Source organism: Thamnophis sirtalis, unplaced genomic scaffold (assembly GCF_051295495.1).
Source record: "Thamnophis sirtalis isolate CommonGarterSnake01/CBP01778 unplaced genomic scaffold, rThaSir2_p1.2 scaffold_11, whole genome shotgun sequence".
NCBI lineage: Eukaryota > Metazoa > Chordata > Lepidosauria > Squamata > Natricidae > Thamnophis > Thamnophis sirtalis.
In genome coordinates this window covers 64484878-65061593 of record NW_028261391.1, presented here as the reverse complement: position 1 = coordinate 65061593, position 576716 = coordinate 64484878, and the positions used below count along the sequence as shown (strand labels likewise).

Sequence of the window (576716 nt, the reverse complement as noted above, 5' to 3'; positions counted from 1 at the left end):
ACAGGGAGGAAGATATTCTCTAATAAGAAAAGCACTATCCCTTGGGGGTATCACACATTTCTAATGTAATATTATAATAAGGTACTTGTATTGGCATTAAAATGTAGATTAGAAATTCATGTTACCTTTTGCTGCATGGAATTCCCTGCAGTCTTCCAGTCCTTACCTCAAAGAACAAAATCTTAGTATCCCAATAGTGGCCTTTTTTTAAAAACTTTCCAATTTCAGCATCCATTTAAAATCAATCAGTTTCCTAAATAAGGTCAATAGTTCATTGACAAATCTTATTAAGGACATAATATTATATAAGGCGAGAGAAAATAAATATGTGAGAGAAGGGGGAAGGAAGCCATGTGCTTTCAAAAACCTGGAAATGAAAATAATGAAATCAAATTTGTTTATTTTGCTTAAATCTGTACTATTGGTCTGATTATTTTTTCCAATATAAAATTCAGAGTCTGCTCAATATGGTGTAAGTGAAATTAATTAAGGAGAAAAAAAAGCACAAAGGAACCATGACATGAACAAGCAAGCAAATTTTCTTATATCTCCATGTTTCAGTAGCCAGGGTATGTTTGTAAGGGTTCACCGACAAATGCGCGCTAGTCAAATGCGCGCCGACAAAACCGTGGTGACAAAATCGTGACGTCAAAATTGTGCGCCATCAACAAACAACATACTAGGACGCGAAAAGAACCTTATAACCCATCCACCCTAACCCTAACCTAACCCTAACCCTAATCGCGCTTTTGACGTTGCGGTTTTGTCGCCGCGCATTTGACTAGCGCGCATTTGTCGGGTGACGGTTTGTAAGTGAGCCTCTCAAGTAGTTTCCCTGATTCACCTTCCCCTACCATTTTACAAAATCCTATGATTTCATGAGATACTGACTCTACAAGTTCAAAATTTGTGGCACGCTTTAGATGGAGGTATAGAAAACACTTTCTTCTAGTCCGATCCGAGAAGAAAAAAGCAGTATCCCAAAGGTGTTTTTTCAAGAGGCAACTGGACTTTCTGGTTTTTCTTTGAAGACGTTTCACTTCTCATCCAAGAAGCTTCTTCAACTTCTTTGGGACCACCAGGACTTGGATGACTGAGAATCTCCAAGGACAAAAAAAAAAGTATTTATTATCTTTTCTTAGAATTAACTGGATTCTTGCAACGTCATGGGGCTGCAATAGAAATTGAGCAAAAAAAAACCTTATATTCTTTTTTTTATAACCATAAGATTGTAAAGTGTGTTTTAAAAACGGGGAAAGCAATTAAACAGACCTTTTCAGTAGTCAGAAATCAGTTTAACACAGAAGTCAAACAACACTTTCCATTAAAATTAATGCTTTATTTCCATTAATCGCAGTGCAGCAGGTCAAGATTTCATCTATTCTTCTTGCAGCATTGTATAAGTTTTGTGAAAATATTTTTGAACATTGTTTATATTTAAATATAAACAGATGAAGATGAGATTAGTAGCAACAGAAACTGATAACTAAAATATTACTAAAATATTAATATTAAAATATTAATAAGCCTGTAACCCTAATATTTATCAGACACTAATAATAGCAATAGCAATAGCAGTTAGACTTATATACCGCTTCATAGGGCTTTCAGCCCTCTCTAAGCGGTTTACAGAGTCAGCATATCGCCCCCACAATCTGGGTCCTCATTTCACTCAGGCTGAGTCAACCTTGAGCCGGTGAGATTAGAACCGCTGAACTGCAGATAACACTCAGCTGAAGTGGCCTGCAGTACTGCACCCTAACCACTGCGCCACCTCGGCTCGACAACAGAACTATTGAATAGCAATACATAAAACTGAATACCCATTCATGAGACAGGGTGTTACAAAAACACAAAAACAACTTTTATTTGTTCCACTATCTGAAGTAGAGATGAAACATATAATTTTAAAAATGGCAAGTAATAAAATCCCGGGTTCTCTACTGAGAAGTATAAAACATTTATAGATCTTTGTATGCCAAATCTTTGTCATGTATATGAAGAGATATTTAACATCATCGGTCTTTAATCAGACTTATATTATAGTTATACCAAAAGCAGGTAAAGGTCACATTCAGTGTGCTAATTATTGTCCAATCTCATTGATTAATGTTGATACAAATTTTTAACAGCAGTTGTTATAAAATAAATTACAGCAGGTGATATTGTTTGTTATTAAGAATCAAGCAGCAGATAACATTAGGTTAGTCATAGAATTAATCGGCTTGAATAAAAATAAAGATCAATTTGTAATGTTATCATTAGGCCTTGAAAAAGTCTTTGACAAAATATATAAACAGTAAATGTTCGCAGTACTAAATTGATTTGGATTTCCTTTGGCATTCATAAAATGAATTAATATATTACATGAATCTGCCAATCTAAAGTAAACATTAATGGTATTTTTTCTCCTATTTTTCCACTATTCAGAGAAACTAGACAATGATGTCCACTTTCCCCCTGAATTTTTAATATCTGCATGGAGCCCTCATCTTGTGCTATTGTGCGACAGAGAGACCTACTGAGTAATACATAATACATAAATAATTCAGTTGAACAGTAGTATTATAGCAGTGGTTGGTTGCAGGCCGTACGCCCCGGTATGAGCATACCGGAGCCTGCCCGGAGCACTAGGTACCGCTCAGGGGTGGGTTTCTCGCCCCGTTCCAACCGGTTCGCATCTGTGCGATGCTCCAGCTGCTCCTGGAGGATCGTGCAGGCGCTGTATGCATCCTGCGCATGCGTGGAAGCGCAGAACTCGTCAAAACCGGGTAAGGAGCGTGGGCGGGCGTGTGGGCCAGTCGCCGTTCCCGGAAGTTACTTACTTCCGGGTTCGCCGACCAACCGGTTCGCAGGGACCGCCGCGAACTGGTTGAAACCCACCCCTGTTCCATGCACAGCATGTACAGCGCCTGCGTGACGCTCCACTGAGCAGCTGGAGCATCGCGGAGGGTTGCAGAGGCGTCGCTGGATGGCAAGACGTGCATGCGTGCTTGCGTGCATATGCTGCACCCGTCCATCTGGACGCTGCTGGGCCCGTTCCAACCGTACCACTTGGAACGGGATCCTGAATCCACCACTGTACTATAGTATAAACTACAGTATACAACAAACATTAAGTATTGAAATAACAGTTTGTGCTGTAAGAAGGCATTGCTTTGCCATAAACTCAGTTGTATTTTCCCATGAGAATGTCTCCGTACACTGAATTAGCTTGTTGTTCTTAGCCTTTTTAGCCTATATCTCCAATTCCATATCAGATGTAACTGGGGTAGCTGTTTGTGAAAATAACTATTATTTTGCTCCCCCCACCCCCAAGAAGTATGGGAAAGTCTAATCATTGTTTTGTCAAGTTTCTTTGCAGATCCCATTCTAACATCTCAGATTTGCTAGAGGTGGAGGGGAGATCTTTCCGGCAAAATGCTCCTCAATTCTTGGTTGTTTTGCTGAGTTCAAGGGTGGGAGAGTTCCTGGGCTGCTACCTTAGCGTTTATTTCTTTTTCCCATGTCTTATCAGTCCCCAGCAATCAGAAATAGATTATTTCTAAGAGCCGAGGTGGCGCAGTGGTTAGGGTGCAGCACTGCAGGCCACTTCAGCTGACTGTTATCTGCAGTTCAGCGGTTCTAATCTCACCAGCTCAAGGTTGACTCAGCCTTCCATCCTTCCGAGGTGGGTGAAATGAGGACCCAGACTGTGGGGGCAATATGCTGACTCTGTAAACCACTTAGAGAGAGCTGGAAGCCCTATGAAGCGGTATATAAGTCTAACTGCTATAGCTCTTATTGCTTTCTGGGTTTTTTAATGGAAGTTTCTGCTACAGCCTTTGCCTTCCTCTTGAGACCAAAATTGACTCTTGAAAATTGACTTTCTTGAAAGTGGCTTTTGGCCGCCCTGCTGTTATGTCCGGCATAGAGGCGTCCCAGGACGCCTCTATGTATTAGATTTTTACAACCCCTAGTAAGCCCCAATTATGGGAGGAAGCTAACTGCTTCCATCATCTGTCAATCGGCTCATCACAAGAGTCCATCATGACAGAAACCCAATATTTTTACTGTTGCCTTTGTTGTATTTGTGTTTTTTTATTTGTGCTGATAAATAAATAAAGGGAGACTAGTATAGATCTATTTCAAGCTATTTAGCTTGGTTCAAATCCCAGTAAGGGTATGGCTAGCTGATGAGAGCTAAATAGCTTGAAATAGATCTATACTAGTCTCCCTTTATTTATCAGCACAAATAAACACACACACACACACACACACACACACACACACACACACACACACATATATAAATTAATATATATAATATAATTAATATAATAGTAATTATATATATTAATAATTAATAATGTAATAATTAATAATATAACATTAATTAATTATATATATATTATTAATTATATATATAATTATATATTTATCAGCACAAATATAACACAAATATAACAAAAAATATTGGGTTTCTGTCGTGATGGACTCTTGTGACGAGGCGATTGACAGATAATGGAAGCAGTTAGCTTCCTCCCATAATTGGGGCATACCAGGGGTTGTGACACTAAATATATTGTGTGTGTGTGCGTGCGTGCGTGCGTACGTACATACATACATACATACATACATACATACATACATACATACATACATACATATATATATATATATATATATATATATATATATATATATATATATTTGTATTTGGGCATATTTGGGCATACCGGGGGTTGTAAAAATCTTATATATTCAGGACGTTTCCCATGTAAGATTGAGCATATCTTGGCAACGTTTCGACAAGGTCCCACTCACCATCTTCAGGCTGGTGACTTTGTGCACAAAGCATATATGTTTGAGGTAGCCCTTTATCAAGTTTTGTATGGAACAAAAGCAGTAGATTCCAATGAAGCCCAGAACTTTATCATAAGGCATCCCTTTTGCTTGTCTGCAAACTATACCCATCTGTTGTGGCCCGGCAGGAGCCGTTGGAACTGCCACCAGACTTCGACAGCGAAGGGCCCTATGAGTCGGCCCTGGAGCATCCTGGACAGGATTCCGACTCCGAGGAGGGCGCAGAGAGACTGGTTGGCCACCAGGTGGCGCCTGAGCCTTGGATCAGTGGGGCGGAGACAAGAGAGAGTGATCCAGAAACCAACAGTGAGTTGTTCCGGGATGCACGCCGTCGAAGGGCTACTCGGCGTCAAGAGCAACTACGTAATTACAGGAGGTGATTACGCTCAGCTGATGCTCATTAAGCTCCTCTCCAGACTATAAAAGAGACTGCTTGTGCAACGCCCTTCTTGCAGAAGTCAACGCTTGGACTAAAGAGAAACGAACTTGGATTGCTGCCAGAGTTAGTCTGAATTGCTGCCAAGGTTTGTCGGACTTGCTACCAAGGTCCTTATCTGTTTGTTTATTTGGCTTTCAGCCATCGAGAGTCTGATCTTGTTATTAAAGGACATTCCATTTTACGCTTGTCTCGGCTTTCGTTACTGGACGGAGGAGGGGATCAAAACACCTATCAACATGTCTTCACTTTTTAAAATAAAACAATGTGTAGTGGGGAAAAGACCTTGTTAAAAATGCTTTAGAAGTGAGTAGTTTCATAGAATGTTTGTTCACAAATGCATGTAATTAAAACTATAAGCCTAAAACAATTCCTTTGTGAATTAACTGTTTCTCCTCACATTCTGTCATATTTAATTTTGTTGCATTATAGAAACCACCCCTACTGACAAAAGTGGGGGGGGGATGCATTTGCCTCAGCTCTGTATGAAAATGAAAACTAATTGTGATTCTGTAATTAAGTTTTTAACAAAACCCCACCACCACATAAAGACAATTCCACAAAGGGTGCATTGAAGCTGAATTGAAAAGTTAATTCAGAGTGAAATGGATGAAGTTATATTAATCATTAGGTGTTAGTAAAGAAAATATTTAACAAATATTGCATTTCTTTAGAAACAGTGTTAAGGATATCTAAATAAGTTAATATCAATTAAATATTCTAGCAATATCTATTCCACTGTATGAAGTGAAATATGTTAAAGAAGTTGAATGCTTATAACATAAATCACCAGCAGGCAGAAGGAAGTTTCAGCCTAATGTTTTTGAATGTAATAACAATATTCTGCTAGTCTTCAAAATTTCAGAAAAGGAAGACTCACTATATCACTACAAAATGCAACTTAGTTGGGCTCTTTACAAAGGCAACAGTAAAAATATTGGCTTTCTGTCTGGATGGTCTCTTGTGATGAGCCGATAGACAGAGAAAGGAAGCAGTATGCCTCCTCCCATATTTGGGCATACCAGGGGTTGTAACTCTAATTATATACCTACTCCCTGGCTCAGCTGATAAAGGAGGAGAACCTTGTGACTTAGTGGTTAACACAACTGCCTAATATGTAATACAGCACAGGTTCTAATCCCAGTAAGGGTATGGCTAGCTGATGAGAGCTAAATAGCTTGAAATAGATCTATACTAGTCTCACTTTATTTATTACCAAAAATTTGCAATGAATTCATATGCAATGAAGACCAGGATAGCAATAGTATTGATAGTATTGATGCTTTTGAACTGAGAAGACTCCCAAGAATGTCATGGACAAGGAAGCAAACTGATGGATCTTTGACTAAATCAACGCAGATTTCTTACTGGAGGCATAAATCAACAGGCTTTGGACATGTTATGCAAAACTTAATTTTTTTAAAGAAGGCTCTAATGCTGGGAAAAAATGGAAGGAACTAAAGGAGGATGAGCAAGGTGGATGGACTGTTCAACCATTATGGGTGCACTATTAGAAGCCCTGAAAGAAAAAGATTGAGACAGATTGTCATTGGGAAAATCTTTGTGGTCACTAGGAGTCAACACTGACTTGATGACCAACAATGTATGCATATATATTCTGTTTTTATGCCTTGTTTGCTGGCCAGCCTTCCTTGATTAATAGCAATAGCACTCAGACTAATATACAGCTTCACAGTGCTTTACAGCCTTCTCAAAGCAGTTTACATGGTCAGCATGTTGGCCCCAACAATCTGGGTCCTCATTTTACCAACCTCAGATGGATAGAAGGCTGAGTCAACCTTAAACCGGTCAGCATCGAACTCCTGGAGTGAGCTGTGAGTTAGCATGCAGTAATGCATTCCAACTACTGCGCCATGGATAGACAATCATATAAATTTGCAGAATAATTAAATGAACTATATTTCTTATTTTGAAGCACCGTCCTCTGTAAGTTCTGCATTTCTGCTTCTATCTTCTGTTGGTGTTGAAGTAAAGCTTCCACCATCTGCCTGAGGAGACATAGCAGTTGCCCATGGATGTGTTATTATTGCTGGGGTTGTCTGCTTCCTGGGAGCAATGAGACTGGTGAAATTAGTGTCAGGCACAAGCAAAGAACAGCTCCCAGACAGGATCAAATAGATTTTTTAATTTTTGATCACTAGTTTAAAGAATCTCATCAGACTGCCTTGGGAAACAAGGAAACAGATATAGCAATAGCACTTAGACTTGTATACCGCTTTGTTGTAGGAAATGACGGGACACACAAGCCAGCTCTTTAGAGAAGGAAAAGTTTTTATTTGCGCAGGTTCAAAGCAAAGAATAAATGGCCTGAACTCCGAGTGAAATTCAGGAACTTCCTTATATAGTTTATCACTTCCAGCCAAAGCATCTGTTAGTTTTGGAAACACCCCTCAAGATTTGCCCTTGAGTTACAGCAATATTACGTCTACAGGAAGTCATAATACATGGGTCAGCCAACGGACATACATAGCTCGTATTTTGAGGAACTAACAATATATGTCTACCAAACAAATTAACAGCCAAGCAAGCAGATGGGCTAAAATAGATGCTTTACTTCAGCATATTTCATGTGCAGACTTCCTTCTAACTTGTGTCTAACCACACTATGTCCTAAAAGCAAACCTTGCAATTTCTATTTGAACAGTTAAAGCTTAATATCATGAAACCCTAGTTTGGTTCAGGTTTGAGGCCTACTTCGGTTCGGCCTGCCACCTTAGCTTCCCAGTGCTTTTACAGTCTCTCTAAGCGGTTTTACAGAGTCAGCATATTGCCCACAACAATCTGGGTCCTCATTTTACCCCCCTCGGAAGGATGGAAGGCTGAGTCAACAATGAGCCTGATGAGATTTGAACTGCCAAATTGCAGTCAATCAGCAGAAGTAGCCTGCAGTACAGAGGTGGGTTCCTACCAGTTCGCACCTATTCGGTAGAACCGGTTCGTCAAATCTACCGAACCGGTTAGAAGAGGTTCCACCAGTGGACCCGGAAAGCAGGCCACACCTACAGAAAAGGTTCCAAAATTTTTTGAAGCCCACCACTGGTCCTTGGATATGATTATTCTACACTATCATGCTCATATGTATAAAACTCAGTGCCTCTGTGAAAGGTAAGGATGACTACTGCGTTTGTGGTGCAATCAGAACATTGCGTGTGTTGAAGTTGTTTTAACGCAAACCAAAGATGCCTTTTAGAAAACAAGTTTACATCCTATTCTTATGCATGCCAGTGCTGTGTGTGAGGTAATTTAAGGTGGTTCTGACAAGTGTCGTCGGCATCTTCATATCCGGTCACATGGGCAGCAAGCCACTCCCATCCGGTCACATGGGTGGCAAGCCACTCCCACAAAGGAGGCCACACCCACACAGTAGGTTCGAACAATTTTTGAAACCCACCACTGCTGCAGTACTGCATTCTAACCACTTCCCCACCGTGCTTCAGTGACCTAAAACCTAAGAGTTGACCTCAAACATTTCCTCCCCTTCTGAATGGACTCTAAAATATCTTAGATTATAGAAAGGAGCAGAAACGTATGAAAAAGATTTTCAGTACTACTGGATACCTGGGGTATATAACAAGCAGTATATTGTGTTGTTGTAGTTAGACTGCTGTTGAAAATGGTTTGGAAACTGTGGGCATGTGTGGTTCAGCACATTTAGAACAATTTGCTCTATTTATCAGTTTGTTTCCAGGAGCCTGTCGGAAGAACAGAATTGGGAGTGCTTTGGAAACCGACAGATGCTTCCTTGCATGGAAAAAGGAGCATAATTCTAAGATACTGTATTAGCCTGTGCTTTATTTCAGGAAATCATTTTTCCTCAGGGCTTGATTAGCCCTCAATTAGCTCTGCTATCTTTTGGGCAACCGAGATTCATGTTAAGCTAAAGAAATCTTTCTGATGTGTAGAAAGGGAGAAATCTCTCTGAATGGCAAAAAGCGTAGAAGTGCTAGAAGCAAAACAATAAATCTTCAATGAGCGGAAAGGAATCAGATGGACTAACCAACATGGAGGAAGGGAACCATGCATTTAATCTCATTTGGGGTGGGGGGGAGACTATCAATTTGCCTGTACTTATTTCAAGGAAGATTGGGGGTTGCTTTTTAAAATATTTTTTCTATACTTCTTCTTTTCTTTTCTTTTTCTTTTTTCATGCTTTCTTTTTGGCAAGTTGCATTTCTTTCCCTTTCTTCCAATTTCAATTCATGTTATCTTTTGATTCTGTAAAACTTTCTAATAAAAACATTTTTTTAAAAAAAATACAACGTTGTAAGCATTGCAGTGGTGGGTTTCAAAAATTGTTCGAACCTACTCTGTGGGTGTGGCCTTCTTTGTGGGAGTGGCTTGCTGCCCATGTGACCAGATGGGAGTGGCTTGCCGCCCATGTGACCGGATATGAAGATGCTGACGACACTTGTCAGAACCACCTTAAATTACCTCACACACAGCACTGGCATGCATAAGAATAGGATGTCAACTTGTTTTTTAAAAGGCATCTTTGGTTTGCGTTAAAACAACTTCATCACACGCAATGTTCTGATTGCACCACAAACGCAGTAGTCATCCTTACCTTTCACAGAGGCACTGAGTTTTATAAATATGAGCATGATAGTGTAGAATAATCATATCCAAGGACCAGTGGTGGGTTTCAAAAAATTTTGGAACCTCTTCTGTAGGTGTGGCCTGCTTTCCGGGTCCACTGGTGGATTTGACGAACCGGTTCTACCGAATAGGTGCAAACTGGTTCTACCGAATAGGTGCAAACTGATAGGAACCCACCTCTGAAGCATTGTGATATTCTACATTTTCTTCAGTAATGTATATCTATTCCATAAAACATCCATCAAATGCATAGTGATAACCAATTGTCCCATTATCACAGAATTTCTAGGTATACTCTATGGAGAAGCCAGGTGGTCTGAGACATTGACTCAGAAGTCTGTCTGTCTGCCTGTGGATGGATACAGGTAGTTTTCAACTTGGAAGCTGGAGAGAACCAGCTGAATACCATCTCTGATCTTATCTCATAATGATTCTATATAGATTTATTTTGGTCTGCCAACACTAGGCAGTTTTGTAATAATGACAGAAGTAGTTTGACAGTTTAAAATATTTCATTATCTTGTAATGTGATGCTTGGAAATCAGTCAGCTGGGGTGAAGGAGGATATATTGTATCCTGAATTGTTCCCTGACTGTCCCATTGAGAAAGATATTACTTAGTCAATCCTCAATCTCAATAGTACAGAAGAGTCACAAAGTAGTTCTTGATCATTAATTGAAAAATGTTCCCTTTATTCACAAGTCTATTTTTATCTGGGCTTACCTCAATCACAGAGCTATATTTAATATTTTTATGATTATGAAATTAATTAATCTTGTCTAAGATACTATTTCTGCATATATTGTTCTTTTAGTTTTATCCAAAGTTATGATTAAAAGGAAAGAAGAAACGCATGATTAATTCTGGGAGCAGCTGCCCCAACAGATTTTCAGAGCACCAAATTGAGGAAAACTGGTATAAAATTTTACAATATTTCCTAACCATTGGAACTCTGATTCTAATCACAACTGAAAGAACCTTTTTGTACCCATCAGATAAAACATCCTCATCCAAGCTTTTCTCTTTATTTTTTATTTTTTGTATTCCTGCCACTAATTTCCTCTCCACAGCAAAAAGGAATGTGTGCAATTTTAATCTGTACCTCTATGAATGTTAGGCTATATTTAATATATATTGAATTCATGTGAATTGACTAGACTTAAGGGTGGATGGCAATGTACTGTACAAAGGAAAAATAATTAACTGATTAGTTGAAGGGATAGGCAGATATAAGACTTCTGGTGAGACTTCTCGTGAGAGTGCATTTTCTGAATTTATCTAGGCAAAGTTGGAACAGAATCTTTCTTCTTGCAACCAACTCGAGGTGGTGTTCTTATTCTCTAAGCAGTCGTAAGGGAACTGTTCAGTGGTGGGTTTCAAAAATTGTTGGAACCTACTCTGTGGGTGTGGCCTCCTTTGTGGGTGTGGCTAGCCACCCATGTGAGCGGATGGGAGTGGCTTGCCGCCCATGTGACCGGATATGAAATTATGAATTAGTACTTAGGTCGGTCCAAGTAGCTATTCAGAAACTCTGGCATTGAAGCACGCAAGTCTTAAAGCTGTCAAGTTACAAGATCCTTGCCAGTGGTGGGTTTCAAAAAAATTTGGAACCTCTTCTGTAGGTGTGGCCTGCTTTCCGGGTCCACTGGTGGAACCTCTTCTAACCGGTCCGGTAGATTTGACGAACCGGTTCTACCGAACCAGTGCGAACCAGTAGGAACCCACCTCTGGAACTGTTTAATGGTTGGCAAAGGATGTCAAATCCACCAGATTGCTGCAACAACTAAATGACAGAATATTAATGACTGAGTTTTTCTTTTTTCTAATTTGTAAAAGAAAAAAGGAATGAATACGTTGATTTGATATGGCTATGCTATAACTGTGAAGAAACATATTTATTCTTTTTCTACAAAACCTTTCTGTCCTCTCTCCTAATAGCTTATTTCCCTTCGCCTAGTTAGGACATTAAAGTTTCTATCACGGGGCTTGATTCTCAGGATTTCACCCACTGACTTATTTGAAGTCCATTCTAATCTGTCTTGTTTCATTTAGATTCTTAAAAACAGCAGCATTCAATAGGCACTTTTCTTGCAAATTCTGTCGGTATATGTTATGTTATGTGTTTTTTTCCCCCCATTGTGACTGACAGCTTGCATGCATTTACCACACAATTCGTTTTTTCTCTCCAAACATCTGAATTATATGTATTAGCTGAAAGGCAGCCAAAACAGCTGAAAGGACTCTTTGTCTCCAAACTAATATTGTATCAATATAAACCGAGTACAGCACCCAAACAACTGTATATTAAACCTCCCCCCCCCAAACATCTTGACTATTCAGGCCTGCATAGGCGTATGTATAACACATCTCGATAAGAGCACAAAGAAAATGTCTATTTTTGTTAACGTCAGCCATCTAATGTAACTGCTCAATCAATTGTTCAGGATACATAAAAATATACCTAAAGAAGGAAAATTATTAATACCGTAGGAAGTGTTGTGATAGAACTGTTGGCTTATCCTGAACACCCTGCTCAAATCTAAAAATTTAGACAGGAGTTAAAACTATCAAATTGCTTCATATCCCCATATCTCATTAAGTTCAGAATAAATTAAAGATAAAAGGGGAAACAATGTTGTTACACAGCCCATTATAAAGTGCCACAGTGGTGGTTAAAATAAGCATAATTACTCTTACATTATTTCAGTTTTCTAGCAACACAGGAAAATAATTAATACTTTATTTTCCGTGGTGTGCCTTTACTTAACCTGTCTGTCACAATTGCAACCCATAATAAGTCTGTGGATATATTAGCGCAAGAAGAATAAAGTGTATTTTCTTATTCTCAGCCTATCATGAAAGAGCCAGGATGAAATTGGGCTGAACCCAAACATCCATTTTAAAAATCCAAAGGAAATACTAATGCAGACAACATGATTCATGAGAGAACTAAGGTTGTTGCTTTGAAATTAATTCACTCTCTCTCTCCCCCCATTGTCCTTTCAAAATAGAAGATTAAAACTTGTATGCCAATGTTGACTATGTTTAATTTTTCAATTGTTTCTTTGATGTAACAGATAGAAAGGTTTGCACCTGTGAAGTAAAAAGGCTTTGAACAGATTGCAAACATTCTGCAAACACTTCATCAGGAATTTTAGTTGTCAGCCTCCCCTAACACAAGGGAGCCTTGATGATATCTTTGTGCGCTTTTGACTCCTTTTGATTAATAAATGCAAACAAATTTCTCTCCATAGCCTCTATTCCAATCTATGCATGACAATTAGAGACAACCTCTGGTGAGGGAGGCACCGGAGTCTGTTCCCTCTTCTTCTGCTACAGAATAAATACTTGATGTTTAATGCTTTTTGACAATTAGAGAATGAAAGCTTTTGTAGCTGGGCACCCGGCTTCTGCTCATTAGTCTGTTTTCAGCAATGTAGAATCCATGTTTTCTGTAATATTAATTCTTGTTAAGGAGAAGAATTCTTCCTTTCGGAGCTCTGGGTCCCATTAGTGATATCTGTATGAAATATGATTGCCTTCCTACATAGTAGAATATACAGAAATGTTTTCATTAACTCATATATGGGGGTATAAAATTGCAAAAACCACACATAGGTATTTCCTAGGCAGTGGTAGTTCTTGATTGTTGTATGGACCTATGTACCCCAAACCCATTGGCTTTGTTGATGGAGCTCAGGCGGATATAGATTCCTGTTCTGACCCCCCCTTCTCCGTCCAGCAACGAAAGCCGAAACCAACGTAAATGAGAAGATTTCTTTTAATCAGTCCAGACTCTCGTTGGCTGCAAGCCACATAAACAAAGAGATAAGCACTCTGGCAGAAAGTCCTACAAAACTTGGCAGCAATGCAAACAAACTCTGGCAGCAATCCAGCCTGCCAAGTTCGTTTCTTGTTAGTCCTTAACGTGAACGTTGACTTCTGCAAAAGGACGTGGCACAAGCAGTCTCTTTTATAATCAGGAGAGGATCTTAATAAGCATCAGCTGAGCGTAATCATCTCCTATAATTACGCAGTTGTTCTTGCCGCCGAGTAGCCCTTCGACGGCGTGCATCCTGAAACAACTCACAGGTGTTTTCCAGATCACTCCCTCTTGTCTCCTCCGCACTGATCCAAGGCTTCGGTGCCACCTGGTGACCAACCTGTCTCTCCTCGCCCTGCTCGGAGTCGGCACCCTGTCCAGGGTCCTCCACCTCCTCCAGGTCCGACTCATAAGACCCCTCGCTGTCGGAGTCTGGCAGCAGCTCCAACGGCTCCTGCCGGGCCACAACAGATTCCCATCCAAATTCCATTACCCAGAAGGACAGAACAAGGTAAGTTTTTCTCCTTCTAGTTCTGCCTGAAGAGGGCATGTAAACAAGCAAACCAATGATGAGTAAAACAAACAACAACAACAGAGTGAGGAATAGATATTCTTCTCAAATTCAACTTCAAAAAATGGTGAGAATCTCTGATCCTTGCCATGTGTCAGGTAAGAGATCTTATGCAGCTTTATTAGATTGCACTGGAGTGTTGTCAAGTTCAGAAATACACAATCAACTATGTAGGAAGGACTGTCGTTCTCTTTCTTAAATACATATTTATATGTATATCAAAGCTGGGTTCCTACCAGTTCGCACCTATTCGGTAGAACTGGTTCGTCAAATCTACCAAACCGGTTAGAAGAGGTTCCACCAGTGGACCCGGAAAGCAGGCCACACCTACAGAAGAGGTTCGAAAAATTTTTGAAACCCACCACTGGTCCTTGGATATGATTATTCTACACTCTCATGCTCCTATTTATAAAACTCAGTGCCTCTGTGAAAGGTAAGGATGACTACTGCGTTTGTGGTGCAATCAGAACATTGCGTGTGTTGAAGTTGTTTTAACGCAAACCAAAGATGCCTTTTAAAGAACAAGTTTACATCCTATTCTTATGCATGCCAGTGCTGTGTGTGAGGTAATTTAAGGTGGTTCTGACAAGTGTCGTTGGCCTCTTCATATCTGGTCACATGGGCGGCAAGCCACTCCCATCCAGTCACATGGGAGGCAAGCCACTCCCACAAAGAAGGCCACACCCACAGAGTAGGTTCGAACAATTTTTGAAACCCATCACTGATGTATATGTATATTTATATTAAATATGTATATTTCCATGATATTTATTCATGGATAAGTGAATGGATCTCCCCAACTAAGGCAGTGTTAGATAATAAAGGCAAAAGAAATCTAATGACAAATCCCTTGATTTCTTAACATATTTTCATAGTATGTTGCAGCTCATCTGGAATTCAGAGAACCTGATTAAATATTTTATGCCATCTGATTGTGACAGAAGGAGAGCCAGTTTGATGTCATGGTTAAATTCACCAGACCAAAAACCAGGAGACCATGCATTGTAGGTCTGGGAACAAAGCTAGTGGAATGAATTTGTGCCAGCCACTGTCTTTCGGCACTAGGAAGAAGGCAATGGCAAACCTCCTCTGAAAAACTTACCAAGAAAACGGCAGGAATTAGTCCAGGCAATTTCCTGGAGTCAAATACTGACAAAAAGACACAAATAACAGTTGTGATCAAGTACATTTAGCAACTGATCATCACACCTCAACCGAACTGAGTCTTAACCTAAAGGACAAGACTATGTTGCCTCCTGAAATCATTCTCTTCCTCCTGATTTTAAGCTCATGGTAATCTAGCTGTCCAGACATATTTCTGCTACTGCTCATCTCCAGAATTGGGAAATATGCTGCCATGGAAGTATATAAATAGCAATAGCAGTAGCAGTTAGACTTACATACCGCTTCATAGGGCTTTCAGCCCTCTCTAAGCGGTTTACAGAGTCAGCATATCGCCCCCAACAATCCGGGTCCTCATTTTACCCACCTCGGAAGGATGGAAGGCTGAGTCAACCTTGAGCCGGTGAGATTAGAATCGCTGAACTGCAGATAACAGTCAGCTGAAGTGGCCTGCAGTACTGCACCCTAACCACTGCGCCACCTCGGCTCTCAATAAAATGATGAAGGGAAATGATTCAGACAGTGCAAGTTACCATCAGCTAAGAATTGACATATGATAATTTGTAGAAGGGACAAGTGGACTTGTCACCTACAAGGACAGCAGTTTTAAGAATGAATCCTTCCTATGTGCTACTGTAAATGCAGGGAAATGGTATTAGGGTTGATTTTACCAGCTTGGTAGTAGTGGGAGAGAGGAAAAAAACCTAAATATGGGGCAGCAATGCTTTGTACAATGTTATGTATGCTTGGCGTGAGATTTAGGCAGCAGAGATGGCTACTACTCTTAGGAAGGTCAAAAGCAGTGGGGTGACCAATACATTAACAAGCAGAGTGTTTTGAAATGCAACTAGTGATTGCTGGTGGAGAAGATTAATAGGATGGCATCAGGTGTGGAGACTACCTCTCCCTGCCATGCTCCAGCTGTTGGGAAATCTATAATCTCCCCTCTCCCCAGCAGGTGTCAATAGAGGATTTCTTCCCAATGACCAGGGCTTCAGAGGAAAGGTTTCCCTCAAGTTTGAAGGAAAAGCACAATAAGTTCTCCCGTGCCTGCTAGCTAAAAGTTTCCCGATTAATGCCATTTGCATCTGGAAACCAAGCAGGTAAATATCAGATTTGACGCCATGTCACATTTGGTCCGAACTTCCTTTCCAGAGTTAAAATTCTGTTTTTAAACTCACCCGCTTTCAGATTCCTTTTCATTTCATTTCCTCTTAGTAAGATGCCATCAATGGGTGCTCCCCTTTAGCTGAACTGGATTTTTCCTTTCTGACAAGTAAATCTTTTTTACCCAGGGCGCACACTCAGTAGGATGAATCTGTCAGGAGAGCAAGCATTCCCATTTGATGGCTCAGTGATTCATTTGGTGTTGTAGCCAGATGCAGTGATTCTACCCCCTTTTTTTATATATATTAGCTGGCAGCTTCCCTTCAACTGATTCACCGGAGTGACTAGAATTGCTTTTGTCTGCTCTCTGCTGAAGAAAAGCGTTGTCTCCGGTAAAACACATTTCTGATATCTTTCCACCTAAGCGTAAACAATATTTATATGAGTCAGTATGTCTGTAATTTATTTATCCATTAAATTACACAATCTGTATTAAGATTCACAATCATACACCGTGGGACATTGCAAACCCTCTGGGACCCCTCCCTGTCACTTCTGTAAGTTTTTATGCGCTTTCCTTCAAATGTAGTGATTTGAATTTCTGCCTTTGTCTACACAATGCATTCAGAGCGACAGAGACATATAGACACAAGATCACACACACACACACACTCATTCATGCACACACAGAGATACAAATACACACACACACATGCATACATTTGAAAATGACAACCTTGGCATCCGAAAGTGAACTTTGTCGTGTTCTAAAAATGACAGCTTATATCATTCAAATTTACTGGTGATGTGTTTCCTTTTTTAAAAAAAAAAAGAAATCTGGTAATGAAGTTGTAAATGCAGCATTTCTTTCATTACCTATTCATTAAAGATATGACATGAAAACAGAGTTACCATGGAAATAGCACAGTGAATTCTAAGTACATAATAAGAATTTCATTGTTTACAGTACTGCAGAGATAACCGACGGGGTTATTGTAGCTGGTCAAAGTCTTATTTAGCCTCACAAATGCATGGAAAGAGGGTGAAGGTTGTGGATCTGGTCCTTGACTAAGTTCATGAGCATAAGCAACATCTCTTCAACATCATCAATGTAACAGAAATCTCTGATGAAAGGATCAAATGTATTTGGAGCTTCATGTCTTCAAGTATTAGTTTGTCCTGATATTCAAGCATTCAAGAAAAAGTCAATTCCCGCATATTAATAGCAATAGCAATAGCAGTTAGACTTATATACCGCTTCATAGGGCTTTCAGCCCTCTCTAAGCGGTTTACAGAGTCAGCATATCGCCCCCACAGTCTGGGTCCTCATTTTACCCACCTCGGAAGGATGGAAGGCTGAGTCAACCCTGAGCCAGTGAGATTTGAACCGCTGAACTGCTGAACTAGCAGTCAGCTGAAGTGGCTGCAGTACAGCACTTTAACCACTGCGCCACCTTGGCTCTTAACCAGTACCACCATTGCACATCCAAGTTGTGTGCAATGAGTATCTTTAGGAATTAGCACACACACATGTACTTTATAAAGCCACATAAATGGAAACAATACACTTTGTGCAAATGCACAAATGTTATGATTTAATATTAGGAAGATGTGGAAATTCAGAAGACTATTGTTATTTCAAGGAGTTTAATGACATATTTTGATTTCTCCATCATATTAATAGAAGTCTAGAACAGGGCTATCAAACTGGTGGCCCATGGACTGCATCAGTGGTGGGTTTCAAAAATTTTGGGAACCTCTTCTGTAGGTGTGGCCTGCTTTCTGGGTCCACTGGTGGAACTTCTTCTAACTGGTTCGGTAGATTTGACGAACTGGTTCTACCGAATAGGTGCGAACTGGTAGGAACCCATCTCTGGATTGCATGCATCACGCACAGGCCACACCCAGCTCTATGAAGGGAAAAATACCTGTGGTCTAGAAGTTTAACCTGCTTGCTTTTTTTACTCTTGTTTACTGATTAAAGGAGAAGTGGGGGGAGAGATCTTTACATAGTTACAAACTTGTGAAAAATCTCAAGACTTTTGATTCTCATCCCGAAGTCCCATCTGGGATGGGACTTTGGAATGGGATTCCCATCCAGTCAAGGTCAGATCTTAGTTGCGTGACCTTAATAGGGCCATGAAGTCATGGTGCCAGGTTTTGATAAAAGCCTTGGGTTGGTTAGCAATAGCAATAGCAGTTAGACTTATCTACCGCTTCATAGGGCTTTCAACCCTCTCTAAGCGGTTTACAGAGTCAGCATATTGCCCCCAACAACAATCCGGGTCCTCATTTTACCCACCTCGGAAGGATGAAAGGCTGAGTCAACCCTGAGCCGGTGAGATTTGAACAGCCGAACTGCAGAACTGCAGTCAGCTGAAGTAGCCTGCAGTGCTGCCTTTAACCACTGCGCCACCTCGGCTCTGGTGTCAAATTAAGGCACAGAAATCTATTAGCATGCAATCATAAGCAATAGAGAAAAATAAGAGGACCCCCCAATTTTGCTCAAGCATCCTCCGAAAGGCTATGGGAGCATCCATGGATGCAATATCACTCCCATTCTGCAGTACTGCTACTCCTTCCAAATGGTCAAAGTAACCAGATGATATTGAGTGGCAGTTGAATACTCCAGTGTGACTCAAGAATGCTCTACAGTGTTAACTTCAAACTCCTCAAAGTATAACATTATTGCCATCCTCTAAAAAATAGGTAATCCTTCTCAAGATACAAAGGAATGAGAGATAATAAAGTGGCCTAAGTATGCATTGGGATGAGAATACCAGGACAAGTAGAGAATCAATTTGACAAAATATATTGGGCATAAACCACATAAAATAAGGAAGAACCTTTGTCATGTTCCTTGATTTCAGATGGAATAGCTTCAATGCCTAAAGGTCATAACACTTCTGCCATTGTGCCATATCTAACGATGGATGGATGGATGGATGGATGGATGGATGGATGGATGGATGGATGGATGGAGGGAGGGAGGGAGGGAGGGAGGGATGAATTTTCTTTAATTTAAAGTGCCATCAGAAGCTTCATTTTAAAAAAAACTATTGGACCACTAGTGTTGCTTCTGAAGACATAAAATTGTATTGCCAGAAATCCAAGCGTTCATATATCACAACTGATCACAGCCATGTTCTCTTCCTCCTATTAACCCTAGGAATCTGTTGTGTTTTCTTTTTTTCCCCCAAAGGTTTTATTTCTTTTAAAACACAAATAATTCATCATTCGTCAATCATTAAAACATTGAAGTACAATTTTTTTTGTCTTTGTGCCCCTCCCTCCCTCCACCCCCCTACCCCCCCCTCCTCCTCCCCCCGGCTTCCCAGAACCCGTACACGGTATGGATTTTTAACAAACACAATCTAAAGTCTATTGAAAAAAAGAAAAAGAAATAAAGAAATTAATGACATTCTACATTGAGCTTAGCTTCTTCTTGCTGAACTAACTTTAAACAATTTAAATCATTTCTGATCTTAAGCATAGGCTAACTGGAATTTCTTGGCCCCGTATTTATTTTGTATATAGTCAATCCATTTTTTCCAGTCTCGTTTATATCTCTCATTTGAGTGATCTTTAAGATATGCCGATATTTTAGCCATCTCGGCTAAGTTTGTGACTTTCAATGTCCATTCTTGAATAGTAGGCAAGTCTTCCTTCTTCCAGTATTGCGCCACCAACAGTCTTGCTGCCGTTATTAGGTGCAGAATCAAGTTAGTCTCTACCACTGTAAAGTCAGTACCTATACCTAGTAAAAATAACTGAGGAGTAAACTTTATCCTTCTTTTAAAGATATTTTGCATAACCCACCATATTTTTATCCAGAATGGAATCTGTTGTGTTTTCAAATGCCCAAAGGAATTATAGCAACCTACAAAGAATTACAATACTGCTCACAAGTAAATTTGAGAGTGTACTCTAATAGCCTTGGAATTTATTACTATTCCAAAGCCTCTATTCTTTGTGGCAAAAAGCCGTAGGAATCAACTGTTCTTTCAGATGTCCAAAGGAAAGTGTTGAATTACTGAGCAAAGTACCACAAAAGATTGCAGGAGCCCTAATATTGCGTATAGGTTAATGCAATCTTACCAGCAATCCTCCCCAATAATCTTCCCTCATTGAATGAAACCATGGGAATAAATTGCACTTCCAAGGGATAATAGAACTGAATAAGAGTGAGAACGACTGCTCTAGAAAAAAATGCACAGCTGTGTAGAAAAGGCACAATATTTCTCTTAGATATGTGCAGGTACATTGATCTATTTTAGGTGCATAGATATAAAGAATAATATATGGATATGATTTATTTGTCCTTACAAATGATCTTTCAGATGAATTGAAAGAATAATAAAGGAGAACAGGAAAAAAAAACATTTTGGGGGACAATGTCTATTCAATCAGGACACTGATATCAGTATCCCTTTGTCAAGAAGCTACAGAAAAGAGCTGATCTTTGAACAGAAATGCATTTTGTTGAATAAAAAATCTCAGTTTGGCTCCACGCATTCCGAGATTTTGATATTTTTGTCAATGGTGTACATTGGAATCATTTGCCATTTCTATTGATCATAAGAATATATTGTTAGGAGTGGTAGAGGGGGAAGGGAAGTAGGGTAGAGGGGAATGATGGAGGGAAGAAGGGAAGTTGGAGGGGGGGGTGAAAGAAAGGGTGTATGGAGGGTCGAAGAGGTACATTGGGTTTCTATTTTGGGGGGTATTATCGACAATAGCAATAGCAATAGCAGTTAGACTTATATACCGCTTCATAGGGCTTTCAGCCCTCTCTAAGCGGTTTACAGAGTCAGCATATTGCCCCCAACAACAATCCGGGTCCTCATTTTACCCACCTCGGAAGGATGGAAGGCTGAGTCAACCTTGAGCCGGTGAGATTTGAACAGCCGAACTGCAGAACTGCAGTCAGCTGAAGTAGCCTGCAGTGCTGCATTTAACCACTGCGCCACTGTGTTTATTGTTTAATGTTATATGGCCCCGGTTATGCACAGTATATATGTGACTGTACGAAAATGAAATGGAAAATAAAAACACATTTAAAACAAAAAAAAGAGAATATATTGTTATGAGAAGATGGTTTATATAACTACAGGAGCCTTAAAGTTCTCCATAGGTATATCAGAAGTTTGAAAATCATTACTCATTCATAACAAGGGCAATTCCTTCCAAATAGCCATAAAATCAATTACTATATGAATGTGTACAAGAAACAGAAGGTTTTAATATTGCAATAGCAATGCACTTATCATCCTAAGAATCTGTCACGCTCAACCATTGCCAGATAGTTCCACACACCCCCAGCCCCCAGTAATAATACATACTAATTTGTCTTCCAAATGACTGAGAATATGCATTGGATAGAAGCCTCACAATTATTGGCTGGAAAGCTATTATTGATCATGGGAACAAGAGATGTATTTCTGCTATTCTCAACATATTGATAACGTTGTCTCTTTACAGCACTTACTGTTGTTTCTGAGACAATCCACTGTGTTTTCAAATCAATGTAGCAGTGTATTGGATTGAGAACAGTAGACCAAAAGAAATGGAAGGGAAGGTATCAAAATTCTGTACCCAGAGCACCAATTCATATCTTGTTCTTTCAAGAATTTTCTAGGAATTGCTGCTGTCAGTCAGTGTTGAATCTTAGTGACCACATAGGTAGATTTTCTCCATGATGATCTGTTCCTAATCATTTGTGTAAAATGATATAGGGTTTCCTGCCTAAGCAGGGGGTTGGATTAGAAGACTTCCAAGGTCCCTTCCAACTCTGTTTTTCTATTCTATTCTATAACCTGGTCCTTCAGGCCTTGCAGTGGTGCACTTACTGGCATTATAAGCAAGTCTGTCTACCTTTTTTTTCTAGTTTCTTGGAATACATAAAGTATGCTATCTGCAGTTCGGCGGTTCAAATCTCACCGGCTCAAGGTTGACTCAGCCTTCCATCCTTCCGAGGTGGGTAAAATGAGGACCCAGACTGTGGGGGCGATATGCTGACTCTGTAAACCGCTTAGAGAGGGCTGAAAGCCCTATGAAGCAGTATATAAGTCTAACTGCTATTGCCATGTCTAATGCAGAGGTGGGTTTCTGCCAGTTAGCCCCATATCGAGTGAAACGGTAGTGTTGGTGGCGGGAGGCTCTGGCCACCTGCCCAGATGCTTCTGCGCATATGCAGAAGCTTCTGTGCTTGCGCAAAAGCGTTGCGTGCTCGCGCACACATGAGCAAACCGGTAATAAAATAAATTGAAACCCACCAATGGTCTAACGCTTCTGAAGTGACTATCTTAATTAATCACTGACAGACATATAGCCTCAAATATCGTAGTACAGTTCAATGCTTTGGCATTTTCATATTCTGCGATAAGATGGTCCATTTCTTCCCATTGACATTAGGAATGAAATAGAATAACCGAGTTGGAAGGGACCTTGGGGGTCTTCTAGTCCAACCCCCTGCTTAGGCAGGAAACCCTACACCACTTCAGACAAAGTGTTATCCAACATCTTCTTAAAAACTCCCCGTGTTGGAACATTCACAACTTCTGGAGGCAAGTTGTTCCACTGATTAATTATTCTCACTGTCAGGAAATTTCTCCTTAGTTTTAAGTTGCTCTCTCCTTGATTAGTTTCCACCCATAGAGTCTTGTCCTACTCTCAGATGCTTTGGAGAATAGTTTGACTCCCTCTTCTTTGTGGCATCCCCTGAGATATTGGAACACTGCTATCGTGTCTCCCCTAATCCTTCTTTTCATTAAACTAGACATACCCAGTTCCTGCAACCGTTCTTCTTCATATGTTTTAGCCTCCAGGCCCCTAAATCATCTTTGTTGCTCTTCTCTGCACTGTTTCTAGGGAGGAGATGTCAGGATATTTAGGAATGCTGCACAGGTGATAAGGGAATAATATACCATAACAGTATAGCATCCTTGACATGTCAAACACACAGTCGTGTAGATGTCTGAGGTGAGGAAAACGTAAAGTATAAAAAATTAAAATAATGTCTTTAGATCATGAAACACTTGGGAAAGACTCCAAGTACTGAATTATACATATGAAGACTTTCCCGCTGCAAAATGTTCTTGGAAAAGATTAAGGTGAGGCTGGGAGAAGCTGACAAGATGTGTAAAGGTATTACTTTGCTCTCTCTTTGAATACGGTTTACCCTTTATGTACGTGCCACAGGAAACGATCTAACAACACTCAAAACTAGTGCACAAATATCTAGCAATATCTGAAGTCTCTTAAAGTCTCCTGTGACCATACCACCAGTTTCACTATCCATTTAATACACCAATTCAGTTTGGCCTTTCAGATGATTATCCAGTTTGACTGAAATGAAAAAAATTAAATTGCTTTCCTTCGTGAATTTTTTTAAAAACCAAGCCTTAGATCTATACTTTCCTGGTATTATTGTTGATTTCCACTATATCAATTAAGTTTTCTCTGTTGGTAAAGTGTCTCTTGAGAATAAGTCCTCATCATCTTGTGTCTCTGCTCTCTGAAGGATAAAGTTAACAATACTTCCTGGAAGTATTGTTAACTTTATCCTTCAGAGATAAAGCAATCATGCCTGGCAGATATTGTTTCTCAAGAGATTTTAGAATAATTAAAGATTAATTATCTTTACTTCAGGAGGCCTGAATTTATTTCCTTCTTCCACAATAGAATTTCAGTTAAAATCACTACACTCGATCTACCTTAAGTAGTTACTACTTGGAGTCAGTTTATCAGTTTATGTCAATTGTATATTAATCTTTAAAGTCTTCTGAATCAATGTGTATATTTGAATTCAGAATTTTCTAGATTTTTTCATGTCCACCCAACATGATAAAGTGTTTTTCTTATTGGTCTCATTTCACTTGCATAACCTTGAGTTTCTCTTCTGCATTTCTAGTAGCCTAGAAGAGGCTTCTACATAAGTAACAAACATGTGTCACAAGTAACAGTGATGGAAGAATGAGGACTTGGATGTAATGATATCAATGCAAAAATCCTGCCCTTATATACTTGCCTCCTAACGTCAGATGCAAGTACGTAAGTCACTTATATGGACATGAGGTGTCCATATAAAAATAATTTTATATGGTCAGTTATCAGGACAGATAGTGATTTTTTGATTCTTTTTTTTAAAAGAGTTTTTATTGAAGAAAAACACACGAAAAAAATCACCTTTCATTACATCTTGTAGAAAGCGTATCCATTGGTTACAGGTACATTTCGTGCGTTTCTACCACAATCACATATATTTCATTCAGTTTAAATTATACAATTTAGAATTTATATATTTTACTATCACTATACCACCATTTTCATTTAATTAGGGTTTTGAGGACACAGCCACCTACTGGCATTTTTTTTCCAGTCTCAATGAATCTGCCATAACTTTACATCTTTATAACATATTCTAAAAGAAAGCCGGTTAAAAGGATATCTAACATTCCCTCTCCCTGTTCCCCCACAAACTCACAGATTAATGCTTCTGTCCATTTTACTTTCACTAATACAACACACCTACTTGTATCATTAATTATTATCCATTAACATTTCTTGGTTATTATTGTAGTTAGCTACAAATTATTTACTATTTTTCTCACCTCTCCTCTCCACAGGCCCAAAAGAGATTTACCTTTATAAACATCTCTAAACAGAAATTTATTGATCGGTGTTAACAAAATAACCATTTAAAATCTAAGACAATTTAAAAAATGTTGACATTTCTAGTTAATAACCACCAAAAGTATGCATTAACATTTCCTTCTTGTTATTAGAGTTAAAAGAAGAAGAAGAAAAACGTACAATAAAAAGTATAATAGAAGATGAGTATATTGTTGCCAAATATTTATGATTTATGTTGCTGAGTATTTATGGAGGACCGTGAAGCTACTAATACTTGAAGCATTCATATATCATGGTGGGAATTTTGCTAGGTCATATGATGCTTTGGTTTTCATTTTAATCTATTCTGATGGCCATTATGATAATTGCTGTCTCCATTCCAAAAGAGCAACTTCTTTTAAGACTATTAACATTGATATTTAGTTGGTAATTATGTTGGTATTAATTAATGTACTTCAGACACGTTGGGCAACATGTTGGAGGCCTTGCCATTTCCTGTCTGACTTGGATTTCCATTTCAATGTCTTCCTATGAACAACCACTGCTGTAGAATGGGTGCTATTTAGATGAAAAGAGGCCCTAGGCTATTCCACTTATAAGGCCCTTTCACCTCCCATTTTAAGTTTGTAAATTACATGAGAGACAATAAAATACATCATTACTGTGTGATATATCAATATATATCAATGTATATAGCTGACCTCCCGACGGAGGGCGGCTCTGCTCCGCGGCAAAGGCAGCGAGGCCAGCCGCCTCCCCTGCTGCGCTCAGCTGCCTGGCTCGGCCCCCTCGCCCTCACCTGCCTGGCCGCTGGTGGGCCCCGCGTCGACGGGGCGGCTACTGGGAGCGGCCGTGCCTCTCGCCCGACCGCCAGTGCCAGGAACGTGGGCGGGCTCCCCAACTGCCGCAGCGCTGGAACGATCTTAACCAATACATTTTTATGTTTGTTTATTAGTCATATGTGTAGAATTTTTCCTTATTTTCGGTTCAGTGTTTTAGTATTCACTGTTTTTAGAATAGTGTAATTTTAATTTTGCTAACAATTTGAATGTAGGCCCCTCTTGATCTTGAGGCCCTAGGCTGAAGCCTAGTTAGCCTATAGGAAAATCCGGCCCTGGTGCTAGGTCAGTAGTCAACTTGCCTGATGTGGCAAGTTTACTTCTTGTTTTGTGTTTCTACCATTTACCACCCATTATGGATGCTATTACTCCTCTCAGTAACATATGAGAAGTTTCGTAATGGTGGAAGAAACGAAGATCCCCCACTGTTTCTTGAAAAGAAGGATAAGCACTTGTCTAAGAAACTGGGAAACAGAACAGAAAGAAATAAGAAGAAATCAGGGGAGCAACCTAAAGGCTATAAAGCATCATTTCTCCTGGTAAGCCTATTTCACTCTAAGGCAGTGTAATTCAATTGGTGATAAGTGATGCAAATACAAGGAATGGTTGTAATGTTATTTTTTCAACACTATTGTAACTGCAACCAGTTGCTAAATCAGGAAGTTGCTAAATGAGATCTACCGGTATAAGTAGTTCAAAACCAATGGTAAAGACTTAAACCACACTAAAATTAATATCAGTATTACAGACAGAGGTGGGTTCCTACCAGTTCGCACCTATTCGGTAGAACCGGTTCGTCAAATCTACCGAACCGGTTAGAAGAGGTTCCACCAGTGGACCCGGAAAGCAGGTCACACCTACAGAAGAGGTTCCAAACTTTTTTGAAATCCACCACTGGTCCTTGGATATGATTATTCTACACTGCCATGCTCATATTTATAAAACCCAGTGCCTCTGTGAAAGGTAAGGATGACTACTGCGTTTGTGGTGCAATCAGAACATTGCGTGTGTTGAAGTTGTTTTAACGCAAATCAAAGATGCCTTTTAAAAAACAAGTTTACATCCTATTCTTATGCATGCCAGTGCTGTGTGTGAGGTAATTTAAGGTGGTTCTGGCAAGTGTCATTGGCATCTTCATATCCGGTCACATGGGCGGCAAGCCACTCCCATCCGGTCACATGGGCGGCAAGCCACTCCCACAAAGGAGGCCACACCCACAGAGTAGGTTCGAACAATTTTTGAAACCCACCACTGATTACAGATCACACTATATGCTGTCAATCATTTACTTATGTGATTAAACTGTTGTCGTCCCACCCTCTTGTATTAAATAATGCAAAAGCAATTCAGCTTTTGGCACTTGGAATATTAGGTTCAACAGCTTGTGGGAAACCCTTGCTATATTATTATTTTTTAAACAACCCCTGTGCCGGTGTAGAATTATCACACAGAACATGTTCCAAGTAACGGTTTTGCCACTTAAGAAAGAGCCACCTCCCACGTGTGTGCAAACCCATACAGACGGTGATATCTCCCATTCTTCACAGCAATAAGTAATTTGTAATTTTGTAATTTTAATAGATTTGTATGCTGCCCAATCCCGAAGGACTCCGTGCGGCTTACATAAAAGCAATTAAAAAATTAAAAAATTAAAAAACACAGAAGCAATACAGTTTAAAACAGAAAAACACAACATGCACTCAGTTATAATGGGGCTGAAGTTCAGTCAAGCTCAACAGCCCCAGGCCTGCCGAAACAGCCAGGTCTTAACAGACTTACGGAAGGCCAGGAGAGTGGGGAGGGTCCGGATCTCAGGGGGTAGATCGTTCCAAAGGGCCGGGGCAGCAACAGAGAAGGCCCTCCCCCGGGGAGCCGCCAGACAGCATTGTGTGGATGATGGTACCTGGAGAAGCCCCCCCCCCCCCGGTGCGATCTTATTGGGCGCTAGGAGGTATGTTGCAGGAGGCGGTCACGGAGATATCCAAGTCCTAGGCCATATAGGGCTTTAAAGGTAATAACCAGCACTTTGAAGTGTGTCTGGAGACCGATGGGAAGCCAGTGAAAAAAATAATCACAAGGAAACAAATGTTAAGAAGACTATCGAGTCCCTTCAATCAGGATGCTATTATAATAAAATATTTTTACTGCTGCAAGTTTAATAGCCAAAACTGAACCTCATATTCTATATACAGAATATGGGAACTGCAAGATAGATGCATAGTTTGAAATTGGTGCAGGTGTGAAAAGAAATAGTACAATGGAAATGTGCAGTTGGCATCTTAGGGCCATGCAATTAGCAGCATGATAAGGAATAAACAGCTTCCTGTTGTTTAAGTAAAATAAGCTGATTGAATAGCAGATAAATATTTAGACTAGGCATGATCAATATATTTTCTGTCTTTTTTAAACACATGATATGTTAGGATAACAGACTAGCCAGGTTAAATCCATTTGTGTACAACAGGAATGTTTCATTTGTAACAAAACCCATGTAGAAAAGCTTGGTAGAGACAAAAGTATTGATCCAAGAAAGATTGCTGCATTTAAGTCTATACAGTATTGGAAGATAATGAAATCTTATTTGCCTGCTTCGCAGCTTCAGCGCTATTACTGATCACTGTATTGGCTCATTCTGAGATTATACCTTTAGTAACATAACTATTTCTCAACTAGTTATTGCCAATTATTATGATTCTTACACTGTTTCTCTATATCCACATTACAGATAGTCCTTGACTTAAAACCACAATTAAGTCCAAAATTTATGTTGCTAAGCGAGCCAATTGTTAAGTGAATTCTGCTCTATTTTATGACCTTTCTTGCCACAGTTGTTAAGTGAATCACTGCAGTCATTAAGTTAGCAACACTGTTCTTAAGTGAATCTGGCTTCCCTATTGGCTTTGCTTATCAGAAAGTGATCACATGACCTTGGAACAATGCAACCATCATAAATTTCAAGAGCCGAGGTGGCACAGTGGTTAGGGTGCAGTACTGCAGGCCACTTCAGCTGACTGCTAGTTCAGCAGTTCAGCGGTTCAAATCTCACCGGCTCACGGTTGACTCAGCCTTCCATCCTTCCGAGGTGGGTAAAATGAGGACCCAGATTGTGGGGGTGATATGCTGACTCTGTAAACCGCTTAGAGAGGGCTGAAAGCCCTATGAAGCGGTATATAAGTCTAACTGCTATTGCTATTGCTAACTGCTATATCTATATGCTATATGAGTCAATTGCCAAGCACCTGAATTTTGATCATGTGACCATGAGGATGTTGCAATCATCCTGTGAAAATCAGTCATAAATCACTTTTTTCAGTGCTGTTATAACTTTGAACGATTACCTGTATTCCTACCGCCATGGGCTCTTTTACAGGGAGTCAAAGAATCCTTTTAAATAGTTGATCAGAAGTTCAATTTTGCCATAAATGGTGGATTTAGCACTCTTTCAGAGGTCCATGACAAAAATAAGTGGGCTTTATGTAGAGTGATTGCCAAGCTTGGTGCTCTATTTCCTTGTTTGCCACATGAAACCTATGATGGAACATTTGGAATTTCTGATGCCAGCAAAAAAGAAATTTAAATTTGAAAATGATTTTTTTTAAGGATAGATGCAGTCGAACCTGTAATGTTGTGTTTTACTCATACTGTTTATGACGAACAATGGCAAGTGTGAATGAAACAAACAAAATGTTAAAAAGTTGTGATATTTATGTACACTTACCAAGCAAATCTAGTTTATATTAAAATAACCAAATGTCTTTACAAGGCATATCGCAACTTTTGAGAACTCCTAATGTTTAGAGATTGAAAGTTGAAAAAATTGACACGCCCTAGAAAAGATGGCTTGAGTACTTCAAGAACATTGAAAAGCGTTCGGAAACTGCAGCTAGTCCAGAATGCGGCCGCCCGAGCGACGTTGGGTGCACCGAGGTACACCCACGTTACACCTGTCCTCCGCAAGCTGCACTGGCTACCAATGGGTCTCCGGACGCAATTCAAGGTGTTGGTTATTACCTTTAAAGCCCTACATGGCTTAGGGCCAGCGTACCTTCGAGACCGCCTACTGCCACATACCTCCCAGCGGCCAGTAAGATCCCACAGATTGGGACTCCTTCAGATGCCGTCAGCCAGACAGTGTCGGCTGGCGGGGCCCCCGGAGGAGAGCCTTCTCTGTGGCTGCTCCGACTCTTTGGAATCAGCTACCCCCAGAGATCCGCCTACTGCCACATACCTCCCAGCGGCCAGTAAGATCCCACAGATTGGGACTCCTTCAGATGCCGTCAGCCAGACAGTGTCGGCTGGCGGGGCCCCCGGAGGAGAGCCTTCTCTGTGGCTGCTCCGACTCTTTGGAATCAGCTACCCCCAGAGATCCGCCTACTGCCACATACCTCCCAGCGGCCAGTAAGATCCCACAGATTGGGACTCCTTCAGATGCCGTCAGCCAGACAGTGTCGGCTGGCGGGGCCCCCGGAGGAGAGCCTTCTCTGTGGCTGCTCCGACTCTTTGGAATCAGCTCCCCCAAGAGATCTGGACCATGCCCACTCTCATGGCCTTCAGGAAAGCTGTAAAAACCTGGCTGTTCCAGCAGGCCTGGGGCTGTTGAGGTCCAGCCCCGATTAGAATGAATGTATGTGGGGTGTTGCGATTTTAAACCGTTGTTTTTTTCCCCGTTATGTGTTCGTTGTGTGTCTTTTCCCCCCTCTTTTTTGTAAGCCGCCCGGAGTCCTTCGGGATTGGGCGGCATATAAATTTTATAAATAAATAAATAAATAAATAAATAAATAAATAAATAAATAAATAAATAAATAAATAAATAAATAAATAAATAAATAAATAAATAAATAAACAAATAATAAATAAATAAATAAATAAATTGCATCCTGTTGCTGATTCATGATTGTGACCCATAATATCTTCCTCAAATACTATTTACTTGTTTGATGATCTCGTTTGTCTGAGGAAAAAGTTAAAACTTGTATGTTTTAACCATAATAGCTAAACATTCTTGCCCTGGGTTATAATGAGTTGAACTGTTAAGAATCACATCTGCTTCCAACTGGTCATGTCACCAACTTGGTTTCACCATCTTGCTGAGATTTCTTGGTCATACTATACTAATGATTCGAATATGATGGAAAGTAGATAAATGGCTTCTGGAAAGGATGGGAGTATGTGTGTATGTATGAGAGTGTGTGTGTGTGTGTGTGTGTTTATTGTAACACTATTCAACTTTGCTTGCAAATTTGTGTGCTTTTGTTATTTTTATTTCTGGTATAAAAATGCAGATGGCAAATGTGACTGGCTAAGCTTAGGCTGATCTTAAATAATAAGTGTCCCTATTTTCATTATAAGCATAAAGTTCCTGAGAAATAATATCAATATTTTTATTTTAGTAACTACATCTGTGAAGAGCATACTTAAAGATATATTTGATTGCTTAGGTTTTAACAGTCACAAAATTTTATTATTGGGCATCTTAACTTAGTACATTGAAGCCTGCGTTTTATATCTTATTATCTGCTCTTTCATCCTTGTTCAATCATGAATTTTAAGATAATATATAAATAAAACAACTGAACCATTTTTGCGGTGAAATATGTTGTCAATCTGTCTTCCTTGAGTGCTGTTTTTGACTGGCAACAACCGAAATAGTTATTCTGTGTGTGATGTCTTGAGATTTTGTTTGTTATGAGCACATAATCCTTAGGCATCCTTTCACCGAGGCTTATTTCTATTGATAGTCTTTTCTCCCACACTTGTTGCCATGTCAGATTCACTTCAGTAAGCAAACACATCTGAGCACTCTTCATTGTCTTGCCCTTGGGCAAAATGGTCATGCGAAGAATCACTGAGATTGATCTCAAGTCGTATGTGATGATAGCTTGCTTAAGATGACTGCTTGTTATTTCACTTATTCAACCCCACAGCCTTGAACTCTTATGTGGAAACAAACCTCTGGTTGCTGTCAAAGGATCTTTGGGAGAAATCTTTTGCTGCAGAATAGCAGGGAAGATATTAAAGTGCGGTTTAATGGACAGCTTATTCAAACATACGTGAGCACACAAAACACAGGAGAAGGATAACATTACGGTAATGTCTTGAAAATTGAGGATCTGTGGTGGTAGAGGTAATAAAATATACTCACACGTACACAAATCTGTATTTGTTTGTTTGATAGACATAATCAACATTTATTTTTAAAAATAATTCCATGTTATTGTTCTTGAATTGCTGAATTCAATATCAGAGCTGGATCTGAAGTAGAATTTTTGCAGGAGAGCTATTTCTCCAGTGAAACATGTCTTTTAACGCTCTCCTTCAAAATGTATGTATGGCAATAAGTTCCAATATATTGGGGAGGTACTATATATCCAAACTGAGTTTGTGAGTGCTTTTGTCAGGTGCGACTTCATTTGATAATCAGGAAAGAAACCACTCAACTCCATTTGTTTGAAATCAAGTGTACTTTTACTAATTACAAATGAATAGTAGAGAAGCGAAGCTGAATCTGGTTAATTAGGAGCGAAAGCAAAGAATATCATGTATACTTCAATCCCCGCCTCTTGGCACCCCAGTCCATAGTCCAATTATAATTCACCCAACTGTCAGGTGGGAGATATCTTCAAAAAACATCGCCAGGATGGAATGCTGGACAGTTGGCGGGAAACTCCCTTCCTCCACATGCGCAATGAGATGGCCAGGTCAGCGTCTAGAATCTTCCTCCAGCACATAACGATTCCCTTCCCAAATACCATGCCGCCCCCTCCCCGTTTCAATGGCAGCCGAAGCAGCAGCAAAGCAGAGGCTGACAGCTTTCTTATATAGCCAAGGTTGTTTGTGTGAGTGTCTTTCAAAAGGAGCATAATGGAGACTGCCTATTAAGGTCACAAGTCATGGTTGTCATTAAGCAAAGTGCCCACATGATCACCTTTCTTTTAACAACTCCCATCCCTGCTTTCGTTGATGTGGTTGTTAAACAGAGCATGGGATGCCTTAGGTGTGGGGGAGGCCCTGAGAGGCTCACACTGCGGTACCTCCCTAACTCACAAGTAGCCTGCCCTAGGCATGCCACCCTCTGAAGCATTCTATCAGTGGTGGGTTTCAAAAATTGTTCGAACCTACTCTGTGGGTGTGGCCTCCTTTGTGGGAGTGGCTTGCTGCCCATGTGACCGGATGGGAGTGGCTTGCCACCCATGTGACCAGATATGAAGATGCCGACGACACTTGTCAGAACCACCTTAAATTACCTCACACCCAGCACTGGCATGCATAAGAATATGATGTCAACTTGTTTTTTAAAAGGCATTTTGGTTTGCGTTAAAACAACTTCAACACACGCAATGTTCTGATTGCACCACAAACGCAGTAGTCATCCTTACCTTTCACAGAGGCACTGAGTTTTATAAATATGAGCATGATAGTGTAGAATAATCATATCCAAGGACCAGTGGTGGGTTTCAAAAAATTTTGGAACCTCTTCTGTAGGTGTGGCCTGCTTTCTGGGTCCACTGGTGGAACCTCTTCTAACCGGTTCGGTAGATTTGACGAACCAGTTCTACCGAATAGGTGTGAACTGGTAGGAACCCATCTCTGCATCTTATGCTCTCTTCTCACTCTTTGGAGTCTCCACAGACCTTCAGCTTCTTCCCCACCTCACTGGATTCTCACAGGCCTTGGTCCTGCATCCCACCCGACTTGGTCCTGCAGCTTCATCCTCACTTCTCATCACTGATTGGTCATTTATCATTTACTGGAGGTCTTCTTCTAGAAACAGTCTTCGTGTGGCATCAGTTTCTACACATAAAATTCTGCAAGGTACTGTCCCAGAAGCGGGGGATGATTGCAATGACCCAGTTAGGCAGGATGGAGAAGAGATAGTTGGGGGGCACTGCAGTATCCGTGTGATCGGTGGTAAGGATGGACAGCTTGCCAAACACCTGAAGGTTGAGGTTTATTCGATTTATATGCTGCCGTTCTCCCAAGGACTCAGGGCGGCGTACAACATTAAAAGAAACACATACTACAAAAGTTAAAAAGAAATTAAATAAGATATCCCCAAACCCAATTAAAATTAACAATGACACATTTTTTTTAAAGAATTAAAATTAAAATTAACAATAATCAATACTTTGATTTGTTTTGTTCAGGCCAGGCTGGCTTGCTGGAAAAGCCAACTTTTTAGGGCGTGTCGGAAGGACCGGAGGTTGGGGATTATACGAAGCTCCGGGGGCAGCTCATTCCAGAGGGAAGGTGCTCCCACAGAGAAGGCTCTCCCCCTGGGGGTCACCAGTCGACACTGTCTGGCCGACGGCACCCTGAGGAGGCCAACTCTGTGGGATCGCACTGGATGCTGGGAGGCTACCGGTGGCAGTAGGTGGTCTCGCAGGTACCCTGGGCCTAAGCCATGGAGCACTTTAAAGGTCATAATTAGTACCTTGAATCGCACCCAGAGGACAACCGGCAACCAGTGCAGGCGGCCTAAAAGGGGTGTAACATGGGAGTACCTGGGTGCCCCCAAGACAACCCGCACAGCTGCATTCTGGACCAGTTGAAGCTTCTGGGTGCTCATCAAGGGCAGCCCCATGTAGAGAGCGTTACAGTAGTGCAGGCGAGAAAGGAGTTGTAAGTAGCTTTTTGGTGGTGCATTGAACTTTGAACAATTACTAAGTGACAGCTTGTAAATCAAGAACTACTTGTGCATAATCATAAAGATATAAATTAAGGTACCTAACCCCATTTGGTGCTTTTGGCAAAAGCTGTAGGGCTTTTTGTTAATGGAAGATCTTTAGATTCCTCATCTTTAAAAACAAGACTGGTCTAGCACTCCAAGTGTAACTGGGTAAATCAATCAATTGTAGGAAATTACAACAAAGTTACACTGGACCACATAATACCACTTGGAATGTTGCTCTGCCTGCCAAGTAATCCTTAAAGGTTCCTTTGAAGTAGAAAAGGGCCCTCCAGAGACAATTTTGCATTAGACATTGGAAGTAAACCTGGTTTTTCTTGAAAAAATGAACAGAAAATATAATATTCCAGACCAATAAAATCATGACAATTTGCAAGTAGTAACACCTGGTTATGTTTCAAGCATTGCATGTACATTTAGAATGTTTTGGTTGCAATTTTTATCAATAGCTTTATGGATTACCACAGTCTTACCAACCTGTTCAGGAGAAAAGATAAACTAAAGATTTCCCTGTCCAGTCATGTCCGACTTTAGGGGTCCATGCTCATCTTCGTTTCTTAGTCGAGGCAGCCAATCTAAAGAGCCTTCTGTGTTCATGTGGACAGCATGACTAGATGCCAAAGTGCAAGGAAGTCTTACCTTCCCACCGAGGCGGTACCTATTTATCTACTCACATTTGCAGGCTTTCAAACTGCTTGGTGGGCAAGAGTTCAGGAGAAAACAAATATAAATACTAATAGGTGGAAAATGAGAAATGGGAGCAAGGATCCTTATGGTGTTGCAGCAGATTGAGGTTTGTAATCTACTTACGAAAGACCAGGACTCGATACCACGAAGGTGAGAGAAACAGGTTTATTTGATGCATCGAGTTCAGCGTGTTCACACACCAAAATCTGAACTGCCTGGGCTCTGCCCAGGATGCTAATTTTAGGCCGTGTTCCACACTGTGCATTCTCAAGGCATTTCCATACATGAGACAAGCATGACATTTCGAAAAGGAGAAGTTCATTTGGAATGTTTCAGAGAAGTACATAGGAAAAATACAAAAAAGAGAAGTTCCTATAATGTCTTCAGCTGTCAGCAGTTTTTACCTCTGTTCTATCTCTCACCCACGCCTGGCTTCCTGTGCCCCTCCTTTACAGGGTCTTGCCACACTGTTCAGCCCTATTTTTAATACTTATGAGGAAGTTGGAGAGAAAGTTCACTCCAGCTAAAAGTCAACTTTGGAACTCCAGGGCACTAGAATGAAAAGCCAAGCTAATATGAATTTATAAGGTCCATTCTATTAAGACCACCTAACCTGGCCAGCCACTGGTGGGTTTACCTGTGCACCCCCTCCTGCGTCAATGGCACTTTAAATATTAATAAATTTGTTACAGCAGAAGCACTTACATATTAGATGTAGATGTAGTAGGTTACAGTTCATCAAACCTAAACCATAGTAAATGTGCTTATTTTCAAGGTGGCACAAATGTATCAGTTTCTGAGATGTTCACAGTGAACAGAAAGGATCCCTAGATTAGAATTCTAACTTTTGCCCAAAGTTTTCTCAAACTTTTTCAACCAGCACCTCTCCTATATATGTATGAAATCCATGCATGTGTGTCTACACAAATTGTTGGCATATTCCAGCAGTACTATAGGGTGCTCCTCATTTTTAGCATGTAATCCACAGTTTTCTCACACTTCTCTTAAAGGAATTAATGCAGTGCTTGGACAATAAGAGAAAGAGAGAAAGATGTCACTTTCCAGTAATAGTCTGAAAAGGAAGAAAGGAACTAAACAATAGTTCCACCTGAATTCAAACGCGGAAAGGAAACGGGGAAATGAAGGTGGCCAAGAAGCCTCCATTCCACCCTATGTGCAAGTAAGAGCCGAGGTGGCGCAGTGGTTAGAGTGCAGCACTGCAGGCCACTTCAGCTGACTGGTAAGCTGCAGTTCGGCAGTTCAAATCTCACCGGCTCAAGGTTGACTCAGCCTTCCATCCTTCCGAGGTGGGTGAAATGAGGACCCAGACTGTGGGGGCGATATGCTGACTCTGTAAACCGCTTAGAGAGGGCTGAAAGCCCTATGAAGCGGTATATAAGTCTAACTGCTATTGCTATAAGTGAAACACACTAACAAATTGTAAGTCATCCCAAAGACCTTGGCAAATTGGGTGGCTATATAAGTCTAGTGTGTTAAGTATATATAAACCCCTTCCTTCTGCTTTCTTCACATTTGCCCAAAAGAGATTAAAACGAATAAGGAAAAGCAAAAGTTAGTCTTTAGTTTTTAAGAAAGAGAAGTTTATTGAAGGAAAATACTCAAGAGAGGTAACAGAGCAAGATGGAGAAAAACTCAATAAGAGGATGATTTTTGTATCAAAATAGCAGCCAAAGTTAGGAACGGCAGCATAGAGGCAAAAAAGTAGAAATTCTGACTGACAGTAGGCAAGTAGATAAATATAGAAAAGAATAGACTGTATATTAGCTGATAAATACAATAAACACTATTCCTTGTCAAAATTTAATATCTAGCTCCTCTTACCATTTGTAGGACGGGCATGCTCCCAAAATCAAATAACAAGAAATTCAGGAAATGGAACATTTGATGAGTGGAGTGTCTTATAAACACTGTTGTGCCTCCTCTCTATCCCTTGGGTTTGATATCAGGAGCTGAAGATCACTCAAATCATTTTACCGCTTTCTGCTTAACAATCTATACTAGAAGAGCAAGTAGCTGCCTTTGGAATAAAATATAATGATACCAAATTCAGTAACTAATCATTTGAAGTCTCTTTGGAATGTCCAAAGTATTTGTCTGAATTTAACACTTAAAAATAGAGCTGATCACACCAGGAGTTCATTCTAAAAGGAGAACAACTGTCCAAGAAAACAAATATCTTTCTCTGTAATAATTTGATCACAGCAATTTCTACAATATATGCCGTATAAGCTACCATGCATGAACTGCAAAAATCCAAATAACCGTAGGATGGTAGCAAAGAGTTTTGTGACTTAAATTCTCTTTTATTAATGTCACCTAGTGATTGTTTCTAAATCTGTAGCTCTGGCTTTAGCTAGGAGAGACCATAGATGGCTATTGTGGCTTCTTCATATATTTTCAGTGGTGGGTTTCAAAAATTGTTGGAACCTACTCTGTGGGTGTGGCCTCCTTTATGGGAGTGGCTTGCCACCCATGTGACCGGATGGGAGTGGCTTGCTGCCCATGTGACCGGGTGGGAGTGGTTTGCTGCCCATGTGACCGGATGGGAGTGGCTTGCCACCCATGTGACCGGATATGAAATTATGAATTAGTACTTAGGTCGATCCAAGTAGCTATTCAGAAGTTAGTGGTTAGAAGCAATCGTAAAGCAAGATATGGAATTAAAACCAGAAATATTTTGTTGGCTATTTGAAAGGGAGTATAATATATATTTAATTTTACACATGTTAGCAGCTGCTGGAATTGTGTTTGCACAACAGTGGAAAAACAGAGATATGTAAATGAATAAATATTACAATGTGCAGGAATAAATAAATTGACAATTAAAATCAAGAAGGCTTTGAATACTTTTTCATGTGGGATTGGTTTCAGCAATTGCCAACTAACGGAAACAGAAATTAGAAATCCAAAAGTATGAAAGAAAACACGAATTATGTAAGGAAAGGTCCCTAAAATGTATAAGGAAATATTACTAGATCATTATTAATGTGTAGATAACTGCGGGACATTACACACCCACCAGCGGTGGGTTTCAAAAATTTTTGGAACCTCTTCTGTAGGTGTGGCCTGCTTTCTGGGTCCATTGGTGGAACCTCTTCTAACTGGTTCGGTAGATTTGACGAACCGGTTCTACCGAATAGATGCAAACTGGTTGGAACCCACCTCTGTATATTTTGTCTGTTTTCTTACATTTGTAATATGTTAGCTGCCTTGAAACTTTCCATTAATAAGGAATCAGACGTGCTCAGAGAATAAAGAAAGAAGAATGTAATTCATAACATCAATTCCGAGATGGGGGAGGTAGCAGATTTTAGCTTTCAAGAATAAGTGAATGTTTTAAAGGAATTTACTTCGCTTACTCTACTGCATGATTTGTTATCACCCCAAGTCTACAGTGCATTCTTTCTCATTTCCTTTCTAGTGTTTATTTTCCTTTATTGTACATGGTGAATGTCTTTGTGTTTTTAGCATCTGTTTAATCGTTCAACTTTTTGGTACTTTTTCTATGGATAAAATAGAAAAAATACATCTGGACTTTTACTTCTTGTTTACTTACTTAGGCATTCCTATGTTTTCTATGCAGAGTGTGATTTTAGAAAATATATTTTACGTTAGGTATGCGCCTTATATTTTTCTGTAGATGTTGCCCTCGATAGTAATAAAAATGAGTTTCCATAATTACACCCACTTTTGTTGCCTATTATTCACCTGAACTCATTCCCTGCCCATTGACAGCACAATTTTCCTAGTAACCTATGTTCACCTAATGCAAAACAGATGAATGTCCTAATGCTCGTCATTCAAGACAGCGACAAAGCTTCTGGGATCAAAACAGAGCAATAATCCTCTAAGTTATGCAGTACAACGAGAAAAGCATTGCATGCCCAACAATGAAATGTTGCCAAGAATTTTTAATAATTTTACTTTAGTTTGAAGGCCAATGCAGAACTATAAGAATGCTATTTAGAAAGAGAACAATTCAGACAGGGCCGGATTTTCCTATAGGCTAACTAGGCTTCAGCCGAGGGCCTCAAGATCAAGAGGGGCCTACATTCAAATTGTTAGCAAAATTAAAATTACACTATTCTAAAAACAGTGAACACTAAAACACTGAACCGAAAATAAGGAGAAATTCTACGCATAGGACTAATAAACAAACATAAAAATGTATTGGTTAAGATCGTTCCAGCGCCGTGGCAGTTGGGGAGCCCGCCCACGTTCCCGGCACTGGCGGTCGGGCGAGAGGCGTGGCCGCTCCCAGTAGCCGCCCCGTCGACGCGGAGCCCACCAGCGGCCAGGCAGGTGAGGACGAGTGGGCCGAGCCGGGCAGCTGAGCGCAGCAGGGGAGGCGGCTGGCCTCGCTGCCTTTGCCGCAGAGCAGAGCCGCCCTCCGTCGGGAGGCCAGCTATATATATTGATATATATTGATATATATCACAGTAATGATGTATTTTATTGTCTCTCATGTCATTTACAAACTTAAAAATGGGAGGTGAAAGGGCCTCATGTGGAATAGCCTAGGGCCTCTTTTCATCTAAATCCGGCCCTGAATTCAGATCTATGAAGATCTTCTAGGCTCTGGAAGCCTCGCTTAAATAGAACAGGAATTTTCTCCTAACTTAGGCATTGCCTGCTTTCCTGTGATTAAAGCTGTCTTCCAGTGCGCCAGTCCTTGGGATATTTCTCCAAACTCTCTGTGACTCCTGTGTTCTTCTTGCAAGGGATTGTTTCATGGAACTGGGGGGGGAGGGGGCTCCATCGTGAGCCCGTTAATTAGCTTTGAGAGCTCCTAGTCAGAATGGGAAAAGGCAGGGAAGGGTCACTCGCGCTCAGGGGTGGATTGGAGATTTGCCTTGGTTGAAACAAGGCATGACATAAATATTGTCTTAGGATCATAAAACTATTTTCCCAACCCATTTTAAAGAAGAATGATGGGCCGGGGGGGGGGGGAATCTTTGGTCTGTCACAGCCTGAAAATCTGAAACACAAGTAAACGATGACCTCATTTAAATCTTAATGGCTGGATGAGTCTCCAGCTCTATCAAAATCCCATAGTACGAGGCATGTTGAACTTTGTAAAATATTGATATACAATGAGGGGCCTGAAGCTGTTTGCATGTACTGCCAAAATGCCAGATTTCCTGAAAAAAAGTGTAGGGGGGTGTATGGAAGCTGTATTTCGTAAAGCACTTTTTGTTGAATCAGCCTCATAAAGGCAGCGTACAAAGACTTAGAAACAAACATTGTTCTTTATAAGGATTGCTTCGCAGGCCGCTTGAAAGTCCAGCTGGAAAGGAGAAAAAGCTGGAGAGGAAAGAAAGCAAATTAATCTTGGATGCAAAGCATTCATCCCAGAAGAAATCAAGGTTTTTTTTATTGACTGCACATTGTTGGCTATTAAAATGAATAGTGTGAATGAATGAACACATGTGCGCGTACCAGAAAGCTGGAGAAGTAGGAATTAATGTTTTTCAATTTTTCAAAACTAGCAGCGGCATCCTACAAAATGATATCGTGGATGGAATAGTATTGGCAGTGTTTTATACTTAGTTGTTGATCGAAGTACAGACCTATCCATCAACAAATGCTTCGTTTTTCCAATTTAAATTTAGACCCATATATTTTACAGATTATAAAGGCATCTTTAGGTGACCCCCCTCCAGTTGTAAAACTGTGATGCTATTGCAGTGTTCTCTGTAATTAAAGATTTTTTTAAAAAAACTTATTTAATGAAAGTAAAAATTTTCCCATCGTTATCAAGCAGAACGATTTCTTTTTTTTTTTTAAACTACAAAATTCAGCGAGTATTTTTAAAACAATTGATGTATTATTTTTAAGAGCCGAGGTGGCGCAGTGGTTAGGGTGCAGTACTGCAGGCCACTTCAGCTGACTGTTATCTGCAGTTCGGCTGTTCAAATCTCACCGGCTCAAGGTTGACTCAGCCTTCCATCCTTCCGAGGAGGGTGAAATGAGGACCCGGACTGTGGGGGCAATTTGCTGACTCAATTTGCTAAAAATCTGTAAACCGCTTAGAGAGGGCTGAAAGCCCTATGAAGCGGTATATAAGTCTAATAAATAAATAAATAAATAAATAAATAAATAAATAAATAAATAAATAAATAAATAAATAAATAAATAAATAAATAAATAAATAAATAAATAAATAAATAAATAAATAAATAAATAAATATTTTAGGTGTTCTGTAAGTAAAAAATTCAAACCGAATTGATCTCAAGTTACATGAACTTGGTGATATCCGCAAACTGGAATGAACAGTTTAGAATGTAGGAAAATTAATGGACATTGAAAGAACTTTCCTAGCAGGACTTCAGCACCCTAAAAACAAAATAGTGGAATTGTTTACGTCCACATTACGGGTAATTCTTGACTTACAACCATTCATTTAGTGAATTTGAATTTGAAAGTTTATTTATAGGCCGCCCTTTTCCCTGGGGGGACTCAGGGCGGCTTACAACTCATGGGGAAGGGGATACAAACAATGACACATAAGAACAATACATAATTAAAAAGAACACAACATTCATACCATTCGGGTGGGGGTGGGTTAAATCTTTAGCCCCAGGCCTGACGGGATAGCCAGATTTTAAGGGCTGTGTGGAAGGTCTGGAGGATGGTGAGGGTACGAATCTCCACGGGGAGATCGTTCCAAAGGGTCGGAGCTACTACCGAGAAGGCTCTCCTCCGCGTAGTTGCCAGTCGACACTGACTGGCAGATGGAACTCGGAGGAGGCCTAATCTGTGTGATCTAATTGGTCGCGAGGAGGTAATTGGCAGGAGGCGGTCTCTCAAGTATCCAGATCCACTACCATGACTGTTCAAAGTTACAATGGCACTGAAAAAAATGACTTATGCCATTTTTCACACTTATGACTGTTGCAGCATCCCTATGATCATGTGATCAAAATTCAGATACTTGTCCCTGATTTATATTTATGACAGTTACAATGTCCTGGGATTATTGTGAGGGTCCTTTTGTGAACTTCTCATGAGCAAAGTCAAGAGCCGAGGTGGCGCAGTGGTTAGGGTGCAGTACTGCAGGCCACTTCAGCTGACTGTTATCTGCAGTTCAGCGGTTCTAATCTCACTGGCTCAAGGTTGACTCAGCCTTCCATCCTTCTGAGGTGGGTGAAATGAGGACCCAGACTGTGGGGGGCAATATGCTGACTCTGTAAACCGCTTAGAGAGGGCTGAAAGCCCTATGAAGCGGTATATAAGTCTAACTGCTATTGCTATTGCTAATGGGGAAGCCACTTAAAAACAGTGTTAGTAACAACAACTGCAGAGATTCACTTAACAGCGGTGGCAGGAAAGGTTGTAAAATGGGGCAAAATTCACTTAAAAATTGATTCACTTAGCAACAGAAATTTTGAGCTCAATTTAGTCATAAGTCAAAGACTATCTGTATTTAACCATGCAATGTGCATTAAGAGTTTCATGTAAGGGAGAATTAATAGATCTGTCTAAAGCAGCGGTAGTCAACCTGGTCCCTACCGCCCACTAGTGGGCGTTCCAGCTTTCATGGTGGGCGGTACGGGTTTTGTCCGAGACTGAAGCACTTTCCTTTTTCAAATTTAATTGACTTCCCTACTTTATAAATCACCATTACTGTGGAACCGGTGGGCGGTTAGAAAATTTTACTACTAACAGAGATACAAAAGTGGGCAGTAGGTATAAAAATGTTGACTACCCCTGGTCTAAAGTTTATTCACTACCATACCGTCGGAAGATGCTATAATTAAAAAGACCTATGAATGTGCAGAAATGGACAGAATGACGGGTTGGCTGAGGGACAAAGGAGAAACGGAACATTATCTTAGCTGGAACTTATGGTATATGTGGGTGACAAGGAGAACAGCAGGGACTTAAAACGGGGAAAGTTAAATAGCAGTTGTTAACAATGGGAACTAAAAGTGAACATGGGTATTGTAATAGATCCCTGAATTTTGTAATGAGAAGATGTGGCTTAGAGACCTAACAATGAGGAAGGGAAAAAAAAGTTGGGCTGTGAATGACTGTCACCGCGGGGGGGTGGGGTTGTATGTTTAAAATTGTATTTGTATGTTTTACTCTTAAAAAATGTATAACTAATAAAGATTACTTTAAAAATAAAAGTTTATTCTTTGTGACCAAATGCCAAAGATTGCAGAGAAAAACAATAATATATCCTTTTTATTTGCCATCTCTGATTAGGGTCTACAAAATACCCTCTATTTTGCAGACTTCAGCATATTCGGTGTAATTTATTGTAGCTTCATGTGCATTTATTAACACGTAGCAAATATATTTTTATGCGAAGTAAGGCAAATGTTTAAAATGTCTGTATATTCTTTTCATTATATTCAGTTGGGTGTGCTTACTTCATGGAGCATAGATTTGAATTCTGTATTTTTTTAAAAGTCACCAAAGAAACATGTTAAACAGAGAGGCTACCCCAAATTAGAAGAAATATTGAGCAAGAGCCTTATTTGGAGTCATGCAGAAATTATGGTATATAAATATTTTGAATTCTAAAATATGTTACCTTCAAATACCTTTTTGTAATGACTTTTTGCCTACTTCCCATTTCCAGTATTTTCTCTTCATAACGCTTGATTTCTTTTGATGTACCTAGATTCTGCACTTAATAAAGTGAATTCTTGGGCTAATAATAATCTGTTCATCCTTAGACCATTTTGCCTATTACTGATAAACCTCAACAGCTGATATTACTCTCAATTTTTGACAAAAAGATGTAATAATTCTGACTTTCAGAACTCATCCATACAAGATATAGCTAGCTTTTGATAATTCATGCCTTCCTTTACTTGCACAGAGCATGGTATAAACATCCCCTTTAACCACTTTTTCCTATATTCCCTACATCTCATCCTTAAAATTATAACTGAAGCAGAGGTGGGTTCCTACCAGTTCGCACCTATTCGGTAGAACCAGTTCGTCAAATCTACCGAACCGGTTCTACTGGTGGAACCGGTTAGAAGAGGTTCCACCAGTGGACCCGGAAAGTAGGCCACACCTACAGAAGAGGTTCCAAACATTTTTGAAACCCACCACTAGTCCTTGGATATGATTATTCTACACTATCATGCTCATATTTATAAAACTCAGTGCCTCTGTGAAAGGTAAGGATGACTACTGCGTTTGTGGTGCAATCAGAACATTGCGTGTGTTGAAGTTGTTTTAACGCAAACCAAAGATGCCTTTTAAAAAACAAGTTTACATCCTATTCTTATGCATGCCAGTGCTGTGTGTGTGGTAATTTTAAGGTGGTTCTGACAAGTGTCGTCGGCATCTTCATATCCGGTCACATGGGTGGCAAGCCACTCCCATCCGGTCACATGGGCGGCAAGCCACTCCCACAAAGGAGGCCACGCCCACAGAGTAGGTTCGAACAATTTTTGAAACCCACCACTGATTGCAACCCTTTCCACATCCATGCTGTATATTATTCTTGGTAAGGAATTCTAGCTTGTATTCTTATGTCTGAGCTTTCTATAGGCTGTTCAGTTATGATCTCACTTTGTCACAGAAATGATCCTGGAGAAACTCTGCATAGATGGTTACAACACCACGTACAAAATAGGCTTTAAATCCAAGAAGCAAATAAATCTTTAGGAATAAACTGAGGCTGGTTCTGTCCTAATTCCCTGGCCATAGAGTGCAGGAGGGGATGGGGGGAAACGGAGCCATGCCTTCAAGATTCTGTCACTACACTATATCATTAACTATAAATGGTTCAATTCCAAGTTGTGGAGTTGGTTTCCTGATGTGGCCTATTTTGAAGGACTGGAGATGCTCTCTCTGTGTCTCTCAACAGACATCTGGTCTGTTAAGTTATTAAATTTCTCATTCCCTTCCCTTTTCACTCATGAATTCTTATCTGCCTTATTTCATTCTCCTAGTTCTGGTTGTTTTCTTTTGCATTTCTCTTCTCTATATTTTGTTAGCCTCCTTGGGCATGTTAATATACACAGGAAACAAAGAAACAAAATGAATTTGTTGAAATTGTGCCCAAGAGCAACAAAAACAGAAAGTGTTATCTTAGAAGTACATTTTGCAGAGATGAACCAGGCCGGGGGTGGGTGGTGGGTGGGGAGGGAATCCAGAAGAATCATCTCAAGCTTTTAAAAAAAAAAAAATTAAAAAAATGAAGCAAAGCTCAATGTTTGTGAAAATATGATCTTTTTTAGGACACAGGCTGGACCTGTAATTTGCAATCACATCTTATGCTAATGAACAGAGAGAGAGGCTAGGCATCTCATCAGTGAAACAACTTCTTTGTGCAGTTCTTCGTGCAAATATTTGGATTACTAAAGTGAATTTATGAAGCAATTACTTTTAATGCTGTAAGAGGAAATTAAGTACTCATTGATTCTTGATTTATAATCTGGAGCTAAGAGATCATGAAAAAACAAATATAACTTAATTAAATGTTCTTTGACTTAGCTACTATTGCAGGCCTCACTCATAAAGTAAGTAAAACAACTCATTCTTGGAACATAAACGTATATTGGTTCTTCTAGTTCAAATGGCAAATAATTTATTGGCTAAATATACTCACTAAAGTTAACCCAACTGAAAGATTTTATTCCCTTCCTCGTGGCCTCTGGCACTTAAAAGAAAAAAAATGAATGATATAATTTTAAGGAATTTGCAGTACAGGGAATGACAGGAGCCCTTGCTCTGTGAAAGAGTGAAAACAAAGAGTATTTCTTTTTTTTTGTTTTTCCTTTGAGAGCCAAAAGGAAATCTGAAGTAGAATATACTGTGAAAATAATGAACTTTAGAATTGTCTTCATTGCCTACGCATTTGTGATTATTCATTCTTGACACAGAACCCATTAACCTGAGAAAATTTAATTGAATCCTATAGTAACATTGCTATTTTTCCACCTTGAAGAGTAAATAAATTGAAAAGAAAAAAAAACAACAACTTCTGCTTCTAAAAGCTAACATTTCAACTGATGTATTTGACCAATTAAGTAGTCAGCGTGACTCCCTCTTTGTATTCCTGAAATAAGAGTGGTAGAAACAAAGAATTGATGAACAAAATATTACAGGCTGAATCAGAAGAGGTAAAATCCATTGTAAAGTGAGGTTTTTTAATAAGGCACACCATTTGTAGGCAATATTCAGTCAATCTTACATTAACCTTTGAGTCAATAATTGCATTTTATTTCTGCATGAATAAAAGTTGCATGCACAATGGTTTTGAACTCACTTGAACTTGGTGAGTTATCAGAGTTTCCCTTAGAGACAAGGGGTTTGAAGGGTTTGGTTCTCCACAATGATAGCAATAATGTTATAAATCTCAACATCATCTATTAAGCAATTTATGAGAGCACTGATGGAGGTTAAGAGAAGGAGCCTTGAATTGTGAAAGTATATTTCTTTACTAAAGAAAGGAAAGAGTATTCAATCTCGCTCTGTGGAATATTTGTCACTAGCTACATTTCAGCTTCTCTAGCCTTTAATTGAGTTACCCTCCTAGATTCATTATGAAAACATTAACTCTAGCTGGAATCCTGATAGAAGCTAGTCTGAGAGGTCTTCTGCCTAGCTACATTAAATTAATATCCACTGCTCCTTGAGCCAGCAGAAAAGCCTGTTAGTCTAAATTGTGCTGTCTCTCTTCTGCCACAGAAAAGGTGGCACCGTCTTTATTTATTTATTGTGTGCCAAGTTAGAGAAAGGGAATGATGCCTTTTTTGCCTAGCTTCATTTCCCCTTCGAACCAAGCATCACCTGTTGGGAACAAAAGCCACCATCAATCATCCTCCTTAATTGACTGAAGCATAGAATAAAGTTTAGTTTCTTGTCAAGTTGTCTGACAAGATGGCAGCTACTGAAGGGAGGTATGGGATGAAGCGTGGGAGAGTTTTCCTGATGGTCTTTGCAGAGACACGCCCAGGCTTTCTTTCACCAGCCAGACGACTGCATTTCCATACATGTTGTGGCCCGGCAGGAGCCGTTGGAGCTGCCGCCAGACTCCAGCGAGGGGTCTTATGAGTTGTCCCTGGAGGAGGTAGAGGACCCTGGACAGGGTTCCGACTCCGAGCAGGGCGAGGAGAGACTGGTTGGCCACCAGGTGGTGTCTGAGCCTTGGCTCAGTGGGGAGGAGACAAGAGTGAGTGATCCAGAAAACACCCGTGAGTTGTTCCGGGATGCACGCCATCAAAGGGCTACTTGGCATCAAGAACAATGACGTAAATACAAGAGGTGATTACGCTCAGCTGATGCTCATTAAGATCCTCTCCTAATTATAAAAGAGACTGCTTGTTGACTTTCTGCAGAAGTCAACGTTAAGGACTAACAAGAAACAAACTTGGCAGGCTGGATTGCTGCAGAGTTTGTTTGCATTGCTGCCAAGTGTTGTAGAACTTTCTGCCAGAGTGCTTATCTCTTTGTTTATGTGGCTTGCAGCCAATGAGAGTCCGGACTGATTAAAAGAAACCTTCTCATTTACGTTGGTTTCGGCTTTCATTCCTGGACGGAGGAGGGGGGTCAGAACACATACGTATCGTTATTTTCAAAGAACATGGGTAGGTAGGACAGGGTGGGTTTACAAAACAAAGCAAAAGGGAAGTGTTACTGCTTCATGCATTTCCCTTCCTCTATTGGTATTGCAGGGAATGATAGTTTTGGCGATAAGTGATCAGGATATCCAGTTCTGACCTTGCACCAAAGAATAGGCAGGAATGGCTGTGACAAACGTGGACACTAGACAGTGGACTTGTAGAATCCCACAATTCAGTGGTGGGTTTCAAAAATTGTTGGAACCTACTCTGTGGGTGTGGCCTCCTTTGTGGGAGTGGCTTGCCACCCATGTGACTGGATGGGAGTGGCTTGCCGCCCATGTGACTGGATGGGAGTGGCTTGCCGCCCACGTGACCGGATATGAAATTATGAATTTGTACTTAGGTCGGTCCAAGTAGCTATTCAGAAGTTAGTGGTTAGAAGCAATCGTAAAGCAAGATTTGGAATTAAAACCAGAAATATTTTGTTGGCTATTTGAAAGGGAGTATAATATATATTTAATTTTACACATGTTAGCAGCTGCTGGAATTGTGTTTGCACAACAGTGGAAAAACAGAGATATGTAAATGAATAAATATTACAATGTGCAGGAATAAATAAATTGACAATTAAAATCAAGAAGGCTTTGAACACTTTTTCACGTGGGATTGGTTTTAGCAATTGCCAACTAACGGAAACAGAAATTAGAAATCTAAAAGTATGAAAGAAAACATAAATCTTGTAAGGAAAGGTCCCAAAAATGTATAAGGAAATATTACTAGATCATTATTAATGCGTAGATAACTGCGGGACATTACATACCCACCAGTGGTGGGTTTCAAAAATTTTTGGAACCTCTTCTGTAGGTGTGGCCTGCTTTCCAGGTCCACTGGTGGAACCTCTTCTAACCGGTTCGGTAGATTTGACGAACCGGTTCTACCGGATAGGTGCGAGCTGGTAGGAACCCAACTCTGCCACAATTGAGATTTCACTGTGGATAAAAACAGTCACTATCACGTTGCACCTTACTTCCCCCCCACAGCCAGAAAGGAATGAGCAAAACGACACCACCAATGTGGACGTAAGTTATTGTGCTGCATTTCACAAGCAGCCATAGAAATTGCAGCTGAATGAAAGTAGTCAGGGGAGCATTGCCTAGTCAGGGCGAGAGTTGCAATCCTTTGGCACAAATTGTCAAAGACAATAAAAATAATAAAGGCCATAAAATACAACCATGCCTGTGATGCAAACAGAATTAGCAGTACAGACCAGAATCCACCTCTATAGTATTTTCCACCTGAAATCAACCATCTGTATGGTGCAGGGGTGGGTTTCAACCGGTTCGCGGCGGTCCCTGCAAACCGGTTGGTCGCCGAACCCGGAAGTAAGTAACTTCCAGGAACGGTGAAGGGCGCGCCCGCCCGCCCGCGGTCCTCACCCGGTTTTGACGAGTTCTGCGCTTCCACGCATGCGCAGGATGCATACAGCACCTGCGTGATCGTCCAGGAGCTAGTACGCATGCGTGCAGCGTGCGCGTGCACGAGGACGCCGCCGGCCCCGTTCCAACCGAACCGGTTGGAATGGGGCAAGAAACCCACCCCTGGTATGGTACTGAACTAACCTTCTTTTTAAAAAAATGATTTAGTTTTCTTTCAAAAGTGATAATCTCTGTTCATAAGGACCAGTGGGGGGTTTCAAAAAAATTTGGAACCTCTTCTGTAGGTGTGGCCTGCTTTCTGGGTCCACTGGTGGAACTTCTTCTAACCGGTTCGGTAGATTTGACGAACCGGTTCTACCGAGTAGGTGCGAACTGGTAGGAACCCACCTCTGATAAGGATGCTGTGTAAGCGTTGTGGAAAGTACAGGTAGTCCTTGACTTACAACAGTTCATTTAATCACCATTCAAGGTTACAGAGGCACTGAAAAAAGTGAATTATGGCCATTTTTCACCCTTATGACCGTTGCAGCAATCCCCATAGTCAAGTGATTAAAATTTAGAGGCTTGGCAACGGATTCATATTTATGACAGTTGCAGTGTTCTGGGGTCATGTGATCACCTTTTGCGATCTTCTGATAAGCAAAGTCGATGTGGGAGCCAGGTTCACATAAAAACCATGTCCCTAACTTACTGTATTTTTTGGAGTATAAGACCCCCCCCAAAAAAGAGCGTGGAAATGTTGTTGCGTCTTATACACCAAATGCAGCCATTTTTGGCCTTCCAAAGCCCTGCCCCCATATCCCATTTAGGTGAAAAATTGGCCTAGAAGCAGGGCTGGGGGAATGCCCCCCTTTTTTGTGAAAAATGGCCTGTTTTCTGCCCGTTTTTCACAAAAACAGAGGCATTTTTGTCTTCCCCCAGCCCTCCTGAAGTCTGCAGAATGCTCCTGGGGGCTGGGTGGGACAAAAACATTTTTTTCTTACTTACCTCTTTGAAATCTTGGTGCATCTTATACACCGGTGCGTCTTATAGTCTGAAAAATATGGTAACTTCGGTGATTCACTTAACAATTGCGGCAAGAAAGGTCACAAAATTCATTTAACAAATGTCTCACTTAGGAACAGACACTCCACTGTGGTCGACGACTACCTTTACTAGATGGGAAATTATGACGCAACTTTAAAGAGAGAGGGTAAAATATAAATGAATGTATAACTGCTGTCCAAAAGATCGGAAATCACTTTTTATAATCTTTTCTCTTTTTTCTTTTTCTTCCTTCCTTTTCTGTTCTTGTTTTCTTTCTTATTCAATATTTACTTTGTTTCCCCCTTTCCGCCCTATTATTCATATTGTTTTTATCTTGCTAACCTTTTCTTCAATGAAATTAGACTAAAAAAGGAAAGCACTAGGCATGCATTGCAGGAACACATCTCTGTTGTGTCACCAGACCAAACCAAAACATAGTTTGAGAGGGTTTCTCAGCAATCAGAAGATAGGGGCTTGTGCCGCACCCCTGCTTGCAATGGTCAATGGAGCATGCCAAGATACTTCCATAGCAAAATATAGTGTCAGCAGAAGCAAGAGTATGGGATTTGACAAAGAGTGTTATTTATTGAGATGGAAGGAAATTTATGCTCCCAAATCTATAAAGCGTAGATTTGAGATATGTGTTCTTTATTAAATTTTATAATGTCTCTCTTTTGTAAAAATGAGACGGCAGAGCAATAGATTTCTTCTTGATCTTGATGTAATAATAATCTGTCTACATGAACGTATCCTTTAAAAGAGAGCTTAAAGAAGAAATTAAATATGTATTAAAAGAGGGAAACATATGGGAACCAGGGACGTGCAGTCAGGGGAGGAAGGGGAGGCAGAGCCTCACCACTGTCATCATGAAAAGAAAAGAAATGTAAAAGGAAAAAGGCAAGAGCTGAGGTCAGGCTGAACTAGTTGCTGCCAGAGTCACCGTGTGGATGACTCTGCTTAGTGCTTAACTGTTTAAAAAAGCCTCTAAAAAGTTCCCTCTACAGGAGGCGGCAGGAGAATGACGTACCTCATCTAGTCTGGTGTTTTATGATCACTCGAGCAGAGTGAAGCAAGGTTAAAAGCCGAAAAATTCTTGACGCAGATGTGGCACGTCATTCTCTTGCCTCCTCCTATAGAGGGTGCTTTTTTGGAGGCTTTTTTAAACAGTTAAGCACTAAGCAGAGTCATCCATGGTGACTCTGGCAGCAACTAGCTCAGCCTGACCTCAGCTCTTGCCTTTTTCCTTTTACATTTTTTTCTTTTCATGATGGCAAGCAAGAGCAGAGTTGAAATCCTCTCTGAAACAGCTGGAAAAGGTACGTGTGGGTCGGAGGGAGGGGGAAGAATTCAAACTTCATTCTCCTGGTGCAACTTTGTCTGTCTGTGTGTGTGTGTGTATGTGTGTGTGTGTGTTTGAGAGGGGGGAGGGAGCATATTGAGACAGTTCTTTAGTTTATGCACTATGTAACACTCTAATACCATGCCTTTGGGTCTTCTGAAATTTTAATTATCCAATCATAAGCAAAAACAATGTTTTCAGTAGAATGAATTTCCACTTCTACTTACAACTGCCAGCCAAAATGCTGCTAGTGGTATTGCTAACATGGGCTGAGGAGGAAAACCTAAATTTTCTGAATCCTGGGGCAACTTTGTGTGTGTGTATGTGTGTGTGTGTGTGTGTGAGTGAGAGAGAGAGAGAGAGAGAGAGAAAGAGGGGGGAGGGAGGGAGAGAGGGAGGAAGGAGGGGAAGGGAGAAGAAAAAGAAAAAGAAAGAAGGAAACTTATTTAGCAAAGGAGAAAAACAAATGCTGTTGCTTTAAATCGGAACTGAGCATGCCTGACTGTGGAATTCTGGGAGTTGAAGTCCACAAGTCTAAAAAAATTGCTGCCTCACCAGCCATAAACCTCACCGCACATCACTGATGGGAACATTTTAAATGTGCAAATTCTGGTAGAAAAGTAGTGGGCAGTGAGGCCTGTTTTAAGGAATAAATGTTTGTTGAAAAAACATTTTCTTGATATGTTAGTGTACTCTCCTGCATTTTGCTCTACGGAAATGAGACTTGAATATGTCATAACAAATAATATGTCATACGGAAATAATAAAAGTAAATTGAACACTGAGGTTGGAGTATTTAAGTGGAAAAACAAGAGAGAAGGTACAGAAGCTGAATAAATGTGATTGGAATGCTAAGGTGAGAGATCAGTATTAAAAAGTCTGTTAAAGTTGGAGACAAAAAAAATCAGTGAAATTTTACAGTAATTAAAGAGAATAACCAACAATAACGATAATAAATTAAGCAGATACATTTGGTGCATAGCAAAAAAAAAACACCTCAGTAATACAGTTAAGTCAAACTCAGCAGAGAGCAGAAATATTGTGAAGGGTTTTAAGATTCTATATAGAGATTGGTGGAAGGATTTGCAATTGCTGATTGTTATAAGTAGGAAAGCTTAATAATAAGTGATTCCATTAATTTCAGATTGTAGCTTGCTGTCTCAGCACATACATCGCGGATTGTGGTAAGAAATATTATGATACCTGCAGTATTTGTAGTTCAGTGGTGGGTTTCAAAAAAAATTCGAACCTACTCTGTGGGTGTGGCCTCCTTTGTGGGAATGGCTTGCTGGCCATGTGACCTGGTGGGAGTGCCTTGCCGGCCATGTGTTTTCTCTCTCCCTCCTCCTCTCCCTCTCTCTCTCCCTCTCTCCTTCCTTTTGTCTCTCTCTGTCCCTTTTTCCTTTTTTCTTTCATCTCTCCCTTTTTCTTTCCTTTTTTCTTTTTTATTTCTTTCTTTCTTCCTTTCTTTCTCTCTCTCTCTCTGTGTGAGTCTCTGTGTGTGTGTGTGTGTGTGTGTTGGATTTCAAAATTATTTGGAACCTCTTCTGTAGGTGTGGCCTGCTTTCCGGGTCCACTGGTGGAACCTCTTCTAACCGGTTCGGTAGATTTGACGAACCGGTTCTACCGAACTGGTGCGAACTGGTAGGAACCCACCTCTGTTGTAGTTACTGCTGAGTTCAGGATAACAAATTACACCAATGTGAAAGACCTTTTATGTAGGTAATTAGGGATACCAATAAAATATCTAAGTATGAGAAAAGGAGCATCCACAAGCAAGTGATGATAAGATTTGAACTTTTTTATCTTTTTTTCTAGCAATTTTATTAAAAATTACAATAGCAAAGATAAAAACTAAAACAAAATAAAAAATAGTGTGTAAAAGGAAAGTATTTAGAAAATTAAAGAAAAATAAAAAATAAGAATACACTAAAAAAGAGAATATATAAAAAATATCTTCTCCCTTCACCACAACTACTATAAATAATTTTAATAACTTATCATCTTTTCTTTAAAACACAATAAATGTTTCATTTCATTTCATTTCCTTTATTTGTATGCCGCCCTTTTCCCTGGGGGGACTCAGGGCGGCTCACAATTCAAAAAGGGGGGGGGGAAGACAAACAGTATTCCAATATGGAAACAATACAACATATTAAAAGAGAGCACAACAGTCACACAATTCGGGTGGGGTTGGAATCTTAACCCCAGGCCAGCCGGGACAGCCAGATCTTCAAAGCAGCGCGGAAGGATTGGAGGGTGGTGAGGGTCCGAATCTCCACGGGGAGTTAGTTCCATGTTATTGTCATATCCTATCTTTTCTCTAAACAATTCCTTATAGCCTCGTTGTTTCAGTCCTTATCAACAAAAGTCCATTAAGTGTTACCAAAGATAATATATAAATATAAATCAACCAATTGTATATTGCTTTTACTTTTAACAATCTTGATTTTAGTCCCTTCAAATACATCCTAAAATTTTATTTTTTTAATCTTTTCTTATAAAATTCTTCAAAGCTTTAACAAGCTTCATTTGTAAATCCAATTTAGGAAAATTACCCAAGTCACTCTCTTGGCTTTTTATTTGTGTATCATTTAATTATTAAGATATAAGTTATTTGGTTTGTGTCAGGGGTGGGTTTCAACCGGTTCGCGGCCGTCCCCGCGAACCGGTTGGTCGGTGAACCCGGAAGTAAGTAACTTCCGGGAACGGCGAAGGCCCCACCCGCCCGCCCGCACTCCTTATCGGTCTTTGAAGGCTTCTGCGCTTCCACGAAGGCACATGGCACATACAGCGCCTGCGCGATTCTCCATGAGCAGCTGGATGGCACATACAGCCCCTGCGCGAGTCTCCGCGAGCATCTGGAGCATCATGCAGGCACTAAGACGCATGCGTGAACTGCGCGCGTGCATGAGGACGCCGCCGGCCCCATTCCAACCAAACTGGTTGGAACGGGATTAGCAACCCACCCCTGGTTTGTGTGTTCAGTGTAGCACCATTTTCCATGGTATTATTGTAGTATGTCATTTTTAAATTCGCTTTCTGATCAGTGTCAATCTTGTCAGCTAAAACTTGTCCCTGTTTCATAATATCTTTAAAACATAGTCTGTCCATAGAGGCAGACATTCTTAATTTTTTTTTCCAAAAATGTATTCCAATATATCCAATGTTAAAATATTTTCCTTCATTCTGTATTAGTAAATCAACTTAAAGTATTCTTCTTTAACTGTAATCATTAGTTCCTTTTGGTTCCCTCTAGTGTCCAAATATCAAAACCATACGCTATCATATTTTTAATGAAAATCCAAAACAAAAACATTTTCCCATAGGAAGGATTCTTACAATTAATTCCAAATTTTTATTTCAAGTCCATTTGTAACTTTCCAAAATTGAAGTTTTAATTACCCTTTTGCCGTTTATTCCAGAATAAAAATAAATACATTTAAACTTAAAACTTGTCTTTAAAGCTTCTTTCACTAAAGTCACTCAGCACTGTAAAACCTGTTGATGTGAAGAGTGTAATAGATGAAAAGCAGTTAGCAAGCAATTTCTGAAAGAAATTAGGAAAGGTTGTATATGAACCCAGAGACTTTTTGAATGTGTCAACCATAGCTAGTATCCAGTGCTTTAAATCTGCTAGAGACCATTGTCTTGTAATCTTTTCAAGATAAACAACTATATGGAGTACTTGCGGGCAATCTATATTTCTCTCTTTTTCCTGAATGGAATTACACTGGCTCTTCATGGGGCCAGTGTAATGCGCTCTACATGGGGCTGCCCCTGAAAAGTGTTCGGAGACTACAATTGGTCCAGAATGCAGCCGCGCAAGCGATATTGGGTGTAACAAGATACATCCATGTTACACCTATCCTCCACGAGCTGCACTGGCTTCCTATCGGTCTCCGAATGCACTTCAAGGTGCTGGTTATTACCTTTAAAGCCCTACATGGCCTAGCACCCGGATACCTACGAGACCGTCTTTTGCCACATACTTCCCAACAGCCAATAAGATCACACAGGGTGGGCCTTCTCCAGGTGCCGTCGACCAGACAATGTCGTCTGGTGGCTCCCCGGGGGAGGGCCTTCTCTGTAGCCGCTCCAACCCTATGGAACGATCCACCCTCAGAGATCCGGATCCTTCCCACTCTCACGGCATTCCAAAAGGCTACCAAAATCTGGCTATTCCGGCAGACCTGGGGCTGTTGACCTCATGAATGAGGTCTAGCCCCGTCTAGACTGAGTGCATGAAGTGTTTTTTTTTATCTGTTCTTTTTCTCTATTTTGTAATTTTTTATTCTTTTAGAGATGTATTTCTGTAAGCTGCCCGGAGTCCTTCGGGATTGGGCGGCCTATAAATTTATTAAATACTTTAAATACTTCATTCTGTTATCCTTGTCTAAAAGCTAAAGGCAGAACCAATTTCAGTTCACCATTTCTTCCCTGGAAGTCTAACTTTTTATCTATCTTTTTGAATATCAACATCCAAGACTTTTCACTTGCCTTTATCTGGGCTAATAATGTGTATAGCTGGGAGTAGTACTTATGCAACAATGTAAGATAAACCAACAACTCCCATAGACCGATCAGATCTCACAGGTTAGGTCTCCTCCGGATTTCATCCGCCAGCCAATGTCGCCCGGCGACCCCCCGGGGGAGAGCCTTCTCTGTTGCAGCTCCAGCCCTCTGGAATGATCTCCCTGTCGAGATCTGGACCCTTACGACCCTCCCGGCTTTCCGCAAAGCCACCAAGTCCTGGCTGCTCCAGCAGGCCGGGGGGGGGGGGCTGTGAAACATCCAGCCCCGTGGAAATTGTGAATGTTGTGGTTTTGTTTTTAAAGTGTTGTCTTTGTCTAGTCTTCCCCCTTCCCTTGTCTATTGTGAGCCACCTGGAGTCTTTTGGGAGTGGGCGGCATACAAGACAAATAAATACAATACAAATACAATACAACTCACCCCAGAATATTTTCTGGAGGTTTTTTTTTTTGGCCAGCATTTAAGTCAATGAAGTCTAAAAAGAGAGATGTAGCTAAGTTCCAATTGGGAGAAGATGTTCAAAATTGATCTAGGGACATTGCCTTCAGAAAATTGGACAGAATTGTTTCTAGGGTAAAAATATTCATGTGCGCACAAAAATACAAGCTACATAGCAGCAGGCCTAAGACATATGCATTGAACAATTGATTGCTGCAGGCACATAGTTATTACCTTTGTGGCTTGCATATTTGAAAATCTTGTTAGAGGCTTTTTGTAATCTTGACAAGAACTCACTTATTGGTGACTCCAGGAGGTAGATGGCTGGAAATGAATACCTAATATTATAGTCCTTGACTTGCTCAATGGGCTTATCGTTGATTTGCTAATTATAGGTCAGGGTAAAACATTTTAGTGAAGACTGCAAACTTTGTTTTAGCATAATTAATTTTTAAATCTTCTCTGGAACAGAAAGAGGGTATTGCTTCTAAGCATACTTTGGAAGTAACTTGAAGCTAGAATGGTTGAGCCCAGAATTGTGGCTGTAAATCACACCAGTCATTAATTTTGAATTGAATTGAATTTATTGCATTTATATGCCACCCTTTTCCCCGAAGGGGAAGCATGATTTGTGCCTGATTAAATGAATAGCAATAGCAATTAGACTTATATACCGCTTCATAGGGCTTTCAGCCCTCTCTAAGCGGTTTACAGAGTCAGCATAGAGATCAGCCATCCCAAAGAGATGGTGACTGGGAAGACAAGACCTTGCTTGTCACAGGGACACCTGTCTTTAAATATAAATGATTCTAGATAAAAACATGTTTAAATAATGGTAATCAAATGAGAATTGTGGTACAGGGATAGTAAAATACATAATTTTTCTTTCTTGACTTAAAATGTACAACTCGATTTGAATGAAGTATATGTAAGGGTTGTGGAAGAAATGCACGGAATATATTTGTAACCAATTGATACGCTTTCTACAAGATGTAACGAAAGGATTCTTTTTTTGTGTGTGTTTTTGTTTAACTAAAACAATTTTAAAAAATTCTCCAAAAAAAAGCAATCACATGACTGGGGGCGGGGGGAGCCATCGGACTTTGAATCCGGGATGTAAGGAGTCATGGGGGGGGGGGGGTCCATCATAACTGAATGTTTGGGACAATGTAGTTCAGGAATGGAAGGAGTGATGTCAGAAACAACAGTTCCATCAGAAAGAGATCCTCACCCTAATGCAGTGGTTCCCAAACTTGGCAACTTTAAGACTTGTGGACTTCAACTCCCAGAATTCTCCAGCCAGCAGAGCTCTGCTGGCTGGAGAATTCTGGGAGTTGAAGTCCACAAGTCTTAAAGTTGCCAAGTTTGGGAACCACTGCCCTAATGAAAAGGAATAATCCAGATTTATTTTGAAGGGATCACTATTAAATAAACATTACAGAAACTTTTGACTATCAAGTTTATTTATAGCTAGGAGGCATGAAAAGCCACATTAGTATGTTGAATTATATGAGTTCACTGCTGTTAGCTGACAGCATGTCAAATTATTTGCAAATATTTTCTGGAAGAGCAACCTTGAAGGATTCCAGCACTATTCAATGTAACCTTATCACAAGACCCAAACAAGGTCTCTGTATAATGCATGTTTAAGACCAAATGATCTCTGATCTTTAACCTCCCTCCTCCTACTGCCACCTAACAAGAATCCATTAATGCCGCCTTTGGCGATGAAATCCTCCCTTGTTATTGTTGTTGTTGTGAAATAGTCCTGGAAAAATAATGTGTGAATGATGTTTAACTGAGAGACTCTGCTCTGGGCAAGCATTTGTGAGTAGATTAGTCACATTTAAGTGAGTTTATCTCCTCCAGCCTGCAGTACCAAGCTTCTGCAAAAATTATGCAATCATTTTAACAAAGTGTTCTGTAATTGACATGAAAAAGGCAAAATAAAATAAAAATGAATTTCTCCAAGGAGTTTATCCGTTTTAACTAGAGCCCGTAAAGGAAAAATGAAGAGGAAGGGAGGGAATGCAGATACAAAATCTTCATGGAAATAACCATCTTTGTATGCTTTATGCTATTTGAAAGATCCCTTATGTGAATGTTGAATGTTGAATGCTGATTTTATTTACTGTATATACTCGAGTATAAGCCTAGTTTTTCAGCCCACTTTTTGGGCTGAAAAAAGCCGCCTCGGCTTATACTTGAGTCAGTGAAAAATTTGCCCAAAATGGAGGAGAAAAAGGGGCGGGGCCATGCCGCTGGGTGACGCTCGTGAATGGCCCGGCGCCCCTGTGAGTTTCCCCTCCCTCTGTGTCAGTTTGCCGTGCAGCGCGCACCGCACCATCCCCCCTCCTCACGTTCTAATGTAATGCAGGGCTGTCTTACGATTCCCCTTCCTCCCCCTCCTGCCGCTCTGCAACGATGTCCCACCTCCTCCTTGTTATGGCAAGCAGCCACATAGCGATGTCCCACCTCCTCTGGTACAGTGATCCAATGATAGGAATCACTGTGCCGTGTGCCATAGGAGGTGGGACATCGCTCCCGCGGCTGCACGGGACATCATCATCACAGCGGGACATCAGCATCATGAGGTGAGTGAAGTATTTCATTGAATACACCGCTAGTTTACTGTTTTTCTTTGAAATAAATATTCAAAAACATTATTGGTATCTATTTTTATTTTTGAAATTTACCGGTAGCTGCTGCATTTCCCACCCTAGGCTTATACTCGAGTATATTTTCCAGTTTTTTGTGGTAAAATTAGGTGCCTTGGCTTATATTCGGGTCGGCCTATACTCGAGTATATACGGTATATGCCGCCCTTTCCCCCCGAAGGGGACTCAGGGCGGCTCGCAACTCAAACCAGGGAAGGGGGGATACAGACAAAATTAAAAACGACACAAAACAATGCATAGTTTAAAACACACAACAGTCATACCATTCGAGGCGAGGGCAACGGTTCTTTAGCCCCAGGCCTGTGGAACGTTTTCTCAATTGAAGATTTGTTGAAGGATGATTTCCAACTTTTAACAGCCTGCTATAAGTTATCTGCAAAATATTCTGCTCCCTACCATATGAAACAGGAGATGCAGTGACTTTTTGTTGTTGTTGTTATGTGTAAAAAAGTTCAAGATGTGATTCTTTTTTCCCTTTTCTTCAAGCTGCGGCTTTTCCCCATTTTTAGTCCATATTGATGCAAGATTTTTGTTTCTGAGGTTAACGGGAGGTGGGGGGGAGCTGAGAACAAAATATGTCACTTTGGCAATGACAATTCATTTCCAACTTCCGTCCTGCATTCCAGCTTAAGCCTCAACAAATTACAGCCATAATTGTTTCCATTCTGCTTGCTATGGGATTCAAAAAGAGAGAGAAAGGAAGGCAGATATTAGTAAAATAGTTCCTCCTGATAGATTATATAACTCCCTATGATGGTCTGCAGTCAAAAATCTCCCTACTATTCAACATGAGGATACATACTGGAATCTGTTAGAATCCCAAATTGCATTAGCTAGCAATAACCCTTCTCCCCCCCCAAAAAAACACTAGTAGGTATTTCCCCTAGGAGGGAGACGTAAAACATAAGATTATGTTACTATTCCAGATGGCTTTGCAATAATAACGGGGAGAAGGGGAAGTAGTATTTCACCCTTAACGTGAGGCAACAGCCCGCTTCGATCATCCTAACCTACCCTATTACAAATTTCTCTGCCACTTACTTAGCAGAAATTTCTCTGCCACATACTTGGTATTTTGGTATAAAGATCCAGAGTTTTATCAGGAAAACTCTGTGGAGGAAGGGGGCTGCCTGCTTTTTGGGAGGGAAAGGCCTGGTCTCTTTTGTAGAATGTGTGTTTTGAATGCAAGCATTGGAAGGCAAGGAACAATAATTTGGAGATCAGCACACACATTCACAGACATGTCTACACGTCTGCATTCATACACGAGAAGGCTTCCTTTCCTTTAGCAATCAGAAAGTGAGAAATGAAACTGAAAGGTGTGAAGGGAAAGAGAGTAGTAAGTCAAACCTCTTTTGAAAAGAAGTTCTTCCTGCCAAAGTCTTTTTTTTTTTGTAAAGTTTAAACTAACCCAAACAGATATAAACCATTCAAGTGCTTCTGAAGAACCTAGCTGGGCTTAAGATTAATCTGTAAACGGGTATGTTGGTTAATAGCTAAATCTTATTATCTTATTTATTATTATAAATCTTATAAGTTCCTAGGGTGTTGCTGAATGAAAGTGCTAAACTACAGTCCTTGGTTCCAGCACAAGATGCTCTATCTCAGTGATAGCGGGTTCCACCACAAATGCGCGAACGACAAAAGTGCGCCTGACTAAACCGCGGTGACAAAACCACGCCGACAAAACCGCGATGACGAATGAGTGCTGAAGCGCGCTGACAACAGTGCGCCAACAGAAGCGCGCTGTAACCTAACCCTAAACCTAACCCTAAACCTAACCCTAAACCTAACCCTAAACCTAACCCTAAACCTAACCCTAAACCTAACCCTAAACCTAACCCTAAACCTAACCCTAAAACAAACCCCTAAACCTAACCCTAACCCTAACCCTAAACCTAACCCTAAACCTAACCCTAAACCTAACCCTAAACCTAACCCTAAACCTAACCCTAACCCTAACCCTAACCCTAACCCTAACCCTAACCCTAACCCTAACCCTAAACCTAACCCTAAACCTAACCCTAAACCTAACCCTAAACCTAACCCTAAACCTAACCCTAAACCTAACCCTGAACCTAACCCTAAACCTTACCTTAACTTAAATCGCGCTGTTGTCAGCGCACTGTTGTCGGCGCGCTTTTGACATCGTGGTTTCAGTGCTGCGGTTTTGTCGGCGCGGTTTTGTCGTTCGCGCATTTGTTGGGTCACGGTGATAGCGAACCTTTTTGGTACCAAGTGCTGAAAAGGAAGAGTGCGCTCACTCATCAGAGTCACAACCTGGAAGAGCAGCTGCCCAGGGGGCATGTGGATGCTGGAAAATGAACTTCTGGCTTCTTGCGTGCGCATGCACACTGGCGAGCTAGTCTTCCAGTTACTGACATGCATGCGGGCGCAATGATCAGCTGGCTGGTGCATGCTCAGGCCGGAAAACAGAAGACCAGCTCTTCCAGTTTCCGGCACTGTCGCATACATTTAGGCCAGCTGATCATCTTGCATGCATATGCGCCCGAAACCTGGAAGAGGGACAGTGACACCACGCATGCCAGGCAACATGGCTGTGCATGCCACTTTGGGCATGCATGCCATAGGTTCGCCATCATGGGACTATCTGCTTTCAAACGATATTGCAGTTTGCCATGGCACAATATTTCTCAACACCCAATGTTGTTGTTTGTTATGTTTGTTTATTTCATTTGTATGCTGCCCTTTTCCCCTGAGGGGGACTCAGGGCGGCTCACAACTCAAAACAAGGGAAGGGGGATACAAACAATTTGACAACAACACAAAACAATACATAATTTAAAAGCGCAACAATCATACCATTTGAGATAGGGGCACGGTTCTTTAGCCCCAGGCCTGTCGGAACAGCCAGGGTTTTAAGGGCTTTGCGGAAGGCCTGGAGGGTGGTGAGGGTGCGAATCTCCACGGGGAGCTCATTCCAGAGGGTCGGAGCAGCCACAGAGAAGGCTCTCCTCCGGGTAGTCGCCAGTCGACAATGGTTCTGTAGGCAGGGAATGCTTGTTTCAAGGTAGTTGCTTTCTTGGGAACTGACAGACCATGAAAAAGACGCTTGTTGGAAGTAAATAGACAATTCCAGCTGGTGTGATGCTAATTTTAGTCAATTTCTCATCCAATGGACTCCTGTTTGATTTAACTGGCTATTGTACATGTCAGAAGAATTGCAGGGAAAGAAAGACAGGATATAAGATCCATGCCCAGACAGATCAGTCTCAGGAACATTTTATACCGGAGTCAGAATGGTTGGGAAACAGAAATTGTAGGGGTCTGGAAAATCCAGCAAGTACCTTTCCCCCAGCTACAATTTGATTCCTTTTCAATACACCTCAATTAGGCAACATTTGCTCCACTGTGTCTAAAGCAGGGGTGGACAAACTATGGTTTCTTTACGAACCATGGACATCAATCCCCAGAATTCCTGACCCATGCTGGCTCAGGAATTCTGGGAGTTGAATTCCATGCGTCTTAAAGGGGCCATAGCTGCCCACCTGTGGTCTAAAGACAAGACTAGTCCTTGTGATTAAAGGTGTTTCCATGGTTTGATTCTAGTCCAAATCTGCAAGCTGGCCTTTCACCAGCTTAATTAAGATTTTCTTAGTTTGATGTTAATCTTTCATTTACTAGTATGTTGCTATATCAGGCATTCAAAGATATTAGAATATTGTTAATCTACCATTATATATAATGGTGCCGAGGTGGCGCAGTGGTTAGAGTGCTGTACTGCAGGCTACTTCAGCTGACTGCTAGTTCTGCAGTTCGGCTGTTCAAATCTCACCGGCTCAGGGTTGACTCAGCCTTCCATCCTTCCGAGGTGGGTAAAATGAGGACCCGGATTGTTGTTGGGGGCAATATGCTGACTCTGTAAACCGCTTAGAGAGGGCTGAAAGCCCTATGAAGCGGTATATAAGTCTAACTGCTATTGCTATTGCTATTGCTATTTTATTCTACCCTTTGGATATTATGTAGTGTTGAATATCATATACACATTACCTCTAGCTTTACGTATTAGATATTACACTGATTTTTTTTTTCATTTAAAAAAGTAAAGAGCTCAATACTGTAGAGAAAAAATGAATTTCATGTAGTGGAAGCATTTGTGAGTACATTTGTAGCATCATAAAATTAAAGTTTGTCTGGTGTAAAAGACAAGATCTATTGGAGCTATTTTTGCAAGGCAATAGGCACCACAGCAGTGAAACATATTTAATGACAGCACAAAATGACTTGAATATATAGATAACCTTGACAAACAAGTGTGAAACAGTAGGAGAGCCATAAAAATGTTCACTTTTTTATGTCTGCCATTCTGTCTTTTAGATACTATTGCATATGCTATCAATTACACGATATTTTTGGGATTGATGCCAACTGGTTTATAGAGTTTTGCAACTCCATTCCATTGCTAATGGAATCGTAGATGCGGTTCTTCTTACCAAGGAACCTATATGTAGCCTTCGCTTCCTTAGCTATGACTGGGAATGGGACAATCTGGCTTATTATATTAATTGATAATTGATCCACTATTTCTTTTTATGCAAAAGAAGAAGTCGCTTGACTTGATTTGAACACATTTTCCTTCCTTGTGGACTGCATGCAAGAGCTGAGGTGGCGCAGTGGTTAAATGCAGCGCTGCAGGCTACTTCAGCTGACTGCAGTTCTGCAGTTTGGCTGTTCAAATCTCACCGGCTCAAGGTTGACTCAGCCTTCCATCCTTCCGAGGTGGGTAAAATGAGGACCCGGATTGTTGTCGGGGGCAATATGCTGACTCTGTAAACTGCTTAGAGAAGGCTGAAAGCCCTATGAAGCGGTATATAAGTCTAACTGCTATTGCTATATGCAAGGATTTTATTTCTTTTGGGAATTACAGCATGTTTATTGCTTTCTCAGAGATTTGTGCATATTTCCCCCACTTTGTGTTTGCTTTCTCTGTCTATTTGAGAGATCTCAAACCAGTTTATTCCTATAAAAGCTGACACAGTTTTAGACATTTAGAAAAAGGGCAGATCTATTATGATATCCTTGATGAGATTATTCTGTTACTGATATTCAGTTTACCATCTTCAGAAAAGTATGAGTAGAACTATAGGACATTCCTATAAGTGTGTTGGCTAAAAAGTACTGGGCTATCCATATGACATATTGTGAAATGCAGATGTTTCAGATGTCAGCCAGCGCGCACAGCCCCCCCAGGAAAGTAGAAAAGTTCCATATATGTAAACATAACAATAGCAAAATTAAAAAGAGAGGTTCACGGCTAAGTACAGAGAAAACACCACTGCTGTTTAAGTTTGTAAAAACTCTATGCGTTGATGTCCCAAACGTGCTTTTTCAATAAGCAACTGGACTTTCTACGTTCTCTTTGAAGATGTTTCCTTCTCGTCCAAAAAGCTTGTTCAGCTCTGATTGGATGGTGGGGAATGGAAGATTTATACTCCTTGCAGACAGCTGGTTATTTGCATTCTTTTAGAGAGTCATTAAGGCAGAGGTGCCTTCCTACCAGTTCGGTAGAACCGGTTCGTCAAATCTACCGAACCAGTTAGAAGAGGTTCCACCAGTGGACCCGGAAAGCAGGCCACACCTACAGAAGAGGTTCCAAAAAATTTTGAAACCCACCCTCCACTTAGACACACAAACACACACACACACACACACACACACACACACACACACACACACAGAGTCACACAGAGAGAGAAAGAGAAAGAGAAAGAAAGGAAGAAAGAAAGAAAGAAAGAAAGAAGAAAAAGTGAGAGAGAGATGAAAGAAAAAAAGGAAAAGGGACAGAGAGACAAAAGGAAGGAAAGAGAGAGAGAAAGAGAGAGAGAGAGAGAGAGAGAGAGAGAGAGAGAGAGAGAGAACACATGGCTGGCGACTCCCACCAGGTCACATTTGAAACCCACCACTGCATTAAGGCCACCTGAAGGTTTATCTCTATCCTCAGGGTCACCTGAATGATGCAAATGTGTGTGGAGCCTTCTTGGAACTGTTGAAAGGACTGTGTTGCAGACTGGAGATGGATGGTGTCCTATCCCTCCCCCTCTATTAAAAGAGGGCTGTTCAATTTTGACATAGATGGACTCTTTGACACCTCTTCCAAACCAGCGGTCCTCTCTGTCCAAAATGTGGGAAGAGCCGAGGTGGCGCAGTGGTTAGGGTGCAGTACTGCAGGCCAGCTGACTGTTATCTGCAGTTCAGCGGTTCTAATATCACCGGCTCAAGGTTGACTCAGCCTTCCATCCTTCCGAGGTGGGTGAAATGAGGACCCAGACTGTGGGGGTGATATGCTGACTCTATAAACCGCTTAGAGAGGGCTGAAAGCCCTATGAAGGGGTATATAAGTCTAACTGCTATTGCTATTTACTGTCTTCAAAACAGTAAACAGTTTGTTCTCCTATCTTTTGCCATGTGTTTATGAAATGGTTGTTTTGTTTCCCCAATGTATGTATAGATCTTCACATTGTTCACTGCATTGTGCCACATATACCACATTGCTCCATTTGGGTGTTTGATCCATTATCCTATGTATTGATCTATACTAAAGGGCTGTGGAGGACCACAAAATGAGAATCAGCTTACCGTATGTAGTTCACTTTGCTTAGCTTCTATGTAGAAAACTGATTGTGTAATGGAGGTTTTGTGAAATTATGACTGAGAGTTTGTATCACAAGTTGTTAGGGAATAATCTTGAACTAAGATCAGTTTTTTTAAAAATCACATTTTTAATGCCCAGCTTGATAGTTTGTAGAGGGTTGCAGAGGAATAAATAAAATGGAAATAATGAAGACTGCCACAAGAAGCATGGACACCACTCAGCTTCTTAATCAGAGAGCAATTTCATCAGTGGTGGGTTTCAAAAATTGTTCGAACCTACTCTGTGGGTGTGGCCTCCTTTGTGGGAGTGGCTTGCTGCCCATGTGACCGGATGGGAGTGGCTTGCCGCCCATGTGACCGGATATGAAGATGCCCACGACGCTTGTCAGAACCACCTTAAATTACCTCACACACAGCACTGGCATCCATAAGAATAGGATGTAAACTTGTTTTTTAAAAGGCATCTTTGGTTTGCGTTAAAACAACTTCAACACACGCAATGTTCTGATTGCACCACAAACGCAGTAGTCATCCTTACCTTTCACAGAGGCACTGAGTTTTATAAATATCAGCATGATAGTGTAGAATAATCATATCCAAGGACCAGGGGTGGGTTTCAAAAAAATTTGGGACCTCTTCTGTAGGTGTGGCCTGCTTTCCGGGTCCACTGGTGGAACCTCTTCTAACCGGTCCGGTAGATTTGACAATCCAGTTCTACCGAATAGGTGCGAACTGGTAGGAACCCACCTCTGAATTTCATGTATCCCAATGTCATTTCTTTGTACCAGATTTCTTAAAGAATCCAGTACGACTTACATATTATTTTTTTTCCAGTTGGAACAATAGGAAGAAATTCTCTCTCTTCCTTCTTTTCCTTCTCAGGTGTGCTCACTAGGGATCATTCTTTTAAATTTCTTATTTACACACACGACACAGCATGTGACTGATGCTGTTAGCTTCATCTTTGTTTAATTGGCACCATTTTGAGTTGGCACAGCAACCAAAATAGATTTCTCACTGTATGTCTATGTAGCTAACGGTGGTCTGATGCAAACACTAGGGTGCCCCAGAAAGTTGGAGGAATGCTGAGGATAATATTCAATTAAACTGGTATGTTTTTTCACAGATATTTTGGTTACAGTTTTGTTTTCTTTAAATTCCACTCTATTGTAATTGGGTCTTCTGTGATGGGTGCTTATTTCCACTGCTCACAGAACAGCCTGATCCACCTTTTAATTTGCTAGCGCCCTTTGCAAACAAAGGAAGTTTAGGCTGCAAATCAAAATTAAATGTATTTAGATGCCACAGCCAAGGAGTTTTTGTTTTTATTTTCTATTGTTTCTCGGAATTTTTTTAAAATCGCAGATAGCCATGTGTATTTGAGAAGTCGTATGGATTACAGTACACACATTTCTGACAGTTTTTTTAAAATATATATATATATCATCATGATTACATTTGCTCAATAAGTTTTTTTTAAAAAAAAAAACTATCTCAAAATCCAAAATAAGCAAGCTGACTAATTTTATGGATGCTAATTGCATTCATTGCTATGCAAGCTTGGATAATGATAAGGGTAATCAAATCTCATGCTTCAGGGTATATGCTCATCACCTGTGCATTTCAGAAAGGCTCCCCCCCCTCCCCGACCCTTACATATAGAAGGAAGTAATTAACTAGATATCGAACAAATGGTGGGTTCCATTTATGGTTTGTCTCTATTTATTGTCTGCAATGCAGGAATCTGAAAAGAAGGATAATTGATTCCACTGAACAATGTGGGTTTTCCTTGATTCTTCTGGAGAACCCTATATGTGGTAGCATAAGTTTAAATCAGAATACATAATGTATTTCAGAACATACTGTAGAGCAGCATTTCCAACGGTAGGAAGTTAACTCTGCTAGAAAAATGAAATCTCCTGGGAAATATTGAAAAGGCAGAATATTATATTTTTCTGGAAAAGAAATAGAGAAACATGTTTTTTGGCCCGGAAACAGATTCACTCTTAATAGCTCCCATTTTTGTCAATGGGCCATTTAAAAAGCCTGAGCCATGCTATTCTACATAACAAAGATCTCCCCCTTTAGCTCCAGGGTGATAGGATTAAGGCATGATAGTATTAGCCCTTTACCCATCTCACCCCAGGGCACCTGGGAAGAACCAATGATCAACCAAACTTGGGCTCAAAGCATAGCCTTCAGAGTTTCCTCTGCATGGCCCCCATGGGAGTCTGACAACCAATCAGAATACAAGATCAGGGTCAAAGGCCAGAGAGGGCATAAAGCCAGGAACTATCAGCATCTCACTCTTTTTCCTTCTTCACCTCTTCTTCGCTGTGCTGGCTGGGGGATTCTGGGAATTGAAGTCCACAGGACTTAAAGTCGCCAAGGTTGAGAAACACTGATCTAGTGGATACTTAGAAACTAAATTGTGCAATATACGCATGCATACTTGATGCAGAATAAAGAAAACAGTAGCAAATATTCATCAATAAACTGGAGAGCTGAAGAGCTACCACACGGGGCTAATTTTTGTATTAATCTAAAAAAAAAAATATAGGACCATCTCCAAAAGCTGAGCAGATATAAGACAGCAGTCTGTGGAGATTTCCAGTCATCAGGTCATAGTTGTATCAACGGTGCTTTTTCAAAAAGGCAACGGGATTGTTTTTTGAGGAAGGCGTTTCGCGTCTTATCCAAGAAGATGAAGCTTCTTGAAAGAGAGATGAAACATTTTCCTGAAGGAAAAAAAAATGGAGTCCAGTTGTCTTTTGAAAAAGCATCTATAAGACATCAGGCCAGAGGTGGGTTCCTACCAGTTCGCACCTGTTCGGTAGAACCGGTTCGTCAAATCTACCGAACCGGTTAGAAGAGGTTCCACCAGTGGACTCGGAAAGCAGGACACACCTACAGAAGAGGTTCCAAAAATTTTTGAAACCCACCACTGGTCCTTGGATATGATTATTCTACACTATCATGCTCATATTTATAAAACTCAGTGCCTCTGTGAAAGGTAAGGATGACTACTGCGTTTGTGGTGCAATCAGAACATTGCGTGTGTTGACGTTGTTTTAACGCAAACCAAAGATGCCTTTTAAAAAACAAGTTTACATCATATTCTTATGCAGGCCAGTGCTGTGTGTGAGGTAATTTAAGGTGGTTCTGACAAGTGTCGTCGGCATCTTCATATCCGGTCACATGGGCGGCAAGCCACTCCCACCTGGTCACATGGGCAGCAAGCCACTCCCACAAAGGAGGCCACACCCACAGAGTAGGTTCGAACAATTTTTGAAACCCACCACTGCATCAGGCTTATGTATGAGAGGTCCTTGGTGCTCTGTGAGTTTGCTTGTTTTCTTGCAGACATTTCATTACCTAAACTAGGTGATATCATCAGTGCTAGTCTGTTTACGTGTGTCTAGAAAACAATTAGGATGTGCCTTAGTCCTCCTGCAGATTAGATGCTTCCTGCTAGCTAGACTTTTTTCAGGCTGATGAAAGTTGGCACTGCTTTAAGATCCACTTTAATGAATGGATTTCTTAAAGCAGCAATAACATTTTCTCAGGCGTCTTGAACTCTACAACATATTTGGAATTGTTGAATAACAGGAAAAAATGCTGTCTTGTGTGTGATCTGAAGCTTGCTTTCTGATATATATATATATATTTGGAGTGCCTCATAAAATGCTGTCACCATGGGGCAATAAAATCTATAATGTACAAATGCTAAGGAAGAGGAATTACAATTATATGCAAACCGGGTTATAAAATAGAATGAGCGATATAACTATTAAATTTATGTCTTGGACCAAAGCAGTGCAACTTTGTCCTATAATCCAATACAGTAATATTTTCGGCAATAGAATAATAAAAGCAGTGAAATAAATAAGCAACAATGGCAAACACTAAAAACATAGTTAAATATCATTGCATGTGAAAACCCAGTACAAAGAAAGAGAGTAATGCTGTTTAAAAGTATTAAATAAAAAAACATTTGGAAAAAGGGAAAATTCTTTTTGACAACTTTAGCAATAGCAATAGCAGTTAGACTTATATACCGCTTCATAGGGCTTTCAGCCCTCTCTAAGCGGTTTACAGAGTCAGCATATTGCCCACAACAACAATCCGGGTTCTCATTTTACCCACCTCGGAAGGATGGAAGGCTGAGTCAACCTTGAGCCGGTGAGATTTGAACCGCTGAACTGCAGATAGCAGTCAGCTGAAGTGGTTGCAGTACTGCACTCTAACCACTGCGTCACCTCGGCTCTGAACTTTGGTCTGAATGAGTTGTAAAGATTCCTCAATAATTAAGTAGTGTTTCACCTTGGATATCACCATGGGTATTTCTTCTTAATTACACATTTTATTTATTATTTGGTTTATTTGGAAAATAAATTTATTATTTGGTACAATCCAAGAACAAAATGGAAGCATTTGCATTGCAACATTGTGCGTGATATGCATTGGTCTATTTGCCACAGAAGTTATTTTGACCTTGTTGGATCTAATCAGTTAATCCAGTATGGCCTGATCACCACTTTCAGGAGAGAGGCACCACCCATCAACCTACAGCTTGGCTGGTTTGCTATCAATGGTATGTTTTTCAAAATGTGTTCAGCAGCGGTAGAATCCGAATGTACAAAAACATATGTTTTTCTATAGAATAGAATAGCACTTAGAGTTACATACCACTTTATGGTGCTTTAAAACCCTCTAAGCAATTCACCGAGTCAGCATAATGCCCCTAACAAGTTGGGGCCTCATTTTACCCACCTCGGAAGGATGAGTCAACCTTGAGTCTGGTGAGATTTGAACTGCCAAATTGCAGGCAGCCCGCAGGGAGCAGAAGTAGTCTGCAGTACTGCACTCTAACCACTGCACCACTTCAGCTCATAGAATAGAATAGAATAGAATAGAATAGAATAGAATAGAATAGAATAGAATAGAATAGAATAACATTTTTAAAAATGCCTTGTCCCTCCCCACTCAGTCAGAAATTCCTGTGTCAGAAAACATAAAATCTGCCCTTGAAACATTCAGAAGGGCCTTTCAAAATGAAATGGGACAAAAATGGTGTGTTAAAGTGTGCGCATTCATTTCATGCATGCAGGTATAGGAGGGCCATGGGAATGAAGACGTGGAAAGCCATGCTGATTTCAAATAATTTAAAAAGATGTTTTAAACATCTTTATGTTTATGTCTATAGTATGTTATATGCTTTTTATGATGGATATGATACTGTTGTCATTATAAAACAATAATAATTAAGCACGGTAGAAATACTGCGATTCGGAATTCTTATGAAAAAGATCTCCCTATCTTTAATTGCTCAAAAAAAAGAACTATGTTATTCGAATAAAATGTCTGTCCAATCAACACGCTATCAACTCTATTGAGAGCCGAGGTGGCGCAGTGGTTAGATATCCGGGTCCTAGGCCATGTAGGGCTTGATAACCAGCACTTTGAAGCGCGTTCGGAGACCGATAGGGAGCCAGTGCAGCTCGTGGAGGATAGGTGTAACATGGGTGTATCTCGGTACACCCGATATCGCTCGCGGCTGAACTGGGCCGAACCAGTAGGAACCCACCACTGATCTGATTACTCTGTAAGCAATGTGGTAACTTCCGGATATTTCTGAGTTTGTCCCTCTTTTGGAATCCAAATGCAAAGAGAACATTGGATGATGTACTTCTGCCTGCATCTGGTAGCTAGTCATTGTATTAACAGGACAGATGTTTTTATGATGGTATTGCTTGTGTGAACATGTTTAATATTGCTTCCCAATTACATCTGTATTGGCTCCCAGGGGCTTATTTCCTCAGGTAAATGACTCATGTTAGCATATGTTTGAGAGATCAAGGCTATCATCCTTCATGCTTTGTGTTATAGAAAACACCTGACAATATTGATCAAACAAAAGCTCTACAGTAACCACATAGGCAATATAATTCCAGAGTTGGTATATGAAACATTTCCCTCGTCTCTGTAGCAATTATTAATGAATAGAATAAAGCTGCAGGTGAGCAGAAAGAACCGCTGTTCTTTTCTGGTTTTCTTGCAATATCAGCAGTCCAGATTGTATACTAACACCATGTATCATACCTGGAAACACAGCAGTTGTTGATAGATAAGTATTTGTGAGAGGTATATTTAAAAATGAAAAACCAGCTATCTCTGATTCGGCAGACCTGGGAGCATTAAATACGGTATTCTTCTTTGTGAGATGAAATCGGGCGCTTATTGGGGATTTGATCATTTGAAAAGTTAAGAATCGTGCAGCCTCAGTGCTTTTGGAAAGAGGCTATGCTACATGCTTGTAATGTGATGGACAATATGCAATTCATTTCTGTGTTGTATATTCCCAAGTTAAATTGGTTAAAAATCCATACAGAGTTTTATAATCGTGCAATTTGTTGACTGTTCTGTTATAAGACACTTGTGTGTTATAACAGTCGTAATAGCAATAGCACTTAGACTTATATACCACTTCACAGTGTTTTATCGAACTCTCTGAGGTTTACAGGTCAGCGGTTCAAATCTCACCGGCTCAGGGTTGACTCAGCCTTCCATCCTTCCATCCATCCTTCCGAGGTGGGTAAAATGAGGACCCAGATTGTTGGAGGCAATATGCTGACTCTCTGTAAACCGCTTAGAGAGGCCTGAAAGGCCTATGAAGCGGTATATAAGTCTACTGCTATTGCTATTGCTATTACAAAATGTCAGCGTATTCCCCCCCCCCCAACAATCTGAGCTCTCATTTTACCAACCTCAGAAGGATGAAAGGATGAGTCAACTTAAGCTGGTCAGGATCGAACTGCTGGCAGTCGGCAGAATTAGAATTAGCCTGCAAAAATACTGCATTCTAAACACTGCCCTCAATGGCTCCTTTGTGGCACAGTGGTTAGAATGAAGTATTGCAGGCTAACTCTCATGTATATCTCATTTAAATATCAATTATTATTTGAAGCTGATATTTTCTAGAAGAACCAGAAATATTTCTTTCTTTCTTTCTTTCTTTCTTTCTTTCTTTCTTTCTTTCTTTCTTTCTTTCTTTCTTTCTTTCTTTCTTCTTCCTTTCCATAAAATCTATTTCTATCAGCAGCTAGCTCATCTGGATGTTTTGTGAAAGCTTGAAAGAGTACAGTAGTCAATATATTTTACCTATCCTCCTTGGCTTTGACATTCTTCTTTTCATGGACTCAATTGTGACCTTTTACAAAAATGCACATTTCGAAGAATCATCACATTCAACATGCTTAAACAAAGTCATTAAAACACCAACGTTTCTTCTCTCATTGTACAAGTTGTGAAGCTTGGCTAGTTTTAACCATTGTTGATCTTGTTGTGGCTTTGGGTGTTCTGGAAATACAGCCCACTTGGTTACTTTATATTGTTCAAACCTAGAGAAAGGGTTAATTCAGTAACCAAGATAAGTATGTTAGCTGTGGCTTGATATATACAAAAAAGAAATTGTGAAATCTTGGCCGGTGAAAGTATACGGAACCCTGCTATTTCTCTCTTCCCCAAGGCATCCATTTATGCATTAGACACTTTGAAGGAAATAAAAACACTGAGCATGTTTGAATGGAGAAGCTACACACCCAGGAAGAATTCAGCCAGAGTTGTGGAAAGCTGCATTTCCTCAAGGAAAATCTGTTGGGGATTGCATGGCACGTGAGTGAAACTAGAAATAAATAGGGATACAGGCAAATATCTTTTTCTCCCCTCTGTCTATTTGATACTTCTCTTTTACTTTTCCCCTCCTTTATAACATCCTTCCCTACTGTCTTCTATAATTTCTTGCTTTAGGCTTGCAAAATTTTCATTCCAGCATCAAGCATCTACTCCACTGTTTTTATGATTCAGTTACCACCTACCCGGATGCTGTTTCTCCTTTGTCAAAACGTCTTACCTGCCTTTCCGCATAACATACAGTTATGCCCTGAACTGTAATTTTTTGCGAACGTCTTTACCTACTAGTTAACTTTCATTAATTGATGCTGGGCAGTGACGTGCGGTGAGCTTTATGGCTGGTGAGGCAGCAATTTTTTTAGACTTGTGGACTTCAACTCCCAGAATTCCACAGCCAGGCATGCTCAGTTCCGATTTAAAGCGGCAGCATTTCCCCTCCCCCTTGCAAAATAAGTTTTCCCATTCTTTTTCTTCTCCCTCTCCCTCCTTCCTCCCTCTCTCTCCCCTCTCTCAAACAGACACACGCACACAGAGAATTTGGATCCCTCTCTCACTCACTCACTCACTCTCAAACAAACACAAACACAGAAGTTGGATTGGATATATCTTCCAACGGCTTGAAAGCAGCTCCTCTGCCATATCCTCCCCTTCCCCTGCTGCCTTCCAATCGGAGCCTTTGATTGCAGGTGAAGCCACGTTGCCTTTTCAAATTTGTAATCGGTGAAGCTGGGCTTATATAGTTTTACCCAGCTCTGTGTGTGTGTGTGTGTGTGTGTGTGTGTGTGTGTGTGTGTTTGAAAAGGCAACGTGGTTCTGCATGCAATCAAACTTTTTGAATTCTCCCCCCCTCCCCACACACGCACCTTTTTCAGTTGTTTCAGAGAAGATTTCAACTCTGCTTTTGCCTGGCCTCATGAAAAGAAAAAATTGTAAAAAAGAGAAAGGCCAGAGCTCTGAGTCAGACTGAGCTAGTTGCTCCCAGAGAACTCTAAAAAGCCTCTAAAAATGCCCTCTACAGGAGGTGAGAGAACCACGTGCCTCCTTTGCATAAGGAATTTTTCGCCTTTTAACCCTTGCTTAACTCTGCTCAAGTGATCATAAAGCTAGAGTAAAGGAGGCCCGTAGTTCTCTCGCCTCCCACTGCAGTTAAGCACTAAGCAGAGTCATCCACTGTGACTCTGTCAGCAACTACCTTGGCTTTTTTCCTTTTAATTATTTTTTTCTTTTCCTCATGACACTGGTGAGGCCCCGCCTCCCCTGCCTCCCCTGACTGCATGTCCCTGATGCTGGGTCATAAATTTCTAATTGTTGCATTTTCCTAAGTTTGAAATGTATACGTATCATTTTCAGTACATTTTCTATTGTGTTTTCCACCTCCATTTTAAATTTTCCCAAAGCAGGAAACAAAGATTTTTGTTCCTTTTACCTGATTTAACTACAGCAAACCTAAAAGGGAGGGATCAATTGTCAGAGGAAGGCAATGATCATATGCCATGCAAACATCACAGTAACACCAAATTTGCATTTTCTCTTTCAAGAAAGACTAGAAGTACTTCTCTGTCTTTAAAAAACATCACTAGGAGATAATTTTCTCTTCTCTTGCTTGTCCATGCCCTACCATTTGTATTAAATACTGTTTTTACAACACAATTGTAGCTACACATGTCAGGCCCAGAAAGGGCTTAGGTAAAGTGTAAATGAACTGTGGAAATAATTCAGACTTGTGTTTCTGGTGATCCAAAGAGTTGGCTCACCAACTCTCTTCCAATAATCAACCAAGATTCTTCTTTCACGCCATGTGCAAGAGTGTGGGTGCCACATTGACAAATACACAGACCATTATTATACAGAAATAATTACAAGAATTATATATCCACATATGCTAGATATTTTAATACCGCATTTATTCAAGAGTGAATCTTAATTTAAGCTGAACTCTCCATTCCAAAAGCCATAAAACTTCGTCTCTTCTCGGAAAATTTAAATGGGGCTTCCAAATAAATATAATATATTTTATTATTTTTGTATTTATTTAGTTGTCAAACAAAAATTACAAATTGTAATGGACAAAATGACAAAAAAATGTGATAGGGGATTATAGGCAGCTTCGTGCATTTACGCACAACCCCTTAGGAACCTCTTAAATATGGGATGAGGGCCACAGAAGTTAAGTTGGAATTAAAACCATGAAAGTTAGTAGCTGAGACAACTGAATCTGTCAAGATATTTGACAGCTCTGTTACAAACATGACTTTTTATAATAAAGTTTAAAGTGGTTTACATTAAGTTTAAAGAGGATGCAATACAATTAAAAAAACCCAAAAAATCATTTACAGGTAAGATATTACTATGTACAATTTTGTATACAATACCTAAATCTGGCCAAGAGTCACAGTTCTAAACTATCAAAAGCAAGAATTTCAACCCTGGTAGCATAATGCATTCTATTATGGACAAAAGAATGCAAAACCTTTCTTGCAAATTATTTCTGAACTCGCTCAATTGTATAAATGTCTGCTAGATGGTCAGGAATACAAACAGTTGAACAATATTCTAGGATGTTTGTAATGTATGTTTTGTAAGCTCTAGTGAGCAATACAGTATCCCCCCCCCCAAAAAATAACCCTTTGTTATGGCCTAGGACCTGGATATCTCTGTGACCGCCTCCTGTAACATACCTCCCAGCGCCCAATAAGATCTCACAGGGTGGGCCTTCTCCGGGTACCGTCGACTACACAATGTTGTCTGGCGGCTCCTCGGGGGAGGGCCTTCTCTGTAGCTGCCCCGGCCCTTTGGAACGATCTACCCCCTGAGATCTGGACCCCCCCACACACACTCTCTCGGCCTTCTGAAAGTCTGTTAAGACCTGGCTGTTCCGGCAGGCCTGGGGCTGCTGATCTCTGATTGAGCTTCAGCCCCGTTAAAATCGAGTGTATGTTGTGTCTTTTTTAATCCGCTCTGTTTTGTATTTTTTAAAATTCTTTTAATATTTTCTTGAACTGTTTTTATGTAAGCCGCCCGGAGTCCTTCGGGATTGGGCGGCATACAAATCCATTAAAATTGAAATTGAGTTGAAATTTGTTTAATTACATTCACAACTTTTAGTTGCTTTTTTAATACGTTGTATTTGTTTTCCAGAAAGATCTGCAATTTATAATAATCCACCCCAAAAAGAAAAATTAGGAAAGAAATCATCTTTTTTAAATACCAAAATATAAGGGATGTAAAAGGGTTTTTTGTTTGTTTTAAAATTATGTTTTTGGCAGGAAAAAAAATCTTTCTTTCACATAAATACACAACAGGTGTAGAGAAACACAACACACACAGCTTAGAGACTTCAAGTGGTCTTCTTGATGCCGCTCCCACTATTACTACAAGAAAAAAAATGAGGTTCTAAACATTCCCTATCCTTAAAAGTTTAAGGCAGTGGTTCTCAACCTGTGGGTCGGGACCCCTTTGGGGGTCGAATGACCCTTTCACAGGGGTCGCCTAAGACCATCAGAAAATACATATCTTCCAAAAAATACAGAAAACATAAAATAATTTTGTGGTTGGGGGTCACCACAACATGAGGAACTGTATTAAAGGGTCGCGGAATTAGGAACCACTGGTTTAAGGCATGTGAACCAAAGTTTACTAAAACTAAGATGTTTCATTACTCATCCAAGTAACTTCTTCAGTCAAAATGAACATTTTTGGTAGACAGAGTCAGAGAGTCATTAGAAAGAACCAACTCTTGCCACAAAGACTGCAGGGGTTTTCTCCCCAAAATGAAAAGCAATGTGTAAATGAAGATTCAATTATCAAGGATAAAAGTATCTTAAAAGGTTAAATCATGGCAACTGGACCAAAGTTTATTAAACCTTTAATAAACCTTAATAAACTTTGGTCCACTTGCCATGATTTAACCTTTTAAGATACTTTTGGCCTGGATCACAGAACAGAATAACAGAGTTGGAAGGGGCCTTGGAGGTCTTCTAGTCCAACCCCCTGCTTAAACAGGAAACCCTACATCACTTCAGGCAAATGGTTATCCAATATTCAATGTGATTGAATCTTCATCTACGTATTCCCTCTGTCCGTATTTTTATATCTGAAATCAGTCCCTCAATAAGTTTGTACACTTAATATAAGAAGTTAATGTCACATGAATAATATTGTTGAGGCCGACTTAATTTGAACCCTGCAGATAAAGATTTCCAACTTTGCAGAATTCCTACCATGGTGTGGCTGCAAAAATCTGATCAACCACTAATGGCAACATAATTAAGTGCTAATGAGTGACTTACAGCATTTTCTAGAATCAAGCAATCATTGCTATGACAAGTAAATCCTAATGAGGACAAGATTTTTGTAAATATCCAATACAGCAATAGTAGAAGAATTAGCAAATCACAGTAGCATAGCTGTTAACTCTACCAAGTTAAAACCTAAAGTAATTTTTGGCAATCATGTGTCTTCAAGATGTTTGAAATGATACCTGTGCCAAGTTTATATTTTTGGATTTTTTTTTCCTCTTGAACAAATAAAAAGGAGAGTTACAAATGGCAGATAAGATATATTCTATTAAAGATGGAGTAGTTACATAATAATAGAATCAACCCAAACACATTTCAGGTTGACGGAGGAAAATTAAGTCTGAAAAAATCTGTAAGGACAATTCTCCATGACTACAAAAAGTATCTCTGCTGTAAGGAATAGTGATATTTGAATTACATATTCTTAAAATATGTGTTTTACCCTGAAAAAAAATGAGTTTTGCAGCTAGATAGAGGGTTCACAAGTACTGGAGTCCTAAGGAATACATAAGAAACTATTTGATATACAGGACAGACATTTAATAGATTAATTGGGAAATTAAGACGTTGGAAGGTTGGAGAAAATCCACTCAGAATACTGTTGAAGGATTATGTTTGAACAGTTCACATTGTTTTGAGATTGCTACACTGTTCATCTTGGAAGAAAGGAATGAGAATTGTAATATAGAGCCGAGGTGGCGCAGTGGTTAGAGTGCAGCACTGCAGGCTACTTCAGCTGACTGCAGTTCTGCAGTTCGGCGGTTCAAATCTCACCGGCTCAAGGTTGACTCAGCCTTCCATCCTTCCGAGGTGGGTAAAATGAGGACCCGGATTGTTGGGGGCAATATGCTGACTCTTGGCATGAACTCCCCGCGGAGATTCGGACCCTCACCTCTCTCCAGGCCTTCCGGAAAGCCGTCAAAACCTGGCTGTGCCGGCAGGCCTGGGTTGATGAGTTCCCCTCCCCTCTCGACTTGTATGGCTGTATGACTCTTGTGTATTTTAATTACGTGTATTGTGTTTGCATCCCCTTTTCCCCTTTGAGTTGTTCGCCGCCCTGAGTCCCTCCCGGAGAAGGGCAGCATACAAATAAACTAAATCTTAATCTTAATCTTAATCTGTAAACCGCTTAGAGAGGGCTGAAAGCCCTATGAAGCGGTACATAAGTCTAACTGCTATTGCTATTGCTATTGCTATATATTTTGAAATGAGAAAGACAGTGTCCTCCAGGGATTTCAGAACTGGACTTTGAACTGGAAAGAGCCAAATTCGGCCCCCTCCTCACCATTTGATCTTGGGCCAATCAACCTAATCTATCAGATTATTGAGAAGATGGTGATAAAATCCATTTTTTACTATTAGCTTGAGCCCTGTGGGAAAAGGTGGAATATCAGCGTAATAAATAAAATTTTATAAATCCAGTTAGGGCTTTTCAAAGCATGGTGTAATTTTCAAAAGATCGGTTGGATAACATAAGTTATTATATTTTTCCTTGATTTGTTAAATATACACTATTATATGTGACCAGGGGATGAACAGACACATGCAATTATCATGATCAAACCTGATATCCCACTCACCTGTTGCTGTACAATGTTGCACCAATTATACTTCAGCAAAACCTTGGAGAGATATTGGCCTTATTCCTCAAGCATCCTATTGTTTTTGCATATATTTGAATAAGCACTGCGAAACATCTGTTACAATCATGTTTCATAAATGAAGGCTGTGCAGTGGTTTGGATTCAAAGGCAAAATGGTGCTTCAGAGATTACAGCCTGCAACCAATTAAACCAAATGTGTCCTTTTCTGGAATTGCACAGCAGCTTCCATTGGCAGTTGCGCAACCCTGCATAGAGTCACAACTGCTTTAAGAAGTTGCAGACAGATGTGAGAGTCCCCCCTTATATGCTATCGAGTCATCGTACACTCGCCATCCTTGCCCCATCCTTTTGGCTTTGTTCGATGGACTCTGGGGGCCTAGTATATCAATTCTTTTGACAAGATAATATCTGATTTAAAGGGTATAGTTCACAAAACTTTATGCCTTGGTAAATGTGCTTGCCATTAAGGTGCCACAATTATTTGTGTTGTTTTCCCATAAAGTAATGATGTTTGTAGGCATCCAGGGAGCAATACAAGTGAGAAGATGAAACAGCAGCAACAATACTTAAAATGTTAGTCTTGGAACTCTCCTTTTTTTTCCCCCAGAAGGATTAAAAAGATGGCAAATTTTGCCTTCAAATAGCCAGTGCCATCTGTAACCTCTCGTGGCCACATAGAATCTCTGGTATTTAACAAAGACAGAGAAATGTGTGGAATTAAGAAAAAGGCTCTGCTGTAAAAATGTTTCTTTTTTTAACCAGTGGTTGTCTGTATTATATCAGGATTTTGTATAGCTAATCATTGGGGGAATATAGTTGGCCAGCCACACCTACAGAATGCTGGAAAAAAAAGTCTGGGCTACCACTAAATATCTGGGGGAGAAATACAGAACACAAACTCTTTAGTCCCATATTGTGATCTACTGACAATCAGCAAGCTTTCAGAGACATTATCAGATAACATGTTCCTTGATACGCTACAAATGATCATACCATCCATGGTGAATGATGAAGCCACCAATGTTGTGCTGTTTATAATAGTTCGATGGTTGCTTCTGCTGGGGTGAAGCCTGAATATATTGGCTGGAATGATGGCGCTAATATTAGAATAACAGAGTTGGAAGGGACCTTGAAGGTCTTCTAGTCCAACCCTCTGCTTAGGCAGGAAACCCTACACCACTTCAGACAAATGGATATACAACATCTTTAAAACATCCAGCGTTGGAGCACTCACTTCAACTTCTGGAGGCAGGTCAGGGCCGGATTTCCCTATAGGCTAACTAGGCTTCAGCCGAGGGCCTCAAGATCAAGAGGGGCCTACATTCAAATTGTTAGCAAAATTAAAATTACACTATTCTAAAAACAGTGAACACTAAAGCACTGAACCGAAAATAAGGAGAAATTCTACGCATATGACTAATAAACAAACATAAAAATTTATTGGTTAAGATCGTTCCAGTGCCGCGGCAGTTGGGGAGCCCGCCCACGTTCCCAGCACCGGCGGTCGGGCAAGAGGCGCGGCCGCTCCCAGTAGCCGCCCGTCGACACGGAGCCCACCAGCGGCCAGGCAGGTGAGGGCGAGGGGGCCGAGCTGGGCAGCTGAGCGCAGCAGGGGAGGCGGCTGGCCTCGCTGCCTTTGCCGCAGAGCAGAGCCGCCCTCCGTCGGGAGGCCAGCTATATATATTGATATATATTGATATACATCACAGTAATGATGTATTTTATTGTCTCTCATGTAATTTACAAACTTAAAAATGGGAGGTGAAAGGGCCTCATAAGTGGAATAGCCTAGGGCCTCTTTTCATCTAAATCCGGCCCTGAGGCAGGTTATTCCATTGATTAATTGTTCTAACAGGAGATTTCTCCTTAGTTCTTGGTTGCTTCTCTCCTTGATTAGTTTCCACCCATTGCTTCTTGTCCTACCCTCAGGTGCTTTGGAGAATAGTTTGACTATGATATTAAATAATTCAATATTCCTTTGTAAAATTTCTAGATACCGTTAGTTCTGTTTTCTTATTTTCTCTGGAATAAATCCTCCCCGTCTCCCAAATCTGAGATCAGAAATACTGAGAGGGGAATCTCTTCAGTCATCCAGGTCATGGTTGTCCCAAAGGTGTTTTTTTTCCAAGAGGCAACTGGACTTTCTTAACAGAAAGAAACTGGCCTCTTGAAAAAAACACCTTTGGGGCATGAGAGGAGAATTTCCTGGGGATCATCTGTCGGCTGTGACCAGGGGGGGCCTTTGCCCAGGTTTGCCTGGTGCACCAATTGCAGCCCTACCTGGATCGGGAGGCACTTCACACAGTCACTCACACCCTTGTTACCTCGAGGCTTGACTACTGTGATGCGCTTTACATGGGGCTGCGTCTGAAAAGTGTTCGGAGACTACAACTAGTCCAGAATGCAGCCACGGGCGTGATATTGGGTGTACCAAGGTACACCCACATCACACCTATCCTCCGCGAGCTGCACTGGCTTCCCATTGGTCTCTGGATGCAATTCAAGGTGCTGGTTATCACCTTTAAAGCCCTACATGGCCTAGGACCCGGATACCTGCGGGACCGTCTTCTGCCACATACTTCCCAACGACTGATAAGATCGCACAGGGAGGGCCTTCTCCGGGTGCCGTCAGCCAGACAATGTCGGCTGGCAACTACCCGGGGGAGGGCCTTCTCTGTAGCCGCTCCGACCCTCTGGAATAAACTGTCCCCAGAGATCCGGACCCTACCCACTCTCATGGCCTTCCGTAAGGCTCTTAAGACCTGGCTATTCCGACAGGCCTCGGGCTGTTGAACTCATGTTTGAGTTCCAGCCCCGATTAGACTGGGTGTGTGTTGTGGTCTTTTTAACTATGTTTTGTGTTTTTTAACTTCTATTTTAATTGTATTGTTGTAAGCCGCCCGGAGTCCTCTGGGATTGGGCGGCCTATAAATTTATTAAACATAAACATTCAAACATTGTCCCAGGGCTGAAGGTAGGAGCTCAATCTTGGGTCCTTTCACATTGCTTGCTTCTAACATAATGTTGTTGAGACTCAGAGCCAACATTATGTAGCAGGTCTCATTATAACATGATTGTAACATGAGGTGGTGGTGTCCTAGACAGGGCAGGAGAAATCTGCAAAAGGGAAGTATTAGATCCTCATCTATAGCTACTATTTATTAACTCCTGTTCTTGCCGTGGTTGGGAATCAAATGTTGCTCTTCCTGCAAAATATCCTCACAAAGCAGCATCTACACCAGAAATGCCCAGATTTAAACATTTCTTTTTCTGTATACCTGAGGATGTTTAGATTGCTCTGCACACGCAGGGGAAGTTTACAAATCATCAGGTAGACCAAAACAACAAAAGGTTATGGGGCACCTTAAAGACAATGAAATGGAATATAGTTTAAGCTTTATAATATGTAATATTCAATCTGAATTTTGAAAAGGCAGCAGAGATACACACTTATTTTCTCCACACTACGTAGATAAACATGCTCTGACAGACAATTCAGCACTTCAAGAAACATGTTTCATATATTAGGTAGGCTACACCTGAATCCAGGGATGCAAGATGCCCATCATTTGGTTTTAGAAGTACCGTATATACTCAAGTATAAGCCAAGTTCTTCAGCCCACTTTTTGGGCTGAAAAAAGCCGCCTCGGCTTATACTCGAGTCAGTGAAAATTTTGCCCGAAATGGAGGAGAAAAAGGGGCGGGGCCATGCCGCTGGGTGATGCTCGTGAATGGCCCGGCGCCCTTGTGAGTTTCCCCTCCCTCTGTGTCAGTTTGCCGCGCAGCGCGCACCGCACCATCCTCCCTCCTCACGTTCTAATGTAATGCAGGGCTGTCTTACGATTCCCCTTCCTCCCCCTCCTGCCGCTCTGCAATGATGTCCCACCTCCTCCTTGTTATGGCAAGCAGCCACATAACGATGTCCCAGAGGTAGTTTACTGTTTTTCTTTGAAATAAATATTCAAAAACATTATTGGTATCTATTTTTATTTTTGAAATTTACCGGTAGCTGCTGCATTTCCCACCCTAGGCTTATACTCGAGTCAATAACTTTTCCAGTTTTTTGTGGTAAAATTAGGTGCCTCGGCTTATATTCGGGCCGACCTATACTCGAGTATATACGATAGGTCACAAACTCTTGTCGTGTGTATGCATCTCTTGTTTCTAGTTTATTATTGAAATTGGTCTGTTTTTCTGATACCAGGTTAATGAAAAGCTGTTTGAAAGGATCCTTAACCAGGGAAACTCAGATTTTTTTCCCCCCCACATGGTATTCAGCACTTTATAAAGATAAACCTCATATGTTAAAACCTAATTTATTTATTTTGTAGAGTTCCTACCTCACAAAGCTCCACTCCTTATTCCCATATCCCAAATTTAAACTGATTCAGAAGGCGATATCTACAATATAAGTTAAGGCAAACCTCATATACCTCACTGTTGACTAATTCATCCTTTAGAACCAAGTATGAGACATATATAAGTTATCAAATAAAGGGGAGAATTCATTTCTTCCTTCCTTACGCTAACATTGTTACTGTGGTCCCTTACTGCACTGCCAATCTACACAAAACGCCCTGACAGAAAAATTGTCATGAAAGTTAAACTAGACACGTCCAATTTTGTTACAGGATAATCTGTGCTAAAACATGTGCCAGCTTGAGTAACCTTCTCCGGCTCGTACTTTTGTTTTCTATTAAATGTCAGCTCTGATAGACTAGCTTGCTTATTGGAAAGGGCAAGTTTTTACTTCAATAAAAACAAACCTTGTTAAAAAGACAGGCCGTCCCTCAGTAATAAAACAAAAACAAAAAAAATAAACCCTTTACGATACATGAAATATTCACTCTTAATTGGCATGAGCACACTGTAAAGTTTTATTGGTAGTGGGAAGGCTAACCAGAGATTATTTGTTTTCAGAGGATTGTCAAGGTTATGAAACATTTTCAAGTACCAGAAGATGCATAAATGAAGCCTGCTTTCTGTGATAAGATAATATCCTCACGGTGTTGGGTTAAATATGCAGAAGCCTTTGGGATAGACACACAATATCTATACATCTATATCTATCTATTTAGATTTTACAACCCCCGGTATGCCCAAATATGGGAGGAAGATCACTACTTCCATTCTCTGTCCTTCGGCTCATCACAAGAGACCATCACGACAGAAACCCAATATTTTTTACTGTTGCCTTTATGTTACATTTGTTATATTTGTGCTGATAAATAAATAAAGGGAGACTAGTATAGATCTATTTCAAGCTATTTAGCTCTCATCAGCTAGCCATACCCTTGCTGGGAATCGAACCTGTGCTCTATTGCCTCTTAGGCAGATGTGTTAACCATTCCTTATCAGCCAGGCCAGGGTGAAAGGTATATATTTAAAGTCACAACCCCTGGTATGCCCAAATATGGGAGGAAGATCACACTTCCATTCTCTGTCCTTCGGCTCGTCACAAGAGACCATCCAGACAGAAACCCAATATTTTTTACTGTTGCCTTTATGTTACATTTGTTATATTTGTGCTGATAAATAAATAAAGGGAGACTAGTATAGATCTATTTCTAGCTATTTAGCTCTCATCAGCTAGCCATACCCTTACTGGGAATCGAGCCTTCGAGGCAATACAGCACAGGCTCGATTCCCAGTAAGGGTATGGCTAGCTGATGAGAGCTAAATAGCTTGAAATAGATCTATACTAGTCTCCCTTTATTTATTTATCAGCACAAATATAACATCTATATCTATCTATATATCTACAAGTTTTCACAATATTGTCTATGCATTAAAAGCCCCAGTCTCATCTGATATAAATTTGCTTAGTCTCCCTTGACAGTCTTGTAATTGTGTTAATTTACAACTTTTCAAAATGTGTTCTTTGCAAGCCCACACTTGCCGCGCAGAGAATATTATCTTCAGAAGTTAAGACACAAGGAATAGGAATCGATAATTTTCGGCAAATGTACGTTATTCCTCAGAATTTGCACTTGGCTCAAGGAGGGATCAAATGATTGGTTTTCTCTGTTGTAGATTTTAAAGATAACATTTAAAATAATATTATTGCAATATGCATTATTTATGAAATATCTAAGATGCTAAGTGATGTAAAATTAATGAATCAAAACTGCTCTGAGAAAAAAAAATACAAGATCATGTTCCTCTTCAGTTTTACTGGAAACATGAAAAATTCAGCATCACGAATAGCTACATTTTGTAGTTAAGGGCGACATTTAAGAAGATAGTGAACATGAGGGCTACGGTGAGTAAGGCAGTGTTGTTTCTTGAGAATAAGAATGTCAAGGTTCACTGGACAACGTTGGAATATTGCACTTCTGTTTTCAGTTTATTATCTACCTTATCAACTGAAAAGCAGACAACCCAGGTTCGAGACCCAAGCATTGCGCAATGCGATAAGTTCCCATCCTCGCTCTAGCGCCAATCTAGCAGTACAAAAGCACGCAAAACTGGATAGATGTATAGATTCTACTTCAGTGGGAAGGTAAAAGTGGTCTGTGATATCATGCTGGCCACAGGACTGTGGAAATGTCTTTTGACAGCATTACCTCAACAGAATGACTGTTGTGTTTTATTGTTATTATTTTGTTTATTCACGTATTGTGTTATATTGTCTTGCACTCCCCTTCCCATGAATTGTAAGCCGCCCTGAGTCCCCTCAGGGAAAAGGGCGGCCTATAAATAATAAACAATTCAATTCAATTCAATACCTCAACAGCCCTTGAAATGGAGATGAGCACCGTTCTCTATAGTCGGCAACGACTAGCTGACTAAAATCCAGAGGGAGGGAAGGAGGGAGGGAGAAAGGAAAAACTTCCATAAAACAAAGCATAGGAAAAGTTTCAGATTAACATCAAAACAAATATTAGATGAATAAGTATCTAAAAGCAGGTAAAAAATAATGCGGAAATAGTACATAACAGAATGCCCAGTTTAGAGTTTCTTAGCTAGATATTAAGTTGACTCAGAAAAATTAAGCAAAATTTAAATCCCAAACAGGATGAAAAATAAGAATTGAACAATCAGTGATATTCAAACCTTCAGATAGGTTTTAAAAAGAAAAAAAACTAAATGTAGCAATTCAGTGCTTAATATGAACCCCGTGAAGATACGTGGGAGATTAGTGATCACACATATGTATTATAGTTCATACTGTATGAGATCTAAAGCAATTTGTAGCAGTGGTGGGATTCAATTTTTTTTTTACTACCGGTTCTGTGGGCGTGGCTTGGTGGGCGCGGTGTGGCTTGGTGGGCGTGGCTTTAAAAATCCCCATTCCCTCCCAACTCCAGGGGAAAGTTACTGCAAAATCCCCATTCCCTCCCCATCAGCTGGGACTCGGAGGCAGAGAATAGATGGGGGCAGAGCCAGTCAGAGATAGTATTTACCAGTTCTCTGAACTACTCAAAATTTCCGCTACTGGTTCTCCAGAACTGGTCAGAACTTGCTGAATACCACCTCTGATTTGTACTCTAGATAGAATACATATCAGTTCTTATAATACTCTGATTACAGTAATCCAAATTGTTTTTATTTTAAAATGGGGGGGGGCAGACTGGCAGACGTGATGGTCTTATATGATCCATGTGTTCGAGATTATAAGAATGTTGTTGCCAAAGTTGTTAGAGCATTGTGAGTGTCTGTGTGTCTGTGTGTGTGTGTTAAGAAAAAGGATATGAATGGGTAACAAATGTGAAATTCACACAAGCTCAAAACCTGAGAGAAAATTTTTATAAGATGTTCTATCGATGGCATTTAGATCCTAAAAAGCTGGTTTCTATGTATCCGAATGTACAGCCTAAATGTTGGAGGTGTGGTTCTCTCGATGCTACATATTATCATATATGGTGGACCTGCCAAAAGGTTAAGGCATTCTGGATAAAATAGCAATAGCAATAGCAGTAGACTTATATACCGCTTCATAGGGCTTTCAGCCCTCTCTAAGCGGTTTACAGAGAGTCAGCATATTGCCCCCAACAATCTGGGTCCTCATTTTACCCACCTCGGAAGGATGGAAGGCTGAGTCAACCCTGAGCCGGTGAGATTTGAACCGCTGAACTGCTGATCTAGCAGTAGCCTGCAGTGCTGCATTTAACCACTGCGCCACCTCGGCTCTAAAAATATGGTGGATTATGCAAAATATCTTTAAAAGAAGGATAAAGTTTACTCCTCAGTTATTCTTACTAGGTATATGTACTGACTTTACAGTGATAGAGACTAACTTGATTCTGCACCTAATAACGGCAGCAAGATTGTTGGTGGCGCAATACTGGAGGAAGGAAGACTTGCCTACAACTCAAGAATGGACATTGAAAGTTACAAACTTAGCCGAGATGGCTAAAATATCGGCATATCTTAAAGATCACTCAAATGAGAGATATAAACGAGACTGGAAAAAATGGATTGACTATATACAAAATAAATATGGGACCAAGAAATTCCAGTTAGCCTATGCTTAAGATCAGAAATGATTTAAATTGTTTAAAGTTAGCTCAGCAAGAAGAAGCTAAGATCAATGTAGAGATGTCATTAATTTCTTTATCTCTTTTTTCTCGATAGATTTTAGACTGTGTTTGTTAAAAATCCACACCGTGTACGGGTTCTGGGAAGTCGGGGGGGAGGAGGGGGGTTGGGGGGGAGGGAGGGAGGGAGGGAGGGGTATACATTAGGCTAGACAAGAATTTGGTGGTAAACTAGAACTATTTTGACACACAAAAAAATGTACTTCGATGTCTTACTGATTGAGGAATGATGAAATGTTTGTTTTAAAAGAAATAAAACTTTTGAACCGATAAATAAAACAAAAGAAATGGGGAGATTCCAGGTCATGTAGGTAACACAAATTATCTCCGTCTTTATCTTCATACTCTTTGGGACCTTATCTATATAATTCAACTTCTGCAACCGTGAGAGATAAAAAGTAAGGATATTTGAAGACAATGATCCTCGGTGAAAATTACCAAGAAATAGAACTTGATAGAATAGTCACGGATAATGGTCTGATAAGAAAATGCCTATGACTTTGACTCTCTGACACAACGATCTAGCTTCCTCATTACATCATTATCTACCTGTCATGTTTCAAAAACGCTCCAGCACGAAGAGGATGTTAGGAGTAGATTAAAAATACATTGTAATTCTCATCTTTCACTTTCCTCTTTCTGAATTTTTTGAAAAAATAATGATGGTCTATCACCAGCTTTGCCTATTTATTACAGACGCCAAATTTGAAACATCCAAATACACATCATTATTTTGATCGGGACAATCTTCTTCTTCCATCAACCCTGCTACAGCATCAAAGATGTGATTACTCTCTGTAGATAATGCATCTTTTGTTGAGAATGGTGAGTGGTCTTATTCTTCATAAGCTGGTGACAATTCACTCTTTAAAGCTGCCTGTCTAGATTACTGAAAAGCTAACTATTTCGTTTCTTTTTGTGTATCTATTTTACTTTTCTTATACTGTATATACTCGAGTATAAGCCTAGTTTTTCAGCCCACTTTTTGGGCTGAAAAAAGCCGCCTCGGCTTATACTCGAGTCAGTGAAAAATTTGCCCGGAATGGAGGAGAAAAAGGGGCGGGGCCATGCCGCTGGGTGACACTCGTGAATGGCCCAGTGCCCCTGTGAGTTTTCCCTCCCTCTGTGTCAGTTTGCCGCACAGCGCGCACCGCACCATCCCCCCTCCTCACGTTCTAATGTAATGCAGGGCTGTCTTACGATTCCCCTTCCTCCCCCTCCTGCCGCTCTGCAACGATGTCCCACCTCCTCCTTGTTATGGCAAGCAGCCACATAGCGATGTCCCACCTCCTCTGGTACAATGATCCAATGATAGGAATCACTGTGCCGTGTGTCATAGGAGGCGGGACATCGCTCCCGCGGCTGCACGGGACATCATCATCACAGCGGGACATCAGCATCATGAGGTGAGTGAAGTATTTCATTGAATACACCGCTAGTTTACTGTTTTTCTTTGAAATAAATATTCAAAAACATTATTGGTATCTATTTTTATTTTTGAAATTTATCGGTAGCTGCTGCATTTCCCACCCTAGGCTTATACTCGAGTCAATAACTTTTCCAGTTTTTTGTGGTAAAATTAGGTGCCTCGGCTTATATTCGGGTCGGCCTATACTCGAGTATATACGGTATTTCCATCCCTTATCACATAAGGGTTCATTTAAAAAAAAACATTTTAATTAACTTGCTTAATTTAGAACCTGGCATTTGCCTGTATGGTGTCAAAGATCTTTCCTCTACATACTAGACCACACTAATATGTAAAATTGGACCAATGGCAGATTCAGACTGTATGTAATGGGTGTGGCATGGACACAACTTAACTTCCTGTGAACTGCACGTCTTCATGTGTGTTGTTTACATGACCTTTGAAATAGATATTTATCGTGTTTCTTCCCACAATCATATAGCAGTTCTGCTATAAGAACATAGATGCCATTTTAATTTTGCCAGTTTCAGCTGCAAATAGTTTAAGTGAAATTGTAATAGCAATAGCAGTTAGACTTATATACCGCTTCATAGGGCTTTCAGCCCTCTCTAAGCGGTTTACAGAGTCAGCATATTGCCCCCAACAACAATCCGGGTCCTCATTTTATCCACCTGGGAAGGATGGAAGGCTGAGTCAACCCTGAGCCGGTGAGATTTGAACAGCCGAACTGCAGAATTGCAGTCAGCTGAAGTAGCCTGCAGTGCTGCATTTAACCACTGCGCCACCTCGGCTCTATAAGTTCCTGAACTTATTGTACATTTATTAATATATTTATTTATTAATATATTTATTTATTAATATACTCATTTCCAAACCTTCCTCGTTCTTTTTTTTTCTTCATTTGGATTACAAAAGAAATACAAAAGAAAATAAAAGTTAGAAAACTGAGGGAAAGAGGTAGAAGGCTGCTGAGAGGAAAAGAAGGATAAAAACCTATTTCAGTGCAATAGAGTACAAAAAATTGAATTATAATCTCAAGATTTTGCTTTATATTTCACATCCTTTCGAAGCACTTTTATAATGACAAAATCTTTCTAATCAGCAAAATCTAAAATCAAAGTTTCATTTTTTTTTCAGTTTCAAGTGAAAAGTCCAGAAATAGTTTCCCAGTAGAGACAAAACTAGATAAATTATTCTCTTTCAATTAAAATAGCCACTTCTGCTTTCTCCTCCAATTCCTTTACCGTCAATTCTTCTGTAATGGGTATTAGTGTGTCTTTCCATCTTTGTACATATAATCTTCTTGTCATTGTCAATGTACAGGGCGGGGCATAACCTTTTCCTAGGGGGTCACAGCAACACTTGTAATAACAACACAAATAATTCATACACCATTCGAAAGCCCATCAAAAACTGAGTTTATTGACACGATTTAATAGTCAGTATGACCACCATTAGCCCTTCGAACAGCATTCAAACGAGGTGGATAAGAACACAACAAATCTTCAAACAGTTCCGTTCGATTTTCCAGATTTTTTAACACAGTTTCCAAATTCATTCTCAAAGTTTCAACCGAAACAAATTTAACATTTAATAGCTCATTCAATTCAGTTTTTTATGGGCTTTAAAATGAGGTGTCGCGGAAGTTGTAAACTGCTGTCGATCTTGCTGTGACCCCCTAGGAAAAGGTTATGCCCCGCCCTCTGGAAAATCTGGAAAATCGAACGGAACTGTTTGAAGATTTGTTGTGTTCTTATCCACCTCGTTTGAATGCTGTTCGAAGGGCTAATGGTGGTCATACTGACTATTAAATCGTGTCAATAAACTCAGTTTTTGATGGGCTTTCGAATGGTGTATGAATTATTTGTGTTGTTATTACAAGTGTTGCTGTGACCCCCTAGGAAAAGGTTATGCCCCGCCCTGTATACAGGAACAAAGTTCCAAATTTTCCTTTACGCTCTTTGTCCATCAAACCTAAAAAGAAAACTTCTGAATTCAATTTTATATTTATTTTAAGAATCTTCTGAAATTAAGATAAAAATCTGGTCCCAATATGTCTTTGCTTTATCACAGAGGTGCTAAAGTTGCTTTTCCAACATATATTTGAGATTCCTTTATACAGGAGTTTCTTTTTCTCTTCTTTTATAAGAAGCTGTATTATCTATAATTCAGGGTAAATTTCACTTCAGTAATCCATATAGTTTCCCAATTATCAATCATTATATTATAATGAAAATTCTTTGGCCATTGGATCATACAATAATTCTCATATTAATTTTGCAAATTTAATTTCAACAACAATTTATAAATCTTAGCAGTAACATGTTCATCATTAGCACACAATTCAATTTAAAATTCACTTTTTGTATAGTCAAAATCATGACTTTTCTTATCTAAGTTAAAGCTTTTTTTTTATTGTCGATATATCAACCAATGACAGCTTCCAGCTCGAATTCTTCTTTAAATTTCAAATTAGATTCATTTTGAATGAAACATAATACCTCACCAAACGTTTATAAGATTAGTCTTGCTATTATTGTTTTTATTTTTAAAAAAGCTTCTGGATATGATAATCAAAAAGGAGATAGCCTTGTTTTACATTTAGTCTAAACTCTTCAGATGGCACGCCTGTTGAAAGAAATGTCCTTCTGGGTTCGGCTCCAAGTGGGGAAAAAGACACTGGAGACATGGAGGCTGCTTGGAAAGATGGTTTATTGTTGGACAGGGCCACATGGCTTGAGCCCCGAACAGAAAAGGTGATCACATGCTTCAATGTTGGTGGAGAAGAAGAGAAGGGCTGAGGGAGGGGCTTGCTAGGCTTTTTATACCCTGTTTAGTCCCACCTCTCTGTTTCCTGTTCCTGTGTAAGAAATGTATTCTGATTGGTTGTCAGACTCCCATGGTGCCATGCAGGGGGCTACTCTCTAGGCTGTTTTGAATCCAGGTATGAGTTCTCAGATGCCATGTGGGGAGTTGAGTAATATCCCTTCCCCCTGCAGCTGCAGTGGGGAAGTCTTTATTATGTAAAGTGGGCTAGCCTGGCCTTCTCAATGGCCTATTGACAAAGTGTGGATGGGCAGGAAGCTACAGGCAACTATTCTGTCTTTTAAAGCATGTTTCTTTCTTTTCACCTCCAGAGAAATATTCTGCCTTTTCAATATTTCCTAGGATATTTCATTTTTCTGGCAGAGGGCTGGATGATAACTTCCCACACGCCCAACAAAACACTTCTTAAAATATCCATTCATTTTAGCTTTATCATACCACAGATAGGCATGCCATCCAAGTCTCAAGTCTTCCACAAACATTCTTCATTCTGAACTGATTGCTCAAATATCTGCCTTTGTTAATTGTAAATACCTGTCACAGACAGTCAAATTCATTATCTGGATAATTAGTAACATTATCCAAGGAATTGGTACTCCCAGTGAAAATGTTTCTGGCCTTGCTACAGTAAAAATACATATTCAGTCACTTGAATCTATCAACACATTCAAGGTAAATAATAATTGACGTTATTTGTTTTTTTTGTTTTTTAAATGACTGGCATTATTTGTTAAATGCGACTAGCTGAAAAAGGAAAGCCTTTCTGCGCAATCCAATCCTTTTATTCCTCTGCCCATAAAAATCAAGACACAATTCTTTACTTTTACCACCATCACCTGTTGTCATAGAAACTATTGGAACACATAAGTACTGCAAATGACTGCAACTTCATTGAATGGACAAGGATGGAGATGGGACCTGAAGGGAACACTTTAGTTTAAACAGGTGTGTTGATAATAATAGGGCTGATAAGAGGAATAATTCAAAACCACCCCAGTGTAGCATGAGCAGCACCCATTATTATGCTAACAATATACCAAAAGGCTATTTACTGGGCCTTGTGTCTGTTTCATGGCATTGTTTTCCACAAGATATGCAAATGTGTTTGAAAACAAGAACCTTGTTGTCATGGCGTGAATGAAACACCCTTCTCAAATTCTGCACTAATTTGACTAGGATCCCTAGGAAAAGGATGGGAAAATGTTCTGTGTTTACCATCCCTTAGATTTTTTAGATTGCTTTTATTTATAGGCCGCCCTTTTCCCTGAGGGGACTCAGGGCGGCTTACAACCTATAGGGAGGGGATACACGTAATGACATATACAGACAATACATAATTAAAAAATAGAAGCAACATTCATTCATCATTCGGGTGGGGACAGATCCTAATCTTTAACCCCAGGCCTGGCGGGATAGCCAGATCTTAAGGGCTGTGCGGAAGGTCTGGAGGTGAGGGTACGAATCTCCACGGGGAGGTCGTTCCAAAGGGTCGGAGCTACTACTGAAAAGGCTCTCCTCCGCGTAGTTGCCAGTCGGCACTGGCTGGCAGATGGAACTCGGAGGAGGCCTAATCTGTGGGATCTAATCGGTCGTGAAAAAACTAAGAGCATCACGTGCACATCGTCCTAATAAGTCTCTCAAAAGCTTTCATCATTCAGTGAGGATATCTGTAAAATTATGTCGTAGCATCTAGAAAAATTAACTGCGTTCTTCCAGCTTTACATCACTCTGCTGTTCTTCAGAATGAGAAGGTCACTTAAAATACATGGTATTATTTTTGTTCTTCACTCAAGTTGTAAAATGCCAGAAGAGCTTTGATTTGAAACTCGGGGGAAAAAAAAACAGTTATTCTTGCATCCTCTCTGTGGAATGCAGAAGCCTGGAACAGGTCCTTGGGATGTGTAAATGTCACTGAAATTTCGTTTTGAGAGAAACCATTGACACTCAGGTGACAGCAACTAGCATTTTGCTTCTGGTTCAGTACAAATTACAGACAACTTGACATTTGGGACCTCAGAATACAAAAGCAGATGGAAACCCTACATCATCAACTGGCTTTTTCATATTTACAAAACCAGTTTTGATTTAAGACAGCCTTTAGGGACAATTGGGGGGTGGGAATTGAGGGAAGGAAAGTGGAGGGGAGGGAGAGAAAGAAACAAGGGATTTGCAAAGTTTCTAATTCCTATTATTTTCCACTCTCTATTTAAAAACCAAAAAAGTGAGCAGTAATTTTCCCTGCAAGATATTAAACATAAATGCTATTGGCATATTCTTCAGTTGTTAGCGCACAGATTGTATTCTCTAAGCCTCTGTTACATAAAACATAATAGAAAGCTAAACAGTTCAAATAAGAAGAGATTGTAGCAGTTTTTCTGGTCTCTATTGATGTTGTTCGCTACAGATAAATTCCTACATTTGTTGTATGCTTTTATTTAAGACTTGGCCCTATTTGTCTGTTCTTGCACATGAAACAAGAGCATTTGGGGTACCTGTTTCAAGAGGTCCCCTAGTTTGATTCTTCATTTTGAATATTTTTAGTGAAATAAGATAGACAGTGAGCAACAATGTCTTTATCTGATCTGTTCCTCTCTCTCTCTCTCTCTTTCTCTTTCTCCCTCTCTTTTTTAACATAGCTCTAGGCTAATGGCAAGCATAACACCTTCAGTTCAGTTGCAAAAATAAACAAGATAGGAAGTTAAAGTAAAGACCTGTCATGCCCGGAGGCTGATGGTTAGAAGTGCAAATCAAGGGACACAGTTAACTGGGGAGTGTCAATAAATCCAAATGTGACAGGTACCCTGCTGCTTCTGGTGGAACTATTTTAAACCATTCTGTATCACAAAACACCTAAGATATAGACTGGATGGAACTATCTGAGATTTCCATAAACTGATGTTGTGATCTTGCTGGAGTGGCATGATTATCTTGAACATCTTCTGAAGCACTGAACAGTAGACAGAAAAAGAATTGCTTCGTTGTTTTCATTTCTGCTTGCCATATGACAGCCTTTTCCAAACTGGTGCCTTCAAGTATTTGGAGAGTACAGTTCTTAATATTCCCATCACTCATGCTAGCTGGGAATTTGGGAAACTGCAAAGTCAACAGATCTAATGGATGCTAGGCTGGGGAAAACTCTATGTTCTAATCAAAAGATATAATATCGTGGGATAGAAAGTTACGGAGCTGGGAGCACAACTTCACCAGAGCGGGGTTCCTACCAGTTCGCACCTATTCGGTAGAACCGGTTCGTCAAATCTACCGAACCGGTTAGAAGAGGTTCCACCAGTGGACCCGGAAAGCAGGCCACACCTACAGAAGAGGTTCCAAAATTTGTTGAAACCCACCACTGGTCCTTGGATATGATTATTCTACACTATCATGCTCCTATTTATAAAACTCAGTGCCTCTGTGAAAGGTAAGGATGACTACTGCGTTTGTGGTGCAATCAGAACATTGCGTGTGTTGAAGTTGTTTTAACGCAAACCAAAGATGCCTTTTCAAAAACAAGTTTACATCATATTCTTATGCATGCCAGTGCTGACATGCTCTTGGAAAAATGTACATAACTTCTGTGCAAAGCTGAAGCATGAATGTGTACAATAGGTCGGGCTAAAGTTAGCAGACATAATAAAAAAATTAAAAGTCTCTACATAGATTAATACACAATAATATACTTTCTCCTTAAACAAGGTCAATTAATCCTCCCAAAATTGTAACAAAGCGTTTCCCTCGAGTGCATGTTTTCTCTTTGAATAATGGTGAGGTTTGTTAAATGCCAACATCTTCTCTCGCAGATCATGACCTGCCTTAAGTCATCATGAGATGTTTCAGAGAGAGAGAGAAAATGAGCCTTTGCTTGGTATCTAACTAATGGAAAGAATTGTGTATAGTGCCCAATCAAAAAGGAACAGTTGTAATGATTAATGGCTTCAGCTGTCATGATATTAAACTATCATGTACACTGAAATGTGCCTTTTCTTTTCCTTTTTGCCAGGTGCAGTTTTACCTTGAAGAGTCCGTGTCCCTGTTTAGTTGTGATCCCTTTTGGAAAATAATTGGTGTGGTTTGATTGATAATGTGTATTCCTCCTTAAAGGAAGCACACTATTTTTCATAATCAGAACCTGAATGTGTAATGAGCATTCTGGCATTGCCTATAGCATCGGGTCTGTCAAACCGCGTTATTTCCATATTGATGCAAACTAAGATATTACACCCCCTCATTACATTGACATAGCATTTCTTTCAACAGTCAGCTTCCAATCATGCATTTCCTTGCAAACAAAATTACCTCTATCTTCTCTTTTCCTGCTAAATGAACTAGTGTTGGAAATGTACCCCTAACAAGCTCATCAACTAATTTTTTAGGAAATGTTTGAACCATTTTAACAGTCTCCAGGAAAGCAAGATGGAAAAAGTTGCTACCCAAATGGCAAACATAAAGAGAAATGAACAGGCAGCCACTTGGCTTAACATTAGCACACTTTATGCTTTATCAGAGTTACAATAGAATGTATTTTGCAAGCACCAAAAGGAAATATCTTTTTTATTTCTATAAGACAAACAGCCTCATTTAGAATGTACACACTCGAATAGATGACAACAGTGGGGAAAGTGTTTTTAAAAATGCCTTTTCTCTGCATCCTGCCTCTTGTGTTAGGAATCTCTTACATGGGACCAGCAAACAAATTTTTCAAATCAGGTTTTTAACTGCTACACACGGCAGAATCAGACTATGTTCCTGGTCAGGGTCATTCATTCATTCAAGCTGACTGAAAATTGAAATGTTTCAGAATCAACAAAGAACAATCCACTTAAATGCCAAGGCTTTACAATGAAGTGAGGAAGATGTATACTGACAAACTGATTTAAACACACTAAAAGATGGAGATAAAAACAAGAGGGACTTTCACAATTGCAAGGCCACTTAAAGAAATTAACATGCAGTGGGCTAAGCTTATTTTCCTGCAACGGTCACGCAGTTGACTAATGGAACTTGCTGCCACCAGAGAGTTGCATCCAATTAACCCCTCTTGCTGATGGAACGGTTTCTGTCAGCAAAATGAAGAGCAAGGGCATTTCCTTCCCAAAACAGGCAGGAAGTCACACCACTAGGAGACTCCATCCTTTAGAATTAGGACAGCCTCCCCTTCTCACATCACCCTCTTCAAAGTAAACCCCACCTCTTCAGTGGTTAAAGATATATTTCTCTAATGCAGTGCCCTAAAAGATCTCCTTTTCAGGGGAAACTGGAGCATTCTCCAAATCATATGCAGTTGGCCTATTTTATATCCCATCAAAAATGCTCCTTTTCAAAAGGCTGAATGTGGGTCTGCCCCATAGGCAGGGAGCTACTGTAAGTTTATGCATGTGGTGAGAGAGACTTTAGCTAGGATTCCCCCATTCTCTGCCCTTCTACCGCTAATCAGCACCCAGTTTGATTTTTCCACATGCACCTGGCAACCGAGAAATAAAATTTATTATTTAGCAATAGCAATAGCAGTAGACTTATATACCGCTTCATAGGCCTTACAGGCCTCTCTAAGCGGTTTACAGAGAGTCAGCATATTGCCCCCAACAATCTGGGTCCTCATTTTACCCACCTCGGAAGGATGGAAGGCTGAGTCAACCCTGAGCCGGTGAGATTTGAACCGCTGACCTGCTGATCTAGCAGTAGCCTGCAGTGCTGCATTTAACCACTGCGCCACCTTGGCTCATTTAAAAATGCATCTCAAACTTTATAGAGCACCTATTTACGTAGAAAGAAAACATTGTTATAAATGAATTAACAAACCATTTCTGTCTTATCCCCATGACATAAATATCTCTGGGAAACTTGTATTAAAAAAAATCATCATAAAAATAGAACGCATGATAATTATAAAATCAAGTGAATGTATCATATGTCAAGAAGCAAAACTCAAAGTGGTTCCTAAATTAATATCAGAAAGCTGTAAATAACATGAAGGTTTTTTTTTCCTCCAAAGATGTAAGGAATTAGAAGTAATATCATCAAAAAGAGTGCTGGAATAATATCAAACTATATTTTTGTGAAGATTTCTCCGAAACTGTCCTCTTTCCTTCTAGAGATAAAGGTTTAAATTAACTGAACTCCCCAATGCAGTGAGAAAAAAATCTGTTTATATCAATAAAGGCAGACTAAAACTATTCTTCATATTATTAACTCACAGATTTTAAATTATGGTTAATGAACAGGAAGCTTCATTCTCAGGTGCTCGGAACATAGATCATAGATTAGCTATTCAATATATCTCCGATGAATGTCTATGGAGATTGTCAATTATCCAGGTTACGGTTGTCCAAAAAGTGTTTGTTTTTTTTTCAAAAAGCAACTGGACAAAAATAAGATGTATTCCAAATGAAAGTAACCTCTTTTTCCACTGAATTCAAATATTCCAATAATTAAATCAGATTAAAATTTTGAATCATCTATTCAGCATTAAAATCCTCATCATGACCACCAACGCTTTATATTCTTAGAGCCTGGATATAACCAATTATATCAAATGTCAATCTTTGGTCAACAGTATTTTACATCTATGTTTACATCAGTTTGCTTCTGGGCCTGAGTCCCAATCTGCCCCAAGCTTGATACAAGTTCCCAAAACTCTTGAAACCAGGGGGCCCCATATGGTCAGTATATGATTGCATTTGTCTGAGCTCATCCTCAGGAGCCCACTGTCCTGAGGCAGAAGAAGCAGCTGGCAGATTTATAGAGGCAATACCTGTCTTGTGCATTTGTGAATGTTGATAATAAAATGTTGCCAAGCATGTACTGATGTGTGCAGAATATAACTTGCCACTTCCAGTACTAAACTTCCAATTAGATGGGCCTCAGTGAAGCTGCTGTACTGTATTTAATTATAGATTTCAGACTTCATAACGATCCTTAGCAGAATTAAGCGTGTGGATTCATGCTAGTGAAACTAGACTAAGCTTATATTTCATAAAACATACAATCTAACTGATTCGCATATGCTATTCACACATGTTATTCATTCTGGAATTTGGAATGCCATCCTAAGTTCATTAAAAGCAAAGAATTGGAGGTTTTTTAACAGTTTCTCCAGCACAGAAACACTTCCAGTGCTACTCATCACCTTTAAAGCCCAAATAACACAGGGCCAGGCTGTCGATGGGACTGCCTTTCCTGAAGGACATCTACCCATCCTACCATCAAATAGGACAGGCAGGCTATTAGTTCCTTCCTCTGAATATTGCTATGTGATGGGAGCTAGAAAGTGTGTCTTTTCTGAAGCAGCTCCTGCCTATGGAGGATTCTGCCCTGTGAAGTTTTGCAGGTCTTCATCCTCCTGGTTCACCGACAAATATGCGCACGACAAAAGCGCGCCGACAAAAGCGCGGCGAGAAAACCGCTACGTCAAAATCGCGCCCACAACAGCACGGCGACAACAGCGCGCCGACAAAAGCACACCTTCAACAAACAACACAAAAACAACGTACTATCCCTAACCCTAACCCTAACCCTAAACCTAAACCTAACCCTGAACCTAACCCTAATCACGCTTTTGTCGGCGCGCTGTTGTGGGCGGGCTTTTGTCGGCGCGCTGTTGTGGGCGTGCTGATGTGGGCGCGCTGTTGTGGGCAGGCTTTTGTCGACGCACTGTTGTGGGCGCGCTGATGTGGGTGCGATTTCAACATGGCAGTTTTCTCACCACGGTTTTATCAGCACGCTTTTGTCATGCGCGCATTTGTCAGGTCACGCATCCTCCTTGTTGTTAAGTCCCTAAGTCCTGTCCAATTCTTCATGACCCCATAGACCAGTGATGGCAAAACTTTTAGGTACTGAGTGCCCCAACCAGAACATGTGTGCACGTGCGTGCGCCAGAGCATCGGAAACCCAAAAAACAGCTGGCCAGTGCACATGCTGCCCAGCTGGTCTTCGGGTTTCTGGCATGTGCATCGGCCAGCTGGTGTTTGCGCACACAGGAGCACGCATGCCTGTTTTGGGCTGTTTTGGGGGGGCATTTTCTGGGCCATTTTTGGAGGCATTTTCCGACGCTTGCGAAGACCAGCACGCCGGAAGCCAGAAGAACAACTGGTGATGCCCACAGTGAGGGCTCTGCGTGCCACCTCTAGCACACATGCCATAGGTTTGCCATCACGACCATAGACCACGGCAACCAGGCTCTGCTGTCCTCCACTGTCTGCCAGAGTTTGCACAAATTCAAGATCATTGTGTCAATGACACTATCAAACCTCCTTTTGCCTTCAATCTTTTTCAACATCAGATCAATTTTCTAATGAGCCCTTCCTTCTATTTTGGTGGAAAAGGATTTGAGCTTCAGCTTCAATATCTGTCCTTCCAAAGAACAATCAGGATTGATTTGGTTAGGATGGATTTGATTTGATCTCTTTGCAATCCAATGAACTCTCAAAAAATCTTATCCAACATTATTCTTCTAGTCTTCCATAAAACTGTGAAGATCTGGCTTTTTGTCCTAAGCACTAAATAAGATTATGATTATAAATCAGAAGTTTGACTTGGCACCAGGTTTTTGTTGTTTTTAATGTGTTCGTTTTATAATTTTACCATGTTTTTAATGCTGTTTCAGCTTTTGACTGGGAGTTGGTTATAAAATGGGCAGTTATATAAATGATTTAAATAAATAAATAAATAAGCTCACCTGCTACGATTACAACTTCTTTGCAGCTGTAAAAATGTTGCAAAGTAGAACAGCTGCTGCCATAATAAGTAAAGAAGGTGAGTGGAAAATAGTACCGGTAACTGAAATAAGAAAAATTATAGGGAAACTAACAGATATCAAGAATCAGAAATAGTGGAATGAAGAAGAAGAAAACAAGGTAATTGAAATTCAAAGGGAGAGAAAGAGAGATGAGAAGTTAAGAATGTTAATAGCAACTGAATTGTTGAAAAATGTATGCATGTAACTATAAACCAAATTATGGAAAATATAGCTTTGACATGCTACATCTGAATCCTGGCTTGTCACATTCAAATTCCTGTTTCTGACTGACCACTTCTATGTGTACCAAACCAGTGGTGAAATTCAATTTTTTTTAACTACTGGTTTTGTGGGCGTGGCTTGGTGGGTGTGGCAGGAGAAGGATAATGCAAAATCTCCATTCCCACCCCACTATGGGGCCAGCCAGAGGTGGTATTTGTCAGTTCTCCGAACTACTCAAAATTTCCACTACCGGTTCCCTAGAACCTGTCAGAACCTGCTGAACTTCATCCCTGTACCAAACTCTGAATTAAAACTTGCTTCTCTGGTGAAGGACAGCAGAAATCCTAGTTCAGATTAGGATGAACTCTATGAATTCCTGATTACCAAATTCACAAAAACACAACTGCATAATGTACAATATATTATTTGCACATAGACAATCAATTATGGTTTTGCAGAGACAACAAAATTTGCATTCATACTTTAAAAAAAGGGAATTTTTAAAAAATATAATTGAAGATCTAATGTTACAGTTCTGTGGCACTATTGCATTTCACTATGCAGTAAGTATCTGGGTGAATGAGGGCATGAAAAACAAGTAGTGGTAATATCTGCACAATTCAAGTGGATAAGTAAACTAAATAACATATAGGGCGAACACTCTAAACTAGGGAAAAGCCCTGTTTTGAGGTCATTATGAAAAGACTGAAACACAACCATTTGAATCCTCCTCCTGAAATGCTAGTTTTTTCTCTTCTCTTTTGGGAATAATGGCCCTTTCACAATTTTAATAACTTCTATCCCGACATACACACATACATATGCACAATCTAAATTCTGACACCAGTCCTAGAGATTGCCTTTCTTGCTTCAGAGAGAAGCCATTATTCTTCCATACAAAACTAAGACTTTTATTTTAAACATCTACACCAAACATTTAAGTGGGGGCCGGTCATACTGCAGCATGTATGCAAGTGTCAGGCTGATTTTTCCCAAGCAGAGACTTTTCTCAAAAGACGAATGGACGTGATCTTTCTGAATCTGTTAATCTAATCATTGGAGAATGGGAAAGCTCTCTGTGTATGCTTGTTTTCTTGCTTGCCCAACCAGAGTTCCTTAACTTTATTATTTTAAGCCACTTGTCAGACTAAAGATACCAAGCTGATGTATATGCTGCCCTCATTAGCAGTGACCATATTTACAATCCAGTGGTGAGTTTCAAAAATTGTTCGAACCTACTCTGTGGGTGTGGCCTCCTTTGTGGGAGTGGCTTGCTGCCCGTGTGACCGAATGGGAGTGGCTTGATGCCCATGTGACCGGATATGAAGATGCCGACGACACTTGTCAGAACCACCTTAAATTACCTCACACACAGCACTGGCATGCATAAGAATAGAATGTAAACTTGTTTTTGAAAAGGCATCTTTGGTTTGCGTTAAAACAACTTCAACACACGCAATGTACTGATTGCACCACAAACGCAGTAGTCATCCTTACCTTTCACAGAGGCACTGAGTTTTATAAATAGGAGCATGATAATGTAGAATAATCATATCCAAGGACCAGTGGTGGGTTTCAAAAATTGTTCGAGCCTACTCTGTGGGTGTGGCCTCCTTTGTGGGAGTGGCTTGCCACCCATGTGACCGGATATGAAGATGTCGACGACACTTGTCAGAACCACCTTAAATTACCTCACACACAGCACTGGCCTGCATAAGAATCTGATGTAAACTTGTTTTTTAAAAGGCATCTTCGGTTTGCGTTAAAACAACTTCAACACACGCAATGTACTGATTGCACCACAAACGCAGTAGTCATCCTTACCTTTCACAGAGGCCCTGAGTTTTATAAATAGGAGCATGATAGACAATCACTGAACACCTGAAGGAGGCCAAAGAGACTAACAAGTTTGGTGAAGTTCAAGGATAGGGCAAGCATTTCAGGCTTATCTATGCAAATAGAATGCCTAACATATTTCAAGTGCTATTATCTTTGGTGTAGGAGGTACTTAGAACATCATTTCTAGTCAGTGCTTAGTATAATATAAACTAGTAAAATGCCCTTTTATAAGAAATCTGGGTGTAAAGCTTAAAGTATCAAGTTAAAATGAATAAATGTGATCTAGTCAAACTACAAATTCCAGGGAATATGATATCTAAAGTACTTCAGAGACACCCCCTAATTTAAATCATCCCTGGCCATAATCGCATGATGTTGTAAGCGTTGCATAACAGTTAATACACTGACACAGCAAATCCATGCAATCTTGGGTTATTACGTTCTCCTTTTAAAAAAAAATCAATATCCCAATAACATTTGTGCTAGCTGGAACGCAAGTTAAGAAATGGGAGGAAGCATCATTATTTCTCTAGGATTGATCATAAGAACATAGCCATGCTGGAACTGGCCAATGGCCAGCTTAGTCCAGCCCTTTGTTTCTCATAGAGGCCAATCATGTGTCTCTGAGGATGCTCACAGAATTGGTGGCATGTCCCTCTCCTGCCAGTGTTCCCCTGCCATTAACTTGGAAGTATATTATCCCTTCAACTCAGAAATTATTGGTCTTCAAGACCAATAACTGCAGAGATATGTCCCCCATAAATTTATCCAATCCCATTTTAATGCCATCCAGCTAATAGCACATCTTGTCATAATGAATGGCAAGGTTAATTATGAGATCTATGTAGAAGTACTTTTTTCCCCTCTTTTTTCCCCCAATAAGATTCATTAGAAAATATCTAGTCCTGACGTTTTGAGAGGGGAAGAAATTTCTCCCTGGCTACTTTCTTAAGGCCTAATATAAACTTTGACCATGTTGCCATGTTCAGTTCTCTTTTCACAAGTTGAAAAGTTTAAAATGTTCTAGCTTTTTCTTACAAGAAAAGTCTTTGAGCCTTCTGGTCATTTTGATTAACTTTTGATTGATTGATTTGATTTGATTTTATTATATTTATATGCTGCCCTTTTCCCCGCAGGGGACTCAGGGCGGCTCACAATTCAAATCAGGGAACGGGGGTACAGACAAAAAATAAAAGACGAAACATAACAATACATAATTTAAAAACACACAACAGTCATACCATTCGAGACAGGGGCAACAGCTCTTTAGCCCCAGGCCTGTCGGAACAGCCAGGTTTTAACGGCTTTGCGGAAGGCCTGGAGGGTGGTGAGGGTTCGAATCTCCACGGGGAGTTCGTTCCAGAGGGTCGGAGCAGCCACAGAGAAGGCTCTCCTCCGAGTAGTCGCCAGTCGGCACTGGCCGGCGGATGGAATTCGGAGGAGGCCTAGTCTGTGGGATCTAATCGGTCTAGTGGAGGTGATTGAACTATTTCATTTTTTAAAAAAATGTATCTACAACAAAAAATATATTTATATTCAAAAGAAATAATATTTGTAGAACTTTCTGAATTGTTCCAGCTTTATTGGTCCTTCTCCAGAATCGTCAAACATAGTAACTTGAATTATATGTGGTATTCTAGATATACGTTTGTATAATGACGTTATAACGATAGCAGTTCGTTTTCATTTTTTTTTTCTAATAATTTTTCTCTAGCATGCTACTTTCTTTTTCATAGTTGCCACACACTGAGTCAAAATCTTCATTGGGTGGGAGTCAGACTGGGTTCAGAATTCAGATTCCATAAAAGAATTAGGGCAGTTAGACTTGTCATAGTTTATATTTAAATTGAATAACCTTTTCAGTTTGTAGGATGAGCTCTTTCCGGAGTTCTTCAAATCATCTTTGGATTTTACTACTCTGAATAATTTAATACCTGCGAATTTGCCCAGCTCACAGCTTACCCTGCTTATCTCCTAGCTTATCTCAAGATCTCTAGAGATTCTATTTTTAATGTCCTTCCACAGAAAAACAATTGCGCATTTAAACCTACTTTTAGTTGTTTTGTTTCTTTTTAACGTATTAGTAATCCTTATAAGGATAATTTCTCTAATCTCTGCCTGTAAAGTTTAGCCAAGAGCCTTCAGTAAGAAACCTTGACTAAAAAAAATAGGAACATGTCATTTTCTTGGCAAGCGTAGTATGTAATAGTTTGTGTTATATATCCATCATCTTTTATTATTTTCCCTTTTTTTCCAGGCAAAAAGGTAGATAAAATAATCAAGGTGTGTCTGATAAAAGAAATATTTTATCTGTTCCACAATCAATCTGTTTGAATAACCAATGATATATTTTGGCTGGATTACTGCAACCCACTCTACATGGGGCTACCCTTGAAAAGTGTTCGGAGACTGCAATTAGTCCAGAATGCAGCTGGGTGAGCGATATTGGGTGTACCCAGATATACCCACGTTACACCTATCCTCCGCGAGCTGCACTGGCTACCTATTGGTCTCCGGACGCAATTCAAGGTGTTGGTTATTACCTTTAAAGCCCTACATGGCTTAGGGCCAGCATACCTGCGAGACCGCCTACTGCCACATTCCTCCCAATGGCCGGTGAGATCCCACAGGGTGGGCCTCCTTCAGATGCTGTCAGCCAGACAATGTCGGCTGGCGGCTCCCCGGAGGAGAGCCTTCTCTGTGGCTGCTCCAACCCTTTGGAACAAACTACCCCCAGAAATCCAGACCTCACCCACTCTCATGGCCTTCAGAAAAGCTGTCAAGACCTGGCTATTCCGGCAGGCCTGGGGCTGTTGACCTCATTGTTGAGGTCCAGCCCCGATTATAACGAATGTATGTGTGTAGTTTTTAATCTGTTTTTTATTTTCATTTTTTATTATTTCTTTTTTTTCTTTCGTTGTAAGCCGCCCGGAGTCCTCTGGGATTGGGCGGCCTATAAATCATATTAAACTTGAAACTTGAAACTTGAATTTTCAAGTTTCAGTATCATATTGTGCAAAAGTTTGGAAATGATTAGAAATACTGAACCTTGAAAATACATCATTATCAGAGGTTGGTTCCTACCAGTTCGCACCTATTCGGTAGAACCGGTTCGTCAAAATCTACCAAACCGGTTAGAGGAGGTTTCACCAGTGGATCCGGAAAGCAGGCCACACTTACAGGAGAGGTTCCAAAATTTTTTGAAACCCACCGCTGGTCCTTGGATATGATTATTCTACACTATCATGCTCATATTTATAAAACTCAGTGCCTCTGTGAAAGGTAAGGATGACTACTGCGTTTGTGGAGCAATCAGAACATTGCGTGTGTTGAAGTTGTTTTAACGCAAACCAAAGATGCCTTTTAAAAAACAAGTTTACATCATATTCTTATGCATGCCAGGGCTGTGTGTGAGGTAATTTAAGGTGGTTCTGAAAAGTGTCGTCAGCATCTTCATATCTGGTCACATGGGCGGCAAGCCACTCCCATTGGGTCACATGGGTGGTGAGCCACTTCCACAAAGGAGGCCACACCCACAGAGTAGGTTCGAACAATTTTTGAAACCCACCACTGATCATTATGCATGTCAGAAAGGACATTCTTCACTGAAAATGTTGATTCAATTTCAAAATTAGACAGAAATTTAATTTTGAAAGTTGAAGGATGACAAATCAAAGTATATGATATGTAGATCACCAGCCATGTAAGGTAGATCTCTAGAATTTATTGTAAACTTCTTTTCAGAGATTAGGGATCAGATTGTTAAAGAAAAAGTCTATCTCTAGAATTGTTTTGTTTGTATCTTTTCACAAAGAGATTGTGCAAAATAAAAAGGATCATTAAGCTTTAAATTAGATATTGAGAAAATCAACATATTTAGCTTTGGGTATACACAATATCACAGATAATGTTGTTACTTTTTTGTTTGTTTGTTTAAGGCAGAGAATGGGCCAAAGACTCTTCTGTCCTTAATTGTACTGTGGAAATAATGACTTTTGTTTCAAAAGCAGTACTTCAGGTAGAAGGTGTGCATTTCAATTTGCGTGCTGATGACTGCTATTAAATAACAAGTAGTAGGAGTTTCCCAAATGAACCTTTTTAGTTTTAGAATGGATATTTATCTTGAGGACCAGAAACTAACTATGACCTCAAAATAACCCTAATGTATATCTTCACTGGGTCCTCCAGATTTAAAAGGTATACATTAAAATACCGAATGCTTAAAAGGTGGACTTTTAATGATAATGAAAGTCTATTTATCTGCATATCTTAAGGACCACTCAAATGAGAGATATAAACGAGACTGGAAAAAATGGATTGATTATATACAAAATAAATACGGGACTAAGAAATTCCAGATAGCTTATGCTTAAGATTAGGAATGATTTATATTGTTTAAAGTTAGTTTAGCAAGGAGGAGCTAAGTTCAATGTAAAGATGTTATCAATTTCTTATTCTTTTTTCCAATATATTTTAGACTGTGTTTGTTAAAAATCTATACCGTGTACGGGTTCTGGGAAGTCGGGGGGGGGGTTGGGGGGGTTGGGGGGAGGGTGGGGGGAGGGATATATCAGGTTTGAGATTTTAATGTAATTTGACCCCACATGTATACTGTTTTTTCTTATATTTCCATTACTATTATTATTACTATTTTTTCTTTAAAACTAGGATATGTTAAGGATATTGGCATGTAGCGGAAATACACCAATGAGAGGAGGAGTGGGAAACAGAAGGGAAAAGAAAGATGGGAAGAGAAGGATAGGAGAGAGGGTAAGGGGGGAAGATGAGAAGGATAAGGAGGAGTGGATTGTAGAGAGAGGAGCAGTAGAAAGGAAGGGGAAGTAGAGTAGGAAAGGATGATGGAGGGAAGATAGAAAGTTGGAGAGTGGTAGAAGAAAGAGGTGTATGGAGAGCAGAAGAGCTATAATGGGTTTCCATTTTTCTGGGCATTGTTGACAAGAGGAACTGATGTAATTATTATTTAATACTATGTGATATGAGCTATGTTTAGTATACATGTGAGTGTGTGTTATGAAAATGGAAATGGAAATAAAAATATTACAAAAAAAAGAAAGCTTGTTTAAAAAGTTTTTAAGACTATAATTCTGTAGAGTAGCGGGGTCAAATTCAAGGCCCGCAGGCTGCGGATGCTTAAATCTGGGCCACAGGGCCACTCTGGAAAAGGGCAAAGGAACAGCCTGTGGTTCTTCTGCCAGCTGAAATGGAGCTCAGGATGCCCCCCCCCCAACTCCATTTTCGCTGGCATAGGGTTGCAGGAGGCATTGCAGCCTTAAACGGAGCTCAGGAGCCTGATTTGCTGACAGAGTGCTTACGCCACCATAGGCGCCCCCGACACAAGTGATGTTGAGCTGGCCTCACCCACCCCAGCCATGCCAACCCCAGCCCTTTGAGGTCAAACACTGTGAAGTACCCGTGGTTCGCTCATGAGGCCAATGTTGAGAAAAGACACGGACACGAGCTTTCTCGGGATGAGGCAACCCAGATTGGGGTCTGGGAACCCCTTTTATTGAAATAGGACAAAGGCAGGAGGAGCAATCAGCATGTAATTTAAGACAGCCTGTCAAACTACAATTGCTAATCTACTGCTCAGGGAAGGCACATCTAGAGTGAACTATCAGGATGTTATGCCTTTTAGGAATTTGTTTTTTCCTGTGTGGTTCAGCGTGGCTGCACATGCCCTGTTATGCACTGGGCCATGGGTGACCGCCACACCTACACAAGGAGTTATATGACAACAAAACACAACCCTGATACAGCCCTCAATGAAACCAAGTGTGACACCCCTGCTGTAGCGTTTATACTTACCGTATTTTTCAGAGTATAAGACATACCTTTTTCCCTCAAAAAAAGAGGGTGGAAATCAAACACTGAATACAGCATTTTTGGCCTACTGAAACCCTGCCCCCTTTGCAAAAATGGACATGCAGAGGGTTTGGGAGGCTTGCAAAGTGCTCCTGGGGGCTTGTGAGGGCAAAAATGAGCAAAACACAAGCTGTTTTTTCTCATTTTCGCCCCCCACAACCCTCAGGAGCACTCTACTAGCCTCCTAAAGCTCTGCATACCCTTTTTTTTTGTGCAAAAAACAAGGCATGCAGAAGGTTTGGGAGGCATGTAGAGTGCAAAAACTTTTTTTTAAAAAATTATCTCTTCCAAATCATGGTGCGTCTTATATTCTGGGGTGTCTTACAGTCCGAAAAAAACGTTATGTGGAAGAAAGTTCCACTGCACTCAATAGAACTATTCAAAATGTGTAGAATATAAAGTTGAATTTCACACCACTTATCTAGGTGTGAGCCCTCCTAAACTCAAGGAAATTCTTCCAAGGACATAGGATGTACAATTATCTTGTAAATGTCTATTTAAATTTCATATTTGCAAGTATCTCAGATTTAAAGAGCTATGATGCAAACATTAAAAGTATAGTGATCTTAATGTCTTCTTTGTTAACACATAATGGAGCTCCTCTTTCCCCCCAGTGAGGAACTGATCAACTATATCCAGAATAGTAATGTAACCTGAAAAATATTTTTTTTTTAAAAAAAGAACCATAACTGGAGAATGGTGTTACAATTTGAAAAAGAGAAGGACATGATAGAATTGGTTATGTAGATATAACAGAGGGGATTAGAACAAAATAGTTAAGGAGAGAAAGGGCTCAGTGGGGAAAAAACAGGATGGTAGCCAATACAGAAATTATAATCACATCCTATTTTCTATAAATATGCCTTCTCAAAACATCTTCTATGTTTTTTGTTTATTTGATGGGTTGTTCTTAGTTTTATAAATCATGTTTTTGTTTCTGTCACTTTTCTTTTCCTAGGAGTAGTTCTTTGGTGATCCTAGGTGTGTGTGTGTGTGCGCGCGCATGCAGAAGTGGGTTCCTACCAGTCGCACCTATTCGGTAGAACCGGTTCGTCAAATCTACCGAACCGGTTAGAAGAGGTTCCACCAGTGGACCCGGAAAGCAGGCCACACCTACAGAAGAGGTTCCAAGATTTTTTGAAACCCACCACTGGTCCTTGGATATGATTATTCTACACTATCATGCTCCTATTTATAAAACTCAGTGCCTCTGTGAAAGGTAAGGATGACTACTGCGTTTGTGGTGCAATCAGAACATTGCGTGTGTTGAAGTTGTTTCAACGCAAACCAAAGATGCCTTTTAAAAAACAAGTTTACATCATATTCTTATGCATGCCAGTGCTGTGTGTGAGGTAATTTAAGGTGGTTCTGACAAGTGTCGTCGGCATCTTCATATCCGGTCACATGGGCGGCAAGCCACTCCCATCCAGTCACATGGGCAGCAAGCCACTCCCATCTGGTCACATGGGCGGCAAGCCACTCCCACAAAGGAGGCCACACCCACAGAGTAAGTTCAAACAATTTTTGAAACCCACCACTGTGTGTGTGTGTGTGTGTTTTGGGGTTTTGTGATCCTAGGCGTAGGTTTTTCCTGTCTCCTGTTTGTTTTTTTTCTTTTGGCAATCTGATCTCCTGTTTTGGCCTGCAGTAGCTTTGTTGCTCCAATGATATCCAGGGCTGTTTCCTCACATCTTCCTCTACCCTTACTAATATTTCTAACTGCCTTACAGCTATTTCTGCTTCAATGATTTGTCATAATCGCAAACTCAGTATGCAGAAAGCAGAATTTATTGTATTGTCCCCTAAACCACTTTCACCTCCGTGCTCTCGTTCTCAAATGATAGCATTACTCTTCAGTCTTCTCAGCAAGGCAAAAGCTAAAATGTTATCTTTCTTTCCTTATCTTCTCCTTCTCTGTCTCAGCCTATTTTAGTACGCTAGCTGAAACCTGTCACTTCTCTGCCTGTTATATTAATTATAATCATTATTATTTAACCACCATCAGAAACAGTAATTCCATATTATTCCACTGAATATAATTACCTTTTGCAGACTGATCATCCCGTTCTGAGTACGAAAAGGCAGGTCTTCTATTTATTGACGAGGGTTCGAAAATTCAGCAAGCAGAAGGATGGGAATTGTTCTAGGTGTCCAAATAGCTTATTTAAACATCCCTTTCAGCCAAACTCATTCCTCCTCTGCCCTATTGGTTTTATTTGGTTTGTTCAAAGTTGACTCAGCCTTCCATCCTTCTGAAGTGGATAAAACGACTCAAATTGTTGGGAGCAATATGCTGACTCTGTAAACTGCTTAGAGAGGACTGTAAACGTGCTATGAAGCGCTATTAATATACATGACCCGTCAAAACCGCACTCGACTAAGCCACGCCCGATTAAACCGCGTCGCTGACGTCATCAACAGGGCGACAACAGCCAGCGCGGAGAAAGAAGGGCGCTTTAAATAGCGCTTTGAAAGCAAGCCGATTCAACTTAAGGTAAGGGTTAGGTTAGGGTTAGGTTTAGGTTTAGGGTTAGGTTAAGGGTTAGGGTTAGGGTTAGGTTAAGGGTTAGGATTAGGTTTAGGGTTAGGTTAAGGGTTAGGTTTAGGGTTAGGTTTAGGGTTAGGTTAAGGGTTAGGTTTAGGGTTAGGTTTAGGGTTAGGATTAGGGGGGTTAGGTTTAGGGGTTAATTTTAGGTTTAGGGTTTACAGCGTGCTTCTGTCTCCGCGCTGTTGTCGCCCTGTTGATGACGTCAGCGATGTGGTTTAGTCAGGCGCGGTTTAGTCGGGCGTGGTTTTGTGGTGGAACCATTAATATATATAATATATAAGTGCTAGTGCTAGTGCTAGTGCTAGTGCTATTCCTAAGATCAAGGTTTCCTAGTCTTGAAATGTGCTGGCCCTGGACAATCCTGGGAAGGTAGAGAGACTACCCAAAATTATACTTCTGTTCTGAACTTAAAGCCACTTTCTCCAATTTCAGAAGAATGAAATCAAGTGCCCTTTTGTTCTGCTGCTTAATTTTTTCCCCTTCATGCAAGCAACAAAATAAGCTGAGAAAGCACTTGAAAACAAGGATTGGATTCCAGCTTTAAACCAAACTTTAAAACCAACCTACCAAAAATTTCAATACCTCCTGAATTGCAAGAGTCCTATGCATTGCTCTATTGCTTCGTTCAATAATTGGCATTGCCTTTTTCTTGTTTCCACCCACAGAGATCAATCCAGAGAATTTTGTGCACAGAGATAGCGCACATGTTGCCTACTGTGCAAAAGGATATATATACACAATTAAATTACTTCAAGTGTGTGCATATATTTCATTTCCATTTGTGTTTAGTGTATCATGGAATGTCTTGAGTGACTGATTACAAATCACTTCTCTATAACTCACCTGTTTCTTTTTCTATTCTTGGATTTTTCTCTCTCCATTATTACCCATAATTGGATAACTTCTCTCAATTTTCCTGAAAGAAGACTGAAGATAGGATTTCTGTTTAACTTTAAATATCAACAATCAGACAGGATATTGCTGCATTTTAAAGTAAGACAATGACATTTAATAACTTTCATTTTTTCCCCTATGCGGGAGATTAATTTATGATCTGAGTCAATATTACTTTTAAAATCTTTTTCTTTACTCTCCTCCTTCCATGATGAAACCCAAAGATCATTTTATTTGGAATTTGGAATGTTATATCTTTCACTGTGTACATCAAGGTTAGAATTTTCTGCTCAATATCTAATTATCTTGTTTACAAATTTGTTTCAAATTAAACATCCAAAAACTATTAACTTCTTATATAACAAACTTATGCAGCTTTCTAAAAAATAATACAATGCATCTCTTTGTTTTCCATGAAAATATGTGAAGAGCCTACAAGGTGTGATTGTGAAAGCTATTTCTCACTAATTACTATTAGTCTCATCAACCCTCATTTAGGTAATACAAAGCCTATCTTTATTATAATTCTTATTCTATGACACTGGATAATTCTACATGAGACTACAGGAAAAATAAACTTCAGTCTATAATCTTAAATATATATTGGGGCATTATCATCTTTTGATGTTTCACATGTCATTTCTTTGGTTAATAGTAATATAGAAACAATCCTAAAGTTAATTTTTGACATTACAAGCTGCATGAGATGACATTTCTCTGCCATTTTCATATAGATACTTTTTAAATACGTTATTTGGGAACCTGGGTATTTTCTGTAGCAATGGGATTCTCTGGGCATGAAAATTACACTGTTGTGGGTATTGTTATTTAAATTTGCTTTAAAACATGTGGATGCTGCTCCTCATTACTGATATAATATATAAAGAGGAGAAAGAGGAGGAGGAGGAGGAAATCTGCCAAATAATTCCTTGTCTCCCTGTGCCAGATAGGCAATTGGATGGAGTTTAGCCTCTTCCATCTATATGGTTGGATCGAAAGAAGCAGCAACTCTTTTCCAACTGATGATCAGTTGTGATCAGCACCTTGGAGAGGAGATAGATTCTAATATCCAAGGCTTCGGTGTATCTAGAACAGTGTTTTTCAACCACTGTGCCGCGGCACACTAGTGTGCCGTGACATAGTGTAAGGTGTGCCGTGGGAAAAACACTTTATATATAGTCAATATAGGCACAGAGTTAAAAATTTTTAACATTTTCTAATGGTGGTGTGCCTCGTGATTTTTTTCATGAAAAAAGTGTGCCTTTGCACAAAAAAGGTTGAAAAACACTGATCTAGAATATGTTCCTTTGTTTTGGGTCCTCCAGATTTAAAAGGTATACATTAAAATACCAAATGCTTAAAAGGTGGACTGTGATAATGAAAGTCTATTTGTTTAAAAAGTTTTTAAGACTATAATTCTGTAGAGCAGTGGTAACTCTGTTCCAACTGATGATCAGTTGTGATCAGCACCTTGGAGAGGAGATAGATCCTAATATCCAAGGCTTCGGTGTATCTAGAATACGTTCCTTTGTTTTGGAAAAACAGTACAGGTAGTCCTTGACTTCCGACCACAATTGAGTCCAAAATTTATGTAGTTGAGAATTTGTTAAGTGAGTTTTGCTCCATTTTACAACATTTCTCGCTTTATATGTTAAGTGAATCACTGCAGTTGATAAGCTAGTAACCTGGTTGTTAAGTGAATCTGCCTTTCCCATTGGCTTTGCCTGTCAGAAGGTTGAAAAAAGTGATCATCTGACCCTGGGAAGCTGCAATGGTTATAAGTATGAACCAGTTGCCAAGCATCTGAATTCTGATCACATAATCATGGGAATGCTGCAAAGGTTGTAACTGTGAAAAATGGTTGTAAGTCACTTTTTAGTACTGTTGTAACTTTGAGCCGAGGTGGCCCAGTGGTTAAATGCAGCACTGCAGGCTACTTCAGCTGACTGCAGTTCTGCAGTTCGGCGGTTCTAATCTCACCGGCTCAGGGTTGACTCAGCCTTCCATCCTTTCGAGGTGGGTAAAATGAGGACCCAGATTGTTGGGGGCAATATGCTGACTCTGTAAATCGTTTAGAGAGGGCTGAAAACCCTATGAAGCGGTATATAAGTCTAACTGCTATTGCTATTGCTATTGAATGGTCACTAAATGAATTTGAGGACTACCTGTAATTAATCTGGTAGTTTGGTTGGTTGTTAGATATATAGGTAGACACACACACACCTGGACAGATACAGAGATAGGTAAAACACTAAATAGTTGGAAATTTAAAGAAAAGAAAGAGGGAGGATTAGTGTGCAGGGCTTACTATAAATTTGAAAAAAATATGTCTTGTTTACTAGTTATATCCCATCATGTATGTATATTCACCAATTTGACATGTCTATATCAAATTAGCAGCCAGGTATTGAGAGAATGTGAGAGGACCTGACGCTATATAGTAATTACCACGATAATCTAGAAGATACACGGTGTTTGGGTTTTACTTAGAATTTAATGATGGCAGTTCTTACATATTCAAATCAATAATAACATTCAAAATGTCTTCAATGAGATCAAATTTTCATGCAATTAATTTCTTCTGCTCCAAAGCTACAGGACATAGTTCTGTCTTTTATGTGTTCATTTGAATCTCTGAAGACAAAAATTGCTCTATGATCATTAATATGAAGCAAGCCATCTGGTGCTGATATTTTTTTTTCTCTTTGTTGGTTAAGGAAACAATCCTAATGTTGCAATTATTATAAGCATGATTTTTATTAGTTAATTTTCTTAAACAATCAAATGCAGAGAAGAGAATGAGATGTGGCATGACAGATTGTAGCTGTTGTATCTAGTGGGCCCCAAAGGCAGCAATTTATGTCTTAAAAATGCACTAATTATACATGTCTGTTACTGCCTGTAATGGCCCCCAAATGGTTAAGAATGGAGCATACTGACACCAAATATTGCTGCAAAAGTACTAATCATTAAAATGAAATGTAGATTGCTTTTTATGTTTGGCGCAGCGTTGTGCCACTTAACCGAACAGAATTATAAGGTGATGTTGATCCCCAGATGTAAAAGACGTTAAGTGTTTATAGACATTAAATGGAAACTGCCTGGGAAATGTCACAGCACTTCCTAGCGGCACTGTCCCAAAGCTTGCTTTGGTGTAACATCTCCTTGCCCACTTCTATGTTTTTCCATGCACACACATTTATGGAAAGTCTCTCTGCAGTTTTATGAGTGATGCTGAAGCCCATTTTATAATTTGGATGCAAGATTTGCATGCCTGATTTATTTCTGTCTTAGGGGATTAATTTGCAGACAGGGATGTTGAAATGGGCACCATTGTGGATCTTCTTATGATTTAGCAAGCAAACACCAGCATTGTCCTTAACTCAGCGATGGCCATATGAAATTATTCTTTTCCGTATTAAAGATATGATGGACCGTTTCTATTATTGATTGCAGCTGCTGATGGAATTGTTGAATAGACATTCTCTGGCAGGAATGCCCTGTGTCTATTGTTTAATATAGTCATCTGCCTGGTTTGTAGCCTAGTGGGAAAATTCTACCACTATTTGAACACCGCACTTTGTATAGGCAATCTGGAATATTGTATATGTAAGATAAAAAGTTTCAAAATTCATGACTTATTTTATTCAAAAAAAATATATGTTCACAAATCTTCAAATGTGCTTATGCAAATTGGTCCTGTGTGACTTCTAGTCCCCAGAATCTGTTAGAAAATGGTTACAGCTGTTATTGAGAGAAGGATTGTGGATGCTCTTTCAAAATGGTTGCCTTTGCAGACTTGGCTAATCATAAAAGAAATTTCTACCCTTTTAGCAGGGCCCACTCCTCAAAAATGACTGTAAGCATGCATCATTCTCTTTTTTAATGAAGGTCTATGTGGGAATTAAGATTAGGAGCCAAGGTGGCGCAGTGGTTAGGGTGCAGTACTGCAGGCCACTTCAGCTGACTGTTATCTGCAGTTCAGCGGTTCTAATCTCACCGGCTCAAGGTTGACTCAGCCTTCCATCCTTCCGAGGTGGGTGAAATGAGGACCCATGTAGGGGCAATATGCTGACTCTGCAAACCGCTTAGAGGGGGCTGAAAGCCCTATGAAGCGGTATATAAGTCTAACTGCTATTGCTATTGCTATTATACTAAAGTTGGGGTTTTGGTTTGTACTAGATTAACTTCCTCTTAAGAAAAAAAGATTCTTCCAGGATTCTACAGCAATATGTAGGATAAGAACCCAGGCTGGCATGCAGAGAATGCCATCAGCAACACTGATGATCACAGGGATGAATTTGGCATCCAGGGACTAAACAATCCCCGACATTTTCAGATACGACAAATGGTGAAACAGTATGTCAAACCCAATTTATTCTTCTTAATAATGGGAGTTTTCCCTACACCAAGGAGATAACAGCTTGAAAATATTGGCTAATGAAAGTAATTCTTTTGATCATTTAAAAGTCCTAGAAGGCAGGTTTCAAAATCGCCGTGTCATGTTGCTGTCATGTGACGTATCGCAACATTTTTTTTCCGGGGTAGGTGTGGACTGTGCATGATGCATCCGGGCCATGGGCCACCAGTTTGACACCCCTGCCTTAGAAAGTAGACCAGTAATTATAACCATATTATAGATATGAAGCGAGAAATAATCTGGTTCTGAAATGTTGCTTAATGGTATCCTTCAAGCTCATGGCTAAGTTAAAATTTAACACAAGTTTCTAAGTTCATGTTTTTAAAACTATGTTACATTAGCTCTTTCATTGTTTAGGATTATTTTTCTTACTTAGGACTTCCTTGCTTCAGGCAAACTCCACGTTTCTTTTATGCCCATGGCAACTTTGCACCTGTTCCAGTGGTGGGTCTCAAAAATTGTAGGAACCTACTCTGTGGGTGTGGACTCCTTTGTGGGAGTGGCTTGCCACCCATGTCACCGGATGGGAGTGGCTTGCTGCCAATGTGACCAGATGGGAGTGGCTTGCCGCCCATGTGACCTGATATGAAATTATGAATTAGTACTTAGGTCGGTCCAAGTAGCTATTCAGAAGTTAGTGGTTAGAAGCAATTGTAAAGCAAGATATGGAATTAAAACCAGAAATATTTTGTTGGCTATTTGAAAGGGAGTATAATATATATTTAATTTTACACATGTTAGCAGCTGCTGGAATTGTGTTTGCACAACAGTGGAAAAACAGAGATTATGTAAATGAATAAATATTACAATGTGCAGGAATAAATAAATTGACAATTAAAATCAAGAAGGCTTTGAATACTTTTTCACGTGGGATTGGTTTCAGCAATTGCCTAGTAACGGAAACAGAAATTAGAAATCCAAAAGTATGAAAGAAAACACCAATTATGTAAGGAAAGGTCCCTAAAATGTATAAGGAAATATTACTAGATCATTATTAATGCGTAGATAACTGCAGGACATTACACACCCACCAGTGGTGGGTTTCAAAAAATTTTGGAACCTCTTCTCTAGGTGTGGCCTACTTTCCGGGTCCACTGGTGGAACCTCTTCTAACCGGTTCGGTAGATTTGACGAACCAGTTCTACCGAATAGGTGCGAACAGGTAGGAACCCACCTCTGACCTGTTCCTAGGAAATATGTTATGGGCTTTTTTAAGAGGCTTATATAAGTAATCTCTCTTTTCCTTCTTGGAAAACTCAAATTGTAAAACTTCCAAGAATTTAGTATTCTGCCAGATTCTTTTCTGAACAGGAATTTCTAGACCTGAGGGGAAAAAAACACAAGGACCATAAGATGGCAGCAAAAATGATAGTTTTTGTATTTCAACTTTTGCCATCTAGTGCTCATCTGAACCTTTGCAATCCCATTCTGGCAGCCCAATCATTTCCTTCTGAACTTTTTTTTCTTATAAATAACTGTTTTCAAGAGAGGCAAGTTATGGAGATTAATGTATGTCAGTTCTATGCATGGCATAGAAGACCCGCCTTGACTGGTGAAATGTAGAAGAGCTACAACATTTTGATCTTTCATATTTATCCATTCTGCTCTTTCGACCATCTGAAAATAAGGGGGCAATATCTGAAGTTAGAGTTTCTCCCAAGATCAGCATTTTCTTTCTAATCCTGGAGGGGACATCCAAATAATTGTGGAAAATATCCTTCCATATATTATAGGATCTCAATCTTAAATATTGAAAGTATTAATACAGTTATTTCAGTGCTGGCTTAGAAAATTCTGGGTAGTTTCTTTTCTTATATACTGAGGTACAATAGCTAACTCGTGTACGTTAAGAGCCGAGGTGGCGCAGTGGTTAAATCAGCACTGCATCTACTTCAGCTGACTGCAGTTCGGCTGTTCAAATCTCACCGGCTCAGGGTTGACTCAGCCTTCCATCCTTCCGAGGTGGGTAAAATGAGGACCCGGATTGTTGTTGGGGGCAATATGCTGACTCTGTAAACCGCTTAGAGAGGGCTGAAAGCCCTATGAAGCGGTATATAAGTCTAACTGCTATTACTTCTAACTATTCTGACCTAATAAGAATTGTGATAGCTTTAAAGTTACATAATTTTGCCAAATCTACACAGAGCTAATCAAGTCAATATATAAATTATAGCCTACACAGTTTGATTTTGTGTTGATTTGGCTTGGGTCCCTCTTCTGTTAAAGTCACAAGTCCTTCCCTTATACTATCAAGCGATTTTTTGGCTAATGAACAAATAAAACATCTGTGTTTCCAATACTCCTTGTTAATAGAGCCGAGGTGGCTCAGTGGTTAGAGTGCAGCATTGCAGGCTATTTCAGCTGACTGCAGTTCTGCAGTTCAGCTGTTCAAATCTCACTGGCTCATGGTTGACTCAGCCTTCCATACTTCTGAGGTGGGTAAAATGAGGACCCAGATTGTTGGGGGCAATATGCTGACTCTGTAAACCGCTTAGAGAGGGCTGAAAGCCCTATGAAGCAGTATATAAATCTAACTGCTATTGCTATTGCTAACGTTTATATACAATTATTACAAATGACAAATGAGAACATTGCCTTGAAATAGGATGTCCATACATAGATGTGATGTGATGTGTGGGGGTGTAGTTCCCTTTTAAAAAAAACAACAGCCATAGAATATCCATTGTAATTTTAATTATATGCTCTTCTCATTTGCTAATTGTGAAACATTCACTATTACTTGTGTAAAGAAGATAATTGGCTTCCAAAAGATGAATGATAAACAAGGGTTTATAGAAAAGTGTTTTGGTTGAGAACAATATGGCTCATAAAAAGAATTTATTTTTATTTTAGTAAGTTTTAAGAAAAAAGGAAATAATAGATGTGTTTTCCAAGGCAAAAAAAAGCCTGTGGCTATTTGGCAAGAAATGACTGCAATTTAAAATTCATGTTCTATTAAGAAGTTCTGATTAAATTGTAAGGACCTTGGGAAAAGAAGGAATGATAAGCTAGTTGTGCCTTGACTGCACTGTAGTTTTGGGTTGGCTTGTCTCTTGGGAAGCTAACTTTACATAGTTACCCAAAGCGCTTTTGATTTTCCAAGTATGGGCAAGGTAAACACTAACATGAGCATGCATTAATTTCAAGATGTGAAGCATTGGCAATATCATTCATTCATTCATTCATTCATTCATTCATTCATTCATTCATTCATGTATTATATTTATATGCCGCCCTTTTCCCCCGAAGGGGACTCAGTGCGGCTAACAAATCAAATCAGGGAAGGGGGGGGGGGGGTACAGACAAAAAATAAAAAATAAAAACGATACATAACAATGCATAATTTAAAAACACACAACAGTCATACCATTCAAGACGGGGGCAACAGCTCTTTAGCCCCAGGCCTGTCGGAACAGCCGGGTTTTAACGGCTTTGAGGAAGGCCTGGAGGGTGGTGAGGGTTCGAATCTCCATGGGGAGTTCGTTCCAAAGGGTCGGAGCAGCCACAGAGAAGGCTCTCCTCCGGGTAGTCGCCAGTCGACACTGGCCGGCGGATGGAATTCGGAGGAGGCCTAATCTGTGGGATCTAATCGGTCTAGTGGAGGTGATTATCTGTGAATAATATTCTTATTTTGACATCTGCTGCTCTCCTCTTATGAGTATTGCTCCTTACATTAATGAAATTATCGAATGATTACAAATTGGAAAGAGACTCCTTCCACCTTCCAAGGAATTCAGTCAGACAGTGGAGTAGGATGCTATCAAAGGCAGAGAAGAGCCAAGATCAGTGGTGGGTTTCAGCCAGCTTGCACCTGTTTCGGAGAACCGGTTGTTAACTTTATAAGCAGTTCGGAGAACCGGTTGTTGGAAGAAAGCTAATTTTGTTTATTTCCACTTTACAGGACTAATCCTCTAAGGCAGTGGTCTCCAACCTTGGCAACTTTAAGACTTGTGGACTTCAACTCCCAGAGTATATATATGTGACACAATGCATACCTATTTCCCTGGCTCAGCTGATAAAGGAGGAGAACCTGTGGCTTAGTGGCTAACACATCTGCTTAATATGTAATACAGCACAGGTTCAAATCCCAATAACTCTCTGGGAGTTGAAGTCCACAGGTCTTAAAGTTGCCAAGGTTGGAGACCACTGCTCTAAGGAAGGCAGGAAGGAAACATTCTGGTGTTGTTTCTAGCCTAATCTTTATTGCCCTGCTTACAGAAACTGCCTCTCTGGTTAACCCTTATTACATTGTAACAGCTAATGTGAAGCCCCCATTGATGTGAGTGACTTTGAGTTGGCCAGACCCACATGGTCACATGACCACTGAGTCACCCCTACCCAGCTGATTATTAGGGCATAGAACTGGTCCTTAAATTATTTGAATCCCACCAAGCCAAGTTATAACTCTGATACCAAAGGGGTTGAGAATCACCCAACGTGCTTCAGTCAAAACTGTCCCATGAACCTCAAGGAGGTTTATATTAATGACGATACCTCGAATATTTAAAGTGTCTCTGCCTTTTAGAAAAGATTTTTCCCAACTTGGTAGTCTCCCAATGTCTTGAACTCTATCTCCCATCATCCCTGCATTTAATAAAGCTTACAAGAATTAAAGTCAAATGCCACAAGGGCTTCACCAGTTTGGGAAAAGTCTACCTTAGAACAAACAGCTTTAGACAAATTTAGAAAACTCATTTCCACTTTCTAACATTGCTGGATCTTCCTGTACCAATGGCCTACTAGCTGTGGAAGTTACAGTCATGATCCTCGGAGAGTCTACTTTTCAGAATACATTTTATGTGAAGTGCTGCAGATTTGACTCCTTGTTAAGAAATCAGTGCATCTGAAGCGATAAGCCAAGTTTGTAAAATAACTGAGTTTGGAATGAATAGGACAGATAATTAGTTACACAATAAAGTCCAAACAATATTGATGGAATCTCTCTCAAAATATGAAAGAAGGCAAAGAATTTGTTTCTTTGTTACGTTATCTAAGACTGAACAATAGAAAGAAATGATTTTGTTAGTAAAAATAAAACTGGTGGGGTTTTTTAAAACACAAGTACACATTTCACATTTCGTGTGTGTGTGTGTGTGTGTGTGTGTGTTCTTAGTTGTGTTAGAAGAAATCTCCATCTGGGTTCTGTAGGAAGTTACCACCCAGCCCTCTCCCAGAAAAATGAAATATCCTAGGAAATATTCAAATGGCAGAATATTTCTCTGGATGTGAAAAGGAAGAAACATGTTTAAAGAGAGAATAGCTCCCTGCAGCTTTCTGCTCCCACCCACTTAATGTCAATGGGCCATTAAGATGGCCAAGCTAGTCCCTTTACATAATAAAGAGTTCTCCCCTTCAGCTCCAGGGGATGGGATTAAGGCATGATAATATTGGCTCTTTACCCAACGTGCCACATGGCATCTCAGAACTCAACCAAACCTGGATTCAAAACGCAGCCTAGAGAGTTGCCCCTGCATGGCTCCATGGGAGTCTGACAACCAATCAGAATGCAAGCTCAAGATCAAAGGCCAGAGAGGGCATAAAACCAGGGACTCAGCATCTCAGCCCTTCCTTCTCTTCTTCTCCACCAACATTGAAGCATGTGATCCCCTTTTCTGTTCAGGGCTCAAGCCATGTGGCCCTGTCCACCATTAAAACCATCTTTCCAATCAGCCTCCATGTCTCCAGTGTCTTTTTCCCCACTTGGAGACGAACCCAGAAGGACATGTCTTCCAACAGTTCAATTCCAAAGCAGGGAGAAAGACACTGGAAACATGGAGGCTGCTTGGAAAGATGGTTCAATGGTGGACAGAACCACATGGTTTGAAATCCTGGGCAAAAGAATGGGTAGGATGTATGTATGTATGTATGTATTCTGATTGGTTGTCAGACTCACATGGGGCCATACAGGGGTAACTTTGTAACGTCTTGAGTCCCAAGCTTGGTTGACTCTTGCTGGGTGAGGTAATCTCCCCAGGTGCCATGTAGTGAGTTCTGTTGCTAGGTGGTACAGGGCTAATCCTATCTTTGTTGGATCTTGAGCAGTGGTGGGTTTCAAAAATTGTTCGAACCTACTATGTGGGTGTGGCCTCCTTTGTGGGAGTGGCTTGCCACCCATGTGACCGGATGGAAGTGGCTTTCCGCCCATGTGACCAGATATGAAGATGCCGACGACACTTGTCAGAACCACCTTAAATGACCTCACACACAGCACTGGCATGCATAAGAATAGGATATCAACTTGTTTTTCAAAAGGCATCTTTGGTTTGCGTTAAAACAACTTCAACACACGCAATGTTCTGATTGCACCACAAACACAGTAGTCATCCTTACCTTTCACAGAGGCACTGAGTTTTATAAATATGAGCATGATAGTGTAGAATAATCCTATCCAAGGACCAGTGGTGGGTTTCAAAAAATTTTGGAACCTCTTCTGTAGGTGTGGCCTGCTTTCCGGGTCCATTGGTGGAACCTCTTCTAACCAGTTCGGTAGATTTGACGAACTGGTTCTACCGAATAGGTGCGAACTGGTAGGAACCCACCCCTGATCTTGAGTGAGGATGTTTCCTTATGAATAGACCTAGCTATCTCTTTATCTCTTAAGTGCTGACATCTGCTGTGGGCTATTGAAGAGGATGGGGGCTATTAAGAGTGTATCTGCTTCCTGTCTAAAAAAAACCATGTTTCTCCATTTCTCATCCAGGGAAATATAATATTCTTCCTTTTTAATATTTCCTAGAATATTTCATTCTCCTAGGAGAAGGATGCGTGCTAACATCCCATAATTGAACACTGAGGACTCTGGCCCCCATCACCAATACACATTTTCAGGTTACTTTTGTATTTACTGTTTATTTGCTTTCTTTTGTATCTGCTTTTTGATGCAAAACAGAGTTTTTTTAGATGTTGACCTATAACTTCTAACATCCAGCAAGGTCAATTGTGCTGAAGCTGTAGCTCAGAAATATCTGGAAAACTATTGTTTCTCAAATCCTTTATAGAAAGAGGGAAGGAGATGGAGGGGGGGGGAAACAGGACAATAAACAGTGCCCTAAAGAATTGCTACTATATATGTAGTTCATTCTTTAGTAAATCTTTCTTCGAATAGGCCTCATAGTAACCCCTAGATGTTTTAAATGCTCGCTATCATAATCTCTTGCCTTTGACCAGGCTATATATAAAGAGATAATGAAATCCAAAATACCTGAAGGTCACCAAGGTGTATTTGTGCCTTAAAACATTTAATTTCAGATTGAATGTTCTCTATAACATGTTATGTTATTATTCATTTTTTGTTATTACAAAATTCTAACTATATATGTGTGCATCTCTCTCTCTCTCTCTCTCTCTCTCTTTCTCTGTCTCTCTGTCTCTCTCTCTCTCTGTCTCTCTCTCTCTGTCTCTCTCTCTGTCTCTCTGTGTGTGTGTGTGTGTGTGTGTGATCTGGGACATATAACCTAGTGGCTGTGTGTCAATGGGCATATTGATATTTGTGGGAAACACAATGCTGATCTCTACTTGGAATAAGTCATAATCAAAAATTCTTAATTTTCCTATCTGTAAAATGGTTATTATAATGATGTTGACATTCTTTTGACATTCTTCTGAACTCAAGACTACTATTAAAAAAAGTCACCCCATGTAAGCCCTCTGTAAGTTAACTGTCTGATTACCTTTAAGTTGAAATGGCTGGTGATATTCAACCTGGTTTGCAAACAATTCCCTTGCTTGTTTCATTATTCCCATTTTTCAGAAGGAAAGCTAGAACTGATCAATAGGGACATATCTGTCCTTGCCCAATAAGTTTCCAATTGATTAGGGATTCGGGCCCAGCTCATCAAAGACCAACAGTGCCATCCACTGGGCCTTGGTGACATTTATTAACATATGAAGTGGTCTGACACAAAGGGCATAAAAAGATGGAATTTACTAATAGATGGCTAGTTGACTCTAAAAAGAGAATTGGATTTCACTTGTCTGGAAGCACCTCACCCACTCACCCCAAATATATTGTCAAATAAAGAAAACTGGAGGAATGAAGTAATCACATTTGTCGGTGTGTTCTGTTGGAGAGCTATGAAGAGTGGAAGGGCTTGTTATGATATGGAAGGATCCGTTCACAAAGTCATTCCCAAGAGTTCTATAATTCAAAGTGCACAATAAAGCTCAGAAATGCAAAATAATAATCCCACAAGTGACAAATAGCTTTAATTGAGATCAATCAATAGGCTCCAAAAGTAGGTGTAAACTTGTGATTTCTCTAGAACTCTAGCAGGTGAACTGGTGCTAAAGGCAAGAGAAAGAAAGAAGCAGGTACATTAAAAACTCTGCCTGTTATTACAATAATTAAGTATATGGCTGATGGTTACTTTTTGAAACTGCAGATTAAATGAATTAGTCACTGGTAGATGTTGTAAATATGAAATTATTCCTGGGTCATGAAGCAAGATTTGAATGGCATGGTATCTGACAGTGGTGGGTTTCGAAAATTGTTCGAACCTACTCTGTGGGTGTGGTCTCCTTTGTGGGAGTGGCTTGCTGCCCATGTGACTGGATGGGAGTGGCTTGCCGCCCATGTGACCGGATATGAAGATGCCGACGACACTTGTCAGAACCACCTTAAATTACCTCACACACAGCACTGGCATGCATAAGAATAGGATGTAAACTTGTTTTTTAAAAGGCATCTTTGGGTTGCGTTAAAACAACTTCAACACACACAATGTTCTGATTGCACCACAAACGCAGTAGTCATCCTTACCTTTCACAGAGGCACTGAGTTTTATAAATATCAGCATGATAGCGTAGAATAATCATATCCAAGGACCAGTGGTGGGTTTCAAAAAGTTTTGGAACCTCTTCTGTAGGTGTGGCCTGCTTTCCGGGTCCATTGGTGGAACCTCTTCTAACCAGTTCGGTAGATTTGATGAACCGGTTCTACCGAATAGGTGCGAACTGGTAGGAACCCACCTCTGGTATCTGACATGTAAAACTCAGAGGGTAGAAGTATAGAAAAACATGACTATCTTTGCATTATCAAAGTGGAAAGCTGATTCTAGTTATATGCTGTTTAAAAAACAGCAGAAGCCACATTGTATAATATTATTTAATAATTGAGATGGAATATGTAGACCTCATCAGGTTATAGAAAATCAGGGAAGAATTCATTTTGGGCAACAATATATACAGTATTTTTCTCACTGCTGAATGGCATTTTGTTGGATGGTGGGCATTGTTCAAGTCTGTCAAGATCCTTCTGTGTTCAAATGTTGGATATTCCCTCCTGCTTGGTGTTGTTTGCAAATATGATGAGTTCTAAATAGTTTATGAAGATGTTGACGAGTACTGGGGCTAAGACAGAACCATGGGGTACCCCACTGGGGCTAAATCCCATTTGCTCCAAAATGTTTAAGGAGAGAAAGTCAACAAGGTATTAAAACTCAAATAAGTGCACAGGGCTGTTTAGTGAGTTTCCTTGCTCAGCCAGTGTCATATTGAGTTGTAAGTCTACAAATAAGTGAAGTTCAATTCATAGTATTATCTACATCAGTAATCAAAGCTGTTGGTCTCCAATTTACTTTCAAAGCACTTATGACAACTAGAGGCAGAATCTATCTCATTCACTAGTCCAGAGCAGGCAAGGCTGAATAATTTCAATCTACATTTCTATATTTGGGTGAGACTAAAGAACAAAATGTGGATAAAAATTATCCAATTTATCCCTTTAAAAATCAATCTCTCTAAAAAATTTCATTTGTGGGATATTTGTTTTCAAAAGGAGTACTGTAAACTGCAATGTTCTTAGGCACTCATTCTATTTCTTTTAATTTATCTCAAACTGAAATACATTAACCCAGAAATATCAGTCTGAACATTTCAGTGATCTTACTATCAGCCCCATCCCACGTAGACTCAAGACAGAATACAAGTTGTTTGTCCTCTAGGATGAATGGGACCGTGGCACGACAAAACCGCGGTCCACTAAAGCGCGCCCGATTAAAGCGCGTCGCTGACGTCATCAGCAGCGCAACAACAAGGACCACAGAGAAAAAAGGGCGCTTTAAAAAGCGCTTTTAAAGCAAGCCGATTCACGAAAAGGTAAGGGTTAGGTTTAGGTTTAGGGTTAGGGTTAGGGTTAGGGTTAGGTTTAGGGTTACGTTAAGCGTTAGGGTTAGGTTTAGGGTTAGATTAAGGGTTAGCGTTAGGTTTAGCGTTAGGTTAAGGGTTAGGGTTAGGGTTAGGGTTAGGTTTAGGGTTAGGTTAAGGGTTAGGTTTAGGGTTAGGTTTAGGGTTAGGTTTAGAGTTAGGTTTGGGGGGTTAGGTTTAGTTTTACGCGTTAATTTTACCTTTACCGCTCACAGCGTGCTTTTTTCGTCGCGCTGTGATGACATCAGGTACGCGGTTTCGTCGAGCGTGCTTTAGACGACCGTGGTTTTGTGGTGGAACCGAATGGGACTGCTGAGTTATTTTATGAGTATTTCAGCTGGTAGCATAAGGGGAATTGGGCTATGAACTTTAAGAAACCTAAGACACAAATAATTGGTGACATAATTATCTTGATGTTATAGAATGAATAGATGCTTCATACACACAAACATACATTCATTGTTATCAACTTTACAGAGATATAGCTTGCTAGATATCTTACAATTACAGCTTTTTAATACTAAAATAGAAACACACTCACTGAAAAATTAACATTACAATGAAATTTAGGGCAACTTACCAAAACATGCTTCAGAAATCTTACTCAATGACACATCAACTATTAAAACATGCAAAATGGTAACATTAAGATTACATCATTACACAATACTAAACCACAATCAGCAAAAAAAAATTTGCAGCTGGGAACCACACTTTTTAACTTTAAGTGGTGGTGAAAGACTATGATGGATCAGAATGTAATGCCACAATGACACTCCGCTAGGATTTGTAATCCTTCTCTTGGTTCCACCACAAAACCTCAGTAGACTAAAGCGCGTGTGACTAAAGTGCGGTGACAAAACCGCACCGTCAAAACCGCGTGACAACAGCGCGCCAACAACAGCGCGCCGACAGAAGCGCTGTAACATAACCCTAAAAATAACCCTAAACCTAACCGTAAACCTAACGCTAAACCTACCCTAAACCTACCCTAAACCTAACCCTAAACCTAACCCTAAACCTTACCTTAAGTTAAATCGCGCTTCTGTCGGTGCGCTGTTGTGGGCGCGCTTTTGACATAGCGGTTTTAGCGCCGCGGTGTTGTCGGTGCGCTTTAGTCTGCCGCGGTTATGTCGTGCCACGCCTTCTCTCAACTCTTTTGGAGAGAAAAAATTAACATTTTAAACATCCAGACAACCATTCATTCTTTAATTTCCCCCCTGGAAATAAACATGAAATTGAGCTTTGTTTATTGGCTGATATATCAGTGAATTTGAATGATGGGATCTCGAAGGTAACTTTGAAAGCCACAAAGTAGTATGCGAAGTATGTATCCATATATAATTCCTTTGTCACCATAATAATTCAATGTGCCTGTCTTTCATAATATTCAGTAGAGTGTAAGCATGGAGCTTTTCTTGTCAGATTACACAGAAATTAATAGCAGAAAGTAATAGTCAAATGCATCTAATTCAATGATTCACAGGAAAAATCTTTCATGATGAAATGTTTAATGAGTCTTATAATTCTGTATTCTTCTGCATTGCTTGTCTAACTTCCTGTGGAAGAACCAATCCATTATAATTAAATTATTGGTAAAAGCCAATATAAATTGGTTAAATAAAAGCAATATCTATATTGTAAAGTCTATAATGCAGCAGATGCATTAAAATTTACTATCTCATAACATTAGATTGGACGATTGTATTCCCAATACAGGATCTAATTGAGCTCTCTGGTATTCAAAGGCAGTGAATATTTAGCTTCCCTAAGCTGCTATAACTATACTAAACCCTGGACCCAAATTAAAACCCTGGACCCAAATTAAAACAAAAAGTAGTCATGACTTCCCACGATATATAACTAAGAGGACAGGAAAGAACAGAAAATCTGTAATACATTAAATTCCTTTGCTTCCTTCCAATTTTCTTTAACAGTCTGTAAACTAAAATATCTACACAAGATATTCAAAATAGTGGGTGGCCATAACATGAAATATGTATCCCCACATTCTAGTGATGTGATAACTGAATTATTTATTATAATCTGGTTATTTGGTTTTATGGAAAACTGGCTGTGCTCACATAAAATCCTACATCAGGATGTTTAAACCAGTTTGTTGAACAAGTATGCTTGTTCAGGCAAAAAAGTGATGCTACTATGGATGGGATAACTGATCACACAAGTTTTTTTTAATAGTTTACTCTTATGTACAAAGCAGGTCCAAACCATCAAATCTTGACTATTCATTACTAACTTTATTTAACATCTTAAATATATTTATTTATGGCCCTCACTTTGTTTCGACAACTTTAAATTTTCCTATCCCAGTCAGTATTTTGGAAGGTGAAGCCCAGCACATCTGGAGAAGGTTTGGTTTGTTTATCAGATGGATATTATGTCTTTTCTCCAGAAACGTGTTTGAATTCTTACACCGCCATCCTACTCTGGACTCAGAGAGACTAAATGATCCCAGGGCAGCCAGGGAGTTCCTAAATCTGAAGTCCATTACCACACCATATTAGTGAAGGTGGCCCTAATCAGAAGATAGTAGAAACTGTTTAACATTCAATAAGTTTGTTCTCAATACTATCAGAAATGTAACTATGCCATAGTCCAAACCAGTGGTGGGTTTCAAAAAATTTTGGAACCTACTATGTGGGTGTGGCCTCCTTTGTGGGAGTGGCTTGTCGGCCATGTGACCTGGTGGGAGTGGCTTGCCGGCCATGTGTTTTCTTTCTTTCTCTCTCTCTCTTTCTTTCCTTCCTTTTTTCTCCCTGTCTCTTTTTTCTTTTTTTCTTTCCTCTCTCGCTCACTCTTTTTCTTTTTTTCTTTTTTTCTTTATTTATTTCTTCCTTTCTTACTCTCTCTCTCTCTCTCTCTCTCTCTCTCTCTCTCTCTCTGTCTCTCTGTCAGTGTGTGTGTGTGTGTGTGTGTGTGTGTGTGTGTAGCAGTGGTGGGTTTCAAAAATTTTTGGAACCTCTTCTGTAGGTGTGGCCAGCTTTCCGGGTCCACTGGTGGAACCTCTTCTAACCGGTTCGGTAGATTTGATGAACCGGTTCTACCGAATAGGTGCGAACTGGTAGGAACCCACCTCTGGTCCAAACATTTGACAGAAGTTAGTAAATAAAAGAGAAAAGAAAATCAACCTAATCAGGAGAAAGTCAGATTTTTTGTTGTTGTTGTTATGTCTGGAGAGATTTCCAACTATAACAATGTATAGCTTTGAGCTTCTGACAGATGCTAATGAACTGTTGTTTACATGTTTGATTTACTGCCTAAACAAAGATAAGACATGCTCTTGAAAACACATTGAATACACAATCCAAACACATCCATTAAATCTGTCACAATAAACATGACAGCTTTCTTCTAACCTAACAACTGGCATGCCTCATTTACATATTAATGAGAAAACTGGGATCAGAAAGCACAAATTGCTTCTGTCTTGTGAAGGGGAAGTTACTGATCGACAGACAGCAGTGTACTCCCGAGCGTAAATACCACAAGTAAATACCTCTGCCATTTTAATAGATCTTACTTTTATTTGTGGAATCAAATCAATAGTTATTGAGTCATTGTTTCTGATACATTACAGAGGTAGATGCCAGAGTTATATTACCATCCCTAAGTATTGTATCCCTCTCTATTCACCCAGTCTATAAATATTTACACACACAGGATTTACCCAAGCAATTCACATGTACAAGAGATAAGTATTTTGTTACACCTTTTTAATTAGCTTTTAAATATCTTTGAAACTATTTTAAAAAATTGAGCAAATCTATAAAAAATATTCCTTCTACTAAAAAAAAAAAGCTAACAAATTCTTGAGAGAAGCAGAAAGTTGAATTGTTCAGCGTCTTGGCCTTGTTTTTTTTTAAGCTGTATCTGACTCTACAAATGTTGCTCCCTAAGGAAGTGCAGGGGAATTTTCTGAAGAGTAAAGCAATATTTTATGACGGTAACACAAGCACAAATCTATCTTATCTACTGTACAAATAATGAGCTGACTTTAGCCTAGGGAAAAGATCTTCAGCATAAGTGATGCTTATTGGGAAAAATACTGCAAATGTCACAATACAATATGATGAGCACTATAACTAAAATATTGTTCGACAGCCAAATTTACTCTCTGACTTCTATTGGCATAAATGTAAGTTGTACATGGGCGATGCCCAAATGAGTAGTGTTTGGAGGGGAAAGGATAAATTAGATTGTTAAAATTCTTGGTATCTGAAACTGAATTGTAGGCCCTACTGGGGCTTTTACAAGAGCTTGTTTCTGTACAGATTTACCCATGAACAATTTTTGTTTTACTCGCTGTGATTTACATACCCATTGGCTACAAATGCACACACCTCACCTCAAAGATGAGCAGTGTGTGGTTTACCAGAAGTTATTAATCCCTAACAGGCCTCCTGTGGGGTGATGGGAATTACATTCAGCAATATTTGGAGGGGCATGCAAAACCCAGAGATACTAACAACATATCCAGAGGAAAATCTTATTGCGCTCAATAGTTTATTTCTAAGTAGAATATATAGTCCAACTGAACTGTGGGAAGTTATCATCCAGCTCTCTCCCAGAAAAATGAAATATCCTAGGAAATATTGAAAAGGCAGAATATTTCTCTGGATATGAAAAGAAAGAAATATGTTTTAAAAGACAGAATAGTTGTCTGTAGCTTCCTGCCTATCCGCACAGTTAATGGGCCATTAAGAAGGCCAAGCTAGTCCCTTTTACATAATAAAGACTTCTCCACTGTAGCCCCAAGGGGGATGGGAGTAAAGGCATGAAAATATTGGCCCTTTACTCAACTGACCACATGGTATTTGAGAACTCAACTAAACCTGGATTCAAAACACAGCCCAGAGAGTTGCCCCTGCATGGCCCTATGGGAGTCTGACAACCAATCAGAATACATTTCTTACACAGGAACAGGAAACAGGAGAGGTGGGACTGAACAGGTTATAAAAAGCCTAGCAAGCCCCTCCTTCAGCCCTTCTCTTCTTCTCCACCAACACTGAAGCACGTGATCCCCTTTTCTGTTCAGGGCTCAAGCCATGTGGTCCTGTCCAACAATAAACCATCTTTCCAAGCAGCCTCTGTGTCTCCAGTGTCTTTTTCCCCACTTGGAGCCGAACCCAGAAGGACATTGCTTTCATCAGAACTCTTAAAATTATTAGCATAATCCAATATACACATCTATTCAAAAGTTCCATTAAACTCAACGAAGCTTATTCCCAGGAAAGTAGGAAAAGAGCTGTGGCTTGCAAGTACAATTACAGCAAGGCTTTTTGATTCTGAGTCAAATATATTCCACTCAAAACTATTCATAAAAAAAATCTAAGCTCTGATTTAGGGGGTATCTCACTCTTGGAAGTCTGTGGCTGTTAATTTATGCAGAATATTTCACGTGCCCACTGGTTTCTAGTTGCATTTAAAATCATCTTGCATTTTACTAAAAGGCATTAATATTTGATAGACTGAGTGAAACGTAACATAATGTTCCATTTAATAACTCAAAGCAATCACTTGAATTTAAAAGAATCGTTTCCCTTTTTTTTTCATTTTGCTCTTACACTACTCTGTTCAAACCAAATATAAACAAGCCTGCCCTTATTTATAAACTGACTAATTAAATGAGGCTTAATTGGCTCTGATTGATTAATCAATTAAATATTTAAGTCAATTAATATAGCAATTAAACTAATGATACAGCCCTAAAAATATCATAACAACAATGTTTTATATAAATTTTAAAATATAAGAATTACCGTAACTGATGGAACCTTGAAAAGTCTTGCCAACTTATGTAACTGAAAGAAGTGCTTAGTTATACCATTTTTACAATCCAAAAACTGTAGCTGTTATTGTTTCTTTTCCAACAGCTTCTCTTAGCCTTTCCTACAGACATGCAGAGGACAGCCTGTCAATTTGGGTATCACGAAACAGAAGCAGTATAGGAGACATATTCAGTTGCGTCCAAACTAATCCCTTTATTCAGCATCTCATTCTGCTCCAACATTGGAAATCTCCTGTGGAAGTTTACCAGTTTGGCTACAATGGGCCTTACCAACTAGTAACTAGAGAGTGGTGTTTGCTCACATTATACTAGTAGCTTGCCTGTCAGTGTTGGTGGGTTTCAAAAATTGTTCGAACCTACTCTGTGGGTGTGGCCTCCTTTGTGGGAGTGGCTTGCTGCCCATGTGACCGGATGGGAGTGGCTTGCCACCCATGTGACCGGAGATGAAGATGCCAACGACACTTGTCAGAACCACCTTAAATTACCTCACACACAGCACTGGCATGCATAAGAATATGATGTCAACTTGTTTTTTAAAAGGCATCTTTGGTTTGCGTTAAAACAACTTCAACACACGCAATGTTCTGATTGCACCACAAACGCAGTAGTCATCCTTACCTTTCACAGAGGCACTGAGTTTTATAAATATGAGCATGATAGTGTAGAATAATCATATCCAAGGACCAGTGGTGGGTTTCAAAAAAATTGGGAACTTCTTCTGTAGGTGTGGCCTGCTTTCCGGGTCCACTGGTGGAACCTCTTCTAACCGGTTCGGTAGATTTGACGAACCGGTTCTACCGAATAGGTGCGAATTGGTAGGAACCCACCTCTGGCTGGGAATGTCTTAGTGGTTTTTTAATTAGGCTATTGTTAACTGCTAGCTTGTTTCTATGCATTGGTATTTCCTTGATTGGACTTTTTTATTTTTTTGCTTCTTAATTGTTGGTCTAATGTTAATCTTAGTGTTAATCTCTGTTCATTTGGCTTTTGATTGAGGAATCCTTCTGGTATATTTTCCCCCCTTTTTTGCTTTTTGATTGTCTCTTTTGACAAGAAGAGTAAGAAGTTGTTTATGTCTATGTTCCTGTTGATGACGGATTTGTCCGAGTGCCAGGCTTCCAGGAATTCTCTAGTGGGTTTTTTTTGGATTTGGCTTGTCGTAGGGTGCTCACAATTTCCCCATTGAAACTATGGCCAAGTCTCTCCATGTCTTATGAAATATTCATCCTTAATGAAATGTTTGTCCAGGAGAACTTGATAGGGGGGAAAAACGGTTGCAAGCTAATCCCAGGTTAATTTCCCCAATGAATCAATAAAAATTAATAGCAGGCCTTACACCCAGTAGGACTTAACGACAATACTGTACTTACACCAGGGGTGGGTTTCAACCGGTTCGCGGCGGTCCCTGCGAACTGGTTGGTCGGCAAACCCGGAAGTAAGTAACTTCCGGGAACGGCGAAGGGCCCACCCACCTGCCCGCGCTCCTTACCCGGTTTTGACGAGTTCTGCACTTCCACGCATGCACAGGACGCATACAGCACCTGTGCGGTCCTCTGGGAGCAACTGGAGCATTGCACAGACGCTAGTACGCATGCGTGCACCGCGCGCGTGCACGAGGACGCCGCCGGCTCCGTTCCAACCGAACCGGTTGGAACGGGGCGAGAAACCCACCCCTGACTTACACACAGTATATATTATATGCAAATTCTATGCATTTGGATTTCAGGGTAGGAGTTGGTAATTTTTTGATCAATCGGGAATCACATTCCAAAGGGTGATGGGAAATTGGCCAGGGTACCGATGGCATCACTGAAGTGAGCAACACTGGAATTGAGGGAGGAGCCCAGGAGGGCAATACAAAAGTTTATTTTTCTGTTGCATCAGAATTGTTTTGCCGTGTTGAGGCCCTACTCTTTTCTGAATCTTTGGATAATTAAAAGGAACTGGAATATGCTCTTTGCAGATAAAATGACTTACTTCCATTATGCTTTCTGTTCCATGCTGAGAACAATTCAACCATGAAGAGGAAGGAAAGTTATGTATGAAACACTCTTAGAGTTACAGTTAAGGTTAGAGTTAGCCTTCTACTGCTGTGAAAAGCAAATTCAATTGAAAAATAACTGTAAAACAAGACACAAAAGCAGCAACCTCAAAAATAAAACACAGATTTCAAGATCGTGGGCAAGTTAAGCGTTCGCATTAAATGATACATCTAACGTTGTTTTGGATTATTGTTTGTTTTCAATGAAAGGGTTTCATTTTATAAAGTTGCAAAGCTCCATGATTATTTTATTCATGGTTTGAATTATATCAAATATGTAGAGACCTCATTAGAATTTACCACCAAATGGAAATTGCATGGAACAAAACTACTTAAGGCTTGGTTTCTCCGTTCCATGTCTGTCCTCTTTATGTTTTTTATTCCTTGTCAATAATATTATCATACCCTCGACCTTCTAAGTCGTTCGGTAACACTATTTGAGTCCCACCTTGATTTTATTGCTGTTCAATGAAGATTCCCAAAAGGGAGTGTCTCCTCTTTCCATCTGCTTCATTTGGGGATTGTATTCCCTTTCACTTTGCAAAGAGAAAAAGAAAATTAATTTCAGTGCAATGCAGACACTTTTTCCTGAGGAGAGGGACTCCAAAATGAGAAAGGAAGAACTTGCCCGAGCCATGCCCGGTGGTTCCTTTCCAGATTGAGATATTTGTTCTTAAAGCAATCGTGGTCATTGCCGTGATCCTTGTCATCCGAATAATGGCTAGGTCAGCTGCGTGATACATCTATAAGGCAACTTAATTTGAAACTGTCTTGTTTTAAAAATGATGGTTAAAGTATTCTACAGTTAAGGATCCAGCAAACTAAAAATGTCATTTTTGATAGTGAAAGCAATAGGCAAAAGATTATATTAAAATGTTTCCAAATTATTGAAATTGAAACATGAACATTGATGCCTGTTACTAATGAAATTGCAAAAGATGACTCTTCTGGAGGCATCTGGTGACCTATACGCTCAAAAGGGAAACACGGGATGAGACCATAATGTGACTCTATATGCAATGGTATATGCTGACATTGTAAACCACCCAGAGAATGATGTAAAATGCTATGGGGTGATATGCAAGACAAAACGCTATTGCTATTGCTATGTAGGGATAACCATGGGAGACAGGGGTGGAAGTGGATCAGAGGTGGGTTCCTACCAGTCCGCACCTATTCGGTAGAACCGGTTCGTCAAATCTACCGAACCGTTTAGAAGAGGTTCCACCAGTGGACCCGGAAAGCAGGCCACACCTACAGAAGAGGTTCCAAACATTTTTTGAAACCCACCGCTGGTCCTTGGATATGATTATTCTGCACTATCATGCTCATATTTATAAAACTCAGTGCCCCTGTGAAAGGTAAGGATGACCTGCGTTTGTGGCACAATCAGAACATTGCGCGTGTTGAAGTTGCTTTAATGCAAACCAAAGATGCCTTTTAAAAAACAAGTTTACATCCTATTCTTATGCATGCCAGTGCTGTGTGTGAGGTAATTTAAGGTGGTTCTGACAAGTGTCGTCGGCATCTTCATATCTGGTCACATGGGCGGCAAGCCACTCCCATCCGGTCACATGGGCGGCAAGCTACTCCCACAAAGGAGGCCACACCCACAGAATAGGTTCGAACAATTTTTGAAACCCACCACTGAAGTCGATGGGGAATGAGACACTATCTAGAAATGACCTCCCAAGCTTATCGGGCTACAAAAAGAGACAGTGAGAGATTTATATTTTCAGATTTGCAATATTCTATTAATATAGCCTTAAAATAAAGTAGAATTAGCTCATCTGGTCCATATTTCCTGTCTCCTCTACCTGGGAAGGCTGACACTAGCGTAAGTTCTTTGGTTCCATTTTTCCCCTCCTTGATTGAAATCATGGTTTACCTGACTGAGGTCTGGTTTGCTTTACTGCCTACATCGGAAGAATTTATATAGGATGGTTCAGTTGAAAATGAATTTGTCTTGTGACTAGTTTGACAAATGATCTTAAAAACTTCACAGCACACAAGATAGTGTACAAAATATTATTCTCTGATCAGAAAAAAAACACGTATTTCTCTGCTTATTAGAGACCACCAGGAGATCTTACTTGCATCAGAAGATGCTGATAGCCAATATCTGTTCTACAGGTAGACCTACAAAATCTTTCAGGCTCTTCATGTTGCTTCAGAATGTAATCCATGTTAAATTAATCTCATTCCTATTGGAGCAGTTTATAGCAATAGCAATAGCAGTTAGACTTATATACCGCTCCATAGGGCTTTCAGCCCTCTCTAAGCGGTTTACAGAGTCAGCATATTGCCCCCAACAACAATCCGGGTCCTCATTTTACCCACCTCGGAAGGATGGAAGGCTGAGTCAACCCTGAGCCGGTGAGATTTGAACAGCCGAACTGCAGAACTGCAGTCAGCTGAAGTAGCCTGCAGTGCTGCATTTAACCACTGCGCCACCTCGGCTCCCGACTACAAAACTTGGAGTGATATATATTGGTCAAACATTATAATTATCTACCTTGAGATTTTTTAAAAAACTCCTTCGTCCAGTTTTAACACACACAAAAAAAGTTCTACATTCTCTCCTTGCTTTGGTAGATATAATTCTTTTTTAATGAAAGCAAAAATGTCGTGGTGAGAAATCAGACCTTCAATAATGTATTTTGCCAAACCGTCCCTGGGTCTCTGTACATGAAAGAGCAGAGCTTTTAGAAATGTGTAAATGTGGAAAATTATTTTTATTACTAGTAAATTGGAAGAAAGAAAAGATGTAATCCTGGGAAGGAGAAAGAGCCAGATGGGAAGAAAACATCATCATTTCTGTTTCACTAAATGTGTTAATAAAACGTTACAGTTATTTTCAAGGAGGGAGGGTTTTTTTTTATGGCTATGCCAACAATAAGTGCATTTATGTTTCCATGCCCTACTTCTACATTATCCTTTATTTATGATTTGGAAACTTTATAAGTAGCAATTGTTATCCTTTTACAGCCTTTATGTTGTAGTTGTCTATTTGGAGGAAAGAAATCAAATTAAGGAAAATAAAAAAGGTTCTTTTCAGCTCCGGAAGCTGTGCTCAATGAATTGTAGCTCCTGTTTTTCTCAAATGCAAACTCACTGCTAAATATGTTAAGGGCTAGAAATTTAGAATTGTAGAAGTTCAGGGTAGGAGGAATATTCCTCACCACCCCCACCCCCCAGATGGTACAGTCCAGCACTGTGTACTAAAGATTAAATTTCGAAATTTTCATTTCAAAACAGAGGAACATTTTTCTGCCCGCCAGAGTGGATTCATGGTGGCCTGTCAACCAAGCAGCTCTCCATACCTTCAAAATTTTCAAAATGCCATCTATACGAAGATATCTTTCTCACAAAAGAAGAATATAACAAGTGTCCTGCTGGATCAGACCCAGGTGGGTTTCAAAAATTTTTCGAACCTACTCTGTGGGTGTGGCCTCCTTTGTGGGAGTGGCTTGCCGGCCATGTGATCTGGTGGGAGTGGCTTGCCGGCCATGTGTTCTCTCTCTCTCTCTCTCTCTCTCTCTCTCTCTCTCTCTCTCTCTCTCTCTCTCTCCCCTTTTGTCTCTCTGTCCCCTTTTCCTTTTTTTTCTTTCATCTCTCACTTTTTCTTTCTTTTTTCTTTTTTCTTTATTTCTTTCTTCATTCTTTCTCTTTCTTTCTCGGTGTGAGTCTCTCTGTGTGTGTGTGTGTGTGTGTGAGAATGGTGGGTTTCAAAAATTTTTGGAACCTCTTCTGAGCCAAGGTGGCGTGGTGGTTAAATGCAGCACTGCAGGCTGACTGCTAGATCAGCAGTTCAGCGGTTCAAATCTCACTGGCTCAGGGTTGACTCAGCCTTCCATCCTTCCGAGGTGGGTAAAATGAGGGCCCGGATTGTTGTTGGGGGCAATATGCTGACTCTGTAAAACCGCTTAGAGAGGGCCGAAAGCCCTATGAAGCGGTATATAAGTCCACTGTTATTGCTATTATTGCTGTAGGTGTGGCCTGCTTTCCGGGTCCACTGGTGGAACCTCTTCTAACCAGTTCGGTAGATTTGAAGAACCAGTTCTATCGAACTGGTGCGAACTGGTAGGAACCCCCCTCTGATATTACTTCATTGATGAGATACTTAAAATTCTCCCAGCAGGTTCGTATAAAAACTTATAGAAGATAGTTTCAAAAAATTTTGGAACCTCTTCTGTAGGTGTGGCCTGCTTTCCGGGTCCACTGGTGGAACCTCTTCTAACCGGTTCGGTAGATTTGACGAACCGGTTCTACCGAACTGGTGCGAACTGGTAGGAACCCACCTCTGATCAGACTCCTGGCTCCTCTGGTCTAGCATCCTGTTCTCACAGAAGCCAATCAAATGCAAAGAAGAATTCCTTGTATAAAATGAAGCCCAATAGTTTCCCCAGCAGTTAATCTTCAGAGGCAGTCACATTGCCACCAAAGTTCATAGTCATTGTACTTTAAGATCCTCTTATCCCGGGGGGTGTCAAACGCAAGGGCCATGGGCCGAATACAGCGGGACCACTCTGGAAATCATGAAGGACTGGCCTGCAGTGCCTCTGCCAGCAAAAATTGGCTCACAAGCTCCCTTTTAGACTGCAACAGCCTCCTGCAACCCTCTGCCAGCAAAAACAGAGCTTGAATTGGCCGTGTGCGGTCCTACGAGCTCTGTTTTCACTGGCAGATGGTTGCAGGAGGCCGTCGCTGCTGAAAATGGAGCTTGTGAGCCTGTTTTTGCCTGCAGAGTGCTTGGGCCACCACAGGTATCCTTGACATGAATGACATCGAGCTGGCAACACACGCACCCCACCTCTCCCCCAAGATCAAATACAGCCTGATGCGATCCTCAGTGAAATCGAGTTTGATACTCCTGACCAGGGGTGGGTTTCAGGCAGTTCGCGGTGGTCTCCGTGAACCGGTTGGTCGGCGAACCCGGAAGTAAGTAACTTCCGGGAACGCCGAAGAGTCCACCCGCCCGCCCGCGTTTCTTACCCGGTTTTGACGAGTTCTGCGCTTCCATGCATGCGCAGGATGCATACAGCGCCTGCGCGATCCTCCAGGAGCAGCTGGAGCATCGCACAGACGTTAGTACGCATGCGTGCACCGCGCGCGTGCACGAGGACGCCGCCAGCCCCGTTCCAACCGAACTGGTTGGAACGGGGCGAGAAACCCACCCCTGCACCACAGGTATCCTTGACATGAATGACATCGAGCTGGCCACACACACACCCCACCGCTCCCCCAACATCAAATACAGCCTGATGCGATCCTCAGTGAAATCGAGTTTGATACGCCTGACCTATCCATTTGAAGGAAAACAGTGAAAGTTAATTAGTCTCGTATATTTTTTTAGATTACAAATACACATTTCATAGGTGAGCACCACTCTCAAAAATGCTTTCCCACAATTTCCATCTAGACAGACGATGCTTAATGAAACATTCTCTAGCAGCGTTTCAGCGAGACCACTTCCCAAAAAACAGGTCAGGTTGGCCCAACTTCTTTTGAGTTGCAATCAAGAAATATTGTTTTCTGAATGCTAATGGAGTTATTTTCTTGTTTTGTTTTGAAGGATGAGTGCTTTTTTTTGCCTTCATTCTAATGTGACTTAATTCCATTACTGTTTTCAATTGTATATTTTTCTGAGGATGCTGTTGGAAAGAGATGTTCTGTATGTATGTGTGTATTAATGAATGATAAAGAGCATATATCATATTTTATTAAATACACAGAATAAAATAAATACCCCTAAATATTATCTAACTAATTGGACACAATTTTGTAATTAATCAAAAACATTTTATCTAATTAAAAACTAATCTCTATTAACCACTCACACATACATCCATGTTTTAGAACACATTCAAGTATTCCTTTGAAACACCTATTTCTATTAAAATCTCTGTTAAGAGACATAAAAAATCATCACAACAAAGAACTTCTAGTATATATGTATTACTAGGCAACATAATGTTAAATATATCTAAAACATTTTTTTATAGATATAGTATTTGGTTGATCTCCTGGCAAAAGGATGGCTACATCATGCTTCTCCAGATACATTTAGAATACATTGCCATCACTTCTAGCATACCATCTGTGACAGTATATAGAATATCGTAGATTTACTATCTCAACTGTCCTGGGATCGTTGTTTCTTTAAGAATTCTAATTATGCCCTCAAGATCATTCTTGGAGTAATAGTAATAGGTCTTCCCATTAGGCAGCATGCGTGACCCGTCAAAACTGCGCTAGACTAAACCACGCCCGATTAAACCGCGTCGCTGACATCATCAACAGGGCGACAACAGCCAGCGCGGAGAAAGAAGGGCGCTTTAAATAGCGCTTTGAAAGCAAGCCGATTCAACTTAAGGTAAGGGTTAGCTTTAGGGTTAGCTTTAGGGTTAGCTTTAGGGTTAGGTTAAGGGTTAGGGTTAGGTTTAGGGTTAGGTTAAGGGTTAGGATTAAGTTTAGGGTTAGGTTAAGGGTTAGGTTTAGGGTTAGGTTTAGGGTTAGGTTAAAGGTTAGGGTTAGGGTTAGGTTTAGGGGGGTTAGGTTTAGGGGGTTAGGTTTAGGGGGGTTAGGTTTAGGGTTAGGGGTTAATTTTAGGTTTAGGGTTTACAGCGTGCTTCTGTCTCCGCGCTGTTGTCACCCTGTTGATGACGTCAGTGACGCGGTTTAGTCGGGCGTGGTTTAGTCGAGCGCGGTTTTGTGGGTGAACCGGCATCATGTTCTTTTCCACCATTTTCAATCAGCTATGGTAGTTTCTGCTAGTTATAATAGGACATCAGCAACCTGCATTCTTGAAAGTTCTATGGAAGACCAAAAGTGAAATTCTGGCCACTGCTGAGATAAGAAGCAAAATGTTTCTCTTCTGGTATAGTGCTATAAAATAAATGATGACATAATTCAGACATGCTTCCTAGTAGATTCCCCCTTGCCCAAACCTTCCCTTTGAATTTCAATTATCTCAATCTGTCTTCCTGGCTTTCCCATATGAAATGAAACTACACTGGAAATGTACTTGGGATGACAGCGTCACCTTGCTACTTTAATATTTTCTAAGGCATGGGAATATATTTCCTGTTTTATTACGAGACTTTCTTATATTACATAACAATTCCTGCTCCATGGAAGGATGATTGTAATAGAAGACTTTTGAGATGGATTAGACTCCTTGGTGACACATCAGTGATTAATCAGCCTCAACAGGCATTTATTACTTTGTATACTATAGAGGAGGAGAGATTGACTCTTAAAAACACTTGACTCTTTTGGGATCATGCAATTACACAGTGGAGACCCCAAAACACGTGCAATTATTTTGAACTACTTCACCTGCAAGGAGCAATTGATTGTCAAGAGTCTCTTCTTTGTCTTGTCACACTGATTATCATTTTGGAGATAGCCCCCCTCCCAAAGGAAAACATTTCCAAAAATAGGCGACAGTTCTTATTTTAATATTTTAACGGAAGGTCCTCTGTGTTTTTAATGAGCCTCTGAGGAGCTTCCTCTTTCTTCCTCACATATTAACTGCATGCAATCGTATTTGCCAGTGAAGCAGCAAAAAATAAAAAAACTGCTCTTAAATCCTTTTGAATTACATGAATTACATCATGAAACATACAAGCAACAACTCTGGATGACAGATACAAAAGTGAGCATAATTTCTGCCTCCGTTTCTTTCTCTCATACATCTATCTATTTATCTATTTATCTATTTATCTATTTATCTATTTATCTATTTATCTATCTATCTATCTATCTTCTATCTATCTATCTGTATCTATCTATCTATCTATCTATCTATCTATCTATCTATCTATCATCTATCTATCTATCTCTATCTATCTTCTATCTATCTATCTATCTATCTCTATCTATCGATCTATCTATCTATCATCTATCTATCTATCTATCTATCTCTATCTATCTATCTATCTATCTATCTCTATCTATCGATCTATCTATCTATCATCTATCTATCTATCTATCTCTATCTATCTATCTATCTATCTATCTATCTATCATCTATCTATCTATCTCTATCTATCTTCTATCTATCTATCTATCTCTATCTATCGATCTATCTATCTATCATCTATCTATCTATCTATCTATCTATCTCTATCTATCTATCTATCTATCATCTATCTATCTATCTATCTTCTATCATCTATCTATCTATCTATCTCGATCTATCTTCTATCTATCTATCTATCTATCTATCTATCTATCTATCTATCTATCTATCTATCTATCATCTATCTATCTATTTATCTATCTATATCTATCTATCTATCTATCTATCTATCATCTATCTATATCTATCTATCTATCTATCTATCTATCTATCATCTATCTATCTATCTATCTATCTCTATCTATCTATCTATCATCTATCTATCTATCTATCATCTATCTCTATCTATCTATCTATCTATCTATCATCTATCTATCTATCTATCTATCTATCATCTATCTATCTTCTATCTATCTATCTATCTATCTATCTATCTATATCTATCTTCTATCTATCTATCTATCTATCTATCTATCATCTATCTATCTATCTATCTCTATCTATCTATCTCTATCTTCTATCTATCTATCTATCTATCTATCATCTATCTCTATCTATCTATCTCTATCTTCTATCTATCTATCTATCTATCTATCATCTATCTATCTATCTATCTATCTATCTATCTTCTATCTATCTATCTATCATCTATCTCTATCTATCTATCTATCATCTATCTATCTATCTATCTATCATCTATCTATCTTCTATCTATCTATCTATCTATCTATCTATCTATCTATCTATCTATATCTATCTTCTATCTATCTATCTATCTATCTATCATCTATCTATCTATCTATCTATCTCTATCTTCTATCTATCTATCTATCTATCATCTATCTATCTATCTATCTATCTATCTATCTACTATCTATCTCTCTCTCTATCTATCTATCTATCTATCTATCTATCTATCTATCCCAATCAGTCTTCTTTTCTCTCTTTCTCTCTCCCTCCCTCTTTTCCTCCCTCTCCTTCTTTTATGTCTACAGGGTTACTTTAAACTGGCTAAAGTATATTTACATACATAACAGGAGACTCTTGAAAGTGCTTGCAGACCATTCTTTCCTGGAAATTGGGAGATTCAGAAGTTGGTATGAAAATAGAGAGGAGGTGCACGGGAGAGACAAGGCAAGCCATTAGGATATAGTAGAAACAGGTTTCAGGTTTCGTTTTATTTATATGCCGCCCTATTCCCTGCGGGACTCAGGGCGACGAACAAACCCAAAGGGGAAAGGGGAACACAAAAGTACAAATACAAGCATTTAAAAATAGCCAAGAGCCACACAGATCGAGAGGGGAAGGGAACTCATCAACCCCTGGCCTGCCGACACAGCCAGGTTTTAACGGCTTTTCGGAAGGCCTGGAGAGAGGTGAGGGTCCGAATCTCTGCGGGGAGTTCGTTCCAAAGGTCCGGAGCCACCACAGAGAAGGCCCTCCCCTGGGTGGTAGCCAGGTGGCATTGGCTGGTAGATGGAACCCGGAGGAGGCCAACCCTGTGTAATCAACAGAACAAAAGACATACCTGGGCATTCTCCCAAATTTCAACTAGCCTTTTTGCCTCGCCCTCCCAACCGTCCAAGTGTGCCAGCCAGTCCACATTCTCTTCCCATGAAATCATATTCTCTATACTCCGGTTATTTGTTTAAGTAGTTTCAGTAGCAATAAATGTGCGTGGCAAATAACTACCCACCTAGGCAAACCAAGCTATTCATTTCTTGCTACTAATTTCATTGTGTTGATGCACAGGTCGCAGAGTAACCCCACATCTGAGTAGGTTGTTTCATAATTCATCCAGGGGTTGGGTTCCTACCGGCTCTGTTACTGGTTCACTTCGAATGCCCGCCAGCCACATATTGTGCGTGCATGCACAGTTCAGTGTAAATTGTTCTGTGCATGCACAAAGACTATAAAAAGTTAATAAAAACCATGCCTGCAATGTCAACAGAGACTAGGGAACTGGTTCCGGGATATAGCCATCCTGGGTTGTTGCCAGTTCTGCAGCCCAGGCCAAATTACCACTACGGGTTCACTCGAACCAGTGCGAACCGGTAGAAATCCACCTCTGAAATCATCCCCTTTGTCAGAAGAGTCCATAGGATTTCTTTGTCAAAATGATGGGTGTTGTTTTCTCATGTTTCGTCCCTTTCATACCTATGTGCAACATTACATCACGGCAGGGGTGGGTTTCTCGCCCCGTTCCAACCGGTTCGGTTGGAACGGGGCCGGCGGCATCCTCGTGCATGCGTGCAGCGCACATATGCGTACTAGCGTCTGTGGGATGCTCCAGCTGCTCCTGGAGGATCGCGCAGGCGCTGTATGCATCCTGCGCATGCATGGAAGCGTAGAACTCGTCAAAACCGGGTAAGGAACGAGGGCGGGCGGGTGTGCCCTTCGCCGTTCCCAGAAGTTACTTACTTCCGGGTTCGCCAAACAACCGGTTCGCGGGGACCGCCGCGAACCGGTTGAAACCCACCCCTGCATCACGGGGACAACATTGCACTGTGATGGTGCAGTACTGCTATCATCCTTCCACCTCCACTGATCCCTCTTTCTGTCATACTGTACAGAGTATTTCTGGATAGACATACATTTGGAAGATTGAAGATAGAAGGGAATGATCGTTTGAAGCACTCCTTCTATCTCGTGTCAGACTTTCCAATTTATTAATCTGAGCCATTGTTTTGATTCTTTCCCCGTCTTCCGCATGACCTGCTATTAATATGTAAAGAGTGTTACATTCTCATTAAAAATTTCTTAAGCATGTTCAATTGGGCTTAACATCCAAGCATACAATTAGGAACGAGAAAAAAAATATATGAATTGATTAAAATTCATATTGCATTGTTGGAAGGGTATGATAAAATTTGGTATTGCCGTTATAAGCATCTAGCAACTTCTTGCAACTTACACAAGACCCAGTGGTGGGTTTCAAAAATTGTTTGAACCTACTCTGTGGGTGTGGTATCCTTTGTGGGAGTGGCTTGCCGCCCCTGTGACAGGATGGGAGTGGCTTGCCCCCCATGTGACCGGATATGAAGATGCCGACGACACTTGTCAGAACCACCTTAAATTACCTCACACACAGCACTGGCATGCATAAGAATAGGATGTCAACTTGTTTTTTAAAAGGCATCTTTGGTTTGCGTTAAAACAACTTCAACACACGCAATGTTCTGATTGCGCCACAAACGCAGTAGTCATCCTTACCTTTCACAGAGGCACTGAGTTTTATAAATATGAGCAGGATAGTGTAGAATAATCATATCCAAGGACCAGTGGTGGGTTTCAAAAAATTTTGGAACCTCTTCTGTAGGTGTGGCCTGCTTTCCGGGTCCACTGGTGGAACCTCTTCTAACCGGTTCGGTAGATTTGACCAACCAGTTCTACCAAATATGTGCGAACTGGTAGGAACCCACCTCTGACAAGACAGCAGAAAGGCAGCAGTTAATGTACATCTTAAACTAGATCCATTAATGTCATATTATTAACTTCACACACGCGCTAAATTCTGTGTGGATGAATTATTGGAATAATAAGAGTTCCATATCATTCATTCGGCAATTAATCTTCTCAGGAAGAAATTTTCATTTAAAATGCTAGTAAAATATACGTAAAATATTAATCAGGGCTGTGGAGGGCGAAGTGCAGACCACTGGAAAAAATCCAAGGCAAATAAAAAATATGAGCACCCAGTCATTTCCAGTCCCTCAGAGAAGACTCTAATCAGCCATTTAAGTTGCACCTCAGTCAGGATGGTAGAGAAGGAAGAAAAATCTAATAAGGCTCCTTCAGTAGCAACAAGAAGATTCAGCAGGAAACGTGCAATGAAATGGGGAGAAAAATAAAATGACATTGCCCAAATTTATATGGCGCATGTTGTCTGGAGAAAAGATTATTTTAAAAACGGATAAGTAAAAGATGGCAGATATTAAAATGGCAAGAACATAAGCGTCTATGCTTATAATGGTTTGTGTTATATTAAAAGCATATTCCATCTGATACTGTGGAGGTTAAATATAGTTCATAGCAACTATCTCGGTTAAACTGTTTTTCCCTTATCTCTGTGAAATACCTTAAATATAATTTCCTGAGAAGTAACTGGAGCTTGCTATTATTTGCCAATTGACAGCATTTGTTTGGAGTTTTATAAGTAGGTATTATGAATACAGCCATGTGGGCAGCAATGTTTTCTTTTATTTGCTTCAACATGTTGCATTGTAAAGATACTTGTTTTCCATTAAAAAAAATAACCTTCTATCTGTAACAACTTGAGAATTACCATATTTTTCAGAGTATAAGACACACCTTTTCCCCCTCAAAAAAGAGGCTGAAAATCTGGGCGCATCTTATACACTGCATACAGCATTTTTGGCCTTCAAAACCCCATCCCCTTCACCAAAATGGCTGTGCATAGCGTCTAGGAAGCTTTTATAAGAGCCGAGGTAGCGCAGTGGTTAGGGTGCAGTACTGCAGGCCACTTCAGCTGACTGTTATCTGCAGTTCAGCGGTTCTAATCTCACCGGCTCAAGGTTGACTCAGCCTTCCATCCTTCCGAGGTGGGTAAAATGAGGACCCAGACTGTGGGGTGATATGCTGACTCTGTAAACCGCTTAGAGAGAGCTGAAAGCCCTATGAAGCAGTATATAAGTCTAACTGCTATTGCTAACTGCTATTTTAGAGAGCTCCTGGGGGCTGGGGAGGGCAGAAATGAGCAAAAAAATGGCCTGTTTTCATGAAAAACGGGCCGGTTTTTGCTCATTTTTGCCCCCCACCTCCCTAGGAGCACTCTGCAAGCTCCCTAAAGGCTATTCATGCCATTTTTGGCTGGGGAAATGGGCCCATTTTCACAAAAATCGGGCCATTTTTGAGAGGTTTGCAGAGTGCAAAAACTTTTTTTTAATTTTCCTCTTCAAAACCTTGGTGCGTCTTATACTCCAAAAAATATGGTAGTAGATAAGCCCCAAATCTTGTTTTCCCTTGAAAAGTTTTAGAACAATATATGCTAAAACATCATCTTCAGAGAAGATTGAATTACGTTAAATGGGGGTTTTTCCCAATAAAATAAAGTGTTAAAATAAATCCAACTAATAAAGATTTTATTGGGAGGAGGGTTCCCAATAAAGAGACAAGCTAAGTTGCTGGGATTTAAAAACAAACTTCAAAAGAAGTCAGTGGGAAAACCATTTCCATAGTGCCAGAAATGTATATGAATATGTCATGAAGTCGGCAAGAGTCAGACTCAAATTGAAGTAGACTTTCTATGTGCTTAATAGCAATAGCAATAGCAATAGCAGTTAGACTTATATACCGCTTCATAGGGCTTTCAGCCCTCTCTAAGCGGTTTACAGAGTCAGCATATCGCCCCCACAGTCTGGGTCCTCATTTCACCCACCTCGGAAGGATGGAAGGCTGAGTCAACCTTGAGCCGGTGAGATTAGAACCGCTGAACTGCAGATAACAGTCAGCTGAAGTGGCCTGCAGTACTGCACCCTAACCACTGCGCCACCTCGGCTTTAAAAAAAAGTATAACCCAATTAAATATTTGGTTGAATGGTTTGGTTGAAGCTCCTCATTGTACAAGGAGAAAAATTAAGATTGGAGCAGCAATGTAAATTTTAAGGTACAACACAGAGACACAAGGCCCTGGACAAGAAAAATATATGATAAGACTAGTGCCGATGAAAAACTGAGGAAAAGCTTATTATGTTGCAGTAATAGGGAAGAATCTTGGTATTCACAATCGACTAAGAGTAAGATTATCAGATGTCTGACAAAAAGAGGAAATGACCCATTTTTTTGTCCTCATATCCTCCATTTGGTAGACATTAAAATGAAATATTGTCCAGCTTTCTGAGTAGCTTGAGTATTATTTTACTTTGAACTATTTTCATAACAGTAATCATTAAAATGTTTGTGTATTGTGACCCTGTAAATTGTTGGTTTCTTTTTTTCCCCTGTTTCATCAACAGACTCAACTACCTAGATATATGTTATTTCATGCAGAGGTGGGTTCCTACCAGTTCGCACCTATTCGGTAGAACCAGTTCGTCAAATCTACGGAGCCGGTTAGAAGAGGTTCCACCAGTGGACCCGGAAAGCAGGCCACACCTACAGAAGAGGTTCCAATTTTTTTTGAAACCCACCACTGGTCCTTGGATATGATTATTCTACACTATCATGCTCCTATTTATAAAACTCAGTGCCTCTGTGAAAGGTAAGGATGACTACTGCGTTTGTGGTGCAACCAGAACATTGCGTGTGTTGAAGTTGTTTTAACGCAAACCAAAGATGCCTTTTGAAAAGCAAGTTTACATCCTATTCTTATGCATGCCAGTGCTGTGTGTGAGGTAATTTAAGGTGGTTCTAACAAGTGTCGTCGGCATCTTCATATCCGGCCACATGGGCGGCAAGCCACTCTCATCCGGTCACATGGGCGGCAAGCCACTCCCACAAAGGAGGCCACACCCACAGAGTAGGTTCGAACAATTTTTGAAACCCACCACTGATTTCATGTATTGTCTGATTCCAGCAATTTTCGCTTTGGATGGAGAGATTGGTCAGAGGGGTAGCATAGAAATTTGATAAATAAATAGACAGGTTTTTAATCCATCCCTTAATATCTATGTTCACTACGATCAGTAGCGTACACATCTCATATATTTCTATGGTGAAATGTGAAAAACATGTCATTGTTGATTCTATATTATTGTAAATTATGATTGAGAAAAACAGTTTGATGCTGGAAAAACTATGGTAGTTTCATGTATTTGTACATATAGGACACTAAATATATATTTCTGTTGGTTTTGTTAGAATTTTTGTGGTGGAGGTCTGGAGTATTAGTATAGTCTTCAGCGCCCGCCCCCCTTTCCAATTGTCTGTGTACTTCTTTCCCAGTTCAGATATATGGCAGCCCTAATTAAGACACAGTGTATGTTACTAAATACACTTTCATAAGAAAGGATGGAACCAGGCAAGGAGACAGTAACACTGCCTGGGCTCTGACATGCTCAGGGCAGAAAGTCCCCAGCTTTCTGGAAGATCTGTTATACAACTTTACTTGTAGGGAATCAACTTAACAACAGGTCTTCCTAGTCACAAGCCAAGCCACCGACATGAATCATAGTCTATAAATGCAATGGAAGTCAGAATATTGTCACTAGCTTGGATCACAGCCATATTAACATTTGTCTGTATTAGCCTGAGTGCCTGGTACAACAAGAACCGGATAGTTTGCAGACAAGGAAGTTGGAACCCTCATAAATTATCAGAAAGGGAACATTACTCATCATAGTTGAAGCACAGCTACAAAATTCCAGCTAACATCCTAGTAAAAATCTAGAGTTCCCATAATTACTTTTATTGCCCTGCTCTGAGCCCAAATACCTAGATAAAGGCATGCTCAACTATTTGCAGTGATCTTTTAAATCAGTCCTCAGCAAGAATAACTAGAATAATCTAGGGTGAGTGAAAAATGTTCATGGAACCATTTATTGAACCTGATCTAAGAATCTATCAGCCATGCTGATCCACATTTTACTTTTTGCAAAATGGCAAGCCTATGAGAGCCCTACGAGTATGCTCTTGATGAAATAACTCTCTTCCACAGTTAAATCCTAGCAACTAATATTCTAAGACATGTAGCCTTGGATACTGTTGGCAGTATAGTATACATTCATAGCCTACGTTAGCTGTCTACCATTTCAAAAGCCACAGAAGATTAGGACTATCGAACAGAGGGGATTCCACAGTTTAACTTCATAAAGAAGTAATTTCTTTGATCTGTCTTGCATATCTCATCATTCAGCTTTATTGGATTATCTCACATTTTAAGAATCTTTTCAAAAACAAAGAAAACCTAAAGTGGCCTTTTTAGAGAATAAGATCAGTAGCAAAATTGTTGGCTGCGGTTTCTATTAGGAATCCAAACCCAATGTGTTATTACTTGCCTAACCACTATAACAGGGACGGCCCACTTCTCTCCTTTCTTACCTTAAGAACATAACAATAGACTCTCATAATTGCAAAAGAGGAAATAACTCCTCACCATTTAGTTCAAACTTCTCAGGAAAAAAAGCATGCGTACCAGTGGTGGGTTTCAAATTTTTTGGAACCACTTCTGTAGGTGTGGCCTGCTTTGTGGGAGTGGTTTGCCGGCCATGTGACTGGGTGGGAGTGGCTTGGCAGTCATGTGACTGGGTGGGTGTGGCCAATGTAAAATGTGGTGAAACTCACTTAACAACGCTCTTGCTTAGCGAACAAAATGTTGGCTCAGGAACTCTGGCATTGAAGCATGCAAGTCTTAAAGCTGTCAAGTTACAAGACCCTTGCACCCTTAATCCTTTAGGGGAAAAACCCCCAGGGATGTTCAAACTTGATAGCTTTAAGACTTGTGGACTTCAACTCCCAGAATTCCTCCTCTCGCTCTTCATCTTGATGACGTGCGGACGGGTGGGGGGAGGGAGCTGGAACCGGTTCTAAACAGCACTGTAGATTTGTGGAACCTCTTCTATAGAAGAGGTTAGAACTGGCAGGAACCTATCCCTGATGCATACTGAACCCATTTTCTTGTCAGAATCTAGCCACTCTTGGGTTATGATTCAAATACTATCAGGAGTCAGAATAAACCCTGACGATGTTACCTAGAACCAGAGAACCAGTTCGCCTGAACCAGTCCGAACTGATAAAAACCCACCTCTGATTTGTAAGGATGAGTGTATGTGGACATATGATATCCCATACACATGCTTCATGCAGTGATCATATATACTTATAAATTTAAAGGTTTCTTGATTGTCCCATCAATTAGAGCTGAGGTGGCACAGTGGTTAGGGTGCAGTACTGCAGGCCACTTCAGCTGACTGTTATCTGCAGTTCAGCGGTTCAAATCTCACCGACTCAAGGTTGACTCAAGCTTCCATCCTTCCAAGGTGGGTGAAATGAGGACCCTGACTGTGGGGTCAATTTGCTGACTCTGTAAACCGCTTAGAGAGGGCTGAAAGCCCTATGAAGCGGTATATAAGTCTAACTGCTATTGCTAATTAGCATATTGTTGGGATACTCAATGTTCTGACTGGCTTGAGGGATTGAATCAAGATGAGAATGGATGAATCTGGCATATTCTGGCGAATCAAGAGTATTCCTCTTGAGCATCCTGCCTGTTTTGCTTTCTTAAGACAGCTACTTAGCTAGTTTTCCCAAATTATCTGTTTATGTATTTGTAAGCTTCAGTGAGCTGGTGGGTTTTCTTCCATGGAGATATGTAATCCTTTTTGAAATAAAGTCATCCTATATAGATTGTCACATAATACTATCAACAATGGTAGACAGAAAAGCAGTGTTGTAATTTCAAAATACTATTGATCTGAAGGTAGAATGCACAAGTGAGTTAAATTAGACTGGGATTTAACTAGATGCAAGTCACAATAAGAATTTCACATGTCCACCCCCCCATTCAATTCCAAGAGCCGAGGTGGCGCAGTGGTTAGGGTACAATACTGCAGGCCACTTCAATAGCAATAGCAGTAGACTTATATACCGTTTCATAGGCCTTTCAGGCCTCTCTAAGCGGTTTACAGAGAGTCAGCATATTGCCCCCAACAATCTGGGTCCTCATTTTACCCACCTCGGAAGGATGGAAGGCTGAGTCAACCCTGAGCCGGTGAGATTTGAACCGCTGACCTGCTGATCTAGCAGTAGCCTGCAGTGCTGCATTTAACCACTGCGCCACCTTGGCTCTTATACTGATACTCTCAACTGACTGTTTTCTGCAGTTCAGCGGTTCTAATCTTACCGGCTCAAGGTTGACTCAGCCTTCCATCCTTCCGAGGTGGCTGAAATGAGGACCCAGACTGTGGGGGTGATATGCTGACTCGGTAAACCGCTTAGAGAGGGCGGAAAGCCCTGTGAAGCGGTATATAAGTCTAACTGCTATTGCTATTGCTATTGCTTATTCCAATCACACTTGTTCTCAAAATATTCACTGTAGAAGAAAAAGCTATATAAATCGAAGACAAATGAAGCTCCTGATCTTGGTGTAACCAAGATAAATAACAGATCTACTCAGGTGTAGCAATTAACTACATCTATATCTGACTATAAGGAACTTGTCATTTTGAGTCCGACTAACTTGAAGCAACCTTGCCTGACCTTTCACATATGGAGACATAGGGAATTTTATTTCCATCGTATTTCCAGGATTTAAATGTAAAGTTTAAAGCCTTCGTTTATGAAACTCACCTTTTTCTTATCTTAACTTACTATGAGAAAGGTATTAATAGCTACTTGTTTATTATCTTGTCTCACAAACCCTGTTATTAAAAAAATACATCAGTTTTACACTGCAGACTCTTGGGAAACAATAATCCAGCTGTGGTATGAAAGCATACGTGTTTTAAAAATCCTCCTTAATAGTATATATTCCTTGTTTTTCATGGAGGAAAAAAACCCTTCGACTTCCTCAATAAACTAATCCTAAATTAATTTTTTTCCTCATTTTTCTCTGATAATAAAATTGTAAGATGTTACATTAAAAATAATCCCTGAAAGTGCTGGTATGAGTTCAGAGATCTTTATTATTTCTTGATTATTTTCTTAGTATTTGCTCTTGCTGCGAGGGTTCATGGCAGTCAGACTTAAGGGCTAAACTAAAGATATTGGAACGGAATGAGTTGGGCTAATTCTGTGGTCCTACCTGTATTGATTTAACAATTGCACAAGCAAAATTGGGTATAATGATGTCATTCTTCTGTATTATTACAGTGGACTTCATGCAGAAGAGTCCTTTATGAAATCTACACATGGAGATGAACATTCGATAGAGCTTGCGATGATGCTCTGTCGCTGATTTTTTTTATCTGTGAGGTTATTTCATACATGCAAAATGAAAACTATCCTCATATGGATCGTGATATGTGTAGCAAAGAAAATGTGTATTAAAAAATTCCAAATGATAGGCACATGTGGATCTCTTAAGTATGAAGGATGTGAATAATAAAACACCTTGCTACTCAAACTTTGATAAAATCTTCATCTTCCTCCCTACACAGCAGTGCTTCAAAGTGATGTGTTGCCCACACTTGGTTTTCGGTTTTGCTTTGTGTTAAACAAAGAACGTTTGACACCTCCAATCTCTCATATTGTATTCCACAATTACCAGGTTTTACGTTCTCAGTCACTTGCAAGAAGATTTGAAACATGCTGTTACTTACTCATTGTTTTCCCACCTGAAGTAGTTACTTTGCTATTATTCATGGGAACTAGCCTCATTGCATTTTGTATTTATTGACACGTTGGGATATTCTTCAAAATCAGCCTTGTATGGACTAATTATGGTGTAATTAAGACATGCATAATTATTATGGGATCTGGCTGACTTATACAATGTGCATTTTGGTTTCTTTCATCAACCGTCAACGGTGGTTGATGTAACAATTCAGTGTCAATGAACATCCTAAATTGCCCTTTCTGGATGAATGTAATCTCTCTCAATCTCACCTTGAAGCCTTGCTAGCAAAAGTCTAGAAAGTTTCCTTTAAGCTAAAAATCATATGCATATTTGAGTCCTAGTTTGTGATTACATATTACCTACAATAGGTTGGGAATAACTGATTATTAGGAGCAACTGATTTGTATTTTTATACATATCTAGAGGAAAGCATACGAAGTAGGCTTGGTGTAAAATGCAACAGTGTAGAAAAAAAACCAATGGAATGAAACTAGAATTGTCGATGAAGTTATTGAAAAGGATTTTTCTCTCTGTCTCTCAGTGTGTGTGTGTGTGTGTGTGTGTGTGTGTGTGGTGGGTTCCAGATACTGGTGCAACCAGTACGGTGCAACAGAGCCGGGCGTCCACCACGTGAACGTGCATAGCGCGCGCATGCATTCTTACCGCCCGCAATGATCCGCAATACTCCAGCTGCTCAGTGGAGGATCGCGCAGGCGCTGTTTGCGCCATGCGTGTGCGCAGGAAGCCCCGAACACTTCAAATACAAGTAAGGAGCACGGGCCTCTGGAACACCGTACGGCCCTCTGGAACACCGTACCGGAATGGTATCTGGTGCTCCCGGCAAGCACCAGTACGCCCGTACCGGGGCATGTGTGTGTGTGTGTGTGTGTGCGTATGTGTACACATATACATACTGCTCTAGTCTGTGAGGAGATTATATACCGTATATAATCATTCAGATGTATATATCTATTTCTATCTCTATCACACACACACACCCACCCACACACACACACACACACGATTATATATGGTATGTAATCTCCTCACAGACCAGTCCTCAGGTTTACCATCTGTACGCTAACATCTTTTACTGTCTGACCCTTAACATCTCTTTTTTCTTTCTTTCTTTTCTGAATTTTTTTGGCTAATTAGGTGACTCGATGGTCCCTGCGAGCCTGTCCTTTTGTGCAGAGTTTGTAATTAGAGGGCCTGTGCCGTTCTCTACTAATTGCAAGAATTGTGATTTTTAGATTAATGAGTTAATTGCTAATATCTGATTACAACATTCCCTTAAGATATATTATATAGAATAATGTGTAGGACACATGGCACTCAGAGAAAACTATAATAATTGTCTTAGAAGCTGCAAAGTACTTGGATAAATTAACATTATTTGCAAAGAAGCAAATTCAATATTGGATTTTTTTTTAAAAAAAAACAGGTGTTTATGTCCATTTTTGACTCTTATTTCACACAATAATATAATAACAAATCCCTGATATGACATCCATTCATTAATTAAAGGACAGTAGAAAAATCACACAATTAGAAATAGCATTTTCTCAATACAAAACACAACATATTTTACTATCCAATTGTATACACCAGTCCATTATTGGTATCCATTCAAAGTTCTTAAAACATTTTACTCTGGATTCTGAAATTATCTTCCATTCCACATGGATGCCTTTGTAAATTATCTGAGCCAATGGTCTTTATACATCCATGGGAAAGACACCACCAAGAGTTATTTAAATGTCTGCATTTGTTATGTGCCTTTATTTGGTATGTAAGAGAAGAAATGCATATTAAAGAGTATAGTATCCCGTATAACATGGCCCCTACTGCGTCGTGGCCTGTTCGGAACCGAGCCGCGCATGCGTGCAGCTCAACTTGTGCAAACGGCGGGCCAGCACACACACACTCAGCTCGACTTGCACAAGCGGTGGGCCTGTTTCTCTCTCCCCCCTCTACCAGACCACCAAGCTGAAAAGGTTGGGGACCACTGTTCTATAACTATTCTAGTCACTCTTAGCAATTTTCAAGGCAAACTTAGGTCTTCCTCCTTCTAGAATCTGAAACATTGTCTTAGATCTTATGTTAACCACACTAGGATAGTCACTCATGCTCTGGACCCTCTTGGCTCTGATGGCCTTGACTGGAATGAGTTGAAAATTGTAGGCACCTGCCAAGACATCACAAAGCATTACCTGCGCCTCACCTGTGCTCCAGACCCCTCCACTGTCCAGCCTCTCTCAGTGAGTAACCACCATTATATGTTACCTATACCAGGTAACTTAATTTAACAAAATTCATATGAACTTCAAAGCAAAACTAATTCCACTACCAAACAAAATTGGAGCTGGCATTTATTTTTAGCAAGTTCTTAGTAGACAATAGGACCTAAAATTCTAGGCCATCAGAAGAATTCTAAATTTGGGATGGGAGAACAAATTTGAACAAGACCATATAGATAACCCATGTTGAAATTGTTCAGTGCCCTTTATGATCTCTAATTTATTCCACTATTATTCTGGAATTATTATTTTTGTGCATTCAAAAACTTATATCTAATATTGTTTACTGATATGTAAATCCAGCGATGAACATCCCTTATCAAATATGTATTATATGTTTTGCCAATATAATGTACTAATTCATGTTATACCACAATTTAGAAGGACCTTAACATACAGGCAGAAGTGCTTGAATAAGAAAGGAACGCAGATTTGAAGACATGTCCATGCAATTAATGAATACCATACAAAGTAACGTTAGTTATTTGTTTGAAAAAGCTTTCATTGTTTTTGCAGAATCTAATTTTTTGTACCAAATTGCTCTTTTCTCATCAACTCTCACATCCTACTTTTGCATTTTTTATTTCCATAGTAATACTATTCCAACTATTTGAATGTTGCCATCTTAATGGACGTTTTTCCTTACCTGGAAAAATTGCTCCCTCCTATATAATAATTCAATCCAACTAAAAAAAGGCAGCATAATATTTTGTTCTCCATGCAGCTCTGTAAGTAGAATAGGTTCACTGATGAAAAAAAAAATATCCAGTGAAACTTACAGCTGAGACAGAATTTGGACTAAGGATTCTCAAACCCTACACAATGTACCATGCTGATTCTTTCCGGTGTTTTTTTTCTTTCTTTGTAGCTGGAAATATAGCAAATCTTGTATAATTAACTGAACAATCTTGATTGCCAAAATTTGCTGTATTTATAGAATATGTGAACTTCATGGATTTGCACCCAAAATAGACATGGACAGAAAGAGCAGAAAATGTTGCATACTCAGTAGTTCTATGATGACTTCTATGTGAATAGCAGGACGGCAGCTGCTAATCGGCTGATAACTGATAGTATAAGAGTGACCAGAAGTTGAAATGCCTCAGCAATTAGAAGAAGTAAGTGTTAGTTAGGACATTAGACAAGCAATTTAAATCCATTTTTGAAAGCTGTAAAGTAGGCCTGAACAATTGTGGCCATTAAAGACGGTCCTGTCTGGAATTTAGTTTATATTCCAACAACATCCCAAGCAGTGGTGGGTTTCAAAAATTGTTTGAACCTACTCTGTGGGTGTGGCCTCCTTTGTGGGAGTGGCTTGCCACCCATGTGATCGGATGGGAGTGGCTTGCCGCCCCTGTGACCGGATATGAAGATGCCGACGACACTTGTCAGAACCACCTTAAATTACCTCACACACAGCACTGGCATGCATAAGAATAGGATGTAAACTTGTTTTTGAAAAGGCATCTTTGGTTTGCGTTAAAACAACTTCAACACACGCAATGTTCTGATTGCACCACAAACGCAGTAGTCATCCTTACCTTTCACAGAGGCACTGAGTTTTATAAATATGAGCAGGATAGTGTAGAATAATCATATCCAAGGACCAGTGGTGGGTTTCAAAAAATTTTGGAACCTCTTCTGTAGGTGTGGCCTGCTTTCCGGGTCCACTGGTGGAACCTCTTCTAACCGGTTCGGTAGATTTGACGAACCGGTTCTACCGAATAGGTGCGAACTGGTAGGAACCCACCTCTGATCCCAAGACATAATACAGTACAGGGAAAAGTAAGTTCACTTGTATACAGTGAACTTATTATACAGCGAGAGCTTTCTCCAGTCCAATAGCCCTCCCAGGTTCATAGTGTCAAAATCTGGCAGCAAAATGGCAGTTTGTGTTTTTTTATGTATGCCTTAAAGTAGGTTATGATAGTTTTTCCCTCTACAGGAAACTCATGTACAAAAGAAGCAAAGCTTACACTGTGAGGATGTGATACTGTATTTGTTGCTTGTCTAATTCTAACCCTGGAGGTAATACTCTTCGGTCTCGCCAAAATGTATTAAAAAAGAATGAAAATTTCAGAACCTTTGATGATATCACCACATCACAGGTCTGCTATATCGTGACCCGTCAAATGCGCGCTCGACAAAAGCGCGCCGACAAAACTGCGGCGAGAAAACAGCGAGGATGAAATCGCGCCCACAGAAGCGCACCGATAAATGCGCGCCGACGAAAGCGCGATGAGGGTTAAGGTAAGAGTTAGGGTTAGGGTTAGGGTTAGGTTTAGGGTTATTACCTTGTTTTTGCGTTGTTGTTGTTGGCGTGCTTTCGTCAGCGCGCATTTATCGGCACACTTCTGTGGGCACGATTTCCTCCTCGCTGTTTTCTGGTAGCACTTTACAACTAACACATTTTATTAAAATACATAAGATTTTGTGAACTGCAGCTCATCTCATGAGATGCACAGAGTGGCTACACTGATGCAGGATTTAAACTGAAATGAAGTGGAGGGGAAGTTAGGGGAAGACAGGTTAGTTATGCATCTACAAGTCACATGTGTAAAAGAGAACAAATATTTCATCAATTAATAATTGTATTGTTTTAAAAAACCATGTTTTTTATTGACACCTTCTGAGATAGTCTCAAACTTTTTGATGACTGGAGTCTAGCAACATCTCACTTTTCCAAAACAGTTGTTCCGCGGTCTTCTATGGAATGTCCTAGGAGACTGAAATGTTCTGACATTATCTTGTCCTTGTTTTGAGTCCTGATGTCAAGCTTTTGTTCATTAATTTGTGTGTGTTTGTGAAGCAAAAAGAAACATGAAGCAAAAGTAACAAGAAACAATAGGACAATGGTGCCAAAATGGGGAACACACTCTGCTACACAACCAGGGGTTTACTTTACCCCTGCATTTTGCAGCAATAGCACCATCCACGTCCCAACAAGTAGACACGCAAGAGCCTTCACATGCTACATACGTGACATATGTCTTCATCTGCCAGCCAAGTCCTCTGGATTCTTTATGGGACAGCTTACAGAACAAGCTTTCATTCAAGGAGAATGAATGAAGAAGCATTCATTCAAATAATGTTAATACTCAAAATATTTCTGACATTGGCCAAAAGATTACATTCTCCCAAATCACTTACCTGAATTCATAACAGAGTGTTTAATTTGAGTCAGGGGTGGGTTTCAACCGGTTCGCGGTGGTGCCTGCGAACCGGTTGGTCTGCGAACCCGGAAGTAAGTAACTTCCGGGAACGGCGAAGGGCCCACCCGCCCACCCGCCCACCCGCGCTCCTTACCCGGTTTTGATGAGTTCTGCGCTTCCACGCATGCACAGGACGCATACAGCGCCTGCGTGATCCTCCAGGAGCAGCTGGAGCATCGCACAGACGCTAGTACGCATGCGTGTGCCACGCGCGTGCACGAGGACGCCGCCGGCCCCGTTCCAACCAAACCGGTTGGAACGGGGTGAGAAACCCACCCCTGATCTGAGTGTATCCATCAAATGACATAAATACTTTTTTTTAACAATAACCAGTTATTTCTCTACTGAGGCTGATCCCATCTTTAATAGCTTTTCAGGTTAGGAACTGTGAAATATATTTCTGTTTACCTTGTAAGTAAATCATAGTGTGAGCCTCTTCCTTTTAAAACATGTTATTTAAGTTTGAGTTTTATTACCTTGTTTTATGTTGCACTTGAACGTGTGATTTATTGAGTTAATTTACTTAAATGTTTGGAGGGCTGCTTGATGTACACATATAAATGTCATTAATACTATTAATGACTTACAAACATACAGTCCTCATGAAGTCTGATTGGAAGAATGCTTAAAATCTCCCTTCCGTTTATGCACAAAAACAGGCTGTGAAAAAGTTTACTAAGCTATAGATAGCTTAAACCAGTGTTTTTCAACCTTGGCAACTTGAAGATGTCCGGACTTCAACTCCCAGAATTCCCCAGCCAGCATTCGCTGGCTGGGGAATTCTGGGAGTTGAAGTCCGGACATCTTCAAGTTGCCAAGGTTGAAAAACACTGGCTTAAACCACTCCAGGAGACAGTAAATATTGACTTTATTTTTTAAAATAATCTTTTTATTAAAAGTTTTACCTACAATCTGTCTAAAACTTTAGAATCCATTTGATCTGTTTAAAATTTTCTACAGCGAGAACTTTGTCGTTCTTTGGCGGTTTATTTTGAATTCTTAAAGCTCATAATAAAGATAGTTTCATTTTCTCGTATTAAGAATTGAAAGTACTCAGTGTTGGGTTTTCAGCAGTCATTTTGAAAGTGCTTAATTTCTTTAAAACGGAATAGGACTGTGGTTAGTATGCGACCTTTGTGTCCTTTGATAGCTCCGACTGTGGCTAGAACAATAATGTTCTTGTGATCTCTAGGCTGGAATACTGCAATGGGCTCTACATGGGGTTGCCCTTGAAGTGCATCCGGCGACTACAGTTAGTCCAGAATGCAGCCGCGCGAGTGATAGTGGGCGCACCGCGGTTCGCCCACGTTACACCCGTCCTCCGTGAGCTGCACTGGCTACCTGTCGGTCTCCGGGTGCGCTTCAGGGTACTGATGACCACCTTTAAAGCACTCCATGGTAGTGGATCTGGGTACTTGAGAGACCGCCTTCTGCCGATTACCTCCCTTCGACCAATTAGATCGCACAGACTGGGCCTCCTCCGAATCCCATCTGCCAGTCAATGCCGACTGGCGACCACACGGAGGAGAGCCTTTTCTGTTGCAGCTCCGACCCTGTGGAACGATCTCCCCGTTGAGATCCGTACCCTCACCACCATCCAGACCTTCCGCGCAGCCCTCAAGATCTGGCTCTCCCAGCAGGCCTGGGGATAGGTTCCCAATTCACCCGCCCGAGTGTTTGATTGTTGAACGAAAGTTGTGTTTTATTACTTTTCTTTGTTCACATTTTGTTTGTTTTTGATACTGCACCCCCCTCCCTTGTGATTGTAAGCCGCCCTGAGTCCCCTCAGGGAAAAGGGCGGCCTATAAATTTTAATAAATGAAAATGAAAATGAAATGAAATGACAATCTTTTTCATCTCCTGGTTTTCTCATCCTTTGGAAACCACTGCTTTGCAGTCTCCTCATGAGGAGCAAGTCGGAAGCACAATGCGGGGAATGTCACATCCTTTCTTTCTCCATAGAGGATCGAAGGAAACAATATTCTCATGGGTTCCTCATTCTTAGCCACAATCATTGGATTTGCTTTCTGCAGGGCTGCCTTCAATCTGCAATTTCATTTCAGAAAGTCCACATTGGCTTCACTTTCACATATATCTACTTGGCTCGAAGCCACAAGGAAATCGGCAATCTCTTCTAATCTTAGAATACTTTTGATGTTGAGGTCCTAAACATGGTTGTCTTTCAGGCATCTATATTATGTTGGATTTATTTCCTCATGCTCTTCATTGTAGGTAATAAATTGGGGATATTAGTTAGATATTAGCGGAGCCAGGGTGGCGCAGTGGGTAGAGTGCAGTACTGCAGGCCACTTCAGCTGACTGCTATTTGCAGTTCGGCGGTTCAAATCTCACCGGCTCAAGGTTGACTCAGCCTTCCATCCTTCCGAGGTGGGTAAAATGAAGACCCAGATTGTGGGGGCGATATGCTGACTCTGTAAACCGCTTAGAGAGGGCTGAAAGCCCTATGAAGCGGTATATAAGTCTAACTGCTATTGCTATTGCTATAGTTACCGTATTTTTCGGACTATAAGATGCACCGGAGTCAGTGGTGACATTTAAATTTGTTTATTACCAGTTCTGTGGGCATGGCTTGGTGGGCATGGCAGGGCAAAGATACTGCAAAATCTCCATTCTCACCCAACTCTGGGGCCAGCCAGAAGTGGTATTTGCTGGTTCTCAGAACTACTCAAAATTTCTGCTACCGGTTCTCCAGAACCTGTCAGAACTTGCTGAATTTCACCCCTGACTGAAGCATAAGATTTTGAAGAGAAAAACAAGGGGACAAATAGTTTTTGGCCTCCATTTTTTGGGGGGCCATTTTTGGCAAAAAAGGTGTTGTGGAGGGGGGGTTTCAGGATGCCAAAAACAGAGCCGTATTTGGTCTATAAGACACACAGACATTGCCAACCATGTTTTGGGAGGGAGGAGTGCGTCTTATAGTCCGAAAAATACAGTAGTTACAATATTACATTTTAGGCAGATACAGCACAGGTTCTAATCCCAGTAAGGGTATGGCTAGCTGATGAGAGCTAAATAGCTTGAAATAGATCTATACTAGTCTCCCTTTATTTATTTATCAGTACAAATACAACACAAATGTAACAAAGGCAACAGTAAAAATATTGGGTTTCTGTCTGGATGGTCTCTTGTGACGAGCCGATAGACAGAGAATGGAAGCAGTAGACTTCCTCCCATATTTGGGCATACCAGGGGTTGTGACACTACATACATACATACATACATACATACATACATACATACATACATACATACATACAAGAATTGTAAAAATCATAGAATGTAATTAATATATTTGATAATTGCGTTCAATGTCTGAAAGAGAAGCAGTTGGAACAGCGTGCTGTGTAAACATGGCCAAATTGTGATACACATTCCTTAGGTACCAGTGCAAATGTTCGAACAGAAGGTGTTAAATACTGTATATCTCTGTTTTTTCCATTATTTGACAATGTCTTTAAGGAAAAGTATAGTTGATTCTTCTATGATTCTTCTCCTAAGCTGAGCTGCTGAAAAGCTGGACTTGAACGAAGTTCAAGTTTATCGACAGGGAGGGGTAGCAATAAATATATCTATTGGTTTAAGAACACCTGGTACAGTTATCCAAATGGTACTCCCATCAGACTTTAAACCAAATGGATCAACTCAAGGATTATCGGTGTAATTTATCTGGAAGCTTTAATGGAAAATATTTTAAGGGTGTGTAGTGTATTAAATATTAAGCCTGGTGACTTGATACCACGGAGAAAGATTACACCTATTGTGTGCACAAGTTTCACCAGCTTGTCTGGGCTTGTTCAAAAATAAAGACAAATAGGAAAAAAAAACACCCAGAGAGGACTGATACATTTTCATTGTGACCAGAGAACAAGAGTGATCAAAAGATCACTTTTTTCAGGTTTTAGCAAGCCCTTTTGCTTGCATTTGCAAATAAAGCAGTTATTTCCCAGCAAAGCTCATTTACGTGCTTGTAGAAAGGCGGAAGCAGAATAGAATAGAATTCTTTAATGGCCAAATGTGATTGGACACACAAGGAATTTGGTGCTTATGCTCTTAGTGTACATAAAAAGACAAGAGACATTCGTCAAGAACCATAAGGTACAACACTTGATAGATACAAGTAAGCAATCAGGAAACAATCAATATCAATATAAATCGTGAGGATACAAGCAACAAAGTTACAGTCGTGCAGTCATAAGTGGGAGGAGATGGGTGATAGGAACGATGAGAAGACTAATAGTAATAGTAATGCAGCCTTAGTAAATGGTTTCACAGTGGTGAGGGAATTATTTCTTTAGGAGAGTGATTGCATTCGGGGAAAAAACTGTTCTTGTGTCTAGTTGTCTTGGTGTGCAGTGCTCAATAGTGTCATTTTGAGGGTAGGAATTGAAACAATTTATGGGGGGAGGGAAGGCTGGGGGGGTTGAGGGAAAGGGGGGAGGGAGGGATGTATATTAGGCTTGACGAGGGGTGTTAGATTTTAAAGTAATATGATTGCACATGTATACTGTCTTCTCTTATTTTTTCTTTAAAACTAAGATGTGTTAAGTATATTGATATGGAAGCATAAATACCATCAACATAGAAAGGAGTTTGCTCAGAAGCTGAAATACACCAAGTGAATGAGAGGAAGAGTGGGAAACAGAGGAGAGAAGAAAGATAGGAAGAGAGGGATAGGAGAGAGGGTAAGGGGGGAAGATGAGAAGGATAAGGAGGAGTGGAATGAAGAGAGAGGAGAAGGAGAAAGGAAGGGGAAGTAGAGTAGAAAAGGATGATGGAGGGAAGAAAGGAGAGAGGCAGAAGAAAGAGGTGTATGGAGAGCAGAAGAGCTAATAATGGCTTTTTATCTTTCTGGGCGTTGATGACAAGAGGAACTGATGTAATTACTACTTAATACAATAGGATATTGGCTATGTAATAGTATACATGTGATTATATGTTTATGAAATTGAAAAATAAAAAAAGTATATTTTGAAACAATTTATGTCCAGGATATGAGGGATCTTTAAATATTTTTACGGCCCCAGTGTACAGGTCCTTAATGGAAGGAACGTTGGCAGTAAGTGTTTTTTCTGCAGTTCTAATTATCTTCTGAAGTCTGGGTCTGTCTTGTTGCGTTGCAGAACCAAACTAGACAGTTTTAGAGGTGCAGATGACAGACACAATAATTCCTCAGCAGCTCCTTAGACAGTTTGAGCTTCCTGAGTTGGTGCAGAAAGAACATTCTTTGTCGTGCTTTTTCGATGACGTTTTTGGATGTTAGGTGTCCATTTTAGGTCTTGAGATACAATAGAACCTAGAAATTTGAAGATCTCTACTGTTGATACGGTGTGGTCTTCCTGCCTCTTGTCAATGATTCAGTTGAGTAGGTTTTCAGTTTACATGCCTTTTTCTCCTCTTTCTTGAAAAGATTAGGTTTGCCAGCTAAGGAAGTTTGCAATTTGATCAACATCATGCACCTTTAAATTAATGTGAGTCATGTCTATTGAGATTCCCAATCATCCAGGTCATGGTTGTCCCAAAAGTGCTTTTTTAAAAAGGCAACTGGACTTTGTTTTTCTTTGAAGATGTTTCATTTGAAGACATTTCACTTCGCATCCAAGAAGCTTCTTCAGTTCTGATCAAGGTTCAAGGACCTTGAATGGTTCAAGGAAAAACAAAGAAAGTCCGGTTGCTGTTTGAAAAAACGCATCTGGGACAATAATGTAAGTCATTGAGATATAACCTAAATCTAGCTCTAATTCTACTCCTAAGCATAATATTTATATATATATTAATAGTGCCATAACAGAAAGATGTAATCCCTAGATTACATCTACGTTCTATGAGATGTGATGATGAAATAAATAATCCAGTAGATAGGTATTTTTCATTCTGAAAAAGTATATTCAATGCATTAGCATTTATTATGTAATTAGGACAGATCTGGTACTAGCTTTAAATGATTGAGGGTCAATAACTGAGGAGAACTTGCTTCCCACTAGCAATAATAGAATTTAAATTAGATATAATATGAAGCAGCACATCCATATAAACCTTTTACATCTTCAGCATCTATATTTATGCCTGCAAATGAGCTTATTTTAAGGAAGACAGCTTGTTCTTCACTAAGTTGAAAGTGACATTTTAAAAAGCAAACACCTTGCAGAACAATATGATGTAGAAAGAAAGTTTGAGATTGTTTTAGATCAGAAGTGTGGAACGATGGCTTTTTAATGACTTGTAGACTTCAATTTCTTGCTGGCTCAGGAATCCTGGAAGTTGAAGTCCAGAAGTCATAAAAGGACCATCATTCTCCTCTCCATTTTAGATGGAGAAGTAACATTCAGCAAACCGATTTACTATGAGAGTTTGTTCCAAGAACACCTTTAGGTGAAGAAGAACAGAGCATTTCTGAATTAAGATGCAAAATGGCTGACTAATAATAAGGGAGCGAACTCTACACAAATGGGTTTTTTCTTGGACAAGTGAAACAGAAATGCTCAACTAAAACAACATGTTTAGAAAACATTCAAAAAGTACCTGACAAGAACCAGCAAGCTCCTAAAATACAGACATTTTCTTAAAAGGTGACATTTGAAGAAAGAGGAGGAAAAAAAACAACCCTGAAATTATCTTTCAGCAGGAACACACTTGTGAGATAGTGAGAATACACTACAACATTATATTGAGGCTCCCACTGGCATTTTTAACAGAAGTTTATGCTCACTTAATGAAACCAGTGCTTTATCAACTCTAACAATTACAACCTCAGTCACTACAGATCTTAATCTAAAACTGGATTAGAATGCTAAGTGCCTGGGGTCTGTAAGTGGCCACAGTAGTTTAAAAAAAATTAAATAAATACTTCCGACAACACTTTTTTTTTAAATCCAAAGTGTTCCCCTACATTTCAAGTCTAAGTGACTTTCAGTGCTGGTATTTGTCTGACTTAAAGAGATATTTTGGAGCTTCAGTTCCTTCAACAAATCAAAGCCTCTAAAAGGTCAGAAATTTAAATAATTTATCAGTACTAGTTTCAGTGGTGGGTTGCAGCTTATTTTACTACCGTTTTGTTCATGTGCTCGTGTCAGAGGTGGGTTCCTACCAGTTCGCACCTATTCGGTAGAACTGGTTCGTCAAATCTACTGAACCGGTTAGAAGAGGTTCCACCAGTGGACCCGGAAAGCAGGCCACACCTACAGAAGAGGTTCCAAATTTTTTGAAACCCACCACTGGTCCTTGGATATGATTATTCTACACTATCATGCTCATATTTATAAAACTCAGTGCCTCTGTGAAAGGTAAGGATGACTACTGCGTTTGTGGTGCAATCAGAACATTGCGTGTGTTGAAGTTGTTTTAACGCAAACCAAAGATGCCTTTTAAAAAACAAGTTTACATCCTATTCTTATGCATGCCAGTGCTGTGTGTGAGGTAATTTAAGGTGGTTCTGACAAGTGTGGTCAACATCTTCATATCCGGTCACATGGGCGGCAAGCCACTCCCATCCGGTCACATGGGCGGCAAGCCACTCCCACAAAGGAGGCCACGCCCACAGAGTAGGTTCGAACAATTTTTGAAACCCACCACTGGCTCGTGTGCAGACACATCTGGGTGGAGCCTCCCGCCACCGCTACTACCGGTTCGCCCGATCCGGTCAGAACCGGAAGCAACCCACCTCTGTATGGTTTGCACATTGAGACTAGACTGAGAAAGAAAAAGAAACATTGACTTGCATTATGTTTGTTTTAATTATGCATAAATTCATTACAGCCTTTTAGTCAAAGCAGCACCCGCTTCACAGTCATTTTAACATGTCTTCATATATTCCATTGTTTGTTAACTCAGTGGGAATCCTCCTTAATCTGGTACACTATATTCCTTTTCTTTTCTTTTCTCCCCCACCCCCCACTTTGCAGAATGTGTTCAAAGATTCCTTGATGCAGATACTATGAAATAATTGTTAATTGCCAAATAATTCTGCATCCTGTACTTCCTTTCTCCTTGGTATTATGCTTCTGCCAATCTGGGTCAGGATTCCAAGTAACACCCCCAACAAAAGTGAAATTCCAAGGCAGCCATTTTCCTCAAAGTTATAGCAATAGCAATAGCAGTTAGACTTATATACCACTTCATAGGGCTTTCAGCCCCCTCTAAGCGGTTTACAGAGTCAGCATATTGCCCCCAACAATCCAGGTCCTCATTTTACCCACCTTGGAAGGATGGAAGGCTGAGTCAACCCTGAGCCGGTGAGATTTGAACCTCTGAACTGCTGAACTAGCAGTCAGCTGAAATGGCCTGCAGTACTGCACTCTACCCACTGCGCCACCTCAGCTCTTCCATTTTATTAGAGATGTCATATTGGCACCTCTGGGAAAACCTGAATCTGAAAGGCCTGCGGGTTTCCCTACCCAAATAAAAATCAAAGCCCCTTCCCCTACACCCATCACATGGCCCAATCATGTTCCCATCCCAACTTGAGTAGCTTCTCAGTCACGCCTCTCCAGGTGCAGGCTGAACGTCCTTGACTACCAGGGAAAATAATGTTATTGTGGCTATACTTCTCACCCTGTCTCCATCCACTCTCCCTCCCATTTCCCACAGCATGTCCATCCACCGAGTGTACCAGCCCTGAAGATCCAAAGTAAAAGATGGCCTCCAGGGCTGACAATCTACCTTGTACATATTAATGTCTTTATGACATTGGAAGTAGAAGCTGTTGTTTGACTTTGACTGCAATTCTGGAGTTATGTATATCAGCAGTTACTACTTCTGATATTCCTGTCTTATGCTCATGCCAGCTTAAGTACAAGCCCATTTAAGATAATCCTGCCCAGACTGAGACTTTTCAGCAACATTTCATAAGCTATTCAGTGCAGAGTGAGACTACTGCAACAGATAGTTGCTACAATAGATAGTTCCTGTTGCTCTGCCCTCCCACTATTCTGTACCAGGAAGCTTTCAATTTCATTTTCCTTTCAGTGGGTAGATTTTTTATGTTTAATATAGATTCACATACTATATACATAAGTGTTGTGGCCCGGCAGGAGCTGTTGGAGCTGCCACCGGACTCCGACGGCGAGGGGTCTTATGAGTCAGCTCTGGAGGAGGTGGAGGACTCTGGACAGGGTGCCGACTCCGAGCAGGGCGAGGAGAGACTGGTTGGCCACCAGGTGGCGCCAGAGCTTTGGATCAGAGGGAGTGATAAGGAAAACACTTGTGAGTTGTTTCGGGATGCACGCTGTCGAAGGGCTACTCAGTGGAAGGAACAACTGCTAATTATAGGAGATGATTGCGCTTAGCTGATGCTTATTAAGATCCTCTCCTGATTATAAAAGAGACTGCTTGTGCCACGCCCTTTTTGCAGGAGTCAATGTTCACGATTCAGAGAAACCAACTTGGAGAAGTGGTTTGCTGTGAGAGCTTGTTTGCATTGCTGCGTAGGTTTGTAGGACTTGTTGCCAGAGTGCTTATCTCTTTGTTTATTTTGGGCTTGCAGCCAATGAGAGTCTGGACTGATTAAAATATTCTTTTGTACGTTTGTTTGACTTTCGTTCCTGGATGGAGAAGGGGGGTCAGAACACATAAGTACACTGGGAGTAGCCCATGCTGGCAGAGGAAGCATGCTGCGCACCCCATCACTCAAGGAATTCCAGCTAGCAGGTTCAGGAGAAGGGCCTTCTCTGCTATGGCTCCAGCCCTTTAGAACATCTTACCCCCTGAGGTGAAACTGGTTCCTTCTCTTCTTTCCTTCCACAGGAGCTTGAAGACTGGCTCTGCCAGATGACTCAGGACTCCAATGGGGAACATCACATTGGAGGTGGTTATTGAATTAAAATAAATTCGATAAATAAATAAGGCACACACCCAAATTAAAATAGCAAAATGCAGATGTGTTCTGACCCCCCCCCCCGCTTCTCCGTTCAGGAACAAAAGCCAAAACAGACGTACAAAAGAATGTTTTAATCAGTCTTGTTGGCTGCAAGCCCCAAATAAACAAATAGATAAGCTCTCTGGCAGCAATTACTAAAAACCTAGACAATGCAAACAAGCTTCTCACAGCAAACCACTTATCCAAGTTGGTTTCTCTGAATCATGAACGAGAACGAGAACGTTGACTCCTGCAACCAGGGTGTGGCACAAACAGTCCCTTTTATGATCAGGAGAGGATCTTAATCAGCATCAGCTGCTCGTAATCACCTCCTGTAGTTACTCCGTTGTTCTTTCCTTCGAGTAGCCCTGCGCCTGCATGCATCCTGAAACAACTCCCAAATGTTTTCCTGAACATTCCCTTTGATCCAATGCTCTGCCGCCACCTGGTGGCCAACCAGTCTCTCCTCGCCCTGCTCGGATCGACACCCTGTCCAGGGTCCTCCACCTCCTCCAAAGCCGACTCATAAGACCCCTCGCTGTCGGAGTCTGGCGGCAGCTCCAACGGCTCCTGCCGGGCCACAACACAGATGTACGGAGACATATGTATTTTTCTTTCATTGAATATTTCGTTTTCTCCTCCTTTTTAAAATATGTCTAAATGAGAAATGAATTTAAGGCAACATCAGTTTCTGCCCTCCAGAAAGCCTTCTAGCAATGGAGCAACTGGACAATGCAGTGAAGCACAATCTCTCGTAGTCAATTTTCATGTACACCTCAATTTCCATGTGTATTTGGTGAGACTGACTGAATGCAAAAACTTCCCTTTGGCGATTTCTTGAGCCCTCTGCATTGTATTCCAAACCATGTGAGATTATTAATAGTACAATTCTAAGCAAGAAGAACAGTGAGTATACCATGAGTTAAAGGGGTGATTTTCAGCAATTTCCTAGGACACGTTACAATCTTGCCCAGCTGTTTTTTTTCTTCTTTCTGAAAAGAAGATCACTGCTGCAGTGAACTCCAAACAATTACATTACTGAGTTTTAAAATACCATTTGGGGTGCTCCTTCCGGCAGAAAATTCACTATTGAAGTTCCAGATATCCTGTTTTTGAGCCACTATTTTTTCCCCCTGTATATCGAAAATGTTTCTAAATCCGTTGCCTTCAACAAAAATAGTCCACAGTGAAGTGGCTCGTGTATTGTGCTAAGCCATGGTTTCCTTAATCATGATTTCCTGAATAATCTATAACGGGTTGGGATTTCACAAGATACTACATTATAAATTATGACTGAAACATTATATACAGCTAAAATAAGACCCACCACAGTTAAATTTGGTGTAATGTATGACACTAACAATCTGTATGCACCAGGGGTGGGTTTCAGGCGGTTCACGGCGGTCCCCGCGAATCGGTTGGTCGGCGAACCCGGAAGTAAGTAACTTCCGGGAACGCCGAAGGATCCACCCGCCCGCCCGCGTTTCTTACCCGGTTTTGACGAGTTCTGCGCTTCCACGCATGCGCAGAACGCATACAGTGCCTGCGCGATCCTCCAGGAGCAGCTGGAGCATCATACAGGCGCTAGTACGCATGCGTGCACTGCGCGCGTGCACGAGGACGCCGCCGGCCCCGTTCCAACCGAACTGGTTGGAACGGGGCGAGAAACCCACCCCTGGTATGCACATTCTGAGAAATCAGTAAATAAGATCTTTGCTTCCAGTTATTTTATTTGTGACTTGCTCAACAACCTGAGTGTGCCTAGGAGGCTGTGTAACTCAGTGGTGGGTTTCAAAAAATTTTCGAACCTACTCTGTGGGTGTGGCCTCCTTTGTGGGAGTGGCTTGCCGGCCATGTGACCTGGTGGGAGTGGCTTGCTGGCCATGTGTTTTCTTTCTTTCTTTCTTTCTTTCTTTCTTTCTCTCTCTCTCTTTCCTTTCTTTTGTATCTCTGTCCCTTTTTCCTTTTTTTCTTTCATCTCTCTCTCACTTTTTCTTTCTTTTTTCTTTCTTTCTTCCTTTCTTTCTCTTTCTGTGTGTGTGTGTGTGTGTGTGTGTGTGTCTGTGTGTCTGTATAACCACCCAAGAAGTACAATGTGGAATCTGTACAACACAGAAACAGTATTTATTATTTTATGAGTTATACAGGTCTAGTAAATGAGCAAAAACAATATGGAATAATAGTACCCGGAAATCTAAAGTAGAACAGAAAAAAAGAATAATAAAAGGTAGATAAAAATAGCATCATGAAGAATGCACTTTCTGGAGCACAAGAGTCCATTGTATCTGCTAGAAATGGTCACATGTATATTGAGGTTTCAGAAACCTCCTGTTAAGATATGTTATGAGCTTCACTTTCATTACATTTTAAATCAACATTTAGATTCTGTTACTTAGTACTATTAGATTTATTTTTCTTTCCAGGAGTTCAAGGTAATGTACAGGCAGTCCTCAACTTACAACAGTTCGTTTAGTGGCTGCTCAAAGTGACAACAGCACTGGAAAAAAGAGAGCTTATGACTTTTTTTCAGAGACTTATGACCTTTGCAACATCCCCCATGATCATGTGATCAAAATTCAGATGCTTAGCATCTGGTTCATACTTATGACCATTGCAGAGTCCTGGGGTCATGTGATCCCCCTTTTGTCCTGGGGTCATGTGATCCCCTTTTGTGACTTTCTGACAAGCAAAGTCAATGGGGGAGACAGATTTCCTAAGCAACTAGATTACTATCAACTGCAGTGGTTCAGTTAACAAGTGAAGGAAGAAAGGTCATAAAAAGGGGAAAACTTACTTAACAAATGTCTCACTTAACAATGGAACATTTTGGGCTCAATTGTGGTTGTAAGTCGAGGACTATCTGTACACAATTCCTGACTTCTGACCACAACTGGGCTCAACATTTCTGTTGCTAAACAAGACAGTTGTTAAGTACGTTGTGTCCCATTTGATGACCACAGTTGTAAAGCAAATTACTGCAGTTGTTAAGTGAATCATGTGGCCATTAAGTGAATCTTGCTTCCCCCATTGATTTCGCTGGTTGGAAGCCATTTGGGAAGGTTACAAATGGGATCACATGAGCACAGAGCACTGAAATGGTCATCAATACATGCGAGTCGCAAAGCGCCAAATTTTGATCCCATGTCCATGGGGATGCTGCAAAGATTGTAAGGGTGACCATTGGCCATAAGCCACTTTTTCCAGTGCTGTTTAACTTTGGATGGTCACTAAACAAGTGGTTGTGTTGTATGTCGAGGAACACCTGTATCATCATCCTTTTCTTCCATATTGGGTGAAAGATAGCAGCTAATCTAAAGTTACCCAATGAATGTTTTAATTAATTTCCGTTTCCAAGTAGGAGTTTGACCATGGATCTTCTTCGAAACAACACTCCAAATTGCATCAAGAATATATAAAAACACTGATAATAAAATATCTTAAAATAGAACAATCCCTGGTGTGATCTCATGCTATGTTTTTTAAACCATTTGAAGTCAAATTTGGAAGTCTAGATTCATTCTAAGCGTTCAAATTTTTAAAATATGAAAACTATTGGACTATTTTAGGGACTCTAATGTGATGGTGGAGCAGAGGTGGGTTCCTACCAGTTCGCACCTATTCGGTTGAACCGGTTCATCAAATCTACTGAACCGGTTAGAAGAGGTTCCACCAGTGGACCCAGAAAGCAGGCCACACCTACAGAAGAGGCTCCAAACATTTTTGAAACCCACCACTGGTCCTTGGATCTGATTATTCTGCACTATCATGCTCATATTTATAAAACTCAGTGCCTTTGTGAAAGGGAAGGATGACTACTGCGTTTATGGTGCAATCAGAACATTGCGTGTGTTGAAGTTGTTTTAACGCAAACCAAAGATGCCTTTTAAAAAACAAGTTTACATCCTATTCTTATGCATGCCAGTGCTGTGTGTGAGGTAATTTAAGGTGGTTCTGACAAGTGTCGTCGGCATCTTCATATCCGGTCACATGGGCGGCAAGCCACTCCCATCCGGTCACATGGGCGGCAAGCCACTCCCACAAAGGAGGCCACACCCACAGAGTAGGTTCGAACAATTTTTGAAACCCACCACTGTGGTGGAGGTTAAATAGTTATATTTTATTGTTTGAGAGATGCTCAAGGATCATTTCCCATTGTCTCCTCCTCCTCCTCCTCCTTTTTTGCCTTCCCTCTTGAAAAATGCAACTTCTCATAAGATTTATCAGCAGCCTTATTGGAATTTTCCAACTGCAGCTGCTAAGTTTTCTTGTTTTCAAGCTTGCTGAACAAGACTAAGGAAAAGCCTTATCTCCCAGAGGCAGGAGGATATATTTGGGAAACTATAATTGCATTACAATACAGAAAGAGAAAATGAACAGAATAGTTTTACTATGGCAAAGAGTGAGGTCAACAGACAGGACAGCTGAATTCTAGCAGGAAGATACGGATGGGCTGCTAATAGCTTTATAATCAACCCAACTTTATGCAGTTTTTGCAATTGTCCACAGGAATACCGTAGGTCCTGTCAAACTTCTCTCCTCTCCTCACCTAACACACTCCTAATAGAAGGTATGGATTTAGCTTTGTATTCCCTACTGGTGATATCTATCCCTTTAAATAACTCACAACCGTTTCCTCGGTGCTTTGAGGAGAGGCACTTTCTACACGGCTGCATACTGTTTTTAAAATGTGTGAGGTGCTAAAGTTCACCTGGCACATGTTAAATTCACAGTCTTTATCATGTGTTAACTGATACGGTTTATAAGCCATCCAAACACAGAATCACTTGCAGATTTACTGTTTTTTTTTTGTTTTTAAGTGCACAATATCAGTCTCTCTCGGTTTATGACACAAACACAACTCATTATTATAATTAGCACATTTTTCCAGTACCAGAGCTTGCACAAACAACTTTTGGTAAATGAGCGCATATTATATGTGAAACCTGAATGTAGGATCTCAGCTTAACATTGTTGTGCTGATCTCCTTCCCCCTCTCCTTCGCTCTGCTAATCTTACGCATGCATGATATCAAATATAATAAAGCTTAATTCATCTGCGCTGGTTAAGAAAAGTTAAGATTACAAATCTGTAATTAGTTGCCCATCGGATATGTTGTCAAAGTAGAACAAAGTCTGAGTGTTAAATTGCTACCTTTTTTTCTGGTCTCACATTCTGAGCCAAAACTTTCCCCTACTTCATTGGCTCAAGAGCAAGTATATGAATGGTCTTCTTTTCTCCAAGTACTCTAATCTATCACATTGCAGAAAAAAGTTAAGGGTATTCAGAGGGAATAGAGTTGCTTGTACATCCCTTTCAATGTTTCCTTTACCTGGCTTTGAGCAGAAGAAAGAGATAGTTGACAGAAAAATAGGCAAGTTTCAAAAGGCAAAGTGATTATCTACCTCGGGTGTCAAACTCACTGCATCATGTTGCCATCACGTATTACGTTTTCCCCCTTCGCGGAGCTGGGGTGGGCGTGGCGCCTCCGACCGGCTGCCAGTTTGACACCTCTGAATTTTGATGTCAATTGTTGATCAAGGAGTTAAAAATGTCTTAAAAGAAATGACTAACAAAAGCTAATACAGGTAATCCTCGGCTTACAATCGTTTAGCGATTGTTTGAAATGACAATGCCACTGAAAAAAAGCTTACGACCAGTTATCAGAGGTGGGTTCCTACCAGTTCGCACCTATTCGGTAGAACCGGTTCGTCAAATCTACCGAACCGGTTAGAAGAGGTTCCACCAGTAGACCCGGGTAGCAGGCCACACCTACAGAAGAGGTTCCAAAAAATTTTGAAACCCACCACTGGTCCTTGGATATGATTATTCTACACTATCATGCTCATATTTATAAAACTCAGTGCCTCTGTGAAAGGTAAGGATGACTACTGCGTTTGTGGTGCAATCAGAACATTGCGTGTGTTGAAGTTGTTTTAATGCAAACCAAAGATGCCTTTTAAAAAACAAGTTTACATCATATTCTTATGCAGGCCACTGCTGTGTGTGAGGTAATTTAAGGTGGTTCTGACAAGTGTCGTCGGCATCTTCATATCCGGTCACATGGGTGGCAAGCCACTCCCATCCGGTCACATGGGCAGCAAGCCACTCCCACAAAGGAGGCCATGCCCACAGAGGAGATTGGAACAATTTTTGAAACCCACCACTGCCAGTTATGATCGTTAGGGTCATGTAATCATCATTTGTAAGCTTCCCAACCGAAAAACAGTCAATAGGGGGAACCAGATTTGCTTAATGACCATGATTCACTTAACAACTGCAGTAACTGTAGCAAAAAGGTTGTAAAATGTGGCAGAGCTCACTGTTCTACTTGTATTTCACTTTTATTATTTTACAAATAACTCAAAGCAGTGAACATATCCAATACACCTCCCCTCTATTATGTTCTCAAAACAACAACACTGTGAGGTGGATTGAGCTGAGAAAGAATGACCCAGAAATACACTCAGGTGGACTCATGGCTAAGGCAGGACTTGAACTCATAGCCTTTGGCTTTCTACTCAATTAGCAACAACAGAGTATAGCCTTGAAAGCACACTAACCCATAAGTCGTGATTTTAAATGTATACTAGCAATATTAAATACCAAATAGTCACACCAACATCAAAAATCACACCAAACGCGGGATTGTATGTAACCATTCAAGAAACATTGTAAAATGTGTGCATATTGCCAGACTGGAACTAAATAAGCACCGTGACCCGACAAATGAGCGCACGACAAAAGCGCACCAACGAAACCGCAGTGCAAAAACTGCGATGTCATCAACGCGCCCACAACAGCGCACCGACAACAGCGCGCCGACAGAAGCGCGATTTAAGTTAAGGTAAGGGTTAGGTTCAGGGTTATGTTTAGGGTTAGGTTCAGGGTTATGTTTAGGGTTAGGTTTAGAGTGCGCTGTTGTCGGCGCGCTGTTGCTCTCATTCGTCGGTGCGATTTAGAACTCGCGGTTTTGTTGCCACGGTTTCATCGGGCACGCTTTTGTCTAGCGCGCATTTGTCGGGGAACCAATAAAGACTATAATGCTTCATATCAAGATTATAGTAAAATATTATATTTTTCTTCTATTTTTACATTTTAACAATTTAAATGGGGTACAACTGTGATCATATTTTTTTTTGCTCAAGACTGTTTCCATTATGAATGCTGCATGTACTCAGTAAGCAAATTAAGAGCAAGAGGGTATGTGAAGTGTCTTAACCATTGCCCATTTTAGAAAATACTCCATTTGTGTGTAACATAGCCATATTCAGTCCCTTGGTTATTTCTTGGAATAATATAAAATTAACCATAAAATATTCCTATGTTGGGTTTACCAGAGCTTATTTTGGCGTGTATATCTACTGCCCAATTCCCATCAAGAATGTTTAAACAATGGTCTTCCATTGCATTTATGATATACACCAGTGGTGGGTTTCAAACTTTTTTCAAACCTACTCTGTGGGTGGGGCCTCCTTTGTGGGAGTGGCTTGCCAGCCATGTGATCTGGTGGGAGTGGCTTGCCGGCCATGTGTTTTCTCTCACACTCTCTCTCTCTCTCCTTCCTTTTGTCTCTCTGTCCCTTTTTCCTTTTTTCCTTTCATCTCTCTCTCACTTTTTCTTTCTTTTTTCTTTTTTATTTCTTTCTTTCTTCCTTTCTTTCTCTTTCTCTCTCTGTGTGAGTCTGTCAGTCTGTCTGTGTTTGTGTGTGTTTGTCAGTGGTGGGTTTCAAAAAATTTTGGAGCCTCTTCTGCAGGTGTGGCCTGCTTTCCGGGTCCACTGGTGGAACCTCTTTTAACCGGTTCGGTAGATTTGACGAACCGGTTCTACCGAACTGGTGCGAACTGGTAGGAACCCACCTCTGATACACATATAGTCTGCTACAAACAGGCTGTAGCAGCTTCTATTCCAAAGTGTGTGTGTGTGATAGAGACCACAATTCAGTTCAATAGATAAGAAAGCCTCAGGCCTTAAGTCCAGAGCTCCACAATCAAGGAAACAAATAACTAAAAAACATACAACAGAATAGCTGCTCAGCTGGGCCTGCACTGATATGTTGGGATTCCCTGGTGAATAATGTTCCTTACTGCCTTTTTCCTATTGTTAAGATATAAGCAATTGGCCAAACAGATTTGTATGTGGCTACTAAAATTCATTCTAATCTCTAAAATCCTGTCATCTTTCTCAGGCAAAAAAAAAAAAGGCAGGACTATTAACTCCAAAGTGTAAAATTATTTCAATGTATTACTGGTGAAAAATCAGTAATAACTATCCCCAGCATCATTATGCTGCTTCAAAACGTTATTTCAGTAACGTCAAGCCAAACAACACATCTCCATCTTAAAACTAGGATGGAGGAGAAAAGTGATTATTTTCTGCCTCTTGGCTAGCTCATGGCTGAAAGAGGATTTGAGCCTGGGACTTCCCAATTTACTCTTGTTGTGGTTGGCCATCTGCAAGTTTACTCAACAGTAATGTCTATAGGGTTCACTAAGAAGTAAAGCTACATTTTAAATTATTATACTGATTCTAACTCTTTCTGTCCAATTCTGGAATGGAGACAAACAGTTTCAGGAGGTCTTTATATAGTTCTCCTAAGATCAAGAATTCAGAGATTCTAAATAATGTATTACATGTGTAACCAGTATACTTGCAATATACAATAATGTATCTTCCTCAAACACACACACACACACACACACACACACACACGCACACACACACACACACACACACACACACACACACACACACGAACACACAAGAAATGGAACCAAGATGGGAGCCAGAAGGGTCTCTAGTCTCTTTCCTTCTGAGAGTTCAACAAAATGGCACATAATGTCAGCTCTTACTACATTATCCAGAATTACTTCTGTCCTTGGCATTTCCATTAAGCTATCATTTATGATAGTGGAAATCCATCCTTCCCTCTAAGAAATAATAATAGTTTCCCTAAGTTGATTAATTAGAATAAGCAATGAAAAAAAATCTAATTACGGATGTGATGAATGGAATATTGTACACATCTGAAAGTATTTGCTTTACAGGACAGGGCGTTTCTTAATTTTTTTTAAGATCATGGAACAAGACAGGTAAATAGGTTAATTGTTTCTTTTTAAAAAATTAAATGTCGAAATAAAATGTTATAATAATGTGCTTCATTTTCTTGCACATTTCATATAAATTGTAGAAATTTGCTAAGGAAAATCTTAGTCAGCATAACCTTCAACCCATTTCAATATTTGATATGAGTGCAAAAAAATCTATTTTCACAATTACTGTATATGACAAAGGAAAATGAAATGAAATCTTTAATCATTTGCACTTAGGAGTTCATATTATCTATGAACTTTTATCTGAGTCTTTTTGTGAACTTTTTCTAATTGTTCCGGTGTGATATTTAAAGTGTGTGACATTTCCTTTTTTTTTCATGGATGGCAGGGTATACTCGTGTTACTGAAAGGAGATCCAAACTTCATGAAAAGCTCTTCTCCTAAATCTTGAAACCAGCTCAAAGAAAGCCTTCTTTAGGGAACACATGAATTCAAGAAACCACAGTAAAAACACACAGCCGCATGGAATATACACGCAGGCGGCTATATCTTCAATCTTACTTGAAAGTACTCAAATCTAGTAACTTTCAGGATCAGGATTAACGGTTTCAAAAGTCTACGCATTAAGGAGTTTTTTCATGAACTCTTCCATATTAACAAATTTATCTGGAAAGAAAAAGGACTGAAAATGTAGTGACAGACTTAACACAGGCAGATTTATAATAATAATAATAAAAAAGATTCCCTGGAACTGAACACTTTACATTTAAATTAGGTTTGGACTGATCATGAAACTCTTGATAAGAGTTTCTGGAAAATTGAAATTCAAATACTGATAGTAGTGGGAAATCTGGATTTTAAGTTTGCTCAGACACATATCTTCTTTCTTTCTTTTTTGACGAAACAGTGAGGAATACAGACGGCAAAGAAAGCTAGATTACATTGCAAAAAAGAAAAATAAAAGATAAGGCCACCACCTGCCCAGATCTTTGTGATAAAACTAAGAATGGTGTGGCTAACAGTCACCCTGGAAGCAATACAAGCTCAAACGTCAAATGAATATGTGTCTGGCTGTTCTCCCTATCTCACATTCGACATCTGAAAACCGCAGTTCAAATTTAGTGCTTGGTGGGGGTGTGCATGTCAGCGCCACTGTCTTTAAGATGTCATCGGAAGAGGGCTCAGCAGCCTGGTGGCCTTTATGCTGCAGCTCCGCAACATCCATTTCCAATTGCCAGCGCTCTGTATGGGGTGATGATGAATGTGCGATCTACTAATCACACATTAAAATAAACATGGTTCAGAGGAAATGACAGGGTGGTGCTGAAAGACTGCAAAGCTGCTGCAGGAACCCTCAGTTGGACAAAGCGAAGGCAGGGCTCGATGTGCCAACACGGTTCCTCCCACCCTCCCCCCAAATACTGGCGCATGGGAGGCGAAGTGCATAAATTTTCAGCAGTCCCCTCAAGGGACTACTTTCCAATAATTCAACCCACAACAAGTCCAAATCTGCAAAAACGTCTTGCTTTTAACTGGCCTGCAAAGCTGGCTTCTGGTAATGAGAATATTCAAACTGGATTATGTCCCAATTCCCCAATACTTGCCTACTGCATCCAGCTGGAACCATAGGACACTCTACAGCATGGTCTCAATACCCTGGAATTAAGGAAATCTGCAAAGCCCCATCCTTAATTTTCAGACTGGATGGGGGATACTGTGGATTGTGCTGCGATTTGCAAAGGCAAAATTCCTACCATCCTTCAAAGAAATAAAAGTGCCATTTTCAAGGGTTCTAAAGGTTTCTGATTATACTATTCCTTAGATTTAAGGGCCCCTGAAATAATCAGTCGCCCCAGGTTTCATTCTTGCACCCATTTATCTCAAAATGGACTCTCCTAAAAATGTAATTCAGATGCAAAGTAGCCAAAACACCACCGCCACCAAAATCCCTACACTTCAGGGTGCTTGCTTTTAAAAAGAGGTGTGACTTGATGCCAGGTGTACCCTAAGAAAATATGAAGGCGCATATTCTATCTGCATTGAGTGGATCATTTGAATTTTTTTTCTGGATATGTGAGGAGTGTTTCACCTGTTCTGGCCTCAGATCTCTGGAGAATTAAGGTTTTCTTGTGCAGTGGGATACGCATTAAAAAGGTGTCAAGGAATCACGGGGCCACAAGGTGAGATCTTTTTGAGGTAGGCTTCAATAAAACTCTGTCTGAATTTGAGGAAGGAGGAAAGTAGAGAAGGGAGGGAGGGAGAAAGGAAAGGGAAAGGAAGATGGAAGGGAGAGAAAAGGAAGGAGAGAGGGTAGGAAGGGAAAGAGGAAGAGTAGGAGCAAAGGAGAGGTAAGGGAAGAAGGAAGGGGAAGGAGAGGAGGAAGGAAGGAAGTAGAGAAGGGAGAGAGGGTGAAAAGAAAGAGGTAAGGAGATGAGGATGGAAAGGAGAGAAAGAGGAGGAGAGAGGGTAGGAAGGGGAAGAGGAAGACCAGGAGTAGGAGAAAGGTACAGGAAGAAGGGAAAGGAGAGGAGGAAGGAAGAAAGTAGAGAAGGGAGGGAGGGAGAAAGGAAAGGGAAAGGAAGATGGAAGGGAGAGAAAAGGAAGGAGAGGGTAGGAAGGGAAAGAGGAAGATCAGGAGCAAAGGAGAGGTAAGGGAAGAAGGAAGGGGAAGGAGAGGAGGAAGGAAGAAAGTAGAGAAGGGAGAGAGGGTGAAAAGAAAGAGGTAAGGAGAGGAGGATGGAAAGGAGAGAAAGAGGAGGAGAGAGGGTAGGAAGGGAAAGAGGAAGATCAGGAGCAAAGGAGAGGTAAGGGAAGAAGGAAGGGGAAGGAGAGGAGGAAGGAAGAAAGTAGAGAAGGGAGAGAGGGTGAAAAGAAAGAGGTAAGGAGAGGAGGATGGAAAGGAGAGAAAGAGGAGAGAGGGTAGGAAGGGGAAGGGGAAGAGGAAGAGCGGGAGTAGGAGAAAGTTACAGGAAGAAGGAAGGGAAAGGAGAGGAGGAAGGAAGAAAGTAGAGAAGGGAGGGAGGGTGAAAAGAAAAAGGTAAGGAGAGGAGGATGGAAAGGAGGATGAGAGAGGAGAAGAGGAAGAGCGGGAGTAGGAGAAAGGTACAGGAAGAAGGAAGGGAAAGGAGAGGAGGAAGGAAGAAAGTAGAGAAGGGAGGAAGGGAGAAAAGAAAGGGAAAATAAGGTGGTGTTACAACAGGAGGAAGGGATGATAAACAAAGCAACCCAAACTGTATATTATAACCTATTAAATGAAATAATAAATGTATAAGAATGATAAATGTTAAAACACTTGTAACCAAACGACATGCTATATGTGATGATGGGGTGTTTTTTTTTGGTGTTTTTTTTAATTGTTGTGGGTATGTGTTGTCTATGTTAACAAAAATAAAAAAAATTATTAAAAAAAAAAAACCTCTGTCTGAATACAGGACACTGAAAAACTGAAACTTCAAAACTGACCCGCAAGTCATTTTTCTGACTTCGGTGGGACTTACTTGCTTGCAATTTACAATTTCAAAGATGCTGAGCCCAGTCAAGCTACCTCTTCCATGGGCACCGGTCATACTAAATGGAACTTTACTTTTTTCTTTTCTTTTTACAAATTTCAGGCAACTCGGGACAAGAGCTGCCTATCTAGGAGACATCACGAAGCCGCCCCCCCCCCCCCACACCAGTCGCGCAGGGGAAGAAGACGCAGAGCAAAAAAGATCCAGCCATTCCACGTGTTTTGGACGGGTGGGAGAGGAAAGAAACCAGATGTGGAGAAGAACTGGATGCGTTTTTGGGGGCACCGGGCAGAGGTGCATCCCCAACTGCTGAGCCCATTTGGATCCTCCCCCCCCCACTCCCCCCACCCTCTGCTCCGCAAGAAGCCGCTATCTTGTCCTGACCGCGCAACTTTGGCGGCTGCGCTTTTCGCGCATCGCCAAAAAAATCCCTCTTTCTATTCCATCGACGTCGCTCCCTTCTTAAGTCCTGCCAACTTGGAGCCGCGAAAGTAGGGAGGGAGGGAGGGAGGGAGAGAGAGGTGGAGTGCAGCGCAAGAGACGCTCCTCCTTCCTCTTCTTCTCCCTCCCTCCCCCTTTCCCCCTCCCCTCCCCCTTTCCCCCTCTTTCTTTCTTGCTGCGCCTGGTTGTACTTTAGCTGATCCACTAATCCCCCCGAGAAAGCCTATTTGCAGCGGAGAGGATCTGTAGGGGGCGAGGCTGGTCCATGTGGGTTTGTGTCATTGGTTTGCAAAGAGGAGAGACCCCGCCTATTGCCCAAAAAGAAAAGAGAGGAGGGGGGCGGGAGGGAGAGAGAGAGACCCAGACCCTACCTCTCTCTCCTAGCTATTCAACACAACGGAGGAGGAGGAGGAGGAAGCGGAGGCTGGAGGAAGAATCACCCCCTCTCCCTCCCTTCCCTTATTTTGATGATTTGATTTTTGCTGGATCAGCACCAGCCACTTTTTTTTTTCCTGGAGGGGGGGTGGATTTTCCAAGTTGCTCTTACGTTGCCCCCCTCCACACACACACACACACACACACACACCCCTCCTCATCCATCCCCACTTGGAGTAGCGGCGGAAGCTTTTCTGGCCAAGGCGGCGAGGATTAAGTTTTTTGTGCGGTGCGCGCGCGCGCGGTTGTGTCTCTGTGTGTGTCATTTTTTAAGGTGGCTATTGCAAAAAAAGAAATCAAGCCAGAGCCCGCGGCGGCCACCGACCATCGATCAAGACCGGTGGGGGGAAAAGATGCAACGACGCTGAGAAGCCCAGGCGTCGGCTTTGGAGCCCAGGCCGGGCGGGGGCTGCTGCTGCTGCTGCTCCCGGTGGAGCCCACGAGCTGAACGGCGAGGTAAGGAGCGAGCGAGGCGGGCAAGCCAAAGACTCTTCGCCCCGGCGTGGGCTCGGTGCCTCTCCTTCCCTGGAAACGCGCGTGTGCCCGTCCTTAGGAAGTGCCCATGTGTTTTCGCTCCACTGCGCCATCCAGAGAAGGGGAAGCCGGCGCGGGTGGGGAGGGAAAGGACGGAGAAAGCGGGGAAGTGCGAGGACATCTTTGGCTACACATCTCCAACCTCCTACGGGGAAGCTCCGGGGAGACCTTTCCAAGTCGCCCCCGGGATGGTTCCCGAGCGGTCGTGTTTGTGTGCCTGTACGTATCTCCCTCTCTGTGTGTGTTTGTGTGTTTAATTCCACCCACACCCCTTTTCCATCTACTTGGCGCCGACCGTGCAAAAAAGGTGCGCGGGTTCGTGCAAAAACGCTTTCGGATCCAGCGCGCGCAGTTGATTGTGTGTGTGTGTGTGTGTGTGTGTGTGTTTGTAGGCGGGGGGGGGAAGAGAGTTGTGTGGGTTTGTGTGTGTGTGGTGGTGGGGGAGAGTGTTGTGTGTGTTTGTGTGTGTGTGTGCGCGTCCCGCCCTCCCACTTTTCGGTTACGATGCCCAATCCCACCCCTCCCTATATTATTTTTTGACACGGCTGGCGTTGGGTGGCGCTGGCCTTTAAAGGGGGGGGGGAGCCCGGCCAAAGGAAGCGAGTGAGTCTCCCTTGGGGGGGGGGCTTCCTCGCCCGTTCTTCCCAGACTCCCCCCCCCCCAAAAAGAGAGTGAGTGTGTGTTGTGTGTGTGAGAGAGAAATAAACCTTAAAGAGTATCTGAGCCTGTTTTGGTTGTTGCAAACAACAAACAGGCGGGGAGGGGGGCAGATCATAAGTTGCCTCTCTTCTTTTCCAACCCCCCCCCCAATTTAAAAAGAGGGGGGGGAAGAACCGAGCCCTCCTCTCTCTCTCTCTCTCTCTCCCTCCCTCCCCCGAGAGAAGAAGTGAGAGGCGTTAAACGAGGTGAAGTGGAAGCCTTTTGTTTTGCTGGGCTCCGCATTGTTTACTTAGGACGGAGTGTGATGGACAACATCTGCCAGCAGATTAGCAACCCGGGGCTTTTTTTTTTTGCAGCGCTGCCAAAGTCTCGGCCAAGACAACGGGGAAGGGGAAGGGAAGCCGGCAACAGGGACCGCACCTTCAGCTCGGAAAGTGCCTTGTTTTCCCACCCCCCGAGCCGACGGGGAAAGCTACTTCTCAAACCCCGGCGCGCTTCTGATTTCCCCCCCGCTTGTTAGTTTGCAAGCGAGCCGAAGAAAGTTTTTCCTTCTTCCTGCCGCTGGAAGTCGCCAAAGAAGCGATGGCAAAAGCGGGTGGGTGTGATCGGTGTGGTCTCCCCCGCTTCTTCCCCCAAACTCCTTCGGACTTGCAAAGGGAGCTTGCAAGGGAAGAGAGGAAAGCTTGTGATGGGGGGGAAAGGCTAGTAGTTAAAAAGCCCGGGGGGATCCGGGAGAAATCCGGAGACAAGGGGAAGCGGGGGGGTGGGGGTGAGGCTCGAACCGGGCCCCGCCGTCTGCGATTCGAGCCGTTTTCTCCCCTCCCCTCCCCTCTCCTGGGAACGCGTTCTTTTAAGAGCCCGGTTTTCATTGTGACGTTTGCAAAGTGGGCTTGCAGTGGGTTCATTTTATTCCTCCGCCTGGAAAAGCAAAAGTGTGCTTTGCAGTCAGAAAGGTGCATGAGATATATAGTTAGTTAAGATACCCATCTTGGGTTGCTTTTTTTTAAAACTTTTGCTCCTAGTCCAGAATCTTTATTTTTAAAAACGATCCCTCCCCCCTTCCCCGCGTCTTCTTTCCGAGTTGGAAATTTGCAATCAGGATCACAATATTGGAAATTTGCAATAGTAGTTGTAGTTGAGTTTATTTATAGGCCGCCCTTTTCCCTAAGGGGACTCAGGGCGGCTAACAACTTGTATGGGAAGGGAAGACATACAATGACATAAAGACACAATGTAAAATTAAAATCAAGCAACATTCATTCACAATCACAATATTGGAAATTTGCAATCACAATATTGGAAATTTGCAATCACAATCACAATATTGGAAATTTGCAATCACAATCACAATATTGGAAATTCGCAATCGCAATATTCCTAATAATTGCAGCGTTAATTATTGGGGTTGGGGAATTCGGGCTTGGAGTTCTTTATATTTGCACACACACCCCCTCTTTGCTCTTCTCCTCCCCCCACCCCCTTGTTGGAGCCCTCCCACTTGTTGGAGTAAATGGAAAATTGTGAAGTGCTGCCTTTTCAGGAATGAAATGGCTGATGGTCATTGAAATAGGTGTTGCCATCTACACGGATAAACATCGCGGAGTAAATCAGCTCCTTAGTAGCAACTCCGCTTAGATCCAGGATTTTTCCTATCACTCTGATATTGGCCAAGCAAAGAGTATTTTCCGAGAAGAATCTAAACGCTTTAACTGACTGACCCTTTTTTTTTTTGCTTGAATTGGGCTGCGATTTTGTGTGTCCCCCCTGCACAAAAACTCTGAATTATTGTTGCCAAATAATTCAAATAGAACCTCCCAAGTTGCATCCTTTTTGCAAAAGATACCAATCTGATTCCTATTTACCCTCTCGCTGTTTGCAAGGATTGAAATTCAGCATCTAAATAAAAGCATTAAAACCAACTACCTCTTTCCAAAATGTGTAAATAAAAAAGATGATAGTTTCACTGGAAGTGTAGGGTTTTTTTTGTTTTTGTTTTTGACCCAGACTGACAGGTGGCTGAGAAAGCCTAGCTTTGTTTTCAAGGGAAATGTGTTAGTGTTTTAAAAACAGAATTCAGGATTTAGTTAAGAATTTAAATTTGTCAGCACTGTCTTACAATCTGCATTATATAAAGAAGGAAGGTATTTTTTTGCAAATTTATTATTTTAAAACATCCTTGTGATTGCCTTTTAAAGTTGATGACAAACAATAAATATGCATAGCAGTCATGAAGGGACTCTCATTATGTACTCTCAAAAAAGTATAACATGGAAAAAATAAAATAAAGCAACAGTTAACTGGGTTTTCTGACTACCCTCTTTTTCTGCCCAGAAAGTTTGTGGGGTGATGTGATAGAAAACTTAGTAAGATTAAGTGTGAGACATTAAGTGTGAGATGTGATTTAGCCAATTAACTACACTTATATACTCTTTTATATTTTGTAATTGGCTATAAAACAGTGGGGAGAGAGATTAATTGGTATTGCTGTTGGGAAACATTTGAGAAAAATAGAAAGTAAAATGAACATTATTATGTAAGAATCAAGCAAACGTTTTCCATTGATGTTGGTGATGCAGGAAGTTTAATCTGTTGATTCCAAGCAGTGAAAGATTATTTCAGTAGATCTTGATGGTATATTTGTGCCAATAAACAGTGGTTCTTTAAAAAAACACAGTTTTTACAAATTGCACTTGTGAATTATTGTATTTAATAAGCCAATTGATATTTAGAATGTGCATTCAGAGTAGTCTGAAATAGCTTCAGTTGATTGTGGTTCAGGAATACAGATGTACGCTTGTATTTTTATGTTTTCCGCATCTTGTAATAGGCTACAGCAGATTTTCCAATGTTCAGTGCCGCTTCATTAATCAGAAAAGAATCTAATCTACGCTTCAACAATGGTCAAACACACTTTTAAAAAGCAATGCTGTAATGATTTTTGACTTTACATCAAATTACAATTTTTTTTAAAAAAATATGTAGGAGTTGTGTTCATTCTTGTATTGAGGTAGAATAGTGTTTGCTCAACACCTTATGAAATATATTACCAATAGTTCATAGTGCAGATTAGAATTTAAAGAAAGTAAAAAAAAAAATCTTAAAGAACTTAAAAGTTTCCGGGAACATAAGCTGGAAAATGATAAGGCACTTCTATCCTTAACTTTATCAAAAAGTTTTGTAAATAAGAGCAGTTTGATTGTGCAATCAGGAAGACATAGAAAATTGTTTACTACTTGCTATATACACGGAAGCTTCATTGAAAAGGCTACTTGTGAAGAGTGGACACAGTTGCTACAGTAAATCATTATGTTGGAATTCATATCCTTTTTGATACAGATCATTTGTGACTGATAGCATCCGGAGAAGGAAAAACTTGGGAGCAGGTTATGTGGCAGATAATTAGTTCATATGATGGAGTTTAAATATTTATAGGATGCTGTAGTTTCAAAAATGATTTTTTTTAAATTTTGAAACCAAGGATATAGTACTATATTCAGAAAATAATACAACTGTATACCGTATTAGATAACCTGGATATAAGTTCCAATTGGGATTAAATGCATCCTATAGTAACTGCAGCTGCTTTGGAAAGATTATTTACACATCACTTTCCATCCTGCTGATTGCTTTTTGAATTCTAAAATCTAGTTAACCTAACTACCACCCTTAGTCCAGAACTGGTGCCTACATCACATGAAGTTTTTAGCTGGCAATCAGCCTTAAATCATTGCATGAATTACTTTGGAGTTTATTTTTGATTAGTTACAAGCCTGCTTCTTGAGGTCTTTTTGGGTTATCTGGTGAACTCTGCGTATCTTTTTAAAAATAAATAAATAGAAGAGGAAAGTTCCCTGCATGGGAACTTTCTCTTGTTAATAAACAGCTATGTGGATGGTGACCTCGGGGTTAAAGGTTAGAAAGAAAAGGTTTCAGTAACAGCTTAGCTGTCACAGAGATTCTTTCTAACAAGTTTAAGGGAAGCTCTCTGAAATGCTCCTTTCTCCACGTCTCTTCATAAAACTATTAATCATAGCAGTTTGCTCCACCATATTTTAGACTGCAACTTTAAGAAATGCATATAGAAATCCGCCTGTTGTTTCTTGATCCTTGAAAGAGAACAAGCTACTGGTAACGGGGACAAACTCCGAAAGTATGACCATTCTAGAAAGAATGGAAAGTCAAAACTATGGATGGGTTTGATTTAAGGGGGTGATGGATTCTGGGCAGGGTCAGTTAAATGATTCCTGTGTCACTTTTGTATTCTAGTAAATCGGGTTTTTTTAAAATGAAATGAGAAACTAGATTCTTACAGAAACTTTGCAATCAACTTTTTGATTTGGACTTCCCCTTTGTGGTTTTAGTTGTATAGCCTTGCAGAACATAAATGGATCTCTTACCAGAGAGATCCATTCTTTCTTAATGTGTGAAATTCTAAGGAGGCTTACCAATCACTATATGTTAGCCCAGCAAGTTTTTTTTAGGGATCGTTTCTCTTTAGCTTCAATTGAATAACTTTTGGAAAGTGGCTTTTTATGAAGCCTGTAGTTCTAGAGCTACCACTCACTTCTATGAATCGCTGTTGAAAGCGAAGTAATACTTCTTGTCCTTGTGTGCTTCCTAAACGGGAGGGAAAAAAATTAAGAAAACTGTTCTGAAACTGTAGAAAGATGCCACTAGCACTTATTTTTAATGCTGTCAGTTCATCAGAGAGCTCTTGTTAATATAACATATGAATGTCTAGAATTCCAGTACTAAAACTTCTGTTAAAAACCATCAGCTTAAAATTGCCTTGTACTGAACTATGGATGTAGATGGATAACTGTTCACCCCTCTGGAACGAACTCCCCGTGGAGATTCGAACCCTCACCACCCTCCAGGCCTTCCGCAAAGCCCTTAAAACCTGGCTGTCCCGACAGGCCTGGGGCTAAAGAGCTGTTGCCCCCGTCTCGAATGGTATGACTCTTGTGTGCTTTTAAACTATGCATTGTTATGTTTCGTTTTTTTCTTAATTTTTTGTCTGTACCCCCCTTCCCTGATTTGAATTGTGAGCTGCCCTGAGTCCCCTTCGGGGGGAAAAGGGCGGCATATAAATATAATAAAATCCAAATCCAAATCTTAAGGTAGATGAAGATAAATTCAGACAGGGCACTGAAAACATCTTAGTTGCCTTTCTTAAAAAAATTGTTTGAATATATTGACTGATGGCATAAGGCGGGACGATATCATCAAATGTCTGGCAGACTTGCCATCACTGGTATGTCGAGAAGTTATCTTGTGCCCCAAATCTAATCGTAAGTTAAGATGTACCTTGATTCGTGTTGTTTCTGAGGTATTGCTGTTAAAAACCATGGAACTTCTGGTAAAAATGCAGTGGGTTCACTTCATATGCCATTGAAAAGACACGATGGATCAGATTTGGTTCTGACAAACGTAACTGACATTGTAAACTTGATTCCACATTACATAACTTTGGAAAACTTTGGAAAACTTTCAGGATGTTACTGATAGGCTTGTTTGAATTTAAAAAAAATAGGATAGATGTAGAGATGTTACTCCTATTCTTTTCTTTTCAATATATTTTAGGCTGTGTTTGTTAAAAATCTATACCGTGTACGGGTTCTGGGAAGTCGGGGGGGGGGAAGGATGTGGGGGGTTGTGGGAGGAGGGAGGGATATATATTAGGTTAGATAAGATGTGCTAGATCTCAATGTAATGTGACTTCACATGTATACTGTTCTTTTTTCACTTTTCTTTAAAAATAAGATAGGCCAAGAATATTGACATGTAGCGGAAATACACCAAGGAGAGGAGGAGTGAGAATGAAGAAAGATGGGTAGAGAGGGATGGGAGAGAGGGTGGGAGGGAAAGGTGAGAAGGAAGGGGGGAGAGTGGATGTGGAGAGAGGAGTGATAGAGGGAGAGGGGAAGTAGGGTAGAGGGGGATGATGGAGGATAGAAAGTTGGAGGGTGGTGGAAGAAAGGTGTATGGAGAGCGGAAGAGTTATATTGGGTTTATATTTTCTGGGGTATTGCTGACAAGAGGAATGGATGCAATTATTGTTTAATGCTGTATGGTTTTGGCTATGTACAGTATACATGTGAGCGTATGAAAATGTAAATGAAGATAAAAAAATTTGGAAAAAAAGTAGGATAGAATAGACTCTTGCTGTTCTGACTTTAATTTTCTTTTAATGCGCCAAGGCAGAAGTTGACAGAGTTGCTTCTTCTGGTTGCAAGAGAACTAAAAATCTCAGCAACTCAATCAACACAGCCAGGCTAAGGACACCCCCTTCCTGAAAACAACTGATTTTTCAAATAAATTGCTAGCATATAGCTTATATTTGCCTTTTGTCACCATGTATAACTGTCTTAATAATTTGTGGCTTCACATATAAAAGAGTAATAGCCAATGCTTTTTTTTGCTTTAACTTCTGAATAAATTCTTATTTATCATAGATAACTAGGCATCACAGTTTTGGCGGATTTTTCTAATGATGTCTTTCTGTCACATCTGCTTGCCAGTCTTAGATTCACATTGCCAGTGAAACCAAAATGGACCTGACTGAAAAAACTTTCTTTATTCTAGGTATCTATAAAGAGTTGGTTTATGGTGTTGAGGAAAATCCATTTTGTAAGTTGACCCTGGGTTGACTATTTATTGGAATTGTTTAAATTAAAGTCTCAATTCCTGCACTAAGTGGGAAGTTGGGCTTGATGATCTAAACCATTCTTATGACTCTCTGTCATTCAGTGAACTCTAGCCTTGATTCAGGAATCTTGCTGGGGCTCAGAAAGTTAGAATCATAATGGTATTGGTAGATTTTTAAAAAAATATTTTGGTTTTTTTTTAAATCTGGCTGTTAGCCTCTGTTTTGCTGCTTGTTTTTCAGCTGCCATTGAAACGGGGAAGGGGGGCATGGTATTTGGGTGTGGGAAATAATCTGTACAGGAGGACTGTTAATTGGGAGGAGTTCTCACCATCTACTGCGCATGTGGCAAGGAGGGGAGTTTCCCGCCAAGGCCAACTGTCCGGCATACCAACCTGATGATGATTTTTGAAGATGTCTCCCACCTGAAAGCTCTGGAGATACTGGATTGGACTATGGACTGGGGTTACCAAGGGAAGAAGAATGGGTCATGTATTGATATCTACTGCTTTGCGCGCGCTTTTGCTCAGATCCAGCTTTGCTTAGCTTCTATTTACTTATAATCAGTAAAAGTACTCTTAATTCTGCAAAATGGAGTTGAGTGGTTTCTTTCTTGGATATTAAATGAAGCAGCCTTGACACTGGCATTTTTCTCAGGAGATGTTGAAATAACAGCAGGGGAAGTTTTCCTTTTCAAAGACCGAACACCTCCAGAACTTCAAATGCATGTTAGCTTGGCTGCAGCACTGTCTAATAATTGTGGCTCTTTGCTTGCAGTAACATTATTATTTATTTATTAATCACATTTATATGGCTGCCGAGAGTCGTTTTTTGTGAGATGGGCAGCCATATTATTATGATTAATAAATAAGCAAATAAACATTATAGTTTAAATAGGCCCCCAAATCCCACTATGCTAAGCAAATATATGGAAAAGAGATCTATAAAGAATTGTGAATATAATGAGAAATATGATATGTTCAGATTCAATATTACTATGAACAACTCATAACTTTATTACATAAACCTGGTGTTTGTTTAAAAAAACAAGCCAGTGTAGTATTATGTTATATGTGTAGAAAAAAGACTAATCTACCTAATAAATTTATTTTTTAGCTGGTCTTTAATCTTTTCTGTTAAGCATTTTATTGTACTATGTAAGATCTATACCAGTTCAATGCTTTTTTTTTGGCTACTATAATTGAGGTTGTCCTTACTTATTTTTTCTTGGTAAAAGAATGAAAACTCTGAAATCTTCCATATTAAAATTACGTGGTTCGGCTTTTTCAGGTTGTTTACTTTTTCTTTCACCCTTCTTCTTCAGTTCTGTTAAATTGTCAACTTGTTTGAAGTTTTATTTTATTTATATGCCGCCCTATTCCCTAAAGGGACTCAGGCCGGCGAACAACTCAAACGGGAAGGGGCACATACAAATAGAAGACAGACATTTAAAATGACCAACAACCACACCTGTTGAGAGGGGAAGGGAGCTCATCAACCCCAGGCCTGCCGACATAGCCAGGTTTTAACGGCTTTTCGGAAAGCCAGGAGAGAGGTGTTGCATTAGATGGCTTTCCCTCCCTCTTCCAGAGCCTTTCTTGATTGTACCATTAAAACCACGGAGATTGAGATATGCAGTTTATTATATAAGTGGGTGCCTTATATGATTGCAACATTTTTTCTGGCATCCTCAAAAGACGAGAATTGTGGGGAAATCTTGGCCCACCCACTTTCGTGACACAGCTTTTGTCACTTATAGCAATAGCAGTTCGACTTATATACCGCTTCATGGGGCTTTCAGCCCTCTCTAAGCGGTTTACAGAGTCAGCATATCGCCCCCATAGTCTGGGTCCTCATTTCACCCACCTCGGAAGGATGGAAGGCTGAGTCAACCTTGAGCCGGTGAGATTAGAACCGCTGAACTGCAGATAACAGTCAGCTGAAGTGGCCTGCAGTACTGCACCCTAACCACTGCGCCATCTCGGCTCTATGAGGTGTCCTGTTGTATACTTCTGTCTTAGTGCAATATAATGAAAAGAGAAGTATGATATCTTCAGGAGAGCCAATTTGGTATAGTAGTTAAAGAACTCACATGTTGTGAGTTAATCACCTTTATAGAACATGACATTACACCTATCTCCGTGATCACCTCCTGCCGTCCAATAAGATCTCACAGGGTGGGCCTTCTCCGGGTGCCGATGACTATACAATGTCGTCTAGCGGCTCCTCGGGGGAGAGCCTTCTCTGTAGCTGCCCCGGCCCTATGGAACGATCTACCCCCTGAGATCCGGACCCTCCCCACTCTCTCGGCCTTCCGAAAGTCTATTAAGACCTGGCTGTTCCGGCAGGCCTGGGGCTGCTGATCCTTGATTGAGTTCCAGCCCCACTAAGATGGAGTGCATGTTGTGTTCTTTTAACTCGCTTTGTCTTGTATTTTAAATTCTTTTAACATTTTTTAAATTGTGTTTTTATGTAAGCCGCCCGGAGTCCTTCGGGATTGGGCGGCATACAAATCCATTAAAACCTTAAACCTTAAACCTAGCCAGGTTCACTTTCTTGTGTCTTGAGGAGGCATGGATACCTCCTCATATAAGTTATAACTCTATTAATATTGATAATGATTCTAATGTTTACTAATATTAATATTAAAATACCAACTTTAAACTACTATCATATCCATAACAAAATATTCACATTAGATATTTATAAAATTATAGTTTTTGTCGCTTAACAATCAACTCCGGATTTTTTTTTTAATTAGAAAACTATTTCTCAAATATTGTCTAATATATAAAAAATATAAGATCTTCTGAAATGGCAGTGATTATTGAAGTTTAAAATTATTTTACTGGGGTTGCAGACAGGAGAAAAACACAGGTTGTTCAGACATGTGAACCAATGCGGGAGTCTTCGCAAAATAGTCTCGTGTTAATTTCTGCACATTTTTCGTTGCTCACATTGTGACTTCTTACAGCAGCCATACCAGTTCCTTTCCCAAAGGATGAACATCCATCACATTACATTCTGGACACATAGTGACAAAAGGAAATAGCAAAGATTGCGCTCTGCATTATGGATGGTGTGCCTATATACATTGTCAAGCATTGCTGCTTGGAAGTTACTTGAAAAAGAGTTGAGCAAATTATGGGAAATGTGTATTTTCTCAGATGATAGTTCTGTGAATAAATTTTGTGCTGCCTGATTTAAACTTTTAAAATAAGCAGCATTTTGATTTGTCATTCAGTTTGGAAACTCTGTAGTACCAAGGGTAATCTTGTGAAAACACTACACTTGATTGAAAACACAAGTTTAAAATTGAGGTCACTTAACTGTAATAGAATGGTGTTCTAGCAGAGCAAAATTTTAAAGCATGTTTGCTCGTGAGTCACATTGTTCATATTGCTTTCTTAAGCCAAAAGAAGAGCTTTATCTCTGAAGGTCCTTGGTTTGGATTCTTTAGTGAATTCCTGCAACTGCAGAATTTGTTTTTTTGTGAATTTAGGATAGCTTGTTAAAGTTGGCATTCCTCTTACCTCATTGTACTTGTACTTGACGCCTCTTCACCCATCGTGGGCATAGGCGACTTCCATGGAAATTTGACGCCACTGTATTGGAATGGATACGGCGATCCATGGAAGCTGTTTCGGCTGGATATACCCAAGGGGGCGCCAGTCCCAAGGGTCAACAGAGCCCGATTGGTGGGAACGGGGGGCACCACGTGAAGGCCGGGTTGTCGTTTGATAGCTGAGAGGCTTTGCAATAAGCGTTGCAATGTATATTTTGCGCATCAGCTATCCTTGCCCAATGCACCAATACAGCCTGCTCATTAACTCATAGTTGGCATTCCTCTTACCTCATTTGCTGATGGACTTCTAGGAAGTGATTGTTATTCCCTTTGGCTTCTGGTTTTCAGATTGCTTATTAAAGAAGAATGCAGCATAACAATTTATGAATCAAGATATCCTAGTTTCAGGGTTCCTACAGAATTCCTCCATGGTATTTTCTAGCCTCGGTGCTGCTGCCTTATAATATGGAAGAGTTAACAATCTTGTAAAGTGCTAGTATTATTACGTTAAAGCTAGATAAGACGTGATTTTGGAGAAACTGCTATTATTCTTAAACTGCTGCAGTAAAAACAAGACAACTTAAAAAGTACGGTGAAGATTAATGACCTGTCCCTGAGAACTAGCTAACTTAGATGTAAAAAGAATTGAGTAAGGGATTTAAGAAGAAGCAATGATCAAGTCCAGCAAATCTTTGAATTTATTAGAAGAGGAAAAACATGCTTCCTTTCTCACTAGCAATCCATATTCCAGTTGCCATGACCACATCAGAAGGCACAAATGTCTTCTAGCTACCTCCAATTCTAGCATCTTGCTGTGCGACTAGTGAAATACAACACTATGTGTGTATGTTTGCACGTTGACATTAAAACAGCGTAAACTTTTTTTTTTAGTTTTGGCCCAGAGTGGTTTTAGAAAACAATTGAATTACGTACAGCAAAGTGCAAGCATTTAAAAAAAAAAAAATAGAAGCACATTTTTTAAAAAAAGAAACATGAATTACGTTATTACTGTAAGTAGTATTATCACTGATAATGCAATGTAATTATATTTTGGGTATATGTCAAATAAGCAAATAGATTTTAAATGAGGATGGGGGATTATCTCTTCAGAGGATTGAAGAAAAACATTACAGAATGCAAAACCAAATAAACCGTAAGAGATGCCAAATTGTGCTGTAGATGTTGTTATAAGTTGAAAAATTAGTGTTGTGCCAACACAATTGGCAATGTTCCTATTGAATATACTTAGAAGCCTTTCTTGGAGCTTTTCAAGAAAATAATCAGTGGTTATAATTTATCATGTCATTAAAATAAATGTTATTTAAATTCATGTAAGAACCCTATAGGGCAGTGATGGGCAACCTTTTTGGCGTGGTGTGTCAAAATCGGCAAAAAATCGAGCATAACTCGCGTTGTGTGTCACTTCGACAAAAACATAATTTTGCGCAATTTATAGTTGCTGCTAATGGCGCTCACAGTTCCCGTTGGCACTCCGCTGTTCCCTGCTGTGGTGCGGTCGTAACCGACAGTCCCAAGAGTAGACTCTCTGTGCTGGCCTGACTGGAGAGAGGCGCGCACTGTTCCCGCGCTCCTCTCCTGCGGGTCCTCCCTCGCCGCGCTGATGACGTGTGTGCGCACAGCACGCACGCCTTACCAGCAGCCCCTGCGCTCAGAAAGGGGCGGCGGCGATACAGTAAGTGAGTGTGGGTGGGGGAGATCACACGTCCCGCCCCCCCCCCCCGTTCCTCCAGCACAGATTCTTTCATCCTCGGCGGCCGTGCAGGAGCCGAGGATGAATCTCATGAAATCCTGTGCGTGTCACCCCAAATGGCTACGCGTGTCAGCACTGACACGCGTGTCATAGGTTCGCCATCACTGCTATAGGGGAATGAGAGAGCAGTGATAATCCGTACCATTTCTACTCCTAGACTGCTTCTGTTTTTCTTCACCATTTGAATTGTGAGAAATAATACAACCTGCTCTCACCTAGATAGGTGTTGGGAAATTCGATATTTTCAATCAAGGATCCATTTCAAAATTCAGATATTTAGTTTTGACCTCTATTTGATAGACGTACGACTGTTTGGATGTTCCATACACAGATTGTTCTGAACATGAAATCTGTCCAGTACCTTTATTTTGAATTTTTGATTAAAATCTATATTTAAAATCTTCATCCTGTTAAAATAAAGTTTTTAAAACCTTTTACCCGAAGCTGAAAGCAAATACCATGGGTAATGCTATCCAGAGAGTTCCAGATGAATTCTGAAGGAACCTTGAAACCAGGATATCTTGATTCATAATTGTTATGCTATGGCTCTTTTTTAATAAGCAACCTGAAAACCAGAAGCCAAAGGGAATAACAATCAATTCCTAGAAGTCCATCAGCAAATGAGGTAAGAGGAATGCCAACTATGAGTTAATGAGCAGGCTGTATCGGTGCATTGGCTGTCGTTTTCCTAAATTTGAAAAAAGTATGTTATATCTTTTGCAGAAATAGTACTTCAGTATCACATTATTCATCTTTTTTTTTTTGTTAGAAAGAATCCTTTCTTAATTTTGGAAAACATTCACTAACATTTTTATAATGCTTTCATTTGTATTACAACACGTAGTTGAAACTTTCAGCTTTCCAGATGTGATTGAATCATAGTTCATCATAACCTTCAATCAGCATGAAGGGAAGTATGGAGGATGTTAAAGATTGTGGCATAATAACCCTGACAGAAAGCGGTTTCTGAAGAAATTGGGTGGAAGTCTCCATATCTGGCAAGTCACTGATGACATCTAGAAATTAAAATCTGGCAATGAACGAGAAAAGTATCCATTATACGCTATTACAGAGTACAGTTATATGTGATACATACTTGTACAACATGCTGGCGACGTATAGCATTAAACTCTTCCTCTAAAGGGAAAGGTTTCTACCAATACCTAGATCTTGAGGACTTCTCCTGAAAAAGGTAGTCACAAAAATAAAGAAAAATAGTTTTTCTCCTAGGCGCTGCTTGGAGTGTCCAAGAACGGGTTAACTTCAGCTTGCTGCCCAAGGGCCGAGTTTAACCTTTTTGTAGCTCCGCCTCTTGCTCCCCTCAGAGCAGAGGTGGGTTCCTACCAGTTCGCACCTATTCGGTAGAACCGGTTCGTCAAATCTACCGAACCGGTTAGAAGAGGTTCCACCAGTGGACCCGGAAAGCAGGCCACACCTACAGAAGAGGTTCCAAACATTTTTTGAAACCCACCACTGGTCCTTGGATATGATTATTCTACACTATCATGCTCCTATTTATAAAACTCAGTGCCTCTGTGAAAGGTAAGGATGACTACTGCGTTTGTGGTGCAATCAGAACATTGCGTGTGTTGAAGTTGCTTTAACGCAAACCAATGATGCCTTTTAAGAAACAAGTTGACATCCTATTCTTATGCATGCCAGTGCTGTGTGTGAGGTAATTTAAGGTGGTTCTGACAAGTGTTGTCGGCATCTTAATATCCAGTCAAATGGGCGGCAAGCCACTCCCACAAAGGAGGCCACACCCACAGAGTAGGTTTGAACAATTTTTGAAACCCACCACTGCCTCAGAGGCTCAGTTTTAAAAAACTTAGTCGCCCTACAGGACACTTTTTGGGGAGATCCAGTCCTTGTGCAGCAAGCTGGTCCCCCTATTTAGTATAGTGTAGCTCCTAGATATTATTTCTGACTCTGACTCTGTAAACCGCTTAGAGAGGGCTGAAAGCCCTATGAAGCGGTATATAAGTCTAACTGCTATTGCTATTGCTATTATTGCAACAATTGAGACTATAATCACCAAAAATTGTAGTATTACATTTTAGTAGCATCCGATGTATAAGAAAAGAAAAATGCAAAACTTTTTCTCTATACCACAAATTACTAAAGAATGCTGGTTTTTGTGGGAGGGTACACAGATATTACTTATCGTACGTGATTGACCTCCTAGTCATGTTATTTACAGGGAACTACAGAACTATATTACAGGGTGATCATCTCTTAATGAGCAACTTATGCTACAATGGGTGGTGTAGAAGAACAATGAACAGAAGATGTTCTGCAATAACATCTATCCACTAGGAATTCATGAGTATTTAGTCTTTTGAAATTAAATTTACCATTATACTTGGCAGCTATCTCTGACAAGCATCATTCCCAGCCTGTCTTTAATTTGTTCGGTGCTATCTCTCTACTATTTCCATTTCTGTCCCATTCTCTTTTTTTATTAGCATGCTTTTTTAATATGCTAAAAAGTTGAGAATCCACTGCTTACAGTAATTTCAGAGTGCAGCGAATTTATTGCAAGTTTAGGCCATCTGGTAACCCTCTGGTCTATGAATCAGATCTGCTCCAATCAACAGTGGCGATGCCCCAGGGATTATATAGGACTGAGAGTTTGAATATATCCAATATCCAAAAAGTGCTATATGATGCATGACATCTTACCTGACCCATGTGTAATGTAGAGGTAGTTAGATAGGTTGGTGGATGAATGGATGGATAGTATTTATTTTAATCAATAACCAACAGTGTCTTATCCAACTTTTATCTCCATGTTTCAGAGACCTGTAATCAGGGCCGGATTTTCCTATAGGCTAACTAGGCTTCAGCCTCAAGATCAAGAGAGGCCTACATTCAAATTGTTAGCAAAATTAAAATTACACTATTCTAAAAACAGTGAACACTAAAGCACTGAACCGAAAACAAGGAGAAATTCTACGCATATGACTAATAAACAAATATAAAAATGTATTGGTTAAGATTGTTCCAGCGCCGTGGCAGTTGGGGAGCCCGCCCACGTTACCGGCACCGGCGGTTGGGCGAGAGGCGCGGCCGCTCCCAGTAGCCGCTCTGTCGACGCGGAGCCCACCAGCGGCCAGGCAGATGAGGGCGAGGGGGCCGAGCCAGGCAGCTGAGCGCAGCAGGGGAGGCGGCTGGCCTCGCTGCCTTTGGCGCAGAGCAGAGCCGCCCTCCGTCGGGAGGCCAGCTATATATATTAATATATATTGATATATGTCACAGTAATGATGTATTTTATTGTCTCTCATGTAATTTACAAACTTAAAAATGGGAGGTGAAAGGGCCTCATAAGTGGAATAGCCTAGGGCCTCTTTTCATCTAAATCCGGCCCTGCCTGTAATCCTCGCAGCTAAAGAAATGTTGCAGGGTCTGTGATGCCCAGTGGTTAACTGCAGTGTTGTGGTGCTTGTTAGACAGCGGGGCACATGACAATGGGGCACCAAGTTCCCTTGGTTCAGGTGACCCTTTATTTTGTATTTTTCTATTGTGATTCCTTCTCCCCCATGCCGTTCAGTAGCATAGTCAATATGCCTTATGTAAATTGATTACTGCAGGTTTTTCCTCGAGTCCCGCCTGTTTGATTGTTCAGGAAGATGGCTGTTAAGCCAATTCTCCTGTAAATTATGTTTGTAGCTCCTGCTTCATGGTTCTTCCATTGTTGATGTCCATATTCAGTTGCTGTTTCTATTTTACAAGCTAAGAGGGATATCTGTATCTTGGTTAGAATACATTTATTTCTGCTGTTTGCATTGTTCAATCCAGACGTCTTGCTGAAGGCAATTATTTGTGCTATCCAGTACAATCCTGAGCTTTTCACCTTTATTTCCCTTTACTGTGAAAGAATAGGCAAGATTTCCAGTTGCCGCTGTTGCAGTGTCCCTGCACCACTTCAGAGTTAAAGCAAATGAAGCATATGTGATAATGACTGCTAGAAAAAATAAGGAAGTGTATTATTTATAATAAAGAAAGAAGACCCATCCTGGTATCAGCTATCCTGTTGCTGTGTGTGTGTGTCTGTGTATGTGTGTGTGTGTGTGTGTGTGTGTATATATATATATATATAGATGATAGATAGATAGATGATAGATAGATGAGATAGATAGATAGATGAGATAAACTTATTTTCATGCAGGCTTAATCTCATGCCCGCGAGTACAAATGAGAAAGAAAATAATAAAATAAAGAAGTTTAAATGTAAGACAGGTTTAAATGTAAGACCGCCTGCTGACACATACCTCCCAGCGACCAGTAAGATCCCATAGATTGGGCCTCCTTCGGGTGCCGTTGGCCAAACAATGTCGGCTGGCGGGCCCTCGGAGGAGAGCCTTCTCGGTGGCTGCTCCGACTCTCTGGAACCAGCTCCCCCCGGAAACCCGGACCATACCCACTAATGGCCTTCAGGAAAGCCGTAAAAACTTGGCTGTTCCGGCAGGCCTGAAGCTGTTGACCTCACTGTTGAGGTCCAGGCCCGATAGAATGAATTTATGAGGGATGACTGTTGTTTTAAATTGTATTGTTTTTTATATTTTCTTTGTAAGCCGCCCGGAGTCCTTTGGGATTGGGCGGCATATAAAAGCTTTAGATAGATTAGATAGATAGATAGATAGATAGATAGATAGATAGATAGATAGATAGATAGATAGATAGATAGATAGATAGATAGATAGATGATAGATAGATAGATAGATAGATAGATGATAGATAGATAGATAGATGAGTGTCTTCTTGGCTTCATATCTAGCTAATGACAGATTCTGTACAGTTTGCTAGCAGCATATTTGTGAGAATCTGTATGACACACTTACACAGCCATTGAGAATCAAGGATTCAGCAGGATTGATGTGCTATTTTTACAGGCACATTTCCTTGGGCTTTGGAACAGGAATAGGAAATTCTATGTGTGGTACCTGGGCGTTTTTGGGCAGAGTGTAAATATCTCTGGAATCTGGACTTCAGTTTGTGCAACATTTCATGTCTGAATGTAGAAAGGCATATAGTCCTCAACTTACAATCACAATTGAGCCCAACATTGTTAAGTGAGACATTTGTTAAGTGAGTTTTGCCCCCATTTTTATAATCTTTCTTGCCTCAGTTGTTACGTGAATCACTGCAGTTGATTAGTTAGTAACTGATTATCAAGTGACACTGGTTTCCTCGTTGCCTTTGCTTGTGAGAAGATTGCAAAAGGAGATCACAGGATCTTGGGACACTGCAATAAATCATAAATAGGAATCAGTTGCCAAGCATCTGAATTTGAATCAGGTGATCATGGGGATGCTGAAAAGGTTGTAACTGTGAAAATTGGTTGTAAGACACATTTTCTAGTGCTGTCGTAACTTTGTATGCTCACTAAACAAACTGTTGTAAGTTGAGGACTAACACTTAATTCTTTGAAGATCCAATGGTGTATACTGTATGTAATTTGTACTGGAAATTTACATAGTATTTATATCTATGTTAAAAAGTTAAATTTTAACATTTTAAACATGTTAAACTGTTGTGGCCGGCAGGAGCCATTGGAGCTGCCGCCAGACTCCGACAGCGAGGGGTCTTATGAGTCGGCCCTGGAGGAGGTGGAGGACCCTGGACAGGGTGCCGACTCCGAGCAGGGTGAGGAGAGACTGGTTGGCCACCAGGTGGCGGCGGAGCCTTGGATCAGAGGGAGTGTTCAGGAAAACACTTGTGAGTTGTTTCGGGATGCACGCCGTCGAAGGGCTACTCGGCGGCAAGAACAACTGTGTAATGATAGGAGATGATTGCGCTTAGCTGATGCTGATTAAGATCTTCTCCTGATTATAAAAGAGACTGCTTGTGCCACGCCCTTTTGCAGAAGTCAACGTTCATGATTCAGAGAAACCAACTTGGAGAAGTGGTTTGCTGTGAGAGCTTTTTTGCATCGCCTAGGTTTGTAGTAATTGCTGCCCGAGTGCTTATCTCTTTGTTTATTTTGGGCTTGCAGCCAACGAGAGTCTGGACTGATTAAAAGTATTCTTATTTACGTTTGCTTTTGGCTTTCATTCCTGGACGGAGGATGGGGGTCAGAACATTAAACTAAATGTTAAATTTAGTTAGGTATGACCTGCTACACATTGTTGGTTGAACTCATGGAAGTGGGACTAGTGATGGTAGAGGCATAGTATTAAAACCAAAGATCAAACTCTGTGTGGCCCATGACTCAAGAGAAGCATTGCTTACCTGTTCTATAAATGGAACAATTACAAGTTCCGCCACGTTAGTACAGGTAGTCCTCAACTTAAGACCACGACTGAGCCCAAAATGCCTGTTGCTAAACAAGACAGTTGTTACGAGCGTTGCCCCATTTTACGACTTTTCTTGTTGCAGTTGTTAAGCGAATCACTGCAGTTTTTAAGTAAGTAACACGGCCGTTAAGTGAATCTGGCTTCCCCATCGACTTTGCTTGTCAAAAGGTCGCAAAAGATGGTCACGTGGCCCTGGAGACCACTGCAACCATCGTAAGTATGAACCAGCTGCCAAGCATCCAAATTTTGATCATGTTACCATGGAGATATGTGAAAAATGATCATGTGACTTTTTTGAATGCCGTTGTAACTTTGAACTGTTAAGTCGAAGACTTCCTGTATTTGCTGTTCTTCTTCTCTTTGCATGGAGGATATAAAATATAATTAGCAATAGCAATAGCAGTTAGACTTATATACCGCTTCATAGGGCTTTCAGCCCTCTCTAAGCGGTTTACAGAGTCAGCATATCGCCCCCACAGTCTGGGTCCTCATTTCACACACCTCGGAAGGGTGGAAGGCTGAGCCGGTGAGATTAGAACCGCTGAGTTGCAGATAACAGTCAGCTGAAGTGGCCTGCAGTACTGCACCCTAACCACTGCGCCACCTCGGCTCTATTTGGTAAATGTTCAAAGTTATAACAGCACTGAAAAAAGTCATGATCATTTCTCACATTTACATCAATGGCCGCATCCTCGGGGTCACCTGATCAAAATTTGGGCACTTGACAACTGCCATGTATTCATGACAGTTGCACTGTCCCGACATGATGTCTTCACTATTTGCAACCTTTCCAGATGACTTCTGAAAAAACAAGTCAATAGGGGAAGCCAGATTTGCTTAATGACCGCATGATTCATTTAATAACAGTAATTTGCTTAACAACCATGGCAACAATTGTTGTAAAATGAGGTGCGACTCACTTTAAGTGCCTTGCTTAGCAAAATTGGGCTCAATTCTGGTTGTAGGTTGCAGATTCCCTATACTGCAAGATACAGAACCGAGGTGGCACAGTGGTTAGGGTGCAGTACTGCAGGCCACTTCAGCTGACTGTTATCTGCAGTTCAGTGGTTCTAATCTCACCTGCTCAAGGTTAACTCAGCCTTCCATCCTTCCGAGGTTTTAGGATTTAGGATTTTATTAGTATTTATAGGCCGCCCTTTTCCCTGAGGGGACTCAGGGCGGCTTACATAAAATAAGGAAGGGAGGGTACAGACAATAGACGCAAACAATACATAGAAGTAAAATAGTAAGCAACATTCATTCATCATTCGGGTGGGGACAAATTAGCTTTATCCCCAGGCCTGACGGGCTCCCCAGGCCTGACGGGCTAGCCAGGTGGGTAAAATGAGGACCCGGATTGTTGTTGGGGGCAATATGCTGACTCTGTAAACCGCTTAGAGAGGGCTGAAAGTCCTATGAAGCGGTATATAAGTCTTAACTGCTATTGCTATTTCTAATTTATCTAATAATATCTAATAGCTAAATTACTAGGACTATTTTGTACATCTTGGCTGTAATGAGTTGTGGGTAAGATTCAGGCACCCTAGTCAGATGATAACAGAAAGTTATCAAAGCACTGAAAATAATATTTTTGATTTGCATTTTTGCCTCCTTAGCACTGTCTTCTTACATTAACTTTTTAATATATCTTCATTTCACTTTGTTAGCAATTTTCACCATGGAAACAAATAAACTAGAATACTACAACACCAGAATAACATCTCCATGGAATAATTTTAAGTATTCTGTTTGAGGTTTTCTGGAATATTAGTACAAATACCCAGATGAAAATGAAGGACGCTGTGTTAGATTATTGTACGCTGCAGAAAGTTTTGTTTATGGGTTTTTACTTACACAACATGTTTTAAGCAATTCCCCACAGTGATTTGTGCTGCAGTGATAATTTATAGTCTTTCAAATAAGGTGCGTAAATAAATAAACAATTCCAAGGTTTCAGATTTGAATAAAAGATGGGAAATAAGAGAAAAAGCTCTTTTACCTTTCTAGTTCATAAACCAATAAGAGAGATCTTTAATTTATGTTTTGCTCTGGGAAAAAAGATTGTTGTTTTAATGAAGACTATGAAAAAAATCAACCCACTGAGTTCTCATGTTGCTGAGAAACTGTTGAGTTCCGGTAACTCGATTGAGATGATAAACTGACAGTTATTCTTCCATCTGGGGTAAGGGTAGGGGGGCTCGCGGCTTAATTTTGTATCTCGCTATTCGTCTGTTTTCTCCTACAGATTCCTTTAAACTGGAATGGATAAAATCTTTTCAGCTATGGGGTGGTTGGAGATAAATATAAACAGTATAAGCAGAATAAAGTGCTAGGAAAGTTTTACGTAGAAACACTTAAGAGATCTTTGAGGAAGGAATACTTCAGGTTTTCTCTCTTGTGCAACGTTGGAAAATGGTTTTCTCCCCCCAATTAAGAAATTGAAGAGTTCTGTAAGACCAAAAAGGTCAGGACTGATTTGAATTAGCCTGAAATGGCTTCCTTGTGCTATTTGGACTTGGATTTAAATTTTGACATAGGTTAGTGTTGGTGAATGTTTTTGACAACAAGTGCTGAAAAGGGAGCGCACATGCGTGCTGGAAACCGGAAGAGCAGCCACCGGTGTGCATGGGTGCCAGAAACCAGATGACCAGTAAAAAGTTTCCTGGCAGGAGAACTTGGGGATAAATTACATCAAGTTTTTTTGATCTCAACTAGGCAATACTTTGATTTCATGTTCACTTTTAATAAGTTATTAGACATACATAGTATAGAGAGAGGCGACTCCATTAACCAATTCAGGTAGTTAGGATTTTGTTTGATGATAGCAATAGCAGTAGACTTATATACCGCTTCATAGGCCTTTCAGGCCTCTCTAAGCGGTTTACAGAGAGTCAGCATATTGCCCCCAACAATCTGGGTCCTCATTTTACCCACCTCGGAAGGATGGAAGGCTGAGTCAACCCTGAGCCGGTGAGATTTGAACCGCTGACCTGCTGATCTAGCAGTAGCCTGCAGTGCTGCATTTAACCACTGCGCCACCTTGGCTCTGATGATTTGCTTCAAGCACTGTAAATGATGAAATTGAAAGCACGTTGGATTGTCCTACGTAGGAAGAACTACTTGGTGTTCAGAGTTGGTAAAATTCACATTGGTTTCATCATATTTGAAAATTGTGAACACCTTTTTTGAGATCCCATATAGACCTAGGAATGATTTGATTTGACTTGATTTGATTTAATAAATTTATAGGCCGCCCAATCCCGAAGGACTCCGGGCGGCTTACAGAAAATAAAATTTAAAAAGTAAAGAGTTAAAAAACGGAGGAAAACAGATTAAAAGAAGCACATCATGCACCCAGTCTAATCGGGGCTGGACCTCGGTCATGAGGTCAACAGCCCCAGGCCTGCCGGAATAGCCAGATCTTGATAGCCTTTCGGAAGGCCATGAGAGTGGGTAGGGTCCGGATCTCTGGGGGTAGTTCATTCCATAGGGTCGGAGTGGCTACAGAGAAGGCCCTCCCCGGGAAGCCGCCAGCCGACATTGGCTGAAGGCACCTGGAGAAGGGCCACCCCGTGCGATCTTATCGGTCGTTGGGAGGTATGTGGCAGAAGACGGTCTCGTAGATATCGGGTCCTAGGCCATGTAGGGAATGAATATTGTCATCATTTTTATTCCCTGCTAAACCAAGTCACAATTTTTTGAGCTCTGTAAAAGCAAAACAAATTACTTCTGACAGAAATCAAGATTTTTTATTTATTTTTGTTTTGTGTTTTGTTTGAACTTGTGCAAGCAAACAACCTGTCAACCCCGAATTTGGATGGTGATCAGACATATGATGCAGTTTCTCAGAGAATAATGCACTGCTATTGTCAGCAAACAAAATAATCAAAACATAAAAGAGAGAGGGAGAGTGAATGAAAAGCTATCAAGTGTCTTGCAGAGATTACAAATAACCTTTTCATCTCTCTCTCTCTCTCTCTCCCCTCAAACATGAGAAATGGTCTTTCACCCACCTTCACTGTCTTATGGTCTTCATACATTTTGCTGAATTTTTTTTTTCATGACACACAGTACCAAGGGGTGGTAGGAGACAGAACGATGTCTTGATGACACATTTCACAGGGGATGTCGAAGATTCTTAGATTCTTTCAACTTTGATTGCTTTAATTTTTGTTGTCGTTTGTTTTTTGTCTCATTGGGATTTTAATGTTGTTACATCTTTTAGACCGTACCATGGGTGTTATAATTGTGATCATACCACAATAATAGGTAAAAGGAAATAATAACATCTTTTGGCAGAGAAGGATGCTAATTATTCAAATGCGTGACCCGACAAATGCGTGCCTAACAACAGCGCGCCGACAAAACCGCGGCGATAAAACAGCTCGTCCACAAAGGCGCGCCGACAAGAGCACCAACAGAAGCATGATTAGGGTTAGGTTTAAGGTTAGGTTTAGAGCGCACTTTTGTCGGTGTGCTGTTGTCGACGCGCTTCTGCGCTCATTCATTGGCATGATTTCAAACTCGCGGTTTTCTCGCCACGGTTTCGTCGGCACGCTTTTGTCAAGCGCGTATTTGTCGTTGAACCTTCAAATGAGGATGCCTACTGCATTGGGAATAAACCCAACCTTGTATGTCACTACCGTCCATTACTTGTGCTGGCAAAGGTTTGGGGAAATGGGGCAAGGCAGAAATAGGGAAGGACAACAATACAGTAATTGAATGCCGGAGAGTTTAGTCCAGCTAGTCCAGCTTGAAGAGCCAAGAGTCAAGAAGCAAAATAGCAATAGCAATAGCAATAGCAGTTAGACTTATATACCGCTTCATAGGGCTTTCAGCCCTCTCTAAGCGGTTTACAGAGTCAGCATATTGCCCCCAACAACAATCCGGGTCCTCATTTTAGCCACCTCGGAAGGATGGAAGGCTGAGTCAACCCTGAGCCGGTGAGATTTGAACAGCCGAACTGCAGAACTGCAGTCAGCTGAAGTACCTTGCAGTGCTGCATTTAACCACTGCGCCACCTCGGCTCTTCTAGGAAACCCATACAAGGAACATAAGTAGAAGGCTCTACTTATGAGTCATTGAGTCATTGGGAAGCTATGAGTCATTGGAAGCTATGTTTAAGTAAAGTAGATCCAAGGGAAAAGTGCAGTTCTGAGTTTTCCTAGGGTTAGGAATTTAATCTAATGAATAAATATGCAGTTAAATAAAAAGTGGTGTTTTTTGTACTTTTGTGGACTTAGTTATTTGCTTCCAGACATTTCATTACCCAACTAGATAACATCAGCATTAGGAGTATGGCCACATCTGCATGGGCAACGCAGGCTCTGCTGGAAGAGGTTTGCCGAGCCACCACCTGGGCCTCTCCGTCCCCATTTATCCGGAATGGGTAGACAGCTATGCATCAGTGAATACTGCCTTCGCCAGGCGGGTTTTGCAATGGCTTCACTCGAGCTAGGGGATTGATGACAACCCATCCATGAGGACAGGACAGGCTTTGGTATGTCCCATTCTTGGATGCCATCTCCACCAACAATGGAGAATGGGCGTTGGTCTTACTTGAGACACCCGTTCTCTGGGCAGTTGGAGACAGCTTCCAGACCCACCTTGTTGGAGGTTGGGTCCGACGTCACAGAGGAGAGACGCACTACTCATCACGTGTTAGTCAACGCCTTCGTCAAAAGCTGGAGGAGCTATCAGAGGGGGTGGGACATTGATGATTGCAGACTCAGTCCGATTGGATAACAGATGGAGTTAACCCATTACTGGATGCCATCTCCACCTGCTCAGAGAATGAGCATCTCGGATAAGACGAACGCCCATTCTCTTTCATAAATGACAAGCATTGGTATGAAAAGCTGAGTAGACGGCCTCTGCTTTGCTTTTTGAAGCAGCTTCCCGTCAGAGCTCCCATTGTGTTGGGATTGGGTTACTTCTTCGTGTGTTTCTGCTGATTTGAATGCTGACTCTATATCAAATACTAGATTGCCTTACCAATTCCTGAGGCTGGTGATGTGACTGGATGTGGCCAAGAAAAATTACATAACTGATAAAACATCTTAGCTTTTGTTACTTATTTTCTAGAGCAAAGCTCATGCTCTAGAAAGTTCTGAAGTGTTGGTGTGAGGTTTAGAAGTATTTTTTGAATATGCACAAAAAATAAGAATTAAATAATGAAAAGGATTAAACAGACTTTATTTATTTATTTATTTATTTATTTATTTATTTATTTATTTATTTATTTATTATTTATTTATAGCTTTTATATGCCGCCCAATCCCAAAGGACTCCGGGCGGCTTACAAAGAAAATATAAAAAACATAAAAACAATACAATTTTAAAACAACAGTCATCCTTCATAAATTCATTCTAGTCGGGGCCGGACCTCAACAGTGAGGTCAACAGCCCCAGGCCTGCCAGAACAGCCAAGTTTTTACGGCTTTCCTGAAGGCCATCAGAGCGGGTATGGTCCGGATTTCCGGGGGGAGCTGGTTCCAAAGAGTCGGAGCAGCCACCGAGAAGGCTCTCCTCCGACGGCCCGCCAGCCGACATTGTTTGGCCGACGGCACCCGAAGGAGGTAAGAGCCGAGGTGGCGCAGTGGTTAAATGCAGCACTGCAGTTCAGCAGTTTGGCTGTTCAAATCCCACCAGGCTCAAGGTTGACTCAGCCTTCCATCCTTCTGAGGTGGGTAAAATGAGGACCCAGATTGTTGTTGGGGGCAATATGCTGACTCTGTAAACCGCTTAGAGAGGGCTGAAAGCCCTATGAAGCGGTATATAAGCCTAACTATTGCTATTGCTTAATCTATGGGATCTTACTGGTCGCTGGGAGGTATGTGTCAGCAGGCGGTCTTACATTTAAACCTGTCTTACATTTAAACTTCTTTATTATTTTCTTTCTCATTTGTACTTGCGGGCATGAGATTAAGCCTGCATGAAAATAAGTCTGTAAACAATGGAATTTACAAGTCCAAAAGTATTGTTTAAATTTAAAATGAAATCTGCATGTAAATTATCAAATAAAATACATGGTAGGGCGTAATGAATCTTAAACCTGTTTTTTCCTCAAATCCAGCACAACGTAATAAATATGGATATAGTTGTATTCAGATTGAGAAATTGATTAGCTGCATTTTTAGGTGTGCAAGTCCCTACAAGCTTGTATACAGCTTGGTATGGATCTGCTGTAGTCAATTTGTTCTAAGATGATTATTGTTGGATGAAGTGACTTCTTTCAAAGAATGAGCATCTAAATAAGGAAAGGTCATAATCTGAATAAAAACAACAACATCATTATGTTGCCAGGTGGGGTTTAAAACTTCAAAGAAGAGGTTTGAACATTTTTGCTATATTAGCAATAGCAGTTAGACTTATATACCGCTTCATAGGGCTTGCAGCCCTCTCTAAGTGGTTTACAGAGTCAGCATATTGCCCCCACAGTCTGGGTCCTCATTTCACCCACCTCGGAAGGATGGAAGGCTGAGTCAACCTTGAGCCGGTGAGATTTGAACCGCTGAACTGCAGATAACCGTAAGCTGTAGCGGCCTTCAGTACTGCACCCTAACCACTGCGCCACCTCGGCTCTAATTGACTTTTCCTTAAAAGTAAAATAAGATGGATTTGCCATACATTCTTAAAGAAAATCTTTGAGGTTAGTAGGAGGTAAATTAAGCCGGGAGGAGAATTTGTTCCATCTGGGGAAATAATCATTTAGCCTTGCTTTGCTGTGATTTTTTGTTTTTGTTTTAATTGATACGATAGGAACTTTTGAAGTCATTGCTCTGACCTATAGTTAGTTCCCTTTCTCTTTGAGTGCATTAATTGAACAATCTTTTTTTACTTTTTCTTCTGCCATGTCCTACTCGTGTTAGATCATAAATATCACAATGAATTGGGCTTTCTTATCTTTAACTTACATTGACCTTTTGTTTTAATAGAAAGTAGATGAAATTTGTTCCCACTATTGTCTGGAGTAACCTTTCTCTAGAAACATGACCTTTCTTTCTTCTCCTGATACCTTATTTTTGCATCGTATATTCTCGGAGTCACCAACATTTCAAACTTGAAAATAGATCCTCCTTCAATTTCTCCAGTCAACTTTTTGATTTTTTTTGCCACCCAAAAAATGGAATGAACTCCCCGCAGGGATTCGGACCCCGTAGGGATTCGGACCCTCACCTCTCTCCAGGCCTTCTGAAAAGCCGTCAAAACCTGGCTTTGCCGGCAGGCCTGGGGTTGATGAGTTCCCCTCCCCTCTTGACTTGTGTGGTTGCGTGATTCTTGCTTATTTTAATTATCTGTATTCTGTTCTATGTTTCCCCTTTTCCCCTTTTGAGATGTTCGCCGCCCTGAATCCCTCCCGGAGAAGGGCGGCATACAAATAATAAAATTCAATTCAATTCAATTCAATTCAAAAATAAACTAGAAAGCAGACTAGATTGCTTTCTACAACACTATTTATCCTGTGTGTTAGTTTATTCTGCAGTAGTCCCATCATCCGTTAGTTACAGAACCAAATGAGGGTATTTTTAAAATTTCGTTTAAAGTTGCACTTAAAGAAATACATTTTTCTTATTAATGCAATTATATCAGAATTCTGAATTCATGAAAGAACTGAGATATTATAATTAGCCAATAAATATAAACCTAAGCAAGAACTGAATACTGTGGAAATCTCTCTAGATGTCACTATTCTTATTATTACTATTAGCCGAGGTGGCGCAGTGGTTAGAGTGCAGCACTGCAGGCTACTTCAACTGACTGCAGTTCTGCAGTTCGGCTGTTCAAATCTCACCGGCTCAAGTTGACTCAGCCTTCCATCCTTCCGATGTGGGTAAAATGAGGACCCGGATTGTTGTTGGGGGCAATATGCTGACTCTGTAAACCGCTTAGAGAGGGCTGAAAGCCCTATGAAGCGGTATATAAGTCTAACTGCTATTCTTATTTCCTCTGGGAGTCTGATGCTGTTTGCCATTTTGGGCTCTGTTATTTGGTTATGTTGACTATTTTGCTGTTAGTCTATTTAATCATAGATGGAAATTCTAAATGAAATAATGTTTTGAACATAACTCCATTATGGATCACTGACTAGCAAAATCAAGCCTTAAAAGTCACATTTAGATATCTAAGCAATCCAGGTAAATACTCGTAAAGAAATTTAACTTCAATATTGATTTTAGTTTTAAGATTCCAATAGAGGTTTTAATCAAAATATTCTCAACAAAGGTTCAAAAAAGGCAATGACCTCTTGGAAATAGCCCATAGTTATTAGTAAATACTCATATAGAGGCAACTGAGTTTCATTTTGGGGTCGCAATCTTAAATATATTTAAAGTTCAGAATGCCTAGATCCAACTAAGCAATCTGTTTGAATTATGTGCATTTTGTTGGCTCAAAATTACGTTTGTATCAGTTTTTATAAAGCATTCTGTAGGAAAACTAGTAATGGGAAGTATAAATCCCATACAAAATAGTTTGTATGCTTGCCGTGGTCCTCTAACCAGCTTAGCAATAGCAATAGCAGTTAGATTTATATACCGCTTCATAGAGCTTTCAGCCCTCTCTAAGCGGTTTACAGAGTCAGCATATCACCCCCAACAATCCGGGTCCTCATTTCACCCACCTCGGAAGGATGGAAGGCTGAGTCAACCTTGAGCTGGTGAGATTAGAACCGCTGAACTGCAGATAACAGTCAGCTGAAGTGGCCTGCAGTACTGCACCCTAACCACTGCGCCACCTCGGCTCTTAGCTTGCCTAAAGTGAGTTCATTTTCCTATTTCAGCCAGAATTGGACAGGCAGTAAACTCTGACAACATTTCAATACAACTTCCCAGAACAGTAGATGAACACTGTGCTAAGGAGTCCCTTTCCTTGAAATTTCAGTGATGTTGTCTTCTCGATATTCAGCTAAGTTTCTCCAAGCAAGCAATTGATGTTGGTTGTTATTGTTCTACGGGAAGAATAGCAATAGCAGTTAGACTTATATACCGCTTCATAGGGCTTTCAGCCCTCTCTAAGTGGTTTTCAGAGTCAGCATATCGCCCCCACAGTCTGGGTCCTCATTTCACCTACCTCGGAAGGATGGAAGGCTGAGTCAACCTTGAGCCGGTGAGATTAGAACCGCCGAACTGCAGATAACAGTCAGCTGAAGTGGCCTGCAGTACTGCACCCTAACCACTGCGCCACCTCGGCTCTAAGAAGACTATTGTATCAAGAGAAGTACCTATTCTATGTATATGTTCTGCTGCTTTATTCTTCTTGATGTTCATGCTTAACAAACAGGTGAATAGGGCTATGGATTTGTGTCATTTATCTATAAATTGCACAATATTCCAGATCTCTGGGAAAGCGTTCTGTGAAGTTTCAATAAACATTATAAAATGTGAGTGAGATTAGGGCGAATGTAACCTCTCTGCCGGCTCAGTCTGCTATTAAGGCTTCTATTAGTAATCTTTTGGAGATGATTAATATTTAACAGTATGTAGAACTGATGGTTTATTTTATGTCTTTCCATAGGGCGCTATGCAACACCTTTTAATTAGCTGGGAATTAACCCTTTTCACACATCCCAGTGAGTAATTATAGAGTACAAAGAGATTTCTCTTGAAATAATAGTTAACCTCTTACACTTTGTTATAGATTTAGTAGCAAACAAAGAGACTTTTAGATTCAGCAACAGACTTTTTGGCGTCCCTGGAATAATCCTGTATATGAAAATGATCTGTAGCCGTAATTTTATAGAAAGCAGTTCATGCAAAAAAGGCTTTCTTTAAATCCATTTTGATAGTTGTTACAGGTTGGTAAGTACACGCAGGTGATGAGGCAAGGAAATACTTCACATTCCCTCATTTGTTGTAAATCATCACTGCATGCTTAAAAGATCGAACTAAAGAGGGAATAAATTTTGAAATACAGTTCAGCAAGGTTATCATAACTGTCTTGGGGGTTGTAAGTTACAATCACTTAAAATGTACCATCTCCTTATATTTTATCATCCGAGTATTGCCTTATTAAATCTAGGTTGGTAGCTGGACTCTAGATGCTAATATTATGAACTGTATAGAAATGTTCACCAATAATATTGTGTCTGTTACAAGCAGTGCTAGCTTTTTCTTCGCAGTATTATGATTAATATAGTTTTCTAGATAAAGTCATTAAGTATAGCTCTGTAATTGATTTATATTAAGTGCAGTTAAAAATTTTGGCTATAAATTTCCAAGGATGCTGGAGAAAAACTGTAAAGGAACACCCACCTAGTCCTCATAATATAATTTCACATTAATTTCTAGGCAGAATTAACAGTACCGTATATACTCGAGTATAGGCCGGCCCGAATAGAAGCCGAGACACCTAATTTTACCACAAAAAACTGGAAAAGTTATTGACTCGAGTATAAGCCTAGGGTGGGAAATGCAGCAGCTACCGGTAAATTTCAAAAATAAAAATAGATACCAATAATGTTTTTGAATATTTATTTCAAAGAAAAACAGTAAACTAGCTCTGGGACATCGTTATGCGGCTGCTTGCCCTAACAAGGAGGAGGTGGGACATCGTTGCAGAGCGGCAGGAGGGGGAGGAAGGGGAATCGTAAGACAGCCCTGCATTACATTAGAACGTGAGGAGGGGGGATGGTGCGGTGCGCGCTGCACGGCAAACTGACACAGAGGGAGGGGAAACTCACAGGGGCGCCGGGCCATTCATGAGCCTCACCCAGCGGCATGGCCCCGCCCCTTTTTCTCCTCCATTTCGGGCAAATTTTTCACTGACTCGAGTATAAGCCGAGGCGGCTTTTTTCAGCCCAAAAAGTGGGCTGAAAAACTCGGCTTATACTCGAGTATATACGGTATGTTCTTTTCATGCAAGCCGTGTTTCATGAAGAAGCTGTGAGCGTAGCGCCTAGTTATCGTTGTACTTGAGAACTATTTTAAGTACAATAAGATATAATACAAGATGCTGTGACACTTCTTTTGAAATGATTTCTTTCAAAAGCGAGAAAGTGAAAAGGGCTAGGCTTAATCAATATAAATGTCAGTGGCATATTTTAATAAATTCTTGATTTAGCATGGACTGTTTTCAGCCACACATTTGCAGTGGAATCAACCATCTCCTTTCGAAGGTATGTGACATTTAAAAGATCTGTAAAGGAGATTGACTTGACAGCTTCAAATTGCATTTGAAAGAGTTTTTCTTTTTAAAACAGAACACGAATACTTCCTTTTCTAAATGTCATTGCAGAGACACAAACACATTTAATCAAGTTTATATTTAATTTATGCAAAGTACATTTTTCTCTTTATTCATATGAAAGAGAGAGGGAAAGAGAGGGAGAGGGAGGGAGAGAGAGAGAGAGAGTAGGGGACTGACTTTTAGCCATTTCAAAGGTTTAGAGTGGAGAAGCTCTCTCCTAGCTAGTTTTATTCTAAAAACTTGAAGTCATTTCATGCCATCAGCCATTCATCCCAAATTCAGGGAGACGTCCAAAATATCCAGTTAGAGATATTTCAACCTAAATACTTTAAATGCCACTTATAGCTTTTGTATGTCCTGTATCATTTGTGACATCCTCCGTGTGACAAACAGCTTAAGAAGGACAATGTGTCAGTGCACATTATACTTTGTGAGTGTGAAATTGTGGGTACAGTTGCATTTTGTTCTCTGATCTGTTTCTACTCAAGATATCCATGATTATTTACCAGTCCCCTTTCTGACTGAGGATTGAGATGTTTTCAAAACTTGTGAAAACAAAGAATACTAAGGTTCAGTTTTGGCCTGTTAGGGCAAAAGGATATGAGGATATAATCCTGATTTCATGTACGGGTAGTCTTCAACTTACGACCATAATTGAGCCCAAACTTTCTGTTGCTAAGTGAGATATTTGTTAAGTGAATTTTGTCCCATTTTATTACCTTTCTTGCCACATTTGTTAAGTTAATCGCTGGAATTGTAAAGTTAGTAACATGGTTGTTAAATGACTCTGATTTCCCCATTGACTTTGCTAGTCACAAAAGGTGACAGAGGGGGGTCACATAACCCTGGGATGCTGCAACCGTCATAAATATGAGTCAGGTGCCAAGCGGTTAAATTTGGAAGAGCCAAGGTGGCGCAGTGGTTAAATGCAGCACTGCAGGCTACTGCTAGATCAGCAGTTCAGCGGTTCAAATCTCACCGGCTCAGGGTTGACTCAGCCTTCCATCCTTCCGAGGTGGGTAAAATGAGGACCCAGATTGTTGGGGGCAATATGCTGACTCTCTGTAAACCGCTTAGAGAGGGCTGAAAGCCCTATGAAGCGGTATATAAGTCTACTACTATTGCTATTGCTATTGCTATTGATCTCATGACTGGGGATGCTGCAACGGTTGTAAGTCTAAAAAATGGTCATAAGTCATTTTTTTCCAGTGCAATTGTAACTTTGAATGGTCACTAAATTAACTATGGTAACTTGAGGACTACCTATATTATAAGGATCCAGGAGCCGAGGTGGCGCAGTGGTTAGGGTGCAGTACTGCAGGCCACATGTTCCCATCGGTCCTTTGCACAGGAGGTTCCTGAGGTTTTGCTACAAAGGACGCCATTTCCAGTAAAAGGCCCTTCCCTTTGGCCTCTTCTTAGCTCCCAGGACCTTCACCAAGCTTCTAGCAGCTGTCACCACAGACTTCAGGTGAAGACCCATGAGGATACAGTACTATCTGGACGACATCCTCATCCAGTCATCGTCCGCTCGGCAACTCCCCTGTTCGGGTACCACAAAAGGTCCTTTGCCCTTGCCTCAGGGACTCCTGTACACCTTTCCTCCAGTTCCCCTCATCCCGAGGGTTATCATGAAGGTGCTCATGGAGGAGGCCGTGATTCTATTTGTCACTCCCCAGTGGTCCAGATGCCCCTGATATGCGGATCTGGTCAGTCTTTCAGCGTCACAACCCTGGAGAATTCTCCCGGACACAGTTTCAGCCAGGGTCACTGGTTCATCCGGATCCCCCGTGGCTCCAGTTGGCTATTTGGCACTTGAAAGGGACATCTTGAGATGGGGTGAGTTCTCTGGGAGGGTCATCTCCCTATTCAGGCCTTCAGATGCCAGTCAACCAACAGGATTTACAGTGCAAACTGGATCACCTTCAGCAGGTGGTGTACCAGAGGACACATTGATCCACTTTCGGTGTCAATACCGCAGCTCCTGGACTTCCTCCAGGATGGGCTAGACAGGGGTTTGGCACCCAACACTCTCTGTCAGCAGACATCCACCTTGTCCACGATTTTGACAAGTGACAACAAACAGCCCATTTCTCAGCATCTGAGGCTGCACATTTTCCTGAAGGGCGCAGCAAACCTGAGACAGCCTGTTGTTCATTGTTACCCCATATGGGAACTTTCCATTGTCCTATAGACACCACCCTCGGCACCGTTTGTATCCCTGCACCCTGCCAGTTTTCATCTACTTACCCTTAAGGTAGCCTTCCTCATGGCAGTGACTTCGGCAAGCAGATTTTGGAGCTGGGAGCCCTGTCGATTCCGAAGGACCTGTGCATTTTCAGACCCAGTACGTCTAGTACTCTGTGTCTAGATCCATCATTCATCCTGAAGGTGAACTCATGGTTTCACATGGCTCAGGAGATTGTTTTGCCTGTGCGCTGTCCACCCCCTTGAAAAGCGGTGGCATAGTCTTCGGAGCAGGCCCTGGACCATTCAGCTTCCCATCCTTGAATCACTAAGCTTGGGTATATTCTATGCTTGAATTTTCCAAGCAGCGCACAGGAGAAAGACCATTGGCTCTACTTGAACGGTTGCTCTCTGTGCACTGCAAGAGAATCCAAGCCACCCTGTTTGACCTGGTCCAATTGCATCAGCGATTTCCACATTTTTGGGGTCTACACCTTCGTCAAAAGAACTGGAATTAGTTGAGCAGAGAAGGCGTGGACAAAGCTTTCTTCTCAGTCTCTAAGCAATTGGACAGATGTTAACCCATGCTTGGATTCTACTGCAGCGCACAGAGAACAACCGTTCAGGTAGGACCAACCATATTTTTAACTTTTGCAAGCAGTGTTCTGAATCTCTTTAACAGAAAAAGGTGGGCGTATATTTTACATACAATTATTATCACAAGTTTCATTTATTGTTAATGACTAAATGGCTAAGTTCAATTGTAAGCAATCCTTTGCAACCATTTTTTATCATAGCTTTTAAATCTATTGCTACCTGTCCTATACAAGTTACTCCAGTCAGTAATGTCCAACATTATGTTTAGTAATGAAAAAAAATCCTTCATAATGGAATTGCAGCCTTTGAGACTTGTCCTGGACCACCAAGAATTGATCTTATAATCATTAGAATTGTAGAACAATATTATTAAATATTATATTTAAAATACTTTATCCATCTTAGTCAAAATTTGATTTACTGACTATCTTTGCAGATGTAAGATTTTAAAATTGTCAAAAATTATTAATAGCTACTGTAGTCCTCCTATACTCATTTACAATTGAAATTAGTAGGATTTAAATATGAGTAAGGTGAGTGTGACTTATTCCTATAGATTCTGTTCATCTTTTTGAATGAGAAGGTATGTAATTTAGCCATATATTGACTCTGGCCATAGGTTTGATTCTAAAAGTTGACCAGTATTACCAGCTAAGAAGTGCAGGAGAAATTGGCCGATTTTCATGTATGAAGAATTGCTCAACATCCATGCGATGATTTAGCTTCTTCATCTGTCTTCTTGGGGTATCTTATTATAGTATGTTGTAATTGTGATTTATTTGTTTGATTTATTAGTCCAGAATGCAGCCGCGCGAGCGATTGTGGGTGCACCAAGGTACACCCACGTTACACCTATCCTCCGCGAGCTGCACTGGCTACCTATTAGTCTCCGAATCCGCTTCAAAGTGCTGGTCGCTACCTATAAAGCCCTACATGCATCGGATCTGGGTACCTGAGAGATCACCTCCTGCCGATTACCTCTCTCAGACCAATTAGATCGCACAGGTTGGGTCTCCTCCGGATTCCATCTGCCAGCCAATGTCGTGGCGACTCCCCAGGGGAGGGCCTTCTCTGTTGCAGCTCCGGCCCTCTGGAACGAGCTCCCTGTTGAGATCCAGACCCTTACTACCCTCCCGGCCTTCCGCAAAGCCATCAAGTCCTGGCTGTTCCAGCAGGCTGGGGGAAGCTGAGAAGCATCTACCTCCACGGAAATTGTGAATGTTGGTTTTGTTTTTAATATGTTGTCTTTGTCTCATTCCCCCCTTTCCCTTGTCTTTTGTGAACCGCCCAGAGTCTTCCGGGAGTGGGTGGCATACAAGACAAATAAATAAATAAATGTTGCAAATTAACCAGAGTTTAATAAAATAATATAGGCCAAACAATATCCAGGATTAACAACTATTGATAAGAAAGACAAAAAGTCTTTTTGAACTTGAAGAATAGAAGTGGAGAAGATAAGTCCTACAAATAGAATTAGACCGACTGTGGCAAAAGAAAGCAAAGATAGTACCAGTAGTGATAGGCGTCTTAGGTGCAATCCTAACACATCTAAAGCACCACATGAACTTCAACATCTTTGACAAAACCACCAGTCAATTTCAAAAGCCAGCTGTACTTGGAATAGCAATAGCAATAGCAGTTAGACTTATATACCGCTTCATAGGGCTTTCAGCCCTCTCTAAGCGGTTTACAGAGTCAGCATATTGCCCCCAACAACAATCCGGGTCCTCATTTTACCCACCTCGGAAGGATGGAAGGCTGAGTCAACCCTGAGCCGGTGAGATTTGAACAGCCGAACTGCAGAACTGCAGTCAGCTGAAGTAGCCTGCAGTGCTGCATTTAACCACTGCGCCATCTCGGCTCACCTCTTCTCACAATAGCTTTAATATAATTAAACAACTACACCTGCCTATCTCACGTCCTTGGGGAAGGAATCAAAATGTGGATCAAAATGCCAAATCCAACCCAAACATTTGATTGACTATGCAACAACAACATCATACGTTTGTGCGCTATATAATAAATGCAAATGGTTCTTTCTACTGTTTCAAATACAGCATTTTATTAGTAAACTGCTCCTCAAACAAAATAGTGCAGATTCAATCATTTATCCCAGAATTTCCACAAGCTAAACAAACCTTTTAAAAACATCCCTTGCATGAAATTTTATGGAATTCTTTACTCCTTGTGAATGTGGGAATACCTACATTCTTATTTTAGACAGTACATCTTAGGACAATGGATTTATGAATTTCTGCATGCTAATGGTTTGTTTTATCAATGCCACTGTTTTCCCCATAACTATTGATAATGAGTTAGTTTCAACTTGTTGAGTAGTTTTAAGTGAAACAGATTAGCGAACAATAAACAAACTAGATTTGACTGGACAATTTTTTTTTAAAGTAATTTAGGCTTCCTTTCTTTTGGCTACCAGTTCATCAAAGGGAATATTAATAGCGATTGAGAGCCGAGGTGGCGCAGTGGTTAGGGTGCAGTACTGCAGGCCACTTTAGCTGACTGTGATCTGCAGTTCAGCGGTTCAAATCTCACCGGCTCAAGGTCGACTCATCCTTCCATCCTTCCGAGGTGGGTGAAATGAGGACCCAGACTGCGGGGGCAAGTTGCTGACTCAATTTGCTAAAAAATTTGTAAACCGCTTAGAGAGGGCTGAGAGCCCTATGAAGCGGTATATAAGTCTAATTAATTAATTAATAAATAATTGTTAATATATAAAAAAAACCTGAGTATATTTATTCTACTTTTGTGGTAGAGTTTGATTACCTTGTGTAAGTTAACAGCTGAAAAACAAAAGAGAAAAGAGGTTCAAGCAGTACTTTGGATCATATCATGCGCCATAATACAAGCCAGCTGTCATATTTTAGAAAGATATCCTTAATCCAAAACTAATTTGGCAGGAGAGGTTTTCTGTCGCTATGATCTTTCATTGTGCTTCCAGTTGGCTTATATGCAGTTTTATGTAAAAAAAACAAGAAATTGTATTCCCCCCCCCAGAGTTGAATGACATAATTGTGTTGGATTCAAGCTTAGTCATGCGTGGGACAGGCCACTTCCAATGAATGGTATTGGCTAAGCATGAGACCAGCTTAAGACTCACAGATTTCAGTGGGTATATTTGGTCTATGTATGGATTCAATATGTTCTTAATGCATCAAGCTTAATACACAATGCATACATAATCATAACTGCAGGCTGTCTTTTAAAATGTAATTTGGCCTAATTTAAAACATTTATGACTTGTTCTTAAATTAGATCAAACTAGCATTCTTTTAAAATACTGTTTTTTTCTTAATTATTGCCAATTTAATAATGTTTGTAATTCAGTTTTAGGGCTTTTTCACTGTAACATTCTCTGTAAGCTTGCCTTGAAATTTTGCCTACATATTGATCAATTTACCTTTTAGGTCAATAAATACTTATTGAAAGTTTTGCTGCCATAGAATGTAGATTTATATTTATTATAGAGGGCTTCATTATTTCTGCTCATTTTCTGATTCATATTTTTTTTTCATCCCTTTTTGTCAGATTTCCTGTCTTGAATACTAAATATGTATTGGACCATTCTTTTCCTATCCTAATACGCATTAATTAATCAAAAGCAGTGTTGCATCCTTCACTGAGCTGCAACCAGATAATATGGCATAATATGTCTCATATTTTTTGAAATTCCAGAAATTAATTGGGAAGTAAGTTTGATGTCCTGATGGTCTTGTTTATTTGTTCAAACTTTTTATGCATTGCAAACCATGATGTTTTATTAATATATTGCAGTAGAAATGAACATCAACAAGAAAAAATATGCATATTATTTACCTTGCTAAAACTGTTTACCATTAACTGGGTGAAATAGTACATCCTAGGGCAACCTTTTTTGAACCACAGTTCAAATGGGCTAATTTACAGAATGTGTCCAAAATTTGAGATCCATGACTTTTTTTCCCATATTTTTTTTAATTTTCCATTTTCATAGCATATAATCACATGTATACTATTACATAGTCAATATCATGTTGTATTATTAAGTAATTACATCAATTCATCTTACCATCAACTACCAAAGGAAAAAAAAAGTTATTGGCTCTTCTGCTCTCCATACACCATATTTATACCTTATCCGACACTTTCTTCCCCCTCTCTCCTCCCCCTTTCTACATCCTTTCTTCCCTCCATCATTTTCTACTCTACTTCCCCTTCCTTTCTCCTACTCTCTCCCCTTACCACTCCTCCTTATACACCTCATCTTCTCCCCCTTATCCTCTCTCCTGTCCCTCTCTTCCTATCTTTCTTCTCTCCTCTGCTTCCCACTCTTCTTCTAATTCACTTGGTGTATTTCAGCTTCTGAGCAAACTCCCTTTTGTGTTGATGGGAGATCCATGACTCTTGAGGGAATGAAATTGGGGAAAGTTGTGCCTCTTTTAGTGCTCCTGGCTACTGAGGGACCTTTCCAGTCACATGATCCTTATTTTCAGTGTTCCATGACAGTTTCCCAGCCAGTCTCAGAATCCTTTGGTCCCTCCCCTATCCAGCAGCAATTACCTACCTGCTAGGAAGGGAAGGTGATTTCTGATGCTTCCTAGATTCTTATAAGGAAACTAAATTGGGAATCCAAAGTCTCTCCTCATCCCTCTGCTTTTTTGCCTACTATTTCTCTGCTTAGGTTAGGAAATATATCTAAGGGGATGACCCAACAGGGCACGTGCTGTCTATTATTGTCTAAATTTGCAGGTTCTCATGAGCTAATTTATTGACCTCTCTTGCTGCCAATTTCCTTTTTCTTTCCTTTTCTTATCTTCAGATATAATTGCACTTTAGCATACCGTATTTTTCGGACTATGAGACGCACCGGAATATAAGACGCAGCAAGATTTTGAAGAGATGAATTTAAAAAAATGTTTTTGCCTTCCCCAGCCCCCCCCCCCCCCAGGAGCACTCTGCAGGCCTCCCAAATCCTCCGCATGCCCTATTTTTTGCAAAAGACCTGAAGAATGCTTCTGGGGGCTTCGGAGGGCAAAAATGAGCAAAAAATGACACTTTTTTTGCAAAACAATAGGGCGTGTAGAGAGTTTGGAAGGCCTGCAGAGTGCTCCTGGGGGCTTGGGAGGGCAAAACACTCCTGTTTTTGTGGAAAACGGGGCTGTTTTCACTCGTTTTTGCCCTCCCCAGCCCCCAGCAGCACTTTGCAGTCCTCCCAAACCCTCTGCGCGTCCATTTTTGTGAAAAATGGGGCAGGGTTTTGGGAGGTCAAAATGCTGTATTCAGTGTATAAGATGCACCCCGATTTTCACCCCCTTTTTTTTTTACATAATATTTTTATTTCCATTTCATTCTATGCAATCACATGTTTACTGTGCATAACAGGGGCATATAACATTGAGTAATAGACACAGCCCTCGCTTATATAGAAAATGCCCCCTACAATACAAACCCAATATACCACCTCGGCCCACCATACACCCTCTTTCAACCCCCTCCAACTTTCATTCTTCCTTCTCACATACCCCTCTACACCTACTTCCCCCTCCCCCTCTATCTATCCCTAACCCTATCACTCCCTCTCTTAATCCATTCCCTCCCTTCCCTCTCCTCCTCCTCACTCTCACACTCTCCACCCTCCTTCTTCTTTCACTCAGCTCCTCCCTTCGGTATACTTCTATTACCTTCCAATATATTCGGTTTGTTCTGTTTTAACACTAACATTAAAAAGCCACAGTATACAGGTGCAGTCATATACTTTAGAATTTAACACTTATTATATTTCCCCCCTCCCCCCCTCCCCCTAGATCCCCACCTCCCTTCCCTCCCCCCCGACTTCCCAGAGCCCGTACACGGTATAACTTTTTGACAATCACAGTCTAAAATATCTCTACATTGAACTCAGCTTGATTTTCACCCTCTTTTGAGGGGGAAAAGGTGCATTTTATACTCCGAAAAATACGGTACTTGTTATGTCTCTTAGCTTTTTCAAGAAAATGTTTTTTTTTAAACAAACTCAGTGTATTATTCCTAGCACTTTCTCCATACCTTGTATATTTTTTAAAACAAATTTGGATTATAATTGGAAAGAGTTGAAATTTCCAAGGTTGGTCCTTTGTTTTTGGAGAAGTTGGAACATCTCATTTTTCCACCCTTTATACTCCTCTTCCTTTTTCCAAATTAGGGCAACTCATCTTTCTCACTATCCTAGCCACTTATTTCCCACAATGTCCCTGGTTTTCTCTGCTTCCAACCCACCCATTTCTTCTGCTACCTTCAACAGCTACAGTACACTCTGCTGTTAACTCAATGCTGTTTGCTTATTTAGTCAGTCTTCCCATTGCTAACTTGGCAGCATCCTGCCTGTCCGCCAGCTGACAAAAATCCTGCCCCAACCCAGGATCTACAACCGTCCTTTGCCTACTGTGTCTCTCAACCTTCCCTCCCAAAGGGAAGATGCGGTGAAGGGTTGTGATTAAAAAAGAGTGCAATGAGAAGCGTACATGTCTGTTATTTAAGAGCGTGACTGACAAATGCGCGCACAACAAAAGCGCGCTGACAAAATCGTGGTGAGAAAGCCACAACATCGAAATAGCGTCCACAACAGGGCGCCGACAAAACCGCGCCGACAAAAGTGCGATTAGGGTTAAGGTAAGGGTTAGGGTTAAGGTTATTACCTTGTTTTTGCATTGTTTGTTGATGGCACCCTTTCGACATCGCGGCTTTCTCGCCACGCTTTTGTCGTGCGCGCATTTGTCGGTGAACCATTTGAGAGGGATGGGTGAATATAAATGAATATATGTGTCTGTCAGATTTATGTCCTGTGAAATCCAATTTCAAATTTCCATTTGACCATAGTGATCACCGACTTGTTCAATATCATATTTTTCTACTTTCAGCTATTTTTCGGGGTTATTTGGGGATAAAATAAGGATATATCGCTTGGTAAAATGGTTTGAATTTTCAAAGGGAAGATATAAACGTTTAAATGCATGAATGATTTGTTTAATACAGTGCACTGGCAAAACAGCCACCTTATTTATTACTATGGCCCTGTTGTTTTTTCTAACTCACTGGACCATTGAAAAGAAGTGACGTAAAGGGCCTTTTGACTGTGTTGATCCGCAGGATAACAAAACAGGTGTGTTAGGAGAAGGTTGGGGGGTGGGGAGGAAGATTGACACTGAAAATGGGCCATATCTGTCCGGAGGTTACAGAGAAAATATTCCAGAAGAATTTATTTCATTGCATTTGCCTAGTAGAGACAATTTTGCAAGTAGCTCATAATACTGATCACTGCCCCATTCTGAGTCATTCCTACTTCCTGGTCACCTGATCCCGATGAGATTATATGCACTGCAGCTTATCTCACACATCCCAGAGTAAACATACACACAAATAGGCAGTGCTTGGTTAATGATAGTAGGTGGGAACAGAAACTCTGATTAACACAATAATAAAATGTCACATGCTGCAGAGACTTATGATGGCAGTTCCAGGAATTGCAGTTGTTAGATACATCCTGCCTGGTTATTGGGCACAGCATCACGTGACGGCCATTTACAACCTCTTGTTGACTTCACTTTTTGGAAGTTGGCAGTGAAGGTGACAAATGACCATCTCATCACTGTGGAATACTGTGATCATCACAAATGTAAACTGGTTGCCAAGTGCCTAATCATGATCACATAGCTAGGGGTGTGTATGTGTATGCTGGGACAGCCTCAACTTTGAGAACCAACCATAAATCTTTCATTGAATGCCATTGTAACAGTGGCTCAGTGTATAGTCATTAACAAGGGACTACCTGTAGATGGAACTCAAGAGACAAACAGAAATTAGCAATAGCAATAGCAGTTAGACTTATATACCGCTTCATTGGGCTTTCAGCCCTCTCTAAGCGGTTTACAGAGTGAGCATATTGCCCCCAACAACAATCCGGGTCCTCATTTCACCCACCTCGGAAGGATGGAAGGCTGAGTCAACCCTGAGCCGGTGAGATTTGAATAGCCGAACGGCAGAACTGCAGTCAACTGAAGTAGCCTGCAGTGCTGCATTTAACCACTGCGCCACCTCGGCTCTTAATTGAGAAATACACAATGCCTTATTTTTTTTTTACACAGAATATAGATGCCCCTTTTAGGACTGGTGATAAAGATCTGTGAAGAATTGCAGAAGCCATGGTCTTCAGTGATTTTTTTATATCCTCTTCTTTGAAAGGACAAATAATGATAAACATTTCGTGACCCGTCAAAACCGCGCTCGACTAAACCGTGCCCGATTAAACCGCGTCGCTGACATCATCAACAGGGCGACAACAGCCAGCACGGAGAAAGAAGGGCGCTTTAAATAGCGCTTTGAAAGCAAGCCGATTACTGTCTCCCGCTGTTGTCGCCCTGTTGATGACGTCAGCGATGCAGTTTAGTCGGGCGCGGTTTAGTCGAGCGCGGTTTTGTGGGTGAACCAAACATTTTCCTAAAGTTATCAACAGTGTGTTAACGCCATATGACAGAGTTCCCCAACCTTTCCGGCTTTGTGGACTGGTGGGGAGGAAGAGGGGATAATTCTCTGCAAATGGTGGGCACATGCGCCACCCTCTTATGCAAATGGAATGCGTTCTCCACTGTTCGTGCAAGTGGGGATGCACATTCACGCACTCACCCGCTGCTTCCACAGCTCGGTTCTAAACAGCTCACCACCTAGGAATTGGGGATCCCCGCCGTATGATATTGTAGAAATTTGATATAGTTTAAATGTAAAAAAACGAGAAAAAATATTTGAATTCACTGTGTAACTTCCGAGGGAGCATTGTATCTGAAAAGGATGAGTGTAACTCATAACTATATTTCTGCCGAAGCAGATTTCCAACAGTATTGCTCGGGTTCTTGTGTTGTTATGCCCTTTTGCTAATTTCCTTTGCCTTTAATTTTCTTTTCTACAGCCCTTCACTACCAACTGTTTATGACATTTTGTCTCCTAATCGAGTTTGTACATTATATGAGTATAGTTAGTTTGAGCTTTTGCTGTAAGAGGTTACTACACCACTGATACATTGTACAGCATTGAAATAAAGATGGATAAGTAATTCATTACACTCTCTTAATTAAGTTCTGAAATCTGGGTTTTGCACACAGATAGCACGTGTATAGGAGCTTAAACCTTTAAGCAGAAATGGAATCAATAAATGCTGCCTGAAGCCTTTGGTATATTGGTGGAGTTATTGGCATAGGAATCCAAACAAGGATAAAACTCTGGATGTTAATTGGCAGAATTTTGGCAGATTTAACACTCATCAGTATGTCCAAGTTCTGATGCTAAAACGTGTCCAAAATTCTTAATGTGTTCCCAATTGTTCCATTGAGGTTAAATTACTTAAAATATATACAAGTCTGATTAAAAGCAGAACAATTGCTTTAAAATGAATTTCTGGAAAGTCCTGCTCGAGTAATCTTTGGAAGTAATAATACTACAAAACTTGCTGTGACTCAGTACTTTATAAATGACTTATAAAGTGACACAACTTTATAAAAGTAATATAATAAAGTCCATATTGTGAGAGAGGTCTCGGAGGAAAAGATAAATTCTAAAAGATGTGTGTAGGGGAACTCTTGTTTTGTGTTCTAAATTAGCATTTTCTTTTCCAAGAATAAAATATCCAAGTATCTGTAGCTTTGACATCTCCCTTGGGAAAAACCAGTCCAAAATATTTTCACATTTAAAAGTAGTGAAGGCGGAAAATATTATCACCTGTTAAAATATCTGTAAATAATTAACGCAAACATATTTTAATTCTAATCTAAAATACACTTGTAGAATTGAAACAGCTACATGATTTTCGGCTTCTATGTGGGTTTGAAAGAGCAAAAAAGTTGTGGATAACAAAGTGTCTTCTTTTATATGTGTTGTACTTCTTTTTGCATTGTGCCTGGTTTATAGTAATAGCATAGCATAGTATAGATTTTATTTATTTATTTATTATTAAAATTTATATGCCGCCCAATCCCGAAGGACTCCGGGCGGCTTACAAAAGAAGAAAGAGAAAGAAAAAAAATAAGAAAAAAAATAAGAAAAAAGTTTAAAATCACAACACATTCGTTCTAGTCGGGGCTGGACCTCAACAATGAGGTCAACAGCCCCAGGCCTGCCGGAACAGCCAGGTCTTCACAGCTTTCCTGAAGGCCATGAGAGTGGGTAAGGTCCGGATCTCTGGGGGTAGCTGATTCCAAAGGGTCGGAGCAGCCACAGAGAAGGCTCTCCTCCGGGGTCCCGCCAGCCGACACTGTCTGGCTGACGGTATCTGAAGGAGGCCCAATCTGTGGGATCTTACCGGCCGTTGGGAGGTATGTGGCAGTAGGCGGTCTCGCAGGTACGCTGGCCCTAAGCCATGTAGGGCTTTAAAGGTAATAACCAACACCTTGAATTGCGTCCGGAGACCAATTGGTAGCCAGTGCAGCTCGCGGAGGACAGGTGTACACCCAGTATCGCTCGCGCGGCTGCATTCTGGACTAGCTGCAGTCTCTGAACGCTTTTCAAGAGTAGCCCCATGTAGATAGATAAAACTTCGTAGTTTTGTAGTTTTATTGACATTTATAGGCTGCCCTTTTCCCCGAGGGGACTCAGGGCGGCTTACAATCAATGGGAAGGGAGTGTAAGACAAAACACAAGAAAGAAAAAAATGTGAATAAAAAAAATAAACCGATAAAACACAACGTTCATTCAGCATTCGGGTGGGGCGAGGTTCGGATCTTATCCCCAGGCCTGACGGGATAGCCAGATCTTGAGGGCTGTGCGGAAGGTCTGGACGGTGGTGAGGGTACGAATCTCCACGGGGAGATCGTTCCAAAGCGTCGGAGCTGCAACTGAGAAGGCTCTCCTCCACGTAGTCGCCAGTCGGCACTGACTGGTGGATAGAATTCGGAGGAGGCCTACTCTATGCGATCTGATGGGACGGAGGGAGGCAATTGTATATCAGTTTGACATTTCACATTGATTGAGATATTCATTGTGAGATACCGAGATATAGTTCTGAAAGTGAATAATCAGTAGATTAGTACTGGTGGATTAGTATTTCACTTGATTGCCTCATTTCTCAGGCAGTGTCAAATAGTAATACAACTTTATAGAGGAACCTTCATTATGATATGGCAAGAAAAGGTTCCTGATCTATCAGCCCATTAATTCATTCATCTCATCCCATCCCATTCCATTTATTCATCCACCCACCCATCCATCCATCTTGCTGCTTGAGGCATAGCACATCTGAGCAGCTTTCTATTCTACAGGCACTAATATAATTGAAGCAGTAGACAATAGTGCCAGTATAAATTACTCAGACACCAAAAGACAGCTTGAACATATGTAAACATTCACCCTCCAGGAGGGAACAGCTAGTTTATCAGATTATGAAAGCATACTAAAACGGACACTTCACCAAATTCCAGAAAAGAAAGATGCTGTTTTAGAGAAGGGAGGGATGTGTATGAAGGACTAGTCCCATGATTCCTGCAGGTAGTATTCCTTAAACCTTAGGATCTGGAAGAGAAAGTAGTATGTAGTTACCCACATCCTGAACTGTGTAGACGGGTGGGGTTCGGACCAGTTCGGGCGCACTGGTTGGTATGATTTTGCGCAGTTCAACCAATCAACCACTGGCTAGCCCTGCCCACTTTGCACTGCCCTGACCTATATATTATCTTCCCTTCGCCGTACGGTCCAGACCGACCAGCTAATCTCTGTCCCTCGCCTGCTCTGCTCACCAAAGGTAAGCATGCCACCCACTCGCCCTTCACCTCAGGTTGGGGCTCAGGGACATACCATTCCCCAGCTCTGGCCTTGCCCCGGAGCCACCACCCACTTGCCTCCTGCCTTGGCCGGGTTGGGGAACGCACCATTCCCCAGCTCCAACTTTGATCTGGAACCTCCGCCCGCTCGCTGCCCACCTCGGCCGGGTTGGGAAATACGCCATTTCCTGGCTCCAACCTTGCCCTGGGCCTCCACCTGCATGCTGTTGCCCCCCTCTGGCTTCAAACTACCGGCGGTTCTTACCTAAAGCGCTGCAGCGGAGATCTTGCAGCTGTCCCTTGCTCGGTTGCTTGCTGAGACTTTCCATGTGGTCTCCGGGTCAGCAGCTCTCCGCCATGTTGAATGCTGCTTTTCTGTGCTGCGCACTTCCTGGAGGGGACTTAGAGGAAAGCAGCGGCTCACAGCTGCTAAATTGCACAAGAGACGCGCTCTCTCCCATCAAGAGCAGCAGCGGAGAGAAGCAGCTGTTGCGCCAGAGAGCAAAGATGGAATGGAGCAGGCCCTGAAAGGCTGCTCAGTCAATCCTCGCCATGTGGCAGAAGTCGCTCATGTGCGGAAGCCATGTGCGTGCGCATGCATGCACGCTCACATTTTCTGCGAAGCGGTTGTTAAGTGGGTTGAAACCCACCACTGTGTCTTTAAAGATGCCAATACCAACAGCTTGAATTGCACTTGGAACTAAATCCATAAGTTATATTCCATTTGGGTAGTGATGTATCAGAACCAGTGCTGAATGGCTGTACGAGCTATATGTAAAGATCAAATGATACATTAAATTTCTGGTCATAAATATAGCACCATTCTATTTATTATCTTTTTAAGGATCACATTTTGTAGGGGATGATAAATTGTACTATTTCCACAGATCGTGCCAATAATTACATTTTACAAATTCCTGTGGACTAAGTCCATCACATTCTTTTTTCCGCCTGTGGCGCTAGGGTTATTCATGATTAGAAATTATACTTTATGAGTTTTATGTGCCTTGAGGAACATGTGGAACACAGTGTGAGAATCACGATTGACCAAAAAAAAACCCTAGGAATCAAGTCTTTTATTTGGCAATTGCTGTTTGGTTATCTCTAAAAATGCTATTACTCTTCAGAGGAGCTATTGGAAAGTTCACACCCTTAAGTTTGTCAACAATAGAAAGGAAAGAATTGTTTTGTTTTGTTTTTTAATAATTTTTATTTCTCATATATACATTCACAATTATATGATCTCATAACTGTTATTAATAATATGTATTTGTAACAATTTTTCTCCCCTACAGTTGACAATATAATTGAAATTGCTTACTTACCATCCCATAAACCCATCTTATTTTACAACAATCCTACTTCTTCTTCCTTCCTTCCCTCCTTCCTTCCCTCCTTTCTTCTCTCCTTCCTTCCCTCCTTCCTTCCCTCCCTCCTTCCCCCTTCCCTCCCTCCTTTCTTCTCTCTTTCTCTCCTTCCCTCCTTCCTTCCCTCCTTTCTTCTCTCTTCTCCTTCCTTTCCTCCTTCCTTCCCCCCTTCCTTCTCTCCTTCATTCCCTCCTTCCTTCCCACCTTTCTTCTCTCCTTCTCTCCTTCATTCCCTCCTTCCTTCCCTCCTTTCTTCTCTCCTTCTCTTGTATACCAGATTACAATTGAAGCTGTTCATTCTGATACTTCATTCCTAAAAAGAAAAAGTTTCAAGTTGCAAATCTGTCCTAATACAGTAGTATAATTAAACCTTCGTTCAAAGAAAAACTTTACTAAACCAGACCAAGGCTTTCCTTATTCTTGTACTTACCGACTCCTGACTTAAACTAGATTTACTAGCTCATACATTAGTAAATACCTATAGTCCATTTTTAGAACAGTGCTGTAGGTTAGTAGGTTAGTAGCTTTATGGATGTAGATTTTAAAATTTGCATTCTGTTACGCACCTAAAGATCCTGCTGCCCATTGTGTGTTTTTAGACTAAATTCAGGTAGTCCTTGACTTAAGACCACAATTTAGCCCAAAATTTCTGTTGCTAAGTGAGACAGATTAATGACGTGTGCCCCATTTTATGATTTTTCTTGCCACGATTGTTGAGTGAATCCAGAGGTGGGTTCCTACCAGTTTGCACCTATTCGGTAGAACCGGTTCGTCAAATCTACCGAACGGGTTAGAAGAGGTTCCACCAGTGGACCCGGAAAGCAGGCCACACCTACAGAAGATGTTCCAAAAAATTTTGAAACCCACCACTGGTCCTTGGATATGATTATTCTACACTATCTTGCTCCTATTTATAAAACTCAGTGCCTCTGTGAAAGGGAAGGATGACTACTGCGTTTGTGGTGCAATCAGAACATTGCGTGTGTTGAAGTTGTTTTAACGCAAACCAAAGATGCCTTTTAAAAAAACAAGTTTACATCCTATTCTTATGCATGCCAGTGCTGTGTGTGAGGTAATTTAAGGTGGTTCTGACAAGTGTCGTCGGCATCTTCATATCCGGTCACATGGGAAGCAAGCCACTCCCATCTGGTCACATGGGTGGCAAGCCACTCCCACAAAGGAGGCCACACACACAGAGTAGGTTCGAACAATTTTTGAAACCCACCACTGAGTGAATCACTACAGTTGAGTTAGCAATACTTCTTGTTAAATGAATCCGGCTTCTCCATTGAGTATGCTTGTCAGAAGGTCGCAAATGATGATCACATGATCCCAGGACCCTGCAATGGTCATAAATATAAACCTGTTCCTAAGCATCCAAATTTTGATGATGTGACTGTGGGGATGCTGCAACAATCATAAGGTGAAAAAGGGTCACAACTCACTTTTTTTTCCAGTGCTATTGTCATTACAAATTGAGAACTACCTCTACCTGGTTCCACCACAAAACCGTGTCCAACTAAACCGCGTCGCTGATGTCATCAAAAGGGTGACAACAGCGCGGAGACAGAAGCACGCCGTAAACCCTAAACCTAAAATTAACCCCTAAACCTAAACCTAACCCCCCTAAACCTAATCCTAACCCTAACCCTTAACCTAACCCTAAAGCTAACCCTTACCTTAAGTTGAATCGGCTTGCTTTCAAAGCGCTATTTAAAGCACCCTTCTTTCTCCGCGCAGGCTGTTGTCACCCTGTTGATGACGTCAGCGACACAGTTTAATTGGGCATGGTTTAGTCGAGTGCGGTTTTGACGGGTCACGCCTCTACCTATCATGGACAGTCATCAGGGCTTACGTTGTTCGAAGCCTCAAACATCTGGGGAAGCAAACAATCCACTCCAGGATAAAAATATTTAGGAATTATATTTTCTTCAATTTAAGAAATATTTTTGAGAGTGCCAGTTGTGTATTACTTGGGAAGAGAGTATTTTCCAGATGGCTTACAAAACAGTTCTGCTGTCATCAGCAGTGGAAATGCAGGAGAGATGATAGGTGAAATTATAGTGTCTAAACTCAAGAGTTGTAGGAAAGCTTCACAGAACATAATTGAAAAGGATGAATTATTTAACATCATAACTAGAAAATCCAGGAGGATTTGTTCCTTTTATAGCCAAAGCGTCCCTTACTAAGAGAAGAAGCGAAAATCTTGATGTTAAAGCTACCCTCTTGGCAAAGATAAAGAAATTAACATTTTAACAATGCCTATTGGATTTAACAATGTTCTTTTTTACCTTTAGACTGCTTTAAATGATAAAAACTTAACAAGAGCCCTGGAGCATCAGGCAAAAAGCTTTCTGATTTAGCAGCTTGTATCAGATTTTAAAATTCACGAATAGGACATGAAGTGATTCTTCTGAAGTTGGTCCTCAGTAAATGTTATGTAACACACATTGCCTTTGTTTTAGGCAATAGTAAAGATCAATCAAGATTAGTAACCATTTATAAATGTATTTTCCATGACGATAATATGAAAGTCCTTTTAAAATGTCTGTGGATGATCCAAGGATGTGAAAATGTAAACGTACTACAGGTGAGTTGGTACTTTAGAATAGATTACTAAACAATAGGCTTTGAAACATGCTTTGTGGTTTTCTGGCTTCTTTATTTGTGTCAGTGTGATTAGTCAGGCGAAGTAATTTTGCAAGATGAATTGCTTGCCATTTTGATTGTTGTTTCATTAGGTCATAAGCTCGAGCGTTGTTTATTTGCTTCCTATCCTTTAATCTGCCTTTCTTATTTTTTTTATTTATGGTTGTCAAATCCAGTAAGGGCTTTGTAGGAATTGATGGGAAAGGATGCTGTGCTCTAATGTCAAAGCAAGTGGCTACTATTCTTCAAAAAATACTATTATCGTCTAAATCAATCCACTGTAGAATGGAAGCATCTTTCATTGAAGGTTATGGTTACTGGTACAGTGCATGTTGATAGATACGTTTCAAGTTTCCAGAGTGAACTGAGAGTGAACTTTTGTGCCCAAGGAAGGGGATATTGTAGTCTAGCACCTTGACCATTACACGAAAATAAGGGAATGGGGGAGAGAGAGAGAGAGAGAGAGACAGAGACACAGAGAGAGAGAGAGAGACAGAGAGAGACGCTTAAACTGAGGAGGTGAGAGAAGAGGCAGAGGGAGAGGCAGGCTTAAACTTTTTTTCTACCATGATTTTGCAAACTGAAGGCAGTCCTTTTCCATATGGCTCACTGACAAAAGGGTGACCGACAAAAGCGGTCCCGACTAAACCGTGATGACAAAACCGCGAGTTCTAAACTGCGCTGACGAATGAGTGCTGAAGCGCGCCGACAACAGCGCGCCGATAGAAGCGCGCTGTAAACCTAACCCTGAACATAACCCTAAACCTAACCCTAAAATCAACACTGAACCTAACCCTTACCTTAAGTTAAATCGCGCTTCTGTCGGCGCGCTGTTGTGGGCGCGCTGTTGTGGGCATGTTGATGACATCACGGTTTTGTTGCCGCGGTTTCGTCGGCGGGCTTTAGTCGAGCGTGCATTTATTGGGTCACGTTTCCATATGACCCTGAAGAAATGGTTCATGCCTAGTTTTATATAGAGCCATTGGTTTTTATAAATAGCATGTTCACCTTAATGATTTTACCTGTGAGCAGATGTCATGCCTAATGATGTCTTTTTTATTTATTTCTGGTTCTGGTTCTTGGAAGTCCATTTGAACATTTTGCTATATAACTTTGTTGAAATGTTGTTATATATTAATTTTAAAGAAACTTCTTAATATAAAGCAGATGGGTATGGAAAATTTGCCATGATTGTGTAGATCTTGATTGTTTCAGTTTTTACCTTTAAGCATACGTTTGGAAAGCTTTCAATCTTTATGACTTTCATAAAACTATAATCTGTAAAACATTTCAAAATCCAAAATAGCATGGAAAAGCAGCTGAGAGTCATAGACCAGTACAGGTCAGAAGGATATTTTATCCCAGTAGTAGTTAGAAACCTCTGCCCTCCACATTTTTACAACTTCTTGCTGTTGGCTATGCTACTGGAAAGGCTGATAGATATAGAAGTCCAGCACATCTGGAGCTTACTAGGAAATATACAGCTGCTGAAATTAATGAAATTGAAAGATGGTGATAGAACTAGGTCATCTATGTAATACACAATCCAAATTCCAGTCTGTAATTTGGTTCCTGGAAAGTACCCAATTGTTTAAATAAGCATGTTAAATATAATTTTAAAATGGCATCTAAAAATCATTTTTTAAAACTTTCTACAGAATGCTTTGTTGCATTTGTTAATGGGTATGGAGGTGTTTCTTTAATGAGAGGAGAACCATCTCTCTACATTAGGATTGGCACCGGGGCCAGAATCTTTCCACTTCAGCTAATACTTGCCATATTGAGTGTTGTCCCTGGCAAGGATTAATACCTTCCCTTAACTTCTTTGTTTACTGGAAGCAGAGGTGGGTTCCTACCAGTTTGCACCTATTCGGTAGAACCGGTTCATCAAATCTACCGAACCGTTTAGAAGAGGTTCCACCAGTGGACCCGGAAAGCAGGCCACACCTACAGAAGAGGTTCCAAAAGTTTTTGAAACCCACCACTGGTCCTTGGATATGATTATTCTACACTATCATGCTCATATTTATAAAACTCAGGGCCTCTGTGAAAGGTAAGGATGACTACTGCATTTGTGGTGCAACCAGAACATTGCGTGTGTTGAAGTTGTTTTAATGCAAACCAAAGATGCCTTTTAAAAAACAAGTTTACATCCTATTCTTATGCATGCCAGTGCTGTGTGTGAGGTAATTTAAGGTGGTTCTGACAAGTGTCGTCGGCATCTTCATATCCAGTCACATGGGCGGCAAGCCACTCCCACAAAGGAGGCCACACCCACAGAGTAGGTTCGAACAATTTTTGAAACCCACCACTGATTGGAAGGGAACCTCAGAAGCTAACATGGCCCTTCAGCTGGGAGACATTAGGTGTGCCACAGTTGTTCTGTTAAACTATTATCTGAGTTGGGTCTTAAACATTTATTTGTCTACTTGTACTCTTGCTTTGGCTAATTGTTCACTATAATTGCAACTTCTTACAAGCAATTGCTAACCTCTTTTATTGTTAAATTACTCTGGAAGATCAGAAAAGGAGAAAATGCTCTTTCTTGCTTGTAAGCAGAAATATCTAGAACAGTGCCCCCCCCCCAAAAAAAAACATTTTGGCCAGCAGGGACTAGTTCCGTGGAGAAAGGTTTTTTCATGGTTTGGAGAGGTGTGGTTTTGTATGCTGCCTGCATCCCCTGGATGGGGTTTCACTTGTTTGCGAGGTCCCGTAGCTGGCATGGTGTGCCCCAGTGCCGATTCATGGACCGGGGGATCGGGGACCCCTTCTTTAGAAAGATAGCAGAATCTTGTGCTTTTGCTTTTACTGTCCAGAACACGCCATCAAAATTTTTCATCTGTCCCGAATCTCATATTGTAGTGAAGAATAATGACTTTAGCACAATTTTGTGAATTCTACTTTTATTGTTTTTGCCTCTCGTATTCATAAGCATGTTTTGTATATGGATGTTGCTTTTTATTATAGCTGGTCTATGAATCTAATAATGCATACTGCTATTTTTATACTGTGGCAAGGGTAATTTTCTGGGTGTTTGCATCTCCCCATAAAATGCTTTTCCATTCGTGAAGGAAACATAATTTTGGAGGGAAATTATATGAAGCCTCTAAAGATACCTTTCTTCAAATCCTACTCTTTACAGATGAGCAAAAAGGATGAAATGTAAGTTTATTATAGTTTAGTTTAGTTTAGTTTAGTTTATTTGTCTTGTATGCCGCCCACGCCCGAAGGACTCCGGGAGGCTCACAATAAACAAGGGAAGGGGGATAAATAGACAAAAACAACACTGTAAAATAGACAACATTCACAATTTCCATGGGTCTGGATGTTTCACAAGCCCCCCCAGCCTGCTGGAGCAGCCAGGACTTGGTGGCTTTGTGGAAGGCCAGGAGGGTAGTAAGGGTCCGGATCTCCACGGGGAGATCGTTCCAAAGGGCTGGAGCTGCAACAGAGAAGGCTCTCCCCCGGGGAGTCGCCAGCCAACATTGGCTGGCAGATGGAATCCGGAGGAGACCTAACCTGTGAGATCTGATCGGTCTATGGGAGGTAATCGGCAGGAGGCGGTCTCTCAGGTACCCAGGTCTGATGCCATGTAGGGCTTTATAGGTAATGACCAGCACCTTGAAGCGGGTCCGGAGACTAATGGGTAGCCAGTGCAGCTCGCGGAGGATAGGTGTGACGTGGGTGTACCAAGGTGCACCCACAATCGCTCGCGAGGCTGCGTTCTGGACTAACTGAAGTCTTCGAACACTCTTCAAGGGCAGCCTCATGTAGAGCGTGTTACAGTATAGTACTGTATTATCATGTAATCAGAATCATAGGATGCCAGTAACTCTATTTGCGTATCAAAACTCTGGTTGCTTTGAGAGTGTGCAGGGTTTAGAAAACATAGCAATAGCACTTACACTTGTATACTGGTTCACAGGGCTTTACAGCCCTCTGGAAGCCGTTTACAAAGTCAGCATATTGCCCCCAACAATCTGGGTCCTCATTTTACTGACCTCAGAAGGATGGAAAGCTGAGTCAATCTTGAGCCAGTCAGGATCGAACTGCTGGCAATCAGCAGAATTAGCCTGCAATACTGCATTCTAACCACTCTGCCATCACGGCTCTAACATAAGCTTGATGTTATGTTGAATTGGTGCATCGGTATGTTGCAAAACCAGATGGTGATATTTGAGCCAGAAGGAAAATCTGGTAGGGATATTCACAAATATGAGTTCTGTTGCACTTGGGGTCTGTTTTATATCTTTTTTTTTTTTTGAGTAAAATGCAATAACATTACTAGTCTGATCTAGGATGAAGATTTATTTTATCCCTTGAGTATAAAATCATATAGCTGAAGTTCTGTAACAGAGTTTATTAAAGATTGTGATCTGGGAGATAAACTTGGCAGACATTCACGAATCTGATCATCACCCATCTGGTTGTATTCCAAAAGTCACATTTTTTGTGGTGTTAGTGTTTCCATATCACCTGGAGAGTAGTTAACACTGTTGTAATTTGTAGCATACCATTTTAGACATTAAAAAGAAATCTCCAGCCTTTTGGGATACAAGAAACAACTTATTTCCATAAAGTAACATACTCCATTAGAAAAATAATCTTGATTATTTCAATAGAATGTATGCAACATATGTTCTTCCTGGCTCGTACAACATTTTTAATTTATAGTAAAGTAAATTATAGTAGAGCTATTCAACTCATACCTACTATTCATCGTAATTTTACTGAAAGCTATTTTCAGAATTCTTAATTAGAAAGCCAACAACTAATTTTATTTTTAAAATGTTCATTAGTTCTATTAATTATTTCTATCTCACAAAATAGCATAGATCTTTAATTATGTACAATGTGCATAGCATTCTTAGTGTCAAAAAATTAATGTCTCAGGAAACCATAATGAAAAAAGTACAACTTTTTGTTTTTATGCTGTTCTCTGCTGATTTAAAATGGCTATGTTTTTTCAATCATTTCCTTTTTTTTTGAGAAGAAAGGGAAATTGCAATATTGAGATTTGACGGGAGTGTGTGTGTGTGTGCATATGAAGGAAGAGGAGGTAAAAGGAGAAAGAAAGAAGGATTGACCTATAACTGCAACAAGAGTTCAAGTATAATATGAAATTGTTTTATTGTGAAATGTTCGTTTAAATCAGTGTGTGTGTTTTCAGTTAAGATTTTCCTTTTTTTCTGGTGGAAAATGCTGTTTGGAATTTGTAGTTTTCTCTCCAAGAAAATATGACAGTAACTACAAGTTACTGTAGTCCTCACTTAATGATCTCAGCTGGGGCTGACAACTCCATTACTAAATAATGTGGTCATTAAGTAAAACAACATTACAATGTCAGTTACCATGTGGTGTGATATTACCATGATTTGCAAGTTACTGCTGGCTTCCCCATTGACTTTGCTTGTCAGAACCTAGCTATAAAGGTAACAAACAAACAGATGAACATGGGACAGGCTCATGTGAACAGAAAAGGTGGGACTCATTCCAAAGCTCTATGGACAGAGGCACACCCACTGATTTCATGGGCGGAGACACATGTGATCTTGATCATAGCGGACCACATTTCTGGGAATGCCAATCACCAGGCGGATTGGCTCAGTCAAGCCAAACAGTGGACCATGGGAAGTGGCAGCTCCATCCGGACATCTTTCAACGCATCTGTCGCAGATTCGGAATGCCAGTAATTGACCTCTTTGCGAACCTGATGAATACACAACTGCCAAGATTCATGACCAGATATCAGTTGCTAGGGGCTGAGGACAAGGACGCTTTGAGATGCAGCTGGCCGTCGGGCCTCTTATACACTTCTCCCCCCCTTCCCCTTCCTCCAGGGACCATCAGGAAGGTAGTGTCAGAGGGGGCAGAGATAATCTTATAGCGACTGGCCCAGGAGACCGTGGTACGCGGATCTGATCCAACTGTCAGTGTCTCCACCTTGGAGAATTCCCAGGGAGGAGACCTGTCTGTGCCAGGGGTATTGAGGCACCCGGAGCCTCAATGGCTAAAATTAACTGCCTGGCACTTGAAAGGGATACTTTAAGTAGAGCCAAAGTTTCTGATAAGTCATCTCCACCTTGGAGGCATCCAGGAGACCGTCGACCACCAGAATATATAATGCCACGTGGTCGGCGTTTGTCAAGTGGTGTGAAGCGGCATCCATTGTTCCAGAGGATGCCTCGATGCCTCAGGTTTTAGATTTTTTGCAAGACGGTTTAGACAGGAGCCTGGCCCACAATACGTTGTGATGCCAAACGACTGTGTTTTCTACTATTCTACCAGGAGAAGGTCAGGTTCCCCTGTCGCACCTTCCTTTAGTTAGAAGATTTTTAAAAAGGGCAGCTAATCTTGCTCCTCCTGTTGTACACAGGCTCCCTACATGGGATTTACCTTTAGTCTTACAGGCGATGACAGGGCCTCCCTTTGAACCCATTTGTGTAGTCTCTCTTCAGTTCCTGACACTGAAAATGACATTCCTAATAGCTAGAGGCCGAGGTGGCGCAGTGGTTAGAGTGCAGCACTGCAGGCTACTTCAGCTGACTGCTAGTTTGGCAGTTCGGCTGTTCAAATCTCACCGGCTCAGGGTTGACTCAGCCTTCCATCCTTCCGAGGTGGGTGAAATGAGGACCCGGATTGTTGTTGGGGGCAATATGCTGACTCTGTAAACCGCTTAGAGAGGGCTGAATGCCCTATGAAGCAGTATATGGGTCTAACTGCTATTGCTATTGCTATTACATCGGCTAGACACATTTCGGAGCTAGGGGCTCTTCTCGTAATGACTTATGTGTTTTCCATCAGGACAGGGTAACCTTATGGTTAGATCCTGCTTTCCTACCCAAAATTAATACTCCCTTTCACAGGGCACAGGAGGTAGTTTTGTCTAATTTTTGTCCTGATCCTTCTCCCGCTAGGGAACATCTATGGTACAGGCTGGATGTCCGTACGGCACTGAGGATTTATCTCAAGCGAACGGCTTTGTTTCGTAATTCAGAAGCTCTTCTGGTGTCTTTTCAACCACCCACTCAGGGAGCTAGGGTAACCTCAAACACAATTCAAATGGTTGCTAATCAAAGCTCACACTCCTTAGTAAAAGCTACATTTGTTTAAGTTTAATGTTGTCTAACGCACTTAAGTATAAAATGCTTTACCTAGTTTTATCTGGCTACTTTGGTCAAAGAATTAATTGCCTGCCTTGTGAGTTTTAGATGTTCAATAGTTGCTTAGTAGGGGCAGCTAAGAAACATGTTTATTTATTTGGTAACAGTGGGGAAGACCACTGAAAGAAGGGGTGCAGATAGCTAGTTTGTTCCTTTTATATAGGCTACAATTTGTACAAACTACTGTTTGTGGTCACAGACATTAAAAATAGTGATTTTATTAGACTCGTGGAACTGAGATTTGAAGTGGATTTTCCCATTTCATGATGCATTATCAAATATTGCATTCTATAGAAATAGTGATTTTACCAACTCCTGTGGAACTGTAATTCAAATTGGATATCTCATTTCATGACACATATTCAAAACTTTATTCTATTGGCATTCATTGGGGATGGGGGTGGGAAGAGACCTTCCTCTAGGCCCCCTCATTTGTGGGCTGCCACAAATCCTACATAGAGCTGCATGAAATCTTCAGCTGGTTTAGCAATAGCAATAGCAGTTAGACTTATATACCGCTTCATACGGCTTTCAGCCCTCTCTAAGCGGTTTACAGAATCAGCATATTGCCCCCAATAATCCGGGTCCTCATTTTACCCACCTCGGAAGGAGGGAAGTCTGAGTCAACCCTGAGCCAGTGAGATTTGAACAGCCGAACTGCTGAACTAGCAGTCAGCTGAAGTAGCCTGCAGTACTGCACTCTAACCACTGTGCCACCTCGTTTAGGATTTGGTATCCTCAGTATATTGATGATACTCAGGTATACTTTTTGATCTCAGCTAGCTAAATGAAGCTGTTGCAGTTGTGTCCCAATGCTATAGAAAGTATAGTTTGGATGGGGAAGAGAAGTATCTTTAACTCGCTCATATCACCTGGATTTTACGCTGCAGTAACCTTCTGAACCAGAACTTCATTTTTGCTCTTGAGCTTCAGTGCTGTGTCAGTTTGAAATAGTACCACTAATATAGTTAATATTGCACTTCTGCACCTAGGCACGCATGCACACACATACAAAACACATATATTTTGTTATATATGTAAGTGCTGGTGAATAGTGCTGTACTCTATATTGCATTTTCAGGAGAGAGTAGAGTTTTTATTGAACAACAGGATTGAATTCTTAACTGTGTAATTAATTTTAGTAGCAAGTTAAACTGCCTAGTATTAATGGACAGTTGTATCCATTAATCAGGGGTATAGTAGATTAACAGTTGCCAGGATTTATGCTAATGGGGGTAACCTACCTAGATTTGTGAGCTGCACTTAGGTTTCCATATTTTTCTGAACCATTAAGTAATACTTCTTTTTGTACTTAGAGGTGTCCTGACAATTTCTGTATGTCTGTATTTGAAAAGGAAAAAAAAATGGAACATGATAGATTCCAATGCATCATTGACTTCTTTTTTTACGTGACCCGACAAAAGGGTGAACGACAAAACCGTGCCCGACTAAACCGCGTTGCTAAAACCGCAATGTCATCAACGCGCCGACAACAGCGTGGCGACAACAGCGCGGAGACAGAAGGTCGATTTCAGTCGGCAGAGGGGCGATTTAAGTTAAGGTAAGGGTTAGGGTTAGGGTTAGGTTTAGCGTTACGTTTAGCGTTAGGTTTAGGGTTAGGTTTAGCGTTACGTTTAGGGTTAGGGTTAGGTTTAGCGTTAGGTTTAGGGTTAGGTTTAGAGTTAGGTTTAGTTTTGCAGTGCGCTTCTGTCGCTGCACTGTTGTTGGCGCGATTCAGCGCTCATTCGTCAGAGCGCTTTGGAACACGCGGTTTTATCACCGCGGTTTAGTCGGGCGCGGTTTTGTCGTTCGCCCTTTTGTCGGTGAGCCCTTTTTTTACAAGGGTAAATTTTCTTACTTAGACTTAATTGCCAAGCTGCTGTTTGGAGCAAATCTCACAAATTATCTGATGACAAAAATTCTTCTGTGTTGAATAACAAGTAGCACCTAGTTTTCGGAATAGATGCGGTCTCTAAACTTGTTGCTCTGTTCAGCAGTTAAAATGTGGAAGTAAGAGGTAAACTACATGAAGGAAGCAAAGTAATAGACCTAAGGACCCTCTATTTTTCAAATAACTTGCTGAATGTACTGCCAAAGGCATATAAGTTTTAGAAATTGCAGTGGGAAAAGGTGATTAGTTCGATAGTTTTGTTCGGGGTCATGTTTTCTGCTGGAATCTGAGGGGGAAAATACTAGACACAATGCCTGGAAGATTTTTTAGAAATAGAATGGATATTTTTCAGAGGTTACATAGCTGAATTATAGAATACCTATAATGTACACTCTAGTTGTGGATTGCTGTAGATTGTCGAAAGGCCCCAGGAAGCTCATCAAGGTATATAATGGCTAGATTTTTATAGATTGTTCTTCAATTAATCACATTTGATACCTTCATTTATCAAAAAACAAATATATGTAATTAAGTTTGAAGGGAGAAAACTCATTTCAGAATGGCATTTTCTACTGTCACTTACATATCTCAGGATGAATTAAACTAATGGACAGCACCAGCCAAAATGAAGCTAATACCATTCTGTCTGTCAAGGAATAATAATTTAAAACCAACGTGTCAAGTACCATTGTGAATCTTAGCAAGGCAAGAAAAAAATAATAATACACCAAAGTGAAAAGAAAGGAAACAACATAAATTACGATCATTCCTCAACACGTGGATTCTGTTAGGCTGTGTGTAAATTTATGAAGTGGTGGAATACTGGAAATTCTTTTAGTATTCGCTATTGTGAATGAAATGCTTGATCATTTCATTCACAAATATAATGTTTATAAGTGTATCAATAAATAGAATAAATGATGCCCAGATCCTCTTTTTGCTAATAGTCTTTTTCAGAAATTTAGAGAGAAAGGAATACTGCAAGCTATTATGGCACCAGTGCCATCCTCCTTGAACTCCAGGTTTTGAAATAGATATCTGCAAAGTTGTATTATTACACTATCATGAATACCACATTTTTGGAGTATAAGACACACTCCCCCCCCCTAAAAAAGGGTGAAAATTTGAGAGGATAAGTGGAGGCCAAAGGGTGGGGGCTGGTGGGTGGGCGGTCTTATACACCAAATGTAGCCCCACCCACCCACCAGCCCCCACCCTTTGGCCTCCACTTGTCCTCTCAAACGGTGCTTTTGGAGGCTGCAACTCAGCCTTTCAAATGCAGCTTTTGGGAGCTGCAAACTCAGCTTATCAAAAAGAGATTTGGGAGGGTGAAAAAGCAAGGTGTAGAGTCCAAAATGGCAACTACCAAAACAGAACAGCCGCTGCCTTGTTGGACTGGCAGTTCCCCTGCTGTACTTCACTGAAGCGCCCTGCAATGATCAGCTGCAGTTTTGAAGCTGAGTATCTGCCCCAACGAGGCACGCTCGAGTGTAGTGAGTGCATGTGCACGTGTGTTCCCAACCAGAAAACCCGTTGCTAAAGTTCACCTCTGGGAACAGCTGATTGAGGCTGATCCACCCGCCAATCAGCTGCTCGTGCTGAATCAGGCTAATGTGCTGAAACAGACCAGACTAAGGACACTAGCCAGATGAATACCGATGGATCAGTGGTGGGTTTCAAAAATTGTTTGAACCTACTCTGTGGGTGTGGCCTCCTTTGTTGGAGTGGCTTGCCACCCATGTGACCGGATGGGTGTGGCTTGCCGCCCATGTGACCGGATATGAAGATGCCGACGACACTTGTCAGAACCACCTTAAATTACCTCACACACAGCACTGACATGCATAAGAATAGGATGTAAACTTGTTTTTTAAAAGGCATCTTTGGTTTGCGTTAAAACAACTTCAACACACGCAATGTTCTGATTGCACCACAAACGCAGTAGTCATCCTTACCTTTCAAAGAGGCACTGAGTTTTATAAATATGAGCATGATAGTGTAGAATAATCATATCCAAGGACCAGTGGTGGGTTTCAAAAAATTTTGGGACCTCTTCTGTAGGTGTGGCCTGCTTTCCGGGTCCACTGGTGGAACCTCTTCTAACCGGTTCAGTAGATTTGACGAACCGGTTCTACCGAATAGGTGCGAACTGGTAGGAACCCACCTCTGCGATGGATGCTGGTAGGCTGAGGCAGAATTTTTTTTTCTTCTTTTCCTAAAGTACATCTTATACTCCTGAGCGTCTTATACTCCAAAAAATACGGTAAGTCAGAGTGGGAGATTAATTATGGTTGTGCTAGAATAGCTCCACATAACTATTATTTTAAATCTATGGAGCCTGAACAATCTGTGTACATGCTATCTTTCCCTCCAATGTTTTATATACTTTTTCTGTTTTTATAATTTTTTTACTTGGTTCTTACTTCTGCCCTGAGACCCTTTGAGTCTATACTTGGTTGTTTAGTGAGTGGCTGTATCTTTCTAAAAGACATGGCGCTACAATTTCTAAAAGTTCTAACTGGTGAACGGTAAGGGATACTGTAAACTGTAGTCCAGCAACAAGATGCTTATTAAAAAAGGTCTAATCTACAGATATATAAAACACCTTTCTTCTATAGTGCAGGTTAAATCTATTTAGTATATTTTATATAGCATTATATTTTAAATTACATTTTCCCCTTGGTCTTTACAATGGTCTTTACAGACACAGCAGTGTGCACAATTATTGTGGAAGTGTAACTTCAGCTGTATCTGGAACCGTTTTCTAGTAATATTGTCCACTCTTGGTGTATTTGTTGCATAGCCCACAATATTTAATGATCACCTTACTTTTTTCTCAGATAGTTTTGTAATTCTCATTGTCATTTTTTTCCCTACCACCAACTCGCTGTAATTTTCAGAAGACAATTGAAGGAGAGGAAGTCAACCTTTAGACAGACTGTTTTAGCTCATTTGCATTACAGACAAGCTGTTCACTGTAGAGGGTATTCCAATCAAGTTATTGATCTTGTGGAACGATTATAACTACTTCAAGGAGCTGAAATCCTAAAGAGGAGGTGCAATGCTGCTGTTTTCTGGAAAACATGACTTGGAAAATGGGTTATGTCGTTCCTATTCTTACCACAGAGTGCAAGTAAATGTAACGTTCTCTGGACTTTTTTTCATGCATACATTTCATTACCACTGTAGAAACATCAGTGCTTGACATAGGGAAATGAGATTTGTTGGATGTTTAAATATAGTTACTCGCCCTCTCAGCCTCGGTTAAGATTGGTAATGGTTAAGGTTTAATGGATTTGTATGCCGCCCAATCCCGAAGGACTCTGGGCGGCTTACATAAAAACAATTTAAAAATATTTAAAAGAATTTAAAATACAAGACAAAGCGAAATTAAAAGAACACAACATGCGCTCAATCTTAGTGGGGCTGGAGCTCAGTCAAAGATCAGCAGCCCCAGGCCTGCTGGAACAGCCAGGTCTTAATAGACTTTCGGAAGGCCGAGAGAGTGGGGAGGGTCCGGATCTCTGGGGGTAGATCGTTCCATAGGGCCGGGGCAGCTACAGAGAAGGCTCTCCCCCGAGGAGCTGCCAGACGACATTGTGTAGTCGATGGTACCCGGAGAAGGCCCATCCTGTGAGATCTTATTGTGGCTAGATCCTTTTTAATGAAATGGTGGGGATATTAGTTGCTATACTATATGTAACATATCTAAGATTGAAATTATATAAGAATATGATTGCATATATAAGTTTGTGTGTGTGTGTGTTTGTGTGTGTTTGTGGTGTAAATTTTACATAAAATATCTATAACATATATACCGTATTTTTTGGAGTACAAGACACACTTTTTCCCCTCTAAAAGAGGGTGAACATTTGGGTGTGTCTTATACACCGAATGTTGCCCTGTCCACCCACCGGACCCCACCCTTTGGCTCTGCCTCCCAGCAATTTGCCTCCTTGCACTGGGCTCTGGGAGGTATGTGGCAGGAGGCGGTCATGGAGTAATAATGTGTTGATTTGAGATTTCTTTAATTGACATGCTGTTAGCTGGTGCTTATTGTGGTGCTTATAGTTGTTGATTCCTGCTTATCTGAATATTGGTTAAGAGATGTGAGGTAAAGGTAGATGTGCTGTTTGACCCTTTTGAATGGCTTGTTTGTTTATTTAATAGATTTTCATCATGCTTTTATTACTTTATAAGTAACTCAAGGCTGTGAACATACCTCGTACTCCTTTCACCTCCTGTTTTCCACATAACAACAAACCGTGGGTCATCAAGACTGAATGTATCCCCCTCCCCTTTTTTCTTTTCTTTTACCGTCTGTCCCCTTCTGTCTCCCAAGGCCATTCCCACATACCACTACAATATATCTGTTGGTGGATTTGTCAGAGTGTCAAGCTCCTAGAATTTACTTTTTTCATTTCTTTGTTTGGTCTAAAATTTCTACAATCTCCTGGTAAAAATTGTGATTGAACTTTTTTGTGTGAAAATTAAAGAATCTCTGTCATGTCTTTTGATATTCCTGGATGCATTTTGTTAATGTTCTACCTGTTCTACATAGTGGTTTTTGCAATATGATTCCTCTTTTGGTTTCCTTTTTTTAAGCTGTTCTTTGGCTTTGCTCAGGGATGTTGTTGAATTTGGGCTGCATTGATGCCAAAAGCTGTTGATGGTTTCTAAGATGTTTTTGATATATGAAATAAAGATAATTATATCTTTCATAGATTATGACTATTGTGCTGTAGCCCATTTTGTGGCTAGATCCTTTTTAATGAAATGGTGGGGATATTTGTTGCTATACTATATGTAACATATATAAGATTGAAATTATATAAGAATATGATTGCATATATAAGTTTGTGTTTGTGTGTGTTTGTGCGAGCGATTGTGGGTGCACCTCGGTACTCCCACGTTACACCTATCCTCCGTGAGCTGCACTGGTTACCGATCAGTCTCCGGATACACTTCAAGGTGCTAGTCGTAACGTATAAAGCCCTTCATGGTATTGGATCTGGGTACTTGAGAGACCGCCTGCTGCCAATTACCTCCAACAGACCCATTAGATCTCACAGGGTTGGCCTCCTCCGGGTGCCATCTATCAGCCAATGCCACCTGGCTATTACCCGGGGGAGGGCCTTCTCTGTGGCCGCTCCGGCCCTCTGGAATGAACTGCCCGCAGGGATTCGGACCCTTACCTTTCTCCAGGCCTTCCGAAAAGCCGTCAAAACCTGGCTTTGCCGGCAGGCCTGGGGGTGATGAGTTCCCTCCCCTCTCGACATGTATGGTTGTGCAACTGTTGTTTACTTTTACTATTTGTATTTTGTTTTTTTATGTTCCCCTTTTTCCACCTTGAATTGTTCACCGCCCTGAGTCCTCCCGGAGAAGGGCGGCATACAAATAATAAAATTCTATTCTATTTTGTTCTATATAAAATATCTATAACATATATACCGTATTTTTCGGAGTACACGACACACTTTTTCCCCTCTAAAAGAGGGTGAACATTTGGGTGTGTCTTATACACCGAATGTTGCCCCGTCCACCCACCGGACCCCACCCTTTGGCTTTGCCTCCCAGCAATTTGCCTCCTTGCAGCAAACAACCTGTTTCAATTTCAGCATAGCCTGATTAGCACAAGCAGCTGATTGTTGGTTGGATCAGCCTCCCGACCATCAGATGTTTCAGCTGCAGGGATTGCCATTGCCTATGGCCGCCTCTGTGCACCTGATTTTCGCCCTCCGCTCATTCCGATCCCCGTCGCATGGAACGGGCAGAAAATGAGGCCTGTGGAGGCCGCAAACAGGGCATGCGGAGGCTGAAAACGGCATGGGGACTCTGAAAATGGGGCGCACAGAGGGGGAAATAGGCTATGGCAATCCCTGCAGTCTGAAACAGCTGATCGTCGGGAGGCTGATCCAACCGATAGCCAGCTGCTTGTGCTAATCAGGCTGTGCTGAAACTGAGACGAGCTGTTTGCTCTAAGAAGGCAAATTGCTGGGAGGCAGAGGCAGATTTTTTTTCCTTGTTTTCTTCTCCAAAAGCTAGATGCGTCTTATACTTCGGAGCATCTTTTACTCTGAAAAATACAGTAATTTTATACATAAGTTTATATAATAATTTCTGCTTTCTGAAGTTCTTCAGTAGGCTTGCTTGTTTGAAGAGGTTTTTACAGAGCCTCTTTGTGTGTTAATGGGTTGTTACTGTAGCTATAGAGTACTTGTTCAGTCTGGTTCACCCACAAATGCATGAACGACAAAAGCGCACCTGACTAAACCACGGTGACAAAACCGCGAGTTCTAAAGCGCGCCGACGAATGAGCGCTGAAGCGCGCCGACAACAGCACGCCGACAGAAGTGCACTGTAACCCTAAACCTAACCCTAAACCTAACCCTTACCTTAACTTAAATCGCGCTTCTGTCGGCGCGCTGTTGTCGGCGCGTTGATGACATCGCGGTTTTAGCGCCGTGGTTTTGTCGGCGCACTTTTGTCATGCGCGTATTTGTCGGATCACGGTTCAGTCTGGGGTCCATTGTAATAGGTTTGTAGTTAGCTGTTGTTTTCTCTGTGGATGAGAATGTAGATTGTTGTCTTTTTCGCTTGTGAATTTGATTCCATCAAATCTTTTGCTGGTTGTCTTGTGTGTGTGTTCTTTTTATGATTCTGGTGAAATGGCATCAGCACAACAGAACTGTATTTTGTATACATGTGTGGAAATGCCACCTTTAAAATTTCAGAAAAAAGAGAACAGTAATCAGAAAACCTTTTAAATGGTAATATAATCACCTCCAATAAATGATCTAATTAATTATTAAGATTAAATACCAAAATAGACAAAAACATAATAAAAACCCAAGCAAATAAATTCTTAACATGCTAAATTGATACAAATCACCTAAACATATCACATTTATATTTAATAACAAATTATCAAATTACACATAATTATTTGTCTATTCTGGTAAATTAATATGAAACGTATGCCAAATTGAAACATATTGTGTCATTTTTTTATTAGTATTTAAAATAGCTTTTTCAGAACTTGATATGTTATATATTTTTGGAAACTAGTTTTTTTATAACTGGAGTAGGAGCACTTTCCCAGTCTCTCAATATAATTCACTTGGCTGAATTCACCCAATATAACAGGAATTAAATGGTCAGATTCCATGATTTTGGATTGCAATTCAAAATAAATGCACATTGTTAACATGAAAACAGTTATCCATACATCTTATATATGTTATGTTTGTTAACAAATATACCAAAAAGAAAACATCATCATCATCAATTGATCTTTGATTTTCTGGAGAAATAGTGATGAACCTGAAGATCCCCACTCATTAGTGGTCCAATTCTTAGAAGAGAGTTGAGTATTCTCTCTACAGTAGTAGCAATAGCAATAGGAATAGCAGTTAGACTTATATACCGCTTCATAGGGCTTTCAGCCCTCTCTAAGCGGTTTACAGAGTCAGCATATTGCCCCCAACAATCCAGGTCCTCATTTTACCCACCTCGGAAGGATGGAAGGCTGAGTCAACCTTGAACCGGTGAGATTTGAACAGCCGAAGTGCAGAACTGCAGTCAGCTGAAGTAGCCTGCAGTGCTGCATTTAACCACTGCGCCACCTCGGCTAGTAATAGTAGTAGCAGCAGCAGCCACGGAACCTTCTAGTCCACAACATACGCATGGGTGTATTTTTTTCAACAACACCTTCCCTTTCTTTATGCATTTGCTCTTTCCTTTTTCTCCCATCTTTTCTCTCTCTTTTCTTACAATTAAAACTTTTTAAATTAGTTTATCAAAGTGTAAAATACAAAGAAAAAATGGAAAAGTAAGAAGAGAGGAAGGGGAAAAGAGAGGGTAAAGTGTAAAGGAAGAAAAAAGGCACCAACTTCTGACTCTCTGACACAGTCAAACATTACATTCAACTTTTTGCTTTTACTGAGCAATGTGTACAAGCCATTTCTATAACAATAAGCATGTCTAATTTACAAAAACAAAATCAAAGTTTCAATTTTTTTTTCTTGTTGCAAACACAAAATGAAGCAATTTTAAACTAGAGACAAAATTAAATATAATGTCTTATTTGGATAAAAGAAACATTTGAACCATATCAGCTTCCCTTGCTGTGGGGAGTAATATATCATTCTTCTATTTTCAAATCTAGTCCATAGTATTATTCCATAATATTTTACCAACTTTAAAATATTGTTCAGCATTACTTTAAAAGACCGACATATCTGTATGTATGTATGTATCAGGGGTGGGTTTCAACCAGTTCGCGGAGGTCCCTGCGAACCGGTTGGTCGGCGAACCCGAAGTAAGTAACTTCCGGGAACGGCGAAGGGCCCACCCGCCCGCCTGCGCTCCTTACCGGTCTTTGAAGGCTTCTGCGCTTCCACGCAGGCGCATGGCACTGACAGCGCCTGCGCGATTCTCCGCGAGCAGCTGGATGGCACATACAGTGCCTGCGTGATTCTCCGCGAGCAGCTGGATGGCACATACAATGCTTGCGCGATTCTCTGCGAGCAGCTGGATGGCACATACAGCTCCTACGTGATTCTCCGCGAGCAGCTGGAGCATCGCGCAGGCGCTAAGATGCATGCGTGAACTGCGCGCGTGCACGAGGACACCGCCAGCCCCATTCCAACCGAACCGGTTGGAACGGGATTAGCAATCCACCACTGGTATGTATGTATGTATGTATGTATGTATGTATGTATGTATGTATGTATGTATACATTAGTTTATACATCTCTCTCTTTTCTATACAGGTAGTCCTTGGTTTATGACAGCAATTTGGACTAGAATTGTTGTTTCTAAGCTACATGGTTTTAAAGAGTAATGTCAGGAATTTGCATTACTTAGTGATGGCAATTTCAGCCATCCCAATTTGCTGTTGTTAAGTGAGGAAACCATGCAGGCCATTAAGTGAGGACCTCACATGACCACAACTTCTGACTTCCTGCCAGCTTCCCTATTGACTTAACTTGTTGGAAACTGGCAGGGAAAATTAGAAATTGTGAATGTGTGACTGCAAGTCGCTGCAAATGTTGTAATTATGAGCTGGGTGGCAATCACATCTCCATGGGAACACTGCAACAGGCAGAACTACGACGACCTGCTGTATGTTTGTCCGGCATTTTGAGCCATCACTGAATATATGGTCATAACCTAAAGACAATTTGTAATTGTTAGTGTGTTTGAGTACGCTGTCAAATGAAGCTAAAATCACACATAACAACTTAGTTCCCCCTCCCCGCCCCCAAGATTTCTGGGGGAAGAAGGAATAAGAAGAAATGGATGACTCTTTAAAAAAAAACATTAATGGTTCTGAATTAATTTATTCTTGTTGTTATTTTACAGTGGAGCTTACATTCTATTCTCTCACAAGATATAGGGGATCCTTCTGGATTGCTAAAACCGGATTAGTAATCCAGCTGCAGCCCCAACATTGTTGGGCTATGACCAGTTCTAACATTTATCTCTAAGCATCTTACATCTCTTTGAGAGACCGCCTCTAAGCATCACATGAGCCAAGGTGGCGCAGTGGTTAAATGCAGCACTGCAGGCTACTGCTAGATCAGCAGTTCAGCGGTTCAAATCTCACCGGCTCAGGGTTGACTCAGCCTTCCATCCTTCCGAGGTGGGTAAAATGAGGACCCAGATTGTTGGGGGCAATATGCTGACTCTCTGTAAACCGCTTAGAGAGGGCTGAAAGCCCTATGAAGCGGTATATAAGTCTACTGCTATTGCTATTGCTATCTACTTGAGAAACCGCCTTCTGCCAATTACCTCCTCACGACCGATTAGATCCCACAGATTAGGCGTCCTCCGGATTCCATCAGCTAGCCAGTGTCGTTTGTCGACCCCCCAGGGGAGGGCCTTCTCTGTGGCTGCTCCGGCCCTCTGGAACGATCTCCCCGTGGAGATCCGGACCCTCGCCACCCTTCAGACTTTCCGCAGAGCCGTTAAAACCTGGCTGTTCCGGCAGGCCTGGGGTTGATGAGTTCCCAGCCCCACTCGAATTGTTGCGGCTGTTGATGAGTTTTTAATCTGTTTGTATTTGTCTGTCTTTTCGTTTTTTGTATTTCCCCTTTCCCCTATTTAGTTTGTTAGCCGCCCTGAGTCCCCTTGGGGAATAGGGCGGCATACAAGTTCAATAAAACTAATTAAAAAAAAAACTAAACTAATAAACTTTGAAAACAAGAGTCTAGCAATGCAAAGTAATATCATCCCAATTACCGTATTTTCACGACCATAAGCCGCACTGAAAATCCTAAAATTTGACAAAAAACCGGCAGTGCGGCTTATAACCCGGTGCGCTTTATGTATGGAAAAAGATCGAAAATCTCTCCCTCCCGATTTTACGCTCAAACTTGAAGTCCCTTGGGTAAGGTGACCAGTGTACATAAAGAAAAATAAAATAGTAAGATAGTGGGATCCTTCCCCATCAAGCTCAGAAAACAGCGATCCCACGATCTGTCCCACACCTCCTCTTTCCCTAAGAGGTGGTGGGGTGGGAAATCCTTGCCCATCAAGCTTAGAAAACAGCGATCCCACGATCTGTCCCACACCTCCTCTTTCCCTAAGAGGTGGTGGGGTGGGAAATCCTTGCCCATCAAGCTTAGAAAACAGCGATCCCACGATCTGTCCCACACCTCCTCTTTCCCTAAGAGGTGGTGGGGTGGGAAATCCTTGCCCATCAAGCTTAGAAAACAGCGATCCCACGATCTGTCCCACACCTCCTCTTTCCCTAAGAGGTGGTGGGGTGGGAAATCCTTGCCCATCAAGCTCAGAAAACAGCGATCCCACGATCTGTCCCACACCTCCTCTTTCCCTAAGAGGTGGTGGGGTGGGAAATCCTTGCCCATCAAGCTTAGAAAACAGCGATCCCACGATCTGTCCCACACCTCCTCTTTCCCTAAGAGGTGGTGGGGTGGGAAATCCTTGCCCATCAAGCTCAGAAAACAGCGATCCCACGATCTGTCCCACACCTCCTCTTTCCCTAAGAGGTGGTGGGGTGGGAAATCCTTGCCCATCAAGCTTAGAAAACAGCGATCCCACGATCTGTCCCACACCTCCTCTTTCCCTAAGAGGTGGTGGGGTGGGAAATCCTTGCCCATCAAGCTCAGAAAACAGGGATCCCACGATCTGTCCCACACCTCCTCTTTTTCCCTCTCTCCCCAGGCGGATTTTGCAGTATCCTACCCCTGGAGTGGGGAGGAAATGTGGATTTCATAGTATCCTTCCCCTGGAGTGGGGAGGGAATGGGGATTTCATAGTATCCTTCCCCTGGAGTGGGGAGGGAATGGGGATTTCATAGTATCCTTCCCCTGGAGTGAGGAGGGAATGGGGATTTCATAGTATCCTTCCCCTGGAGTGAGGAGGGAATGGGGATTTCATAGTATCCTACCCCTGGAGTGAGGAGGGAATGGGGATTTCATAGTATCCTTCCCCTGGAGTGAGGAGGGAATGGGGATTTCATAGTATCCTACCCCTGGAGTGAGGAGGGAATGGGGATTTCATAGTATCCTACCCCTGGAGTGAGGAGGGAATGGGGATTTCATAGTATCCTACCCCTGGAGTGGGGAGGGAATGGGGATTTCAAAGCATTTTAAACTATACCTTATAACCTTCCAAATGGAATAATAATAATATAAGAATGGCAAAGAAAAAGAATAATTATGCTTTATATTTTTACTGTCATTTATTATCTTACAGGCAGACAGGTTAGGAAACGAAATGAACGAGTGGCCAGCCAGGCTAGGAAACGGAATGCAGGCAGTGGGGGAAACGAAATGAATGAGTGGCCAGTCTAGGAAACGGAATGCAGGCAGGGAGGGAAACGAAATGAACGAGTGGCCAGCCAGGCTAGGAAACGGAATGCAGGCAGTGGGGGAAACGAAATGAATGAGTGGCCAGTCTAGGAAACCGAATGCAGGCAGGGAGGGAAACGAAATGAACGAGTGGCCAGCCAGGCTAGGAAACGGAATGCAGGCAGTGGGGGGAAATGTTGCAAAAAAAAGTGCGGCTTATAACCCGGTGCGCTTTATATGTGGAAAAAGTTTGAAAAACTAACGTTAATTGATACTGCGGCTTTTAATCCGGTGCGGCTTTTGGTCGTGAAAATACGGTACTTGGAAAACTACAATATATGTACACACATGGTTACAAGATTATTGGATTTGCTTTGGATAGTTTTGGAATTGTCTTTTAATTAGTAGCTTATCCAGCCAGCCAAATTAGTTAGTTTAGATATCCAGATGCCTATAACCATGGATTTCAGATAATAGCTAGCTCATTTTGGGAAGCCTTTAAATGTGAAATAAGAATTAAGGAAGTAGTATATACCACAGGATATTTACTTGTAATGATAAACTTACATTGAAATATTTCAAGTTGCTAACTGCTTGGAGTTTAGACGTATTACCTCTGTTTTAGAGTACAAAAAAAGTTGGGAAAGATATTTGATAGGAGCTTGGTGATGAGAAGGAAATGTTGTTGTTTTTTTTTAAATGATGCCTTTAAAGTAACTCATAAAAGCAGAGCAAGCTGTGTTGGTGGTGTTGATTATCGCAATGCTGGGATTGTGATTGAGTAATGGACCATCAAGTGGATGCCCTTAACAAAATCTTTGAGAAGTAGTTATTCTGCTGCGCATCTCTCAACGTTTAAATCTGTTTGCTTTAAAGTAGAAAAACGGCATTAGACAGTCACAAGTTTTGCATCCATTAAAAACATGTCTTCACTGCTTTTGCTTTGACAGCCTTAAATGAGAGCTCTCTGGAAGAATGGGTCTACTTTAATTCCACTGAATAGAAATTGATTTGCAGCTTCAGAAAACCTGGCAATATTGCTGACAGGACATTGTTCTCAGTTTGCTTCCATTACAGCTCAATTTGTATCAGATTCTGTTCCCACTCCATTGTATTTAAACCTGTTCTGCAAGTTTAAATTTAGTGGATGCTTGTATTCGTATAATAACATTATCCTGTGAATGGACTTTACAATGGATTATTCTACTTGAGAGACCGCCTGCTGCCAATTACCTCCAACAGACCTATTAGATCCCACAGAGTAGGCCTCCTCCGAATCCCATCTACCGGCCAATGCCGATTGGCTACCCACCCGGAGGAGGGCCTTCTCTGTGGCTGCTCCGGCCCTCTGGAACGAGCTCCCCGTGGAGATTCGGACCCTCACCACCCTTCCCTTCCGCAAAGCCCTTAAAACCTGGCTGTTCTGACAGGCCTGGGGTTGACGAGTTCCCATCCCCGCTCGAACTGTGTGGCTATTGATTGTTTTTAAATTCTTTTTGTAGTTGCTTATTTGTTGTTTTTCCCCTTGTCTGTATTCCCTCCCTTTGATTTGTTAGCCGCCCTGAGTCCCTCCGGGAATAGGGCGGCATATAAATGCAATAAAATCAAAATCAAATCAAATATTCTCAGGACAAGAAAACTTGCAGTATTGCAGACCGTTTTCCATGTCTGCCTTCTCACTTGGATCGTAACATGTGCCACCAGGAAGTCGGTTGGATGAAATGCCATTCCTTTGCTGAAATCGGTCCTATTATATTTGTAAATTTATTACAAATGTGTGTAAGTAATTTGGCAGTAGCGATACAGATTCCGTAAATGTGTGTGATATAGTTAGAACAGCAAATAAACACCATCTAAGTAAATAAAATACAATCTGCTTGAATTCCCAAAGTATGGATGAACCTGTTTGAAATGCGGTAGAACCCAAAATGAAACATTAACTTATCTGGATCAATGAGATGACAGCCAAGGACACCTTACTACATGTGTTGCATCAGTTCTTCAAAAAATACAATCTGGTTTGCTTCTTATGTGAAGAAATCTTTGACATGTTTGGACGACTTTGGCTTTATTGTCATTTATAGAAAATGTATCTCTAGAAATAGTTTTTCCATCATTTCTAATAATAATATCTGGTTACCAATAGAAGTAAGCAGTGGTGGGTTTCAAAAATTGTTTGAACCTACTCTGTGGGTGTGGCCTCCTTTGTGGGAATGGCTTGCTGCCCATGTGACCGGATGGGAGTGGCTTGCTGCCCATGTGACCGGATATGAAGATGCCAACGACACTTGTCAGAACCACCTTAAATTACCTCACACACAGCACTGGCATGCATAAGAATAGGATGTAAACTTGTTTTTTAAAAGGCATCTTTGGTTTGTGTTAAAACAACTTCAACACACGCAATGTTCTGATTGCACCACAAACGCAGTAGTCATCCTTACCTTTCACAGAGGCACTAAGTTTTATAAATATGAGCATGATAGTGTAGAATAATCATATCCAAGGACCAGTGGTGGGTTTCAAATTTTTTTGGAAGCTCTTCTGTAGGTGTGGCCTGCTTTCCGGGTCCACTGGTGGAACCTCTTCTAACCGGTTCGGTAGATTTGACGAACCGGTTCTACTGAATAGGTGCGAACTGGTAGGAACCCACCTCTGCACTGCTGGGACAACTATGACCTGGCTGACTGAGAATCTCCATAGATGTCAAGAAATTATATTCCTCACTTTTAAAATTACTATGAACTTTCCCTGGAAACTGCGTATTTGTTTGTATTAGTTAAGTAGAGTTCCATGTCTGTGTATTGCAAGTAAGAGGGAATTGGATGTGTGGCATCATTGGCAAATATATTTCATGTCCTCGTTTTGTGTGTATGTGTGTGTGTGTGTGTGTGTGCATGTGTAAGTATGTTCTTACTCTGCACTAATCCTCAAGCAGCCAAAGAAATGACATTTATGCATATTTTATAATGTGATTTCTGTTGGCATATGGAGAAAACAAATCAATTTCTCAGCAGCACACTGTTTAAAAGAAACAGCAACAACCTGTGGGATAAGTTGCAGAAGCTGTTAAAATTAATTATAAATGGCATAAGATATAATGTTAGGCAGAGGGAAATGTGCCTAATGTGTAAAGAATATTAAACCTTGGTGCATAAAAGAATTGTCTGATTAGTTAAAAATTTATGACTTTTATAAATGTCATAATATATTGAAACAATGTACTGTAAAGAGATCTTATTTTTTGTTTGGATACTCCTTAACGGTTTCATACCTTGCATCAAATATTTGCAGGCATTTTCCTTCGTGGAGGTTTTTTTTAAATAAATGTGTGTACATATGCTAATTTTCCAAAGTGAGCAGCAAATACCTCCAGTGAGTAGCAAAATTGGCCAGCTCTGATAGTTTGAACTGTTTGAAATAGGGATCTATGAGGTTGAAAGTATGTAGCTGTTGTGAACTCATCGTTTTTCATCTGCTACTTTCTAGATATGGAAATCTTGAACCAGGTGGATTAATTTTTAGGAGAAAGAGTTTACATGGTCCAGGATTACATGGCTGCACAGGCTACAAAAACAGCCAATGAGTGAACATTTCTGTCATCCTCATTTAGAGTTTAGAGTTTTATTGAACACTTATAGGCCGCCCTTTTCCCTGAGGGGACTCAGGGCGGCTTACAATAATGAGGGGGGGGGAGTGCAAGACAAGACATAAAAGAAAATGTGAGTAAAAAATAATTAACAATAAAAACATTCACTGGGTGAAAACATTCACTCAGCATTCGGGCGGGGAGAGAGTAAAGTCCTATCCCCAGGCCTGACGGGATAGCCATATCTTGAGGGCCGTGCGGAAGGCCTGGACGGTGGTGAGGGTGCGGATCTCCACGGGGAGATTGTTCCATAGCGTCGGAGCTGCAACTGAAAAGGCTCTCCTCCGCGTAGTCACCAGTCGGCACTGACTGGCGGATGGAATTCGGAGGAGGCCTACCCTGTGCGATCTGATGGGACGCAGGGAGGTAATTGGCAGAAGGCGGTCTCTCAAATAGCCAGATCCACTACCATGGAGCGCTTTGTGGATGGTAAGTAGGACCTTGAAGTGCACCCGGAGATCAACAGGTAGCCAGCGCAGCTCACGGAGGATCGGTGTTATGTGGGAGAACCGCGGTGCGCCCACGATCACTCGCGCGGCCGCATTCTGGACTAGCTGAAGTCGCCGGATGCTCTTCAAGGGCAGCCCCATGTAGAGCACATTTAGCCAGACAAGGGAACAATACTCTGATATATTCTAGCGTCATACAGCTCCCTTATTGCCCAAAGAAGTGCGGCGGCCATTTTTGAAGCCATTTTCACGTGCTTTGAATTCCGGCCATTACTGCTTGCCGCACTTTTCCCTCCTAGCCAGCATATCACTGTGGGGAAGTTCTTAGCCTTTGTTCAGGTTTCCGGCAAGGCTTCCTTCCCCAAGAAGACTTAAACAGGTGGCTTAGGAGAGCTTTGGCCCTCGGGTCATACTCCTATCCGGAGGACACATCTGCGAGGCACGCAGCACCTGTCAATTCACGCCGGTGCCAAGCCTACTGTTTGCATTGTTGACACCAGCTGAGGACACCATGGCTGAGAGAGGCAAAAGGGCGCCAGAGGAGCATCCAGACCCCTCGTTGAAATGCAGTAGGCCAGACTCCCCTGAGGTGGAGGAGGGCAATAAGAGCACCAAAGGGAAGGGGATTCCTAACTCCAGAGGTGGCAAGGCCTTATCCAAGGCTGAGGTCTTTCTTATTACTATTACTTCGGCCAGGAGGGTGTTGGAGCTGGCAGCTCTCTTGATCCGTGAGGATTTGTGTATCTTTTATGCCGACTGTATCACCCTCCGTTTAGATCTGGCCTTTCTGCCGAAAATTAACTCAGTGTTCCACAGAAGTCAAGAGGTGGTAATATGGATTTATGAAAATTATTTTCTCTAACTCCAATTGGGCACTAAAGGGGACAACTGGGAAATACTTTCTTTTTTGCAATCTTATGCCATATTGTCGGGTGGGTTTCAACTGGTTCTCAGCGGTCCCCATGAACCGGTTGGTTGGCGAACCCGGAAGTAAGTAACTTCCGGGAACGGTGAAGGGCCCGCCCGCGCTTCTTACTGGTCTTTGAAGGCTTCTGCGCTTCCACGCAGGCGTATGGCACATACAGCCCCTGCGCGATTCTCTGCGAGCAGCTGGATGGCACATACAGCGCCTGCGCGAGTTTCCGTGAGCAGCTGGAGCATCGCGCAGGCGCTAAGACGCATGTGCGAACTGCGCACGTGCACGAGGACGCCGCCGGCTCCGTTCCAACCGAACCGGTTGGAACGGGATTAGCAACCCACCACTGCATATTGTATAGGCTGTTGTGTAAGAAGCTGTTGGGTAAAAGTAGTATCTATTACTGTTCAGGTTGCAGACTAGATTTTAACAAGGAATTTTTTAAATGTAACCCTCTTTCAATAAAGACTTTCTTTGTGGGATACACAGATGTGATTGGCATATTTCAGGAACAGCAAAATCTGACAGCAAAGGTATCAGCACAAACACTCTTAAAAAGATTTAATTTATAGCAAATGAGTTGTAAGTATATTATAAAATTGAAAATAGGAGTGGGCAGGAAGAATTGCCGTGAAGTTAGTATCAAAAATTATTGCCTGTGGAGTAAATCTCTGGAAAAGTTCCTCTCAGGTAATACGGATGCTGCTTTCTCTTCCCCCAACATAGACTTTGTGTATATGCAGCCACGATTTAAACAAGTATGTTTCGGAATCACACCTCCATCTTCTGCCTGCTGCACTTGGCAGTATGTGAGATCTAATTATATGCCTTGTGATGGCATCCGTCATTCTCAGGGGATTTTACATTTCCTGTTTAGACACTCAGGTTTATGAATGTAATTGTTTGGTACGAACATCATCAACGTATTAAGGGCTGCAACATTTGAAAAAGTCTTAGATCATAATATTTCAATAATTCTAACATTAGAAGTCTTGAAATATAAGAAGCCATGGAGATTGACAGATTTGTTACAACAACGTGTGCAAAAACATGCTTTGAGCTCAGGGAAGTATTAAGAAGAGATTCAGACTGTCTTCTCCCTGACTCATGGGCATAAGAGGAAGGAAAAGGTAAAAAACAATCAGAATAGAGCTGGAGAGGACCATGGAGGTCTTCTAGTTCAATCCCCTCAAGCAGGAGACCCTATATCATTTCAGACAGGTGACTCTCCTGTCTTGTCTTAAAAACCTTCAGTGATGAAGCACCTACAATTTCTAAAGACAAACTGTTCCACTAGATACTTGTCCTCACCATTAGGAAGTTTCTCCTTAATTCCAGCAATCTTTGCTGTAGTTCCTCAGTTCACATTAATGATGAGTAGGGCTTATTATCTATAAGAAATGTGCTTATGTTTTGCGTGACCCGACAAATGCGCGGCGACAAAATCGTGCTGACAAAATCGTGCCCGCCATCAACAAACAACATAATGGGATGTGAAAACAACATTATAAAGGGTTAGGGTAAGGGTTAGGGTTATAACGCGTCCCATTATGTTGTTTGTTGATGGCGGGCACGGTTTTAATATTAAATGTTTTTATTTTTCATTTTCATACAGTCACATATATACTGTGCATAGCCGGGGCCATACAACATTAAACAATAATCACAGCAATTCCTCTTGTCAACAATACCCCCCAAAATAGAAACCCAATATACCTCTTCCACTCTCCATACACCTCTTTCTTCCGCCCCCCTCCAACTTTCTATCTTCCCTCCATCATTCCCCTCTACCCTACTTCCCCTCCCCCTCTACCACTCCTCTCTCCCAGTCTACTCCCTCCCTTCCTTCTCACCTGCCCTCCCATCCTCTCTCCCGGATGGCAGGCACGGTTTTGTCGGGCGCACATTTGTTGGTGAACCATGTTTTGTTGCCTTTCTTAGCTCACATTAAAAAAAAATACTCCCCTATTTATTTATTTTGTCCTCCCTGTTTCTTTTTTCTTCTCTTTTTAACTAAAGTTACTGGAAGCAAATATTTGATTTATAAGAATTATGGAGAATTTTTTAAAAAAAATTATTAAAAGCCTCTTTTGTTCCTTCCATCTGTTCAGTCTTAAATAGTTTTTAAAACTTTAGAAGTATTGTTATATTTTTTTCACATGCATATTCTTTTAACGTTCAAACTTATTAAATTATAGTACCCCATTTCATCTTACAAGCAAAAGTAATTTGGATCATTTTGAATGAGTTGTAAATTAAGCATGTTATGCTTTGTACTACTTATTAAAGTCGTATGGTAATATGATCATAACGTATAGCAAAAATTTGGGCTTACAATCATAATGTTATGATTCGATACATATGAAAATGCTTGAAGAAAATAGCACTCCACATTTTTGGAGACAGTTATTTCTGACTTTTCTATGATATAACAATTAAGTCTGGATTGTCATTTGTATATATTGAAGTCTACGATGTTCTTTATTTTTCATGTGTTTGCATTCTAGTCTAGGTTCAGCGTTTTCTCTTGAGAAAATAAACTTGCCTCAAATCATCTTAGGTTTTTAAAAAATATTTCAGTCAACCAAGAGGCTTATTAAATATTGAAGGCCAGCAATCTACTTTTTTAATTCACAAAAAGGTCACTTAAGTGGGTAAATATGAATACTCCTATATATCTATTGCGCACACGTTAATTTTCCGTCCTGCACTGGTTGGGGAAAATTTTCATGTCTGTCAGGCTTGGAACGCAACTACCCACCCTTCACCATTCGACATAGAAGCCGAGGTGGCGCAGTGGTTAGAGTGCAGTACTGCAGGCCACTTTAGCTGACTGCTATCTGCAGTTCAGCGGTTCAAATCTCACCGGCTCAAGGTTGACTCAGCCTTCCATCCTTCCGAGGTGGGCGAAATGAGGACCCAGACTGTTGGGGGCGATATGCTGACTCTGTAAACCGCTTAGAGAGGGCTGAAAGCCCTATGAAGCGGTATATAAGTCTAACTGCTATTGCTATTGCTACTACTATACTAAAAACAACTTTGTTTTGTTTACATTGTTGAATCACCCTAGATATGTTAACATTTGATTGGTCAGTTTTCAAACAAAAGAAAATCTAAGTAAGAGAGATGGATGGATGGATTAATTCTGGTGTGGGTGTGCTTAAAAAAAAACATTCTCTTATGTTGATTTGCACTGGATTTGAGTGAACTGCATGTACAAATCAACACAACTTCTATGCCAGCACATTGACATGCTTTCTCATCTTGGTTCAGTGGCAAATAGTAAGTAACCTGACCAGAGACAAATGAAATGTGGAAAAGTCGAACTGTGGGCATTAATTTGTTGAGAATAACCCTTCTTAAAACAGCTGTATCCTCAATTCAGGTATTAGGAAATAAGGTTTATATCTTGGAAATTCAGCAGAGACAATTGTCTTTTTGTGCTAACATGATTAATTGCCTCACAAATTCAAGAACGTCTGTGTCTTATAAGCCATTTTCAAAAAGACAATTGTACTATATACTTTTTAATTTCATTCTTCTCTGCCTTGTAGTTTACTCTGCCCTCCCAACCAAATTCACAATACTTTATGGCATAATAAATGTCTTTATTTTTCAAAGTTTCTTCTGTGTTTTCTCATATTTATAGCAGATGACAAATTTAGCAGATGATAAATTGTACTTTGTTTTCATCAGACTATTTTGTTGCAGTGTTAATGTTAGGTGTACAAGAAAAACTATAAATTAAAGTATGCGCATGTCACTCCACTAACAATACTTTTTAATTGTGTATTCTCCTGAGTTACTTAAGTTTGTTCACTAAGGAACCATTCAGAAGCATTCTTTTCATGTTTAAATCATTGCTAAATAAATGTTCAGGATTTTAATCTTAGGTTATATGCAATTTAGTTGCGAATTTTTGAAATCATATGGCAGTTTTCCAATTAATTAGAAATGCAGAGCATCAGATAATATTGGGACATAAATTGCATTATTGTAGTTTGATCGTTAATAAATCAATATGATGAAAATGCCATAATAACATTCTCTTCTCATTTCCCCATAATATTTCCAATAAAGCATTTCCCTATTTTAAAACATGTCTTATTTTAGCATAGCGTTTATTATTCCAAGGCTTTTGCATGTGACAAAATATTAAAGATATCTTTATCCCTAGCCAGATACTCAATTCAATAAGGTGTAGTTTTGTGAATTCAGTGATTGACAGCCATATCTTAGGCAAAGGGAGAGCATAAATTTAAACATTTAAAATTACACCCATTTTGTCTAGCTAAGCTTGCTAGCTTCTTAGAGCTGAGGTGGCCCAGTGGTTAGAGTGCAGTACTGCAGCCACTTCAGCTGACTGTTAGCTGCAGTTCGGCGGTTCAAATCTTACCGGCTCAGGGTTGACTCAGCCTTCCATCCTTCCGAGGTGGGTGAAATGAGGACCCAGACTGTGGGGGCGATATGCTGACTCTGTAAACCGCTTAGAGAGGGCTGAAAGCCCTATGAAGCGGTATATAAGTCTAACTGCTATTCTGCTGATAGACAGCTAAAACTATGCGCCTTCAATGTAGATCTCTACTGCCCAACTGTTTTAAAAAATAGCTGGGAAGTCCAGATAGCATCTTAAAATTGGGATAGTCTGGTCAAGCCTGGATGTGTACTAAGCTTATTCAGGTGTTTTACATAGGTGTGCTTAATACAAATTGACAGAGAGTGTCTGAGATTATCTGAAGTAACATTTAAACTGGTATAGAACCACTATATTGCACTCAATTTACCCATAGGGTTTAAGACACTTCTATGAAGTTGGCTTAAAGTCCAATTTTCATTGATATTCCAAATCAGAATTTGATTATAATACCTAGGTTTCAACTTAATAATTATCTTTTTATATTCTAATCTGGAGTATACATCTATGCACACGTGACAGGAAATCTTCATTGCAACGTGGATTCCTTGTATATACAACATTTTGGGTGTAACAGTTTTGCTAATATATTGCTTCTGTTTAGGCTGGATTTTGGTATAAGGGGTTAAAAATTCTGCTTCACACCTTTGGGAGGGATACAATAATAATTAAAACAGACAATAAAAACAGATACAAATAAAAAAAAATCACTGATAAATTTTTTTAAAAACAAATATGCCAACTTTGATTGAAGGGGGGATAAAAATGCCCCTTTCAACAATGGAGCGATCTGAACAATTTTCAGTTTCCTGGGAACCCCAGATCTGGCAGCATATGAAAAATCAGAAGGGGTGGGGCCAATCTAATTTCATAGGGAAGTGTGTTCTGGAAAGTGGGCACAACAGAGAAGGAACATCTCCTGGGAGTCACCAGATGTAGGTCCTTCAACAATGATGTCTGCGGCATGACTTTTTTGTGAGATCTAAGAAGAAGGTTGATGTAATTGGGAAGAGACAGTCCAGAGGTAGGTTCCAATCAGTTCGCATCTATTCGGTAGAACCAGTTCGTCAAATCTACTGAACCGGTTAGAAGAGATTCCACCAGTGGACCCGGAAAGCAGGCCACACCTACAGAAGAGGTTCCGAAATTTTTTGAAACCCACCACTGGTCCTTAGATATGATTATTTTACACTATCATGCTCATATTTATAAAACTCAGTGCCTCTGTGAAAGGTAAGGATGACTACTGTGTTTGTGGCGCAATCAGAACATTGCGTGTGTTGAAGTTGTTTTAACGCAAACCAAAGATGCATTTTAAAAAACAAGTTTACATCATATTCTTATGCATGCCAGTGCTGTGTGTGAGGTGATTTAAGGTGGTTCTGACAAGTGTCGTCGGCATCTTCATAACTGGTCACATGGGCGGCAAGCCACTACCATCCGGTCACATGGGTGGCAAGCCTCTCCCACAAAGGAGGCCACACCCACAGAGTAGGTCCGAACAATTTTTGAAACCCACCACTGAGTCCCTCAGATAGTCCAATCCCATGCAATGTTTAATATGTCTGAGCCTAGAAGACAGTAGTTGAAATTATGAGCCAAGTTTGGTGGTAAATTCTAGGCTCTTTGCTTGCTACACTAACTTTTTTTTTTAACCCAATAAGCAAACTTTTAAATGGTGGATTGCCAAAACAAATTATGCAGTTTCCTTAAAACATAAGACAGGGTTTGATATTTTCCCAAATCTATTTTAAAACTTAGATGTTAGATACCATTTCCTTCCAGTCCCATAGTTTTGCATAATGCTTAAATACATCTTACTGAATTATGACATTTTGATTGACTAGCATTGTATTCTAAAAATACAACTACAATGTCAGTGATGCACAAATTGCTCCCTTTTGTTCTTTGGTCTGGTCAGTAGCTGAGAGTACATGTGGCATCTTTATTTAGTCTGTAAAAGGTATAAAGGTTAGAAGAACCCATGTGATAAGGGCATTTCAGATGAAAGCTTATTAGGTTCAGGTCACTGAATTGGTCACTGCACATTATGACAAATTTAAAAATGCAGATTTGTTACAACATATGCTAATGAAATTTCTCTCTGAATAATGGCTGGAATTATGAGCCCGGATGATTTGCAAAACTTGTATAAATGCAATTTTTTTAAAAAGATTAGTTTGATACAGAATGCTGAAATATCACACTATTTTTATTAATTAATGTTCCTCCCTATAAATAATCTGTAGGAAAAAGGAATCTGCATTTTGACTGTAAAACTGGGTGATAAAATGACAAGTTGAAATGTCCAGTACATTTTTAAAATCCTTGATTAGATTTCAAATCTAATTTTGTATAGAAGATGGAAAATGATATCTCTTTACCCTGAGGCTACCCACTTTTTATACATCAAAACATTCAATTTAAATGCAGATTTTTGATTTGCTCATTGGCATAGTGAGTAAGGCAAATGATGAGCAATTCAAGAAATCTATATCTTTTTAATATAAAATATACTTCATGTGTCCTATTGAGGTCAGGTGTTGCAATATCTAAATATTATGAATTTAGTAATCTGATCTGATGAGCCCAGAAGAGCAATTAGCAGAATTGAAAGTTCTATTCAAATGTTAAAAATTAAAAAAGGAATACAAAGAAAAGAAAACAGTGATAGAAATATTTGTTGTCCTGTATTGATGAGAGCTACTGTACAATCAGTAAAAAGATGTTTATTTACTACAGCTCCAGGACTGGGCTGTGGGATTACAATTGCTGCTATAACTGAAATCCACGATTTACATAGTCATGCTTTGTGATAAAGCAGATTATGAGATTTTACATTGTACAAATTTCTTTTGAAGAAAACATTGAAGGGGCAAATGGGGATTGATTTTCTTGGGGAACTGAAATGTCTACCCATTGGTGACAAATTATTCATGCCTATAATCCAATTTTTGTGTCTGTGAATTCCTGTGAAGTTGCAATCACAGTTAAATTGAAGTCTCCCAAATACTGATTAGGGAAAAAATGCTTGAATTTGACACTCATGGTAACAAAATCAATATCTGCAAAATTTTGTCATGTTTTCGCAATTGGTGTTTTTATACAAGCAAAATGTACCCAATAATGACATCTCAGGCATGAAAAGGACACACACCTTTTTAGAAATTAAATTTGGTTATGTGAATGTAATTGGCTGGTCTTAAGAGTGTATACTTTGCTTACTGCAAAAGCATTTATTAAAATGGGACTTTCTCAAATTACTGTTTATAAGGGGCCGAGGTGGCGCAGTGGTTAGAGTGCAGTACTGCAACCACTTCAGCTGACTGCTATCTGCAGTTCGGCGGTTCAAATCTCACCGGCTCAAGGTTGACTCAGCCTTCCATCCTTCCGAGGTGGGTGAAATGAGGACCCAGACTGTGGGGGCGATATGCTGACTCTCTAAACCGCTTAGAGAGGGCTGAAAGCCCTATGAAGCGGTACATAAGTCTAACTGCTATTGCTATTGCTATAAAATTGTTGCTTACAACTTATTTTAACAAAACCTTCCATTTGCTGTTTTTGGTATTCCATTTATTTGGAACGACCCGACTGATTGTTAGGGCTTGTTCCCTAATAATTGTATTTGGGGTTACCATTAAAATATTATTTTATTTGTTAATAAAGGGGGCGTCATCACTTTATCAGCTGGGAATTTTAAATGTCAAAGTCCCAATGCATCCAGAGGGCATCTGGTTTGGAAAATTGCCTTACTTGCTAGTCTGAGAATAAGTATCATTTAACTCAATGAGCTTCATCACTGAGGTAATTGTAGTAAGGTTAAATGTGGTCCTGCAGTAGATATCTCCTGCTTTTAAGCCAGGGTTCCAACAGGGAAAGCCATTGTGGAAATGTTTCTATCTAGTATTTGGACGGTAATGCCTGAAAATGCTTCCTACAGAATCCATTTAAAAACGTATACAGGTAGTCCTCAACTTACAACCGTTAATTTGGTCACTGTTCGAAGCTACGACGACAATGAAAAAAGTGACTTATTACAATTTTTCACTTTGTGACCATTTCAGTATCCCCAAGGTCATGTGATCAAAATTCAAACACTCGGCATCTCATTCATATTTATGACGGTTACGGTGTCCGGGGGTCGTGTAATCTTCTTTTGCAACCTTCTGACCAAGTCATTAGGGAAACCAATGTGTTACTAACTTAACATCTGTAGTAATTCACTTAACAACTGTGTAAAATGGAGTAAAACTCATTTGACAAATGTCTCACTTAGCACAGAATTTTTGGACTCATTTGGGATCATAAGTTAAGGACTACCTGTTCATCAAAGAAGGAAAAATGCAAGTATAGGGCAGATGGAGACAAATACTGAAGCAAGTAGTTGCAAATTTCCTAAGTCTTCAAGTTTGAAAATATTGCTAAAAAGCTATTTTGGAAAATGGTTGATAAGGCTTTGTTGTTCTTTTCTAGCTTTTCTTTTTGAATTAATTTCCAAGTTATAAAACTTGCATGATGCTGAGCATATTCTGATTTTCATTTAATTTTGTTCAGATAAATTATTATATCAGTAATTCCCAGGAGGCCTGTAGATTGCATTGTGAATGCCGATGGATTAGATACAGATTACTGATTAACAAGGTACATATCCTTTCACTACAGCTTGTGAAACGCTCTGTGACAGCTTCTCGTATGACAGCAATAGCATTCATTTCAGTTTTAGTGACCTCCTTATCTTAAAATAAATGAGCAAAATGTATTAATCAAGATTTCTAAAACAGCTTCCCGATGTTATTGTTTCTTACTCTGACTGAATTATTGAGGAGATGTTTTGATTCAGATGATTGATTTGTTTGAATGATGCTTGCAGTGGTAGGCTGAATAATTTAAAGTTCTGATTGTGTGCCATTTCGACATGCAATATAATTTTTTTGTTTCTGTTGAGGATTGCTCTGCTGTCTTCCACTCCAACGTGATATCCAGGGCAATAATAGATTCTTCCCTTGGTGATTACTAGACCTATGGTTCCACTTGTGTTTCCAATGTATTGTTTTTAAAAAATCATCTCGCTTCTAGCATCATCTTTATTTTCATGAATGCCCTTGGGCTGCCAGTGTTCCTCTATCTGCATTATATCTGTAAGTTCAAGGATGCTATCGAATGTCTTGGTTCCTTTTTGAAATTTGAAAACTGAGGATAATAAGAACAGCACTTGAAAGGATATTATGGACATCAAAATTAACCTTTTCACAAACATTCCCTAGATACTGTTTGGTATAAATAAACATTTATGAATCCGTTACTTTTTATTTATGTTATGTTGTCATGCAATCATCCATCATTCAATTTTCTTTCCAAAGTAATCTGTTTTTAAATCCGCACAAACCCTACATGTTAATAAATAAACTGATTTCTCTATGTTGGGTACTCTCAAATAAAGTTGTTAAAAGATGCCTGTCTTCTTAAGTCTTGAATATATTTTTAACATTGTAAATCAATTTGAATGTTCTTCTAGGAATTCTATGACTAAATGTGCTTAAAAGGCGAATAAGATACTACTGAAAAATCTCTCGCAGGAATTACACTTGAAGCGTGAGAATCGTAATCTTCTAAATGCTTAATAAGGAGCTACTGTTGTAATTTTATTCTAATAATTATTTACCTCTTTTTTTTTAAAAAAAAGGAGCAAATGTTGGAATAGGTTTACCTACTTCTTTAACTACTTCCACAATTGTGCAAAGCTCCCATTAAACATGTTATCAGATGATTTTAGTACGGCCAAAATTAATACTGGAAATACTACACACATAATGGGGAGTCAGCAGGTTCCTACCCTACTATCTCATTAAATTTTCAGGCAAAAGCTGCAAAAATTAATTGGAGGCGTGTAATAGTTTAGAATGTGAGTGTGCTTATGGTAATATAAATTACACGAAGAGAAGACAGTTTTATATACTGTGAGAGGGAAAACTGGTTTACTTTAATGAGAAGAGATAGAAATGTGAAGCTATTTTTTCATTACAGATGCACTTCTAAACTGTTTGGACTTCCTTGATGAATAGAGTTAATTCTCTGCTACAGTTCCAATAATTCATGTTGCACAGCTTAATGACTTTTAGATAAAAACAGGATTGAAATGTTAATTTCTATGAAGAAATTGAAGTACTCTCGTATATCAGCCTTTTTTTTTTCTATTAAACTACTAGTTAATTTCACTAAACAGGTCTCTGGAGATATTTCATGCTACATCAAGCTTTGCATTTCCTTCTTTTGATTAAAACTTAGTTTGCTTTTGGACATAGGTTACCAAAGTTGTTGTTTGCAATCTATTTATTTATTTATCGATCATATTTTTAAACAGTCCATCTCCCTCAGAGAGGGGTTTCAAGTATTATATTATGATATGATATGATATGATATGATAGAAGTTTTTCATTCTGGTGTATTAGAAACTTTTCTTCATTGTAGATAGAATTTGGTCAGGTTCCTGATCGTAATTGTGCAGTTTATTTAAAATATGATGAGCTGTATCCAGCAATGCCTTTCTATGAACAGAGGCATGGTTTATAACTTCTGCAATAGATAGCAAATGAAAAATAAAATAAAAACCAAAGATGATTTTGAGAAGATATTGATAAAGTTAAAATCTAAATCTTGGACCAAGATTAGATTTGAAACACAGATTCAGATTTGGCATGCGCCTAGGTATGCCACTGTCCGGGAACATCTAAAACCAGTGGCCTGCAACTTTTGGGGGACCAGATACCGGTTGAGAGCCGAGGTGGCGCAGTGGTTAAATGCAGCACTGTAGGCTGCTTCAGCTGACTGCAGTTCTGTAGTTCGGCTGTTCAAATCTCACCGGCTCAGGGTTGACTCAGCCTCCCATCCTTCCGAGGTGGGTAAAATGAGGACCCGGATTGTTGTTGGGGGCAATATGCTGACTCTGTAAACCGCTTAGAGGGGGCTGAAAGCCCTATGAAGCGGTATATAAGTCTAACTGCTATTGCTACTGCTTTGACGATAGTTTTTCTATGGACTGGAGGTGTGTGATTTCATGTCCTGCCTGGATCCCATTTCTGTGTGGATGGTGCTTTGCTTGCTTGCACACCTGTTACTTGGTGGACGGCAGACCAGAGGTGGTATTCTGCTGGTTCAGACTGGCTCGCCCGAACTGGTAGAGGAAATCACGGTGGCTCCGTTCACCTGCCCCAGCTATATGGCATCCCATTTACAAACATTTTTTAGCGAAAGCGCATGCACAGAAGGGGCAGCTCTGCGTGCTCCCATTTGCGAACTGGTAGGGAAGGTAAGTGCTGCAGACCAGTGTCAGTGCGCGTCCCACGAGTTGGAGACCCCTCCCTTAAATCATTTGTACCTTATCTTGAAATGGTACATTAGTTGCAGATGGCTGCTGTGCCTCCCCAGGAAAGATCAGTTTTGTTAACATGTTCCCAATGGCCATGACTCTAAACAGTGGTGGGTTTCAAAAATTGTTGGAACCTACTCTGTGGGTGTGGCCTCCTTTGTGGGAGTGGTTTGTCACCTATGTGATCGGATGGGAGTGGCTTGCTGCCCGTGTGACCGGATGGGAGTGGCTTGCCGCCTATGTGACTGGATATGAAATTATGAATTAGTACTTAGGTCGGTCCAAGTAGCTATTCAGAAGTTAGTGGCTAGAAGCAATTGTAAAGCAAGATATGGAATTAAAACTAGAAATATTTTGTTGGCTATTTGAAAGGGATTATAATATATATTTAATTTTACACATGTTAGCAGCTGCTGGAATTGTGTTTGCACAACAGTGGAAAAACAGAGATATGTAAATGAATAAATATTACAATGTGCAGCAATAAATAAATTGACAATTAAAATCAAGAAGGCTTTGAATACTTTTTCATGTGGGATTGGTTTTAGCAATTGACAATTAACGGAAACAGAAATTAGAAATCCAAAAGTATGAAAGAAAACACCAATTATGTAAGGAAAGGTCCCTAAAATGTATAAGGAAATATTACTAGATCATTATTAATGCGTAGATAACTGCGGGACATTACACACCCACCAGTGGTGGGTTTCAAAAAAATTTGGAACCTCTTCTGTAGGTGTGGCCTGCTTTCCGGGTCCACTGGTGGAACCTCTTCCCGTAGATTTGACGAACCGGTTCTATCGAATAGGTGCGAACTGGTAGGAACCCACCTTTGCTCTGGCATGGCCTTGGGCTGGTCACCCTCTCCACTCTAAAATGGTAAGTTGGGGAAATGGAGTTAGAATAACAAAGAAATTTAAAAGAGACAAATTCAAAAGTTTTTCACTTGAGAAAAATAGGGTCGCCGTTCCCCCCCCCCCCCCCCCCCGGAAAGGGAATCTGAAAACAGATGTCCTCCTGATTTCAGTCGGGAATTTTGTTAAAAAATACTTTACTCTTGGGCATTGGCTCCGGTGTTCAAATAATGTATCAGATATTTGTTTGGATTGTGGGTGGTGGCTGAGCACTTGTGTTGTTGACTACAGACAGGCCAGAACAGAAATCTTGTTTTGTCAAGAGAAAGTCTTGATACTGTTGCTGGATATATATATATATATATATTTCCTGATGTTTCATTTTTGAAATTCGTGTACAGCAAGGTTGTGCTTTTGGCTTTAAGGAATAAGAAGTTGTAAAAACGGAAGCAAAGGGACAATGTTTCATTGAACCAATTTCTGGCATATATGACAGTTGCTGAGAGCTCTTCATTAAGTGGTATTAAGAAGTGTAGCTGACATCTAGAAGTATTTGGTGAGCTAACAATTCATTTTCCCTAAGTGCTTTGCTCATCTTATCGTGAGTGAGAGAGAGAGAGAGTGTGTGTGTATGTGTAAGAATCCTTGATTAACCAATCATTAAAATGTTGTGAGCACTCTTATCACAGTACCTATGCTCCTTAGCTATTACTTGTAACAAGTTGATGGATTCACCAGTGTGAAATTTGCTTTTTTCTTTTTTCTAGATAAAGGATTTTGAGTTGGAGGATGTGGGTGCATGTGCGCTTATGTTTGTAAGTGTGTGTCTGTGCGTGTCTTGATTTGAGATCCAAGATTTAGATTTATTAACATTTGTATGCCGCCCACTCCCTTGGGACTCTGGGCGGCTTACAGACAGGACAAGAAACATATATTAAAAAATTTAAAATAAGGATACAAGTATTAAAAATTTCAGCAACATGCATACAGTTGGAGTGGGGCTGGATACTAATCAACAGTCCCAGGCCTGCCGGAACAGCCAGGTCTTAGTGGCTTTACGGAAGGCCGGAAGAGTGCTGAGGGTCCGGATTTCTACGGGTAGATCGTTCCATAGGGCCGGAGCAGCTACAGAGAAGGCCCTCCCCCGGGGACCCGCCAACCCACATTGACCGGCCGACGGCACCCAGAGGAGGCCCAATCTGTGTGATCTTATTGGTCGTTGGGAGTTGAATGGCAGGAGGCGGTCTCTCAGGTAGCCAGGTCCTAAACCATGTAGGGCTTTAAAAGTAACGACTAGCACCTTGAAGGGCGTCCGGAAACCAATGGGGAACCAGTGTAGCTCGCGGAGGATAGGTGTAACATGGGTGTATCTAGGTACACCCAATATCGCTCGAGCAGATATTTCTTTAACATTGGGCTTAAAAGATAAAATATAACCTCCAATTGGGTTTGAATGAAATCATCTATTCTGGAGTCTGTTTTTCTTGATACATTCTTACATGGCTGTTCTGATAATGGTTATTATTGAAAATCAGTTGCCCAAACTATAAATAGTTTAAAATATTACATTATGTAGTGAATGAAGCAGGGCTGTTTCTCAGCTGGACCATCTCTGAAGCAGCACAAATTGCTTCTCAAAAGATTACTTCCTTAGAATGTTTCCCCAAATGACTAGATTCGTCAGAAAAATAATAATAATAAAGCATTTTGGAGTCCTCCGAATGTTCTGCTTGCATCAAGTTTTACTTTAAATCTTTTGTATAGATACAAAAATAGGAAAAAGGCAAGGACGTTTAAAAGCTGAAATTGAAAAACAAGAAGAGGGAAATGTACCAATTGAAGCGAAGAGATTGTCTATTCAGTCATTTAAGTTGTTAAGCTGTGATAGCTCAATGCGATGTATAAAATTAGAGACTGGATATCCATTTGAAAAGCTGATAAATAATAGAAGAGTTCTATTGATGATTTTTAGTTTAAAAATAGAGGGCATGCCACGGGCTGCCTACCCCTGAAATAGAAAGCCCTAATATCTCCGGATATAGATTGCTTCAGATAGTGAATTGATAAAATAAAAGGCCACTACTGACATTTCTAAAACTGTCTAATTGGGCATAGCAGAAATACTAGATCAGATAATGCTAGATTAGATAATCATTTTTCTACTCTAGCTAAAACATTAATGCTCTACTGATCTAACGTCTATATTTTTATCTAGGTTTAAACAGTGTCATAACATTTCTTACATGTTTTTTTTAACAAAACAGGAGGAAAAAAAGATATAGCATATATGGACAGAGGAACAAGTGCCTCTTACAATAACCAGCCTGACCTCCGCAGAACTATTTAGCTCAGTTAAAATGCCATGTCAAAGGCACTCACAGCTCACTGGCGGGGAGAGAGAGGGGAGAAAGGATGCGGTTTTTAGAGACACAAAGGATTATCATAAAGGAGCAAAAATAAAACAGGAGAACTAAATCTAATCCATGCTTATGTGCGCCCATCACTGCCATTAAATCTCTCTAAAAGAAAGGAAGTAAGGGAACTAAAATTGATCACACACACACACCCATCACGTCCTCCAGCTTTTCTGCGAGCAGCATATTTTTGTTTCCACGTTTTGCTTCTATTCTTGCGAAATGAAGTTGACAAATTGATTGTGAATACAGGTGTCTGCCCATTTCTCTGTCTGAATGTAGTTTCTCTGTGTGTTGTTGGGTAACACATACATGACAAAGCTGTAAATGATGCAATGCAACAAAGCTCTTGTCTTAGATTGGGAGAAAACTCCAGATTGTCCTGTCAAAACAATAAATATTTTTAAGTGCGGAGTGGCTTTTTAACTATACTTTGTGCTTGAACAGACAAATCAAAGCAGATAACCAGCTGCAGAGAATGCAATTAACAGGAAAGGAAGGATGTTTATGTTATTGGTTGGTTTTGCTTATTTCAAAAGCCATTTGTTATGTATAGTCACTGGTTAATTGCCAGAGTGAGCTTTGTAAATATATTACTATAGATACCCAATTGTGTTCACCTTTCCCATAAAGTTTCCAAGTCGTGTTCATACTTCATATTTGACAGATTTCTCCTGCATACCAGTGGCGGGTTTCAACATTTTTTCGAACCTACTCTGTGGGTGTGGCCTCCTTTGTGGGAGTGGCTTGCCGGCCATGTGACCTGGTGGGAGTGGCTTGCTGGCCATGTGTTTTCTCTCTCTCTCTGTCTCTCTCTTTGTCTCTCTCTCCCCTTTTGTCTCTCTGTCCCTTTTTCCTTTTTTTCTTTCATCTCTCACTTTTTCTTTCTTTTTTTCTTTTTTCTTTATTTCTTTATTTCTTTCTTCCTTTCTTTTTCTTTCTCTGTGTGAGTCTGTCTGTCTGTCTGTCTGTCTCTGTGTGTGTGTGTGTGTGTGTGTGTGTGTGTGTGTGTGTGCGCGTGTCCGTGGTGGGTTTCAAAATTTTTTGGAACCTCTTCTGTAGGTGTGGCCTGCTTTCTGGTGGAACCTCTTCTAACCGGTTCGGTAGATTTGACGAACCGGTTCTACCGAACTGGTGCGAACCGGAAGGAACCCACTTCTGAGGGGTTCACTTAACAACTGTGCCAAGAAGGGTCGTAAGAAACTCACTTAACCAATGTTTCATTTAGCAACATAAATTTTGGGCTCAATTGTAGTCATAACTCAAGGACTACCTGTAACTGTTTCCAAATGTTGGCTTATTCTGGTAGCCTGTAGCACATCCTCGCTTTCAATTTTGTGCCATGTCCTTTTAGCTAATGGTTTGCATTAACTGTTCTCCAAGTCCAGATTGGGAATGGCAGGTGCCAGAGCCTTTGACAGTTTTGCCCCAAAGCAAAAAAATTCTCTGCCCAGTGACATTTGATCAGGAAATTCCACATCAGGCAAAAAGCATTTCTGTTTTCTTTAGTCTTCCAGTTGGCAAGGCAGAGCTTCGACGTGTGCGTGGCTGATGTGGAAGAGACTGTTGTACGTTGCAGCCCTTGGATGTTTGTCAAGAAAGTCACTTTCTCCGTGGATACTTTCTCAAATTGTATGGTTTTATTATCTGATTTCAGGCTTACACCGAGGGTTTCGTGTATGACGTCCAGGAGGCAATTATTTTAACCCGTGTTGCTTCCCAGCGTGGAAAATCTGCTTAAAACGGACCTTGCTAAAATCATTGTAGCATATACAAAGAGGTTATTAAAATGCATTCTAGAAATAGAAAATAGCATTAAAGGAGACATTTTTGGCTTTGTGGCGTTCTTCAAACTCACGGCTGAGATGTCTCATTTAATCTCATTTCCAATTTTCAGCCTTGAATTTTATTAACCCCTTTGCTCCCACCTTTTTCGGGATCCCACGTGAATGAGTTAGAACCCCTCATGCAGGGAAAAAGCTGCTGCTTTGATAAGTTAAACAGTTAAAATTATTTTTAAATTAAGTTGCCCCTTCGATTGCTCTTAAACTAAAAACTCCTCCGTTTTCATTTCTTAAATTTTATTGTATCATGGAGGCAAATTTGCACCCACGTCTTTTGGCTCTCTCTGTGTGTGTGCCTATGTGTGTTTGTGTGTCTTAGAAATTGTCAGTGGAACACCAGCCCCCATAGCTGATTAGTGAAACCTGAAGAAATCAGAAAGTTGCCATGATTTAATATACTTCCCTTTTCCGCCTGTTGAAATTGACTAGCCTCCAGTAGGCTGTCTTTAATGAATTTATATAATGCCAACAATTGTTTCCTAATCCTTGCCTCATTCATATTCAAAGAAAGAAATGTGCCCCCATCCTGATTTACTTTGTCAGTAAGCAAGATGTTTCAAATCTACAATAAATGAAGCATGAGTGAAATACGTACAAAGGCAATGGAACTCTCACAGCCCAGTAATCTGTCAATCATGCGGTTTGCTTTATTCTAGAATGCTTATTTGGTTATCAAGTGAACCAGCGTTCCAGGTTTTGAATGTTAAAACATCAGTTTTTCAAACTGGGTGACAAAGGACGGTTTTTAGGAGAATTCTTGCTTATCCTGAGTTTTCTGGGAGATTAAATCTTTCCTAAATTTCTTTTATGCTATCCACTGGGCTCCTTTATTAAAACATTTTAAGGTTTGCCAATTTTTATCTTGAATCCATTTATTTTCTGCAGTGCTCCAACTGCAGGTGAATGTTCTGGTTGTTTTGAGATAGTAGCATCACTCAGGCGGAACTAATTACTTAATAAGTGAGGCACTTTTTATTTGTTTCATTTTTAAAATAATGACAAGTTCATTGGATATTTTGCCTGCTGGATTGATGGTTCCATGAACACAGGCTACTGATAGGTTCCCACTTTCCCATCTCAAATTACATATGAACATCTAAAATGCAAAATCCTTGAGAATTATACCTTGACTTCAGCTTGCTAGCAAAGTCAGGTTGCTATGTTATTTTAGACAAACATACAGTTTCTTCGTTCATTTACTAAAATGCAAGAGAATCCTTTTTTTAAAAAAATTGCATACACCTTACAGAATTTAAATAGGTTTTTTTTTAAATGTCTGACTTTGCCCGGATTTTTTTCAATATTTTATTTTATTTAAATCAATGTATCTAGCTGCTCATTTCACATACGTAACTGTAGGCGACTTAAAATAAAAATCAATATGCTTAGTGAAAAGGCAGTTTTATTAAAACTCAAGTCATATTAGTTTGATACAGTTGATTACAAAAATGATGTAGCACTCAGGAAACAAATTGAATTTTAAATGTAAGGTAGGCATAGATTTCTAATTGTATTATCCCTCCAGCATCTCAGTTATTTAAGTCTACTTTGCTTGTTACTTGGGATTCAAACTGAAGATTCAAACTGAAGAGGGATATTACACGCGCACAGACTTCCGTCTATGCCTAGATTACCTCTTACTTAAGAAAATTTACCATGTTTAGCAGCAGTGACTGAAAGACAGTGTCATTGTGTGCACACAATGCGAAATGCTTTCAGAGAGTGTGGTGCAGTGTGAGAAACTCCAAAATTGAGAAAGTTGTTGCATCTGCTGGTGAGTTCCTAGACAGAACCATGCATTTTCTTTGCAAAAATTTCAGAATGGTTTGCTACATCTTTCTTCCTACGGCTGATGCAAAGTGATTGGCACAAGGTTACCCAGCTGGTTTTTTGCATTGAAGGCAAGACTTGAACTCATGGTCTCATCTGTTTCCAGCTGATGCCTTATCTACTACATCAAACTGGCTCTCTTTGACTAATATAAATGAATGGCAACATTTGGATATATTTACAGATTTGATTTCTCTCACTTGGGAGAGAAGCTTCTATCTTACTGCTTGTATTGCTTGCAGTAGCTATTTTCAGTTTAATAAACAGATATCCTAATGCCCTTAAGAAACAAATCCAGAACACACCTGAAAGATATTCTTTGCTTAAGTCTCCTTAAGTTTACAAAATCATACGGGGATTTCCAGATTTTTCCTACGTCTTCATCAGATATGATGGAAATAAAAGAGAAAGGGGAAGAGACACAAAAGAATAAAAAAATATGTATATTCAAGAAATGGGATGTGCTTTTGAACTCAATTCCAAAATGGATTGAGTTTGAGTTTGAGTTTCATTTTATTTATATGCCGCCCTATTCCCGGAGGGACTCAGGGCGGCGCACAAACCCAAGGAGGGGAAGGGAAAAACACAAAAAACTACAAAAGTACAGGGCATTTAAAAACAATCAACAGCCACACGATTGGAGACGGGAAGGGAACTCATCGACCCCAGGCCTGCCGACACAGCCAGGTTTTAACGGCTTTTCGGAAGGCCTGGAGAGAGGTGAGGGTCCGAATCTCCGCGGGGAGTTCGTTCCAAAGGGCCGGAGCCGCCACAGATTGTGAGAGGCAACTGATGAAGCTATCCAAATTAAACCCTTGCTTCTTCCAGGTTGTTTAATCTAGTGGATTTAATCTGTCGAAGATTAAAAATACTAAAACTACTGTATTTTTTTTCGTGCATTGGAAAGAAGCCAAGAAATGCAAGACCTGGAACAGGTGTATATTGTATACTTTTACAATTTTTACCTTGTTTGGTGTAAGCGAGTTACTCACGAGCCATACTGACTTAACTTCAGTTCGTGGCAGTGATGGATTTATGATAAAACGGTACACAGTAAACCCTTAAAAAGGAGAGAGAAGATCAAATGACAAAGTGGAATTATCATATTAAAGTATTGGCACCCATGAAGCATGTCTGGTATAGACCTTTCATAAATTGTCACATAGTGATATTTAACATCCATTTCATACAAGAGGACAAAAGAATGGGAGTTTCTAGTGCAAGAGATCCTTTTGGTGCTTTAAGTGTGTTTTGACAGTTGACAAAGTCCCCCCCCCCCCAGCAATAAATAACCTACTATTAATGTTACTTCACAGTTCTCTTTTTTTTAAAGAGGTGACTTGATGTTTCTTTGGCATATATAAGAGGAGAATTAAGTTAACCAGTGAATGCATAATAAATGCAGGATTATTTAAAAATTACAGTAATAAGCATTTTCTCCCGGTGAAATAGATCAAGTTCCACTTCCTACAGTTTCACCTGACTCAGTGGAAAAAATGTCCGTGAAGAAAACGGGGAAATGTTAACCTGCAGAGGAACCAGTAAAATGGATTATTGTGGTTTATTGGACTTTTGTAAAGAGTTAAGTCTATTCTGATGACAGCTGATAGATCTATCAGAAGCAGAATTCTCAATGTGTGGCTATAAGAAACAGAGAACCCTTGATAATTGTCCCAAAGCCTATTTCTGTGACTTTGAATGAAGTGCAAAGTAAGAGCTATTTTTTTTCTCTGATGTTGGTGATGTTTGGAAGGAACTAAGAGTAGCCTTGAAAGGAGAAATAGACAAATGAAACAAGCTCTTTCTCCAGCCTGTTTTCTTGGCAGTATTGTCAATATTCAGTATCAAGGACATTCCTTAACTCCTGAGGAAGAGGAGCATCCTAAGACATCAGCATTCACCAGCGATCCTTCTATAACATCAGTTGTAATCTGTTTCAGGGGAAAGGTTCAGAAAAGATTCTGTTCAGAAAGTGTCTTTGCTACTGATGTTTCAAGAAAACACTCACTGGTGAGCTGATGGAAGTCACTGGAACTATTTATATACTTTTATTTGTTATTGTGTTGAACTTGCATCCTGCTTTTCCGGCAGGAGCTCAGGGTAAACCTTTTTAAAATTATTCTCTGATTTTCTCCCTCCCTACTTTTTATTCATTTCATTTCATTTTGTTGAGTTTGTATGCTGCCCTATTCCCGAGAGAGTCAGGGCGGCTAACAATAAAAAAGGGAGGGGATACAAAAAAATAAAACCAAAACAACAATTTAAAATTTTGCAACAGCCGTAACCTCGAATGGGGCTCGATAGTTCAACAGCCCCAGGCCTGCCGGAACAGCCAGGTCTTAACTACTTTGCAGAAGGCTGGAAGGATAGTAAGGGTCCGGATCTCCACGGGGAGATCATTCCAGAGGGCCGGAGCAGCCACAGAGAAGGCCCTCCCCCGAGGAGTCGCCAGCCGACATTGGCCGGCAGATGGAATTCGGAGGAGGCCTAGTCTGTGGGATCTAATAGGTCTTTAGGAGGTAACTGGCAGGACGCGATCTCTCAAGTACCCGATACCATGTAGGGCTTTAAAAGTAACGACTAACACCTTGAAGTGTGTCCGGAGACCAATGGGCAGCCAGTGCAGCTCGCGGAGGATAGGTGTAACGTGGGTGTACCGAGGTGCATCCACAATCGCTCGTGCATTCTGGACAAGCTGAAGTCTTCGAACACTCTTCAAGGGCAGCCCCATGTAGAGCGCGTTACAGTAGTTACAAATAAATCAAAGCGGGGATCATACACAATACACCTTGCTCCTTCAATTTTCCCCACAATACACCCTGTGAGATACGTTGGGCGGAGAGTGACTGGTCCAAAGTCACCGAGTATGCTCTGTAGCTGAGGATGAACTGCTCTGACTTAAAATACCACACCAAATGTGGTTGACTCATGAAAGTAGTCCAGTTTTCAATCTCAGTCCTTTTGTTGTTTTAGCTTTCCAGTTCTATTGACCAGAGTATGTAATTAATACAAAAAAGGGCATTCATTTTTAATGAAAATTAGTTTTAGAAACCTGACTAAATGATTTCTTTAAATGGTAAATCTACATCTCTGAGTAATGAAAAATGCATAGGTTACACAATCTGCAAGATACGCATTTTTAATAGAAATGAAGATTCCACTAAATTAATCTTCCTGATTAGTCATTTCAATTGATTAGGTTTGAATCAAAACCATCCTTTAATGCATCTCTGATTTTGTCTCAGTATGAAAGCAGGTGTATTGATTGACACAATGAATGGATTTTTATTTATTTTTTTAATTTTATAGGCAATACAGATTCAAATTATCCCGTGAAATTTGGTCCTGGTGATGTGACAACTCTATTGAAATGACTTGCTGGCGTTGCTTATACTCTTCGTTTTTCTGGTAAGGTAGGAATTGTATGAAATTCTAATATTGTACTGACGTTTTCCGCAATCTGGTTCCCATTCATATTTCTTGTGACTCAGCCTCCATATTTACTTCACCTCCGGGTGCCATCTACCAGCCAATGCCACCTGGCTATTACCCGGGGGAGGGCCTTCTCTGTGGCAGCTCCGGCCCTTTGGAATGAACTCCCCGCAGGGATTCGGACCTTCACCTCTCTCCAGGCCTTCCGAAAAGCCGTCAAAACCTGGCTTTGCCGGCAGACCTGGGGGTGATGAGTTCTCTCCCCTCTTGACATGTATGGTTGTGCAACTGTTGCCTACTTTTATTATTTGTATTTTGTCTTTTATGTTCCCCCTTTTTTCCCCCCTTGAATTGTTCGCCGCCCTGAGTCCTCCCGGAGAAGGGCGGCATACAAATAATCAAATACAAATACAAATACAAATATTTCTCGTGACTCAGCAGAGTACCAACATGTAGTTGATGAAATTACTGCAGCTCTTCTGATGCCACTTTGCATTGTTTTATGGAAAGAAGTAGGAGGCTATACATTTCATGCTATAGTTTCTTATATCTATTTGGAATTCTCTTGCTTAAGCTAGAAACGGTGTTCTGTTCTTGTATTGCTTTAGGAATTGCAATTTGCCAAGTACGAAGTTGCCCTATGTTTAAATATGGCATTTCTGTTTTTATTCGCTTTTTGTTTCCCATTTGATCAGGACATTGTCCTTTCATTTTGAAACTGATGACAGTGATGATGGTCCTAGAGAGGGTAATATCCTTCATTACAGAAAATACATTGATCTGGTTTGAGCAAAGTGCTTAACTCAATTAGAGCTACCAGTTTTGCTGCCAAGTAATTATCTATCAAATTATGCTTAAACCGGATCGCTAAAATGCTCTCTACTTAGAGCTTTCATGGAAGGGTCCTTGGAAACAAAAAAAACCCCTGTATTAAATGCAGCATAAGAATTGCTAGTAGGCACACTTTGTTTCTGAGCATTGTCTGAAATGTGAGCAATTATTTAAAAGCCACAATGATCTAAATTTGCGGTTTCTGTCCTTATTATCCTGCTTCTGTTTTAAGGATCTGGAGGAGAAAATACTGGGATTGGAACCTGTGCTGTATTGCATCTTAGGCAGATGTGTTAACCATTAGGCCACAGAGTTCCTCTCCTTATCAGCTGAGCCAGGGAAAAAGGTATATATTTAAAGTCACAATCCCTGGTATGCCCAAATATGGGAGGAAGTTCACTGCTTCCATTCTCTGTCCATCGGCTCGTCATAAAGAGACCAGCCAGACAGAAACCCAATATTTTTACTGTTGCCTTTGTTACATTTGTGTTGTATTTGTGCTGATAAATAAATAAAGGGAGACTAGTATAGATCTATTTCAAGCTATTTAGCTCTCATCAGCTAGCCATACCCTTACTGGGATTGGAACCTGTGCTGTATTGCATCTTAGGCAGATGTGTTAACCATTAGGCCACAGAGTTCCTCTCCTTATCAGCTGAGCCAGGGAGAAAAGTATATATTTAAAGTCACAACCCCTGGTATGCCCAAATATGGGAGGAACTTAAATATATAAATATATACCTTTCTCCCTGGCTCAGCTGATAAGGAGAGGAACTCTGTGGCCTAATGGTTAACACATCTGCCTAAGATGCAATACAGCACAGGTTCCAATCCCAGTAAGGGTATGGCTAGCTGATGAGAGCTAAATAGCTTGAAATAGATCTATACTAGTCTCCCTTTATTTATTTATCAGCACAGATAAAATACATACATACATACATACATACATACATACATACATACATATATATATATATATATACCAACTCTACTTGACAGAACAAGAGAAAGGGCGTTCTCAGTGGGTTCACCTAAATTAAGGTATTTGCTAATCCAAGTAGCTAAGATGGTGCTCTTTTTAATAGTCATTTTACTATTTAACATAAAGATCTCCTTGAGACCCAATTGAATGCAATGGTTAAGGCAGGGATGTCAATTCAGCCCACAGGGTGCTTAGATACGGCGTGTGGGGCTGTCCTGGAAATAGCGAAGGACTGGCCCGTGGTGCCTTTGCCAGCAAAATCGAAGCTCAGGAGGGATGCGGGCAACCCTTGCGAGGTCCGATTTATAGCAATAGCAATAGCAGTAGACTTATATACCGCTTCATAGGGCTTTCAGCCCTCTCTAAGCGGTTTACAGAGAGTCAGCATATTGCCCCCAACAATCTGGGTCCTCATTTTACCCACCTCGGAAGGATGGAAGGCTGAGTCAACCCTGAGCCGGTGAGATTTGAACCGCTGAACTGCTGATCTAGCAGTAGCCTGCAGTGCTGCATTTAACCACTGCGCCACCTTGGCTCTTTTCCTGACAGAGGATTGCAGGAGGCAATTGTAGCCAGAAATGGAGTTCAGCAACCCGTTTTCGCTGGCAGAGTACTCGGGCCACCACAGACACCCCCAACATGAGTGATGTTTAGTTGGCCCTGCCCACCACCCTGGCCCTCCAGGTCAAACACAATCCTGATGCCCGCAATGAAATTGAGTTTGATAACCCTGGGTAATCGGGATAGAAATCAGGAGAGTTCTAGTCCCACCTTAAGCATAAAGCCAGCTGGGTAAACTTAGGCCACTCTGTCACTCAGCCATAGGAAGCAGACAATGGCGTAAACCACTTCTGAAATCTTGCCAAGGAAACTGCAGGGACTTGTCTAGGGAAGTCAGAAGTCAGGAATCAACACTGACTTCAAAGCATAAAAAATTCCCCCCCCCCTCCATAATGAGGAAGGTGCTTGTGAGGAAATGTCAATATTATTTGATGATTTATTTTAGCCGCTCTACGTATCTGCTTGTTTCAGCGGGGATTTTTTTTCTTTAACAAACTTTTATTTTTAATTCTTGTTGGCCGTCCTTGTAAGACTCAGAAAGCAGGATACAGAGTTTTATTTATCTCCATTTAAGAAAATGGTTTGGGGACGCTCTAAAAAACCAAATCTTATTTTGGAAGGAAGCCAAGATATTTGCAGGAATCCCAGCTTTCACAAAGTAGGTTTAAGTGCAGGCAAAAGACCAGAATTAGGAGAGTAATCTCAGTTAAGAGCAACTAGGTTTTTTTAAAAAAAAAATAATTTACTGGACAACCCTATGCCCTGTAGGCTCATCATTTCAGAGATATTTCCTTTCTGCACTGTCTTTTGATTTCAGTTATTCTGTTTAAGATATCTTGCTTTAGAAGGTTTTGCCCTATGGTGCATCACCCAGTTATAGGTTATAGGAGAGAGAAAGAGAGAGAGAGAAAGTAATTTTGCACAATGATACAACATCTGATCAGAATTCGATGTTATGTAGGTTGCTATTTTATTTCCTCATAAAGGCTAGTATACAAAATGTGAGCATTATCTTATTTTTTTAATCATCTATGTTAAGGTTTTGGGGACGCGGTGACTCAGTGGGTAAGACGCTGAGCTGGTCAGTCAGGAAGGTCGGCAGTTCGGTGGTTCGAATCCCTAGCGTTGCGCAATGGAGTGAGCTCACATTACTTGTCCCAGCTTCTGCCAACCTAGCAGTTCGAAAGCATGTAAATCTGCAAGTAGAAAAATAGGAGCCACCTTTGGTGGGTAGGTTACAGCGTTCCATGCACCTTCAGAATTTAGTAATGCCGGCCACGTGATCATAGAGACGTCTTCAGCTTTGAAACGCTTGGCTCTTCAGCTTTGAAACAGAGATGAGCACGCCCCCTGGAGTTGATAATGATTAACACATATATATGAGGGGAATCTTTACCTATTAAGGCTTTGCAACAGGCATTCCCAATGTCCTAAACAGACTCAAGAAGGTTAGGAAAGTAGATAGATTGCCAAGAATTGAGAAGCCATGCAATTAAGGAGGTTTCCATTTAACAAAAACCAAAAATCCCATTCTTTAGATAAGTAGTCCCAAGATTTGAATTCTGAATTTCTTCTGTCCATCTTCGCAAGTCAGCAGTTGCTTGGCTACCTGTAACATGTTTGTATGTATGTATGTATTGTGTCACAACCCCTGGTATGCCCAAATATGGGAGGGAGCATACTGCTTCCCTTTTCTGTCTTTCAGCTCACCCTAGGAGCCATCCAGGCAGAAAACCATTTTTTTATGTTGCCTTTGTTACATTTGTTTTGCATTTCTGCTGATAAATAAATAAAGGGAGACTAGTATAGATCTATTTCAAGCTATTTAGCTCTCATCAGCTAGCCATCAATATATATATACACACACACAATGCTTCAACAATGGAAACATACAAACAAAAATGTTTTCCTTGAGAGATTCAGGATAACCACAATTCCAAATAAGTTGCTAGGTGTGTTTTTCCCCCCTAAAGATTAAATAGAGTGTTGTTATGAAGTTCCAGCAGCACTATTTTATTATCACCTTTTAGAGTCTAACATTACTGTAATTGCGCAGAGATATTCTTTTGTGGGAAATTGGCTGATGACCTTGATTTCTTCCCCCCCCCCCTTTTTTCTATACAATTTGTGGATGCCCTGAACAGAGATTTCTCTGGTTACTTGGCAGCATTTACTTGTTGATACTGTTTGCAGCACATAGCTATAGAATCTCTGTTGCATTTCAGGGGTGGGTTTAATAAATTAATTTGTAGGGGTGTGTTCGCATTGCCAGGACCACTTTCCCCCTCCTCATGTCCAGAGATTTGAGATGCATAAAAACTAATGCAACTGCATATCTGCTTCCATTCCATTCCCCTTTTCTTTGAAAACTATATTTGTATCATAATTTCATAAGGTGATGCCCACAAGGCATACGTGTCATGAATTTCTTTCTAGATACCAGATAGACATTGCAGTACAGTGGTCCTGTGATTTGACATCTTTTTCTTACCAAAAACCCTTTCAATGGACCTCATTTTGTGGGTTCACCGACAAATGCATGCACGACAAAAGCGTGGCGAGAAAACCGCTACGTCAAAATCGCACCCACAACAGCGCGATGACAACAGCACGACGACAAAAGCGCGCCTTCAACAAACAATGTGAAAACAACGTACTATCCCTAACCCTAACCCTTACCTTAACCCTAATCGTGCTTTTGTCGGTGCGCTGTTGTCGGCGCGCTGTTGTGGGCGCGATTTCGACACAGCGGTTTTGTCGGCGCGCTGTTGTCATGCACGCATTTGTCGGGTCACGGTGTACTTTCTAGAGAGATTATTGTACCTTTTGAATGTGATGTCTGATGCATTTAATCGGCTAGAGTAGGCATGCATCAGGCATCACATTCAAGAGATGCAGGAATCTCTCTAGAAAGTATGCAAAATGAGGTCCAAATGAAATGCAGAAAAGGTCTTTCCCTTAAATTTTGCCATTTAACGGGACTTAGGAAGCATACCTTTTATCAGGATTCCAAATAGCATCCAGAAATAAATCAGAGTCCAAGGCAAAGTATTGCTCAAAGTTAGCAATAGCAATAGCAGTTAGACTTATATACCGCTTCATAGGGCTTTCAGCCCTCTCTAAGCGGTTTACAGAGTCAGCATATCGCCCCCACAGTCTGGGTCCTCATTTCACCCACCTCGGAAGGATGGAAGGCTGAGTCAACCTTGAGCCGGTGAGATTTGAACCGCTGAACTGCAGATAGCAGTCAGCTGAAGTGGCCTGCAGTACTGCACCCTAACCACTGCACCACCTCGGCTCCTCAAAGTTCCAATGTATTAAGAGAGCCATGTTGGCACCTCTGGGAAAACCCAAATTTGAAAGCTTCCCGGTTTCCCCCACCTAGTTGAAAGTTCAAGATCTTGCCCCCACACCCACAAGTCCATCACATGGTCCAATCTTCCACTGCTGTGCTGCCAGATCCACCCATCCAGTTCCGGTTCAGGTGCAGAGGTGCAAAGACAAAGGATGACCTTGGCTTTCTAGAAAGAATTTTGTTATGGCTACATTGCCTCTCACTCCTACAATCCCCCTTCTCATTTTCCCACAATAGAAAATGCATAGTAGAATAATCGAAAGTGTGGCAGCCAAATAGCAATAGCAGTTAGACTTATATACCGCTTCATAGGGCTTTCAGCCCTCTCTAAGCGGTTTACAGAGTCAGCATATTGCCCCCAACAACAATCCGGGTCCTCATTTTACCCACCTCGGAAGGATGGAAGGCTGAGTCAACCTTGAGCCAGTGAGATTTGAACCACTGAACTGCAGCTTAGCAGTCAGCTGAAGTGGCTGCAGTACTGCCCTCTAACCACTGCGCCACCTCGGCTCGCCAAAGATCCAAAGGAAAAGATGGCTGCAGACCTGACACCTGTTCCATGGCAGCCCCTGTCCTATGAAAATACTCCTTCTCTTGAGATCTGACTGAACCCTATCATTTAACCTTCTGGAAAACAGTGAAGAGTTGGATTTCCCCCAGGCATCAGGGGTGTGTGTGTGGGAAGCTGGGGTTAAAAGAGAATGTTGTGATTTATATCTAGGAAGTTTTGTTATGGCACCAAGCTCTTCCCACTTCTGTTTTCATTATTGTACATTGCCCAGGGTTCTAGTTTTAAGATGGGATGCTGTACAAGTGTTTCAATAAACAAATGTATGCGGTGTGCCACCTTTTTAAGTGCACCAAATTTATTTATTTATTTATTTATTTATTTATTTATTAGACTTATATACCGCTTCATAGGGCTTTCAGCCCTCTAAGCGGTTTACAAATTTTTTTAGCAAATTGAGTCAGCAACTTGCCCCCACAGTCCGGGTCCTCATTTCACCCACCTCGGTGAAATAGCAGTTAGACTTATATACCGCTTCATAGGGCTTTCAGCCCTCTCTAAGTGGTTTACAGAGTCAGCATATCGCCCCCAACAATCCGGGTCCTCATTTCACCCACCTCGGAAAGATGGAAGGCTGAGTCGACCTTGAGCCGGTGAGATTTGAACCGCCGAACTGCAGATCACAGTCAGCTAAAGTGGCTTGCACTACTGCACCCTAACCACTGCGCCACCTCGGCTCTTAATATTGCTGTGTTCAGGAAAGACTAATATTGGTTCTTGTCTTTTCAAGGTTTCACTAATGGTTTTGGGCTTCCATTTTAGTGGTTTTCCAAATAGGTTGTAGCTGTTACAAAATTCATTTCTGAGTTACCCAAATGATAGTACCTGCATTTGAACTTGTTCTACGAGAATAGTGGCAATCTCTGGAGACGTTCTTGATACAAATATTTCTTCAACATTTGTTTATGTCTCTGCCCATAGTGGGATTTTCTCATTCAAAGTATAGTCCTTCTCATTTTTTGCTGTCAAATGGCATTCACTTCTTAGACATTATGTCAGAAAACTTAGAGTATTGATAAAATGTATGGTATGGTGGGCAAGAGGGGCTTATGTCCAAATCTCTTAAGTTCTGAAAAGGCATTCATCAAATTTATGTATAAAATTGCTACTCAAATCAAATACATTAAGAATACAGTACTACTACGGTGAAGCTTTAAAAATTAGTTGCCTGGCAGTAAAAATAATACTTAGTTCAGCACCAGTGGTGGGTTTCAAATTTTTTTCGAACCTACTCTGTGGGTGTGGCCTCCTTTGTGGGAGTGGCTTGCCGGCCATGTGACCTGGTGGGAGTGGCTTGCCGGCCATGTGTTCTCTCTCTCTCTCTCTCTCTCTCTCTCTCTCTCTCTCTCTCTCTCTCTCTACCCCTCCTTCCTTTTGTCTCTCTGTTCCTTTTTTCTTTCATCTCTCACTTTTTTTTTCTTTTTTTCTTTATTTATTTCTTCCTTTCTTTTTCTTTCTCAGTGTGAGTCTGTGTGTTTGTGTGTGTGTGTGTGTGTGTGTTTGTGTGTGTGTCCGTCCGTGGTGGGTTTCAAAATTTTTTGGAACCTCTTCTGTAGATGTGGCCTGTTTTCTGGTGGAACCTCTTCTAACCGGTTCGGTAGATTTGACGAACCGGTTCTACCGAACTGGTGCGAACTGGTAGGAACCCACCTCTGTTCAGCAGGATCAAAGGACATGGTCTAGTATAAGACAGATAACTAACTCCTGTTTTAGATGTGTATCCAGGCAACAGCACATATGCAACACACATACTACTCACAGTCAATACCTGCAGTTTATGTTGAAAATTACAAGTCCAGTTAGCATTCTTTTTGGTGTGGATGTGATTTTCCCATTGTGACTCAAGCAGGCTCTTTCCCACCTTTGCATATGTCCCAAGGTGTGTATGTGTGTTATTCAGTGTGATATTTGGCAGGCCAGACTGCAAGGCAGGGAAATATAGTAGTACAGAAAAAGCAGATGTCCCCTGGTCAGGTTTCCAATTGCAGAGACCCCAAAAGAAATTTTTTTGGAAAGTTGTGCAAGTTTTCTTGCTGCTCCGTGCAATAGGGACCAGGGATTTCTCTTGGCAACATATCCAGAGTTTATATTTAAGGAGGCATCAGCTTTCCATAGTGCCCCTGCCTGCATCTAGCAAACCAAAAACAAGCTAGTAGTTAAACCTGTTTTTCTAATGAGCCATATGAAATTATAAAGGCATGGTCTAGGTTCCACCATTGTATAAATGGGATTTCATGGGAAAGGACTTTAAGGGAAACAAAAGCTGAGTTCTGTCTGTTCCAGCTTCTCAGCATGGGGTCAATTTAATCAGATGTTTTAGGGCAGGGGTCTCCAAACTTGGCAACTTTAAGACCTGTGGACTACAACTCCCGGAATTTGCCCAGACAGCATGACAAGCTGAGGAAATCTGGGAATTGAAGTCCACATGTCTTCAACTCGTCAAGTTTGGAGACCTTGTTTTAGGTCAAGTTTTCCCAACTTTAAGATGCATGGACTTCCAACTTTCCAATTTGGCTGGGGAATTCTGAAAATTGAAGTCCATGTGCCTTCAAGTTGCCAAAAGTAGGAAACCCTGCTTTCGTGTGTATTGTGTCATACCAAAAATTAGAAACTTGCCACTTATTTTTTGGGTTTGTTTTGGGTTTTCTTAGCCTTTCTCCCCACACCTTATACTTGGGGAAACACAAATGATCCAAACATTTGTGCTCGCGAGCCCATATTTAGCAGTTTCCGTGCTATTCTGTAGAGCAAGCTGTGTTGATGGCAGAGGAATTTCCAGCTCCTCCAGCAAGCCTGCAAATTGTGCACTAGCTAATAAATGTCCTTGCCCCTGCTGTGACTTATGTGGGATCCTGTAGTATTTTTATTACAAGGGTGATCCCTCTTTTTGGTAGCACGCAGTGCTACAGCTGGGACACCAAGGAGAATCTCGCTTTGTGAAGATGAACGGAGAATATGTTCCTCAGAACTACTATGCTTAATGAGGCTAAGGTTCTGGTATTAGGAGATGTTAATGAGCTGGAGCATATAAACTAACTGCAGGAGAAATCCTTTTAATAGTAGCAACATCCAAAGAAAGAAAGGAAAAAAAAATATTGGAAGTTGATTCATGACTTCCTGCATTTGAAACAGGGCAATTAGCCAAATAAATTTATCATGATTCCATTTGTCATGGTTACACCACAAAACCGCGTTCGACTAAAGGGCGCTCGACAAAACCGCGTAGCTGACGTCATCACAGCGCGACAACAGCGTGGAAAAAAAAGCACGCTGTAAACGCTAAACCTAAAATTAACACCTAAACCTAAACCTAACCCCCCTAAACCTAACCCTTAACCTAACCCTAAACCTAACCCTTAACCTAACGCTTAACCTAACGCTTAACCTAATCCTAATCCTAACCCTTAACCTAAACCTAACCCTAACCCTTAACCTAACCCTAAACCTAACCCTTACCTTAACTTGAATCGGCTTGCTTTCAAAGGGCTATTTAAAGCGCCCTTCTTTCTCCGCGCTCGCTGTTGTCGCCCTGCTGATGATGTCAGCAACGCGGTTTAATTGGACGCGCTTTAGTCGAGCGCTGTTTTGTCGTGCCACAATTTGTCATAGACTTATATACCGCTTCACAGTACTTTACAGCCCTCTCTAAGTGGTTTACAGAATCAGCATATTGCCCCCAACAATCTGGGTCCTCATGATGCTGTTGATTTTTTAAAAAAAGGTTTCCATCAGGGAGATGGACTTATGCTCTAGAATAAATGCCTATAAATCTAGATTTATACCTGTGTTCCAAATAATCTGACTTGACACTGAACATTTCATGATTTTAAGTAGAAATATGCCACTGCTAGTTTTTTTAACCTTGTATCATGACTACCTATTTAAAATTATTATTTGTATGCATACCCATTTCCAATGATTTTATCCAGTTAAATTTTACTCTAAATCTTTACCGGAAAATTATGCCCTGAATTAGGCATTGTTGAATTATTTGAAAGTTCAGTTTTTGCACTGTTTTTCTTTTTCAGGGCAGAAAAAAATTAATTTCATTTTAAAGGGGCTGCCCAATAGTATTCCCTTTCTTGACCATTCCTAACCATGGCTGCATTCATATAATGCTGTATGTAACTCCTCTAACTTCTGATAGAATAGAATCAGTCAATTTTAAAGATCCAGAGATTGTAAGCCAAAGATGCTTGACCCTAGCAATTAATTAAAGTAGCTGTAATTCAAAATATAATTCTACATGTTATTAAATTAAACTGCTTTGTGGTGTGGAAAGCAATATAGGGTGGAGCCTGTTATCTATGATCTATCAGCAGTTTTGCATATCTGTGAGTGGTTTAAGAGATCAGGCTGTGACCCGTCAAAACCGCGCTCGACTAAGCCGCGCCCGATTAAACCGTGTCGCTGAGGTCATCAGCAGGGCAACAACAGCCAGCGCAGAGAAAGAAGGGCGGTTTAAATAGCGCTTTGAAAGCAAGCCGATTCAACTTAAGGTAAGGGTTAGGTTTAGGGTTAGGTTTAGGGTTAGGTTAAGGGCTAGGGTTAGGTTAAGGGTTAGGTTTAGGGTAAGGTTAAGGGTTAGGATTAGGTTTAGGGTTAGGTTAAGGGTTAGGTTTAGGGTTAGGTTAAGGGTTAGGTTTAGGATTTGGTTTAGGGGGGTTAGGTTTAGGGGTTAATTTTAGGTTTAGGGTTTACAGTGTGCTTCTGTCTCCGCGCTGTTGTTGCCCTTTTGATGACGTCAGCGACGCGGTTTAGTCGGACGCGGTTTAGTCGAGTGCGGTTTTGTGGTGGAACCGATCAGGCTAATGTACGTATCAAAGCTCCCATGTATCTTTGACTTGAGCCTTAATGCTTTTACTTTATTGTGTCCATATGTTAAGTATATTTTTAATGATAAGGCTGAGATTGCCTATTTGGTATTTGGTATTTGGTCCTGCTTGATTAGTTATGGCTGATTTTATCAAATTAGTCTCGTTGCAAGGCTCCATCATATTATATCCTTGTGGGTGTTGCTTGTATTTTGGGGCGAGGGAGGCGGGTCTCATATTGCCTTCTCCAGGAGTACCTGGCTTTCACATTTCAGTGTAGGATCCTCTTAATCATGTTGCTGAACAGAGGTGCTGCCTGCAGATCACGTGTCTGTGTTCTGATGACTGTGGTGCCTGTAGCTGAAATTATTACCTTCTTTATGAAACAGGTGTTAACTGGCATCTTTCCTTCATAGTAATAGCAATAGCAGTTAGACTTATATACCGCTTCATAGGGCTTTCAGCCTTCTCTAAGCGGTTTACAGGGTCAGCATATCGCCCCCACAGTCTGGGTCCTCATTTCACCCACCTCGGAAGGATGGAAGGCTGAGTCAACCTTGAGCCGGTGAGATTTGAACCGCTGAACTGCAGATAACAGTCAGCTGAAGTGGCCTGCAGTACTGCACCCTAACCACTGCGCCACCTCGGCTCCTTTTTGTCAGGATAGATGATTTGACTTTCCTTCCATTGGCTATTATCTTCAGGGACTAAGGTGTAGCTCTTTTTGCCATCAACAGCTGTTGGAGTCTGACTCTGGGTAAACTCTGTGACCTGACAAATGCGTGCCCGACAAATGCGCGCCAACAAAACCATGCCGCAATGAAACAAACATCATAGTGGGATGCGAAAACAACGTTAGGGGTTAAGGTTAGGATTATAACGTTGTTTTCGCATCCCACTGTGTTTGTTTAGTCGCCGAGCAGTTTCGTCAGTGCGGTTTTGTCGGTGCGCATTTGTCGGTGAACCGGGAAACTCTCTAGTAAATGACAACTCAGTTCAGATAGTTAGAGTGAGAAAAAGAGGGTGAAGATAACCCCTCCCTAATAGTTCCCAGAATACTGGCTTCATGTACACAGTAAGTACTGTAGTTTGGCAAAATTGTGTCTATAGACCTGGAACAATAAGGAAATCTACTTGGAAGGTTCACTACATGCACTTCTTGGTTTTTAGGGTCTGACACTATGACATAATTGGCTTTCCCTAGTCAAGTTGGCATTGTACGACAGTTCTACTGATTTGTTACCAAAGTGGTATTTGTGTCCACTACATTGTTGGAAAATAATAAAGTGCTGAATTACTTTAGCTCATACTGCAGATTGCAAATTTTATATCCCATTTAACAGAGCTTGCCATTCTAGAGGTCTCTAGAGCTTTGGAGGCTCTGCTTAAAAGCATTTTAAATAGTCATTGGGTGGTATAATGATTGAATCTCTCTTCTGTGCTATTAATATATCTAGAAATCTGGATTGGATATCAATTTTTGTACTGAATTACTGGCAGGTAGCCACATCAACTGAAATATGAGTGGTCACCTGTGTTAAAGGCTTCTTTGACGGCAATGTAATTCAGGTTCCTATTCCACTTCTGCATAAAGTAGGTGGATATTTTTGATTCTTATAAAGGCTCTGTTATCCTCTGTTGCTTGCGGTACCAGTTAGCATTTCTTAGTTTCCCAATTGCTCATAGGTCTCTTGGATCTAAAGTTGTGTGACCCAACAAATGCGCGCACGCCAAAAGCGTGCCAACAAAACCGCGGCGTTGAAATCGCGCCCACAACAGCGCGCCGACAAAAGCGCGATTAGAGTTAAGGTTAGGGTTATTACGTTGTTTTCGCGTTGTTTGTTGAAGGCGCGCCTTTGTCGGCGTGCTGTTGTGGGCGCAATTTCGACGTCGCGGTTTTCTCACCGCGCTTTTGTCGTGCGCGCATTTGTCGGTGAACCCTAAAGTTGTATCCGCATCCTTAGCTTTGTCAAAAGTGAGATGCCACCTTTGGCATCCTAGCCACAGAAGCATTTTGGGGTCCAACCCTTCTTTGAGGTTCAGTTGCAGAGCTACTTTGCAGCCCTGTTTGTATCACTCCAGAAATCCTTGTGGCATCTCTGTTGTTGATTTTCCTCCTTACCAGGAGCGAGAGGAAGTGAAGCCACATTGGAGGAAGAGACCGCTTGGCAAAAGATACTCATTTGGTTTTGGCAGGGAGAGGAAAGGGGGAGGGGGGGGCAGAAGGATAATCTTAAAATGATAAATTCTGAGAAAAAGTTGGTTGTGTCATAGCTTTTGTGCAGGACAAGCACTCCTGTTCTTGACAGCCTTATTGTTCTCGGAACCGTACTTCTTTCTGAGAGAATTAATGTACTTTGAAAAGAGCCCGGGTGCTTGTTCAAAATGTCTCCGGATGACAAATTTAGCCCACATGGGAGAAAACATTTACAGATAGTTTGACCAGAGGACTGGCCTCAGTATCTCCTCAGCAGAAAAAAACACCGAGAAAGAAGGTAAATAAATAAAAAGAAAACAGGATGTATACATCTGAAGCGTTCTTTTCTTGTAGCCTCATTATCATGCTTAACTTGGCTACTGAATGGGTCGATTTTTTTGAGTTCACACAGTATAATGTAAACTGACCCAATGAGTTGGATCCAAGTCAAAAAAAAACAACCCGTTAATAACCTCCAAACTTAAGTTTGTCATTAAAATGCTTAGCAGTTAGACAGATTCAGCCTCTAGGCATTTAGTATACCAGGGTGGGACAAATGGCGAATGTGTATGTTGCAACATCACAACCTGAATTCCATACCTTCGGTGCAAAAGCTTGCATTGCGATATCACAACACATTTTGCGATTTGGCAAAACTTTGGAATTGTTGCCGTGGTCTGTGCCTCCAAATCCTTATTGGATCTTCTCAAGGTGTGTTAATTGTTGTTGCACTCTTTTAATTCACGAGAAGCTTGGATTATAAATTGGGGATCAAATAAATTACATTGATTTTGCATGAATAGCTTAATACTTTGCAAATAATACTTTAAATAAAATGGAAAGCAAAACTTTCTTCGAACGATCACTGTATATAATTCAGTATACAATCAGCTCTGTTTCCCAATTGTGGTTCTACAGTGTGCCTGATTATATTTAAACTGTATTTTTAATTATTCTGTGGTTCAGTTTTGCAGACACTTTATTTTGATTTTATTACTGTCAAAAACTGTAGCAATGTGATGGAAAAAAATGATCTAACAAAATTATAATTACAATTCTACAGATAACTTACACAATATGCTATTATATACAATGTAAGGAATGTATTTTTAAAGTACTAACAATGCAGCATACAGTAGCTTTTCAACTACTGTTAAGAAATGGAGCCTAAGGAGGCGAACAGCAGAGAAAAAGTACGCAACATTTTAACTAAAACATTACAAAGTAGAATTAATATCATAATTATCGATGCAAAAGTTTGAATGTAAGAATCTTTTGTCAGTTTTAACGCTTGTTGCACTGAATTATTATGAATGGAAAATGATTATGTTTAAAATGTATTGACACATGTAAAACAATTAAACTATGGTTCTATTTTATTGTAAGATTTTTAAATTTTCTACTAAAATGTCAAATAGTAGCAGTAATCAGGTTGGTTAATTTTGCCTGGGAAAATGTTTAATTTCAGTTTCTAAATGTTTGTATGTGTGTGTATATACTCTGTGTGTGTGAGAGAGAAGGAGGGAGGGACCATAAAACAACCTATATAATTATTTTAACAAATATGTAATAAACATGCAGATACAGAGAATTTAATACAAATGAAAGTCCTCTGCATCTTGAAAATCTTAGTTGCCAGATCTGTATCATCCAGTTCTAGCATTGTTCTTTATTTTTTGTGACCCACTTCTGATGATGGATTCAAGGATAAAGATCGTGTTTAATTTGGAATTCCTTTACCTTAGCAGTGAATTTTATTTCTTAAGCACCAACCGTTCCTGCTTAGGTTGCCGTTGTGACTCAGCAGAAGTTGCTGTGAGTTGAGTCGGGATGCAGGAATATTGCTCCAGCTGTTGCTCGTTAGTGTGGTCTTCTGGAGATAAAAGGAATGATGGTGCCACGCCCTGGTTGCAGAAGTCAACGTTCGTTCGTGGTTTGTCGTTCATCGGTCGTGGTTTGTTTGTGAGTGGCACTTGGATAAGTGATTTGCTTTCTGTAACCCTGATTTCAAGAGACACTTGGATAAGTGATTTGCTTTCTTTCTGTAAACCTGGTTTTGCTGTAAGAGCTCTTTGTTTTTGCATTCTGCTGCATAACCTTTTTGCCAGAGACATTATTTATGTTTATTTTGGGCTCGCAGCCAGCCTGAGCCAAGGACTGATAAAGTTATTTCCTTTTAAGTCTGTCTGACTGTCGTCTGTGAACAAGCGAAGAAGGGGGGTCAGAACAGGTAGCTAAATAATTTTATTTGTTCACAAGTGCCTACCAGGCTGGAGATTGGAAGTCCATGAATTCTAGTCCCATCTTAGACATGAAGCCACCTGGGCGGCCTTGGGCCAGCCAAACACTCTCAGCCATTAGGGAAGAGGCAAATGAAACCTTTCCCCAAAACCCTTTAGGAATTTGTCCAGGAAGTCACCAGTCAAGACTTGACACAAAAGTACAAACAAATCCTTCCAAGGAAGTATATCCAGCTTTCCTAAATCTGAAATCTTGTGGAATAAATTACAGAGGGCAGTCTAGGCAGTCGTGAGGAATCAACCCTGACTCGAAGACACCAACCGCCCCCCATCTACCTTTAAACTTGGACACTAATGTGTTGTGGCCCGGCAGGAGCCGTTGGAGCTGCCGCCAGACTCCGACAGCGAGGAGTCTTATGAGTCGGCCCTGGAGGAGGTGGAGGACCCTGCACAGGGTTCCGACTCTGAGCAGGGCGCAGAGAGATTGGTTGGCCACCTGGTGGCTCCTGAGCCTTGGATCAGTGGGGAGGAGATAAGAATGAGTGATCCAGAAAATACCTGTAAGTTGTTCCGGGATGCACGCCTTTGAAGGGCTACTCGGCGTCAAGAACAACGGTATAATTACAAGAGGTGATTACGCTCAACTGATGCTCATTAAGATCCTCTCCCGATTATAAAAGAGACTGCTTGTGCCACTCCCTTCTTGCAGAAGTCAACGTTAGGGACTAACAAGAAACAAACTTGGCAGGCTGGATTGCTGCCAGAGTTTGTTTGCATTGCTGCCAAGTTTTGTAGGACTTGCTGCCAGAGTGCTTATCTCTTTGTTTATGTGGCTTGCCGCCAACGAGAGTCTGGACTGATTAAAAGAAACATTCTCATTTACGTTGGTTTCGGTTTTCGTTCCTGGACGGAGGAGGTGGGGGTCAGAACACTAATGTATGACCTAATAAATATATAGGAAAAAGTTTGGAATGTGTTCTTCTGTTCCCCAAGAAAAATTCTATTCCACTCCCCCATCCGGCCCAAGCAATTTGTAGGTTAAAAAGCATCACTTGTAGGATATTTTTCAAAGGTATCAGTTGAAGGTACAATCTAAAAACAAGCTTTTGTTTGAAAAGAAAATCTGGATTAAGATTCTCGTCACGAGGAGATAAGTGACTTTAATCTCGGTTTTTTGCTACAAACAGGGACTAGGTTGAGGAACTCCATATCTGCTATTGATTATTTTTAAAATGCGTAATATAATGACTGCTTATAAAAATGTTTCCTTATTGAGTTTGTTTCCTAGGCAAAAGATTCTTAATTTAGGCATTTGGGACCGAGCCTCCAGTTATGTAAAAGATGAATATTTCCTGTCAGTTGTGGGACTTGTAGGTAATAGCTCTTATCCAGTTCGACCTGACCAAGATTGACGTAATAATGCTGTAGGAAAATAATGCCGAGCAGAAGCTAAGCCATGGGGAGAGGGAAATGTATTTGGCAAAGACGGTGAGGATTCCTGTTGTAAAATAACGTGGCAGATGGTACTCAGTTCAAAACTCCAGGGTGGTTCCTGCTTGGGGCTGTGTATGTTGCAAGGGACAACTCTGAGTGAAATACTTCATTTAGATATTAGCTGTTTTGTTTTATCATTTATTATACAGTGATGTGTAGGCCAATTAACATGTTACATTTTAGTTTGGGGAATGCCATTGCTATCTTCGGTTTGATGATATGCACTGTCAAGCTGCAGCACAGGAGTCTGGCATATGCCATCCTCAAACAAGCACACTGAGTGTATTGCAGGCACACATTTACACTGCTTTCATGATTACCTAGCAGTTGAAGCAACAAATTGTGACCTAAAATTAATACGTTTTTCAACAGAGAGGTTAGAAAGCTGAATTAGGTAGCGTTATATGCTTTGCATTGTGCCATCATCCCAGTTTTAACTAGGCAGAATGATGTAGCCACCCTTTATTATATATAGAAATATCAAGAATTGTCTGAAATGTGCCTATGGAGATTCTCAGTCAGCCAGGTCATGGTTGTCCCAAAGCAGAGGTGGGTTCCTACCAGGTTCGCACCAGTTCGGTAGAACCGGTTCGTCAAATCTACCGAACCGGTTAGAAGAGGTTTCACCAGTGGACCCGGAAAGCAGGCCACACCTACAGAAGAGGTTCCAAAAAATTTTGAAACCCACCACTGACACACACACACACACACACACACAGAGAGAGAGAGAGACTCACACAGAGAGAGAAAGAGAAAGAAAGGAAGAAAGAAAGAAAGAAAGAAAAGAAAAAAAGAAAGAAAAAGTGAGAGAGAGATGAAAGAACAAAAGGAAAAAGGGACAGAGAGACAAAAGGAAGGAAAGAAAGAGAGAGAGAGAGAACACATGGCCGGCAAGCCACTCCCACCAGGTCACATGGCCAGCAAGCCACTCCCACAAAGGAGGCCACACCCACAGAGTAGGTTCGAAAAAAAATTGAAACCCACCACTGTCCCAAAGGTACTTTTTAAAAAGAAAACTGGACTGTCTTTGTTTTTCCTTGAAGACATTTCGCTTTTCATCCAGGAAGTGAAAGAGAACTGAAGAAGATTCTTGGATGAGAAGCAAAATGTCTTTAAAAGAAAAAAAAAATAAGAAAGTTCAGTTGCCTTTTGAAAAAAACCCTTTGGGATGCCTGAAATATGTTTCCCTTCGTTTTTGTTTTTTTGTTTATCTATAGATGTAATTCCTTTCTCCACTCTGCTGACGAAAGGAATATGCAGTGCTTGTAGTTCATATTGAGTTATTATAATAGTTTGCAGTTTCTTCTACTACTGGCTGTTTCTTTGGTGAAACTACCCAAATCTTAATTTTATTTTCAAGAAAAGCAGATGATCTTAACCTGTTTTGACTGAACTGATGACATGCAGTTGGTTAAAGTGGTTGCGGGTAGTGTTGGCAGATAAGAGAATACCGTATTTTCACCCATATAACCCGCCCACGCAAATAACCCGCCCACGCAAATAACCCGCGGGTTTTCCGGATCGTGTAAAATATTTTCCGTATACCCCGCCCACGCATATAACCCGCGACGAGTAAGAGAGAAGGGAAACAGCTGAGATGGGGGGGAAGAAACGGAGAAACAAGCCTGCGCAAGCTGGGGAAGAGGAAAGGAACGGAGGAGAAGGAAACAGCTGAGATCGGGGTGGGGGAAGAAACGGAGAAACAAGCCTGCGCAAGCCTCCGATCGTGTAAAATATCTTCCGTATACCCCGCCCACGCATATAACCCGCAGGGGGGCGCTGTGCATGTAAAAACCGCATATAACCCGCGGGTTATATGGGTGAAAATACGGTAATCACGGTTGTTTATTTTATATTTCTGTTTCTCTAAATTAGTCTTTTTAGGATACTTATCCCATATTTGTTATGTAAAATGAGATGAGCACGTACAAGAGTTGTGAGGAGGTTGTTGGCAACTGATCTTTTCCTGGATTAAGAGACTGCACAGTGCCAAATTGGATGGGGAACAGGTTCAGGGTAACAACATCCTATAAATAGCAATAGCAATAGCAGTTAGACTTATATACCGCTTCATAGGGCTTTCAGCCCTCTCTAAGCGGTTTACAGAGTCAGCATATCGCCCCCAACAACAATCCGGGTCCTCATTTTACCCACCTCGGAAGGATGGAAGGCTGAGTCAACCCTGAGCCGGTGAGATTTGAACAGCCGAACTGCAGAACTGCGGTCAGCTGAAGTAGCCTGCAGTGCTGCATTTAACCACTGCGCCACCTCGGCTCAGAACAATTTATGAGTTAGGACCTCGGCTCGGTTAAAGGATTGAGCTAGTTTGGATTTCACTTTCTTGTCTTTGGGCTTATGCCTGACAACATGCCTATATTTACGAATCTGCCCAGACAGCTGAATTGTAGGTATCTTGCAGGGATGTGCAGTCAGGGGAGGCGGGGCCTCACCGCTGTCATCATGAAAAGAAAAATATGTAAAAGGAAAAAGGCTGAGGTAGTTGCTGCCAGAGTCACAGTGGATGACTCTGCTTAGTGCTTAACTGTTTAAAAAAGCCTCTTTAAAAAGTGCCCTCTGCAGGAGGAGGCGGGAGAACCACGTGCCTCATTTAGTCTGACTTTATGATCACAGAGTTAAGCAAGGGTTAAAAGCCGAAAAATTCCTTATGTAGATGAGGCACGTGGTTCTCTCACCTCCTCCTCTAGAGGGCGTTTTTTAGAGGCTTTTTTAAACAGTTAAGCAGAGTCATCCATTGGGGACTCTGGCAGCAGCTAACCCAGCCTGACCTCAGCAGCTCTTGCCTTTTTCCTTTTACATTTTTTACATTTTCATCATGGCAGGCAAGAGCAGAGTTGAAATCCTCTGAAACAGCTGGAAAAGGTATGTGGGTCAGAGGGAGGGGGAGGAATTCGAAATTAATGTAATTTGTAAGTAATTGTATTGTAAGTTTAAGGTTTTAAGGTTTAAGGTTTATTACAATTTATAGGCCGCCCTTTTCCCTGAGGGGACTCAGGGCGGCTTACATAGGATCAGGGGAGGGAAATACAAACAATGACATAGACAAACATAGAGTAAAATAATAACCAACATTCATTCATCATTCGGGAGGGGCGATTATCTTTGTCCCCAGGCCTGACGGGCTAGCCAGGTCTTAAGGGCTATGCGGAAGGCCTGGACGGTGGTGAGGGTACGAATCTCCACGGGGAGCTCGTTCCAAAGGGTCGGAGCTACTACAGAAAAGGCTCTCCTTGTAGTTGCCAGCCGGCACTGGCTGGCAGATGGAATTCGGAGGAGGCCCAATCTGTGAGATCTAATTGGTCGCAGGGAGGTAATTGGCAGAAGGCGGTCTCTCAAGTAAGTAATTTGTGTGTGTCTGTGTGTGTTTTACCTGCCTCTGCTGGCACATGGGCTGGCCCTTATTTTTATGTTTCGGAACCATTCCCATAAATAAACACATTTATTGGGCAGTAGGAAATCCCTCATCTGGGAAGTGTCTGAGTTGAATTTGGCAACCCACAACTGTTAAAGCGAGGAGGCTGACCATTCAGCAGGCATGTTTATAATCATTTTCCGTTTCCTGTCTAAGGGGAACCACTTTAAGTGTGGGGTGTCTTCATTAATATAATCTGCCCCTTTCTCCTTCTGATGCTGTTTTGTAGGAGAGGGGAGAAAGATGGGTTCTCCCTTGGTGTGGTAGAACCCTTCCAAAAGCCCCGGCGCTGTGTCCGCCATAGAGGCGTCCCGCATCTATGGCGGACACAGCAGCGGGGTGTCCAAAAGCCCCCGCGCTGTGTCCGCCATAGAGGCATCCCACATCTATGGCGGACACAGCAGCGGGGTGTCCGAAAGCTCCGGCGCTGTGTCCGCCATAGATGCAGGATATCTCTCTCGGACACAGTGGCGGGTGTCCGAACGCCCTACCACTGTGTCCGACATAGGGCTTTTGCCCGCTTGCCTCACCAGTCATAAACCTCACCGCACGTCGCTGGTATCTTGTCATTTTATCAGAACAACTGTTAACAATTACGGTAGACGGGCCCATTTAGTGTTTACCATTAACCTGCTTGGCAGATGTTGCGCTAAGTCAGTGTTAACCCAGTCCTAAGGATTTAGCTGGATGTTGGAAATTTATGTACAAAATACCTATTGTGGGAAATACCAATTTTGGACAGTTTTTTTACATTAATACCTGAGCTTGACTTTCCAGAATATTTGTTCTGTGTGTTTTGCTTCTATTGATTTGTGAGTTCTTGCAGTCTTGTTTGTATCCCAAAAGTTACAGGTGGATTGTTAGAGCTGCCTGTAATGAATAAAATTTACTGTTGTTGACTTGTATGGATGCATGACCTAGAAAATTGTTAACTGGTCTGTAAAACTTTAACAAGTAATTTGGGAAGGTTTGCATCTTAAATGATCCCAGAATCCCTCCAAATTATCCGCCCTTCCTCCCAGCATTTCAATACAGTTCTCTTCCTGCCTCATAAAATAATTTATGCAAAGCACAACCAGTTTAAGAATTGTTGTAATAATAAGCAAGGTGATTTGTTACGTTTACTATTCTTTAAACTCCCCTTAGCACTGAGCTTTGGTACATAAGCACATTAATGCCTTAAAGTTAGGCTACAATAGATGTCTCTGGGATGTTAATCTAACACCCGGTAAGAGCTAGCAGATTGAATCCTTCTAAATTGTTTTAAATTTTGCAAACTATTCCCTGGAATAATTAATTACAGAATTATAGATTTGAGGAATACTGAAAATGCATAGAGATCTTAAAATATCTAACTGTCTATGAAAAAAACCATTGCCAGATGCACTTGGAGATCCAGTGAGAAAAGTTTAGTTAAAAATATTTTAATAGCTTAATAAATCTATCTCTTATTGGGATTTGTTAAAACTGAACAATTGAAAAGTCATTAAAATTAAAATGAAACATAGTTTTTAAGTCATAGTTATACACAGCTTGTATAATGTTTTAGCTAAGATACACCAGGATTTCTAATCTGATATCACAGGAAAAATCACAGATGAAAGAAAGGTCAATTTTTTCTTTTTTTTTTCCTTTCTTTTTTTAATAAACTTGAAGTTTATTGAAATGAAATACTTCCTTCTTGTGGTTGTGGAAGCCTTTGATAGAAGAATTTTCTACTAGAGATTTAGTAGGGTTTTTTTGTAATTCAGTAAAGACAAACCTGTGAGTTAATTCTGTTTTGATCAAATCGGAAGATAAAATATTTTTTTAATTTTACCCCTTGACTTGGTACAGTAGAAGATTTTTGAAATGTAGCATTCCAACCAGGGGTGGGTTTCAACCGGTTTGCGGCGGTCCCTGCGAACCGGTTGGTCGGCGAACCCGGAAGTAAGTAACGTCCGGGAACGGCGAAGGGCACACCCGCCCGCGGTCCTTACCCGGTTTTGACGAGTTCTGTGCTTCTACGCATGCGCAGGACGCATACAGTGCCTGCGCGATCCTCCAGGAGCAGCTGGAGCGTCACGCAGACGCTAGTACGCATGCGTCCACCGCGCATGCACGAGGACGCCGCCGGCCCCGTTCCAACCGAACCAGTTGGAACGGGGCGAGAAACCCACCCCTGATTCCAACTAATATTTCTGTTACTTAGTTCATGAAGGATAAGATGATTGCACAAAGGATTTGCCTAAAGGAGTTTTCGCAGGAAAACACCTGCCATCTAGGCGGAGAGAGCATCCAGGAATGGGTTGACTTCTTCTGCAAGCTAATTGGACTGAGTCTGTCGAAGCTTCTAAGTCACTCCTCTGTTGATAGGGCTTTTCCGTTTTTCGACTCAGTAGTCAGCTTGGGCAGACGTATCAAAATTCCCTCCTTTTGGAATTCCTGGATCAACTATCGTTTAATATAAAATCGGACTTTTCAACTGTAAGTAAGCGTCTCTGACTCCCAGTAGCTTGGTAGAGTCGTGGTGCCTCCTTTGGAGGCATGAACTTCGGTTCTGAGAGTTAAAACAAGCCTCAGAGACTCACGCCATTTTTAAACTGTCACAAGTGACAGAGGGCCATAGCTTGAACCGCTGGGTCCTCATTTCACCCACCTCGGAAGGATGGAAGGCTGAGTCAACCTTGAGCCGGTGAGATTAGAACCGCTGAACTGCAGATAACAGTCAGCTGAAGTGGCCTGCAGTACTGCACCCTAACCACTGCGCCACCTCGGCTCTTACACTTATAAAAATCATTTAGTCCCTTCTGTGCAATGTTATCTTCTTCTATTTATATATGAATGTACTATATACTTAGATATGCATTGTATTAATGCTGTGCGTTTTAAACAGTGTAACTTAAGTCTTAGATGGCAAAAGAGCTTTTCCACAGAAATTGCTGGATAGAATCCTTGGAAGTCGTACATAGAGGATTTGTATTTCTGCTTGCTTATTACTTTCTTTTGTTTAAGTTTAGCAATATCAATAGCATGGCTTAGATAATAAATTCATTTTTTTCTTTTGTCTGCCACTTTGGAAAAAGTAACTCACTGGACGGAAAAACACCCAGACAGGCTATTTGCTGATTAAGATCTGTGGCAAAAACAAAACAAAACAAAATTAAGTACAATAATGGTAAATGCATGACATAATCAAAACAGAAAGAAATGGAAAATATTAGTCTTTTTTTTCTAGCTTTATGCTGTAGTACAGTGATTTTTACTTCTACTATTTTAAGAGCCTCTTTTTAAGCATCACTAAATATGCTCAAGCTAGCCACCCCCTCAGTAAATACCAACCTACTCTGATTTCAAGCCGTCTGAAAAGATTAAGAGCTAGCTAATTCCCATGTTAGTTTTGGGTATGATAAATTCACTCCAAGTCATTTTTCCACCCGATTGATATTCGGGCTCTCTATGATAAACACCAAGCACATTGTGAATGCACATGCGAATTATGTTTAGATTACACAGAACGGACACGACCAAATTACCAATATGATGATTTTAGCAAGTTCAAACTAAACTCTTTTTGGCTCTTAAAGATTGGTAAATGCCATTCATTGGCTCTGTATTACAATTCCGCCACATTTTGCTAATGAAATCCAGTTGTCAGGAAGCAGCTTTTCTTAAATACATCTTGAAATATTAAATATAACTGAAGTTTTGATTTAGAAAACACTGTTTTGTTTTTTTGTAGGAGAAGTGTTAAATGCAAAGAATGTCAAGTTGCAACTATGAAAGGGGAAACTAGAGATTCAGAATAATTGTTTTATGACTGGATTAGGATTGGAGATAAAGCTATTTTCCTTACTTTTGGGAAGATTTTGCATTTTTACTCCCTTGGGCTTGTCGTCTCCACTACAAGCATATATTTTTATTCAGCATTAACTTCAACAGAAGCTACAATAATAAACATAATGAATGGGATCTTATTTTCTTGATGTTTTTGGCAAGATTATGCAAGTTTTCTGGAGGATCCCTCCTTTATTTCTGAAACAATGGTAACTTTGAAACTTGAGAGATGTAAAAAAGAAAGCGGAAATGACTAATTTATGACATACTGATGTTTTGGGGACAAACCTATAGTTAGATTTAAAAACACAGTAAAGTGCAGGCAAAACCTGGACAATTTTTATTGTACACTTATGTTGCCAGCTTTCTCAAAGAAACCAACAACTCCTAAATGTAAGGGTGATTAATTTTAGGGTATATAATTAAATCTACTTTAAATGGGGCTAATTTCTCTAGGTAGCTCTTGGTATTTGCCCCTGGCTGACTTAATGTACTTGGTTTGATTTTGGTGTGTGTTGCCATTACATATTTACCGTATTTTTCTGTCTATAAGATGCACTCCCCCCTCCTCCCCAAGGTGGGTGGAAATGTCTGTGTGACCGAATGTTGCTGAAGGCCCACTGGCCCCCATCCTTCAGTTGTTTTCTGCCTCCGCATGCTCCATTTTCGATCTCCATGGTGAGATCGCTGCCACCGTCTAGAACAGGCAAAAAATAGGGCATGCAGAGGCCAAAAATAGCAATAGCAATAGCAATAGAAGTTAGACTTATATACCGCTTCATAGGGCTTTCAGCCCTCTCTAAGCGGTTTACAGAGTCAGCCTATTGCCCCCAACAACAATCCGGGTCCTCATTTTACCCACCTCGGAAGGATGGAAGGCTGAGTCAACCCTGAGCCGGTGAGATTTGAACAGCTGAACTGCAGAACTGCAGTCAGCTGAAGTAGCCTGCAGTGTTGCATTTAACCACTGCGCCACCTCGGCTCTTTAGAATGGGGTGCGCAGAGGCAGCGATAGGCGGCAGCAATGGAACAGCTGATCAGCAGTATTCCGGGGGGTTGATCCAACCGCCAATCAGCTGCTCACGCTAAGTTAAGCTGTGATAATGTGCTGAAGCTGACCTGCTGTTTGCTACAAGGATGCTAGCCAGATGAATACCGGTGGATGCTGGGAGACAGAGGCAGATTTTTTTCCCTTGTTTTCCTCCCCAAAATCTAGGTGGGTCTTATGGTGTGGAGCGCCTTACAGTGCGTCAGTGGCTAAGACACTGAGCTTGTCGATCAGAAAGACCGGTGGTTCGAATCCCTAGTAAGGTTTCCTGTGTGAACAGGGGATTGGACTAGACAACCTCCAAGGTCCCTTCCAACTCTGTTACTATTTATTGTATATTTATATAGCCACCCATCTCAAGGTTTTGTGACCCCAGGCAGGATTCAATAAAAACAACAAAAAACTAACAAAAAAAACAGCAATTAAAACACAATTAACCCAATCAATACTTAGGGACAAATCACTTGTAACTCACCAGGTACCCATCTGATTTTACTTTCCTCATTATTTAAAAAAAACAGGTGTGCTATAAAAGAAAATACCATTTCCCCCCAATATCTTTGAGTTCCCATACACAGTATCATCATTCTTAGAAAGTAAAAACAAAGGCTTGGGTAGTGCTTGATAATTTGATTTGAGAAAAAAAGACAGAAATCAACTAAAGTGAAAAAGAAGGTGGGATGCAACCAATTCTACCAGTTTTCCTTTTGGCAAATATATGCTTTATTATTCCTAATTTCAGCCTCGTTAACAGTTTTGTGAGAGCACCCATTTTCATGCCCTCAGAAGTTTAAATGTGCCCTCTGGTCCCCTAAAATTGGACAACCGTGACTGAAATTAAACGAAGGTTAATGAATTTAATAAATACTGTAGCTGTTAACATTTCATATTAGCACAGGAACTTTAGAGTGCATTGAATCGAGCTTTCACTCCTGCTGAAATGCATAGCAACCCATCCAGGGGTTTCTAAGATATGACTGTTGCATTTGGTAAGATTAGAAATGTAGGTATATGTACTGAATTTACAGCGGTAGAGACTAACTTGGTTCTGCACCTAATAACGGCAGCAAGACTGTTGGTGGCGCAATACTGGAAGAAGGAAGACTTGCCTACAACTCAAGAGTGGACATTGAAAGTCACAAACCTAGCCGAGATGGCTAAAATATCGGCATATCTTAAAGACCACTCAAATGAGAGATATAAACGAGACTGGAAAAAATGGATTGACTATATACAAAACAAATACGGGACTAAGAAATTACAGATAGCCTATGCTTAAGATCAGGAATAATCTAAACTGCTTAAAGTTAGTGCAACAGAAAGAAGCTGAGTTCAACGCAGGGATGTTATTAACTTCTTTTTTTTATTTCCTTTGTCTTAATATCTTTTAGACTGTATTAGTTAAAAACCTATACCGTGTACGGGTTCTGGGAAGTCGGGGGGGGGAAGGGAGGGGGGGCTGTTAGGGGGGAGGGGGGATATATAGTATGTGTTAGATTTTATAGTAACGCGATTGCACTTGTATACTGTTGCTCTTTAATTTCACTGTAAAAATAGGACAAGCTGAATATACTAATAGATAGTAGAAATACACCGAAGGGAGGAGTAGAGGGTTAGAAGAAAGAGGGGTAGAGAGGGTGGGAGAGAGGACAGGAGGGAGGGTGAGAAGGAAGGGAGGGAGTGTACTGGGAGAGAGGAGTGATAGAGGGGGAGGGGAAGTAGGGTAGAGGGGGAATGTTGGAGGGAAGAAAGAAAGTTGGAGGGGGGGTGAAAGAAAGGGTGTATGGAGGGTCGAAGTGGTACATTGGGTTTGTATTTTGGGGGATATTGTTGACAAGAGGAATGGCTGTGTTTATTGTTTAATGTTATATGGCCCCGGTTATGCATAGTATATATGTGACTGTACGAAATGAAAATGGAAAAAATAAAATAAAAACACATTTACAATCTAGAAATGTAAATGCTGATGTGCCCAGAAAGTTAGATTCTTCAGTGACTCCTGCAGTCTATTATTTTGTTTACTGTGAGATTTCCATGGAGGTCTCCTGAAATACTTTATCATTTCATAACGAAGCCCGTCTGCCATGAATAATTCATAATTTTATATGAATTTACTCCCGTAACCTGCTCCTCTGTGGGTTCAATAGCGCTTACTCTCATAAAGCTGGGAATAGCAGCGCAGCCTTGACTTTTCAAAAGGATAACATTGCCCTACCTTTTTCACAGGATTTTTTACCAGGACCCAGAAAATATTAGCCTCTGCTGCTTGCTCTCCTGACTTTTCAAACTATTTGCCTGTCTTAACACAAGCACACCACATCCGTGAGGAAGAGAACAGCTTCTTTGTCTGGAAGTCTCTCCCTCTCACTTAAGCTACTTGTAAGGCTAAAACATTGCTCTGAGCACTTCAGAAGTCAGGCACATGTAGCAGAAATGTAATGAATAGAGAGAGTTTGACTTCATTCTGTGAGTAAACAGTAGATGGCGTTTCTTTTGATCAAGGTCTTTGTTTATTTAGAATGTCTTAATACTGAGGAATTAATAAACCCTCCAATATCCATAAAAGTGCCAGGTTTACAAAATGCGGCCATAATTCAGGTGAAATAATTAAGGCATCCCTGGATTTGTTTCATCCCTGGGTTGACACATTGGAGAGAGCTTCATTTGGTAGGAATCAGCAGTTTTATGTGGCAATTAATTTTAACTTCAATGGGAAAGCTAAAGTACTCAAATTGTACCCTTGGTTTCTACACAGAGGTGGAAGTAGCCTAATATTTATTATTAAGACTGCAGGGCTATGAAGTAGCACGCGTAGTAGAATGAAATGAAGCTTTTAAGATTTTATCCAAAGCTGATTTAGTTTATGGTATAATCGGCTAGTTAAACCATATTGCAGGCTTTCAGTCGCCTTTAAAATAAATCACATTAGTTACTGTGAAAAACCTCACCTCTTGATTACAGCACATTATTTTACTTTCTCTCAATTTTGCTGTATGAATAATGCATGTATGTATTTCTATGGGTAATTAATTCTGGTGGAAATACACAAAATGGAGTTCGAGGTATTAACCTAACTTAAGTTTCCCAATTAACTAATTTTAATATTTAACTAGATAGAATCTAGAGGGATAGATTTCTTTCTAATTCTTATTCTCTCTTGTATAGATTTCTGCTAATTTTTAGAAGTGTTCAGTCTACCTTAATCTCAATAATTTAGTAATCTCCAAATACAGTACATAGTATTTCAACTCCAGTGCTGATTGATAAGATGGTTGAGCATGGCTGGAGAATTGTGTTATTCTGTTAATTCTGGGAGTTGAAGTCCACAAGTCTTAAAATTACTAAGGTTGAGAAACACTGGTCTAGTGGAAGAAGATGATTCAACCCTAATAATAAAGTAATACATAAACATTCTTGGCCAGGACAGAGGGCCCAAAATAAATCCCTGAATCCTGGGCGATTCAGAGAAATTTTCTAAGAAACCCTCAAACTATGAACGTGTAAGGCATAAATGTTGTTTTTCTGTTCATAGCAGATAGATTGAAAAGTGGTTCACCGACAAATGCGCGTTCTACAAAACCGCGGGGAGAAAAGTACGAGTTCAAAATTGCGCCGAAGAATGAGCACAGAAGCGCGCCAACAAGAGCGTGCTGACAGAAGCGCGCTCTAAACCTAACCCTAAATGTAACCCTAAACGTAACCCTAAACCTAACCCTAACCTAACCCTAAACCTAACCCTTACCCTAACCCTTACTTTAACCGTAATGGCGCTTCTGTCGGTGCGCCTTTGTGGGTGTGCTGTCGACATGGCAGTTTTATCGCCGCGGTTTTGATGGTGCGCTGCTGTCGGGTCACGTTGCAAAGTTGTCTCTAACGTTTCTTGTTTCTTTCAGTTCCAAATGGGTTTCCCTCTATTGAAGGAACCCTTGATTAATTGATTAATGAAATTTATATGCAAGAGACGTGTATATATTTGTATTTGTAGCAAGAGCCATGGTGGTGCAGTGGTCAGAATGCAGTACTGTTTGCTAATTCTGCTACTGCCAGCAGTTTGATTCTCACCAGCTCAAGGTTGACTTATCCTTCCATCCCAAGAGAGGGCAATTTGATGACTCTGAAAACCGCTTAGAGAGAGCTGTAAAGCACTATGAAGCGGTATATAAGGCTAAGCACTATTGCTACCTGACTCTCAATGACTCTGGGTGGCTCACAACTACTAAACTAAGAGAGATAAATTAAATACTAAAAGATGGTGAGAATGCACGAAGAGTCTAGTCTTCAGTTCTCTTGGAAACAATAGCTGGGCGGGGGCTGTCAGATCTCTGGGAGGGAGCATTCCAGAGAGTAAATGCTCCAATAGAAAAGATATACTGATAGATTGTTTAATTGAAAAGGCTTAGAACAAATCAACCTTACAGGATTGCAATGGCCAAGCAGATCCTATGGGAAGCAGGCAATCCCTCAAGTAAATGGGCCTTATAACATATAAGGCTGTAAAAAACTAGTACCTTGAGTTGAGTTTGAATGCCCTTCAGCCATGTCTATCTGAAGCTAGTGATCTTCAGGCATAACTCTGTGTAAAACATATTGCAGTAGTGAAGCAGTGAGGTGACAAGGACATGGGTGATTGCTTTTTTTTAAAAAAACCTTGATATAGGACAGGGTGAATAGACCTTAAGCACACTTCATAGGATAGCTTAAGAAGCAGTCTCTCCTCTAACCAACACCCACTGAAGCAGCCCACAGAGAGGAAGAGAACCACAGTAAAATGGTAACCCCCAATTCCCAACTCATGAAACTGCCTCAGTAGCAGAGGTGGGTTCCTACCTGTTCGCGCCAGTTCGGTAGAACCGGTTCGTCAAATCTACCGAATATATTGACTCTGTAAACTGTAAGAGCCGAGGTGGCGCAGTGGTTAGGGTGCAGTACTGCAGGCCACTTCAGCTGACTGTTATCTGCAGTTCAGCGGTTCAAATCTCACCGGCTCAAGGTTAACTCAGCCTTCCATCCTTCCAAGGTGGGTAAAATGAGGACCCAGACTGTGGGGGCGATATGCTGACTCTGTAAACCGCTTAGAGAGGGCTGAAAGCCCTATGAAGCGGTATATAAGTCTAACTGCTATGGCTATGGCTATGCTTGGAGAGGGCTGTGAAATGATATATAAAATCTAAGTGCTATTGCTATTTGCAGAAATTTCAAGAATGCTACTTAGTTCTGTTTACCTGGAAATAAGCCCTACTAACCTACAATATAAAAGTTATTTATATTGTAATTATTTTTTTCAACCATTATACTCAATCCCTTCAACATTACAGATCTTCATAAAATCAGTCATTTGGTTAATGCTATTGTTCCTGAAAAGGGGGCCCAAAATGGATCTGTCATATTTTGGGTATCTTAGTCAAGTTTATTTTGTTACTAAAAGAATGTAAAAAGAGAATCTCAGTATAAAAAGAGAAAAAAGTTTCTTGCTTTCTGTGAATGCAATTTCATTTTTCATTTCCATTTTTCAATACCACAGGATTAGAGAGCATTGTACAGGTATTCCTCGACTTAGGAACAGTTCATTTAGTAACCATTCAAAGTTATAACAGCACTGAACAAGTGCTGTTATGACCGTTCTTCACAATTAAAACCATTGCAGTATTCCCATGATCACAATTCAGACATTTGGCGGTTCCACCACAAAACCTCGGTAGACAAAAGTGCGGTCGACGAAAGCGCGTATGTGACGTCATCACAGCGCGACGAAAAAGATCGAAAAATGTAAAAATAAAGCGAAAACCTTACCCTAACCCCCCCAAACCTAACCCTAAACCTAACCCTTAACCTAACGAAAAACCTAACGCTAACCCTTAACCTAACGCTAAATGTAACACTAATGCTCTAAACCTAACCCTTAACCTAACCCTAAACCTAAACCTAACCCTTACCTTTATGTGAATCGGCTTGCTGTAATTTAATTTTTATTTCAATTTTTCGATCTTTTTCGTCGCGCTGTGATGACGTCACATACGCGATTTCGTCGACCGCGCTTTTGTGGAACGCGGTTTTGACGGGTCACGCATTTGGCAACTGGTTCATATTTATAACAGTTGCAGTGTCCTGGGGTCATGTGATCAGCTTTTATGACTTTCTGACAAGCAAAGTTAATGGGGAAGCCAGATTCACTTAAACGTGTTACTCACTTAAAAATTGCAGTGGTTCCAGTGGTAGGTTTCAAAAAAATTCTGTAGGTGTGGCCTGCTTTCCGGGTCCACTGGTGGAACCTCTTCTAAGCGGTTCGGTAGATTTGACGAACCGGTTCTACCGAATAGGTGCAAACTGGTAGGAACCCACCTCTGGTTTTATCCAAGGACCTTTCAACTTAACCTCCTATCGTGTGATTATTAGCACATTTATATAGTCTGCCTTGGAGAGCTTGGAGGGAGGCAGAGAGAGAGGTTTCTTTAGGAAATTGCCTGACATTAAATATCAAACTTTGTGATTAGACTATTTGGGTGTCCGTCAATAACTTTTAAAGGGGTTTGTTCCTTCTCTCTTTTGAATATTCTCCACAGTTTAGTAAATGTTTCAGTTTGTCTGTATATCAATTTATCACAATCTTTTAATGAAGATAATTAAGATAAGGATAACAGGCATCGATTATTATTAGTTGCTTTACATAGAAGAATAAGCTGAAAACTGGTATGAATCAAGTTAGGCTTTCCTCTGCCTTTGTTGCCCTAAAAGCTCCATCTCCTACAATGGAAACCAGTCACCGCCTAAAAGATTACTTCTGCTGATGGTGGTGTCTGCAAAATGTTGTCAGATTTCAGTAAAAACTAGGCTAAATCTTGCCCCAGAGCAACAACTCCAGCTGTAGGTTTCCAAGCAACTTGGTGAATTGGTTCGGTTACAAAAGGCTTTTAAAAAAACACTCCATCTGGTTTCCAGTCCAAGACGCGGCCACCCCAAAGAATGATCTAATTCGGCTGCATTTAAACTTGGAATCTTTTCATTGCTTGCTTCAGAGCAGGAAATCAAATAATAGCCTTTAGGAGCAATGAGATCCACATGCTGGTTTAATTGCACGTCGAGTACATTTCTTGCTTATATTTCAACATATGTATAGTATGATGATGACAAAAGATTTGAGGGCACCACTCTCCTTCCCTGAATTGTACTAAATTGTGGTGAAGGGATGGGGGTAAGCTAGTGTCTGAGTATTATTATACTTTCACATCCGATTTGACATGTGTTGTGCCTAATGTATACTCCCAGGCAGACAAAATTGTGGCTTTGTTTCTTTTTCCTTACCAGATGTAAAGTCTGTGAACCTTTCAAAGGAGAGCACATCCTTGTTTGTTGTTCAAATTCTGAACTGGGTGTATTTTTTTTTTCAGATAAATCTCCAGGGGCCACTTGGTTGCGTTTCAAGATGTGCCTATGCCTGTCTTTCTTTGAAACTCAAGAGCAAACAGCTCGCTAGAAATGAACCTGGAGCCTTCCAGATGATTTGGACTATAACTGCCATACTGAAGTTGGATGTGATTTGTAATGCAGCACATCTGGAGGGCATCAGTTTCAGGGACTCTTGACGGAAAAACAGAGGGGGGAAAAAGACATACTCTGCAGAAACATCTTTCAGAATAGATCTTTTTAAAAAGTGAAGTGTCCCTCCCTCTTGTCTCCATATGTGGAAAAGGAAGTTACAGAAGTTTGTTTCTAGATCTTATTGAGTACCGGTTAAGAAATTTTAAAAAAATTGTGCAGACACTGTAGTTATAGTTTATAGTTTTATTGATTTGTATGCCGCCCACTCCCGAAGGACTCCGGGCGGCTTACAATAAAACAAGGGAGGGGAATAATACACAAACAACATTAAAATATACAACAGTCACAATCTCCGGGGGGCTGAATATTACGAGAGCCCCCCGGCCTGCTGGAGCAGCCAGGACTTCACAGCTTTGCGGAAGGCCGGGAGGGTAGTAAGGGTCCGGATCTCCACGGGGAGATCGTTCCAGAGGGCTGGTGCTGCAACAGAGAAGGCTCTCCCCCGGGGAGTCGCCAGCCGACATTGGCTGGCAGATGGAATCCGGAGGAGACCTAACCTGTGTGATCGAATCGGTCTATGGGAGATGATCGGCAGGAGGCGGTCTCTCAGGTACCCTGGTCCGATGCCATGAAGGGCTTAATAGGTAGTTAGTAATTCTGAGTAATGGCACATGCTACTTAATATGCAGTGCCAGGGTTTAAATAGGTTCACCGACAAATGCATGCACGACAAAAGCGCACCGACAACACGGCGAGAAAACAGCGAGGTTGAAATCGCAACCACAACACGCTGACAAAAGCGTGCCATCAACAAACAACGCGAAAACAAGGTAGTAACCCTAACCACAACCCTAAACCTAACCCTAACCCTTACCTTAACCCTAATCGCGCTTTTGTCGGCGCGCTGTTGTGGGCGTGATTTCGACCTTGCTGTTTTCTCGCCACGCTTTTGTCGGCGCGCTTTTGTCGTGCGCGCATTAGTCAGGTCACAGTTTAGGTTTAAATAATCTAGTGGGCCAGGGCTTTCAGAGCACTGGGTATTAAACGGTTAATGATATTTGAATAGCATTTTGATAAAAGGAATCTTGTCAGATAATTTGCCCAGTAGATCAATATTGTCAGGTGAATTACTTTACAAGAAAAGTCTTACTCTTTAAAGCAAATATTTTTTTAAAAAAAAATAATGCTTACTAGGAGGTAAGTCATTGCCATTTCCTGTATATGAAGCTACATATTTGTAGTTTTACATCATGGTTTCCTGTGGGAGCTGTCGTTCAAGTTACAGGAAGTGTGAATTGTCCCAGAGCCATCTACATTCCACAGTTTTTAATTTTGTCAGTCTAATAATAATAAAGAATCAATCCTCCCTCTCTCCCCTCCTCCCTCTCACACACATACACAAATTTGAAAAATACTGGAAATGTTTGAAAAGCAATTGTTTTGCAAAAAAATCACACCAGTCTCTGACACTGGTATTTTATCATCAAAACAAGACAGACAGTTTCAGTCTTCGCGGTGTCTTCTGATTTTCCAAACGAAGCGCCTGTGTTTCCTAACAGAGCTTTCCTGTTATTGATAACAGAGATGATAATATATTTTTTTCTATCCTGATTTGGATGAGAGTACCAATCTACTGTCACATGGAAGGGTAATAAGTGACAGCTTATTGTTAGTTGATGTGTAACGGGTTAAGATAGAACCCAAAGATGATGATTTGTGTATAACTGCCAAGTAGATAATATGAAAGCTATTCAGAAGATTAGATATAATTGACAAAGTGGAAGACAGTTAAATATTAGTTGTTTTGTGAGCCAAGTGAAGTGGCCCTATGGTAGAAGAATGTTCTTCCTCTGATATGGCTAGGAGTTAATCAGGGAAGTGGCACAGGAAGGGGTGCAATTGTAAGGTGTTTGGCATTGAGCCGAGGTGGCGCAGTGGTTAAATGCAGCACTGCAGGCTACTTCAGCTGACTGCAGTTCTGCAGTTCGGCTGTTCAAGTCTCACCGGCTCAAGAGCCAAGATGGCGCAGTGGTTAGGGTGCAGTACTGCAGGCCACTTCAGCTGACTGTTATCTGCAGTTCAGCGGTTCTAATCTCACCGGCTCAAGGTTGACTCAGCCTTCCATCCTTCCGAGGTGGGTAAAATGAGGACCCAGACTGTGGGGGCGATATGCTGACTCTGTAAACCGCTTAGAGAGGGCTGAAAGCCCTATGAAGCGGTATATAAGTCTAACTGCTATTGCTATTGCTATTGCTATTGCTATTGCTATTGCTCAGGGTTGACTCAGCCTTCCATCCTTCCGAGGTGGGAAAAATGAGGACCCGGATTGTTGTTGGGGGCAATATGCTGACTCTGTAAACCGCTTAGAGAGGGTTGAAAGCCCTATGAAGCGGTATATAAGTCTAACTGCTATTGCTATTGCTATTACTACTTGAAAGGCAATTGGAATATTTTTATAAGTTTCACTAAGACATACGTTCTTGCGAGAAATGTAAAGCTTAACCAGTAAGGACAAACTATAGAGTGTTCATTTCCTGCTGACCTTATAACTCAAACAGATGTTTTCTCTTACAAGAACTATTAGTCCATGTGTGATGTTTCCATTTTCATTGTCCATAAATTTTGAAACCAGTTTAACCCCTTAGAGCCGTGATTTTCTAGCATGGAATCGTAATTGCAATATCCTCATTTGTGCAACATGGTTTTTGTGTCTTTCTTTCCTTTCTGCACACTGTTTTTGTGTGTGTGTGTGTATCCGTAAACATTGTCTTGCAAAGAAATATTTACTGCAGTTCTTTTTTCCCCCCTCTTATTATTATTAATTTAGTTTTGGCTGAATTTTTTTTCCTCCTTAGTCTTTCAACCTCCACAGGGGACAACAGATGTTTCCTCTGACAAGCTCTCTGAGAAACTTTTGTTAGGTATTTTTCCTCTTGGGAAGTTACTTTATTTTCCACTACACATTCAAAATGAGTACATGAACATACATAGATGTGCATGCAGAATGGCTGATAAAACAAGCATAGAACTTTCCTCTTGCTGTGTGCATGTTTGAAGAGAGTAATTTTGTTTAGGCTTGTATAGATACTTGGCCCTGATAGACAGAAATTTCAAAATAATCAAACATTATTAGACATTACTGATAATTTCTTTTACCTGGAATGAAAGAGGTGCGTGGTCAAACACCAAGAATGAAAAAAACATTTGAATGCCTTTCAATATAAGGTTTTGACAGTGATGTACAGAGTTAGATTTTCATTTTACGCTGACTTATGGCAGATTTCATGAAACGTTCTGAAATTACTATTTCAGGCATGAAAAGGGGGATGTGGAAGATGTACATTCAGAAGAATAGAAGCAATATTTTTCCTCCGTAGATACTATTTTTTGAAGGCAGTGTCTAAATTACACATTCTGTTAAAGAATTCCATGTTTGTGATTTAGCATAATGTGTGAATGTAGCCATTGTGGTTTATGCGAAGTAACTTTTGCAAAATACGCAAAATCTTATCAGCCGTCATGGGTTAACATGAAGCATCGGTTGAGCCAATTTAATGATTGTATATTTGTATGTTAAATATTGTACTACTAAGAATTTTTCTTGTGGTAGCTAAATGTAGAAAAAAAGAGGACAGCTTGTTAAATTACTTGAATTCATTTCAGCCCTTCGCAGCCTTCTGCGAAGAGCCAAGGTGGCGCAGTGGTTAAATGCAGCACTGCAGGCTACTGCTAGATCAGCAGTTCAGCGGTTCAAATCTCACCGGCTCAGGGTTGACTCAGCCTTCCATCCTTCCGAGGTGGGTAAAATGAGGACCCAGATTGTTGGGGGCAATATGCTGACTCTCTGTAAACCGCTTAGAGAGGGCTGAAAGCCCTATGAAGCGGTATATAAGTCTACTGCTATTGCTATTGCTATTTTCTTTTTATGTATAAATAGTTTGTCTGACATTAGTCCTGTCTGAGAGTTGTTATTTTAGCAATTGCTAATTGCTGGGACCAAATGAGGAATAATTCCACACAATGTATATCTGGATATCTGAAAACAATTGGCTACGAAATCTGAGCTTTTCACATTGAAGATATTTTAAATGCTGATACTAATATTTGAAAAGATCTGATTTGGTCAAGTCAATCGTTTCCAGGCCAAATATAAAAGGTTCCTTTTGATTATCCCTACGTAGCTTGGGGCCTGTTTTTATCTGGGTCATCTTTTATTACCAGATGAGTTTGTGTGGGGAATTGAGTTAACAAAAGACTGCCTTATTTTCCTATATAATTTGTTTGGTACACAGGATTAAGCATTCTCCTATGTTGAAGCAAGTGTGTGAAATACATGCTTAGGAATTTTATTTTGAGTTTTAACAGTGAGTTACAGAATTTTAGGTGGCTTAGCCTTAATTCAGAATCTGCGATCACCAAAATAAGCTTCTGACTTTATCCTCAACATATTTTTTTGTACGATGGTGGTCAAAACTAGTCGCAGTATTCCAGTGGTGGGTTGCAGGCAGTACGCCCTGGTACAGGCGTACTGGAGCCTGCCCGGAACACCGGGTACCGTTCTGGTACAGTGCTCCGGAGGGCCCGCCCGTCCGCCCGAACTCCTTACCTGTCCTTTAAAGCCTTCGGCGCTTCCGCATATGGCATGTACAGCGCCTTGCGCGATGCTCCGCCGAGCAGCTGGAGCATGACAGAGGCTTGCGGAAGCATTGCTGGCAGGTACGACGCATGCACACGCCACATATGTCCCATGTGAGCAACACCGGGCCCGTTCCAACCATACTGGTTGGAATGGGATCCAGAACCCACCACTGCAGTATTCCAGGTGTGATCTTAGCAGTGCAGTTATCTGCAAGAAGTATAAATCCTTCCATTTCCCCACCATCCAGTCACAGCTGAAGAAGTTTCTTGGATAAGAAGCGAAACATCTTCAAAGAAACATCAGAAAGTCCAGTTACCTCTTGAAAAAAAGCACCTTTGGGGCAACCATGACCTAGATGACTGAGAATCTCCATAGACATTTAGCAGTGTGGTATAAAGCAGTACTAACATTTCACATGATCTTGATATTATCATTATATTGCAGTAGGACTGTGTTGGCTTTTTGGGCAGCTGCAGTACACTGCGTGCTCATAAATGAATGGTTGTCCACTAGATCCCTCTCTCAGTTATTGCTGTTGAGCAAGGCACCACCTATTCTATAGCTGTACATTTGGTTTTTCTTCAGTAAAATGTGTTTTTATTTTCCATTTTTCATTTTCATACAGTCACATATATACTGTGCATAACCGGGGCCATACAACATTAAACAATAAACACAGCAATTCCTCTTGTCAACAATACCCCCCAAAATAGAAACCCGATATACCTCTTCGACCCTCCATACACCTCTTTCTTCCACCCCCCTCCAACTTTCTATCTTCCCTCCATCATTCCCCTCTACCCTACTTCCCCTCTCCCTCTACCACTCCTCTCTCCCAGTCCACTCCCTCCCTTCCTTCTCACCCTCCCTCCCGTCCTCTCTCCTGCCCTCTCTACCCCTCTTTCTTCTATCCCACTACTCCTCCCTTTGGTGTATTTCTACTATATGTCAATATATTCAGCTTGTCCTATTTTTACAGTGAAATTAAAGAGAAACAGTATACATGTGAAATCGCATTACATTGAAATCTAACACATACTATATATCCACCCTCCCCCCACCCTCCCCCCTAACACCCCACTTCCCTTTCCCCCCCCCCGACTTCCCAGAGCCCGTACATTTGGTTTTTCTTGTCTAAGGGTAAAACCTTGCTTTTCACTGAATTGCATTTGTTGGAAAGGGTCCAGTGTTCAGGTTTGTCAGGATCTTTCAGATCATCTGAGTGTGTCTTCTAAAGTAATGGCTATTCCTCCCATCGTGCATCTTTGAAACTCACCCTGAGGTCATAATATGTTAAAATTTTCCACTTTCTGTAATTCCGTTTCCCCTCCTCCATAAACCTATTGGTATAAGCAGAATTGAAACACCTAAGGGAATTATGTTAAGTTTGTGTTAATAAGCCGGAATTTCTCTCCCCCCTCCCCCCCCCTCTCTCTCTCTCCCTCCCTCCCTCTCCCTCTCTGGGTACTTGAGAGACCGCCTTCTGCCAGTTACCTCCCACAGACCCGTTAGATCGCACAGGGTCGGCCTCCTCCGGGTTCCGTCTACCAGCCAATGCCATCTGGCTATGACCCGGGGGAGGGCCTTCTCTGTTGCAGCTCCGGCCCTCTGGAATGAACTCCCTGCGGAGATTCGGACCCTCACCCCTCTCCAGGCCTTCCGGAAAGCCGTCAAAACCTGGCTGTGCCGGCAGGCCTGGGGTTGATGAGTTCCCCTCCCCTCTCGACTTGTATGGCTGTATGACTCTTGTGTATTTTAATTATATGTATTGTGTTTGTATCCCCTTTCCCCTTTTGAGTTGTTCGCTGCCCTGAGTCCCTCCCGGAGAAAGGCGGCATACAAATAAATAAAATCTGAATCCCCCCCCCCCCCTCTCTCTGTTCCAATGCTAAAACAAAATTAGCTTCCTTCAAGCCATCGATATATAAGTGACCTGCATGATGTAAGCTGAATAGTTGTCCTGGTACATACACATGAATAAACAATTAATCCTGTTTTAAATATACTTTTAGAAGAAAGCATGCAGTTGTTTAATCTTTCCAGCTGCTACGAGGAAATTGTTTTTTGAATTAGGGCATAAATTATATTCCCAAAGCCTTATTAGGGTAATGTCTTTATTAGGTCAACTGGAGGTCACAAAATACAATGTGCTTTCCAATTCTCAGAAATCTCCAGCGGTCTAGATGGTACGTAAACTAAGCCAAAAAGGAAAAAGAGAGATGGGTAAAAGGTGATTCTTTAAACCATGATTTTTTTTTTCCTAATTAGTGTTCTGAGGTTAAATGTTGGGGCAAAAGTGAAAAAATTCAGATCAGTTTGTATTATGTACTATAAATGCAAATGGAACTCCCCCATAAGATGAAGGTGTTTTTTTAAAGAAAAAAACTAAACCAAGAGCTTCCTCCATAGACAAAGACACACATATATATATATATATATATATATATATATATATATATATATATATATATATATATATATATATATATATATATATATATATATATATATATATATATATATATATATATATATATATATATATATATATATATATATATATATATATATATATATATATATATATATATATATATATATATATATATATATATATATAAATCTAATAGATACCTTTCACCCTGGCTTGGCTGATAACGGATAAGAGCCTGTGGCCTAATGGCTAAGATGTCTACCTAGTATGTAATATAGCCCAGGTTCGAATCCCAGTAAGGGTATGGCTAGCTGATGAGAGCTAAATAGCTTGAAATAGATCTATACTAGTCTCCCTTTATTTATTTATCAGCACAACACAAATATAACAAAGGCAACAGTAAAAATATTGGGTTTCTGTTGTGATGGACTCTTGTGATGAGCCGAAGGACAGAGAATGGAAGTAGTGATCTTCCTCCCATATTTGGGCATACCGGGGGTTGTAAAAATCTAATAAAAATCATATATATATATATGTGTGTTTGTGTGTGTGTGTGTGTATATGTGTATATATATATATATATATATATATATACACACACACACACATACACACACACGTTATATTTGTGCTGATAAATAAATAAAGGGAGACTAGTATAGATCTATTTCAAGCTATTTAGCTCTCATCAGCTACCCATACCCTTACTGGGATTCGAACCTGAGCTGTATTGCATCTTAGGCAGATGTGTTAACCACTAAGCCACAGAATTCGACTCCTTATCAGCTGAGCCGGGGTGATAGGTATCTATTTAGAGTTACAACCCCCGGTATGCCCAAACAAATATATATATGCATACAAACCCCACACACACAGTGTACAGTTTTCCCTAAATCCAACTACTTGAGGAAACTTCCATAGTTTCTTTCAGTTAAGATGTTAAAAGAAGTGAGCAAAATCCCCACCCTTGTGAAGACTCATGGAAGTTATATTTATTGTACTCTCATCTCATATAGGTGTGACTCCTAAGACTCATGAAAATACCTTCATTAAGGGTTACCACAAAAAATAACTTAATCTCAGGGGTTGCCACAAAGAAGAGGGAGTCAAGCTATTCTCCAAAGCATCTGAGGGTAGAACAAGAAGCAGTGGGTGGAAACTAATCAAGGAGAGAAGCAACCTAGAAGTAGAAATTTCCTGACAATTAATCAGTGGAACAACTTGCCTCCAGAAGTTGTAAATGTTCCAACACTCGAAGTATTTAAGAAAATATTAGATAACCATTTGTCTGAAGTGGTGTAGGGTTTCCTGTCTAAGCAGGGAATTGGACTAGAAGACCTCCAAGGTCCCTTCCAACTCTGTTATTCTATATTCTAGTAATATTTTTTATCACTGTGTGTGCGCTGTGGTTTAGATCCAAAGTCAAAGGAGTGTTTAATTTCCACCCAGTTGAAAAAAGCTGAATCTTTTCCTCAGCTTGTATGATAACTGTACAGTGCCAAGAAAAGGTTTTACAAAATAAATAAATAAAAGATACATTTTACATCTTTTTTTGTGTGAGTATACTTTTTTATTTTCCATTTTCATAACATACAATCACATGTATACTATTACATAGCCAGTATCCTATTATATTAAGTAGCAATTACATCAGTTCCTCTTGTCATCCACACCCAAAAAGATAAAAACCCATTATTAGCTCTTCTCCTCTCCATACACCTCTTTCTTCTACCTCTCTCCTACCTCCTTTCTTCCCTCCAGCATCCTTTCCTACTCTACTTCCCTTTCCTTTCTCCTTCTCCTCTCTCTTCATTCCACTCCTCCTTATCCTCCTCATCTTCCCCCCTTACTCTCTCTTCTATCCCTCTCTTCCTATCTTTCTTCTCCCTTCTGTTTCCCACTCTTCTTCTCATTGGTGTATTTCCGCTTCTGAGCAAACTCCATTCTATGTTGATGGTATTTAAGCTTCCATATCAATATACTTAACATATCCTAGTTTTAAAGAAAAAAATAAGAGAAGACAGTATACATGTGCAATCATATTACATTAAAATCTAACACCCCTTGTCAAATCTCCCTCCCTCCCCCCAACCCCCCCCCAGCCTTCTACTTTTTACATCTTGAAGGCATCAAAGCGGTGTGAGAAGGTGCTTTTGAGCAAGTGTGAGCATTTCCTCCTTAACGCAAATGCTTACTTTATTGATATCGTGAATAAAAGACCCTTTAATAAATTGATTCCTGGTCCTTGCCTAAGAAAAATCATATTGATGAGGTATAATGTATAGTACATACTTTTTTTTTGCTTGGGAATCAGGATTAATTTTTTGTCCCTTCTTCCTTGTGCATTTAGCTTCCTCTTAGAAAGAATGTGCTACCATTGTGACACATGCATTCTGAGTTGCTCCAAATATAAAATATTAGACAATTGTAATACAGAGATAGGCAACCAGACCCATTGGAGAGAATACAGATTGGAACTTCATAAAAATGGTCCTCGTTTAGCAGTGCTAATTTGAATACAGAGCCGAGGTGGCGCAGTGGTTAAATGCAGCACTGCAGGCTACTTCAGCTGACTGCAGTTCTGCAGTTCGGCTGTTCAAATCTCACCGGCTCAGGGTTGACTCATCCTTCCATCCTTCCGAGGTGGGTAAAATGAGGACCCGGATTGTTGTTGGGGGCAATACGCTGACTCTGTAAACTGCTTAGAGAGGGCTGAAAGCCCTATGAAGCGGTATATAAATCTAACTGCTATTGCTATTGCTAATTTGAAATGACGTGTCTATAAGAAAAAAAAAACCACTATGTTGTTTATGATGGCAATGCTGGTAGTCCCAGTTACTGTCAATAGTGAGAACTGCATGGAACATTAAGCAAGGACATCAAGTGGCTCTGACTTCCTGCTGGCTTCCACATTGACTTTGCTTATGGGAAACCAGCAGGGAAGGCTTCAAATCATGTGACTATTGATGCCACAATGGCTGTTGAATTATGAGGTTTGTTGTAATGAACACTAATTCAATGCTATCGTACAATATGTTTGAACGATCACTAAACGGATGGTTGTTAAACAAGGACCATCTAAAATCTTTATCACTTTAGTTCTTATAGGGGCCATAATCCAAAACATCTGGAAAACACATGTTGCTAATCATCCTAGTTGCATTTAAAAACAGAATTTTGACTGATCTGAAGTAAGATGATTGATTGTAAAGACAGTGTAGAACTACACAGTATTTGTGAACTTAATACTTGGAAAATGGAAGGAGATTCCTGAAGGGCTTTATACATACTATATGCAACTGATGCCAATAATCCGGGAACTTCTAGTAAAAATTTGGAGTCCAAAGTAACCCTACATTAGACATAGATCAACAGGAAAGTTTATTTCTTGTATAGATATACCTTAATTGCTGTTCTAGATTCCTAGATTTAAAAAAAACACTGTGCAGTATGCAACTTTCCCTACCGCAAGGATCCTAAAGTTGTTGGATTCCATATTGTATCACCTGACACGGCTCATTCTGTCTAAGAATGATGGAACTGTTCTCTAACACGTCTTAGGGTTTCTTTGAAGGACAAAAGTAGCTATGGTATGAAGGCATGGGTGCAGTGGTGGGTTTCAAAAATTGTTCGAACCTACTCTGTGGGTGTGGCCTCCTTTGTGGGAGTGGCTTGCCACCCATGTGACCGGATGGGAGTGGCTTGCCGCCCATGTGACCGGATATGAAGATGCCGACCACACTTGTCAGAACCACCTTAAATTACCTCACACACAGCACTGGCATGCATAAGAATAGGATGTCAACTTGTTTTTTAAAAGGCATCTTTGGTTTGCGTTAAAACAACTTCAACACATGCAATGTTCTGATTGCACCACAAACGCAGTAGTCATCCTTACCTTTCACAGAGGCACCGAGTTTTATAAATAGGAGCATGATAGTGTAGAATAATCATATCCAAGGACCAGTGGTGGGTTTCAAAAAATGTTTGAAACCTCTTCTGTAGGTGTGGCCTGCTTTCTGGGTCCACTGGTGGAACCTCTTCTAACCAGTTTGGTAGATTTGTGTTTAAATTTGTGTTTTAGACGAACCGGTTCTACCGAATAGGTGCAAACTGGTAGGAACCCACCTCTGCATGGGTGCTAGAAAAAATAGGATCCCAGAGTTGTTTCTGTAAAACAGTGAATATTATTGTAGATTGGTAGGTTTTATTTAATAGATCTTATTTAGACTGTAATAAAGGATTTGTGAATGGATAGTGAATCGATTTTGAAGATCACTGTTAAGTAAAGACTGTGAGAATCAACGCCTGATTCTACATCAACTGTCTATAATAGCTTTCATTTTCCCATTGCAATGTTATATAATTTTGCCTGATTATTTAAAAGTTATATATGCATTTTTATCATACTAATTTAAAAATAACATTAAAATGAGCACGACAGGTAATCATCTCATGACCCGAGAGTATATTAAAATATTAATGTCTTACATTGGAACTAATCAGTTTCCAACTGAAAGGTAAAAATCATGTTTTTAATCTTGTTAAAAAGAACCTTTATATAAACATAGAGTGTTTTTTTAAGAAATGCCTTTCAAATAGCTCGGTGTTTCTTAAACTTTTCTCTCTCTCAGGATCCCTTTCCACTTTTAAAAATTATGGAGAGTTTTGTTTGTAAGGGATATATTTATTTTTAACCTTACTAAAAATTAAAATTAATGTATTCACTGCCACTACTCCTTCTCACAATTGTTTTAAGGGATTTAAATCCTGTGCAATATTTTAATATAGACTGGCAAATAATTTTGATATTTTTTTTTCAGACCCCTGAAAATCTGGAGAACCTCCTGGGATCGTGGGACCACTTTAAGAAACACTGCTAGGAGTAACTGTTGAGACTGGATGTTGAATTTGTAAGTGAATACCATCAGATGTTGCTTCTGTTAAAACCAGACTTTTTTTGGAAGTTCAGTGGGTTGACCCACACCAAACTCAACTCGGCAGATAAGGGGTAGCGTAGCTGTATCAACATAACTGAAACAGAAGTTTATTATAAGATTAATTCCGCTGATTACCTGTTAACTCCTTATGCAAAGTTTCTGAGCAACCACATGTATAGGATTCAGTGGCTCTTCAGAGATATCTCTGCAGCAAAGCAATTTTGTGCTTGTCAACAGGGCAATGAATGTTATGCTTATATTCAGTGAGACTTAACTTGAAGTTTAAAATGTTTAAAAGGGAACAAATCCTGGTAAACTCTTTTTTAACGAGTTAATATTTTATTCTAAGGCATAATGTGGTTGTTTGGTTTTGGCTTAGCGAATTATAGGTAATTGTGGTTTTTGAGAACCTTAGTTTAAAGTTGAGATGTTTGCATGAAGATACAGAGAACTGTGATTTGCCTCATAAATTAAGCAGCCAAATTGCATTGTGAAGTCAGACAAAGAATCTGCTTTTTATTAACTGGGGAATTATTCTGGGAGTTTCAAAACGGACCCTCATCTCTGAAGGCCAGTGGTGGGTTCCTACCGGTTGGTACCGGTTCGGCTGAACTGGTCATGGTTTGGCAGCCTGGGTCGCTTCTACCACGCCCCTGAACTGGTTCTCCAAACGGCGCCAATTTTTATTGCACTGCGCATGTGCACACAGTGGCCATGAACAAACCGGCAGTGGTGACTACAGGAACCCACCGATGCTGAAGGCCCTATCTAACCTATCAGCCTGAGAAGACCAGTAAGTTGATGCCTGTTTCTTTTGTGGCAGATTAGAAGAATGTGCTGTTACATTAGGGGTTTCTGTAGTGGGATATGTCTTTTTATTCTCTTTTGTTGTTTATTATTTCCTGTTTACTACGCTGTTTCCAAGCACATTTTGAGACAAACTTTGGTTTGTTTCCTCTCATTGTAGAAGCAGTCGATTCACACTTAGCAGAGAAATGCAATATTTCTGCTGATATAGTTTTCAGGATGGCGGGTGTATAAATGCTGTTATTTTTGCTGTGTTTCTGTGCAGGAAGATGGATGGGACCAGTGGTGGGTTTCAAAAAATTTTCGAACCTACTCTGTGAGTGTGGCCTCCTTTGTGGGAGTGGCTTGCCGGCCATGTGACCTGGTGGGCGTGGCTTACCGGCCATGTGTTCTCTCTCTCTCTCTCTCTCTCTCTCTCTCTCTCTCTCTCTCTCCTTCCTTTTGTCTCTCTGTCCCTTTTTCCTTTTTTTCTTTCATCTCTCACTTTTTCTTTCTTTTTTCTTTTTTTTATTTCTTTCTTTCTTCCTTTCTTTCTCTTTCTCTCTCTGTGTGAGTCTGTGTGTGTGAGTGAGTGGTGGGTTTCAAAAACTTTTGGAACCTCTTCTGTAGGTGTGGCCTGCTTTCCGGGTCCATTGGTGGAACCTCTTCTAACCGGTTCGGTAGATTTTTTTTGTGTGTGTGTGTGATTTGTATATTTTATTTTCATTTTCATACACTCACATGTATACCCCATACAGTATTAAACAGTAATTGCATCAATTCCTCTTGTCGACAATGCCCCAGAAAATAAAAGCCCAATATACCTCTTCCATCCTCCATACACCTCTTTCTTCCACCACCCTCCAACTTTCTATCTTCCCTCCATCATCCCCCTCTACCCTACTTCCCATCGCTCTCTACCACTCCTCTCTCCAGATCCGCTCCCCCCCTTCCCTTTCGCCTCCCCCCCCTCTCTCCCATCCCTCTCTACCCATCTTTCTTCTTTCCTACTCCTCCTCCCCTCAGTGTATTTCCACTATATGTTAATGTATTTGGCTTATCCTATTTTTAAAGAAAAATTAGAGAAAAACAGTATACGGTTCGGTAGATTTGACGAACCGGTTCTACCGAACTGGTGCGAACTGGTAGGAACCCACCTCTGGATGGGGACAGACAACTGGATTTTGTCGTATCTTGAGCTAGTCCCCCTTCCCCCAGCCAAACAGCTAATCGGCGTGATTGCCATTTGTCTGTTCTATGGTTGTGCATGTTCATCTTGGGAGTTGGCCCGTTGAGAAGATTATGTTTCTGTGTGTAAAAACAAGACAGCTCTTTTTTTAAAAAAAAAAACATCAACCAGGCCACCAATTGTCACAACTACACTTGCAATATAGATGACAGCAAGCACAACCAGATAAAATATTTTTCTAAAAAGAAAGAAAAAAAAAATGCAGACACATGTTCATGGACTTTGAAGAGAAGAAAAGATGTCGTGAGCCCTACACTCTTTTGGAAAAGACAGATTTGTGACAGTCCGCTTTTGTTGAAGACGCAGAAAGAAAAGTTTTCTTAGACGTATAGAAAGAAAAAGCACACAGCGGGGCACCAGTCAGAATTCTAGTAATAGCAGCAGGGAAGAAGTGGCAGGACTGCTTTAAGCCTGATTTCATTAAATAGATGGGAGATGTCAAAGATACGTGAGTGACGAACCCCAAAGGTATTTTGTGTTGGAAGGAGGGAAATTAAAAGGATTAAACCAGAGAGAAAGAATGAGAGGCAGAAAGGCTGTCACTGCTTAGCTATAGTTTCTTTTTGATACTTAAAAGGTTGGTTTGCTAATACTTAGAAGAGCCCCAGGAGGCCTAGGTTAATAAATATATGTGCAGACAGATTCAGATTCCTTCTTAAAATCTCTCTCAAAGAGTTGGAGGACAAGTTTAGGAAATGTATATTTGTTCTGCAAACGTGTGGGCCTGTGTAGTGCATTGTTAACAGTTGTTTTTTTGGGGGGAAAAGGGATTTTGGTAAAAGATAAGGTTCTCATTCAAAAGTTTTATTTCTTTTAAGGCAAACATTTCATCATTCCTCAATCAGTAAGACATCGAAGTAAAATTTCTTGTATATCAAAATAATTCTAGTTTACCACCAAATTCTTGTCTAGCCTAATATATACCCCTCCCTCCCTCCACCCTCTCCCTCAACCCCCCTCCACCTTTCCCCCCGCCCCCGACTTCCCAGAACCCGTACACGGTATGGGTTTCTAACAAACACAGTCTAAAATCTATTGAGAAAAAAAATAAATTAAAAAAAATTATTTAAAAAAAATTAATAACATTCTACATTGACCTTAGCTTCTTCTTGCTGAACCAACTTTAAACAATTTAAATCATTTCTGATCTTAAGCATAGGCTAACTGGAATTTCTTGGTCCCATATTTATTTTGTATATAGTCAATCCAAGGTGGCGCAGTGGTTAAATGCAGCACTGCAGGCTACTGCTAGATCAGCAGGTCAGCGGTTCAAATCTCACCGGCTCAGGGTTGACTCAGCCTTCCATCCTTCCGAGGTGGGTAAAATGAGGACCCGGATTGTTGGGGGCAATATGCTGACTCTCTGTAAACCGCTTAGAGAGGCCTGAAAGGCCTATGAAGCGGTATATAAGTCTACTGCTATTGCTATTGCTATTGCTATTGCTATTTTTTCCAGTCTCGTTTATATCTCTCATTTGAGTGATTTTTATGCCGATATTTTAGTCATCTCGGCTAAGTTTGTAACTTTCAATGTCCATTCTTGAGTTGTAGGCAAGTCTTCCTTCTTCCAGTATTGCGCCACCAACAGTCTTGCTGCCGTTGTTAGATGCAGAATCAAGTTAGTCTCTACCACTGTAAAGTCAGTACCTATACCTAGTAAAAATAACTGAGGAGTAAACTTTATCCTTCTTTCAAAGATATTTTGCATAATCCACCATATTTTTATCCAAAATGCCTTAACCTTTTGGCAGGTCCAAAGATGTGGCTCTCTTGATGCTACATATTTTCATATATGGTGGACCTGCCAAAAGATAAGGTTACTTTGAAGCTTCTCCCCGATCCTTATTGTACATAATATTTTCGGTACAGTTTTGCAAAATGATGGCTCTTTTCACATTTGGTTCCTAAATGTCTTTTTTTTTTCCTTTTTGGCCCTTTTTAAAGCAGCCTTCCCAATCCGATGGCCACTAAATACACTGGGTTAGAATTTACTATGATCTCTCAGCCAAGCAATGGCCAGGTTGTGTTATATTTGCTTTCTCTCCTGTAGTTGCAGCAAGCAACATTTTTTTTAAAAATGAATATAGTCGCTCATGCAGAAAAATATCAGGCTGCATTGATAACTTTAATTATGAAGTCCCTATTTTTCCTCAAGTGCCGGCTCCTTTGCAACAGAAGCATAGAAGGCCAGACCCGTAATAGTCTGTTATACCAGTGATCCATGGAATAATGCATCCCCGAGTAGTAACCATTAACTTCCATAGTGCATTGATTTGCGCATTAAAGGGACCCCTCGTAGGTATTTTCTAAAGAAAACTATAACTGCTCTATAGGAGCCGTCATACTTCATTGCTTCAGTAATCTGTGTATTTTGCAGTATGGAGATACACTAGGCTTTTGGCACACAATGAAATGTTATGGCTGCAGATGCGTTGTTCATAGGTTTAGGTTAATAATCTCTGAGCTGTTAGAATCCCAAAATAGTCCTGATATGTGGAGCTTAAAATGTCCCTGTGCAAAAAACGTGCATACTATAGCTGCCCTATTCAGCCATAAGGTTGTATTGATTATGTATTTAAGAGGTATGTGTCAGAAAGATTGACCTTTTTAACTGGGTATTCCTCCTTCCTAAATAAAGTAAGTAACATATACTTGTGGTTTAAACACACACACACACACACACACACCAGTGGTGGGTTTCAAAAATTGTTTGAACCTACTCTGTGGGTGTGGCCTCCTTTGTGGGAGTGGCTTGCCACCCATGTGACCGAATGGGAGTGGCTTGCCACCCATGTGACCAGATATGAAGATGCCGACGACACTTGTCAGAACCACCTTAAATTACCTCACACACAGCACTGGCATGCATAAGAATAGGATGTAAACTTGTTTTTTAAAAGGCATCTTTGGTTTGCGTTAAAACAACGTCAACACACGCAATGTTCTGATTGCACCACAAACGCAGTAGTCATCCTGACCTTTCACAGAGGCACTGAGTTTTATAAATATGAGCATGATAGTGTAGAATAATCATATCCAAGGACCAATGGTGGGTTTCAAAATTCTTTGGAACCTCTTCTGTAGTTGTGGCCTGCTTTCCGGATCCACTGGTGGAACCTCTTCTAACCGGTTCGATAGATTTGACGAACCGGTTCTACCGAATAGGTGCGAACTGGTAGGATCCCACCTCTGACAGACACACACACACACACACACACACACACACACACACAGGATCGCCAGTAATGTTTGCCCAGTAATTTTCAAATATAAGAGAAATGGAAGTTTTCTGATCTGTAGATCTCATAGAAATGTAACATATTAAACCGAGAGGCTCAGTTTTCAAGAGTGTTTTCAAGAGCCAGTTTGGTCTAGTGATTAAGGCACTTGACATGGAAGCAGTTGTGTAACTGTGGGCCAGTCACTCTCTGCCCAGGTTGTTGTTGTGGGGAAAACTGGAGGAGAAATGAGTATGACATATGACCATAATTCAGCCTCAACTTCCATTGCTAAACGAGACAATTGTTAAGTGGGTTTTACCCCATTTTACAACCTTTCTTGCCACAGTTGTTAAGTACACTACTGTTGTTAAGTTAGTGACATGATTGTTAAAGAGCCGAGGTGGCGCAGTGGTTAGGGTGCAGTACTGCAGGCCACTTCAGCTGACTGTTATCTGCAGTTCAGCGGTTCTAATCTCACCGGCTCAAGGTTGACTCAGCCTTCCATCCTTCCGAGGTGGGTGAAAGGAGGACCCAGACTGTGGGGGCGATATGCTGACTCTGTAAACCACTTAGAGAGGGCTGAAAGCCCTATGAAGCGGTATATAAGTCTAACTGCTATTGCTATTGCTATTAAATGAATCTGGCTTCCCCATTGACTTTGCTTGTCAGAAGATTGCAAAAGGTGATCACATAAGCCCAGGACAATGTCATAAATACATGCCAGGTGCCAAGTGCCGGAATTTCACACGACCATGTGAAATTACAACAACAGTAAGTGTGAAAAATATCACTTTTTCGGTGCCGTTGTAACTTCAAACGATCGTTAAACAAGTAGCTGTAAGTCAAGAACCACCCGTATTATATATGTTCGCCACCTTGAATTATTTAAAGGCAGGGTAAAAATTGTAAAGGAAAAAAAAAGGCTTTCCTGATCTGAAATACTATATGGTCATTAAAAGACAAAACAAAATTTAAATAGATTATATCCTGAGTGTCAGGTGCTGCTTCATTTAATAATCAGGAAAGAAACCACTCAACTCCATTTGTTTGAAATTAAGTGTACTTTTACTAATTACAAATGAATAGTAGCAAAGTTAAGCTGAGTCTGGTTAATTAGGCGCGAAAGCAAAGAATATCATGTATAGTTCAATCCCCTCCCCTTGGCACCCCAGTCCATAGTCCAATTATAATTCACCCAACTATCAGGTGGGAGATATCTTCAAAAGACATCACCAGGATGGAATGCTGGACAGTTAACCTTGGCGGGAAACTCCCTTCCTCCACATGCGCAATGCGTGACCCGACAAATGCACGAACGACAAGCGCGCCAACAAAACTGCGGCGCTAAAACCGTGATGTCAAAAGTGCGCCGACAACAGCGCGCCGACAAAACCACGCCGACAGAAGCGCGATTTAAGTTAAGGTAAGGGTTAGGTTTAGGGTTTGGTTTAGGGTTAGGGTTACAGCGTACTTCTGTCGGCACGCTGTTGTTGGCGCGCTTCAGCGCTCATTCGTCAGCGCGGTTTTGTCACCGCGGTTTAGTCAGGCGTGCTTTTGTCATTCGCGCATTTGTGGTAGAACCGCGCAATGAGATGGTCAGGCCAGCGTCTAGAATCTTCCTCCAGCACATAATGATTCCCCTCCCAAATACCATGCCCCCCCCTCCCCGTTTCAATGGCAGCCGAAGCAGCAGCAAAGCAGAGGCTGAAACTGAGCAATTCTATTTACCTCAGTGGTCTTTCAATCCTTTTTGAGTAAGCTGTTGAGCTTCAGGGATATCTTCAACCTCATTGTTGAACGAAGGCAAATTTACTATATGCAAAAGAGAAATACTGTCTTCCTTAAACATGCAGAGGAATATTCTAAAGTCAAAATACACTAAATTGTATTCTGTACTGTAGCAAAACGGAGTTGTGTTATCTCACATTTGAATGCATGCACGACTGGGGTATTTATTTATTTCCTATGTATTTATGTAACAAAAAGACTCAGAATGGCTAATGCTCAATTTGGATTCATTTCAAAATTTGAACGCGTGTTATGGGGTAGTGCTTTCAAATAAGTATTGTGATGGCTGTAGTTATTTACCAAAAAAAACATACTGCTGAGAATGTTCCTTACTGAATCATTTGCCTCCTGGAATGCTTTTTTGTACCTCAACTGAACTTCTGGTTTTGTTAGGCAATTTATCTCTAACTTTATTAGGCCCACTCCTTAATATTAAAAAAAAAAATGTGTTAGGAGAGTGTCATGTCCAGAAATAGTTTTATAAATAAAGATTATGTCTGAAGCTATTTCTTTGCTTTGCTAAATTTGATGGCTTCTCATGTCATGTTTGGAATGAACAAAAAGTCAATAAAATAGAATAACGTCAGATGCCATTTAAGGTATTTGAGGGGCCAGATGTAATATACTTTGTGACCCGTCCAAACCGCGTTCCACAAAAGCGCGGTCGACGAAAGCGCGTATGTGACGTCATCACAGCGCGACGAAAAAGATCGAAAAATTGAAATAAAAATTAAATTACAGCAAGCCGATTCACATAAAGGTAAGGGTTAGGGTTAGGGTTAGGTTAAGGGTTAGGGTTAGGTTTAGAGCGTTAGCGTTACGTTTAGCGTTAGGTTAAGGGTTAGCGTTAGGTTTTTCTTTACGTTCAGGGTTAGGTTTAGGGTTAGGTTTAGGGTTAGGTTTGGGGGGGTTAGGGTAAGGTTTTAGCTTTATTTTTACATTTTTCGATCTTTTTCGTCGCGCTGTGATGACGTCACATACGCGCTTTCGTCGACCACGCTTTTGTCTACTGCGGTTTTGTGGTGGAACCATATACTTCACCTAAAGCTTCTGAACCTGCAACCCAAAACCTTTTCCTACAAGTGGTAGATTAAATGAAAACTGATTCTAACAATTGCTTCTTGCAAAGAGAATGTACCACTTCTTCCTTCAAGAGAGATAGAACTCCCCTCCCCCCCCCAAAAAAGGATAAATTTACTACTATATGAATAAAGCACATAACAACGTGTTAGGAGGCTTTGGCCAATCAGGAAATACCGTATTTTCACGACTATAAGCCGCACTGAAAATCCTAAAATTTGATCAAAAACCGGCAGTGCGGCTTATAACCCGGTGCGCTTTATGTGTGAAAAAAGATCGAAAATCTCTCCCTCCCGACGCTCAAACTTGAAGCTCGCAAGCATGCACACGTCCCTCGGGTCTCTCCCTTCAACCTCGCTACTTTCTGAGTCGGAGCAGAGAGCCACCCAGCTCCCAGCCCCTATAGACTGGGCTGTTCAATTCCCTCACCCAAATACCATGCCCTCCCTCCCCGTTTCAATGGCAGCCGAAAAGCAAGCAGCAAAATAGAGGCTGACAAGAATAGTCCGACCAAAAGAAGGATGGCAAAGTCTTCCATTTTCATTTGCCTGCATAATATATTTCATATTATGAGATAACACCTGGTTATTTCAGGTTATCTCTCTGCAAGAAGCAATTGTTAGTCCCTGGTTTCATCCAATCTTTCATTCCCTTCTAGGAAAAGTTGTTGAGTTGGCACCTTCCGAAGTTTTGGGTGAAGTATATTTCAGATCCAAATCAAATACTACAATGCAGAAGAAATTGTAGCGCTGCTGAAAACACACTGGATCAACAATTGTTTTTTTTTCATTGGTAAAGCAGATACGATTAGTAAGGGATGTTTCTTTTTTGTTTCTTGCATGAACAGTTGAAGCCTATATACTTAATATACTTAACAATCGGATAATAATAGTCTAAGATCAGTAGGTTAATGAGTATATAATTTATTTATAAATACATTTATAGCACTGACAATTACTGCTTTTGGGTTGACACACCGAATCTGTCATCTAGTAATGATAATGAACTCAGGTTGTCTTCAAGTATATTTTTTCCAATATGTCAGATAGTGTTCAACTGGGAATTAGAAAAAGAATTAGGCCTAAAAGAAATCTGGCTGGAGATTGTTCTTATTAGGCAACCAGTTTTTGGCTTGTGACGCCGCTGTCAAATGTGAAGAAGCCATCAAGTCCTACTTGTATTATTATGATACTATTTTATTGTTTCTTACAAATTGCCAATCTTATTGACATTGGTAATAGTGAAAAACCAAGATTGGTAGTAGCATTGAGAAGGAGACATCCTGGGCCACACAGTTTATCATTCAGGAAGCACCCTAAGATCCTGGAGCCATAGTGACCTAGTGATTAGAATGCAGTATTGCAGGCTGACTCTGTTCATTGCCAGGAGTTCGATCCTGACTGGCTCAAGGTTGACTCATCCTTTCAAGGTCAGTAAAATGAGGACCCGCATTGATTGGGGCAATATGTTGATTCTCGAAACCACTTAGAGAGGGTTGTAAAGCATTGTGAAGCGGTATATAAATCTAAGTGCTATTGCAATTGCTATCCTGGCAGAAAAAGAAACCCATCCACAGGGGTGGAAACCCATCCACAGGGGTGGGTTTCAACCGGTTCGCGGCGGTCCCCACAAACCGGTTGGTCGGCAAACCCAGAAATAACTTACTTCCGGGAACGGCGAAGCGCCCGCCCGCCCGCGCTCCTTACCGGTCTTTGAAGGCTTCTGCTATTGCAATTGCTATCCTGGCAGAAAAAGAAATTTTGGAGCTTATTTAGAGCTTCATCCACAGGGGTGGGTTTCAACCGGTTCGCGGCGGTCCCCACAAACCGGTTGGTCGGCAAACCCAGAAATAAGTAACTTCCGGGAACGGCGAAGGGCCCGCCCGCCCGCCCGCGCTCCTTACCGGTCTTTGAAGGCTTCTGCGCTTCCACGCAGGCTCATGGCACATACAGTGCCTGCGCGATTTTCCGCGAGCAGCTGGATGGTACATACAGCTCCTGCGCGCTTCTCCGCGAGCAGCTGGAGCATCGCGCAGGCGCTAAGACGCATGCGTGAACTGCGTGTGTGCACGAGGATGTCGCTGGCCCCGTTCCAACCGAACCGGTTGGAACGGGATTAGCAACCCACCACTGTTCATCCAGATCAGGGGTGGGTTTCTCGCCCCGTTCCAACCGGTTCGGTTGGAACGGGGCCGGCGGCGTCCTCGTGCACGCGCACAGCGCACGGATGCGTACTAGCGTCTGTGCGATGCTCCAGCTGCTCCTGGAGGATCGTGCAGGCGCTGTATGCGTCCTGCGCATGCGTGGAAGCGCAGAACTCGTCAAAACCGGGTAAGGAACGCGGGCGGGCGGGGGGGCCCTTCGCCGTTCCCGGAAGTTACTTACTTCCGGGTTCGCCGACCAACTTGTTCGCGGGGACCGCCACGAACCGGTTGAAACCCACCCCTGATCCAGATGTCTGTATATAAACGTGAGAGAGAAAGAGATAAATACATTCTTTCCTTCAACAGGAGATATTATCCTGTAAACCATTTCATACCTAGGAGAAGTGAATGGATGAGCCTTTAGTCCTCTCCAGCTGCATCTTAAGACAAATTGACTCTGGGTTTGGTATACATTAATAATGAGAGAGAACTGTCTGAATGTAAGTGGCCATGGCTTATCTTTTTGACAGTTCGAAAGTTCAGCTTTCCTTTCCTCATCACTGAAAGCGCGATAAAAGAGCTCTGACCTTCATTTCAGGAAGCAGATAATAGTGCCATGACATTGTTTACAGTTTTTTTCCACGGTTAATCATTTTTGAAAAAATTAAAAATTTAATGTGCTGTTTTTTGAGATTAACAATGAATGGGCTTTAATAGCATTTGGAGGTTGGGAAGAAAGCCACTTGGAACATTGTGCCTCTTGCCTTAGAGGCGTTTTGTTGGAATCTTTTTATATCTCATGGCTATTTCCTCTTGTCCTTGTTCTTCCACCCTTCTGTTGTTGTTTTTTTTTGTTTTAAATGCATAGCATATGGATGTTGAGGACTGACAATTAATAAATAAAAGTTGATGGAAATTCCTTTCTTCCTCCCCTTCCTCTTTTCCCCAAGCTTGCAAATATACAGTATCTCGTGTAAACTGTCTTAGTCCACCCACACTATAGTATTAAATGCCCTCTAATGGTCAAAGAGGCACATGACTATATATGGTTAATATGGTTATTCTTATTTAATGGCATCTCCTATGGCTCCAGTAAATTTTTGCAGAAAACACTTTCAAAGTGAAGAGAGAGGCTTGATACATTTTCAAGACAGATTTGGACTTTCGAGATGTTTAATGAAAGACAAACAGTTATTTTCGATTTGGGCATCTTTGGAATACATGTACCTAGCACCTTTGTTTTGAGGGTTATTATTAGGATTTAAATATATTAAAACTCTAATTAATTTCTGGAAACAATCAGGAAGTTATAGAATGGATTGTCCAATAAGATTTCCCCTTTTTTCCTATGTTAAATTCACTTTTTGGAGAAACCTAACTTTAAAATCAGAAAAAAATGTTGATTTGGGAAAATTGAAAGGAAGCAGCTATTGGTTTTGGATTAGCTGATTGATGGTGATGATGATGATGATTTTTTTAACACACTGTGTTATGAAATAAATATCAGAGGTAACCTAATGGCTGTATTTGCAATTACAACATTGTATAGACTAAAAACATTCTCAGCTTCTGAGGCACTCAAGAGTGATGTTTGTAAGTTGTGACTACCTGTGTTATATTTGATTTGCGATTGAGATTGTTAACATTAATCCATATATTTTGACTCGGTCAACAAACCATGATAATGCAATAGCTTAGTGTGATATGTGAATCCATCTCTATTAGTATTTAAGAAGATGTTGGATAGCCATTTGTCTGAAACGGTGTAGGGTTTCCTACCTAGGCAGGGGGTTGGACTAGAAGACCTCCAAGGTCCCTTCCAACTCTGCTTATTGTATTGTATTGTATAGTATATGTGCATGTGTGATAGAAAGGGGGGAACTAACAGCAAGCAAAAAAAATTTAATTCCCAATCTTTCACAATTTTTGCAAGTTTTCATAGTATGATCCATTGTTGTATACCAAGTCCTCTCTCTCTCACACACACACACACACACACAGAGACAGACAGACAGACAGACAGACAGACAGACAGACAGACAGACAGACAGACACACCCTTTATTGATGATTAAAGATTCCAGGTGAGTTTTCTGTGACTTTAGAGCTTTTGCAAAGGTCATATTGAATACTTTTGTACAATTTATTGTTATAGCTAATATTCGGCTCATCAATTAACATGTTAATTTTTGTGGAAAGTAGAAATCATGTGGCAACGGTTACAAAAACCTGTAAGCCCAGGAAATTAAGAAAACATTAGGAAAAAACTCAAACTCTCTATGCCTTTTAATTTTCTGTCATCATAGAGGGGGGAAAAAAACAAGGATTCAAAATTAGTGACCAGCTATCTCAATAGAGTAGAATTCTGATCATTCTTGAAGCATCTTGTCTGACCTAACCTGCCTCTAAGGACTTACAATAAAGTAATATAAATCCATTAGGTCTTTTACGCTATTTCTGTAGGTGCTTTAAATGACCTTAACAGCGACATTTGTTTAATGGAAAAACTAATTTGTCATCGCTGGATTTTACTTTTTTCTTATTTCCTGTCATATTTCATAACAATCCCTAGGTATATTATTTTTAGGGTGGATTGATTTACATTTAGCTTTCAAACTAGATAGAATAATTCATTCACAAAGCACTAAATAAATACAAGCTTTCAAAGATGAGATATTGCATAGTTCCTTGTTTCTTTTTTCTTTTCTCCTTAAAACCTGGGGATAATCAGTCCTCCTCATGAGTGAAAGATGAAAACACGCAATTTGGTTTCTAAACTGACTACCTAATTGTGCTTCCTGCGTTGTTATATAAATATCACAATGTGCTTATGTTTTATTATAATTTATAAGAGATTAGCCAATATATCACATCTGGGACATCCGGTTGCAATGTTCTGTAACTTTTTGATGATGCTTTAGTGGTCATCTGGATTGGCAGCTTGTTCTTTTAATTTGAAAACAGATGTTCCAGCTTAAGTGCCGTAGTCCGTAGGATGTTTCATTCACTTGTGTGTTTCAGCTGTGACCTTGTGTCAAAGAACCTTCCAAGATATTGTTCATCTCTGTGCTGGAGTTCAGTAAAAAGAACAGGTTTTTATTTCCAGCCAAGAGAAAGTATGGTTATTATTAAAATACGTTACTGATGTTTAACCTTTAGCATTTTTGCTTCCTCCAACAGAGTGCAGGAACTGACTTACTACTTCTTTTCTCCCTTGTAGTTTTCATCTTTGATTCTTAACAATATTACTTCCCCCGTCATTCTAGCCGCGGCCTTTTTTCCCCAGCGTCTTTGTTATTCCGCGACCACCTCTGTGAAAAATGAAAACTAATGGTTGTGATTCGCGAGACTCAGAGGGAAGTTCCTGGCAGTTTATTTTCAGCTGAGAAATATTGAAAAATTGCCTTGTTTTTTCCCCCTCCTGCACCAGGTCTTAGGTTCGACCATTTCTTTGGAGCTAAAAGCCAGCCTGAGAATGAAGTTGTCATATCTTGATTGTACTGAAAAAGCCCTCTTAATGAGAGAGTCGTTTCCTGCCATGTTGAATTTCTGGTTTCTGGGTCTTTTTTTGTATCGCGGAGTGAGAGATGCCGAATTGTTTGTCCCTCGAGGCAATCCCAGTCATCCATGATAAGTGCTGGCACACAACTAAATATAGTCTATAGAGCATATGTTGAGCAACAAAGAATTTCAGGATAAATATGTAGTGGATGTTTTTATTCACTTTGTATAAACACTCCAATCTAGTTTTGTTTTACGGCATACTGTTTACCTGTGAAACAGCATTCATGTCTTAATTGCTGAAAGTTGTTCACAATCCTAGCTATAATGAATTCTATTTTCTAACACCACCTCAAAAAGCTGCCGCATAGGCTCTGTTCTTTCATATAATTCTTCACAGCATATTAAATGAATGTTTTTGTTTGTTATCGTGAACTAATTTCTGTGGTCTGTGGTTTGGTTGGGATCTTATCTCCTTGGGTTCCTCCCAGCTTCTTTGAAACAATTTTTGTGGTCGGTTGCTTTGAAACAACTTTTGTGAAACCATCGTATGCTTTCCAGTCTTAATTCTAGAACATTATCTTTGTATTACAGTATATTCCTTCACTAGCTAAAATACTAGACAATTCAGAATCACTTTTATATTTACTTTTTAATATCTACCCAACTGATACAACTCCTTGAAATGTTGCACATTTTTTACTTCTATATTACAGAACTTGGTAAGACTTGACTGCTTTGTTTTTTAGTTTTATTTCTGTTTCTTTGTGGTCTTTGTTTTATTATTTATTTAAGTGTTATTTTGGATCATTGGCTGTAATAAAACACAGTATTTCTACAGCTTAAGCATATTCACTGGAAAGAACCTAGACTTTCCACAAAGGTTTCTGCCAATGCTTATGCTATGGAGATGGAGGAAGATGAAAGCAGATGTAAATAAATTATAGGTCTGTACATAATATCAGATGCACATCTGCATGAATATTATAAGCCATAAAACAAGAGCTGGAAATCAGGCAAAAGTTTGTAAATTAACCAACAAATTTTATAAACAACAAAGCTATATTAAATCAAGTAGAACCTATCACTACTTATAACTGCTTAATCTTAAATCCCAAAATACACTAAAAGTTTGAAACCACTCAGGAAAAAATAGTAGACTAGGCCCACAGAAATTGAGATAAAAGCAACTCATTATATTTTGGTTTGAGGTTGCCAAAAAATTTCCCTGTTTTCAGCAATAGCAATAGCAATAGCAGTTAGACTTATATACCGCTTCATAGGGCTTTCAGCCCTCTCTAAGCAGCTTACAGAGTCAGCATATCGCCCCCCACAGTCTGGGTCCTCATTTCACCCACCTCGGAAGGATGGAAGGCTGAGTCAACCTTGAGCCGGTGAGATTTGAACCGCTGAACTGCAGATAAGTCAGCTGAAGTGGCCTTGCAGTACTGCACCCTAACCACTGCGCCACCTCGGCTCTTATCTGTCAGTGTCAAAATGACAAATTTATCAAGAAAAAGTCCCATATAAACTATGGGATTACATTTATGGTAAATTACATTTTGTGTTGTCTTTCACTTACATTAGCTAGTGTCTAAAAACCCTGGTGGTGCAGTGGTTAGAATGCAGTACTGCAGGCTAAATTTGCTGATGGCCGACTGACAGCAGTTTGGCTGTTCGATTCTCACCGGCTCAAGGTTGACTCAGCCGTCCATCCTTCTGAGGTTGGTAAAATGAGGACCCAGATTGTTTGGAGCAATATGCTGACTCTGTAAACTGCTTGGAGAGGGCTGTGAAATGATATATAAAATGTAAGTGCTATTGCTATTTGCAGAAGTTTCAAGAATGCTACTTAGTTCTGTTTACCTGGAAATAAGCCCTACTAACCTACAATATAAAAGTTATTTATATTGTAATTATTTTTTTCAACCATTATACTCAATCCCTTCAACGTTACAGATCTTCATAAAATCAGTCATTTGGTTAATGCTATTGTTCCTGAAAAGGGGCCCCAAATGGATCTGTCATATTTTGGGTATCTTAGTAAAGTTTATTTTGTTACTAAAAGAATGTAAAAAGAGAATCTCAATATAAAAAGAGAAAAAAGTTTCTTGCTTTCTGTGAATGCAATTTCATTTTTCGTTTCCATTTTTCAATACCACAGGATTAGAGAGCATTGTACAGGTAGTCCTTGACTTAGCAAAAGTTCATTTAGTAACCATTCGAAGTTACAACAGCACTGAACAAGTGCTGTTATGAGCGTTCTTCACAATTAAAACCATTGCAGCATTCCCATGATCACAATTCAGACATTTGGCAACTGGTTCATATTTATAACAATTGCAGTGTCCCATGTGATCAGCTTTTATGACTTTCTGACAAGCAAAGTCAATGGGGAAGCCAACGGTGTTACTCACTTAAAAATTGCAGTGGTTCCAGTGGTGGGTTTCAAAAAAATTTGGAACCTCTTCTGTAGGTGTGGCCAACTTTCATTATCAACCTATATCTTTCCAGTAACAAAAAATCTTATCTTTCTTGCCAATTGTGGTGTAAGTCTTCTTTTTATCTCCTTTATAAGGTTTTTAAAGACTTCTCTCCGCACTTTGAATTCACTGTTTAGGATTTATATCCAAGTTACTTTTGCCAATACCATAGCATGTATATATTGTTAAACAATGTCCATTAACATTTTCTTGTTGTTATTATAATCGGCTAAAAATCATTTACTATTTATGTCCCATCTCCTCTCATCAGAGCCCACCCCCCCAAAAAAACCTTACACCTTTATAACAAGATGTAAATGAAAATTTGTTAATAAAATTTATATGTCTTTTTCCAAAGTTACAATTTATATAGAAATTTCTTTTACTAAATTGCCAATACATGTATATATCATTACACTGTATCCATTATCATTTCATTATTATTATTTATGGTTAATTAATTATTAGCGAGTAAACATTTAATAACAATCTAAAACAATCTGAGAATTACAAAATTCCTACTTATTAATCACCAAAATCAATTTTTGATTCATTTTTTGATTATCAACTTTCATTGTCAACAACTATATGTGGATGGCTAAGGGCGTGTATTGCAAAACCATACCATCTACAGGCCACACCAGTACCTGTTCAAATCACTACTCACTCTACCAGGAATGCAGCCACTACCACAAAATCAAGCACATCATATAGGAATAAATAGCATTAGATTTACGAAATAGATGTATCAATAAAAGGATTTGCTTCAGATAAGAAATAAATAACAATCATACCCATTTTGCTGTTTGTGTACTGCTCCCTTGGAGAGCAAATTGATCCTTTGAATTGGTTACTTATTCTCTTACTAATTAGCTATTAATCTAATCATTCATGTATTAGCCCCACATCATAAATTTTTTATCTTTCTAACATTTCTTTCTGATGTATGTATTTGTAAAGTATTACTGGGACTATTGTCGGCCTCCCAAAGTTGAATTTGCTATGCTCTGTCAATCTTGTACCACTTTCTTTCTTCTTAATCACTCTTGTTAATCTTCTGGGACTCCTTCAGCTAAGAATCTCACCCTGTATTGAAATAGAATATGTGATTCACTGTCTTACTACATGCATGTAGCAATAGTACTTAAACTTATATACTGCTTTACAGTGCTTTACAGCTCTCTCTAAGCAATTTACAGTGTCAGCATTGGTATGTATGTATGTATTTATGTATCAGTGGTGGGGTTCAAAAATTGTTCGAACCTATTCTGTGGGTATGGTCCCCTTTGTGGGAGTGGCTTGCTGCCCATGAGACTGGATATGAAGATGTCGACGACACTTGTCAGAACCACCTTAAATTACCTCACACACAGCACTGGCATGCATAAGAATATGATGTAAACTTGTTTTTTAAAAGGCATCTTTGGTTTGCGTTAAAACAACTTCAACACACGCAATGTTGTGATTGCACCACAAACGCAGTAGTCATCCTTACCTTTCACAGAGGCACTGAGTTTTATAAATATGAGCATGATAGTGTAGAATAATCATATCCAAGGACCAGTGATGGGTTTAAAAAAAAAATGGAACCTCTTCTGTAGGTGTGGCCTGCTTTCCGGGTCCACTGGTGGAACCTCTTCTAACCGGTTCGGTAGATTTGACGAACCGGTTCTACCGAAAAGGTGCGAACTGGTAGGAACCCACCTCTGGTATGTATATACACACACACACACACACAAAGAGAGAGAGAGAACACATATTGTAAGGCAATATAGTAACCAAGGCTGTTTCAATAAAAGGCATAATCTAAACTGGAGGAGAACCATCTGGATCTACAAGAGAACAAGCAATCTAAAAATAAGAAAGCAAAATTAATCAGTAAATGTTGATCAAGTTCTTCAAGTAGATTCTGTGACATCCCGTGGTACATTAATTTATATTTAATTTATATTTTTTGAAGATAATTTAAGTGCATTCCATAACCCCTTACAGAGGATATGTTAATCTCCTACATTATGTTGGAGGTGATTTAACAGTGTATGCTTTTGAACAAAAACAGTGCCATACCTGTACAAAAACTTGATGAATGTTTTGGGTAAATATAAGAGTCCGTGAATTGTTTTAGTGCTTCTTTTGAACCTCAGTTTAAAATGTCTTTATTCTTTCAGCCGTGGTAGGCACAAAGCCTAGAGTTGTTAAAATAAATGGGCAAAAGTAATTTAAAACACGGATGTTTTATTTATTTATTGTCTTGTTTATTTAGATACTTTGGTTTATATGCTACTCCCACCACAAAGACTAAACAAGTAAGGAAAAAACTCATAAGAAAGACAGAAACTGTTAAAACAGAGATAATGATTGGAGGGGGGGGGGATTGCCATGAATTACAATTGGAAGAGTTTATCGTTTGAACAACATCTGGGCCCCTCTTCTTTAGAATTACAAGTGCATTTACAAAGAACATATGTTACCAAGAAATATATTAGTTGTGTTGGTAGAAAGACTTTTTTTCCCTCTTCAATCTATTATCCTTTTTTTTTGTGTTCTTTGTTTTCTGTAATGGCCAATAGATGGTTAATATATATTTCTAAAAAGTCATTGAAATACATTTTAGCAATGAGTTTTTTAAACTTCTTTTTATATTGTCGTGATTAAGTAATTTTTATGTGAAATAAATAAATAGCTACTTGTCTAGGGTAATGTCCAAGCACTTTCAGAAAATTTACATTTTGAAAGACACTGCCGGGGACTAGCAAGGATATGCAATTACTGTATGTAAATCACTTCATTTGTTTCTTAATCTTGCCAAAGACAGAAGAATTACAGTTTCCCTCCCATGTGTATCCTTCTTCGCAGTCAAATACTTGTACTGAAACTGCATGTCCATTTTGATTTCTCTCTGTGCTTTTAATGGTCTTTAGTACATTTACTAGTATTACTTTTGAGTTATTTTCAGATGGGTATTTAATGTAAAATTCTCTTAGATGAAGGGTTATGTGTCTGTATCTGTTTATGCGGCTTGATGAGTATTTTTTTTTAAAAAAAATTACAGTGTACTTTTATGAGCCCGTTGCATTTTTAGCAGGCTTTAAATCACATGTTCATTATTGCATGGTCTAATCATGGACCTGTCAAACAGATGCAGTTCTACGCTTGAAAATGGTCCATAATCTACAGCAGGATGCAGATGCCATGAGTTAAATGGTTACGTTTCTTAAAACACTGTACTGGATACCCACAACTCAGCCAGGTCCAGTTCAAGATTCAAGATTTAATACATTTATATGCCGCCCAATCCCGAAGGACTCCGGTCGGCTTACATACAACAATTCTAAAAGAATACTAAAAAATTTAAAATAGAGAGAGAACAAATTAAAAAGACACATCATGCACTCAACCTTAGTGGGGCTAGACCTCGTTCATGAGGTCAACAGCCCCAGGCCTGCCGGAATAGCCAGGTCTTAGTAGACTTTCGGAAGGCCGAGAGAGTGGGGAGGGTACGGATCTCTGGGGTTAAATCATTCCATAGGGCCGGGGCAGCTACAGAGAAGGCCCTCCCCCGAGGAGCCACCAGACGACATTGTCTAGTCGACGGCACCCGGAGAAGGCCCATCCTGTGAGATCTTATCGGACGCTGGGAGGTATGTGGCAGAAGACGGTCTCGTAGATATCCAGGTCCTGTAGGGCTTTAAAGGTGATAACCAGCACCTTGAAGCGCGTTCGGAGACCGATGGGGAGCCAGTGCAGCTCGCGGAGGATGGGTGTAACATGGGTGTATCTCGGTACACCCAGTATCGCTCGCGCGGCTGCATTCTGGACCAATTGTAGTCTCCGAACACTCTTCAGGGGCAATTCGTCATAATCATTCAAAATTGTTGATATTAGCTTATAAAATTCAAGATAATTGATAGCCAGTGAAAATTTCAGCTCCACCATTCTAGTGTCTTTTTTAATAGGAATATATATTGCTGATGTCTCCTTTTTATTAAACTGTTCCGGAAGTTCATGGTTTTTGCAATATGCTGCTTTATGTTTGTTTGTTTTGAGACAAAAAGTGTCCATTCCTCTCCCCCCCTCCCAAAAAAAAGGATTAGTCTGGCATTGGAAATGGTGCTACTTACCACCCATAAAGCCCTTCATGGTAGTGGATCTGCGTACTTGAGAGACCGCCTCCTGCCAATTACCTCCTTGCGACCTATTAGATCGCACAGATTAGGCCTCCTCCGAGTTCCATCTGCCAGTCAGTGTCGACTGGCAACTACGCGGAGGAGAGCCTTTTCAGTAGTAGCTCCGACCCTTTGGAACGATCTCCCCGTGGAGATTCGTACCCTCACCACCCTCCAGACCTTCCGCACAGCCCTCAAGACCTGGCTATCCCGTCAGGCCTGGGGATAAAGATTGTAATCTGTCCCCACCCGAATGATGAATGTTGTGTTTTATTTATTTATTTATTTTTTACTTGCACTGTTTTCATGTTTATTGTTTTATTGTCTTGTATCCCCCTATAAATTGTAAGCCGCCCTGAGTCCCCTCAGGGAAAAGGGCGGCCTATAAATAATAAACGAAACGAAACGAAATGTTATTAAATTATATTTTTGTGAAAATGTCATGGATGTTTTTATTGAATTTTTAAGTGCTCAGTGATGTAATGAATATTTTATATATTTTATATCCCCTTGAATGTTTCCTTGAAATTTCCTTCGGCACATATTTGGCTTCACTAGGAATACAATACAATACAATAGCAGAGTTGGAAGGGACTTTGGAGGTCTTCTAGTCCAACCCCCTGCCTAGGCAGGAAACCCTATACCATTTCAGACAAATGGCTATCCAACATCTTCTTAAAGACTTCCAGTGTTGGGGCATTCACAACTTCTGGAGGCAACTTCTGTTCCACTGATTAATTGTTCTAACTGTCAGGAAATTTCTCCTCAGTTCTAAGTTGCTTTTCTCCTTGATTAATTTTCACCCATTGCTTCTTGGTCTACCCTCAGGTGCCTTGGAGAATAGTTTGACTCCCTCTGGCAACCCCTGAGATATTGGAACACTGCTATCGTGTCTCCCCTAGTCCTTCTTCTCATTAAACTAGACATACCCAGTTCCTGCAACCGTTCTTCATATGTTTTAGTCTCCAGTCCCCTAATCATCTTTGTTGCTCTTCTCTGCACTCTTTCTAGAGTCTCCACATCTTTTTTACATCATGGCGACCAAAACTGAATGCAGTATTCGAAGTGTGGCCTTACCAAGGCATTATAAAGTGGTATTAACATTTCATGTGATCTTGATTCTATCCCTCTGTTTATGTAGTCTAGAACTATGTTGGCTTTTTCGGCAGCTGCTGCACACTGCTGGCTCATATTTAAATGGTTGTCCACTAGGACTCCAAGATCCCTCTCACAGTTACTACTGTTGAGCAAGGTACCACCTATACTGTACCTGTGCATTACGTTTTTGTCGCCTAAACGTAGAACCTTACTCTTTTCACCATTGAATTTCATTTTATTAGATAGTCCTCAATGTTCAGGTTTGTCAAGATCCTTCTGTATCTTAAGCCTGTCTTCTGGAGTGTTGGCTATTTCTGCCAGCTTGGTGTCATCTGCAAATTTGATGAGTTCCCCATTTATTCTCTCATCCAAATCATTGATAAAGATGTTGAAGAATACTGGGCCTAAAACAGAGCCTTGGGGTTCTCCACTGCATACTTCCCTCCATGTAGATGCAGTTCCATTGAGGACTACATGTTGAGTGCGGTTGGTCAATCAGTTACGAATCCATCTGGTGATGATGCTGTCTAACCCACATTTTTGATGATGATTAGAATGATGATAGACTAAATTAATTTGAGTTGTAGTTGCGGATGGGACTTCCCTCACTTGCCTGGCCCGGTTCCTAGCAGATCACAGACCGATTCCAGTGCACAGACCGGGAGTTGGAAACCCCTGATGTAGACCATGTCCACATATTGGGTGGATGAATGGATAGATCAGTTAGATTGGGCTGGATATAATTCCCAGAAATTACATCACCAGCAACACAGCAAAGTTTCTGGTGCCTGAAAGTACTGTCTTATAATAAGAATAACAAGATAACATTTATTGTCACTTTTCTATGTGTACAATGACATACATTAAAATGAAATTCCAATGGAAGTTTCTCAAAAGAAGGAATAAATACTGTATATCCATACACATATTCTATATATGTGTATGTTTACACACACACACATTAATCACAGTCCATTTTTATACATAATAGAAAAAAGAATCTTGAGAGTTAAGAAGTTGATTCTACATGGTTCAAAGTTATTAGCAGTTAGCAATAGCAATAGCAGTTAGACTTATATACCGCTTCATAGGGCTTTCAGCCCTCTCTAAGCGGTTTACAGAGTCAGCATATTGCCCCCAACAACAATCCGGGTCCTCATTTTACCCACCTCGGAAGGATGGAAGGCTGAGTCAACCCTGAGCCGGTGAGATTTGAACCGCCGAACTGCAGATAGCAGTCAGCTGAAGTGGCCCGCAGTACTGCACTCTACCCACTGCGCCACCTCGGCTCTGTTTGCTATTACAGTTTATTATTAAACCATGTTGGGTTTTGTGCTTTAAAGGGAAAAGTGCATTGTACCATGTGAAATAGTCGGTTTTTTCCATAGTTCGTAAAAATATTTGTGTCTTTTCCTATGATCAGAGGACTGCCTTCTACAACTACTGGAAGTCTTTGGAGTAAGCAGATGCAGATGTGCCCCTTACACAGCAAAACACTTCCTTTGTTTTCAAATCAAAGCCTCCACTCGTCCTGCAATAACATAGTTATACTTTGGGATTTAATAATTTAGAAAGAACTGATGCAGTGGTGGGTTTCAAAAATTGTTCGAACCTACTCTGTGGGTGTGGCCTCTTTTGTGGGAGTGGCTTGCCACCCATGTGACCGGATGGGAGTGGCTTGCCGCCCATGTGACCAGATATGAAGATGCCGACGACACTTGTCAGAACCACCTTAAATTACCTCACACACAGCACTGGCATGCATAAGAATAGGATGTAAACTTGTTTTTTAAAAGGCATCTTTGGTTTGCGTTAAAACAACTTCAACACACGCAATGTTCTGATTGCACCACAAACGCAGTAGTCATCCTTACCTTTCACAGAGGCACTGAGTTTTATAAATATGAGCATGATAGTGTAGAATAATCGTATCCAAGGACCAGTGGTGGGTTTCATAAAATTTTGGAACCTCTTCTGTGAGTGTGGCCTGCTTTCCGGGTCCACTGGTGGAACCTCTTCTAACTGGTTCGGTAGATTTGACGAACCGGTTCTACCGAATAGGTGCGAAATGGTAGGAACCCACCTCTGAACTATGTAGCCCTTTGCCTGATCAGACAGTAGAGAAATACAAGTTGAGTCTACCCTGTGCTGAGCAAAGGCAAGAAATTCAGACATAGGTCGTGATCGTGACCCGACAAATCTGCGCCCGAAAAAAGCGCGCCTACAAAAGCACGGTTAGGGTTAGGGATATAACGTCGTTTTCACGTCCCACTATGTCGTTTGTTGATAGCATGCTTTTGTGGTCGCGGTTTTGTCGCCGCGCATTTGTCGGGCGCGCATTTGCCGGTGAACCAGTCGTGCTGATGGTAAAACTGAATACATCCTTCCTTTTCTTGTTCTAGTTCAGAGGTATTGGAAAAAGAACTACAAGTATGCAGTCACATTGGTTGCTAATCCTAGTCAATTACTGGAGGCCAGAAGCAATCTTTCTTCATGTAGTTGTTGATCTCCCTTTAATGAGCACTAAAGAGAAGTGAGTAGAGATGGTGGCTCTTGTAATGACAGTGATAAGTACATAGCACTGCTCCTGGCCATGACGTTGACTAGTGGTTTTCTTTGGACTGAGACAAATGCATGTTTCATTGAATTATATTACTCCGATGTGGCGAGAAACTTTTTTTCCTTTTCATCGCCAAAGAAGCACTTCGGTGTAGGGCAGTACATTACTCCGGTGTAAGTAGAAATTTGGTTTTCTTTTTAGCTGATGCAACACAGTCTCCATTGGGATGTGTGACTTAATTGTATTGCGTTACTCTAGTGTGAGGAGAAAGTTGACTTTATTTTAATTAGAATGACAGTCATCAAGATGCAATTGCGGGTTTTTGCTAAAATGTTTTATCAATTTTTTTGCTCTTGATGAAATGTTTAATTAATGTTTTATTATATCAAGAGGAATGGTGGTTAGCAGAATCAATTGCAATTTTGTTACTTAAAAATTATAATCGATAAATACAACATCATTCTGTCGTTTTTGCAAATAAGTGACGGTTGTTGTCTTTTTCTTATTGGATCCCACATGGTTTGATAGTGTAAACTGGCAGAATTTAAGGAAGAAAAAGCTTTAAAATAACTACTTAAGTACCCCTAGTTTTCACAGTAAGCTTTGAAGAACAAAATTAGTTTTTTGTACCTAGTCTAAGGCTGCTTCCAGGTGCAAAATGCTTGTACTTTAGTGTTATCAATCAAAAAAAAATTGAAACTTTTTTGTCTTTTGGGAAATTTTCTCTGGGGGAAAAAAAGGAAAAAAGCAAAGAAATTAAGTGAAACGTGAACATTACAAGTGGAAGAAGATGTCAAAATTCTTATAGTATTTAGAGAACAATACATGGAGAATAAATGATAAGAAACTTTTGCGGAAGCATAGCTTCAATCTGATCCAGAGGAATATCCACCTGTCCTTTTTCTATTGGCTTCCTGTCAGGTGCGACTTCATTTAATAATCAGGAAAGAAACCACTCAACTCCATTTGTTTGAAATCAAGTGTACTTTTACTAAGTATAAACGAACAGTAGCAAAGCTAAGCTGAATCTGGTTAATTAGGCGCGAAAGCAAAGAATATCATGTATACTTCAATCCCCGCCTCTTGGCACCCCAGTCCATAGTCCAATTATAATTCACCCAACTGTCAGGTGGGAGATACCTTCAAAAAACATCACCAGGATGGAATGCCGGACAGTTAACCTTGGCGGGAAACTCCCTTCCTCCACATGCGCAATGAGATGGTCAGGTCAGCGTCTAGAATCTTCCTCCAGTACATAATGATTCCCTTCCCAAATACCATGCCCCCCCTCCCCGTTTCAATGCAGCAGCAAAGCAGAGACTGACACTTCCTCTGCGTCAGAAAAACGTTAAAATTAAACTGAGAAATCTGGAGCACCATCAACGAATGGCAGGATCAAAAAAGTTAAGATGACACTTGCTCCGTTTGTACGCATGCATGTAGCACATCTATGCTTTATGTGCTAATAGCTGCTGTTTTTATTTTTGGCCCTACTACCTGCCCGCCTTTTGGAGAAGAATCGATCACAGAAAATTCTCTCCATTTATTTATGTAGCATCCTCGTTTGCTATGAACGCAAGGGGATCCCTTCCCATTTTGTGAGAAATAATATCATGAGCTTTCAGTTTTTAAAAGCTTATGGCTTAGAATACAGAGGGTTTTTTGTCCTTTTAAAATGTGGGATTAATTATTAATGAGAATGGGATTCATGCTTTTAGAATCTTCACATTTTGAGTGAAAAATCAATTAATTATTACTATAAATCTCTGTGATTATGCTGCCATTCTATTGCTGGGAAATTGGACATTTAGTACCAGGAAATTGTCCATCCCATTTCAGTCAGAATTCAGTTCTTGGTGTTTTTTTTTAATACTATCAATGTGATGCATAATTGATAACCATCTGTAATAATAACAATATTCTCCATGAAATTGTAATCCTGGTAAGTAGTAGATTCATAATAGTCGGATTCCTCCCCTCCCATAAATGGGATTGTATTGCATTTGTTAACTATTAATAGTATATTGTTTCTGGAAGTCTGAAGTTATTTTTTTTCTTCTCCTGAGATGTTGTGCTAAAGAAAACAATGAAGATTGTGGCTGCTAGGGAGTGTGCTTTTTGACTTCTGAAAAACACAATGATTATATTCTGTCCTTGGTAGCATTTTTAAGCCTTCTTGCTTGCATTATTAAAAGCAGCAAAAAATACTATTCTGAAAATGCCAATATATAATGACCAAGTCACACAAAAAATCATATCCCTGAATATGAATACAATCCCTGCTAACATCAAAATATACCAGTGACTCAGAAGCCATCAGATAAAAATATAGGCTGGATTAAATGTTTTATTTTACACAGAGTCGCACACCACCTTTATTATTTTTTATAAATAACACAAGGCAGCGAACGTGTCAGTGAAAACACTTTAGCCCTCCTATTTTTTACACAACAACCACCTTGTAAGGTGGTTGGGCTGAGACAAAGTGGCTGGCCCATCTGGCTTTCATGACTAAGGCGGAATTAGAACTTACAGTTAGCAATAGCAATAGCAGTTAGACTTATATACCGCTTCATAGGGCTTTCAGCCCTCTCTAAGCGGTTTACAGAGTCAGCATATCGCCCCCACAGTCTGGGTCCTCATTTCACCCACCTCGGAAGGATGGAAGGCTGAGTCAACCTTGAGCCGGTGAGATTAGAACCGCTGAACTGCAGATAACAGTCAGCTGAAGTGGCCTGCAGTACTGCACCCTAACCACTGCGCCACCTTGCCTGCTTTCTAGCCTGGTGTCTAAATTGATTGTGATGCATTGAACATTAACAGATGTAGATGAATTTCTTCCGTATGATTGGTGGGAAAATATATGAAATACCCTCCTCACTGCAGTCATTTGGAGCCTATCTTTCATCAAAGATGCAATGGAATTGTTTATCTGACAATATTAGTTGACTTAGTTACAGTGTAGAACACAAAAGACACACCTCTCAGAACCTGGCTACCTGAGAGACCGCCTCCTGCCACTTACCTCCCAACGACCAACAAGATCGCACAGATTGGGCCTCCTCTGGGTGCCGTGGACCGGACAATGCCAGCTGGCGACCCCCCCGGGGGAGGGCCTTCTCTGTAGCTGCGCCAGCCCTGTGGAACGATCTACCCGTAGAGATCCGGACCCTTACCACTCTCCCGGCCTTCCGTAAAGCCACCAAGACCTGGTTGTTCCGGCAGGCCTGGGGCTGTTGATTAATATCCAGCCCCACTTAGACGGAATGCATGATGTGGAATTTTAATAATTGTACCTTTTATTTTTAATTTTTAAATGTTTCTTTTTACCCTGCCTGTAAGCTGCCCAGAGTCCCAAGGGAGTGGGCAGCATACAAATCTTATTAAACTAAACTAAACATATCTCATCTAGCTTACTTTTTAAATCAGGAAAGGAGATTTTTCCTTTAACTTCTACATAACTTTATGTAGGACTTTTACATAATCCAATGCCACATGCAGTACACTTGTGCTTTATTTTTTAATATGTATCACACATTATAGGTAGAACAGTGAGCCATGGTATCCATCAGAAATACTGTACTAGTGTTTCTTTTCTTCCAATATTTAGTTATTTTTAATCAATAATATTTGATGCCTGCTAGTGATGCTTAGTTCCCACTGGAATGTGAAACTCTCTTAATGTGTGCATAATAATTTGTAAGGTTACCTTTAATCCTAGTGCGTCTTTGCTAAGAAATTAAGTTTGCTATGAATTGAATTGTGAATTACAAATGTTTTGATATTCAAATAAGGGAAGTTTGCCAAGCATTTAGGAGGTGTTATGTATGTGGGAATGACCTTGGAAGATAGGCTGAAGAGTTGCTACCAAGGGAACAGTGATGGGATTTAGCTGGGTCGCACCGATTCAGGCAAACCAGTAGTTGGAAGGACCCGCTGGCCCAGCCCACCCCAACCTGCCCCTCCCCGGAGTCTGCACACATCCCGTTTTGGATGGCGGGTAAGTGCAGGGGTAGCACGGAGGGCTGGGAGGCCAAAAATCGGGCTTTCCAGAAGTCCAAATGTAGGCCTGTTTCCAGCTTATGGAGGGCCTCTGGAGCCTGGGGAAGGTGAAAACTCTCACTGGCCACTGTGGTGCAGGATGCCGAGTAGGCCACGTCCACCATGGCCAGGCCCACCCGCCAGAGAACCAGTTACTAACATTTTAGAATCCCACCACTTTTAGGGAATGATCAGAAGGGAGAGACGGCATAGCCCACAGCTGAATAGAAGGCAGACCAAGAGGCTCAGGAGAGACCTTACCTAGGTTCTCGGGCTCTGACAGCAAGAGAATTATATTTTCAGACTTGCAAGATGAATGTCAACCTTACCAGATAGACTAGATAAGAAACACAACCAGCAAGGCTAATTCTACTTTATTGTAAAGCTACATAAACAGAATCTTGCCAGGCTAAAAGTACAGTTCTCCCGCCATCAATTTTATAGCCTGAGAAATTAGGAAGACTCCTTCTCCTGAACCACCCTATGCAGCTGTGGGTTACGCAATCTCTTATCTGACCGCTGGCTTGGCAGCATTTCTTCCACTCGTTTCCCAAGGTCATTTCTTACATATCATTACAGAAGACAACAAAGAGCAAGATGCAAGTAATAGCAATAGCAGTTAGACTTATATACCGCTTCATAGGGCTTTCAGCCCTCTCTAAGCGGTTTACAGAGTCAGCATATTGCCCCCAACAACAATCCGGGTCCTCATTTTACCCACCTCGGAAGGATGGAAGGCTGAGTCAACCCTGAGCCGGTGAGATTTGAACAGCCGAACTGCAGAACTGCAGTCAGCTGAAGTAGCCTGCAGTGCTGCATTTAACCACTGCGCCACCTCGGCTCTTTTGGAAGGAAGGAATGCTCAGTAAATTGCTTTTCAGCCTTATAAACTAGAATCAGGCATTTGTTTTCTAAAAATTCTTTTAAAAATCCTTTTCAGTTCTGAGTTCAAAGAATTTTGGGTTTTGGTGATAACACCTTTTTTTCTCTGGAGCTGAAATTAGAGAAGAGACTTATTTCTGCAAAATGACTGCTTGCCAATCTTTTTGCAAGTATTAATTTAAAAACCCTAAATACTTTTGTAATATAAATATCTAATTCGGTGATCAGGTACTGTATCAAATATGCAATTGCTGTATACACAACATTTAGGTCACATTTCTCTTGCTACTACTTTCTCATCTTGGAAGATATATGTTTTCACTGAATCACAGGTAAGATAGTTTTACCTAGTGAAATGTTAATGTGCTTGATATAGGATTGCTTGAAATCTGATGTTGGTCCAAGGCCTTTTTTTTTGTTTGTTGTTTTAACTTTTCCAACTTGCCTGGTATAACCTTCCCAATTTCCATTACCATCCCTACCAAAAAAGGTAGACATGTACACGGAAGTTAGCTAAGATTGCCCCTGGCGTATAATAAAGTATGATGTTAATTTAGAATATCCTTTGAATATTGTTAGACCCAAGGTGAAGGGAGCAGCAAACAACTGTAATACATAAACGTGACCCGACAAAAGCGCGCCCGAGAACAGCGCGCCGGCAAAACCGCGGCGATAAAACCGCGACATCGATAGCGTACCCACAAATGTGCGCCGACAAAAGAGCGCCGACAGAAGCTCCATTACGGTTAAGGTAAGGGTCGGTGAACCGGTTAAGTTAAGGGTTAGGGTAAGGTTTAGGGTTAGGTTCAGGGTTAGGTTTAGGGTTAGGTTCAGGGTTAGGTTTAGGGTTACCTTTAGGGTTAGGTTTAGAGCGCGCTTCTGTCGGCGCGCTGTTGTCAGCGCGCTTCTGTGTTTATTCTTCGGCACGATTTCAAACTCGCGCTTTTGTCCCTGCGGTTTTGTCAGCGCGCTTGTGTCGGTGAACCATACATAAATATTTTTGTGTTCATGATATTAACATTTATTGTAGCTGCCCAAAGCCAGTGGACTTTAAATCCCTCTATATGATTGAAATACTTTTCAGAAATTGCATTCAAAAGTCTTAAGAAACTTGTGTTGTGCATTTGAGTTTCTTCAAAAATATATCAAGAAAATACTTAACAAGTATAAAAGGATATGAACTGGAAGCTACAAGAAAATAGAACAAAAGATAGCTCACTCCCCAGGCTACTTGGGAATTATTATTTTTTTAAATTTTTAAATGATCTAAAATATATGTTAATGAATTATTAAGTGGGAAAACACATTCAGTGTTCTGATAACTTGATCAAGGCTATAAAGATTATCTAGTTTCACATCCCTCCGTGCGGATTGTAATTTTAACTATGTAAGATGGAATGTGGTTAAACATTTTCAAAGTTGAACTCAGCTGGTGACTTCAATCATGATGATGATGGTATCCTTTGTCAAGTCCGACTCTTGGCAATTCTACAGGCCAGGTCTGTCCACATCTTCCAATCTTGCACTCTTTCTTTAAGTTTTTCTCTGCTCCTCACTTTGACAGTGAGCAGCCACTAAGTTCTTACAGTCTAGGTTTTTTTTTGTCTGTTATAGGGTTTCTGAGCCGAGGTGGCGCAGTGGTTAGGGTGCAGTACTGCAGGCCACTTCAGCTGACTGTTATCTGCAGTTCAGCGGTTCTAATCTCACCGGCTCAAGGTTGACTCAGCCTTCCATCCTTCCGAGGTGGGTAAAATGAGGACCCGGATTGTTGGGGGCAATATGCTGACTCTGTAAACTGCTTAGAGAGGGCTGAAAGCCCTATGAAGCGGTATATAAATCTAACTGCTATTGCTATTGCTATTCTGGTTTGAGCAGGGGGTTGGAATAGAAGATCTCCAAAGTCCCTTCCAACTACGTTGTTCTGTTTTACTGCTAACTCTTCCAAATATAATTGCTTTCTGTATTGAATTCTCCTGCATGGCATTAACTGAGATGCAGTTTCGTGATATTTGCCTTGTTAGGGGCATCTGGTGTTATGCACTCCAGTACTTGTTAGTCACTTTGCTGTCCAAGGAGGTGACATGATTACTATGTTTATCAAGCTATCTTGTCACCAGTAGAGAAGTGTTCTGCCATAACTTAAGCTTATTTTTTTTTTTAAAAAAAAGAAATACTGCTTTGTCTAGCCAACATGATAGTGCCTGCAGTTTCTCATCCATGAGCCGAGGTGGGCGCAGTGGTTAGGGTGCAGTACTGCAGGCCACTTCAGCTGACTGTTATCTGCAGTTCAGCGGTTCTAATCTCACCGGCTCAAGGTTGACTCAGCCTTCCATCCTTCCGAGGTGGGTGAAATGAGGACCCAGACTGTGGGGGCGATATGCTGACTCTGTAAACCGCTTAGAGAGGGCTGAAAGCCCTATGAAGCGGTATATAAGTCTAACTGCTATTGCTATTAACCAGGTCCAACACTATACACCTTCAGATCCTAGAAAGGTTCTACATGTTGCCATCTGTAGTTACATACAGCCACTTGTAATTAACTGACTAGGTCACAGCCACACGTCTCAATAAGACTTCAGTATAAAAATTACCTTACAAAGAAGTGTGTATTTTGGTAGCAAAAGTGCTTATATTCAATTGGTTATCTAGATGCTATGAATAGAAGCAAGAAGAAGAAAAGAGGCCGCCTTTTATCTGTTTTGTCTCTTTAATATTCAGGAGTTTAGGACCCGTGTTCAGTTGTGTGTGGTTTTTTTTCCCAAATGAAATCTTTCATAAGAGAAGTCAAACCTTTATATATATAGGAAGATGTAACTGTTACAGTAATTCTGCTTCTTTCAAAAAGTTAAGTCCTGTACCTCTTTGCATTTCATTGGGTTCACTACTGAGTAGGTGGCTGATGGATTATGTATGTGCATATGTGAGGTTCTTGTTCCCGATTCATTTCTCTCTGTCCATGTGGCAATGCATTTTGTAAAACAGATATGTTTACTAGCGCTGTACCTTCATTAATGATCAGCAATCTAAAACACTAGCCAAGCATTAATTCCAAATTCCATCTTTTAGATACATAAAATCCAAAACCATAGAGAGAGAGAGAGTGTATTACAGGTCATATTTTGAGACTATATGGGTATGTATGGGTAGTAATTATGCAAATTCCAATGAAGGAACCAAAAGTCCCAAACAATTCAATTTCTAGTTACGTAACTCAAGGGCTAAAAGCACTGAAGATACATCACATAAATAGAAGGGTTCACCGACAAATGCGCGCTCGACTAAAGCGCGCCGACGAAACTGCGGTGAGAAAACTGCGAGTTCGAAAGCGCACCGACGAATGAGCGCAGAAGCGCGCCGACAACAGAGCGCTGACAAAAGCACACTCTAAACCTAACCCTTACCCTAACCCTTACCCTAACCCTTACCTTAACCCTAATCATGCTTTTGTCGGCGCGCCTTTGTGGGCGCGCTGTCGATGTCGCTGTTTTATCGGCGCGCTGTTGTCGGGCGCGCATTTGTCGGGTCACGAAATAGAAGTAGCCCCTGAAGACGTTTTCAGTGTAGATTTATTGTTTTATCAAGGGCCAACAATCTACAACTCTGTTCTTGTTTCAGGATTCAAAGTGGCGTAATGCACTTGGACTACTGTGAATTTCCATAAGTTCTCGTGGGATTGCTTTATCCTTTGATTCAGAAAGTAGTGCAAAACTAAAACACAGTAGCGCAATGGCACTTGTGGACAAACATAAAGTCAAGAGACAGCGATTGGACAGAATTTGTGAAGGTAAGCCTTGATGTAACCCTTTGTTTCTAATTAAATATTCATAACATCCACAGAATATTTTCCACTCATTAAGTTATGTTGAACTTGGTAGAAAGTAAGTGCAGCAATCATGGCTTTATTAAACAACAACACGAACAGAGTGCTTCATCCCAGTTACATCTTTGCATCTAATAACTGCATTTAGTTAGTGTAATTAATGTATGCTCTCTCGCTCTCTCCCATGCACGCACATTTTTTATCTGAAAAGAAGACAATCCTGAATTTAAGATGACAAATCTCAAAAAGGAAGAGTAGACAGAGACATATTATAACAATGGACAAATATTCTGGACTTTGCCCAGCTTTCTCACTTTTTTATTGCACTGTTGCAGCTCTAATTCTACCAGATCCCTTTCTCAAATATTTTTTTCTCAAATATTTATTTTATTTCTTAAAAAAAAAAGCACAAATATTTCATCATTTGTCAATCATTAAGACATTGAAGTACAATTTTTTGTGTGTGTGCCCCTCCCTCCCTCCACCCCCCCCAACCCCCTCCTCCTTCCCCCCCCCCGACTTCCCAGAACCCGTACACAGTATGGATTTTTAACTAACACAGTCTAAAATCTATTGAGAAAAAGGAAATAAAGAAATTAATGACATTCTGCATTGGCCTTAGCTTCTTCTTACTGAACTAACTTTTAACAGTTTAAATCATTTCTGATCTTAAGCATTGGAATTTCTTGGTCCCGTATTTATTTTGTATATAGTCAATCCATTTTTTCCAGTCTCGTTTATATCTCTCATTTGAATGATCTTTAAGATATGCAGATCCCTTTCAATAGATGCGTCTGTGATAAACTTATGTAGCCAAATGTAAATATCTTTTAGAAACCATTCTCTAAAAAAGGGCAGGGCTAGGATAGAATAATACATTTATATTAATTGAATTAATGGGATGATTAAACTTAATTGCCTGTAAAATAAGGTACTTCATTTATAAAATTTATTGACACTTGAGTTGAATGTACCAGCCATTTCTTCTCATGAACAGATTACTCCTCCACACAGGAGTAATGCGGTACGCACACTTTCTTTGTCAAGTAGAAATAACAATGGCCAAAGAAAGAACAACAAAGATGGATTTGGACTAACGAGGGTGGTATGCCTGCCCAGAAGGGATAGAAAGAGGCAGTAAAAGGACATGCTATATAGAGATGAGCAACAGAAGGCTCTACCTGAAGAGAGAAAGAAGGAGAAGTCCTACTTAGGAATCACAGACTGCAGAAATATCTGTAGCGTGACCCGACAAATGTGCGCTAGTCAAATGCGCGCCGACAAAACCGCGACGTCAAAAGCCCGGTTAGGGTTAGGGTGGATGGGTTATAAGGTTCTTTTCGCGTCCCAGTATTGTTTGTTGATGGCACGCGATTTTGACATCACGGTTTTGTCGGCGCGCATTTAACTGGAACGAATTTGTCGGTGAACCATCTGTAGAGATTTTAGGGCATGGAATAATGAAATGAGCATTTTGCCATTAGGAGGCAAGCGCCACCTTTGTTGTATATGTGTTGCAATGTTGCATGCATGTACAAAAAGGATGGACCTTGCATTGTGACAATGCAGTGCGCATTTAGATATCTTGACCAAAGCATTAGATACTGCGGATACCTCTGCACAAGGACTATATTCGCGGGATAAGCAGCCTGTCAACAATTAGTGACTGAACTTCAGGATAATCTTCAAAACTATTCATGATTTTTAGCAGCAGTGTCTTTGGCCATATGTCAATATCTCTGTCAATAGCTAATGTCTCTCAATATCCATTATCTCTTTTTCTTACACCTTCCTCTGTTCATTTCACAGATGATTATTTGGGGAGCAATCTCTCATTTGCCTTTGGGTAAAGAGGCTAAGTAATTTTTTGCAAAGACTAGCAAGCAATACCTGGGAAAAACATTGTACTTGTTTTGTCCAGTGTTAATTTTAGCATGACTCCAGGGATAAGCTAATAACTGCATTTGGTTTAGCCTTCTGAAATTCTGAATCTCTTTACATGGATTGGTTTGAAAGCACAGAGCTCCAACTCTCAATTCCACAGTTACAATAGTGACTCAGTAATCCATGGCATTTGAGAATCTCTGTCTGCCTTAAATGCTCGAAATCTTACTATGTTATCAAACTTGCAATATATTGTCCTACGTGACCCGTCAAAACCGCGCTCGACTAAGCCGCGTCCGATTAAACCACGTCGCTGACGTCATCAACAGGGCGACAACAGCCAGTGCGGAGAAATAAGGGCGCTTTAAATAGCTCTTTGAAAGCAAGCCGATTCAACTTAAGGTAAGGGTTAGGTTTAGGGTTAGGTTAAGGGTTAGGGTTAGGTTTAGGGTTAGGTTAAGGGTTAGGATTAGGTTTAGGGTTAGGTTAAGGGTTAGGATTAGGGTTAGGGTTAGGTTTAGGGTTAGGTTAAGGGTTAGGTTTAGGGTTAGGTTTAGGATTAGGTTTAGGGGGGTTAGGTTTAGGTTTAGGGGTTAATTTTAGGTTTAGGGTTTACAGCGTGCTTCTGTCTCCACGCTGTTGTCGCCCTTTTGATGACGTCAGCGACGCGGTTTAGTCGAGCGCGGTTTTGTGGTGGAACCATTGGCCTATATCCCCCAGAGATGTCAAGAAAGAACACTAAATTTCATCACAAAGGAATCATTTAAATATTTAATATTTCATATATATTTAGGTACCATATCGTTGTCTCATGAAGATAATTTGGGATGGGTTTTTTTTTCCCCATTCACTGGCGCTACTACAAATGGATATTATCCCCTCAGGATTCAGGACTTATGAATATAGGGTTCAAATCCCAAAGAGTACAGTAGGACATGTGTTGTTGATTTTATACAAAAAATGTTTCCATTGTGCATTCAGATGTTTATGCTGCTTTTCACTACAGCTGTTTATTTATTTATTAAATTAAATAATAAATGTTTTCCACCATATGCCATATCTGGTCTTAAAAGGATAGAGTGGCTGCTTATTCTTTCTTTCACCCCTTCATTTCGTTTAACTAGCTCCTCCCCTTTTTCAGTTATGTGATTTTGGGGCACTCACACAGTTAGGAACAGCAAGAACAAGAATGAAAATAAAACAAAATAAAACCGTATTGAATCAAGATTACAGATTATCTCATTGTACATACGTAGCCAATCTCATTGTACCCATGTTGTACACTGACCATAAAGGTTTGAATTTGAATTAAAACCATAAATAAGCAGCAGCAAAATTGCAACTTGCATATTACAAGTGATGCGGGCTACACCCAGATGCCCAGGCATAATATCAAAACCCTGACCTCAGAACCTTTTGAAAGGCCAGCGGATACTCTTCCTTACCCCCATCAGGTGATATCCTTTAATACAGTGTTTCTCAACCTTGGCTACTTGAAGATGTCTGGACTTCAACTCCCAGAATTCCCCAGCCAGCAAATGCTGGCTGGGGAATTCTGGGAGTTGAAGTCCAGACATCTTCAAGTAGCCAAGGTTGAGAAACACTGCTTTAATATATAGAATCCATAACATGTCTCTTCTGCTGGACCTCATGGGATGGGCAGATGTAACCAAGGAGATGCAATCCCTCAAATAACCCAGTCCATGTCTTGTATGACTTTATACGCCATTACCAACATCTCGAATTGATCTCAGAAGCAGAGTGGCAAGCAGTGCAGCTTGTAGAGCAAGGGCATAACAAAGAGTGCGCATAATTGCCCACACCGCTGCATTTTCCACTAGTTGCAACTCTTCAAGGACATCCTCAAGTACTGTGTGTTACAATAATCAATTTGTGAACTGACCAAGGCATTCAGTGTCTTAATATCTCAAGATTCCAGTTGAAGTTTTTCTGGTATGTTTTTGCCAAAGGGAATTGAAGGTTGATGAGTTCCCCTCCCCTCTCGACTTGTATGGCTGTATGACTCTTGTGTATTTTAATTCTGTGTATTGTGTTTGTATCCCCTTTTCCCTTTTCGAGTTGTTCGCCGCTCTGAGTCCCTCCCGGAGAAGGGCGGCATACAAATAAACTAAATCTAATCTAATCTAATTCTTGTTCCCCTTCCTGTAGACTCTAAACATAATCTCCTCCCATTGCTTTTAAAAGTTATGAATTGTACAACCATCAAAATGGAGTGAAGTGAAGGATTATTTCTCACATGTGGGCCACTTCATTGACACCAATATGACTGGGGAAGCGATAAAGGGAAATACAGCTCAAACTCATAGCAAGGGTGTGTGTTGGGTTGAGAAACGGGGGGAGTGGGGGTCTTTGTTTCATCATGTAACACAGAAAAATGTAAAAGTCATTGCATCTGTCAGTTTAATTAACCCAGTCAAAAGTGAGTTAATCTTCTCCAGAGCAGAGTGAAAGTATGCATCCTTTGTAATCTCTTCCAAAAGAAATGCTGACAACTGCCAGAACTGTGTGGCGCACGAGAGAAAAGAAAAAAATCTCTTCTCATCAAAATGCCATAAATATGCAGGTGTAGTGGTCTATCTCATTTCTAAAGCAGACTTTGAACCTGACTTAAAAGGATTCTATCAGGCAGCTTTAGATTTTTCAAAAGCCACCCTTCCAGTTTGAAGTTCGCTATCAGATGTGGTTGCTAAGTATACAAGAAACTTACAAGGATCAGAGGACAACCCTACTAACAGAACATTAGCTACAATTGAAGTTTGGATTATTTTATTCTGAACAATAGATTTTCGAGTCTTTCCCTCTCGTGGGTTTTGTTTTTTTTTCAATTACAAAAATACTTCTTCTCTGTCCTATAATGGTGCTGTTTACATAAAGCCAGAGAAACATTTGTTGTTTGCCAACTACATTTGCAATTTGAATTTCTAAACGCATTTGCTGCCTGTCATATACCATCCAACATGCTTTTACAACGGCTATTAAAATATGGCAATGGCAGATGATGATTACATGCAGTTAATAAGTACTTTAAGGGTGTTTTTTCTCTCTAGCTAAGGTTCATGGGATTTCCCATTCATCTCAAGCATTTCTGCGGGCTGATTTTCTCAAATGGTGATGACTCCTTAACTATAGAAAGATAAGGATTTTTTTAAAACATGTAATGTATATCTGAATGATTTAAAGTATGATGTAGAATAATGATAATGGGGGAGATAAGAAAAACACTCATCATTGAGTTATTTCTAAATATTAGAGTGGGTTACAAGAAGTTACTATAGTAAATCTGTGTATCTTATACAGTACTTAATGTTCCGCTTTTAATATTCAGTATATTTCACACTATGCCAGGAGAAAAAATGTCTGTTTGCTTTTGTATTATTGCAAGACTCAGAATACATATCATAAAACAATTTCCACAGAGGACTTGGTAATAATCTGGGAGATAGGATCGGTATTTAGTCTAACAGCTAAAGCCAAAATGTGATAACCAATGACTTTGTTGCTTAGTGTTCCTACCCTATTCACTTTATTTGACATAGAAAAGAAAACATGATTTTTGCTATGCATGGAAAGTACTATAATAATTATTACTTACTTGTACTTGACGCCTCTTCACCCATCGTGGGTATAGGCGACTTCCATGGAAATTTGACGCCACTGTTTTCGGTCCTGTGCTAGGGTTGTCAGGTGGTGCGGCCAGTCGCTATTATATACTTTTAGCGAGAAGGGCCTGCTTCCCTGTTTGTAGCAATGTTTGCACATTGAGGCAACCGATATTGTTTAGCCCTAAAAAGGGCTGATTGGAATGGATACGGCGATCCATGGAAGCTGTTTCGGCTGGATATACCCAAGGGGGGCGCCAGTCCCAAGGGTCGACAGAGCCCGATTGGTGGGAACGGGGGGCACCACGTGAAGGCCGGGTTGTCGTTTGATAGCTGAGAGGCTTTGCAATAAGCGTTGCAATGTATATTTTGCGCATCAGCTATCCTTGCCCACCCTAATAATTATTAAGATTTAAATAATGGAATAAGCAAGTAGAGTAATTCGTTGTTCTTGTAAAAAATAGGGCTTGCCGAAGAAGTTACATGGATTCCTTTTATTGATTTATTTTTTCAAGTAATGGAGGCAAACTGGGGATAAAGTGAGTTTCTGCTAAAGTATTGCCATTTAGAAGGCTGTAAATGATCATAAATAGGTTATAAAATGATCATAAATTCTGCTTGATCTGACCAAATTTAATCACATTGATCATTCTGGCCAATCATAGCTGTATGTTATTAGTTTCCATCCATGGAAGAAAGAATAGAAGATTACCTATTTCCATGCAAACTCTTGTGATTGTAATACTGTGACTTTTGGCCACTGCTCTCGAATTAACTCTAGATTTTTTTCTAGATTATCTCTGGATCCTAAGTAGAAAAAAATGTAGATAGTATCAGGAAGTAGCACTATGGAGTTATAGCTGTCCTCTGCTACGCAAAGTAATTTCTATGAGAATGAGGGCCATAGCAGCTAACCAGAGGTGGGTTCCTACCAGTTTGCACCTATTCGGTAGAACCGGTTCGTCAAATCTACCGAACCGGTTAGAAGAGGTTCCACCAGTGGACCCGGAAAGCAGGCCACACCTACAGAAGAGGTTCCAAAATTCTTTGAAACCCACCACTGGTCCTTGGATATGATTATTCTACACTATCAAGCTCATATTTATAAAACTCAGTGCCTCTGTGAAAGGTAAGGATGACTACTGCGTTTGTGGTGCAATCAGAACATTGCGTGTGTTGAAGTTGTTTTAACGCAAATCAAAGATGCCTTTTAAAAAACAAGTTTACATCCTATTCTTATGCATGCCAGTGCTGTGTGTGAGGTAATTTAAGGTGGTTCTGACAAGTGTCGTCGGCATCTTCATATCCGGTCACATGGGCAGCAAGCCACTCCCATCCGGTCACATGGGTGGCAAGCCACTCCCACAAAGGAGGCCACACCCACAGAGTAGGTTCGAACAATTTTTGAAACCCACCACTGCAGCTAACTCACTAATAGTTAAGCCATTTATACTCTGTTCCTGGCTGAGATATCCCTGAACACCGAACAGCTGAGGAAATGTCTTTCTTCTATAAGTTTTCAGTTCTAGAACCCATGTCCTTGGGTTCTAGAACTGAGAACTTATGTTATAGAAGAAAAACGTGGTTGAGCTCTCAAATTTTTCTTTTAGTCAGGAAGAAAGTGAAATGGTCCCCATTGGCTTTTGATTGTACACCCAGTAAGATACAATTTCAGTCCTGCTCAAAGATTGTGGCAACACTAAGACACCAGCTTCACCAGTTGGAGCTTACTGGGAACAGTTCAGCTAGGACTTACCCTGGAATTATAAAGAATTCCAAGGAACAGATTCCTTCAATCCATTTCTGGATGTAAAAATAGATAAGGGCAATTGCATAATTTTCCAAGTCAGCCGATATCACTTAGATGCCATCATAAGTAAATCACATCAGAATAGTTCTTAAAAGAATTATCTGGTTTATTCTTCATACTCAAGAAGAATAAGAAGTGAAGGGCAGTGTTGAAGCTCAAGGTGAAAACAAGTTAATTAAACAATAAAGATCCAAGATGGGGAGATCCTGAAACTAATGGGTGAAGCTATTTTGCCAGATAATATATGGTATGAGGCAGGGGTGGGTTTCTCGCCCCGTTCCAACCGGTTCGGTTGGAACGGGGCCGGCGGCGTCCTTGCGCACGTGGCGCACGCATGCGTACTAGCGTCTTTGTGATGCTCCAGCTGCTCCTGGAGGATCGCGCAGGCGCTGTATGCATCCTGCGCATGCGTGGAAGCGCAGAACTCGTCAAAACTGGATAAGGAGCGTGGGCGCGCGGGTGGGCCCTTCGCCGTTTCCGGAAGTTACTTACTTCCGGGTTCGCCGACCAACCGGTTCGCAGGGACCGCCGCGAACCGGTTGAAACCCACCCCTGGTATGAGGAGTCCTTCTGGAAACCTGCCTTCATTTTCCCACCTCAACAGTGCACTAAAGATTTCTAAGGTGGCTTATAACACCAGTTTCATGGCTTTTCACTTTGATCTTGGCTTCACATGCTTCTAACTAGTGAACTGATCCAAAACCAATGATGTAAATCATGGGTTGTCAACCTGGTCCCTACCGCCCACTAGTGGGCATTTTGGGATTCCAGGTAGGCGGTAGGGACTTCGGAGGTTAAAACCTCCTTTTGAGTGAGTGGACAAGCGCGAGCGCACACATCAATAAACCAATGTGCGCATGCACGCAAACAAGCAAACACGTGGGAAGAGGAAGGGGAGGAGTGGAAACTGATAGCAGGGACAGGCAGATAAGTTTTGTTATCTTATGAAATAAAGCGGAGCAGAGCAGTTGCAAAATAGGAGAAAGAAAAGTTATAGGCAGGAGAGAATGGTTGTTGTCTAATAATAATAAGTGGGCTAACTAGCTCAGCCTTACTTTTGTACATTGCCCTAAGGAAGGTAAAAAAAAAAGGAGATAAAAAGGAAAAGATCAAAAAAAATTAACAAAAAAAGGGAAGAAAAATAGAGAAAAGGGGATAAAATAAAGGAGGAGAGTAAGCAGTGTTTAGTCTGGCTCATAAATTAAGTTTTGTTATCTTATAAAATAAAAGAAAGAAATAAGTAAAGGAAGAAGGAGGAGAAAATAAAAAAAGGGAAAAAGAGATCCTTGATATAGTGAAATACTATAAGAAAGGTAAAGAAGAAGAAGGCAGGAAAAGGAATTTTGTTTTGATGGTGACACTTAATAAAAATTGGCACCTAATACAGCATTGTTTTTGGTGTTTGTAATAAAAGGGAGAAGAGGAGTGGAAAAAGCACTGTGTGGAGTGCAGATCAAAACGTAAGAGTAAAAGTAGTTGTTAAATTGTGAAACAAATTTAGAACCCATGTCTGAAAAAAAAGAAATATGCTCATGTTCCGCACTTGCGCAAAAACTGGTGGGCAGTAAGGAAATTTTTCCATCAAGAAAGATCCATTAGTGGGCGGTAAGTAGAAAAAGGTTGACTACCACTGATGTAAATGCATGCCACCTGGACAACCATTTAATCAGAGCCTCCTCAGTTCAGAGCGTTATATAGTATACCACAAACAACGCGACACTTTCATGATCACATTCTCACAGTGAATTGGACCATGGGTTCAATCTCTCCATTCAAATGAATACTAAAAAGCAGGGATTATGAACAGCATTGAGACTTAAACGCTTTTTTTGGGGGGGGGGGCAAAATGTCAAATGCCTATGATTTAGATTAGTATGAAAGAAATCCTAAAGAGAGTGTTCCTAATATTTCCGAAAGTGGCACACATCCTCGGGATGATATTTATGTCCATAAATCAAGGACTCCATGGACTTAACTTTTTTTTACAGCCCCGGAAATTTTCTTCACTTCATAGATAATCACATTGTCTATAGAATTCCCAAGTATAAATCAAAAGTAACTGAAAGTCTGAACTGGTGGCTGATAACACAAACACAGTGTAGGTAAATATTTCCCAAGTATTTCACAGATTTCAGCCTGTCAGGCTAGGAAGCACAATTTCAGAACATATATCTACAAGATTTCTGATATAAGTTCATGCTCCATATTTGACTAAGAGCAGGGGTGGGTTTCAACCGGTTCGCAGCGGTCCCTGCGAACCGGTTGGTCGCCGAACCTGGGAATGGCGAAGGGCGCACCCGCCTGCCCGCGGTCCTTACCCGGTTTTGACGAGTTCTGCGCTTCCACGCATGCGCAGGACGCATACAACGCCTGCGCGATCGTCCAGGAGCAGCTGGAGCATCGCGCAGACTCTAGTACGCATGCGTGCACCGTGCGCATGCACGAGGACGCCGCCGGCCCCGTTCCAACTGAACCGGTTGGAACGGGGCGAGAAACCCACCCCTGACTAAGAGCAACTAAATGTATTAGAATGCAACAGGAAGAGATAGCATATTCAGATGGACATAAACAGAATATTGACAGGAGTATGCATAAATTTATAGTGTACTCTTGTTCTGGGACTTCAAATAGAATCTGCTTGTCTTATGAATTGCGGTGTAATCTGTCTCTCATTGATTTGATGGAGTAAACCAAGGACTCGTTTAGAATATGTAGCTTGATTGGCTGAGCCAACAGCACTTATTTTGGAAGTAGATTGAACTGGATGATTTGTTGCCAATTATAATCATTTTTTTAAAAAAAATAAGTTAGCTTTATTTTTAAATTCACTGTATTGAAAAGACAACATTGTTTGGAAAAACGGGAGTACTTAAAACAAAATAAAAACAGATTTAGAGATGATTAATACATTTTGTCAGGGTATTTGATATTCATTCATTTAACAATTATTATTAAAATTTAGATAAATGTGAGAATGGATTGTTTTTGTAGAATGGAGTAGCTGAAAAAGTTATGTAGATTACTTGTATTGATTCTACTATTATTTCAAGTAGTGAAAACAAACTTTCAGGATGAAGTGAGTTTCTGCCAAAGTATTGCCATTTAGAAAGAATATTCCATAAATAATAATTAGAGAGCACTCTGCTGAAACTCTTCAAATTTAATCAGAAGCCTTAAATTACCCTCCCACTTTGGCCACTGTAGCAAATCATAACTGTATTTTATTAGTTTCCATCCATTGCATCTTTATTGTAATTATATGAAAGATACATTAAAATTTAATTAGTGATTTGTCTGTCGCAATAGCACTATTTTGTAATTTTATTGTAGATCAGCTTTAAATGTGTGTACACTAATCTAGCCAGAATAAAGTTAAGTTAAGTTTAATAAACTTATATGCCGCCCAATCCCAAAGGACTCCGGGCGGCTTACATAAAAGACAATTTAAAAAGTACTAAAAAGTTTAAAAAGTAAAGAAAACAAAGTAGGTTAAAACACAACACACTCAACCGTAGTGGGGCTGGACCTCATTCAAGAGGTCAACAGGCCCAGGCCTTCCGGAAAAGCCAGGTCTTAATAGACTTTTTGAAGGCCGTGAGAGTGGGGAGGGTCCGGATCTCTGGGGGTAGATCGTTCCATAGGGCCGGAGCAGCTACAGAGAAGGCTCTCCCCCGAGGAGCCGCCAAACGACATTGTCTAGTTGACGGCACCCGGAGAAGACCCACCCTGTGAGATCTTATCGGTCGCTGGGAGGTATGTGGCAGAAGACGGTCCCGTAAAGTAAGATTTAACTTTAATTTTGTATGGTAGTTTTTCATAAACAAAACATTACAGTTCATCTATATTTTCTATTGTATTCAAGAAACAATGAAGGTATTGTTTTAGACAGTTCTTATAGTTCTCTACTTACAACAGTTAATTTAGTGAACGTTCAAACCGTTTCAACGGCACTGAAAAAACTGACTTATGATCGTGTTGCAGCTTGTGATCAAAATTCAGATGCTTGGAAACTGATTCATTTTTATGACCAATGCAATCATTGTCCTGCGGTCGTATGATCCTCTTTTGCAACCTTCTGACAAGCAAAGTCAATGGGGAAGTCAGATTCACTTAACAACCGTGTTCCTAAGTAATAACTGCAGTGATTCACTTAACAAGTGTGGCAAGAAAGGTGGTAAAATGGGGCAAAATTCCCTTAACAAATTTCTTGTTTAGCAACAGAAATGTTTGGCTCAATTGTGTCATAGGTTGAGGACTACCTGTACTATGTCAAGGACATGGTAATCTGCATCCACATTCTGAAATATATTTTCTTTACTTCGTTGGTATTTTTTAAATGGTTGCTATGATCTTCTGAAATGTTCACCAAGATTTGCCAAGATGAAATTTCTTCGTTGCTTTACAGTGTGAATGTGTGTTCTACCTCAAAATTGAAATAATGGAAATAGCAATAGCAGTTAGACTTATATACCGCTTCATAGGGCTTTCAGCCCTCTCTAAGCGGTTTACAGAGTCAGCATATCGCCCCCAACAACAATCCGGGTCCTCATTTCACCCACCTCGGAAGGATGGAAGGCTGAGTCAACCTTGAGCCAGTGAGATTAGAACTGCTGAACTGCAGATAACAGTCAGCTGAAGTGGCCTGCAGTTCTGCACCCTAACCACTGCGCCACTGCGGGAAAGGGAGAAGGGAGAGAGACTGTTCTTCCAAATTTGTAAAATCAAGGCTATTTGCCCTCTTTCTGTGACCTCTTCTCGAACCTTCATATAAATTCCAAATTAAATCTCAGCAGATTCCTTTCCTAGATGATGGAGGGATTGGAGAATTATGAGGATAATGTAATAATTGGAGTGGTTAGTTTAAAACTAACAGCCCTCAAGATCTGGCTATCCCGTCAGGCCTGGGGATAGGATTACTCTCACCCCGCCCGAATGTTGAGTGAATGTTGTGTTTTTATGGTTAATTTTCTTTTAATCACGATTCTTTTTTTTAAGTCTTGTCTTGCACTCCCTTCCCTTCATTGTTGTAAGCCGCCCTGAGTCCCCTCAGGGAAAAGGGCGGCATATAAATCCCCAATAAAATCCAAAAAATCTAAATCCAAATCCAAAACTGACTTCTCTTTTTCGTTGCTTTTCGCTCCCTGATCCCCAGTAATATATGACATTGATAAAGCATTGTACTGATGCCCAGCTTGTTTTAAGCATGATTGATTTATATACTCCTGTATCTTGCTTCTTGGGATCAGCACACCTGGGCTTATTTAATGCCCCCATAGCTGTTTGTTGTGGATTAGCATTTCATCAGGATGGATTAAGATTGAATTGACATGAAGCTCCCTTACTCTCCACCATCTCTCTCCTTTTATTGCCAGGGATTATTTTTTCTCCTCGAGGTATAATTTTAAATAAAATCTTACGCCTTGTGATGCGTAAAGCCTGCCTTTGTGTGTTTGTATGTAAAATAGCATGTAGTGGCCGTGATCTGTGGTAGAAAATACATTAAAGATGTGTGTAGGGGCTGATGCAGTTGCATCCATCAGGCTAAAATAGTGTCACATGGAACAAAAAGCTTTAGAGTTTTATTTAGCCTTTAATCCTCACACAGTGTTTGTGTATCTGTCCATGTGAGCTAGCCATTGCGGGCAGGAAGGGATAAATCTGGATTAAGCACAGCAACTCCTTTCTGCGTCTGAATTATACAGAAAAGACCTTTCCATTCTACTTACTTTGAGCGAGGCTGAGTTACAGTTAGACGTTTCTTGTTTGGCGACTAAAGTTTCGAAGAATAAATAATTCAGGCAGCACTTTGAAATCGTAAACCACCTGCTGGATTATTTCCTAAAGCCCAGAAAGATTCAGATACAGGGCTTCTGGGGTTTTGTCTTGGTTTAGTTTTTCTTTTTTTTGCATTTGTTTATGTGTGTAACCGGAGATTTTACAGGAGAGCATTCCTGTCCTTCTTAAAAGCTAAATATTGCTGAATGCCAGTTCCAAGCAGACATATTGGCCGCTCTCAGAGCTGGGATGCTGCAGGATGGGACGAAGGCTGCTGGGAGAACGACGCTACGTTTGAATGCCAGAGACCTCCAGGGAGAAGGAATTCACTAACCTATGGTGGTGAGGGATTTTGGTGTGAGCAGCCGAGCTGTAAACCGCATGATATCATCTTGCAAGGAGGTACAGACTTGAAACAAGACTTGTATCGATATCCGGAGCCGCATTTCCCGCAGGGTTCCTTTTGGAGAGGTTCCATTCCTGATTTTATGTATTACGACAGACAGCCTGCGATGTCTGCACGGAGTTCCTTGCCACCTCAGGATTACTACAGTGATCCTTCTTTAGCTACTAGATCACCTAGAGATTCATGCTACTACAGAGATCACATGACTAACAGACCTCCATCGAATTATGGCATACCTGGTGGTAGAATGGCTTGGGACCAGATGCAAGTACGGTCACCTGTACCGCATGAAGGCAGCCAGGTATACCGAGATCCTGTGATCAAGATGGTTCCCGAAGCACAGAGGATTCGAAATAGAGATCCTTCTCTAACAAGGTATGGTGTCGAACCCCCTGCGTCCAGATGCAGAGGAGAACCTTCTGTATTTCCTTATCGACAAGCTTATAATGACGTAATGGAGAGATCTGTGGATTCTGCAGCCAGTAAACAAGTTGCTCCAACATGTTTGGTGGTGGATCCAAATTCAGCTGCAGCCTCTGATGGAAACGTAATGCTGCCTGCCACTTCTGTAAGCCGTGGCCATGGACCAGTCAGAGACAATTTCGGTACAAAAGTCCCTTACGATGGCTATGAAGCAACAATGACACCTTCCCAAATGCAGATGCCTGCATCTTTTCCAGGACAGGACATTAAAAGGAATGTGGATCCAGAATATTTAGCCATGATGCGTTCTGAAGGAATATCAGAAAGCACTCTCGGTGCATTGCTGCAACAAGGATTTGATTCCCCAAGCTTGCTAGCAATGATGGAGGACAATGACATAAAGTCGGTGGCTCCCAATCTAGGGCAGGCAAGAGTGCTTTCTCGAATTGTTCATAGCTACAAAGTAGAAATGCAACTCCAGAGGCAGTCTAGGAAAAATGCTGCCATTCGCCCCAGAAACAGGTCAAATAGTTTTAGTCACCGAAGCGAATTGCTCCAGAATGAGTATGGGACCCACCCTTTCACCAACTCTGTGGGGGATGGTGCAACAGCATATCAGTCGCCAACTGCTTCAATGCAACCCCAGTCTCCAAGAATAGCAGAATTGACTCGCCGTCCGTCTAGCGCCCCGACACAACATCTTTTGGAAACCGCAACAGGGGTTTCTCCTCAAGTCACTCCTTTTCTTCCCAGTTCTGGATATACTGCTTTGGGCCCATACAATATGCATATTCGACAAGCAACTGGCTATTCTTCCCCTTCTGCGATTCCTATGAATACGCCGCAAGCCAGTCCGCACGCAAATTCCAAAATAGCCTATTCAACCACATACACCGTACCCATGGAGCTGATGAAAAGAAATCCATTGTCTTCCCCTGCTCACAGCCCTCACAACAGCCCTCAGATTCTTCGAAAGCAAGGAGTCCAATTGGAACCCAATCTGGCTCCAGCGGGACCGAGTTTTCCAGGGCATCATTCGCCATGTCAAAGATCTACAAGGCGTACAGGTCCACCTGTCATCATCTCCACCATGACAGCTCCTGAACCAAGTAACTATTTTAAAATATACTGCTTTGTTGAATTCATTAGGATTGTTATATTAATGCTTTTATTTATTTTTTAAAAAATGTTCCAATGAGGTTAGAACAAATGTATAATCTGTTGCATCAAGATGAGCAGCATTAATCTATAATATACATACTTAGGCACATTCTTCTGTATAGTAAATAACTCCAATGTTGGAAGTCATTGTTAAGTTTCAGTTTTTGTGTTATTACAAATTAAAGAGCAAATATGCAAAGTTTATTATGTCATGAATCTTGCCTTTTCTCTTACTTGCAATGTTTGTAAGATTAGATAATTTGCTTTCTGCTTTTATTTTTTGAGTGATTTTGTTTAATTACTATGAGCTCAGGGATATTTCTTTTTTTTTTAATTTTATTAATTTCATATATACATTCACAATTATATGATCTCGTAACTGTTATTAATAATATGTATTTATAACAATTTAGCTCAGGGATATTTCTAAGGAACGGATGAGAATATTTATTAAGTTTTCCATGCTGTGATCCTAGGTCTTGTTTAGCCAGTGTTCTTCCTTTCTAAAATAATCTTTCCTAAACAAAACTTGGTTGATTTCTGTTGAAAATATCCACCACTATAGAAGTAATTAACAAAACAAATCTGTATACATCTAAATCCAAGTGCCAATTGTCAGAATGCTTGGCGTGTTAATGAAGAGTATATGTCCTGGTAACTTTCTAAGGTTGATGAAGCTGAACAAATTACTGTCCTCCTTTGCAAAGGAGTAGATCCTTAAGTAAGACGTGCTCAGTAAATCCCAATAAAAGCTGTGACAGTCACTGAAATTGTAGGAATCAAAATTAGAAAATGTATTTCCTCCTTTGAGAAGACAGGCTGGCAAAAATTACTTTGTGCCTGGGCTATATACTATACACATCTCTTGGTGGGGGGGTCCTTCTGAATTAAGTGGGGTTCACATTAAGTAAATGTGCCCCACAATTAATTAGCATAGAGCCTTGAAAAAAAAAAGATTGCTTCTTTTCCCTAAACAAATAATAAAGAAAAATAGTGAGCACCATCAAATCCCTGAAATGTATTTCAATCCCATGAATTTTAGGGATATATCTTTTAACACTATTTTACTGTATTTTAAAGTGCTCGCTCTGAGCTGGATGGTGTCCCCACTATATCAGTTCCAAGCATTAAAATAATGCCTCTTTTTGTAAAGCAGCTTTATTTCAACAAGGCAACCAATACAATTAACAAAAGGCAGGATTAACTGCCTCTTCTATTTTAAAATATAAATTGTTCATGTTATATTTTTGGAAATAATACATATAACTTAAATAGTTGAGAGCACTGTGTTTAAGTATATATTAGGGACCAATTTAGCTTCTATTCTTTACAATTAAATAGTAAGGAAAAAGCTTGTATTGAGAAACGTAACACTATAGTATTAATACCGAAGTGGTTATTTTTCCAGTCCTGCTGCTTATTTTGGTAGAATGAAAACTTCTGATTAGGATTGAAGTGAAAACAGCTGGGTCTCACTGCGGTTTTTGAAGGATCTTCAAGAATTGTTTTGGTAAAATTGTATGCATATGAAGACATTTTTCAACTTGTGAGGAGGGGAAGTTTGTTTTAAAGATCAATACAGTGTCAAATAGCCAGTGGTTTTTTAAATAATTATTTAGTGCTGTCTCAAACAATGAAAATAACACAAAAATGAAACAACTTCCCAGTAGGCTCTGAGACCGCCTACTGCCACATACCTCCCAACGGCCGATAAGATCGCACAGGGTGGGCCTTCTCCAGGTGCCGTCAACCAGACAATGTCGGCTGGCGGTGCCCCGGGGGAGGGCCTTCTCTGTAACCGCTCCGACCCTACAGAATGAACTACCCCCAGAGATCCGGACCCTGCCCATTCTCATGGCCTTCCGAAAAGCTATTAAGATCTGGCTATTCCGGCAGGCCTGGGGCTGTTGACCTCATGTCTGAGGTCCAGCCCCGACCAGATTGGGTGTATGATGTGGTTTTAAATTCTGTTTTCCTCTGTTTTTTTAAATTCTATATTTTTTAAAATTTACTTTCTGTAAGCCGCCCGGAGTCCTTTGGGATTGGGCGGCCTATAAATTTATTAAATATTAATACTAAATACTAAATATAGCCCTGCTGTAACTAATAACATGTCCCAGCATCAGGCAGATATTTTTCCACGGAAATTTTGTATTCTTTGAATGGTGGCAAACATTTATGCCATACATGATGGAAATGATTTCCCCATATCGTCTCTGCCCTGAAAACAAAGGGCCCTAGTATAATACTAAAAGTACGTGTACCTTAGAAAATTTTGCTGCCTTTCTTCATATTAAACTATGCAATCCATCTTTATATGGTGGGGTAGACAATGGCTGTCTTTGTTTTTGAAACTCTTTGCCTGCTAGAAGACAATATGTATACTACAGTTCGATGTGGATCAGCGTCCTTCTTCAGGCAAACATTCTTTCTCTACAACCAATTCATTTGCATGAAGATGACATTTGTTGCTCCAGTAATTTCATCTGATAATGGCCAGCTTGCAAAGCGGATCTCAAAACATATTCCTTAATTATGTGTTGCTAAGCAACGCGAGGGTTTGGTCATAATCACAGAAAGATTATCTTTCTATTGAAGTCGCTGAAAAGGTTTAGCTGAAGTAGGACCTTCAGCTAAAATTTGTCACTTTGTTCTTGTTTTGTTCTGTTTTATTTTTCATCTAAAACAACGAACAGAGGTATTTCCCCCCTCTCCTTAAAATGTATATTTAATTAGGGCTTAAGCAATGGTCTACTATGAAATAGGTGAAATGAGAATTCCAGGATCATTTAATTACAAAGAAATGTATGTGTTGATGCAAATCCATTCTTAACCAATATAATTAAATAGTAATTTGTTATATATAATGCATGTAAATACAATCACATATTTAAACTGACTGGTCAAGGGTAAAGCATTCATATTTTGTGATACATTTTCTTAAAGGGATGTGTTATGGACATTCTTTTTTTTTTTACCCATGCACTTAATAATCTCTATTGACTTTAGAGGGTCTTGCTTCTAAGTAAACATGATTAAGATTAAACTGCTAATAAGTATAGATGCTTGCTATTAAATCTCAGTAATTCTTCTTCGACTGAACTGTTGTATAAAGACCATTAATTGAGTGTTTGTTTAATTGCAATAGATGAAGCTGGATATATAAATATTTTTAATATTGTTGCTTTATTTTTTTAATTGGTATCTAAATTACGCTTAAGTAGTACAATGGAGTAAGCTCCATTAAACATATGACACTCACTTATGAGTTAAGAAAGTATAGCATAGTTATAATAAAAAGTAATGGATTGGATTCAGAATACTGATTCCAGAATAAACGAACATCCTAGAAGAGGCTCTTTCTGAAGAAAGAGGGAGATAAAATTTTCATCTGTACTTCTGTGTCCTCTCCTGACTTGTTCTAACCAGAGGTGTCAAACTTGTGGGCCAGATGTGTAACGCGCTGGCCCCACCCACCCCCCAGTTTAGCAAAGGGAGGAAGTCCCAATACGTCACGTGATGACGGAAGTTTGACACCCCTGTTCTAGAGCAATTACCAAACCACTAGTTGAGTTGAGTTGAGTTTATTGGTCTTGTATGCCGCCCACTCCTGAAGGACTCCGGGCGGCTTACAATAAACAAGGGAAGGGGATAAATAAACAAAAACAACACTTTAAAATACGCAACATTCACAGTTACCGTGGGGCTGGATATTTCACAAGCCCCCCGGCCTGCTGGAGCAGCCAGGACTTGGTGGCTTTGCGGAAGGCCGGGAGGGTAGTAAGGGTCCGGATCTCTATGGGGAGATCCTTCCAGAGGGCTGGAGCTGCAACAGAGAAGGCTCTCCCCCGGGGAGTCGCCAGCCGACATTGGCTGGCAGATGGAATCCGGAGGAGACCTAACCTATGAGATCTAATCGGTCTATGGGAGGTAATCGGCAGGAGGCGGTCTCTCAGGTACCCAGGTCCGATGCCATGTAGGGCTTTATAGGTAATGACCAGCACCTTGAAGCGGGTCCGGAGACTAATGGGTAGCCAGTGCAGCTCACGGAGGATAGGTGTGACGTGGGTGTACCTGAGTGCACCCACAATCGCTCGCGCGGCTGTGTTCTGGACTAACTGAAGTCTTCGAACGCTCTTCAAGGGCAGCCCCATGTAGAGCATGTTACAGTGGTGGACACAAGTTGTTATAAAACAAAGATTAGGGGGGAAAACACTATGACTTCTAACTTAGTATGCATTGTATGTCCATAATATTTACAAAGAATGGTTAAAAAAAAAACTAAAGGGCTTTTGACATGGGAAATCAACAGATGGTAGGGAGTAGGTAGGAAATGAAAAAAAAAAGATAAAACATGTCATTAATCTGGACAAGTTCATTTACATATAATTTTTTTTACCGATATCAAGATTTCCTGAATCATTTTGTACCTAAGTGATTGAAACTCAGTGTTGTGGAACATATAATTTCGAAAATGATTTTTCTTGCATTTCTAAATTCAAAACAAATGCCAAAGTGGCAAACAATTAAATAACAATTTACAATGAACCAATTTATGCTTTAAGTTATTCCTTTCTTGTGTTTATTGCTAGGGGTATTATTGTTGTAAAGCGTGAGATAAGGATAAACAGTGCCAAGTTGTCCCCATATCATTTTCCCCATTTTATTAAAACTGTAAGACTTTAAAAGGTCATAAATCCTTTAATATTCCATGAGTGGCATCTGTGGCTTGTTTACTGTTGTCAAGACCTTGGCAGCCAATTTTTACTTAACCAGAAACAACCTTCTTCAATATTTACTGAATATTTAACAAAAATTACTGAAAGTAGAAGTGCAAAGTTACAGAGATCTCATCAGGTAAGATCCCTTTGAAATCCAATTTATTTTTTGGTTGAAAAAACAGAGGCTTTTTCATTGTTAAGTTTGTTCCTCTTATCCAGCCATCATCGAAAGAAGGCCAGGGCAAACTTTGTATGTAATAGTAGGACACAGCTGTTCTTTGGTTTTATAGCCTCATTTGCAATATTATTTAATTTTGCCATTACTTCATTGTCTCATATTTCATCTCAGTTCTCCTGATGACTTTCTCATGATTCAGTTCACATGATTCAGAATCGTTAGAATCAGAAGTAGAATATAGTGAAGTTTGTACCGTATATACTCGAGTATAGGCCGACCCGAATATAAGCCGAGGCACCTAATTTTACCACAAAAAACTGGAAAAGTTATTGACTCGAGTATAAGCCTAGGGTGGGAAATGCAGCAGCTACCGATAAATTTCAAAAATAAAAATAGATACCAATAATGCCATTGCCCATTGAATAACATATACAGCCTGCCTGTGCCCATTAAATATACAGTAGCCATTGTAAAAATTTGCTCTGCATAACAAATTATTATCACACAATACCGGTGTATTCAATGAAATACTTCACTCACCTCATGATGCTGATGTCCCGCTGTGATGCTGATGTCCCGCCTCCTATGACACACGGCACAGTGATTCCTATCATTGGATCACTGTACCAGAGGAGGTGGGACATCGCTATGTGGCTGCTTGCCATAACAAGGAGGAGGTGGGACATCGTTGCAGAGCGGCAGGAGGGGGAGGAAGGGGAATCGTAAGATAGCCCTGCATTACATTAGAACGTGAGGAGGGGGGATGGTGCGGTGCACGCTGCGCGGCAAACTGACACAGAGGGAGGGGAAACTCAGGGGCGCTGGGCCATTCACGAGCGTCACCCAGCGGCATGGCCCCGCCCCTTTTTCTCCTCCATTTCGGGCAAATTTTTCACTGACTCGAGTATAAGCCGAGGCGGCTTTTTTCAGCTCAAAAAGTGGGCTGAAAAACTAGGCTTATACTTGAGTATATACAGTACTTTTAAAATGTTGTTTGATTGATTGATTGATCCTGATCTTCCAAATACTACAATCCTAGGTTGTTGTGGTGTTAAGTCTGTGTTTATTTCTGTGGTTTAAAAGGAAGCATTGATTCCCCTCTTAGGTTCATCTCAGCCTAGGAAATTGACTTTGATTTATTTTGGAAAGTTCTAGTGCTAAAAAAAAAAAATACACAAAAGAAATCACCATGGCTAAGTTGGATGGCATATACAGGAAATGCTTTAGATCCCAAGATGCCAATCTGCATGCCCCCTTATTCAGTTCTTGAGCTGATCTTGAGGTCAGAAATTTAAAAATATTACAGTAACGTTGATGAATTTATCTTGCACAATTCCATTCTGCTAGTCTAATCAATAGCAGGAACATAAAGAATCACAATGCCCTTAATGTTGGACAAGAGGATTCTTGAAAATTGACTTTCAATTGGCTTAACTACAAAAGAAATAAAAAGGATAAGACCTTTTATTATATTAATGAGTGTCAATGAATTTTATTTTATTTTTTTTAGACGATAATTTTTTTTTATTTTAAACACATAAGCACATCAACAAAAACAAACACGTAACTTAAAAACAACATAGGAACAATAAGTTCCATCGTATATCATACCGCACTTCCGAATCGGTTTCTTTGCAGTTAGTGTTTTCCCTTCTATACATTTCTATCTTGCCTTCGTAATCTCCTTGTTCGTTATCCATTTTTATGTACATTTCTTTCTTTATTTAAACTTAGCTACTTATGACCAAATATTATTTACCTTTATTATGCTTTATATTTTTACTGTCATTTATTCTCTTACATACACATATACATTCACATAATTATTATTTTTCTTTGCCATTCTTATATTATTATTATTCCATTTGAAAAGTTATAAGGTATAGTTTAAAATGCTTTGTTTACCATCCTTCGCACCTGCTAAGACACCACCTTGTTTTCTCTTTCTTTTCTTTTCTCCCTGCCTTCCTTCTCTACTTCCTTCCTTCCTCGTCTCTGTCCCCTTCTTCCTTTCCTTACCTCTTCCCTACTCCTACCCTTTTTCTTCTCCTTCCTACCTTCTCTCCTTCTCTTTCTTTCTCTTCCTCCCTCCTCTTCTTCTTTTTCTCTCCATTCCACCCACCTTCCCTTACCTCTTTCTTCTTCGAGTGTCAATGAATTTTAGCTGTTATTAAATTATCAAGTTATCTCTAACTATGAAGCTAAGGGTAAGAAAACCAGGCCAATTGTAGCCTTGTAGTAGGCTTTTCATTCTTTTCATTTATTTCCTCCAAAACTTTCTCCAAAACAAACAAAATGAGGTGATGCCGAGAAAATCCATTACAAAACATTCCTTGCTGCTTTACTTCTCTCTTCTCTAACTCCCGTATAGCTTCATTCCCGACCTTCGTGTTTCACCTTTTCCATCAGCAACAAAACGGTGGGAGATCTTGAATCTCTCAGCTAAATAGTCTTATCAAGTAAGAATTACCCAGTGCATATTATCCTAGCTGATCATTTAGTAATGATCTTGCAAGCATGGCGATTTGGAATTTTCTGGTCCTTTGCAGAAACTAGTGATTCCAAAGAACTGCATGATTTTCAGGTATAATGAGGAACAGTTTTCATTGCAATTGCTGTTGCTTGAAAGTTCTGAGCAAATAGGTAGAAAGAGTTTGGAATGTCCGCATATATGTGTGTGACCTTTCTTGAAAAGGGACGTCATTTTGGTTCATTTCACTAAAAATTTGCCATTTCCAAACTAGAAAGTTCTCTGGCCTTAATTCTCAAACTCTGCTACATTTCTAATGAGGACTGCCTGGATACTGGTTCCTTTGCCAAGTAATTCTCTCTGAAAATGTAAAAGATTAACCTTACTAACCCATCACTGATAACTGTTTGAATGCTTTCATTCCAAGCTTATAGCTACCACAATTTCAGGCTTTGGCTAGAAAAAAAAATACAAAAGAGTCAGGATAGTCATGAACTTAGACTAAAATAATTTTATTTTATTTATTAGACTTATATACCGCTTCATAGGGCTTTCAGCCCTCTCTAAGCGGTTTACAATTTTTTTTTTAGCAAATTGAGTCAGCAACTTGCCCCCACAGTCCGGGTCCTCATTTCACCCACCTCGGAAGGATGGAAGGCTGAGTCGACCTTGAGCCGGTGAGATTTGAACCGCTGAACTGCAGATCACAGTCAGCTAAAGTGGCCTGCAGTACTGCACCACAGAATGAATTTACAACATTTGGCAATCCCATAAGTAGACTGCCTTTAAAGCTGCCTTGAGACACTTCGGAATGGGAGGAGAGATGCCATTTTTTTTTTAAAAAGATCTCCAAGTTTCCTAAAATCTACATAACTAGATTACTTAAAGGTGGCTCCAAAAGTTTTTGTTCTCTCGTATGCCTTGGAAAAATAGAGGGAATGGGGGGGGGAAATGGATCTCAAATGTTACCGCAATTCAGTCATAATCACTATTACCAATCCAGTGTTGTCCAGACATGTTGGAATATACAGTATGCACTATATTGTGTTTTAATTAAACATACCTTAAGAACTTCAAGTTGGGTTAAACATATCTTAATTAATTAATGGTCTAAAATAGTGTATTTTTTTTCCTAGATTAAGGGTTGCATCCAGTGACGTGCAGTCAGGGGAGGCACAGCCTCACCACTCCCATCATGAAAAGAAAAAATAGGGAAAAAGGAAAAAGGCTAGTTGCTGCGTCACCGTGGATGACTCTCCTTAACTGTTTAAGTTAAGAGAAAAACAAATGTCGCTTTAAATAGGAACTGAGCATGCCTGGTTGTGGAATTCTGGGAATTGAAGTCCACAAGTCTAAAAAAATTTGAAATCCACCACTGTGTCAGTGCCTCACCAGCCATAAACCTCACCGCACGTCCCTGGTTGCATCAGATCTTTAAGGGGTATGATGGACGTTTCCAGCTACTAAAGAGAAGAGACAGAAATGAACTAAATTTTATGTCATTTCATTTACACCTAAATATAATGTGTTTATTCATTAATAAGTCATTTAATAATATTTATCTTTGGGCACATTAAAACACTATGAATAAGTAATAGCAATAGCAATAACAATAATAGCAATAACAGTAGACTTATATACCGCTTCATAGGCCTTTCAGGCCTCTCTAAGCGGTTTACAGAGTCAGCATATTGCCCCCAACAACAATCCGGGTCCTCATTTTACCCACCTCGGAAGGATGGAAGGCTGAGTCAACCCTGAGCCGGTGAGATTTGAACCGCTGAACTGCTGATCTAGCAGTCAGCCTGCAGTGCTGCATTTAACCACTGCGCCACCTTGGCTCCTAATCAAACTCCATAGCAAGGTTGCAGAAATTTCCCGAAGCCTTGAAGAACCTCAGGTTGTACAGCTCTGATTTAGATTATTAGAGTGCACTTATGGGCTGTAATCATGTAAGTCTAACCACATTTGAGTAACACTGACTAAATGTTATTGATGATTGGAAACCTCTTATTGATTGACTTTTTGTGATAAGTTTAAAATATAGTTATGATGAATGGTTTCAAGAGTAGAACGAAAATAATAGACTATGTAGAAAATGTAACCAATGCTGTAAGATGTTATATTTATCCTTATAACTGCTATCAAAGAAAATTAGAGTTCACTTCTTTATGATTCTTTTTTCCCTTTCCTTTGATTTATCTACACCTTTGTCTTTTCTGTTTTCTTCCTTCTTGCCTTTTTTCATTCTCAACATTAGTTATCATTAGTTGATAAGAGCCGAGGTGGTGCAGTGGTTAGAGTGCAGCACTGCAGGCTACTTCCGCTGACTGCAGTTCTGCAGTTCTGCTGTTCAAATCTCACCGGCTCAAGGTTGACTCAGCCTTCCAACCTTCCAAGGTGGGTAAAATGAGGACCCGGATTGTTGTTGGGGGCAATATGCTGACTCTGTAAACCGCTTAGAGAGGGCTGAAAGCCCTATGAAGTGGTATATAAGTCTAATTGCTATTGCTAATTGTTGAATGTATAATCACAGAGAAAAGAGTCGAAATATTTTTTTTTTAAAATATCACATTTATTGAGGATTAAATTTGTAGATTATATCTCATTAATTAAAGCCCTATGAAGCGGTATATAAGTCTAACTGCTATTGCTATTGCTATTGATATTTTGTATTAAAATTATAATATTTTATTTTTAAAAACCAAAAATCTACGTAGGCTTACATCTAAGCCTAGGTAGCATTGCCTTACATCTCTCCTGGCACTAATCAAGCTTAATCTTTCGCAGCCTAGTTTTCAATTCAAATAAAAACTAGATATCTTTGGCTCATCGTGACTATTATTAATCTTGATGTAGGCATAACAGGGTGTCATCTTAATTTTACCAAGAAAGTGTATGGCAAATTATGTAGGGAAGAAGGAAGACCCAAATCAGCCCATGGCTTAATACAAAACTCTTAGCGAGGTTCAGAGAAGGCAGTATTATGTCTATATTAGGTTTTGGAGTGTTATTTAATTTGCACATTGTCGTGACAGAGTATAACCCATAGGAGCCTCTTGTTCATCTAGATACGGATTATGTTTGCTATATCCTAAAGCAGAAAAGTGGGAAATGACAATACAGGTTAAAAAAATTCAAACGTGAATGGGTTTTTACCATTTACAAAGGCTGCTAGTGTTGTGAACAAAAAAACATGCACAATTTCATCCTTACAAAACATGAATTTTAGAAGCATAGCAAATATCAGCTCCTTGAATTACTTATTTTATCTTCTGGGTGTAAAAATGGCTTCACAAATAAGAACAGCAATACATATAGAATGTCTGTAACACTTAGGAAGACTACTAAAAGAGCAAGATACTTCTTTGTCACTAGTTATCCGCTTTTCTTGACTGTGGAGGTTTCTGTAATACATGAGGATATAAATAGGATGTTGCTGAGAGGTGATGAATTATACTAGTGATCTGTCATTAAATCATGGAAGTGGGAGGTTGACTCCCATCCTGCTTTCGTTTTAACAGACTTGGCAATTAATTATTAACTCTAATTCTTCACAGATATTTTCATACAAATCAAAGACAGTCATTCAAATTCCATGTATTCCTCCATTAATTCCTGCATTTTATAGATAATTAGCAATCTCTGCTTATATTAGATACATATTATGATTTTCAAAGTCAAGTGGTAACAGAGGTGGGTTACTCCCAGTTCGGCCTGGTTCAGCTGAACCGGTAGTGGCGGCGGCGGGAGGCTCTACCTGGACGCTTCTGCACATGCGCAGAAGCGTTGCGCACACGAGCAGGAGCAAACCAATTAGCAACCCACCTCTGAACTGGTAGTTCAATAACTGATTCATACTTTTATATCTCCGGTTTTCTATTTAGTAGTCTTACTTGATTTTTATGTGGTCCTTGTGATACATGTCTAAAGCTGTATTATTTGAAGTAGATGTTGCAAACAAAGAAAAATAAATATTAGTTCATTTACTGATTCCCCCCTGCGTGGGAACTGAGGAACAGAGAGATGGCTGCAGCCAGGTTCAGTTCGAAGTTGACATTGTGTTTGTCTTTCACTTAGCCTGTTGTTAGTTACTCTTAGCCTTAGAGTGACTAAGTGATAAATAGAATTTCTTCTTTCTCTTGTGTATCCCTACTTTAAAACATTTGGATAAATCACTTTAGGTAGAAGTGGATCCTTTTCCACATTTTTTTTAATATTTAGGTTTTACTTCAAATGTAATGAACATCTTTCACTGAAACTGAGCCGAGGTGGTGCAGTGGTTAGGGTGCAGTACTGTAGGCCACTTCAGCTGACTGTTATCTGCAGTTCAGCAGTTCAAATCTCACCGGCTCAAGGTTGACTCAGCCTTCCATCCTTCCGAGGTGGGTGAAATGAGGACCCAGACTGTGGGGGCGATATGCTGGCTCTGTAAACTGCTTAGAGAGGGCTGAAAGCCCTATGAAGCGGTATATGTCTAACTGCTATTGCTAAACTGGGTGAATCCATAGTCTACATCCAAGAAAACTATATGAGTATTTGCTACTTAATTGTATTCTTTCAGCATGTTGCTCATGTTCCAAGAGTATATCATCTAACAAGAATTTCTGTTGCGCTCACACATCTGACTGACAATGAATAAAATCCTTTTGTAATAATACAGGTAGTCCTCAACTTACAACCACAATTGAGCCCAAAATATCTGTAGCTAAGCGAGATTGTTAAGTGAGTTTTTCTCTATTTTACCACCTTTCTTGCCACAATTAATAAGTGAATCACTGCAATTGATAAGTGAGTCAACCTTGAGCCGGTGAGATTTGAACAGCCGAACTGCAGTCAGCTGAAGTAGCCTGCAGTGCTGCACTCTAACCACTGCGCCACCTCGGCTCTTCCTTGTCAGAAGGTCGCAAAAGGTGCACACTGCAACTGTCATAAATATGAGTCAATTACCAAGCACCTGAATTTTGATCATGTGAACCATGGGGATCCTGCAATGATCATAAGTGTGAAAAACAGTCATAAGTCACTTTTTAGTGTCATTATAACTTTGAACAGTCACTAAATGAAGTGGTGTAAGTCAAGGACTACTTCTAGTTGTATCTGCATACGTTAGGGAATTCTGGTTTACCACTCATGAGCTGAATGCTTATGCAACCTGTTATTCTTCTTGGTTTCTCTTTGCAACGCAATAACATATCCGCTAGAAATTGAAATCTTAATGAGGTATTTAATCAAGATTCCTAGCTTGATGTTTCCACACAAGCTAGGAGAATAAAACCTGATTTGTAGTCATGATTAACATATAAGGAAGGTCTGTTTTGACACTATTAGTATTGTAATTCCTGGTTTGTTGAATGTTCCCAATATGACAAAATTTTCTGGAATTCTGGTGTACAAGGACATATGAATAAAGTTCATCTCAGATATTACAGCTATGAACTCATAGAATATTAATGTATGGCATTAGACTCATGGAGAAAAGCTGTGTGGTTACTAAGAGTAGAAAACAATTTGATGGTACATAATCAATTAAAAATGAGATTAGTTGCTTTAAACTAAGGTTGTCAGAGGTAACTGGTTCTTGCTGTAACCTAGAAATGTAGGGAATAATATTTGAAATAAAATTCCTCCATAAAATTCCTACTGTAGAATTAGCGATCAGTTTGTTTCTGTGAAAATAGAAGGAACAGATTGGCAGAGGTTTGTTTGTTTTTTAACTTGAACAGATGTTTCAAGTGGCATCTAGGGCAGCTGATGCTTAATTATTGCACTGACGCATTAGAATAAAGGTCATAAAACTTCTATTAACTTTTGTAGCTGTAGTTAATCTTTTCCTATTCCATATATGAGCAGCATAACCCAAATAACTTAATGAGTTACAGTCTAGACCAGACCTGCACAAGTTATCGAACAAAAAGGACCACATTGATAAATTAACAACTCTTTTTTAAAAAAAACATTAGCAAGCCACACAAAGCTGCTTGGTGGGCCACATGCTGGACAGGCCTATTCCGTGACCCAACAAATGCGCGAACGACAAAACCGCGCCGACAAAACCACGGCCCTAGAACCACGATGTCAAAAGCGCGTCGACAACAGCGCGCCGACAGAAGCGCAATTTAAGTTACGGTAAGGTTTAGGGTTAGGGTTACAACGCGCTTCTGTCGGCGCGCTGTTGTCAGCAAGCTTCAGCGCTCATTCGTCAGTGTGGTTTTGTCACCGCGGTTTAGTCAGGCGCACTTTTGTTGTTCGCGCACTTGTGGTGGAACCGGCCTATTCTAGACTAAATTTAAAAAAAATGTTCTTTTTAAAAGAAAAATAGGTATCATCGATTTCAATGTGGTAGAGAACTGTTGTGGCCCGGCAGGAGCCGTTGGCCACCAGGTGGTGGCAGAGCATTGGCTCAGAGGGAGTGTTCAGGGAAACACTTGGGAGTTGTTGCAGGATGCACCCCGTCGAAGGGTTACTCGACAGAAGGAACAACTGAGTACTTACAGGAGACGATTGCGAGCAGCTGTTGCTCATTGGGATCCTCTCCTGAGTATAAAGAGACTGCTGGTGCCACGCCCTGGTTGCAGAAGTCAACGTTCTGTTCCTGTTCTAGTGATTGTTCTTGTTCACGTTCGCAAACCGAGAGAAGCCAACTTGGATAAGTGGGTTGAGATAAGAGAAGCCGGGTTTGCATTTTGGTGTGAGTTATAGGACTTTCTGCCGGAGCTATTATCTTTGTTTATTTGGGCTTGCAGCCAACAAGAGCTTGGACTGATTAAAAGAAACCTTTTTAATTACGTGGCTTTTGGCTTTCATTCCTGGACGGAGAAGGGGGGTCAGAACAGAGAACTATGACAAAATCATCTGTTTTATTCTTCCTCTATGGCTGCCTTCTTCCTTTTCTTCTTCCTCTTTAATATCACTGAAAAGTTGGGGTTAAACATTCTGACAGTCTATTATGGATGATGAATAAAGAACTAGCATGCTGTTCTTGTCTTAAACCTTTGAGAGCCTAACAGTTTCCTTTTAAAATTAATACAAGCTTGCTTTTTCCTGGAAGGTGAAAAACAACCCACCAATGTGGTCTGTTTGTTCTCAATTTTTCATCAGCAATACCAATGGTTGTTGTTCTTGGCTGTTTTCATTGACACATCTTATGAGTCTTTGAATTGTCTTCATGTTAAAAGAAATAGGAGCAAATTTTGCTGGTAATTTAGTCGGAAAAATAGTTTCCCAGCTGGTACGAAGAAAACTGAAGTCCAGAAGAAGCTGCTTTTCATACGTTGTAATGAGAGATTTTGCCTCACGTTATTGGCACTAAGTGTAGAATTCATTGCAACAGTGAAGGGAAATTTGACTGTTCTCTCATTGTTATGAAGAGTTCTGCATTTGCTTTCTGTTGAAAAAGAAGCTAAATTCAGTGTACACTTTTAATTGGTGTTGCACAAAATCAATAAATAAAATATTAATATGCATTAACGTCAGCCGACGTTTCCCCTCTCAAGAACAGTAATTCCACGAGGCTATCCTGTATTAGGAAAGAGGAACTGGAGTTGAATCAAGATTTCTTTCGATGGATACCTTGAAGCTCAAAATCTTTTTAAATTTCTTTGTGCAATATTCGTGCTACCAGATCTTCTAATTAAGGCAATCTCAGGCCTAGGAAAATATTAGTCACCTTCGTTTTCAAAGTGATCAACGTCTTACTCGCCCACCCTCATGGCCTTCAGAAAAGCTGTTAAAACCTGGCTGTTCCGGCAGGCCTTGGGCTGTTGACCTTGTTTGTTGTTTGTTTGTTTATTGGTCTTGTATGCCGCCCACTCCCGAAGGACTCTGGGCGGCTTACAATAAACAAGGGAAGGGGATAAATACACAAAACAACACTTTAAAATAAACAACAGTCACAGTTTCCGTGGGGCTGGATATTTCGAGAGCCCCCAGCCTGCTGGAACAGCCAGGACTTAACGGCTCTGCGGAAGGCCGGGAGGGTAGTAAGGGTCCGGATCTCCACGGGGAGGTCGTTCCAAAGGGCTGGAGCTGCGACAAAGAAGGCTCTCCCCCGGGGAGTCGCCAGCCGACATTGGCTGGCAGATGGAATCCGGAGAAGACCTAACCTGTGAGATCTAATCGGTCTATGGGAGATAATCGGCAGGAGGCGGTCTCTCAGGTACCCAGGTCCGATGCCATGTAGGGCTTTATAGGTAACGACCAGCATTGGACCAGACCTTATTATGTAGGGTCCATTTGAATGTATATGTGTTGGAGAATTTTAATCTTTATTTTTTATTTTATTTTGTTTGTTTTTCTTTCTTGTTCTGTGTAAGCCGCCCGGAGTCCTCCGGGATTGGGCGGCCTACAAATCTAATAAATTAAATTAAATTACTTCTAGGAAAAGGAATCAAGAATGTTGAAGAGTTTATAGACCTGTCAAATTGGACATATTGCATTTAAGGCTACTGAATATTTAGGATGAAACCAGCAATGGTAGAAAGTATTTTGGAAAACAAATTTCTATATGAGCAACAACTTGGCAAATAATTGCTTTATTCGTGAGATTTTTTATCCCATCTTTCCTTCAGGATCTTAAGTAATATGCCACTTATTTTCTCCTCCCATTTTTTTCCTTCAGCAATTATGTCTAGTTGGATACAAAGAGAATGACTGACCCAATTACTTCCTGTGAATAAGAATGCTCTTGAACTTGATCTCTATGGTGCCTTGACCCATCTTAATCATTACTCCATCCTGGTTTTAGCACATGCACAGGAGTCAAGTTTTCTTTTTTGGAAGTAGAGATAACAACTGATGTGGATATTATGTTAATCACAAAATTTTTTCCAAGCAGGGACATTGGCTAGGATTGTAACATCTGTATATGGTTACTACAGAAACTTTCCCGGAAGCCCCTATTAAAATAAGAAAATGTGTGTATATGGTAGAGCCGAGGTGGCGCAGTGGTTAGGGTGCAGTACTGCAGGCCACTTCAGCTGACTGTTATCTGCAGTTCAGCTATTCTAATATCACCGGCTCAAGGTTGACTCAGCCTTCCATCCTTCCGAGGTGGGTGAAATGAGGACCCAGACTGTGGGGGCGATATGCTGACTCTGTAAACCGCTTAGAGGGGGCTGAAAGCCCTATGAAGCGGTATATAAGTCTAACTGCTATTGCTATTGTTAATTGTTGAATGTATAATCAGAGAGAAAAGAGTCGAAATATATATTTTTAAAAATATCACATTTCTTGAGGATTAAATTTGTAGATTATATCTCATTAATACATCATTTATTTGTGAATATTGATAGAAATGAGAAAATAAAAAGTACATAATATTAGTAAGTCTTGCAATAAGGAAGATTTGAAGACCAGTTTTGTGCAATGCAGGATTCCAGTGACTGCATAGATATGAATTTGTTGTTTCTAGTAAAGATGCTTGAGCCACTAAAATTATTTTATTTAAGTATTTGTTTAAATTCTTCCATTACAGTATTTCAGTTTTAAGTTATAAACCTACTTTAAAACTTACCGAAGATTATGTTATCAAAGAGTTTCTGTTTAATAGTGCTTTATAAGTAGAATAAAAATAATGCAGTTGTAATTCATTTCATCTCTTGATGACATTTTTATGGGTGGAATTGCAAGTCATTAAGTGAGAGACATTAAGTGAGAGACATGTGAGGGCAATTTGCAATTTTACTATTTTATTGAGAGTTTAAAAAACTAATATAAATTAATACAAGCAAAAATAAAATAAGAAGGAAAAAAGTCAATAAAAGAGAAAGCTAAAATGCAAAAGAAAAAAGGTAGAAGAAAAATAGAAAAAAAAGATATAAAGAAGTGGCTTCTGATCTTCTTTACAGCAGTTTTAAGTACAATTTTAGATTGACATCGCTCTCTAACGGTATGTCATGATTCTCCCCTTTGATTTTCCCATGGATTTTGCTTGTTGGAAACGAGTTATGAAACTCACAAATAATGATCATGTGACTGTGAGGGAGGGTGCTTTGATGGTCATAAATGCCTACTAGTTTGTGAACCACCTAAGTCTCAATCACAACTACGGAAACCAGAGGTGGGTTCCTACCAGTTCGCACCTATTCGGTAGAACCGGTTCGTCAAATCTACCAAACCGGTTAGAAGAGGTTCCACCAGTGGACCCCGAAAGCAGGCCACACCTACAGAAGAGGTTCCAAAATTTTTTGAAACCCACCACTGGTCCTTGGATATGATTATTCTACACTATCATGCTCATATTTATAAAACTCAGTGCCTCTGTGAAAGGTAAGGATGACTACTGCGTTTGTGGTGCAATCAGAACATTGCGTGTGTTGAAGTTGTTTTAACGCAAACCAAAGATGCCTTTTAAAAAAGAAGTTGACATCCTATTGTTATGCATGCCAGTGCTGTGTGTGAGGTAATTTAAGGTGGTTCTGACAAGTGTCGTCGGCATCTTCATATCCGGTCACATGGGCGGCAAGCCACTCCCATCCAGTCACATGGGTGGCAAGCCACTCCCACAAAGGAGGCCACACCCACAGAGTAGGTTCGAACAATTTTTGAAACCCACCACTGACAAACACTGAAAGTTATAAGTACGAGGAGCTGTCATGACGTTATTTATTTAGCACCTTCGTAACTTTGAACAATTGCTAAACAAGGCAATCATTAAGTGAGGACTACCAGTGTTTATAAATTAATTCCCCTTTCAGGTTTCACAGCAATACTCTTAAGATATGTAAAGAACATGTCTTTTTCTTCTTCTAAAAGGTGAACAAAGGGTGAAATGCGCCAGCTGTTCAGTTTAGTCCAACAAAATACTCTCCTGGAAAACTCGAAATCTTTTACACAGGCGTGCATTAGGATTCTCAGAGTGTTATATAAAAATAAATAGCTTGCAGAAGTAAAGATCACTTTTTGACAGGCTTTACTACTTACTGGGCTTGAAGCCTGGAAGAATTTAACAATTATTATTCTTTGAAGGAGAGGTTGATTAAAAGGGAAGGAAGGCCAAGGCAGTTTAAACCAGTTACTGTGATTTTGGAAAATACCTGGCTGCAAAAGAAAAGAAAAAAAAAAAGTAATTTCAGTTTGGGAAAGTTAGCCGGACCTGAAATAGTTGTGACAACAAAATTAGAAAGAAAATTAGCTCCTCGGTGTAGGTGACTACCCCGCTAACACTACAAACATAAATCTTTTTTTAAAAGGTTGCTTTTTTAAATTGTTTAAATAAATTGTTCCTCCTAAACATCTTATTAAAGGATGTTGTTCTCTAGTTTTGAGTTGATTGCAGTCGAGAGCCTCGTTTGTAATAATGTTTTGACAAACAGATGAATGAGGCAAATGACAATTTTAATAAAGAAATAAAAGGGGTTTTTTGCCTGTAAAAAATCAATGCGTTTTGATTATGTTTCCGGGTTTAATGTAAAATTGGACCACAAGGATAAGTTATCTATCAGATACAATTAAGTGAGATCATTGCCATAAATAAACTTGTATAATGTGCAGCTTTACGGTTTCATTTGTATCATGAGTAAATCCTTGTTCTGCTTAAAAAAATGAAAGTGCTAATTGGATGATGTAATATAATGCAGGGGTGTCAAGCCCGCGGCCACGATGCGTCACGCTTTGGCCATGCCAACCTTCGGTTTAGCAAAGGGGGAAAAGTTGTGATACATCACGTGACGACAACGTGACGACACAAGTTTGACACCCCTGGTATAGTGTGTATTTCTACATTCACCTGTGAGTCTGTTCTCTACTTATTTATTGAAAATTAACAAATCGGATATATTAATGGAGAAGTTGTGATCTATTATACTCGTTTTGTTTGATAAAACAATTGTAATTTTGATATTTGTGATTTATGATATTCCGTCCACTGGATGCATAATCAGCATATTCCCATCCTTTTGTGTTTTTTTTTGTTAATGAGTTTCCTGAGTATATATTCTGTTAGAAAACAATTGGTTTGAAGCTGTTTTGTCATTTCATGATTTTTTTTTTATTTATTTATTGCATTTATATAGCTGCCTATCTCACAAGAAGTGACTCTGGGAAATGCACAATAATCAAATAAAAACAACACATACATAAAGCGATCATTGTGATGCCATAAAAACAGCTATTAAAAAATGAAGTATTATATATAAAACCAAAGGCAAAGAGAAATTTGGGCCAAATCTAATCATTCTTCTTGAAGAGGGACTCTGGCCTCCCATTAAGTAACACAGAAAAATCAAAATGGTAATCCTTTTTGTTGGTGATAGTTTTTAACAAAATGCAGTCTTGAAGACATGAAGCCTGTGTAGTTTAGAAGAATAAATGCAGAATATTTTAAATTAATGAATTGTTATCTTACAGTATTGTAGCTTGAAATTAATATCTTGATATTAATATTGTTAATTTGGAACTTGTACCCTGTGTCTCAGAAGAAATTGAGTTCTTATACCCTTTGTAGTAATATTTGGAAATGCTTTTTAGGCTTCTCGGGCATTTATTTTTTAAATTGTCTGGCCAGACAGATGGACTTCATTTTTTACAATTTGCTTTTAAAAGAGGTAAAAACAGAAACTTCCTGTGTAGTTGCAAAATTTTGCTTTTTAGTAATTACGATGCACTGAATCAGTGTTAATACAATAGGCTAACCTGATTCTGACAGTGATAAATTGTTTAGTACTAAGTGACTATTGTTCTTCTTGCTTTATCTGATTTCAGATGTCTGACTTTAATAATGTTTTGTTGCTGTTTGTAGAATTCTGCAAATACAGAGTTTTTTTCTTCTGGAATATTGTGGTTAATCCTGGGTCTTGAAAATACAGTAGCATTGGGAAAACTTTTTTTTTTCAAAAATACCTGGTTTAAAAACCATAAACTTTACGCTTTAAATTTAATCATGTGCTTGGATAAATAAATAATGTTTCTGCATTGTAAGAGCTAATATAATGAACAATCAATTTAGAAATTCTTTAGCATCAGAGTATAAAATCATTCCAATTACCACGCATGCTTCAAAAAAACCAGGAAATTGAAATATAAGAGCAAGACACTGTATTCTGAGACACGTTAATATAAAGCGAAGGCTTTCTGTTTTGAGCCACATTAGCTATAAAGATTTTTTATAGGGCCCCAATGCATGCACAAGGGAAATCTGTTGAAGTGGATGTTAATCATTTCAGATTTTGTTGCTAGTTAGTAGTTCTCTAGAGAGGTGGTGTCCTTCAGTTTTTGAAGACATTAAGACATCCGCTCAACTCAGTTGGCCTTAGTGTATTTCTCTGAATTTGCATAATGATATGTATTTTTGAACTTCTCAATGTACCTGCGAGACCACCTACTGCCACCAGTACTGCCTCCCATCATCCAGTGCGATCCCACAGAGTTGGCCTCCTCAGAGTGCCGTCGGCCAGACAGTGTCGACTGGTGACCCCCAGGGGGAGAGCCTTCTCTGTGGGAGCGCCTTCTCTCTGGAATGAGCTGCCCCCGGAGCTTCGTATAATCCCTGACCTCCGGTCCTTCCGACGCGCCCTAAAAAGTTGGCTTTTCCAGCAAGCCAGCCTGGCCTGAACAAAACAAATCAAAGTATTGATCACTGTTAATTTTAATTTGAATTCTTTTAAAAAATGTGTCATTGTTAATTTTAATTGAGTTTGGGGATATCCTATTTAATTTCTTTTTAACTTTTGTAGTATGTGTTTCTTTTAATGTTGTACGCCGCCCTGAGTCCTTGGGAGAAGGGCGGCATATAAATCTAATAAACCTCAACCTCAAACCTTAAAATAGAGGAGGTTTTGTCCTCTGCTGTTCGATGGTTGACAAATAATTTTTCTTTTAATTAGTAAGTAGCTAGAAACCACAAGATTGGAAACAAACTTGAGTTTTTAAAACAAATGTAAATGACCCAAACATGCCTTTCCTATACAAAAAAACCCGTACCCGTGTTAGTGCCTGTTTTTAAAATACAGTATTTCAACCATTTCCAAACCAATGTACACAAAGTTTAGTGTTACATTTTTTCTTTCTAATTTCATGAACCTGAATATGACAATGTACAATATTAAATTGCTATTCCACTTCCTGTAATTAACATAGCAATGCACGTTTTTAATATCAGAGGGCTACAGTTCCACATGCTAAAAATAATGCTTTTTTGTCAATATTTTTGTATTTGCTACAGTGGATGTCCACATGTACAAATTACATCTAATGGGTAGTAATGGGCAATCTATATTGGATTAATATAATGCTCGCATAGAAAAAATAATCATATGTACACATATACATGAAACTACAAACTCATACCGACGTATGCACTGAATAATTTCATGCCTATAATTGAGTCACTTTGCTGTTTGCTACCTGAGGCTTTGATGAACTCTTAAGTGGGTTTTTCTTTCTAAGGTCCCGCTCATGAGCCTGTTTCTTTCATCTAATGACAAAATAGATTGAAGCACCACAGGAAATAATTTGCAAAACCCTTTGACTTGAGCCTGTAGGCACTTTTTTCTTTTCCATTGGTGAGAACATCTAGCAGGTTGCTATAAATGGCGAAGCTTTCCTTTCCAAGCAGTGGAATGTATACAATGCATTAAAATGGAGGCGACGGTGTCCTTTGTGGAGAGTACAGAATGTACTTAGCAATAGTGACCTGTTCACTGGAATTATAACCAGTCTTGAGAAGATTTGGGTCAAAGAGATCTCAAGGCGCCTCTCTAGCAAAGGAAGGAGAATATGTTCCTCATTTTTGCTTTCCTTTCACGGTTTTGAGAAAGATTGACTTCTCCTAGGCGCTGCTTGGAGTGTCCAAGCACAGGTTAACTTCAGCTTGCTGCCCAAGGAACTGAGTTTAATTTTGATTGTGGCTCCGCCGCTTGGTTGCCTCAGAGGCTCAGTTTCAAAAAACTCAGTCACCCTACAGGACGTCTTTCCAGGGGCTCCAGTCCTTGTGCAGCAAGCTGGACCCCAATTTATTATTTTGTTAGAGATATTGTAGCTCCTTTTGCTTAGAACAGTTAGTTGGGTTGCAGATAGGGTTTTCCGGTTCCACCACAAAACCGCGGTAGACTAAAGCGCGCTCGATGAAAGCGCGTACCTGACGTCATCACAGCGCGACGAAAACATCACACTGTGAGCGGTTAAGTTAAAATTAACGCGAAAACCTTACCCTAACCCCCCCCAAACCTAACCCTAAACCTAACCCTTAACCTAACGCTAAACCTAACCCTTAACCTAACGCTAAACCTAACGCTAACCCTTAACCTAACCCTAAACCTAACCCTAACACTTAACGTAACCCTAAACCTAATCCTTAACCTAAACCTAAACCTAACCCTTACCTTTACGTGAATCGGCTTGCTTTAAAAGCGCTTTTTAAAGCGCCCTTTTTTCTTCGCTGTCGTATTTGTCGCGCTGCTGATGACGTCAGGTACGCGCTTTAATCGGGCGCGCTTTAGTGGACCGCGGTTTTGTCGTGCCACGGGGTTTTCCTTGCATTTCTGCCTTCTGAGAAGCAAAAAACTTCGTCTGCTTCACATCGCACAGACAGGCTCCCTGGGGCGCTCGCAGCCCAGCCACCACCTTGGGCTGTCGGATGTTGGCTTGCAGACTGCTGTAGGCATGCGTTGAAATTCTGCACAAACAGTATACCATAAAACATGACTTTTTTCATTTCTCTCTTCATTAAAATTTTCTAGGTAAAAACAGTTGCCATAACAAGAAAAAAATACTTCAAATACCTGAAAGAAATATACAGCTCTTTCAGGTCTTATGTAAAATGCAGATTCACAGGATCTGGTTTAATTACAGGAAAAGAGCCTTTTATGAACGACATTAAGAAAACTATTTGCTTGGATAATTGATTTTCTGCAATAGAGATGAGTTTGTAAAAGGAATTATAAGTATCTTAGTGTGGGGGCTAACAGGACCAATATCAGCCGGAATCCAGAGAGATCCATTACAAAATCAGGAGGAATGCACCCTTCCCACTGAGAAAGGATAGCTTGGTTTGGTTTTGGTTTGGTCTTATTGGTCTTGTATGCCGCCCACTCCCGAAGGACTCCGGGCAGCTTACAATAAAAAGGGAAGGGGGATAAATAAGACAATACAAAATTTAAAATACAACAACATTCACAATTGAAGTGGGGCTGGATACTTCAACAGCCCCAGGCCTGCCGGAACAGCCAGAACTTAATAGCTTTACAGAAGGCCGGGAGGGTAGTAAGGGTCCAGATCTCAACGGGGAGGTCGTTCCAGAGGGCCGGAGCTGCAACAGAGAAGGCCCTCCCCCAGGGGGTCGCCAGGCGGCATTGGCTGGCAGATGGAATCCGGAGAAGGCCAAGTCTGTGCGATCGAATTGGTCTTTGGGAGGTAATTGGCAGGAGGCGGTCTCTCAGGTACCCAGGTCCAATGCCATGCAGGGCTTTAAAAGTAACGACTAGCACCTTGAAGCGTGTCCGGAGACCAATGGGCAGCCAGTGCAGCTCGCGGAGGATAGGTGTAACGTGGGTGTACCTAGGTGCACCCACAATCGCTCGCGCGGCTGCATTCTGGACTAACTGAAGTCTTCGAACGCTCTTCAAGGGCAGCCCCATGTAGAGCGCGTGACAGTAATAAAGCTTCACAATCCGTTGGAGGTCACCGGTGGGAAAAGAAGCAGAAAGATAAGAAATTTGGAGTTGTATATATGGCTTGAGGAGTTGGCTTCTGCTTGTTTCCTGCTCTCGTCTGCAGCAAAAGATGTTTATTTAAAAGCCAGGTTCTTGGGATCTCTGCCTGCCAGCCTTTCAAAACTAGTCTAGATGAAGTTTGATATTTTACAGACTGGGCAGACAATAAAGGATTTGTTCAAGCTGTTAAGTCTTCCTTTGAGTTGAATGCCTCCTGGTGCCTTCATGGATATGTCTATCTAATTTCTTGGCAGTAATACAGAAGCGAGTTGCTGCTGTTTTTTAACGCATTTTGTGTCTTCCCCATACTAGGTTTTACTTACTTACTTACCAAGGTCAAGTAGGTTTTACTTACCAAGGTCAAGTAGGTTTTACTATTTATTTGGGCAATCAAATAGTATCTCAGCCTTAAAAGAAAATTAAGGTGGCTCACGTTTTGTTTGCCTAGTTTTATGATTAGGCAAAATTATATTCTTTCTACAGCTGGCTGTGACAGTTGTATTTATTTAAGCAATTTACATGGTTCCCACTGTGTTTCAATAATTATGCAGCTCCATTTTTTTAAACTTCTGTAAATTGCTCAGACCAAGGAGAAAAGATGTAGTTAAAAATTCTGGAACCAAAGTAATGTTTTCTCCTTGAATTTACCACTATAACCTGATTATAGTGGAGATGCCTTTAGTGCCAGAGTTGAATCAGTCTTGCCTGCTTGATGTTCATAATTAAAGTCAGTCACATTATTTGTTTGTTGGTTTCATTTTTTATTATGTGTAATTTATTTAGGATATTTAAATATATGGTTGACAAAATCTAAACATACTATCCTTAAAAGCAATTAAAATCAATAATGCATCATTAAATATAAACTGCAACATCTGTTATCTTGTTGTTATGGACTTTAAAAAGTATCCCGTCCTTTTTGTTTAAATAACAGTTCCTGCATATTTCTGTCAGGGTCATTTTACTTACACTGTACAATTATGGACTTGTCATCTTTTCTTTTTCTCTCATGGCTCTCACCATACCACACCGTCGCCTTCCTCATTTCCTCCTACCAATCTTTCATTCCAATCTCTTGCCACCATTGCTCCTTCCTTCTACCTCCAACTATATATGACTGACTTCATCCACTTCACAGTTTTTGACCAATTATAGTAGTGGTGCAGTGGTGGGTTTCAAACATTGTTCGAACCTACTCTGTGGGTGTGGCCTCCTTTGTGGGAGTGGCTTGTCACCCATGTGACCGGATGGGAGTGGCTTGCCGCCCATGTGACCGGATATGAAGATGCCGACGACACTTGTCAGAACCACCTTAAATTACCTCACACACAGCACTGGCATGCATAAGAATAGGATGTAAACTTGTTTTTTAAAAGGCATCTTTGGTTTGCGTTAAAACAACTTCAACACACGCAATGTTCTGATTGCACCACAAACGCAGTAGTCATCCTTACCTTTCACAGAGGCTCTGAGTTTTATAAATATGAGCATGATAGTGTAGAATAATCATATCCAAGGACCAGGGGTGGGTTTCAAAATTTTTTGGAACCTCTTCTGTAGGTGTGGCCTGCTTTCCGGGTCCACTGGTGGAACCTTTTCTAACCGGTTCGGTAGATTTGACGGACCGGTTCTACCGAATAGGTGCGAACTGGTAGGAACCCACCTCTTGCCATGCTGCTGTTGTTGGTATGCCCTGCCTCCCACTGGCCAGCTGCTCTTCGGGTCTCTGCTGTGCATGCATGTATGACCGCACGTGTGCATGTGTGTGCATGCATCCGCACGTTTGCCCGTCTGCTCATGCACATGTTCAGTTTGGGCATGCACGTCCACATAGTTTGGGCACTCAGAATTATAGTCATCTTCAATTCATCCCTCACTAAGTCTCTGTTCCTATTGGTTTTGAACTCAGTTCTTGCAAGCAGCTTCATGGCACCAATCCCTCTATGAAACTTCTTCTTTTTCAGTCCCCCATATTCATTCGGTTTTTCTCCTCGTCTGTCCAACATTTTTCAGTTCTGGGGAGTACCCCAGAACATCATCTAGGAACACATTTCATGAATGCTTGTACACAGACACATATATGTGTGTGAGTGCATAGACACAGACACACGCAAACAAACACAGAATTATATTGAGATCTTGCAAGTTTAGTACAAGACTCTTAAGATAAATTTAATTTAAGCTTGGTTAAAAGTACATTTTAGGTCTTTGTTTTTCTGTGTGAAGCTTACTTATATTCTGTAAAAAAACCTTTTTCTTAAATGTTATTAAGCATATTTAAGAAAAAAAAGAGAAACCAGAAAAGAAAAGCAAGAAAAATGTGGTGATTAAATGAATTTTTCAGCATCAGTTTGTTGGATAGGAATTGCCGATGTTTCAGTTACATAACTTAACTATTATCTCATTTAAAAATATATTATCTCATTGTTAAAATACAATTAATAAATACCAATGGCAATTCTTGACTCAATGTTAATCATGAATTAAGATGAAAAAATTACAGTAATTTCTTTCTGAATAATAAATAATATATCCTTATTTAACAGGTGATTGAAAATTAGACTTCATTTAAAGAGAAACCTAAATTTTACATCTGGTATAAGCTATTATACAGAATTAAATTCTGTATCAATTTAATTTTTAAATACAAAGTTGTTTTGGATATTAAAGTATACTTCCACAATTTAATTAGTCAATAGAGCCAAGGTGGCGCAGTGGTTAAATGCAGCACTGCAGGCTACTGCTAGATCAGCAGGTCAGCGGTTCAAATCTCACCGGCTCAGGGTTGACTCAGCCTTCCATCCTTCCGAGGTGGGTAAAATGAGGACCCAGATTGTTGGGGGCAATATGCTGACTCTCTGTAAACCGCTTAGAGAGGCCTGAAGGCCTATGAAGCGGTATATAAGTCTACTGCTATTGCTATAAAAAAAAAAATGTTTGGTAGAAGAAACTTTATGTGGTACTTTCAATTAAGTATAAAGAATTCTTGCAGCAGGTGCCATGTATAATGTTAGTTGGATATATTTTGCAAGGATAAAAGATTTATTTTTTACAAAAATAGGGAAGAGGAAAAGGAAATTCAACCTTTAGAAATTTTTTTATTCCATTAGAAATAATTTTATAAAATCTTGAACTTTTCAACATTGCCACAAAATATGGGGAAATTATTCCATCTGATAATTAACATTCCAACAAATTTTAGAAAGTGAACTGCCCTTTTTAGCAATCGATACTAGAATAAAATAAAATTTAAATTAATATAAATTTAATACAAAACATACATAAATTTATTATAATAGTTTTTCCTAAGAAAAATATTTAGAGTAAATGTAATATTGTCTTCCGTTGAAATTGCAATTATTGCACATCAGGTATTATATTTAGAATTTAGTCACATAGTCTTTTTCAATTCATGCTCTGAATTTTGTGTTGTTCAAATTCAGTCAAGTGTTTGTTTCACCTCGTTTTTATAATTCTTTTAAAACTATAAGAGCCGAGGTGGCACAGTGGTTAGGGTGCAGTACTGCAGGCCACTTCAGCTGACTGTTATCTGCAGTTCAGCGGTTCTAATCTCACCGGCTCAAGGTTGACTCAGCCTTCCATCCTTCTGAGGTGGGTGAAATGAGGACCCGGATTGTTGGGGGCGATATGCTGACTCTGTAAACCGCTTAGAGAGGGCTGAAAGCCCTATGAAGCGGTATATAAGTCTAACTGCTATTGCTATACTGCAGAATTGAATATTTTGAAAGCAGTTAGATGGCCTGGCAGTTCCAAAGGAGAATAATTTCAAAGATTTCATTTTTGTCTCATTAATAATGAAATGCTACAGTCTATATGATTTGTTATTTTTCCACTGGGTGAATGTCATTCCATTTTTCTTTTTATGAAAGTAAAAAAAGGAATACTCCATATAATTTTCCCGTGCTATATTTAGGATGTTCATTCTCAGATCACATACCGCGTTCCATTTTGTGTTACAGACTTAGAGTGCCAGGATTTTAGTTTGAGTATGTTAATTGCAAGTAACCTGAGGGTACATGAATAGTTCTTAGGTTGATAGGTGATGGATTTTATTAGAGCAATAAAATATAGAAAACCATTAAGGGAAAATGGCTTACTATATAAGCATAGTTTCGTGCAATTTCTATCTTCATGACCTTAGGCACATCTGAAATAGTTTCATCTACTTCAGTATACATTGATAAATTCGTGGCATGCTTTCCACCTGTATCAATACTGACCTTCATTTTCTACAATAGTAAAATAGAACAAAGTTTTTTTTAAAAAAAATTCTACCCATTTTATTGTGGGAAGCCCCCCCACACCCCCCACACCCCGTTCCTAGAAGAATGAAATATTTTGGGAAATATTAATAAGGCAGAATATATTTCCCTAAAGGAGAAATGGGAAAACATGCTCTTAAAGACCGAAAGCAGCCCCCAAGACTTTCTCAATAGCCCACAGCAGATGCCAGCACTTAAGGGATGAAGAGCTTAGTGAAAGAGGAAGACAAGTATCTAGATAGCTCTATTCATGAGCAAAGCAAATACTGCAGGCAGAAATCCATTCAGGACAGGATGTTTTGAAATTCCTTGGCAGAATTGTAGTATTAGAACGCAGCCCCTCGCCGAAATCCAACACAGGATGAAAGCCATTAGCCTCAATAGAAATTGCCCAACACCTTTCAGAACACAAGTCCCTTCATTGCACCACCCCCAGAATAGTTCGAAATCACAGAAACCTATAAAGATCCATCCACTCATTCAACCATTTGGTTAGTTGCCCAGAATCACATGTGGTTTTGGTGGTTCTGCTTCATCAATAAAGAGAACCACCTTTCTTTCCAATCAGCCCCCAGCCTCCATTTTGTTTCCTGTGCTTGGAACGGGATATTTCTTCCAACAATATTTTAGTATACATTCAGCCATACATTTTTGTAAATACTGGTCACATGCTTAATGTCATTTAATAGTAATAGCACGAGAATTGCAGGTCCTAATCATGCACCAGAGGTGGGTTCCTACCAGATCGCACCAGTTCGGTAGAACCGGTTCGTCAAATCTACCGAACCAGTTAGAAGAGGTTCCAACAGTGGACCCGGAAAGCAGGCCACACCTACAGAAGAGGTTCCAAATGTTTTTGAAACCCACCACTGACACACACACACACACACACACACACACACACACACACAGACTCACACAGGTAGAGAAAGAGAAAGAAAGGAAGAAAGAAAGAAAGAAAGAAAGAAAGAAAGAAAGTGAGTGAGAGATGAAAGAAAAAAAGGAAAAAGGGACAGAGAGACAAAAGGAAGGAGAGAGAGAGAGAGAGAGAGAGAGAGAGAGAGAGAACACATGGCCGGCAAGCCACTCCCACCAGGTCACATGGCCGGCAAGCCACTCCCACAAAGGAGGCCACACCCACAGAGTAGGTTTTGAAACCCATCAGTGTCGTGCACCCTTGACAATTTTTATCCTGTTGAGGAGTGTGACAACTAATGCCAGAATCTGCATTTTCATGTTTGATTTGTTGTATGTTGATTTCAGAAGGTCTTCTTCGTTTCCTAATGTAGCTCATAAAGATAATTATTGAGGATCTGTATACTTTTAATTCACATTTCAGCTTTCTTATTCACTCCTTTTTAACAGACCCTTTCACAAGTGTGATAGCAATAGCAGTAGACTTATATACCGCTTCATAGGCCTTTCAGGCCTCTCTAAGCGGTTTACAGAGAGTCAGCATATTGCCCCCAACAATCTGGGTCCTCATTTTACCCACCTCGGAAGGATGGAAGGCTGAGTCAACCCTGAGCCGGTGAGATTTGAACCGCTGACCTGCTGATCTAGCAGTAGCCTGCAGTGCTGCATTTAACCACTGCGCCACCTTGGCTCATCAATCTGCGCCACCTTGGCTCATATGATCTGTTGAAGACCCAGAAAACAGAAAAGCTGTTGTTTTGCAGTGGTTTATTCTGTAGGTCTTAGAAGAGGACAAAGGAAGAGGCCTTAAAATTGGAAGTCAAGTTTACTATTTCTGCCCTTTTTTGTTTTTCCAACTCCTCCAATTTTAAACATACAGTATATACAGCTGTTTTATTTTCAACTCTTTTAATTCCCTTTACATTGGTTATTTATTTGAGAATTTGAGTTTGAAAATTTTGTTTTAAGCCTTTTTGAGATTTTTGTCATTTTTCTTTCCATAAACAGAATCCTATGTATATTGACGGATCATAGTTTGAGAGTCACTTCTTAGAGACCCCATACAGAAAGTTAATCTGTTTTCAGATAAGCTTTCAAAAAAGTCTTTTGAAAAAGCTGTGAAAGACATGCTTGTAGTCCTCATTTAGCAACTGCCCCATATAGTGACCATTCCCAATTAAAGTGATGACGAAAAAGTAACTTTGTGGCCAGTTCTCACATTTACCATCTTCAAAGGTCTGTAAAGCAAGGAAAGCTGAAATAAGGTCAAAAGCACAATCATGGTTTCAATGACCAACCACTTTGCTTAAAGCCAAAGTGGCTGGTCCCAGTTGTGGTTTTTAAATAAGAATTACCTTACACTGTCTTCGGAAAAAGGAAGGATATGGATATTATGATAAGTTGAACAGTATATTTATATCAATATATTTATACTTGCATACTGAGTGGACTCTGTTGTGGAACCTAACTAGAATGCTGGATGGATTTCATACAGCGAAAAAATAAGGTTTCAATTAGGGAGGGGGGGATGGAAAAGTAAAGTTGGAAGAGTATGCACATTTTAAAAGAAAAATGAAAGAGATCATCAAGAGTAATTTTGTGCAGGTCATATGTTTTCTGCCTGTGCGTTTTCTGCCTATGAATGTATCAGTGGTGGGTTTCAAAATTTGTTTGAACCTACTTTGTGGGTGTGGCCTCCTTTGTGGGAGTGGCTTGCCACCCATGTGACCGGATGGGAGTGGCTTGCCGCCCATGTGACCGGATATGAAGATGCCGACGACACTTGTCGGAACCACCTTAAATTACCTCACACACAGCACTGGCATGCATAAGAATAGGATGTCAACTTGTTTTTTCAAAGGCATCTTTGGTTTGCGTTAAAACAACTTCAACACACGCAATGTTCTGATTGCACCACAAACGCAGTAGTCATCCTTACCTTTCACAGAGGCACTGAGTTTTATAAATATGAGCATGATAGTGTAGAATAATCATATCCAAGGACCAGTGGTGGGTTTCAAAAAAATTTGGAACCTCTTCTGTAGGTGTGGCCTGCTTTCCGGGTCCACTGGTGGAACCTCTTCTAACCGGTTCGGTAGATTTGATGAACCGGTTCTACCGAATAGGTGCGAACTGGTAGGAACCCACCTCTGGAATGTATATGCTACCAGTGAGAAAATGATACAATGGTGGAGATAAATATTTTGCTAGATTAGAAAACGTCATGTCAGTCAGTAGATATTAGTGATGGAAACTAGGTATGCAGTGCTTGGTGTTCGTCAGATATTCTGGCCTACAAATCTTATCATCCCATTCAGCAAGCCCAATGGTAAAAGGTTTTAGGATTTCTAGCTTTAAAAAAAAGTTGATTTCCTATTTATATTTTTAATTGCTGGCAAGAAGATGAACAATTAGGAAGGCATATTTTGTTACATTCAAACGTTTTGAGCTTGGGAAGAATAGGAGGTTGTTCACCTATAATTTGTGGTTCTAGGCAACATGAAAAGGATTTTCTCATGTATCTTACATTAAAAGAGCTAGCTGAGTTCTTCCTTTGTATTCTGTACTTCAAATGTGCACACACACACACACACATGTACACTGAAGTCATTTTAATGAACTATATTACAGCTGGCTGCATTAAGAATTCACTGCATATTTGATGTTCTCCCAGTCATAAGCTTTCCAGCGAATGTCATTCCACAAGGTAATATTTCTCACTTTCTCACAAAATGTCTATTGTGTAAAATCTGGAGCCTGGGGAAGAAGGTGGGGCTAAAAGTAGATTAAAGTTTTCCTCTTTGTTGCTCTGCTAATCTAATTAAAAGGATGTCAAACAATAATAAATATTATTATGAATAATAAAAGGAATTTAAAATCTTATGTCGGTTCAAAATGAGGTAATAATAATAGAACAAGACCAAATCAGTTTGTATATAGGAATCCCTCGACTTTTAACCACAATTGAGCCGAAAATTTCTGTTCCTAAACAAGACAACTTGCTAAATGAGTTTTGCCCCATTTTACGACCTTTCTCGCCACATTTGTCAGATTATTAACACGGTTGTTAAGTGAATCTGTCTTCCCCACCGACTTTGCTTTTCCGAAGGTCACAAAAAATGATCATGTGATCCCAGGACACTTAACAGTTGCCAAGCATCTAAATTTTGTGACCATGGGGATGCTGCAACAGGTTGTAAATCTGAAAAATCACTTTTTTCAGTGCCATTGTAACTTTGAACAGATACTAAATGTACTTTTGTAAGTCAAGAACTAACTACCTGTATAAAGTTCTCTGTTGTACTTTTAACAAGACAGTTGTAATTTACGTTGATTAATCATTTCTGAGGCACCCAATATATGCAATTTTTATATTTGTTGAATTCATGACATTTTAAGGTGAGGTTAATAGAACAGATTTGCTGGTGTATATCAGAATCTATGTATAAAACATTCTAAAGTAATAGAAGAGTAATTCACATAACTAAATGTGACCCTTCATTTGTTTGGTAAGATAAGATATTTAAACTTGTTATTCCATTAATGTTATTGCATTAATACAATAACTAACATCAATTTAATCAACTTTGTTCTGCTTCCTATAAAATCATGGTTTAGGGGCCATGATTAATTTCTCCACAGCTTTTAACTACTCTGGAATGTAAGAAGCAGTAATAGAATCTGAACCAAAGAAATAAAATAAAAAAACTTAAGTTGAATAAGTTTGGATTAATATAAAGTAGCGTAGCTGTTGAAAAGACAATGGAGAAATTCTAAAAATTAAAAAAGGAATAAAGTGCCAGTATGATGATTGCTTGGTGTTTTATAAAAACCCAAGCAGCATGTTTATTCTTTGTAAACAAGAAAAGGATCCTATAGGTTCTTGCATGAATATAATGCACATATGGCATTAAAAATCGTATTTGTAACATTGGAATACATATATGGGTCATTACAGTGCATTTCATGGCAAGATTGAAAGCAGCCTGCTAATAGAAACAGTTTCTTCATGTCCATTAGTGTGCTATATAATTGTCAACAGACTATTTGGAGTTTTCTAAGAATTGATGAACATAAAATACTGGGTAACATTTGTTCTTTCGCTCTTGAAAGAGGCCTCTGGAGATCTCTAGGAACAGCAGTTGGACAAATGCGACACTGTTCTTAAATCTCCCTACCATATGATGTGTTTTGTTCCGAAATTATAGCTTCTGAAACAAGTGTTACTCCATCATTTCTCTCTATAAAGTAATAAGGATGCAATAAAATGCATACACACACACAAACTTTCCTGAAATAGCACGCATTTATTTATATATTCATTCATCTAGATAGAATAGTATTATATCATTTGGGGGGGCTAGGTTTTCAGTGAAGGAAATTGTGGAGCATTAAGCAGCCCGGTCTATTATTCTTTTTGTTTTTTTAAGGAAAGAAAGAAATTATAAATCTTATCTTTAATGCTGCTATTGAAATAGATATTAATTGGAGAGAATTTCATAATGGTAGAACTGCCATTAAGATGTGTCTGTTATAACCAACCAATGAACTGTTTACACTGTGAGTCAAAATATTTAGCTGTAATGTTAACTTTCTGTATTTGCATCTCTTTAATCCTGGTGTAAATACTATATTGGATATAATTGGGATCCCTGTGCCAGTAGGGTTATTTTGGGACTATTTAAATCTTTATTTGTCTTAAACAAACAATCCTCAGTGTGCCTCTAAGAGCGGCTTAGAAGTGCTTCTTACGATATATGTTGGCTATCCTTGTTTCCCTCTTTCCATCTGGAAATTAATCCTAAACCATGAAACAATACATTTTTATTTCACACAACTTTAATTTTCTTTTGAAAAACATACAACGTTTTATTTTCTTTAGATGGTGTATAATCTCTGTCAAGAATAACCCTGTTGGGTTACAGAGTTATGGCAGCTTTGAAGATTAAAATGTGTGGAATAGGGTACAAGACAGAAACGGATTAATTTTGGTTCCTTTAATTTTCTTGTACTTAGCAATTTCTCCTGAAGTTTAAGGAACGGTAGTCAATCCACAATCAGACACTTCTTTGCAATTATAATCTACCCAGTTTGGTTGAACCTTGCCAATTTGATTATTTCACCATTATATCCTAATAGAATGACAAAAAGCATTTGCTCAATCTTTAATGTTATATTTATGGTTGAAACGTAAGTATTTTTTCAGCGCTATCAGGAAAATTAAACAGTATGTTTTGGTATTGCCATAGTCTCTTTAAAAGTCTGAACCCAGTATTCAGAGATATTTATTTATTAATTAGACTTATATACCACTTCATAGGGCTTTCAGCCCTCTCTAAACGGTTTACGAATTTTTTAGCAAATTGAGTCAGCAACTTGCTCCCCCACAGTCCGGGTCCTCATTTCACCCACCTCGGAAGGATGGAAGGCTGAGTCGATCTTGAGCCGGTGAGATTTGAACCGCTGAACTGCAGATCAGAGTCAGCTAAAGTGGCCTGCAATACTGCACCCTAACCACTGCGCCACTTCGGCTCCCTTGATTTATCCTTGATTTATTAGCTACATATGGAAAGTGTTCATTGAAAATTGCAGCTAATCGTTTTAAAATGGCTATATCTAATCCCACATGATCTGGAGTGGATGTGTTTGAATCATTTGCCAGTCATATTGATTTCATGTTAATGAGCAACAATATGCATTTCTTTGTATTACATTTTGGGGTTTAACCAATTAATAGTAACAATGCCCAGCCATTAAAAAAAGAAAGAAATTGAGTTAAGAGGAGGGAGGGTATTCAATAAATTTCTAGCAAAGGGTGCTAGGTTTTGGAGGATTCTGAAAAGGATACTTCTGGAGTTGCTTCTCTCGAGCTTTTTAGTCCTGTCTATCCACCATTCCAGAATCATTCTCTTTCGTCTTTTCAAGTTACAGCTATATATTGCAAAGTGCTACAATAGAAGATGCTGGGCTGCTTTATAAAAGACTGGAAACCCTTTATGAACTTTTTGCTTGAAATGGAAAAAAAAGGAAGTGGTAATTTTGGAATTTATTGATTAAAAAGTTTGCTTATAGAAAGATGGATAATACATAATTCGGGAATGTGGAGATACCTGTGGTAATTACTATATAATTGCTGAAAAGAAGATTGGAAGTAGCTTAGATACTTCTTGCTTGTTTATATCTTGCCAAATTGTCAGCAAGAAATAGAAAATCTAAACGGATTCCCCCATATTACCAACAAGCATCATAGCAAATTTACTGTGTGTTGTTTGCTCATGGCTTAATGGTCCCAGTGGTGGGTTTCAAAAATTGTTCGAACCTACTCTGTGGGTGTGGCCTCCTTTGTGGGAGTGGCTTGCTGCCCATGTGACCGGATGGGAGTGGCTTGCCGCCCATGTGACCGGATATGAAGATGCCGACGACACTTGTCAGAACCACCTTAAATTACCTCACACACAGCACTGGCATGCATAAGAATATGACGTAAACTTGTTTTTTAAAAGGCATCTTTGGTTTGCGTTAAAAACAACTTCAACACACGCAACGTTCTGATTGCACCACAAACGCAGTAGTCATCCTTACCTTTCACAGAGGCCCTGAGTTTTATAAATAGGAGCATGATAGTGTAGAATAATCATATCCAAGGACCAGTGGTGGGTTTCAAAAATTTTTGGAACCTCTTCTGTAGGTGTGGCCTGCTTTCTGGGTCCACTGGTGGAACCTCTTCTAACCGGCTCGGTAAATTTGACGAACCGGTTCTACCGAATAGGTGCGAACTGATAGGAACCCACCTCTGAATGGTACATCTAGGAAGAAAATGATCTATACCTGTGATGGCAACCTATGGCACGTATGCTGAAAGTGGCATGCAAAGCCATTTCTTTGGGCATGTGAGCCATCATCCATTGCTCTTCCCACATTTGGTGCACTGGCAAGCTGGTCTTCATGTGCGTGGGAGCGCCAGAAACCAGAAGAGCAGCTGCCCGGTACACGTGCATGACAGGAAGGTGATCTTCCAGTTTCCGGTGTGCATGTACTTGCCATGAAGATGATCTTCCAGGTTCTAGTGTGTATGTGCACCGGCCAGCTGTTCTTTGTACATGTATGCATGCCAGAAACCGGAAGATCATCTTCCTGGCATGTGCTGCTCTTCCGATTTCCAGCATATGGAAACACTCCTGTGTCGGCACTCAGTGCAGAAAAGGTTTGCTAATAGCAATAGCAGTTAGACTTATATACCGCTTCATAGGGCTTTCAGCCCTCTCTAAGCGGTTTACAGAGTCAGCATATTGCCCCCAACAACAATCCGGGTCCTCATTTTACCCACCTCGGAAGGATGGAAGGCTGAGTCAACCCTGAGCCGGTGAGATTTGAACCGCTGAACTGCAGCTAGCAGTCAGCAGAAGTGGCCTGCAGTGCTGCATTTAACCACTGCGCCACCTCGACCAACACCAATCTAATACCACACCTGATTTTCCAATTGCTTCTTTCCTGAAGCAATTCTAGGTTCTGTTTTTCATCTCTTCCTTTTTAGCATTCAGATACTTTATTTTAGAATTTTGATGTTAGGCAGCATCAAAAAATGAACAGTGGCATTTTCCCTTTCCCTGCAATTATTAAAACAATATAATGAAAGAAGGTATAAAGTTGAACTTTATAAGTGTGGTACATTAGAGAAATATGCCACCTCTCTTCTCTTCTTTCCTATTCAACAAAATTACGTTAATATCTATTACATTACTGTCATCACAACTTGCTGCTCTTAGTTCTCTTCTCTGTTCTTATAAAAATAATATTGGATATTTAGCAAAATTAACAAAGTTAAGGACTTTAGTATTGATATATCAAGATTATGAGCTAATGTCCCATTGAAATGTTATTTTAGAGGTAGAATTTCTGGGAATGCTATAATCAGTTCTTGGAAGGATATTGTCCTGGCCTCATGTGATCACCTTTTGTGGCCTTCTGACTAGCAAAATCAGCGGGGAAGCCAGATTCACTTAACAACTTTGTTACTAACTTAACAATCGTAGTGATTCACTTAACAACTGCAGAAAGAAGGTTGTAAAATTGGAAGGGGAACTCACTTGTTTTGTGTAGTAATGAAAATTTTGGTTTTAATTATAATCATAAATCAAGGACTATCCTAGCCATTATTTTATAACGGCTACAATTTGTACACAACAATTCTAGCTGATTAGCTTAAAATAATTTTGTAAGAATTTATTTATGAGGATCAATGTGGGCTTTTACCTAAAAAAAAGCTAAAGAAGGATGTTAGAAATGAGTTAGATATTTGGGAATATTTGGAGCAACATAATGAAAAAGAAAAGCCACACTGATTTTTTTTTTAGATGCAGAAAAGGCCTTTGACAATATGAACTGAGCTTTCTTGATCAAGGTTTTGTAAGATAAGAATTTTGGAGATAACTTTATCAAATGTATAAGATTCATTTAGAAAGCATACATAATTGTCACCAGTAACACAAGCTCAGAGAACATCAAGGACTCCATAGTTCAGTCCTGAGTTACCTATATTATTTCCCCTTGGTACTTTTATTCAAATTTGAAACAGAAGTGTAAGTAGAAAAACAGTATGGTTAAGTGGGCTAAATTTTGTTATAATATATGGATAGCAATAGCAATAGCAGTTAGACTTATATACCGCTTCATAGGGCTTTCAGCCCTCTCTAAGCGGTTTACAGAGTCAGCCTATTGCCCCCAACAACAATCCGGGTCCTCATTTTACCCACCTCGGAAGGATGGAAGGCTGAGTCAACCTTGAGCCGGTGAGATTTGAACAGCCGAACTGCAGAACTGCAGTCAGCTGAAGTAGCCTGCAGTGCTGCATTTAACCACTGCGCCACCTCGGCTCTATATAGATGGAACAATGGGAAAATATGTGGCTGAAAGAGTTTTGATATTTACATTGTTATAATCCTAAAAGAGAATTTTTATAAAACGATGTATTGTTGGTATATGTCACCAGAAAAATTGTTCACAAAGTATAAAGGCACTTCAAATTTATATTAGAAATTAAAACAACAAAAAGGGAAATTTTATCATGTTTGATGGTTGTGTAGAAAAAAAAAATAAAGTTTTAAATTTAAATACCCAGAATGATTCAAAGGATTTAAGATTCATACACAATTGAGACAAGCGGTATTTCTTTTGGGATTAATGGATGAACAGTTGGAATAAGCCATGGAAAAGCCATGCTTTTTGAATATGATAACTGCAGTGAGATTATTGTATGCAGAAAGAAACATTGTTATGTAAAACATTTAAAAACAAATAATAATTCCAGTATTAAAGACCCAGGTCTGTGAAAGCAGAATGAAAAGATTTTCATATAGTTCTGTGACCAACAGTTCTAACTAATCTTTCCAAGAGGAGCATTATAAAATTCTGAGACCATTATCAAAATAATCCTAGAGGCATCATCTATTTCGATCATCATCTAAATTACTTAACTTCTGATGACAATGCAAATCTAATGTTTTCCAGAATTATAAATCTTGCAATGCAACCCTTTTGATATTCAAGTATTTGCATATCATGCCCCAAATTGGTATCTAGACTTGAATATCCATTTATTGAATCTCATTCATGTCTACCTAGCTTTGTCATACTTCAAAAAACTACAACTTCAAACCATTGTTCTGTATAACTCATCATTTATTCACACTGTCTATTTAAGTAATATCTGTACCAACGTATCAGTGGTGGGTTTCAAAAATTGTTCGAACCTACTCTGTGGGTGTGGCCTCCTTTGTGGGAGTGGCTTGCTGCCCGTGTGACCAGATGGGAGTGGCTTGCCGCCCATGTGACCGGATATGAAGATGCCGACGACACTTGTCAGAACCACTTTAAATTACCTCACACACAGCACTGGCATGCATAAGAATATGATGTAAACTTGTTTTTTCAAAGGCATCTTTGGTTTGCGTTAAAACAACTTCAACACACGCAATGTTCTGATTGCACCACAAACGCAGTAGTCATCCTTACCTTTCACAGAGGCACTGAGTTTTATAAATATGAGCATGATAGTGTAGAATAATCATATCCAAGGACCAGTGGTGGGTTTCAAAAAAAATTTGGAACCTCTTCTGTAGGTGTGGCCTGCTTTCTGGGTCCACTGGTGGAACCTCTTCTAACCGGTTCGGTAGATTTGACGAATCGGTTCTACCGAATAGGTGCGAACTGGTAGGAACCCACCTCTGCAACGTATATATCCACAGGACTTCCACCAGATTTCTTTTCCATGTTTTTCAGTAATTTGTGTTTCACTAGTAAATAGGGTGTTCCAGAAAAGTATAACGAGCATTATATTATAAAATGCTTGTGTTCTCTCATATTGTCTGCTCTGCTGAGCAGCAGATTCTCATTTCTCAGGCAGGCGGGCACACCAGCCATCGCCCAGCCCAGCTGAACCATCCATGCACGCACGCCTCCTGCTGGCCAACTGGACTTCGGGGCGGGGGGGGGTGTAGAGGGCACATGCACAGGGGGCACTGCCAAGCTCAGCGTCTTAGCCACTGAGCCACCACGTCCATTAAAAATTTATCTCCTTACTTAATCTCCTAAACAGGAAACCCCACGTTTTCAACATGGGCTCACTTCTGTATCAAGCATGTTCTCTATTAAGGGATTGCTGAAGTTCCCTAAACTAAGTACTGTCATCATATACCGGGATTTCATTATTTGATTACAATCGAAATTAAAACCAATGTGATAATGTCTTAGTACAGTGCCATTCCATGTGACAGACCAGTAATCTGCTAGCAAACTATCTGATAAGGGCAGCTTAATGTGTAGTACACTTGTCCCCATCTTTAGATAGAATAGTAGTATTGAAAGCTAACAGGGATCTTAGAAATTACAGGGATTACATATCTTTCTTATGAGCCTTCTTCTGAAGATTTACAGTGGCCAAAAACCCTACATGGCCTAGGACCTAGTTATCTCCGTGACCGTCTCCTGCCACATACCTCCCAACGTCCGATAAGATCTCACAGGATGGGCCTTCTCCGGGTGCCGTCGACTACACAATGTCGTCTGGCGGCTCCTCGGGGGAAAGCCTTCTCTCTAGCTGCTCCGGCCCTGTGGAACAATCTACCCCCTGAGATCCGGACCCTCCCCACTCTCTCGGCCTTCCGGAAGTCTATTAAGACCTGGCTGTTCCGGCAGGCCTGGGGCTGTTGATCCTTGATTGAGTTCCAGCCCCATTAAGGTTGAGTGCATGTTGTGTTCTTTTAACTATTGTCTTTGTATTTTAAATCTTTTAAATGTTTTTAACTTGTTTTTATGTAAGCCGCCCGGAGTCCTTCGGGATTGGAAGGCATACAAATCCATTAAATCTTAATCTTAATCTTTCCATTCTAATTCAGAATTAAGATAGACTTACCCGGATCCATAAAATAAATGAATCCAAGAACGTTTGAGATTGTCTAGCTACTATCTGCTCAAACATATTGCCTAAGACAGATATATTAACAATTGCCACCACCATGATCCAAATTCTTGTTTGGGAGAGGTCTCTGTTTAGTATTTAGTTACGATATCATTGATTCAAACATTAAAATATCGTAACATTTCTAGCTAAAATCTATTGTAACTATAAATGCTTAATTTTATTTGGATTGTGTCCAAATGTAAATATAATTATGCCACCTAATATGCCACAAACACATTTGAGGAATAAAAATGCTTTCATCTACAGCTTCTTAAATTATTTTGTACCGTACGTAGCATGACCCTTTCCATCGTCTATCTCAATGCTTTTCAATTAACTTTAATTGTTAAGATATTACATATAGGCAAAATATTTAGAACTATTTGATCACTCACCTTATGCGATCCTCACAAGGGGCAGGAGATTCTGATTCTTCCTGCTCTTCAGGTTTAATTTTTGAGTCACTAATATATGAAAATGACGTTTAGATGCAAACTTTGCTCTTAATTGCTTTTTTTTAAACACTGCAAAGAAGTATTAAATATTGCTATTTCGTCTGAAAATGGTGTTATCAGCAAATGGGTGGGGGTAATACCCCACTTTCTAGAAAATATTTACTTGTCAAGACAAGACAGCTCTCTGACTATTTTCAAAATCTATCACACAAACAGCAGTAGTTATCTAACAAAATGCATTTGTGTGTGTGTGTTTGTGTGTGTGTGTTTGTCACTCTCTCAGGACTTGTCATTTCAGCTAAAGTCCTACTCTAAGTGCAGAATATGTATCACTGAAACACGTTTCACTTTAAATATCAAATTGTGTTACTCGTGGCAGATATTAAATATATATTTTTCAGGAGCCGCACGTTCAATTCAAATGGGAGGTCAGATTTATTGGGGGGTATAGCTCTTTCATGATTTATTCAAGCGCCAGGAAAGAACTTTTGATTAGTTAAAAGCTGTGGTAAAGTCTTGTGGGAGTATTTGCAAGAGTCTGGAGCTGTCAGAGATAACGATAACTCCTTCAGCAAATTTCAGGCTATTCTTCCGCGGTGGGACAAAACCCTTTTCTTTTCCCTCTTTTGTCCAGAAAGACATTTGTCTTGAAACTTGTGTGGCTGTGGACATGGGGTGCTTGGTTGAGGATCCCCCTTCGTAGTCAAGATGAGAATCGGCTCGCCAAATATTGGTGTAGTATTTTATACTCTTCTCTTCCCTTCTCGTTCTCATCCTCCTTTTATTTTCTATATAGCTTTTAATAAGACGATTGTGGAGGCAAAGTTTTCAAGGCAAGGGGCCATTTCCTGTTTTCCTTTCCTCTGTTTGCTTTAAAAAAAAATGTGCCTTACTTTTCAAGCTACTAATGAATAGTTCCTGAAAATGCATGGCTTGCTCCTCGATTCACTTTTTATATACTGTCGGAGGAGATGCTTAAAACCTTCTTTCCCTTTTTTTTTTTTTTTTTTTTTTTAAAGGAAAAGAAGAAGTGGCGTGACACAAGCAAGTGAGATTAATAAGAATTAGGCAAATGGCTTCTCTCCTTTTGTTTCAATGAGATAGCGGTCTTGCAGCTACACAAAGGCTGCCATTTACCCAGAGGGGGCTCCCTCATTCTCTTGGCAGGAGTGCCATTGGATTCGGGTACAAGTGAGTGGCAAGCAGCAAACGAGGACAAGCAGGCTTTGTGTGTTTGTGTGTGTGTGTGTGTTTTTAAAAAAAATATAACAACGACAACCAAATCACTTTCTGTCTTGAACCGCCACGCAACCAGCTGTGCAGCTTGCAAGTTGGGGGTCGACCGGTTCTCCCCGCAGATAGAAAGCACTTCCTCGCCATCCCTCTTCCTCTGCTTTCCGACTCTTTCCCTTAAAAGCTGCCACTGAAACATTGGCTCAACTCCCATCAAAAGAGCTGAAAGCACCAGAAAAATATTTATTGAACACTGCGTCTCACAACTGCCATGATAGTGGAAGGCTTTGGAGGAAGAAGAGACCACTTTTTTATTTTTAAAGGAGTTTTATATCACCTTGTTGATATTCCAAGTCAGAAAATCCGGATTCAGTTTATTTTCTATTCTACATATCTTTTTTTCTTTATTAATGATGGTTCCCATTGAATACAATTACACATTTCTATTCCTTCTTCTATTCCTCTTCCTTGCTTTCTTTCTATAAAAAAGCTACACATATGGAGACAATGAACTATCTATTTGGTTTTTGCTTTGCACAATGCTGCTCATCCTTTACTGTTTTCAAGACAAAAATGTAATTTCGGACTATTGTTAGAGAACCAATCAATATTTTAGTCTTTGCTATATTCTAAGGAGTGATGCAAAGAAAAGACTTTTCCACCAATAAGTTACTACCTAAGTTACTACATAATCTTTATTGGTTATACATTTTTTTAAGGATAAAACATACAAATACATTTTTAAACATACAACCCCCCCCCCCCCCCGCGCGGTGACAGTCATTCACAGCCCAACTTTTTTTTCCCTTCCTCATTGTTTAGTCTCTAAGCAGCATCTTCTCGTTACAAAGTTCAGGGATCTATTACAATACCCATGTTCACTTTTAGTTCCCATTGTTAACAACTGCTGTTTAACTTTCCCCGTTTTAAGTCCCTGCTGTTCTCCTTGTCGCCCACATATACCATAAGTTCCAGCTAAGATAATGTTCCGTTTCTCCATTGTCCCTCAGCCAACCCATCATTCTGTCCATTTCTGCACATTCATAGATCTTTTTAATTATGGCATCTTCCGGCGGCATAGTAGTAGATTTCCAAAATTGTGCATAGGTTATTCTTACTACCTAGTCTTAAGAACGTAGATGCCGAACCACATTTTGTATGGGTGTGTTTAAGCTCGTGGCACGACAAAACCACACTCGACTAAAGTGCGCCCGATTAAACCGTGTCGCTGACATCATCAATAGGGTGACAACAGCCAGCGTGGAGAAAGAAGGGCGCTTTAAATAGCGCTTTGAAAGCAAGCCGATTCAAGTTAAGGTAAGGGTTAGGGTTAGGTTAAGGGTTAGGGTTAGGTTTAGGATTAGGTTTAGGGGGGTTAGGTTTAGGTTTAGGGGTTAATTTTAGGTTTAGCGTTTACAGCGTGCTTCTGTCTCCGCGCTGTTGTCGCCCTGTGATGACGTCAGCTACGCGGTTTCGTCGAGCGCGCTTTAGTCGAACGCGGTTTTGTGGTGGAACCGTTTAAGCTTGCAACTAAAATCATTCACAAGGATGTTGTGAATGTTAGTTAAGTGCTCCTAAGAGAAGAATCTCTACCTTCATCCTTGGACCAATTCATTCTTTTTTATTATGCTTGGTTTTTTTTTATAGTTGGTTTTTGATCTAGTATGTGTTGGTCTAAAAGCTCTTGAGGAGGAAGCAGATGAATCATTTCAAATAATACATTTTGACCGAGAGACATATATTTTTCATACAACTTTAGACAGCAAATCTGTCAGTGGCTTTTCTTGAACGAATGCAGCATGTTCTTTATTACTCTAGATCTAAAGTTTTATTTTCTGACAAGCTGAAATCATTAGCATCATCCAATTGTTAATTAAATGCAAACATTCAAAAAGGTTGTGTTAAATATTTTAATGTTTTTTTTTCAGTATAAGAATTCACATTTGTAATTTTAAAAATGCATAGAGAGAGAGATTATTCTTAAATGATTTTAACAAGCAAACCTTGTCAAGCCAGCTATTTAATCAGACAATAAAATCATTTCAAAAGCTAGGCATAGATTCCCCCCAAATGCATGGTCAGTTATAAATGCTTCCACTTTAGTTATGAACCAAGGCCTGATTACAAATTATAGAGGAATATGGGAACAGAGTTACTTGCGTTGGCCTTCTCAATTCATTTTCTTGGTGGGGAGTCTCTCTTCGGTTTCCCTCCGATTTCCTTCCCCATTTTCATTGTGATGTCAGCATCAGGGCAGTTGTCAAAATCAAAAACAGTTTGGAATGTCTTTGTCAATCAGTTTGCTCCTACATTGTTAATCTTCTGGAAATTTTTAAAAACAAAACGGTTTCAAAAAATTTGTAGCGATAGGAGCGATTGTTTATGAATAGGTTATTGTGATTGTAACGAAAAGAACGATGGGGTGGCGTGATAGCACATTCCAATATCGCAGGGCTTTCCACAATAGCAGTTGGACTTATATACCGCTTCATAGGGCTTTCAGCCCTCTCTAAGCGGTTTACAGAGTCAGCATATCACCCCCATAGTCTGGGTCCTCATTTTACCCACCTCGGAAGGATGGAAGGCTGAGTCAACCACAATGAAGAGGGAGTCAAGCTATTCTCCAAAGCACCCGAGGGCAGGAGAAGAAAGCAACGGGTGGAAACTAATCAAGGAAAGAAGCAACTTAGAACTAAGGAGAACTTTCCTGACACTTAGAACTAATCAGTGGAACAACTTGCCTCCAGAAGTTGCGAATGCTCCAACACTGGAGGTTTTTAAGAAGAGATTGGACAACCATTTGTCTGAAATGGTATAGGACAGGGGCAGTGGTGGGTTTCAAAAAATTTTGGAACCTCTTCTGTAGGTGTGGCCTGCTTTCCGGGTCCACTGGTGGAACCTCTTCTATTTGAGAGCCGAGGTGGCGCAGTGGTTAGAGTGCAGCACTGCAGGCTACTTCAGCTGACTGCAGTTCTGCAGTTCGGCTGTTCAAATCTCACCGGCTCAAGGTTGACTCAGCCTTCCATCCTTCTGAGGTGGTTAAAATGAGGACCCGGATTGTTGGGGGCGATATGCTGACTCTGTAAACCGCTTAGAGAGGCTGAAAGCCCTATGAAGCGGTATATAAGTCTAACTGCTATTCTAACCGGTTCAGTAGATTTGACGAACCGGTTCTACCGAACTGGTATGAACCGGTAGGAACCCACCTCTGGACAGGGGTGTCAAACTCATGGATGTCGTCATGGCAGCGTCATGTGACATATCGGGATTTTTTCCCCTTCGCTAAACTAGGTGAGTGTGGATCCAGGACCTGATTTAATCAGTACACAGATCACCAGTTTGACACCTCTGGCATAGGGTTTCCTGAGCAGGGGGGTTTCCTGAGCAGGGAGTTGAACTAGAAGACCTCCAAGGTCCCTTCCAACTCTATTATTCTAATTATTGTGGTTTTATTGGACACATACACACACCAAGGCTGTTGTGGTAGATACTGATTTTGTGTTTTACTTATTACTAATTGCCAAGTGTTCTTTTGATTGCAGCAGATATTAATTTGATATCTGCTGCATAAATAACTCACATTAGCCACTAGAACTGGGAGATCGCTAGGGTGAGTAGGAATGCAGAGTTCAGTTACCGTAGTTCCCAGTACCTGAATCTCAAACTGTAAGAACATTCTGCATGCAAAGTAAGTTTTTTACTAGTTGTTTCCATGTGCCAAATTGATCTGAAAAGTTATTTTGGTAGACCTAACTGATTTCATAACCCTCACAGAGCTAACTAAATAAACAGACTGTTGCCCAAAATTTCACAAAAGGCTAATATACAAAATCAGCATGCCCTATAAGAGCCGAGGTGGCGCAGTGGTTAGGGTGCAGTACTGCAGGCCACTTCAGCTGACTGTTGTCAGCGGTTCTAATCTCACCGGCTCAAGGTTGACTCAGCCTTCCATCCTTCCGAGGTGGGTGAAATGAGGACCCAGACTGTGGGGGCGATATGCTGACTCTGTAAACCGCTTAGAGAGGGCTGAAAGCCCTAGGAAGCGGTATATAAGTCTAACTGCTATTGCTATTGCTATAATGCATAATAAAATGGGCAACTTATAATATTTTCCTAATTTTGCATGAAATTGATTGCTTTTTCCTTTGTAATTTCCCTTTTGTCCAGATCTAAGGGTAGTTGTTTTAGGAGGGGGTGTCTTCGAATCAGTGTTGACTCTTGGCGATTGCCTGCAAAATTCCCTGCAGTTTTTGGGGCAAGTTTTTTTCGGAAGACGTTTACCATTGGCTCCTTTCTAGGGCTGAGAAAGTTACTGACCAAGGTGGTTTCATGCCTAAGATGGCACTCAAGGTCTCCTGGTTTCTAGTCTGGTAGTTCAACCACTACCACAAACTGACTCCTAATAGAGTTTAGATTTCATTTAATATTCTAACCACCTCGTATAGTTTGATGCTGAGGAGGCTATCTCAAGTATCCACTGATAATTTTAGTCCTAACATTCTCATAGGCAATATTTGTGAACTGCTGGACACATTTAAATTGGGATAAGAGCATGTCGTGGGTGTCTTCTCAAAAAGACTGAAGAAGTGCACCGAGCCGAGGTGGCGCAGTGGTTAGGGTGCAGTATTGCAGGCCACTTTAGCTGACTATGATCTGCAGCTCAGCGGTTCAAATCTCACCGGCTCAAGGTCGACTCAGCCTTCCATCCTTCCGAGGTGGGTGAAATGAGGACCCGGATTGTTGGGGGCAAGTTGCTGACTCAATTTGCTAAAAAAATTGTAAACCGTTTAGAGAGCGCTGAAAGCCCTATGAAGCGGTATATAAGTCTAATAAATAAATAAATAAAATAAGTGGCCAGTCACAAAACCCATTTACAGAATGTAAACTAAGAAATTTGTTTAACATTGTCCTCAACGCCTACCACCCTTTCTTTCTCTTGCTCTTTCTTCAAACAATAGCAATAGCAATAGCAGTAGACTTATATACCGCTTCATAGGCCTTTCAGGCCTCTCTAAGCGGTTTACAGAGAGTCAGCATATTGCCCCCAACAATCTGGGTCCTCATTTTACCCACCTCGGAAGGATGGAAGGCTGAGTCAACCCTGAGCCGGTGAGATTTGAACCGCTGACCTGCTGATCTAGCAGTAGCCTGCAGTGCTGCATTTAACCACTGCGCCACCTTGGCTCTTGGCTCTTGGCTCAAACAATACCAATAGCACTTAGACATATATAACCCTTCATAGTGCTTTTACAGCCCTCTCTAAGTGGTTTAGAGAGTCAGCGTATTTCCCCGCAATGATCTGGGTCCTCATTTTACCCACCTTGGAAGGATGGAAGGCTGAGTCAACCTTGAGCCGGTGAGATTTGAACTGCTGAACTGCAGTCAGCTGAAGTAGCTTGCAGTACTGCACTCTAACCACTGCGCCACCTCGCCAACTCCAGCACTTGCACTTTTATGTCCCAAACTGTGAGATCGTGTTAACTCATTATCATTCTTGTAGTTAAAAACGATCCTTTGAAAGAATATATAAATAAATAAAAGAACATTGAAAACATTAAAATTGCTGGGCAGGGAGCCCGATGAAGTATATGGAAGTTCTGGAGATGTCATAAATTTTTCAGCTCTAAGCACTCACTCACTCAGGCCCTTTCATGAATTGATCTAACCCTAATATAGGATCATATCTAGCCTTGCATTTAGTATTATTCTCATCTCACATCACTAATATGGCCAATGGTGAGGAAAAGTGGAAATTTTACTCCATCAGTTTTATGAAAGTCACACTTTGTTGTGACTCAGCAGAAGTTTGCTGTGAGTTGAGTCGGGATGCAGGAATAACAATGCAGCTGGGTCTCGTTAGTGTGATCTTCTGGAGATAAAAGGACTGATGGTGCCACGCCCTGGTTGCAGAAGTCAACGTTCGTCGTTCGTGCATGGTTCATTGTTCATCAGTTGTGGTTTGTTTGTGAGAGACACTTGGATAAGTGATTTTGCTTTCTGTAACCCTGATTCAAAGAGACACTTGGAGAAGTGAATTGCTTTGTAAGAGATCTTTGTTTTTGCATTCTGTTATCTTCTTGCCAGAGACTTTATTTATGTTTATTTTTGGGCTCGCAGCCAGCCTGAGCCGAGGACTGATAAAGTTCTTTCCTTTTAAGTCTGTCTGCCTGTCGTCTTTGAACGAGCGGAGAAGGGGGGTCAGAACACACTTTGGTCAGTAATATAGACAGCAGAAAGGATATGTGTATATACTGATAAATGTAGTAATTTGGTTTAACAATAGAGGAGATTAGAATAGATTTTTTTTCTTGATTTTATCCTGTGTGATTAACTGTCACATCTCCAGCCCTTCCTTATGAAGATGGTTTGCATTCCACAAATGTTTTCATTGTCTTTCATTTTCCAATGCTGAGCAATGAAGTAAATCAAAGCAATAATCTTAAGGGACATGTTTGTAAGAGTCTAGAATTTTATTGTTTTAACAGTTTGAATTGTTTCTTTCAGATCTTAGAAACAATTTTGAAGTAATCAGGGGCTGTGGTCTTGAGTCAGATACTGTGGGAGGGAGGGAGGGAGGGAGGGAGGGAGGGAGGGAGGGAGGGAGAGAGAGAGAGAGAGAGAGAGAGAGAGAGAGAGAGAGAGAGAGAGAGAGAGAGAGAGAGAGAGGCAGGCAGGCAGGCAGGCATGACGGAGAGAAGAACTTATCAAAATACAAGTAGTCCTGGACTTAGGACCACAACTGAGCCTAAAGGTTCTATTCCTAAGTGACAAATTTGTTAAGTGTGTTTTGTCCCATTTTACAACTTTTCTTTTATTTATTTATGTAATTTGTTGACCACCCATCTCAAAGTCAAGGGACTCTGGGCAGCTAGAACAAATGTATATCTGAACTAACAACAACAAAATAGATTGCAACACATCTTGGTAACAATGGGAGAATCTTAAAATTAAGCTGACAAGAGAGTTTGTATATCTTTATAGCATACACAATTTAGGATGAGTTCTAGTATTATTATTATCGTCACCATCAAATTTATTTGCCACCCATCTCGCAGTTCAAAGGGACTCATCCTCCTAGGCTGTGTATGCTATAAAAATATTTACAAGGTTCCTGAAGAGATTATGGTGAGTTCTAATGTAAGAACAAACTTTCTAGTGTTGACTAGCATCTAATATTGACTTTCCTATATTTCCCAAATAGAAGTGATATCTCTGGCCTTTTCTAAAATTGTGAGTCTTTCCATTGAACAAGTTGACTTCGGGGAAAGTTGATTCTACCCAAAGTAAACTTGGAACAAGTGAGACAACTACTTGATGGTCTATATATTTATTTATTGCTTACAATGATTCTGGCTCCATCTAGTACTAGTGACTAAGATTAATTACTTGATGGAAACATCTTCCAAGACAGAACTTAGCGTCCCTTAGCATGGATTATTCCTCTGCATGCAGAGAGGTAGATCTGGGGCTCCTATGAATGAGCTGGGGAGCACTTGTGCCATCTTTGTTGAAGCTAACCCAGATGTTCCAAATGGGAATCTAGCTAAAATTTATTTATTATTTATTTATTAAATATATTTATATGCCGCCCGATCCCGAAGGACTCCGGGCGGCTTACAAAAATATAAGAAAAAAAAACACATAACGATAATTTAAAAACAATTTTAAAAACAACAAACACCCTCATACATTCATTCCAGTCGGGGCTGGACCTCAACAATGAGGTCAACAGCCCCAGGCCTACCGGAACAGCCAAGTTTTTACAGCTTTCCTGAAGGCCATGAGAGTGGGTATGGTCCGGATTTCCGGGGGGAGCTGGTTCCAGAGAGTCGGAGCAGCCACAGAGAAGGCTCTCCTCCGAGGGCCCGCCAGCTGACCCTGTTTGGCTGACAGCATCTGAAGGTGGCCCAATCTGTGGGATCTTACTGGCCGCTGGGAGGTACGTGGCAGCAGCCGGTCTCGAAGGTCCTTATAACCATATTAAAAGTACAGCTCTGTACATAATTTTCCAGGGGCAAGCTTTATGTATCACATTGAGGCTTTTTCTCTGTATGCTGTAAACTACAAATTCTAATTCTAATTAAATCATTAGATAATCGGTAAATTCATGCATTAAGCAGCATCATTTTAGCATTAGAAAACCAAGGCATTTTAGTACAGTTTCGGATGAAGGTTTCTGTTTACATGAGTCCACTAGTGTTGCTTTAACATTTATGTTCATTTAATTCCAGGTATACGTCCACAAATAATGAATGGGCCTTTGCATCCTCGTCCATTGGTGGCTTTGCTAGATGGAAGGGATTGTACAGTGGAGATGCCTATTTTGAAGGACTTGGCTACCGTTGCATTCTGTGATGCTCAATCTACTCAGGAAATACATGAAAAGGTATTTATTATCATTTCCATTTCAAAGCACCTGACTTCTGTGATCCTAGGTGGCTAAAAGTACATTAACAACAACAAATAAATGACAGACATAACCCCATAACATCAAACGGGGGGCAGTCAAAGGACTCTACTGCGATCCTAAGGAATGAGTAATCTGGTAAACATTTGATAATCTGGTAATTACCAAAAAGGAAATGCTTTTGAGATCCCACAAGATGGCACTGCTTAATTAACATGCCCACACTTGTTTACCTCACCAGTTTCTCAAATAAGCAGAGTGTATGCCATTCAGGGCTTTAGAGCTGATAACCAACACCTTGAGTTGTACCTAAAAGCTCTCTGGTGATCATTGTAGCTTCAAAGCATCAGGGACACTGCGCAAACATAACATGACCATTATGGCTCTCACTGCTTCATCCTGGATCAGTTATAGTGTCAGGCCTGCATTTATATTCCTTGTAGAGTTTTGGCCTGCCACACTTTCTCTTATTTCATTATGCTGTTTCATTAGTACAGTCGATGGGAGGGGGGAATAGAAGGAGTAGGATTGTGGAATGTATTGTTTTTCATTCTTTACTAGAAGCCAAGGTCATCCTTTGTCTCCGCACTTTCACACCTGACCGGAAAGAGCTGGGCGGAGACGCCAGCGTGGAAAAAGAAGATTGGAACATGTGATGGATTGTGGGTGGGGGGACCAGATCATGAACTTTTAACTGGGTGGAATTCTGATGTCATTTCCAGTATTGGGGTTAACACAGATGTGCCTAAGATGTCTGTCTTATTAAATTGGAACAAAAAGGATCGTTTTGCCTTGGACTCTGATTTAATTCTGCATGATACTTGGAACGCTGACATTTAGCTTCTGAGTTATTTTCAAGAGCACCCATATAGAGCACGTTACAGTATCCCAGTCAAGATGTGACCAAGGCCTGAGTAACTTATCTTGCCCATAAGAATGGGCACAATTAGCATACAAGATGAACCTTGTACAGGAAATGTGCTTTGCAAATTAACGCAAAAAGAAGAGTGTCCTGTATTTAGCAACAATTCAACTTTTTCCCCCGGAAAAATTTCAGGATAATTTATATTTTTACCTGTGGTTCCCAATCATTTTTGTGTAAATTCATATCATCCAAATCATATCCACCAGGTATATAATAATTGATTTATGTACTTGGATTGATTGAGGGTTTCTGCAAGTTGTAGTTGAATAACCTCAAAAACTCCTACAGGTTTCCACTGCTGAATTAACAAATTCTTATAATAATTGTACGCATAAGTTGCAAATACACAAACTAATAGAGTAGGTGAAAGAACATTGTAGTGTAAAATTAAGATTCACTGCTGACTTCATTTTATTTTGAAACTTATTGCAATTCCACATTCCACTTTGTGTGCTGTTGCAAAAAGATTGAGCCAACAGCTCTTTTCTCAGTGCATATCAAGTTTACGGAGAGCTGTTGCTAATCTTTCATGATGAAATGATGAATTGAATTGGCATTGTATAGTAAATTGATGACCATGCATTCTTGACTTAATTGCATGGTTTCTCTGCATCCTTCTGTTTATACTGACATAATTCTCTTGATAATCTGTGGCAGATATCTGGAATTTGGATTCCTGCATGCAGGAAAAAATCTTTGATAGACTATGTATGGATTTGATAATTAAATGTGCCGCTGATGAAGCCACAATAAATAATCTGATTTTAACAATTGATCTGACTAGACAGCTTTTATAAATAGATAGGGGACCAGAAAGAGATTAATGCAATCCAATCTGCCTGATGCAGGTACAATGCTCCTTAAATTCACAGCATCGGAGAACAATATCGGAACTAAATAGCATGTGTTCACAAAGTACAAGTTTTGTTATTTTGATTGATTTTCTTACCTGATGTAAATCAGTAAATGAAAGCAAAAAGAAACTATTAAATTAGAGAAAGTATACTTGGATTTCATCTAGACAATAAGTTAAGTGCTTTCTAGAAACATTGTCAGCTTGGCTAAAATCTTATCACATTGATTGGCAAGAATAATTGAGATGAAACCTTGAATCACCTTGAGATGTGAAAAGTAGAAATATTGTAAGTTAAGAAATGCTAATACGAGGCAAGTAAATTCCAGAGAATAAGTTAAGATGTTTTTATATAACATTTCCCTGGTAGCCTTTTTCTTGCTAATTATGAAACGGAGATTAAGAGTAGAAAAATTACTCAGGGTAGGGATGTATCTAAGATTTTTTGGACTCACTTTTCACTTCTTGCCATGAAGTTACTGCTGCTGTTTTTCCCACTGAATTTCTGGTTCCACCACAGAACTGCGTCCGACTAAACCGCGTAGCTGACGTCATCAACAGGGCGACAACAGCGCAGAGACAGAAGCATGCTGTAAACCCTAAACCTAAAATTAACCCAAGAATGGGCACAATTGGCACACAGAGATGAAGACAATCCAAGGCACCAACTATATCTTGCTCTTTTGAGCAGGAGTTCAAACCCCACATCCACTTTGTCTGAAGGACTATAAACCCCATCAAGGGTTAAATGTTTTTGTTTTTTTTAAACTACCTGATCCCTGGGGCCAAAAGTTGAAAGGTGCTCAGCCTTGCTCAGATGGATTTGCAGTTCTTTTTCCCCATCCATACCCTCAGTCTCCAGGCACAGAAAAAGAATTTGACAGCATCAATTGTGCTATATTATTGAATACATTTTAATGTTTTTTTGTGTAAGTTTTGGAAGGAAGCAGAAGTTACATTGTTTGGAAATAGGGCTGTTTCCTATTCTTTAGAAATAGGAAGACTTTTAGTTGCATATATAACTAAAGTTTTTAAATGCTACTTAAATTCCTCAGGTTGTGATTTTTTTTCCCCAGTTGTTTAAATACTCGATTTAAAAATCTGTGTTATTTAGAGATTTATCCTTAAAAGTGAACTTCTTGTGTTATTGAATAGGTAAGGTTTATTATGAGCTTTATTCGGAAATAAGTGGTTTTGATGTAAGGAGCCGAGGTGGCGCAGTGGTTAAATGCAGCACTGCAGGCTACTTCAGCTGACTGCAGTTCGGCTGTTCAAATCTCACCGGCTCAGGGTTGACTCAGCCTTCCATCCTTCCGAGGTGGGTAAAATGAGAACCCGGATTGTTGTTGGGGGCAATATGCTGACTCTGTAAACCGCTTAGAGAGGGCTGAAAGTCCTGTGAAGCGGTATATAAGTCTAACTGCTATTGCTATTGCTATTGATGTCTGGGCAAAATTTGGAAACTACTTTAATAGAATGCCAATAGTTGAGGTACTAATTATATTATTTAGTACGTGACCCGTCAAAAGCACGGAGGACAAAATCGCGCTCGACGAAAGCGCGCATGTGACATCATCACAGCGTGACAAAAAAAATTAAAAATTGAAATAAAATTAAAATTAAAGCAAGCCGATTCACATAAAGGTAAGGGTTAGGGTTAGGGTTAGGTTAAGGGTTAGGGTTAGGTTTAGAGCGTTAGCGTTAGGTTTAGCGTTAGGTTAAGGGTTAGTGTTAGGTTTAGCGTTACGTTAACGGTTAGGTTTAGGGTTAGGTTAAGGGTTAGGTTTAGAGTTAGGTTTAGGGTTAGGTTTGGGGGGGTTAGGGTAAGGTTTTAGCTTTATTTTTACATTTTTCGATCACAGCACGATGTTTTCGTCGCGCTGTGATGACGTCAAATGTGGGCTTTCGTCGAGCGCGATTTTGTCCTCCGCGATTTTGTGGTGGAACCATTTAGTATGCCACTCTCTCTTTCTCCCTTTTTAGAAAAACAAAGGAAAACATTAAGAAGAAAACAATTTAGTGGGAAGTTGCTTCACTGTTTGTGGTGGTCCTAGTCAAAACATAGTCACTAAAATGGATTTAAAGTAAAGGAGAGGAAAGAATCCCCATGTTACATAATTGAATGTAACATATAGATTGATCCTGAGAAGTATTCAGATCTAGGGCATCATTATTCATTTACCACGCATGTACTGTAGCCTAAGTTTTCTAACCTTGTAAAAATCATTCTTTCTTTTTTTATTCTACGCTGACAAGAATTCTAAATCGCTGAGAATTTGGATCTTGAAAATACAAGATAAATTTGTCTTTGTCGGTGCTTATCTTTGAGCGAAGCTGAGCAGGCTGAAAGAACGCTGTATGGAAACTGATTATTGGGTGTGATCGGAAGATTTAAATCCAGGTCTTCCAGAAAGGGATATAAAGGGGATAGGAAGCAGCCAGATAAGAATTGCCTGAATATAGATGGCAGACAAAATCATTTTAAGGATTACCATCATTCATAGATCATCCTGCCCTCGGGACAGAGTCCTAAAGAATTATAACTTGCTACACTTATTTAAAATCATCTGTAGTAAATAGCTGATCAGCTCTAATGCAAAGCTATTATCAAAGCGTCTCATCCTTGGCTATTGCTTATTCAAAACATTCTTCCAAGCTGTATTTAGAAGAGCCGAGGTGGCGCAGTGGTTAGGGTGCAGTACTGCAGGCCACTTCAGCTGACTGTTGTTTGCAGTTCAGCGGTTCTAATCTCACCAGCTCAAGGTTGACTCAGCCTTCCATCCTTCCGAGGTGGGTGAAATGAGGACCCGGATTGTTGGGGGCAATATGCTGACTCTGTAAACCGCTTAGAGAGGGCTGAAAGCCCTATGAAGCGGTATATAAGTCTGACTGCTATTGCTATTTACACAACATATGGGGTCACAAGAGCGATTGTAATTTTAGCTTTAAAGACTCTTTGGCTGATAAAATTAGTCTGCTAGAGAATGTTTACTGAGCCCATGGATCCATATCCAGTGATATGGAGCAAATTGTTTCACTTTTTCTCCTGTATTTTTATCTAACTTTGAGAATTAAATTGTAGTAATTTAACATTCTTGCATGCAAAGAAAAAGTTTTATTAAAAAATTAATTTACATCTCAGGCTCATTTTTTTCCCCCTTTGTCAAAATGAATGGTGTTTAGAGATAAATTTTCTTTGGAAAATAGTAAAATAAATTCAAAAGTAAAAACCCAGTACATATTAATAAACAGGACACCAATGAATAGAAAGGTTAGAGGGTTAATAGACATGAATGTTTTTACTATCTGCTCTTTAATATTGGGAGAAAGGGCTTTTTTGTGGAATAAGTTAGGTTGACTGATTTCATAAATCAAGGAAGACAGAGCTACATAAGTAAGTGATCTCCAAACTTATTTGGTCATCTCTATTGAATAAAGCAGGGGTCGGCAAACTTAAACATTCAAAGAGCCATTTGGACTCCTTTCCCACAGAAAACACCGGGAGCCACAAAGGTCCTAACCGGAAGCTCCCTGTTCAATTCTGGAGCTGACCGGAAGTTCAGTTCCCCCATCATAGAGTCTCTTCCTAGCGTGGCGTACTTTTTCCTCTACCTGTCATAACCGAAAGCCCTCTCAATTGTGGAGGCAACTGGAAAACCCTCCCCTTGCCATAGAGTCTTCTCCTGATGCACTGTGCTTTTCCCCGCCCCCTGGAAGCTCATCTCAAAATTGTGGTGCCAACCGGTGACGGAGCCGCAGCAGAGGGAGGAAAGAGCCACATGCGGCTCCAGAGCCACAATATGCTGACCCCTGGAATAAAGCATAAACAAAGGGCTTTTACCAGTGTGGTACATTACAGAGGAGGTTAAAGTTTATGAAAACTGTAAGAATCACTGCAATCATGCTGCATATAGAGGAGTAGGAAGAAGAGGAGGAAAGGGGGTGTTTCTTCAGATTAAACACATGGAGCTGGTCATTACTGTACTAAATAAAAGCCTTACGCAAAGTCAGAAGACTGCAAAACTTGCAGAATTCCAATTAACCAGGGAGAAAATATTCAAGGAAATTGGGTTTTTTTTGTTCTGCTTTTGTTCTTCCCCATATTTCCATTTAATTTACAGAAAACTAATGCAATTTGTGAGCTAAAGAAAGGGGTAAGCAACATGTTTGGGACGGGCCATATTTATTTAACAATTTTCTCCTCCTTGCAGAAAAAAACGTTTCATAAAATTATCTCCTTTTAACTTTATTGATCATTCTTCAAGAGACATGTGCCTATTCTTTTTCTAGCCCTTGGAAGGACACACTAACGCAATTAGAAAAGTTCGACAGAAAAGAGAAAGGGTTGGAGACGACTTCCTTTCTCCTTCAGTTATGTAACCCTTGAGTGATTATTCCCTAGGTTTTTAAATTAGTGTTGTGGCGAAAATGAAGTATTAGTATATCAAGAGAGACCCACCTATTTGGAATCCTGCAAACATGGTCTACTTGCTTTTGTAAAATGGCTGCTCCAGAGGATTGTTCTTTGACAAAATGATTGCTATTGGGGATATAATTAATTAGAAAGTACTGATCACCAGAATTCTGCCTTAACTCACACCTGTAGCATACTCCCTACTATTTCTGCTTGTATTTTATCCAGGCAGGTAAGCATTTTCCAAACAAACCATGGGTTTGCAACCACCCATCTAAGTGAGTTTACAGTATTTTTGGAAATAAAGATAATGTTACAGGATAGTATTTTGCTTTAAAACAACCTGTTCCCAGTTTTCAATCTTTTTTTTTTTACAAATATATATATATTTGTATATATAAATTCACCTGGGGCAGAAGCCTTACTTTCTTCAGGACAGATATTCAGTGCTATTTTGATCTCTGATTAGGAATGTTTATCCTGAGAAAAGTGATAAAGATTAATCATAACCTACATAACAGTGGTGGGTTTCAAAAATTGTTCGAAACTACTCTGGGTGTGGCCTCCTTTGTGGGAGTGGCTTGCCACCCATGTGACCAGATGGGAGTGGCTTGCCGCGCATGTGACCGGATATGAAATTATGAATTAGTACTTAGGTCGGTACAAGTAGCTATTCAGAAACTCTGGCATTGAAGCATGCAAGTCTTAAAGCTCTCAAGTTACAAGATCCTTGCACCCCTAACCCTTTAGCAGTGGTGGGTTTCAAAAATTTTTGCAACCTCTTCTGTAGGTGTGGCCTGCTTTCCGGGTCCACTGGTGGAACCTCTTCTAACCGGTCCGGTAGATTTGACGAACCGGTTCTACCGAATAGGTGCGAACTGGTAGGAACCCACCTCTGCTACATAAGTTCCAAAATTATTTGAGTTTTATATAAATGCATGTATTAATATAGGATTACTTGGGACTGTATCATGACTCAGTTGTTTATGACTACCTGGAGGAGAGCCTTCTCTGTGGCTGCTCCGGCCCTCTGGAACGAGCTCCCCGTGGAGATTCGAACCCTCACCACCCTCCAGGCCTTCCGCAAAGCCCTTAAAACCTGGCTGTTCCGACAGGCCTGGGGCTAAAGAGTTTTTGCCCCCCTTCTCGAATGGTATGGTTGTTGTGTGTTTTTAAATTTTGTATTGTTATGTCTCGTCTTTTTTATCCCCCTGTCTGTACCTCCTTCCCTGATTGAATTGTGAGCCGCCCTGAGTCCCCTTCGGGGAAAAGGGCGGCATATAAATGTAATCAATCAATCAATTATTATTACTGTTTACTCGTGATCTTTTTATCCAGGCTTTCATTCACAGTCTGAAATTAAGATAAACACTTCAGAATGAAGAATCTGACATGAAAATATTTGCTGAAAAGTTTTAGAATTACTGCTGTTGCCCTGGAGTTTTTGAGCATTTCTATCTCTTTGAACCATGTGCCTTGATAGATATTTGAATATGATTCAACATTGGACTTCAGCTTCTATTCCAGAATAGATTCATCTGCTATACTAATTTCTATGATTTCTGTGTTTGTCTTGTAGGTTTTAAATGAAGCTGTTGGAGCAATGATGTATCACACTATCACTCTCACCCGGGAGGACCTAGAGAAGTTCAAGGCTTTACGAGTCATTGTTCGGATAGGTAGCGGTTATGACAACATTGACATCAAGGCTGCAGGGGAACTCGGTAGGTTTAAATGCCACTCCTGCAGATCCTCTTTCTAAAATGTTGCTTGTTCTTAAATGCAAAGTAAATCATTTAATTGTCTCAGGATTGTAGGCACTAGCACTTAGACTTATATACCGCTTCACAATGCTTACAGCCCTCTGTAAGCGCTTTACAGAGTCAATATATTGCTCCCAACAATCTGGAGCCTCATTTTACCAACCTCGGAAGGACGGAAAGTTGAGTCAACCTTGAGAACCAGTGAGAATTGGATTCCTGGCAGCCGGCAGACTTAGCTTGCAATACTGCATTCTAACCACTGCACCACCACGGTTCTTGAATTAGTGTATATAGACTTGTTTTTCATTGGAGTGGCTTATATACAATTCTGATGCATGATAAAATATCTTCATGTAATTTGGTTGATTTATTCATAGTAAACATGGGGTCTCTGGTAGAGGTAAGATATATATTATAAGTTAAATGAACCTATGGAATCCTGATGAAGAGCCGAGGTGGCGCAGTGGTTAGAGTGCAATACTGCAGGCCACTTCAGCTGACTGTTAGCTGCAGTTCAGCGGTTCAAATCTCACCGGCTCAGGGTTGACTCAGCCTTCCATCCTTCCGAGGTGGGTGAAATGAGGACCCAGACTGTGGGGGCAATATGCTGACTCTGTAAACCGCTTAGAGAGGGCTGAAAGCCCTATGAAGCGGTATATAAGTCTAACTGCTATGGCTATGGCTATGATGTGGAAATAACACTCACCTAGAATAGATATTGCCGTACAGTTTTCTGCAAGAATACTATACTTTCAGAAGCATTGGGGGGAAGGTGATGTCGCCTGTTGTACAAATGAATCATATTCAATAGTTAGGAAGATAGAAACAGATTGTACTATTCTGTGCTTCTGTATCTCCATATCCACAAAACCTCTGTAGACATTTAATTCAATACTAGTGCGTCAAGAAAAGTTTATGAAATGGTAGGAGAAGAAATGAAGATTTGGCTTAAATAATGTTAAACTAGCTTGATCCAACAGATCATTGTCCAAATAAGCTGCTGTTGCAGTGCCTAGAAAATTCCCAGAGAGTCATTTTGGCACATCTAATAGGCATCAGATTGATCAGCTAAATGTAGAAACTAATCCTGGGTTAGTTTGTGGGTATATATGTTTAGCCCTCTTTCTTCAAAACAATATGTGAAGGATAATTTTGTTCTATTGTTGATTAACAGCATCTTAGCAAGTTTTGTATACTATATTTAATTTCAACTGTGATTAGAGGAAAGAAGCTAACTTTAACTCTGCTTCATAAATTACTTTATTGAGATTAACCTCAAAGAATAGCCTGAAACAATTTTTTTTGCATCTCTTCACATCTATTCCAGACACATGGACTAGTAGCTACATTCATGGATTTTTGCAATTCATCCATAAAATACTAAAATATTACTTAATAATACATGCCAACTGTTTGACTTCATGTAGAGGACGCAGCTCTATGTCTTTGGATCCAGCTGCTATTCCTATTAAAGCTCTTAAATGGATCCTATGTTTCTTCCAAAATATATTACCATAGTGGTTATTTTATATTAGTTTTATAAATTGTATAAGTTCTATTGCCTATTATATTAAAAATTATAAGTGGCCTATATTCTTAAATTTGGATAACACACACATATAGAAATTCTCATGTCTGTAACCTTTAACTGAGTGAAATGGTGAGTTATAGGGCAATTAGCCGAGATGGCGCAGTGGTTAGGGTGCAATAGCAGTAGACTTAGCAGTAGACTTATATACCGCTTCATAGGCCTTTCAGGCCTCTCTAAGCGGTTTACAGAGAGTCAGCATATTGCCCCCAACAATCTGGGTCCTCATTTTACCCACCTCGGAAGGAATGGAAGGCTGAGTCAACCCTGAGCCGGTGAGATTTGAACCGCTGACCTGCTGATCTAGCAGTAGCCTGCAGTGCTGCATTTAACCATTGCGCCACCTTGGCTCAGGGTGCAGTACTACAGGCCACTTCAGCTGACGGTTATCTGCAGTTCAGCGGTTCTAATCTCACCGGCTCAAGGTTGACTCAACCTTCCATCCTTCTGAGGTGGGTGAAATGAGGACCCAGATTGTTGTTGAGGGCAATATGCTGACTCTGTAAACCGCTTAGAGAGGGCTGAAAGCCCTATGAAGCGGTATATAAGTCGAACTGCTATTGCTATAGTTGAACTAAGATTACCTCAAATCTTTCAGTGGTGGTCTTTTACCAGATTCCTCGATGCCTTCAGCAATGGCAGAGCTTCTAATGTACTTGAAAAGTTCTTAAAAATCCAGGAACATATTTTGAGCTGTATTTCTGCCTTGAAAGTAGCCCATTTTGAACTGTATAGGAGTTGACAGCGGGTAATAGTTTCTGGCATTTTGCGTATTGCATGTTTTATGGTAATTTTATGTAAAAAATGTTTTACAAAATTTGCCAAATTTTAATTTCACAGGAAACAGGATTCTGGATTTTGGACACATTCCATAGGTTAGCCCATTTGAGATACTTTGGTTCAACTAGTTTGCTCTATGATTCACCACTTTACCCAATTGAAGGTTACAGACATGAGAAGTGTGTGTGTGTGTGTGCCTGCGTGCATCCCACCTTTTTTATTTTTACCAATAACTCAAGGTGGCAAATACAGTAGAACCTCGGGTCACAAACACTTCTGATTACAACCAAATCGGGTGCCAATCAAAAAAATCCACTAAATATTTCACTCTGTTCACGAACACATGCTCGGGTGGTAAAATCAAACACAGCTGCAGCTATTTTCCCCTTCCACACCTTTTTTTTTTGGTGCGCACATGCACAGTCAGTCTTGCTTCCAGTCACGACCAAATCAGGTGCCGACCAAAGTCCTGGAACGGATTACGGTTATGACCGGAGGTTCCACTATATATCCAACACACGTTTTCCCTCCTATTTTCCTCATCACAATCACTCTGGGAACATGACCCGACAAATGCGCGCCCAACAACAGCGCGCCCAACAAAACCACGGCAATAAAACCGCGATGTCAACAGCGCGCCCACAAAGGCGCGTCGACAAAAGAGCGCCAACAGAAGCGTGATTACGGTTAAGGTTAGGGTTAGATTTAGGGTTAGGTTTAGAGCACGCTTCTGTCGGCGCGCTGTTATCGGCACGCTTCTGCGCTCATTCGTTGGCGCAATTTCGAACTCGCATTTTTTTTCTCAGCGGTTTTGTCGACGCACTTTTGTCGAGCGTGCATTTGTCGGTGAACCCTCTGGGAAGGGAGTCCTTCGGGATTGGGCGGCCTATAAATTTATTAATCAATCAATCAATCAATCAAGGGAGTTGAACTGAGAGAGAGTGACTGGCCCAAAGTCACCAAGTTGGCTAGCATAGCTAAGGCAGGACGTATAGTTATTGGGGTAACTTTTCTCGGCTTTAATTGCATTCCAACTCTTGCTTTAACGTTCTTCTAGGCCTCTGGGATTTGAGGATCTTATTTAAAGACTTCCGTCCATAATACAGTTTCCAAGGAGAGTCCTTTCAAAGTGCTCCTTATTCTGCAGATTCCAGCCTTCTCTCTCCCAAACTGCGACTTCCATGATTCTCTAAGATGGCTCGAGGTTTTTTTTGCATGGGTTAGCATGTTTGTGTTGGTCTCCATATTATAATAAACTGCCAGAAAGAGTGTTCATAGCGGCGTAGAAATGGAAACCAATTTATCTTAGATCTTACTGAGCCCAAAGGCTGCATATTACATGCAGTGGCCTTCATCAAGCGAATGCCCCAAGTAGCTTCCATGTGAAAGTCATTGGGGAATGATTTCGAAGCACCATCAGCATAATGAAGCCTTAATTTTTCATTAGATATCAAATAACGTTACAAACATATCTTCTGGGGTTATTCCCTGTATAAAGGCTTATGCTCAACTCAATATTGGAAAATTATTTTAAAGAAGTAATTTATTAAGGGTGAGGCATACAGGCAAGTTGTTTCCTTGGTTTCATATTCCGTTGCAGCCGTCTCTCATTGCCTGGCAAATATAAACAACTAATGACGCTATCCTTAACTAAATTAAAGAATTGTAACATATTGGCCATTTCAGTTTGCTGCTAAATAGTTCTGAGCTATTTGCAAGCAGGGCTGTTAACTGTTTTACCACTAATGAGTTCCATAACATTAGCATATAAAATAAAATTGATCTTTATAGGTTGCCAACTGTGTATGTCTGTCGATAGGGTGTCATTAAAAAAAAATTAATTGATTCAAAGTATTCCATTGTAAATCTTACTAAAGAATCACATATCCTTTGTAGCTGTTTCCTAAATTAGAGTCTTTGGGTGTCATTTACATAAATATGTTCCAACTTACCCATGACTCCTCATGGTTTTTTTTCCCTAGCATCACTCGGTTGTTAGAATATTTTAGGGAATTTTCAAAGAAGTAAATTTACCATTGACATTTGAAGATTTCCGATTTCCTTTTATTGCCCCAGAAGTCGAAATAATCTGTTGGAATTTTAAATGCCTTAATATATACAAACATATTTTCCTTAGTTCTATATCCCTTAAAGACATCCATAACTCTTTACCCTATAGCACGGCAACGTTAAAAAACAGAAAAGCTACCGCTGATATCAAAAGTTCTTGGATCTTGTAGGCCCTCTTCTTCCAAACTAGTGCCCTCTAGGTACAGTGGTGCAAAAAAGTATTTAGACAGCCACCAATTGTGCAAGTTCTCCCACTTAAAAAGATGAGAGAGGCCTGTAATTGACATCATACATCTACCTATGATGTCAATTACAGGCCTCTCTCATCTTTTTAAGTGGGAGACCTTGCACAATTGGTGGCTGACTAAATACTCTTTTGCCCCACTGTATGTTGGAGTGTAATTTCTCTAGGTAGTAGGCAGTTGTAATTCACAATTTCAAAAAAAACCAAAAACTCTCAAGGCTCAAAGGGAGTATTGTAGACATCCAAGGCCTGAGATGTCCCTCCTCTTCGTTCTTACTTTTGGTAGATGCTAAAAGTTAATCATGTGCAATGAATCAAGTGGATGAACAAGATTGGTACAATAACTTCTCCATAGTTTCCTCCAACTCTCCCCATATGTAGTATGAACAAGATTATATGGGGAGAGCCTAAATGTTGGAGGTGTGGTTCTCTTGATGCTACATATATATGGTGGACCTGCCAAAAGGTTAAGGCATTCTGGATAAAAATATGGTGGGTTATGCAAAATATCTTTAAAAAAAGGATAAAGTTTACTCCACAGTTATTTTTACTAGGTATAGGTACTGACTTTACAGTGGTAGAGACTAACTTGATTCTGCGCCTAATAACGGCAGCAAGACTGTTGGTGGCGCAATACTGGAAGAAGGAAGACTTGCCTACAACTCAAGAATGGACATTGAAAGTTACAAACTTAGCCGAGATGGCTAAAATATCGGCATATCTTAAAGATCACTCAAATGAGAGATATAAACGAGACTGGAAAAAATGGATTGACTATATACAAAATAAATACGGGACCAAGAAATTCCAGTTAGCCTATGCTTAAGATCAGAAATGATTTTAAATTGTTTAAAGTTAGTTCAGCAAGAAAAAGCTAAGATCAATGCAGAATGTCATTAATTTCTTTATTTCCTTTTTTTTTTTTTCAATAGATTTTAGGCTGTGTTTGTTAAAAATCCATACCGTGTACGGGTTCTGGGAAGTGGGGGGGGAGGAGGGAGGGAGGGGGGTGGAGGGAGGGAGGGGCATACACAAAAAAAATTGTACTTCGATGTTTTAATGATTGACGAACGATGAAATATTTGTGTTTTAAAAGAAATAAAACCTTTGAAATAAAAAGATTATATGGGGAGGGAGGGGATAAGTTACCTCAGAAAGAACAAAGTGCCTTAATTCACCAGGCTTTATCATATAGAAAATTGTTGGTTACTAAAGTGAGCATGCCAGAGTCTTGAGAAGAAGGCTGATGGAATTTCGATTAAAATCTTAGCGTTACTAGGAAGCTAACCTCGTAGACTTCCATCAAACCATTTTTTTCCCCTCAATATAATCTGCTTATAACTTTGCATGAGTGTTTGAGTGGTACACGTGTGGTATTGATGCTATTGGAAGAAAAAAAAATGAGATAAAAAATGTACTGAAGCAAGGCACTTTATTAATTCTTCTACGCCCGTTATCTAAGATTGTTTTAAGAGACAGAAATCTGGGAATAAGGTTAAGATGAGTTTTGCTTTCAAAGCATGCAAGCAGATGGTGCTGCTACTCTCCTGGAGTGACTGGAGAATGGGAAGAAGCTAATTTTGCTGAACTCCTCTCCTTACTCTGGTATCCTGCCGTCAAAAGAATCAGTCCTATGCTGAGTGAACATGGCTACGCTTTATCAAAGCTGCTTATTACTTAACCCTATTACGTTAGATCGTTTAGCTTAGCGTTACCTTGTTGAAAGCAGGGCATTCCATGAAGGCAAATCATCATCTTGCAGATATACAAGGCGAAGAGGGAAAATAAGTCTTGGGCAGAAATGTTAGGGTAAAATAAAAAGCATGGAGGATTGAGCATGGCATTAAGGTCTAAGAGATTTCACACGTACATACTTTTAAGTGCAGCTGGTGTCCAGATTGGAAGCCAACTGTATTTCTAAATGAGGCCTGGAGACTTTCCATAGCATTACACAGATCTCAGGAAGGGATTCTGATTATAATTTGTTTAAACTGAATGGGATCAGAGGAAGAGCAGTGAGAAAATACATATATATATGCATCAATTGCACTACTGCTACTCAGACAGATAAATAGACAAATTACGCAGTGAGGCCAAAGTATGGAGCTATTGCTGACTGGTTTGCAGCTCTCTCTTAGGCCTGTCCATAGAAGTGGCATTCACAATCTCTTCGGTTCACTGACAAAAGGGCGACCGACAAAAGCGCGACCGACTAAACCGCGGTGACAAAACCACGAGTTCTAAACCGCACCGACGAATGAGCGCCGAAGCGCGCCGACAGAAGCGCACTCTAAACCTAACCCTAAACCTAACCCAGTGGTGGGTTTCAAAAATTTTTGGAACCTACTCTGGGGGTGTGGCCACCTTTGTGGGAGTGGCTTGCCAGCCATGTGACCTGGTGGGAGTAGCTTGCCGGCCATGTGTTCTCTCTCTCTCTCTCTCTCTCTCTCTCTCTCTCTCTCTCTCTCTCTCTCTCTCTCTCTCCTTTTGTCTCTGTCCTTTTTTTCTTTCATCTCTCACTCTTTTTCTTTTTTCTTTTTTTATTTATTTATTTCTTCCTTTCTTTCTCTTTCTTTCTCTCTCTCTCTCTCTCTCTCTCTGTGTCAGTCTGTCTGTCTCTCTTTGTGTTTGTGTGTGTGTGTGGCAGTGGTGGGTTTCCAAAATTTTTGGAACCTCTTCTGTAGGTGTGGCCTCCTTTCCGGGTCCACTGGTGGAACCTCTTCTAACCGGTTCGGTAGATTTGACGAACCAGTTCTACCAAATAGGTGCGAACTGGTAGGAACCCACCTCTGACCTAACCCTAAACCTAACCCTTACCTTAACTTAAATCGCACTTCTGTCGGCGCGTTTTTGTCGTGCGCGCATTTGTCGGGTCACGAATCTCTTCTGCCAACCTTAGTCTTCAGACAAGGACTGTAGTTGATTTGTAACATGTGTTGCCCTCAATACAAAGAGATGTGCAAGTGAGAATTCCCCACCTTGTGGTACTTTCAGAAAAAGACCATTTCCTTGTTTCTCATCCTGCAGTTATAAGCATTAAAATTTGATACCATACATTCATATTGAAGATAATATGTGTATGCTAACTAACAGAAGTAGCCAAGGAGTCTTTGAGCAAGAGAAGTTATGTTTAATCCAGTTTAGTATTGTTGCAAAGTGTTTTCTTTTCCAGGAAACAGAAAAGTTCTTCATTGAGAAGCAAATGGTGGTTTTTTGAGAGTTGTCTTCACTAAAAATTGGGCTTCTGTCCTCTACTCCAGGGATTGCTGTTTGCAACATACCTTCTGCAGCAGTTGAAGAAACAGCCGATTCTACCCTCTGCCACGTCCTCAATCTGTACAGGCGGAATACTTGGCTCTACCAAGCTCTGCGGGAAGGAACCCGAGTGCAAAGTGTAGAACAGATACGGGAAGTGGCTTCCGGAGCAGCCCGTATTAGAGGCGAAACACTTGGCTTGATCGGATTTGGTATGTTGGAGCTTTCCCGGGGGAGATGGGGAGAGAAGGGGTGACTTTGGTTTGTTCAAAATGGATCGCATAGCGACCCAATCTTCCAAGGAGACTCCTACATGGATTCTGCCCCCAAGTGTGCTCCTGCACCATTATTTAAGGAGGATGCTTTGAGCAGAAGCTTAACCTTGAGTGTAAAGGGAAGGCTTAGTGTAACCTGGGTCAGGCAATAGCAATAGCAGTTAGACTTATATACCGCTTCATAGGGCTTTCAGCCCTCTCTAAGCGGTTTACAGAGTCAGCATATCGCCCCCAACAACAATCCGGGTCCTCATTTTACCCACCTCGGAAGGATGGAAGGCTGAGTCAACCCTGAGCCGGTGAGATTTGAACAGCCGAACTGCAGAACTGCAGTCAGCTGAAGTAGCCTGCAGTGCTGCATTTAACCACTGAGCCACCTCGGCTCTTCTGCTCCCAACAGCCAGCTCCTTCCCTATATGACAGTGAGCCACACAATCATCGGAAGCTTTTTAAAAAGCTTTTAAAAGCATTTTAAATGCTTTAAAAAGCAGGGGGGAAGTGTGTGAGAAGTTATCATCCAGCCCTCTCCCAGAAAAATGAAATATCCTAGGAAATATTGAAAAGGCAGAATATTTCTCTGGATATGAAAAGAAAGAAACACGTTTTAAAAGACAGAATAGTTGCCTGTAGCTTCCTGCCCATCCCCACTTTTGTCAATGGGCCATTAAGAAGGCCAAGCTAGTCACTTTTACATAATAAAGACTTCTCCACTGCAGACCCAGGGGGGGAATGGGAGTAAAGGCATGATAATATTGGCCCTTTACTCAACTGACCACATGGCATCTGAGAACTCATCCATACCTGGATTCAAAACACAGTCCAGAGAGTTGCCCCTGCATGGCCCTATGGGAGTCTGACAACCAATCAGAATACATTTCTTACACAGGAACAGGAAACAGAGAGGTGGGACTAGACAGGTTATAAAAAGCCTAGCAAGCCCCTCCCTCAGCCCTTCTCTTCTTCTCCACCAACATTGAAACATGTGATCACCTTTTCTGTCCAGGGCTCAAGCCACGTGGCCCTGTCCACCAATAAACCATCTTTCCAAGCAGCCTCCATGTCTCCAGTGTCTTTTTCCCCACTTGGAGCTGAACCCAGAAGGACATTTCTTTCATCAGCTTTAAAAAGCACAGGGGGAAAGTGTTTGGAAGACTATGCAGTTCTTCTCCCCGTGATCTCACCCTGTTTGTGATCTAACCCTGTTCTTTGAATTCAGCTCTTCCTAACAAGGCTTCCTGTTAACACAAAGTAAACAAGAGGGACCGTCTCGTGAGAAGCCTGTTTGTTGCTGATGGTTTCAAAGCTCCTTGTACTTGGAAGGAGGAGGGATAGACGGTTCCACCACAAAACCGCGTTCGACTAAAGCGCGCTCGACGAAACCGCGTAGCTGACGTCATCACAGCGCGACGAAAAAAGCACGCTGTGAACGCTAAAGCTAAAATTTAAACCTAAACCTAACCCCCCTAAACTTAACCCTAAACCTAACCCTTAACCTAACCCTAAACCTAACCCTTAACCTAACGCTAAACCTAACCCTAACCCTTACCTTAACTTGAATCGGCTTGCTTTCAAAGCGCTTTTTAAAGCGCCCTTTTTTCTCCGCGGTCACTGTTGTCGCGCTGCTGATGACGTCAGCGACGCGGTTTAATCAGGCGCGCTTTAGTGGAGCGCGGTTTTGTTGTGCCACGGGGATAGACACCCGGTCTCTGGAGGAAACAACTTCCAGCCCCCCCTCGAGTTGATCTCCTATTCTTTCATTGTATGCTCGGAGTCTCTTGCTATTTGACCATCTACCCCTGTGGTTGATGTGCTTAGAATAAATTAGGTCAGTTAACAGTCATTGGTAGCTTGCTTCTCCGAAGGAGGGAGGTACGGATTTAGATTTTTTTAAGGTTTTTCTTCCTCGCATGCACTGAAGTGCATATTTATCCCATAACTGTGTTAATGAGTACTGGCAGTCAAAATGGGTGTGTCTCTGCCTTCCCATCTGTGCCTAAATATAGTGTGTAAGAAAAGGGAGTTTTTCCTCTAGTCCCTCCCATGGAACTCATCTTATTCCGAGACCCGTTTTTGCATGCTTAGGCCTGATTCTCTCTGCCTTTTTTTCCCTACATTTAAGAGAGAGAAAAAAACACATCTTGATGTAGAACTTAGTGGAGACCCACAATGACATTGAATTGGAATGACATTGTGGGTAATGACCTGCTGATTGCATTGCAGCTGTCCCTCTTTATCAGAAGAGCCTTATTAAACCTTTGCTTCCAAACCATGACAGTTGTCTTAGTCATGCCCAATTAAATAGCCATTCAGTAAGAGTGCAGAAGGGAAGGGGGGAAGTGGGGGAGAAAACCCCCTACAGCAAACAAGTTGCTCTTCTAATAAATAAGGCTCAGAGGGGGGTTGTCATTCTACCGTTGTACCAAAGTCATTTGTAATAAGAGTTCCTTAACCTGCTTTCTTGTTGGTGATCAGAATCGAGAAGCCATACAGGGCTTTTGAGTGTGGCTGGATGCACAGCATCGTTTTGGTTTTGTGTTGGTGTGTTGTTTTTTTTAAAACCTGTTTGGGTGCATCCAGTTCAGGGGTGGGTTTCTCGCCCCGTTCCAACCGGTTCGGTTGGAACGGGGCCGGCAGCGTCCTCGTGCACGCGCGCAGTGCATGCATGCGTACTAGCGCCTGTGCGATGCTCCAGCTGCTCCTGGGGGATCGCGCAGGTGCTGTATGCGTCCTGCGCTTGCGTGGAAGCGTAGAACTCGTCAAAACTGGGTAAGGAGGGAGGGCGGGCCCTTCGCCGTTCCCGGAAGTTACTTACTTCCAGGTTCGCCGACCAACCGGTCGCGGGGACCGCCGCGAACCGGTTGAAACCCACCCCTGATCCAGTTCCATTCTGGTTCTTTGGAAGACATTATTACTTACCTTGAGTTCCCTGGAGTCTCTTGTCTCTTTCCTTTCCCCACCTTCCAATTTGAGAATTCGACATCACCCGGCTGATTATTGCACCATACTCTCTGTTAAAGCCGGGGCATACTTCTCCATGCACATAGCTAAATTTATTCAAATTAATTGCTTCTGAAGTGCGGTGACAAATATTTAATGGGCCTTTTTTTGAAAAATGCCATAGCTGCCTATATTCTGAAGGCAGATTCTTGTAATGCCCTCGTACATGCTGCATTACACGCTCCACGTTTGACCTTCAACGACGACAGCCGAGACAATTTATCTCTTGGAGATTTAAGTTCTACCAGCAGGAAGGGGGAAGGAAAGGAGATGAAAAGTCTTTTTTCTAACCATGTAAAAATATTGGCACCTCTTCATTGTGGAATAAATTGGCCATTAGAGTTGAAATTCACCCCTCCTTATTACAGTTTAGGAAGAGGCTTAAAATTCTTCATCCAGTCCCTTTTAGCCTTTTTGAAGTGTTCAACTTCCACCTTTAACGTTAGGAATATCGTTTTAGAAGATGCCCAAAGAAGTATTTATTTATATAGTATCTATATTTATATATAAATATTTAGAAGATATTTATAGCAAACCTATAAATAAACAAACAAATAAATAAATAATAGGGGAATTTCCTTGTAGCACAAATGCCTTTGTTATGATAGGAGGATGTATTTGGCAGCCAGTTGTTTCAGTCTATTCTTAATGCACTCTTCACAACTAAACGTACCGCCAGATTGTCAAGTCTGTTACTACCATGTTTCCCAGAAGATAAGACAGCATCTTAATTTCTTTTGACCCCCGAAATAAGTGCTTTGCCTTATTTAATAATAAGCATGAGGTCTTATTTTTGGTTCACTGACAAATGCGCGCTCGACAAAAGCGCGCTGACGAAACCACAGGGAGAAAACCGTGAGTTCGAAAGCGCGTCGACGAATGAGCGCAGAAGCGTGCTCTAAACCTAACCCTTACCCTTACCCTAATCCTTACCTTAACCATAATCACGCTTCTGTCAGCGCTGTTTTGTGGGTACGCTGTCGACTTCACGGTTTCATTGGTGCGCTGTTGTCGGGCGCCAGTTTGTCGGGTCACGCTTATTTTTGAGGTGTAGGAAGTGGCAAGTGTGGTCACCTCATAGGCTGCTGCTGTGTTACAATATTTTCAGGGAGGGCTTATTTTGGGGGGAGGGCTTATTTCAGCGCATGCGCTCAAAAGCCCAATTGGGCTTATTATCCAAGGAGGTCTTATTTTCAGGGAAACAGGGTACAGCTCTCTGATTTACGCGTCTGTCTGTGTATGTGGTTTCTTGTTTGTCGTTTTTGGTATAGGTCGCACTGCACAAGCAGTAGCTGTTCGAGCGAAAGCATTCGGATTCAACGTGATCTTTTATGACCCATACCTGCAAGATGGGATTGAAAGGTCCCTGGGGGTTCAGCGCGTCTACACACTTCAGGACCTGCTGTACCAGAGTGACTGCGTATCATTACACTGTAACCTCAATGAACATAACCATCACCTGATCAATGACTTTACGATTAAGCAGGTAAATCTAAATAGCAATAGCCATAGCAGTTAGACTTATATAGCGCTTCATAGGGCTTTCAGCCCTCTCTAAGCGGTTTACAGAGTCAGCATATTGCCCCCAACAACAATCCAGGTCCTCATTTTACCCACCTCGGAAGGATGGAAGGCTGAGTCAACCCTGAGCCGGTGAGATTTGAACAGCCGAACTGCAGAACTGCAGTCAGCTGAAGTAGCCTGCAGTGCTGCATTTAACCACTGCGCCACCTCGGCTCTCATACTACCTATGTCTTGATATGCTGAAGCGTACCCACCCTGTCTGATCTTACTGGATAGGCAGAAACTTTTGCACATAGGTGGTCTCTCAAATAACCAACCTTTGACAACCAGTTGCAGCTGACAGAGCAACAGTGTCCCATGGACATAGCATGTAATGCCCCTACTGCCACACTCTGGACTATTCCTAGGTTCTGAATGATCTTCAAGCACAACCTTAAGCGGCGTATGTTACAAAAATCACAAGTTGACTAGGACATGAATGACAGTCCAAAGAACTTCCTGATCTACGAACAGGCTCAGCCAGAACACTAGATGAATCTTTTCAAAGCTCTTCTTGGCCATGCTGCCAATTACCTCCAATAGACCCATTAGATCCCACAGATTAGGCCTCCTCCGAATTCCATCTACTGGCCAATGCCGACTGGCGACCACCCGGAGGAGGGCCTTCTCTGTAGCTGCTCCGGCCCTTTGGAACGAGCTCCCCGTGGAGATTCGGACCCTCACCACTCTCCAGGCCTTCCGCAAAGCCCTTAAAACCTGGCTGTTCCGACAGGCCTGGGGCTAATGAGTTTTTTGTCCCCCCTCAAATGGTATGGTTGTTGAGTGTTTTCAATTGTGGTATTGTTTTGTTCGTGTTCTTTTTCTTATTTGTACCCCCTCCCCCCTGACCTGGTTGTGAGCCGCCCTGAGTCCCCTCCGGGGAATAGGGCAGCATAGAAATATAATCAACTCAACTCACACTTATTTTTTAAACAGGAGCTAGGAATCCAAGAAGATTCCAAAATTACTCACTGGTCTTAAATAGGAAAGTACTACTAAAGACTAAAGATGGAAATATCTCAGAGTGAGGAGCCAAATATCCGCTCATTTTTGTCAAGATTGAATCTGGCATTCCACTCATCCAGATCTATGAAGCCTCCAGACTTTGGGACCTGATATCCCTTGACTGGACGATTGGAGTTGGAATATAATTGGATACCACCACTATGCTGATTGTATCAAACCCTGAACTGGCAGATGACTAATAGCAGTTTCAGTAGAGGTTAAACACAGAAGTGAGGGGGGTCAACTCTGTTACCTCACAAATGGGAGGCCACAGACATGACCTTCCACTCTTCAACGCTAAAGAAAGAGCTCTACTGTAATATGGTTCTCCACTCCCAACCCCTCCAGTTAGTTCAGTGAGAAATCAAACTTGCACAAGGATGGAGTCTCCACAATGTGCTTCTGTAAAACAAGTTGGAAATTTCTCACTCTTGAGCAAGAGAAATAAAATGCATGGTGTTCCTTGATACAGAGAAAGGTTTAATGATAAAAATGCATCAGTTTTTGAAGAGTAAATTACAGTTGTCCAACGTTTACTTACAGGCACCAGCTCCTTCATTTTATGATCCTGAATGGTTTCAGAGCAGATTCTACCAAGGGTGTAGATATTAATGCTGTTATAGTAAGGTGACAAACCTAGAAGGAAATCTTTATAAACTGTGGAATGGTCTTTTCTTTCTCCATCTATGGAGATTCTGAGTCATCCAGGTCATGGTTGTCCCTTAGGTGCTTCTTCAAGAGGCAACTGGACTTTCTGCTTTTTTTTTTTTAAGATGTTTCGCTTCTCATCCAGGAAGCTTCTTCAGCTCTTTTCTTTTTGTTTCCTCTCAGATGAGGCAGGGAGCTTTTTTGGTAAACACAGCACGAGGTGGTCTGGTGGATGAAAAGGCCTTAACCCAAGCTCTGAAGGAAGGAAGGATACGAGGGGCAGCACTGGATGTCCACGAATCAGAACCGTTTAGGTAAGTATTAGAAGACCTTGTATTGTAGCTTGCCTGATCTGGGCAACACTTAAAGAGTTGGGGGGCCAGGCCACAACTTTGGGACAACCCAGAAGGCCATTTATAAAATGCTTTGATCTCATTTAGTTTTAGGTTTAGGACTGAATTTTTGACTAAATGTTTTGCTTCTGGGATAAGACTGTACTTCAACGGAGAAGATTGGAACAGTTTATACTGGTGGCCACCTACCCATATACCCACATCAACATTTCCTTTACAGGAAAAAAAAGGAGCCATCAAATTCTCAGAGTGCTGGGGAATGGAAACATACCCTCTGGGTTCCTTACCCGCGGTTTAAAGCCAGAGTTTTTCAGCCTTAGTAACTTTTAAGATATGTAGACTCCTCAACTCCCAGAATTCACTAACCAGCAAGCAAGCAGACTGGCTGGGGAATTCCGGGAGTTGAAGTCCGCATTTTAAAGTTGCTAAAATGGAGAAATCCTGCTAAAGTAAATCCTGTCCTGATAAGCTTGAAATGCCATATAGACAAAAAAAAAAAATTGCCCTTGGCAAGATGAGCAGCATGAACTTTCAGAAATAAAACTTCATAAAGATTTTAGAAACCTCCTGGAAAGTTTTAAAGATCAGCGGGAGCCTGTTGTTATTGAGCTGCAAAAAACTGGGGGGCCATAATTGGCTTTGCTAATGGACGGAGTTAGCTGTAGAAGTTGCATTTCCTGTACACCTAATAGCCTCTCCTGAATTCTTCGGGATTTTCTGTGAGGAATCCATTGTAGTCCCTTTAAGCAAAAACAAAGGGTGCTCCTTTAAGCAGAACATTGGCATTACAGCACAAGCCTGAATTTTAAATTGAAAAGTGACCCTCTCTACTAGAATTGCAGCTCTTTCCAAGCAGCAAAACAAGCAGTCACCAGTGGCAAAGGTCAGTGATTTGTGACTCCCCGTGGCTCCACGAACAAAAGTATCCCTTCTGCATGGAATCTGGCCATCTGCTTAGTTAGACTCTGTGAGCAATTGGATTCAGGTCCGGGAAAAATACAGTTATTGAAAGAACCGTATTATCCACATGCTATTATTTGCAATAAGATATATGCATAAGGTGACCAGATTTTAACACGGGGCGACTGACGATAGTTTGAGCGGGCGCGGCCGGCGCAAACTACCGTCAGTCGCCCCGTGCTCATCAAAACAAGTCCGGGGAGATCCTTTGCGGGCGGCCAGTTGTAGCTGCCTGCAAAGGACCTCCCCAGCTTCCGGAGCCTGTGAAAGTAGAAATCACTGCGCGGCAGTTGCAAACTGCCGCGCGGTGTTTTCTTGCCATGTGCATGGCCGACCGGAAAATCGGGACTTTTTAAAAACGCCATGGGACGCGGGAAAAATTGGCCCAAAGCGTGACTGTCCCGCCAAAATCGGGACGTCTGGTTACCTTATATATGCAGTGCTACTTCAAGGAAGATCCGAGTGTTGCTATAAACCTATGAACTACGGATGACATTTCTAAATTGAAAATGTAAAAGGTATTATGGTTAATGGCTTCATCTGTTATGTGGATAAGTACATTAAATTGTAGAAAGCTGGAAGAAACTCCCACTCCAATAAAATGCTTCGAGGTTATTCAGAGTTTGATGGTATTTCAACAGCCTCACAATGTTGAGGCTCTGTTCCTGTCGTCCTGCTGAGAATAATCCCGAGAATCGTTTTCATATTGTAGGGCAAACAAACAGAAGCATTGTCTAAAACCATAATAGTATTAGCAATATAAAATCAATCCATCATCAAGAGTTCTACAAGTAACTTCAACGCAGAATCCAGTCATAGGAGAAAACGTTGCAATAGATCTAAGAATCACTTAATTGAGTATTAGGCAAACACGGTTGCTGATCAACTAGATATCCCTGGTGATGTCAGCTTTTCAAGTAGCAGACATTTCCATTGATAGATGGGCAGCCATATATATTTGTTGAATTAATTAATCAACCAATTGTATTAGGAAGGTGGGTTTCAATTCCACTGTCACCGCTACAACATTTAAAGATCTCTTCCTTCATAATTTCACCAAGCAGACAGCCTCACCAGCAGCCATGGTTGGGGAAAAAAAACACTGGTTTTCTGTGTGAGACCATATATGAGTATTGACAAATAATTCAAAATATATTTGTCAGTGATTGGAATGGGCAAGGTGGTAGGCATGGATAGCATTGTAACCAAGACCCGCCACTATTGTACATACAGTGACAAGTATGAACAGTGAGGCCGGGATGCATCTATCTTGTCTATTTTGACTCCTCCCATCGACCCCACTAACCTGTAGCCAAGAACAAAATAGGGAAAGCAGAATGCAAATTTTCTGTAATGGCTCAGTGAGGAATTCTGGGAGTTGAACTCAAAGTCTTATTAAAGTTGCCAAGACTGGAAAACTTTGGTCCAGATGAAGCCCTGCTTTATATTTTTCTTGTGAACTAATAAGGGTCAAATGGTTTTTGAATTTGAATTTTAATAGATTTGTATGCCGCCCAATCCCGAAGGACTCCGGGCGGCTTACATAAAAACAGTTTAAAAAACAGAATACTAAAAAAGTTAAAAAAATACAAAACAGAGCAAGTTAAAAAAAGGACACAACATACACTCGATGTTAATGGGGCTGAAGCTCAATCAGAGATCAACAGCCCCAGGCCTGCCGGAACAGCCAGGTCTCAGTAGACTTTCGGAAGGCCGAGAGAGTAGGGAGGGTCTGGATCTCAGGGGGTAGATCATTCCATAGGGCCGGGGCAGCTACAGAGAAGGCTCTCCCCCAAGGAGCCGCCAGACGACATTGTGTAGTCGACGAAGTCTAGAGGCCATAAATTACTTTGTTGTCCACATACATTACTGAACCAAAAACTAAATTTCAATTAGAGGTTAATGAACATTAAGTTGGGGAGATCCTTGATGCTCTCTGAGCTTGGTTGTTTTCCTGCAGGCGTTTCATTACCCAACTAGGTAACATCATCAATGCTAGAAGGCAGTGGTGTTTGCTCTTTGTTTATATATAGGTGGCTTGAATATAAACTTGTATTTAAATAGAGCAAATCTGACAAAAGACTTTGCAAAAATTGATTATTTCAAATAAATAAGGTATTTACTTCCTTGTTGTAATAAATCCCTTTTTCTCTCACAATCAATGACTATTTTGAAAACTAGCTTTAATACCGGACTTTATGTCCTGTTGAATTCCAAAAGATCAAATGATAATACAACAATGTACTCCATTGCTACACTGAGGTACTTCAAGGAGAAGCTTGAGACCCTCCATCGTTTATTTCCCTGCCCTCTTTCTATTCTAATAGATTTTTTTCCATATCAGTTAGAAGAAAATTGCAACACTCACTTAGATTTCATGTATCTGGGCAGACATACGAATAAAACACATCTGGCGTCCCTGTCACATCCAATTTGATTGCATCTAACATCTTAATCTGCCCCAAGTCCTAAAAACTTGGATTAGAAATCATTTTCCTTGGGGAATTTGTCAAACCTTGTCGTTTATTATGCTTGGAAAGCATTATAAAATTATTATTTTTTTTATATCAGCTCATATTTTTTTTGAGGTAGTGGTTAAACTGGAACGAGATTTCCGGTTTCCAACCATCACCCATTATTGAAGGAAAGCAAAGAAGTAGTGAAATGGGATTTGCAGCTCCGGCTCTCTGGAACGAGCTCCCTGTTGAGATCCGGATCCTTACTATCCTCCCGGCCTTCCGCAAAGCCACCAAGTCCTGGCTGTTCCAGCAGGCTGGGGGGAGCTGAGAAGCATCTATCTCCATGGAAATTGTGAATGTTGGTTTTGTTTTTTAATATGTTGCCTTTGTCTCGTTTCCCCTCTTTCCCTTGTCTTTTGTGAGCCGCCCGGAGTCCTCCGGGAGTGGGCGGCATACAAGACAAATAAATAATAATAATAATAAATAATTCTCTGGTGGGATTTCATTCAGAGCTTTTTTTTATTTAAAAAAAACCTTGTCTCTAAAATGTTTTTGTAGCTTTGCTCAGGGGCCCCTGAAAGATGCGCCCAATTTAATTTGTACTCCACATACTGCTTGGTACAGTGAACAGGCGTCACTAGAGATGAGAGAAGCAGCTGCAACAGAGATACGCCGAGCGATTACAGGTACTCTCCTGTGCTTTGCTCCGGGAGAGGTTCGGTGCCTCCCCGGAAGGCTTCCCTGCGTCTGGGCTGAATCTTATACGCAAATGTTTCTGATCCTGAAAACCTCCCGAGACAGAAAACATCCTTGCCTGAATATTTCTGCTGCATTCTTTGGTTTGGGATTAGAAATCGGTCTCTGAGTTTCCAAGACAGTTGAGGAGCATAGGTGACATGTTTAGCCCTGGGAAGGAGGGATGTGGTTTTGTTTTTTTTGTTTTAAACCAGGTTTTGCCAGCATAGCAATAGGAGTTAGACTTATATACCGCTTCATAGGGCTTTTCAGCCCTCTCTAAGCGGTTTACAGAGTCAGCATATCGCCCCCACAGTCTGGGTCCTCATTTCACCCACCTCAGAAGGATGGAAGGCTGAGTCAACCTTGAGCCGGTGAGATTAGAACCGCCGAACTGCAGATAACAGTCACCTGAAGTGGCCTGCAGTACTGCACCCTAACCACTGCGCCACCTCGGCTCATAGCATGATAGATACCAAACCAGGTCCAGGTCTAGAATAAGTCTTGATCATCCTATCTATCAGTAATTGTAAGAGTAGTCTATCAAGGATGTTATCTCCACTTTCATGGAATGGAGGCTGAATATTTTTGTGGCCGGTGGAAAGGATATCCCATTTTGATCAATCAGAGAGTTAGTATTTTGTCAGCCACTTTTACACCGTGTATGAATTTGCCATTTCCCTATCAATTACTTGGCTAGTAAGGTACATGAGGCAGCACCTCTTCCAGTAAAGCAAGTAAACATGATGTGCTCCAGCGGGTCTTATGAAACAGCAGCAGAGCAAAGGGATGGAGAATTTTAAATTCTAACCCTTTAAAACGCTCAGCGAGATTCCTGGCAATTATATTAAACAAGCAAACACACCGTGTTGCATACTGTTTCACCTTCAGGGAACTTCCACTAGCTTCCTTCGTTTTGAACACCATCCCAAATTGGACTCGGGAAGAATATTCCCACAGCCCTCAATTAAAGGATTGCGGAAAAACAGAACATTTGGTAGAGTGTGCTACATAATACCAGTAAGAGTCTCAAAATTCTAATTATTCCAGGTCGCATCCCTGAAAGCTTACGGAATTGTGTCAACAAGGAATTCTTTGTCACAACTGCGCCTTGGTCAGTAATAGATCAGCAAGCAATTCATCCAGAGCTCAATGGTGCCACATACAGGTAAGATAAAATAATTTTTCTTATTTTCTTTCTTCTTCTTTTTCTTTCTTTCTTTCTTGGTAATTCTGTCCGTTCAACAAAGGGGCTTGAAGAACGAGTTACTCAAAATCTAAGATTTCTGAGTGGGTGGTAGTAATCCTTCAGCTTTTGTGTTTTGGAACTTGCATCCACAGAGGATGCTTACTATTGTAATCTAATCAAGAAGTGAGAGACGGTTCTGAGAGAGTATTTTCATTAAAATCTTGCTCCGCTTCCCTATCATAAAAGCATTATCTTGGCATTAAAGTGTCTGCCAGGTCTCCAAAATTCAACAACCAAAGAAATGTTCTTTTAAAATCCAGGCCATCAGGTGAGATCATGTCATAATGACGGGCTAAAAAACTATTGTTGATCTCTGTTTTATACTTCACGAAAGGCTTTCCTTGATTTGAATATCAATTTATTCAGTTGTTCCACTAGATCATTTAAATAACTTTGAACATGCAGAACTTAGAGTGACCCAAGACATTTATACTTACAAATAGTAACTTTAAATAGTAAATGGTAATATTTAACTCAAAAGTCTAGAAAATGTCAAAGTTTTCTGCCATTTGGGTGATTTTTTTGAAAAAAAAATTGCACCCTTTACAGCAGGGATAGTCAACCTTTTTATGCCTACCGCCCACTTTTGTATCTCTGTTAGTAGTAAACCGCTCAACGGTTCCACAGTAATGGTGAATTTATGAAAACCTAATGAAAATGTTTTTAAATAATGCGATGAAATTTTTAAAAAAAGTTAATTAAATTTTAAAAAAGGAAAGTGCTTCAGTTTCGGAAAAAACCCCTACCGCCCACCATGAAAGCTGGAACGCCCACTAGTGGGCGGTAGGGACCAGGTTGACTACCACTGCTTTACAGGTTGTTGGAAGTTTTTTGCCTCCTGAAAAAGCACATTTGGGGCAACCATGACCTGGATGACTGAGAATCTCTACAGACTATATACCCTTTTACAATGTTAGAACTTTTTAATTGCTTTAAAAACATAAAATATATTTGGTATAACTTGGCTCTGCTTATACTATCATGTACATTATAATAACCCTGTATGGAACGGTTCACCGACAAAAGGGCGAACGACAAAACCGCGCCCGACTAAACCGCGTGTTCTAAAGCGTTCCGACGAATGAGCGCTGAATCGCGGCGACAACAGCGCGGCAACAGAAGCGCGCTGTAAAACTAAACCTAACCCTAAACGTAATGCTAAACCTAACCCTAAACCTAACCCTAACCCTTACCTTAACTTAAATCGCCCTTCTGCCGACGCACTGTTGTAAATCGCCCTTCTGTCAGCGCGTTGATGACATCGCGGTTTTAGAGACGCAGTTTAGTCGGCCGCGGTTTTGTCGTTCGCCCTTTTGTCGGGTCACGCCATGGAACAGTACTCCAGTAGGGTAGAACCTGGGCAGTGGGGTTGAAGGCAACTATAATCCAACAATTTTGGAATGGCCCTATATTGCTCACCATTACTGGTGTAATCAGATATAAATGCACCTATTTTGCAAAGGTGATTAATTTTTTGTGGAAAAAAAAGGACAATTCTTATAATCATATATTCATCTTTATTAGGCTACCATCCTCTCTACTAGATGTCTTGCTGGTTTGAGATGGGAACATTGAGCTGAAGCAATGCATCAGTTTTCATTTATTTGAGACATCACTGCTAATCCACATATCTGTTGCTATGAGATAGTCTTGAAATATAAGCTGTAGGCAAACTTTAGACTAACTAGGGAATAAGGAAGATTTCCATTGCTCCTCTGTAGTTTCTTATTCTTCATTGGAATTAATAGGAACAGGCTGGGGGAGTGGGAAGCTTTTGACCGGAAGAAGACAGTCTGGAAAATACAATAGTATCCTTCGAGTAACAAAAAAGAACTGACACAGAAGACAAGGTCTGTCCTTCATTATTTCACAAGGCACAATATGCAATAACCCAGTGTTTTTCAACCTTGGCAACTTGAAGATGTCAGGACTTCAACTCCCAGAATTCCCCAGCCAGCGAATGCTGGCTGGGGAATTCTGGGAGTTGAAGTCCAGACATCTTCAAGTTGCCAAGGTTGAAAAACACTGCAATAACCCATTGAAGTTATATTGTGCAGTTTCCAGTTAAATGTTAGGGGGCAAAAATATCTAAGCCCGAGAACGGTTCAATATAATAGAATCTTAAGAGGATTTTCTTTAAGGAAAGGTTAGACAGCTGTCCGTCCTGGATAATTTAATTCAAATTCTTCCATGGAATGGCAGTTGAACTTGATGGCCAAAATAGCTTTTTACAACTCTTGTGATTCTATTAAATTTCCTTCTTTCTCAAGTAAACTGAGAGCAGGACCTTTTTATTAAAGAAAATAAATTATAAAGTCTTAAGTCTTTCAAAACCAGCTGTGTATGATTTTATTTTTCAATTATCGCTATAGATCCAAGAACCTACAGTATACTTTAGACATAATAGAAAACCACACAAAAGAACATGCCTGTACACACACACACACACACGTACACATGCAGACGCATGTGTGTGTGTGTGTATGTGGATAGTTGTATAATGTTTGAAAACGGGAATTTTTTTCCCTAAGAGGTTTAATTCCCAAGCAAGGTGGATCCAAACTTAAGTTATAGACTCCAGAAACTATCCTGTGGTCCTCTTTCAGTACAAAAAAATTAAAATCTTTGGACGTTCCATAAAGATTTATACCAGCCATTTAGTAATCTGTTTTTTGCAAACAAGAATTGTATAACACAGAAAGGCTTTCCTTGTGAACCCTCATTCAGCAAGCATTCTAAATTATGATGATGAACAAGAATGATATATAGCAATAGCAATAGCAGTTAGACTTATATACCGCTTCATAGGGCTTTCAGCCCTCTCTAAGCGGTTTACAGAGTCAGCATATCACCCCCACAGTCTGGGTCCTCATTTCACCCACCTCGGAAGGAAGGAAGGCTGAGTCAACCTTGAGCCGGTGAGATTTGAACCGCCGAACTGCAGATAACAGTCAGCTGAAGTGGCCTGCAGTACTGCACCCTAACCACTGCGCCACCTCGGCTCTCATATATGGTATGTCCAATCCATGAAATTGTAGCCATTGCAGCAGTCTTATGGTCATGCGATCATGATTTGGGTGCATGGCAAAAGGCTTGCAAATAGGACAATTGCAGTGTAGTTGTGGTTGTGTGATCCCCATGTGAAACCTTTTCTACCAGCTTCCCACAAGTAAAGCTAGGAGAAGATTACAACTGCCAGTCCTGCTGCTTCTTTCCTCAGTCCTGGCAGCCACCCACACTCCATACACATCAGTGGTGGGTTTCAAAAATTGTTCGAACCTACTCTGTGGGTGTGGCCTCCTTTGTGGGAGTGGCTTGCCGCCCATGTGACCGGATGGGAGTGGCTTGCCGCCCATGTGACCGGATATGAAGATGCCGACGACACTTGTCAGAACCACCTTAAATTACCTCACACACAGCTCTGGCATGCATAAGAATAGGATGTAAACTTGTTTTTGAAAAGGCATCTTTGGTTTGCGTTAAAACAACTTCAACACACGCAATGTTCTGATTGCACCACAAACGCAGTAGTCATCCTTACCTTTCACAGAGGCACTGAGTTTTATAAATATGAGCATGATAGTGTAGAATAATCATATCCAAGGACCAGGGGTGGGTTTCAAAAAACATTTGGAACCTCTTCTGTAGGTGTGGCCTGCTTTCCGGGTCCACTGGTGGAACCTCTTCTAACCGGTTCGGTAGATTTGATGAACCGGTTCTACCGAATAGGTGCGAACTGGTAGGAACCCACCTCTGGTACACATCTACTCCATAGCACTTACCCATGTACCTGGTTTGTGCTCTGTAGCACTTGCCCAACCCTAGCTGTCACCCATCTGTTTGGGACTTCCACTGCTTCCCATGTCACAGTTACGTGAGATCCTTGATCAATAAACTGTGGTCCTGGAGTTATGATAGCACTGGGACTACCACTGCTATAATGATCATACAGTCACGGTTAAATAAGGCAATTTCTTGCCAGCTTCCCATAACCAAAGTCAGTGTAGAAGCCAGCAGGAAGTTTCAAGTCCCAGGTCAGCAGGCAGGGTCAATAGAGCCGAGGTGGCGCAGTAGTTAGAGTGCAGCACTGCAGGCTACTTCAGCTGACTGCAGTTCTGCAGTGCGGCTGTTCAAATCTCACCGGCTCAAGGTTGACTCAGCCTTCCATCCTTCCGAGGTGGGTAAAATGAGGACCCGGATTGTTGTTGGGGGCAATATGCTGACTCTGTAAACCGCTTAGAGAGGGCTGAAAGCTCTATGAAGAGGTAGATAAGTCTAACTGCTATTGCTATTGTTAATAGCTGCTGCTGTGTTGTGGACAGGGCAAGGAAATTCAAAGAAATGCAGAGAAGATCTGACAAGAGTTGGGGTGGGTGCAAGAGGATGCACGAGAGGTGCAAGTCACGGAGGCTGCACAAGGTTGTAGTATGGATTGAGGAGGTGCAAGGGGGTCCACAAAAGATGCATGTTGGAGAGAGTATGAAGGATGCATGAGACACGTAGGTCAGAGAGAGTGGATGAGATCATGACCCAGGTTGGGCAGGGTGTGTGCAAGAGGTGTGAGTCAGGGAGGGTATGAGGGGTGCACAAACAGCTGGTGTGGCACAAGCACAAAGAGGCTGAGGAAAGGCACATGGGTAGGGAAGACTTATCTTGCAACTTGCAACTTTCTCTGATGTCTTCCACATTGGAGCCGAGGTGGCGCAGTGGTTAGAGTGCAGTACTGCAGGCCACTTCAGCTGACTGTTATCTGCAGTTCGGCGGTTCTAATCTCACCGGCTCAAGGTTGACTCAGCCTTCCATCCTTCCGAGGTGGGTGAAATGAGGACCCAGACTGTGGGGGCGATATGCTGACTCTGTAAACCGCTTAGAGAGGGCTGAAAGCCCTATGAAGCGGTATATAAGTCTAACTGCTATTGCTATTGCTATTGACTTTCTGGGGAAGCCCTCGGAAGGTTGCAAATGCTGATCATGTAAATCACATGTCACGCAACTAGTCATAAGTTCTGGGACTGTCTAAAGTCCAAGGACTGGTTGTAATCACCATTCATTCAGAGCCATTGATGGGGGAGGGGGGGGATACATAGTATGTGTTAGATTTTAAAGTAACGTGACTGCACTTGTATACTGTTGCTCTTTAATTCCACTGTAAAAATAGTACAAGCTGAATATATTAATAGATTGTAGAAATACACCGAAGGGAGGAGTAGAGGGGTAGAAGAAAGAGAGGTAGCGAGGGTGGGAGAGAGGACTGGAGGGAGGGGGAGAAGGAAGGGAGGGAGTGTATCGGGAGAGAGGAGTGGTAGAGGGGGAGGGGAAGTAGGGTAGAGGGGAATGATGGAGGGAAGATGGAAAGTTGGAGGGGGGCGAAAGAAAGGGTGTATGGAGGGTCGAAGAGGTACATTGGGTTTCTATTTTGGGGGGTATTGTCGACAAGAGGAATGACTGTGTTTATTGTTTAATGTTATATGGCCCCGGTTATGCACAGTATATATGTGACTGGATGAAAATGGAAAATAAAAACACGCTTACGATAAAGTCCAAGGACTGGTGGTAATCACCATTCATTCAGAGCCATTGAATGACCGCTGAATGGGCCTAAGTGAAGGATTGCCTGTAGATGTTTTGAAAAGATTTGACAACCATTTTGATTACATAGTTATGATTGTTCAAGTCAATCTTGATTCAAGGTGACTGAACCAATAGGTTCATGTAGTTTTCTTGGCAACATTTTTCAGAAGTGGTTTGCCAGCACCATCTTTTAAGATGTTTTTCAACTTCTCTCGCCCCAGTTGAAAGAGTTCGAGCTGGCTTTTTTAGCTAAGGAATACTAGGATTTCACTTTCCCTGTTCCCATTCCAGAGCCTTTAACTATTTCATCAAACTGGCGTTCTTATTTTGATTATACTGGAAATAAATTTGAAGGAACATAATCCGTTAGTATTAATTTGAACAATTATTTGTAACTTTATAAACTTCTGTATACATTTACATATTCAATCAATTTTAAAATATGCATTTTAGACCATTATTTTTTAAATTAATTTCTAAAATAAGAGTTAAATAAGCATTGTTACATTTTTTTTAATTAGGCTGATGTGTTGCCCATCTCATCTAGATAATTCAAAACTGAGCTAGATTATATTCTTTGAAGTGTTTCCTGAAAGAGATATTCACCTATTACATAAAATCTCACTTTTCGTTCTTTCTTCCAATAGAAAAAAATGGCCACTGTTTCTGTCTTGTTATCTTTTGAAAAGAGATGCAAAAAAAAAAAAACCAAGAGGATTTGGGTTCAAATAAGATTACTTCTTCAACTGCTGGGATATATATTCTGGCTGTTTTGCACAGGCTTCTAAAATAACAGGAATAAAGAAATAGGATAAAACCATTTTTGTAAGAGCTGTCTTGAAAGAATTGAAATAGATGTTATTACTGAACTTATTAGGAAAATAGTTTTTCCTACGGGATTCCCCAATCCCTTAATCATTATACCATTGCTTTTTCGGTTCCACCACAAAAACGCGGTAGACAAAAGCGCGGTCGACGAAAGTGCGTATGTGACGTCATCACAGCGCGACGAAAAAGATCAAAAAATCTAAAAATAAAGCGAAAACCTTACCCTAACCCCCCCAAACCTAACCCTAAACCTAACCCTTAACCTAACGCTAAGCGTAACGCTAACGCTCTTAACCTAATCCTAACCCTTAACCTAACCCTAACCCTTACCTTTATGTGAATCGGCTTGCTGTAATTTAATTTTTATTTCAATTTTTCGATCTTTTTCGTCGCGCTGTGATGACGTCACATACATGCTTTCGTCGACCGCGCTTTTGTGGAACGCGGTTTTGACGGGTCACGGCTTTTTCTAGAGAAACACGTGTGCATTTGTTTTCTTCTAATTAAAAATCAATTTCTTTCTAGATATCCACCAGGAATGATGAGTGTTACTCCAGGTGGAATCCCAGCAGCTATGGAAGGTATCATTCCAGGAGGAATTCCAGTTACCCATAATCTTCCAACTGTGGCCCACCCTTCTCAAGCTCCATCTCCCAACCAGCCCTCCAAACATGGGGACAACAGGGAACATCCAAATGAGCAATAGCAGACAATTAAAGCACTCCAATTTGGGACCAAGAGACGTTGGATAAGAACATGACAAACTTGAAAGGGATTTGATACAAAAATTTGTAAGGTTCATTTTGGACAGATGCATCATGACGTTCCAGTGTTAACGACGACAACGACGACCACAACAATCACAAGAATAGGAGTCAAGACTTAAGGGAGGGAGGGGGAAATGGAAGAAGTCATCTGCTTACTGAAGCACTGAAAACTAGGATTTGATAACATTACTGATCTGTTATTGTGTATTTAAGTTCTTTCATCTTTACATCAATCACAAGAATAATATATGTATCTTCTATGTCCCTTTGGGGGGAAAAACAGCTGATTGAAGTATCTTATTACTTAGAACATAATCTAACAGCCCTAACGAAACTTACATGATAATAGAGAGGACGCCATCCTGTGACTTCAGCCCTTTCCTTACTCAATTACCTGGCTTCTCTTTCGACACCTTGAGGAAAGATGACCCACACACGGAGAGACACTTTTGCTCGTTACAGTTATCTGTAGCCACTAATTTACTGGAGGGATGCTACTCAAAAGTTTAATTACAGTTCTATAGCTTAGAGAGGGGAAAAGGCCCTACGTTAACTTACTGCCTTTTTCACAGAAATTGACGCTTCTCCCACAAGATACACTTAATAAAGTAGCTGTAAGTTCAATAACACATGATGATGCAAAAGGAAAAAAAAAGTGTTAAGTCTCACATTTATATTCAAATATATTTTTCTCAGTTTTAAATCCACAGCTATTTTATTGAGTGGAAGAGTCTTGAGCTGGAAAGGATTCAAGAATGTTGCATTTCCTTATGTCTCAGGAAAAAAAAAAACACTTTTTATGGTAACTTGTCAGACTGTATGAACAAAAAAACCCACTTTTTTAGACATCGAAGTCTTCTTTTCTTCATGTGGTATTTTATACAAGGGCACTCCAAAATGTGTTTATTAGATGTGACTGATTTTAACAAATCCTATTAGATTTGTATCAACTAGTTACATGTTATATTCATAGTCTTTTGTGAAAACATCACCTTTTGTTGGGAAAAAAAAAATGGCTTATTCCGAGCCTTTGTATGGGTACATTCTGTTTCTGTGATAAAAAGTTTTAAAAGCTGTCCCAAACAAAGCAAAACCAGAACCAATGGCTACCAGAAATATGTTTTGTTTTAGTGTATTACCGTTAACTGTATTTGTTTATTGTAAAGGTGAAACATATAGCGTTCAGTGCAGTTTTCAATAAAAAGTGACAATTTCTATAATTTCAGTTGGACCAGGCCCTCAATGTTCTTGAACCAATTCTGATTGAGAACATTACAGAATCCACAGTAGAATTAAAAACTTTCGTCCTTCATAAGACGATTGAACATTGTAGGGTAAAACTGGATGGTGACTTTGGATTTCTCAAACGTGACCCACGTCAGGAGTAGGTATGTCTAGAACAGTGTTTCTCAACCTTGGCAACTTGAAGATGTCCGGACTTCAACTCCCAGAATTCCCCAGCCAGCGAATGCTGGCTGGGGAATTCTGGGAGTTAAAGTCCGGACATCTTCAAGTTGTCTAGGTTGAGAAACACTCTGAGAATCCTTAGCATTTGGATGAGAGCTGACAGGTTTGTTAGCAAATAGCACTTAAGACTTATATACTACTTCACAGCGCTTTACAGCTTTACCTCTCTAAGTGGTTTAGAATCAGCGTATCTGGGTCCTCATTTTACTGGGTCCTCATTTTACTGGAAGGCTGAGTCAACCTTGAGCTGCTCAGAATAGAAATCCTGGAGTGAGCAGTGAGTTAGTCCTGCAAGTACTGAATTCTAACCACTGCGCCACCACGGCTCCGATGAGCCCGATCAAACATCATTTGGAACTCCCAGGGCAACATGGGAGAAAGTGTTCCCTTCTGTGCAGTCTTTCCCGAGCCAAGGTGGCGCAGTGGTTAAATGCAGCACTGCAACGCTACTTCAGCTGACTGCAGTTCGGCTGTTCAAATCTCACCGGCTCAGGGTTGACTCAGCCTTCCATCCTTCCGAGGTGGGTAAAATGAGGACCCAGATTGTGGGGGCAATATGCTGACTCTGTAAACCGCTTAGAGAGGGCTGAAAGCCCTATGAAGCGGTATATAAGTCTAGCTGCTATTGCTATTGCTATCTTCCTCATCATAGCAGAACATATTGTATAATGGGAGAAATAGAATATGTCTGAATTCAAAATACTGCAAGAGCAAAGAATTCTCTTGCCCTACATGCAATCTTAGAAGCTCTATTACTGCTAAACATTATGGAATTAACAGGCGAGGTAAATGACATTTTATACTGGTCAGCATCAGTTGCTTTCATGCCAAGTGTCCCGTAATAATCTTACGGATAATTAACAGCTACTTTGGAACCACTGTCTATCATGCTGCTATCCGTATGAAAAGAAAATGTGTATTTCATATGAGCCGTAAACTCAACTTATGGACCATCCTGAAGAAATGATTGCAATGACTAAAATACTTTGTGTGTGTTAAAACTTTTATAATTACTATTCAATATTCTTCCAAAAGCCTATGTGCTATGTTGGAAAAGAGTTTATGTGCGAAAGGAGAAAAGATAAAGTTGCCACCAGCTCACACACTGCCATTTTCTTTCCATAGCAAGAGTTTTGGTCTGGAGCGAGGGTGACAACACGCGGTCCAGATGCCACTCCCACCTCTGTTTTAGCAGGGGGGGGGAGTTGCGATACGCCACGTCAAGATGTCTCATCACGAGTTTGACACCTCTGGTCTGGTGCAACATACAAAAAAAAATGGTCCAGGCAGGAGTCAGTATAAATCAAAAATCACAAAACTAAATTTACAATCCAGTGTCCTAGGACTTCAGCCATGAAAGTATACAAATATTTGTGGCCATTAAGATATCTGATACTAAAATTAGCTTGTCAGTGAACGTTTAATGTGGTTTGAGAAGGCTTAAAGGAAACGGGGGACACACACAAACTATGGAAGCAGGAATCGAAAACAAATCATTGGTACAAAACTTATATTTTGTTCTGAATTGATGGAAAAGCACATTACCAGCTTGAACATATTCAAGGGATTCAACTTCATAAATGTGTCGATGATCTAACACTGCAAATATGTGCAACTTACCATAGATAGCAGAATAGAGCAACCAGAAGAAACATTGATGAATTACAGAGAACATTTTAGGAAGTCACACAAATGAAGGTGAAGTAACAAAACGTTTACACTGGCATTAGTGAATTTTTAGAAGCTGCTATATTCTTGGGACTTTGTTCTTAAGCCAAGAAGTAGCATTCCAAATTACGCATAATTAGCATTCATGAAAAATACTTGAATAAGCCAATCATATTTGTTGTGGGATGTTCTACCATGAGTAAATGTGCTGAATAGAGACATTAATTTTCTATTGCTTCCAGTTAATAATTTGAAGAGGAAAATCCCCACTTAAAATCAGATAGTTACTTTAAGAGGAGACTTTGTGTTGAGATTTTTATACCAGTTGCCATTGTAAAAGTTATCTTACTAGGCTAAATCTAAATTAAATGATAGAAGAGGCATGCCGCTAAAAGAATTTATAAAATACTGGTATAATTAAGAAAGCATAATCCACTACAATAGAACACGGCTTTGGAGGGGGAAATAATTACCTTACAAAATGGTGGAGATGGCAAATCATTTTGATGCTAACCATAGAAGTGGTGAGGGGTTTGTTTCAAGAGAACAGCAGGCTTTGAAATAAGACGTAGAACAAAATATCTGAATAGGATAAACAATTTAAGTAATAAAGGTTCAAAAAAAAACCACAATTCAAAAAAAAATAGGACAGCAAAATATTCAGTTTAATTTGGAGCACTGTAAAGAGACTTTACAACTTTAAAAGAAAATCAAACTGAAGTCTGATCTCTAGTTTTAAAGCAGGGATATCATGTCAGAATATCTCCAAGTTTGTTTTAAAAAATGTAATCCTTCCCAAAAATTATACATCAGATGACAGGCCTGCATACTATTGCAATTAGTGTTTCAAGGCACAGCTATAATTAATAACTGCGCTGCTATACTGAAAGAGCAACTGGAATTACAATCTATAAAACCACTGACTTCCGCTGAGCCTCCTAAGGATGTACTGTGACTATATAATATGTATATTGCTTGCTATATAGCTGTATAACATGAAAATAAAATTTATATTGCTGATTTTTTTAAATCCCTACTAGCAGCCAAATGCATTTATTCAAGAAAATGGCTAAAGCCTTGGTTAAATATGGCTAAACGTTTTCTTCTATTAATAGGGCAAAGGAAAATAAAATAAGATTTATATTCAAGAAGGCCGTATCTCATTGCAGGAAATTGCGGTTAGAATTGAGAAGTAACTCAGATTTGGAGCACAACTTGCAACATTTCAATTTTCTTCATTCTACTCAAGCATAATCACCTAATTTATTCTATTAGTTCAGGAACACAGGAAAGAATGTAGAGCAAGCAGAGGACTAAGGTATTAAACTATATCCTTTTTAACTCGCTTGGAAAACTTAAAAATAGGAGTATATCAAAGCACAACCTGTTGTAGGAAAAAAAAAATCCAATGATTCTACTGCTCTGTAAATTTATCACAGGTCAATGTGATTCTCTTTGTGTAAAACATTAAGCTTCTATAAGAGTGAAAAATGTATTGATATGTTTCAACACAGTACCTTGATAAAATGTCATTGTTTATTTGTCAGTAGAATTATTTTGAGAAATTTCTGTTTAACTTTCAATTGCTTAAAATGTACCATTTTAAAAAGCAATTAATTCAGAATGGCTCCTATGTGTTTACATCCGTTTAAAAAAAGGTACAGTTTCTGTTCAGATTCTTAAATCAGGGATTCTATCTTATAACAGGTTCCATGTCATCATTTTCACCATCATTGGTCTTTAAAAAGTGCATATCAGGATCTACATTTTGCATACAAAACTATTCAACCTTTAGTGTTCTTACAGTGAGTTTTTGGGTGGGGCTAGATCCATTCAATACAGCATAGCTAAGGTAATCAAGTATAATAAAAAGATTTTTTTTTTAACTGGAGAATATATTCTGAACTGACAGTTCCAGGAAGCTTACAAGTTCAGATGTGGCCACAATCAGTCAACATGCACAGGATTCTGAAGGTTACATTTTAAGGAAAAATAGTACACAGGACCAACAAACTTTAGAATGAAGGCTTTTAAGGAAAACAGTCAAAGTGCTTTCTCACTCAATTTTAATGACCAAGGAATGCTCCTCAGTGGAAGCAATTTTAACTTGCATGGGGAAAGGCGATAAAATATTAATTTCTATAGTACAACTCACAGCAAGACCGGGTTTGGACAAAATGCAGTTCGGTTTTACAAACTCCACACAATTGTTTAGCATAAAGTTCCCTGGAACAGCTTTTTTTTTTTTAAACTATTTTAAGTAGCCTGAAAAGGGGGGGGTGGGATTATTCCAAAGTTGTGATACAAAGTAGTAATGGATACTAGAGAAGTCTTTACAGAAAATAGTTCACTTAAGTCGATTTATCATCCCTTCCATATGTTTTCCCTTTAAAATTTCATTTTATTATACTGTAATGGGCACAATATTAAATTTAACAGAACAATACATTTTTTAGCACGTATGAGTTACTCTGGTTATATGGCATCAACAAAAAAAAGAAAGAAAGAAAAAAAGAAAGCCACATGATCTGATGATCTGATCTGGGCCTTAGCAAGATTTCATATAAAATGTTATTTCAAGGAAATATGTCAGAATGCTTAAAAAGATGCAAAATAATCAAATTTTACTGTAAGTCTCAAAAGGAACAGATATTAATCAACAATGTGCTTTTAAGTGCCCTTGTTCAAAAGAATTTCCTTCAATAATTGTAAGATGCTGGTTACACTTTTTTTCCTATTACTCAACCTTCTTACACAACCATATGTGGTATAATTAAGGGCAGATGTACAACCGGAAAAATGCTTTCTGTCTTGGTAATAAAATTTAGGGCTTTGCTTTCTTTTTCTTGTTTACAAATGAGTCCAACCAACATACTTCCTTCTTGCATCAGATGAGTCTCTGAATTCTTCCCATGCCCACTCAAAATCCTACGCAGGATGTTCCCTGCTACAATTGGGGCACCATGCAACAATTTGCTAGACTGCTCCAAGAGCTGGGGTTGTCACCGTACACTTATATGCAGCTGGTATCTTTCGTTTTTCATTCATTCATCGTCGTCGTCTTCATCTTCCTCTCCATCTGAAAGGGATGTACAGGGGCGGATTTGTCTATAGCGGTCCAGCCATTTCTCTACCATCTGCGTTACCAGGGGATGGTTACGCCGGCGAGAGCTTTTCTGCATAGCAACCAGGACTCCCCCTTCTGTCACACAACAGTCCAGCCATTCCCTAAGCAACTTCTCTTGCTGTTCCTCATTACCAATCTTCGGGGGGAAAAATACAGACAACATGGTCAGTTTAGTTTAGAATACTGCCAACTAAAAGAGACAAGAGACATGGGGCTGCCCCTGAAGTGTGTTCGAAGACTTCAGTTAGTCCAGAATGCAGCCGCGCGAGCAATAGTGGGTGTACCTAGATACACCCACGTTACACCTATCCTCCGCGAACTGCACTGGCTTTCCTTTGGTCTCCGGACACGCTTCAAGGTGCTAGTTGTTACTTTTAAAGCCCTACATGGTATCGGACCTGGCTACCTGAGAGACCGCCAATCCTGCCAATTACCTCCCAGAGACCTATTAGATCGCACAGACTAGGCCTCCTCCGGATTCCATCTGCTGGTCAATGTCGGCTGGCGACCCCCCAGGGGAGGGTCTTCTCTGTAGCTGCTCCGGCCCTATGGAACGATCTCCCCGTGGAGATCCGGACCCTTACTACTCTTCCGGCCTTCCGTAAAGCGACCAAGACCTGGCTGTTCCGGCAGGCCTGGGGCTGTTGAATTATCCAGCCCCATCCTCGGTTATGAATGTTGGTGCAATTTTTAATGTTGTTTTTTTATTTTTTGTATGTCCCCCCTCTCTTTTTTACCTTTAAGCCGCCCTGAGTCTCTATGAGAGTGGGCGGCATACAAACTAATTAAATAAATAAATAAATAAGTGTTGTGTGACACTTGCTGTGGCCGATTCAAAAATCTACTAGCCAATTCCTAACTGTAGAATTAATTAACTTCTAGTAGCCACATACATGGATTTCTTCCATGATGATCTATTGCCTAATGTCTACTTTTTAAAAAAAAAATATGTAAGGTAAGATTGAAGAAATCTAACAGTTCTGTTTCACAGACCGAGTTATGAAAACCCATTTAAAGTTTAAAGTTTAATAACATTTATATACCGCCCAATCCCGTAGGACTCCGGGCGGCTAACAATACAAATAAATCAAAAAGGAGAGAAGGAAAGAAAAGATAGATTTAAAAAAACACACCATGCACTCCGTTCTAAGTGGGGCTGGACGGTATTTTGGGGTCAACAGCCCCAGGCCTGCCGGAACAGCCAGGTTTTAATGGCTTTACGGAAGGCCGCGAGAGTGGGAAGGCTCCGGATCTCTGCGGGGAGATCATTCCACAGGGCCGGGGCAGCTACAGAAAAAGATCTCCCCCGAATAGTCGCCAACCGGCATTGCCCGGTCGACGGTACCCGAAGGAGGCCCAGTCTGTGAGATCTTATAGGTCTGTGATCATGCACCAGATATGCATCAAATAAAAATCCACATTTTTAATTGCTACTTTAAGGTTTCATGCCTGATATAATGGTATTAGAAAATTGGCTTATCTTTTCAGGCACGGCCATTCTGTATTTTTAGTTACAAAATGATTCATTAAGAGGGACCTAAACTATCTGGTTGTTGCTTGTTCCTCAAAAGTTTAATTGTTATAGCTGTTTTTTAAAAACATCTCATATTCATAAAGTCCTCAGTATAAAGTAAAATTTGGCGGTCTATGGATCTCCTGCATGCTATCTATAATTATGCATATTCTTGGGGCTTTTATTTTTTCTCATCTAATACTTGAGTAACATCCGAGCCGAGGTGACGCAGTGGTTAAATGCAGCACTGCAGGCTACTTCAGCTGACTGCAATTCAGCTGTTCAAATCTCACCGGCTCAGGGTTGACTCAGCCTTCCATCCTTCCGAGGTGGGTAAAATGAGGACCCGGATTGTTGTTGGGGGCAATATGCTGACTCTGTAAACTGCTTAGAAAGGGCTGAAAGCCCTATGAAGCGGTATATAAGTCTAATTGCTATTGCTATCTCTGATGTAACCATAATTGTGAAGCATTTCTTACCTCTTGAGCAGACAGGAAGTGAATGTGCAGCAGCTTCCTTTCACTGTCAACCAACGGTAAAAAAGTAATAGTAACATCATCATCAGTGTTCAAGTTAGCACCAGCACCTCGATTGCCATAGCCATCGTTCTCCATGGCAACCAAAGCAGAGAAATGGCCCCTTGTGTAGCCCAGAGCAATCGGGCTCTTCCAACAAAAGCTCTGTTCCCATAACAAAGGCAAATATACACCTATGAAAAAGGGAAGGTCCAAAGGTCAATGAACTTGATGTATTTGTTTTTGGTGAAGATTTTTTATCTAAAGCATGACAATGAACATAAGTCTTTAATGTACCTCTCAGTAGAAAGTTGAGTCTTTATCAATTAATGGATGTAAAAAGTTGCAAATATAGTCTAATAATTGAGTCTACAGGTAGTCTTCCATTTATGGCCAATTGTTTAACAGCCATTTGACACACCTCAATTATGATCCATTTTCAGAGTTACAAAGGCCATACACATCAGTGGTGGGTTACAACTGGTACGCCCTGGTACAGGCATACCGGTGCCTGCTTGGAGCACCGGGTATCATTCCGGTACGGTGCTCCAGAGGGCCCACCCGCCAGCGCTCCTTACCGGTATTTAAGCTCTTCGGCACTTCCGCGCATGGAACGTATGGCGCCTGCGCGATGATCCACCGAGAGCTGGATCGTTGCAGGCGGTAAGTATGCATGCACGTGCTGCGTGTGTGTGCTGCACGCGTTCATATGGTGGACGCCTGGCCCCATTGCACCATACCGGTTGCACTAGGATCTGGAACCCACCACTGATACACATCCATATTGTTGCATAATAATTTTGGGCACTTGGCAACTGATCCACCTTAACAGCCATTTGAAGCATTCTGTAGTCATGCGACCATGATTTGTGACTTTTTTTTTGTCAGTTTCCAGGGTTAACTAAAATGGATTTGCTTAACAACCATCATAAAAACCAATTATAACTTTGAATCCAGTCAGGTGATGCTTCAACTTAGGACTCTAATTCTGGACAGTCATAAGCCAAGAAATACCTGTACTATAAATACTATCATGCAATCCTTAAAATAGTAATAGATATCTCAAAAGGAATTCCCATAGCAACTGAAACAATTCCAACTGAAATTTTACCTTTTTAAAGTATTAACATGTTACATTTAACATACAGAACAATCTCTATCTCAATTATTCAGTCACAATCTAGTTTCCACAGTTTTTAACATACATGATGGAATCTCCCTTCCAATACTCATTTGAGGAACTTAAAAGATATTCAGACCTTCAACCAAACAACTAAAGCAGGAGCATGAGAAAATTTAGAAACTGGAGTACTACAAAGTACAATGCTCCTTAAAAGTTTTGAGTTTTTAACATTTCTGCATAAATACAATCTAAAAATATGATCTTTTCTCCAGACAAGTCCTAAAACTAGATAAAAATAACTCAATTAAAAGTCAATGTTTCTTTCAGCCTCTCTGTAATTTCACAGAGGCTCAAAATACATCTAAGAGCAAGCAGTAGCAACATATCAAATGTATTTCATCAAAACAAAACAATTACATTGTTCTAACTGCAGCTTCTATATCAGTCCTGTTATGTGTCCCTAACTTTCCCAGAAATCTAAGAAGATACTTGAGCTTTTTTGGGGATTTTCCATGGCTTCTCATTTTAAATTCATAAAGTGAAAGAAGATCCCAAAGAGCTGCCATATTACCATAAAGTGATGTTCATCAGACCCACAGATCATTCTTTGTTGAATCAGATGCCAATGATTGGCTCACAGGATGATTATGAGAGCACAAGCTTCGGCTACGGTCTCCTATTTCAATCGCTAATCCTGGAGGTAGCATGTAAATATCAAGACTAGCAGCAACTGACAGTTTTATCCTTCTAAATTTAAAGTCCCATTGTTGTCTCTTCCGTGCGCTTACTGGTTTACTAGTAAATGTCAACATGTGGGGCAGGAAACAAGGTGTTAAAGAAGGGGCAATAATTTAGGTTCTGCTACCAGCAAAGGGTAAAATTCTCAGGCAATGGTTGTAAGGCATGATGACCCAAATCAAGACTTTGTATCATCTCGAATTGAGTAATTTAAGTGAAATTGTAAAAGAAAGGTAAGTTCAAACGAAATGTGACATAGATGGGGCCAAGAATTCAGAGACTATTTTCAATATTCAGCAGACATACAATATTTTTTTATTATTTAGTAGGCTTTAATTTTAAGATGCAGATAACCATAGGCAATTAATTTATACAAGACCCTGTTTCAATTCTTGATTTCAATTAATTCTCTTTATCTCAGCTCGGAAAAACTCCTACACTCCAGTAGTCCTTTTTCTAAATGGATGGTTTCTGGTTGGTTAATCCATGTATATATTATGTAGCCATTTTGTGTGAATACCAGGACACCCAGGGAGTTCTTTTTTAATGTCCACACTCATTCAGTGAGCCTTCAAAGTTACAACAGCACTGAAAGAGAAGAGCTTTTGATGGGTTCTTGCAGTAGCAGTGATTGTAGTGTTCCTGGGGTCAAACCATGAAGGATTTGCCTAACAAGAGCAACTAAAACTGTTAGAACTGCCACTGAGGCCACATGATGCTGTGCCTTACAAATACATTGCTTAGTAATGGAATTCCCAATCCTGATTATTGTCAGTAAGTGAAAACTATTGTACTTTCAACATTTTAAATGTATCTAATGGCTTAGAACAGTGTTTCTCCGTGACCTGACAAATGCGCAAACGTCAAAACCGTGGCGACAAAACCGCGGCGCTAAAACCGCGATCTCAAAAGCGCGCCGACAACAGCGCGCTGACAAAAGCGCACCGACAGAAGCGCGATTTAAGTTAAGGTAAGGTTTAAGGTTAGGTTTAGGGTTAGGTTTAGGTTTAGGGTTAGGTTTAAGGTTAAGGTTAGGGTTAGGGTTAGGGTTTGGTTTAGGGTTAGGGTTAGAGCGCGCTTCTGTTGGCGCGCTGTTGTCGGCACGCTTCAGCGCTCATTCGTCGGCGCGGTTTTGTCACCGTGGTTTAGTCAGGCACGCTTTTGTCGTTCGCGCATTTGTGGTGGAACCATGTTTCTCAACCTTGGTGACTTTAAGTCCTGTGGACTTCAACTCCCAGAATCCCCCCAACTTAAAGTCACCAAGGTTGAGAAACACTGGCTTAGAATGATTGTCTCATGTTTAAGACTATTCTACTCAACTTTACAGTGAAGCTTTTCGCAAACTAGTGAACCCATAGTTGTAGTTCTTTCTTTAAAAAGTTCTAATTATTAAAGATGTAAAATTCCTAATTATTGATAGTAATTCTTTCATCGTGCTTTTCCTATAAAAAGAGTTTTAAGATGTTATAAATCTTAAGTCTGAACATGATATAGAACTTTCTTTACACTATATTTTCAGGCTGCTACATTATTTAAAAGAAGAGTGTGTAAAACTTCCTGTATTTTATGTCACAAATTCCTTTAAGCTACCAATCACCAAAGACAATTATAGGTGGTAGTATTCTAAAGATAAGCTGTAATGCTATAGTGAGGTTTCTGATATTAAGTATTATGCTTTCTATATATCATTATGAGAAGCATTGACAATTCCTGTGAAAATTCTTGAACTCAGAAATTATCTGTGTTTCCCTGAAAATAAGACTGGGTTGTATTTTCTTTTGGGCACCAAAGTAAGCACTGGGGCTTATTTTTGGAGGGTGTTTATTTTTCCCCATGTATGGGAGGCCCACCTCTGCTTGTTCACGGTGGGGCAGGTGGCTGCGCAGCATACCAGTGCTGCCGCCATGAGATAGGGAGGCTGGAGCTGCCCCACACCCCCCACACTGGCTTACCTCAGGGCCCCCAGCAGCCAAGCCACCCATATCCTGATATTCGCCTCACCTCACGGCAGTGGCTACAGCAGCCCCATCTAGCAGGGCCCCTTCGTGGCCGCCAGCCCATTTCTTCTGCTTGCTCACAACTGCAACGGAGGAGGCTGGTGCCGCAGCCTTGAGGCGAGATGGGAGGGTGGAGCTGACCCACGCACTCTGCACTGGCTTACCTTACACCCCAAGACCTGCCTCACAGTTGCAGTACCAATACACTATTCAGCCTCCTGCTCTGTTGTGGCCACAAGCAAGCAGAAGTAGTAGGCCGGCGGCGATCCTGCTGATGCTTGTTGGTGCTGCTGCCGCAAGGCAGGTGTCAGACGCGGATGGCCTGGCTGCGGGGGTCCTGAGGTAAGCCAGTGTGGGGAGCATGGGGCAGCTCCACCCCCCCACCTGATCTCGTGGCCGCGACACCACAACCAACCAGACGAAATGGATGGGTGGCCGGCTGCAAAGGCTGTTTTTTTTTATTTATTTTTTATTTTTAGACAAACGAAACATAAAACCATCTTCCATTACATACAGTGTATCGATTGGTTACAAGGTTTTTGTGCATCCTTTCCATAGTCATCACTTGCAATTTATATAAATCACATATCAAATCGAATAGGTTTATACATTATTATCATTATACCTCATTTGTTTGACTATCACTATTATTCTTTCATTTTAAACAAGACATACTAAATATTGGGTTCATTTATATTATAACAATTCATTACATCATCTTCAATCTATCCAATAATAATATATCTTTATGTTATATTCAGTATCATTCTATTATTCTTGTATTGATAACATTCTCTAGTATCTTTCATTTCCATGTTTTTTTATCTAACCATTGATAAAATAAATCCGTCTTATAAAATTGTTTATCTCTTTGTTCCCTAATTTCAAACGTCAATTTACTCATTTCAGCACAGGCTGTTAAGTAGGGCTTCTTTTGGGGGTAGGGCTTATATTAGGCACAGGTGTAAAAACATGCTAGGTTTTTTTTCAGGAAAACGGGGTGTTTATACTGTATTTCTGTTAACTTCAAAATACACCAAAGTATTTCTAAATGCTTCTATTGCACTGAATCAGAATCAATGTAACCTGCCAACATATTTTAATAGCAATTTTATTAAAAATTACAATTACAGCAATAAAAAACTAATACAAACTAAAAGAGGAAAAAGTAGAAGAAATAAGAATATAGTTAAGAAAAAGAACAATTCAAGAAAACCAATAAAAAATACTAGAATTTTAAACGTAAGAAATAGAAATTACATTTACTGCTTTAATTTCTTTAAATTACAGGTTTCCCAGTACCTTTTCAACATTTTAAATTAAAATCTTGTTTGTATTATAAATCATACTTACCTTGAAAACGAGTATATCCTAAAGTTTCTCCCCGGAAACTCTTATAATATTTAACTCCATAAACTATAATTGGTCTTCTAAGAATATGTGCAAGTACAAAAATGTGTGTCTGTTCCAAACTTGCGCCAGGCTGTTTCAAAAATAATATTTTAAAATAACAGTTATTATGTGAGATAAAACAATAACACTGACTTTTCATTTTAGTACAATACAATAATACCACTTACCACAATTTATTTGAATCCAACAGACAAAAATAGAGACTCAAGTTATTTCTGTAATAACGAAGTCTGTTAAATTAAGCTTTATTAATGTTTCTGGGTAAGCTCTTTAAAAATGGGGAATGGAGCTGGTGAGAAGATTGGTGGCAGAAATAGGCCAGTGGGAGCTGCCCCATTGAGACATTGGTGGCACTGGGAAGATTGGAGGCTCCTTCTTCCATGTGCAGTGGGATAGGACAGTTTAGACAAGGATTTCTGGAAGTCCTCAGTCTTTCTTGCTCCTTTGCAACCAGAGGTTTATTCCCCCTGGCTATTTCCATAACAAGTGAAGGGAGTAGTGGACAAGATGGAGACTATAACATTGAATCTTGCCATCTTTAATCAACCAGAAGGCCCTATGCATATTTTTACACATATGCAAAGCGGTAGATAGATGTGCATATATTTTACAGATATGCAAAATATATTTTGGATTTAACATTTAACAGTAATTTCAGGACATCTTTCCTACTGAATGATCTGTTAAATTGAAGTTTTACTGTAACTGAAATGTTTCTAGGAAACCATCTTTTTAAATACTGCTTACCAAAATATTTTCACTGTATTCTTAAAGCATAAATATAATCTGGTAAATCATTTAATGAGGCATAAATTACACGAGAAAAACCAGGGCCTAGTGAAGCCATTAGTTTGTCTTAATAATGTTATCCAGTTTTAATTACATATATGCCTCTTGTAAGGCTTCCAATTACAGTAACCTAGTGAAGACAGGCATAGTTACAAAAGAAAAGAGAATAAGAGAACATATACAAAAGGATATCAGGTTTTTTTTCCTTAAGTCAATAGACTACATGCAAAATTACTGTGTATTACCGGATACAGTGACTAGAGGATCAATTTTAATGTTATGGTTAAATTTGATTTAGCACACTTTAAAACCTTAAAGTATTACTGTCGGATATTACAGTGAAGCAATGTGAACTCTTATCATCAAACATTTATTCATGTTACATTTTGTAGGCTTACTCTCAGTGTACAAACTTATATTTAATTACAGTTAAGCATATGGTGCTCAGTATTAGCTTCTGGGTTGTGCACATTGTTCATTAAAAAATGGAAATTTTTGTTGTCAGCCTAATATTCCAGCTTTGGGAGAATATATTCTAATCATAGTAATAATTGTTACAACATCATTAATGCCTGGATGTAGACAAACTGGAAATATTACAAGGTGCCCTACATCATCCAAGTCATCAGTGACAAATCAAATCATCCATTAAGCTAAAACTTGTGGCATCATCTCTCTATATAAAAGTAGCCCTTGATCAGTGACTATTCAAAGTTATGATGGTGATAAATGAATGGTGGTTACATTTCCTTGGAGTTCCAGTCATCCCAGCACTTTTGCCGTCACATGATTGTAACGAGTGAGATGGAAACCAGTTTGCACTTACAACCAGTTGCAGCCTCTATCATCACGAGATCACCATTTGCAATCCTCCCTGCTGGCTTCCTCAAAAGCTAATGAGGAAAGGGCCAGGAAAGGTCACAGGTCACTGGGGTAAGTCTCCTAGAGCAGTGTTTCTCAACCTTGGCCACTTGAAGATGTCTGGACTTCAACTCCCAGAATTCCCCAGCCAGCGAATGCTGGCTGGGGAATTCTGGGAGTTGAAGTCCAGACATCTTCAAGTAGCCAAGGTTGAGAAACACTGTCCTAGAGTGATGGAATGTGTCTATGAAAGGGAAGGTGGTGGGTGTGATGGACTACAGTGAAAGGGCACTTTCCCAGAAAGGAAGGGGCACATTCCGGGTGGGGTGGAGGGAGTTGAGACAACACAGCTCAGAGATGAATCAGAGAAAGAGGAAGAGATTTAGGATAGCCATTCCTCAGCATCTCCCAAGATATATCCCTTAGGGTTGGAGAAAGGTAGATTTAGTCTGGCAACGTTCTGTCTCTATGGTTTGAGCAAATAAAGAATTGAGCTTTGGCTGGAGGGTTCTAATCTGTGTCATTCTTGGGCTGGGCCTGTCATTCATCTTGCCACACAAACTGATACAGGCCTCAGTAACTCTCATTCACCCTTTAAAGAGAAGATTTAATTTAATTTAATTTATTAGATTTATAGGCCGCCCAATCCCGGAGGATTCTGGGCGGCTTACACAGAACAAGAAAAATAAAACAAACAAAATAAAAATAAAAAATTTAAAAATTCCCCAACACGCATACGTTCTGATCGGGGCTGGACCCTACATAATAAGGTCAACAGCCCCAGGCCTGCCAGAACAGCCAGGTCTTAACAGCTTTTCTGAAGGCCATGAGGGTGGGCGAGGTCCGGACCGCTGGGGATAGCTGATTCCACAGGGTTGGAGCAGCCACAGAGAAGGCTCTCTTCCGAGGCTCCGCCAGCCGACACTGTCCGGCTGATGGCGTCCTAAGGAGGCCCACCCTGTGGGATCTTATCAGCCGTTGGGAGGTATGTGGCAGTAGGCGGTCTCGCAAATACGCTGGTCCTGAGCCATGTAGGGCTTTAAAGGTAATGACCAACACCTTGAATTGCGTTCAGAGACCAATTGGCAGCCAGTGCAGCTCGCGGAGGATAGGTGTAATATGGGTGTATCTCGGTACACCCAATATCGTTTGTCTTTTGATTTCTTGAAACTTAGGAGACTATGGAACTTCAGTTTCAACCAACAATAAGCACATTTATGTATGAAGCAACTAAATAACTACATTAATCTGAACAGAAGAGTTAGAAAGCACTCTTAGAATCACCATTCACAGCACTAATAAAAATGCAACTCTCTCCAGCTTTTTAAACCAGCTTGAAATACTGCTCTCAAATCCTAGTAAAACAACCAACAAGAATTGTGTTGTTTAACCAGTGTCCTAAGCCAGAAAACCAAGCAGCATGTCAGCTGAAACGATTACGATAATGACGTTGACACTATTATAAAATAATTACATATTACAATTTACATTGTACAATGCAGGTCCATAGAACCAGAGCAGAAACTCAAAATGCTAGGAGAGTACAGGGAGTATGCATGCCCTTTAGACAACCGGGAATGTTACATATACACACATAAAGCTGCAATCATATTGCTCTAAAAGAATGCAATCTTCTTTCCCCCTCGAAGTATTGGGAGGGGAGGAGGAATACAATAGCAGAAACATGTTGTTGAGAGCAGGTGACTAGGCAGGAGATATAAATAATGAAAGCATGAAATGGAGGCAGCTGACAGAAGAATCGCTGCCTCCTCGGGGGGTTAAGTTGACTAGTCCTGCCTTCCCTGACGCCCTCCACATGCAGTGAGTGAGGGTACCTGTAATGGAGAGCGTCCTCTACCCATGGAGAGTCTCTACATGCAGATTCAGGGGGGGGGGGGAAATATCTTCAGAGAGTCTCCAGGGTCAGAAGGCTCTCCACTGCAGACCCTTATCCTCTACACATGGAAGGGAATGGAAGAGTATGAGAAGAGAATGAGGTAGCATGCTGATTGAACAGGACTAGAAATTTTAAAAAATACTCACCTGGGAATAAGAGCCAATGAACTAAATGGGATTTTCTACAGAGTAAGCATGCATAGATTTCCATGTGCTTGCAGCCCAGCACAAAGACTATCAACCTGTTTCCTTGTGGCAAACAGAAGGGAAAAAAAACACAACTCAATACCCCAAGGATCTCTTCTCCAGTTCGTATCTTAATTACATGGAGTAAGCTGGGATAAATAGACCCATCTCCAGCATAGTAACAGACTATGCATATATCCCTGGAGGTAAGAGCAACTAAACATGGATGGGTCTTGCTACGAAGAATATGTGCCCACACCGAGCAAACATTTTTGCAGTCTCTCTCTTACTGCTGTGGGTCTGGGAGAGGTATCATCAGTACAGGCAGTCCTTGACTTTTGTTTATAGTGACCGTTGAAAGTTACAACGGCATTGAAAAAAAGTGAACAACGACCATTTCTCAGACTTACAACTATTGCAGCATCCCCATGGTCACGTGATTTACATTTGGATGCTTGGCAACCGGTTCATATTTATGACAACTCTTGGCTCCCGGGGTTCACGTGATCACCTTTTGCAACCTTCTGACAAGCAAAGTCAATGGGGAACCCCGATTCACTAAACAACCGTGTTACTGATTGAACAACTGCAGTGGGGGGGTCACTTAACAACTGTGGCAAGGAAAGTCGTAAAAAGGGGCAAAACTTGCTTAACCAATTTCTCACTTAGCAACCTAAATTTGGAGCTCAATTGTGATCGTAAGTTGAGGACCACCTATACACCAATGAGACCCAACTATGTATCTCTGCCCCTGGTGAATTAAGTGCTGTGAGGCTTTTAACGTCTTATCCTGGTGTCTGGAGGCTGAGAGTGTCTGGATAGGGAATAAAAGGTTTCAGCTGAACCTTGGCAAGATTGAGTGCCCTTGAGTTCTGGGGCCCACCAGTTTCACAATTACACTGGTACACAAACTTGGGGAGGGGAGATCCTGGACTCACAACTCCTGCTCCAAAATCAGGTAGCAGTGGTGGCTAGGGGGGCCTTTGCACAGCTTCATGTTGTGTGCCAGTTGTTGCCAAAATTCCTAAATCAGGGCCTCTGTTCACAATCATAATCACCTCCCAACTGGATTACTATACCGAGATGAACATGGGGCTGTGAGATGGGTGGCCATGTAAATTTGATAAAGCAAATTTATCAAACGCACAAACACACACAATAGGACTTGCTACAACATCGTGAGCCATCAACAATTTTTGCAATCTCTTTTACTGATGTGAATGTGTATTACAGCATTCATGTAAGAGAAATTATTTTTAAAAAGAATAATTCCTATGTAATGTGTAGATAGGACATTAACTAATTCACAACTGGGTGCCTTATAATCCATTTAATATTATCTTTTCCTCTCTTTTTGGTGTATGTAGCCTCTGGGTCAGTATGAACTCACTAGGGTGTCCCATACACATATATGTTGTTGGGGAGGGGGGACTCCTCCAGACTGATTGAGTGGAAATTAGCAACAATGGCCCACAGGAAAGATGGAAATTATACTGAATTTTTTTTGTAATGTTTAGTCTGATTTTTATATAATCCTCTTTTCTTTGGGAGATATCATCAGGTAAACATAACTATAACATTGTCCATAGCAAAACCTATGAAGCTTAAAATATTTACTTATGCAGGCTGTTCTAAAGATTACATAGATTATTATAAGTGCTCAAAGTTAGCACAGTTCCCAAATTCAGCTATAATTAGATTTGCAGGTGTATTCAGAAGAAATTCCCATTCAGTTCAGTGAGATAGTATATATATATATCTTAAAGAAGCTGTGATTATTCAAATTGGCATAATTAAGCCCAATACTATTTACATAATTTTGATTTTATGTAAAATGTAAAAAAAAATCCCATTGATGATTTTGATTGGATGATGCTCATAACATCTGAAGTACTCACAAGTACAAACATCAAATTAAAGTACCTATAACAATACTACAGGCTTACTAAAGGAAATAGTTTTCAGTCAGGTAATCTAAAATACGCATTACAAGATAGAAATCTACAGAACTTGTTAAGAAAAATGCAAACACATTTCTCAGCAGGGTTGTCTTTCCCATGTTCCGCTTTTACTTACGGTGACAATCTTACCTGACTAGCAAGAGAAAGTATAAATGCCCAGTCTTCCTGCCATTGTTCTTCTCGCAGTGAGAAATGTAAACCAAAGCTTTGAGAATACCATGACTCCCATTCTTTCCATCGGGTATAGAACCTATAAAAAAGTATGTGTGCAACAGTTTATTTCATCTTACCCAATCACACAGGCTTTCTCCAGAATTTGGGCTACTTAATCGATGATTTGACGGGAAGGTGAAGAGAGTACGAATTAGTATTTCTTACTGCAATAGTTAGCCAACATCTCTCTTGGCACACACACGTACACACACACATACTTAGAGAGAGGGAGAGAGACAGAGAGAGATGGACCTTGGTACTCATCATTAATTGCTTCCAGGAGGTGCAATGAGTATCAAAAACGATGAGTACCGAACAAACCTTTCCCATAAGGAATAATGTAGTGAGTCACAAGGCAGCCAACACTGACAAATCCTAGTTTGTGCGTTGAGTACAAAACAAACGATGAGTATTGGGACAAATTTTTCACAGCAAAATGTACTGAGTAACAAAGTTGATGCGTTTCAAAGCAATTGAGTACCAAAGTACCACTGTATGTATGTATATATTTATGCATGTATGTATATATGTATGTATGAGAGAAAGGGGGGAGAGGGAGGGAGAGAGAGAGAGAGAGAGCTAAAGAGAGAGGGGGGGAGGGAGGGAGGGAGAGACAACTATGCAAAGACTTGGATTCATTTAAGAAAATCTGCTTCTGAATATACAGGAATGCCACAAGCATCTATCTGCACTTATTAAAGCACTTACATCCATTTTCAGGATTGTGTGAATCATCCTTTCCTACCTGAATCTGAATTATCAACTGATCATTTTTCACCATTTTTGCAACAATCATTTCCCCAATAGATTAATAGATGACCTTCCAAAAATAATTCTTATATGTATGTGATCTAATGTCTAAAACTGCAAATAGTTATGAGTTTTTATTCTTATTTTCTTCTATCATGTATGGGCTTACTACTTTATTGTGCATGCTCATACAACAACTATACATTTTAGAAGTAATATTTTAACATGGATGGATGGATGGATGGATGGATGGATGGATGGATGGATGGCCAGATGGATGGATGGATGAAAGACTGCAGATAATTGATTAGTCGTAGCACCATATCAAAATATAAAACAAAAATAAAATTCAGGATCTAATCTCAGCGTAAGCTATAGATATAAAAAAATACAGCAATAAAATACATATGTGGAAAATATGAATCAACAAATACATCACCTTTACAACTTATCCCAATACATTCGATATAACAAGCTCTTAACTCAACTGCCTTAACTATAAACTTAGCAGTTCTGTTCCCGATGTATAGATTAGAACCCGGGAGGCAGTAGGACAATCTGTAATTCCGACCCGAATGGACTGTTTTTTTTTTCAAGTAGGAATGTTAACTATCTAAGTCTAAGAAGGGTATATAACTGACAATCAAACAAAACTTAAGCAATGTCTTCAATCGCTGGGGTACTGCATATACTGGGTATAACGCTGGTTCTCTATGCCTACTTTTCAATGAGCCAGGATAATTTTTCCAACTCATGGTGTTTTCAGGATTAGCCAAATGGCCAATGCTGGAAGTTCTCTAAGTTAAATCCACACTTCTAGTGATAAGGTCAAAGGTACCACAGCAAAAACATAAATGTGATCAGATGTATGAATAACTACTTCAGATAAATCCCATTGGACCATCAGTTAACTAATTAAATGTCACTTTATATAGACACAACTTATTATTTGTATAAATTGCAAGCTTTTTCTGAGTTTCAATGTTTTTCGATAGAGTAAGGTTGCAAAAGAATGCTGCTATTTGCTGTAAAGCAGTGTTTCTCAACCTTGGCAACTTGAAGAAGTCTGGACTTCAACTCCCAGAATTCCCCAGCCAGCGAATGCTGGCTGGGGAATTCTGGGAGTTGAAGTCCAGACATCTTCAAGTTGCCAAGGTTGAGAAACACTGCTGTAAAGGACTAGCAAATTTATCCCTCCCAAATCTAAAAGCTCTGGATTTTTGTTTGAAGAAAGTTAACAATTAAAGTCATTCGACCGCAAGGCAAAATAATTTCTGCTTACCAATGAGAACAATCGTGTAAACTGTCATGAAGAGCTTTACGTAGCACCGAATCCTTATCATAAATGCCCCAGGTAGCTTGTAGAACTGAATCAAGCAGGCAATCTCCCGCAGTCCGATTCCAAAGTGCATAAAGTCTACTGTCCAAACGGGTACCCAGTTCCAGTGACCAGTTTATAATGGGAGATTCTTCTTCTAGTTCTGCAAAAGAAAACAGGGCCCAATCGGGCCATCTTGAATCCAATAAGCAAGACACAAAACCATTTAGCACTTTTATTACTTTTAGAGACAGCCAGTGACGTGCAGTCAGGGGAGCCTCACCACTGTCAATCATGAAAAGGAAAAAAAAAATGTAAACGGGAAAAGGCGAGTGCTGAGGTTAGGCTGCTGCTGCCACACCGTGAATGACTGCCTGTTTAAAAAAGCCTCTTAAAAAGCGCCCTCTACTGTGAGGCGGGAGAACTGCATGCCTCATCTAGTCTGAGTTTTTAGGCGCTCAAGCAGAGTTAAGCAAGGGTTAAAAGCCTTAAAAAATCCAGAGGTAGTTGAGGCATGCAGTTCTCCTGCCTCATAGTAGAGGGCGCATTTTTTAGAGGCTTCAACTCTGTCATTCTGTTTAAAGCTGCAGCTTTGCGCTCACTCTTCCTCCTCTTTCTCCGTTTCTGATGCCCCCCACCCCACGCTCCCTCTTTTCCTTCAAATTTCCTTTTTTCTTTAATAAATGCAATGCTCAGGCATTCTCTCCTCTCCCGCAACGCCTCACTGACTAAAGCACTTTCTTTCGCCCGCCTGAGCTCTCACGGCAGAGCTCAGGCGGGCTGCCGCGAGCTCAGGCAGGCGAAAGAAAGTGCTTGAGTCAGTGGGGTGTTGGGGGACAGGATTGCCTCACCAGCCATAAACTTCACCGCACGTCACTGGATACAGCAGATAAATTGCTTGGCTTTTAAGTAAAACTCTCTTAGCTTCAAGACAATAGTGGGAAGCCGAGCATTTCCAGATTGCCGAAACTGAAGTCCAGCAAGAAAAAGTTTTTTGCCTGTTTCTTATTTGCTGTTGTGATAGTAGCAGACCTGAGTCCCAGGAACAAAGGAAAGGAAGATAGTGGTGAGAGTTGAGTGTGTCGAGGTCTCTGATTCTGCCCTATGATGCAGCCCCTCTGTCCTAATTTCCCCTGAATTATATGGTTTTAAGGATATTTGATGAAAACATTATTCTAAACAAATAAAGAATGGAAACTCCAATAAGAATTTAACCTACCTTAAAATTCTTCTATTCTAAAGTTCCTTCTAAGACAGTGTTTCTCAACCTTGGTAACTTGAAGATGTCCGGACTTGAACCCAGCGAATGCTGGCTGGGGAATTCTGGGAGTTCAAGTCCGGACATCTTCAAGTTGCCAAGGTTGAGAAACACTGTTCTAAGAGCAGAAATTGTGGGGGGAAATAAATTGCCAACTAAATGAATGATTCTCATTTACTTATTATTTTGCACTACTGTATATATTATTGAATCTGCTCTACTTTACTTTCCTTGAAATTTGCCAACCCATCTGTTGATTCCAATAAGCTACTACTCCAGGGAATAAAAATAGTAAAAACCAAAATTGAAAAGCCACCTTACTTAGTTTTGCAGAGCAGTTTTAGAATGGCCTTCACAATTTTAAAAGAGGACAATTATAATTTTACTCATAACTATTCTAGGTATCTATAGCTAACTAGCTGATCAGTTAGTTCTCTCTTAAGATAGCAAAAAAAAAACCAACATACATATCTTTTACATTAAAACTTCTACATCATTAAAATCATTTTTTAATTAATTACCACAGTACAACCATGATATAAAGTTTGACAACTATAAAGGTCTGAGCCAATTCCAGCACTGTACAAAAAGAAATTCTCCAAATTAGTCAAATTTCTATGGTTTTGTCAATAACATACAAATAATTCCTAATTATGTATTATCAACATTTTTTTTCTACTTCTACTTGTCCCTTTCATAATACTAAAAATCCCTTAGATATTTTTGACAAATTTAGTGTCAACGCTAAAGTTGGCCAAACTGTGGTCATTTTCTTTTTTGTAGTTTCCTCTAGGGAGGTTTCTCTTCTCATTGCTTCAGGGCTAACACAGCCTGAAGCGAAGGTGCCAGGGAGTGATGTGTAGAGATAGTTGGGGGGTTGTAGCAGTGGTGGAATTCAACTAATTTAACAAGCAATGCTTTCTAATGACCGGGGGGGTAGTCATGTGACTGAGTGGGCATAGCCAACTCGATATCATTAACAGCAAAGAGGCAGGAGCGGCAGGCCATTCACACCAGTGAAGAGGTTGCAGGCTGTTCGCACTGGCAAAGAGGCAGTGACGTCAGTCCGTTCATGCTGGCAGAGGCGAAGACAGGTAGCTGGGCCATGAGGGATGCAGCAGAATGGCGGAGAAAGGCTCGGCAGGGAGCTGGGCCGCATAGGAGGCTGGGGTGAAGGCAGGCAAGTGGGCTGGGCCGCAGGGGCCACATGGTTGAGGCAAGCAAACTAGCAAGCGAGGGAGCCAGAGAGCAGCTGCTATGATGCGGCTAAGATGAGATAAGGAGTGACTGAGAGGAGAGGGGTGGGCATGGCCATACAGTGGTGCGATTAGCTGGGTCTCTAAACTGTGCAAAAATGTAACAACTGGTTCACCCAAACCAGTCCAAACTGACTGAATCCCACCTCTGGGTTGTAGCCTAAATAAGATTGTTTCCCTTGGGAATTAAGGACATTGGTGCAGGTGCTCAATGAAGACTGAGGTCACTTAGCAACTGGACTGTATGCTGATTGGACCATGCGACTGAAGACTCTGGAGGGAAGTGACAAAGTTTTACTTTTAATTGGGTGCAAAACCGGCGGGAACTTAGAGCTGGTTTTTCACCAGGAACATGCCAATTTGATATGTCTCAATAAAATGTTCTTCAAGGAAATTGCCAGCCTCAGAGTTCTTATTAAATGAGATGTAATACTTGGAACCTTGACATTTAGTGAATTATACTGCCACCTATATAATACATCAAAGAAAAGAACATCAATTTATTCCAGTCACGTACATATGCAATTTGTATATTTATATTTAGTTCTTCCCTGGTGTTCTTTAATGGCCCCATTCTTCCTTTAATTACTATTCCATAAACCTCAAGTGAAAGCTATTGCAAAGTAAATTCTAAAACGCAGTCAAGTTAATAATATCATATTGTGTAAACCATATATTATATAACATATTTACCTTTTTGAACATCCCTATCAAGTACTTCATCGAAAAGCTTTTCTTGAACTGTTGGCGGCAAATCTTCAATATCTGTAAAGGAAGACAATTGATTATTACACATCTGACAATAACAATTCACTTAAATGTACAACTTTCTCTACATTAAAAACTGCTTCACACAATGTGATGAACACTTTTCAGAACAAGCTCTTCAGAACACCATCATTTCTTCATGTGGTTATTTTTCTTTCAAATCTAAACTTGTCAAGTGATACCTGAGGTATCAATGCAATAGTTCCCAACACGTATACAAAATCTTGTTGTGAACCAATACTAAGTAATGAACTCAATAATGACTAAAATGTAAAACAAAGTTGCAGAACATAGGGCCAGAAAAATATAAAATATATGGCTAATATATACAATTTAAATTAGATTAAATCTAGATTTTCTGATGGCTCTACTTAAATTTTAAAACGCAACTTGTAAAAGACTGTGCATTATTGCTATAAAAAGACAGTGTTTTGATTATTCCTTTTGGAATGCCAGTTCCAAAACCTGAAATATTACTTCTTTATAGACTTATATTATTTCTTGCTAAATCCATTCAGGGTACTGAACAACATAATGTACAACTGAATTTGACAATGCAAGATTCTTGTATAAATCTATGTACAAATGTTATTTGTTAAAGATGAAAAATATAAGTCCTTAAAATGTAAGCTGCAATCATATTAGTTACGCATTATAAAATAATCCCAAAGTTTACCATTTGTTCTACCTGAATTCATGTTATGCATTGAATAGTAAATATATTTTCTATTTCAGTTATATAAGATATAGAGGAGTTTGAACAGAGTAGAACTAATTAAAAGTATTTTTAGTTTATATGACACCCATGAAATAGTAACATATTTGTGCAGCAAACATAATAAATAACACAATCCTGTTAATTACAACTTCTAGACAAAATGAGTTTAGGAAGGTAGGCTTGAAAATTCTATTAAGACACGCAATAGAAAAAGCTTCTTATTAATTCAAGCAACATTATTCTTGCTCCCTTCCCTGGCCCTTCTGACTTAGCAAAAGAGATGCACCCAAAAATAATTATTTTCACTTAGTAGTGTAGTCAAATTGTTTTGCATTACATACTCCAATGAATCAGAACAAATTAAGTATAATTGGAGAATTGGAGACAAGAGGTGTTTTGCTTTCAAAGCCTCTTCCAAAAACTCTTGCAACAAAAATATAGAACTCAAAAGATAATGAGTTTATATTGATGAAATTACTTTTTACAAATAATCTGAAAGCACAAAAATGAAACGCTTGCTATAGTCATAATACAGGTTTCAAATAGAATGCCTGTTTAGGCTCTGTTGATCCGGGGTGGGGGTGGGTGGGATACATTCCTGAGAGTGGGCTTGCCATGGAGTATCTGAAGAAAAGTTTCAAATGAAAGTAGTTCTCATCATCTCAATCTACATGGAATAACAGACAAGAACATTGGAATGCCAATGAAGAGCAGGATTAACAAACAACTAATAAAAGAGGATGCATGAGGGAATGGGCATGTTTCTAAATAACTAATTATATGGATATATTTTATGTTATACCTTGAGTTGTCAGTGCATTATATGTACTTCCTAGTCCAGTGTTTCTCAACCTTGGCCACTTGAAGATGTCTGGACTTCAACTCCCAGAATCCCCCAGCCAGCATTCGCTGGCTGGGGAATTCTGGGAGTTGAAGTCCAGACATCTTCAAGTGGCCAAGGTTGAGAAACACTGGACTAGTCAACGGGATACAGACCAAAAAAAGAACATTAGCTTGCAAACTAATAATTAGATTAGAAAGCATGACATTCTGTGGATTTATCTGTTGATTTAAATTATTTATATGATCATCCATCTTACCTTAGTGACTCTGGGTAGTACACAAGCACTAAAGCAATAGCTCCATCCAATGACCATGACAAAGTCAAGGTAAAGCAATACATTTAAATTGTAAAAAGCTGAATCAGCAGCAAAACTCACCTAACTTCATGGCCCCAAATAAATGCCTGGGGAAACAGCCTGTTCTTTGGAGTCTTATGAAGGACTAACATGGCTAGTACCGTTCAGATGTCTAGGGATTGCAGTTCCATAGAACAGAAACTGCCACAGAAAGGGTGCGACTCGAGTCCAAAGAGATGGCATTGATTTAATAGAAGGGATTCACAACACACCTTCTCTACTAGATCTAATCAGCCAGTTTGAAACAATGGTAGAGGCGCAAACATATAGATAGCTAGGGATGGTTAGGACAGTGGTTAAAAAACTCTTTGGACTTTTTTTTCATCCTTTTGTTCTTTTTGTTTTATGAGGTTGATCTTTCAGGTGGTTATATTCCCCTTTCTCTTTGACATATATTGTTTTCTTTTTATTCTTTAATTGTAAGCTATTCAGAGACATTGTGGAGTTGGTCTGTCTAAAAATTTTAATAGTCAGGGTTAGAAAACAGACCAAATAAATGCACGTTGGCTGATAATGCTACATGGAATATAGGTAAAGCTGTCGCTAGGAACTCCCCCCCCCCCCTCCGCTTTGTAAATAACGAGCCCAAGGAAAATCTGGGCAAAACTATGACTAAGGAGGAGGGTTTTCCTTCATAGATGTAAAACTAAGCCCTGTTTTCTATCTTAAAAGGGTCTGGTTAACCTTTTTTCTAATAGGTCCACCCTCAGTGACTAAGAATTGACTGAAATTATGCCCCTATCATGAGCAAGGAATGCTGCAAGTGACATGAATTTGAGTACAACTGACAGCCTAGTCTATTATTTTTTGCCTTATTGAATACTGTTGTGTTAATCCTAGGTTGACAAAACTATGATAGGTATATTTATAGTCAAAGGACCATTTATTGATGTGAAGGACTTGGAGGGGGGGGAGAGTAAACTCAGTGTGTTATCTAATATAGAAAATAATGCAGAGATAGTACAGCTTTTGGGGGGTTGTATGAAAAAATAATTCCAATCTCAATTTGAAGTACAGAGAAATAGATAGAAATATTTGAATCTGTTTCTATATTAAGATATCTTATTATTAATTAGTGATGTTCAATTGTCATATCAGGCTCTTAATCTTATTGCAGTAAAGTTTACCATGTCTTGATTTGTAAGAAATCAACAGCAACTAAATCCCCAAATCAGAGAACCTGACAGTTGATAACCATGGGCTATGAAAGATAGTGACTTGAAACATAAATGGAGTAAATGATAAAAGTGTAACTTTGAATTACTCAATTTGGACACTGAAAAATACATGAGAATAATTTAGAAAGGTGTCTTGTTTGTTTTGAATATGTGGTTTAATTATAAGCCTATTTATAGGTACACATAATAAAAAAATAATTTTAAAAACATGATTGATTGATTTAAAATGAAAGACTGACAGAAGTATTTAAGGATAAAAGGGTAGAGATGGAGGAGGAGGAAGAGGAGGGAGGAGGAGGAGGAGGAGGAGGAGGAGGAGGAGGAGGAGGAGGAGGAGGAGGAGGAGGAGGGAGGAGGAGGAGGAGGAGAAGATCATCCTACACGAAAAAATCAGGTGACCCTCATTTAACAAACTTCCATTCATGTTTCGGTTATAACTAATCCCTGAAATTCTGTCCATCACACCACTAAAGAAGTCATACATTATTTGCCTCCTTCCCTGCCATCTTTCCACAAGCAAAGTCAATGAAAAAGCCAGCAGGAGGTCAGAAATCACGATCAGAATCTCTGCAGATCTTGCTTTAAAATGGCAATTGTGGACTGCCAGAACTGCTGTCGCAGTTGTGACATTGTGCTTTATTAGTGATGGAAATTCTGGTCCCAATTACTATTGTTAAGTAAGAACTACCTGTTACTAATCTTACAACAAAACAAATGGAATTCAATGTATGGAAAGATCTGGAAGCTACCCATGACAGAGTGAGAACAAACTACAATACCAATGAAGAAGAAAAATAACAGCTCTCAAAAGAAACCAGCATGGCTGCATAAAGAACTCCCTGACAAATTGAAAGCCAAAAAGGACAAGTACAAAAAGTGGAAAGAGGGGCACATAACTGAGGCAGAATATTAGCAAATAGCCCGAGTCTGCAAAGATGAAGTGAGGAAAGCTAAGACTCACAATGAAGAAAGGCTTGCGACAAAAATGGGGGGAAAAAAGGTAAGTGAGCACCTGTCTACCCTAGATGAGTTCACTCGGACTGGATGGATTACACCCCCAAGAGTTCTGAAGGAACTGGCAGACAAAATCTCAAAACCACTGAACTATATCTTTCAAAGTTGCTGGAGCACCAGGGAACTGTCAGAGGACCAGAAAAGAGCTGATTTAGTTCCCATATTCAAAAAAAAAGGGGGGGGGAAATAGATCCAGGAAACTACAGACCCATCAGCCTAACCTCAATACCAGGGAAGATTCTGGAAAAGATAATCAAGCAATAAAATCAACAAACACCTAGAAACAAACAAAGTTATAACCAAAAGCCAGCATGGGTTTGTCAAAAACAGATCATGCCAGACTAATCTTACTGCATTCTTTGATAAATGACAAAATTAGTGGATCAGATGAATGCTGTCAATATGATTTACTTGGACTTCAGTATGGCATTTGTTAAAGTAGATCATAACCTACTACTAGATAAAATAGAAAAATGTGGGTTAGACAGCATCACCAACAGATGGATTTGTTAGTGGCTGACCAACTGCACTCAACATGTAGTCCTTAATGGAACTGCATCTACATGGAGGGAAGAATGCAGTGGGGTATCCCAAGGCTCTGTTTTAGGCCCAGTACTCTTCAACATCTTCATCAATGATATGGACGAAGGGATAGATGAGAAATTCATCAAATTTGCAGACAACACCAAGCTAGCAGGAATAGCAAACATTCCAGAAGAAAAGCTTAAGATACAGAAGGATCTTGACATTGAACATTGGGCGCTATCTAACAAAATGAAATTCAATGGTGAAAAAAGTAAGGTTGTACATTTAGGCAAGAAAAGCAAAATGCACAGATACAGTATAGGTGGTACCTCACTAAATAGTAGTAATTGTGAGAGGGATCTTGGGAGTCCTAGTGGACAACCATTTAAATATGTGCAGCAGCTGCCAAAAAAGCCAACACAGTTCTAGGCTGCATAAACAGAGGGATAGAATCAAGATCACGTGAAGTGTTAATACCACTTTATAATGCCCTGTCAAATACAGTCAAAGAGATACCCAAATAGCTAAAATTTAAAGAGTAATAAGTCACACACATTTGCTTCAATCATTCAGCTCTGAAAAGGCAAAAAAGACCAGGAACAGAGAAGTCCTGATTGCAAAAAATTTGCAGGCTATTTATACATTTTAACCTTCCCAAGGTTATGGAAGATGTTTTTTAAAAATTAGGCACAAGATACTACAATCCGTTCTATTACAGGGAGGATTTACCCAATCCCCACCTATGGAAGGAAACTGCCCACCTGTCCAAACTATGTTTCCTGCATTTTTTTACATGCTACTTTTTGTGACATCTTCCAGAAATAATAGTAATATATTACACTCATTTTGTTCTTTTAGACTCCCACTGTAGTAATGTCAAATTTTGTGTGGCTATAGTGAAAATGCAGCAACAAAAGGTTCAAACATGATAAATCTGCCACTTGGGATTTAGACTACTAATTCTGTTTTATTAATTTTAGATTTTGGATTAATTTGCTTTAAGATAGGAATAATAAAATTTTCTTTGAAGCAGTCAGTTTCGGCTCACAGCTTACAACCTAAATACTACTGTGTTTCCCTGAAAATACGACATGTCCTCATAATACAGCCATGCCACATTTTTCTGGTGGGCAAAAATATAAGCCCTCTCCCCGCATATAAGCCCCCTGGACAACCCCCCACCTCTGGCCAGGCAGAGTGCCGCTCACCAACCTAGCGGTATCCCAAAGGTGCCAAGCCGCGGGAACCTGGGGGGAGGCAAAACTGATCGCGTTGCTTGCCGCTAGGTTGGTGAGCAGTGCTGGGCCCAGTTGAAGAGGGGGGGGTTACCGGGCGGCTGTTCTCTTGCGAGCGGGCTCCCAAAGAGCCAGGCACAGCCATGAAGCAACCACACTCAAGAGCAGCCACTCGGCAAACCCACTTTGCAGCCGGGGACAGCACCATTCACTGACCTAGGGGTATCGCCAAGCCAAGTGAGCACCTGTTTGCTGGCGCCCAGCTCCCGCGGCTTGGCACCTTCCAAATGCCAGTGAATGGCGCTCTGCACAGCTGGAGAGGGGGGTTGCATGAGCGGCTGTTCCACTCTTGCTCACCTGCCTCCCAGCCTCAGGATGCATGGCCCAACTCTCATTACGGAGCCAAGGCACCTCCGCCGCCGCAGAGTGTACAACTATAGAGCGTGTGCCCAGAGCGGCCACTGCTGAAAGACTCGGGTTGGAAGCCACAGAAAAAGCCAGGCTGGGATGGCGGCGGTGGCGGCTGCGGCAGAGGTGCCCTGGCTCTGTAATGAGAGCTGGGCCATGCATCGTGAATCTGGGAGGTGGGTAAGAGTGGAACAGCCACTCGTGCAACCCCCCTCTCCAGCCGTGCAGAGCGCCATTCACTGGCATTTGGAAGGCGCTAAGCCACGGGAGCTGGGCGGCAGCAAACAGGCGCTCACTCAGCTTGGCAATACCCCTAGGTCAGTGAATGGTGCTGTGCCCGGCTGCAAGGGGGATTTGCCGGGTGGCTGCTCATGAGCATGGTCGCTTCATGGCTGTTGTGTTGTGCTGCTGCAACAGTGTAACACAGCCATTCGCCCATAAGGCTGTGCCCGGCTCTTTGGGAGCCCGCTTGCAAGAGAACAGCCGCTCAGCAACCCCAAAACAATAAACCCTCCCCTCATAATAAGGCCCAAGCCATATTTTGTAGGTAAAAAGAAAATAAGACCCTGTCGTATTTTCGGAGAAACATGGTACAACAGTGGTAATAATAAAGGGGGAACAAACAAACAAAAACAAATGAAAAGGTAGTGACAAAAGAAGAGAATACATATATAAGTCTCATGTGCTTACAGTTACAATTATTAATCACTGAGCAAAATAAACTCTAGTTCCTTTCAGGATGTTCTATGCATATCCAAAGTACATCTACTTTATTATTTAAATCATATAGTACACCACTAGTTCCCTATTCCACTGTCTCATCAATTTCAGTCCCAATTGAAATTTCTTTGAAAGAAAATCTATCCCTATACTTTTTACACAATCACAAAAATCCTTTCTCAAACAGCAGTAGTCCTTACAACAGGTAGTTCTTACAATCACAATTGGGGCCAGAGTTTCCATCATGAGTCACTGTGGTCGGACTCTATGTTACAATAATTGTTACAGCAGTCATTACGTGAATCACTGCAATTCTTAAGCAAATCACATGGTCATTAACCAAATCCTGTCTCCCAAATGGGTATTTGGTCACAAATCATGGTCACAATTACGGGCCGTTGCACGTGGTTGTAAATGCAAGCCAGTTGACAAGAGTCCAAATTGCAATTAAATGACTGCAGTGTAATACAATGATCATAAGTGCAATTCAGGTCAAAAGTCACTTTTTCCAAAGCCATTGTAAGTTTGAAGAGTTAAGTGAACAGTTATAAGTCAAAGACTATCTTGTACTCATCAGCCGATAACAAAGCACAGATATTTCAGATATTTTCTCAACAAGTACCAGAATCTGAAACAGAATTGTAACACAATTCTGTGTTACAAGGAGGAGGGCCTTCTCAGTAGTAGCCCCGACCCTTTGGAACGAACTCCCCGTGGAGATTCGTACCCTCACCACCGTCCAGGCTTTCCGCACAGCCTTGAAGAACTGGCTAGCCCGTCAGGCCTGGGGATGAAGATAGTTGCCCCCTCCCGAATGATGAATGCATGTTGCCTATTGTTTTTATTATATGTGTCTATGTTACTGTTTGCATTTCCCCTTCCCTGATTTTATGTGAGCCGCCCTGAGTCCCCTCAGGGAAAAGGGCGGCCTACAAATTTCAAAAAAATCAAAAAAATCAAATCAAATCACTTTCATAAAATATTTACTAATAATTGTAATCAAATATTAAAATATCACCAAACAAATCTAAATATTTATCTAGGCTTAATTCTGTTATGAACTGTATTAGTTAACCTTGTTTGGTATCTCCACATGGAAAAAAAAATGCTTCATGAAAGTTTTACCACAACACCCACAGAAGAAAATTAGAAAGTTGATACTTTTATACACTCTTTAAACCAGTTAAAAGTATAAATTAATAGCATCTCGTAATTACCAGCAGGTAACGTAAATGTAACAAGGTCAGTTAGGAAATAGCAAGCAAAATCTCCCTTCCGTTGATGAAGAGATGCAGCAATTTCACGCCGGATTTGTTCAGTAAGCTCCGGGCACACCATAGCAGGAATGCACTTAGCTGCATGCTGGGACACCTGTGAGGTGACATTTAGTTACTTTCTTTGCTTTGAAAGATAAACATATTACAGGTGCAAAAATATACATCATGCGATACAGACACTTTTCAATCAACTCAGATACAAGAATGAATTAACAAGATTCATTATTTGAAGTGCTGAGGTAGGAACAATTAAAAGACAAGCCCACCTACTCCCCACCTCAACACTTCCTGTTCCCTCCCTCCCCATCTTTTAACGATAATTTTATTTCAGTTGTGAGAAGAGCCAAGGTGGCGCAGTGGTTAAATGCAGCACTGCAGGCTACTTCAGCTGACTGCAGTTCTGCAGTTCAGCTGTTCAAATCTCACCGGCTCAAGGTTGACTCAGCCTTCCATCCTTCCGAGGTGGGTAAAATGAGGACCCGGATTGTTGTTGGGGGCAATATGCTGACTCTGTAAACCGCTTAGAGAGGGCTGAAAGCCCTATGAAGCGGTATATAAGTCTAACTGCTATTGCTATTTTCATTTTTATTGCTTTAGAAATATTTATCATTTCAGAGTTTAATGTTTTAGTGCTGTAAGTCTCCCAGAGTTGTTTCAATGCAAGAGGAGGGAATTTGAACTTCCCTAGAGTGCATGAGAGTTCCCATTAACTCCATAATTAGTCGTGAAATATCAACACTTTTTTCTGACTGAGAAAATTAACTATATTACATTAAATGAAAAATTGTGCCAAAGACCTTACCTGAATGATCAGATTTACACAAATCAAAGAAAACTGTGTTGTTGGTCTAATTTTTTAAGCAGCTCACTCTGAAGTTTTAACTATTACTGGCAACCAGATTCATTTAGTCTGTTGAGCGAACTAATGAGCAATCATGAAAACTCACCTCTGTGAGCAGAACTGCTAACATATCTTGTCTCTGAAAACGTATTGCAAGGTGAACTAGCGTGTATCCCACATCAAAAGCCGAAGGCCGATTTAACAAGCGTACTTCATCTGCAGTAAGTTGCCGTGCAATATCTCCTCCTGATGATTTATAAGCTTCAATAGCAGCTAGATCACCTTCTACAACCCCTGGAGACATGGAAATTGTATCAGAATTTTTATTTTTAAAATTTCTAATGAAAATTTTACTTTCAGATTCTTGGAATCCTGTTTAGGGAAATAAATGTAGTTGCGATTAAATAAAAGCTTCTCTGATAACAATATAACATGCACACGGTGCTGCAATAAGATTTTTTTCCCTATATTGTCTCTGAAAGTATAGGTCATACTTTTCTAGGAAATAGAATGCAAACTGCCTCTTTGAAATTTGTGTATGTGCCTTTCAATTTCATTCAGACCTAATAGTTTAAGAATAAATCAGCTTATACATAGTACATGACCACTGTGAAAAGAACTTTATATATTAAAAATGTTTATAATAACAAATCTGCCTGTACCAACAATATGTTAACTAAGAAAATCCTTGAAACGGATTTTAGAAGCACTTTGCTGAATTATCTCACCCTCATCATACTTGTGAGTTAATATGAAATCCTGTATCAACTTGCCTATGGAGATTTTACAACAGCCTGCATATAGTTTGAATATAGTTAAGTTGTGCATGATTCCATATTATTTACTGAATTCTTGTTAATCATAGTGTACAACATGTTGAGAGGGTTTTTTATGCCATTCATATTCCAAAATAAAATCTACATTGCCCTCCATTTCACCCTCTCAACATTTTGATAGACTCACATTGGAATGAAAACATCTGACGGGTCCAAGATTACATACTGAATTTAATTATTAAATGGAGATGGAACTTCAAAGTCCTAATCTTATCAGAAACAACTAGATCACAATAAGAAAATTGCCACTTTCCCGAATTCTCCTTTGCAGAAATAAAGAAAGATTTAGCAAGAGATACGACAGCTAAATATCAGGGATTTGGATTGCTGAACATGAGGTTAGACTTAACAGCTGAAATGTTCCCTCCTAACTCAATGATTCCAAGATACAGATCATATGTCTTAGTACTACATATTAACTGTATAAAAATATCCCATTTCAAAATAGGAATTTAGAAAAACCACTATCCTGTATTACAAGAAGCCAACTGATAAAAAAAAAGTTGTGTGTTACCTGGGAAAAAATATCAACTTGTCATATCTTTGTCTCACAAAGGATGCATCAAGTTGGTGCTCCATAAAAACAAAATATCAAGACTGAGGAAAAACTAAGAAAAAAATGCTATTTAAGCAATGATAAGAACGGAAGATACTTTTTGAGACATGCTAAGTTACATACCAGTCATAAATAACACAATAAATGAGTGGATTTTATTAGAGATTCATTTTAATATAATCCCCAAGATTCCAAGAGTATAAGTAAGTTGCTTAAAGAAAAAAATAGATGTAATCTTTATTTAGGTTATTTTTTTAAGCCTTGTTAAAAATGTTTTTAATGGGAATAAACTTCAAGAAACCAAAAATTCTGGTTCAAGGGAAATGAGAATTTTCTCTTCCCAAGGAACAAAGTATCTGTTGGAGATAAGTTCCACTTTAGGGTCATAGTAAGCTGAAAGAGAAACAGAAGTAAGTTGAACTAAATGCCACAGTATGGACAATGAGAGACAAAATGAGATGAACAAATTATTTATGAATGCAAAATACCTTTACAGAAGCAGAAGATAATATCTTCTATATAGAATGAACAAAAATATATAATAGAATGTTGAAGGAGCTAACTACTTTAAAAAAATTGCAAACGGATAATTATTCTTTACCTTAGAAAGTACTGTAGAGAGTTTAAGAGTTGGATTTGCAGATTTTAAAAAATTGATACTAATCTTTATTTAAGTATCTTTCCCCGTAGGTTTTCAACAAAAAAGCTACAGATACTACATTCAGCACTAAGAATCTAAAGAAAATATAATTAAAAATAGTTAATAGCTTCACGACATGGATATAAGGGAGAGAACAAGCGTAAGAACAGAGCATTCAGACAGAAGACTTACACATATCTTAACTTATTCCAAAAACGACAAATACTTAGGCCACTGAAAGAACACAGAAATAAAACTGAAGTAGAAAATTGTATAGGTAGCGGTTTTGCATCTGGTTAGTAGTAGTATTTCTAAAAAGTTATGGAAAGCACATATATTATCCATATCAAGGGCACGTATACATTTTAGGCTGTCTTAAAGGCTCTCTTTTAATTGCTTAAAACAATTAAAATTGTATTTAAATAGTATATTTGATAATGAAACAACAGAAGACAACTTCTTTATTTGCTAGTGATGTGTAAAAAAGTTCTTTGCCAATGGATTATCAATGTAGCCCCAAGTTGTTTACTTATAGACATCCAGAGTGAAAATTTTGGTGGCAAATGCCCCTATTATTTTCATTATCCTGCAGTTGACCGAGTCCATATAATTAAAGAAAACCCTATTCAGTTCCTTCCTATTCAATTTCACAAGCTCAAGAGAAGCTCAAATTGTAGCACCAGATGATGTTCTGGTCACCATAATAAAATTTACCCAACTGATATCCAGATGAAAATGATATGAGCAATTCCACTTGTAAAAAAACTTGCAAATTCATGCAACCATTTATCATTCCCTAAAAAGGTTCAAATCACTCAGAACAGGACTACCAGGTGGAAATCCACAGGTTCAATAAAAGTGGAGAGAAGCTTTGTTTCTCTTCTTGTTACCATGTAGGCTTGATCACAAGCGCACACCAATGTTCAGCTATTTAATTTTGCACATAAGTGTATAATTTCTAGATTGCAGAAAAATGAAACAAATTCATGAGTATCTGATTATGATTAGTGATATTGTGTTGGGATGGGATCCAGAGGAAATCTTTTATGGAGGCTCCAATCTTTTCTAGAGGTAAATTCAAAATGGGAATGCTGAGAGAGATTATTGTCATTGGATTATAATTTCTTTTAGCGTTTTAGTTGCTTCCACCTGGCGTTGGGGCTTTACTGATTTCATTAGTATAATAATGATTAACTCCATCAGCCTTTCCAACAAAATACAAAGAAACTGTTCAAAGATCATGTTTCATGTTGGAAATTACAGCGTCAACAAACTACAGGCTGTTTCTAAAACTTTTGAGGGCATGAACATAATTGACATTAGTGGTACAACTAAACTAATTACCGGAGAACCAATCCTGTCATTAGAACAAACATTTTACTTCTCTTTAGATTCTCAACGTCTGGGGGTTCAGTGGGCACATCTGAAAAAATAGTGGGTATGGCCCATCACAAAACATTTATGAATTCAAAACCAAAAAGTGGTTGAGTACAGCAACCCTTTTCATTTTCTTTTGAGGATTATGGAAATTAGGCTATGACTTGAGGCTAATATTTTGCAAATTTAAAAATAAAATCAGATAGATTAATAGAGCTTTTCAAGCACCAAGAAATACGTTACAAGCAACATTACTCTGAACTACACATTTATTTTCCATTTAAACAATTGTAGCTTAATGTTCAGCCTTTATAAATTTCAGGTGGCCCAAAATGTTGCAACTGAAGTACTGACTGGCAACATTTTTAGGGAGCATATAAATCTCTTGCTACAATAAGATGTTCTGAAAGGCACTGAAAACCTGGCTATTCTCCCAGATCTTGGGGGAGGTTGTTTGATGAGTCCTGTAAGAATTTGTTCTGTCCTGAATTATTTTTTCTGGACACAGAACATCTGTTTCTCTATTATATGAATAAATGTAAATAAACAAAAATTGATTTGCAATTATTTGCGTTCAATATCCAGTTCCAAATACGACCGTCTTCCGAGTAAGATTTCTCACACATTATTCTCTCTGGTTTTTAAGCTTTTCATCTTACAATTATCAAATGCATATTAAGGGAGATGAAGAAAGAACATTATCAATAATGCCTCCAGGTCTGGAGACTCTTATTACTTCGAAGATGAGGCTAGCAGTCTTTCCCTCAAGAAGTGATGCTAATTTTTTTTTTATTAATGAAAGCTATTTGTGTTTAAGCAGGTTCATTGGCTAGTTTGGTTCATATTTGTTTATTTTTACTGATAAGTTTTAATTATATTTTAATTGCTTTTTGTCTATTTTAATTGTAATTCTGATTTAATTTTACTTGATATATTTTATTATCATTAGCCACTTTAAGACTGTTTGAAGAGGAGAAATATAAAGTAAATAATTCAATTGCTGATGTCAGTTCAATTATTGTAACTTCTGGCTTGCAAACTTCATATTATTCTGCAGTATATACGACACATCACAACTGAAGATGACTGCCTGTTCTCACATCTCATCTCCCAATTTTCAACAAAATGTACCTCAGCTAGCAACAATAATTTAACCTTTGGTGATTCTTGTTATGTACATTTCTGCCGTTTATTAAATATAGCTTTAGGTGGAAATCCTTCCCGATCCCCTTTGTAAATGGCTCCCAGAAGTTACAGACAATCAGAAAGAAGTAAAAATAGTAAACCCAGTTACACCCAAATTCCTAAAAATCCAGGTTTGCATGACCTATGTCTGTGCCAGCCCTTCACTTCATTGCCATAAATAACACTTTCCTGATACTAAGAGAGTGGTTTAATTCTATCATTCTTCTGATTTTACAGAAAAGGGGACAAGGCTAATTCAACAAATTGCTGCCCTGTTTCTTACAGTAATCATAATTAGTCAATTATATGTCTACGTTTTGTATTAATATACTTCTTGACTGGATGCTTCCCAAAAGTGTATTAGTCCCAGAGCATGTAAGGTTTGGACCTGATTATTCAACTATGGACCAGTACAGAATGTTACATCATCTAGCCATACTATAACTTTCTAAAAGGTGGTCCTTGTGTTGCTTTCATAAATCTAAAAGTCCCCTTTTACTCTACACATGAGAAATTCTGAAGAAATTAGCTACAATATTGATTGATTTTTGTTTTCTTAAATTGTCAAAAATCATTACAATCAGATACCAATATACAAAGGAAAACTTTTCCTATTATACAGTTTTAGCCCCATTGTTGTGTGTGTGTGTGTGTGTGTGTGTGTGTGTGTGTGTGTGTGTGTGTGTGTGTATGTATGTATGTATGTATGTATGTATATATATATATATATATATATATATATATATATATATATATATATATATATATATATATATATATATATATATATATATATATATATATATATATATATATATATATATATATATATATATTTAAAGTCACAACCCCTGTTATGCCCAAATATGGGAGGAAGGTCACACTTCCACTCTCTGTCTTCGGCTCGTCATAAGAGACCATCCAGACAGAAACCCAATATTTTTTACTGTTGCCTTTTTGTTACATGTTATATTTATGCTGATAAATAAATAAAGGGAGACTAGTATAGATCTATTTCAAGCTATTTAGCTCTTGTGACGAGCCGAAGACAGAGAGTGGAAGTGTGATCTTCCTCCCCTATTTGGGCATACCAGGGGCTGTGACTTTAAATATATACTTCTCACCCTGGCTGGCTGATAAGGAGTCGAGCTGTGTAGCTCAATGGTTAACACATCTGCCTAAGAGGCAATAGAGCACAGGTTCGATTCCCAACAAGGGTGTGGCTAGCTGATGAGAGCTAAATAGCTTGAAATAGATCTATACTAGTCTCCCTTTATTTATTTATCAGCATAAATATAACATTATATATATATATATATATATATATATATATATATATATATATATATATATATATATATATATATATATATATATATATATATATATATATATATATATAAAGTCATAACCCCTGGTATGCCCCAATTATGGGAGGAAGCTAACTGCTTCCATTCTGTGTCCATCGGCTCGTCACAAGAGACCATCCAGACAGAAAGCCCAATATTTTACTGTTGCCTTTGTTACATTTGTGTAGTATTTGTGCTGATAAATAAATAAAGGGAGACTAGTATAGATCTATTTCAAGCTATTTAGCTCTCATCAGCTAGCCATACCCTTACTGGGATTCGAACCTGGGCTGTATTGCATATTAGGCAGATGTGTTAACCACTGAGCCACAGGCTCTTAAATATATACCTTTCTCCCTGGCTCAGCTGATAACGGATCAGAGCCTGTGGCTCAGTGGTTAACACATCTGCCTAATATGCAATACAGCCCAGGTTCGAATCCCAGTAAGGGTATGGCTAGCTGATGAGAGCTAAATAGCTTGAAATAGATCTATACTAGTCTCCCTTTATTTATTTATCAGCACAAATACTACACACACACACACACACACACACACACACACACACACATATATATATATATATATATGTAGGTCTCTAGTTGTTCGGGTTTTCTCCCGCGTAGAATTGGATATGTCTTTGCGACGTTTCGACGAAGTCACATTCGTCATCTTCAGGCTGCTGCTGACTACTTCAGGTTTGGTGTTTCCAGGAGTAGTGTGGAAACTACTCCTGGAAACTACTCCTGGAAACACCAAACCTGAAGTAGTCAGCAGCAGCCTGAAGATGACGAATGTGACTTCGTCGAAACGTCGCAAAGACATATCCAATTCTACGCGGGAGAAAACCCGAACAACTAGAGACCTACATACTAACACCCGCGAAAACCTCAGAAAACATATATATATATATATATATATATATGTATATGTATATGTATATGTATATGTATATGTATATGTATATGTATATGTATATGTATATGTATATGTATATGTATATGTATATGTATATGTATATGTACATACATACATACATACATACATATGGTGGAATATAAAAATTCTGTTTGCTAAACCAGAGTTTCTCTTATCTCTTGCCCATTGCCCTGTTTCTTTTCTTCTCTATGTCAAATGGATGCCTTGATGCATGTGTAGGTACCTCAAAGAATCTTACTACTGACACAGGGCACAGACTGAGATCAATTTATCTTTAAAAAAATCTTAATATTTTCCAGAAAGGATTTCAAGTCCCCAATTAGCTAAAATGTTAACAAGTAGATCTACTGAGTCATCATAACCTTTAAGTGTACAGGCATCCACTTTCAATCATCTACTCACAGGATCAATCAAGTAAAGGACCTTTTTATAAGAGCCCAAACAGCATCTTTTGCAATTATAAAATATACATTTCAAACAGTAACAGCTCTGTACCAGCAACTGACAATTTATTTAAGGCTAAAGTTTTGGGTTCAATGTTACATGAGGTTTGGTTATGAATTTAAAACAGTTTTTAGATTAGAGTTTACCCAATCTGCATTTTAAAGATAATAATGGGTTCTTTATTCCATCCTTAACTGAGTGGAATTAGGCTGCATCTCCTTAGGAGCATATTGAAGTTCTGTCACTTCAGAAACAAATTAAAACTAATTTTGGGGGAAACATCTTTGGTCCACTTCATCTTACTAGATAGGTCTTAATCTTCCCTAAGAAGACAAATTCACTAAGACAAATATTACTCTGGCTTATTGCAGCTTTTCTTTTCTAGCATTAGCTGGTCTTACCCTATAAAGACATACATTACCCTTCAGTAGACGATTGAGATCTCCCAAAAGATAGAATCACATACACTGCCAGAATACCATTTATACAATAAATGGAGGAAAGCACTCATAACATTAATTGCTAGAAATCTTAACTTGCTTTTCTGACCAGGAAGTCATCATTTTTTCTCCTACACAATAAATATTTATGTATTTGCAGTAACATTTCAAATGTGGAATTGATCTGGTATCTACTTTACATGACCAACTTAAGAAATTTTTGTATAAGTAACCTGTAACAACAAAAGTAGCCCTGGTTTTTTTAGTGTTTAAAATGCAGCATTGCAGACAAACTCTGCCCACCGCCTGGAATTTGATCCCAATGGGGTTCAAGGTTGACTCAGACTTCCATCCTTCCAAGGTCAGTAAAATGAGGACCCAGATTTTTGCAAGCAATACGCTGACCTTGTAAACTGCCCAGGGAGTGATGTAAAGCACTATGGGGCGATATATAAATCTTAAGTGCTATTGCTATTGGTAGTGCTCAACTTTTCCATGAAGATTTTTGATACAACTCCTATTTTTCAACAAGATCACAGCATTTATGGAGGGAAGCTTTTGATACAACTCCTATTTTTCAACAAGATCACAGCATTTATGGAGGGAAGCTTTGCACCCCTAGTTCTGATTCCAACAAAATTCACATACACAAACTGCTCCTGTATCAATTTAATTCAAAGTAATGCTAAAGTACACTCTATTTACTAGATTGAACTTCAGTAGCATGGCACCTTTAGACTTACTGGAGCAACCACACTGGATGGGAATTATTGATATCCGGTATGGGAGTTCTTCCAACTATCAATTATACTTTGGGCAAATGTGATTTGGGAATAAAGACGAAAGAAGGAGAGTACTGAAATAGGGGAAATAGCAACAGTGCCAGGAATAATAAAAAGAAGGTAGCAAAAATCATTGGTTAGAACATGAAAAGAATAACATTTACAGTGGACTCTCATCTCGGGGGGGGGGGGGGGTTGGCCGAAAGTGCTGCCTCCCCATGAGAGATGAACTCTTTTCAGCAGGATGTAGAAATAGAGGCAAAATCCTGAAGGTTTTGGCTCCTTTCCTGCACTCTGCCAAAGAAGTTTCCTTCTGCGCAGGGAAGGGGAGCTAATCTCCTTCAGCAGGCAGCCCTTTCAGCGAAACCCCCCCCCCCCCGAGACGAGAGGAAGCTGAAATGCAAGCAGATGAACAGAGAGTGGATACAGTAAAGATAAGGAGTACAGGGTTCCTCAGGTGGTTGGGGAAGGTCCTGGGACGTCCAGCAAGGTCACTCACAATCTTTTGTTCAGGGGCTGAAAAGCCTGCTTGGATTTTGGTAGGGAGGATTTTCAGCTCTTGAGCAGAGAGGTATCACAGTTAAGAAAAAGTGCATGAGATGACTCAGGGATGTGAGGGAAGCCCTGGAAGGGCCGACACAAGCTGCGTGTAAGTGTCTCTCTGCTAAGGAGCTCAGATTCCTGCTTGGATTTCAACAGGGAACATTTCAGCTCCTAAGCAGAGTCTCCGGGGGTTTGTGTTCACAACCCCCAAGGCACTTCTCCACTTGCACTCCTTATCTGGGACTCCATCCACTTAATGACCTGAATGATCTCTTAATGACCACAATTGAAAGTGCTGGAATTGGGACTGTTAAGCAAAGCAGTTACATGATGTCTCATTTAACAACAACTTTGCTCAAATATTGAGTTTCAGGTTCCCAATTGTGGTCATAGGTTGAGAATTACCTGTGTATAAGGAAAAAAGGATTCTGTACTCATTCATAAGTTCTTACATCCATGATGGAAGATGTGCCATTAGAGACTTGGCATAATACTACAGGCATCCTTAACCTAAAAAGATTGACTGCATCTATGCTAAATTACTTGAGGAAATACAAAGACTTTACTAGTGTGATCAGCATTTCAAAATAAAGCAGTATGCTTCAAGAGATACATGCCTCTTTATTTTTTTTACCTTAATTTTTGCCTTATGAGAAATATGCATGCTTATGAATGCTTATGAACTAAAACAAATTCTAAAATACATCTTGCCATTTCAAGAACAACAGAATTTTAGATAGAAAATTAAGAAATGATCATGGAAATACAGTTAAGTTTCATTTTATATTGCAGTACAACTCGAAATGCTTAACAAAATTTGTCTATTCTTTTAGCAGAATTTGTTCACAGTGTTCAAAATATATGTATATTTGTGAATATTTTGAATGTGTATTTCTTTGCAATTAATCCTAGCTCTGTATGAAATTTGGCAATCAGCATGCACATGTTTTTCCTTTGCAAGTGAAATAAATAACAAAACTTACCAACACAAGCATTGAGAAACAACCAGTCAGTCTTCTTCATTCTGTTTTTTATTTGTTTTAGTTTTTTGAAATCAACTTCAAGTTCTTCTTTGCTGCCAACAGCTCCAGCCACTTCAATTCTCTGAAAGTCCATTTTCACTTCAGATTCTCTTTTAGCGGTAGGAGGTGACCTTCTTTGGCTATTTCCACTACTGCAGCTTCCTCTCCAACGAGTTCTTTCCTGCTCATTTATTATGGAAGAAGCCTGTTCTGTTTCTGCTAGTTCTATTGCTTCAATGTTGTTGGGCCGTGGGTGATCACAGACAACACATTTTCTGGCCTTAGCCCAATTCTCATAGGTACAAACAGAACAAGTCCAGTGTTGTGTCCTTATGTTCAATTTATTTCTATCATTGTATTCCTCACAAGGATCCACAGAAAAAGAAGCTGGTCTTGTACCAGATCCTGAAGACTGGGGGGATTCTGTGGGGCTCCTGGTCCTACGCTGAGACAAGCACTGAGTACACCTTATTGCACGAGGCCAGTTCAAGTAAGTACACATGTGACATGACCACTTATTTGTACTTTCGACATTGTAAGATGACTTAACTCTTGGTCTTGCACTAGAATCTGGACATATCAAAGGACTGCTGCCTCCTTCAATACCTGCAGGATCCCAGTCTCTACCAACATCACTTGAAGTACTTTTAAATGGATCTTCTGTGATAATAGTTCCACTAGGTCTCTGAGCACGGCACATGGTACACTTGATCGCAGATGGCCAGTTTTCATATGTACAATACTCACAAGCCCATTTTATTCCACGATCAGTCATCCTGCACTCTTTGAAGTAAATTGTTTCAGCAAGAAATCTTTAAAAAAAGATGAAATAGAATGAATTATAAAAAAAACCCATTCTTAGCTCTTTACAAGAATTGCTAATCACAAAGCCTTTATCTAGTCCACATCTAATATGAAATCATTGTGTACTATAACAAGCATCAATTCAAACATTATTTCCCTTTTCTTTTCTTACACTCATTTTTTTTAAATTAACCATAGTACTTTATAAAATAAAATGACTGCCAGGGTTCCAAGTAACACCCCTACATGTCAGGAATTTGGTCATTTAAAGTAGTGTGTGTGTGTGTGTGAGTGTGAGTGTGTGTGTGTGTGTGTGAGTGTGTGTGTGTGTAAATCAGTCACATTAAGATTTATGATAAGCAAGCTCATTTTATATATCTGTGCACACACAATTCCCAATGAAATTCAGATACTGCCAGTATTATAGGTCCTCCCAAATATCGAATTATAGACTTATCATACAATTAAAATATATACATCAAACAAATTTGTGTATTTACTTTTCTATGATGAAGTCTATTTCGTCTCCATGCTGTCTCAGATTTTATCCACTTCAGCAGGAACTACCAAGAATGACCATCAGCACTATGAAACAGCTTTTCCTGTAAACAATATGATTTTTTGTTAAAATCTTATTTTTACATATATAAATATATGACACTTGATCTACTGGACACATTCTAACTCAGTATGTTTGAATATTAAATTTTGACAAATCCTATAATAAATTTGTGAATAAAAATGCAATGATACAGCAGCAAATCTGTAAATGCTTATAGCACTCACTGTTGTTTATCTTTGATATAGGCTTATGAAAACATAAACAAAGCAGCTCACTTTTAACTGCCAAAGCACTAACATCTTTTTCAGTAGTTTTGTTAATTTATATATAAAGGTAAAGGTTCCCCTGCACATACGTGCTAGTCGTTTCCGACTCTAGGAGCAGTGCTCATCTCAGTTTCTAAGCCGAAGAGCCAGCACTGTCCGAAAACGTCTCCGTGGTCATGTGGCCAGCATGACTAAACACCGAAGGTGCACAGAGCGTTGTTACCTTCCCACCAAAGGTGGTTCCTATTTTTCTATTTGCATTTTTATATGGTTTCAGACTGCTAGGTTGGCAGAAGCTGGGACAAGTAACAGGCGCTCACTCCATTACACAGCGCTAGGGATTCAAACCGCCGAACTGCCGACTTTCTGATTGACAAGTTCAGCGTTTTAGCCATTGAGCCACCCATTTTGTATAGAACTCTGCACAGCTACTTTGCTACCTGGCCCATTTGTCACATTATCAGATTCAGATGAATTGAAAAAGCACTTCTATACTACCAAATGCTGCTGGAAAATAAGATGAATTTTCTACCCAGATGTAGTTTTGTTGAGGAACATGCTTTGAAAACGAGATGTAATTACATTTAGTGGTGAGATAAAGTTTGTAACCCATTTAAAAATACCTATAAATTGTGTGATTAGAGATTCATCAAGGTTAAACAGGTTCTGATCAACATTCATTTTCTTTGTTGAGAAAAGTATATGAAGCTTCAGATTTAGTTATAGTGGCATCTCTTTTAGCAGCGCTGATTTCAACAATATGTTTCCAATATTCTTGCTTAATCCGATTCATCAGCTTGTAAGTATTTTCACCCATTTTATTTTACAAAACTTTCAATTTTTTCCATTGTATCTTTGTATTTCTATGAATTATGTGCTTCAAGGGATGCCTTCATGCCACATCATTTTAATTTGTTTAATATCAAGGCTTTATTATTAAAAAATGCAATCCAGCCAATGTTTTTTGATTTAGAATTGCTCTTGAGCTGCATGACTCACTTTCATTTAAACTTTAGTCCACTGATGGATACTTTGACATTCTTCTGTAGAATTTGCTGGTACAATCCAGAATCCACTGTTCCGTCAATGCTTGCAAGCCAAACCAGCCCATGCTATAATGGTGTTTGCTTAAGCAGAATCTTTTTACCTGTTTAAAAGAATTAGATGGAGTTCTTGTAGGTCACTGATGTGCAAACTTACAGATAGTGGTCACAAACTTTCTCTCACCACTATAGTCTTGCTAGCTTTCTAACATACAAGTGAGTTTTCTTCTATATAAATATTAAGCAAAAGAGTCCATTGTAGATTTATAACCCATACTAAATTAATAAAGTGCTTCAAAGAATTCTTGGAGAGGGAGGGGAGAATGTAACTCACTAGAAGTTATTAAACAATTCCAGAAAGGTATTTTTGTTCTTTTCCCATAAACATTTATTTCCAAAATCTTAGTTTTAATCATACTTTTTTAAAAAAAAGTTTTAATCACCATATTGACTGCAGCATTTTACTCATCACCTCTCTTTATTATATTATAACTTTTTCATATATTGATTATATTTCAATGTGCAATGTTACACATTCTGAACATTCTAGAGACTGACTTATAAAACTCTAGAATCTTAACAAGAGGAACAGAGATGTCATGAATGTTGTATTTGATAAAACATCTGGAAGCAGTACAATAAAGCCTTTTTTGAAACTATTAACAATTTAAAATATACTTCTGTAGTAGAATAATGAAAGTAAATAATCATCTTTAATGGTTTGAAAATTGTTTATAAGTACCCAAGTTTGAAAATGACAGAGAAAATAAACCACTCATTTAAAGTCTTATGTATGCTGAAATTAAGAACAGATATTCTTATAGAAAACTGTTTGTAAACAAAAGCAGACTACATACAGTTGACTTAATGTTTAAATGGCTCAATCACTGATGGATTATCCCCTGAGTATCTCCTTCCTCCCAGGTACTCAAACAACAAAAGCAGTGCAGTTTCTCCCCTCCTCCCATCTGAAAGACTTACATTATTATAGCCACACCCAGGACCTGTGAATAAATGACTCGAACAGGACTCAAATAACATATTATGTTCTAACAGAATTGCACTGAGATATACTGACAGAGTTCACACATGCCATTAAGCATATATGTAGTTCACTTGTTTTTGACCTAAAACACTGCCAATTGTGAAAAAGATAACGAAATACAAAAAAAAAATGAACAAATCTGTAAAGAATTTTTTTAAAGCCATGATTTTCTACATACATTTAGAGAAAAGATGAGTTATATTATTTCTCTCAATGCAAACATGAATCTGCCAATTCAGATAAAGCATGTGATAAAATGAATAGCCTTGAAGTATTACATTTTTTGCAAACAGGGTGTTGAAGATTCTTTACTGAATACAGTAATAGCAGTATTTATGTGATGAAAGTAAAGTATGAGTACAAATAAACTGAATTCTCGGCAAATAGCTCAACAAGTTTAAGTCAAGCATTTGTGGCATTCCCTTGTTTAATGTATTAGCAGTGAAATGTACAAGGAATGCTTTTAAATGGATTTAGAACTGGATGAAAAATTATATCCAATGAGCATACATCATTATGTCCACATTCAGTAGACGAGAAGCGTCAAATGGAGAACTACAAAGCTCCATTGTCTAATAACTTAGATGGCAGATAGAGAAAACATCAAATTTACAAGATCATACAAGAGATAATAAATGCATTAGAGGACAGAAACAGGATTAAGAGTGCCTTTACAAGCTGAAACAATGGGTAAAAACCAACAAGATGAACACCAACGAAGAGAAACCCAAAGCTAAACTTGGATAGGAAAAATCAAGGTCATGGGAGGGGGGAGGGTAACCTTATTAGGCACTTGTACTTGCAAAAAAGGATTTGGTTTTCTTGGCAGATCACAAATTGAATATCAGCTATAGAATAATGCAATTCCCAAAAAAGCAAATGCAGTTTGAAACTGCATCAGAGTTACATTCTGTTCCTCTCTATTCTGAAGTAAACAGTCTACACCTAGAATACTATATTCAGATCTGAACAACCATTTTAAAAAGGAACAAACTGGATTGTGTCCAAAGTAAGATTAAAAGGGTCCTGGAAGTGAATACTTGGGGAATGGTTGGAGATATGGATATATTTAGGCTGGAGAAGAAAAGACAGCTGTGTTCAAGTATCCAAAGGGCTGTCATGTTAGAAGAGAGGAAAGAATTATTCAGAGTTCTTGTAGAAGAAAGAACAAGAAAATATGTATGTGAAGCTCAAAAGAGGTTGGATCTTTCAGAAAGATAACAATCAGAAAAATAGCTAAGGATTAAATATGAAATACTTACAGGAAAGAGAAATAAAGGTTTTGGAATGGCTTTTGCAGTCCCCAGACTTAAATACTATTGAAAATTTGTGAAGGGATTTCAAACATTCAATACATGCAAGATACAAGAATGTTTGTGAGTTTGAAGAATTCTGCAGAGTAGGAAAAAAATTCCCAAAACATTATTAAATGTTTAGAAGTTACTATTTCTACCATAGGAAAAGAAAAGTTCTCTCTGTCCTTGCCACATTCATTAAATCTGTAAACAGTACCGGTAAGCATGCATTTATATTAGAAGAAAGAAGTTGCATTTATATATTTGTATTGTGTAAAGTCAGTTTCTATTTCCTTTTCTTCAAAAACACACGACTTAACTGATTATTTATATGCTATAACTTGGTGTTAACAACCACATAGATATTCTCCAGAATAATCTGATCCCCAACCGGGCCTTCAGGTCTTCCACCAGTAGACTCATTCTCACGGTAATCAAGCCTGCCTGCCTACTTTGCTGCTAGTTATCCTCTTCTGTACTTTTCTTCCATCTTTCCCAACATTATAGACTTCCCACAGAGCTAAATATTTGCAAACTAAAATGGAATTTGAACCTTGATTTGTGTCAGAAGTGATTTGTTCTTTGATGTGTTTATTTTCTTAGCTACTCACAGAATTCTTAAGCGCGTTCTCTAATACTAATGTTCAAAAGCATCAATGCTCTTTCTATCTGCTTCTTCGAAATTCAACTTTTGTTTCCATAGAGTGTCACAGAGAAAAATAATTATCTGTAAGATTTTGAGCTTTATAGTACAGACATGTGAATATCTTTTCCAAGGCCTTTACTACTATTGCACCAAGTACTAGTCTGTGGTGTGTGTTTTTGAAAATTATTTTTTAATATTACTGGGAGGGGGGTCTTGTTACTGTTGAGAGTTGATCCTAAAAGGCAGAAGGTATTTGATGGTTTAACATCTTCCATATCAGTTCTGGTGGGAATGGGAAAAGTCACAGAGGGACCCAAGGCACAGGAAGTGGAGCATAGGGCATGGGGAAGACCTTGGGCCAGAGCCTCCAATGCCTCCACCAACTAGAAGGCATCCCACACTCCACTTAATGATCCACATGTTCATTTAATCTTTCATTGAGAACAGGGATGGCAAGGTTGTTAGGTAACAACTGCTGCAACATGCAATCATAATGGACAGGCTCCATTGCAGTCATATTTCGAGGACTACCTGTACACTGAAGGTTGAAGGTTGAAGGTTTATTGTATTTATATGCCGCCCTATTCCCGGAGGGACTCAGGGTGGCAAAACAAACCCAAAGGGGAGGGGAGGTAAACAAGAAGGGAATACAACAAACAAAGTACAAGAGAATTTAAAAAGATAATCAACAGTCACACAATTCGAGGGGGGAAGGGAACTCGTCAACCCCAGGCCTGCCGGCACAGCCAGGTTTTAACGGCTTTACGGAAAGCCTGGAGGGAGGTGAGGGTCCGAATCTCCACAGGGAGTTCGTTCCAAAGGGCCGGAGCAGCCACAGAGAAGGCCCTCCTTCTCTGCTTTGCATTCTGTTTTATTTCTGCATTGGTCAACAAAACAAATACAATATTATAAAGATAATAAATCTGTAATGTTCTTCTTTCAAAACAACATAAAAACCAGTAGAATTGCAACCAAAATGTCTCACAAAGGTGGAGAATACTTCATTAAATAAATTTTTGGATCAAAAGCAATCAACAAAGTAATTATGTGATCACTAGAAACAGCATACTCAAATTGTTGTAGACTGGTCGTTTTACTGCATGGAATGCTTCTTGAAATTTATAAAACAAATAACCTATGCTTGAATATGTATCAAACTTTTCTTATTAAGCTATCAGTCAATCCTCAAATTGTTTATACTTACATTGTAGTTTGAAAAGGCAAAATGGAATGTAACTATTTAGTTTTGGCAGCCTTATATAGACCAAAATATAATCCTTTGCACATTTATTTGAGGATAAGCTTATTAAACTCAGTACAAGATGCTTCTAAGCAAGTATGCAACTGTTCAAAAATATGTTGAATGTTTAATAATGTTCTGGGGAACAAATTAAGTTTTAGACTAACTTTATCAATGGAGTTTCTTTGCTTTGTAACAAAATTTGAAAATATGTCGTAATATATTCTACCATATATTTTAGATATGAATGGGACAAATTCACAATCACGTCACTCTACTCAATCTGAAATATAAAATATTTAACAACAAAGTATCATAAACCAGAATTGAAATGCTGGATCGATACTGATAATAAATGGAAATATTTTTATGCAAGTAAGTGAGAATTCCATAAAATGAATCAAGATAAAAATGAAGAAAAGGTTAAGGGAAATGGCATATTTTAGTATAAGGAGGGACGAGAGGGAAGCTTTTGGTCATTTTTTTAAAAAATAAAGACAATACATTTACAGATTATTTAAAATATATTTATCATTAGATCATACATTAAGTTTTCTAAAAGTATAAATATTTGAAAATATATAATGGAAATTGTAACACCTTTCCTCCTTATAGTAAGCCACTATTTAAATTAGACTAGGACTTCAAAAGTACTCTATAATGTAATAGGAACCTGAAACTAAAAAAGTGCAAAACTGTGAGCACAGAAACATTTCCATCTGTCTGAGACGTCTTCAAATAAAACCAAATTTAAAATTAATACCGTAATTATTGCTTAACTATGCACCAATGCACAGCTCTCTATGAAACTTATCTTAAAATACTATTCTTTCCTATTAGAAAGAATAGTATTCGATTAATTACACACATATTAAACAGTACCTGAGTATATTACCCTACTTTTCATGTTAAAACTGAAAGACATCACTAGTGATGCAATATTTTTAACTTTTCCATCACTGCAATTTTCATGTAAATTAAAACCGCTGCTGAGAAAATAGGTTTCAGGTCTTTTCCACCTAAATCTGTTCCATTTCTTTGTACTATCAATTTCCAACTTTCATCTTCTGCTTTCCTAAGTAGTACTGTTTATTTCTGCTTCTCTGGCTTCCAAGAGATTTGTGGCTTCTGAAGCACATTGGCAACGTAGTTGACTTACTTTGTGTTTATTTTTTTTTCTATGTATAATTCAAAAGGTTACACACATGCTGTCCTTGACATTACTATTTTATGATTTGCAGAACACAGCAACTGGTTCTTATGTATTTTATGACTATGTTGCATTTTAACTTACTCAGGGCTAAATCTTCTGTTAATTTTGTCTAAGTCCACCAACAATCCTTATTTTTATGTAAATAAATGTAAGCCTATGTTACTAATGATATGTTAATACAATGCACTATTTTACTTTTTATTTGATATGCTAAAATGTCCCATCCAGGACTTGGCTGTTTTGGGGGGTTTCATGAAAGCATATTTGTAATTTCTTATGGCATGATTGTTTTTTCTTTTTAGAATCTTTTTAATTGGCTATTTTTATATGTTTATAGGATGTTTTCATTATTTATTTGTAACCACCTTTATTATTTTTAGAAATAACTCAAGGCAGCAAACACATCCAACACCTTCCTCCTCCTATTTTCCCCACAACAACCACCCTGTGAAGTCTCTGTATTAAGATGGGGGTTGTATTTCTGGAATATTTTTAACTATGTACTTCATATTGTTATGTAGGCAAAATGCATTTGTGGGATCTAAGCAAGGGTGTTTTGACTGTGTATTTGCAGTTAATGCTAATGGGATGTAGAAGTACAGGTGATCCATCAGATGCGGCACAAAGGATATGTTGCAGCTCCCCACTATGAAAGAATGCCATCTGATCATTGTGTTTTAATTATTGTTTCATTTATTTTGGTTGGTTTCATGCTGCCTTCTGGATTTTTAACTTTGTAAGTCATCCAGAGTCACAGTAACAACAAGGGCAGAGCTATTAAATAAAGTAACATTCTAGAAAGCTGAAGTTGAAAAGGTGTCTTGTGATTAAAGCACCAGGTTAGAAAGCAGGAGACTATGACCTTAAATCCTTGCCTTAGCCATAAAAGCCAGCTGGGTAACTCTGGGCCAGTCATTCTTTCTCAGCACAACCCATCTCACAGGTTTGTTGTGCGGAAAATAGGTGGAGGAAGGAGGTATTACATACGTTTGCCACCTTGAGATAGATATAAAAATAATAAAGATGAGGAAATAAATAAATAAATAAATAAATAAATAAATAAGTAAGTAAGTAAGTAAATAAATAAATAAATAAAAAATGGTGCTTAATAACAGGCAAGTTGGGAAGCACCCAGCCTGGTAGGGAGAAGACCTCAAGCATGAAGTTAGCCTAGAGTCACTGTGCAACTGCAAAAAGAGTTAGAGTTAACCCTAACCCTTATCTATTTATTCCCAAGAGTAGGCTGCTAGACTGGGAGATTCCTGCATTATGGTTAGAATATAATAAAGTAGTTAGCTTGAACTCCTCATATATGGATCTTGTTGTTCCTGCCTGATAAAGCATGGGAAAACACTGCATTTGGTAGCCATGCACTCTGGGGAAAATACATGTTTGAATTAAGGCCACTACCATAACTATACCTCCTACAACTTGTCACACTCAAAGACGGTTAAATTCCTTCAGGAGTTAAGAAACTTAACTCAACCACATAGCTTAGCTATATTTTTCTCAGGAGGGGAAAATACTTCTACAAGAAGGCACTGATAGGTGCAGTACTTTTAATGGGCAAATGAAATGCAGGAAAAAGAATAATCTTCACATCTTGACAAACAAAAAACTGCATATGTTAATGACAATTCTTTCGGTTTCCATTACAACTGTGTGTACTAATCAACATGGCACCATATTTAATGTAGAAATCAATTTAGGAGAACTTTTTATTGTTGTACTCTTTTGTATGTTCTGCCACAGAGCAAGCAGCATTTGGAATGCAGTCAAACCTCTCAAAGTGTGACAGTTTGATAGAAGTTAGTATAATTGCTACTCAGAAAAATTCCAAATCCCAATGGGCATACTTAATGATGGTATATCTCTGAGGACTAGGGTAATTTGAAATAATTCTTCTCATTAAACAGCTATGGCAAATACATACATCAGGATTAATACATACCAATATAGTCATTTCATTCTACCATGAGTGGCAAACCAGAATTATCACTTCCTTCTTTCCATAAATAAGGGCAGGAATAAGTGCTAACGACATGAATAGCACAGTCTATGCTCAATACCACTACTACTCTGAACTTGTATTGTGACACTTTAAACTTTAGAATGAAAATACAGAACTTCATACACAAACTTAACACAAATTCATTAGTTGCAACAGTATCTGTCACCAGGCTCATTTGTCTGAACACAAACATTAATTCTGCTGAAGCTACAATGTACAGGTAACCCTTGTTTAATGATCAATGTTACAAAGTTGAAAGGCACTGAAAAAAGAGATTTATGGCTGGTTTTTCATACTTAAAACCACTGCAGTATCCTCAAGGTCATGGGTTCAAAATTAAGAGGCTTGGCAAGGACTCATATTTATGATAGTTGCAGTGCCCCCGGGTCATGTAATCACCTTTTGTGACCCTTTGACAAGCAAAGCCAATCGGGAAGCCAGATTCATTTAACTAACTTAACTTGTTACTAACTTAAGAACTAAATTGATTCACTTAACAACTGTGGCAATTAAGGTCGTAAAATTCATTCAACTATCTCACTTAGCAACAGAGATTTTGAGCTCAGTTATGGTCATAAATCAAGGACTACCTGTATTAGGCTTTATGTTTCTCAAAACAAAGCTTTTGGGATAGTTTTAGTTCGATCAGAAAAATATATTGGAAATGGATGCTTTTATTGCATCACTTAAAATAAGTATTGCAGTGAGAGAATATCATCCCAATGTTATTTGTCCTGCGCCAATTGCCCATACCTCTCAAAACTCCATTTAGGTGCTCATTCCCATTTCTAGAACCTTAAAGAGCAATTAACCAAAGTGCAAGCCTGATTTGTTTCTGGCCTCAGCTCTGCTTACGGAGGCATGCACAATCCAAACATTAAATATTTCAGATGTCAAGATCTGGTTCTCTAAGGAGTTCTTTGGAATGGATTACAAGTTGTACATTATGATTACTTTTCTTGGTTTGGTGGAATTGTTTTTCCTTGCCATTTGTTATTGAAAAATATTGTAGTTATTTCTCCTTTTAATGCTGCAATTCTTTTACTATGAGCCACAGTGGCACAGTGGTTAGAATGCAGTACTGCAGACTATTTCTGCTGCCTGCAATTTAGCAATTCAAATCTCACCAGGCTCAAGGTTGACACAGCCTTCCATCCTTCTGAGGTCGGTAAAATGAGGACCCAAATTGTTGGGGGCAATATGCTGACTCTGTAAACTGCTTAGAAAGGGCTGTAAAGCACTGTAAAGCAATATATAAGTCTAAGTGCTATTGCTATTGCTATTATTTATATAACATTATTGTTTTTATTTGCATTTCATATTATATTATATCTTATTCTGATTTCTCAGCCTTGTTCCTATAAAAATTATTTTCAATGAATTTTAGGGCAGAAAATAAATAGCAAATAAAAATAATTTTAAAAGTTTGGTTCTGGAATAATAAATTATGGTCTTTACTTATTACTTTGTGATTTCAATGTACTAGGATTCCACAACATCTTATTACAGGCATCAGGAACCTTTCTAGCTGATGGATACTATTGCATAATTTCTTTGAATTTAACAGGTTCCTAAATAATTTGAGTAATGAAAATATAAGGCTATAAATGTCAAGATCTTATGATATTTCACATAGAAATACAAATATCCTGGTAAACTGATATTTTCAGTAAATCAGTGGATGTCATCTATTGTCATTGTGAACATCTCGGAATCAGTGGGAATCAAAATACAAACTCCCAATTAAATAGAACTTCATAAGCAGAATCATCTGAAAACAAAAATTAAAAAAGAAGTTTCCTAAATTATTACTTTATCTATTAAAACAGAAATAGTTTTATAATGGTAAGAAATAAGGTATTTAAAATGGTAAAGCTGTAAACAAATAATTGTTATTGTTTAATGGCACTAACTCATGATCTTTCCACTAATACAAGAGTTAGATAAATATTGCCTCCAGAGCCACAGAATGTATAAAGTAAGAAAGTTATGTCAGGTCCCATGAGTTTGAGGAGAGGCATCTCTTAGTATAAGAACATTCATACAACTACAGAACCCTACAATTGTATCCGAACTATATTTTGATCACTCTGCTTATCCAAACTTCTATACTGACGGCTAAGATAAAAGAGATTGCCTTATATAACAAGTTATAGGTAACATGCTGAGACTGTTATTAAAATGCCAGAAAATATTATAAGATTAAAAAATGAAAATATACAAAATAACATACATCCTCAAACAAACAAAACCAGCAAGGGAAACATGTAAACCTCGGAAAGTGTTGTAGCCCAGGCATTCCCTAAAGTGAATGACCTCTAAAAAAAAAAACCCTTTGTTGCAATATTAGAAGAACCTTAGGGTGTTTATTTTTTTTAAAGCTTGAACTTATTAGTACACACTGGCTTGATGCGGTTTGTAAACATGAACCAATCAAAGATCTACCCTATTTTTTTTATAATTAAAAAAAACCCTACTTGACTGCACAAAAGTAATACCAATGTCACTTTAAGCGATGATAAAAAAGGATTGTAACCTCTGTACCTACAACAGTTTATAGCAAACTGTTTTGCAATACACATAGACCGGTTATAGCTACAAATAAGGACAGAGGAAAGGGGGGGGGAGACAGCAGAGGTATGACCTCACTGTAGTAAGAAGTAGATACTGCAGCATTGAAGGTAGATAACTAAGAATTACGAAGCACCTGTCCTCTCCCTGGTGCTTTGTAATTCTTAGTAATTTCTTTTGTAATTTTGGGAAAATGCTATTTATATTAAAGCTTGGACACCACAAAAGGCCCCCAGGGTATTTTACAAGCAGCAGCAATCCAAACGTTGCGGTACTAAATCCTCTCTTTAAATACAGAAGCGATAAGAGGCAGAGAGAGCGCACTGCCCATCAGAAAACACACACAAACACACACAAACACAATCGAAGGTAAACAAGAGTTACCCTATCCAGTGGCTTCCCCAAAGCCGAAGAGTTGTGTGACTCAGGACACATGATCGGATATAGGATATAGTTAAATAAAGGATAATAATAATAATAATAAATTATATACGTGGAGGATATTAGAAAACTTTGGTATTAAATATTATGGATGTTTAGCTAAAACAGGATATGAGGATGTTAATGTTAATGGAGGATTTTACAAATAAGTAAATGAAACACCAGCATGTGATTATGGGTTGAATCTTGATACATTTTAGGATGAAGGACGTTTAAATAACTATAGTCAAATAAAAGTGGAGGCATGATGATGTCAACATAGTAAATATCTTGAGTTAAGACATTTGAATTAATACGAATTATATTTGATGACGGCGGAAGAGAGGCACGAAAGCTTTTTGTAACCAGCTGATATACTTTTTTACAATATATGTTTGGAAAATAAATAAATAATTTTTTTTTGAAAACAAATAAATAAATGATTTATTTATTTTTTTAAAAAAAGGACACATGATCGGCAAGCATATAATAATATTTAAAGCCAACTCCTGTCGCTAGCAACCACCAAAATGCCTCGTAAACAACCGAGTTTTGCAACAGAAAGCCATCCCTCCCCTTCCCCTCAGCAGGTGCCGGGAGATCCCAGAAAGCGGGGAGGGGAGCCCACGACCAAGTGGATCCCGACCAAGTGGATCCCGACCTCGCTCCCCCCCCAAAATCCCCTCAGAGGGACCCTAAAAGTCAAACATCCCCCACCGTAGTAAGGAAGTGGGGAGGGACGGAGAGCTCACGACCAAGTGGATCCCAACCAAGTGGATCCCGACCTCGCTCTCCTCCTCCCCCCCCCCAAATCCCCTCAGAGGGACCTCAAAAGTCAAACCTCCCCCCACCGTAGTAAGGAAGTTTTTAGAAACATCCCACGGCTCGCTGGCTGGAAAGCTTGACGGACGAGTCAATAAATACAAGGCGCCGAGGCCGAAGGGAATTATTTTCGGCCCGTAATGGGGGATTTTTTTGGGGGGGTGTTGTTTATTGGGGGGGGTTGATGAAGCCCCCCCACCCGCCACCGCTCCCTCCCTGAGGGAAAAGGCCTTGGGGCTTCTCCTCACTTCGGCAAGCCTGTCAACGCGGGGAAGGGAAGGCCCGGGACTCAGGTAAGATCCAGGAAGGGAACGAGGAGCAGCTGAGGTGGCTCCCCTCAAGGACCACCGGAGCCTTCGCCGCCTCCTCCTCCTCCTTCCGAGGCCCAAAAACTGCCTCACGTTCAGACCCGGACCGGCGGGTGGCGGCGGATGATAAAGGGGAGGCGTTAAAAGGCGGCTTCACCCGGAGACTATTTTTGTTTTTCCTTCCAAGTTGTGGTGAAAAGCCTTCTTATATCCCCCTCCCATGGCGGGGCGCCCGAGGAAAGGGAAGGGAAGGCTTCTCCGTACCTTGCAAGGCTGTCCCTGGCTCCCGCGAACCGTCTCCTCAGCAGCTGGCGCCTGCCCCCCTCATCCACATCCCACCCACCCCATGCACTGCGCCGTACCGCAAGCTGCGGCTAGTTGCGGCCTCCTTTGCTTGCTTTCCCCCACCCACCCCCTCCCCCCGGCTCAGGACATGGTATCTTCCTTGTGTGTGGGGGGGGTGGCTCGAAGGACGTAGTCAGCCGGAGGACGCTACCACCCGAACGGGACAGGGAGGGGGGGAGCCAAAAGGACGAGCCAAGGCGATCCCGCCCGCCCTGTAAATCTAACCCCCGCTCGCCTAATGGCGGCGGCTGGAGCGGCCCAAAGCAAAATAAACCCCCATACGGCAAAAGTGACTGGAGGCTCAGCACGTCAGTCCGCCCGGCCTGCGGCCCTGCTGCGCGCTCATTCGCCGAAGGAGCGCGGCCCAGACAGCCAATGGAAGAGCGACTCATTGAAAACGAACAGCTGATGTCATGTCGTTCCAATTTGGCGAAGGGGGGGGGGGCGCTGATTGTGAGGATGCTCGAGAACTCTTAATCCTTAATCTCTTCTCCGGGCTTTTAAACCGGGGGCAAAGAGGAGAGACGCGCATGCGCACACGCGCTCCGCACGCACTTTCTAACCATCTTTCTTGCTGGACAAGCAGCTTTTTCTACCGTTGCCTTTTCGGGTTTTGCGCCCTGAAATAGAGAGTCGTCCCCATGAACTGGTAGCTGCAGCCCTTATCAATTCAGAGCTCTTATTCCCTGCAGCCTTGTCCTTCCCGTTGCAGTCCTGACATAGGCTTCTCATCCTCTGATCCCTCCGCTTAATATTGGGTGTACAGAAGGGAGTGAGATTCCCAATTCCACCCAAAATATAGAATAGAATAGCTTTATTGTTTATTTATTATTATGTGGAATGTATACCTAATAACTGTATGCAAGAGAATAAATGGCAGTAAAAATATAAAGCATAATATAGGTAAATAATATTTGGTCATGATAAGTAGCTAAGTGTAAATAAATAAAGAATTGTACATAAAAGTGGATAACGAACAAGGAGATTATGAATGCATAATTCATTGACACTCGAAGAAGAAAGAGGTAAGGGAAGGTGGGTGGAACAGAGAGAAAAAGAAGAGGAGGAGGAGGGAGGAAGAGAAAGGAAGAGAAGGAGAGAAGGTAGGGAGGAGAAGAAAAAGGGTAGGAGTAGGGAAGAGGTAAGGGAAGGAAGAAGGGGATGGAGAGGAGGAAGGAAGGGAGGGAGAAAAGAAAAGAAAGAGAAAACAAGGTGATGTCTTAGCAGGTGCGAAGGATGGTAAACAAAGCATTTTAAACTATACCTTATAACTTTTCAAATGGAATAATAATAACATAAGAATGGCAAAGAAAAAGAATAGTTACGTGAATGTATATCTATATGTAAGAGAATAAATGGCAGTAAAAATATAAAGCATAATATAGGTAAGTAATATTTGGTCATGATAAGTAGCTAAGTATAAATAAATAAAGAATTGTACATAAAAGTGGATAACGAACAAAGGAGATTATGAATGCATAATTCATTGACACTCGAAGAAGAAAGAAGTAAGGGAATGTGGGTGGAACGGAGAGAAAAAGAAGAAGAGGGAGGAAGAGAAAGGAAGAGAAGGAGAAAAAGTAGGAGAGGAAGAAGAAGTGTGGAGGAGGGGTAAGGGAAGAAGAAAGAGGTAAGGGAAGGTGGGTAGCAGGGAGAGAAAAAGAAGAAGAGGGAGGAAGAGAAGGAGAGAAGGTAGGAAGGAGAAGAAAAAGGGTAGGAGTAGGGAAGAGGTAAGGGAAGGAAGAAGGGGATGGAGAGGAGGAAGGAAGGAAGTAGAGAAGGAAGGGAGGGAGAAAAGAAACGAAAGAGAAAACAAGGTGATGTCTTAGCAGGTGCGAAGGATGGTAAACAAAACACTTTAAACTATACCTTATAACTTTTCAAATGGAATAATAATAATATAAGAATGGCAAAGAAAAAGAATAGTTATGTGAATGTATATCTATAACTATGCAGGAGAATAAATGACAGTAAAAATATAAAGCATAATATAGGTAAATAATATTTGGTCATAAGTAGCTAAGTATAAATAAATAAAGAATTGTACATAAAAGTGGATAACGAACAAGGAGATTATGAATGCATAATTCATTGACACTCAAAGAAGAAAGAGGTAAGGGAAGGTGGGTGGAACGGAGAGAAAAAGAAGAAGGGGGGAGGAAGAGAAAGGAAGAGAAGGAGAGAAGGTAGGAAGGAGAAGAAAAAGGATAGGAGTAGGGAAGAGGTAAGGGAAGGAAGAAGGGGACCGAGAGGAGGAAGGAAGGAAGTAGAGAAGGAAGGGAGGGAGAAAAGAAACGAAAGAGAAAGCAAGGTGGTGTCTTAGCAGGTGCAAAGGATGGTAAACAAAGCATTTTAAACTATACCTTATAACTTTTCAAATGGAATAATAATAATATAAGAATGGCAAAGAAAAAAAATAGTTATGTGAATGTATATCTATAACTGTATGTAAGAGAATAAATGACAGTAAAAATATAAAGCATAATATAGGTAAATAATATTTGGTCATGATAAGTGGCTAAGTATAAATAAATAAAGAATTGTACATAAAAATGGATAACGAATAAGGAGATTATGAACGCAAAATAGAAATGTATAGTAGGGAAAACACTAACTGCAAAGAAACCGATTCGGAACTGCGGTATGATATGCGATGGAACTTATTGTTCCTATGTTGTTTTTAAGTTATGTGTTTGTTTCTGTTGATGTGCTTATGTGTTTAAAATAAAAATTTATTAAAACAAAAAAAAATCTAAAACAATCTAAAAAAAAGAATAGCTTTATTGTCACTTTGAATGTACACTAATTGGCATGCATTAAAGTGAAATTTTGCTGAGCTCAAAGGTCACCACCTCCAATATATACTACATAATATAGGTCTAGGTTTATTAGATTTATATGCCGCCCTTATCCCAAGGACTCAGGGCAGCGTACAACATTAAAAGAAACACGTAATACAAAAGTTTTTTAAAAAATTAAATAGAATATCCCAAACAAACCCAATTAGAATTGACAATAACATTTTTTTAAGAAAAATTTGAATTAAAATTAACAATGATCAATAATTTGTTTTGTTCAGGCCAGACTGGCTTGCTGGAAAAGCCAACTTTTTAGGGCGCGTCAGAAGGATCAGAGGTCGGGGATTATGCGAAGCTCCAGGGGCAGCTCATTCCAGAGGGAAGGTGCTCCCACAGAGAAGGCTCTCCCCCTGGGGGTCGCTAGCCGACACTGTCTGGCTGACGGCACCCTGAGGAGGCCAACTCTGTGGGATCGCACTGGACGGTGGGAAGCTACTGGTGGCAGTAGGTGGTCTCGCAGGTACCCTGGGCCTAAGCCATGGGGCGATTTAAAGGTCATAATTAGTACCTTGAATCGCACCCGGAAGACAATCGGCAACCAGTGCAGGCCGCCTAAAAGGGGTGTAACATGGGAGCACCTAGGTGCCCCCATGATAACCAGCGCAGCCGCATTCTGGTCCAGTTGAAGCCTCCGGGTGCTCTTCAAGGGCAGCCCCATGTATAACAGACTAAATAAGTACCATAGAAATAGCAATAGCAGTTAGACTTATATACCGCTTCATAGGGCTTTCAGCGCTCTCTAAGCGGTTTACAGAGTCAGCATATCGCCCCCACAGTCTGGGTCCTCATTTCACCCACCTCGGAAGGATGGAAGGCTGAGTCAACCTTGAGCCGGTGAGATTAGAACCGCTGAACTGAAATGAGGACCCAGACTATGGGGGCGATATGCTGACTCTGTAAACCGCTTAGAGAGGGCTGAAAACCCTATGAAGCGGTATATAAGTCTAACTGCTATTGCTATTGCTAAGTAGTCTTTATGAGAAGAAAGAAAACAGTTATATTGACTGGTTGCTAGAATCTCATGGTCACCAACTGCAGCCAGAATCAAAATAACAGTGCAGGGATGACTTGTATATTCTGGGGTGATATAGAAATGTAGATTTTAAATTAGTACATTATATGTTAGGGATTCTAATTTACATATAAATGTCAGGTGCTCCTTCATTTAATAATCAGGAAAGAAACCACTCGACTCCATGCTTAGAATTAAGTGTACTTTTACTAATTACAAACGATGAGTAGCAAAGCAAAGCTGAGTCTGAGTAAATTGACGCAATGGATATCATGTATAATGCAATGGATATCATGCCCTTCATGGTATTGGACCTGGGTACTTGAGAGACCGCCTGCTGCCAATTACCTCCCACAGACCCGTTAGATCGCACAGGGTCGGCCTCCTCCGGGTTCCGTCTACCAGCCAATGCCATCTGGCTACCACCCGGGGGAGGGCCTTCTCTGTAGCAGCTCCGGCCCTTTGGAATGAACTCCCCGCGGAGATCCGGACCCTCACCTCTCTCCAGGCCTTCCGGAAAGCCGTCAAAACCTGGCTGTGCCGGCAGGCCTGGGGTTGATGAGTTTCCCTCCCCTCTCGACTTGTATGGCTGTATGACTCTTGTGTATTTTAATTACGTGTATTGTGTTTGTATCCCCTTTCCCCTTTTGAGTTGTTCGCCGCCCTGAGTCCCTCCCGGAGAAAGGCGGCATACAAATAAATTAAATCTACAATCTACAATCTATGTATAATGCAATCCCCTCCCCTTGACACCCCATTTCATAGTCCAATAATAATTCACCCAACTGTCAGGTGGGAGATGTCTTCAAAAAGCATCATCAGGGTGGAATGCTGGACAGTTGGCCTTGGCAGGAAACTCCCCTCCTTGCCACATGCGCAGATAGATGGTCAGGACAGCTTCTAATAACAATCCTCCAGCACATAATGATTCCCCTCCCAAATACCATGCCCCTCCTCCCCGTTTCAATGGCAGCCGAAAAGCAGCAGCGAAGCAGAGGCTGACAGTCAATGTTGCTATTGATGAATTGAATAAATTTGCTGATATATTTACTATAAGGAATTACTGTAATCCCAGAAGATCATACTTTTCCAAAAATGCTCTCCTACTTTCATGAAGCTTATCCACCTTTATTCTTTTCCTGTAATGCTGATGAGGAACTTCCAACCGACAAACTTTTAACTTTAATAAGATTTGTATGCAGCCCACTCCCTAGGGACTCTGGGCGGTTCACAACAAGTAAAAGCATTTAAAATATTTAAAAATACAGAATTAAAATCAATACAACATCCATTCCATCAAGTGGGGCTGGAAATTAATCAACAGCCCCAGGCCTGCCGGAAGAGCCAAGTCTTGGTCGCTTTACAGAAGGCCGGGAGAGTGGTGAGGGTCCGGATCTCTGCAGGTAGCTCGTTCCACAAGGCCGGTGCAGCTACAGAAAAGGCCCTCCCTCCGGGAGCCGCCAGCCGGCATTGTCCGGTCGACGGCACCCGGAGGAGGCCCAACCTGTGTGATCTTATTGGTCATTGGGAGAAACAAAATTTCATTGGACAGTCTTTCAAAGTCTCTGAACATGGGTCCATTCTGCTTTTGCCTTCGTTAAGGGACTGCCCTTGAGTTTTTTGTTTTTTTTAAATATCCTCACTTGTAAATGCATTGTAATTTAAGCGTACACTTTAATCCTTTCTCTGCTTTGTGTTTGCATGTATTGTGAAGGTATCATGCAGTTACCTAGGAAACAACTGCTAAAATTCTAATATTTCTATCTCAAATTTACTTTTCTAAAATAGTCCCTCAAGTTCAGATCTTAATTGTCTGAATAGTTGATTTTATCTCATTATACCTCAGTTTATTATTCTGTTCATTAATTCCATTATTCATAGCTAAATTTGGTTTCCTTTTTCTAATAATCCCATGTGTCCAAAATTTCAAGATCAGTCTCTGAAGCAACTTCATTTTCTTAAGCATCCCTTAAGCATACCCATCAGCAAAGCATTTCTTTGGTTACAATATCCATACTTTCAAACCCCACCAAAAAAGGCACTTTCGGACACACACAAAATTACTTTTGCTTATCAATCTGAAAAAGAAAATGACAAAGTGTTACATAGATCAAAGGAATCCATCCCATCTATAATTTCCTCTTCCATACTTTGGGCAGTAAGTCTGTCTGTGTTTACAATCAGCACCAGACTCTAAAATAGCTACTCATTTGCAGCCAGATTGCCCATTCACACAAGGTATCTGCAGTAAATCACAATCACAATTCTGGCCTTGTGTTTTGCCAGGCATCACTATTACAAGACCCACTAATGCAACATCTTTCAAAATATATATGGATTCATTCCGTGACCCGACAAAAGGGCGAACAACAAAACCGCGCCCGACTAAACCGCGTCGCTAAAACCGTGATGTCATCAACGCGCCAACAACAGCGCAAAGACAGAAGGGCGCTTTACAACAGCGCGTCGACAGAAAGCCGATTTAACTTAAGGTAAGGGTTAGGTTTAGGGTTAGGGTTAGGGTTAGGGTTAGGGTTAGCGTTACGTTTAGGGTTAGGGTTACGTTTAGGGTTAGGGTTAGTGTTACGTTTAGGGTTAGGTTTAGGTTTAGTTTTACAGTGCGCTTCTGTCGCCGTGCTGTTGTCGGTGCGATTCAGCGCTCATTCATCGGAGCACTTTAGAACACACGGTTTTGTCACCGCGGTTTTGTCACCGCGGTTTTGTCATTCGCCCTTTTGTCGGTGAACCGATTCGTTCTGCTCTTCCTTTGACATGTTAGCTACCATCTGCCAACAATGCATTTCCATGTGCTAAATAAAAGAAACATCAGTTTTGACTGAAAAAAATAACTTCTTTAAAAAAATTCAATAATATCAGACCTGACTCAAATCATTGTTTTATTCCATTATGCATGTTAATCCACAATGCTAAATTGTTTCCATAATGAATTTTTTGGTTTATATTCACCTTTATAATTGTCCTGTGCTTAATTTTTCAATTTCAATGCTATTTTATTTTATCTCCGTTATTCAGCATGAGCAAATGTACATGGGGAGGGAATAATTTTACGTACCGAAAAAACTGGAAACTACTACAATAGATGAAATAAATCTCACAGATTTAAATCTTTTACTCTTAATTATTTTTTATTCTTTGCTTTTCTGTACTTTCCCATTCTTTTCAGTTTAGCTTATTGGAATTTTGCTTTTTATCTTCTCTTTGTCTCATCTTTGACCTTTTCATGTTCTACACACACACACACTGTTGAATACTTTTCTTTTAATGTGGTCACCATCTCTCTTAATACTTGAATACTTTATTTTCTAAATAAAACTCTAGGAGGGGAAAACCTTTTCACTTGATTTTCCTGTTTGGACTTCCATATGTTTAGAGGGTTGGTAATTCTTTTATACTTCAGCAAAATGTGTAGTTATGTAACAAGATGGAATTAAAGAGAGGTTTCAACTTCTAAATGCAAGTTATATTAAACTGAATGGAAGCATCTGTTATTTCACAACATAATTGTATTTAAAGTGTTTATAAAGCAGTTCTCTGTCTTTACATTCACAGGAAATGGTGATTTGAGTGGCCTAGACTAGGAACAAACACAATAAGAAGAGTGCACATTAGTAAGGATGTGGGCAAAAAAGTCTTGCTAATTTGAATGCTTTCATGTCCCCGGATTCAATTAAATATCTTTAGAATATAGAAGGAAGTTACTGAAGAGTTGTCAGGATGTTTGAATTATCTTTGAAGGATCCTGGAGAAGGAGCCAGAGGACTGGGAAAAAGCATATGTGGTTCCCCCCGCCCCCAACTTCAAAAAAGGAAGCGTATATCAGTCATAATTGATATCAGAGGTGGGTTCCTACCAGTTCGCACCTATTCGGTAGAACCGGTTCGTCAAATCTACTGAACCGGTTAGAAGAGGTTCCACCAGTGGACCCGGAAAGCAGGCCACACCTACAGAAGAGGTTTCCACCATGAAACCCACCACTGGTCCTTGGATATCATTATTCTACACTATCATGCTCATATTTATAAAACTCAGTGCCTCTGCGAAAGGTAAGGATGACTACTGCGTTTGTGGTGCAATCAGAACATTGTGTGTGTTGAAGTTGTTTTAACGCAAACCAAAGATGCCTTTTAAAAAACAAGTTTACATCCTATTCTTATGCATGCCAGGGCTGTGTGTGAGGTAATTTAAGGTGGTTCTGACAAGTGTCGTCGGAATCTTCATATCCGGTCACATGGGCGGCAAGCCACTCCCACAAAGGAGGTCACACCCACAGAGTAGGTTCGAACTATTTTTGAAACCCACCACTGATTTATATGTAATCCTAATATCAATACTTGTAAAGATGTTGCAGTAGATAATGAACATGCCATTTGTAACCACCTTGAAGGTAACAGCATGATTGCTAGATTTTTCTTTAAAAAAAATAGGCCACATGAGAAAAACCTTGTCTCTTTTTACAGAGTAGTTATTTTAATGGACAAGGATAAAGTTATGGATATAATCTACCCTGATTCCAACAGAGATTTTGAGAAGGTTCACATGATATTCTCGTTGGCAAAATATTAAAGTGGTTAGGTGTTGTGACTCAGCAGAAGTTTGCTGTGAGTTGAGTCGGGATGCAAGATTAACAATGCAGGTGGGGCTCGTTAGTGTCGTCTTCTGGTGATAAAAGGATGGATGGCGCCACGCCCTGGTTGCAGAAGTCAACGTTCATTGATCATTGGTCGTGGATTGTTAGTGAGAGACACTTGGAGAAGTGCTTTGCTTTCTTGTTGGACACCTGGTTTTGCCGTAAGAGATTTTTGTTTTGCATTCTGTTATCTTCTTGCCAGAGACTTTATTTATGTTCATTTGGGGCTCACAGCCGGTCTGAGCCAGGGACTGATAAAGTTATTTCCTTTTAAGTCTGTCTGCCTGTCATCTTTGAACGAGCGAAGGAGGGGGGGGGACAGAACAGTTAGGTGGCACTATGGTAAGGTGGATCCACAATTGACTGCATAACCGCATTGAAAAGGGTGCTGATGGTGCTACATGAGTCAGAGACCCTAATCAGTGGGATCCTAGTCATTTACAACCGTTAACATGAGTCAGGTGTATGAGATAGCTGATAGAAGGACAGTTGCAATTCTGGGCTACATCTGAAACAGCATTGTATCAAAGTCATTATTCCCATCTCTTCTGCACTTATAACATCATGAGTGGTAATGCGCATGGTTTTGAGCACTACATCTTCAGAAGGATAGTAACACATCAGATTCAGAGGAGAACAACAAAGATCATTCAGGACTTGACTACACGCGCTATGAAAACAGGTTAAAGAGACTAGGGATGTTCACTATGGAGAAGTTAGATTCAGTATGGAGAATTGAAAGCTAAGGGGAGTGCTTATGTTCAACTGCATAGAAGGGTGCTGTAAGAGAATCAGAAACTCTTTGCTATTGCCCCAGAAACTAGGACCAGTAATAATAACTAAGTATAAGAAGCTTGGATAGTCACTTCTCAAAAATAGCTTGTTTCATTGAACATTGTAGAGGTTGGACTAAATGAACTTTGTGATTCATCCCAGTTCCACAGTTCTATGATCCTGTAACCCAGGATAAGATTTACATTAACTCTGCTCTATAGAATCTGGTCGCCTCCAATTGTGCCAGATATGAAAATATTCAACTACAAGATTGGGACATTTGCAGTGTACAGGATTAGATCTGGTTGCTACAGTTCAATAATTACCTCTACTTCTTGATGTTAGGCACTTCTAATGAAGAGGATTCCCAATTTCAGAAGATACTTAATATTCCTTGACTTAAAGAAACATTAAGGAGCTGTGGCGTCACACTGGTTAGAATGCAGTGCTGCCAGGAGTTCAATCCTGACCGACTCAAGGTTAACACCTATCCTCCGCGAGCTGCACTGGCTACCTGTCGATCTCCGGGTACGCTTCAAGGTGCTACTTGTCACCTACAAAGCCCTTCATGGTAGTGGATCTGGGTACTTGAGAGACCGCCTACTGCCAATTACCTCCACTCGACCAATTAGATCCCATAGATTAGGCCTCCTCTGAGTTCCATCAGCCGGTCAATGTCGACTGGCAACCACGTGGAGGAGAGCCTTCTCGGTGGCAGCTCCGACCCTATGGAACGAACTCCCCGTGGAGATTCGTACCCTCACCACCCTCCAGACCTTCCGCATAGCCCTTAAAACCTGGCTGTCCCGACAGGCCTGGGGCTAAAGATCTCAACCCCACCCGAATTGTATGAATGTTGTGCTTTTAACGATGTACTGTCTTATGTGTTTAATCTGTTTGTCCTCCCTTCCTTCTGAACTGTGAGCCGCCCTGAGTCCCCCCAGGGAAAAGGGCGGCATATAAATAAACTACCTAAACCTAAACCTATTCATCCAAGGTCAGTAAAATGAGTATCCAGATGGTTGGGGGCAATATGCTGACTCTGTAAACCATTTAGAGAGGATTGTAAAGCACTGTGAAGTGGTATATAAGTGTTACTGCTATTAAAATCAGGAAATGGGCAGTGCAATCTTGCTTATCTTGTTGGTGGCGAAACTGGTTTATCCAACATTCTCCTGAACTCTTGCCAGCAAAGCAGAAATCAGGGAGGAATGTTGTTTGCAGCTCTATTTTCTCTTTGCAGACAGCTTTTGTTTTCTAACCACTTCCCCACAAAACCAGTGGGAGCCCATTACTATCACTGGCACCAGATCTATTGTTGATTACGCTTTGATTTGGGATTATGCCAGATGAAAAATTTCCAGTCCAATAGCTCCGCAGTCTTCTTTCTGGCATATTCCCTTTTTTGATCCTTTCCAGAAAAAGTGTACATACCTGTCAGAAATGTTTCCTGTAAAGTCAGTCATCTTTGTCTGGAACCTAAAAAAAGAGAATTAAACTATAGTACCCATAACGCCTTCTCATGGACCATAACAATTGCAGCCCAAATATAGTAAATTTACTGCTTAGATGTATTTTAGCAATAGCACTTAGACTTTATATACCGCTTCACAGCGCTTTACAGCCCTCTCTAAGCAGTTTACAGAGTCAGCATATTATATAGCAATAGCAATAGCAATAGCAGTAGACTTATATACCGCTTCATAGGCCTTTCAGGCCTCTCTAAGCGGTTTACAGAGAGTCAGCATATTGCCCCCAACAATCTGGGTCCTCATTTTACCCACCTCAGAAGGATGGAAGGCTGAGTCAACCCTGAGCCGGTGAGATTTGAACCACTGACCTGCTGATCTAGCAGTAGCCTGCAGTGCTGCATTTAACCACTGCGCCACCTTGGCTCTTCTAACTGCTATTAGCAATAGCAATAGCAGTTAGAAGTTCCCAAACTTCTGGTTTGCCCGAAGGGTCAGTATTTTGCGCTCTGGAAGCTTCAGGGAAGCTCCTGAAGCCTCCGGAGGGCCTCCGGGGGTGGGGGCGGGGAGTTTTCACCCTCCCCAGGCTCCTATAAAGCCTCTGGAACCTGGGGAGGGCTAAAAAAGAGCACCAAAAGTGGGGGGAGCACTGGTCGTGCGCACATGCGCACAGAGGAGGGAAACATGTGCATGTGTGGCAATGCCCGTGCATGACCCCCGCCCTGCGCTCCCCCGCTTTTGGCATGCGAGCCAAAAAAGGTTCGTCATCATTGGACTAGGGGTCCCCAATTCAGCAGGATGCTACTGGTGTTCTAAAAGTTAAATAGAATATTCAGGTAGTTGCACTGAACAGCAAATTAGACTATTTTATAACCTTGAGACATAAAGTTCCAATGGAATTCTACCAACCGATCCAAAAGCTATAATAATGTAATGGTCTCATAGAAATGGTTGATTGTAAAGTAAAGGAAAATATTCATCTTAAAAGACTTCAAGATGTTTCTTCCTTTCTAAAAGTGAAGTGTAGGCCTAAATACCCTAATGTGTCCTTTGTACTCAATTATATTTGTGTTGGCATAGGATGAGATAGATTTATTGCTATGATACTAACTTTATTAATCTTTGTAACAGGCGTGAATGAATCTATGACATCAGAAGCAGCTTTGTTCGACCTAGCTTTCAATAGAAATTTTAGCCAGAAACGTGGAAGATTTGTATTTTTTTTGTATTTAAGTTTATTTATATGCCGCCCTTTTCCCTGGGGGGACTCAGGGCGGCTTACAACTTAAAAAGGGGGGGGGGACAAACTTTTAACATATAGAACAGACATCATTAAAACACAACATTCATACCATTCGGGCGGGTTGCAATCTTTAGCCCCAGGCCTGACAGGAAAGCCAGTTTTTAAGGGCTGTGCGGAAGGTCTGGAGGGTGGTGAGGGTACGGATCTCCACGGGGAGCTCGTTCCAAAGGGTCGGAGCTGCCACCGAGAAGGCTCTCCTCCGCGTGGTTGCCAGTCGACATTGACCGGCGGATGGAACTCGGAGGAGGCCTAATCGGTGAGATCTAATTGGTCGAATGGAGTTGATTGGCAGTAGGCGGTCTCTCAAGTACCCAGATCCACTACCATGGAGGGCTTTATGGGTGACAAGTAGCACCTTGAAGCGTATCCGGAGATCGACAGGTAGCCAGTGCAGCTCGTGGAGGATAGGTGTTACGTGGGTGAAGCGAAGATATTATTATAGAAGACAACAAATCTCTGACAAGGACCGAAAATGCCTCCTTCCTTTCGAAGGAGAAAAGGAGAATTAAAAATTCTTTGATAGAACACTACTTTAAGTAACCTGATACACCTACTTGGTTTCTTCTTAATATTGGGCATTCATTACCCTGAATTATATTTATCAGAGCAAGAACTGAAATAATTAAATGAGTCAAAGATTTACCATTTTAGGATATAAATGGAGCTACTATTGTTGTAGCTAAATACTAGTTAAATACTGTAGTTAAATAAGATTTAAAGTACTTTTCTAATCCAGTTTAAAAATGCAGCTACACCTGCGTCTAAAAAAAACCTTTCCTTGCTACTAATTTGGAACAGATCCGTTCATGTCATGGTTTCCAGCTTTTCTGGTTTTTAAACTAGCTGCTAGTTAAGTTGCCTCCACAATTCTATATCTGATGGTCATTATCTTAAAGCAGCATTTATTAAATAGATATTCCGCTTTTTTGTACAGGGGCTCAAGGCAGAATATATATTGGTCTGTACTTCTTGTTTTTTCACAACTAGTGTGTAATATAGGTTGGGCCGAGAGCAGTGGTGCGTTTCAAAAATTGTTGGAACCTACTCTGTGGGTGTGGCCTCCTTTGTGGGAGTGGCTTTCCACCCATGTGACCAGGTGGGAGTGGCTTGCCACCCATGTGACCGGATATGAAATTATGAATTAGTACTTAGGTCGGTCCAAGTAGCTATTCAGAAACTCTGGCATTGAAGCATGCAAGTCTTAAAACTGTCAAGTTACAAGATCCTTGCCAGTGGTGGGTTTCAAAAATTTTTTGAACCTCTTCTGTAGGTGTGGCCTGCTTTCCGGGTCCACTGGTGGAACCTCTTCTAACCGGTTCGGTAGATTTGACGAACCGGTTCTACCGAATAGGAATAGGAACCCACCTCTGGCTGAGAGAGAGGAATTGCCCCCAAAGTGCTTCTATATACCATAATTTCAGCCACCATGGAAATTGTTTTAGTGATATTTTTCTAACAGTCCTCTTTATAATATGTTATTGTGTTCCCTTGAGACAGAGGCTTTCTCAAGACACAGTTAGGTCAGTTTTAAAAAATTGACATAGCTATGTGTTTTTCTTTAAAAATAAAAATTGCGTCCAGTCATTTTAACCACAGGCAGTCTTTACTGGGTAGTAAACCTGTTTTGCTCCTAAATTGTTACCTCTAATAACTTCCAGGCAGTCTAAGAGTAATTTTAAAGCCAACACGGTCAACCTTTAGTGATTTAAAAATATCTGCTGAGTATTGGATGGGAAACATCAGGATTGTAGCCGAGATTGGGAAGTTGAGAAAAGGCATTCTAGAAGAAAACAATTGCAAACCACTTGTGTATTGCTGCCAAAAAAAAATCCATTAACATGTCCATGAAATCAGCAAGCACTTAAGAGTATTGCTTTGTCCATTTGATGAAGGAAAGTGTCTGTTTGTGAGTGATGAAATGTCTGGAGCATATCATGTTGATCATACATGGTTTCTTCAGTTTTCTTAGAAACAAAAATCTTTCAAGACAATTCTTTTAGATCTTCCCCTAAATCTTTTAATATCACGGGATCCTTGTTCTGAAACACCATATTGCTGAAAAGCAGAGCATTAAATGAACCTTCATATATATAAAGATGGTGCTTTTTATTCTATATTAGTTTGCAAAAATGTGTGTTTCTGATGAAACATGTGAAACCTTTTTTTTTCCTCAAACGGTTGCTTATTATTCTTTCATTCAAAATGAGCTGGAAGAAATATTTTGCAGTTTTTCTAAGTGCATGCCTCACACTTCACTGTCACATGCCTTGTCTAGATATTTCCTGGATAAAATTTCTTGACTAAAATAAAAGCTATATTTGGCTCAATTGTACATTGAATTTATATTCAGACAAGAAAAGGATTCCATTGTTGTAACATCAGTTTTACTATATACTTGAAGAATACGAAGTAATGTGATTTTAAACTACATTAAGAAGGTGAAATTTGAATTCAAAAAAGGTTAGGGTATAATTAGGGTATATATACTCCAGGGGTGGGTTTCAACCGGTTCACGGCGGTCCCCGCGATCCGGTTGGTCGCCGAACCTGGAAGTAAGTAACTTCCGGGAACGGCGAAGCCCCCCCCCGCGCCCGCTCCTTACCCGGTTTTGCCGAATTCTGCGCTTCCACGCATGCGCAGGACGCATACAGCACCTGCACGATCCTCCAGGAGCAGCTGGAGCATCGCACAGACGCTAGTACGCATGCGTGCGGAGCGCGCATGCACACGCGCGTGGCGCGCATGTGCGAGGACGCCGCCGGCCTCGTTCCAACCGAACCAGTTGGAACGGGGCGAGAAACCCACCCCTGATATACTCTTAATAGTTACAAAGAGGAGGATATATCAGCAAATATAATTAACCATGGCAAAGTCTGTAAGTAACTACTAAAGTCAGAGTAACACTGTGTTTTTCACTTGGTTGCCCTGGACTTATTCTGAAAATGGGAGATAGTGCGGTATATAAAAGTAATTCTTTTTAGGTCTCGAAGAATGTCTACATCTCAAATACTGTTCTTAATCAGTTAAATTAATTGATTTCCAAAAACTCTACTGGAAAAAAAGAAACCCCTGATTAATGGCACATTTATTTGAGATGGCAAAAAAATTAAATAAAGTCCAAGTTTTTGTCTTCCATCAATTTCAGCTGTTTTGAAATTGGATACAAACATCAATAGGATGAAGTGAAATATTTTTTTTAGGGTAGAATATTCCAAGTTCTGGCATTCGTTATATACTGCAAGAGTGATAATCCGGTCTCATCCCGTAGACAGAAGGCATCTGGTGTTTGGGTATTTTGTTCCAAGGCCTAGAAATCTTCACTTATTTGGAGTACTGTTGCGACCCTGGAAGGAATATTTCAGAACTTTCCAACGGGTAAGAAGAACACCACCCATTTTTAAACCACTGCATTTTTTTAAAAGAGTTCCATGAAGGTCTGAAAAGAATTTTAAGGAGACACATTACAGACAAAGCCATGAACTCCTTAAAGGAATTCTAATTTTTTTAAAGCCCAAGCTGAATTCTGAAAAAAAAAAAAAAAAACAACGACAGAAGAGCTTATAAAAGATACAAGCCTTGTATTCCTGCACATTCTAACTTATTTTTTAAACATGCACTGTTGTCACATAACTCCTTGTGTAGGTGTGGCAGTCACCCATGGCCCAGAGCATAACAGGGCATGCGCAGCCACGCTGAACCACAGGAAACAAACTCCATAACATCCTGATATCCTGATAGTGCCTAACATAACATCCTGATAGTTCACTCTACATGTGCCTTATCCAACGACGCCCAGGATTTGACCATATATAGACAGAACTTCCCTGAGCAGTAGATTAGCAATTGTACTTTGACAGGCTTTAATCACATGCTGATTGCTCCTCCTGCCTTTGTTCTATCTCAATAAAAGGGGCTACCAGACCCCAAATCTGGGTCGCTCCATCCCGAGAAAGCTCGTGTCTGTGTCTTTTCTCAACATTGGCCTCATGGGTGAACCACGGGTACTTCACAATGCACTATCACAAACGCTCCACATTTCTGGAGAATGGGATCCCCAAGGACAGAAGAGATTAGCTGATTGTGAAAGTCACAATGCTTAAGCCTTTTCATGCATGGATACAAAAGCTTCTAATGTGCTGTTCAAAAGACAATTTCAACGTTGAATTAAATATCAATTAATGTTAAAGTATTTTTTTTAAAATACCACAATGAGATATTTGTGAAACAAAGCTACAAATTAGCCTTTTTCATTTTGGCCATTTAGCTGGTAGTTATTCACAAATCAGAATTCCTGTCCCAAAGCTTCTCAAAAGATGTCCAAACATTATTTTTAAATGTTAAATATTAATTAGGTGATGATTGGGAATAATATCACCGTCATTAATTTAAATCTAATGAAGTTCAAATGCAACTAAATCAAATTTAATTTTGTTCTCCTCTCCCTGCCCTTAATGGAGCATAGATAATCCTCAACTTACGGCCACAATTGAGCCCAAAATTTCTGTTGCTAAGCAACACCTGTTAAGTGAATTTTACCCCATTTCACGACCTTTCTTGCCACAGCTGTTAAGTGAATCGCTACAGTTCTTAAATTAGTAACACGATTGTTGGGAATCTGGCTTCCCCATTGACTGTGCCTGTCAGAAGTTCCCAAAAATGTGACACTTGATCCTGAGACACTGCAGCCATCATAAAATATGAGTCAGCTGCCAAGCATTCCAATTTTGATCATGTAACCATGGTCGTAAGTGTGCAAAATGGTCATAAGTCACTTTTTCAGCGCTGTTGTAGCTTCAGGTAAATGAACTGTTATAAGTCGAGGATTACCTGTACAGTCCCCAACACGCCACTCAAAAGTTCAATCATGGCCTATCCTTTCTTTCTCTTTATCTCTCTCTCTGTGTCAGTCTCTCTCTCTCTCTCTCTCCCCCTGTGTGTGTGTGGGGGGGGGGCAGTGGTGGGTTTCAAAAAACTTTTGGAACCTCTTCTGTAGGTGTGGCCTGCTTTCCGGGTCCACTGGTGGAGCCTCTTCTAACCGGTTCGGTAGATTTGACCAACCGGTTCTACCGAATAGGTGCGAACTGGTAGGAACCCACCTCTGAAGAGGTATATACTACAGTCAGGGTGCTATGATAGGTTGTAGAGTTAGCACAATATTGTGTTTCAGGATGGCTGTAAAGGGGACCTAATATTTATTTGAATTTAATTTTTCTGGGCAATTACCCAATAATAGCTTTTGTTGTAGCTCATGAGGACTTATAAAAGCCATTTACATATAAGCAATCTATGCCAAGCACCCTTCTATATCGAACACTGCCTGTTATAAAGCATTTTCACAGGGATGGGAATTGTATCAGTTGACTGGAGCTGTCCGTGTAGCCACACAAATTGTCTGCACGATAGCAGGAAACTCTTGCCCTGTTTACAGAGCAAGGGTTTTTTGTTTGTTTTTCCAGAGCAAACCAAATCACCGATTGTCTAATCAGATTACTGGATAAATCAGGGAGAGTGAGTCTATGTTCATGTCAGACAGAATTAAGTGATGTGTCTTTAGTCAGCTTCCCTTGAATGGATTACAGCATTTTCTTCACTTGGCTAACATTGAGCTGATCTATGTTCAGTATTCAGCTATAGTCAACTGTTCTGACCCTTCTTCTCCGTGCAGGAACGAAAGCCACAAGCAAACGTAAATAAGAATACTTTTAATCAGTCCAGACTCTCGTTGGCTGCAAGCCGAAAATAAACAAAGAGATAAGCACTCTGGCAGCAAGTCCTACAAAACTAGGCAATGCAAACAAGCTCTCACAGCAAACCACTTCTCCAAGTTGGTTTCTCTGAATCGTGAAAGTTGACTCCTGCAAACATGGCGTGGCACAAACAGTCTCTTTTATAATCAGGAGAGGATCTTAATAAGCATCAACTGAGCGTAATCATCTCCTACAATTACGCAGTTGTTCCTTCTGCCGAGTAGCCCTTCGACGGCGTGCATCCCGAAACAACTCACAAGTGTTTTCCTGAACTCTCCCTCTGATCCAAGGCTCCGCCGCCACCTGGTGGCCAACCTGTCTCTCCTCGCCCTGCTCGGAGTCGGCACCCTGTCCAGGGTCCTCCACCTCCTCCAGCGCCGACTCATAAGACCCCTCGCTGTCGGAGTCTGGCGGCAGCTCCAATGGCTCCTGCCGGGCCACAACACTAAGTGTGCCTGAGAAAGTGTTTGACAAAATTCTGATTGAAAGGTGAAAGATACTTGGACACCTGCTGGTTTCCTATTCTGAGCCATATAGCACTGCCAGCCTTACGAAGGCAAGAAGTACTAGTGAGAGAATATGGAAAAATTATGAACAACTCAGTCCTATCGGTGCATGCTGGCCTTCCTCATTTATCAGCCAGAAGACTCAAATCCAGGAAGCTCCAACTGGCATTTGCACAATGTGTGCCCAACAACTTTAACATTGATTCCCAAAGGAAAGCCAGATGGGTCATTGAACTCCCAGACATAGAAAGACATATAAATGACCCAGAGGTGGGTTCCTAAGCGAACTGGCACGGGTTCACTCGCGCTGCGTGTTGCTTGTGCATGCGCAGTTCACTGAAAATTATTGTGCGCATGTGCAAAGACCATTAAAAGGTAATGAACAAAATGCCAGCAACGCCAACGGAGACTGGTTCAGAGGTGTTGCCAGCCTGGGTTGCTGCCGGTTCTGCGACCCAGGCCAGATTATCTCTACCGGTTTGGCTGAACCAGGAGCAACCCACCTCTGAAATGACCCCACAAAAAGGGGCCAGACTTTGAGTTTGAGTTTATTATATTTCTATGCCGTCTTATTCCCCGGAGGGGACTCAGGGCGGCTCACAACCAAGTCGGGGGGAGGGGGGTACAAATAAGAAAAAAGAACATGAACAAAACAATACTACAATTTAAAACCCTCAACAACCATATCATTCGAGAGGGGACAAAAATTCATTAGCCCCAGGCCTGTCGGAACAGCCAGGTTTTAAGGGCTTTGCGGAAGGCCTGGAGGGTGGCGAGGGTCCGAATCTCCACGGGGAGCTCGTTCCAGAGGGCCGGAGCAGCCACAGAGAAGGCTCTCCTCCGGATGGTCGCCAGTCGGCATTGGCCAGTAGATGGAATTCGGAGGAGGCCTAATCTGTGGGATCTAATCGGTCTATTGGAGGTAATTGGCAGCAGGCGGTCTCTCAAGTACCCAGGTCCAATACCATGAAGGGCTTTCTCTATATAAATGGGGCATAGTATCTTCCCCTTAATGATGGGGTCTCACATCAAACTGTGGATCACATCGTGGTTGGCTATAAACTGAGGCCATATACTGGTCCAGTATCTGAATTTTTTAAAAATATAAATGATGCTGTGCTTCAATGGTTTGCAGATCTTTTTAAAATTTACATTTTTTGTTAGATCCCACAGATTAGGCCTCCTTCAAATTCCATCCGCCGGCCAGTGTCGACTGGCGACTACCCGGAGGAGAGCCTTCTCTGTGGCCGCTCCGACCCTCTGGAATGAACTCCCCGTGGGGATTTGAACCCTCACCACCCTCCAGGCCTTCCGCAAAGCCCTTAAAACCTGGCTGTTCCGACAGGCCTGGGGCTAAAGAGTTTTTGCCCCCCTTCTCGAATGGTATGGTTGTTGTGTGTTTTTAAATTTTGTATTGTTATGTCTCGTCTTTTTTATCCCCCTGTCTGTACCTCCTTTCACTGATTGAATTGTGAGCCGCCCTGAGTCCCCTTTGGGGAAAAGGGAGGCATATAAATGTAATAAATAAATAAATTAATTAATCAATATTTTACTAATTTAGGTGAAATGTTAATATATATTGCTAGTCCGTGTACAATATGCCATATGCTAAATAAATAAATACTTGGAATATGTAGTTTATGACCTCCGTGATGTCTGTCAGGGGTTCCTAAACTTTTACTATCAGAACTCCATTTAGTGTAATCTTAATACACACACCTCCTCTAAAATAAAAACACCAAAATGAACTCAAATGAATAAGGAAAACAATGCAACATAATTTTGGGAATGGGGAATTTATTGCAAAAGCTTGTTCACGCACCACCTCTGGTACATCTCACGGTTTGGAAACTTGGGGGGTTAAATCTGAATTTTGCTCTTTAGTAGGTCATTTATAGCAATAGCAATAGCAGTTAGACTTATATACCGCTTCATAGGGCTTTCAGCCCTCTCTAAGCGGTTTACAGAGTCAGCATATCGCCCCCACAGTCTGGGTCCTCATTTCACCCACCTCGGAAGGATGGAAGGCTGAGTCAACCTTGAGCCGGTGAGATTTGAACCGCCGAACTGCAGATAGTAGTCAGCTGAAGTGGCCTGCAGTACTGCACTCTAACCACTGCGCCATCTCGGCTCTTAGAAATGTGAACAAAAGAATGTGAGAAAGAACAACTATGTGTGCCTGTTGTGGTTAAGAAAGTATGTGACGATAAATAAGGGTGATTTATGGAATGTTTTGCACAAATTGGGGGGGGGGGTTAGATTGGTTGCTGAATGCAAAAAAAAAGCAATATGATGGAAGTAAATCATGCAGAAAAATAAATTCCATGCTTGGAGAATGGTTCAACATGAACAGAGAAAAGACAAGGGCACATGATGTTACCTTGATTGCGTTTATGAATAAATGTATAAGCAATTCTTTTGGAAATATTAGAGGTGAATGTTTGTATTTCTATGCAGCTAGTGCTATGTAGTTGGCTGAGAATGTTAGTGATTTACAGTTAATGTTATGTAGACTGAATGATGCAGTTTGAAGTAGGGTTATGAAAATTAATGTATCCAAGGCTGAGACATTTCTTTTTGACAGAGAAAATTGATTGAAATATTGTAAGTTAGCATAAAAGATGAAAAATTAGGCCAAATAAATGAATATGTGTTTAGTGAGAATGTTCAGTAAAAATGGGGAAATGGATGGAGAAATTTTAAGAGGCACAGATGCTGATGGAAAGACAATTGGTATGTGGTTTGTTGCAAGGAGTGAATATTTGTCGTCCAAACCCCCCAAAAAATGTTTGTATATAAGAATATGCTTATACCTAGTTTGTTTAGTAGAACTAAGGGATGGGTATTGTAGAAGAAACATAACAATAAATTACATGCAGTAAAAATAATAAAACCTGAATTCATAGAATTAAAAGTTAATGGCCTTGAATGATTGTGGATTGAATATACAGGAAGTCCTCATTTACTAACTGTAATTACAACCAGCAACTCCATTACTGAGCGATGCAGTTGTAAAGTGAAACACGAAGTGACTACGCTTTACAATGTCAGTTTATCAGTTTTAGAGATTGAGAGAATCACCTGAAGTTCTTAAGTGTGACTGTGATTTGCGATTCCTGCTGGCTGACCCCATGAATTGTCAGAAACTGGCTGTCATGTCACAAATAGCAATCATATGACCGTAGGATGCTGCAAGCCAGTGGTGGGTTTCAAAAATTTTTGGAACCTCTTCTGTAGGTGTGGCCTGCTTTCCGGGTCCACTGGTGGAACCTCTTCTAACCGGTTCGGTAGATTTGACAAACCAGTTCTACCAAATAGGTGCGGACTGGTAGGAACCCACCTCTGGACCATGGGGTATACTGCAGTGGTCACAACTTTAAGGATCAGCCATGAATCTCCTTTTTTAACACTGTTGTAACTGTGAATGAGCAGTTGGTAAGGGAAGACTATCTGCAACGTAAATAACTTTTAAAAGAGAAATACACGAAGTTGGTTGATCCCATGGAGACATTGAATGAGGATAAAATTGCAAGACAAATATATGAGTGGGTTGAAAGAAAGCACAATGAGAAAGTCTTGGTTGGAGGAAACTGATGATATGGAAAGGTTGGTAAAGGGATTGGTGTAAACTAAATGTAGTCCCTTTTTTCTTATCTTCTGGTCTTAATTTCTTTCACATGCCAGTTTTTGCTGGTAAGGAACATACCACATAGTTACCTTTATAGATTTCTTTTTGTTCTCAAAAAGAGGCTTTTCATCAGTGATGGGTTTCAAAAATTGCTGGAACCTACTCTGTGGGTGTGGCCGCCTTTGTGGGAGTGGCTTGCCACCCATGTGACCGGATAGGAGTGGCTTGCCACCCATGTGACCGGATATGAAATAATGAATTAGTACTTAGGTCGGTCCAAGTAGCTATTCAGAAACTCTGGCATTGAAGCACGCAAGTCTTAAAGCTATCAAGTTACAAGATCCTTGCACCCCTAACCCTTTAGAAAAAAAAACTAGAAGTCTTCAAACCTGACAGCTTTAAGACTTGTGGACTTCAACTCCCAGAATTCCTCCTCCAGTCATGTTGGCTCAGGAACTCTGGCACTGAAGCTTGCAAGTCTTAAAGCTGTCAAGTTACAAGATCCTTGCACCCCTAACCCTTTAGCAGTGGTGGGTTTCAAAAAAATTTGGAACCTCTTCTGTAAGTGTGGCCTGCTTTCCGGGTCCACTAGTGGAACCTCTTCTAACCGGTTCGGTAGATTTGACGAACCGGTTCTACCAAATAGGTGCAAACTGGTAGGAACCCACCTCTGCTTTTCATACACAACAAAATAGATATAGTCTTTTTCTTTACTGACAACTTAAAGATGGGTTGTTTCTGTAGAAATAATAGGCATGGAAATATACTTGTCGAAAATGGTTAAAGGAGACATATTTTTGAAATTGAAAAATACCTCTGCTCAACTCAGCATCCTTATCTTTGTCATTACAATAATAAAAAAGCATGTACAATTTAAATTCACAATAGCCTAGTAACAGCCATCAGTCTTAAAATAATTATCTTATAGGTAGAAAAACAAGATCTCTGTTGTACCATTTTAAAAGATTCCATGACTGAATTCCCCAGCCAGCCTCATTTCTGAGAGTTGAAAGCCACACATCTTAAAGTGCCAAGTTTGAGAAGCCTTGGTTTAGAAGAAAGTAAAGTATAGCAAGCAAACTGGACCACAACACTTGAGCCAGCAGAAGCTGGAAATCATTACTTTCAACTAAAGAGCAAGAAAAAATCTGGACAGGGATTGCATTTGCAATGCTCTGGAGGTTGAATAAAAGACAACATTCGTTCCTGAACTCCAGAAATGATTAGCTGTTCATACTAACAATGGCAGTAGAAGTGTATAGGGTTTCCTCCCTAGGCAGGGGGTCCCTTCCAACTCTGCAATTGTATTGTATTATTGTAAGTGTCCTTAGGAATAAATAGGAGTAGACTAGAGCCATAAACATTGGGGAGAATATGTCTTCAACAGACTGAACAGATCCTACATAAGACCCAGGGTCATACGGAAAATCCTTCAGGAGGGGGCAGAAGTGGTTCTGTTGGATCCTCCACAGCGCTTGGAAAAGCCGCGGTTCGTCGCTCGACCCCTGAGGGGAGTGGAGGAGTGCTCCTGCGTCTGTAGAACCTCCGCGGCAGGGCTTGCCTCCAGGAGGCTTGTGCCCTCTCCTCCTGCTTGCCCAGCACAGGTCCTCACTGAGTGACTCCGGTTTCACTCAGTGGCCTGGGCAGCGTGCCACCCCAGGGGGCTTGTGGCAGTCCAGTCCCGGCAGGAGGAGGCTGTAACGCGGTACAGGGAGGCAAAATTCGTGGGTCCAAGTATTTTTTCCTTTAATTCCTTGCAATTTGCTGGAGATCCAGAATGGTGAACCATCCAGTGAGTGGATTGAGTCAATAACTGGGTATTATCTGGTGACCAGGGGCGTGTCCCAAAGAGCTTATCTGACTCAGTCCAATCAATGAGAGGACAAGGTCAACCCAGTCTGGATACTCCTTCCCCCTCACTATGGAGAACAGCAGAATTATCAATACCGCGGGAGGAGTTTTTGTGAATTGTTCAGTTAAGAAGTAAACAATTAGACCCTTTTGTTTTTTTAAAAATCTGCAGTGATTTTTTTTTTTTTGCTTAAAGACCCTCTCTATATTACTTGCAAATGTTATGTTTAAATGTCAAACAGCTGTTTGAGAAACTGGCTTTTTGGGAGGATCTGCAGTAAAGAGATAGTTGGCTAGAAGTTCTTAAACCAGCCCGCAAATTCAATTTTCCTGTTGATTCTCTCCTTCCTTTCTACTAGGCATGGGGTTGCAGCCACATGTTATGTGTCTGAACCCAACAGAGTTGTGGCTAATGTGTGTGGCTAACAGAGAATCCACAACAAGGAAAGGGAAGCTGAGAATCTCTCCTCTCCACCCAATGCCCCTGTTCTCTTTCCTCAAACAGCTGTTCAAAAGACTCAGAGATTGTCAAAATTTGATGGAAGCAGCATGCGTGAGAGATGTGCGTAAAAGTGGCATGGTAGTTTTATCCTGTCATCCAGAGCATATGTGAACTGGAATATCTTACATTTTATTAATAGTTGCACACTCAGAGGTGGGTTCCTACCAGTCCGCACCTATTCGGTAGAACCGGTTCGTCAAATCTAATGAACCGGTTAGAAGAGGTTCCACCAGTGGACCTGGAAAGCCGGCCACACCTACAGAAGAGGTTCCAAAAGTTTTTGAAACCCACCACTGGTCCTTGGATATGATTATTCTACACTATCATGCTCCTATTTATAAAACTCAGTGCCTCTGTGAAAGGTAAGGATGACTACTGCGTTTGTGGTGCCATCAGAACGTTGCGTGTGTCGAAGTTGTTTTAACGCAAACCAAAGATGCCTTTTAAAAAACAAGTTGACATCATATTCTTATGCATGCCAGTGCTGTGTGTGAGGTAATTTAAGGTGGTTCTGACAAGTGTCGTCAGCATCTTCATATCCGGTCACATGGGTGGCAAGCCACTCCCATCCGGTCACATGGGCAGCAAGCCACTCCCACCCACAGAGTAGGTTCGAACAATTTTTGAAACCCACCACTGTTGCACACAGTCTATATTCTGTTCTTATTCCAAGAGTTGGAATCTCTATGGAGATTCTCAGTCATCCAGGTCATTGTTGTCCCAAGGTGTTTTTTTCAAGAGGCAACTGGACTTTCTGGACAAAATCCAGTTGCGTCAGATCCTGGCTCTGAGTAAAATGCACTGTGTGGAGTCTTGGAGGAAAGAAAGCAATGCTTCTTGTTTCCAATGAAAAATGTGACTAACCTTTAGGTAAACATTAAGGCATTTAAACAAGGATTAAAACAACCTTGAAGACATATTCAGTTTCTTGATTTGAGACTGTTATTAGCTGGATTTGACCTAGCATGAATTTAGACAAACAATACCATTCTTGTTTACACATTGGATTCAACCACAAAGAGGTTTATTTGGTTTGGGTTTTGAGCACAGTGTGAGCCCAGCCAATAGACTTAGACTCGGGGGAAACAAACTATAACTTAGTATAAACCCAGTCACTGAATTTATTTGAAGATGTGGAAGAGAATTCAGAGTTTCTTAATTCAGAGAGTTCACTGTGTACGTATGTTAGAAGAAGAGATATCAACCATACATCACAGGACTTTTGATGATTTTGATGTTTTATGCAGTGGTGGGTTTCAAAAATTGTTTGAACCTACTCTGTGGGTGTGGCTTCCTTTGTGGGAGTGGCTTGCCACCCCTGTGACCGGATGGGAGTGGTTTGCTGCCCGTGTGACCGGATGGGAGTGGCTTGCCGGCCATGTGACCGGATATGAAATTATGAATTAGTACTTAGGTCGGTCCAAGTAGCTATTCAGAAGTTAGTGGTTAGAAGCAATCGTAAAGCAAGATATGGAATTAAAACCAGAAATATTTTGTTGGCTATTTGAAAGGGAGTATAATATATATTTAATTTTACACATGTTAGCAGCTGCTGGAATTGTGTTTGCACAACAGTGGAAAAACAGAGATATGTAAATGAATAAATATTACAATGTGCAGGAATAAATAAATTGACAATTAAAATCAAGAAGGCTTTGAATACTTTTTCACGTGGGATTGGTTTTAGCAATTGCCAATTAACGGAAACAGAAATTAGAAATCCAAAAGTATGAAAGAAAACACCAATTATGTAAGGAAAGGTCCCTAAAATGTATAAGGAAATATTACTAGATCATTATTAATGCATAGATAACTGCGGGGCATTACACACCCACCAGTGGTGGGTTTCAAAAAATTTTGGAACCTCTTCTGTAGGTGTGGCCTGCTTTCCGGGTCCACTGGTGGAACCTCTCCTAACCGGTTCGGTAGATTTGACGAACCAGTTCTACTGAATAGGTGCGACCTGGTAGGGACCCACCTCTGGTTAGAAGAATAGATATCAACCATACATCACAGGACTTTTGATGATTTTGATGTTTTATGTGAGCACTTTAATTGTATTTTAACTATTTCATTGTTTCTGATTTTAGCCAATTAATTCAGTCAGTATGGATTAAAAGCATAGATGTAATCTAATTAATGCAGTGATGTTTCATTTAGCTTGCCCTTCCTTCTTTCTAGTTTCAATTGCTCCAATTGTTTTATTCTGATTCACTCTCATCCCATCAATTTTACAATATAATCATATTGACTGGGAAGTGTAGACGTTGAAACACATCTATACAGAATTGAGGAAAGCAACACTAATGGAATGTCTCATTCTTAAAAGGCAACTGGAAAAGTCTATATTTCAAAAAGATTGAAATATTCCAGATACTGTAAAGGTAGCAAATGTTCCAATATGGTTAGAAATTCCTATTTCAGAAAACAACAGAGCTAAATGTTGAATATATAAAATACAGATGTATGTGAGGATAAATAATGTGCTTCGTTATGAAGATTATTTTCCACTACACAAGTTTACAAGGGAAGAACAAAGGAAACGAATAGTTTCACGTTGTGCATTTCTAGGAAGACATAGCAAAAGTGGCTGTTTGCCAAGGAGAACACCAGACGTTTCATGTTTACTTCAGTTAATGTAATTCTGTCTAAAGCATTACATTCTAAATTATGTTAGAGCATAAGATTACCTGGAAATGTTGAATGCTTTCACTATAGAAGGACAGAAAATCTATTATATAAACCAGACTATTTTCTTTAAAAAAAAATATCCCTGCATCATTATTAAAGCAGTTGGACTTGATCAAGTTCACATGCAGAAAATAGTGCCTCATAATATATAACATGTATTTTAAGCCACATATAATGTGTGTGTATGTGTTTGCTTGCTTAAATAATCTATGTTTATATCTCTTATTTGTATTTTGTCCCACCTTATGTAACTTCGTATGCAAATTATAAATTGCAATACATTTATTTAGTCATTCATTCCTTTAGAATAGATAGATAGATAATAGGTAATGGGGAGAGATAATTATGTAAGGAAAAACTAAATTGCCCTTCCCAAATCTAATAGGACAAACCTTTTTAGTGAAAATGCATTTGGAGTTAGGCTAAATTAATGATGAAGACAGCATTGTTTTAACATTGTTACATGCCTTGTGTGCAGTGACGTGCGGTGAGGATTATGGTTGGTGAGGCAGCAAGAAGCAACGTCCCCGCCGCTGTCCCCGACAGAGGTGTCTCATGCTTATGTCCGCCATACACGCGAGACGCCTCTGTTGGACACAGTGGCGGGGACAGAGGAGGCGGGGTGTGCAAGGAGGCGGAACGTGGCGGCGGCAAGAAACAGTGTCTCTGCCGCTGTCCACGACAGAGGCATCTCGTGTTTATGTCCGCCATAGACGTGAGACGCCTCTGTCGGACACAGCGGTGGGGACGGAGGAGGCGGGGTGTGAGGTGGTGGAGTGCGGCGGCAGCAAGAAGCAGCGTCTCTGCCGCTGTCCCCGACAGAGATGTCTCGAGTTTATGTCCGCCATAGACGCGAGACACCTCTGTCGGGGACAGCGGTGGGGACGGAGGAGGCGGGGGGTGAGGCAGCAGCCGGCGAAGAAAGGGGAGAGGAGGAGGAGGAAAGGGAGAGGGGAGCAGGACGGGGCTCCCGGTGGGGGGGAGAGGAGAAAGGGAAGGGGGGCACAACAGGCAAAAGAAAGAAAGCGCCAGCCCGCCAGCAGAGGTGGGTAAAAGACCCACCTCTGCTGGCGGGCTGCCCCTCTCTTCTCAAGCAAGGCTGCCCTCCCTGCCTCTCCCCCTTCCCTCTCTTCTCAAACAAACTCTCTCTCAAATCGAGAGTTTGTTTGAGTGAAGTGAAGAAACAAACACACGCACGCACACACACACAAATTACTCACAATAAAAAATTACTTACAAATTAAATTACAATAATTTTGAATTCCTCCCCCCTCCCTCCGTCCGACCCACATACCTTTTCCAGCTGTGTCACAGAGGATTTCAACTCTCCCCTTGTCTGCCATGATGAAAATGTAAAAAAATGTAAAAAGAAAAAGGCAAAAGCTGCTGCTGCCAGAGCAGGAGATAGAGAGAGAACCACGTGCCTCCTTTGCATAAGGAATTTTTCACCTTTTAACCCTTGCTTAACTCTGCTCAAGTGATCATAAGGATAGACTAAAGGAGGCACGTGGTTTTCTCGCCTCCTCCTGCAGTTAAGCACTAAGCAGAGTCATCCACTGTGACTCTGGCAGCAACTACCTCAGCCTTTTTCCTTTTATTATTATTTTTCTTTTCATCATGACAGTGGTGAGGCCCTGCCCCCCCCCCCGCCTCCCCTGACTGCATTTCCATGCCGTGTGTAATACTTGACACTGGTCTCTAGTTTTAAAATTAATGTCTGGTTTTACTATATAAAACAGTGTTCAGTTTTAAGTTTCCAATAGTTTGAAACTTTTTTCAGTTCTTTTGTTAATACATCACCTCAAATGGTTATTGAGCAGACAGAAAAGCTAAAAATAATCTACATTTTTAAAAGGACGACATGATAATTGAGGCAGTCGTTTTTTTCATAAAGTTCTCATTGTTTGAGGAACACAAGAGTTTGCTGCTGCGCTATGTGGCAGGATTGAGCCATCTTTGCGTGTGTGAAAGACACTTCTTGGGCTTCAGTGGAAAAAAATCAATCCTTAGCAACATCAAGGGTACTAATGTCACAATGTCACAATTCAAAGATTTTGTCATCAGTGTCATCTATTACTATCTACGCTGATGCCAAAATAATGAAAGAAGTATTGTGACATGATCACGACACAACGCCATCTTTTCATACTTATATTCAGAGGTGGGTTCCTACCAGTTTGCACCTATTCGGTAGAACCAGTTCGTCAAATCTACCGAACTGGTTAGAAGAGGTTCCACCAGTGGACCCGGAAAGCAGGCCACACCTACAGAGGAGGTTCCAAAAGTTTTTGAAACCCACCACTGGTCCTTGGATATGATTATTCTACACTATCATGCTCATATTTATAAAACTCAGTGCCTCTGTGAAAGGTAAGGATGACTCCTGCGTTTGTGGGGCAATCAGAACATTGCGTGTGTTGAAGTTGTTTTAACGCAAACCAAAAATGCCTTTTAAAATACAAGTTTACATCAGATTCTTATGCATGCCAGTGGTGTGTGTGAGGTAATTTAAGGTGGTTCTGACAAATGTCATCGGCATCTTCATATCCGGTCACATGGGTGGCAAGCCACTCCCATCTGGTCACATGGGTGGCAAGCCACTCCCACAAAGGAAGCCACACCCACAGAGTAGGTTCAAACAATTTTTGAAACCCACCAGTGCTTATATTATAACATTGCACACTGACACTTAAGGCCAGAGACAGCTTGTTGTGGTGGTTAAAGCCACTGGAGTAGATAGCAGGAGATTCAGTACCAGTTGTCCCTTAGGCACAAAGCCAGTTGCGTGACCCTGAGCCTGGGAAGGAGGAAATGGAACACCACTTCTGAAAACATTGCCAAGAAACCTGGACAGTTATCAGGAGTCATTAAGGAGCAGAGTTTGCATTGCAGCCTTTCATTGTATGTTTGACATTTGTCTTTCCTTGCCCCTTCTAAATGTCCATGTTCATATTATGTGGTCCTCAAATCCTCAAAGCCACAGTCTATGCAACTAGCACCATTTCTACTTGACCCACCCCAATTCCCAATTGCCTATCTCTGAGATAAAGCTATTTTAAAAATAACTGTCCGCAGTATTCTTGTGGGAGAAATATTTAAGGTAAAAGTAGAGTTTTTAATTGTATGTGCGTATTGCAATATTTTAAGGTCCGGTTTTTTTTCCTTTTTCTTTGTAAATCAGTAATTTTTAAAAAAATTACAAACAAGTAAATATATATTGTGTTAAAGAAGTACAACTAATTGGTTGATAGATACTGTAAAGTGAAATGCTACAATATCTGTGTGAGTCCATCAGTGGTGGGTTTCAAAAATTGTTCAAACCTACTCTGTGGGTGTGGCCTCCTTTGTGGGAGTGGCTTGCCACCCATGTGACTGGATGGGAGTGGCTTGCTGCCCATGTCACCAGATATGAAGATGCCAACGACACTTGTCAGAACCACCTTAAATTACCTCACACACAGCACTGCCATGCATAAGAATATGATGTAAACTTGTTTTTTAAAAGGCATCTTTGGTTTGTGTTAAAACAACTTCAACACACGCAATGTTCTGATTGCACCACAAACGCAGTCGTCATCCTTACCTTTCACAGAGGCCCTGAGTTTTATAAATAGGAGCATGATAGTGCAGAATAATCATATCCAAGGACCAGTGGTGGGTTTCAAAAAAATTTCGAAGCTCTTCTGTAGGTGTGGCCTGCTTTCCGGGTCCACTGGTGGAACCTCTTCTAACCGGTTCGGTAGATTTGACGAACCGGTTCTACCAAATAGGTGCGAACTGGTAGGAACCCACCTCTGGAGTCCATGCACATTTGAGAAAGAGAAATCAGTGTTTGAGAAAATAACTGAACTGAACCAAACACCTATACTACAAATGCAAATTACAAGCAAACAACAACGTAATATGCACACACAATTACTGCAAAGCACACATCACTGCTTAACATATGTAACTGCTTCGATTAATCTCATGTCCCTAAAATACCTCTGCAAGCTCTCTTCAGCTGGGCACATGACATGAAATTCTAGCTCATTTAACAGGAAGGTGCTAGGAATAGTCACTTGTGGTGATGCAACAACGTTGAGCTTTCAACAGAGTTAAAATCTTTTTCTCTCTTTCCCACTAAACTTTAATTAAATTTATTTATTTTCATGAAAGTATCTTACATCGGCATTTTGCTGAGAAGTTTAAACCCATGAAATCAGAAATGGAAAACTCCAAATGTTATTGGATTCTGTTTTCACTCCCGTTAGATTGCCAAGTGATTAGAAGGTAATGGGAAATTGTATGTTAAAGCATACAGAAGCCACAGGTTTCCCACATCTTTGCTTTAACTGGCTAATGGGATGTTTTCTGAGGGTGGTGGGAAAGGGCTGCTATAATTTGCATTACGATTCTGCAATTGGAAAAATGTTAGAATCCATAATGCTTCTCCTGAGTGAAGTCAGCCAAGCGGCTTAGGTGACAGGCGGGATAAAAACAGAATCATATATCTGGGCTAGGTCAGGCGGTTCTTGAAGTATAGTAAACAGCAGATTGAATTTCAGCTAAAGAAAAACTAAGGAACACATTGTGGGAAATCTAGAGACCATATTTGGTTTGGCTTCTGCTTTGAGGGAGAGTGAAAACAGTATCACCCACTCACTGCGGTGGATCACATTAGAATGATTTGATCCTTTTTCCAAAGGGAAGAAGAGTAGCCAAGATTCTAACGATAACACAATCATTTTGCACAAGAAAAAAATAACCATCCAAGCCTCAGTCCTACATACATATTTGTTGTGGCCCGGCAGGAGCCATTGGAGCTGCCGCCAGACTCCAACAGCGAGGGGTCTTATGAGTTGGCCCTGGAGGAGGTGGAGGACCCTGGACAGGGTGCCGACTCCGAACAGGGCAAGGAGAGACTGGTTGGCCACCAGGTGGCGGCGGAGCCTTGGATCAGAGGGAGTGTTCAGGAAAACACTTGTGAGTTGTTTCGGGATGCACGCCGTCGACGGGCTACTCGGCGGAAGGAACAACTGTGTAATGATAGGAGATGATTGCGCTTAGCTGATGCTGATTAAGATCCTCTTCTGATTATAAAAGAGACTACTTGTGCCACGCCCTTTTGCAGAAGTCAACGTTCATGATTCAGAGAAACCAACTTGGAGAAGTGGTCTGCTGTGAGAGCTTTTTTGCATTGCCTAGGTTTGAAGTACTTGCTGCCAGAGTGCTTATCTCTTTGTTTATTTTGGGCTTTCAGCCAACGAGAGTCTGGACTGATTAAAAGTATTCTTATTTACGTTTGCTTTTGGCTTTCACTCCTGGACGGAGAAGGGGGGTCAGAACACATATTTAGGTACCGTAGCTTATGCAGAGAGATAAAAACAGATAATATATACCTGACTTATTTGCATATTACTGAGAATCAGAAGACGTTTCTTTAGCTCAGGAATGTCAAACTGACGGCCCTTGGGCTGAATGTGTCATTCGCAGGCCACACCCATCCCAGCTTCGTGAAGGGAAAAAAAATCACAATACATCACATGACAGCAATGTGGCGCGGCGAGTTTGACACCCTTGCGTTTAGCTGATAACAACTCTTTACACACTGCTGTGTTTATTGGGCTATATGCTGTCACATATAGCCCAATTTTCCCCCACAGGTCACACCCACAGACAAATGAAATATATTTGCATGGTGCACCCATATACTTCCCATTATACTTCATCATATCTACAATCCTGTTCAGGATGACCACCATATCCATTCTGTGGTCAAGCAGACACATAAACCTTTCCAATCTAAGTCCAGGTTCTTAAATATCAAACAATTGATATTGATTAAACTAGACATCAAAACTAGACATGTAAAGCCCTACATGGCCTAGGACCTGGGTATCTCCGAGACCGCCTCCTGCAACATACCTCCCAGCGCCCAATAAGATCACACAGGGTGGGCCTTCTCTGGGTGCCGTCAACTACGCAGTGATGGCTGGCGGCTCCTCGGGGGAGAGCCTTCTCTGTTGCTGCTCCGGCCCTCTGGAACAATCTACCCCCTGAGATCCGGACCCTCCCCATTCTTCTGGCCTTCCCTAAGTCTGTTAAGACCTGGCTGTTCCGGCAGGCCTGGGGCTGTTGATCTTGATTGAGCTTCAGCCCCTTTTAAAATACTGAGTGTATGTTGTGTTTTCTGTTTTTAAGTCGTTTTGTCTTATGTTTTAATCTTTTTAAATAATTTTAAACTGCTTTTATGTGAGCCGCCCGGAGTCCTTCGGGATTGGGCGGCATACAAGTCTATTAAAAGTTGAAAGTTGAAAGGTCTCAACAAGCAGAGACTAAAGTCTTCTCCATGTGTAGGGTGGTGAGAACTAATGGGAGCTGACCAGTGCTTCAATTTATCTTCTATATCTATCTTTCAATCTCAGACCCAATTTTATAAACTATCAATTTCCTTTTGAATACAAAGAAGCAAACTTTTCAGTTCAGAATTTTTTTCCCACAATAATCTCCAGACATCCTCTAAAGTGGATAGAAGCCAAAACACAAAAAGGATGTATCTGCTGATCTATTTAAAGCAGTCATTACCTTGCTGCTTTAATAGAATAGAGATGCCTGCTCTCCTTTTTATTGTGCTAAGCAATAAATCTATTTGGTTCTTTCTCATACCATTAATTTTGTCCTAAATGCACTTTTCAAAGGAGCAGCTGTAACAGACTGCAGGGTGCCTCTAGTGTGACCGCCTAAAAATAGGACAGAATTATTCAAGCCCTATGGATACCTGTCTTTTTGCTCCTTGTCATATAATGGTACGACATAAACCTCCTTAGGTTTAGGTTTAGGTTTAATGAATTTGTATGCCGCCCAATCCCGAAGGACTCTGGGCGGCTTACATAAAAACAATTTAAAAATATTAAAAGAATTTAAAATACAAAGACAAAGCGAATTAAAAGAACACAACATGTACTCAATTCTTAGTGGGTCTGGAGCTCCAATCAAGGATCAGCAGCCCCAGGCCTGCCGGAACAGCCAGGTCTTAGTAGACTTCTGGAAGGCCGAGAGAGTGGGAAGGGTCCGGATCTCTGGGGGTAGAGATCAGCACCTTGAAGCGCGTTCGGAGACCAATAGGGAGCCAGGGCAGCTCACGGAGGATGGGTGAAACATGGGTGTATCTCGGTATCTCTTCATTGTTAAAGACTGGTTTTTGATTACTCATTCTAAAAGGACAAATCAATAAAGAAAAAACTGAAACAATTAAACCAAACTAAATAATATTTAATAAAATTAAAAGAGCTTGCTCACTCTCTAAAACAGTGGTAGTCAACCTGGTCCCTACCGCCCACTTGTGGGCGTTCCAGCTTTCATGGTGGGCGCTCCGGGTTTTGTCCGATACTGAAGGACTTTCCTTTTTTTTAAATTTAATTGACTTTAAAAAAAAATCATAGCATTATTTAAAAACATTTCCATTAGGTTTTCATAAAATCACCATTACTGTGGAACCGGTGGGCGGTTAGAAAATTTTACTACTAACAGAGATACAAAAGTGGGCGGTAGGTATAAAAAGGTTGACTACCCCTGCTCTAAAACATACAACTTCCAAACACCAATAGCCATAATGTGGAATTAAAACCACTACTTAGTGGAGAATATTCTCTTTGTTCAATCTATCAAAGCCATGGGACAAGAGCAATTATTCTAAGTTTGTGTGCCAGCCTATATAGTATGAGCAATCCAATAATACATTCATAGTTTTCTCAATTCCCCCATCAGGCAGAGGCAGAAATATGTTTGCATTCACATATTATTATATCTCCACATCATTACCCTGTACAGCACAGTGTGAAAGATGGCCAAAGAAAAGGCAAACCAAGATAGTAATTAGATCAGTGTTTCTCAAAATTGGCTACTTGAAGATGTCTGGACTTCAACTCCCAGAATTCCCCAGGCAGCAAATGCTGGCTGCGGAATTCTGGGAGTTGAAGTCCAGACATCTTCAAGTGGCCAAGGTTGAGAAACACTGAATTAGATAATAATTATAGCAGTTCAGAAATTATTTAGGATTTTATACAAGACAATGGAGAACTAGAAACCCATGTCTACCGCAAAACATTAGCAATAGCAATAGCAGTTAGACTTATATACCGCTTCATAGGGTTTTCAGCCCTCTCTAAGCGGTTTACAGAGTCAGCATATCGCCCCCACAGCCTGGGTCCTCATTTTACCCACCTCGGAAGGATGGAAGGCTGAGTCAACCTTGAGCCGGTGAGATTTGAACCGCCGAACTGCAGAACTAGCAGTCAGCTGAAGTGGCTGCAGTACTGCACCCTAACCACTGCGCCACCTCGGCTCTTAGCGATGCACATGGACGGGATCCTCAGCTTCACAAGCAACTACCCCACTGCACACAAAAGAAACTGTGTCCAGAGCCTGTTCAGAAGGGCCAGGACATACTGTAGCACCACAACACTAAGGAAAGCAGAAGAGACAGCTGCTCGATGTCTTTCTATGTAACAGTTATCCCAACAACTTCATATTCAGACCCAAAGCATCCAACCACAACACACCACACAGCCAACCACCACGCAAAAACTACTGTACACAAAAGGGGTGTCGGAAATGATAGCCAAAATCTTCCAACCACTAGGAATAACATTAGCCCACAGCCACACTCCGCCAGGAATTATCTAGAACCAAAGATACAATACAGAAGAGTGAAAAGAATCAAGGTAAACTACAAAATCAACCATTGCAACCAATTCTACGTGGGACAAATATCACGTGAATTAAAAAGCAGGATCCACAAACATCAGCTGGCAGTCAAACACCAGGATCCCAAATCCTTAAATCTCTACCCACACCGACACCAAACAGCAACAGTTTGATTGGGGCAACACAAAAATCATCAGCCACGCTACCAACGGCGCTTGGGAGTTCATCGAAGCCTGTCACTCCACAAAAATTCATTGATAGACACATTGACCTACAACCAGCCTATGAACCTGTCAGAATCCAAATCAGCTGTGCAGCCAATCAGAGACAGCACCGACTCTCAACCAACTCAAGCAACCCCCCCACATAGTTCACCTGACCTGTTGTAATCACCTTATCACAAGACCCATCACAAGACTCACTGATGACTCACAGCTGACTCATCACAAGACCCTCAGTTGACCCACCCCAGAGGTGGGTTCCTACCAGTTCGCACCTATTCGGTAGAACCGGTTCATCAAATCTACTGAACCGGTTAGAAGAGGTCCCACCAGTGGACCCGGAAAGCAGGCCACACCTACAGAAGAGGTTCCAAATTTTTTTGAAACCCACCACTGGTCTTTGGATATGATTATTCTACACTATCATGCTCATATTTATAAAACCCAGTGCCTCTGTGAAAAGTAAGGATGACTACTGCGTTTGTGGTGCAATCAGAACATTGCGTGTGTTGAAGTTGTTTTAACGCAAACCAAAGATGCCTTTTCAAAAACAAGTTTACATCCTATTCTTATGCATGCCAGTGCTGTGTGTGAGGTAATTTAAGGTGGTTCTGACAAGTGTCGTCGGCATCTTCATATCCGGTCACATGGGCGGAAAGCCACTCCCATCCGGTCACATGGGCGGCAAGCCACTCCCACAAAGGAGGCCACACCCACAGAGTAGGTTCGAACAATTTTTGAAACCCACCACTGACCCACCCACACCGTAAGCCCTTACAAATAGAAGAACACTGACATCCCCTAAACTCTGCTGAAGATGTTACTTAGTCTGGTAACGAAATGTTTGGAAACTAACCAACAAGCCTGAATAATGAACCCTCACCCTCATTTTATACAATCTAGTTCATGAATGTAAAGTTATTTGAATTCACTGAGAACTTTACAGAGGTCTGAGAACAGCTTTTCTGTGCATCTTCTAGCAGTTTTTGACAATTAATGCCATAAATCTTAGCTGCCCCTTACTATTGTGAACATGAGGTAGCACAACACAAGAAAAATGGATTTATAGTGAAATATAGATTTCATAATATCCCCAGAGTAATAAATCATGACACTATTTTATTATAATCTCAGGAAAGCCATCAACACAAACAAGGTAGGAATCACTGCACAAAGTCAATTTAAAAAGAAAACACCCTGGTTTTGCTACTCTACACTAGATTAATCCCACAACTTTGCCTCTAAAGTAGAAATACATATCCTGCAATCTTAAGAACTTTGGATTGCCATTTTTCACATTACAGCATGAGGAATCCAATATAAGGAAAGAAATACTACCTGTAATTTAAGACATAAGAAGTATGATTTAAGAAAATTGATTCAAGAAGTATAATCAATTTTTGTTTTTATGTTGGTCTGCTTGCAATTTAAATATAGTTATGTACTCCACTCAAGTTGTGATCCTTTGCATGAAAAAAAGATAGGGGAGTCCATTCTAGGGAAATAATATTTCTTGATTTCTAATACTGGATGGGGAATTCTGGGAAGCTGCCAAGATTAAGAAACATTGCTTTAACTCCTGAGCCACAAACACCCAGTTCCCCATCTCCCTCCTCTATAAAATTGTCCAAGAATTGTGAATTTTAGTAAAGAAAAAAGACATCTATTTCTGACTGATTAGAGATTTTGCAATTAAATTTCAAGCCATCGCTATTCTGAGATCCTTCAATGATATTTGTAACATTTCTAGTCCATTCATTCATTATTGATTTAATTTCATTTTCCCAGTTCCTCAATAACTACTCTGTCTTGGCAGACGTAGGACAGTAATTGAATGCAATTAAAATCTAAATACAGACATACTCAGAGATATTAAACAATTGTATATATGATTATAATATTGCCATCCTGTAATACCCATCATTCATTTTCCTATTATTACATAGTTTGAATTATGGGCTACGGAAGACAATTGTCAGCCTCTGCTTTACTGTTGCTTCGACTGCCATGAAACGGGGAGGGAGGGCATGGTATTTGGGAGGGGTTACTCATTGTGCTGGAAGAAGGTTCTGGAGTTCAGCTGCCTGTCTGACTATGCATGCGTAGGAGATTCCCGCCAGGACTAACGGCACCGACATTCCATCTTCATGATGCCTTTTGAAGTTATCTCACACCTGACACTTGGGAGAATTATGATTGGACTGTAGCTGTGATGCCAAGGGGTGGGGAATCGGCTATTCTATATATCAATTGCTTTCGCGCCTAAATAATCAGACTTCGCTTCGCTATGCCTTTAATCATTTATAATTAGTAGAAGTACAGTTGATTTCTACACATGGAGTCTCGTGGTCTTCTTTCCTAATTATCTAATGGAGAGGTTCTGACAACAATACTTGGAAGCTTTCAAGGCTTCTCTGAATCATGGATCATTGCAGTTATGGGTGTGTACAGGTGCATTCATGCACCTGCCTGGTTCCAGAAAAACAGTAGGGCGGTTTCATTCAAGCACTGACATTAAGATTCAAAACCTGATGTTCCTCATATAAAATCCCTACCAAATGACTCATCTACAGGAAGTCCTCCCCTTATAATCACTATTGAGCGGCAATTGTTTTGCTAAGCAAGACAGTAGTTGAGAGAGTTTTTGCCACATTTTACGACTTCTTTTGCAACAGTTGTTACGTGAGTCACTGCAGTTGATAAGTTAGTAACATGGCTGTTAAGAGCCGAGGTGGCGCAGTGGTTAGGGTGCAGTACTGCAGGCCACTTCAGCTGACTGTGATCTGCACTTCAGCGGTTCAAATCTCACCGGCTCAAGGTCGACTCAGCCTTCCATCCTTCCGAGGTGGGTGAAATGAGGACCCAGACTGTGGGGGCAAGTTGCTGACTCAATTTGCAAAAAAAATCTGTAAACCGCTTAGAGAGGGCTGAAAGTCCTATGAAGCGGTATATAAGTCTAATAAATAAAAAATAAATAAATAAATAAATAAATAAATAAATCTGGCTTCCCCATTGACTTTACTTGTCAGAAAGTAGCACAAGGGGATCACATGACCCTGAGACACTGCGGACCATCATATAAATATGGACCGGTTGCCAATTGTCGAAAGTTTGATCAGATGACCATGAGGATGTTGCAATGTTGAAAGTGTAAAGAACAGTCATAAGTCACTTTTTTCAGTGCTGTTGTTAAATAAATAGTTGCAAGTTGAGGATTATCTGTACTGAAAAATAGAAGGATAAATGCAGAGTTGTTGGTGTTTTCTGAACTTGGTTATTTTCTTGGAGACATTTCATTACCCAACTAGGCAACATTATCATTGATAGTCCAGCACTTATACTCAGGGCTGGATTTTCCTACAGGCTAACTAGGCTTCAGCCTAGGGCCTCAAGATCAAGAGGGGCCTACATTCAAATTGTTAGCAAAATTAAAATTACACTATTCTAAAAACAGTGAACACTAAAACACTGAACCGAAAATAAAGATAAATTCTACGCATATGACTAATAAACAAACATAAAAATGTATTGGTTAAGATCGTTCCAGCGCCGCGGCAGTTGGGGAGCCCGCCCACGTTCCCAGCACCAGCAGTTGGGCAAGAGGCGCGACCACTCCCAGTAGCCGCCGCATCGACACGGAGCCCACCAGCGGCCAGGCAGGTGAGGGCGAGGGGGCCGAGCCGGGCAGCTGAGAGCAGCAGGGGAGGCGGCTGGCCTCGCTGCCTTTGCCGCAGAGCAGAGCCACCCTCCGTTGGGAGGCCAGCTATATATATTAATATATATTGATATATATCATAGTAATGATGTATTTTATTGTCTCTCATGTAATTTACAAACTTAAAAATGGGAGGTGAAAGGGCCTCATAAGTGGAATAGCCTAGGGCCTCTTTTCATATAAATCCGGCCCTGCTTATACTGTATCTTGTTTGATAATGAAATGCATGCAAGGAAATAACCAAGCTCAGACACACCAAGGACCTTGCAGTTTAATCCTTAGCTACAAATCCAGAATGCAGCAGCCCGAGTGATTTTCGGTGTACCGAGATACACCCATATTACACCTGTCCTCCGCGAGCTGCACTGGCTGCCAATTGGTCTCCGGACACAATTCAAGGTGTTGGTTATCACCTTTAAAGTCCTACATGGCTCAGGACCAGCGTATCTGCGAGACCGCCTACTGCCACACACCTCCCAACGGCCGATAAGATCCCACAGGGTGGGCCTCCTTCGGATGCCGTCAGCCGGACAATGTCGGCTTGCGGGGCCCCGGAGGAGAGCCTTCTCTGTGGCTGCTCCGACCCTGTGGAATCAGCTACCCCCAGAGGTCCAGACCTTACCCACTCTCATGGCCTTCAGAAAAGCTGTTAAAACCTGGCTGTTCTGGCAGGCCTGGGGCTGTTGACCTTATTGTTAAGGTCCAGCCCCGATTAGAAAGGTATGTGTGTTGGGAATTTTAAATTATTCTTTATTTTGCTTTTCTTTTTTTTCTCTCTATGTAAGCCGCCCGGAGTCCTCCGGGATTGGGCGGCCTAGAAATTTAACAAATAAATAAATAAATATTGTCTGATATCAAAAGTGGAAATGTTAGCCATTCTTCTAGCTTTATGCATACCTACCAGGCGTGGGTTTCAACTGGTTCACGGTGGTCCCTGTGAACCGGTTGGTCAGCGAACGCAGAAGTAAGTAACTTCTGGGAATGGCGAAGGGCCCACCCGCTCCTTACCCGGTTTTGACGAGTTCTGTGCTTCCACGCATGCGCAGGACGCATACAGCGCCTGCATGATCCTCCAGGAGCAGCTGGAGCATCGCACAGACACTAGTACGCATGCGTGCGCCGCACGCGTGCACGAGGACGCCGCCGGCCCCGTTCCAACCGAACCGGTTGGAACGGGGCGAGAAACCCACCCCTGATACCTACTCACCTGATTTCATGTATTATATATATAGTATGCCTCCAGAAGCATTGCCAAAAATATTGTAAGCTCAATAGTTTACCTGCTTTCATAACCATTGTACAAGAGACATTCCTCTATGGAGGCTTTTAACCAGACAATATGCCTAATGCTAAATCTGTTGCTTGGCACGACTCCTAGTCAAGTACACATGATGTCATTGTGGGGGACAATGGCATGATTTCTACTATAATTTTTAAAAGCCTTCTTTTAGAAGCAACATAAAGGAAGAGTGTATTTGGGGTCAAGGAACATTATGTTCAACAGACTGGAACAGTTGCTTGGTAAGGTAAGTCTGAACATAATAGAATGGCAGTAATATATTAAGCAGTATTTTTTTTTCCATTTAGTGGCAGAGCATGACAGAAGAAAGAGACGGAGAAAAAAAAATCTAACCCTGCACAGACATGATTACAATGTGTATCCCAGTGTTTGTTTTTTCTGTAGAAGACAAAATATAATCCCTTCCTCTTTTGACTTTACCTTTACTATGAGATAAAGTAAATTAAGAGTACATGATTTGGATTCATCATATAGTAAAAGACTCTGGAAATTTCATTGGAATATGTGTGTGTGTGTGTGTGTGTGTGGTATTTGAGCTGATAAATAAATAAAGGGAGACTAGTATAGATCTATTTCAAGCTATTTAGTTCTCATCAGCTAGCCATACCCTTACTGGGTTTAGAACCTGTGCTGTATTACATATTAGGCAGTTGTGTTAACCACTAAGCCACAAGGTTCTCCTCCTTTATCAGCTGAGCCAGGGAAATAGGTATGTATTTAGTGTCACAACCCCTGGTATGCCCAAATATGGGAGGAGGCATACTGCTTCCTTTCTCTGCCTATTGGCTATTATTTATCAGCTCAAATACAACACAGATGTAACAAGAGACCATCCAGACAGAAAGCCAATATTTTTACTGTTGCCTTTGTTGCCTCCTCCCATATTTGGGCATACCAGGGGTTGTGACACTAAATATAAATACACACACACACATACTTTATACATGTACACTGAGTTATAACTTCAATTACCCCAATGAGCCTGCAGGAGATGAATTTTTAGAAAATTATTTGGGTGCACTCCAGCAGCCAGCAACAAAATGAACATGCAAATAGCATGTTATAGCAACAATTCAATTGTATCTCTAGCAGAGGTGGGTTCCTACCAGTTCGCACCTGTTCAGTAGAACCGGTTTGTCAAATCTACAGAACCGGTTAGAGGAGGTTCCACCAGTGGACCCGGAAAGCAGGCCACACCTACAGAAGAGGTTCCAAAAAATGTTGAAACCCACCACACACACACACACACACACACACACACACAGAGACTCACAGAAAGAGAAAGAAAGAAAGAAAGAAAGAGAGAAAGAAAGAAAGAAAAAGTGAGAGAGAGATGAAAGAAAAAAAGGAAAAAGGGACAGAGAGACAAAAGGAAGGAAGGAAAGAGAGAGAGAGAGAGAGAGAGAGAGAGAGAGAGAGAGAGAGAACACATGGCCGGCAAGCCACTCCCACCAGGTCACATGGCCGGCAAGCCACTCCCACAAAGAAGGCCACACCCACAGAGTAGGTTCAAATTTTTTTTGAAATCCACCCCTGATCTCTAGTATTAATATTTTAGGACAATAGGTAGTGTTGATAGTGTTGATATTTCATTTAAAGAGAGATGAAGATTACAGAGAAAACACAGAGCCATGTTCAAACCATGTTCAATGGTTTCTATCCTTCGGAACATGAAATTTGGTTTTACTGAAGCTTCTTAATCTACGTTATTAATAGAAAAGACATAGAGTTTTTAGAAAATTGTACATTTACAATACAGATTTCTTTCATGCTGTTTATTCCGTAAATTTGATCAAAGCTTGGCAATGTGAAAATACATATTTATATCTATGTCTTCAAAATATATTTATGTCTTCAAAATATATTCATGTTTTAGATTTCAGCCTTATAACATGAAGAAGTAATAGAATGGCTAAGTGAAAACTTTCTCTGTATGAAGCAAAAAGTACATATTAAATAATATTTTTTCTGGTTTTATTTAAATATTGGGTGTTATATAATTTGATTGCCTTTTGCTGTAGGCATACACTAACACATATAGGGCAACATTTTATGGATAAAATCACTTCAGTTTGCTCTTAAATACAACATGAATTAAGTTAGAGGAGTCACTGGCTTTATATTGTAAAATTATCTGGAATTTACTTTAGTTGGCCAGCTCTGAGGGAGTAGATAAAATTATTTTGGATGGATTCAGACATTTGTAGGCTTGACTCATGTCCTACTCTTTAAGGAAATTAGGAAGACTATGAGAAGATAGTGGAAGATCTAGCTCATTCTCTTGAAGAGGCCTTCTAAAAATCCTTTCCTGAATCCAGTGAATCTGGATTCCAGTGATTTTTTTAAAATAATCATTAAAAAGTTATGGAAGCTCTAGAATTTGAAAGATTATTAATGTATTTTGAAATATATTATGGAGGCAAAAATAAGGAAAACAGTTTATCGACACTCCCACCCAGAGGTGGGTTCCTACCAGTTCGCACCTATTTGGTAGAACCGGTTCGTCAAATCTACCGAACGGGTTAGAAGAGGTTCCACCAGTGGACCCGGAAAGCAGGCCACGCCTACAGAAGAGGTTCCAAAAATTTTTGAAACCCACCACTGACACACACACACACACACACACACACACACACAGAGAGAGAGAGAGAGAGAGAGAGAGAGAGAGAGAGAGAGAGAGAGAGAGAGAGAGAGAGAGAGAGAGAGAGAGACTGGCACAGAGAAAGAGAGAAAGAAAGGAAGAAAGAAAGAAAGAAAAAAAGAAAAAAGAAAGAAAAAGAGTGAGAGAGAGATGAAAGAAAAAAAGAAAAAAGGGACAGAGAGACAAAAGGAAGGAAAGAGAGAGAGAGGTAGATATACATATAGATATAGATATAGATATATGTATGTATGTATGTATGTATGTATGTATGTATGTATGGAGAGAGAGAGAGAGAGAGAGAGAGAGAGAGAGAGAGAGAGAGAGAGAGAGAGAGAGAGAGAGAGAGAACACATGGCCGGCAAGCCACTCCCACCAGGTCACATGGCCGGCAAGCCACTCCCACAAAGGAGGCCACACCCACAGAGTAGGTTCCAAAAAATTTTGAAACACACCACTGCTCCCACCTCACTTTCTGCAAAGGTAAGATGCCTGATAGCCCTGTTTTTTTTTAAGTTTAATGATAATCACGTAGTGCAATTTCAAAAATAGATTGCATGGAAAAATTGATAGTTTTAAGTGACTTAAGCTGTCATGAACCAATTATTGTATGTAAAGATCTGGTAGACTTAACAAAATACTGAAACATTTATTTGAAGAAGTCAGAAGAACCAGGGCCCATTTAATTTCTACTTGCTGCGTCTGTGTGTGTGTGGGGGGGGGGGTGTATGAGTGAGAGAGACAGAGACACAGAGAGAGACAAAAAAACACAGTTCAACACAGTCCAAAAAAGATAATTTTTGTTCTCTTTCCCTTCAGTATAGTTCCCTTTCTACATTAAACTCATTTAGCAGAAGGGAAGAAAATACAGAAAAACCTATAGCATCTAAAGGAATAACTCACAAGGAAAAAAATTGATTTTCTTTCTTGAGTGCTAAGTCGATTCTGCAGCAACATAGCAATGCTCTTTGCGGTTTAGGCATTTCACTCTTATCGGTATTAAAATTGCAACATTTGAGTCATAAATTATGAGGCTGTGCTCAGGGTACGCTTAAAGAACCATGAAAATGATGAGCTTATAAGAACCAAGAAATATCCACTGAAAACTATCAATAGCAATAGCAATAGCAGTTAGACTTATATACCGCTTCATAGGGCTTTCAGCCCTCTCTAAGCGGTTTACAGAGTCAGCATATTGCCCCCAACAACAATCTGGGTCCTCATTTCACCCACCTCGGAAGGATGGAAGGCTGAGTCAACCCTGAGCCGGTGAGATTTGAACCACTGAACTGCAGCTAACAGTCAGCTGAAGTACTGCACTCTAACCACTGCACCACCTCGGCTCTTCTGAACTGAAGCCACTGGAAGTGTCAGCTGTGACCAGGGGGGCTTTTGCCCAGGTTCGCCTGGTGCACCAGTTGCGGCCCTATCTGGACCAGGAGGCACTTCGAATGGTCATTCACGCCCTTGTCGCCTCAAGACTGGATTACTGTAATGTGCTCTACATGGGGCTGCCCCTGAAGAGTGTTTGAAGACTGCAGTTGGTCCAGAATGCAGCCGCGCGAGCGATATTGGGTGTACCTAGATACACCCATGTTACACCCATCGTCCGCGAGCTGCACTGACTCCCTATTGGTCTCCGAACGTGCTTCAAGGCGCTAGTCATTACTTTTAAAGCTCTACATGGTTTAGGACCTGGCTACCTGAGAGACCGCCTCCTGCCACATACCTCCCAACGACCAACTAGATCTCACAGGTTGGGCCTCCTCCAGGTGCCGTTGACCGGACAATGCCGGCTGGCGACTCTCCGGGGGAGGGCCTTCTCTGTAGCTGCGCCGACCCTGTGGAACGATCTACCCGTTGAGATCCGGACCCTTACCACTCTCCCAGCCTTCCGTAAAGCCACCAAGACCTGGCTGTTCCGGCAGGCCTGGGGCTGTTGATCAATGTCCAGCCCCACCTACATTGAATGGATGATGTGCAATTTTAATAATGTACCTTTATTTTTAAATTTTTAAATGTTTTTAATCTGTCTGTAAGCCGCCCAGAGTCCCTAGGGAGTGGGCGGCATACAAATTTTATTAAATTGGAAATTGGAAATTGGAAAAGTGATGGTGCATTATACTGTACAGAAAAAAGGAATACTCAGCAGAGATTGGCTGTTAGGATCTACACTACATCAATGGCAGACTAGGTAGGTTTTCAAGGTAGGAAACTGCTTATTAGGTTAGCAACAAACTTATAAGAGCCGAGGTGGCGCAGTGGTTAAATGCAGCACTGCAGGCTACTTCAGCTGACTGCAGTTCTGCAGTTCTGCGGTTCAAATCTCACCGGCTCAGGGTTGACTCAGCCTTCCATCCTTCCGAGGTGGGTAAAATGAGGACCCGGATTGTTGTTGGGGGCAATATGCTGACTCTGTAAACCGCTTAGAGAGGGCTGGAAGCCCTATGAAGCGGTATATAAGTCTAACTGCTATTGCTATTGCTATTATGAACTGATGACACATGTGCTATATGGAAAGGAACAATTGGGAATCGTGGTGAAAATTTGAGTTCCATTCATTTATAAAGGTCATCAAGCCACAAAAAATAATAATAAGCTAAACCTCAAATTCTCATGCACCTATATAAGAAAATCATAAGACAATCCGTTATGTTGAAGGTATTTAAGGTAAAGCAACATTTTTTTAAAAAAAAAATAACTACTTTTGCTAAGCATCTAATTGCATTATATTGAAAATTAGGATAATTTAGAGACATTCCCCCCTCTTTCTTCTTTTTTCTAATTGTTCATATTAATGGAACTTTACCGAAGCTGCATAAACATCCAATATAATTTACTTTCCTGTTTTTAGCCTAGGTGTAAAAAAAACTATCCTGCCTTAACAAGTTGCAGACAAAGTGATTTATGACCCGGGAGGCATGTTATGAATGAATCTCACATGTGTCACACTGAGTTGATAGTGGCATCATATTTGTTGTTCTTGACACCCTGGCATTTAGAAAGCAACCAAATCAAGATTGACTTTCCCATTTTCAATCTACTATGTGCATTTGTATCGTAATATGGCAATTATTTTGGGGTTGCCATAGTAATGTAAGAGGTACAGTTACCAAGTAATGTAATAGTTCACAAAATTCATTGCAGAGTGTGAAGACTTTGTTGATTGCAACTATATCATTAAATTTCCATAATATTATTCAGTAGCTCTTCTATTTTCTGTGCCAAGGTCAATCCCCTTTTTCCAAAGAAAAAGTAGATGAGCAACATTTCCTATACTTGATATTGCGTTAAGATATAAATAAGTGCATATACAAGTCTTATAATGGCATGAGATTAGGGATTAAAGACTGGTGAGGAAGAGTTGGCCAATATGTGCTCATTATAGCTACAGTACCAAGTCACACAAATCATTATAGATCCACCAATGTAAGGCAATTTATCTTTAATTAATTGAGGATTGGGACGGGAAAGATGAAAATGCCACTTTCCTTTTGTTGAAAGAAATGTCCTTCTGGGTTCAGCTCCAAGTGGGGAAAAAGACACTGGAGACATGGAGGCTGCTTGGAAAGATGGTTTATTGTTGGACAGGACCACATGGCTTGAGCCCTGAACAGAAAAGGTGATCACGTGCTTCAATGTTGGTGGAGAAGAAGAGAAGGGCTGAGGGAGGGGCTTGCTAGGCTTTTTATAACCTGTTTAGTCCCACCTCTCTGTTTCCTGTTCCTGCGTAAGAAATGTACTCTGATTGGTTGTCAGACTCCCATGGTGCCATGCAGGGGGCTACTCTCTAGGCTGTTTTGAATCCATAGATGAGTTCTCAGATGCCATGTGGAGACCTGAGTAAAAGGCCAATCATGCCTTTCTGTAGCTGCTGCTGAAGTCTTTATTATGTAAAGTGGGCTAGCCTGGCCATCTCAATGGCCCATTAACTGGGGATGGGCAGAAAGCTACAGGCAACTATTCTGTCTTTTAAAACATGTTTTCTTTTCACCTCCAGAGAAATATTCTGCCTTTTCAATATTTCCTAGGATATTGCATTTTTCTGGGAGAGGGCTGGATGATAACTTCCCACACTTTGATTTAGCAAAATACTGGTTTTTATTACCAAAAATAGAAATTTGAAAACATTAACACAGTTCTGTATAAAGCTACCTTAAATGATTGAGGCAGGCTCCCCAAATGGCTAAGTTTCTCATTAAAGTTATTTTTTTTTCAGTCCTGAAGAATATATAAAATTTAAACCCTGCATTCCTTTAATATCCATTTAAAAAACCCAAAATAAAAGGTAATTAACATGTTTTAATAATTGGTCATTTTCATCTGCATGTTTTATTAAGCATTTTATCAGTTTATATTTGTTTTTCTCTTACAGGGTATGTAAGCTTTCACATGTATTCATGCCAAGGAAATTAATCTGGGTCTTATTTTCACAGAAGCAAATGTTAAATTATTTATTTATTTATTTATTTATTTATTTATTTATTTATTTGGCTTATATACCACTTCATAGGCCTTTCAGCCCTCTCTAAGTGGTTTACAATTTTTTTAGCAAATTGAGTCTTATTTTCACAGAAGCAAATGTTAAATTATTTATTTATTTATTTATTTATTTATTATTTATTTATTTATTTGGCTTATATACCACTTCATAGGCCTTTCAGCCCTCTCTAAGTGGTTTACAATTTTTTTAGCAAATTGAGTCTTATTTTCACAGAAGCAAATGTTAAATTATTTATTTATTTATTTATTTATTTATTATTTATTTATTTATTTGGCTTATATACCACTTCATAGGCCTTTCAGCCCTCTCTAAGTGGTTTACAATTTTTTTAGCAAATTGAGTCAGCATATCGCCCCCACGGTCTGGGTCCTCATTTCACCCACCTCGGAAGGATGGAAGGCTGAGTCAACCTTTGAGCCAGTGAGATTTGAACCGCCGAACTGCAGATCACAGTCAGCTAAAGTGGCCTGCAGTACTGCACCCTAACCACTGCGCCACCTCGGCTCCTTATATTATATTATAACAGTTACTATAATATTATTCAGCACTTACTTGAGAAGTCCATATTGAATTAATTTTTGTTGTTGAATGTTAAACATAGACTACAGAGTAGAGTACTTAAACTTGGACCAAAAGCAGCTGCCTTCCTTTTATTCTTACTTCTTCAACAATCTAGCCACCTTTTTGCGAACTAATTTAATAAAAGTCACAGATGTAGGGCAGCCTCTTATTACATTTTAAAGCTTTTTCTATGAATACAGGCCTGAAATCTAGACTCTCAATATTCCAGTAGAATTAACTCATTGACAATCATGTTTCTATTTTCCTACAGTCCAAAAATAAGAAGGTAAAGCCAGCGCATAAATCAATGAATTCCTAGGTACAGTAAAACTGCAAAGGAAGATCCTGTCAATTCAAGCCAGATGCTGCTTGCAGGGAGAAATGGGCTGATGAGTAGATTGTAAGAAACAGAAGAATGACAAAGTGAAAAGAATTGTACTTAGCTGAGGAAGACAACTGTTGATCTCTAGCCAGAGTTGGGTTCCTACCAGTTCGCACCTATTCGGTAGAACCGGTTCGTCAAATCTACCGAACTGGTTAGAAGAGGTTCCACCAGGGGACCCGGAAAGCAGGCCACACCTACAGAAGAGGTTCCAAAATTTTTTGAAACCCACCACTGGTCCTTGGAGATGATTATTCTACACTATCGTGCTCCTATTTATAAAACTCAGTGCCTCTGTGAAAGGTAAGGATGACTACTGCGTTTGTGGTGCAATCAGAACATTGCGTGTGTTGAAGTTGTTTTAACGCAAACCAAAGATGCCTTTTGAAAAACAAGTTTATATCATGTTCTTATGCATGCCAGTGCTGTGTGTAAGGTAATTTAAGGTGGTTCTGACAAGTGTTGTCGGCATCTTCATATCCGGTCACATGGGCGGCAAGCCACTCCCACAAAGGAGGCCACACCCACAGAGTAGGTTCGAACAATCTTTGAAACCCACCACTGTCTCTAGCGATCACCTCTCAATAATGGAGAATCCCAGGAAGTCTCCTACAAGCAGAGTACTCTGAAATCTGTGTGGATCTGTGCCCAGTCTTGGCTAAACACCAGATGTTTTTTATGATTTAAGTAGTTGTGATGGGGATTGCTTGCCACTGTTAATATAAATGGGAACTATATATGGGGCAGGATAGATTATGGAGTTTTAAGTGCCATGCATGCTAGGAGGCAATATGTTCTCTCCCAGATGGGGAGGAGATGTTCTATACTCAATGGCAGCTGTTTTGGGGTTCAGACATTATGCACTGCCATGACATGGTCTCTTTGATCTGTTCTTAACAGGATGTTTTAATGCAGCCGCTGCAACATGGGGAACCTTCCCTTACAGTTTAGTATTATGTGTGAACCAGTGGTGGGTTTCAAAAATTGTTCGAACCTACTCTGTGGGTGTGGCCTCCTTTGTGGGAGTGGCTTGCCACCCATGTGACCGGATGGGAGTGGCTTGCCATCCATGTGATCAGATATGAAGATGCCGGCGACACCTGTCAGAACCACCTTAAATTACCTCACACACAGCACTGGCATGCATAAGAATAGGATGTAAACTTGTTTTTTAAAAGGAATCTTTGGTTTGCGTTAAAACAACTTCAACACACACAATGTTCTGATTGCACCACAAACGCAGTAGTCATCCTTACCTTTCACAGAGGCACTGAGTTTTACAAATATGAGCATGATAGTGTAGAATAATCATATTCAAGGATCAGTGGTGGGTTTCAAAAAATGTTTGGAACCTCTTCTGCAGGTGTGGCCTGCTTTCCGGGTCCACTGGTGGAACCTCTTCTAACCGGTTCGGTAGATTTGATGAACCGGTTCTACCGAATAGGTGCGAACTGGTAGGAACCCACCTCTGGTGTGAATTGTTTCAAAACAAACCATGACTTAAATAAAATATGTGAACCATGACATCTGTTTTGCATAACAAAATTATCCTGTTGAAATTAAATAGACCTAAGGCAAGTCATTGCTTGAATGATAAATATGGACATTCCTGTAAATGCTGAGAAGTTTAATTTTTTTATTATAAATGTGGGGCTTTGATCTTCCTGTTTTAAAATACTCTATTATCAACCTTTCTAGTACAAAAGGGTCATTTTGAATTGGCTGCAGAACATTTACTATATTTCCATTTACTGTATAATATGTCTCAGATGATACATTAAGAATCCAGGCAGAGAGAAGGAGAGAAGAAAGGAGGGAAGGAAGGAGGGAATGTAGGAGAGAAGGAAGGGGGGAAGGAAGGAGGAAAGGAAGGGGGAAAGGAAGGAGAGAAGGAGAAAAGAAAGGAGGGAAGGAAGGAAGGAAGGAAGGGAGAGAAGGAGAGAAGAAAGGAGGGAAGGAAGGAAGGCAGGAGGGAAGGAAGGAGGGAAGGAGAGAAGGAGGGAAGGGGAAGGAGGGAGGGAAGGAAGGAGGGAAGGAAGGAGAGGAGAAAAGAAAGGAGGGAAGGAAGGAAGGAAGGAGGGAAGGAGGGAAGGAGGGAAGGAGGGAAGGAGAGAAGGAGGGAAGGGGAAGGAGGGAGGGAAGGAGGGAGGGAAGGAAGGAGGGAAGGGAGTAGGAGAGAAGAAACGAGGGAAGGAAAGAGGGAGGGAGGGAAGAAGAAGAAGTAGGACCGTTGTAAGATAAGATGGATCTATGGGATGTTAAGAAAGCAATCTTCAAGTATATTGTCAACTGTAGGGAAAAATAGTTATAAATACATATTATTAATAACAGTTATGAGATCATATAATTGTGAATGTATATATGAAATTGATAAAATAAAAAAAATTTTTAAAAAAAGAATCCAGGCAAGTGAAAATAATCTGCCACCATAGTAACAAGGTAGAGCATAATTCAAATACTTTTGATTATTTCTTTAGGTATGGATAAGGAGCAATTGTAAGGGTAATTTTTTCTCTTATAATTTGCTTTTAAACAAGATCGACAATTATTTTTAAACAACAAATGAACAATGATATGAATTGTTGAAGAGGCAATTAATGAAGAAAGGTTGAGTAAATTCTTCAGTTTAAAACACATAAAAGTCATTTATACAGAATTACTATATCAAATTCTCATTCTCAAGTATCTGGTTACCAGTAAGACTGAAGAAACATAATTATACTGTAGAATTATGGAGTTGAAAGGGACCACACAGCCCTCAAGAAAACTGGTTAAACCATTCAGGAGAGTTGCTTTCTAGCCTACTGTTAAAAAAGTGAAAATAACTTCCAGAGTGAAACTATTCCACTGTTGTACAGCACTTACTATCAGATTTTTTAAATTATATTTAAATAAAATATAGGTAGCTGCAACTTAGAGCAGCGCGGTGGAGCTCTCACTTCACAATCAGGAGGCTATGAGTTCGATCCTAGGTATGGCAGATATTTCTCTCTCTGGGCACAGTGAGTAATTGTCTGCTGAAAACACTGCAGAAGTGTCAGGAAGGGTTCCACCACAAATCCGCGAAGCCCTTATCCGCGGAGACATAAGCGCGAAGACTAATTCGCACCGTTCGAAGCGCTAAGGAAAAACGCGACCCTACCGCGATGACATAATTGCAGAGGGCAAATCCGCGCATTCCCAAGCACTCAGTACCCTAAACCTAACCCTAAACCTAACCCTAAACCTAACCCTAAACCTAACCCTAAACCTAACCCTAAACCTAACCCTAAAACAAAACCCTAAAACAAACCCCTAAACCTAATCCTAACCCTTACCTTAATTGAAATCGGCTTTCTGCCGCGACGCTGTTTTAAAGCGCCCTTCTGTTGCCGCGCTGTTGTCGCGGCGGTGATGATGCGCAGTGATGACGTTGCGGCTTTAGCAACGCCCTTATGTCTCCGCGGATAAGGGCTTCGCGGTTTTGTCGTGCCACGGTCAGGAAGGGTATCCAGCCAGTAAATGCTCAGCTTCATTCAGTCGCTGCAATGCCACACCGATGAAAGGATTACAAGGTCATTAAAGGTCATCAAATCACCAGGACCGGATGGATTACACCCCAGGGTTCTGAAGGAACTGGCAGAATAGATCTCAGAATCACTGAGCTATATCTTTCAGAGATCCTGGAGCACCAGGGAACTGCCAGAGGACTGAAAAAGAGCTGATGTGGTTCCCATCTTCAAAAAAGGAAAAAAAAATAGATCCAGGAAACTACAGACCTGGTATGACCTCAATACCAGGAAAGATTCTGGAAAAGATAATCAAGCAACGAATTAGCGAACACTAGAAGTAAACAAAGTAATAGCCAAAAGCCAACAAGGGTTTGTCAAAAATAGATCATGCCAGACTAATCTTATTGCATTCTTTGACAAAGTGACAAAATTAGTGGACCAGAGGAATGCCATCGATATAGTTTGCTTGGACTTCAGTAAGGCATTTGATAAGGTAGACCATAACCTACTACTAGATAAAGTAGAAGGATGTGGGTTAGACAGCATCACCACCAGATGGATTTGTAACTGGCTGACCAACCGCACTCAACATGTAGTCCTCAATGGAACTGCATCTACATGGAGGGAAGTATGCAGTGGAGTACCCCAAGGCTCTGTTTTAGGCCCAGTACTCTTCAACATCTTCATCCATGATTTGGATGAGGGAATAAATGGGGAATTTATCAAATTTGCAGATGACGGCAAGATGGCAGGAATAGCCAACACTCCAGAAGACAGGCTTGAGATACAGAAGGATCTTGACAAACTTGAACATTGGGCACTATCTAATAAAATGAAATTCAGTGGTGAAAAGAGTAAGGTTCTACATTTAGGCAACTAAAACAAAATGCACAGGTACAGTATAGGTGGTACCTTGCTCAATAGTAGTAACTGTGAGAGGGATCTTGGAGTCCTAGAGGACAACCATTTAAATATGAGCCAGCAGTGTGCAGCAGCTGCCAAAAAAGCCAACACAGTTCTAGGCTACATAAACAGAGGGATTGAATCAACATCACGTGAAGTGTTAATACTACTTTATAATGCCTTGGTAAGGTCACACTTGGAATACTGCATTTAGTTTTGGTCACCATGATGTAGAAAAGATGTGGAGACTCTAGAAAGAGTGCAGAGAAGAGCAACAAAGATGATTAGGGGACTGGAGACTAAAACATATGAAGAATGGTTGCAGGAACTGGGTATGTCTAGTTTAATGAAAAGAAGGATTAAGGGAGACATGATTAGCAGTGTTCCAATATCTCAGGGGTTGCCACAAAGAAGAGGGAGTCAAACTATTCTCCAAGGCACCTGAGGGCAGAACAAGAAGCAATGGGTGGAAACTAATCAAGGAGAGAAGCAACTTAGAACTGAGGAGAAATTTCCTGACAGTTAGAACAATTAATCAGTGGAACAGCTTGCCTCCAGAAGTTGTAAATGCTCCAATGCTGGAAGTCTTTAAGTAGATGTTGAATAGCCATTTGTCTGGAATGGTATATGGTTTCCTGCCTACGCAGAGGGTTGGACTAGAGGACCTCCAAGGTCCCTTCCAACTCTGCTATTGTATTGTATTAAGGAAAAAATAGGTAGCTACAACTTATACCTTATAACATGCTATTTATTATACAATTGGGGCTTGAGCAGGCCTTTCTGCAATTAATAACTGAGGACACAAAATAATGTTGCTTTTCTTGGAAGTCATGAATTCTATTTGTAAAAACACAGTTTTATCCTGTTGAGCTCTATTGTTAAAGATAAATTTATAAAGGAAGAGAGAGCCATGCAACAGATGGTAAGTTAATTACCTATCAGTTTTACTATTCCTTTCAAATATTAATATGACTGCTTGATTGACTTCTGGCACAGAGGCTAATCTAATGGATAAGTTATGTGAGGGCTTTTTTTTTTTTTGTAGAAATCTCACACTTTCAATTTTTGTGTTTTTGTTTTACATAAGTTCTCTGTAGCTCCTATCAAAGGATCTGGATGGCTCACATATGTAAAACCCATAAAACTATCCTACTATTATTAATAATCCAACTACATAGTAATATTAGGTTTCTCACAACCAAGATCTGAAAGCCTATTTCTCCAATTAATCTGTTTCCCATTTACCACTAAAGCGATTGTTTCATTGCCTGAAAGCATTAGTTTAGGATTTGATGTCTATCTTGTCTACATATTTTGGAGTGAGAAGACAAAAATGCATTATCTGTTCTAGAGTCTCCTTATCATTGTCTGCATCCATTTACTCCCCCCGCGCCCCCCGCACAACATGCGGTGGACTAAATGCTTCCCATATAATTTCTATTTCATTTTTCAGCTCTATTTTAATGTCTCTCAAAATACTTTTGTATCATTTGCTATCTAGTTTTATTTTCCTTTCTTGGATGACATTTTTCCATGTCTGAAGGAATCTTTCAGTGTACTGAGTTATTATACAGAATCATAGCTGAATAGAATAATAAAGTTGGAAGGGACTATTTAGGCTGATATTTCCCCAACCTTAGTGACTTAAAACTGTGTGGACTTCAATTCCCAGAATCCCCCAGCAGTATAAAGTTGCCAAGGTTAAAAGCAGTGGTGGGTTACGACTGGTATGCCCTCATACGGGCGTACCAGTGCCTGCCAGGAGCACCAGGTACCGTCCCGGTATGGTGCTCTCAGTGGTGGGTTTCAAAAATTGTTCGAACCTACTCTGTGGGTGTGGCCTCCTTTGTGGGAGTGGCTTGCCGCCCATGTGACCGGATATGAAGATGCCAACGACACTTGTCAGAACCACCTTAAATTACCTCACACACAGCACTGGCATGCATAAGAATAGGATGTAAACTTGTTTTTTAAAAGGCATCTTTGGTTTGCGTTAAAACAACCTCAACACACGCAATGTTCTGATTGCACCACAAACGCAGTAGTCATCCTTACCTTTCACAGAGGCACTGAGTTTTATAAATATGAGCATGATAGTATAGAATAATCATATCCAAGGACCAGTGGTGGGTTTCAAAAAATTTTGGAACCTCTTCTGTAGGTGTGGCCTGCTTTCCGGGTCCACTGGTGGAACCTCTTCTAACCGGTTCGGTAGATTTGATGAACCGGTTCTACCGAATAGGTGCGAACTGGTAGGAACCCATCTCTGGTGCTTCGTCACTGGAAGGAGTCACTTGACAGAAATGGGATAGGCTCTCCTGCTTGAGCAGGGGGTTGGACTAGATGACTTACAAGATCCCTTTGCTAGAAACAGCACCAGAATGTTTCCTTCCTGCCTTCCTTACAGGATTAGCCCTGTAAAGTGGAAAGAAACAAAAAAAGATTTCTTCCAACAATCAGTTCTCTGAGCTGCTTAGAAAGTTAACAACCGGTTCTCCCAAATAGGTGCGAACCGGCTGAATCCCACCACTGACCTACCCATAGCACCCCCAACTGCCTATGCTCCATAGTGTGCATCTGCCTGCTGTTGCTAAATCTATTATTAAATATATAAATTATATTATGTACACTGAGAGCTAATGGGTAAATGCCATACTCCAGGAGATGGGTTAATAAAATCTTTTTACTGTCCACACCTGCTTCAAGCAATTTATGTACTGACTTTTATGATATCACCAGATGGACATCAAAAGCACAGATTACCTCGTAAGAAAAATGCCAGGATACATGCACATTCATATTGTGGAATGGACCATGAATTATTCATTACAAATAGGCCCATAAAATCTAGAAAAATTAAAGAGAACAGAAGTGCCAGAAAAAGAAAATATGATGGAAAAAGAGAGTAAAAAAAACAAGTTCAAAGAAAAGAACAAATTTAGTATGTGAAAACTGAAGGCAGTGAGATCTTCCCCAAATTAAAATAAAAAATAAAAATAAATCAAGTATCTTTTAGAAGCTGAGGTGGCGCAGTGGGTAGAGTGCAGTACTGCAGGCCACTTCAGCTGACATATAAAATTCTTCCCACAAACTCTAAAATCTCTTTCTCCTGCTTGAGCAGGGGGCTGGACTAGAAGACTTCCAAGGTCCCTTCCAGCTCTATTCTATGTTCTATTCTGTTTAACCCTGATTCCTAGTATTTCTGATGTTTTAGATCTGTGTTATTGACAAACCATTAACATTGGAATGAATTTGATCATTTAACAATTTAAATAAAAAGAGCTGAGGTGGCGCAGTGGTTAGGGTGCAGTACTGCAGGCCATACAGTTCAGCGGTTCTAATCTCACCAGCTCAAGGTTGACTCAGCCTTCCATCCTTCCGAGGTGGGTGAAATGAGGACCCGGACTGTGGGGGCGATATGCTGACTCTGTAAACCGCTTAGAGAGGGCTGAAAGCCCTATGAAGCGGTATATAAGTCTAACTGCTATTGCTATTGTTGTAGAAAAAGACCAAAGAAATGTGGAGGGGGGGGGGACATTGGGGACTGGATATGAAGATGCTGATGACACTTGTCAGAACCACCTTAAATTACCTCACACACAGCACTGGCATGCATAAGAATAGGATGTAAACTTGTTTTTTAAAAGGCATCTTTGGTTTGCGTTAAAACAACTTCAACACACGCAATGTTCTGATTGCACCACAAACGCAGTAGTCATCCTTACCTTTCACAGAGGCACTGAGTTTTATAAATAGGAGCATGATAGTGTAGAATAATCCTATCCAAGGACCAGTGGTGGGTTTCAAAAAAGTTTGGAACCTCTTCTGTAGGTGTGGCCTGCTTTCCGGGTCCACTGGTGGAACCTTTTCTAACTGGTTTGGTAGATTTGATGAACCGGTTCTACCGAATAGGTGCGAACTGGTAGGAACCCATCTCTGGTGCTTCGTCACTGGAAGGAGTCACTTGACAGAAATGGGATAGGCTCTCCTGCTTGAGCAGGGGGTTGGACTAGATGACTTACAAGATCCCTTCCAAATAAGTTATTCTGTATCCTGTATCCAGAGGTAATACCCATTTGACTGTTTAAAGCTACAGGAGAAAAAAGTGGCTAAAATGGTGATAGCTTTGCCCCTAACTTTAGAATAAGACATTGTGGTCTGGAGACCTGAATGGGTCATATATTCCTACATTAAAAAATAAAGATGCATGAATTACCAATAATTGATGCTCATTCCTCAGTTGCAGAAAAATTTACTAGCTTACAAGAAAATAAAAATCCTACATAGATAGGAAAATGTCAAATAAATTAGATTTTAGGAAGGGCAGACATATGAGATCTGATAGCCAATGAGAATTGGAAAGCCGAGGGAACAAAAGAATACAAGGAAGTTTATCTTTGCTGCATTGACTGCACCAAATCTTTGTGTACATTATGTAAGAATGTGGAACCTATTAAGTCTAACGGGTGTGCCAGAACACTGGACACTGGAAGGAACAAAACAAGTATTGTGACAGACTATACTG

General features: G+C 40.3%; 2 protein-coding genes and 1 long non-coding RNA gene across 9 annotated transcripts; 2 read left to right on the top strand and 1 right to left on the bottom strand.

Moving 5' to 3' along the window:
• The first annotated feature begins 93233 nt into the window (after positions 1-93233).
• On the top strand, positions 93234-105187 carry LOC148043685 (uncharacterized). Its single transcript, XR_015697973.1, has 3 exons — positions 93234-93320; positions 95012-95407; positions 105038-105187. It is a non-coding gene; the product is annotated as an uncharacterized LOC148043685 (long non-coding RNA).
• Positions 105188-183367: 78180 nt separating this feature from the next.
• On the top strand, positions 183368-461389 carry CTBP2 (C-terminal binding protein 2). 6 transcript variants are annotated; one of them, XM_087725963.1, is made up of 13 exons: positions 183368-183498; positions 281190-281288; positions 326081-326170; positions 358810-358978; positions 415857-415955; positions 424687-424841; positions 432634-432778; positions 440760-440966; positions 445298-445512; positions 447426-447556; positions 451573-451700; positions 452800-452917; positions 459923-461389. In XM_087725963.1, exons 5-13 carry the CDS (start codon positions 415931-415933, stop codon positions 460101-460103), a joined length of 1305 nt encoding a protein of 434 aa, XP_087582089.1. In that variant the 5' UTR covers positions 183368-183498; positions 281190-281288; positions 326081-326170; positions 358810-358978; positions 415857-415930; the 3' UTR covers positions 460104-461389. The 6 variants fall into 6 exon arrangements, with proteins under 6 accessions (XP_087582089.1, XP_087582086.1, XP_087582088.1 ...); XM_087725960.1 differs by lacking the exon at positions 415857-415955; XM_087725961.1 differs by lacking the exons at positions 183368-183498; positions 415857-415955 and adding an exon at positions 272330-272348.
• A 1643-nt stretch (positions 461390-463032) lies between these two features.
• Positions 463033-518856, bottom strand: ZRANB1 (zinc finger RANBP2-type containing 1). Of its 2 annotated transcripts, XM_087725956.1 has the most exons (12): positions 518719-518856; positions 506840-506987; positions 505513-505614; positions 504170-505020; positions 494203-494390; positions 493196-493349; positions 484907-484978; positions 481664-481862; positions 479548-479668; positions 473666-473795; positions 468419-468648; positions 463033-466562 (listed from the first exon to the last, which is right to left on the bottom strand). In XM_087725956.1, exons 4-12 carry the CDS (start codon positions 504981-504983, stop codon positions 466344-466346), a joined length of 2127 nt encoding a protein of 708 aa, XP_087582082.1. In that variant the 5' UTR covers positions 504984-505020; positions 505513-505614; positions 506840-506987; positions 518719-518856; the 3' UTR covers positions 463033-466343. The 2 variants fall into 2 exon arrangements, with proteins under 2 accessions (XP_087582082.1, XP_087582081.1); XM_087725955.1 differs by lacking the exon at positions 506840-506987 and having other exon boundaries at positions 518719-518838.
• Positions 518857-576716: the final 57860 nt, after the last annotated feature.

What these genes read in the sequence shown, in the direction of transcription:
- ZRANB1 (XM_087725956.1), bottom strand. Translation starts at nt 504,983, where the DNA reads ATGACTGATCGTGGAATAAAATGGGCTTGTGAGTATTGTACATATGAA. An exon ending in TGATAGGGATGTTCAAAAAG is followed by an intron (nt 481,863 to 484,906) that starts GTAAATATGTTA and finishes TTTCTTTTGCAG; the next exon opens with AACTAGAAGAAGAATCTCCC. An exon ending in AGGATATACTCGTTTTCAAG is followed by an intron (nt 468,649 to 473,665) that starts GTAAGTATGATT and finishes CCTTTTTCATAG; the next exon opens with GTGTATATTTGCCTTTGTTA.
- CTBP2 (XM_087725957.1), top strand. Translation starts at nt 372,310, where the DNA reads ATGCCAGTTCCAAGCAGACATATTGGCCGCTCTCAGAGCTGGGATGCT. An exon ending in CATGACAGCTCCTGAACCAA is followed by an intron (nt 374,042 to 424,686) that starts GTAACTATTTTA and finishes ATTTAATTCCAG; the next exon opens with GTATACGTCCACAAATAATG. An exon ending in ACTTGGCTTGATCGGATTTG is followed by an intron (nt 440,967 to 445,297) that starts GTATGTTGGAGC and finishes TTTTTGGTATAG; the next exon opens with GTCGCACTGCACAAGCAGTA.